The sequence below is a fragment of the Pinus tabuliformis genome, chromosome 2_2 (assembly GCF_031772625.1).
Source record: "Pinus tabuliformis cultivar Carrire ecotype Pingquan chromosome 2_2, CPIR1, whole genome shotgun sequence".
NCBI classification, from domain to species: domain Eukaryota; kingdom Viridiplantae; phylum Streptophyta; class Pinopsida; order Pinales; family Pinaceae; genus Pinus; species Pinus tabuliformis.
Window position 1 is genome coordinate 794,911,358 of NC_142300.1, and position 576,716 is coordinate 795,488,073.

General features: G+C 40.0%; 1 protein-coding gene and 1 pseudogene across 2 annotated transcripts; one reads left to right on the top strand and one right to left on the bottom strand.

Moving 5' to 3' along the window:
• Window positions 1-16,129: 16,129 nt before the first annotated feature.
• Window positions 16,130-476,618, bottom strand: LOC149195094 (uncharacterized). The gene is given in 16 exon segments (XM_089405246.1): window positions 16,130-17,040; window positions 17,153-17,235; window positions 119,943-120,135; window positions 205,961-206,096; window positions 239,202-239,281; window positions 255,349-255,815; window positions 261,749-261,794; window positions 343,427-343,495; window positions 344,071-344,215; window positions 344,475-344,575; window positions 344,677-345,457; window positions 345,460-345,660; window positions 383,937-384,118; window positions 384,236-384,413; window positions 384,538-384,937; window positions 476,266-476,618. Coding segments are annotated over 16 exon segments (3,261 nt in total). The 5' UTR covers window positions 476,357-476,618; the 3' UTR covers window positions 16,130-16,932.
• A 65,962-nt stretch (window positions 476,619-542,580) lies between these two features.
• Window positions 542,581-548,315, top strand: LOC149195095 (uncharacterized; annotated as a pseudogene). The gene is made up of 2 exons (XR_016254585.1): window positions 542,581-544,029; window positions 547,249-548,315. The product of XR_016254585.1 is annotated as an uncharacterized LOC149195095 (transcript).
• The last annotated feature ends 28,401 nt before the right edge of the window (window positions 548,316-576,716 follow it).

A 576,716-nucleotide genomic window follows, 5' to 3' on the forward strand; every position in this document is an offset into this window, starting at 1 on the left:
TCTTGAACTTTGGATATCATACAATTGTGGAGTCACCAAGGAAAAATTAAATACCTTAAAAGATGTTTGTTTTACCCTACAAGTATGGAATCTTCAAATATAAATGAAGAATTAGGGATTTGCTTTTCCAATGGAGTCAACAAATTGGTATATTTGTCCTTGGATTTCAGATGATCTCAATCAAATAAAATGAAGCATAAACTTTGGATCCTGAGGAGGTGGACTCAACTCCTCACCAACAACAACGCCAAAAATGTAATTGCAAAATCTAGCAGGCATAGTGCAAAACCCCACTTAGAAACCTAAGTCTTATGGCAACACAAAATCAGCCACCACTATCACGATAATTGTTTCTCTCCAACTGATTAGTGGTGAAGTTCATTTGCACAAGGGAGGCTTCCATACAAAAAATCACGATAAAAGATTCAATAAAGGAGGGCCCAATGGTGATGTAAGGTCTAATGTTTGGAGAAAAATGTACCGACAAAGCATTGAAAGTGTTATCTCTTAGAGGAAACCCGTCTGCGAGAAAACCTCTAAGGTAACCTCTAACCTCTTTGAAGTTGAACGCTGGCCCTTCAACCCGGAGAGGGATCTCTCCCTAAAACTCAACTACTCTAGGTCACTGTAGTAGTAGGTTTTGCAATTGAGTTATGTGGCCAGATGAAGTTTGGTTGGGATACGTGAACAATACTACCATTGGGCATGGAGTCTAACCCAATCAGGTACATATAAACACAACTTCGATGAGCAAAACACAAAAGCAGGGTAGTGACAATTCCTTTGACACTTTAAGGAATTTGGAAAGAAAATGAAGGAGATCAGTGCAATAGTCAAGTGAACAACATTTATTAATGCTCGATAAACAAAGAAAAAGGAGCATAAAACATGAATCCTGATTTCATACTCTTTTTGTTAGACACGAGGAAATATAAAACGAAGAAAAGGCAGACATGGAATCATAACACGAGAATTTCTATAACTTGCTCATCAAGACTGTTTTCATTAAAATATGCTCAAAAAATACACAAAAGATGATATATCTCAAATAAAATCCACCCCTTTCTTCTTCTGCAATCTTTGCTTATATAAACAATACAATAATTGAAACAAGTTTGTAGCTCAAAAATAATTACAGTAATCCAATAATAGAAGTATAAATCTCTTAGGTACATGCATATGAAACTTTCCAAACCTATCTGCATCTAAAGATCATGCTGTTGCTGGAGTCATGGCTAGAGATAAGGATCAACAAGTCGAATTTGGTGAGGTGGCATCCAAGTCAACAACTGTCCATGAGCTTTTTCCTCACGAAATCCTGAAAAATAGGGTCTAGTGATCCCTTTGAAAATCCAAAACCATGATAGATGTTAGAAAAATGAGAGAGGTTTATTTAAATGGGTCCGTTATGGACAAAAACCCCTTTCGGTTTTGAAAAATTTGTTCTCATTTGTTTGGAACGTGTGCCCAAAATTAATGTGTTATACAAGAAAAAACAAAGTTTTCACTAACCATTTTTACAGGAATGCGTTGCTACTCCCGTTGTCAGTGCATTTTCCTTTTTTTTTTTCAAACACACGATAACGATGATACTTCCATTGTCAGTGAATTTTTAAATTTTCAAAACTTCAATAACATTGACACTCCTGTTGTCAATGTATTCTTCGAATAATTTTCTGAACTCAAAAAGCGTTGATAGTCCCATTATTAGCTTTTCTCATGTTTACACAAATATTTCGCTGACACTGTAATTGTCAGCATTAAAAAATCTCAAACTTAAATAAATGTGATAACAAAAAGGTTGAGATAATATGTCTAAAGTTTTAGTACACTTCTCGAAGACCTTTACAATTTGGAAAAGAGCTATTATAAGTTAGGGGTCATAAGATACACATATTTAGGGCACGCAATTGCATAGAACAACTCTAGAAAATAATATACATCAACAAAAGACCAATAGGATATGAAAAAGAGAAGCTAAGGTTAAGTAAACAATAGTTTTAAATGGCTGAAAATTATTGCTAATTAAAGTTAAGATATGCAATTAATGCTAGATTATTCTTTTTATTATTTATTAAATGCAATCCATTCCAATAGGGAAATAACATATGGACATAAAATTGCTATGAAATGCTAATTTTAACCTAAACCTAACCTTAGTTACCTTGAAATTAAAGAAGAAAGATAAATTCATAATGATACAACACCTACGATACTAGTAACTGGGCAATGAATTCAATTAGGGTGAGGTCAATGATAGAGGGCCTAGGATAAAAAGGGTGGAAGATATAATATCTTCTCTTAGAATTTTGTTTTGTTTTTATTTTTTTGGTGTGGGAACTTTTAAGGTCAAGGGATGCATGAACCAAGTTCCTTTTGTAGTTTCTTGCAAAACAAAATTTACATACCATAAAGAATCAATAATTCAAGTTAAGGTATTGCAATCTTTAATATGACACATATAGAAACTGTACTTTTAGAAATATAGCATGCAAAATGGAAGAAAACGAAATTAAATTTACATAATTCCAACAAGAGTCACTACAATCAATCCCAAAAATCTCTCCATGCAAACATCTGCCTCCCATGACAATTTTCTCCACAAAAGATCACATTGTGTCCAAGAACAAATATGAGCTAGTGCACACTTTTTTAGAGAAGAAGTGAGCAGATGATGATAATGAATAAGGAAAAGTCACTCCCCTCTATTTATATGAGGGTAGCCAAGTCATATTTTCATAATTTTATAGGATAAGCCCTAAAACATTTGCTTCAGACATCCAACTAGGTCAATGGTTACAAGCAAACCTTGAGGTAACTCAACCACATAACAAAAATGCCAAAATAACCCACACATTTTCCACCATGATGAAATCTTCCAAGAATGATCAATATCCATCAAACAAGTGCTGAAATTGTCCATGAGTTCTCTTGACTTCAAGAAATCATCAAAGTGCATGGGTACATCTCCAAACGACACCCCCTATACCATGACACCATCCATAAAATGCTTACGTAACCCCCCTAGGGTACGTAGGGATGAAGTGGCATTATCTAGGGAACACGTTGACATCAAGACATGGTGTGCTAGACCTCCAAAGTCACCTCGATGAATTTATCCTCATTTGGCTATGAAACATGACAAAATCCATCAAATAAGGTCAAAGCTATCCTGGGGGCACCCTGGGTCCATATAGGCACATCATCAAGTAAGCCAACACCAAAGCTTTCTGGATGAATGTTTTAGCATTTAAAGGTACATAAATAGGTGTGCCATGTGGAATTCACTCAAGAACCAACACTCATCTCTAGAGGGGCAACATTGGGGCTACAAGGTCACATTTTCTCTCAGCACAAGGAAAAACGTCCTCTAGGATGTGTTGGAGAGGAGTCAAACCATCACTCAAGGGATATCTACTATATGTGTGATACCACCTAAGAAAAATATCTCAAAAACAAGTTAGATCAACATCACTAGTGACACAAAACCATTAAAGCATCATAGTTGACCATATCTAATGCTAGAGGCACATAAATACTTCACACAAGACTTATCTTCAAATGTCTTACTAGCTCAAGATTTGTAAACAAGTTACCTCATTTATGTTAGGAATGATTAGGTCAACAACACAATTAGGTGTTTCTACGCCCCAAAGGGAGTGACATGTCCTAGGCAAACACACCAATTTATAAGTGTATGTGATAACATGGTCATGGAGTGGGAAAGACTTCAAAGAAGATGCCACAACCATGAGACCAACTAATGGAGATCCAACATTCTAAGTATAATGATCTAAGGAGGGAGCAATCATGGAGGCATGAGATACCCCTTTTCTTGGCATGTTTTTTCAATTCCTCTAGTTCACCTTTTCTTTTAATGATTTATCGTGTAGAGTCCAAGCTTGCTTTGTGCCTTTTCAATACCCCTTAAAGATGTAGCAATTTCTCACTCCTTAGGGTTGGGACATTCAAGAGTTCATTTTATATGAAGCATTAAATGCTTGAGGAAATGGGTGATGGCTAATAAGGGGGGAAAAGCTCATGTTAGGTTTTTTCCCATGTTTTAAATAACTCCTAGTTATCTTTTACATTTTACATTTTCTTTCGATTGTGGATTTTATGTCTTTATTATTCTTTTGACAACATCAACCTCGGAGGCGAATTTTTTGGGTCATGACTCAAGGATGTGGATATACAGTGCCAATGCCAGTGACTAATGACAATCAAGCCAAAGAATGAAGATGAATAATAGGGAATGATGGAATGTGGTAAACATGGATTACAATGGACATTCTATAACAATTATTATCGCTCCTAAATCATAAGGTCTTAGACTCAGGAGGTCCCACTAGACTAGGGTCAAAAGCTAACCACCCATGTGAAGTGTGGGAACTATGATTGATCCAAATTTGATCATTATGTTGTTTGTCATCCATATCGATGTATTCAAAGCGGAAAAAGTGGAGGAATTAGCTCATGGTACCCTTTACTGGTGGGACCTAGCTTGGCAAAACAAGGTTTGAAACCTTCTAAGTGTGTTTTGAGGCCTCAAACAACGTTTTTTGGGGGGTAAAACTTTTCCGCTTCAACGCGACACCTTTCCATGCTATTTTACACACAAATACCTTTCCAATGACAGAAGAAGTGTGTTAATTGAAGTTCGTATTTGAAAGTTATGCAACTCAAAAGTTGACTTTCCTGTTTTCACACCCATAATTTTGGAGCATGCACATCAACTCCCATTATTCATGGAAAAGGGGCTAGCCACATGATTATGATGTAAATGAATCTAGAAGAGTCTATATTGTAACTCTAGTTAATAGTTGAGGTAGTCAAACTTAACCACTAGTAGGATATCGGGCCGCATTATAACCAAACCACTAGGACGAAGAGACATTCCATTATTTCAAATGCATTTGTTCCATAGCTGAGAAAAAATAACCAAGAGGGATAGGAGGTAGAGCACGCAAAGAGGATCTGTCCATTGCAGTAGCCCATAGGCCACATGCCATACTTCTTTGTACTTGCAGCCACTCCAAACAAAGAAAGAGAGCGGAGTGGCTTCGCCTTCCAGCTGGGTTTTCTCCCTAAAGGGTTTCCTAAAGCATACCTTGTGTCTTATGTGCATGTGAACTTTTATTTTGTTGTTATCTATTTTTTGCATAATTTTCATTCACATGCATGCAATATTAATAGTAAATCTATAGATCCAGAATTCTAATAAAACTATAATAGTGTAGAATGTTGAATTTTCTAATTCTATCCGTTAGAAAATTAATCTGTATTCTGTTGGTTTATTTCTTCTACTTGTAAATTCTGAATAAGTTATTTAAAACATTTACATACCGAAATAAAAACAATACAACCACAACATCTACAGATCATCAACTGAAAGAAAACAAACACACAAGTGACATCGTTATTTTTGGACAAATGTCCGCAGAAAAACCCAATGTGGGAAAACCAGTGCATTTATTCTGAGGGTTTATTATTATGTAGTATTTCCTTGAGTACAACTGGGTGCCTAACCGGCTCATCCGACAGAGAAAAATAAACGGCAACAATACCTCTATATTCGAAAACAGGTATTCAGAAAACTCGTCCCACGAAACCCTCTCTGGCACCACTGAAGCTCAACGCTGGCCCTTCTGGCCTCTGCGTCAGCCTCCCTGACCTGCATCAGCCCCAGGACCCTCTACGTCAGCCCTCTGAGGCACTGCACATCCTCTGGGACCCTTTGAGTCACTCCAGCAGCCTCTGCGTGGAGGATGACACAGTCCCTCTAGCCTCTGCATTGTCTCTGATGGGCTCTGTGTGGCTTGAACTGGCTGTTGCTCTCGCTCTCCCTGCTTCTGCGCTGGTCTCCCATTACTGTCTCTGTCTCTCTGTCCAATACTCATTGCCCCTCGCTGCTGATCATCGATTCACTTTTGTTTAGCAACCCTGCTCTAGCAAAATGAATGACTGATCATTCTAGTGTGTTCTCCAACTGACCCTCAAGCCTCTTCTTATACTTTTCTCGTTGCTCCTTCAATGGCCAAGATTAAATCTCTAATCAACGGCTAAGATTAAATTTGGCTTGATCCATGACTTTTGGAACCTTCTAACCCAGTTTTATATTAATACCCATTAATATTTTATTTTTCCTAAGTTTAGACTTTGGAACTCCATTAAAAATATTAATTATTTTAGTATCTCCTTAACCGGGTAGAATGTGCCCAAACCATTTTTGGGTCTTGGAGATCTCATGTGCTTTAGCCTTTCCACCAATTTTCATGGATAGAGCACATTCTCTACCCCAAATCAACACTCCCTCTTAGCGAGCACTGTGCTCTAGTAATACTCCACAATGAGCATCACTCTGATTATACGGCACTGGTACCTGTGCTGATGCTAGGCCTCCCTGCCCAACATCCTTTGCATTGCTGCATCCTGTACTACTGTATCTTGTACTGCTGCCCATGGCCCTGTCACTGCCACTGTTGCATCCATATGGCAGCTCCCTTTGCATCCGTCCTGCTGCTGGTCCTTTCTCCCAACACTGCGTCTGCACTGCAACCCCCTTTCATCATGTTGCATCGTGCTACTGCACTGCAACTCGGTTACTGAGAAGTAAGTAACTGATCCACCCAACTACTGACATCCCTGTCAGGCTAGAAACACTCCCGATGCTGAAGCTCTCTTTGTCGCTATCTCGTGCTCCCTCCACTGCCTTTGCGCTGTTGCAACAACTCCCTGCATCTCGCACCGTTGCACACCTCTCTGTGCCATCTAACACCATTGAAACACTCCCGTGCCTCTCACCCTATTTCAGCTTGCTAGCCTCATGCTACTTGGGGATTCCTGCATTGTAGCACTCTCTGTCGCTTCACCCCCATCCGTCTCTACCGACATTCGCCAGTCTTGCTACTCTCTCTTCAAGGCTCCCGTAGCAAGGTATAATCCAAGAGGTTGGGTACCTCAAAGATCCTGCCCCTCATCGTTTGTAGTTCTCATGACTACAGCTCGATGTATCCCCACTTCTTCTCAAGTGGCACATGAGAACTCATGGCACAATCGTCATCCTCCTCGACTTCTTTCTCTGCCTTCGCTGGCGCTGCCTTCGAGTCAGAAGCCTCTCCCTTACTCTTCTTCCTCGGACACTGGTTCGCATAGTGACCCAGTTCCCCACAATGGAAGCACTTGACCTTGGAGAGGTCCTTCTTCTTTCTCTTCTCCTGCGTTCCCGTAGATGCCAGAGTCACATCCTCTTCCTATTCCTTCTTGATCCTGACCCCTTTGCTGTTACTTCCCATCTTGGTCAGCCGTCTGATCTCTTCTTGAGGAAGAACCACCCATAATTCTTCCCAATCTGGAAGACTCGCCCTACCCAGTATGCTCTAGACAAATGTCTGCCACTCCTCGGAGACTGCGTTAAGTGCGGTCCTCACCATCAACTCTTGATCCGGCGTGGCCCCTATGGAAGTCAGTTGGTCATGGATCTCCTTCAATAGATTGAGGAAGGGATCTATCTACTCCCCCTTCTGCATCTGGTATGACCTTAGCTGATTCTCCAGGAGCATCTTCCTCTGCACGGAAGTATGCTGGTACAATGTGTTCAAAGTGTCCCACATCTCCTTTGCTGTTTCCTTCTCGGAAATATGTTGGACCACATGATCCTTGACCCCATCAAGGATGATGCACTTTGCCTTAACCATTGCCTCCTCATACCTTTCATTAGCAATCGGGTTAACTGGGATAGCCATTACTCTCAAGGTGAAGCCCTTGATACGATGTCTGTCTAGAATGGACAGGAACCTGGCCTTCCATACCGCAAAGTTGGATGCTCCGTCCAGCCTATCCTGATCGCTCAGCCCATTCACAACCATCTCTCTGCTCTTCTCTGTCGACTCCTCGAGTCTCTCTACTTCCCGCTTGGAAGTTCTCGGTTCGACTCCTGCTGAGTCTCTCTACTTCCCGTCTAGAAGTTCTCGGTTTGACTCCTGCTGAGTCTTTCTACTTCCTGTCTGGAAGTTCTCGGTTTGAGTCCTCCAAGTCTCTCTACTTCCCGTCTGGAAGTTCTCTTCTAGACTCCCTCTGAGTCCTGATTTCCCTCCTGTAAATCCTTTTGCCAACCGTCAAGCTGCCCCTCTCCAATTCTCTATGCAACTGCAACACTAATCCAGATTCCTTGGCTAGAAAACCACCTCGAAAACAACTTCCTCTACCTTGGCCTTGCCCTGTTAGGCACTATTCTAACCACAGTACCCCACCAGCTTCACTCCCGCAAACTGCCCACGACTTCCTTCGCCTCAACAACTGAAGGATTGAGCCTCTTGGCTCTACACAATCACGGCATCGACAAAACAACTCCCTCAGCCAACTGCGTCAGCCCTCCTGGCCTCTGTGTGGCTCTGCATGAGCCTCTCTTTGGCCCAGTTTGATGACTCAGTCCCTCTACATCAACCCTTCCTTTGTTGCTTATGCAAGGATCAACTACTGTCACTTGGGACAACTGTTTCTGATGCAAATGCTCTGCTCAGTTGATGCCTTCAGCTCTCCTGTGATTTGCAACCATGCTCTGATACCATGTTGAATTTTCTAATTCTATCTGTTAGAAAATTAATCTATATTTTGCTGATTTATTTCTTCTACTTGTAAATTCTGAACAAGTTATTTAAAACATTTAAATATCGAAATAAACACAATATAGTCACAACATCTATAGATCATTAGTTGAAAGAAAACAAACACACGTGACACCGTTATTTTTGGTCAAATGTCCTCGAAAAAAACTAATGCGGGAAAATCGGTGTAACTATTATGAAAGTTTATAATTATGCAATATTTCCTTGAGTACAATTAGGTGCCTAACAGGTTCACCCGACAGAGAAAAATACACGGCAACAATACCTCTATATTCGGAAATAGGGATTTAGAAAACCTGTCCCACGAAACCCTCTCCAACACAACTGAAGCTCAGCGCTGGCCTTTTTGGCCTCTGCGTCAGCCCTCTGAGGCACTACACAGCCTTAGAACCCTCTGCGTCACTCCAGTGTATGACGCAATCCCTCTGGCCTCTACGCTGTCTCTGCAAGGCTCTGCGTGGCCTGAACTGGCTGTTGCTCTTGCTCTCCCTCCTTCTGCACTGGTCTCTTAGTACTATTTCTGCCTCTCTGTCTAGTATTCACTGCACCTCACTGCTGATCACTGATTCACTTTTGCTTAGCAACCCTACTCTAGCAAAATGAATCACTGATCACTTTGGTGTGTTTTCCCACTGACCCTCAAGCCTCTTCTTATACTTTTCTCGTTGGTCCTTCAACGACCGAGATTAAATCTCTAATCAACGACTAAAATTAGATTTGGCTTGATCCATGACTTTTAGAACTTTCTAACCCAATTTTATATTAATACCCATTAATATTTTATTTTTCCTAAGTTTAGACATAAGAACTCCATTAAAAATATTAATTAATTTAATATCTTCCAAACCGGGTACAATTTGTCCGAAGCATTTCCGGGCCTTGGAGATCTCATGCGCTTTAGCCTCTCCACCAATTTTCATGGCTAGAGCACATTTGATGCTACCCCAAATCAACATAGAATTTTAGATTTTAAATATAATATTATCAAATCCGTTGTGACGAACTGTCGAGTGAAATATCCACGACAATATATAGATGAAGGATACAATCAAGAGCAATAAATCATCTAGTTTGCCTCGTGATTCATATTAACATGCTCATACCATTAAATGAAAGCACATGATTGCTGAAATGGTTAAAGTACTTGTTGATAAGTGATCCACCTTCCCTCAAGAAAAAAGCTAAAGTGAGAGCACTAAGTAGAGCAATACGTGGAGAGCTTTGACATAAATTTATCTAAATATCATCATAGGGTTGTTGGCTAGATGGCTATCAAATGAGGAGAAATATTTCCTCCTATGGGTTACACAGTTTAGGTGGGTAACGATGACTTAGAGGAATCTCGAATGTTGATTGAGACTAATCTCAACTCTTTATCTCATTAAGTAATTATGGTTTGGATAAAGGGTCATCAATGGTTTATTTTGATTATGGTAAAAAACTCCAATAGCAAAAAGATAGACCGGGGTAAAGGGAAAGGCATAAGTGCAAGAGGCATAAAATGTGTGAGACAATGATTATGTAAGGCACAAGCCAAGGAGAAGAAAAAGTGTAGCAGTAAATGCAAATAAGAACCCAACGGTGGAAGATCGATCCAGTTGTACTTTTCAGTAGAGGCCAAGTGGCTTTTGAGGAAACAAAATCACAAGGTAGAGTAAGTAGGTAGGGCATAGTTTGAGGCTAACCTAGGGTGAGTTTTGGAGTTCAAGCACTACATTCAAGGCTTGTGTGAGGATTGTATGGGCTAAGGGAAACACATACACATCAAATCAAGGTTGTATGGGCCACATATGAGGGTGTTGAAGTGGTTTAGGGTTGTGCAAACCACGTGGTAGGAAGGTGCTGTGAGTTCACAATGATACTAGATGAGTAAGTAGTAGTTGTAGTTAGTGGAGGTTGGGATTTGTTTGTACTAGTTTAGGTCAAGCCAAGACAGTGATACAAGGTTGTACAAACCATATGAACACGTCCATTTTTTGCTTAGAACTTGTGCAACAATGTGCAAGTGTGATTTTTTGTAACTTGGTGTCTTTTAGGGTTAAGTTCAACTAAGTTTATTTGTTGTAAATTCCAAATTTTCTCTATTGGCCATTTTCCTGGTACAAGAGCCCTTTGTAAGTTCTAAAGAAATTTGAATGAAGAACCAATTTAAATGGTTAAATTTTACGGTGTTGCATGTGTGTAATTTGTTTTAGTGTTATTTCACCGTGTATACGTGTTAAAATTCCAATGTGCATCTTATTCAATGTGCATATTTATTTATTTAAACTTTCATGCATATAAAAATCACCAAGTGGTAAAGTGTACATTTACTAGAGTTGTGAAAAATTCGAAAGGATTCCCCCACAAGGTTTTCTTTAGAATATATTAGATAATTATAAACAAGTGCATTCTAGTAAGAAATTAACACATTTTAAATAATTTATGAATCATGAAGAATGGTTACACATACATTTATGTAGTGAAAACCAGTTTGTCAATGTTAAACACAAAGGAAATGATACATAACAGATTAAGATAAACGTTGAATGCATTTATTATTCACAATGATATACAATTATATAATGTTTGTGACCTTCAATTTCCATGTACCAAGTGGCTCTTAGACTCCAATAACTGTTCACATTCCACACCCAAAACCTTTAGCAGATTAGGTGTCCAACATTCCCCCCTTAATTCAAAAGGGGATATATGAGTCCATGAAGAAAGCTGTAATACAAAAATGCAATGATGCATGATAGCAATTGGTTGAATGAGTTCTATGAAATGATGGTATAAGGTGGGAGAACCTGAGGTCTCAACTAACAATGGTTTAAGGATATATATATATATATATATATTCGCGTTTCCCCGTTTCCAAAATTTGGGGAGGTCGCGTTTCGTATCGCTTCCCGTTTCGGAAACTCGTACCCATTTCCCCAACACTAGAACACTTAGTGCAGTTCCTAGAACTCTTCCAAAACTAGGCAAGAAGTTGTTAGTCTTGTGCTAGAGGAAGTGTCCCTAATATTTTGAAAAGGGATACCATTGAGGTCTCAACCTTGAACACTTAGTGTAGTTCCCGAAACAGTTCCAAATCTGGCAAGAAGTTGTTAGTCTTTTGCTAGAGGAAGTGTCCCTAATGTTCTAAAAAGGGAGACCATGAACCTAGAAAAGGGAGGTCTCAACCTACGGAAAAAGAGAGAACCTCAACCTTAAAAGGGAAGTTACAACCCGTGGTGGTTTAAGGAAGGCCAACAACCGAAAGCATGCTCATGGGCTTCTCCATCTTTGGCTACAACTCTAAATATGGGTATGGCTATCTCTATCTGTAGGCTCAGGCTCGCTTGATGTATCTTTGAAGCTTGTAGATGATCATCAAATCCCCCCCTATCAAATACAAGGTGAGAAGATGAAGAAAACTCAACTGTTCGAGACAAATTCTGTGGTATGACTATAATATATTCTTCGCTGTTGAATCCCATTGCCAAGAAGCAACCCATGCAAGGTGAATCTTCATTCTTGCATGAGGCTTGTTTCTGAAGCATTTGTTTGAGTGATAAGTGTGCTTATGACAATACTCGCAAGGGTGAAGATCAAAAGAATGATCTTTCACATGACCAACTCTATCACAATGTTGGCATTTGACAATCTACTATGAAAGTGGAGGAGAAGGTTAAAGTGAGTTGCCTTGAAGAAATCCAATACTTTAAAATTTGATGGGTTTTGAATAATTTGGAGTATGAAAGGACACTTCCTTGTCATATCCAAGAGTTGTTTTGTGCTTATTATTAACAATCTCTTCCCAAGGTTTGATAATTCTCTTAGGAAGTGCAGGTTGAGTTTCTGCATCTACATGCAAAACTGCTCCCAAAATTGGCACTTGATGGGAATCAAGTTCAATTTTATTGACTTGATCACTTGCTAACTGTTTATGGGAGTTTGTCTAAACCTCAAATAGAGGATTGTTCTAAACTAAAACAAGTTCAAAATGATGATTACGCTAGTGTAACTCACCTTGCTATAGTTGAGATTCGAGTTGGAGAAATTCGATTTTCTCGTGCATCATGTAGACAAATTCGAATATCAACAAGAGAGGCTTTACTGGTTTTCACTGTGTCTTCAGCAGTGGAGAGCATTAGAGTGCTTAATAACTCTAACAAATGATCGAATTTGGCCATTTTTCAAACTGAAAATGCACTAGGAAACATACAAAAGGACAAATAGCTCCTAATGCTAGATATCCGCAACTACGTAATTAGTATTATGCGAGAAGTCTTTGTACATTCACACTTTCAATCTGCCAGCGCAAGCTATGGCTACCCAAATGCTCTCAACACCAACATCATTTTATGCCAAAACTTCACCCTAATCTCCGTACCTCTGATCTCCTTATTGTTGTCAACATAGATACAACATAAAAATGCAACGGACATACAATGCAAAGAGATAAAATAAAAGTTATGCAACTGCTTTTATGATTGATTCTTAGTTACTTCTTTACAATTTCACTACTTTGGCACCCCTTCGACTGATCATTACAGGCATTGAATATTGTATATAAATATATCAAATTTCATTCTGATGACATCACAAATTGTTGACTAAGGAATGAATGAGAACACATACACACATCTTCATTGAAACAAGTGCTAGCAGTGAATAGCCATGAGAATGTTTCTAACAAGTAACGGAAAATCACTCTTAGTCTCGATCAAATAGCAAGGAAAGAATAATAGTTGTTGTGGCAAGCAACGAATGAGAAAGAACAAGAGCAATTCATATGTAAATTTGAGTAGAAGATACAATGCAATATTCAATGCATCACATTAATGTACAAAGAATAAACCAGGTCTCCATGTTCTCTACCTCGAACAGTTCTATAACCAACTCAACGCACCGTCAATGACCATCAAAACTTCAACGCATGCATATTGCATACCACAAATAATCTCAACAGTTTAACGCACCTCCAAACACATTCAACTCAACAGTTTGATATGCATTCAATATAATGCTTAACAAGTAGCAATCAACACAACATTAATTTAACTCACGCTCCACCATTTAATATCAACCAACGACTTCTTATATAAGCAATGAGAGCAGCAACGATACTCTTAGTAATGGAAAGACCGTTTTTAAACAATGTTGCAACAACGACTCTCAATAATGGAATGATAATGCAATAACGACAACAACGACAACAATAAAGTGACCAACATATAATAATGCATATATGTAAGCTACTACAAAGCGGATGCATTATTCACTGCTCAAAGCATGCACCATTTCAACGCACATACCAAGATTTAATCAACGGATATGACATATACCTCTCTGCAAGTTCTGAAATCAACGATCTCTTCTTTAAACCGCTAGATTCTTCAAATACACGAGTAAGCAACTCAATGATGTAAGCAAGTCACACTGTAAAATAAAAATTTATACGCGAAGTGACCACGACCAACAAAGAGCACGAATCAACACACCACAGAGAGTTTTAACTCTCTACATTATCCCTTTCTGCAATACGTTCATGGCATTTGAATAGTCAAACACTTCACACCGCCAGAACTAAGGTTCATAGCTCGAATTCTTAAATTCACTTATTTGCCTAATAGTTAAGAGTTGGTAATGCTTAGCGCTCTACCATTTCTAATGCTTGGAGTCAATATGCAAAAAAGAAAATTGAGTTTGAGCCAACTGGTCAATGTACATAGTGGTTGCAGTTGGGGACTTGTACTGCTTCAAAGGGTGAGAGAGTCATGGTAAGGGTACCGGTGAGGTTCCTCCAAAATCCCAATTCTACGAAGAGGAGCGAGAAACTAATTCAGTGAATGCTTGCTCACTGCCTACAAGAAAAGGAGGATGAACAACCACTTTGGGACGGTTATAGGAGAGCCGGATGATAAGTCAACAACCACTGAGTGCATTGTATCATATTGTAAGGAGTTTCTTTCACCGGAAACAACGCATATACGAATTGAATGACCCTCCAAATTCTCGTTGGATGGTATTCAACGCGGAGAGAATATGAACTCTTGTTCAACAGTGCCTGTTTGTTTGTAGCGACAACTCTAAGGTGTAGTTATGACAAGCAAGATTGACATGCAAAGAAATACCACAAGGGCAGGAAGTTGCCTGCTCTGATACCATGTTAAATACAAAGGAAATGATACACAACAGATTAAGATAAACGTTGAATGCATTTACTATTCACAATGATAAACATTTATACAATGTTTGTGACGCTTGGTTTTCATATACCAAGTAATCTCTTGGACTCCAATGATTGTTCACATTCCACACCCAAAACCCTTAGCAGATTAGGTGTCCAACAATCAATAACAATAAAATACATAAACAAAAATATAGAATCACTTATTACACAAAAATTTGAACTTCCTTGATACACAAAATTAAAAGTTTTACTAAACAAATGTACAAATCATTAAGAATAATTACATCCATGCTTGCCCATTAAAGATTATTCACTACAACTTAAAATACTGAATGACAATAAAATAGAATGCCCAGGCATCATTTACGTAAATTCTCTCTATGAAGTTTGATTAGTTTGATTACACTTAATATTAGATTTTGTTATGATGATTTTGTGACCATTGTTATTTTTGTTTGATTTTTGAAATCATTTACACGTTTATCCTTGGTTCCATAATGTATTATAATCATTACATAAGAATGCAACTAACATTTAAACTGTCTTCGACTGTGGTATTTTCTATTATTAGCCCTTTTCTCAAAAGCATTTTTCCATTAATTTTTTCAGAAAATATTCTTTGAACTTACTAACTTGATAAGTATTAAGGTATATTCCAAGAAGAAAACATAAATCCCATTTCATTCCTAGTACGAGTCCGTCCAATGCCTTGACAAGAAGACAAACTTTCCGGAAAGACAACATTTGTCTCAATTTTTATAAATATACAAACATTAAACAAAATAACATGAAAGCTTGACAATGATAGTGGATGGTTGGTTCGAGTTCCTCAAAATGAAAAGGGGATTGGTCTTCCGTCCATAACCTTCTTGAGCTTAGAATGGTTAATGTTTTCAACGCATAGAAAACCTGTCATGTTAATTTGAATATTTACCTTTTTCAAACCTAGATTATATAAAATGTACTCATTGAGTTTAATATGAAAGTAGACTTAACTAACATGCACAGTCGGTCCAACCACTGCAGATTGCCAAAACCACGATGAGAAAATGATGCATGAAGTTAAATATGTTTGATCCCTGGGCATCAACAATTCAAAATAAGAACAAGCGTCAAAAAGCCATGGCATTCTTTTTTTTCCCAAGGAAAATTATCATTTATCAATTCACACTAGTGTAAGTGCAGTTAGATCGCAAAGGTACAAGGAAAAGTTCCCAAGATATTGGATTCAAACTACAGCTAGCTGGCTTAGTTTTGGCTACCACCTGTCATCAAAGACGGGGCTCTTAAGTATGTATTTTCAACTAGTACACATAAGCACATTTGAAAATGAAAAAGCTGAAACAATGCCACAAAAAATTTGATTCTGCAAGACATAAGCATTTGCTACAAGCAACATAAGACATCAGCTACACTGATTAAAAAAATTGAAGCTAGCCAACCACACCTTTCCTTAATGCAAAACCAGACATTTGCTGCCAAACAGAACTATGATAATTATGAACAGAAGACACCGGATATTGAATTGAAAATCATCCAACAGTGTACTCTTGGTTGCAAGTTGCAACCAGCAATTTGTTCATGGGTCTGTTCATGCCGAGTTGGTTGATATACAGCAGGAGATAATCTAAGAGAGTTGAATGGTGGCTGTGCCTGAATGTTTCTCACGTTGCAGTTCCAGGAGCATGAAGAGATATGAAGATACAGAATACAGTCTTGCATCATATGCAGCCATTTCAGACATTTGATCAACAGATGAGCTATAAATATGAAACACCGGACATTTTGCTGCGCTTTGACAAGGATGATCAAGACAAGCCTATGCATTACCTGAATTTCATTTTTCTTACATTGAAGGCCCAATGTGGCCATGAAATGAGGGAATTCAACTACACCAAGATGGAAATCTGAAGTCCTTCAAATTATGTGCTTTGTTAGCTTTGCAGGCCAAATGCTTTACAGGTGGTTAGGCCAACATGACTGATTTACATATGTCATTTAGACAATTACAAGGAATACATCATACAACCATGCATATGTTACATCACAAGAATAATGAACATTGATGTGCCACCATGGAATTTTCAGAATATTAGACCTTTCCTCAATGATGAACTTGTTGGATGTAACCAAAACAAAGAGCTAAGCACAATTACGGATATCGCAAATGAGGTCGTGCAACTCAGGAAATATAGTGGTAAGCAACAATTCCAAGAGGCTGTATGCAAGCTGTTTCATACATACTGTGGACTGCAAGCACAAGCACAACAAAACAATCTTGCATCTTATACCTAATATAGAAAATAGTGTATTAAAGCAAATGTTCACATCACAGATAAGAAAGCACAAGAACAAGTCTCACTTGAAGAAAGAAATATATATCATTTGCACAGTGGTTGTACTGCTTTGACCCAATTATCCCAACCAAGGCTGCTGGTGCTCCTTCTGCAAGTCAATATTCAGTTTTCTGTAAGGAAACTAGCACATAGATAGCCATAGACTCTGAATTAACATTTACGACCTTCTATTAGACATTTTTTGACCATCCAGTTAAACATACAACGTACATGCCAGGAAACTTAATTGATATTATGATTGACCCAGATGTCAGAAATTATGAGTACATAGTATATAACTAAGGATTACATATTAACCAAGCAACAGCTCCAACAAAGGGTGCCGAAGTTGCTAAAAATAAAGACAACTGCAAATAAAACATATCAATGTAATATATATCAAATACACAAATTGGCAACTGATCATTTCCAGCATCTTGCAGCTTGGAATCTCTAATTTTATCCATATGTTATTTATGGCAATATGATAATTCTTGAATTTATTTTCATGTTAGTGTTGAACTTTGTATGAACTAAATGTGTATGAGAAAGACTTTTGTGATTTAATTTGTATTGAATGTTAGCTTCAAAGAGAGATTGATTGCTGCAAATGTTAATGCCATGATGAGACTTCGTCTAGTAAGTATGTGTAAACATGTATCAAGTTGCACTTCATATTTTCAACTTTGGGTGACTTGGTCCAAAATGATCACCCACCTACTCTATTTTGATTTTTGCAAATATTAATGCCATGATAAGACTTAAGTCTAGTAAACATGGGAAAAATGTATCAAGTTGTACTTTATCTAATTTTGTGTTTTAGTACACTTCTGCACTTTATATTTTCTCCTTCACTCTCTATTGTTAGTTCTTTACTGCACCTCTAGTGGATCAAAGCGTAGAAATTTTGACTGTCAATACCTCCTGGTTTCAAGTTTGGCTTTCACATCAAGTTTAATGTCTTCCCCATCATGATTAGAAGCTGATGTAAACTTGAATTTAAATCTCAAAAGGAAACGAAAGAGATTTACTCTAACATTTGCTGAGAAATCACACAAACATTCATGAAATTTGGACACAAATTTTGATCAACCCTAGAAAAACCCCGAAGGGAAAACCAGTGAGGAAGGGAGCTTTTATCTTGCTTAAGAAAAATTTGTTACAACATTAAATACCAACAAATAATTAACTTATCTTCCTGATCTCTTTGCTCAGATCTCCTTGGGAAATGTGCTCTAACTGTTCCTCAGCAGCTCCTTGATTTCTGTGCACTGACAGACCTCATGTTTCCTTGTATTTCATTCCCAGGTTCACTCAGAAACCAATATCTCATCCCCCTTGAAATGTGTGCCAGCTGTACGGATTTCTGTGCTAAATTTCTGACACGAAATCTGTGCATGGCTCCTCGAAAATTGCGCTGGTCTGTAGCTTTAACAGACTGCAATAAATGTGGTCTGTTTACCTCGATTTCTGTCCTCAGTTTCCTTGAAAATCATGCTGCCTTTGACAGCAATAAATGCATCCTGAAAACCCTTGGAACTCAGCCCATCTACCTCGAAAAACTCGCCCTGACAGCCTGCAAAAATGCTGACGGGCTCCTCAATTTTCATGCATGTTCCTTGCCTAGAAAATCGTGCCTGTAGCTGCTCCTTTGCTGTTCACCTACTACACTCTCCTGTTGGTATTTTGTAATCTCAGCCTCCTCTTCTCCAATCTCACACATGAAGAGTGACTATCTCAAAGTGCCTTTTCCCGCTTTTTGTTCACATAATGAAGAGAAAGGCCCATTCCTAAGATTAAGGGCTGAGATTAGATCTTAGCCTCCCTTGATCAAGGGTGAAGATCTAATTTCACATTGACCCCCTCAAGTCCCTCTTTTGATTAATTGACCCTCCTAGTCATTTTAATAACATAAAAGTGTACCCAGTGTTGAAAATATCGGTATCGGAAAAATATCGGCGAGGGTCCAGAAAACATATTATTGGCAATATCGGCAAGCATAAAAAATGCATAATATATTCATCTTTTTCAGATTTTTAAACATATAAAACAATAACAACATGAAATAAAACATTGGCACATAAGTATGAAGAAAGCGCTGATATATATGATGTCAAATAGAAATGATACATCAAAGGTGATACCAAATCCTGCTGATCCATGATAATTGTCCAATCAAGGACTCAAATGTGGAGAACCAATACAAAATAACATCACATATATAAAAATATCTCATCATCATGAGTTATATGTAGCAAAACAAATAAAACTAGCAACTACCTATCTGAAATCACTGCCCTCTCCCCCTTTTATGGGAAAACATGATGGGCTGTTTGCCATGCCTGCCCCTAGTAGTAGAAGGCCCTGGCCCTGTCTCTGCACCTAATGTCAAATAATGAGTGCTAGGTATGGAGCTGTGCTCTCCTATATCTATAGCAGATGGTGTTGATGTTGATGCTCCCACATTGTCCTCCTCCCCCTACTCCTCCTCCGAGTGCTGCTCCTCCTTCGAGTCCTCTTCCTCTTGCTGCCCCTGTTCTAATGGATCATCTGGCTCTAACCATGAAGGTGACTCCTCCAAGATGGGCTCCTCAGACTCCACCCTCCACTGAGACAATACATCAATATTGTCTAAGGAAATGGAATCTGGATCCATTGGTGCTTCTATTTGCCTCACTCGAAGTCGGATGTTGTAATGCACATACACTAAATCATTGAGGCGTGCGAACTCCAACTTGTAAGAGTGTCAAAAAAACTAATGAGTCTTGACTCTTGACTCTTGACACTTGAAGGTCATAAATTAAAAATTAAAAATTACAATAAGTGTAATTTCTCAACTGAAGGCTGGAGCTCAAAGTTATACTTGTTGTGCTTTTTTGCGTGTATTTTCTCAAATACACTCCAATTGCGCTCACACCCTAAAGAGCTACATGTTTGACTCAAGATTCTTATGGCCAATTTCTGCAAATTTGGTGCCCTTGCACCATAGCTTCGCCACCAAATATCTACAACAAAATAAAGAAATAAAAAATTCAAAAACTTAAAACATAATTAAACTTTAAAATAAAAGTTACATAATTGAATTTAAAAAAATAGAATTATAAGTAAGGAAATTCTAAATTGAAAATTCTAATTTCTAATGAGTGATGACTTGTCACTTACGTGGCATGAAGAGGGTCCTTTCCGTAATAGCATCATCAAAGCGAAAGAGGCCAACACAATCCCGATAAACTATATCTCGCGATTGATTTTGCTACGAAGCTCAGGATTAGGTACCATCCTATGAATACAGGAACAGAGCCCTTCCATCACCTCGCCATCAAAATCAAAGCTGCATTTGTATGAAAATGCGGGGTTGAGGAAGAGTGTTGCTGCATGAATGGGTCGATGAAGCATCTCTGTCCACCGACTATCAATCACATCCCATAACATCATATGCCTATCAATGCCAGTAGAACCCTTGTTTGCATAATAAGAACAAATGGCCTCCTTGGCCCTATCCATGGCCTCATACAAATAAGCCATTGTAGGCTTCTCCCCATCTACCAATTTGAGAACCTTTACTATAGGTTCACTAACCGAGCATGCTTCTTCTACTCCACGCCAAAACGTCTTAGAGTACACCATTTTTGCAATGGCTTTCCCATCCTGTCTCCTGCTGTATCTACAATTACGCTAGTCATCAGACACAAACATTTGCTTCAACTCAAACTGACATTGAAGCAAAGATTAAAGAGTAATAAAGTTTGTGGCAAGACGTGTGATTGCAGGACGCCTCAACTCCTTGTTTCTAGTGAACTTCCTCATGAGGCTAAGAACCAAAGCATGGTTATAAATAAACTTGGGGATGCTCCTAGCCATATCAAGCACCTCCTTGATGAAGGAGAGTTTCCCCATATCCTCAAGCAGCAAATCGAGACAATGTGTTGCACACGGAGTCCAAAACAATGTACGATGCCTCTCCATAAGCATCTTGCCGACAGACACATAATTAGCTGCATTGTTTGTTATGACTTGCACCACATTTTGCACACCAATCTCCCGAATGAACCCATCTAACAACTCACATATCGTTGCTGCATATTTGATATGTTCTGATGCATCCATTGATTTAATAAACATGGTACCTTTAGGACAATGTATCAAGAAATTTAGAAGGGTCCTACCCTTCCTATCTGTCCAACCATCAGACATCACTGTGCATCCAGTAACTTCCCATGTTTTTTTCAACTCCGCCAATCTAGAGTTGATGTCCTGCCTTTCTGCTTGAAGAATTGGCCCCTGCAACTCCTCATATGTAGCACTTTTGTACCCTGGGCCCACAACAACTATAGCATCACACATTTGCTGCCAAAATGGATTGGTTTTGGTGATGCTGAGAGGTAAGTCGCTCCAGAAAAGACACCTCCCCATGACTCAATCTGCTTCTTGCTTCTTTTTTTAACAAGTGATTTTATGGCAGGTTGTGATCCATGTCATGTTCGTGGAACAAAAAATGATGACCTCGCACTAGCAGTAGCAGGTGATGCTGTGGAGCCCCTCCCACTACCCTCAGCATCAAAATCAGGAGAAGATATCCTGAAAGATCTACCTGCATGTTCAACCTTGTTTCTTTCTATCTCTTCCTTCTTTCTGTCTTTTTCATCAATTGCCTCAAGAGCTTTTTGTATAAGCTCCGGACTAAAAACTGTACAAATCCCAACATCATGTCCAGTGAGTCTAGCCAAATGGTATTTCAATCGTGTAACCCCTCCTGTCATCCTGGTCCCACACAATTTGCATGTAAGATATGCCTGATTTGTCCCACCATCAGGCTCCCCATACTCCCAAAATGGGTCGAAGGCTTTTGGCATATTTGAATTTTGTAGTGAGCTAACTCAAACCTAGGGCACCAAAAAAAATTTGGAATTAATAAGTAATAACCACCTCATTTTACAAAATAATTTTTTTGCTACATTATTTGCAATGTGAATTCAATCAAAAACCATAAATGACAATAAAAGGGTGCATTTGAAAGTTAAAAAAAAATGGAGTTTGCTGTCCAAATATGGAGAAAACCCTTGCATTTGCTCATGGGCATGAAAATCATAGCAAATGGAAAAAAAAATACAAGCAAAATGTTTGTAGGCAAATAGGCAAACAAGAATAATCCTAAAACTATCAAAAAATTCATTAACATAGGAGTTTATTTGAACATACCTATTAATGGAAGAAATGAAATTGTCTCACTGTTCTTCAATCTTAGATCAACAAAATCTTCGTTGTTGGTGGCGATAATGGCTATTCAACACACAAATCCTCCTTGGCGGCAAGCACATAGCTCCCCCCTTCCTTATCCAACAATCAAAAATGAAAATGAATGAAAAAATCAAAATCGGCCTTTTCTAGACGCAACGACAATTTTTTCTGTGCCTGGGCGATATTTTGCGTCGTGGCGCGATATTTTCCCGAGATATCGCCGATATTTCGGAAATATCGTGACATTTTCGGGGAGACAAAATATCGCGATATTTCCTTGGCGATATCTCATCTCCCTGAAAATATTGCAATATTTGCGAATATCGGCGATATCTCGATGATATTGTCAACACTGAGTGTACCATGTACTTCATGACACATAAAGTAGCTTTTTCTCATAAAGTCACTTTAATAATAAAAACGTACAATATACTTTTATAACCTCATAAGTGATATGAATTTAATAAACTCATAAAGTCACTTTTCTTCAAGGGGTTCACTTTACCACTTTTCCTAGGTTAGGGACAAAGCACGAGGAAACACTTCCTTGGTACAATTTTTCAACACAAAGTGTTGATTTGTGGTAGCATTGGATGTGCTCTACCCATGAAAATTGGTGGAGAGGCTAAAGCACATGAAATCTCCAAGACCCAGAAATGGTTTGGGGAAATTCCATCCTGTTAGAGAGATATTAAAATAATTAATATTTTTAATGGAGTTCCTAAGTTTAAACTTAGGAAAATTAAAATATTAATGGGTATTAATATAAAACTGGGTGAGAATGTTCTAAATGACATGGATCAAGCCAAATCTAATCTTCGTCGTTGATTAGGGACTTAATATCGACTGTTGAAGACTCAACATGAAAAGTATAAGAAGAGGCTTTAGGGTCAGATGGAGATACACCAAGATTGATCAATCAGTTCGATTTTTTGGAACGGAGTTTGCTGAGAAAATTCGAACAAGTGATCTGAGTTGTAGCGAGGGGCAATGAGTACATAGCAGAGAGGCAAAGATAATGCTAGAGGGCCAACGCAGTGATTGAGGAGGCTACGCAGAGGCAACAGGAGCGACGTAGAGGCAGCAGGAGCGACGTAGAGGCAGCTAGTGAATGTGCAGAGGCTGAGGGGCCTGTGTAGTTGACGCAGAAGGCCAGCGAGTTGACACAGAGAGGCAGAGGGCTGACGCAGGGGGTTCCAGCGCTACGCAGAGGCTAGCAGGGCTAATGCAAATCCCGTGAGAAGCGTTGGAAGCATTTTCGTGGGGCAGACTTGCTGAATATTTGTTTTTGAGGAGAGGTATTACTACGAGATAGAAATCTCTGTTGGGTGAGCCAGTTTGGCACCATAGTTGTACTCAAGAAAGCTGCTTAATAATAAAACCCTCAGAACTGTTGTATCGATTTTCCCAAGTTGGATTTTTCCGGGGACGATTGTCCAAAAATAATGGTGTCCCTTGTGTGTTTGTCTATTATTTCAATTGATGATATATATATGAGTTGACTGCATTTGTGTTTATTTTCAGTATTTATATGGTTAAATAACTTGTTAAGGAATAAACAAGTGAAATAAACCAGATAATGTAGGAAGAATTTCTAGACTTAGAAATTTCAACATGGTATCAGAGCGTTGCAGATCACAGGGGAACTGAAGGCACTAGCTGAAATAAGAAAATTTGCAGTAGAAACAGCTGTCCCGAGAGACAAAGTTGTTCTTAAGCAAAAGGCAGCAAAAAATGAGTGACACAGAGGGCCCACGTCATCATTTCGAGCTAGAGAGAGGGCCAATGCAGAGGTAGAGAGAGGCAGAAGAGGCTCACGAAGAGCCACGTCATCCTACTCAGCGAGGTAGGCTTGACGCAATTTGCCATAGGAGTGATTCAACCTTGCCGGGATTGCACAAAGCTAAGCGACTCAGTTTCTTCAGCTGCTGGGGCCTAGGGAGTTGTGGGCAGATTGTGGATTGGGAAGCTGGTGGGGTGATGTTGCTGTCGAAGTAGAATACTAACTAATGGGACAGAACCAAGGTAGAGGGAGCCGCTGCCTTGAGGAATTTCTAGCGAAGAAATCCAGATCCGAGTTGCAGTTGCAAAGAGGATCGGATCGACAGTTGGCGGGAAGATTTCCAACAGGGAATCAAGACTTAGAGGGAGTCTAGGAGAGAACTTCCAGGAGGGAAGTCGAGACTCAGAGGGACTCTAGGAGAGAACTTCCAGGAGGGAAGTCGAGACTCAGAGGGAGTCTAGAAGAAGAGCGGAGATGGCAATGAACGGACTGAGGGATCAGGACAGGTTGGACGGGGCCTCTAACTTTGTCATCTGGAAGGCAGGATCCTATCTGTTCTGGATAGACATCGCATCAAGGGCTTCACCTTGAGAACCATGGCTATCCCAGTTGACCTAGCTGATAATGAAAGGTATGAGGATGCAATGGCGAAGGCAAAGTGCATAATCCTTGATTGGGTCAAGGATCATGTAGTACAACATATTGCCGAGATGAACACGGAAAAGGAGACGTGGGATACCTTGACGACATTGTATCAGGGCACTTCCGTGCAGAGGAAGATGCTGTTGGAGAATCAACTGAGGGCGTATCAGATGTAGAAGGGGAGCAGATAGATCTATAACTCAACAAGTTGCAAGAGATTCGGGACCAACTTACTTCCATAGGGGCCACACCAGATCAGGAGTTCATGGTGAGCACTGCCCTAAATGTAGTCTCCGAGGATTGGGAGACATTTGTCCAAAGCATTTTGGGCAGAGCTACTCTTCTAGGATGGGAAGAGATGTGGGCAGCTCTTCGCCCAGAAGAGATCAGACGGTTGACCAAGGCGGGGAATAGTGGCAAAGGAGGTCAAATCAAGAAAGAGGAGGAGGAGGATGCAGCTCTGGCATCTGCGGGACAACATGGGAAGAGGAAGAAAAAGGAAATATCCAAGTAAAGTGCTTCCATTGTGGGGCGCTGGGTCATTATGCAACCCAGTGTCCCAGGAAGAAGAATAAGGGAGAGGCTTCCGACTCCAAGGCAACTTCGGCTAAGGTGGAGAAAGAAGTCGAGATTGATGACGACTATGCCATGAGTGCTCATGCACCTCTAGAGAAGAGGCGGGGAGACATCGAGTTGTAGCCAAGAGGACTACAGAAGATGAGGGGCAGGATCCTTGAGGTACCCAAACTCTTGGATCATATCCGGCTACAGAAGCCCCGAGTGACAGTAGCAAGATGACGGATGTCAGTAGAAGCAAGATGCAGATGGAGCGATAAGGCAGTGCTAGAGTGCAGGGGTCTATCGCAGCACAGTGGGGGTTGCAGCAGTGCGAGAGGCATAAAGATGGTTGCAGCAGTGTAGAAAGGCACAAAGGTGGTTGCAGCAGTGCGAGAGGCACAGAGGTGTTGCAGTAGCGCACAGAGGTGTTGCAGTAGCGCAGAGGGAGCACATAGTAGCAACAGAGGTATCTTTAGCATCAGGGGGCTTCTAGACTGACAAGGTTGTCAGTAGTTGGGTAGATAAGTTACTTACTTCTCGGTAACTTAGTTGCAATGCAACAATTAGCAGTGGTAGTCCTATGGGCAGCACGATGCAACATATTGAGAGAGAGTTGTAGTGCAGATGTAGTGTTGGGAGGAAGGACCAGCAACAACACGAATGCAGAGGGAGCTACAGTGCAGATGTAGCAATCGTAGTGGTAGAGCCATGGGCAGCAGTACAGGAGGTAGCAGTGCAGTGGATGTAGGGCAGCAAGCCCAGCATTAGCACAAGTAACGGTGCTGGAGGATCAATGTGATGTTCAGTGGTGGAACATTACTAGAGCACATTCCTCACTAAGAGGGAGTGTTGATTTGTGGTAGCATCAGATGTGTTCTAGCCATGAAAATTGGTGGAGGCTAAAGCACATGAGATCTCCAAGACCCAAAAATGATTTGGGGAAATTCCACCTGGTTAGAGAGATATTAAAATAATTAATATTTTTAATGGAATTCCTAAGTCTAAACTTAGGAAAATTAAATAATGGGTATTAATATAAAACTGCGTGAGAATCTTGTAAATGACATGGATCAAGCCAAATCTAATCTTAGCCATTGATTAGGGACTTAATTTCGGCCGTTGAAGACTCAACAGGAAAAGTATAAGAGGAGGCTTGAGGGTTAGTTGGAGATACACCAAGATTGATCAGTTAGTTCGATTTTCTGGAGTGGGGTTTGTTGAGAAAATTCGAACAAGTGATCTGTAGAAATTTCTGTTTTCCCACCCCGGTTTTCAGTTTCTCCTTATTTCTCCCATGTAGTTAAATGCCCATTCCCATAACCATACATTTAACAGACTGAAAAAAATAAATATTGCTGAAAACACAAATTCTGGAAATTTTTCAGAATGCTGGAAATTGCAGAATTAAAAATCAGCAATCAACAACAGCCATTAAAACACATTAAAATACTGATATTTTTGGTCAACTTGACCCTGGAAAAACCCTCTACAACTCTTGGGGAAAACCAGTTTGAGAGCTCTTCTTTATTTCTGAAAATTGCCTTTTTACAGTGAGAATTATTCAGCAAAAAATCAGCAAGCAAATTTACAACTTATCTCCTTTCCCGTGCCTCACAGCAATCTGGAAATTACAGCAAACAGGACAGCAATAAATGCTGTACGACCTCCGTTTTGTGTGCAGAAAAATCAGCAAATTGCTCCTCGATTTTTGTGCAAAAATCTGCCTTTCACTATGTGCTGAATCAGCTGTACAAATCTGCTCAACTGCTGCCTTGGAATGTGTGCCAAGCTGCTGTCTCCTTCTCCTCCCTGCTCAGAAATCTCTCTTGCTCTCTTGCTCTCCTTCTCCCAATCTGCTCATGAAAGAATGAATGACCTTTTCCTCCTTTAATATAACTCCAAGTGACTTTTGGGTGATCTCTAAATCCAATGGCTGAAATAGATTTAGATCAATGGTTGAGATTAAATGCTCATTTAAATCTCACTTTCTATTTTTTAATTCACCCTACTTTAATAAAGACCCACTTAGTCATTTATTTCCAAAGTCACTTTTCCTTTCTAATTTTTCATTGACTTTATAAAAGTCACTTTAAAATTAGACTTAATAACTTTATCACTTAAAGTCACTTTTAAATTAGATTTAACTTTATAAAATTATAAAGTCACTTTAGGAGAAAAATTAAATTCTTTTGGACACTTTTCCCTAGGCCAAAGATCAAAGCCTTAGGGAACCACCTGTCCTCCGGTACCAAATTTCAACACTCCCTCTTACCGAGGAAGGTGTTCCTCACCACACCCATCTTGTCTCTGAAGTAGACATGCTTGCCCCGTGGTAAGGCTTTGGTAAGGATATCTGCAACCTGCTCATCAGTGGAAATATACTCAAGCTTCACAGCTCCCTTCTGAACATATCTGATCCTGATATGCTTTGACCTGTCATGAAATACTGGATTCTCCGTGAGTTTAATGCAACTCTGATTATCACAGTAAATCACTGAAGGTCTCAACGGCTGACCAAATAAGCCAAACAACGTCTTGCGAAGCTAGATAGCCTCACAACTAGCTAGACTGGCTGCCATATACTCTGCTTCCGCTGAACTCAGTGCTACTGACTGCTGCTTCCGGCTGAACCATGACACTACTGCTGAACCCAACCCAAAACAACACCCTGAAGTGCTCTTCCTATTAGAAGCACAACCTGCCCAATCAGAATCAGTGTACCCTGCCAATCTCACTCCATCTCCCTGCCTGTAGTCCAGACCATAATCCACTGTCCCCTGCAAGTACCGCAAAATGTGTTTTGCAGCCACCCAGTGAACCTTCTTAGGCTCACACATAAACTGACTCATCGTGTTGACTGCAAAACAGATATCTGGTCTAGTGTTGACCAAATACATCAAGGAACCAATCAGCTGCCTGTACAATGTGGGATCCACCAACTCGGAATCCGAAGCATGAAGCTTCTTCCAGTTGGTGATCATCGGTGTCGACATGGGTCTACAATCCTCCATGTGGAATCTGCTAAGGATGTCCACAATATACTTCCCCTGCCCCAGGAAGAAATGCCCCTCCTCCTGCCACACCTCCAAACCCAAAAAGTAATGCATCAAGCCGATGTCCTTCATCTCAAACTCCGCCGCAAGATCTCTCTTGCAGTGATCTATGAGTCTCTCTGCACCTGTAATGATCAAGTCATCCACATACAGCACCAGAATGAGAGGCTCCTCACCAATCACAATAAAGTAAAGGTTCGGATCTGCCTCACTCTTTGTGAAACCCATCCCCTGCAAGTATGCATCTATCCTGGAGTACCAAGCTCTGGGAGCTTGCTTCAGGCCATAAAGGGCCTTCTTCAATCTGCACACATGGGACTCCTTCCCATGCACCTCAAAGCCCTGTGGCTGCTCAATGTACACCTCCTCCTGTATGAAGCCATTGAGAAATGCGGTCTTCACATCCATCTGGTGGATCTTCCAACCCATCTCTGCTGCTATCGATATAATGGAGCGGATCGAAGTATATCGAGCCACGGGAGCGAAGGTCTCCTCATAATCAACTCCCTCTACCTGGGAGAACCCTCTAGCCACAAACCTCGCTTTGAATTTTTCAATGCTGCCATCTGCAGCATGCTTTACCTTGTAAAGCCATCTGGAAGTAACCACGGATTTGCCCTCAGGCCTCGGCACCACCTCCCAAACATCATTCTTCATGATAGAAGAATACTCCTCCTGCATGGCCTCTCTCCAGACCTGCTGGCTAGCTGCCTCCTCATAGCTAGAAGGCTCAGAGTCAAGGATGCTGGTAACCATCGCCATATAGCTACAAAACCTCTCAGGTGGTCTACTCTCTCTGACCGGCCTCTTCGGCTCAGCAACAGATGTGGCATCTCTCAAGGTGTCCTGAAGCCACTTGGGCTTCCTCTTCCCTGAGCGCACTTCTCCCACTGGAGAATGAAACTCCTCCTCCTCATCATCAGTAGCCTGAACTCCTGACTGTCTGTCTGCTGTCCTCCTGCCTGCACCTGAACCTGTAGAAGCTGAGGTACCGTGTGAACTGTCCATCAGTGGACTCCCTAGTGAACTGCTCTGCATGCTGCCCGGAGCACCACCCCTCTGGCTCGGCGAGCCACTGCTCACTGATGGACCTGACATCCTCATAGATGTACCTCCGGATCCTCCTGATCCCTGCCCACTGGATCCCTGCGACTGACTCAACTGCTGCTGAGGGTCTGGCTGATCCAGATACTCTAACTCCCGTGACCTCCTAAAGGCCCTGTCCTCCTCGAACTTCACATCCCGTCTGACAACAACTCTCCTCTGTGCAGGAATGTAAATCCGAAAGGCCTTTGAGGTCTCACTATAGCCCACAAAGATACCCTTCTTTGCGGTGGGCTCTAGTTTGGTCCTCTTCTCCTTGGGTATATAGGAGTATGTAATGCATCCAAAGATATGAAGATGACCAATATCAGGCTTCTTCCCAGAGAAAGCCTCCTCCGGAGTCATGTGCCCCAAGGCACGATGCGGACTCCTGTTCTGCAAGTAAACAGCTGTGTTGCAGGCCTCTGCCCACAAGAACAATGGCAACCCCTGATCATGTAACATGGCTTTGGCAGCCCCTATGATGGATCTGTTCTTCCTCCTGCAACCCCGTTCTGTTGGGGGTTGTAAGGAACAGTGAACTCCCTCCTAATGCCTGCCTCCGCACAATAGTCAACAAACTCTCCAAGGGTGTACTCTCCTCCATTGTCCGACCTCAAGGACTTGATCTTTCGACCTGTCTGAGTCTCCACAAGAGCTCTGAACTCCTGAAACCGCTTGAAGACCTCACTCTTGGTCTTCAAAAAAATAAATCCAGGTCCTCCTGGAGTGATCATCAATGAATAAAACATAGTACTCATATCCACTCAAGGAAACATGAGACATCCGACCGCTCACATCGGAATGAATCAAATCAAGTATCCCTGTCGCTCTGCTGTCATCGCTGGGAAAAGGGGATTTGGCAAACTTGCCCATCGCACAACCTCTACAAGTATCAAAGTGATCAGTACTGAAATCTGGCACACTTGTAGTGATCTCCCGCAATGTCCTTAAGGCTCCATGATACATATGTCCCATCCTGCGGTGCCAAATCTCACACAGCTCAGAACTGCTAGCTCTACTGTCGGTACTACTGCTCAATGCCAAAAGGGACTGAAATGCAAACTTGTACACCTTTGCATGGCGTACACCTATCACTCTAGCTGAATCAGCTGGAGTGCCCCTGGGATACATCAACACCTGTCCTCCCCTGAACAGTACCTCATATCCTCTGTCCTCCAAAGCTGAGACGGATATGAGGTTCTTCCTCATCCCTGGCACATAAAGAACCTCTGACACCTTCAAGGGAGGTTTGGACTCCCTCTGAAATGTCACTGTCCCCACCCCGACTGCTCTAATAACTCTGTCATCACCGAGTACTACCTCAATATCAGTGCCACTCTCTGAAAGCTCTGAGAAGTACTCACGGACTCCTGTCATATGACGTAAAGCCCCACTGTCCACATACCAGATACCTGAAGATGCTCCGCTAATCGAGGGAAAAGCATGCTCCCTCTGAACCTGTGTAGCAGGTGATCCTGCACTAGAGGACTCACACGTAGTGAACGCAAACTCTCGGTCAAAACGACCAGCAAAGTCCTCAATCTCTGCTGAAGCTGCCACGTCCTGGTTCTTCCCCTTCTTCTTCTTCTTCTCCGGACACACAACTGCATAGTGTCCCATCTTTTGACAATTCCAACACTTCACTTTGGAATAGTCCTTCTGTGAGTTACTCTGTTTACCTTTACCTTTGCCTTTGCCTCCACCACCGCTTGTGGAAGCCTGCTTCTTCCCCTTGCCTTTCTTGCCTCCTGCCACTAGTGCTACGTCCTCATCCTGCTCAACTGGCTTGGCTGTCCCAAGCTGTCATTTCCTGATCTCTGTCTGAATACAATCATCCCAAAACCTCTCCCATGTGAGAAGGGTCTCACGTGCACAAACCCCATCAGCAAAGTTCAACCATGAACGGGGGAGGCCATTCACTGCAATCCGCACCAACTCAGTGGGTGAAATGGCCTCTCCAATCGCTGCCAACTCATCTCTCACATTAGTAATCTTTGTGAGATATCCAGCTGCACTATCATTACCCATCTTAATGTTCTTCAGCTTCTCCTTCAGGACCATCTTCCGGTTCTCATTGGTACTGTGGTAGAGATTGGACAATGCTGTCCACATCTCATGGGCATTGCTCTTTCCTCTCACATGAGGAATGCAATGGTCTTTGATCCCGTCTAGAATCAGCCTCTTACCCTTATTGTTCTTCTTTTTATACTCAGCCAACTGAGTAACATCAGTGGGCACAACAACAGGGTTCTGTGCGGTATGCACCATGATATCCCAGACTTTTGCCTCCTCAAAGATACTCTGCATTCTCTCCTTCCAAACGATGTAATTTATATGCCCATCCAGCCTATCCTCCACCCTCAATCCCAATGACATCCTGCTGTCCTAGAACTGAAAAATAGCACTGCTGTAGTAAAGATAAAACTGCTGTTTATGAAAAAATCAGCTTGCTGGAATTTTCTGAGTGAAAAATCAGCAACTGTAATTTTTCCTTTTTGCTGTCCCAAACTGCCCTTCAGCACTCAAGCTCTGATACCATGTAGAAATATCTGTTTTCCCACCCCGGTTTTCAGTTTCTCCTTATTTCTCCCATGTAGTTAAATGCCCATTCCCATAACCATACATTTAACAGACTGAAAAAAATAAATATTGCTGAAAACACAAATTCTGGAAATTTTTCAGAATGCTGGAAATTGCAGAATTAAAAATCAGCAATCAAAAACAGCCATTAAAACACATTAAAACACTGATATTTTTGGTCAACTTGACCCTGGAAAAACCCCCTACAACTCTTGGGGAAAACCAGTTTGAGAGCTCTTCTTTATTTCTGAAAATTGCCTTTTTACAGTGAGAATTATTCAGCAAAAAATCAGCAAGCAAATTTACAACTTATCTCATTTCTCGTGCCTCACAACAATCTGGAAATTATAGCAAACAGGACAGCAATAAATGCTGTACGGCCTCCGTTTTGTGTGCAGAAAAATCAGCAAACTGCTCCTCGATTTTTGTGCAAAAATCTGCCTTTCACTATGTGCTGAATCAGCTGTACAAATCTGCTCAACTGCTGCCTTGGAATGTGTGCCAAGCTGCTGTCTCCTTCTCCTCCCTGCTCAGAAATCTCTCTTGCTCTCTTGCTCTCCTTCTCCCAATCTGCTCATGAAAGAATGAATGACCTTTTCCTCTTTTAATATAACTCCAAGTGACTTTTGGGTGATCTCTAAATCCAATGGCTGAAATAGATTTAGATCAATGGTTGAGATTAAATGCTCATTTAAATCTCACTTTCTATTTTTTAATTCACCCTACTTTAATAAAGACCCACTTAGTCATTTATTTCCAAAGTCACTTTTCCTTTCTAATTTTTCATTGATTTTATAAAAGTCACTTTAAAATTAGACTTAATAACTTTATCACTTAAAGTCACTTTTAAATTATATTTAACTTTATAAAATTATAAAGTCACTTTAGGAGAAAAATTAAATTCTTTTGGACACTTTTCCCTAGGCCAAAGATCAAAGCCTTAGGGAACCACCTGTCCTCCGGTACCAAATTTCAACATGATCTGAGTTGCAACGAGGGGCTGTGAGTACATAGTAGAGAGACAAAGATAGTCCTAGAGGGCCAATGCTGTGATTGAGGAGGCTACGCAGAAGCAGCTAGTGACTGCGGAGAGGCTGAGGGGCCTGCGTGGGTGACGCAGAAGGCCAGAGAGCTAATGCAGAGAGGTAGAGGGCTGACGCAGGGGGTTCCAGAGCTACACAGAGGCTAGCAGGGCTGACGTAGAGCCTGTGAAAAGCGCTGGAAGGATTTTCGTGGGACAGACTTACTGAATATCTGCTTCCGAGGAGAGGTATTACTGCCAGATAGAAATCTCTGTTGGGTGAGACAGTTTGGCACCCTAGTTGTACTAAAAAAACCTGCTTAATCATAAAACCCCTAGAACTGCCACACTAGTTTTCCCAAGTTGGGTTTTTCCAGGGACGATTGTCCAAAAATAACGGTGTCCCTTGTGTGTTTGTCTATTATTTCAGTTGATGATCTGTATATGAGTTGAGATTGCATTTGTGTTTATTTTCAGTATTTATACGGTTAAATAACTTGTTAAGGAACAAACAAGTAGGTGAAATAAACCAGATAATGCAGGAAGAATTTCTAACGTGTTAGACTTAGAAATTTCAACACAATGCACATGAAGGAGGAAGACTTTAGTGCATGGGCACTCTACTCCACTCATTCAAAGAGTGATCATAACTCTTCTCCACTCAAACTCATCAATGTGCATGGGTTGGAGAAGGATTCTTTGTATGACTAATTTGACCTCAATAGTTGATAAAAGGAGGTGCTTTGGTTTTGGGATGGGATTTTTCATTTTGGCAGCAGCGTAACTCTCTCATCTCCCTTTCTCTCCAATTGTAGTTTCCATTACCTTGCATAGGGAATATCATCAGACCAGCTCTGTATCTGTCTCTATGGTGCAATCAACCTTTTAGCTAATGCAAAATAAAGCTTGACTATGCTTCTTTTTGGCTCTTGAAGTTTGTTGGTACCTTGTGGCTTCTTTGTGCACAAGTATTAGGTAGTGTTGCACTTATTGCTGATATCTTAGAGTTATCACGATAATATCAGTGAATCTAAACTTGGCAATAATATTGGCTCAAACTATCACGATAATTTGCCCTCTTGAAATTATTGTGATAATTTAAATTACCACGATAATTTCTGTAATTTTTGCGAAACGAGCCAAATTATCACACTATTATTTAAAGTTACGGTTTAAGACACTAATTCGAGGTTTTCAACCTCATTTTGCAAATTTTGCTAAGGGAAGTTGATCTATGAGGCTAGTATGACCCTTTTCCATCAAGCAAACAAAGGGAAATCTATAGTTTTCATTTTCATCAATGATCCAAAATCTTTGATTTACCGTCATTAACCAAGATCTTTTCTTCAATGATGTTAGCAAAATTGTATGAAAGAGCATGTAAAAACCATATGTATAAATACTTAAAGAAAAGAAAACATAAAGGAGGCCATAAAGACAATGCACACAACGTTTGAAAACGAAGTTCGTCTAGTGTGGACTACGTCTCTGGGCCCTGCTTCAATAGTGGGGAGGCCGCTTCATTCATCTCATAAATAGAAAGGCAAGTTCATGGCAACATGCATCAATATACCTCCATTCTTGGGACAGATTTGAAGTTTGGCTACTCAAATCACAACAATCACATCACTAGTATATCCGTCTTGTCTTCCTAAAAGTTTTGGCTAAAAACATGACCTACTTCTAACAGGTGAATTGTTGTCTTGAACTTTGTGCCCAATAATTAATGATGAAGGCGGGGTTTCTGCCATGACCCCTGAATTCTGCTGTCTAGATGCAAATCTAACTGTACCATTGCGATCCTTGTGAAATTCTGGTTAAAATGAGTATAAACTTGGCCTTATTCCAACACTTGAAAATTTGGCCCCACAGGGAATCTAAAAGATTCATCCAAATCAAGGTTCCATTGTGTTAGGGTTCTAATTGTTAAAGTTTGACAAGATCAAGGTTCCAAGAGGTTCAAAATTCTGCTTGTCGAAGTTCCATGGTTCTGAGTTCCCGACGCTCAGTGCTGTCAACCCTCTCTCAGCTCTCACGACTCCATCTTCCCTACGCTGTGCTGTTGAATTGAAATTACAGAGCTTATATTCCACCGCACCGATGGATATCCCAATGTCCCATCCAATGGTCGATTGGCTGGTGGGTGACTCTTAGTTTGTGTGAAAATTTCTGAATCTAACAAACCAAAAATCCTACTGCAACAAACTGATTTGCATTACCTACTTGTATTCTTCATTTTAACAAGTTATTTTCAGAAATATTCAGAAAATATTAATGCAAATACACTGCAGCCTACACCAATATACAGATCAAGTACTGAAAAATAAATGAGACAACCACACAAAGGACACACTTATTTTTGGACTAAACGTCCCCGGAAAAACCCAATGTGGGAAAACCAGTGCAACAGATATGAGGGTTTTATTATTAAGCAGATTTCTGAATACAACTAGGGTGCCAAATTCGGCTCACCCAACAGAGAATAAACCCGACAGAAGTACCTCTATCTAGAGACAGATATTTTGGCGAATCCAACAACTAGATGAACAAACCCCACAGGTGATTGCGCTGTCCCCAGTGCTGTGCAGCGATGGCTGCTCCCAGCTTTGTGCTGGAACTGCATCACCTCCTCTAGGAGCTGCGTCACCCTCCCATGAGCCTTCCCGACTCAGAAACCGATTTGCTGAACTGATGCCTGATCTGCCTCACAAAAACCCCAGCATTGCCTCTAAGTGACTGCGCCAGATCCTCTAGATTCTGGGTCACCATTTTGGAGCTACGCTGTCTCTCCCTGGTGCTGTGCTGCCTCTCTGCTATGTATTCTCGGCCTTGGAATAAAGTCCCTCTGTCGAACTACCCCTCTCTGCACTAGAAGCTTACTCCGAAATTCTCAGCAAACCACGCCCCAAAATTTCGAACTAGCTCAAGTGCTGCTCTTCCTGTGTGTATTCTCCAACTGACCCCAAGCCTCCTTTTATACTTTTCCTGTTGAGAAATCAACGGTCGTGATCTAATCTCTAATCAACGGCTAAGATTAAATTAGACTTGATCCTCGTCTCTTAGAAGCTTCTCACCCATATTTTCATTAATACCCATTAATATTTTAATTTTCCTAAGTTTAGACTTAGGAACCCCATTAAAATATTAATTATTTAAAAAAAATACAATCTGGGTGGAATTTTACCAAACGATTTTTGGGTCTTAGAGATCTCATGTGTTCTAGCCCCTCCACAAAATTTCAGAGCTAGAGCACATCCGATGCTACCCAAAAATCAACACTCCCTCTTAGCGAGGAATGTGCTTTAGCAATACTTCCCAGCAGAAGTATCACATTGATCCACGACATTGGTCCTCTGCATTGCTGATGCTCAGCCTGCTGCCCTTCATCCACTGTGCTGCTGCAATCTGTACTGCTGCCCATGACATTGCCATTGTCACTGCTGCATTTGCACTGCAGCTCCCTCTCAATATGCTGCATCATGCTGCCCATAGCACTGCCATTGCTAACTGCTGCACTGCAACTTAGTTGCTGAGAAGTAAGCAACTGAAAAGCCACCCAAATGCTGACATGCTGGTCAGTCTGGATGCCCCTTGACGCTGAAGCTACCTCTGCTGCTAATCTGTGCTGACCCTCTGATGCTACTACATTGCTGTTGTATCTGCTCTGTGCCTTCCGCATTGCTGCAACACTCCGCTGCGCTACTTCAGAGTTTGGCACTCTAGCTCTGCCACTGTTGCTCCATCATTCCTCGCACCAATTGACTCTCATCATTCTGCTACTATCATTAAGGGCTCCTGTAGCCGTATGTGATCTAAGAGCTTGAGCACCTCAAGGATCCTGCCCTCATTGTAGTCCTCCCGACTACAGCTCAATATCGCCCCACCTCTTCTCTAGAGGGGCATGAGCACTCATGGTGCAATCATCATCGTCCTCTTTGTTAGCTTGTGCTGGGGCAGCCTTCGAGTCAGACTTCTCTTCTTTGTCGTTCTTCCGAGGGCACTACATAGAGAAATGACCCATTTCTCCACATTTGAAGCATCTAACTTTGGATATGTCCTTCTTCTTTCGTTTCTGCTGTCCTTGCTGTCCCGCTGATGTGAGAGCCGCATCCTCCTCTTCCTCCTTCTTGATTTTGACCCCTTTGCTGCTGCTTCTCGCCTTGGTCAACCGTCTGATGTCTTTCTGTCAAAGAGCTGCCCACATCTCCTCCTAATTGGGAAGAGAAGCCCTGCCCAAGATGCTTTGGACAAAGGTTTCCTAGTCTTCAGTGACTGCATTCAGGGCAGTTCTAACCATAGATTCAGGATCTGGTGTAGCCCCTAAGGAAGTTAGTTGGTCACAAATCCTTTGCAACCTGAGAAGGAAGGGATCGATTTCTTCTCCCTTCTGCATTTGAAACTGTCTCAGTTGACTCTCAAGCAACATCTTCTGCTGAACAAAAGTTCCCTTGTACAATGTGGTCAAGGCCTCCTACATTTCCCTTGTTGTGTCCTTCTTACCAATATGTGGGATCACATGATCCTTGACCTCGTCCAAGATCATGCACTTTGCTTTTGCCTGAGCCTCCTAGTACTTCTTGAGAGGATCAACATCAATAGGAACAACAACCACCCTCAAGGCATAATCCTTGATGTGATTTTTATCCAAAACTACCAAGATCATGGCCTTCCAGATGACGAAGTTGGATGCTCCATCCAACCTATCTTGATCCCTCAGTACGTTAACGACCATCTTTTCTCAAATGAATGTTGAACTAGTTCTCTTCTCCCTCTTTTGTTGCTGCCCCAACAAAAACTCGGATCTGGATTTCTTTGGTGCTAGAAATTCTGTAAGGAACAAGCTCCCTCTGAATTTCGATTTCCTTCACGGAAATCCTTATGCCAACCACTGTTGAACCACCCATCTGATCTCTCTTTGCTGCTTCTCAACACTGGATCTAGATTTCTTGGCAAGAAATCTTCTGAGGAACTGATTCCCTCTACTTTGCTTCTGCCCCACTAGGTACTATTCTGCACCAACAGAATCAACACCCCACGAGCAACTCTAGATAAAATCTGCACTGCACCCCCAGCCACAACAACTAGAAAACCGAGACTCAGCAGTCTCTGCGCTGCCCTCTGCAGTAACGTCACCCAATCAGGTTGATGTAGGCTTTGCGTGAGCCTCCCTTGGTGACTGCGTCACCCCTCCTCTGCTCTCTTGGCCAGAAACTGCGCTCTCTCGGGACAACTGTCTTCATGCACAAATTTTTCCTTTGTCCATTCGCTGATGGCTTCAGTCATCCTTGATCTGCAATCACTCTGATACCATGTGAAAATTTATGAATCTAACAAACCAAAAATCCTACTGCAGCAAACCGATTTGCATTACCTGTGAAAATTCTATCACTGCAACAACTGATTTATTTTACCTACTTATTTCTCGATAAGTTATTTATGAAAATCCTTCAGTAAACATTAAAATAAATTTTGCTGCAGATATCACATCATAATACAAAAACAAACACATGTACAAGAATTAACACATCGACACATATATTTTGGACAATCAGTCCCCGAAAAAACCCAATGTCGGAAAATCGGTGCAGCAAGGGAGGATTTTATTATTCAACAATTCTTCAGTACAACTGGGTGCCAAACTGGCTTACTCAACAGAGAGAAAATTCTTCAGTACTTCCCCAGTCTCAGCGTCAGCCTAGCTGACCTCTGTGTAGCTCCTAGACCTTCTGCGTCAGCCCCTGCCTCTCTGTGTCACCCACACAGGCCCTCCAGTGACTACACAGTCTGCAGCCTCTGAGTCTGCCTGAGAGGCTTTGCATCTACCTTTCCAACCTCTGCGCTGTTCCCCTGGTGCTGCTCACGACTCCCTATTTTGTACTTGCTGCCTCCTGCTGCTCTCCAGACCACTAGTTCGAATTTCTCAGCTAACCCCGCTCCAGAAATTGAACTGACTGGTCTCCCTCAGTGTGTTCTCCAACTGACCCTCAAGCCTCTTCTTATACTTTTTTTGTTGGTCCTTCAATGACTGAGATTAAATCTCTAATCAATGGCTAAGATTAGATTTGGCTTGATCCATGACTTTTGGAACCTTCTAACCCAGTTTTATATTAATACCCATTAATATTTTATTTTTCCTAAGTTTAGATTTAGGAACTCCATTAAAAATATTAATTATTTTAATATCTCCCAAACCATTTCTGGGTCTTGGAGATCTCATGTGCTTTAGCCTCTCCACCAATTTTCATGGCTAGAGCACATCCGATGCTACCCCAAATCAACACTCCCTCTTAGCGAGGACTATGCTCTAGTAATACTCCACACTGAGCATTACTCTGATCATATAGCATCGGTAACTGTGTTGATGTTAAGCCTCCCTGCCCAACATCCTCTGCATTGTTGCATTCTCTACTGCTGCCCATGGATCTATCATTGCTAGTACTACATCTGTACTGCAGCGCCCTCTGCATACGTGCTGTTGCTATTCCATCTTCCCAACATTTCATCTGCACTGCAAAATCCTTCTCATCATGTTGTATCGTGCTACTATTGACTGCTACTGCTTTGCAACATCATACCCATTTCTGCTACTGAAATGGATTCTTTATCATCCCCATCTTTTCCCTGGAATAATCAAACTTGGTTCTTCCAAAGGCCTTGGTAAGGATGTCTGCCACCTGTTCTCCTGTAGGAGTGTAGCTCAACTGTACAGCTCCTCGTTGGACACAGTCTCTGACAAAGTGACACCGGATATCAATATGCTTTGACCGATTGTGAAACACTGGATTCTCAGAGAGCTTGATGCAACTCTGATTATCACACATGATCCTGGTCGCCTCCATATTTCTTCTAAATAGGTTCACAAGCAGTTTTCTAAGCCATATGGCCTCACAAGAGGCTGTGCTTGCGGCCATATATTTTGCCTCAACTGAGCTTAGAGCCACAAATTTCTGTTTCCCACTGCACCAAGAGGTCATTCCTGATCCAATGTTGGAACAGTACCCAGAGGCACTTTTTCGATCCACTGAATTTCCTACCCAATCTGCATCAGTAAACCCACTCAATCTGATATCCCTACCCCGGTGTACAAGAGTCCATAATCCACTGTTCCTTGTAAATACCTGAGAACATGTTTGGTTGCTGCCCAGTGCGCCCTCTTCGGCTCCACCATGAACTGACTGAGGGTGTCGATAGCGTAGCAAATGTCTGGCCTGGTATTGACCAGATACATCAAGGACCCTAAGAGTTGCCTGTATAAGGTGGGATCAACATCTTTGTCTTCTGATGCATTAATCTTCTTCCAGTTGGTTATCATTGGAGTAACCATGGGTCTACAGTCCATCCTGAATCTCTTTAGGATTTCTGTAGCATATCTCCCTTGTCTAAGGAAGATCTCCCCCTTTTGCTGCCAAACTTCCAACCCCAAGAAATAATGCATTCGTCCCAAATCCTTCATGTCGAACTCCGTGGCTAGATTCTCCTTGCAGTCCCCTATGAGCTTGGATGATCCTGTCAGGAAGAGATCATTCACATATCATACTAAGATTAGAGGCTCATTCGATACAACCAGATAGTAGAGATTTGGATCTGTGTCACTCTTGACAAATCCCATTTTCTGCAAGTAGCCATCGATTCGCCCATACCACGCTCTAGGTGCCTGTTTCAGCCCATAAAAGGCTTTCTTTAATTTGCATACATGAGACTCCTCATGTGTCTCAAAGCCCTCTGGTTGTTTAATGTATACCTCTTCTTCTATCACATCTTTTAGAAATGCCGTTTTGACATCCATTTGATGAATCTCCCACCCCATCTATGCTGCAAGAGATATCACGGTTCTAATAGATGTATACCTGGTTACCAGGGCGAAGGTCTCTTCGTAGTCAATTCCTTCCTTCTGAGCATAGCCCTTAGCCACAAACCTGGGTTTGTATTTCTCAACACTGCCATCTGCAGCGTATTTAATCTTGTAGATCCATCTCGAACCTACCACTAATCTGTCTTGAGGCCTTGGTACTACCTCCCAGACCTCATTCACCATTATTGATTTGTACTCCTATACCATCACATCCAGCCAAACTTGATGTTGAGCTACCTCCTGAAAACTGGCAGGCTACCCATCTTGAGCTACTAATGCCTGATATCTATTTGGTTGTTTTCTCTCCCTCTTATTGTTCCTTGGCGCACCGATGAAGTCCTCTGCATCTCACAGAATCTGACAAAGTTCCCTGCTCATTCTTCCTCTGCTAGCAAGTGCTTCTGTTAGCTCCTCCTCATCCTGTGATTCTTCCTGACCCGAGGAAAAATTCTTTCTTCCGTTGGTTGAAGAGGTTTGACCAACAGTTCCTCTTTTGACTGCTCCTCCTAAGGCATTTCTCGAGATTTTCTGAAAGCCCCGTCTTCCATGAACTTCACATCTCGTCGAACTACTACCTTCCTGCTCCCTGGAAGATAGATTTTGTATGCCTTAGCATTCTCGCTATATCCCACTAGATATCCTTTCTCTGCAGTTTGATCCAACTTCTTCCTCTTTTCCTCGGGTATGTGGCAATATGCTAAGCTCCCAAATATCCTGAAATGACTGACTTCAAGCATCTTCCCTGTGAAGACTTTCTCTGGAGTAATCTTGCCCAATGCCCGATGAGGAGTTCTATTCTCTAGAGTAATCTTCCCTGTGAAGACTATTGTGTTGCATGCTTCTGCCCACAAGAATTTTGGCATATCCTGATCATACATCATGGCCCTAGTTGCTTCTACAATAGTCCTGTTCTTTCTTTCTGCTACTCCATTCTGCTCTGGATTGTACGATGCTGTCCACTCTCTTCTGATGCCCTCCTTAGCGCAAAAATCAATGAAGTCCTTATCGACATATTCTCCACCATTATCTGAGTGCAAAAATTTTATTTTCTTCCTAGTCAGATTCTCCACCACAACCTTGAACTCTTTGAATCGACATAAAATCTCGTCATTGGTTTTCAGAAAATAAATCCAAGTTTTCCTTGAGCGGTCATCAATGAAGGTAAGGAAGTACTCAGCACCACTAAGAGCTTTAGTGGACATGGGCCCGCAGATATCTGAGTGTATCAATCCTAGTACACTCTTGGCCCTACTTTTACTTCTAGGAAATGCTGCCGTGGCATACTTTCCTAGAGCACATCCTCTGCATACATCATCTCGTTCCGTACTAAGATCCGAAACTCTTGTTACAGTGCTCCTGAGAATTCCCAGAGACCCATGGTGCAAATGTCCCATTCTTCTATGCCATAGTTTGTTCAAATCCTTGTCTCCATGACTGCCTATTAGTGCCATTGGTGATTCTAGTTGTAGTTTGTACAACCTGTTACTTTTGATCCCGATTTGCACTTTCCTTTTCCAACTCGGGTGTTTGATGTATCCTTTCTCCTTGATGAAGAAAACGTCATAGCCTTTGCCTTGAAGTTGCGACACGGAAAGTAAGTTCATCCCCAATCCTGGTACATGCAATACATTGGTAGCACGGAACCGCTCTCCTGCTTATGTTTGAAAAACTATGGTACCCCTCCCTACTGGTGTACATTTTGCTTTGTTCCCCATGGTGATCTGAAAGTTCATCTTCTCCTCCCGATAATCTGAGAAACATTCTCGGATTCCCGTTATATGCCAAGAGGCCCCACTGTCTATATACCATATCTCTGATGATGCAGAGCTAGTCACACAGGCCACTTCTTCTTCCAGCCTGGAAGCCAACATAGAGAAATCGAAATCACTTTCTCTTGGGCAATTTTCTGAAAATTTGCGCGAGTCTCTTGACGTAGATGCTTCTGCATCATGGTCTTGACCCATAATTGATTTTCCCTTCTTGTCTTTGATTACTTGCTCTGATACCATGTGAAAATTCTATCATTGCAAGTTGCAACAACTGATTTATTTTAACTACTTATTTCCCGATAAGTTATATATGAAAATCCTTTAGTAAACATTAAAATAAATTCTGCTGCAGATATCACATCATAATACAGAAACAAACACATGCACAAGAATTAACACATCGACACAAATATTTTGGACAATCAGTCCCCGGAAAAACTCAATGTGGGAAAACTGATGCAGTGGGGGAGGATTTTATTGTTCAGCAATTCTTCAGTACAATTGGGTGCCAAACTGGCTTATCCAATAGAGAGAAAATTCTTCAGCACTTCCCCCAGTCTCCGCGTTAGCCTAGCTGACCTCTGCGTCAGCACTGGGCCTCTCTGCGTCACCCACGCAGACCCTCTAGTGACTGCGCAGTTTGTAGCCTCTGCGTTTTCTTCTCCAACCTCTACGCTTTTTCGTACTCGCTGCCTCCTGCTGCTCTCCAGACCACTAGTTCGAATTTCTGAGCTAACCCTGTTCTAGAAAGTGAACTACTAATCTCCCTCAGTGTGTTTTCCAACTGACCCTCAAGCCTCTTCTTATACTTTTCCTGTTGGTTCTTCAACAGCCGAGATTAAATCTCTAATCAACGGCTAAGATTAGCTTTGGCATGATCCATGACTTTTGGAACCTTCTAACCCCGTTTTATATTAATACCCATTAATATTTTACTTTTCCTAAGTTTAGACTTAGGAACTCCATTAAAAATATTAATTATTTTAATATCTCCCAAACCGGTTAGAATTTGCCCAAACCATTTCTGGGTCTTGGAGACCTCATGTGCTTTAACCTCCACCAATTTTCATGGCTAGAGCACATCCGATGCTACCCCAAATCAACATTACCTACTTGTATTCTTCATTTTAACAAGTTATTTTCAGAAAAATTTAGAAAATATTAATGCAAATACACTACAGCCTACACCAGTATACAGATCAAGTACTGAAAAATAATTGAGACAACCACACAAAGGACACACTTATTTTGGACTAAACGTCCCCGGAAAAATCCAATGTGGGAAAACCGATGCAGTAGATATGAGGGTTTTATTATTAAGCAGATTTCTGAATACAACTAGGTTGCCAAATCCAGTTCACCCAACAAAGAATAAACCCAACAGAAGTACCTCTATCTGGACACAGATATTTTGGCGAATCTAGCTACTGGATGAATAAACCCCACAGGTGACTGTGCTATGCAGCGATGGCTGCTCCTAGCTCTGTGCTGGAACTGTGTCACCTCCTCTAGGAGCTACGTCACCCTCCCAGTGAGCCTTCCCAGCTCAGAAATCGATCTGTTGAACTGATGCCCAATATGCCTCATAGAAACCCCAACGCTGCCTCTAAGTGATTGCATAAGCTCCCTAGCCTTTGCGTCACCCTTCTGGAGCTGCGCTGTCTCTCCCTCGTGCTGCGCTGCCTCTCTGCTGTGTATTCTCGGCCTTGGACTGAAGTCCCTTTGCCAAACTGCCCCTCTCTGCACTAGAAGCTTACTCCGAAATTCTCAGCAAACCACGCCCCAAAATTTCGAACTAGCTCAAGTGCTACTCTCCCTGTGTGTATTTTCCAATTAACCCCAAGCCTCTTTTTCTACTTTTCCTGTTGAGAAATCAACGACCATGATCTAATCTCTAATCAACGGCTAAGATTAAATTAGACTTGATCTTCGTCCCTTAGAAGCTTCTCACGATATTTTCATTAATACCCATTAATATTTTAATTTTCCCAAGTTTAGACTTAGGAACCCCATTAAAAATATTAATTATTTTAATAAAATACAATCCGGGTGGAATTTCATCAAACGATTTCTAGGTCTTGGAGATCTCATGTGTTCTAGCCCCTCCATAAAATTTCGGAGCTAGAGCTACCCAAAAATCAACAGTTTGTTTGATAGGTAGATGGCCCGTGTTCAAATCCTGTGGCCAACCCCTTTTGGCGAATCGCTCCAACCAATTTTGTAATGACATATTTTTAAGCTGAACAATAAATTGTTGAACTGTCCATGGTTAAATTTTAACATATTATATTGATTGTTTATTTAAATCCCGCCAGTAACGTGATCGTTTTGTCGCACAACTGTTGCCGTCTAATTTTTGGCGGGTTATCGTTTGTTGTTTTGTGGTGGGTGTGATCGGGGTTGGTACAACTGGTAAGTGGCCACATGGCGCAAGTTCAATTCTGGCTGGCCGTAATGTTGGCGAGTCCGCTGGTTGCAACATAGAACATTGATTTGGCGGTTGCTCGTTGAAGCTTTTAACTGCCAGGCATATGCGCTAACCCATATAACAAATGCCACTGGGAATCGTGGCACATCCAATTGAAGTTGTGTTCCACCTAACTTGTTGGTTGTTGTTGGTTCACGATTTTAAAACAAATAATCACTACTTAGTTGTCACTGGACCATCGAAGTATTAATTCAACCTGCTCGCCAATAGTTGTAATTGAATAGCAATATGCTGTCAGGGGATTGGAACTTTGGAGTCTGTTTAACAAACCGTTTGCGAATCTAAACCACTGATTGTTAATTTGGAACTCTACCTGCGAGGTTCCTCCGTAATTGCTGTGTCGTTCAAACATTTATTGTCACCATATAGAACTGTCTTGGAATATGACTGTTGGTAACAACTGCTATCACCACCATGATCGTGGCATAATCAATTGTTACCGCTGCGTATCAAACTGTGTCGGTTTTATGTTGATGTCAACGTTAAAATTGTTTTGTTGCCATCCATATTACAACCGCCGACGATATTTGTTTTGGTATAACTACCAACTAAAATAGGCCACCCAACAAATTCGTCGGTTTACATATAATGTGTCATTTTTAGGTTTGGCATTTCGAGCGGTTGTGCTGCTGGCAAGTTCGACTCCTATTGACCCAACATTTAACTGCCAACAATTTGTTATCGCCAATCATAACTGCTTGTTGAAAACTGCCAATAGCCAATTGCCAAATTTAGATTGCTAGTTGCCAAAACATTTAACTAAACCACAGATAAATCCTTGCTCAGTTTTGGTCGATCAGGGCCAAATTGGCCACCAAGTGGGTGCCACGTGGCGTCCAGTAGTTAAGCCACATGGACAAAACCATTCAGTCACAAAATGGCAGTCCCCTGCCTACGTCAGTGTCACTTTAGCGCCCTATCGTAATGCCATGTGGCATGCCCTGGCGGTGCCACATGGCACTTTGTAATTGGTATAAATGGTGATCCAAAAATGTTGAAAATAAGTAACACATGGAAAACACTTGAGCTGCCACATCATCCTACTGACATCAGCAGTACAGACTGCCATGTCAGCGGTACAACGCTGCCACATGTCAAGTTGATTTTGACCTTTTGTCCCAAAAACTTTGACTGGTGATAACTTCTGCATACAGGTTCGGATTGAGGCGCCGTTTGCGCTATTGGAAAGCTTGTGACGAGCTCTTCGATCTAACGCCTGTTTCAATGAGATCCAAAGACTTAATTTTTGAGCCTTAAGGGATTCCCCTAGATCAATCAACTAAGCAATTGTAGAGTGGGGATCTACTCTAATGTATTGTATCCATATTCCCAAGTTTGTAAAAAAAGAAATTATGCCTTCATTTTCTTCGTTTTTCAAGATTTACTATAGGGTTTGGAACGTCCATTAGGTATGCCTCTTCTTGCCTGTTTTTAATGAGAAATTTAAGACTTATATAACTATGACATTTCAATTGCAACATTCTTCAAATTTTTAGTGGATTTGGATTTTGAAATTCCCCATTGTTTTATGTTGTAGGTCCAAATTTTAGAAATTTAATTAGGGCTCTACAAAATGGCAAACCCATTGGACCAAATCTATGAGTATGATGAACCATGTGAGGGTGATAATAGAACAAAGTTGAGTTGCAAGTTATGTGGAATGGAAATGTTTGGCGAAATCACCTGCTTGAAATACCACCTTGCCAAAATCCCAAGGCATGAAGTGGATACTGTGAAAATTCCTAGATCTAACAGTGTCAAGAATCCTATTGCAACCAGCTGAATCTACTTCACCTAGATTGTAGATTACATTACAAGCTTATTTCAGATTTCTTCTTGAAACACTGAAGTAAATTACTGAAGCAGCCTACACCAATTAAATATGATTCTGAAACAGAGAAACTGAGCAAGGAAAATAGAAACACATAGGACATAGTTATTTTTGGACAAAATTCCCTAGAAAAACCCAATGTGGGAAAACCGATGCAACAACTCCAAGGGTTTATTATTATTAAGCAATAGCAAAATCTGAATACATCACTGAATACCTCACAGGGTTATTTAGTTATACAGAGAAATACTGGCAGAAGCTTTGTGAATTGTACCTCACACAATCACTGAGAAATCCTGGTTGATCCAGCCCCAAACTGACTGCCCCCCAGCTTTTCTGGCCGCTTCTGTGCAATGTCTGCGTTAGCCAAGTGTTAAGCTCTCTGGGTGCTGCATCACTTCTCTGGCTGGTTGATCTGCTTCCCAAGAAATTCGATTTCTACCTCCCGGTATCACACCACGGCTCCTACTTCTAAATGTCGAATTCCTCTGCAAATTTCGGACTCCTCTCTCTCCCTCTACGCTGCTTTTGTGTGGCCCTTCTGGCCCTGTGTCAAGGCTTCTGGATCACTCACTACCTCTCTTTGCTGATGTATTTCCGGCTGAGAATCTCTCTCCAGTAGCTGCTATCCATGCCCCTCAACTATAAGAGATCTCTTCAATCGATTTTTCGTCCTGAGAACTTCTCACTTTAGAAAATCGATTTTCTCTATCTCTCTATGTGTTTTCCAAATGACCCTCAAACCCTTCTTATATCTTCATGTTGGACAACTAACGGCCTAGATTAAATTTTAATCAAAGGCTCAAATCGTTTTGGCTTGATCCGTGGCTTTTTCTAGAAGTTTCACCCCTGATTAGATTAAAACCCATTAATATTTTAATTTTCCTAAGTTTAAACTTAGGAGCTCCATTAAAAATATTAATTATTTTAATAAAATCACTTCCGGGTGGAATTTCCCAAAACGCTTTCTGGGTTCTTTGTAATATCTGTGCCCAAGCCTCCCTGCAAAATTTGAGGCTTAGAGCACATCTGATGCTACCCCAAATCAACACTCCCTCTTAGCGAGGAATGTGCTCTAGCAATACACTACTACTGCATACTGCTCTAACTTTGAAGCATCGTCCTCTACACTGCTGATGTCTGGCATGTTGTCCACCAACTACTGTGCTGCTATTGCTACTGTACTGCTGCCTTTGACAATGTCACTGCCAATGCTATATCTGTACTGTAGCTCCTTTTCAAATGTTGCATATGCTATGTTGCTAGCACTACCACTACTAACACTGCATCCGTACTACAACTCAGTCGCTGAGAGAAGTAACCGAAAACACCCAAAACTGGATAAGTATCCAGTGGATACACCTCGGTGCTGAAATCCTGACTGCTGCTAGTCCCATGCTGCCTTTTGAAGCCTATTGCGCTGCTGAAGCTCTGCATTGTGCCTCCTTGCACTGCTGCTTCTCTGCTCTGCACTGCTCACGTTCTTGCGCTACTAACTACCGCATCTGTCGAATCAACTCTCCATGGCACCAACTGAAAACTCCACCATCCCATACTACTGACCACGGGCTCCCGTAGCAAGGTGATGATCCAAGAGGTGGGCTCCTCAAGGATCCTGCCCATCTGTAGCTCTATCGAACTACAATTCTATATCAGCCCACCTCCCTCCCGGAGGTATCTTGGCTGTCATGGAAAACTCCTCCTCCTGTTCAATCTTTGCGGCTACAACCTTAGGATCATGCTTCTTATCCTTGTCCTTTTTCTTCAAAGGACACTAGGATGCATACTGGCCCATCTTGCCACATTTGAAGCACTTCACCTTGGAGACGTCCTTCTTTCGTCTATGTTTCTCTTATTGTCCCTTTGATGCAAGGGTTGCATTATCCTCCCCCTCTACTTTGGGCTTCGACCCACTACTACTGCTGCTCTCGTCAAGTTTGACCTTGAGCAGGTCTCTCCTCAGCTCTTCTTGTTTCAAAGTTGCCCACATCTCGTCCCAATGCTGCTCTGCCCAAAATACTCTAGACAAAGATTTGCCACTCATCCGAGACGAAATTTAGAGCCGGTTTCATTAACTCCAAATCCTGAGGTGTATGTCCTGCAGCTGACACCTCATCACAGGTCTCCTTCAATTTCGTGAGGAATGGATCCACACGTTCTCCCTTCTGCATTTGAGCAGATCTCAGCTTCTGCTCTAAGTACATCTTCCGCTGCTCAAAAGATCCCTAATATAATTGTGGCCAAGGCATCCCACATATACTTAGCAGTCCCTTTGCTAGCGACGTGGCACACCACGTGATCATTGACTCCATCTAGGATCATCCTCTTCGCCTTAGCCATATCAGCTCTATACTTCTTCAGCAGATCTGCATTTGCCGGGATAACTACCACATTATCAACATACGCCTTGAGGGCATGCTCATCTAGAAGGAAAGTCATTTTAGCCTTCCAGATGGCATAGTTGGAAGCCCCGTCCAACTTGTCATGATCCCTCAAGCCACTGATTGCTATATCCTCCGAAAAAATGTTGAACAACTCCCTCTTTCTCCCTACTATGAAGCTCCTAGGTTGCCTTACGCACTCCCTGATGGAGCTGGTAAGCTGCTGCTCCTTTACTGCTCAACAAATGAGAAATACTGATTTCCTCGGCAAGAAATCACTGAGGAAGTATTCCCTCACTATCCGATCTGCTTCTTCCTTCTGATGACTTTTTTGCCTAGCACTTAGCTTGTAGAAACTGCGTCCCTCTAGCTCTGCGTGGCTCTATGTAGATCCCTCTACCTTGGCAAGTTATTGATCTGACAGTCTTACCTCTCTGTCGGCTCACTCATAGAGAGACACCCATGAAAATATAGCCCTCCTAGCTAGAACTCCGCAATCCCTCAAGGGATTCATGTTGATTTGGGCTAACATCCGATGTGCTCTAGCCATGAAAATTGGTGGAGAGGCTAAAGCACATGAGATCTCCAAGACCTAGAAATGGTTTGGGCAGATTCTACCCGGTTAAGGAGATATTAAAATAATTTTTTAATGGAGTTCCTAAGTCTAAACTTAGGAAAAATAAAATATTAATGGGTATTAATATAAAACTGGGTTAGAAGGTTCCAAATGACATGGATCAAGCCAAATCTAATCTTAGCCATTGATTAGAGATGTAATCTCGCCCATTGAAGGACCAACAGGAAAAGTATAAGAAGTGGCTTGAGGGTCAGTTGGAGAACACACCAGAGTGATTAGTCATTCAATTTTCTAGAGCGGGGTTTGCTAAGAAAAGTCGAATCAGTGATCAGTTTGCAGCAAGGGGTAGTGAGTACGAGACAGAGAGGCAGAGATAGTGTCGAAAGACTAGCATAGAGGTAGAGAGGTAGACGCAAAAGTCAGAGGGAGCCACGCAGAGGCTAGCAGAGACAACGTAGAGGCCAGGAGGGCCTTTGTCATCCACACAGAGGCTGCTGGAGTGACACAGAGACCCAAAGAGGCTGCACAGAGCCTCAAAGAGCTGATGCAGGGGGTTTTCACGTTGATGCAGTGCTTCAGTGGTTCTGGAGAGGGTTTTGTCGGGAAAATTTTCTGAATGTTTGCTTCCGAATAGAGAGGTATTACTGCCATAGTTTTAGAAACCGGAACCGGTCCACCTAATAAACCGGGTTTCAAACTGGAACCTGTCAAACTGGGACTGGTCAGATCTCAATGAACCGGTTTTTAAAAAAATTCCTTAAATAATCAATTTTTAATGAAAAACACTACTTTTAAAATTTAAAACCATGATTCCAAGCCAATAGAGACAAAATATGCAAAGTTTGTTCATCTATATTTCATGTAAAGGTGAATATATCAAAATGGCATAGAGTGCAATACATATCATCGACAAAATACATAAGCAATGAGGCTCTAAATGGCCTATAAAGTCCAAAAACAATGCTACAAGCTATGAGGCCATTGGCCAACTACAAGACTATAAGTATACACATCAATCATCAAATTCATCACCGCTACTAGACACAGGATCATCAACAGGAGCTACATAAACATCATCTGGATCAGAGTCTGAGGATGCCTTGGCCTCATCTGCAACCCCAGTAGTAACACTGCCACCAATAACAATAGAAGTGGACCTAATGGAAGCACGAGTTGGTTGAGCTACACAACTAGTGCCTTCCATTGGTTGTTTGTTGATGCAGCTACTAATCTTGGTTCTGAAGGCGCTACCAAATCTGCTTCACCCCCCTCCAACGCCATGTCAATATCAAAATCAACATCAAACTCAGGATCTTCAGCCTCCTCCACCCATTTTGATGTTGGATCAATATCTTCCAACACAATGGGATCTAGATCAGGTCTTTTGTTCATCATTTGATTACGCCTTAGTCGAAGGTTGTATTGCACGAAGACAAGATCATTTAACCGTTTTTGTTCCAAATGGTTTTGCTTTCGTACTGCTCACTAGTAGTGTCTTAGTCCATCAAGGCATCTACACTTCGAGATTCCAAGAGGGCTGCCTCCTATCACTGCTGAAAGTCATGCCTGCTACAATGAACACAGGCTCATCAACTGCTCTTTGGGTAGGCCTAATTCCTGAGCTCCAATCTGCCAGGCTAGCAACAACTTTCGTCCATCAAAGTGTTGCACTTCGACACTAAAAATTCACCCAATATTGCACCAAGAAAGTCCTTCTTGTCTGCTGCTCTAGGGCTACTTTGGGTAGCCAACTCGCTGCCCTCCACCTTGTTGAAGAATCTAGGGCTATTAGGTGTAATATGATTCTTCTTGACTTGATAACAATTTGTGAAGCACTTTTACAATTATCTTGGCTTGATCTTCTTCTTATTATTAGTGAGTGTGTTTCATCAAACTACTACCAAAAACATTAAAGACAAGAACACAGATGTTGGCTCTGTGCCAGGGCCAAAACCTGTTAAATTAAGGTATGTTCTATGCTAGAGCAATTTATTTAATTTCTTTTCCATATTAGCAATCGCATCAACATAAAGTAAACTGCAGATAGAACATAAATATAAATCGCAGAAGACAAGCCAAGACAAGAGGACACAAGATGTGGCGCAAGCCAGGGACAAACCCCACAATGTGTGGGGAAACCCTTTAATCAAATCTTCTTTTATCTTCAAAGTTCAGCAGAGAGAGAGAGAGAGAGAGAGAGAGAGAGAGAGAAGTCAACACTTTGACTTATCTAGATTTGAGCATAGATCATCTCCTATAACGATGAGATCAGTTGAAGAAATTCTGCTTCAACTAATCCTCCAAGGTGACTCCTTCACCTATCATCGTTCTGCATCTCATCCATTTGCTGCACCTGACCTTGTAGCACCATCATGCTGCTCATGATCACTGTGCTGTCCACACATCATGTTGTCCATGACTTCATACATCATACTACCCATGTGTTGTGCTGCTGCATGATTCTATCATGCTGCCCATTCATTATGTAGTGCTGCCTTCAAAAATTATTGAGCTGTTCTCAATCATCATGGATCTGCACCTCAACGACATAATGCTGCTCTCATTATACAACATCACATTGCTACCCCAAATCAACAAGTATGCTGAGAATGACAGATCCGGTTTTTTCATTGTAATATATTCCTTATGGAGATTCATAGATCTTCTTTGCTCTCTGTGCATCATCACGCTGCAACACTAAAATACTGTCATCAGCCTTAGCTGCTTGCTATGGCTTGTAGCCTAGCAAAGCAGCTAGGCTATAGATGCAGTCTCAAACTACACAATCAAGTTGTCATCTACAGTAATGTGAAAGCTATGCATGTATATATATATTACCTGAGTGACTGCGTGTTGTTGAGTGACTGCAAGTATATATATATTCATTGAGCTGCGTATCCACCTGGGTTGTGCGTATGTATATTTATTGAGTTGTTGTTGCTGCATATCCACATACATTCATGAAGTTGCTGCTTACATCACTGCGTGGACAGCATATATATAATGCATATATTACAGCGTTCCATTCCAATGAGCAACGATGATCTCGGATAGGATATTCTAGCCTTTTACCATCTTTACACTTCATGAGGAATCATCCCATACATAACAACCTCTCAATTTTGTAATTTCGTGATGCCAAATGGATGACTGTTATAAGTTAGCGAAGACAGAATCCTTTGCTTCAGTATGCGGATGCACGTGATGGGAGAGATAGGGCTCCTCTAGCCCTTAGATGGCTTCGGTCTCTATGGCGCTAAAATGTCCATCCAATCTGCGGCTAGATTGGATCTACAACCCAACAATGTTCCCATGAAACCCTTCTCTCGTTTATCCTTTCACTCTGCTGTCCTTCAAGAACGAGTTATGATTGAATGTGTGTACGCATATTGCTAGGGCATCATCCACGTATAAGCTAGGGCATTCATGCGTGGTATTATATCTCCTTATGTATTGCGTTCTCCTCATGATCAGCATATAATGTTTGCAGCTCTTCCATATGACAACGGAGTAGATTTATCACGAGACTCTCTTGCGTGAAAGGAACAGCGTATTCCCTGATCTGCGTATCAATGTACAACATCAGCGTATTCCCTGATCTGCGTATTAATGGTCTCCATTAACAGTGTATAAGGTCTTTGCGTCCATCCTCATAAGCCTGCGGCTTATTGCGGCTAGGGTATTACAGCAGTTAGGGCATCATATTTAATCCAGCGTATCTTCTTGTGAGTCTCTCCTTCACCAAAAACCCAAGACGTGGTGAGGAGGAGATCACATGAAGTGTGTGTTATGCTAATGACTCCAAATCCTCTCTTATTTATACTAAAAGCGTGGATGATTGAATAGACATGATGTTAGGGCTTCTAGAGCCTACATAAGAGCTAGTCGGCTTGATAATAATTACATAAACAAAATAAATTCATATCTCCATAAATACTTATCGGAATCGGATGATATTTGGATCAATCCTACACCTCTCGACAAGAGGGATCCAAGAAAAATATCAGCTGCCATAAATACGCTGACCCACATGGAGTTTGGCCCTAGTTGCCAATTTAACACTCCCTCTCAGGGAGAACTCCATTCGGTGATCCATAAGTCCGACTGTACTATCTCTACCATCAGTGCCCTGCACTGCTCTGCCCAACTCTGCTATGCTCTGCTCAGCTCTGCTGGCTCTGCTAGCTCTGCTCTGATCTGCTCAGCATAGCTCTGTTGGCTCTGCTCTGCTCTGCTGAACCATGAAGAAGAAGAATTGATCGAGAATGTCTCATAACATTCTCCACTGACCCAAACTCAGTCTCAGAGTGTGTACCATTGGTCCCAGACTAGTCTCAACCGACCCAAAGTCAGTGTCATAGTGGGTACCGCTCCTACCACTGGTCCCAGACAAGTATCGCAGGCTTAGAGAGGGTATCATTGGTCTCGGACCAGTCTCAACTGACCCGAAGTCAGCGTCATAGTATGTACCACTCTCATTGGTCCCAGACCAGTCCTGCACTGACACAAAGTCAGTCTCAGAGTATGTACCACTAGTCCCAGACCAGTCTCAACCGACCCGAAGTCAGCATCATAGTGGGTACGACTCCTACCACTGGTCCTAGACCAGTGTCGCAGGCTTAGAGAGGGTATCACTGGTCCCGGACCAGTCTCAACCGACCTGAAGTCAGCGTCATAGTATGTACCACTCTCACTGGTCCCAGACCAGTCCTGCACTGACACGAAGTCAGTCTCAGAGTATGTACCACTGGTCCCAGACCAGTCTGAACCGACCCGAAGTCAGCGTCATAGTATGGTACAACTCCTACCACTGGTCCCAGACCAGTCTGAACCGACCCGAAGTCAGCGTCATAGTATGGTACAACTCCTACCACTGGTCCCAGACCAGTCTGAACCGACCCGAAGTCAGCGTCATAGTATGGTACAACTCCTACCATTGGTCCCAGACCAGTATCATTGATCCAAGATCAATGGAGGTCATCCTAGCGTAGGGAGTACGATAGATACAACGATGCGTCCATCGGTACTACTATGGTACCTAACTTCATTTCCCTGCTCATTGATCAGATGAGAGGTACTTCCCATGAGTCCCAGATTGCATGGGTAGGATGCCTCGACAGGAGAACTAATCAATCCTGTCCTCACAGGAGAACACATCAATCTTGCTACAATCGCCATGGAGAACACATCAATCCAGGCCTCACAGGAGAACATATCAATCCTGCTACAATCACCATGGAGAACACATCAATCCAGGCCTCACAGGAGAACTAATCATCTTGCTACACAGGTGAGCGAATCATCCTGTTCCACAAGAGAGCGAATCATCTTGTCCACAAGAGAGCAAATCATCTTGTTCCAGTGCGCACCACCAGGGGAGTGTGAGTCACCCTGTGGTCGTATGTTGCTCCAGTAAGAACCGCAAGCCTCCCAGAGCTCCCAATGTATGCAACATGTAGGACCCTTTTACAAAGGTCTCTCGATGACTCCAAGTCGTTCGGGAAAATCACAAATTTGATCTTCCCCCTGGGGCTTTAGCGACTTGTACATCATCTCAGTGTGATGGAGCCTCCTTGCTCATCGACTTTCCATATCCTAGATAAGGCAGTATCTGATGTCTGTCAGCTGGAGTAATTGTTGAATACGGGATTCCTCAATAATCGAATCCCACCTGGTTGTTACTGAGAAAAACAACTCACTTAAGAGCTTCCACAACCATGCAGCTTCATACGAGATCATACTCGTAGCCATGTATTCGGTCTTGGCGATGCTTATAGCGACTGACTTCTGCTTCCTGCATCGAAGCAGAATCCAAAGAGAACCAGCACTGAAAAGTGCTCTAGTGATCCTCCACACTGCCTGCCCATTCAACATTCGAATAATAATGCAATTTCATCTTTCCGGCAGTGTATCTCAATCCATGAGAGATTGTGCCCTGAAGATATCTTAGAAGATTCTTGGCACCAATCCAGTGAGGCTCAACCAAATATGAGCTCACCATGCTAACTGCAAAACATATGTCCAAACAGAGGTTCACCAAGAACATCAATGCGAATGAGTTTATGAAACTCAGAGGCATTCCCAAATCTAGTCCGACATCACTACCATATAACTTACGATCCTCGAGGTAGTCACAGGCTTGCAGTTTATCATTCCACATTCGGAATCCAACTCCCTCTGTCTTCTACAAATGAGAGGGTCTGCACCTGTCAGACATAGGTGCCGGTATGAGAGGTCTATCATCCTCAACCTTTGGGTGATTTGGATAGATTTCACTCCTAGTGAATCTCAGCTTCATCAGACAGCTGTTGATCCTCTCATACTATGCTCGGGGTGTCTTGCTTCAAGCCATAGAGGGCTTTCTTCCACCAGCATACATGAGATTCCTGATCATCAATCTCAAACTCCACGGGTTGTTACAGACCTGTGGACCTGCTACATGAGGGGGAATGGTCCCCTTGTAAGATTTTCCTTCGATACATCTCAGACATGTACCTACATGCTCTTTTTGAATTCAGGCATCTCTGTCACCATCTGACTCATAGACCTCCGGTGCTGTGTCAATGGACATGGTCCCCAGTGGACTTCCTGCAACTTGATACAACCCTGAACTCAAAAACATCTTCGAAAATTCAATTTTCAAACACGTACCTTTCCATTGACGAATGCCACCATAAAACCTTTGACTTCCATTCCCTTTTCAGGATAGGTGGCATCGGCTCCAAGTGTAATCCCACGATTGTTTCCATCTCTATCAAATTAGAGAGTGCACCCTTCTATCCGATGAAGTGCCTTGAAGCACTACAATCAATATGCCAGATTCCCAAAGAATCTGAAGGAGAGGGCCAATACAAGATAACAATATTTGATTCTTCTTACCTAGGTTCCTTGCTTCCTTGAAGAGTCGGTCGTGTCTTTGATGACCTGCATCTCTGTCATTCGGACACTCCTTCGCATAAGGGCCAAACTCATAACCAAGACATCTACCTTTCCATCCACCCTTAGATCCGAACTTCCCAACGAAGTGATCTTTAGGTATGCCATCAGAAGTTCTGCTACACCATTCTGATAATATGCTCTGCTTCGACTTCACCCTAAGTGAATTGTGAAGAACTGATTGATCCTTTTGTCTTGTCCCAACTGTTTTTGGTGATTGTTGTTTCACTCTTGCTTGGGCATTGTCTTCACCTCAGCTCTGATACCATGTTAAATTTAGGCATGTTCTATGCTAGAGCAATTTATTTAATTTCTTTTCCATATTAGCAATCGCATCATCATAAAGTAAACTGCAGATAGAACATAAATATAAATTGCAGAAGACAAGCCAAGACAAGAGGACACAAGATGTGGCACAAGCTAGGGACAAACCCCACAATGTGTGGGGAAACCCTTTGATCAAATCTTCTTTTATCTTCAAAGTTCAACAGAGAGAGAGAGAGAGATAGTACATTTGCAACAGAAGTAAACACTTTGACTTATCTAGATCTGAGCATAGATCATCTCCTATAACGATGAGATTAGTTGAAGATCTCATTGTTTTGCATCTCGTCCATTTGCTGCACTTGACCGTGTAGCACCATCATGCTGTATCATCATGCTGCTCATGATCACTATGCTGTCCACACATCATGTTGTCCATGAACTGATACATCATACTGCCCATGTGTTGTGCTGCTGCATGATTCTATCATGCCGCCCATTCATTATGTAGTGCTACCTTAAAAAATTATTGAGCTGTTCTCAATCATCATGGATCTGCACCTTAATGACTGTAATGCTGCTCTCATTATACAGCATCACATTGCTACCCCAAATCAACAAGTATGCTGAGAATGACAGATCCGGTCTTTTCATTGTAATATACTCCTTGTGGAGATTCATAGATCTTCTTTGCTCTTTGTGCATCATCACGCTGCAACACTATAATACTGTCATCAGCCTTAGCTGCTTGCCATGGCTTGCAGCCTAGCAAAGCAGCTAGGCTATAGATGCAGTCTCAAACTACACAATCAAGTTGTCATCTACAGTAATGTGAAAGATGTGCGTGTATATATATATATTACCTGAGTGACTGCGTGTTGCTGAGTGACTGCAAGTATATATATATATATATATATATATTCACTGAGTTGTGTATCCACCAGGGTTGTGCGTATGTATATTTATTGAGTTGTTGTTGCTGCGTATCCACATACATTCATGAAGTTGCTGCTTACATCACTGCGTGGACAACATATATATAATGCATATATTACAACGTTCCATTCCAGTTAGCAACGATGATCTCGGATAGGATATTCTAGCCTTTTACCATCTTCACACTTCATGAGGAATCATCCCATACATAACAGCCTCTCGATTTTGTAATTTCGTGATGCCAAATGGATGACTGTTACAAGTCAGCGAAGACAGAATCCTTTGCTTTAGTATGCGGATGCACGTGATGGGAGAGATAGGGCTCCTCTAGCCCTTAGATGGCTTCGGTCTCTATGGTACTGAAATATCCATCCAATCTGCGGCTAGATTGGATCTACAACCCAACAATTTTCCCATGAAATCCTTCTCTCGTTTATCCTTTCACTCCATTGTCCTTCAAGAACAGGTTATGATTGAATGTGTGTACGCATATTGATAGGGCATCATCCATGTATAAGCTAGGGCATTCATGCATGGTATTATATCTCCTAATGTATTGCGTTCTCCTCATGATCAGCATATAATGTTTGCAGCTCTTCCATATGACAACCGAGTAGATTTATCATGAGACTGTCTTGCGTGAAAGGAACAACGTATTCCCTGATCTGCGTATCAATGTATAGCATCAGCGTATTCCCTGATCTGCGTATTAATGGTCTCCATTAATAGTGTATAAGGTCTAGCATATAAGGTCCGTCCATCCTCATAAGCCTGCGGCTTATTGCGGCTAAGGTATTACAACAATTAGGGCATCATATTTAATCCAGCGTATCTTCTTGTGAGTCTCTCCTTCACTAAAAACCCAAGATGTGGTGAGGAGGAGATCACATGAAGTGTGTGTTATGTTAATGACTCCAAATCCTCTCTTATTTATACTAAAAGCGTGGATGATTGAATAGACATGACGTTAGGGCTTCTAAAGGCTACATAAGAGCTGGTCGGCTTGATAATAATTACATAAACAAAATAAATTCATATCTCCATAAATACTTATCGGAATCGGATGATCTTTGGATCAATCCTACACCTCTCGATGAGAGGGATCCTATAAAAATATCAACTACCATTAATAAGCTAACACACATGGAGTTTGGCCCTAGTTGCCAATTTAACAAAACTTCTCTCTCTAGAGAGGAAAACCCTTTGGTAAGTTTCTCTTATTAAAGCTTCTTATTGATCAATGGAAAACCCTAGACCCTTGACTAGGATGTCCTCCAAGCACAAGTCAACTCCTTCCTCTTTTCTGCACTTGGTTCCCCGACAAATAGACTTCCTCCCTACGGGACTTTGCTCCGAAGAACTTCGTCCTCCTCTGTTTCTTATCTAGAGATAGATCTTCCTTGAGTGAGTCTTCTAGATGAGATGTTCCTCTTCTATCCTTTGCTCAAGTAGACTGTTGAACAAACGAGATCCTTCTTGAGATATGGGTGTATGACTGTACTGTTGTTCTGCTGCGCTAGTTTTCCCACATGTGGAGGGTACCCTTAGTGAATTAGGGTCCTTTCACCTTCACTAGAGAGAGAGACTTCTTCGCTTGATTTGGGAGGCCTTGTAAGCCTAATATCTAGACCAAACACCAACGAATCTTGCACTGAAATGCTACTGCTGTTATATCCGCAATCTGTCCTCCTTCTCTTCACACGTGTGACTGTTTCTAGCCCTAGAAACAATCCTCTACCTTCGCCGAGTTTCCTCCTTCCTTCACTGCACTTTTGGAGACCCTTTAGACTTGCTTCTCCTTCCTTTTCTCGGCTTATCTCTTCGCTGATTTTAGAGCTTGCGTTATATGCTTTATGAGGGAGTGAACAACCTCTATATATAGAGGACTGTCCCTCCTCTAGGCCGACATTGTGTCTGCAAGCCGATTTGACCATATCTTCATTTTCTTCGTTTTGCTTCTTTTGGAGGACATTGCTGCATGGAGAGGACTTGCACTTGTCTTGGAGGTATTCCTTTGACCTTATACATAGTGTAACATGCCCTCTAAGGGTCTTATATAAATATATTGACCTTTTGACTTCCTAGAAGCACTTAACCATGTGCTTGACCTACTTCAATGAGCAAGAAACTCATTGACAAATAATATAAAAATAATATTTCTTTTCTTGAATAAATACAAATATCAAAAGTACATTTATGAAGACCGAACCTAGTTACACTTTCTTCAACACTCCCTCTTAACTAGGGAGGTATTCATACAACATTACAAGGTGTTTGGCTATGTTTCAATCTTGAAGAATTCACATAAGAGAAATCGGATTTGCAATCCATCCGCTATAGCATCATAATAACCAACATTGTTTCCACAACAAAGCCTTGACTGATAGCTCTATCTCTCAATAGATCAGAGCACAATGTTGGCGAGACGAATGACTTATAAACACCTTAGTCATTGTCTCTCAAGGTACATACCCACCCGGGTGTTCACTGAGTATGACCTTCTAGAACTATTCTTGTCTTGGGTTCCCAGCCCTCAAAGAATATCGGTCCTCTTGCCTACTCTTGTCTTGGATGCCCTACACATTCTCAAAGATTATCGGATGCCAAATGATTACCCAATCCTCCCATTCTTTCTTCCCAAGTGAAGACAATAATGTTGTGTCTATCTTGTGTCTACATTTCCATTCATGGCCTTCATCTAGATTTATGGCTGTTAGTCCCGGTCTAGTGCTTGACACATGAAATGGAAAAATACAATTGTCACTCCTTTGTAATCAGGGGTGATCCAAAACTCCCTCTTGATAAGGGACCTGTCAGAGCTCCCTCTTAATTAGGGACTCTTTCATTCATCAACAACTTCTTCTTCGTGGGTCTTGTTGGCACTCTAGGAAGCTCTCCTAGGTTGTAGCTCGGAGATGCCTGGAAACATATGAATCTTCAATATCATTCTATGAACTATTGGAATGGATTGGGGTTTGGATCAAGTCAGATGACCGTTTCAACTCTATTTCACTCAAAACATGCATGAACACCCTCAGCTAGACAAGGCTTTCAACCACTAATGCTCAATAGATTATAGATTCAATGGATAGATGGAGAACACTGACTGTACCAACAGATGCATACATAAACACATATGAATGGCTAGCTACAAAAAGCAAATGAAGCTTACAAATCTAATTTATCAATGCAGAGATAAGATGACAGTTATCTGGCATTCGACACAGAAGAAAACATGAATAACCCATTCAAGTGCAAGCTTAGAACAAAGGGAAAGATGGGGATTGAACATATAACAACAAAAGAAGCTTGTATTATTGGAATGAAGATGAGATGCTGAGAGGAGCAGAGTCTCCACAGTCTCCAAAAGTTGAACCTCTGATACTTCTAACTTTCAGCCATTTATAGGCTTTTTTACAATGCTCTCGAACCCTCTGAGGCTCGAGAGGTCTTAATCTATCCTCTCTATCTTTTTAACGACTTGATGCCATGACTAGACACACATGAGCTCGGAGGTCTCTTTTTCTAACAACAGAGTAACCACATTCTGGTAATTTTGCCGCGCTGTCAGGTAGCTCGCTTGTGCCAGCGATGCTCCATGACCATTTCTGTTGGTTCGGCTGTGTTGCGCTGTTGTTTTTCCCCTTACGACCATATATTCCATTATTTCAGTTCACCTGTTGACTGTTAAAAAATATGAACAGAGCCAAAACAGAGCTATCGGGTCCGTTCCCAATCGCTGTCGCATGTCGCAAATGGCCTGTCCCTTTGTTTTTTAGAAATACATTAAAACATTGGAAATACATTAAAAAATGGCTCATGACGGACTTCAAATATTATGTATTTTCATTCCCAAACCCCTTCGGGTCCGGGTTTGATCGCATCGGCGTTGTTTCGTTAAATAACGAAAATATGCAAAATACATAGGAAAATGCCTTTCGGCGGATCTCAAATCTTATACAATAATGGTTATATAGCCATCGGGTCCAGCTAATCGCATCGCATATATATATATATATATATATATATATATATATATATATATATATATCCCGCTCCTCTGTGAAGCTCCGATGCGATATCGCGATAACCCCAGGCCGTTTGGTGAGCGCTTTGTTGTGTTGACCGATTGCGATTCTGCCGATCAGATCTGGACCGTTGATCGGCCAGATCTGACGATTGCTGTGCATTCATTGTTCAAGCCTCCACTGCTTTGTTTTTCATTGTTTTCTCTATGTTTTCGTTTCCCGATAGTGCTTTTCCGCCATTCTAAGGGCTCTTCTCATGCGATTGTTTTGATCTTTGACATGATTTTACGAGATTTTGAAGACTTAGAGAGCATATTTGGACCCATTTGGATCAGGACCCGATGCAATTATATATGCGAGAGTAATATTTTTGAAGTCCGGCTTATGGCCAAAGCGGAGCAAGAGGAGACGTGGCCGTTGGAGCTAAAACAGGGGGCATTTCCGCTAAAAATAGCAGCACTGCACCTAAGGGGCTAACACTAGCTTCTTTTGGGGATGAAAGCCTCCCTGTGAGGTTTCAAGAACTGTAGACCATTGCCTTTCCAGTAACAACCAAAACAAACTTATCTCCTAGTGTTCCATTGGGCATGGAGTTTATTTGCATAAAAACAAAAATTGAAAAACCTATTACAATATTAAGGCCTTAAAGCCTCACATGAAGTAAAATTTCAAAAACCGCCCATTGACTGGGCCATCAAAGACACCTTCCCCTCCAAATTGTGCAGAATGAAAGTATTGTTCATTTGATCTTGAGCAATGACAAACGGTCCTGTCCATAAGGCATCAAATTTACCATGGTTGCCCTTCTTTTCCTTCAATGCATCCCATTTGAGAACCCAGTCACCAACCTGAAAACTGTCCACCTTTGCCTTTCTATCAAAGGTTTCTTTGATCTTCTTTTGATGAATTCTTGACTTCTCAACCAGTTGTTCTCTGATCAGCGGTAATTCAACCAAGTTACTCATTCTCCTTGCTATGTCATTCTCTTCATCCTGTTCTTCTTGCAAGAATTTGGCCACAGGGACAATCAGTTGGATAGGAAAAACAACATCAGTGCCATAAACTAGCATAAATGGAGAATTTCCTATGGACTTCTTGTTAATAACTCTGTCAGCCCATAGTGCAAACTTCAACTTGGAATCCCAGTTCTTTTTGTTGTCCTCCAACAATTTTTTGATTATCCTTATTATCCTTACAAGACTCTTGTTAGATGATTCTGCCAGGCCATTGCCTTGAGGGTAATATGAGGTAGAATGCACCAATTGAATGCCCATGGCTTCACACATGTCCACCAATTTTTCTGCCCTGAAACCTGTTGCATTATCAGTGACTAGTTTGGTTGGGCAACCAAATCTAGTGAAAATATTCTCATTCAAGAACTTTATGATACCCTGATGATTAACATTTTTAATGGGTATGGCTTCAATCCATTTGGTGAAATAATCAGTGGCTACCAAGATCCATTTGTGATGGCCCCTGGAATGTGGATTGATCTCACCTATGAAGTCCAAGCCCCACGGCTGGAAGGGACCATTGACGTGTACTGGCTTCAAGGGCAGAGATTTTAGTTGTTGTCTTCTTGCAAACCTCTAGCATTTGTCACAAGATTTCACAAAATAAAACACATCAGAGAAAAGAGTAGGCCAATAATACCTAGCTCAGGATCTTGTGGGTCGTAGTTTTCCAATACTGATGCCCTCCGCAGATGCTAGAATGGAACTGATGCGTGACTTCCACATATTGTCCTTTGTTTAGACATCTCAAGAGGATCCCTGATGGCTCTTTCCAATAGAACAGGTTTTCATTAATGCAAAATTTGGCTGATCTGAGCTTAATGGCCCGGGCTTGACTTGAGCTATGCTTTGGAGGGACTTCTAGCTTCCGCAAAAAATGAACCACACTGGAATACCATTCACAGGTGGCTAGATTTTCAGCCAATGACTGATTCTGCCCTCGCTCTACTGCTGCTTCCTTTGTCCGCTCATCACCTGAATTTGAACCCACGCAATTGATGTCTAACAAATTGCAATTTTCCTCAGCCATAAGCTTAGCCAAGCCCTGGCCTTTGACAAGCTTTGTGGGCTTCACCTCTATGTTGAACTCTATGAATTTTGCAATCCATTTAGCTCTCTTTCCATCAATATCTGACTGAGTTAGAACATCTTTTACTGAGGCTGACGGTACATATGCAGTCACTTTGGAATGTAGAATATAAATTCTGAATGCCTTTAAAGATTTTATGAGAGCATAAGCTTGTTTTTCAATAAGGTCATACCTTAGTTCAGCGTCCCTCAGAGTTTTGCTGAAAAAGGCCACAGGGTGTTCTACGCCTTCATCGTTTTTCTGCAATAGAACCGCTGCAAGTGTATCATAAGAGGCAAAAGAGAAGATATAAAACTCCCTGGTATAATCTGGGCTGATTAGAGTGGGAGCTTCCATGATAGCTTGTTTGATGGCTTCAAAAGAGCTTCTTGCACCATCTGTCCATTTTATTTCTGATCCTTTCTTCAGCATGGAAGTGATGTGCTTCACTAGCTCTGCGAAGTTTGGAATAAATCTCCTGACAAAGTTAATCTTACCCAGGAAAGATTGAATGTCTCTTTTTGACCTTGGGATGGGCAATGTCTGAATTGCTTGAATTCTTGCTGGATCGATCTTCACACCTTCAGCAGAAACAATATGTCCCAGAAGTTTGCTTTCTAGAGAAAACTGACTTCTTTGGGTTCACGGAAATTCCAAACCGTCTGCACTTTAGAAACACCTTCTTCAAATGCTGCAAACGGTCCTTGTGACTGCTGGAAAACACTGTTATGTCATCAAGGTAAATAAGGACAAACTTGTCCTTCTCTCCCACAAAGGCTATGTCCATGGCCCTCTGAAAAGTAGCCCCAACGTTCATCAGTCCAAAAGGCATTTTGGAGTACATGAAAGTGCCCCAAGGAGTAGTGAAGGTGGTCTTTTCCTGATCTTCTAGATGTACAACAATCTGATTGTAACTTGAAAATCCATCTAAGAAAGACATGACTCTAGCCCCTGAAACTTTTTGCAGCAAGTGTTCCATCTTAGGCAGGGGGTTGTTGTCTTTTTTAGAGCATTTGTTCAGATCCCTGAAGTCAACACAAAGCCTGATTTCTCCATTCTTCTTTCTTACTACCACAATGTTAGCTATCCACTTTGAATACCTTAGGGGAACTATGATCTTGGCATCCAGCAGCTTCTTGATTTCTTTTTCAATCAAAGGCAATAAGAGAGGGCTGATAGGTCTTAATTTCTGCTTAAAAGGGATGGTGTTCTTCTCTAGCAGAATCTTATGCTGAATGATGTTGGTGTCATAGGTCTTAAGATCACTGTATTCCCAAGCAAAAATATCAGCAAATTGTTTCATCAGGGTGCAATACTCGGAACTTTGGGCAGAAGACAAGTGAGTGGACAGATTTATGTACTTTGGATGGGCTGGACTCCCTACATTATGTCTATGAACAACAAACTCATTTTCTTTTTTGGCAGGCTTATAAGGTATATCATTATGATCAAACAGCTTCTCTAGGGGCACCAATCCTTTGGGTATATAGTTACTAGGCAGCTGGACAATGCTTTCCCGGCCAATCTCGTCCTTTAGCTTGGACTGGTTGCATTCTTCATTGGTTTCGTTTTCTTGGTCAATGTGCATTTTAGAAAATTCATCAATGACTTGTAAAAACCTATTAATTTCATCATCATCTTCAAAAACTTTCCAGTATTTGACATTGTCTGGCAGAGATGGTCTATATTTCACCTGAACTTCATAAGTCAATTTAGGAGGCAAAGGAGGAATAAACGTGCTCGCAGACACAGCAAGGGAATCAACAAGCTGATTGTTCATTCTAGGGATGTAAAAAATGCTGAAACTATTAAAAGAATCCTTGTGCTTCCATACCTCATCTCTGTATGCTTTCAGCCTTGGATGCTTTGCTTGGAAAATTTTGTTGACCTGCTGAATGATAAGGTCTGCATCTCCAAACACCTTCAGACCTTTGATGCCCATTTCTTTAGCAGCGTTTAAGCCCAATATCAAGGTTTCGTACTCTACTATGTTATTTGTGACCTGAAAAGTTAATTTGAAAGATAAATGAATGCATTCCTGTGTGGGGGACACAAGGACTACACCTGCCCTTGCAGCTTCGTTAGAGCAAGCTCCATCAAAGAACATGTCCCAAATTTGTGGAGCTTCTTCCTCTGTGATCTGGCAAACCGGTTTCTTAAGTTGCGTGGAGGCCAACTGGAATTCTTCAATCTGAAGAATACAGGCTCCAAAATCAGTGTCGACAGCATAGATGGGATGATTAGTGGGATTCCTTTCATCACTGATGATATAAGCCAACTGAGCTTCTCTGTATAATCTCCTACTTTCACCTCCAAAAACTAGGACAGTAGCATAGGACAAATCATTTTGCAATGTTCCACCTAATCTCTTGATCCAACCTCTGGAAAGCAACATGCCAAACTTGGGGGTACATCTGCTACCACAATATCCATCATCATGCTCTTCATGGGCAGCTGAGACAAGGTGATGGCTAGGTCTTTGATTAATCCCAAACATTTCACTTTTCTAGAGTCAAAAGAAAATAGGTCATGATAAGACTTGGTAATGTCAAGACCCAACTCATCCATGACAGCCTTGGGCATTAGATTATGGCTAGCTCTTGTGTCCAGAAGGCAATTGTGAAGGATTTTGTCATGAATAGTCAAAGAGACATAGAATGATGGGGAGCTGTCATCACAATTTTCAAGCATTGGGCTGAGAACAATAGCTAGTTTGTCGTTTTGCAAATTTACATAGTCAGTGGAGGCTTGGACGGCTTTAGGCTCAAGGGCCTCGAGGATAGATCTCTTGAAGGATTCATTTTTCACTAGTTCAATCAGAGGTATAGGTATGCTTAGCTTTTGAATTTCTGATTTAAAACTAAAAGGAGAAGGAGACTTGTCAAGGCCTCTTACCTCGTGAGTTGGAGCTTTGAGGATGATGGGATCAACTGCCGGTCGTTTCTGCTTTTTAGCTTGCTGTACTGCAGGGACAACAACTCTTTGAACAGGAGTTTCCTTGGCATTATTCATCTTCGACCTCAGATCATATCTGTGCCGATCTTCAGTTTGCAGAACAACTTCACCATCCCATTCTTGGTTGATCTGGTCATTGAATAATGACTTTTCATAGGCAACTGAGGTCAAAAAGGAGGCACTGCCTTTGTCTTCCAGACAATGGATCTCATCATCTTCTTCAAACTGCTCTTCTTCCATGACTACATTCTGGAAAGGGGTCTTCACCCTTTGGTCTTCATTGGCATCTTTGCTTCTTTGCAAAATCTGCAACTGCTCATTAGCTCTTCTATATGGATTTGGATTTCTAGGAGCAAAGGTATTAGGAACTCTTCCTTTCCCAGGGTGCTGCTCAACCTTTAATTTGGAGATTTCAAAGGCTAATGACTCTATCATCTTGGTCATTTTATCTATCTTGGGATCTGAAGATGATGAAGATTCGCCCCTCTGTCTCCTTCTATCAACATTCCTCTTAAGCTTCTCTGCAGCCATGATGTTTGATTCTACTTCCAAGGCTGCGTCTTGCATATCAGCCAAGGTAGCACACCGTCTCTCCCTCAACAGTAGATAGAAGTCAGAATCAAAGGCATTGGCATAGGTGAGTTTAGCAAAGGTAGTGGTGGATTTTACTTCAGCTGGTATCTTGCTGTACATGTGGTTAAACCTCTTATTAAAATCAGACAACAACTCACCATTTTCCCTCTTTTAAGTTCCCAAACTCGGTGTGGTAGTAGAGTAGATCCTTCTTATCCCTAATGCTTTAGAAATGCATCATCTAAAGCCTCAATATTTGCTATAAACCTTGGGGTCAGTTCTCTGAACCATTTTCTAGCCTCTCCATCTAGACTTTGGACAAAGACTCTCATCCATACATCATCTTCACTAATGTCCAGGTTATCAACATAGCTATAGAATGATTAAACATGTTCCTCGGCTGAAACACCTTCAATTCCAGTGAACTTAGCCCTATACTTCTGATATTCTCCAGTAGGCATGGCATTCAAAGGAGTGGACAGTACTAGAGGTCCATACCTAGCAGCTATGATTCTTTCCATTTTGGTAGGTGCTTGTAGACCTGCCATAGCTATAGTGGCTTTAAGGGTACTGGAAGTCTGAATGACAGAGGGCTGAGGAGTGACTGATAAGACTAAAGGAGTATGATGGATAGGAGGAGAGGCTTCCTTCGAGCTTAGAACGGAAGGAGAACCTAAATCATAAGGGGCTCTATGAATCTCTGAGATTTTTTCTTCAGTGCTAGTATTAGATGCTATACTCTCAACATGTATTTGTTCTATTACAGTATTTTCTTGAAGAGCTATAGAATATTGTTTAGAGCTACCTGAACCTCATGCTCCTTCCCGTAATGCCGTTGTTTCTTTGATGATTTTTTTAGGGTCAGATACTGGGTCAGCTTGTGGCTTTTGAGGATTTCTCCGAGTATGCCTCACAAACTGAGCCAGAACTATGAAGTGGAGTTGCCAAGAGGTTCGTCCTCCAGTAGAGTCGCCAGATAGATGATTACAACCAAAAAAGCGTCTAGACTTTGTCTATCATCAAAGCTAGATCTGTGTCGTCTCCCAGGGAAGCTGAGCTTCAGTCTCCTTTCCCCGGCAACAACGCCAATTATGTTAGCAGTCCAGGAAGCTCTCCTAGGTTGTAGCTCGGAGATCCCTGGAAACATATAAATCTTCAATATCGTTCTATGAACTATTGGAATGGATTGGGGTTTCGATCAAGTCAGATGACTGTTTCAACTCTATTTCACTCAAAACATGCATGAACACCCTCAGCTAGACAAGGCTTTCAACCACTAATGCTCAATAGATTATAGATTCAATGGATAGATGGAGAATACTGACTGTACCAGCAGATGCACACATAAACACATATGAATGGCTAGCTACAGAAAGCAAATGAAGCTTACAAATCTAATTTATCAATGCAGAGATAAGATGACAGTTATTTGGCATTCGACACAAAAGAAAACATGAATAACCCATTCAAGTGCAAGTTTAGAATAGAGGGAAAGATGGGGATTGAACATATAATAACAAAAGAAGCTTGTATTACTGGAATGAAGACGAGACGCTGAGAGGAGCAGAGTCTCCACAGTCTCTAAAAGTTGAACCTCTGATACTTCTAACTTTTAGCCATTTATAGGCTTTTTTACAATGCTCTCGAACCCTCCGAGGCTCGAGAGGTCTTAATCTATCCTCTCTGTCTTTTTAACGACTTGATGCCATGACTAGACACACATGAGCTTGACAGTCTCTTTTTCTAACAGCAGAGTAACCACATTCTGGTAATTTTGGTGCGCTGTCAGGTAACTCGCTCGTGCTAGCGATGCTCCATGACCATTTCTGTTGGTTCGACTATGTTGCGTTGTTGTTTTTCCCCTTACTGCCATATATTTCGTTATTTTAGTTCACCTGTTGACTGTTAAAAAAAATACTACAGCATTGAAGTATTCCGCCATGACCATATGACTAATAAAAAAGGACTCAAAGTCAAGTGAAAGCAAACAAAAAGCGCATTTTAGCCCGTTTCGAGAGGTGCAACGATGCAGCAGGCAGGTGAGACGATGAAATATAGATATTCCAACAGTGTTTCATTTCATTCCTACGAGACCGGCCCTTTCTTTTACTCTACCTATATTTCTACCTACCTACCTACTTACATCTATTATTCCATCCTTGCTCTTTTTATGACTTACCGGCCGACTCTCCCTTTCCTTTCTTTCACCTTTCTCCTTCTCCCTTTCCTGCTTCGCTCGACTAATTCGACCCACCTTCCTACCTCTCGTTCCTATAAACCCTTATTAGCCTTTAGACCCACCCCAAAATAGAGCTATCGGGACCGTTTCCGATCGCTGTCGCATGTCACAAATGGCCTGTCCCTTTGTTTTTTAGAAATACATTAAAACATTGGAAATAAATCAAAAAATGGCTCATGACGGACTTCAAATATTATGTATTTTCATTCCCAAACCCCTTTGGGTCCGGGTTTGATCGCATCGGCCCTATTTCGTTAAATAACGAAAATATGCAAAATACATAGGAAAATGCCTTTCGGTAGATCTCAAATCTTATACAATAATGGTTATATAGCCATCGGGTCCAGCTAATCGCATTGCATATATATATATGTATATATATATATCTTGCTCCTCTGTGAAGCTCTGATGTGATATCGCGATGCGATTAATCACAATCGCATATCGCGATAACCCCGGGCCGTTTGGCCAAAGCGGAGCAAGAGGAGACGTGATTGTTGGAGCTAAAACAGGGGGCATTTCTGCTAAAAATAGCAGCACTGCACCTCAGGGGCTAAGAGGTCCTTCAGCTGCTTGATCTCCTTCCTTTCTTTGATGTCATGAAGTCTTTGTTTGAACTTCTTCTAGGCAGGGCACCATCTACCGATCACTTTCCATCCTGGTTTGTCATGTCATTGCTTCCTTCGTGGAAAGTGGCTTTCTTGTCATACATTAGGTTTTCTTGTCATCTGGCTACTCCTTTGTAATCTGTCCATGCTTCAAAATACTCTTCTCATGGATGCTTCATCGTACTTTCTTGTTTACATGCTTCGACCTAGTAGCCCATCATGACTTCATCCTAATATTGCTTCAACATTAAATGGTGCTTTTGCTGGATGGCTTCTTCATCATGACATCTTCATAGAGTAGAACCAATTATCTGCATATTTCATATCTCCAAGGCCTCCATAGGTGTCAAGGGTCTTTCCTTCCTTTGTCAAAGTTGTCCTGCCTTCTTTCGGGAGATATCTTCAAAGTATCTTGTCAGATAGTGATTCTCAGTGATCATGGTGTTCTTCACATGCTTGACCTCTTTCTTCATTTGCTTCTCTTTGGATAAATTGGTCAATTACCTCATGCTCCTTGTGAGAGCACTTCTTTGCTTGCTTCTAGTCAACATTTCTTCTTGCTTCTTAGTCAACAATCTTATACTCCTTATGTGAACATATCCTTTTGTTGACTTTTATTGCATTGTAGTACATGCCTTTGGGCATTTCATTGGTGAAAGAGATTCTTTTCTACTTGATCATGTTATAGAACTATTCCCATGACTCAATAATATACAAATGATAACATGACTGAAATTTGACGCATGCATACCTCATCTTGATTCTCCTTTGATCATCTTAACTTCATTTGGTTGCTCTTGGTGTGGCCCTTCTTGCTTCATCTTAGCTTGCCTGCATATCATCCCTTTCTTGAATCCCATGAATGGGATTCCCAATGAGACATCTGCTTTGGTTCATGAACCTTCTTTTGAAGATTCCAACATAGGATCTTAAAGACCCTTGCCTTGCAAATGTTTCTTTTCTTTTGATGATGGAGGTCTTCTAAGATTCTTAATCATGATCAATTTTCTTTCATCGTGGATGAGGTCCTATACTAGGTATGCTCCTTCTACATGAATATCTTGAGCTATATCTACCATGCTCCTATATTCTAGAAGATATTTCTAACCATGCATTTTGTTCTCATTATAAATGCTACTTCTTCATGAGTATCTAGAACTCTATGTACTTCATGCTTCTAGATTCTAGAAGATGTTTCTAGCCATGCAATTTTATTTTATTCCTACATGCTCCTATCCTACTCAAAACCTTGAAAGAAGACTTGAAGTAAAGAGTTTGACTTAGTCATAGTAGAGATCCGGAGGATCTTCCTTCTTTTGCTTTTATTATTCTTCTTTCACCCCTCGAGTCATGTGAGCTTCTTCCCTCTTTATTTTGTTGTTGTTGTCCTTCTTAAGCTTAAGACAATTCCTTTTGTAGTGTCCATATTCTTGACATCCATAGCATTGGATTTTGGACATGTCTTTGTTGTTTGTTCTTCGTGGACCAAATTTGCCAAATTTTCCCTTTCTCTTGGCCATGGTAGCAAATGCTTGCTCCTTTGATCCGACATCTTCCTTTACTTTAAGTCTGGTTTCTTCTGTCTTGCATAGAGACCACATTTCACTGAGTGTGGTTGCTTCCTTCCTGGCATATATGCTTGATATGAAGTTGCCCTAATCCTCAGGTAGAGCATTGAGTACTGCAGTAGTCATTTCTGTTGATTTGGGGTAGCATCGGATGTTCTCTAGCCACGAAATTTGGTGGAGAGGTTGGGGCACATGAGATCTCCAATACCTAGAAAGGGTTTGGGCAGATTCTAAACAGATCAGGAGATATTAAAATAATTAATATTTTTAATGGAGTCCCTAAGTCTAAAATGAGGGAAAATAAAATATTAATGTGTATTAATATGAATCTGTGTTAGAGTGGTCCAAAAGACATGGATCAAACCAGATCTAACCTTAGCCGTTGATTAGGGACTTAATCTCGGCCGTTGAGATGTCAACAAAAAAAGTATAAGAGGAGGCTTGAGGGTCACTTAGAGAACACACCAGAGGATCAATCATTCTATTCTCTAGAGCAGGGTTTGCTAAGAGAGATAGAATCAGTGATCGGGAGAGCAGCTGAGGGGCATTGAGTACAAAGAAACAGAGAAGGCAGAGATTGTGCTGGGAAAGCAGCGCAACAGCCAAGGAGGGTGACGCAGAGCCAGCAAGGGCCCACACAGGGCTATGCAGAGGCAGCCAAGTGCTACGCAGAGCACCAAAGGGGCCAGCGCAGCTGACGCAAGGCCAGCGTGGGACATAGAGGGGCTGACGCAGTCCAGATTGGGCAGACATGGGGGTTGCAGGAGCTGTTTTGTGCTAAGGAACTGCCAGAAGGATTTTCCGGGGTTCCAGCCATGAGATTTCTCTCAAACTGTGAGGTATAGCTACTAAGGAAATTCTTTGTCGGGTAGGCCAGTTTCAACACCCAGATTGTACTCTGATATTGCTTAATAAGAAAACCTTCAGATAGCTGCACTGGTTTTCCAGCATTGGGTTTTTTCGGGGACATTGGTCCAAAAATAATGGTGTCATGTGGTGTGTTTGATCTTGTTTCTTTTAGTTGCTGATCTTAATATGTTAAGCATGCACTGGTGTTTATTTTCAGTATTTACTTTGTAAATAACTTGTTAAAGAAAAATAAGAAGTAGGTAGGAATAAATCAGAAAAAGTGCATGAAGGGTTTCTAAACTAAGTAAACTTAGAAACTTCAACATGGTATCAGAGCGTGATTGCAGATCATAGGAGGACTAAAAGACATCAGCCGAGTGGAGCAATTGCAGCAAAAAACAACTGTCCCAAGGTGACAGAAGCTGTTTCTAGCAGCGTAGAAGCCAAGGAAGTGTGACGCAGACCCAGCCAGAGCCATGCAGAGGAAGCCGAGAAACTGCGCAGAGCCTCAGAGAGGCTATGGTTGTTGATGCAGAGGGCCAGAGGGCTGACGCAGACCCATCTGTGGTGACGCAGAGCCAGCATGGGGTAGAGAGAGGCTGACGCAGTTCACAGATAGGCAGTTGCTGGAGTCTAGAAGGCTGCAGAAATATTGCAGAGTGGAGCTGGTGAGGTACTGTAGTCAAAACAGTACCTGACAGAGCAGGGCTAGAGGAGTTGTTACCGAGGGTTTCTAGCCGAGGAACCTGGATCAGCAGTGCAGTTGCACAAGACGATCAGAGTAGGGGACATCTCAACAAGCAGTAGAAGGATTTCCAGGAGGGAAATCAGGACTCAGAGGGAGTCCAGAAGAGAACTTCCAGACGGGAAGTAGAGACTCAGAGGAGTCAAACCGAGAACTTCCAGGAGGAAGTAGAGGAGCGTCATGGCACTACACGGGATAAGAGACCAGGATAGGCTGGATGGAGCATCGAACTTCGCAGTCTGGAAGGCCAGAATCTTATCAGTGCTTGATAGGAATCGTGTCAAGAACTTCGCCTTGAAGGTAATAGTTGTCCCAGTCGACCCCAATGATAATGACAAGTACGAAGAGTCGATGGCGAGAGCCAAGTGCAGTATCCTTGACGGGGTCAAGGATCATGTGGTACCACATATAGTCGAGAAGGAAACGACAGTTGAGATGTGGGAGGCTCTCAAGAAGCTGTACGAGCATACTTCTGTAAAGAGAAGAATGTTGCTCGAGAAACAAATGAGGTCGTATTAGATGAAGAAGGGTCAATTGATTAACATTTTCCTCGGAGGACTGAATGAGATCCGAGACTAGTTGACTGCTATAGGAGTGACACCGGATCGGGAGCTTATGGTGAGGACAACTCTGAATGTTGTTTCAGAAGATTTGGAAGTATTTGTCCAGAGTATCCTAGGAAGAGGGATTCTCTCACCTTGGGACGAGATGTGGGCAGCTCTTCGCCAGGAAGAGATCAGACAGCATTCGAAGACAGGTAGCAACAAAGGGATCAAGGTCAAGTAGGAGGAGGAGGATGTGGCCCTAACATCTGAGGGAAAGCAGGAAAAACGGAAGAAGAAAGATCTCTCCAAGATCAAGAGCTTCCATTGTGGGGAGCTGGGTCACTAAGCGACCCAGTGTCCAAGGAAGAAGAGTAAGGGAGAGTCTTCCGAGACTAAGGCAGTGCTAGCACGGGCAGAGAAGAAAGTTTTGACAGACGATGACTGTGCCATGAGTGTACATGCACCACTTGAGAAGAAGTGGGAAGACATCGAGCTATAGTTAGGTGGACTACAGGCGATGAGGGGCAGGATCCTCGAGGTACCCAGCCTCTTGGATTAGACCTTGCTACGGAATCCCCAATGAGGAGTAGCAGGACTAGCTGAGTGGGTAGAGACGGATGCGGATGGAGCGACAAAGAGAGCTACAGTGCAGGAGCCCTGAGACAGCACAAGGCTAGCAAGTTGCAGCAATGTGAGAGGCACAGGAGTGTTGCACCAGTGCAGGATGGCACAGAGAGGTGTGCAACGGTGCGAGATGCAGGGAGTTGCTGCAACAGCACAAAGGTCAGAGAGGGAGCACCTATCAGCAGCAGAGGGAGTTTCAGCATTAGGGGGTGTCTCTAGCCCAACAGGGAGGTCAGATTGGGAGATCAGTTACGTACTTCTCAGTAACTGAGTTGTAGTGCAACAGTGGGCAGCACGATGCAACATGATGAGAGGAGGTGCAATGCGGATGCAGTGCTAGGAGAAAGGACCAACAGCGGCATGGATGCAAAGGGAGTTGTCGTACAGATGCAGCAGTGGCAGTGGCAGTGGCAGTACAGGATGCAGCAGTGCAAAGGATGTTGGGCAAGAAGGCCTAGCATCAGCACAGGTACTGATGCCGTATGATTAGAGTAATACTCAGTAAGGAGTATTGCTAGAGCACAGTCCTCGCTAAGAGGGAGTGTTGTTTGGGTAGCATCGGATGTGCTCTAGCCATGAAATTTGGTCGAGAAGTTGGGGCACATGAGATCTCCAATACCCAGAAAGGGTTTGGGCAGGTTCTAGTATGGATGCGATGTCTAGCTGTTAGAGTGGTCCAAAAGACATGGATCAAGCCAGATCTAACCTTAGCTGTTGATTAGGGACTTAATCTCGACTGTTGAGATGTCAACAGGAAAACCATAAGAGGAGGTTTGAGGGTCACTTGGAGAACACACCAGATGATCAGTCATTCTATTCTATAGAGTGGGGTTTGCTAAGAGAGATAGAACCAGTGATCGGGAGAGCAACTGACGGGCATTGAGTACAGAGAAACAGAGAAGGTAGAGATTGTGCCAGGAGAGCAGCACAACAACCAAGGAGGGTGATGCAGAGCCAGCAAGGGCTCACGCAGGGCCACCCCTAGGCAGCCCAGTGCTGCGTAGAGCACTAGAGGGGCCAGTGCAGCTGATGCAGAGGCTCCCAGAGCTGATGCAGGGCCTCTTGGGGTTGATGCAGGCCTAGAAAGGTTGACTCAGGGCCAGCGTGGGACAGAGAGGGGTTAACGCAGTCCAGATTGGGCAGACGCTGGCGTTGCAGGAGCAATTTTTTGTTGAGGAACTACCGGAAGGATTTTTCGGGGTTTCAGCCAGGAGAATTCTCTCAAACTGAGGTATAGTTGGGAAGGAAATTCTCTATTGGGTAAGCTAGTTTTGGCACCCAGATTGTACTATGATATTGCTTAATAAGAAAACCCTCAGATAGCTGCACTAGTTTTCCCACATTGGGTTTTTGCGGGGACATTGGTCCAAAAATAATTGTGTCGTGTGGTGTGTTTGTTCTTGTTTCTTTTAGTTGCTGATCTATAATATGTTGAGCATGCACTGGTGTTTATTTTCAGTATTTACTTTGTAAATAACTTGTTAAAGAAAAATAACAAGTAGGTAGGAATAAATCACAAAAAGTGCATGAAGGGTTTCTAAACTAAGTAAACTTAGAAACTTCAACAATTTCTCTGTCAGACATGACTTCCCCAAGCTCTTGAAGTTGATCCCTCATCTCAGAGATCTTCACAAAGTAAAGAGCTATTCCTTCCTTTGATATCTTCATCTTGTACAATTCATTTCTTAGAGATATCACTTCTCTGGCTGTGGATACCGAGAATAACTCTACTAGCTTATCATAAATTTCTTTTGATGTTTCAAATTTGGAGACGTAAGGAATGAGAGAGTCCTTGATAGATTCTATTAGAATCCTTTGAGCTCTTGTCTCATCCTTATTATACTTGGATAAGGCTTGAGTTTGTTCCTTAGCAGGAATATTAACATTCTCTTTGATGTGTTCTAGAAGTTCATTCTCCTTGAGAAGTAAATCAATCCTCTTCTTCCATGCAAGAAAGTTATTGGCACCTACCAATTTGTTTCTTTCCTTGCAAAAAGACATTGATGTATATTCAGAAGGGGACATATACTCGATAGATTTTTAGATGCAGTGGATTTGCTTTCTCCTTGAAGACTTGATGGCTTGCCTTTCTAGGATCTTGATGTTCTTCAAGTTGCCTTCTCCAAGTGGACTTGATTGATGGCTTGGCTTGTGGTGGTGTAGGTCCCTTCTTGATCTGCTCTTCTTTGTAGGTGCCTTTATGTAAGGCTCTTCTTCTTGCTTTGTAGTCTTCTTTGATAGATGGTAGGCCTTCTTTTCCTTGAGTAGATTTGGTTTGATGCTTCAACCTTGTAGATGCCTTTCCTTGATGAGTGTTCTTGAGTTGCCCTTTTCCTTGATGTGTCATGTTAGCCCTGATACCATGTTGAGGAATCTAGGGCTATTAGGTGTAATGTGATTCTTCTTGACTTAATAACAATTTGTGAAGCACTTTTACAATTATCTTAGCTTGATCTTCTTCTTATTATTAGTGAGTGTGTTTCATCAAACTGCTACCAAAAACATAAAGACAAGAACACAGATGTTGGCTCTCTGCCAGGGCCAAAACCTCTCTCTCTTAGAGAGGAAAACCCTTTGGTAAGTTTCTCTTATTGAAGCTTCTTATTGATCAATGCCAAACCCTAGACCCTTGACTAGGATGTCCTCCAAGCACAAGTCAAGTCCTTCCTCTTTTTTGCACTTGGTTCCCCAGCACATAGACTTCCTCCTTCCGGCACTTTGCTCCGCAATTTACTGTTGGATTATTTTCTCTGTTGGGTGAGCTAGTTTGGCACCTAGTTGTACTCAGATAGACCGCATAATAAAATAACCCTCAGAATTGCTGCACCGGTTTTCTCGCATTGGGTTTTTTCGGGGACGAGTTGTCCAAAAACGATGGTGTCACTTGTGTGTTTGCTATTTCTTTTAGCGATTGATCTGTAGATGGCTGAGATTGTATTGTGTTTTTTTCGATATTTATATGTTTAAATAACTTGTTTGTAATTAACAAGTAGGAGAAATAAACCAGAGAATACAGATAAAATTTCTAACGGGTAATACTTAGATATTTCAACATGGTATCAGAGCGTGGCTGCAGATCACATGAGAGCTGAAGGCACCAACTGAAGCAGAGCATTTGCAACAGAACCAACTATCCCAAGTGACAAAAGCTGTTCCTTGTAGAAAGCGACAAAGAAGTATTGAACCAGAGGGACTGCGTCATCAGTTCGGGACAGAGAGAGGCCAACGCAGAGGCTGAGGAGGGCAAAAAAAAGGCTCACGAAGAGCCACGCAGAGACCAAGAGGGTTGACGCAATTAGCTAGGGGAGCATTTTACCCAGTGCCGCGATTGCGCAGACCCTAGAGGCTCAATCCTTCAGTTGCTGGGGCATAGGAAGTTGTGAGTAGAGTGCGGGGAGTGAAGCTGGTGGGGTGCTGTTGCTGCTGAGTCAGAACAGTACCTAACAAGCAAAACCAAGGTAGAGGGAGTTGCTACCTAGGCAGATTTCTAGCCAAGAAATCCAGATCAGAGTTGCAGGTGCATAGGAGATCAGAGACGTGCGACTTGACGGTTGGCAGGTGGATTTACAGGAGGGAAATCGAGACTTAGAGGGAGTCTAGCAGAGAACTTCTAGATGGTAAGTAGAGACTCGGAGTAGTTGAAAGGAAGCACAGAGAGATGGCCATGAATGCACTGAGGGATCAGGACAGGTTGGACGGGGCGTCCAACTTTGTGGGCTGGAAGGCCAGGATCCTGTCCATTCTAGATAGACATCGCATCAAGGCCTTCGCCTTGAGAACAGTCGCTATCCCAGTTGACCCGACTGACAATGAAAAGTACAAGGAGGCAATGGCCAAGGCGAAATGCATCATCCTTGATGGGGTCAGGGATCATGTGGTCCAACATATTGCCGAGGGACGCCTTGAAAACGTTGTACCATCATACTTCCGTGCAGAGGAAGATGTTCCTAGAGAATCAGCTGCGGTCATACCAGATGCAGAAGGGGGAGCAGATAGATCACTTCCTCGGCAGATTGAAGGAGATCCAGGACCAACTGAATTCCATAGGGCCACGCCAAATCAGGAATTGATGGCGAGGACTGCTCTAAATGCAGTGCCCGAGGAGTGGGATACATTCATCCAGAGCATTCTGCGTAGGGAAACTCTTCCAAATTGGAAAGAATTGTGGGCGGCTCTTCGTCAAGAAGAGATCAAACGGTTGTCCAAGATAGGAAGTAACAACAAAGGAGTCTGGATCAAGAAGGAAGAGGAAGAGGATGCAGCTCTGGCATCTGTGGCGATGCATGAGAAGAGGAAGAAAAAGGACCTCTCCAAGATAAAGTGATTCAACTGTGGGGAACTGAAGCATTATGCGAACTAGTGTCTGAGGAAGAAGAATAAGGGAGAGGCGTCTGACTCTAAGGCAGCGCTAGCGAAGGCGAAAAATGAGGTAGAGGAGGATGACCATTGTGCCATGAGTGCTCATGTACCTCTAGAGAAGAGGTGGGGAGACATCGAGCTGTAGTCAGGAAGACTACAAGCATTGAGGGGCAGGATCATTGAGGTACCCAAACTCTTGGATTATACCTTGCTACGGGAGCCCCGAAGTGAGAGTAGCAGGACTGGTAGATGTCGGTAGAAACGGATGCGGATGAAGCGACAGAGAGTGCTACAGTGCAGTAGTCCCGGGTAGCGCAGAGCTAGCAAGCTGCAACGGTGCAAGAGGCCCAGAGGAGGTTGCAACAGTGCAGGATGGCACAAAGAGGTTTGCAATGGTGCGAGAGGCAGGGAGTTGTTGCAGCAGCACAAAGGCAGTAGAGGGAGCATGAGATAGTGACAAAGAGAGCTTCAACATCGGGAGTGTTTCTAGCCTGATAGGGATGTCAGTAGTTGGGTGGATCAGTTACTTACTTCTCAGTAACTGAGTTGTAATGCAGTAGTAGTTAGCAGTAGCACGATGCAACATGATGAGAGGGGGTTGCAGTGCAGATGCAGTGTTGGGAGAAAGGACCAGCAGCAGCACAGATGCAGAGGGAGTTGCCGTACGGATGCAGCAATGGCAGTGGTAGGGCCATGGGCAGCAATACAGGATGCAGCAGTGCAGAGGATGTTGGGCGGGGAGGCCTAGCATCAACACAAGTACTGGTGCTGTATAATCAGAGTGATGCTCAGTGTGGAGTATTACTAGAGCACAGTCCTCGCTAAGAGGGAGTGTTGATTTGGGGTAGCATCGGATGTGCTCTAGCCATGAAAATTGGTGGAGAGGCTAAAGCACATGAGATCTCCAAGACCCAGAAATGGTTTGGGTAGATTCTACCCGGTTAAGGAGATATTAAAATAATTGATATTTTTAATAGAGTTCCAAAGTCTAAACTTAGGAAAAATAAAATATTAATGGGTATTAATATAAAACTGGGTTAGAAGGTTCCAAATGACATGGATCAAGCCAAATCTAATCTTAGCCGTTGATTAGAAATGTAATCTCGGCCGTTGAAGGACCAACAGGAAAAGTATAAGAAGAGGCTTGAGGGTTAGTTGGAGAACACAACAGAGTGATCATCCATTCGATTTTCTAGAGCGGGGTTTGCTAAGAAAAGTCGAATCAGTGATCAGTTTGTAGCGAGGGGCAGTGAGTACGAGACAGAGAGACAAATATAGTGATGGAAGACTAGCGCAGAGGTAGAGGGGCAGACACAAAAGTCAGAGGGAGCCACGTAGAGGCTAGCAGAGATAGCGTAGAGGCCAGGAGGGCCTGCATCATCCACGCAAAGGTTGTTGGAGTGACGCAAAGAGCCAGAGAGGCTGCGTAGAGCCTCAGAGAGCTGACGCAGGGGGTTTTCAAGTTGGCGCAGAGGCTAGGAGGGCTGACGCAGTGCTTCGTTGTGTTGGAGAGGGTTTCGTGGCGCAAATTTTCTGAATATCTACTTCCGAAGAGAGAGGTATTACTGTCGAATTATTTTCTCTGTCGGGTGAGCTAGTTTGGCACCTAGTTGTACTCAAATAGATTGCATAATAAAATAACCCTGAAAATCGTTGCACCGGTTAACCTGAATTGGGTTTTTCCGGGGACGAGTTGTCTAAAAATAACGGTGTCACTTGTGTGTTTGCTATTTCTTTTAGCTATTGATCTGTAGATGGTTGAGACTGTATTGTGTTTATTTTGATATTTATATGTTTAAATAACTTGTTCGTAATTAACGAATACGAGAAATAAACCAAAGAATACAAATAAAATTTCTAACGAGTAATACTTAGAAATTTCAACAATTCGAACTGCTGCTTTGCTACAGCAAGTTGGCCCTTGCTTCATTGCTAGATCTGCCCTTCCTGTTTCACATCAACTCTGATACCATGTGAAAATACCTAGATCTAACAGTCTCAGTAATCCTACTGCAACCAGCTGAATCTACTTCACCTAGATTATAGATTACATTACAAGCTTATTTCAGGTTTCTTCTTGAAATATTGAAGTAATTTACTGAAGCAGCCTACACCAATTAAATATGATTCTGAAACATAGAAACTGAGAAAGGAAAATAGAAACACATAGGAACCAATTAATTTTGGACAAAAGTCCTCGGAAATCCCAATGTGGGAAAACCGGTGCAACAACTTTGAGGGTTTATTATTATTAAGCAGTAACAAAATTTGAATACATCACTGAATACCTCATAGGGTTATTCAGTTACAGAGAGAAATACTGGCAAGAGCTTTGTGGGTTTTACCTCACACAATCACTGAGAAATCCTGGCTGATCCAACCCCAAATTGACTGCCCCCTGGCTTTTTTGGTTGCCTCTGCACAGTGTCTGTGTCAACCCAATGTCAATCTCTCTGGGTGCTGCGTCACTTCTCTGGCTGGTCGATCTGCTTCCTAGGAAATTCAATTTCTACCTCCCAGTCTCAACTTGGCTCTCGACTTCAGAAAGTCGAATTCCTCTGCAAATTTCAGACTCCTCTCTCTCCCTCGACGCCGCTTCTGCGTGGCCCTTTTGGCCCTACGTCAAGGCTTCTAGATCACTCACTGCCTCTCTTTGCTGATGTATTTCCGGCTGAGAATCTCTCTCTCCAGAAGCTGCTATCCCTGCCCCTCAACTGCAAGAGATCTCTTCAATCGATTTTTCTTCCTGAGAACTTCTCACTTCAGAAAATCGATTTTCTTTCTCTCTGTGTGTTTTCCAAATGACCCTCAAGCCCCTTCTTATATCTTCTTGTTGGACAACCAACGACCTAGATTACATCTTAATCAAAGGCTCAGATCGTTCTGGGTTGATCCGTGGCTTTTTATATAAGTTTCACCTTTGATTAGATTAATACCCATTAATATTTTAATTTTCCTAAGTTGAAACTTAGGAACTCCAGTAAAATAATTACTTAGTTTAATAAAACCACTTTTGGGTGGAATTTCCCAAAATGCTTTCTGGGTTCTTTGGAATACCTGTGCCCAAGCCTCCCTACAAAATTTGAAGCTTAGAACACATCTGATGCTACCCCAAATCAACATATACTTACCCCATAGCTACCCTAGACATTGTCCTTATTGCAAAGACTTCAATGCTTGATACTGCTAGAAAGAGAGAATAGAGGGAGGAATTGAGGAATCGCATGGGAACCACAAGCTTCTCAAGGGTGAGGGAAACCCAATCCTCAATCACACCTTAGTGCATAATGATTATCATATTATCCTTATAGTATATACATTTAGTGCCTCATGATGATCATCTTATGAGATACATTTATTTTTATTTTGATGTGATTTTGCACTATCTTGTTAGAACTTATGCCTTAGGACAGATATCATATTTCAGTATCAATGATTGATGTACCACTTGACATTTATATTGTAGTTTCATTTTCATATTTATGTGACAAATTACAATGTGTTTGTTTGATGTTGATGTTGCTTTAAAAGGATAAAAAAATTGAAAATTTGATTATTTTTGTATTTTTTAAGTTTCCCAAAATTTTTCAATATTTCCCCCCAACTGCGGATAATTTAAATTTCGGATCCTTGGCAATAAAATTGCCAATAACGATAAATGTAACATTGGCATTAGATGCCTTTTTAGACTTATATTTTGATAAAATTTATTACTTATAAGTGCTTTCTCCTCCTTTCATAACCCCACAAATTTCCACCACAAATTCAAAACTATTTTCATAACCCCATTTAGCGATTTAATTGCATGTCAAAGGATATATCATGTGCTGTTATATGAACTTTATGTGCAGATTTCAGGAATAATTGCAGTGCATAAATAATAAGGATATCCCCTTGAGGTTGGCAAGCACCAGCCCAAATGAAGAGGATATCTATTGGTGACGCGTTGGGCAAATTTTCCTAAATGTTGCACTCCACTGCAAAATTTCAAAGTTATTTCATCCTTCTTTTTACAGAGCAAAATTTTGTGCTAACAAATTGGTGCCTTTCTTGGGGATCGTTGTCATTCCTCAATTATTCTAATGGCATTGGTGAGTTTTTGTTTAATTTCTATATTTTACTTTTACTCACTTGGCGACTCCATTTGATGTACAATTGAATCATATTGGATGACAAGAGGAAATACCCATGATTTGATCATACAAAGGCATTTGTTCTGGGCCTTGGTGAACCTGAAAATATATGCTGGAACACAAGGGTGGATCACTGCCTAACAACATCCATTGGTGGCTTCATTGCAGAAAGATTGAAGTAAAAAAACTTCTGATATGCAGAAAATATGTATAAATATTTTATTAAAAGATGAATTACAGATGATGATATTACAATTGCGGGTGCCTGGCTTATATACCACCATGGACACCCTTTGGGAAAGGGCATGATCTTATGATCGTGCCCTTTCGTCTAATTAAAATTAAAATTAAATAATAAACCTAAGTTAACTAATTTTTTACATAACATTGCCTTCCTCTCGAAAGAATGCTTTGTCCTCAAAGCATAAGTAACGACGGATGTTGTTGAAGAATGACTCATTCTCCCAGAAAGCGTCTTCTTCGGGTAAGTCCTTCCACTTGATCAGATATTCTAAGATGATCAAGGTCGCACATTTTAAAAGGTCTTGGATTAATCTCTCAAGTTCCGTTTTTTGGTGATGTGGATATCGGTATGGCTTGATGTTGACAGGGTGTGATCTTGCCTTGACTTCTATTGTATGCTCAATTTCCCTATTAGGCGGCATCTTCATAGGTAGGTCTTGAAATACTTTTTCATGCTTCCAAATCCGATCTGGTATCTCTGGTGACTCTTCTCTGGTCATATTTGCAGATAACATTTCTAATTGGTGACATTGTATTGCATAAGCAGGTGCTCTTCTTCGACTCAGCTTCATCATCTGAGATGATGATACAACTTGATTTTCTGGTGCTTGGAATCCGTGTAGCTTGTACTTCTGACCTCCCCATTTGAATTTTATAAATTGTACTTGATGGTTGGCGGCATAAGTACCTAAAGTTCGTAACCATTGGATACCTAAGACTACATCTACTCCTCCTAACGGTACTGTGAAAAATGGAGACTCGAGATTAAAGTCTTGAATCTGCAAATTGAACTTATGGCATTTCCCTACCTTTTCAATCTTCTTACCATTAGCTACCATCACTTTCATGTTTGGTAAGGGAAATGAAAAGATATTGAGTCTCTTTGCCACGGTTGCATCTAAAAAATTGTGTGCGCTTCCAGAGTCGACGAGAACCACTACGTTGTTCTTCTTTATGTGTCCTTTTAACTTTAAAGTCCGAGGTTGTGATATCCCTGTCATAGCTGATAATGATACTTGTGGAATACTTCCATCATCTAGTTCTGGTGAGAATTCTGGGGCGTCTTCTGTGTCTTCTACGTCATAATCTTCACTGTTTGAATCATTGGTTGCTTCACAATTATATAGGTTCTTTGGTTCTTTTCCTTTAGCACATCTATGTTTGGGGTCCCACTTCTCACCACAACGTTTACATTTACCCTCTTTTATCCTTTGCATTTCCACATTAGATTTTTCATCTTCACGACGATGTGGTGGAACATATCTTGTATTATTTGAGTCCACATACTGGGGGATCCTTCGTCTTACATAAGCTTTTTCCACTGCTGACCAAAATATTGGTTCGGATTTCTTTTCGGCTGTTTTTGTTTTTCGTCTCGCTACTTCTATAGATGTAATGTCATGCATCTCAAGTTCTGCTTGTAAATGGGTTTTGAGTCCCGAGATGTATGACTGAATTAGACGAGATTCTGATAGCCCAGGTACTCGTGTTATTAAGGTCTCCCATTCTTGAGTGTATTCATCCACACTTCCTTTTTGTCGTAATTTGATGAGTTTTGAAAAGAATTCTTCTTCCTTTACACCTTGGAATCTTTTAAAAAAAGCATCTTTAAATTTTCTCCAGCTAATGACGTGTGTTGTTTTTTTCCACCACATATACCAGTTATATGCTTCTCCTTCCATTTTCATGGATGCATGTCTGAGCTTTTCGTCATCGTCAGTGATGTCATATATCTCAAAGTATTCTTCTGCTTTATTTATCCATGCAACGTTGTTTTTTTCGTTTCCATCGAATTTAGGCATCTCAACCTTTGCCCTCTTCTGGTATGTGGCTAATGGTTGAGCAAAAAGAGGGTGTTGATTAGTAAGGGTATCCCAAAGTTGCTTGTTTGTAAAGGCCGTGTTACTTGCTTCCTGGTGGGGTGTCGCTGATTTTTTTGGGAATTCAACTTTGTCATGAGAGTCTGTGGACTTAGTTGAATCTGACGAGATGTGTTCTTGATTCTCTTCACCTTCTTTTAATAGCTCTTCGGGTGTACAATTCGACTTTTTACACAGACTTTTCAGCATTGTTAAGACTTCTCTGAAGTTTACTCCTGTTTGGACATGTTGACTTTCCATCTTTATCTCTATTCGATTTGTCGTATCTTCAAGATTTTTGATTTTGTCCGCTTGCTCCCCAAGCTTGCTCTCGACTTCATTTAATCTTTTACTGACCTCGTCGTGGTTGTTATTTATCTTTTGCTCTGCATCCAACAACCTTTTTTGGAAATCCGCCATTGTCATTGTCGACATTGAGCGGGTTTGCGGGGCGTGTATTTATTTGCCAGCTAAAATATTTTTCCTCCCTCTTTTTTTTTTAGCTAAAATGAATTTTATACATATAAATTCTAATTAATTAAAATAAATTCTAATTAATTAAATTAATTTATATATATATATATATATATATATATATATATATATATATAACTTTTAATTAATTAAAATAGATTTTATTAATTAACTATCTTATATATATAACTTTTAATTAATTAAAATAAATTTAATTAATTAAATTAACTTTTATAAATATATATATATATATATATAATTTTTAATTAATTAAAATTTTTAAATTTAATTGATTAAATTATATGTATTATATATAATATAATTATATATATATGTTAGTTATATATATATATCATATGTCACGTTATATATATATATATATATATATATATATATATATATATATAATATAGCACGTTATATATATGAGTTATATATATTATATATAAAGTAGTGTTATATGTCACTTTATATTTATTATATATATATGTTATATAACGTTAGTTATATTAAAAATATATATTGGACCGTTTGTAAATAACGTTATTAACGTTATTTATGTTTGACCGTCACGACCCCCCTGCCCAGTCACGTCTTTTTTCACACTGTTCTGAAACTTATCGAATATGTTATAATTATGTTATATATATCATTAACTTCTGCACACGTCAATTAACGGAACCCTTTAATTGATGGTCGAAATTTTTGGTAACTCGCAAAATTACGGACGCAGCGGGGACGGGGTGTATGGGACGGCAATGGTAGTGGAAGTCTGTGGTTGCGAACGGACGACAGGCTGTGAGCAGCGGGCGGACAACTGTAGACCGAGAACGAACTGCTCCGATACCAGATGAAGTAAAAAAACTTCTGATACGTAGAAAATATGTATAAATATTTTATTAAAAGATGAAATTACAGATGATGATATTACAATTGCGGGTGCCTGGCTTATATACCGCCATGGACACCTTTGGGAAAGGGCATGATCTTATGATCGTGCCCTTTCGTCTAATTAAAATTAAAATTAAATAATAAACCTAAGTTACTAATTTTTTACATAACAAAGATCATGACTGATTGAATAAATACAATAGGTGTGGGATAATTTTTTTGGAGTTTTCTTACATTAGGAAGAGAGAAGATGAAATTCTTCCTGAATTTCATGTCAGATTCATCAATATATATATGATAAGCTTCCCCTTTCATTTGGACCAAGAGCCATTATGGTGGATTATGCTTTTTCTTTTGATCTAGAGTTTCAAACCCTTCTTTGGAATCAGAAACCAACAAATTTAAGGCAAGCTTTCTTGGCTTCCCAAAAACTATAGGAACTCTTTGAGGCCACCTAAAGATTGCAGGAATTTCTTGCTGCTATAGAAGAGCACGATGATAGAAACCTTGCATCTTATCAAGCTTCCAAAGATAGATAGGATGAAAGTGACTCATGCTTGGGTGATCATGAATTGGTAGTTAAAAAACCTGAGTCATATGTAGAGTTCTATGAAGATGAAGCTAAAAGAGAAATTTCCAGGGGGGTTTGTTGGTTCCTTCAGTTGATGATGATAAAGTTCGAGAGGAAGAGCAACAAATCAACCATGCAGAATTGGATCAACAAGAGACCTTGTCATTGCCTATCCCCACAATGGTTCAAAAACAATTTGATCAAATACCTCTATAGCACAGGGACCAATTTTTGGTTAAGCCAGAAGATGATCTTCCTTAACAATTTTCCCATAATCTCGCATTCAGATGTTGTTCTTCAAGGACATCCCCTTACCAATTATTGCTTGGATATAAGGTTCATTCACGATCCAGTTGAATTTAGGATGATGGAGGTGTTTCAACAAGCAAATTTGAAGAGTCTTGGCTCCTATACTTTTTTGTTGATCATTGTTGAGGTACCATGCTCCAAATTTCATCTCGTTGTCTTTATCAGTTTCTTAAGTGGAAAATACACAAATGCATCTTTCCAACTTATGAGATTTCTGTTAAAATTCGCAACTAGGGCCAAACTCCACATGGGTCGTCTTATTTATGACAACTGATATTTTTCTTGGATTCCTCTCTTCGAGAGGTGTAAGATTGACCTAGAGATCATCCGATTCCGACATGTACAAATGAAGTTATGAATTTATTTTGATCGTGGACAAATTGTCAAGGGCGGCCAGCAAACTCATGTAGGCTTAGAAGCCCAACAATCATGTCTATTCATCCTCAACGTTGCATATAAATAGAAGGTAACTTAGCCTCATTTGGACACACTCATCTTCACACATCCCTCTCTCTCCTCATTGATTGGATACACATTTTTGGGTAGCATCTCTCTCCACACGTGCAAAGGAAAGAAGGGCGAATTTTCTGTTTTGGGCGTTGACCAGCATTGACCGAATTTCAGGGACAGTTTAACCAAGTGTTGACCAACATCGTTGACCTGTTTGACGGCATTTTTGGGTGAGGAATTTCTATTTGGGCAGGCCACATTTCTGGGCACAAAAATCGAGGCAAACCGTTGACTGTTTGACCAGCATTGACTATGGTTAGGGCTAACCGCAGGTGGACTGTTTGACCAGACTTTGAATGGTCTGAATTTGACTGTTTTGAGGGCTGATTCATCTTGCTGTCTGGAGACAGAAGTTGACAGAATTGTTGAGGGTCAAATCTGCCCGGTCGACCAACGTTGACTTTTCTGGTTAGGGCTCTTTTGCTTCTGTTACAAATGATCAGATTTGTAAATTGTACTATCTCTCTCTGCTGAACTATTGAAGATTATAAGAAGAATTGATCAAAGGTTTCCCCACATTGGGGTTTGTCCCTAGCTAGTGCCACATCTTGTGTCCTCTTGTCTTGGTTTGTCTTCCACTGTTTATGTTTATGTTCTATCTGCATTTTACTATCATGTTGATGTGATTGCTAAACTGGATATTGATATTGGGCTAATAAAGAATTTGAAGTAAAATTTGTCTAAAACATAGAACATACCATTGTTGTCTAAAATTAACATGGTATCAGAGCTAAGGTGAAACAAAGCCCAAGCAAGAGTGAAAGAGAAATCACCAAAGACAGTTGGACAAGGACAAAAAACTCAATGGGTTCGTCGTCCTACTTCCTAGCTGAAGACAAGCTCCATGATAAATCTGACTATCATGGATGGAAGATGTCTCTTGATTTGACCTTGGAAGAAAAAGAAGTTATGGATTATGTGCAGGGTAAAATCCTTGAACCTCCTTCAAATGCACCGGCTACTGCGAAGACCAAGTAAAATAGGGCTGAAGTCAAAGCGAAGAAGATTATCAGGGATTTCATTAACAAGCATCTGGTGGCCTATATCTCCGAATTGAAGACCTCCAGGGAGATCTACGACATATTGGTTGACATGTTCAAGGTTAGTAATGCTAATCAAATTTTATTTTTCAAGAATAAGTTGAAGGATATTAAGAAGGGCAAGGACGAGGACATTCAATCCTACTTCTTAAGGAATATTGAGATCAAGAATGATCTACTCTCGATTGGAGAAGTCATTCTTGACAGGGAACTTACTCTCACCACCCTTGGAGGACTCCCACTTGAGTGGTATGTATTTGGAACCACTATACTCAACAATGATTGAATTCTAGGGTTTCAAGAATTGATGTCGAGATGCTTTCAAGAAGAAACAAGAATGGTGGAGCAAGAAATGCTTTCTAATAGAAGCAACCCCATTGCATTCTCCGCTCAAGCAAAGAGGAAGAACAATGCAGGCTCAAAGAAGCGAAGTCAAGGAAGACCGAGATTCAAAAATGGAAGGAAGGGAAGATGCTTTGTTTGCAATAAGTTTGGGCACTATGCAAGGGAGTGTCCTAATAGAAGGGAAACACCTCGAGATGTTGACTATCATAACAACTCCAGGGGAAACTTCAACAACAACAATCAAAGGAATGGCAGGTCCAATGGCAAAGGAAAAAGGAATGTGGGACATCAAGGAAATGATCGACCCTCCAAGAAACCAAGGAACTTTAGGTATGAAGAATCCAATAGTGTTAACAATAAGCAAAAAGAGTACTATCTTATATCGGCCCTCTCCACTGCCTCTCCCCCAAACACTTTGGGAAATTGGCTGATTGATAGTGGTGCCTCAAGGCACTTCACCGAATACGATGAAGCCCTCTCTAATATGATAGAAAAGGAGACAAACTTGGAGATCATCCTTGGAGACGATGCCATCTATCCCGTGAAGGGAGTAGGGAATGTTACCCTTCAATTGAATCAAGGTAACACTATTCATTTGCAAGAAGTACTATAGGTACTCGACCTCAAGAAAACCTGGTGCCAATTTCGGCAATGGAAGATAAAGGATTCAAGGTGACTTTTATCGATGGAAAGGTACGTGTCTGGAAAAGAAATTTTAAAGATGATTTTACTCTTGGGTTCAGGGTTGACAATTTGTATCAAGTTGGAGGAAGTCCACTGGGAGCCATGTCTTGCACGCATCTCTACAATCTGAACTATAGCACTAGAGGTTCGCCCATCTTCTTTATAAGGCTCTACCGAATGTGAGACAGATGGTGACAGGTATGCCCGAGTTCAAAGTAGAACATGAAGGTGTATGTCTGGGGTGTGTCGAAGGCTATGTTGCCAGGAAATGTGGGTGCGGGGACGGGGATGGGGACAGGGACAGGGACGGGGACGGCATTTTTGGAAACAGGGTGCGTGGGTTCGTCGGGTAATATAATAATATTAAATTTTAATAATTAAATTTTATAAATTATAAATTATAAATTTATAATTAATAATATATATGATATTTGAATTTGTATATTTTTTCAACTTTAAATTTTAAACAAGAGAACTTTAATGATAATCATTTAAACATGCATATTATTAATTAATATTTCATATATATATATAATTAATAATATATATGAAATATATTAAAGTTGAAAAAATATAATTAATAATATATATGAAATTTGAATTTGTATATTTTTTCCAAACCCATTCTGATAATGCATAAATGGACCTGCTTACCATTTTCATCTGATGGCAGTCTGGCACATGCCTTCAGAATAATAGTGAAGATCACCTGGTTTGGATTTATGCCAAACCAAAGCATTCTGCCACAAATTGGAAAGCATCCATGCAACAGTTGTGGTTAGCATATCCTGCTCTCATTGAGTTCCACAAAACCGCATCCCATGCAAGCATCCTATCAAATACAGTTTTGCAGGTCAAACTTGTTCCCTAACTGTTAAATTGGCAACTAGGGCAAAACTCCATGTGGGTCAACTTATTTATGGCAGCTGATAATTTTATTGGATCCCTCTCGTCGAGAGGTGTAGGATTGATCCAAAGATCATCCGATTCCGATAAGTATTTATGGAGATATGAATTTATTTTGTTTATGTAATTATTATCAAGCCGATCAGCTCTTATGTAGGCTCTAGAAGGCCAAACGTCGTGTCTATTCATCATCTACACGTTAGTATAAATAGAAGAGGATTTGAAGTCATTTGGTAACTCACTCTCTAGTGATCTCTCTTCATCCTGTTTTGGGTTTTGATGGAGAAGAGATCTAAAAGGAGTGCCCTAATATCTACGTTGCCCTAACGAAGATGAAATGCTGGACATCTAGATGCAGTCACAGAGGATCCTTATACGATGTATAAAGGTGATCGTAATAAGCCCTAGCTGCAGTGATAAAAGGAGGCACAACCACAGTTGAAATGGAGCCATCCTATACGCAGTCCTGTTTTCGCAAAGGATAAAACGCAAAGGTCTAGCCGCAGGTGAAGAGGAGACTCAAACACAAGTCCTAGCTGCCTTGAAGAGATATCTAGCCACAGTCAAGAAGGCCCTAATCCACAGCAAGAGAAGGAGCCTTAAGACAAGGAGAAGGGTCTCTGTTTTAGGGCCGCAGGTTAGGGAAACTTCAGCGAAGAAGAGAAGGACGTTAGGGTCATTCTCATGACTGTTTTGAAGTGCAAATGAACCAACATCAAGGCCACATTACAGGAGTCTACTTCTGGGTTGTTTGTAAGGGCATTTGTGGCAAGGTTTATCTCTGTCTTGAGCAGCGGATTGCACAAAAAACATTGCGGATGGACTGAGCCCTTTTAGTGAGCTGTTGGGTGAGTACAGGGGCTGGTTCTAGCCTTATATTCCAACGTTTGACAACAGCTAGGAAGGGAGACAATACCGCAGTCTATTATGCCTGATCAAGAGGCTGTGTTGAATCTGATGGGTGTGAATAGGGTGCTGTAGCAGACGGAGTTTGTGCCCCCACCAGTGTAGTGATGAGGTTGTTCATGAGGACAGTTTAAGGTGACCTATCTAATAAGCAGTGACAGCTAGAGCAGCAGCATGATGATTAAGAGCAGCAAGTTATGTACAGCGTACAACTCAGCTGTAAAGCAGCATGGTGCAGCTCAGGAACATGGTATGATGTTGCAATATGATGAGGTGCAGCACATGGACAAGATACAACAGCATGATAGGTGAAGGAGTCACCTTGAGAATCAGTTGAAGCAGAATGTCTTCAACTGATCTCATCGCTATACGAAATGATCTATGCTAGATCTAGATAAGTCAAATTGTTGACTTCTGTTGTAATTGTACTCTCTCTCTCTCTGCTGAACTTTGAAGATAAAAGAAGATTTGATCAAAGGGTTTCCCCACACATTGTGGGGTTTGTCCCTGGCTCGCGCCATATCTTGTGTCCTCTTGTCTTGGCTTGTCTTCTGCGTTTTATATTTATGTTCTATCTGCAGTTTATCATAATGCTGATGTGATTGCTAACTGTGAAAATTTAAATAAATTGCTCTAGCATAGAACATACCTAATCTTAACATGGTATCAGAGCTGAGGTGAAGACAATGCCCAAGCAAGAGTGAAATAGCAATCACCGAAGACAGTTGGAACAAGACAGAAGGATCAATGGGTTCCTCATAATTCACCGAGGGTGAATTCAAAGCAAAGAATGTTATCAGAATGGCGCAGCGGAAGATTTTGATGGTCCATTTTAAGATTACTTCATTGGGAAGTTCGGATCTAAGGGTGGAAGGAAAGGCGGATGCCTTGTTGAAATAAGTTCGGCCATTATGCGAAGGAGTGTCCGAATGGTAGAGACACATCTCTTGATGAAGATAACAATCATTCCTGGGACATCTTCAATGATCAAAAGAATGACTGGTTATGCAGGTCATCAAGGAAATGGTCGACTCTTCCACGAAAGCAAGGAACCCCAAAATCTCTTTTATGTACCCGATCGAACCTGATGTCCATCTCGGAAATGGAAGTCAAAGGTTGCAGGGTGGCACTTATCGATGGAAAGGTACATGTCTGAAATGTACCAAAGGAAAATATTACAAGGGTACCATTCCCCTCATGCAGCAGGTTCACAGGTTTGGAACAACTCGAGGAGTTTGAGAATCATGATCAAGGAATCTCATGTATACAGGTGGAAGAAAGCCATCTATGGCTTGAAGAAAAACACCTCAGGCATAATATGAGAGGATTGATAGCTGTCTAATGCAGCTGAGATTCACTAGGAGTGAAACCGATCCAAACCATTACTCGAAGGTTGTGGATGATAAACCTCTCGTACCGGCACCTATGTCTGACAGGTGCAGACCCTCTCATTTATAGGAGACAGAGGGAGTTAGATTCTGAATGTGGGAAGATAAGATGCAAGCTTGTGACTGCCTCGAGGATCTTAACTTTCAGAAGTTATATGGTAATGATGTCGGACCAGATTTGGGAAATGCCTCTGAGTTTCATAAACTCATTCGCGTTGATGTTCTTGGAGAACCTCCGTCCGGACATCTGTGTTGCAGTTAGCATGGTGAGCTCATATTTGGTTGAGCCTCACTTGATTGGTGCCAAGAATCTTCTAAGATATCTTCAGGGCACAATCTCTCATGAATTGAGATACACTGCCGGAAATATGAAACCACATGATTATTCGAATGATGAGTGGGCAAGAAGTATGGAGGATCACTAGAGCACTTCTCAGTGCTGTTTGGAATCTGCCTTGATATCCTGGATGAGCAGGAAGCAGAAGTCGGTGACTCTGAGCACCACCAAAGCAGAATACATTGCTGATAGTATGGCCTTCTGTGAGGCAGTCTGTTTGCTGAAGCTCTTCAGTGAGCTGTTTGTACACATGATGAATACCACTGTGAATCTCTGTGACAACCAGAGATGGGATTCGATTAGTGAGGAATCCCGTATTTGACAATTGCTCCAGCAGATAGACATCAATTACTGCCTTATCTAAGATATGGTAAGTCGATGATCAAGGAGGCTCCATCACACTGAGATGATGTACAGGACAGAGCCTTGAGGAAAGATCAAATTTGTGATTTTCCCGAACGACTTGGAGTCGTCGAGAGACCTTTGTAAAAGGGTCCTGCATGTTGCATACATTGAGCTCTAGGAGCTTTGGGGGGCTTGCAGTTCTATTGGAGCAACATACGACCACAGGGTGACTCACCCTCCCCTGGTGGTGCGCACTGAAACAAGATGATTCGCTCTCTTGTGGGACAAGATGATCCGCTCTCTTGTGGGACAAGATGATTCGCTCTCTTGTGTAGCAGGATGATTAGTTCTCCTGTGAGGCCTGGATTGATGTGTTCTCCATGGCGATTGTAGCAGGATTGATGTGTTCTCATGTGAGGCCTGGATTGATGTTTTCTCCATGGCGATTGTAGCAGGATTGATGTGTTCTCCTGTGAGGCCTGGATTGATGTGTTCTCCATGGCGATTGTAGCAGGATTGATGTGTTCTCCTGTGAGGCCTGGATTGATGTGTTCTCCATGGCAGCCTGGATTGATGTGTTCTCCATGGCGATTGTAGCAGGATTGATGTGTTCTCCTGTGAGGACAGGATTGATTAAGTTCTCCTGTCGAGGCTTCCTACCCATGCAGTCTGGGACTCATGGGAAGTACCTCTCATCTAATCAATGAGCAGGGAAATGAAGTTAGGGACCATAGTAATACCGATGGACGCATCGTTGTATCTATCGTACTCCCTACGCTAGGATGTCCTCCATTGATCTGGGATCAATGATACTGGTCTGGGACCAGTGGTAGAAGTTGTACATGCTATGACGCTGACTTCGGGTCGGCTGAGACTGGTCTGGGACCAGTGGTACATACTTCGAGACTGACTTCGTGTCAGTGCAGTACTGGTCTGGGACCAGTGAGAGTGGTACATACTATGACGCTGACTTCGGGTCGGTTGAGACTGGTTTGGGACCAGTGGTACATTCTCTGAGACTGCGATACTGGTCTGGGACCAGTGGTAGGAGTGATACTTACTATGAAGTTGACTTCGGGTCAGTTGAGACTGGTCTGGGACTAGTGGTATGCACTCTGAGACTGACTTCAGGTCAGTGGAGAATGATATGACTCATTCTCGATCAATTCTTCTTCTTCATAGTTCAGCGGAGATGAGCAGAGCAGAGCAGAGCCAGCAGAGCTGAGCTGGGCAGAACAGAGCTAGCAGAGCCAGCAGCGCTGAGCTGAGCAGAGCAGAGCCAGCAGAGCAAAGCTAGCAGAGCTGAGTTGAACAGAGCTAGCAGAGCCAGCAGCGCTGAGCTGAGCAGAGCAGAGCCAGCAGAGCAAAGCTAGCAGAGCTGAGCTGGGCAGAGCAGAGCCGAGCCAGCAGAGCTGAGCAAAGATGAGCAGAGCAGTGCAGGGCACTGATGGCAGAGATAGTACTGTCAGACATATGGATCAACAGATGGAGTTCCCCCTAGTTGAGAGGGAGTGTTAAATTGGCAACTAGGGCAAAAATCCATGTGGGTCAGCTTATTTATGGCAGCTGATAATTTTATTGGATCCCTCTCGTCGAGAGGTGTAGGATTGATCCAAAGATCATCCGATTCCGATAAGTATTTATGGAGATATGAATTTATTTTGTTTATGTAATTATTATCAAGCCGACCAGCTCTTATGTAGGCTCTAGAAGGCCAAACGTCATGTCTATTCATCATCTACACGTTAGTATAAATAGAAGAGGATTTGAAGTCATTTGGTAACTCACTCTCTAGTGATCTCTCTTCATCCTGTTTTGGGTTTTGATGGAGAAGAGATCTAAAAGGAGTGCCCTAATATCTACGTTGCCCTAACGAAGATGAAATGCTGGACATCTAGATGCAGTCACAGAGGATCCTTATACGATGTATAAAGGTGATCGTAATAAGCCCTAGCTGCAGTGATAAAAGGAGGCACAACCACAGTTGAAATGGAGCCATCCTATACGCAGTCCTGTTTTCGCAAAGGATAAAACGCAAAGGTCTAGCCGCAGGTGAAGAGGAGACTCAAACACAAGTCCTAGCCGCCTTGAAGAGATATCTAGCCACAGTCAAGAAGGCCCTAATCCACAACAAGAGAAGGAGCCTTAAGACAAGGAGAAGGGTCTCTATTTTAGGGCCGCAGGTTAGGGCAACTTCAACGAAGAAGAGAAGGACGTTAGGGTCATTCTCATGACTGTTTTGAAGTGCAAATGAACCAACATCAAGGCCACATTACAGGAGTCTACTTCTGGGTTGTTTGTAAGGGCATTTGTGGCAAGGTTTATCTATGTCTTGAGCAGCGGATTGCACAGAAAACATTGCGGATGGACTGAGCCCTTTTAGTGAGCTGTTGGGTGAGTACAGGGGCTGGTTCTAGCCTTATATTCCAGCGTTTGACAACAGCTAGGAAGGGAGACAATACCGCAGTCTATTATGCCTGATCAAGAGGCTGTGTTGAATCTGATGGGTGTGAATAGGGTGCTGTAGCAGACGGAGTTTGTGCCCCCACCAGTGTAGTGATGAGGTTGTTCATGAGGACAGTTTAAGGTGACCTATCTAATAAGCAGTGACAGCTAGAGCAGCATCATGATGATTAAGAGCAGCAAGTTATGTACAGCGTACAACTCAGTTGTAAAGTAGCATGGTGCAGCTCAGGAACATGGTATGATGTTGCAATATGATGAGGTGCAGCACATGGACAAGATACAACAGCATGATAGGTGAAGGAGTCACCTTGAGAATCAGTTGAAGCAGAATGTCTTCAATTGATCTCATCGCTATACGAAATGATCTATGCTAGATCTAGATAAGTCAAATTGTTGACTTCTGTTGTAATTGTACTCTCTCTCTCTCTCTCTCTCTCTGCTGAACTTTGAAGATAAAAGAAGATTTGATCAAAGGGTTTCCCCACACATTGTGGGGTTTGTCCCTGGCTCGCGCCATATCTTGTGTCCTCTTGTCTTGGCTTGTCTTCTGCGTTTTATATTTATGTTCTATCTGCAGTTTATCATAATGCTGATGTGATTGCTAACTGTGAAAATTTAAATAAATTGCTCTAGCATAGAACATACCTAATCTTAACACTAACTCTATATTGCCATATTAACATTGCAAGCATCATTGTTTGTCTGATCACACTGCTATAATGTCCATCCTTTTCCATGCTTCCAATTTCTCTTCCTATGCTTATCTTTCATTTTATTTTCCAAATCCAACAGAATTTCAGACCTTTCTCAATTGTTATGTTACCTGTTTGACCCTCAAACACAAGTCCCCAGTATTAGCTACCATAAAAAAGAGTGAAGATATTAACTATTGTTTTATACAGACAAGCATAACATCTGTTGCTTGATGCAATTAACTTATTCAATTTAGAGTTGCACCATATTTTCATCCAAAAATGAAACACATGAAATCAGTACAAAGTCAATTATACAGCTTGCTGGCAAGCGTCTTTTGTCAAGCCAACATATGGAATAAAACATCACAGCTATAAACTATAATTCTTGTGTGCATCTCTCTATGTCCATTGATGTCTGTTCTCTCTATGTCCATTAATGTCTGTCTATGTGTATGCATCGATTTGTGTGCATACATCTACATCTTATATGTATTTATGTGAGATTTGAATTTCAACACTTCTCATCATGAGCAAAAATAGAACAAGAGTGTCTCTGAAAATGCCTTTACTGCTATTTATAAGTCATTACCTGAAAGGTCTCTAACTGAAGCCGGATCCCTATTCTGCCCAGACAAGCTCTCTGCAATCATATATCCAAGGAGGTCGACAGTCCACTCACATCTTTTTTTCACTTGAATATCTTGATGTAACTTCAACCTAAAATTTTTGAAAATACACATGCTACTTCAAACTTGTTGTATGGGCTCTTGTCCTTGAGAAATGCCCTAGGGAGATATAGCCTTTGGCATGATACATGAAAACAGTAAACAGTCCTCAAACCTCCACTCCCTTTGTAGAGACACCAACAGAATAATATAGCACTTCCAGCTAACTTATTTTACTTAAGCCTCAATATAAATCCCAAAAAAACAGAGTTGAGGAAATAATGAAGTGGATTAAATCACTCAGGACGGTTTCCTGCATGGTGACCTCATTTATGAACTTGGCAAAATAATGGTAATTACGACATATGCACTTCTTGCGCTTTTGATGAGACTTCAGTTGTCTTTACAACTTGCTGAAAAGCACAAACAAAATATAAGCTTCTTCCTCTTGTAAAACAATGCAGATTCTCACCACTCCTATTGCACATCATGTGATGATCACTACCACCTGCTCCTGTTTCTTATCATGCAGCATAAAGTGCACATCAGGTACATCCCCTGCTTCCTTCATCAACCCTGTCAGTCACTGCAATTCTGCATAGATCTCCTCTGTCTGTGGGTGTGATCTATCTCCTACAACAAATGTATGCACTTTGTTCTTAACCTCAATCCAACTATATATTATTAATTATATTTTTAATATAGTTTTTTTATGAAGAACCCAAAGAACCCAAAGAACCCAACCCGAAGAACCCAAGAACCCAAGCACCCGAAGAACCCAAGAACCCAAGAACCCGTTAAAGGAAAAGAACCCAATTTTGTTTTATGAAGAACCCGGTTCTTCATGGAAGAACCCGGTTCTTCTGGGTTCGTCTGGGAAGAAACCGTACCCAAATCCGGTACTTGGGTGCGGGAACTCGGGACGGGTTCGAGAACCCCACCCCCAGGTGCGGGTACCCGTGCAACACAGGTCGAAGGAAAACTTACAAGGGGACCATTCCCCTCAAGTGATAGCAAGACCACAGATATATTGCAATTGATCCACTCTGACATACCTGGTATGATGCTCATAAACTCCTTGGGAGGATACTTATATTATCTCACCTTTGTGGATGATTATTCTCGCAAAACTTGGATCTACTTCTTGAAGAAGAAGGATGAAATGTTCACTTGGTTTCGACACTTCAAAACCTTGATCGAAAACCAATTTGAGAAGAAAATCAAGATATTGAGGACTGATAATGGGATTGAGTACGAATCCAATGAGTTCCAAGATTATTGCAGAGAAGCTGGCATTAAGAGGGAGACTACAATGCCATACACTCCCGAGTAGAATGGTGTGGCTGAAAGGAAGAATTGCTCTATTATAGAAGTTGTCCGTGCCATGCTTCATGATCAAGGCTTTTCGAAGTTTCTATGGGTTGAAGCTGCAAATACCGTCATGTATGTTCAAAACCGATGCCCTCATCAAACATTGGACTCCAAGACTCCCGAAGAAATGTTCATTGGTAAGAAACCCGATGTCTCTCATTTTAGAATTTTTGGAAGCTCCGTATATTTTCATGTGCCAAAAGAGAAAAGAAGCAAATTGGGTGCATCTAAGAAGAAAGGAATCTTTGTGGGCTATAGTGAAAATTCTATGGGATATAGAATTTATGTGGTTGGTCAAAAGGAAGTTGAGATAAGTCATGATGTCACCTTCAACGAAGATATGGCTCTCAGGAAGATCAACAATCTTCCCATCCCAAGGAAGGACAAAGAAGATGACACCGGAAATCATGGTGAAAAAGAGGACGAAACAATGTTTGATGTTGATGAACCTATGGATCCTATTGATCCTCCTCCTCATGAGCCTTCCTCCTCCAATAGGAGACCCTCATGGCTTAGGGAGATTCTCGAAGATGCCAAGACACACATTGCACCAAGGGGGACTTTCTATGAAAGCAAGAAGCCGAACAAGTATCAAGAATATTTGACCGCCATGAGCACTATCATTCAAAATGAGCCTTCATCATTCGAAGAAGCCATGAAGCAACAAGTATGGAAAGATGCTATGAATGAAGAATACGAGTCAATTATGAAGAATGATATTTGGTATATGGTTCCTAGACCCCAGGACAAATCGGTTGTCACCTCTAAGTGGCTCTACAAAATCAAGCATGGAGCTGATGTAAGTGCAGAAAAGTTCAAGGCTCTCTTTGTTGCTCGAAGCTTCTCTCAAAAGGAAGGTGTAGATTACGATGATATATTTGCACCTGTTGCCCGATACACCACCATCCGCTCGATCATAGCCCTTGCGATTCCTAGCGAGCCAGATTTTCCATAGGAGGGCATAGGGGAGAGCATCCCACACCCTCTTAGCGATGTTGTTTTTCTTGTGCTGCCAGGGGTAGCTCTTCTTCCATTTGTTTAAGGTCTCACGAATAGAATATTGAGAATTCCAGGTGAGCGGGCCAATAGGGGAGATACCATTCCAACAAGAGATTGCAAAGGGGCATGAAATGAATAGGTGCTGAACAGTTTCTTCTGCCCCATGACAATTTGGGCATCGAGAAGGCCCAACAATACCCCTCTTTTGCAAATTGTCTGAGGTAAGGATTTTCCCTTTTAGGATGGTCCATATGAAAATTTTACTTTGGGGATGGCCTTAGACTTCCAAACGGTTTTCCAATACATCCAATGAAGAGCACGATAGTCCCTACTGCACAAATAATGATGGCCAACTTGAATTGAGTAACTAGAACCTGTGGGGTCCCATCAGAAGCCATCAATGCCATTTTTAATGATTGGAGCAATGTTGTGAAGATGGATCTGAAGACTGTCAATGCTCTCTTTGAGGTTTCTAGGGATGGGAGGGAAGCTCCATCCCTTCCATGCCTGTGTATTTATGTCCCATTGAGAAATTTGATCCAAATAATATATTCCTTTGTTGTGAAGGAAGAGGAGAATTTGATCCATACCTGGCTGGCTGCTAATTGGTTGGTTCCCCATAATCTTGTCTGCTCCAATGTTGATTTTGCTGCCACCTTTGGGAACCTTAGAGATATTTTGTGCCATGAAGGGGATAACTTTTTTGCAAAGTTTCCAAACTCTTGTGCTGCTTCTGGCGGGTATTTCACTTTCTAGGAGCTGCTGCCTTGGGCTACTGAGATATTTGGCTTCAAGAACTCTTTTCCACCAAGCTTGCTATTCATCAATTAATCTCCATACTATCTTGCCTCCAAAGGCTAAGTTTGTAAGCTTAGGAGATCTGATTCCAAGTCCTCCTCTTTCCTGGCGTTGGATAACTTGCTTCCAGCTTACCAAGTTAAATTTTTTCTTATCATTTTTCCCTCCTTGCCAGAGGAAATGCCTGAGGATACTTTCCATTTTGTGGTGAAAAGTGGCTGGGGCCTGTATAAGGGTGAACTGATAAAGAGGGAGAGAAGAGAGACCAGATTTGAGGAGAACCAATCGACCTGCTGGATTAAGCCAAGTGGATCCCCATTGCTGAACTTTTCTTTTTAATTTATCAAGAGTTGTATCCCAGACTTCAGCTTTTGTGGGTCCTATACTCACTGGCATTCCCAAATAGCTGAAATGATCCCAATTTAGTTTGCAAGGCACCCCAAAGATGTTGGCTATGTTTTGAAGTGTTTGTGCTGAGGCATGCCAGCCATATATGCAACTTTTGAGATGATTTATCATGCCTCCAGAATATCTCATGTATTTGTCCAAAAGAACTTTGAATCTTCGAGCTATAATTGCAGACGCTCCTCCTATTAACAGGGTGTCATCAGCAAATTGGGAATGGTTGATGTTTTTGACTCCATCTTCATATTTGATGCCAGTGATGAGACCAGCCCGCCGCTTGTGATCAAGGGCACAACTAAAGGATTCAGCCATCAGGATAAATAGGTAGGGGGAAAGAGGACATCCTTGCCTCAGTCCTCTTGAAGATTGAAAGGCAGGTCCAGGCCTGCCATTAATAAGGGGGGCTATCCAAGGTCCAGTGATGCAAGCTCTAATAAGGTCAAGTGATGGAGTAGCAAAACCCATTTTCTGAAGAACAACAAACATAAAAGAATGTCTAACCCTATCAAAGGCATTCGCCAAATCTAACTTCAGGCTGAATCCATTTTCGTTCCTAGAATGGCTAGAGTGTATAGCTTCTTGAACTAGGAGGATGGAGTCTGAAATTTGCCTATTTGCCATGAAACCACCTTGATTTTCAGATATGATCATTGGCAGCAAAGGCTTAAGGCGGGCTGGAAGGATTTTAGTAAAAATTTTATAAGAAAAATTGTAAAGGGATATGGGGTGGAAACGGGAGAAGTTGGAGGGTCGGTTCTCCTTGGGTATTAGGGCTAAATGGGTTGAGTTTGTATAACCTCCCACTTTATTTTTCTGCTGAATCCAATGCACTAATTGGATGAGGTCTTTTTTAACAGTTTCCCAATGCTCTCTATAGAAGCAGATTGGGAAGCCATCTGGTCTTGGTGCTTTGTCTGGCTAAAGGGCCCAGATGGCTCCTTTGATTTCTTCTTCCTCTATCTCTTTGTTCAGGCTTTCAGTTATTTCTGCAGTGATCTTATTTGGCAGATGCTGTAAAAGATCTGCATAGTCTTCTTTTCCTTTTTCAGTTAGGAGTTCTTTATAATGTTCGGAAGCGGCGTGTTTGATGGCAGCTTGACTGTTTTGCTGATTGCCTTTACTGTCTGTGATATATGTTATGCTATTTCTGATTTTTCGAACTGTGGCTTGCTTGTGGAAGAAAGTCGTGTTCCTGTCCCCGCCCTTCAACCATAGTTGTCTCGATTTAATCCACCATTTCTGTTCCTCTTCCCTTCTGATGCTATAAAGTTGGCTGTAGAGGTTTTCTTCCTGATTTTTATCTGCCTATTGGTATTCTCGCTTTTCCATTGTGTGATGGAGTTCTTCAATCTTAGCTTTTGCTTCTTTTTTCTTCGTTTTCGGCTCTTTGTAGTGGATTTTTGCCCAATCCTTAAGAGCATGTTTTACATGTAACTTGGAGAACCTTCAATGTGCTGTCGCTAGGTTTGCTGAATCAGTTCTTTGGCTGCTACAATGTCATTCCATAGAGAACTGTATTTAAAGGGAAGAGGGCCCAGAGGGCAATGGGATTCGAGGGTCAATGTGGTGGGGTAATGGTCTGAGGCTGCAAAGGGTAGAATGGAGGCATGAACAGCAGAGAAGGTGGATAGGAGGGTTACATTCACCAGAATTTGATCAAGTCTTTCCATAATATTGCTTTTCCCCAACCTACGGTTACTCCAGGTGAATTTGCGATTCTTTGGAATTACATCTACAAGATCACCGTACTGCATTATATTCTCCAGTTGATTTCTAAAAGGATCTGGGGAGAAGCTGCCTCCTCGTTTTTCATTAGCATGCAAAATGAGGTTTAAATCTCCTCCTAAAATGATGTTGCTATTATCTTCTTCCGCTATATTTGTGCTGAGAGAGTCCCAACATTGCTCCTTATCTCTATAATGATTAGGAGCATAGACATTGTAGATGACTAGCTGTTGGTTGCTCAAGTTGTTCTTCAAGACAATCTTTATCCAGTGCTGTTCTATTGTTTCTGTTGTATTGCTCTAGTTAGCTTGATGCCAGAGCGTAGCAATTCCTCCAGAGGCTCCTCTAGAATCACAAACACTTCCTTTGTACTGCTTATGTTGTGCAATAATTTTGTTCATTTCTAGCTGTCCCTGCTTTGTTTCTTGAACTAAAACAATATCTGGTTTCTCTTGATTTATTAGGTCTTTTAAGGCATTTGCTTTGGAGGGGTGCCCTAGTCCCCTACTATTCCATGAGAGTACTTTCATCATTTCAAATGAAGGTTGCGAGGAATTGCTCTCCCTCCCTGGTCCTTGTTTACTAAGTCCTTGTCAATTTGTCCTAAGATATAGGACTCTATGGGGTTCTGGATACCCATTGCTATATCTTTCTGGGCATTTTCATCTCTATGCTGTTTTGCTGATTTTCTTCCGGGCTTCTTTTGATTGTCAAGTGTAGCCCCATGCTCCTTAGAGTTGCTTCTGGTGATTCTGGGAGGGGGAGGTTCAGGTGGGAAGGAGGAAGAGATGATCAGAGGGAGGGGGGATTCTGAAGGGTCGGATTGGATCGCGGGAGTGGGAGTATCCTCAGGAGGGGAGAGGATGTGGAAGGGATTGGAGGAAGGAGAGGAGGGTTGAGGGTCAGGCTGGCGATCAGGGTTGAGAGAAGGGAGGGATGAGGAGGATGGAGGATTGGGGGGAGGACGAGAAGAAGGACCAGCTTCAGGATTTGGTTTGGGGTTAGGGGCAACTTTCTTTTTTTACTGTTTCCCATTGCTCTTCTTGCAGAGTGTTTTCAACATCAAGTAGTTTAGGACAACGATTAGCAAAGTGGCTGTATTCGTGACATACCTTGCACTTGAATGGAATCTGCTCGTAATCTAGTTGCTAAATATGAGTCCAATCGTCAACCTTGAGTTTGATGGCTTCTGGCAGTCCTTTGCCCAGATCGACTTCTACACAGATGCGAGCACAAGCCTGCATGTTGTCTTTAGGTTCACTTCGATCAATGTATTTTCCTACAACATTTCCAATAGCACGAACTGATTCATCTCCCCAGCAGTGAAGGGGAAGGTGAGGAAGCTGGACCCAAACAGGAACAGCACTGGGTATGTCCAACTCTGGATCAAAGTCCGGAGTCCATTTGTTGAGATATAATCCTCTGGAATCCATGAAATAAGGCCCATTACGGAAGATTAAGTCCTTATCTTCTTTTGTTTCAAAATGAAAGGTGAAATACCCTTTCCCACAAAATCTAATGGAGATTTTCCCTTGTGTTTTATCAGACCAGTTCCTTTCCACCCATCTCTGTACTGTTTTTGGTGAAGGCCAGAGTCCAGTAAATTGCCCAATGAGACCTCGTTCTGCTAAAGCAAGGGCAGCCATGCGAGGCAAGGTTGGAGGTAAGGTTACTTCCTGCAAACCATCAAGTTTTTTCACGAACTTAGAAACTGTGGGGTGAGGTCTTTGTGGCGGTAATGATCTGACCAAGTTAGAGAAAGCCTGCTGAAGAGCGGCCTCCTCCGGTGGAGCCTCCGGAGGGGCCATGCCAAGGGGCCGAGGGCCGATGCAGAAGTCGCAGACAGAGGAAACCTAACAGGCGCGCGCGCAGTTCCTCATCCTTATCTTTATTGATACCCATTAATATTTTGATTTTCCTAAGTTTAGACTTAGAAGGTCATTAAAAATATTAATTATTTTAATAACTTTTCATTCCGATGGAATTTTCCAAAACGATTTCTGGGTCTTGGAGATCTCATGTGCTTTAGCCTCTCCATCAATTTTCATGGCTAAAGCACATCCGAAGCTACTCCAAATCAACACTCCCTCTTAGCGAGGAATGTGCTCTAGTAATACTCCACAACTGAGCATCACCCTGATCATCCAGCACCGGTACCTATGCTGATGTTTGGCCTTCCTGCCCAACATCCTCTGCATTGTTGCCTATGGCTCTGCCACTGCCACTGCTACATCTATACTGCAGCTCGCTCTGCATCCGTGCTACTGCTGGTCTTTCCTCCCAACATTGCATCTGCATTGCAACTCCCTCTGCATCCGTGCTGATGTTGGTCCTTCCTCCCAACGTTGCATCTACACTGCAACATCATACCCATTTCTGCTACTAAAATGGATTCTTTATCATCCCCATCTTCTCCCTGAAATAAGAAAACTTTGTTCTTCCAAGGGCCTTGGTAAGGATGTCTGCCACCTGTTCTCCTGTAGGAGTGTAGCTCAACTGTACAGCTCCTCGCTGGACACAGTCTCTGACAAAGTGACATTGAATATCAATGTGCTTTGACCGATCATGAAATACTGGATTCTTAGAGAGCTTGATGCAACTCTGATTATCACACATGATCCTAGTTGCTTCCATCCTTCTTCTGGATAGGTTCACAAGCAGTTTTCTAAATCATATGGCTTCGCATGAAGTTGTGCTAGCGGCCATATATTCTGCTTCAGCTGAGCTCAGAGCTATGGATTTCTGTTTCCTGTCGCACCAGGAGGTCATTCCCGATCCAATGTTGAAACAGTACCCAGAGGTAGTTTTCCGATCCACTGAACTTCCAACCCAATCTGCATCAATAAATCCACTAAATCTGATATCCTTACTCCTAGTGTATAAGAGTCCATAATCAACTGTTCCCTGTATATATCTAAGAACATGTTTGGCTGCTGCCTAGTGCACCCTCGTCGGTTCCACCATGAACTGATTGAGGGTGTTGACAGTGTAACAAATGTCTGGCTTGGTATTGATCAGATACATCAGGGACCCTACAAGCTTCTTGTATAAGGTGGGATCAACATCCTTGTCTTCTGATGCATCAATTTTCTTCCAGTTGGTGATCAATGGAGTAGCCATAGGCCTACAGTCCTGTATCCTGAATCTTTTCAGAATTTCTGTAGCATATCTCCCTTGTCCAAGGAATATCTCCCCCTTCTGCTGCCAAACTTCCAACCCTAGGAAATAATGCACCTGTCCCAAATCCTTCATGTTGAATTCTGTGGCTAGATTCTTCTTGCAGTCCTCGATGAGCTTGGATGACCTTATAAGGAAGAGATCATCCACATATAATACTAGGATTAGAGGCTCATTCTCTACAACCAGATAGTAGAGATTTGGATCTGCGTCACTCTTGATGAACCCCATCTTTCGTAAGTAGCCATCAATTTGACCATACCACGCTCTAGGTGCCTGTTTGAGCCCATACAAGGCTTTCTTCAATCTGCATACATGAGACTTCTTCTCATGTGTCTCAAAGCCTTCTCGCTGTTCAATGTATACTTCCTCTTCTATTACCCCGTTCAAGAATGCCATTTTGACATCCATCTGATGAATCTCCCATCCCATCTATGCTGCAAGAGATATCACGGTTCTAATAGATGTATACCTGGCTACTGGGGCGAAGGTCTCTTTGTAGTCAATTCCTTCCTTCTGAGCATGCCCCTTAGCCACAAACCTGGCTTTGTATTCTTCCACATTGCCGTCTGCGGCGTATTAATCTTGTAGATCCATCTTGAACCTACCACTGATCTGTCTTGAGGCCTAGGCACTACTTCCCAAACACCGTTTATCATTATAGAGTTGTATTCCTCTACCATCGCATCCATCCAAACTTGATGTTGAGCGGCCTCCTGAAAACTAGAAGGCTCCCCATCCTGAGCTACTACGGCCTGATATCTATATGGTTGTTTTTTCTCCCTTTTATTGTTTCTCGGTGCACCAAGGAAATCTTCTACATCCCGCAGAATCTATCGAAGTTCCCGGCTTGTTCTTCCTCTGGTAGCAGGTGCATCTGTTATCTCCTCCTCTTCTTGTGATTCTTCCAATTTTGAGGGGAATTCTTGGCTTTCGCTGGTTGAAGTGGTTTGACCAATGGTTCGTCTTTTGGCTACTCATCGGAAGGCATTTCTCGAGATTTTCTGAAGGCCCTATCTTCCATAAACTTCACATCTCGTCGAACTACTACCTTCCCGCTCCCTGGAAGATAGATTCTATATGCCTTAGCGTTCTCGCTATATCCCACTAGATATCCTTTTCCTACGGTTTGATCTAACTTCTTTCTTTTCTCCTAGGGTATACAACAATATGCTAAACTCCCAAATATCCTGAAGTGCTTGACTTCAGGTGTTTTCCTGGTGAAGAATTTCTCTGGAGTAATCTTGTCCAATGCCCTATGAGGAGTTCTATTCTGGACATTGACTGCCATGTTGCATGCTTGTGCCCACAAGAATTTTGGCATAACCTGATCATACATCATGGCCCTAGCTGCTTCCACGATAGTCTTGTTCTTCCTTTCTGCTACTCCATTCTGCTCCAGATAGTAAGGAGCTGTCCACTCTCTTTGGATGCCCTCCCTAGTGCAAAAATCAGTGAAGTCCTTATCGACATATTCTCCACCATTGTCTAAGCGTAAAACTTTTATTTTCTTCCCTGTAAGATTCTCCACTAGAGCCTTGAACTCTTTTAATCGACAGAAAACCTCGTCCTTGGTTTTCAGAAAATAAATCCAAGTTTTCCTGGAGTGGTCATCAATGAAGGTGACGAAGTATTTGACACCACTAATAGCTTTAGTGTACATTGGTCTGCAGATATCTGAGTGTATCAATCCTAGTACACTCTTGGCCCTGTTTTTACTTCTAGGAAATGTTGCTTTGGCATACTTGCCCAGAGCACATCCTTTGCATACATCATCTCATTTTGTACTAAGATTTGGAACTCCTGTTACAGTTTTCTTGAGAATTCTCATAGCCCCATGGTGCAAATGTCCCATTCTTCTCTGCCATAGTTCATCCCTAGTCCTAGCACATGCAACACATTGGTAGCACGGAATCACTCTCCTGTTTCTGTTTGAAAAACTATGGTACCCTTCCCTACTGGAGTACACTTTGCCTTATTCCCCATGGTGATCTGAAAATTCATCCTTTCCTCCTGATAATCTGAGAAACATTCCCGGATTCCTGTCATATGCCAGGAGGCTCCACTGTCTATATACCATACCTCTGATGATGCAGAGCTTGTCACACAAGCAACTTCTTCTTCCAATCTGGAAGCCAACATAGAGAAATCAAAATTACTATCTCTTGTGCAATTTTCTGAAAATCTGCACGAGTCTCCTGACGTAGATGCCTCTGCATCATGATCTCAACCCATAATTGATTTTCCCTTCCTGTCTCTGATTCCTTGCTCTGATACCATGTGAAAATTCTATTACTGCAACAACTGATTTATTTTACCTACTTATTCTTCAATAAGTTATTTATGAAATCCCTTCAGTAAATATTAAAATAAATTCTACTGCAGATATCACACCATTATACAAAAACAAATACATGCACAAGAATCAAACACATCAACACAGTTATTTTGGACAATTGTCCCCGGAAAAACCCAATCAGGGAAAACCAGTGCAACAGAGGGGGATTTTAATAATCATCTTTTCTTGAGTACAACTAGGGTGCCAAACTGGCTCACCCAACAGAGATAAATTCTCCGGTGCCTCCCCTAGGCTCAGTGTCAGTTCAGTTAGCCTCTGCGCAGCTCCCAGACCCTCTGCATCAGCACTTGGCCTCTCTGCATCACCCACGTAGGCCCTCCAGTGACTGCGCAGTCTTGCTGCCTCTGCGTCTTCTTGAGTGGCTCTGCATCTGCCTCTCTGATCTCTACACTGGTCCTCCGGCACTGTCCCTGCCTCTCTGTTACGTACTCGCTACCTCTTGCTGCAATCCAGTCTTCTAGTTCGAATTTCTTAGCAAGCCCTGCTCTAGAAATCGAAGAAATCGAACTGACTGGTCTCCCTCAGTGTATCTCCAACTGACCCTCAAGCCTTCTCTTATACTTTTTCTGTTGATGAATCAACGACCGCGATTAAGTCCCTAATCAACGGCTAAGATTAAAATAGACTTGATTTTTGTCTCTTAGAAGCTTCTCATCCTTATCTTTATTAATACCCATTAATATTTTTATTTTCCTAAGTTAAGACTTAGGAACTCATCACAAATATTAATTATTTTAATAACTCTTCATCTGGATGGAATTTTCCAAAATGATTTATGGGTCTTGGAGATCTCATGTGCTTTAGCCTCTCCACCAATTTTCATGGCTAGAGCATATTCGATGCTACCCCAAATCAACACCAATCCTCTTCTTCATCACTGCTTAGATCAACATCATTGCTGCACCATTGAAGCCATCACCACTGCATCCCCGAGGTCTTTATTATTGCTGCTTCATCATGTCAACGAGGTCTCTTGTCTTCTTTGAGATCTTCATTGTGACCTTGATTCCATGCCTTTATCAATGCACCAAGAGCTTCATTATGATCTTGTCTAATATGCCAAGTATAATACTGTGGGATCATAGTTATGACGATGCTGTTCAATACACCAGGACAATGTGTTGATTTTTGGTAGCATCGGATGTGCTCTAGCCATGAAAATTGGTGGAGAGGCTAAGGCACATGAGATCTCCAAGAACCAGAAATCGTTTGGGGAAATTCCACCCAGATGGAGAGATATTAAAATAATTAATATTTTTAATGAGACCCTAAGTCTAAACTTACGAAAATTAAAATATTAATGTGTATTAATATCAATGTTTTAAAACTCCGACTCCGACTCCGACTAGGTATCGACTCGGCCGGCTCGATTTCAATGACTCGGTCGTTGTAAAAAATACATTAAATATTTATTTTTTATAAAAACACATAATTTTAAAGATTTTCATTCATGTTTCCAAACACACAACATTAGAATATAGATAGAAGACAACATATGATCAAAGTAGGCTCATGAATATATCCATTATATCAAAATGGCACCCAATGCATTGTCCAATACATACACGATGATGATATAGAGATCAAAACAAAAACACATAACCAAGGAGGCTATAAATGGCCTCTACAACAAAAGTCTGTGACCAGTACTACTGGCTACTGCTAGAGTTGCCAACATCATCTGGCTCAGTGTTACTTGGAAGTTGGGAGCAGGAGCGAGAGCGAAAACGGGAACGGGAGCGACAGTTTCAAAAGCTCCTGGTTTGGGAGCGAATCCCAGAGGAGTTTGACAACCAATGTCACTAACATCAAGGTACATAGAGGGATTGGTGCTCTTGATTAAATACGAGTTCCATACCCTAATACATGACAAAATTCAATGGAAACATTGCAATCCTCCAATCCTGAAATCCTGAAAAACTGATAAGTCTACTGGATTTTGAATGAAATCTCAAATTCTACTTTCTCCATATGAAATCCAATGAGGCCGAAACCACTCTCAAACATCCTGAGTCATTTCATGGTAATGTTAAAAATTTAAGTAAAAGGATGAAAATGAAAATTAAGGAGAATGTCACCTTTACTTTAAGAATTTAACATTACCATGAAATTTGAATAGCATATCAATAGTAGAGAGCATTTGAGTGTGTTAAATAGGGTTTGGGAGGGGGAAATGGACCCCAAATAACATTTAACTAATTCATAAAACACATTGGAGTCCAAACCAATCAGCAAACACTTCAAAATCTCATTAAAAAAATGTCAAATCACTGTTTTGATGGGGTTACAGGGCACTGGTTATGACTCGGTCGAGTCAATACGGAAACGGCCGAGTTGGCCGAGTCATGGCTGACTCAGCCTACTGAACCGTTTCCTCCACCGAGTCACATTTATGGGCAATGAAATGGATCAACTCGGCCGTTTCCGTTTCGAATCGGCTGAATTTTAAAACTATGATTAATATAATATGGGTGAGAAAGTTTTAAATAATGAGGATCAAGCCAGATCTAATCTTAGCCATTGATTAGGGATTTAATCTCGGTCGTTGAATCGTCAACAGGAAAAGTATAAGAGGAGGCTTGAGGGTCAGTTGGAGACACACCAAGACACCAAGAGAGATCAGTCAGAGTGCATCAAGGCCTTCGCCTTGAGAACCGTGGTTATCCCAGTTGACCCAGTTGATAACGAAAAGGATGAGGATGTGATGGCCAATGCGAAATGCATAATCCTTGATGGGGTCAAGGATCATGTAGTCCAACATATTGCCGAGAAGGACACGACAAAGGAAATCTGGGATACCTTGAAGATATTCTATCAAGGCACTTCCGTGCAGAGGAAGATGCCATTGGAGAATCAACTGCGGTCGTATTAGATGTAGAAGGGGGAGCAGATAGATCACTTCCTTAGCAGGTTGCAGGAGATCTAGAATCAACTGACTTCCATAGGGGCCACGCCGGATCAAGAGTTAATGGTTAGGACCGCCCTGAACACAGTCTCCGAGGAGAGGGAGACGTTCGTCCAAAGCATTTTGGGCAGAGAGAATCTTCCGGGATGGGAACAATTGTGGGCAGCTCTTTGCGAAGAAGAGATCAGACGGCAGACCAAGACAAGAAGTAATGGCAAAGGAGCCCGGGTCAAGAAAGAGGAGGAAGAGGATGTGGCTCTGGCATTTGCGGGGCAGCAAGGGAAGAGGAAGAAAAAGGACCTCTCCAAGATAAAGTGCTTCAACTGTGGGGAGCTGGGCCATTATGCAAGCTAGTGTCCCAGGAAGAAGAATAGGGGAGAGGCGTCTGACTCCAAGGCAGCGCCAGCAAAGATGGAAAAGGAGGTAGAGGATGATGACGATTGTGCCATGAGCACTCATGTACCTCTAAAGAAGAGGTGGGGTGAATCGAGCTGTAGTCAAGAAGACTATAGGCGATGAGGGGCAGGATCCTTGAGGTACCCAAACTCTTGGATCAAATCCATCTACTGGAGCCCCTAAGTGACAGTAGCAGGATGGCGGATGTCGGTAGAAATGGATGCGGATGAAGCGACAGAGAGTGCTAAACTGCAGGGATCTGTAACAACGCAGTGGGGATTGCAGCATTGCGAGAGGCACAAAGGACATTGCAGCAGCGCAAGAATGATCTGAAATGAGGGTTTAACATCTTGTTATACTTACAAGAACCTCCCACTCCAAAGCTTAAAAAATATATGATCTAGCTTATGTTGACAATTGCGGAATTAAGTACTTGAAACAAGTGTATGTCTTTGTTTGTTTTTAATTGTTTTAGTGCTTTAAGTGTTTCTGCTGATATAAAACACATATAATAGTAATATAATGCAACAAATAAACAACACACACATAACAACAAATTTAATCTAGGAGTTCACCCTAATGGGCTACATCTCCTTGAGCTCTTTTCAACTTGACTTGGCTCTTTGGGATTATGGTAAAGCTTCTTTTGAAAATTCCACACTTAACTCCAAAGGTTACTGAACTGAACCAATGGGCTTAGAATACCATCTATATCCCTGGCTGTCCTCACTCTGCAAACAGATCTAAGCTTCCTTGGACTTGATTCCTTCAATTAGTGCTCTGAGCTGTCTTGAGCTTCTTGATGGCACTAACTCCCTCAGAATTCTTCAACTGTCTCTAGAACTTCTTCTTCTGTCTCCAGCACATATCAAACACCTACAATAGACTGATCATTTGATCATTTGCTGCCTGAAACTCCCCTGTAGCTTCTTGGCCCTTAGAAGTCCCCAAATGCTTCTACAAATCACTGCAATGGATTCAGAAGGTCCTTTAGAGTCAAAATTGACCATTGGATCACTGAGAATGAGTACTCGTAGCTCCTACAACTGCCTCAAAACTTTGGTGGCTTCTGAGCTCCAAATCAATCTTCCTGGATGAAATGCTCCATGAAGATGACTTCTTCAACTTCTCTGGATTATTCCATTAGCTTCAGAAGGCTCTAATTATCCTAGCGAGCCTCTTGTTTCACTCACTGGTCTTCTGAGCTTCTCTGTCTCTTCTCTGGACTCTCTGTTTTTTGCCTTCTCCATTTGAAAACTGCTCCTGGAGTGTATTTATGCTTTATCCTTTAGGGATACTCCACCAATTTTGGCGGCTGCACTTATCTCTAGCTAAATTTAGCATATCGGCTAAACTTTAGCCACTTCGCCAGGCTGACCGTCGGAGGTAGCTGTTAGCATTACCGTAACTGTTGGGTGCACATATGTGCGGTATAATCCCGACGATTAGGGATAATCCTCCATAGAGCTTGCGATCGGGTTAACTCTCAATCGTCGATCTATCTCGTCCATCCAACGGCTGTCGCGTCGTCCGCTGGCCAACTAGCTTGGATGATCTCCACCGTTGATGTGACCTCGCTCGATCCAACGGACATCGCGCAATCTCGCGCAGATTTCTGCATGACCGATATCAAATCGAGGGTGCGCGAGAAAAGCAGTTTTGCCCTGCTACGTGTCACCTGCTGAGGCTAATCGCGTGCTTTTGGTAGAATACTGCTTCCAGCCTTTCGCCCGCGCGAGAAACCGTTTACCGTCTTTCCAAGACCACCCACGTGCTTAATTCATATTTTAAGAAAAAGGCGCTTAATAAAGGTTTTAGCACTTAAAGCCAATATTAACCTTTTAACGCTAATTCACGTAGGACTGGCGGTCATGTGAACTGCAACCGCATGTACATTGTTTGCAACCTTATTCTTAACTGCGATTAAGGTCCTTGATCAATATCTGATCACTCCTCCCCATTGAGATTGATATACTGATCTGTACATTAGATGAGTGTACCAACACCCTCTTCTTTCAGCTTCTATACACTTGCCTTGTATGGCTAGTGCCTCTAAACCACAACTTGAAGGTAGTCAACACTTTCCTTTCTAAATGTTAAGAATGGTTTTCCTTTAGAATTTCTGTTAAGAAGTTTATAGAAGGTAGCTAAACATCGCTTCCTTTATCATTGATCCAAGGTGGCTCAAACAAATGTTCTTCTGACATCTTGTCAAAAAAAACATAATACAAGAAACCAACTCGATGGCATAAACTCTTGCTTCATCAAAAGAAACAAATTTCACATCATGTGAATCATCATCATGTCTTTACATCTTGTATACAAATGATCAACTGAATAACAAGCCGACAAAAACATGCCTTTTCAAACAACTGACTCTTCAAGTCAAGCATGTACAAAAAGAACTTAATTATTCTTTTTCAAAGTAGAAAGAATTCCACCTCTTGTGAAAAACTTCATCATTATATCCTTTTTCAATCTTGGAGACAAAATCAACTTTTTCCAAGTCAATACGACATTACATGCATGTTTTAAACAAAGCAATCAACCATCAAGTCAATTACACATACATGTTCAAATACAAGGAAATCATCAACATCCCTATGTTCATACATACTATTCTCATGTATGTATTCCATTCTTCAACTTTCTCTTAAGCACAATCAATAGTACAAGATCCTCAATCATATGTACATGTACTTACAAAGCTGAAATGAATATAATTTTGCTGCAATAAAGTGAGTCTCATACTCAACTTTTTCCATTCACCTTTTTGGTAAAACCCTGCAACTTGCATTCCATTGGCAAAGAAATGCATCAAATCAAAAGACATGCAACCTTAATTGGATAAAAACTCTAACCATTTCTTACCAATCCATATCAAAGGTGCTTCCTTTGTCTACACATTGACATCAACATGTGAATCATCCTACAGCACATCAATTATGGAAACTTCCTTTCCATTCTTGCCATTTTCTCTTCCCACCTTCTTCAAATTTTGTGGAAGCATTGTTGGATTCAGAGTCCAACACTTTGCAGCAATATGTCCTTGCTTATGGCAGTAAGTGCAACACATGTGCATCTTCTTAACAACATGATTTGCCTTGTCCAATGGACCTTTGGCTTCTTGCCTCCTTTTCTTCAAAAGTTTCCTGTATGTGGCCATTCTCTTCCAACATCTAGAAACACTATGGTTATCCAAACCACAAAAGGAACATGCAATTTTTTTCCAATGCTTATGTGGAAATTTATCATGCTTTACATAATCAAAAGAAATATGATTGAAATCAGATTTATACCTTTCTCTTTCACCTTTGTTACCTTCATGAGGAGGTGAATCGAATGAAGTGGCTCCCTTTGGAACACCATCAATCTCTTCAATGGTTTTAGAGCTTTCACAACTCTCTTGTTTGAGTGCATGCTTATGAACACCTTCTTCTTGAAAAGTATGTTTCAAACTATTGCATTCCCCATGAATACAATCTTTACAAACTTGAGGTAGAGAACCTGAAATGAAACTCCTTCTAGGAACTGTTTCACTTGCCTTCATGGCTGCTTTGGAACTTTCTCCATAAGATTGTCCATAGCCAAGACCCAAATACTTAGGCCTTTCCTCAACCATTATTGGCTCAACAATGCCCTATGCATGTTTGCCTAATCCTTTTCCTTCATAGCCCATTTTTGACATCAACTTGGACCCTATGCCTCTTGTATGTTTTTCAAAAGAACCAACATAAACATTCTTAGAGGAAATTGAAGACAAACTAGGATTGTTTACCTCTTCTTCAAGCTGATACTTGACTAAGGCTTCTTTGGCAACAAGGAGCTATGTCTCCATCTCATGCATCCTTTCCAGGCTCATATTTGCAATATGAAGTTGGCTCTCCATTTCCTGCAATTTGTCAGAAAGCAACTGCTTCTCTTCCTTCATGGAATTCAACTTCTCTCGAAGTTTGGTGCTCTTCCTTTCATCCTCATACATTTCTCTCACCATATCCATCATGATGAACAAGTCTTGCTTCATGTCTTCATCGAAGAATCTTGTGAAGGAGGAAGATTTTGAGAACTCACTTGTAGAAGTTGTCATTATAGAAATGAACAAAAGAACTTCAACAAAATTCACAAAGAGATTATTCAAGCAGCCTTTTGCAAACAAACCTTCTTGTGTTTCAAGGATTGCCTTGAGGTCCTTAGGGTAAGGAGAATGCCTTCAGCCCTTCTTCCTTCTTGTCCTCTCCTGGACTTAGCTATTAGTAGCTTTCCCTTCACCTTTGCAAACTCAAGCAATAGCCATTTTACAAACAATCAAATAGTCAAATACTTTGTACTGTTTAAACACCTATCAAGTCAAATAAGCAATCTATTGCTTTGTCTATCAACTATGCTCTGTCAATCAAGCGGCTAGCTCTGATACCACCTGATCTGAAATGAGGGTTTAACATCTTGTTATACTTATAAGAACCTCCCACTCCAAAGCTTAACAAATATATGATCTAGCTTATGTTGACAATTGCGGAATTAAGTACTTGAAACAGGTGTATGTCTTTGTTTGTTTTTAACTGTTTTAGTGCTTTAAGTGTTTTTGCTGATATAAAACACATATAACAGTAATATAATGCAACAAATAAGCAACACACACATAACAACAAATTTAATCTAGGAGTTCACCCTAATATCATGGGCTACGTCTCCTTGAGCTCTTGTCAACTTGACTTGGCTCTTTGGGATTATGGTAAAGCTTCTTTTACAAGTTCCACACTTAACTCCAAAGGTTACTGAACTAAACCAATGGGCTTAGAATACCATCTATATCCTTGGCTGTCCTCACTCTGCAAACAGATCTAAGCTTCCTTGGACTTGATTCCTTCAATCAGTGCTCTGAGTTGTCTTGAGCTTCTTGATGGCACTAACTCCCTCAGAATTCTTCAACTGTCTCTGGAACTTCTTCTTCTGTCTCCAGCACATATTAGACACCTACAACAGACTGATCATTTGATCATTTGCTGCCTGAAACTTCCCTGTAGCTTCTTGGCCCTTAGAAGTCCCCAAATGCTTCTGCAAATCCCTGTAATGGATTCAGAAGGTTCTTTACAGTTAGAATTGACTATTGGACCACTAAGAATGAGTACTGGTAGCTCCTACAACTGCCTCCAACCTATGGTAGCTTCTGAGCTCCAAATCAATCTTCCTGGATGAAATTTTCCATGAAGATGACTTCTTCAACTTCTCTGGATTATTCCATTGGCTTCAGAAGGCTCTAATTAGCCTAGCGAGCCTCTTGTTTCACTCTCGCTGGTCTTCTGAGCCTCTATGTCTCTTCTTTGGACTCTCTCTGTTTTCTGCCTTCTCTGTTTGAAAACTGCTCCTGGAGTGTATTTATGCTTTATCCTCTAGGGATACTCCACCAATTTTGGTGACTGCACTTATCTCCAGCGAAACTTAGCATATCCGCTAAACTTTAGCCACTCCGCTAGGCTGACAATCAGAGGTAGCCGTTAGCATTACTGTAATTGTTGGGCACACATGTGCTGTATAATCCCGACGGTTAGGGATAATCCTCCATAAAGCTTGCGATCGGGTTAACTCTCAATCGTCGATCTATCCCGTCCATCCAACGGCTGTCGCGTCATTCGCTGGCCAACTAGCCTGGACGATCTCCACCGTTGATGTGACCCTGCTCGATCCAACGGACATCGCGCAATCTCGTGCAGATTTCTGCACGACCGATATCAAATCGAGGGCGCGCGAGAAAAGCAGTTTTGCCCTGCTACGTGTTGCCTGTTGAGGCTAATCACGTGCTTTTGGTAGAATACTGCTTCCAGCCTTTCGCTCGCATGAGAAACCGTTTACCATCTTTCCAAGACCACCCACGTGCTTAATTCATATTTTAAGAAAAAGGCGCTTAATAAAGGTTTTAGCATTTAAAGCCAATATTAACCTTTTAACGCTAATTCACGTAGGACTGGCGGTCATGTGAACTGCAACCGCATGTACATTGTTTGCAACCTTATTCTTAACTGTGGTTAAGGTCCTTGATCAATATCTGATCAAGGAAGGCACAAAGGGGGTTGCAGCGATGTGAGAGGCACAAAGTTGTTGTAGCAACGCAGAGATAGCAGAAGGAGCACAAGATAGCGACAGAGAGAGCTTTAGCATCAGGAGGGTTTCTAGCCTGACAAGGATGTCAGTAGTTGGGTGGATCAGTTACCATCGTCTTAGTAACCGAGTTGCAGTGTAGTAGTAGCAGTGGTAATGCAATGGGCAACACGATGCAGCATGAGGAGAGAGGGCTGTAGTGCAGATTTAGTGTTGGGAGGAAGGACCAGCAGCAGCACGAATGTAGAGGAGCTGATGTACAGATGTAGCAGTGGCAGTGGTAGAGCCATGGGCAGCAGTACAAGATGCAAGAGTGTAGGAGGACATCTATTCCTCTGCGCTGCTCTGCGTCAAGCACTGTGTGGGCCCTCTTGGCCTAACATCAGTCCTCCTTGGTCTGCGCTGCCTCCTCTGGTGTGTCTCTGCCTCTCTCCGTTGAGTATTTGGGGTTCCAGAGAAGATCCTCCACCCCAACTATCCCTGCCCCTCTGTTGCAACTCAAATCACTTGTTTGACTTTCTCAGCAAACCTCACCCCAAAAAAATCGAACTGACTGATCAATATGGTGTATCTCCAACTGACCCTCAAGCCTCCTCTTATACTTTTCCTGTTGATGAATCAATGACCGGGATTAAGTCCCTAATCAACGGCTAAGATTAAAATAGACTTGATCCTCGTCTCTTAGAAGGTTCTCACCCATGTTTTTATTAATACCCATTTATATTTTTATTTTCCTAAGTTTAGACTTAGGTACCCCATTAAAAATATTAATTATTTTAATAACTCACAATCCGGGTGGAATTTCTCCAAACAATTTCTGGGTCTTGGAGATCTTATGTATTCTAGCTCCTTCACAAAATTTCAGAGCTAAAGCACATCTAATGCTACCCAAAATCAACATATGCATCATGGACATTTCTTCCATAGGAAATGGGCAATTTTCTACGAGGAACTTAGCAGATTCAACTAAGGGTAGTTATTTGGATTTTCAGGTCGATTTAGCATGTTACATTACAGCTAGACTTTATCTCTTCATGACAGATGTATACTCCCTAGGGCTATGAGCTACAACTGACCTATTATCTTTTCTGGCATATGTTGCAGGAGAAAATCACTGCAGTATGCCCATCTCTCAAACGTAAGAATTGACATAATGGCAACGTTTTGTCAAAGGAATATAAGATGCATTTTCCTATAAATATATGTTTATCTTGAAAAATAGTTTCCATGTTTTTTAATGTTTTATGCCGATATCCCGTTCCCTTGGTCCCCTGAAACTTGGGGTGTAAGGCCTAGTTGTACGAAAACCTCAATCCTAGTTCCTACATTTCAAACCTTGGGATGGAAGAGGTAATAATGCAGATGAACAATTACCAATGTCTTTCATCTTTTTTTAGTGTCAACATTTCCTACAATACTTGTTTGAATGGCTGTGCTCAAGAATACAATTATGATCGAATGCATTCTACACAGTATCAACTATCATAGCAAAGGAATCAAGGGTGTGAAGCCATTAGCTCTTCACACATGTAATGGAAAACATAAATTTCGCTGTAAGAACAAAAGTTTAAAATGGAAGGATTATTAATGAAAAAATGGTCAAGATTTTCAAATAAATAAGTCTATGCAGTTAAAGCTTTTAACTTACCAAGAATTATGTCATGAACAAGTCTTGCCCTACGAGCTGATTCAAGATGCTGCTGAAATGATGGAGGTGGGGAGATATTGCTGTGTATCATCACCTTATCAGCAATTTTACCACCAAAGTTGCCAGCTCTTGCACTTTCTGATTGTTGTTGAAAGCCATTTTCAGAAGTGAAGATGCCATCGGACAACAAGACCTATCACCACATAATAATGTCATATACAAAAAATGGAAAACATCTATTTCCAGTCCAATTTCCATTCACATTCATCAACAAGCACGCTTCTAACATACAAACAACCAATTTATGAAAAGATCCTTCATAGAGTTCACAAGTACATTAACTTTGAATGTAACTAGTACAAATGATGGCAGATGATTTTGACATCGGATTATAAGTAATCAGTGATATATAACATACAACATTGTAACTGTAAACAAGCATACATTTAAACAAATGGCCCAGGATGCCGTAAGTGCAAGAAGAGAGTTGAGTCGATGATTGGATACATTAATTAATGGAAAGTACAGAATTCAGCAGCAACTCATTTTGAGATTTTTCTTCCTGAAAGGCTAGTTAGGAAGGCACTATTGTGCTGGACAGACCAATGGTAAGGACATGGAGAGTGGAAGAATTGGCCTTGGCTCACCTGTGAGTACAACTTCGATGCTTTAATTGGCTTGCCATCCAGGAAATTCATACCTTTAATCTGGTTGATATAAACTGACTACCCATTTGGTGGGATTAGATGCAGCATTATTATAAACTAATTTGGTTTTTTACGCCTAACAAATTGTTCCCAACTGTTTGTTCAACTTATACTTTTCAAGAAACCCTTAACAGAAGACAGGGCCTTACATATGACAATGCTAAATGGACAGATTAACTTCAGACAGTGTGCTCCCTCAGACCCTCCCAAGGTTACTTGGGAACGGGAGCAAAAGCGGGAGTGGTGAGTGACATTTTCAAAAGCTCCCAGTTTGGGAGCCAATCGGGAGCACATTTTTATATATTTTGATGCATATATGTTAACAAAAGCATGTAGAATAATGAATTAGATATAAAAAGCATAAAAACGTGGATTGAACCATATAACATAACTCATCTAGAAGTTATAATCTTCATCAACCACGTCCACAAGTTAGTAACAAACAACATATCGAGTCTCATGATTCATCAATCTTAAAGTTTCAAGATTTCAAAATTCAATATATAACATTTATCATCATTGATCACTGAAGTCGTACTTGTAACCATTACCATTACCAAGCAACCGAACGATAACAAAGAATATCTAACATGAAATGAAATGTTTCAACTTTCACGAACCATCATATTCATAATTCACTACCAACTGAGTTATAATTGCCAACTTCAAACTTCAAACTTCAACTGTCATATATTGTTTGCAAAAAATATCATAATAAATATGAAAGAGTCAACAGTTATAAAAACTACTAGAAACCAGAAAAGACAAGTAAACCTATTATCTATTGCTAATGCTTGGGGCCTATTGCTGCCATGAGAAATGTCTAATTTCTGAGAAAGCATGTAGAATGATGAATTAGTTATAAAAAGCATAAAAACAAGGATTAAACCATATAACATCAATCATCTAGTAGTTACAATCTTCATCAACCACAGGTCCACAAGTTACAAGTTTTGATTTATATAGCATGTAAGGGTGCACATAACCAAAATAGCATCAAGTGCAATCCATCTTTGAACCGAAAATACATCAACAAACAGGCTCTAGATGGCCTCTATCATCCAAAAAAATCATGCTACAACAAATACCTACATATCATCAAAATCATTGCCTATCTTGGAATCTTTGTCATCAATATCACCCTCTAAGCATTAACATAAGATAGAAAAAACGTAGCATGTCAAGTCAAGATTTTGTTTGAGTGATGGGTACATTTTTAGTAGGGTCATGATAGAGGAGTTCGACAACCAATGTCACTAACATCAAGGTACATAAAGGGATTTCTGCTCTTGACGAGTTCTATACCCTCGTACATGACAACATCCAATGGAAACATTGCAATCCCCCCAATCCTGAAATCGTGAAAAACTGATACGTCTACTGGATTTTGAGTGAGATCTAAAATTCTACTTTCTCCATATGAAATCCAATGAGGTCGGAACCACTCTCAAACATCTTGAGTCATTTCATGGTAATGTTAAAGATTTAAGTAAAAAGATGAAAATGAAAGATAAAGGAGAATGTCACTTTTACTTTAAGAATTTAACATTACCATGAATTGCATAGCAATACTAGGGCCATATGTTTGAATATTGGGCTAGCCTAAGGGAGAATTAGAAGTGGGCCAACCAATTGAGAAAAAAATAATAAAAAAAATAAAAAAGATTACACTGGTTTGCATAGGTACAAACAATCCTGCATTGGCCTATTTCGGTTCGAAGGTTTGATTCGGACCGGTTTTGGGCCAAAAAGGCCAGACTAGCCAGTTCCACTAGTTCCGATTTGGTTCTGATAACACTGGCTGAAATATAGCAATCTTCGTTCTGGAGGTAGAAGAATATTCTCTTAGCGCAAAACATCTATTCATTCCTTCTAGCCATGCTTCAGCACGTTCTCCAGCTTGCCCTCCTAAAAATTCTGGAAGCTTAATCTTTTGCATCTCCCTAGAAATGTCCTCCCAAGGTTGTCTATAATCTAAACCTTTAGACTCCTTTAGTTTTGTTTCCTCAAGGTGAGGTTGCTCTTCATTGGTACTGGCTATCGACGACCCTTTTAATGTTTCCAAGATGGCTTCCAACGAGCGCATTTTTATGGTTAGCTTAGGCATTGAAGCAGTTGGTGTCGATGACGGTATTGGTGGTGGCGATGGTGATGGCGATGGCGACGCTACCTGATGGCGTCATCATTGATATGTCTTTATCATCGCAACGTTTTCTTGGTCACAAAATATGGCTATAAGTATTTGAGGTACAATTTAGATTAACAATTATAACTTCGTAAATTCAAGTTCACATGCGAGTATAGGCTTTTTGCTAATATTACCTGCAGGCAAGTGTTACTGATACTAAGGTCAAGGAGGGTGGTATCACTACCTCCTTATCCTAATGCATGGTACTCTACTCTGATGCATAATAATACTTACTAAAATGCATGGGTCTTCATAGATCATAGTATCACTTCATAATATTTCCCTAGCATTTTCTAGCCCTATTGTGGCCATGGAAGGGGCTATTGACATTTTTAGTTTCATTCTATTGGGTGACTAGATGTTCAGTTACCAAAAGACCATTAAATTCCAAAAACTTTCAAAATTTAAATAATATCTTCATTAATAACATGATATATATATATATATATATAGACCAAGAAGTAATATGAATATTACAAAGAGAATAGATAGACAAGAGTATAAATAGACACATAAGGCATAAACGTGTACGTCATTAAGGCATCTTAAGGCAGATGAAAGTAGGATACAAAAAAAAGTGAGAATACAGGACATGATTTATTATTGCACAATTATATTATAAATTGTGTTATTAAAATATTATTATAGTAATTAAAAAGAACTAATGAATTTGAACAAGAACACTTCTTCATTTCTTCAAACAATTCTTCACATGGTACTTAAAGATATTTATATAATATATATAAACATCTTTAAAACTCATAATTCGGCTAAGAACACTTTGCTTTATGACTATACCTTTGAAACTAATAATTTGGTAAAGAGGCTTTTGCATTATAATTATAATTTCCAAGATATCTTCACCTAAAACCTAAGTTGCAGGAAACACCACTTTTAGTGGAGTACTAGTACCTGGGACGGCCCGAAGTGCCGAAACAGGCTTGAAACGCTGCCGACCGTACCGTACGACACTTAGCGATTTCGAAATGCCAAACGATACGACTGACAACATTTTGGCGGAGTTTCGGCACAACAATTCGAGTTTCAACGACCAAAAAGAAAGCTATTTTTTAAGCCTTTTTCGGCCATCTCAACTTGTGGAAAGAGAGAGTGGGCCCCATCTAACACCAAAACACACTAATAAACTAATTTTTATGTGGCTGTTAGCTAAATTTAATAAAAAATTTACAAATGGAATTCTGTAGAAGAATAGAACTCTCTAGAAACCCTATGAGCATCTTCTTTTCTTTCAAAAGGCACTTCATTCTCTCATTTCTTACACATTGTTTTGCAAGAAGAGCTTCCTATAGCAGCAACAAGGAGTTTATTTGTGTTTTGGAGCGTGGGCAGCAAGAGGAAGAGTGTGGGCAGCAGCTAGTTGGGTGAGTTTTCATTTCCTAATTTTGCATCATTCATGGCTTCTCAAAGTAGTGTTTCAAGTGCCCTTAAATTGGGTGAGTTTTTCATTTTGTATTATTGTAATTTTGCAGCAATCATGGCTTCTCAAAGTTGTGTTTCAAGTGCCCCTAAATCCACTCAAGCAAGCAGGCAACAAGAATATTATCCTCTATGGAAGTATGTTACCAAAGTGAAGCAAATGGGTTCCGGTGGTACATGGGAATGGAAGTGCAATTTGTGCAAAAATGAAAAGACCTTCAAGGGCTCTTACACAAGAGTGAAGGCTCACATTTTGCATGAAGAGATAAAGGGTATTGATGTGTGTGCACATACCAAAAATGCAGAGGTGAGGGCTAGATTCAAGAAAGAGAATGATGATGCTCAAAGGTTGAAGGATCAAAGAAGCAAAATTGGCATGGGCACTACCAATCCTCGCATGTCTGATAGCGTTGAGCCAAGGATTGTTCAAGAAGCAAGAAAGAGGAGGGCACTAGAAGTAGAAGCAGAGTTATCAAAGCCATCAACTCCAATTCAAGACAGCAGATTGGTGAAAATGCTTGATAGTCAAGGGAGAGAAGAAGTTGACTCAAGAGTGGCAAGGGCCATCTTTGCTTGTGGAATCCCCTTTAATGTGGTTCAGTCCCCATATTGGCAGGATTTGGTGAAAGCAATTAACAAAGCTCCTCAAGGTTACAAGGGCCCAAACTATGGAAAAGTCAGAACAGTTTTGTTGAAGAAGGAGAGGCAACTTTTTGATGATGTTCTCAAACCAGTTCGTAGCTCATGGGGTAGTACAAGGGTTTCTATTATCTCAGATGGCTGGACTGATACAAGCCGCAAGTCTTTGATTAATGTCATTGAATCATCACCAAAAGGAGCCATGTTCATCAAAGAAGAAGATTGTTCGAGTGAGCTAAGGGATAGTAAGTTCATTGCTGATATTTTAATTTCTGCTATTGAACAAGTAGTGTTAGAAAATGTGGTGCAAGTTATCATAGATAATGCACTTGTTTGCAAAGCTGCAAGCTTGATTGTTGAGAGTAGACACAATCACATATTTTGGACTCCTTGAATTGTCCACAATTTGAATATGATTTTAGAAGAGAATGAGGCAAAAACACAATGGATTAAGGAGGTCACAGGGCAGGCTAGGGAGATTATAAAATTCATCACCAACCACCACCAATCTCAAGCAATATATCGAGAATACTCCAAATTGGAGTTGTTGAAAGTTGCTGAGACACGGTATGCCTCCAACTTCATCATGTTGTGTTGCCTTGTTGATGTTAAAAATGCATTAATGAGTATGGTGGTGGGTCCTCTTACCACTCAAACCAGCAAGGGACCTAAAGGGGTTCCTAAGAGGGCAACTTTTAGGTTAAGGGAAATGGTGGAGGCTTAGCCCACTATCACCACATCTAAGTCTCCCTACTCTTTACGAACTTTCACCAATGGGAGGAGTCCCGGTAGTGTAGGGATCACTTGTAAAGTATATGTCAATGGATAGGTGATAAGTGACCCTGAAAACCATTCCCCAAGGATGGAGTGAAGAATGGAACTTGCTTGCTCTTTAAGCAAGGGACTTGGTCCACCAAGGGTAAGGGGTGAGGATTGGAGGGTTGAGGGAGAAATGATAGGCTTATAAACAAGGTTCTCAATGCCTATAATCCTTGGGCAACTTGGATTCCCAAATGGTCCTTGACAAATAATCTTTGTTAAGAAGTGGGACCACACGGGGCCAAGTGGACCTAGCCTAGGTTCGGGGAAGGAATGTCGCAACTGTGAAAATTCCTACACTGAAGGAACCCCTACTGCAGCAAATCTGAATCTACTTCACCTACTTGATTTTTAAATTACATTCATCAAGGTACATTATGCCCAATAAGCCCTCATAGGTGTAGGAATTTACAGGGTAAGTTCCTCAGAAAGAACACCAAAAGGACACCGCTCACAACCAGATCTCAAATCAATACACCAGTATTTTTGACGTGGTTAAAACCCTCAAAGAGGGAAACAGTCCACGGCCTGAGCCAACGTGGCCACTTCAGGCAATTTATTAATCAAAGAATGAAAATTTACATAAGCTTTCTCTCATAGACGGATTACCCGAACAATGACCCTCCATGCGCTTTAAACAGAACTCATGGACCAATCGGGTGTCAAGCCACGGATCAAGTGTCGGTAATACCGAGGAGAGAGTGAACCGTCGGATCACTACATATCGTGACCGTCGGATTGTAAGTTACAAAATGTACAACGGTAAAGAAACACACTTTACCTAACTCTATACCTAACTCTACACTAGACCAAGTTGAACTTAACTATATCCTATGTGTCGGAATATCCTAACATCCCCCCTTAAGAACAACTTGGGATAGGATTGAAGGATTTACAAATATGACACAATAGGAGAAGGAAGGAGGCACTAGAGCCTATCCCCCCTTAGGGACAACTTCCTGAACTCCAAGCATATATCGAAGTTTAGTGAACTTCGCCTCTGTGAGAGCCTTTGTGAAGATGTCTGCAACCTGATCATCTGCTGAACAATATTGCACTTCAAGAACATGGTCATGAATGAGCTTTCTGATGAAGTGCATGTGTAGTTCAATGTGTTTGTTGCGCTGATGCTGGACTGGATCTTTGCATAGATGAATGGCACTTTGATTATCACACCAAAGTGTGGTTGGATGCTGCTGCTCAAAGCCAAACTCTGATAGGATCTGACGAAGCCACAAGGCTTCCTTACAAGCTTCCACGGCACCACGATACTCTGCTTCTGCTGACGAAAGAGAAATGGCAGCCTGTTTCTTACAAGCCCATGTAATAGGTCCTGAACCAAGAGTGAAGACATAACCGGCAGTAGACTTCCGATCATCAGGGTCACCAGCCCAATCAGAATCAGTGAAACCAACTAATAGAGGAGCTGCTTTGGCACTGTAATGAATCCCAAACTGTACTGTACCTTGAACATAACGAAGTATTCTTTTAACTGCTTTCCAATGACTTTCACGGGGGTTTTGCATAAAACGAGCAACAAGGCCAACAACAAAGGAAAGGTCAGGACGAGTATGGGTTAAATACAAGAGTTTTCCTACAAGTTGACGGTATAAGGTAGCATCAACTTCAGGAGAAGTACAAGAGACTGAAAGTTTGACTCCAGACTGAAAGGGAGAAGGGGCTGGCTTACAGTCTTCCATGTGAAAATGACGAAGAATATCACAAGCATACTTGGACTGGGAAAGGGAAATACCCTCCTTGGATTACAAGACTTGAAGACCGAGAAAATAATGTAAGTGTCCTAAGTCTGTCATTTCAAATTTCTTTTTAAGGCTAGACTTCACATGGTTTATAAGGTTGGGATCACTACCAGTAAGAATAAGATCATCAACATAAAGAACAAGGATGAAGAAAAGAGTTGCCCACTTTCTTGGTGTAGACAGTATTGTCAGAATAACACCTAGAAAAGCCAGATTCTAAAAGAAAGCTATCCATTTTGGCATACCAAGCCCGAGGAGCTTGCTTGAGACCATAAAGGGATTTCTTAAGTCGACATACAAGGCTGGAGTCTGTTTGGATGAAGCCAATGGGTTGTTCCATATAGATTTCTTCATGCAAGTCCCCATGAAAGAAGGCAGATTTAACATCCATCTGATGGACTTCCCATTTTAAAGAGGCAGCAAGGGAAAGAACAAGGCGGATAGAGTTCATTTTGGCAACAGGGGAGAAGGTTTCAGTGTAGTCAATGCCTTCAACCAGTGAAAAGCCCTTAGCAACAAGACGAGCTTTATGTTTATCTACTTTCCCATCTGGTCCATACTTGGTTCTGTAAACCCATTTACATCTAACAAGTTTGCGTCCCTTTGGTAGAGGAACAAGATCCCATGTATCATTTGCCAACAATGAATGAAATTCTTCATTCATAGCTGCTTCCCAATGTGGATGGCCTGAAGCTTCTGCAAAAGTGTCAGGATCATGATTTACTGGAGCTTGAGCCAGTAAAGAAGAGGCTCTTTCAAACTGAGAACGTGTACGTCGCTGATCTGTAGGATCACCGGCAAGATCACCTGCTGCATCCCGAGTAGCACGGACCCATCGTGGAAGTTGAGGATCCTGAGAAGGTGGGGGAGGATTGTCATCCTCACTTTCATCATCTGAAGAAGAAATGTTTTCAAAGGTAGAAGAGATAGGAAGAGGTGGCACATCCGCCGGACTAGGCTCGCAAGCCGATTTATTTTCATCAAATTTTACATCTCTTCTAATGATAACATTTTTGGACTTAAATGGAATAAGTCTATAACCTTTTACATCTTCAGAATATCCAACAAAAGTACATTTCTCACTCTTAGGTTCTAAAGCTTTATGCTTTTCATCTGGAATATGGGCCCATGCTTCACTTCCAAAAACACGAAAGTGACTTACATCTGGTTTAATGGAACTCCAAGCTTCTTCTGGAGTGATATTCTTTAGAACCTTAGTAGGAGTGCGATTGATTATATAATTTGCACAAAAACTAAGACTGGAGAAAGAAGTCGAGATTGATGACGACTATGCCATGAGTGCTCATGCACCTCTAGAGAAGAGGCGGGGAGACATCGAGTTGTAGCCAAGAGGACTACAGAAGATGAGGGGCAGGATCCTTGAGGTACCCAAACTCTTGGATCATATCCGGCTACAGAAGCCCCGAGTGACAGTAGCAAGATGACGGATGTCAGTAGAAGCAAGATGTAGATGGAGCGATAAGGCAGTGCTAGAGTGCAGGGGTCTGTCGCAGCACAGTGGGGGTTGCAGCAGTGCGAGAGGCATAAAGATGGTTGCAGCAGTGTAGAAAGGCACAAAGGTGGTTGCAGCAGTGCAGAAAGGCACAAAGGTGGTTGCAGCAGTGCGAGAGGCACAGAGGTGTTGCAGTAGCGCAGAGGCAGCAGAGGGAGCACACAGTAGCAACAGAGGTATCTTTAGCATCAGGGGGCTTCTAGACTGACAAGGTTGTCAGTAGTTGGGTAGATAAGTTACTTACTTCTCGGTAACTTAGTTGCAATGCAACAATTAGCAGTGGTAGTCCTATGGGCAGCACGATGCAACATATTGAGAGAGAGTTGTAGTGCAGATGTAGTGTTGGGAGGAAGGACCAGCAACAACACGAATGCAGAGGGAGCTACAGTGCAGATGTAGCAATCGTAGTGGCAGAGCCATGGGCAGCAGTACAGGAGGTAGCAGTGCAGTGGATGTAGGGCAGCAAGCCCAGCATTAGCACAAGTAACGGTGCTGGAGGATCAGTGTGATGTTCAGTGGTGGAACATTACTAGAGCACATTCCTCACTAAGAGGGAGTGTTGATTTGTGGTAGCATCAGATGTGTTCTAGCCATGAAAATTGGTGAAGGCTAAAGCACATGAGATCTCCAAGACCCAAAAATGATTTGGGGAAATTCCACCTGGTTAGAGAGATATTAAAATAATTAGTATTTTTAATGGAATTCCTAAGTCTAAACTTAGGAAAATTAAATAATGGGCATTAATATAAAACTGCGTGAGAATCTTGTAAATGACATGGATCAAGCCAAATCTAATCTTAGCCATTGATTAGGGACTTAATTTCGGCCGTTGAAGACTCAACAGGAAAAGTATAAGAGGAGGCTTGAGGGTTAGTTGGAGATACACCAAGATTGATCAGTTAGTTCGATTTTCTGGAGTGGGGTTTGTTGAGAAAATTCGAACAAGTGATCTGTAGAAATTTCTGTTTTCCCACCCCGGTTTTCAGTTTCTCCTTATTTCTCCCATGTAGTTAAATGCCCATTCCCATAACCATACATTTAACAGACTGAAAAAAATAAATATTGCTGAAAACACAAATTCTGGAAATTTTTCAGAATGCTGGAAATTGCAGAATTAAAAATCAGCAATCAACAACAGCCATTAAAACACATTAAAACACTGATATTTTTGGTCAACTTGACCCTGGAAAAACCCTCTACAACTCTTGGGGAAAACCAGTTTGAGAGCTCTTCTTTATTTCTGAAAATTGCCTTTTTACAGTGAGAATTATTCAGCAAAAAATCAGCAAGCAAATTTACAACTTATCTCCTTTCCCGTGCCTCACAGCAATCTGGAAATTACAGCAAACAGGACAGCAATAAATGCTGTACGACCTCCGTTTTGTGTGCAAAAAAATCAGCAAACTGCTCCTCGATTTTTGTGCAAAAATCTGCCTTTCACTATGTGCTGAATCAGCTGTACAAATCTGCTCAACTGCTGCCTTGGAATGTGTGCCAAGCTGCTGTCTCCTTCTCCTCCCTGCTCAGAAATCTCTCTTGCTCTCTTGCTCTCCTTCTCCCAATCTGCTCATGAAAGAATGAATGACCTTTTCCTCCTTTAATATAACTCCAAGTGACTTTTGGGTGATCTCTAAATCCAATGGCTGAAATAGATTTAGATCAATGGTTGAGATTAAATGCTCATTTAAATCTCACTTTCTATTTTTTAATTCACCCTACTTTAATAAAGACCCACTTAGTCATTTATTTCCAAAGTCACTTTTCCTTTCTAATTTTTCATTGACTTTATAAAAGTCACTTTAAAATTAGACTTAATAACTTTATCACTTAAAGTCACTTTTAAATTAGATTTAACTTTATAAAATTATAAAGTCACTTTAGGAGAAAAATTAAATTCTTTTGGACACTTTTCCCTAGGCCAAAGATCAAAGCCTAAGGGAACCACCTGTCCTCCGGTACCAAATTTCAACACTCCCTCTTACCGAGGAAGGTGTTCCTCACCACACCCATCTTGTCTCTGAAGTAGACATGCTTGCCCCGTGGTAAGGCTTTGGTAAGGATATCTGCAACCTGCTCATCAGTGGAAATATACTCAAGCTTCACAGCTCCCTTCTGAACATAGTCTCTGATGAAATGATATCTGATCCCGATATGCTTTGACCTGTCATGAAATACTGGATTCTCCGTGAGTTTAATGCAACTCTGATTATCACAGTAAATCACTGAAGGTCTCAACGGCTGACCAAATAAGCCAAACAACATCTTGCGAAGCCAGATGGCCTCACAACTAGCTAGACTGGCTGCCATATACTCTGCTTCCGCTGAACTCAGTGCTACTGACTGCTGCTTCCGGCTGAACCATGACACTACTGCTGAACCCAACCCAAAACAACACCCTGAAGTGCTCTTCCTATCAGAAGCACAACCTGCCCAATCAGAATCAGTGTATCCTGCCAATCTCACTCCATCTCCCTGCCTGTAGTCCAGACCATAATCCACTGTCCCCTGCAAGTACCGCAAAATGTGTTTTGCAGCCACCCAGTGAACCTTCCTAGGCTCACACATAAACTGACTCATCGTGTTGACTGCAAAACAGATATCTGGTCTAGTGTTGACCAAATACATCAAGGAACCAATCAGCTGCCTGTACAATGTGGGATCCACCAACTCGGAATCCGAAGCATGAAGCTTCTTCCAGTTGGTGATCATCGGTGTCGACATGGGTCTACAATCCTCCATGTGGAATCTGCTAAGGATGTCCACAATATACTTCCCCTGCCCCAAGAAGAAATGCCCCTCCTCCTGCCACACCTCCAAACCCAAAAAGTAATGCATCAAGCCGATGTCCTTCATCTCAAACTCCGCCGCAAGATCTCTCTTGCAGTGCTCTATGAGTCTCTCTGCACCTGTAATGATCAAGTCATCCACATACAACACCAGAATGAGAGGCTCCTCACCAATCACAATAAAGTAAAGGTTCGGATCTGCCTCACTCTTTGTGAAACCCATCCCCTGCAAGTATGCATCTATCCTGGAGTACCAAGCTCTGGGAGCTTGCTTCAGGCCATAAAGGGCCTTCTTCAATCTGCACACATGGGACTCCTTCCCATGCACCTCAAAGCCCTGTGGCTGCTCAATGTACACCTCCCCCTGTATGAAGCCATTGAGAAATGCGGTCTTCACATCCATCTGGTGGATCTTCCAACCCATCTCTGCTGCTATCGATATAATGGAGCGGATCGAAGTATATCGAGCCACGGGAGCGAAGGTCTCCTCATAATCAACTCCCTCTACCTGGGAGAACCCTCTAGCCACAAACCTCGCTTTGAATTTCTCAATGCTGCCATCTGCAGCATGCTTTACCTTGTAAAGCCATCTGGAAGTAACCACGGATTTGCCCTCAGGCCTCGACACCACCTCCCAAACATCATTCTTCATGATAGAAGAATACTCCTCCTGCATGGCCTCTCTCCAGACCTGCTGGCTAGCTGTCTCCTCATAGCTAGAAGGCTCAGAGTCAAGGATGTTGGTAACCATCGCCATATAACTACAAAACCTCTCAGGTGGTCTACTCTCTCTGACCGGCCTCTTCGGCTCAGCAACAGATGTGGCATCTCTCAAGGTGTCCTGAAGCCACTTGGGCTTCCTCTTCCCTGAGCGCACTTCTTCCACCGGAGAATGAAACTCCTCCTCCTCATCATCATCAGTAGCCTGAACTCCTGACTGTCTGTCTGCTGTCCTCCTGCCTGCACCTGAACCTGTAGAAGCTGAGGTACCGTGTGAACTGTCCATCAGTGGACTCCCTAGTGAACTGCTCTGCATGCTGCCCGGAGCACCACCCCTCTGGCTCGATGAGCCACTGCTCACTGACGGACCTGACATCCTCATAGATGTACCTCCGAATCCTCCTGATCCCTGCCCACTGGATCCCTGCGACTGACTCAACTGCTGCTGAGGGTCTGGTTGATCCAGATACTCTAACTCCCGTGACCTCCTAAAGGCCCTGTCCTCCTCGAACTTCACATCCCGTCTGACAACAACTCTTCTCTGTGCAGGAATGTAAATCCGAAAGGCCTTTGAGGTCTCACTGTAGCCCACAAAGATACCCTTCTCTGCGGTGGGCTCTAGTTTGGTCCTCTTCTCCTTGGGTATATAGGAGTATGTAATGCATCCAAAGATATGAAGATGACCAAGATCAGGCTTCTTCCCAGAGAAAGCCTCCTCCGGAGTCATGTGCCCCAAGGCACGATGCGGACTCCTGTTCTGCAAGTAAACAGCTGTGTTGCAGGCCTCTGCCCACAAGAACAATGGCAACCCCTGATCATGTAACATAGCTTTGGCAGCCTCTATGATGGATCTGTTCTTCCTCTCCGCAACCCCGTTCTGCTGGGGGTTGTAAGGAACAGTGAACTCCCTCCTAATGCCTGCCTCCGCACAATAGTCAACAAACTCTCCAAGGGTGTACTCTCCTCCATTGTCCGACCTCAAGGACTTGATCTTTCGGCCTGTCTGTGTCTCCACAAGAGCTCTGAACTCCTGAAACCGATTGAAGACCTCACTCTTGGTCTTCAAGAAATAAATCCAGGTCCTCCTGGAGTGATCATCAATGAATAAAACATAGTACTCATACCCACTCAAGGAAACATGAGACATCCGACCGCTCACATCGGAATGAATCAAATCAAGTATCCCCGTCGCTCTGCTGTCACTGCTGGGAAAAGGGGATTTGGCAAATTTGCGCATCGCACAACCTTTGCAAGTATCAAAGTGATCAGTACTGAAATCTGGCACACCTGTAGTGATCTCCCGCAATGTCCTCAAGGCTCCATGATACATATGTCCCATCCTGCGGTGCCAAATCTCACACAGCTCAGAACTGCTAGCTCTGCTGTCGGTACTACTGCTCAATGCCAAAAGGGGCTGAAATGCAAACTTGTACACCTTTGCATGGCGTACACCTATCACTCTAGCTGAATCAGCTGGAGTGTCCCTGGGATACATCAACACCTGTCCTCCCCTGAACAGTACGTCATATCCTCTGTCCTCCAAAGCTGAGACGGATATGAGGTTCTTCCTCATCCCTGGCACATAAAGAACCTCTGACACCTTCAAGGGAGGTTTGGACTCCCTCTGAAATGTCACTGTCCCCACCCCGACTGCTCTAACAACTCTGTCATCACCGAGTACTACCTCAATATCAGTGCCACTCTCTGAAAGCTCTGAGAAGTACTCACGGACTCCTGTCATGTGACGTGAAGCCCCACTGTCCACATACCAAATACCTGTAGATGCTCCGCTAATCGAGGGAAGAGCATGCTCTCTCTGAACCTGTGTGGCAGGTGATCCTGCACTAGAGGACTCACATGTAGTGAACGCAAACTCCCGGTCAAAACGACCTGCAAAGTCCTCAATCTCAGCTGAAGCTGCCACGTCCTGGTTCTTTCCCTTCTTCTTCTTCTTCTCCGGACACACAACTGCATAGTGTCCCATCTTTTGACAATTCCAACACTTCACTTTGGAATAGTCCTTCTGTGTGTTCCCCGGTTTACCTTTACCTTTGCCTTTGCCCCCACCACTGCTTGTGGAAGCCTGCTTCTTCCCTTTGCCTTTCTTGCCTCCTGCCACCAGTGCTACATCCTCATCCTGCTCAACTAGCTTGGCTGCCCCAAGCTGTCCTTTCCTGATCTCTGTCTGAATGCAATCATCCCAAAACCTCTCCCATGTGGGAAGGGTCTCACGTGCACAAACCCCATCAGCAAAGTTCAACCATGAACGGGGGAGGCCATTCACTGCAATACGCACCAACTCAGTGGATGGAATGGCCTCTCCAATCGCTGCCAACTCATCTCTCACATTGGTAATCTTTGTGAGATATCCAGCTGCACTATCATTACCCATCTTAATGTTCTTCAGCTTCTCCTTCAGGACCATCTTCCGGTTCTCATTGGTACTCTGGTAGAGATTGGACAATGCTGTCCACATCTCATGGGCATTGCTCTTTCCTCTCACATGAGGAATGCAATGGTCTTTGATTCCGTCTAGAATCAGCCTCTTACCCTTATTGTTCTTCTTTTTATACTCAGCCAACTGAGTAACATCAGTGGGCACAACAACAGGGTTCTGTGCGGTATGCACCATGATATCCCAGACTTCTGCCTCCTCAAAGATACTCTGCATTCTCTCCTTCCAAACGCTGTAATTTATATGCCCATCCAGCCTATCCTCCACCCTCAATCCCAATGACATCCTGCTGTCCTAAAACTGAAAAATAGCACTGCTGTAGTAAAGATAAAACTGCTGTTTATGAAAAAATCAGCTTGCTGGAATTTTCTGAGTGAAAAATCAGCAACTGTAATTTTTCCTTTTGCTGTCCCAAACTGCCCTTCAGCACTCAAGCTCTGATACCATGTAAAAATTTCTGTTTTCCCACCCCGGTTTTCAGTTTCTCCTTATTTCTCCCATGTAGTTAAATGCCCATTCCTATAACCATACATTTAACAGACTGAAAAAAATAAATATTGCTGAAAACACAAATTCTGGAAATTTTTTAGAATGCTGGAAATTGCAGAATTAAAAATCAGCAATTAAAAACAGCCATTAAAACACATTAAAACACTGATATTTTTGGTCAACTTGACCCTGGAAAAACCCCCTACAACTCTTGGGGAAAACCAGTTTGAGAGCTCTTCTTTATTTCTGAAAATTGTCTTTTTACAGTGAGAATTATTCAGCAAAAAATCAGCAAGCAAATTTACAACTTATCTCCTTTCCCGTGCCTCACAGCAATCTGGAAATTACAGCAAACAGGACAGCAATAAATGCTGTACGACCTCCGTTTTGTGTGCAGAAAAATCAGCAAACTGCTCCTCAATTTTTGTGCAAAAATCTGCCTTTCACTATGTGCTGAATCCGCTGTGTAAATCTGCTCAACTGCTGCCTTGGAATGTGTGCCAAGCTGCTGTCTTCTTCTCCTTCCTGCTCAGAAATCTCTCTTGCTCTCTTGCTCTCCTTCTCCCAATTTGCTCATGAAAGAATGAATGACCTTTTCCTCCTTTAATATAACTCCAAGTGACTTTTGGGTGATCTCTAAATCCAATGGCTGAAATAGATTTAGATCAATGGTTGAGATTAAATGCTCATTTAAATCTCACTTTCTATTTTTTAATTCACCGCACTTTAATAAAGACCCACTTAGTCATTTATTTCCAAAGTCACTTTTCCTTTCTAATTTTTCATTGACTTTATAAAAGTCACTTTAAAATTAGACTTAATAACTTTATCACTTAAAGTCACTTTTAAATTAGATTTAACTTTATAAAATTATAAAGTCACTTTAGAAGAAAAATTAAATTCTTTTGGACACTTTTCCCTAGGCCAAAGATCAAAGCCTAAGGGAGTCACCTGTCCTCCGGTACCAAATTTCAACATTTGGATGAAGCCAATGGGTTGTTCCATATAGATTTCTTCATGCAAGTCCCCATGAAAGAAGGCAGATTTAACATCCATCTGATGGACTTCCCATTTTAAAGAGGCAGCAAGGGAAAGAACAAGGCGGATAGAGTTCATTTTGGCAACAGGGGAGAAGGTTTCAGTGTAGTCAATGCCTTCAACCTGTGAAAAGCCCTTAGCAACAAGACGAGCTTTATGTTTATCTACTTTCCCATCTGGTCCATACTTGGTTCTGTAAACCCATTTACATCTAACAAGTTTGCGTCCCTTTGGTAGAGGAACAAGATCCCATGTATCATTTGCCAACAATGAATGAAATTCTTCATTCATAGCTGCTTCCCAATGTGGATGGCCTGAAGCTTCTGCAAAAGTGTCAGGATCATGATTTACTGGAGCTTGAGCCAGTAAAGAAGAGGCTCTTTCAAACTGAGAACGTGTACGTCGCTGATCTGTAGGATCACCGGCAAGATCACCTGCTGCATCCCGAGTAGCACGGACCCATCGTGGAAGTTGAGGATCCTGAGAAGGTGGAGGAGGATTGTCATCCTCACTTTCATCATCTGAAGAAGAAATGTTTTCAAAGGTAGAAGAGATAGGAAGAGGTGGCACATCCGCCGGACTAGGCTCGCAAGCCGATTTATTTTCATCAAATTTTACATCTCTTCTAATGATAACATTTTTGGACTTAAATGGAATAAGTCTATAACCTTTTACATCTTCAGAATATCCAACAAAAGTACATTTTCACTCTTAGGTTCTAAAGCTTTATGCTTTTCATCTGGAATATGGGCCCATGCTTCACTTCCAAAAACACGAAAGTGACTTACATCTGGTTTAATGGAACTCCAAGCTTCTTCTGGAGTGATATTCTTTAGAACCTTAGTAGGAGTGCGATTGATTATATAATTTGCACAATTAATTGCTTCGGCCCAAAAACTAAGACTGAGTCCTTTAGATTGCAGCATACAATTAGCCATTTCCTTTAAGGTGCGATTTTTCCTTTCAGCTACACCATTTTGTTGTGTAGTGTATGGAACAGTATGTTGCATTTGAATTCCATTTTCGGTGCAAAAGTTGATGAATGTGTTTTTAACATATTCTCCACCATTATCAGTTCTTAGCTTAAGAATTTGATGTCCAGATTGTTTTTCAACAAAGGCTTTGAAGGCCAAAAATGTGTTAAATACTTCGCTCTTGAGTTTTAAGAAGTATACCCAAGTGCGTCTGGAGAAATCATCAATGAAAGTTAAGAAATACTTGCAGCCAGAGAATGAAGCAACAGGAAGTGGACCACATAAATCACTGTGCGCAAGCTGTAAAGGGGCTGAGGCGTGCCAAGAGGCACGTTTTTCAAAACTGTCCCGATGATGTTTTCCGAGTACACATCCGTAACAAACACCATCTCTGCAAGATACCATAGGAAGACCTGTCACCATATTTTCTTTACATAGATGCTGAAGGGAGCGATAGTTTAAGTGACCAAATCGCTCATGCCAAAGTTTGCTCACTTCATCATTATGAGCAACAAATACTGAGGGAAGATTTGATGACCCAAAGTTGTGAAACTTATACAACCTTGTGGAATCATCAGCAATACCAGTAGCTAGAATCTGTTTAGGATCTCTTAGATCCTTGATTACAACATCATGAGGTGAAAATTCAACAATTTTACCTTCACCTGAATGAGTTATCTGATATACAGATAGAAGGTTGCAAGATAAGGTTGGAACACATAGTACATCATTAAACTGACCATTGTCTAGATGAACAGTTCCAGTCCCTACAACATTAAGAGATCTATCATCACCAACATATATATTTTTGGTGTTACAATCATTTAAAGAAGAAAACATGGCTTTGTTTTTGGCCATGTGATAAGAGGCTCCAGAATCAATGAGCCACTCATGAGAATGAGAAGAAGAAGATACATTTAATGCATAACCAGACTGAGATGATTGACAACGACATGCAGAAAGTGCCATTCCTGAAGATGAAGTTGAAGTTGAAGTTGAAGAATGCTCCACATGGATGTTATGTTTCTTCATTGCGGCTTCCAAGGCTTCCATCTTCTTAAAGCATTTAGATTCTAAGTGGCCATCTCGATTACAAAAGTTACAATGTCTATCAGTCCTCTTCCATTTGTTTTTATTGGTCCTATCATTTTGCTGAAATGATCTTTCATTTTGAGGCTGAGTTTGCTTAGGACCCTTGTTTGGTTTAGGACCATTATTTTTAAGATATGACTTCTTAGGATTCTTTGCATTTGGTTGCTGCTGGGCGGCTAACGCTTTCTTGGAAGAGTTTCCAAGATTAAGAAGACCAAGGTGTAAGAGTTTTTCTTGTTCTCTTATTAAAGAATCACAAAAAGAGTCAAAGGAAGGGGCCTTGTAGTCTTTTCCTTGACAAATGAAAGCTTCCCTTGTAGAATGGAAGGTGGAAACAAATACAGAGTAGGCTGGTCCCAACTTAGTAAGGATGGAATAAATGAGGTTACTATCTTCTTTCTTAACCTTAACACCTTCCAAGAGATATCTAAGGGTTTTGAATTTGGACAAGAAATCTTCAATGCAAGAAAAATTATTAGGATCCAATGTAAGCAACTCATTTTCAAGTTGATGAGCTCTAATTTCATTTTTAATCCCAAAAACTTTAGTGATTTGTTCCAATGCTTCATGAGGAGTATCAAGTTCTGCAATATGAAATCTAAGATCAGGAGAAATAGACATCCCTATCAAACCACCTGCTTGATCTTGTCTATTTTCCCATTTTGCAGCCTTGTCTTCATCTTTTGGTTTCTTCTCTTGGCCTGTGGCTATTCTATAGAGACCTTTACTTCTAAGTAAATCTTCCATGTAGGCTATCCATTGGAAGTAGTTAGTGCTGTCAAGAATGACTTGGCATGGACTTTCCATTTTAAAAAAAAACGGAAGCTGAAGATGCTGAAAGTAAGTGTTCCAATGGATAGATTTAGAAAAATTAGACTGTTTTAAAAAAAAACGACTCTGAAAAAGGCTTCCGGATGAAGAAGTTATGGCTTTTTGAAAATTTTTTGTTGAAGTTGCCGGCAAAGTGCGCAAATGTGCGGGAATGAAAAAAAATGCCCCCCACAAAATGGAGATTTGAACCCAAGACCTCTACTCTCTTAAAATAGCTTTGAACCAATTGAGCTATACAAAAAATTTGAGAGAGAGAGAGAGAGAGAGAGGGGGGGGGGGCTTGGGTTGCGTGCTTGCCTTGAGAAAGCTCTTTTTTTCCTACAAAACAAAAACACAAAACCCAACACGAATATGCAAAGAAAAACGAACCTTACGGCTCAAAGTTAGCTTTAGCCGGAAACTAAATATTTTTCTCAATGTTTCTGATTTTCCAAGATCACACTAAGGTGCAGGGAAAAGAGCATACGCATGAGAAAAAAAACTTCCTTTCTGTTTTTGATTTGCCCAGATCGCACAGAGTCGCAGGGGAAAGAGCATACGCAGAAATGAAAGGTATAGATCCGGTAATAAAAAAAGCTAAATAAACAGAAACCGAAATAACCAGAGAGAAAATAACAATAAACTGCAGATAAACACCGTATACCTCCAATCTTAAAAATGACGCAGATAGGGCTACCGGAAACCTTTTCGCGTGAAACGAAAGGAGTTCCTCACTGGAACAGATGCTCCGAACACAACAGAGCAATCCTCTCGGCCCGAAAGCAGTCAGAAACAGTAGATCTAGGAAACGACAGCCGCATGCAGTTCTACCGGCTTCATATTTGGATCACCAACGGACGCGGCCCTCAAATAGCTCTGATACCATGTAGGAATTTACAGGGTAAGTTCCTCAGAAAGAACACCAAAAGGACACCGCTCACAACCAGATCTCAAATCAATACACCAGTATTTTTGACGTGGTTAAAACCCTCAAAGAGGGAAACAGTCCACGGCCTGAGCCAACGTGGCCACTTCAGGCAATTTATTAATCAAAGAAGGAAAATTTACATAAGCTTTCTCTTATAGACGGATTACCCGAACAATGACCCTCCATGCGCTTTAAATAGAACTCATGGACCAATCGGGTGTCAAACCACGGATCAAGTGTCGGTAATACCGAGGAGAGAGTGAACCATCGGATCACTACATATCGTGACCGTCGGATTGTAAGTTACAAAATGTACAACGGTAAAGAAACACAGTTTACCTAACTCTATACCTAACTCTACACTAGACCAAGTTGAACTTAACTATATCCTATGTGTTGGAATATCCTAACAATAGGAGCCCCACACTCTTGGCAGGTGTCCTAAGACTTGTATGATGTCATGGCAACATTTATTCCACCAGTTGGACACTTGCAGAGGATCTACAGGCATCTCCGATTCATATGGAGACCAAGGGGTCATTTCTATGCCCTCAGTCCCACTAGGAGCAACACAGGTCTACTACTTGGAGAACAAAGGGCCACCCCCTTGTCCATCATATTTCGAGGAATTTATTCCTCAATATGGCACTTCAGGATATTATTGGGGCTTTGGAGGGCCCCACGACATGTACATATTATTATTTGGTCCTTTGCGAGGCTTACTTTTACCCTTGTGAGCCAGTTTGGTGGGCTTGTCACCAATAGGGGTTTTATTTGCACATTGTTTTATCATTAGGGGCTAATGTAGGCCCATAGGCTAATTTGAATTCCTTGGGAGGCTATATATTGATGTTAGATACATTCATTTGTACCATCATTGGACTTGGGATCCCTCTAATATAGAGAACTTCGCATTTTTCCTTGGAGGATATTTTTTGTAGATGGATGAATTTTCACGTATGGATTTGGGTTATTTATCTTGTCTTGGAGCTTTGTCTTGTAAACAAAATGTTGGTTGGATATACTCTATAATGTTGTAAGTAAATTTTGATGTTATTGTTTTTGTTGCTACATACTGCTAAAACTAGGGCTAGTTGCTGCATGATTGAAATGTGGAATTGACCATGTTTTAGCTAATTTAATGCATGGGCCAATGTTATATGAATGAAATGTCCTAGAGATTATTTGTCTCGATAAGCTTGCATCGTTTGCTTTGTAGTATAAATGCTTGACATTAAAAGGTATTGCCAGGATAGGTAACCAAGGATGTACCAAATGAATTGCCAATGAATTGCCAGGATAGGTAACCATGGGACTAAGATCCAAGGGTAACAACCAAAAGAGATCAAGGGGGCAAGAGCACAAACTAAGTCCACTCTATCTGCCAAATCCCCCCATTAATCCATACCCAGAAGTATCCATGATAAGTAAACCCAATACTCAATTACCAAATGACAAGACATACCTTTAGATTCGGGAGGCCCACCTTCAAACATACGATCAATACAGGTGGATGAGGGACCACATGGCTGGCCCAGGTGCCAAAGAAATGGCACAACGGGCTAGTAGGAGGCATCAAGGAGCTGCTGGCTGCCGGTTGAAGCACATCATGGAGAAAAATTTCTCCTAGGGATATCACCCACAAAGTGGTGGGTAACAGGTCCAACTTGGGCTGAGTGGAGATAGGCAGATCCAGACAAGGGAAGTATGGTGAGGAGGGTGTTGGTTGATGATGATTGGTGGAGCAAGATTGATTTCTTTCTCAAGTTCACATCATCTGCATTTGATCTTCTTCGAGTTGCAAACACAAAGAAACCTTTCTTACGAGAGGTTTATGATGGCATGGATACCATGGTTGAAAAAACTGTGGAAATTATTACATTGGAGGCTCCCACTCTTCTTGTTGTGGATTTTGATTTTACTGAACAAGTGAGGTCCATTATTATTACTAGGTGGAATGGCTTCAACAATCCATTGCACACTTTGGCACATGTTCTGAATCCAAAATTTTATGATGAAGAATTCATTGCTGAAAGCAATGGGAAGAGGAAGGCTCCACATAAGGACAAGGAGGTGGCCAATGGAGTGAAGAAAGCCTTTCAGAGGATATTTCCAGCTTCTTTACAAACTGATGTAAGGCAAGAATTTCCCTGTTTTGTTGTTGGATTAGAGGATTTTGCAGACATATTAGCTTTGGATGAGAGGAGGACCATGGACCCAGTTAAGTGGTGGACTTGTCATGGGGCAAGTGGTGTTCATTTGCAAAGTCTTGCCACTTGTATTCTATCACAAGTGGCAAGCTCTTCATCAACAAAACGGAATTGGAGCACCTACAGTTTCATTCATAGTGTGAAGCGCAACAGGTTGGGATCGCAGAAGGCAAAGGACCTTGTATATGTGCATTCAAACCTACACCTTGTGTCTTGTAAGGGTGAAGAATATACAAGTGGGCCTCATAAAGAATGGGATGTGGATGCAGAATGTCCAGATTTAGAACTCTCTCTTTCTGCTTTTGATATTTGTGTCAGTGGTGATGCAAGTGCCACTGGAAGCACTAGTAGAGTTGCCTCTTCTGCTGAACAAGCATCTGGTTTTATCTTTGCTGATGAGGAGGAGGAGTTGTACTAGTAATGATATGTTAATGTAGCCATGCTTGTCTTTAGTTCATGTTTTATTTCAGTTTTAGCACATATAGCCTCACATATAAAGGCTGATTTTGGAGTCTTGGATGTAAAGCCTTATTTATAAAGCCTAATTTTGGATATTTTCATCATGTAATCATCTGTTGGAGTTAATATAAATTTGGATTTCCTTCTAAAATGTCATTTATATGTCTCATTCTTTCTTTTCTTGCAAAATAATGTGATATAATTATATATATATATATATATATATATATATATATATATATATGACATTTCAGCTGTGTTTCCATTTTTCGGGGGTTGTGTTTCAAGCAGTCCCCGTTTCGAAAAATTCTAGACGTTTCAGTGTTTTGTGCAACTTAGCCTAAAACCTTTATAGAAATAGTAAAGAAAAGTAAATATTAAAAATAATATGCTAGACAATTTATTAAAAGAAATCTATGTTCATTTATAGAAAGCCTCACAAATGGAGGAAACATAAGCACCTTTGGCTTAGTTGGCTAATTAATTTTTTATTTTTATTTTTTTTATAGGTCTAAATCAAACCAAAAGAAGATCCAAAAGGGTGATCCAAAAGTTTGGCCTGAACAATAGCAATAGAGTTGTACCTCCCATTCATAAAGGAAAATGGTTTCGAATGGCCATGGTCTCATTTATACATAGAATGGATTTTCGAACCACTATATTGTTGTGGGAGAAAATGCACATATAATGAAGGTTTTCTTAGTGGGATCACGACTTATAATTAAATCTACTTGTACGAATTGGGCATAAAACAACATGGTGGGTCCTTGGCTGCTTGTAAACGTTAAGCTCTTGAGAGAGAGAAGTGTCGTATTTCGTTGGTTAGTTTCCGATCACAGACCACATGTCACGGTCTCTACTACGCTCTTTTCACATGGCTCGTTTCTACCAACATCTCTCTGACTTCTCCATGCTGCAACTCTCACCTTTCCCAAGCCCTTTACAGCCGCCCCTCACACACTTTTTTTTTGTGGGTTGCATGGTGTTGCCTGCCACCGCAAGCGTAGAGCACACATGGGGTTTGGACCATGGCTGAGGTTGTCGGCTATATGGTTTGGGTGGTTTGCTAGCGATGGAGTTAAACACACACACACACACACAGATATATATATATATCTATTACCAACATGGTCTGCCGCAACGGATATGATACTTTGCTTCACAAAAGGGCACCGATGTGGATCATGAATTGGTAGATGATCACAAAATATATATTGGTGCCTACGGGTTCTCAACTTGAGTGTGGATAGAACTTTTTGACAGCTCAACTCACTCATATCCCTACTCACTCGCATTACATAAATTAGCTTATTATTAATTCCGCATCTTTGGTTACCTATCGTGGCAATTCACTTCAATAAATAATTGCACTGTCAATTGATGGATGTATAAAATAATATATTATTTATATATTTTATAATGGATCAATTCGATAAATGATTCTTCTATTCGAGAAACAAGCTAGCCATCATTAAAACAAACATTGTTTTATACTTAAAGTTGGTTGGCATTCTCGGCTATATGAGTTTTTTTTCTAACAAAGATTATAGAGGGTTTACAGTTTATCAAAAGACGAGTTGGTGGGAATAGAAAATTTCGCAGTGAGTCTGGTAGTTGAATCTCTAGGAAATCCAAGAATTGGGTAATTGCAACTGCAAGAAAGGAAAACCAGCGTAAACACTCTTTGAATCCCAAAGTCCCTTTGCATTGGCAAACCATTAAATATTTTTCCCAAATTTGGAAACAATCCTAATAATTTTACCAAAGATATCCACTAAGCATTCCCAGGTCAATATGAGGTTGCTGGAGCCAGATACCAAACTTATAAAAACATGTAATTCATTAATTTATTAAGTTCTACACGATATTACATATTTCTAAAATCATTTCTAAAACAAATGAATTGATTTAACGTATTAACATTGCTTAATTAACGTTCTAGGGTTTCCTATTTTAAAATGTCTAGCGTTGGACCATCTGTATTGATTCACCACCATTCAATTTTCGCTACTCATTAGGAGCTATGATTTCAGGCCAATTCGTAACCTCCAATGATGAGTTTCGGTCTATATTTATTCTACTCTCAAATTATGAAAAAATCACGATTTTCGCCCAATACATACAAGTTCTATTTGCTCATGGCTTCGAGTATGGTAAAAGTCTGAGGTCACAGCTGTGGGTGTATGGAAATAGAGATATAGGTTTGAGAACATACATACGACAAACATGGAATGATACCCATGTTGGTTATAACCATTCCAATACTTTGTTTCTATGATAAACAAAAATTACAATTGAGTTTCACAGTTATTCTATACCGTGTGGAAAGCCTAAAGGTCCAAAAGACTTCAAATTGGCTCTGATACCAAAATGGAGGACCTAATTCAGCAATTACCAGATGTAAGGTCCTAAATTCAGCGATTACCAGATGTAAGGTCCTAAATTGAACAATTAACAAAATTTAATTGAAAACTTATACCTACTTTTGTTGAGAAATCTAGGGCATCAAGATTAGGATATTTCTCTTGTAATAATAACTGTTTGTGAATGTTTTTTACTTCTTTAGTTTAGGATCTTCTCTTTACTTAGATTATTATAGTGTTCTTCTTCATCAAACAACTACCAAAACATAAACAATAAAGAAGCAAGAGACATAAAATGTAGGCGATTAGCCACAGCCAAAGCCCCTCCAACTTGAGAGGAAAACCCAAACGAATTCTTCTTCTTATAGAGACTTCAATTAACGAATACCAAGACTATGGCCAAGACCCTTGACACAACAACCTCTCCAAGACCAAGTCACAAGCCTTCTTGATTCAACTTCTTCTTCCTTGAGTCAACAAACTTCTTCCTTCTCCCAATAGCTTGGCTATGCTTCAGATTTCAATCCCTTGGATCAAACCTACAACTTTTTGGCCTCTTCAGAAACCCTACTTGCAGCACATGAGAGAGACTTTGTCCCTCAATTTTCTTCGCTTTAGACGGAATCACTTTCTTCTTTAACTGGGCTTGAGTATCAACTTTTTTTTTCTCCAAAATCTGCTCTCTTAATATCATTGTGGTATCTCGGTCCTTCTTGCAGTAGACAACACTAGATCCTCGCACGTGTGGAGTGTATCAAACCAAAACAGATCAGGAAACAAACTCGGTGATGATCCTTCTTTCTTCGCTTGGTGATAGGACTCTTCTTGTGATCTTTGCACTTCTATTTCTCACTTTCTTGCTTGACCAAATTCTGACCTTAAGTGACGTCAAGCTACCCTATATATAGAAGTCTGTCCATAAAAAATGAGTCAACTTCTCCTTGTGACAAGGCCGACATGCCTTTCTAGAATTATCTTTAGGCTGACTTCAAGGTGAGCTTGTGACATGGTCTTGGAGGGTTAACAAATTTTCTTTTACAATAAATTACATGCCCAAATGGGTCTTCAAACTTTGACATTGACTCAATAGACTTTATGACATGATGACCAACCCTAAAGGCTCACAATGGGAACCTTAACTATAAAAATAAAATTCCTTGAGCATGAAACCCATGAATCAAGTATTACAAAATAATTTTATTTTTATTCTTTACATCAATTACATAAAATCACAATTACAAATGTCATTATGAAGACCGAACCTAGTTACATTTTTCAACACTCCCTCTTAACTAGGGAGGTATTCAAATTTCATAATCCATACAAGGTACTTAGACATTCTCAATCTGAAGAATTCTCATAAGAAGAGTCAGATTGGTAACCAATCTATACTACATCATATCATCCAACATTGTCACATAGCAAGGTCTTGACTAACAACTCTATCTCTCCACAAGATGAGAGCTCAATGCTGGCGAGACCAATGATTTATAGACACCTTCATCATTGTCTCTCCCAGAACATACCCATCCGAGTTCTTAGAGTGTGTTCCACCAGGACTATTCTTATCTTGGATTCCTCGTCCTCAAAGAATATCAGTCCTCTACAACTACTCTTATCTTGGATGCCCTAACTCATTTTCAAAGAGTATTGGATGTCAGATGCTTACCCAATCCTCCATTCTGTCTTCCCAAGTGAAGACAAGAATGATGTGTCTATCTCTCCCTCTCAATCTAAGGAGGACATATCCATTCCACTGAAGGAATGTACCCATTCCTATAAACAAGAATATATCCAAGCTCCCTCTTGACTAGGGACTTGCTTTCAACAGCTCTTCAGGTGGAGATCACGGGACAACCAACTGCTTGTAGAACTCCTTCCTTTGATGTCATGAATTTCTTCTTTGTCATAGAGTCTACATCTTTTGGGACTTCTTCGTAGGGCACAAACCATCCATCACTTTCATCCATGAGTCATGTCATCATTTCTTTCATTGGAAAGTGATCCATTAGTCCATATTTGGCCTTCCTTCATGCCATGCTACCTTCTTCATATCATGTTTCCTTAAGGACCTTTCATCCTGCCACATGATTGTCAGTTGTAGAAGACTTCCATAGTTCTTCTCTTAATAGGCGAGCATAAGTCCATCCATATATCATTCAAAAATAAGAAATGAACATAAAATTACCTTTATGATGGTCTTTCATCATGACATTTCCCTATTTGTATCAGCGTCCGACATACATATTGACGCATCTCCAAAAGATATATATTATTAAGGGTCTCTTTCTTTTTCATACTTCATCAGGGTCTTCATATCTTTCATGGAGATATCATAGTCAAATATATTAGTTCTTGGACGTTGATCGCCTCTTCCATAGTTGCATGTTTCACGATCTCTTCCTTTCTTTCTTCACACATTTCTTTTCCAGAAACTTCCAATCAAAGTTCCTCCAATTTTCATTAACCACCTCATATTTCATATGAGGACATGTTATGTTGAATTCATTTAGTCGATGTGTGACCCATGCCTTCCTGCATCCTTTCAAAGAAGGAGATCCTTTCTTTTGATCATGCTCTCGAGATAGAGCATTTACCCATGTTACCTACAACCATATGACATGTCTCTTCATTATCAAATACAAGCATACATACCTCATCTTCTTTTAGGTCATCTAGGCGTCCTTCAGTAGCTTCCTTAATTGAAAGATCTTCAGTTCCTTGATTTGCTTCACTTCTTTTGATATCATAGCATCCTTCCATGAATTCCTACAAGTTGGAATTCTCAATGAAACACTTGCTTCCTTTTGATTTGTGAATCTTTCGATGAAGATTCCAACCGAGGATCTTGAGTATCCTCATCCAGTAGATGTTTCCTCTTAATTGGTGTATGATGAGCTTTGTACTAGATGACTTTTTCTTTTTCCATAAGTACCACTTATGCTTCTAATGAGGTTACCAAGAGCTATATCCTTCCATAGGCAACTGCCATAGACTTCAACTATCTTTCATGCTTCTTTATGATGATGTCACGAGCTCTTGCTTTTAATGCTTCTATGTTGCCATGATGCATCCTATCATTCTTTCATAGTGACTTATGATAGCCATATCTTACAACAGAAAAACTTGAAACAAAAACTAGGTGAGGAAGACTATCTCAGTCATAGTAGAGATATTTTACTTCCTCTCTCTTGGATTTCTTCCTTTCAGCTTCCTCCACTTCTTCAGTGATATGGGTTTCTTCTATTCCCCTTTTGTTATTGTCCTTCTTGAGCTTAGGACAATCTTTCTTGTAATGCCCATATTCTTGACATCCATAGCATTGAATCGTAGCCACGTTCTTCTTTTTCTGAGGACAAAATTTCCCAAACTTCCATTTTCTCTTTGCCATAGCAACATATGCTTGAGTTTGCTCATTTGATCCTATATCAATTTTTGCCTTCAACCTGGTTTCTTCAATCTTGCACAGTGACCATAGATCCTAGAATGGGGTAGCTTCTTTCTTCCCATAAATGCTTGAAGTTACCCCACTCCTCTGGTAGTGCATTTAGTACTACGGTGGTCATCTCCTTGTCATACATGATTTCTCCTAGATCTTGAAGTTGATCCCTTATTTCAGATATCCTCGTAAAGTATGAGGCTATTCCTTCTTCTTTTGATATCTTTAGCTTGTATAGTTCTTGCCTTAATGAGATAACTTTTCTTGCAGTACTTACATAAAACAACTCTACCAGTTTGTCATATATTTCTTTTGAAGTTTCGAGTTTAGATACATATGGGATGAGGGGATCCTTGATGGATTCTATGAGAATCCTTTGAGCCCTTACTTCCCCTTTCATAAACCTTGCAAGTGCTTGAGCATCTTCTTTTGGAGTTTTGGTGATTGAGCCTTTGACATGTTCCATGACCTCATTTTCAATGAGATTCAGATCTATCATCTTCTTCCATGCAAGAAAGTTTGAAGCCCCAACCAATTTGTTGCTTTCCTTGCAAAAAGACATTTTGACAAATTTAGATATAGACATAAATATACTTACTTGTGAAGATGATTCTTCCACTTACTGTCTCCTTGACTTTGATTATGATATAGATAATAGAGAACTTCAACTTGATGAAGATAGTTCTCTTCAAGAGTGATCCTTGGCTCTACAAAGAGGGAGATCACTTTAGATCCTTTGATGGTGATGTCCCTATTGATGACTTCTTGATGATGTCTTGACGCTTCTTGGATGATCTTCTTCAATGGTAAGGACCTTGCTTCAACAAAAGGGAGATTGCCTTAGAACCTTTTTAAGATGATGACAATGTCCTTGATCTTGCTTCTCTTGGATGAATAGTCTTCAAGATACTTTGATTTGTAGGTCTCTTCAACTTGAGTAGGGTCTTTGTAGTCTTTTGAAGATCCCAAGACTTCTTCTTTGATCTAGGATTTTGACACTTCTTTGTAGATCTTGACTTTGCTTTGATGTCCTTCGATATTTGAGTGCTTGTGTGTCACTTGATGAGATGCCCTTTCCTTGATTTGTCACCTTAGCTCTGAAAACATGTTGAGAAATCTAGGGAATTAGGATTAGGAGATTTCTCTTGTAATGATAACTGCTTGTGAATGCTTTTTACTTCTTTAGTTTAGGATATTCTCTTTACTTAGATTATTATAGTGTTCTTCTTGATCAAACAACTACCAAAGCATAAACAATAAAGAGACAAGAGACACAGAATGTAGGTGATCAACCAAGGCCAAAACCTCTCCAGCTTGAGAGGAAAACCCAAACAAATTCTTCTTCTTATAGAGAATTCAATTGACAAATACCAAGGCTATAACCAAGACCCTTGACACAACAAGCTCTCCAAGACCAAGTCACAAGCCTTTTTGATTCAACTTCTTCTTCCTTGAGTCAACGAACTTCTTCCTTCTCCCACTATCTCGGTTATCCTTAAGATTTCGGTCCCTTGGATCAGACCAACAACTTTTTAGCCTCTTCAAAAACCCTAGTTGCAATACAGGAGAGAGACTTTGTCCCTCAATATTTTTTTGCTTTAGATGGAATCACTATCTTCTTTAATTCGGCTTGAGTATCAACTTGTTTTTCTCCAAAATCTGCTCTCTCAATATCACTGTGGTATCTCAGTCCTTCCTGCTGTTGGAATTTCTAAGTCTAACTGTTAGAAATCCTTCCTGTACTTTCTGATTTATTTCTTCCTACTTGTTCTGTTAATTAACAAGTTATTTACCATGTAAATACTGGAAATAAATACACGTACAGTCTCAACACATACAAATCATCAACTGAAGGAAAAAAAGCACACAATTGATACCATTATTTTTGGACTAATGTCCTCAGTAAAACCCAATGCGGGAAAACTAGTGCAGCTATCTAAGGGTTTTATTATTAAGTAGTTCCAGAATACAATCTAGGTGCCAGAAATGGCTAATCGAATAGAGAATTCCCTCAGCAGTAATACCCCTCAGTGGGAAACAGATATCAGCCCCAATCTGCCCCATGAAATCTCCCAGCATCAGCCTCTAGGGTCTGCGTTAGCTTCTCTGACCCAGCGTCAACTTCTCGGGGCTCTGCTTCAGCCTCTAGAGCCTCTGCGTCTCCCATGCTGGCCCTCCTCAGGCTTTGCGCAGCTCTTGGCTACCTCTGCGTGGCCCTTGGCTGCTTCTACGTGGCCTCTAGCTGGCTCTGCGTCAACCCTCTCCCGGCTTCTGCACTGATGCTCTCGGTACTATCTCTGCCTCTCTGCTACTGCACTCACTGCCTCTCAACTGCACCTCTGATCACTCCTTCGATTTCCTCAGCAAGCCCAGCCCCAGAAAATCGAATTCTTGATCAACTCAGTGTGTTCTCCAAGCAACCCTCAAGCCTCCTCTTATACTTTTCTCGTTGACAATTCAACGACCGAGATTAAGTCCCTAGTCAATGGCTAATATTAGATCTGGCTTGATCCATGACTTTTGGACCATTCTAAGTCAGTTTTATATTAATTCACATTAATATTTTATTTTCCCTAAGTTTAGACTTAGGGACTCCATTAGAAGTATTAATTATTTTAATATCTCCCAAACTGGTTAGATTCTGCCCAAACCATTTCTAGGTCTTGGAGATCTCATGTTCTTTAGCCTCTCCACCAATTTTCAAGGCTAGAGCACTCTGAAGCTACCCCAAATCAACACTTCCTCTTAGCGAGGATTGTGCTCTAGTAATACTCCTCACTGAGTATCACCCTGATCATCCGGCATCGGTCCCTGTGCTAATGCTAGGCCTTCTGCCCAACATCCTCTACACTGCTGCATCATGTACTGCTACCCATGGCCTTGCCATTGCCACTATTGCATCCATACGACAACTCCCTCTACATCGGTGCTGCTGCTCATGGCCCTGCCACTGCTACATCTGCACTACATCCCGTCTCATCATGCTGCATCGTGTTTCTCATAGCACTACCACTTCTAACTGCTGCATTGCAACTCAGTTACTGAGAAGTAAGTAACTGATCTCCCAACTCTAACATCTCTGTCAAGTTAGAAACACTCCCAATGCTGAAGCTCCCTTTGTCACTGACAAGTGCTCCCTCTCTGACCTTTGCGCTGTTGCAACAACTCTGTGCATCTCGCACTGCCGCCTCACGCTGTCCTGGGACTCCTGCACTATAGATCCCTCTGTCGCTCCATCCACATTCATCTCTATCGACATCGACCAGTCTTGCTACTCCCCTTCGGGGCTCCCGTAGCAAGGTATAATCTAAGAGGTTGGGTACCTCGAGGCTCCTACCCCTGCATCACCTGTAGTCCATCAGACTACAACTCGATGTCACCTCACTTCCTCTCAAGAGGCGCATGAGCACTCATGGCACAGTCATCATCTGTCTCCACTTCTTTCTCTGCCCTTGCTAGCGCAACCTTGGTCTTAGAAGCCTCTCCCTTGCTCTTCTTCCCTAGACACTGGCTTGCATAGTGACCCAATTCCCCACAGTGGAAACATTTGACCTTGGAGAGGTCATTCTTCTTCCGTTTCTCCTGCTTTCCCTCAGATGCTAGGGCAGCATCCTCCTCTTCCTCCTTGATTCTGACCCCCTTGTCGCTGCTTCCCGCCTTGGTTAGCCTTTTGATGTTAAATTTCGATACGAGTGTTAGCGCTTGAGATTTCACCCTAGGCTAAGGAAGGTAAACCCTCAAGGCAACATCAAACCATTTCACCTCGTAGCTAGCCCTACGGGGTATGAGAAGGCTCTCTCCGGTCAAACTCGGTAGATCTTTCAATAGGATGAGCTGACCCAATTAGGAACACTGATATTAGGCTAGTAAACTGATAAGGGGGGTTGATTTAAAGTTTTTGGTGTTTTTGGTGGCAATTGGAGGGAGTGCAATTCAGGGTGTGGGGATTGAGCTCAGTTTTTGCAGGTGGATCTTTGGGGCAAGGAAGGAGTTTGTGCTGATGCCTTTAGCTGAGATGGATGATCAAGGAAGAAAGAGAGGGAGCTAAAGAGGGCAAACAATGACTTTGAATCCTCTTTAGACAGTGGAAAACATAAATATTAAACAAAATTGAAAGCTGAGCATGGCATGCATGAATTCAAACTTTATCACTTCTTTTGTTTAATTGGCAGCAATAGAATAAGAGATGGAACACATAAACACACTTACAATGACAAGTAGGAACACACCATCAACACAATAATCCACAAGAATCCACAATGATGTCTGCAAAACCCTGGCCTTCCTTTTCCTCAAATTGCAGAGATACAAGTAAAATATACAATAGAGCTTCTCCCTCAAGAGTCCAACCATGAAAATGAGTAAGAGAAGGCATAATATAGATCATCTAACTCCTTTCCCCACCTCTAGAGGTCGAGCTCAGCTTCCTAGGAGCAGTTTGAACTAATTCTAAACTAAGCACTAGATAATAGGCAGTCAAAACAACTTGCCTCTAAAACTTAGGTAACCCACCCATGCATTTAATATTCACTATTTACATCAAGGAAACTTCTAGAAGGGTTAAAGGAGAGTAAATGTATCCATGTGCCATGAAAATTATCCAAAAATCCATCATTTACAAGCATTAAGAGTCAACCATAGTAAAAACTGAGTTTTGCAGGCCGAAATGGTCAAACTGGCAAAATTTCCCTGAGTGGTCGCGCCCCTGCCTTGGAGTGGTCGCATGCATTGGCAGCTGTGTTTGAGGGCCTTCCTGGTGTCCAAATCAGGTGCAAGATAGCTTGTTGGAAAGGTCTATGAGTCTACTTTCCAACCCCACTGGAATTTCTGAATTTGGAGTTGATTCGACCCCTCAAAAGTCATTTCTCCCAAGGCAGCTTTCTGCAACTCAAAAAGTGGGCAGAAAGTCAAAATTTGCATGTATTTTGAGCTTTTGGAGGCCCAAATCTCCATAAAAACTTGACCCCATGCATAGGCAAGTGTATTTTTGCATGACAATTCCAAAAATGTAGAGTTTTCCCCGTTCTGAGCTGTCCCCACGAGTGGTCGCGCGCGGGGTGAGACCACTCCAACGGCCAAAACCTATAAAATTGCACAAAAAATTCACAAATGACAAAATTTTCTCCAAATTTCTTGAAATTTGGGCTGGGAGTCCCCAACCAAGTACCATGCTCAGTCAAAGAGGCTTTGGCCAAAATTTGGAGTGGATCGGGCGTTTTCCTTCGTTTTTGTGCTTTGGCCAACCGTCCTTGGAGCACCTTCGTTCTCGCCGGTATTTTTGACATTTCTCTCAAACCATGACACCTGTGTAAAAAGTGAAAGAGGTTTTTCTTCCTTGGCATGTTGTGGACAAAAACCTCTCTCAGTTTTCCAAAATTCATCTTTCATTGCTCTGAAACAGCTTTTGAGTGAAACTTGTCCCGATGTGTGAAACAAGGGATTTTGTCGAAATGGAGCGAAATGAAGGGGATAGAGGGCTTCTAAATTCTTGGGGAAATTTTTGGGAGTGGGGAGAGATGTTAGGAAGCAGGAGAAAGTGGAATCTCAGAGATTGAGTGAGGGGAAGGGGTCGAAAAGGACAAAACACAGGCCAAACCTAGAAAATTGCCAGGTTGTAGCTAGAAACTAGGGTTTGTGCAAAAATGAGGAATTTGGCGGATCTAAGGGATGGGAAGTGTTTGATAAGGTACTTTAAGGATAGGGGAAGGTGTATGAACATCAGGAAACAAGTTTTGCCGGTAATTTGACCATCCAAGAGAAATTGCCTTCAAAACCCTAGGAGAGGGAAATGACCTTGCCTGGGCGCAACATGAAGCATGAACAAGGTGTAAAATGACTCATTAGACACTGACATGATAATGACAACCCTACGAATGATGATAAACTCAGCTGAATGGTGACATGGACTGACATTTGGGCAAACCCTAGACCTAATGCCTAGTGACCAAATTTTGCTTGAAGACTCACTGAAATGACAATATTTGACCTTGACACTTCAAAATCACTTTGTAAGAGCACATTTGATCACTGTAGGAAGGCTGGAAAGACTGACACTAACATTGGCTCCAATGGGGATGGTAGCTCCTTGGAGGTGCCAAGAACCTTAGACCTCTGGGAGAGCAGACCAGTGCCTTACAATCATTGGGCAATGGAGTCATAAACTCAAGCTGAAATGCAAGACTGAAAACTGACACAAACTAACTTAACCACAAGGCTAAAAATTGACTCATAAAGGACTCATGACTCAACTAAAAACTGACTCGATACTTAAACACACTCGACCAACTGAAAATGATGCTCAAAGTGGAGCTTATTCATCAAAACCTACTCTAACAGTTTTATTCATCACCTGATCAAGTGAAATGAAACAACCAATGCAACTAAGTAAGTATCCCATCTACTGTTCGAATTCTCCACAAGTGCTTGCTTATGAACAACAAAAGAGAACTATTGAAAGGCAACTCCCATGACAACTTAGAAACAGACCCATTGAATGATATGAATTCTCTATCCGCCTCCAATAACACTGCATAAGGATCTTGAAATTCAAGCACACTGGAACTTAGCTCATCCAATGGATTATTTCTCTTTTCCTCATTACATGAATGCAAACTTTGATCTGAGTCTTGTGATGAGACCTCTGCTGAAAATGACAAAGAAACCGGCTGCCGGATCAAATTCATATCAGCACATGTTTCAAGCTCACATGTGGTCAATGGAGAAAGACTTTGACTGCAAACCTCATCCAAAACATCAGCTATTGGATCATGAAAAACTTGATAAGACTGCTGTAATGTATCCATTGAAAATGCATGACATCCTTCTAGCTGTTCATCTTGTTCTTGAGAGATTTTACGAGAATTCTGCCTTATAAACTGAAATGCTTCGAAACAAAAGGGCATAGAATCTTCCTGTATCATCAAATCATGTATTTCGGCTGCCACAGTTTCATCTGTAATCTGCCTTTCAATTTCATTTGGTAGCTGCAAATCTGATGCTACAGGCTGCTCAAGAATTTTGTCATCTGTCTCATCCTCAACATTAAATGATTTACTATACAACCTACCCTTCAAAAACTGAAATGATTCGAAACAAAAAGGTAGGGAACCTTCTTGTATCATTTGATCAAATATGTCAACTTCCATGCTTTCATCTGCAACTTGACAATCAAAGGCATTTGGGGACTGCAAATCTGAATATGAAAAGACTTGAACAAGGTTTTTATTGGCTCTAAGATGGTCTAGATCAAGACTTGTTGACAGCTGATTTCTAATTCCATGGAAGTTGTCTTTAATGAACTGACATGAATCAAAACAAAAAGGTAAAGATCCTTCACTTACTTCAAAATTTGCTGCACTTCCCTCGTCACTGTCATAGCTGATATGTGATGGGTGATCATTGTATTCGAGCTGCTGAAAATGAACTTCTTCCTCCCACAAACTAGCTGTTGGTTTATCTACAAGATTAGCTTCTGTTTGGAGAACATAATCATCGTCATATTGATCAAACCGAGGCAAATCATCGGTATAAAACATATCATCAAGCATGCAGGTCATATCAACAGTTCTTTCTTCTCCAAGGTGATCTACAAAGCAATCATTATCAGATCTACGACAACTAGGATAAGAAACAAAATGTTTTGGATCAGCAACTTGTTCTTCTTCAATCAGCGAGCCTTGATCTTGAACATCATAATCATTCCTTGAGGTGACCTTCTCCATCATCTTTTCCACTGCACTTACCAAAATATCAAGCTTCACCTCTAGAGATGTTGATTTTTCCGGATCTATGTTTTTCATCTCTTCTTCCTTCAACCTTGCCCTTCGGATCAACAGATGCGCCTCTACATTTACTGCACTGTTTTGCATCTCGTGAAGTGTTGCAATATCCCTTTCTCTCAGCTGAAACTCCATCTCCGGATCAAAGGCACCCGGATAGTGCAAGAGAGCAGATCTAGGAGAAGGTCTTATATCAACTGGCATCGAATAATAAACTTGATTAAATCTGGCCGAAAACTGTTGTACTGTCTCACCTGGCAGTGTTTTCAGATGGTTATACTCTTCAACAATCAAGAAAAGGTTTTGACCGATCATCCACCTATCGAGAAAAACTTTGACGAACTGCTGGAAACTGAGATGCTTGCATCAGGCAAGGCTTTGAACCAACTCTTCACTTCAGCTTGCAAAGAAAGAGCAAAAAGCCTAATACTGACATCTTCTTCATCAACTTCAAAAAGATCTAGAAAATTCTCAAAATTCTGGACATGTTGCTCAGCGTTGACATTCTTACATTCACCATCAAACATCGGCAAGTATAGATCATAATTTTTGGGGAAAGCATGAAGAAAAGGAGGTAAGACAAGAGGTTTATACCGATCTGGAATTTTACAAGGTGTAGGGGTATGTACAGCAGGTATAGAATCGATCTTGGTCGCTTGAGGTTCATCAATTTGAATATGGTCATCACAAAATTTGGAAAAAGGATCTTGATCAAGCTCAAAAGCATGCAAATCTTTGGTATTCACAATCTTCAAAGGGAAAGAATCAACTGCAGGCCGAGGATCTCTTCTCAAATACAATATACTTTGCAAAGCCTTCTTGACATTCTTGGGAAAAGAGAAGAAATAATTTATGACAAAGAACAAAATGTCTTGGATGAAATTCCAACTTGAATCCCTGATATTGCCATGTTGTTCTTTCATGTTTTTGCTGGTCGGGATCATCCTCCAGTGGAGTCTTTGGATCTGATCTCGAAACTGATTTAGAGTCGCCAAGTGAATGATTTCAGCCTTTCAAGTGTCTGATCGTTGTCCACTATCAACAATCAGATCTGAACTTGATACAAGTACTGGGGTAAAGTGTCAATGAAGCGCTACGTTCACAAGCTCACGGAGATTGACTGAAGCAGCGTTTATCTACTTACCTGATGTAAAACAAGAGCGTTTTCGAAGGCTACCTGGCGTAACTTCAGGCTCCGTCTAAGACTTATGAAACAAACACATCAACCCACAACAAGTTTGTTCTCCCCAGTATGGTCGCCAGTATGTTAGCGCTTGAGATTTCACCCTAGGCTGAGGAAGGTAAACCTTCAAGGCAACATCAAACCATTTCACCTCGTAGCTAGCCCTACGGGGTATGAGAAGGCTCTCTCCGGTCAAACTCGGTAGATCTTTCAATAGGATGAGCTGACCCAATTAGGAACACTGATATTAGGCTAGTAAACTGATAAGGGGGGTTGATTTAAAGTTTTTGGTGTTTTTGGTGGCAATTGGAGGGAGTGCAATTCAGGGTGTGGGTATTGAGCTCAGTTTTTGCAGGTGGATCTTTGGGGCAAGGAAGGAGTTTGTGCTGATGCCTTTAGCTGAGATGGATGATCAAGGAAGAAAGAGAGGGAGCTAAAGAGGGCAAACAATGACTTTGAATCCTCTTTAGACAGTGGAAAACATAAATATTAAACAAAATTGAAAGCTGAGCATGGCATGCATGAATTCAAACTTTATCACTTCTTTTGTTTAATTGGCAGCAATAGAATAAGAGATGGAACACATAAACACACTTACAATGACAAGTAGGAACACACCATCAACACAATAATCCACAAGAATCCACAATGATGTCTGCAAAACCCTGGCCTTCCTTTTCCTCAAATTGCAGAGATACAAGTAAAATATACAATAGAGCTTCTCCCTCAAGAGTCCAACCATGAAAATGAGTAAGAGAAGACATAATATAGATCATCTAACTCCTTTCCCCACCTCTAGGGGTCGAGCTCAGCTTCCTAGGAGCAGTTTGAACTAATTCTAAACTAAGCACTAGATAATAGGTAGTCAAAACAACTTGCCTCTAAAACTTAGGTAACCCACCCATGCATTTAATATTCACTATTTACATCAAGGAAACTTCTAGAAGGGTTAAAGGAGAGTAAATGTATCCATGTGCCATGAAAATTATCCAAAAATCCATCATTTACAAGCATTAAGAGTCAACCATAGTAAAAACTGAGTTTTGCAGGCCGAAATGGTCAACCTGGCAAAATTTCCCTGAGTGGTCGCGCCCCTGCCTTGGAGTGGTCGCGCGCATTGGCAGCTGTGTTTGAGGGCTTTCCTGGTGTCCAAATCAGGGGCAAGATAGCTTGTTGGAAAGGTCTATGAGTCTACTTTCCAACCCCACTGGAATTTCTGAATTTGGAGTTGATTCGACCCCTCAAAAGTCATTTCTCTCAAGGCAGCTTTCTGCAACTCAAAAAGTGGGCAGAAAGTCAAAATTTGCATGTATTTTGAGCTTTTGGAGGCCCAAATCTCCATAAAAACTTGACCCCATGCATAGGCAAGTGTATTTTTGCATGACAATTCCAAAAATGTAGAGTTTTCCCCGTTCTGAGCTGTCCCCACGAGTCGTCGCGCGCGGGGTGAGACCATTCCAACGGCCAAAACCTGTAAAATTGCACAAAAAATTCACAAATGACAAAATTTTCTCCAAATTTCTTGAAATTTGGGCTGGGAGTCCCCAACCAAGTACCATGCTCAGTCAAAGAGGCTTTGGCCAAAATTTGGAGTGGATCGGGCGTTTTCCTTCATTTTTGTGCTTTGGCCAACCGTCCTTGGAGCACCTTCGTTCTCGCCGGTATTTTTGACATTTCTCTCAAACCATGACACCTGTGTAAAAAGTGAAAGAGGTTTTTCTTCCTTGGCATGTTGTGGACAAAAACCTCTCTCAGTTTTCCAAAATTCATCTTTCATTGCCCTGAAACAGCTTTTGAGTGAAACTTGTCCCGATGTGTGAAACAAGGGATTTTGTCGAAATGGAGCGAAATGAAGGGGATAGAGGGCTTCTAAATTCTTGGGGAAATTTTTGGGAGTGGGGAGGGATGTTAGGAAGCAAGAGAAAGTGGAATCTCAGAGATTGAGTGAGGGGAAGGGGTCGAAAAGGACAAAACACAGGCCAAACCTAGAAAATTGCCAGGTTGTAGCTAGAAACTAGGGTTTGTGCAAAAATGAGGAATTTGGCGGATCTAAGGGATGGGAAGTGTTTGATAAGGTACTTTAAGGATAGGGGAAGGTGTATGAACATCAGGAAACAAGTTTTGCCGGTGATTTGACCATCCAAGAGAAATTGCCTTCAAAACCCTAGGAGAGGGAAATGACCTTGCCTGGGCGCAACATGAAGCATGAACAAGGTGTAAAATGACTCATTGGACACTGACATGATAATGACAACCCTACGAATGATGATAAACTCAGCTGAATGGTGACATGGACTGACATTTGGGCAAACCCTAGACCTAATGCCTAGTGACCAAATTTTGCTTGAAGACTCACTGAAATGACAAAATTTGACCTTGACACTTCAAAATCACTTTGTAAGAGCACATTTGATCACTGTAGGAAGGCTGGAAAGACTGACACTAACAACGAGCATACCAAGCTCTTGGAGATTACTTGAGTCCATCCAAGGCGTTTTTCAACCTGCAAACATAAGACTCCTTTCCATATACTTCAGATCCTTGAGGTTTCTCTATATACACCTCTTCCTTAATTACTCCATTGAGGAAATAAATCTTTACATCCATCTAGTGTAGTTCCCATCCCATAGAAGCAACAAGTGAAATGATGGATCTAATGGAGGTGTACCTAGAAACTGCAGGCAAAAGTCGCATCATAGTCTTCTCCCTCTTTTTGGGAGAATCCCCTAGCCACAAATCGTGCCTTGTATTTGTCAATACTCCCATTTGCAACATGCTTTATCTTGTATGTCCATATGGAAATCACTATTGACTTCTCTTCAGGCCTTAGCACAATTTCCCAAACATCATTCTTCATGATTGGTTGGTACTCTTCATTCATTGCTTCCTTGCACATTTGTTGACTAGTTGCTTCCTTATACGTGGAAGGTTCTTCATCAATGCGTTTTGTCATGAGTCGCATAACTGGAGAACCTTTTAGGTTTCTTCACCTCTCTAGATGTTCCATCAGGAGCTGCATGTCCTTCTGCCTCATCTAATGTGGATCTAAGCCATGTTGTTCTCTTCTTGATCTCTAGCACTATGACTGGTTTTGCTGGATCTTGAGGCCCTTCTAGCCTTCTGATACATTATGTAGAACTTGAATGCTCCTCCCTTGAGGCCTCTTGCTTTACTTTATCCAAGGAATCTGCGAAGACTTCCTTAGACCTCCAATATGACACTTTATCATCGAAGGTGACATCTCAGTTAACCTCAATCCATTGTTGCTCTGGAATATATATTCTGTAGGCTTTTGAAGATTCACTATATCCAAAAAATATACCTTTCTTTCCTAGAGGCTCAAGCTTGTTCCTCTTATCCTTAGGAACATGAATATATAGAGGATAACCAAAGATTCTCATGTGGTCAACCTTTGGCTCCCCTTTTGAGAAAGCTTTTTTAGGAGTCATACCTTCCAAAACTATATGAGGACTTCGATTTTAAATGTACACAGTTGCAGTGACACTTCACCACATAAGAACAACGACAAGTCCAAATCATGCATTATGGCCTTGACAGATTCTTCAATGGATATGTTCTTTTGTTCTGCTACACCATTCTATTGTGGATTATAGGAGACAATTAGCTCCCTCTTAATCCCATTCTACTTGAAAAAAGCAACAAGCTCCTTCGAGGTGTATTCTCCTCCATTGTCAAATCTCAGTATCTTGATCTTTCTACCTGTCAAGTTTTCCACTTTAGCTTTGAATTCTTGGAACTTGTTGAATACCTCATCTGTTGTCTTCAAGAGATATATCCATGTCTTACGAGAGAAGTCATCAATAAATGTCACATAGTACAACAAACCACCAAGCGATTTTATAGGCATCGGACCACATACATTAGAATGAATCAAGTCCAAGGCTTCCTTAAATCTATTGTCACTATTTGGAAATGGTTTCTTGATGTTCTTTCCAAGAGCACGACCTTTACATTTACCATCATTCTTCATTTGTAGTTCAGGAACCCCTAACACTATGTTATGAATAAATAATTCATAAAATAGTTTAAATAAAATATGTATAAATATATATAATAAATAAATAAATAATTATTTACAAAACCCTTCAGTAAACATTAAAATAAATTCTACTGCAATTATCACATAATAGCGTAGAGAAAAATAACAATGATATACAACCACAAGAATCAATCACATCAACACAGTAATTTTTGGACAATTGTCCCCGAAAAAACCCAATGCGTGAAAACCGGTGCAGCAGATGAGGGTTTATTTATTAATCTTCAGCAACAATCGCTTTACACAGAAAGATTCTATAGAATACTGAGATACTCCTGAGAGAAAACACCTGAGACAATTTTTCTCCTCCTCTTGGAGAAGTTTTGACACCCTGGAGACCCTCTACCCTCCTTTGCATCACTTTTGAATTAGCCTGCGTGAGGACTACGTCTCCAACTGTGTTGTCTCACTGATCTTCCCTCTGCATCACCTCTTCCTCAGTCTCTGACTGATGCTGATACCCTCCTCTTCCTTCACCCTACTACTCCCCCTCTGAAATCAAACTTCTTCTCCTTGAGAATTGATTTCCCTCAGGTTACTGAGTGTTTGCCCGATGTTTCTCTAAATGACTCTCAAGTCTTCTCTTATACTTTTCCTGTTGATGAATCAAGGGCCGAGATTAAATCTTTAATCAAGGGCTAAGATTAAAACAAACTTGATCCTTGTCTCTTTGAAGATTCTCACCCATATCTTTATTAATACCCATTAATATTTTTATTTTCCTAAGTTTAGACTTAGGAACCCATTAAAAATATTAATTATTTTAATAACTCATCATTCGGGTGGAATTTTTCCAAACGATTGCTAGGTCTTGGAGATCTCATGAATATTAGCCCCTCCACAAAATTTCGAAGCTAGATCACATCTGATGCTACGCAAAATCAACACTCCCTCTTAGTGAGGAATATGTTTTGGCAATGCCTCCCAATAGAAGCATCACACTGATCTACGTCATCGGTCCTCTGCGTTGCTGATGCTCAACCTGTTGCCCCTCATCTACTACGTCGCTGCACCCTGTACTCCTACCCATGACACTGCAACTGTCACTGCTACATATGTACTGCAGCTCCCTCTGAATATGCTGCATCATGCTGCCCATAGCACTGCCACTACTAACTGCTACACTGCAACTCCCTATACTATCTGCTTTTGCTGTTGAAACAGATTCTTAACCAGCCCATCTTTTCCTTGAAGTAAACAAACTTTGTTCTTCCTAGAGCCTTGGTGAGAATGTGTGCCACCTATTCTACTGTCGGGGTGTACCTCAACTGTACGACCCCTCATTGGACACAATCTCTGATAAAGTGACACCTAATGTCAATGTGCTTCGATCGATCATGAAAAATTGGATTCTCAGAGAGCTTGATGCAACTCTGATTATCATACAATATTGGTCGCTTCCATCCTTCTCTTGAATAGATTCACAATCAATTTTCTAAGCCATATGGCTTCACACGAAGCTGTGCTAGCTGCCATATATTCAACTTCAACTGAGCTCAGAGCTACGGATTTTTGTTTCCTACTACACTAGGAGGTCATTCCTGATCCAATGTTGAAACAGATTCCAGTGGTACTTTTCCTATCTACTGAACTTCCAGCCCAATCTGCGTCAATGAACCCACTCAGCCTGATGTCATTGCTTTGGGTATACATTAGTCCATGCTCGACTGTTCCTCGTATATATTTGAGAACATGCTTGGTTGTTGTCCAGTGCGCCCTCTTTGGTTCCACCATGAACTGACTGAGGGTGTTGACAACGTAACAAATGTTCAGCCTGGTATTGACCAGATATATCGGGGACCCTATGAGCTGCTTGTACAAGGTGGGATCGACTTCTTTATCTTTGGATGCATCAATCTTCTTCCAGTTGGTAATCATTGGAGTAGCCATAGGTCTACAGTCCTACATTCTGAACATTTTCAAATTTCTATAGCGTATCTCCCTTGTCCAAGGAAAATCCCACCCTACTGCTGCCAAACTTCCAACCCCAGGAAATAATGCATTTGTCCCAAATCCTTCATGTCGAACTCTACAGCTAGGTTTTCCTTGCAATCTTTGATGAGCCTAGATGAGTCTGGATGAAATAGATCATCCACATATAACACCAGGATTAGAGGCTCATTCTCTACAACCAGATAGTAGAGGTTAGGATCTGCGTCACTCTTGACGAATCCCATCTTCTGCAAGTAACCATCAATTCAACTGTACCATGCACTAGGTGCTTGTTTAAGCCCATACAAGACTTTCTTCAACTTGCATACTAAGATTTCTTTTCATGTGTTTCAAAACCCTCTGGTTGTTAAATGTATACTTCTTTTTCTATCACCCCATTCAAGAACGTCGTCTTGACATCCATCTGGTGAATCTCCCACCCCATCTGCGTTGCAAGGGATATCATAGATCTAATAGAAGTATACTTGGCTACTAGGGCGAAGGTTTCTTCATAGTCTATCCATTCCTTCTGAGCATACCCCTTAGCCACAAACCTGACTTTGTATTTTTCCACATTGCCATCTGCAGCGTATTTGACTTTGTAGAGCCATCTCGAACCTACAACTGACCTGTCCCGAGGCCTAGGTACCACTTCCTAGACATCATTGACCATTATGGAACTGTATTCCTCCACCATAGAATCTACCCATACTTGATGTTGAACAGCCTCTTGAAAACTAGAGGGGTCTCCAACCTGATCCACCAAGGCTTGGTATTTGTCTGGCCGTCTACACTCCCTTTTCTCGTTCCTGGGCGCACCGACAAAATCCTCTGCATCTCATAGTATCTGTTGAAGTTCCTGACTCGTTCTTCCACTCGTAGTGCGTATGTCTATCTGCTCCTCCTCTTCTTGAGACTCCACTTGTTGTGATACCTCTGGAGTTTTTCCTTTAGGAGAAATACTAGTGCTAGTTTCTGCTTGTCGAAGCGGCTGGAGCAATGGATCATCCTTTGACTGCTCTTCGGAAGGCATTTCTTAGGATTTCCTGAAACCTCTGTCCTCCATGAGCTTTATATCCTGTCGAATTACGATTTTCCTATTCCCCGAAAGATAGAGTCTATATGCCTTAGCATTCTCGTTATATCCCACAACATATCCTCTCTGCAGTCTAATCCAATTTCTTCCTCTTTTCTTCGGGTATATGACAGTATGCCAAACTCCCAAATCTCTTAAAATAACTCACTTCAAGCTTCTTACCAGTGAAGACACTCTCCGGAGTAATCTTACCTAATGCCCTGTGAGGAGTCCTGTTCCGGACATAAACAACCGTGTTGCATGCTTCTGCCCATAGAAACTTGGGCATATCCTGATCATACAACATTGCCCTAGCTTCTTCTACAATAGTCTTGTTCTTCCTTTTTGCTATTCCATTTTGCTCCGGATTATAGGGAGTTGTCCACTCTTTTCTGATGCCTTCCCTTGCGCAAAAATCAGTGAAGTCCTTATTGATGTATTCTCCACCATTGTCTGAGCGCAATATCTTTATCTTCTTTCCTGTCAGATTCTCAACTAGAGCCTTGAACTCTTTGAATCGACCAAAAACCTCATCTTTGGTTTTTAGAAAGTAGATCCAAGTCTTTCTGGAATGGTCATCAATGAAGGTGACGAAGTATTCAACACCACTAAGAGCTTTTGTGGACATGGGTTTGCAGATATCTGAGTGTATCAATCCTAGAACACTCTTAGCCTTATTGTTATTTCTGGAAAATGCCACTTTGGCGTACTTGCCCAGTGCGCACCCTTTGCACACATAATCTTGTTTGGTACTCAACTCTGGAACTCCTGTTACTGTTCTTCCAAGAATTCTTAGAGACCCATGGTGTAAGTGTCCCATCCTTCGATGCCATAGTTCGTTCAAATCTTTTTCCCCACTACTGCCTATCAGTGCCATTGGAGATTCTAGCTATAATTTATATAGGCTATTACTTCTGACTCCAATCTGGGCCTTTCTTTTCCAACTCGGGTGTTTGACATATACTTTCTCCTTAATGAAGAAAACATCATAGCCCTTGTTTCGAAACTGAGATACAGAGAGTAAGTTCATCCCCAATCCTGGCACATGCAGCACATTGGTTGCTCGAAGCCGATCCCCAACTTTTGTTTGAAAGACTACAATACCTCTTCCTACGGGGGTACATTTTGACTTATTTCCCATGGTGATCTGGAAGTTCATCCTTTCTTCCTTATAATTTGAAAAACATTCTCGTATTCCTCTCATATGCTAGGAAGCTCCACTATCTATATACCAAACCTCAAAGGAGGCAGAACTCACTAGGCAAGAGACAACTTCTTCCAATCTGGAAGCTAACATAGAATAATCATGATCCATGTTCTTCGTGCTCTCTTCTTTCTCTGGAGATCTGCGTGAGTCCCTCTGAGTTGATGCCCTGACATCATGCTCTGTTAGGTCCCTATACTACTAGTGTAACCCCTTATTGTTATTAGTACAACCCCCTTATTATATTGTTGTGCCCATGTAGTCCCCATATTGTTATTATTGTGCCCCATAGAAGCCCACTATTGTTATTATTGTGCCCTTACACTATTATTGTTATGTCGACTCTGACTATATTATGACCCCTTAGACTCCTAAATATAGAAAGGAGGTCTTGTAATTTGTATCATCGAAGAATTGTTCATTTGTGTAATGTAAAGGAGGTTGCCCCCTCAAAGAGGCTGAATTCTAAGGCATTGATCTTTCTTTTCTATCTTTTTGTGAGCTGGTTTCATAACATTTGGTATCAGAGCTTTGGATTCTAGGGTTTCGCTGCTCCAAACAGGTCATCATGACATTTTCGCTATAACTTTTTTTCTGCGACGTTTCAGAAGCTAACAAAAAAACCCATTTGAGACGAAATCTTGCTGAACCTCGGGTCCGAATTTCAGATCTTGTCTCGCTATATTTTTGGATATATGATCTGAGGAAGTTAAAGTTTGTACAGACTCCCAAATTACATCTTAAGGTGACCTTGGGAAAATCGTCATAACTCTCTTTGAGCATCAGATTGAAATTGCGTAAGAAGTTACAGAAAGAAGAGGGACTGTAGTTTGTTGTGTATATATTTCAGATCCAAAGGTCAAAACAGTGACACGTGGCACTTCATACAAGTTAGCTCTTCTGCAAAGGTATATAATCAGGTCATCATGGGAGATTGTGCATTACTCTTTCTTGGAGAATCCAATTTCGATCAAATTGGTGGTACTGAAAAGAGGATGCAGAGGGCTACTGCAGGTCATGATTTTAGAACTGGAAGATCTGAAATTACAGAGGTACAGTCGTTTCAAGATCGAGCTCCTAAAATCAAGAAAAAACAATATGAGGAAGTTTGATGGCAAGGATCTGGTAAATTGGATACTACAGTTGGAGCAATATTTTGATCTACATGAAGTGCAACTGTTACAAAAGGTACGTATTGCATCTTCATATTTAGAACCGGATCAATTTTTATGGTATAAAGGGCTTTGTTCTCGTAAACCACTTGTTACGTGGTCAATTTTCACGAAATAAATGATAGCACATTATGAGGATACAGAGAGAAACACCTTCTTTAGCCAATTGATAAATCTCAAACAAAAGTGTTCAATGGCAGAGCACATTGAGGACTTTCAAAAATTGAATATAAGGGAAAATGATATTCCAGAGAAGCATAGGATTGATGTCTCCATAGGGACTCTAAAGCAGTGTTGAAAATATCGGTATCGGCAAAATATCGGCGAGGGTCCAGAAAATATCTTATCGGCAATATCGGCGAAAATATCGGCAAATATCGGCAAGCATAAAAAATAATTTTTTCAAATTTTTAAATATAGCTGATATTTTGCCGATATTTTCAAAATATCGCGATATTTTGCCGATATTTTCCGATATTTGCTGATATTTTGAAAATATCGCGATATTTTCAAAACAGAAAATATCGCGATATTTTCTCGGTGATATATCGTTTTGTCGAAAATATCACGATATTTCCAAATATCGCCGATATTATCAACAGTGCTCTAAAGGCTAACATTCAACATGAGGTTCGTCTTTGGGAACCTGATTCATTGGAAAAGGCATTCAGGTTGGCAAGAAAAGTGGAAAGAAAAATTATGGCAACAAGGAATTCTATCCCTCACAACTATAAATATGGAAGTGTTGTTTCTCCTAGCCTTCCAAAACCTATAAGGTTGACACCACAAAAATTGGAAGAAAAAAGAGCAAAAGGACTTTGTTACAATTGTGATAACAAATATATTAAAGGTCATAGGTGTGCGGAGAAGAAATTATTTTACATTGGTTGTGAAGAGGAGGAAGAAAAGGATCAAGAAACATCAAAAGAAGAGGATATACACCAAGAACCAACCCCAGAGAAAGAAGAAATGAATCTAACCATATCTTGTAAAGCATTGGCAAGAATTACCACTCTTCAAACTCTCAAGATAGAAGGACATATCAAGAAGAAAAAGATTCAAGAAGTGAAAGATCACATCAAGAAAGAAGAAATGAATCCGACCATATCTTGTAATGCGTTGGCCGGAATTACCACTCCTCAAACTATCAAGATAGACGGACATATCAAGAAGAAAAATGTTCAAGAAGTGAAGAATCACATCGAGCATCAAGAAATGAATCTAACCATATCTTGTAATGCATTGAAAGAAATTACCACTCCTCAAACTCTCAAGATAGAAGGACATATCAAGAGGAAAAAGATTCAAGCAATGAAAAATCACATCGAGCATCAACAACAAGCTCTCCAACTTTTAAAGGATAATGCCACTTTGGTGTAGAATCGAATGAAACAACAGGCAGATCAACATCGTAGTGGAAGAAGTTTTGATGTAGGTGATTGGGTATTTTTACGGCTACATCTCAAGCAAGCTATTTATGAGAAGGAAATGTTGGCAATACTACATGCACTTAAGAAATGGCGACCTTACCTAATGGGAAGACACTTCAAGGTAAAAATGGATCATGATCGTCTTAAATACTTTTTAGAACAAAGATTATCTTTAGAAGAACATAAAAAATGGGTCACAAATATGTCGGGTTATGACTTTGAAATCATCTACAAAAAAGGGAAGAAAAATGTTGTTGTAGATGCACTCTCAAGAAAGGATGAGGCTGTGGAAGCATTGTTTTGTGCTATTTCTATTATCTAACCAGATTGGATAAACGAAGCAAGGGATTAATGGCAGAAGGATGAAAAAGTGTGGCCACTCATTCAAAAGTTTCAAAAGATCCCAATTCAAACAATATTGCCAAAACTTGACGAGGAAGGAAAAATCATATTGGAACCTGGAGCAGTCACAAAAACAAGAACTCGACAGCTACGAAATCGATCAATTTCAGAGTATCTCATCAAGTGGAAGAACTTACTCGCTGAAGATTCCACATGGGAAGACAAGAATTTTATACATAAGCATCGAGAACTACTCAAGCGTTGAGGACAAACTTTTTGAAGGAGAGGGGCATGTTAGGTCCCTATACTTCTAGTGTAGCCCCTTATTGTTATTAGCACAACCCCCTTATTATATTGTTGTGCCCATGTAGTCCCCATATTGTTATTATTGTGCCCCATAGAAGTCCACTATTGTTATTATTGTGCCCTTACATTATTATTGCTGTGTTGGCTCTGATTATATTATGACCCCTTAGACTCCTATATATAGAAAGAAGGTCATGTCATTTGTATCATCCAAGAATTGTTCATTTGTATAATGTAAAAGAGGATGCCCCCTCAAAGAAGCTTATTTTTAAGGCATTGATCTATCTTTTCTATCTTTTCGTGAGCTGGTTTCATAACATGCTCCTAACTCATAGCAGATTCTTTAATCCTCTTGCCCAATCTTTGCTCTAATACCATGTGAAAATTTAAAACACGAAATTCTACTGCAATAACTGATTTATTTCTCCTACTTATTTTCCACAATAAGTTATTTACAAAACCCTTTAGTAAACATTAAAATAAATTCTACTGCAGCTATCACATAATAACATAGAGAAAAATAACAGTGATATACAAGCACAAGAATCAATCACATCAACATAGTTATTTTTGGACAATTGTCCCCGGTAAAACAAATGCGGGAAAACCGGTGTAGAAGATGAGGGTTTATTTATTAATCTTCAGCAACAATCTCTTTACGCAAAAATATTCTACAAAATATTGAGACATTCATGAGAGAAAACACCCGAGACAATTTTTCTCCTCCTCCTGGAGAAGTTCTTTAGACACTCTATCCTCCTTTGTGTCGCTTCTGCGTCAGCGTGCGTGACGACTGTGTCTCCAACTACACTGTCTCACTGATCTTCCCTCTGCGCTGTCTCTCAGACCCTTTGACTCACCTTCCTCACTCTCTAACTGATGTTGATACCCTCCTCTTCCTTCACCCTGCTACTCTCCATCCGAAATTGAACTTCTTCTCCTTGAGAATCAATTTCCCTTGTTACTGAGTATTTGCCCGGTGTTTCTCCAAATGACTCTCAAGTTTTCTCTTATACTTTTTCCGTTGATGAATCAACGACCGAGATTAAGTCTTTAATCAACAGCTAAGATTAAAACAGACTTGATCCTCGTCTCTCATAAGCTTCTAAGTTCTCACCCATATCTTTATTAATACTCATTGATATTTTAATTTTCCTAAGTTTAGATTTAGGAACCCATTAAAAATATTAATTATTTTAATAATTCATCATCCGGGTGGAATTCTCCAAACGATTTTTAGGTCTTGAAAATCTCATGAATATTAGCCCCTCCACAAAATTTCGGAGCTAGATCACATCCAGTGCTACCCAAAATCAACACAGATGTCTCATGGGGAGTTCCATTCATGGAACTCAAAGAAGGGATGATATGCAGGCAAGAAAAGATAAAGCAAGAAAGGCTACAACAACAAGAAGAACCATCAAATGAAACCAAGATGATCAAAGCAGAATCAAGATGAGGTATGTATGCATCAAAGTTTAAGTCATGTCATCAAACGTATTATTGAGTCATGGGAATAGTTCTAAAACATGATCAAGCATTAAAGGATCTCTTTCATCAATGACATGCTCGAAAGCATGTACTGCAATACAAAGAACATCAACATGAAGAAGTGCTCCCATAAGGAGTATAAGGTGGTTGACTAATCAATCCAAGAAGAAGCAAATGAAGAAAGAGATCAAGCATGTGAAGAACACCATGGTCACAAAGAATCACTATCTGACAAGATCCATTAAATACATCTCCCGAAAGAAGGCAGACAAATCTGACAAAGAAAGAAAAAGATCAAAGGACCATTGACACCTATGAAGGCCTTGGAGATATTAAGGTGCAGATAACTGATTCAACTCTACAAAGATGTCATGATGAAGAAGCCATCCAAGCACTATTTGTGTTGAAGCAATATCAGGACGAATTCCTGAAGGGCTACTAAATCAAAGTATGGGGACAAGAAAGTACAACTAAGCATCTATGTGATAAATATTCTGAAGCATAGTTAGTTGATAAAGGAGTAGCCAGATGACGAAAGAACCTGACATATATCAAGAAGGCCACTTTCCACGAAGGAAGCAATGACATGACAAGCCAGGAAGGAAAGTGATCGATGACCAGTGCCCTACCAAGAAGAAATTCAAACAAAGACTTCATGACATCAAAAGAAAGAAGTAGATCAATCAGCTGAAGGACCCACGAAGAAGTTGTTGATGAATGGATAAGTCCCTGTTGAATTGTGTAGCTTGGGAGGTACTCAAAGCCCTAGGGTTTAGGGTTTGGAGGACTAAGTGCCACAAGGTCAGCTTGTGGGCTTCGAACCCAAGTGTGGGGTTTTGGCACCCATCGTATTTTGGTGAAAACCATGATGGACTCACGACACGTGATGGATGAGGATGACAGTGCTCGGAAAGACTGTTCTAATGCATAAAAAATCGTCTGAATCTGAGTTGTTGTTAGAGAGATATGAATTTTTGAAGTTGACATAGTTAACTAATTGTCAAGTAGGCCGACTTGATAAGTGTGACTTCAAATGTGACGTTGAGCCTTCATATGTGTATAAATATGAAGCGTATTGAATCATTTTAAGCATCCATTTGGTGTCAATACATCTCAAGGATAGCTCTGAAATTTTCGGTGGAGAAGAAGAGTCAAAGGGATAGCGTGAGGAGGGCTAGAAGGCAGTGTGGGTTTCTCTGTTTGCTGTAGGTGACAGCATGGTGAGAAAGGGCTGTTTGAGGGCTATCTAAGGGTTGTTCTAGGGCTCAGTTTTCAGGACAGAAGTAGAGCCAAACCGCAGTGGGAAGGAGACTTGGATCAGCGTGGAAAGGTCTGCCCTAGACAGCATGGAATTGCTGTAGGTGACAGCGGATTGTTTGTGGGCTAAGACAAGGTTGTTGGGCTGATCTTAAGTGCGGATTAGGGCCAGTTTGAAGGGCTGTCTAGGCCGAGAAGAATAGGAGCATGACAGTGCTGTTTTAAGGGCTGGTTGGTTGAGTTTTGGAGGAGAACAAAGACCTATAGCAGCTGCTGTGATAGGCTGTTTTGGAGGAGAACGGAGACCTACAGCTGCTATGCTAGGCTGGTTGGTTGTTTCCAATGGTAGCATTGAAGTGTCAAGCCCAGATTGGGGCAGCGTGGCAGTGGAGGGCTCTCTCCAAAGAAAACCGCAGTCATTAAAGGGCTTAGGTGCTGACTGTGTGGAGGTTAAGGGCTGCATATTGTGCCCTAACCAGAATTGCAGGAGCAGCAAGCAAGCAGTGGGTAACAACAGTGTTTTGGAGACATGTTGGGTCAAAGATTCTTGACCAGTTTGGATCAGATGTTTGTGCAGCCTGTTGGTGCCATGTAGATGACATTCCTTGGTGGTGAAGTGTCATCTTAGGAGCAGAATTGACAGTGATTGATTGGGCGTCATAGAGCTGATTGGAGGGCAGCATGTTGGCTACCCAAAGTAGCCCTAGAGAAGCAGAAAAGAAGGACGTTGTTGGTGCGAGATTGGGTGAAGTATTGCAGCCTTATGTGCAGAACTTTGATGGGCAAAAGTGACTGCTAGATTGGCAGATTGGAGCTTGGGAATTAGGCCTACCCAGAGAGCAGTTGATGAGCTTGTGTTCATTGTAGCAGACGTGACTTGCAGCAGTGATAGGAGGCAGCCCTCTTGGAGTCTCGATGTGTAGATGCCTTGATGGACTAAGGCACTACTAGTGAGCAGTACGGGTGCGACGGACCGGCAGGACAAGATACGACATAGAAGTGTTGCAGCCAAGTTTTTCATTGTATCTTGTAACCATAGACTGTTGTATTTATCAGATTTGGATTAATATAATGAAGATTGGTGATTGTACATTATTGTACAATTTTGTTTAAAACTGTGTATATTGTGCATATGTGATTTACTGCTTTATATTTCCACTGTGCAAAGTAGTTTATCGTTGAGATTCTTGGTTTGGTAGCGTCAGTGATTTTAAGACTCTAACCTAGACCCAAGGTCGTGGAAATTCAACAGTCCCTAGCTAAGAGGGAGTTCTAACAAGTTCCGAATTACAAAGAAGCTTGATCAAGTTTCTGGTCAGAGGAAACTTGGGCATGTCTTCCTCAATTAAGAGGAAGAGATAGACACAACATTCTTGTCTTCACTTGGGAAGAAAGAATGGAAGGATTGTGTAATTCTCTGGCATCTGATACTCTTTGAGGATGTGTAGGGCATCCAAGATAAGAGTACGCAAGAGGACCAATATTCTTTGAGGGCTGGGAACCCAAGACAAGAATAGCCCTAAAAGGTCATACTCAATGAACACCAGGGTGGGTATGTACCTTGAGAGACAAATATTAAGGTGTCTATAAGTCATTGGTCTCACCAACATTGTGCTCTGATCTTATGAGAGATAGAGTTGTTAGTCAAGGCCTTGCTATAAAAAATGTTGGTTACTATGATGCTATAACAGATGGATTGCCAATCCGGTTTTTCTTATGTGAATTCTTCAATATTGAAAAATAGCCAAACACCTTGTAATGATCTATGAATACCTCCCTAGTTAAGAGGGAGTGTTGAAGAAAGTGTAACTAGGTTCGGTCTTCATAAATGTAATTTTGATATTTGTATTTATACAAGAAAAGAAATATTAGTTGTGTTATATTATCAATGAGTTTCTTGCTCATTGAAATAGGTCTAGCACATGTCAAAGTGCTATAGGTAAGTCAAAGAGTCAAAAGAAAATGTTGAAGACCCTTAAGGGCATGTTACACCATGTATATTTATGTATTAGAGTCAAAGATATCCTTCCAAGAAAAGTCACAAGTCCTCTCCATGCAACAACATCACCAAAGAAGCAAAAACAGAGTGGAAAAGTCAAGTCGGCCTTAAGTCCTCAAGTCGGCCTAAATAAGGGACAATCCTCTATATAGAGAGGTTGTCCACTCCTCCAACGACAAGAAATAACTACCTCTGAAATCAGCAAAGAGGATGGCTGAGAAAAGGGTGAGAGAAGTTGAACATAAGGAGCCTCTAGTGCAACGAAGAAGAAAGAGACTAAACTGAAGTTTAGAGGGTTGATTTAAGGGTGAATTACAGTCACACGTGTGAGAAAAGGAGAGCAGTTTGTGGTCACTACAACAACAATAACGCACTCATATATTTCTCTTTGTTTGGGCTAGAAACTTAGGCCTATAAGGCCTCCTACTCAAGCAAAGAAGGGGCTCTCCCAAGTGAAGGTAAAAGGAGTCAAATATAGAAGGAAACCTCCAACACGTGCGAGAAACTAGGGCTGCAGCGCTGTCATATCAAGTCTGCAACTACACATCAAGAACAAGCTCGGTTGGACAAGAGAAGGAAGGTATCTTCATAGGTAAAGGATCTCACTAAGTATCAAAGATAAGTATCTATTCTAGAGCTCACATCAACAGGGTCTATCACCAGTTGCCAAAGGAAGAAGGAGGATGAAGTGTCGGCGAATGAAGTGCCGGAAGAGGGAGGACGAAGTGTCGGGAAACAAAGTGCCGGAAGAAGGAAGGACTTGACTTGTGATTGGAGGATATTCTTGTCAAGGGTCTAGGGTTTGGTATTGATCAATAAGAAGCTTCAATAAGAGAAATTTACGAAAAGGTTTTCCTCTCTAAGAGAGAGAGGTTTTACCCTGGCAGAGAGCCAATATCTTGTGTTTTGGTAGCAGTTTGATGAAGTAAACACACACAATAATAATAATAGAAGAAGATCAAGCTAACAAGTTAAATTGAAAAAGTTCTTCACAAATTGTTATCAAGTATAGAAGAATCCTACAATATCTAATTGCCCTAGATTCTTCAACATCCTAGTACCAATTTTTTATTTGTTACATAAATTTTAATTAAAAATTCTTGTTCTATGGGAAATTTTTAATGATTAAAAAATCATACTAAAACCTAATGCAATTCCACAAGACTCAAGATAATGCCTAGCATGGTAATATACATTGACTTCAGACTTACAAAACACACTCAAGGCCTAGTTATTAAGACACACTCCAAATTTGGAGGATGTGAGTGAAAAAGTTTAATTAAGTATTTGTCGCTAAAAAGCAAAAACTAATTAATTAAGTGAACAAAACACTTTGGAGTGACTTCCTTAGTAACCAAGTCCCAAGGGGCAAAGTCTTTTACATAAGGTCATCATGCTAGTGACATTTTTTACAACTCCCCCATGGGGTATGAAAATTGCATAAAGAAATAAGCGAGAAGAAGAAGGGGCAAAATTGCCCTGCAGGACTGCTTGGTTTGAAAAATTTGTCGGTGCCTTATCCATTGGGTGGTCTTCTTCCTTACTCTACTAAGTACATCTTGGCAAGTAACAATTATCATTTCTCCATAGTCCAGTATGACCTTCCTTAGGGTCTCTCAATCATTGTCTAAAAGTGGCACAAATAAGAGGCTTTGATGATGGTAACACTCCATGCTATTCATACTTAACACTTGTCATCAATCACCTATGCTCATTATCCCATCTTTTGATTGGTTGTTGTTAGTCACTCGTATATGTTTTGTATTGTCCTTGTCTTATGAGAATAAGGGGTTGAAAATACTCATGGTTGGTGTGGTTGTTGATGTTTGTAGCATCGGAAGGTATTCTAAATAGGTTGTGTCTAACTTGCAAGAGGGATTTCTCTTTAGGTGCTTGTTGAGAAGAGCAAGTCATATGATTTCTTTCCTAAGTTTAAACTTAAGAAAAACACATTAATTATGTAATTGATTAATGTTGGCTATTGGATTAAAGTTTGTGAAAATTCGTCTTACCCTGAATCTTATTGCAGCAACTGATGTTATTTCTTCTATTTGTTAATTTAATTAAACAAATTATTTGTTGTGTGCTACGACAAATATCGAAACAAATACATTACAACCTTAAAAAAAAAAATACTGCGGAAGAAATAAAAACGCTAGAAGAAATAGATGCACACACAAAATATGACACCGTTATTTTTGGACTAAGTCCCTAGAAAAACCTAAATTGGGAAAACCAGTGTAGCAACTAAGGGTTTTAATATTATACAAGAGCAAGTAATATGATTTCTTTCCTAAGTTTAAACTTAAGAAAAACACATCAATTATGTAATTGATTAATGTTGGCTATTGGATTAAAGTTTGTGAAAATTCGGCTTACCCTGAATCCTGTTGCAACGACTGATGTTATTTCTTCTATTTGTTAATTTAATTAAACAAATTATTTGTTGTGTGCTACGACAAATATTGAAACAAATACACAACAACTTTCAAAAAAAAAAATACTGCGGAAGAAATAAAAACACTAGAAGAAATAGATGCACACACACAATATGGCACCATTATTTTTGGACTAAGTCCCTGGAAAAACCTAACTTGGGAAAACCGGTGCAGCAGCTGAGGGTTTTAATATTAAACAATAATGAAAATCTAAGTACAATCTATGGATGCTTAAACTAGCAATCCAAACAGAGAAATAATTGGCAATAATAAATAGTGAGAAAAATTTCTCACTACACAGGCGGTCCCACATTGACCTCAGCTCGAATTGAACTACTCCTTGCTCCCTCTATGCAATCACTGCATCAACCTACGCAGTTACTGTGTCCCAGAAGAGCTCAAAATTGTGTCTCCTCTCACTGTCTCGTTAGTTGTTGTTTGAGAAATTGATACTCTGCCTTCAGACCCTCTGCCCAGCTTCTGGCTCAGAATTTCTCCTTCTCCCAATCAAAACAGAAATCTCCCTAAGAGGGCTTTGCACTGCCTTTCTATGGCAATCACTGCCTCTCGGCAATGTACTCACCAGAACAGGAAAAGCTTCCTCTGGCCTCACTATATCTGCCCCTCACTGCTTCGACCTCACTGAATCACTTCCGACAACACAGTTGCTACTCTGGAAATCGATTTCTCAGGAAAATTGAACTCTGCAAGTGTGTTCTCCAAGCCCCATTGACTTTCTTCTTATAACCCTCTGTTGAGACTTCAATGACCAAGATTAGAACTTAAACTATGGCTAAGATTAACTAGAAGTTGATCCGTGTGAGTTTCTAGAAGATTCACACCATAACTTAATTAATTCTGATTAATTAGTAATATTCCCTAAGTTTAGACTTAGGAAATATTTAAAAAATGACTAATAATCTAATTAAGTCATCCCTAGGTGGAATTTCCAGGAAAGATTTCTGGGTTTTGGAGATCTCATGTATTCTAGCCTCTCTGCAAAATTTCGTGGCTAGAACACATCTGATGCTACAAAAACTAACAGCGCTACGTGTTGTCGCACAGGTTGTCACGACAACGCTCAGACCGGGGGCTGTCACTCTGATCCCCGATCTCTCCGTTTAAGCCTGTCTCCCACGGCTAAGGGGGGTAGACCCTATGAGATGATGAAGACCAATTGCCAAACAGTTGGGTTGGGAGACACGAAGCACTAAAATGATCTTATTAATTTAACGGACCAGTGCCTTAAGAGAGTGATGTTTAAACGATTACTTGCTAGATAATGTAAAATTATAAACCATGAACAGCAATCATTTATCATCAAATAACCATAAAGATCGTGCAATGACCAAATCTCAACAAACGATATCTAGCAATTAAGAAAATTTCGATCAGTACTTTAAACAACCACGCAATTATAAATCATTAACCAGATATCATATGCAGCAAATCTTTAAGATGATCATTCATGCGCAGAATTGTCTAAAATGATAAACATTCATTCCACATACATTTAAATCTCAGCGTGAAAAAGTATGACGTGATGATTTCTCGAGAAAAACTGAAACTGGCAAAATTTCCCACAATGCTTTTTTATGCTAGATCTAAATCTATATTTAAAAGAAAATTTTCTTCTTTTCCTTCTTCTCTTTTTTTTTTTTTTTAATAGGTAAACTTTAAAAATAAATTAAAATCTACATAAAAATAAAACTTAACAAATTCTAAACTAAAAGTTAAACTAAACAAAACTCAAAAAAAAGTTTAAAGTCTACTTTAATTAAAATCTAAAACTAAATCTATTTTATATTTTATATATTTTTTATTAACATAAATCAAATTTGAAACAAAAAATTGTTTTCGCTATTTTGAAAAAGAAACAAAAAACAATGTAAACTTTGAAACGGGAACTGATACTGTTACCCGTTTTGTAGAGGTGGCAAAAAAATGACCCGATTTTCAAAAGTGTTGATGCAGAATATACATGTTTTTTTAAGAACATGCTTTTTGGAACTTTAATTTTTTTCATGTGCATTAAGTGGGTGAGGCTCGGTGAATGGTAGTGATTTTCATCCTGATTTTAAAAAGTGTGTATTCTGCATCACACCCTTTTTTTAAAAGACCTATTTTTTGACTTTAAATTTTCTAGTGTGTGAAATGTAAAAAATTATTTTCTAAATTTGATAGTTTTTGAAGTCGTCATTGTATTCATATTTTCTTGTTCTCTATCTTAATTTTTTTTTTTTTTTAGTGGGGTTTTTATTGTTTTGCATTTTTAAATTAGAAAGTCGATAGTTTGAATTTTAGATAATCTACATATTTAGACATCCTTAATTAATTTTTCAATCCACATGAAATAATTGTTTCTAAAAAAACAACATTTTTTAACAATGGACATAAAATATAACCATTTTTTTCATAAATATAAGCAAAAAACTAAACGTTTTGATAATTTTTTGCTAGAATTAACATGTCAAAATCACAATTTTTATACAAAAATATTAACTAAAAATGGTCAAATAATAGTTTTTTTTATGAATTTCATGTCAAAAAGATAATAATAACTACTTTTTTTTTCAAAAATTAATGATTAACTTAAATCTAACCTCATTTAGTAACCTAAACAATGTGATACACAAAACTTTAATATTCATCAACCATGTGTAAGACCAACATTATTGTTTTGCCAAAACTAACCATAAAAAATAATTTATCTAATGAATTCGCATCGTGTGACTGCACATATATTGTCGTGGCTATTTAGCACAAAGTTTTGTACCCCATGATTATGATGTCACTCAATCCTAACGAGCCTTCCCTGGCTTATCAGATGATCTACTTGCTCGTACAATTAAAATCAATTTTTTTCATGAGCTACTAACTGGATTCCTTGGTCAATACATCACCGTGTATCAGCTCGGGGATGATAAATTATCAAGGTGCTTGTTGTTGGGCTGATAAACCACTATTAGAGTGCTTTCCACGACTAATAAACCACATGTAACTAAAATATTGTATGAAATGACCATGATTTCCAAGAGTGTTGGCATGTAACAATAAGTTTTTATAAAGACTTTGTAGACGTGCTCCCAATTGGTTGATGTCAAGAAACAATTAGGAACTTTGTAAACACTGTTTCTTTTTTTGAATGGTTTTGGCAAATACCATTAGTTTATGGACACCAATATTTCTAAAGGGGGGATTGATTATGGGGAATTAACCCAAAATATATGTGCAAGGACATTTATTCTTAGGGAATTGATTATTTTGTGCCTACAAGTTTATGCATTTTAGCATGTGAGCTTGACTCTACCTTATACTGGAAGGAGAATTTATTTTTATTTTTTATTTCTATGGTAGTAAATTATATGAGCAAGTAAAAATTGTGCTCCATCATGCTAAGGATGGTCACTTTATGTTTTTCTTAACTAGGAAACAAAGAATATTGTTTTCTTTAACTTTACTAGATTTTCATTCTAAAGTTAAATACCCATTATAACAAAAATTAAAAAATAATGGTTCAAAGCTAAAAAATTGGTATCTAGTTGGTTTGAAAAAACAAAGCCCAATGATTCAAAGAATAATAAAAAACCAAGGACAAGTACGACTGCAACAATGGGAGTTTATCTTCATCCAATTTTTTTCATCTTACTCAATTATAAGGGCTATTTAAACAAGTTATGGTTATGAACTTAGTGTGCTGATATAGAAAGATGTAACACAACCAAGATAAACTTGACAAGTGGAAGGTACTAGGAATCCTAGGGTGGTTGATTTCTATCTATAATATTCCCTAAGAATACATTATAGTACAACAACAACAACCTATAATTCTAAAAGGATCCTATAGGAACACTACTTGGACTAAGACGAAAACAAAGCTGTAAAAGGATCCTATAGGAACACTACTTGGAATAAGAAAAAAACAAAGCTGTAAAATATTTTGGATTTTTAGAATAGTACCAAAAATCACCCCAAAATTTACATTGAAAGTGCAAAAATAGGTCCTTAAATATGTGTTCAATGAGTGCTCAAAACCCCCTCGAAAGGTGTGCTAGACTAGTATAGAAATAGGTGTCAAAATCTATGTTGGATGCGTGTAAAAATTGGGTTCAACTACTACATTGATACTGAAAATGATAATGCAAGTTCTATTCCATCTTTGAGGGAAAGATGAAGGATTCTAGCTTAGTGACCCATATAAAAAACAGAACACACAAAAGTATAAAGAAAATCCAAAATCGAAATTATGAGTAAAAGTAGTGAGATGGATGAAAAACACACTCACAACCAGGGAAAAGTATATGGATATTATCCCATTTCTTAACTTTGCAAGAAACGTCGAGCGTGCAACTTGTTCCGACTTGGAAGGATAAGAGATCAAGGGCTCATAAAACATAATGATAGTTTCAACTTGCAATAGGTAGGTAGGAAGTAAACAAACCATTATGACCCTGACGGTATAGCATCTAATGCACTCTCTATCTTCTGCGTATATATAGCTGGAAATATTACATGTTTTCACATCTTGTCACTATACTATTAAATGATTATATAATTTTCATATTTGTTTTTAATTTTTGTCCTGAGGAATTTTAATCCTTTTTGCGCACTGTTGTAGGTATATGCCCAGTTTGTCGTGGTGTTCTTTTCAATTTAAAGAGGATCTTCAACAGACCAATTCAACTGCAAACTCTCGAGAATCATTTAAGTACTCCAGATTGGTCACAAACAATCATGATCAAAGAATTCAAAATACAGAAGCATCGAAATATGCCAAATACAGTTTCAATGGAATTTTATATACGTTTAAAAATGGTTTTTATTCTATTATGAGAGAATCAGACAGAGGGAAACGATTTCTCAAAGGGTTGTAATATATTTAAACGCGTCAGTCTCTTTGTATAAAGAAAGTGGGGAGGATAGAGCTGAAGGAGGAGAAGCTAGCGTGCCACTCTTATCACATTTTTTTTGGAACTCAGAAAAGATTTCGAATAAAATGGCACAAGGAATCCATTAACTAATTTCATAATAACGGTGTTAATCGCTACGTTGTGCAGGTTTTTTATGGGTTTCATGTGCAGTACGCAGAATGTTGCAGGTATGATGGTTGCGTTTCTTTCTTTGACCATGAAATTTATCCATATATCAAACATGTTTGTTAACCGTCAGGAATATGTTTGTTTCTCTGTGCTGCAATATTAGGATTGCCGCTGTTATATGTGATTGACTATGAACCTCCCAGAGCGGGTACCCGCATGTTAGTTTTCACAATGTTCAACATTCATGAATCTGATCTCCTGGCTCCACCAAGCTCCCGGGAAAACTTCAGTACCACAATTTTTGCTCAGAATAATGCACTTGGTTACCCGCTGGGTGCTTTTTTTTTCTACGTCAGGTGAAAACGAGGACAAGAAACAGGAGAATGGGGTTAGTGAATCGTGTTTCGTATCAACTAGTAATCTGAGGAGTATGAACAAATAAGAGGACGAGGTTTTTGTTTCTTTGTGGGTTGCCTTCTCGAGCGTCATGTATGAAAACGAGGACGAATATCCGAACCGTGAGGATAATGAATCGTCCATTTGCACGAGTTCTTGGTGGTATAGGTAGAAAAAAGAGAACGAATTAAGAGGAAAGCACGTGAGAAAGATTATGTAGTGATACCATTTTCTCATCTTAATTCACACTCTTAGATTGCCGTTGTTTATTGTTACGGTAGTTAATTATATCAAGCACGCTAGCTTCCACTCTTATAATTAGCGTGCCACTCTTATCACATTATGGCTTACGATCATGACGGGTCGATTCCCGGAATCGACCCGCCGCCGGTCGGGCGGCGCGGGGGTGCGCAGCGCCACCCCCGCGCCGCCCGACCGGCGGCGGGTCGATTCCGGGAATCGACCCGTCATGATCGTAAGCCATAATGGTTTGTTTGTTTACAATAGTGCAAAAAAAAAGAAAACTCATTAGATTACAATAGTGCAAAAAAAAAGAAAACTCATTATTATTAAATTCAAACACTCATGTATATAGTCTGTCTGATTATTAAATTGGTTCCCAGAAATTGACCTACGCTACTCCTTAATTATTTTTCTCGGAACGTGGATCAGCCAGATCGTTGTCACGTGATGGAGATAAATTCCACCATTACTTGATTCGGCTCCTCCATTTTTTTTTTCATCCTCAATTCCTCTGCTCCGCTTCCTGGCGTATCTACAACAAATTCGTGGCTTGACTTTGTCTTGCACCCGTGGCTTCTAAAAATCAGTGTTGGCAAATGAAAACTTGGTATTACAGTACGCCTTTAGCAGCTCCCTTCTCTCATGCGTCTCATCCCTTTGCCAATTGATGTGTTCGGTCTCAATCTAGCATGGAGAAGACACTTTGGTCCAAAAGAAAACTAGCCCTCCACACGGCCTAACAATTGGAAATGAATTCGACTTCTGAGAAAGGGAACTTTATGTTCAAGGGTTTTGATCAATCTTTTGCAAAATTATATTTTTCTTCAACAAAATTATGGCTTGGGCAAATAGAATAATTGGGCCTTATGTTCCTTCGACAAATAAGTTTCTTTAGACACTCGAATGCCCAGGTTCACCTGCTGGTCAGTTTGTATGGTTTTTTATTTTTATGATTAGGCTGCATAAATAATTTAGAGCTTGCGTTTGACTTCATCCCATGATTTCTTTTCGTATCTACTCTCTAGATCTGAATGAATAGCTTGTTTTGCTTTAAGGTTTTAATCTCAAGAGTATTTAGGAAAATTGATCTCCTGATTTTTCAATAAGGAAATGCTTTGATCTTCTGATTGCCTGGAAGAAATTAAAAAATGTATTAGATATACATATGAGTACTTTGACATTGCTGATTCAGTTTGGTGGGAGTCGTTTTTCAATAATCAAAGTGATCTCATTTCGACAACAATAAATGAAGATATACCTTTGAAAAATCCATTTATTTGGCCACAAAATGTGTCGAATGAACATGAGGAAGTAAACATTGTTGAACAACAACAATCTCAGGGTATTATTAATTCTTCACAGGCAGAGGAAAGAGAGATGTATATAGGTTCCAGAAGATCTCGTGCACAACGTGAAGCCATGGAAGACCTTTATAGGGGTTCAGTACAGGATATTAAGGAGGGTTGCATGATTGCAGTGCTAGCAGATGGAGATCCCAATGGCTATCCATTTTGGGTTGCTAAAGTTTTAAAGGTCTTTACAGAAAATGAGGATGTTACAGTTGTTGAAGTACATTGGTATGCCACAAATACACACCCATTCAATGGTGTGTATAACCCAGAGATGGTAGTTGACAAAAAAAATGGTGGAAAAAGAAAAAGAAAGGGTACAAATATAAATCGCCGCCGCACAGACATATTACAATTGAAGGATGTTGACATACTTGTTTATGACTTCAATTTAACAAAGAGAGGAACTCTTCGCTTCAAGACGACAGAGATTCTGAAAAGGTTGTTACCAGAAGGAACAGTGTTGACATGGGACTCTGCTGAAACCAGTCGTAGATCTAGAAGACTTTTGAAACCTGGAATCTTGGGCATGCATGTGGACTCAGATGGGGCACTAGTTGATGACAGAGAAGAATATGGAACATCTTCGTCAGCATCCAGTCACTCATCTGAAGATGTGAATTCTGATGGTGTGCAAGAAAATATGAGTGATTTTGAATAATTGTTTAAGACAGTTTATATCACTGATGTATGCATCGTATCTTCAAATAAAATGGATGTTTTCCATATTTTGTTAAATGAGAAGTTATGAAGCATTTTTATGTTGTTGGATTATGTCTTAAGTATGATAAATCTTATTGTTTAAATATCTACAATGCAATATCAAATTAGAGATATAATGTCTCTTTTATTCAGTGTACAAATAAAGACTTTTGAATTCATTCAGTGAAATAATTTGTTCATAATGTCATGTTTTTTTAGTTTTGTGGTTGAAAACATGTTAAATTTATACTTAAGAAAGAAAAATGATATTCTACCAGAAACATTAATGTGTTTTTCCTTAAAAGTTAACTTTGTTTGAGACATAAAAAATTGGTTTTATTAGCATTGTTTAAAAAGTATGAAAATTGACCCTAAAAAAAAAAATCATTATTCCAGTATCAACACTTTTTTTCTGAAGCTATATTTTGCAGGAAAATTTCGTAGAAAATTTCGTAGTCACTGCCATTTTTAAAACAACCGCAAAATTGACACCTAAAAAAAAAAACCATCGTTCCAGTATACACACTTTTCGTTTTGAGCACTGTTTTTGTGGTTTTTTTGGGGTTTTTGGGCCAGAGTTCTCGTTTTGAGTTTATAGTTCCCGTTTCAAAGTTTACATTGTTAAAATAAAAACTAAGGGAAAACTAACGAGATCTTAAAAAAATTTAACGCTTGAATCTAAACGCAAATAACTATACTATGCTAAACTAAAACCTAATGGAACCATGACATTAAAACAAAGATCAAACGTTTGATACCAATGTCTGCGTTAAAGAGGAAATCCCGACCCCGTCAGAAAGATTGAAACGTAGAACGGAAGCTCGAGAGCACAGTTCGACGGAGGAGGGCATAAAAAAAAAACATGAATCGGATTTTGGATTTTACCTGTCGGCGGCCAAGAAAGAACTTGAAATCGATTTTAAAATAACCTGAGGACGATGATACGCAGACTGGTTTGATGGCAGATAACTTGCGATTTCGAACGTTTTCTGAAGCTCCCACGCAAGAATGCACACCGATAGCTTGCTGGATACAGTGGTAGATGGGTTAAACGCGTTCCCCTTTCATCCAGTTAATACACAGCCGCACAAAATGATGCCCAGCACGTAACCTTCAGCCTTAGATCAGAAATGCGTGAGGCGTACTGAGCGCAAAGGGTGAATCGTCGTTGATTGACTGTGCTATACCGATACGTAACCCTCATCGCCCATGCCCGTGCTGGAATACGAATGTATGGTCACGTTGAAACCCAGAAAAATGGCTATATGTGGGGATCAAGGAAATGATGAACTACTCCCAAATTTGCACGCAGATATGTCTAGGCTGGTAATTTTATTTGCATGACTATTTGCGGGGCTGAGTCAGGACGACGGGATTTTGTTTGATAGCAGAGGAAAAGCGATAAATGGTCTGGCCACAAATTGGAAGTGCATGAAGCATATACAGGACGGATAAATGCAGGTAGAGAGGGGACTGCGGGTAGCCTAGGAAGCTGCAGATCTGAAAACTGATATCTGGAACCCTTGGATGGCTAAGATGGAAACCCTGCAAGAAATAAATTATCCTCCAAATCTTCTTTATAACCTGCAAGATAGAAAAACAAAAGCCTGCAAATATATGCAAAATTTTTAAGTAAAACCCTTCAAACTAACCTAAAATCTCAAGAAAAAATTGCAGTAAACAAAATCAAAACCCTAGATCCAGCGAAAGAATTACAGTATTTACAGATCTACGGCTCTTTAGTTGCCATATTTATCAATAATCACAGTAATATTATCAGAATTTAATTTAAAAATGCTTCAGAAAACCCTGCATGCATTCATAAAAATATATTTCGAATGATAAGCCCGGGATCAAGAACTGGCTGAACTCTTTCAGAAAACACAACCCGGGAGTTGGCTGGTTCAGCAGAGAACTTCCCCTAACGCCCGGTAATCTGAAAAAAGGATTTCCTGCATAGCTTAAAATCAACCATCAACATAGAAGGAGAAAACAATAGTGAAACCCCGATCAAATGGAGATACCTGCCAATATATTTCAGGATCTAAACTATCATTCAAACCTCAAAGATCAGACAAGATACCTGTGCCTAGATCAATCTTCATTAAGCTATCATTAATGGCTGAAAATAAAATTATGCAGAACAAATAGAACAATCTTACAGCATTTTCAGAAGAGTAACACCAGCAAGATTTTTAACCCCAAAGTCTTCTTTATTGCACAAAAAATGAACTACAAGAGAGCTTCTTCAACACAAGACTCACAGATCCAATCTGATCTCAACTGACCCCTAGCACCCTATTTAAAGGAAAAGATCCCAACGGCTAGTTCGAGTGATCCATGTCGAAATGATCTCGACCGTCGATGAGAATCAAGACATCTCTTAATCTCATCCGTCGATTTATTAAAAAATGATATTTTACATGCATTCACTCAAAATATTATTATTTTATTATTTTAGGGTTTTTGCTTTATTTTATAATTTTTTTTTATTTTTATTTTTTTATTATTATATTTATTTATTTAAAATTTTTAATTTTTTAATTCATTTTTAAATGGATCCTCGAACTTAGCCTTTGGAAAAATCACCTAGGACCTAGGACTTAGGACTTATGAGGGGATTAAAACATTTTCTAACCCTCAAGACACTTTACATCATGACTTTTACAATTTTACATCTTAAGGGAGGAAAACCCCTTTAACATAGACCCTCACAAATCACCCAGTTTCTGCGACACAACTATAATCTAGTAGATTAACGCACTAGGATTCTCCTAAAATTCTAATGACAAAATCCATCCCGGCTTTGGGGTCAGGCTGAAGGAAAACTCTGCCGATCATGGATTAGTGAGACGAAAAACCTTCCGGGACGTAGATTATCATTAGAAAGTTAGGTCCACCTAGGCAATTTACATACACGACTCATATCTGCTAAGATTATTTACAATTCATACATGCAGACTGGGTTTACAATTAAAATGATCAAGCTGTTGATGATTGAAGGATGGCAGGGACACGTTGATCAGGTGCTACCCCTTTTTGCAAATAAAAATGGGGTGTACTGCATGGGGAGTTGACCGGTAGTGGTCAACACTAGGATTTAATCTTAGCCCTTTATCACTTTGGAGATCAGGAATTTGGCTTAATTAAAAATTATCAAGGAAACCTAAGCAAGAGGATGAAGACACAACATTATGATTAAGGACATGCTTTTCTTAGGGAGTGAGAGACTTAGTGACTAAAGATGAGGGAAAAGTGTGCAACAAGGGTTTTCTGGAAGAGGAATTTAGTGGAAGCTGAGAATTTGGAGAGAGGGACTAAGAAATTGAATGAGAAAGTTGAGTTTCCTAAGACTAAATTTCTCTTGGGCCGAGAATCGAATGAGACATTTTCAAGTTCAATTATTGTTGTAATTTCTATGTATTTCTCTATGGGTCAAGGCCCTAAATTTTCAAAAAAAGATAAAGCAAAGAAAGATTTGATTGGGAAGATTTATGTGTTGTTTGTGATTGATTTTTCTAAGTATTTTCCACCGCGTATTTATTATGAAAAGTTAAAAATACCAATGTGTTTATTTCAGTAGTTCAAAAAATTAATTTACTAGTTAAATAAATATTTGGGTATAAAATAATTGTTGTGTGAATTAGATCATATATAATAGTTGGAAATTAACATGGTATCAGAGCAACCTTAAGCTCTATGAAAAAGGAAATCAATAGCACAAGGGTTTACAGTAGCAAAAAAAAATTTCAATTGAAGAATTTTGTGGTTTAGGGTTTGATCTAGGAGAATCAATTCTATCGGGTTCAGGTATGAAGACCTTGAAAAATGTAACTAGGTTCGGTCTTCATAATTTTCTTTGTACTTGCATCAATACAAGATTGCACGAAACGGGGAAACGGGTACGAGTTTCCGAAACGGGAAGCGGTACGAAACGCGACCTCCCCAAATTTTGGAAACGGGGAAAAGCAAATATATATATATATATATATATATATATATATATAGTTATATATTAGGACATTTAAGAAATATGTGCAATCATAAAGCATATATGATACATTCTAATTTATTACATTATGATAAAACTGTCAATTGTCAATGCATAAACTATAAGTATCTAATTTGCATCACATTTAGTCATGAATAATCACATAATGAAAATAGAAATATCCAAAATCAGCGACGAGAAATTTCTAATTTCTTGTCTCGTGCTTGATTGGGAGTCTCCTCCTACATAGTCGAACAACCTTAATGCTCTTGATTAAATACAAGTTTCATACCCTAGTACCCTACATTCTCTTGATTATTGGGAGTCTCTCCTGCATAGAGGGTTTGGTTCTCTTGATTAAATACAAGTTCCATACTCTAGTACATGATAAAATCCAATGGAAACATAGCAATCCCCCCAATCCTGAAATCCTGAAAAACAGATAAGTCTGCTGGATTTTGAGTGAGATCTAAAATTCTACTTTCTCCATATGAAATCCAATGAGGGCGAAACCACTCTCAAACATCCTGAGTCATTTCATGGTAATGTTAAAAATTTAAGTAAAAGGATGAAAATGAAAAATAAAGGAGAATATTATTTTCATCCTTTTACTTTAAGAATTTAACATTACCATGAACTGCATCTCAACACTAGGGCAAAAGTTCACTTTTATAACTTTAGACAGGCATCTGGAAGCAACTAGAAGTCACTAGGCTAACGTAAGAATAGATTAGAAAACAACTAAAATAAAAAATAAATTAAAAAAAACAAGTAAATGCTGAAACGTGGGTCGTACGGCCCTGAAACACGTTTCAGGTCGTGCTGGCCACGTTTCAGTTTCGTGAAACGTGGCAGTACAGCCTGAAACGCGTTTCAGGGCCGTACCAAACACGTTTCAGCGTTTCGTACCCGTTTCCGTACGGAAACGCCCTTCTGCCCCACGTTTCCTGCAACATAGCATCAATATGTATTTCTTGTAAAAAGAAAAAAAAAACAATTTATTATTATTATTATTCTATTCAAAGCATGTTCTTAATGCTTCAAGGGCTTATTGAGTTAAGAAGAAAATTTATCATGTGTCAAAGTCCCATTTGGACTTGTTACCCACCATTTTGTGGGTGATATCCTTTGGAGAATTTTTTTCTCCAAGATGGTCCTCAGTCGGTAGCCAGCAACCACCAACTAGCTTGTTGTGCCACTTCTCTGCCACCTGAGTTAGCCATGTGGTCTCTCCCCCATCTATCATGATTGTATGTTTGAAGGTGGGCCTCCCAAACCTAAAGGTATGCCTTGTTATTTGGTAACTGAGTATTGTAGTGTACTTATCATGGAGACTTTTGGGCATGAATTAATGGGGGAATTTGTGTAGTGTCCCAAATGCAGAAAATTTGGAACAAACACTTCACATAAAACTAATCATGCATTTAACAAAAGATTGCCATGTAAAATTAAGCGAAGAAATCATTGCAATCCCACAACGCCATGAACAAAAAAATACTCAGCTTTATTATATTAGATAAAGCAAGGTTTTACATGCACATACAACCCATACAGCTAAGATGAAAAGCTGGTCTCAAACAGATCTACAACAATGCCACAAATCGGCCTCCAAACAACTGAAAAACAATACACTGCAACCTGTGAACCCTGAATGGATTTACCAAGGGTAGAGATGGGTGCTCGCCCAATCTCTCTAAATCACCGGAGGGTTTTTTTCCTAGGGCTACCAATCGAGTAGAGAACTGGGTTCTCAACTTCTCATACAAGAAACAATACTCAATCCAAGATGTCCTCCAATGGTCTCCTCCTCCTCTTTTATAGATTTGATGGACTCCTCTAGAACCTTCTATTTTATTATTATTTTAATCATGGAGCACCTTTCCCTCTTTTATTTCCCTTTTAATGCGGGAAAATGGTAAATTGGCCACCACGTCTCCTCAGGGCGTTGAAAATCATATCTAACCATCCCATCCTGTACATCTTCTCGTTCTGGTTCCAACGAGCTATTACACTGAGGTGTTCTGAAAACATTCCTCCTGGAATGCCACCTTAAGTGTAATTAATGGCACTTATGGACTTCATCAAGCCCCTTAGGCCTGACGACATGTACTATTGATCATTCGACCTCTTGAGAGGCTTATTCTTTTGTTTATGAGCTAGTTTGGTGGGATTGTCACCAAAAGTTAGTTATTTTGCACATTGTTTTATTCTAGGAGCTAATGTAGGCCTCATTAGATAAATCAAACTCATTATAAGCAATGTTGCGAAAATCAAGATTTTATCTCGAAATCACGATTTTTTGGCCTAGCCAATGTTTGCCGAGTTTAAAAAATATTTTTATGGTATCTTAATTTTGCCAATATTTGCCGATTTTTACCATATTTTCCCAAATTTCCCGATTTTTTTGTTTTCTAGAGCTTTGCTGATTTTATCCCGATATCGATGTTCACAACATTGATTATAAGTGTATAAATATAAGTGATGAGGATTCATTTTAGCATCATCACTTGGATTTGGAACTTGTATCTCTTTAGAGATTTTTTCTATCCTTCTTGGAGGATGAATTTTTGGAGCATGGAATGAATTTTGATGTTTGGATTATTTTCTCATGTCTTGGACCTTCTTGAATGGCAAATTTTGGATGGTTGGATATATTCTTATACATCTAAGTACAATTTAATGCTATTCTTTCTTTCTATTTCTGTCACATATATTGTCGTTGGGATTTCACTATACTAGGGCTTATTTGTTGCATCTCTTTATGCGAATTTGTGGAATTTTGTTCCTGGATAGTGAATGCTTCCTGTATGGGCCATGCATAATGAATGAATGTTCTTAGGGATGTTTCATTATTGAAATTCATCTTGACCAAGCCATCTATCTTGCAAAACGAAGTATAAAGTCTTTGAAACTGCTTTCGCTGCTACCCTAGTGCCAAGCAAAGTTGTCTTTGAGGCCTCCTTGACCTAGAAAATTCAAAGGTCCATAGTCATAATTCTACCTTACTCCAATCTCCCCAAAGGATTAGGCACTGGTCCACCCAAAGGTGATCACCTTAAACCTTTTTATACTACTCCCTCTCCTTTTCTAAGACTAGCCCATTAGGTCCCCTAGGGCATCAATTATCTTGCAAACCACCCATAAAAAAAAAATTGATCTCTTGGCCCCTACTGCACTGGTGTGTCTCCTAGGTTTACTCCAATTTTGAGGAAATTCCGATGGTGTGATTTCGAAATATCTCAAGCCCTAGCCTCAAGATTGAATCTTTCCCTTGGTTTCCTTAGGTCAGAAGCCTAATAGGGACCCTCACATTGTCTTGCATTAAAAATTATTTTTTTGGTCCCTTTCTGCCTCCAGAATAGTTAAAGCATATCATTGGTTGCTAAACCCTATGCCCTTGACCTATCCCCGGGTCCATTTGGTCCTGTGTGGTCCTGTTGACCCTGCCGCCTACACCTACCTACAAGTCAGTGAGAAAAGCCTTTGACCCCACAAGGTGTGGTTGGTGGCAGTGAACTCAGAGAAGGGGTTGTCACACTAACCCCGACTCTCTCCATTTGAGCTATCTCCTAGGTTAGCTAAGGGGGGTGGTCCTTAATGAAAAGTTAAGTTTAAAAAAGATGTGAGTTTCTAGGAGAATTGTTAAAGTTAAATAGATTATTTCTTTAAGATTTATAACCAAATCTAATATGAGTAATAACCATAAACACATAAGATAAGCATGAAATACATAAACAAACAGTGCCTTCAAAGTATTGCTCTTTAAGAAATGAAATTGTTTTTTCTTTTGCTTAGAATGAAGTGAAATGCTTTCAAATGAAAGCCCAAATAACCTTGGACTTGGGTTTCCAAATGGAGAAGGGTTACTTAGCTTATGCTTCAACTCTCTTTCTTCAAACTTAAATTGCCTCCAAGAACACTCTTAAATAAATCTCTTGATGTCTTATGAGATTGTTGGCTTGAACAATTTGTGGGATCTTTGATGTCCTTGGAGGTGACTATTCCAACCGAAGAAGTCTTCACACTCCAATAGAGTTTGCAACCTATCCTTTGAACACAAAAATGCCTGCAAACCAATTGTTAGTGCAAAAGAGACTTGGCATATAGAGACCAAGTTGAACTTGTCATTCAACCGAAAATAACAAGCTACAACAAGAGCTCAAAATATACCAAGCCCAAAGGAGATTTGAGATAGCTGCAAATCTCTCCTCCCTAGACAATAATGTCCTCAGGCAAATGCACAGAAAAAATAACTAGATAGCAATGTAAAATCAAATGAATAATAACATCAAATGACACAGGTATACCTCATCAACCAAAGAATGCACCACAAGAAAAGCTAGTAACTCCAAAGACTTTTATTTATTTATATGAAAGATGAATACAAAATCTAGTAGAGGGTGTGGAATCTGGAAACAAGAAAGATGATGAGAAGATAGAAGTAGAGTTAAAAAGCTCTGTTGACTGACGATATCTGATGGTACAAGCGTCCTTTGGATCGTCCTTGGGCATAGAGTCTTCATATAATCATCAGGTGCTACTCCAGTGGTCAACATTTGGCTCCATATGGGGATGCATGCTAGATATGAAGTGATAGTGTGCAAGAACCTGGAATCTGCATCCACCAACAAAAGACATATATCAGCAGTATCCATTCAAAATATCATCAAATGAAATAAAGTACAGAAACGAAGAAATGAAAATTTATTCTAAGAGCATAAATGACAATTTATTCATGAAATAAAACTACTTAAACAAAAATTACACGAGGTAAGGTTAGAAATATGATACAAAAAGATGCCCAATGGCATCAGATGTCTTCGGTGAAATCCATCTTGAAAACCTACCTACTCACAGGCAAGTCCATAGGTTCTTTCTTTGATGTGCCTTGCCCAATTCTGACTATCCTGGGATTGTTTGTGACTTGCCCCAATATTAACATGTTTGTGGCCATCAGATATACCAAACCTCCTCCTTTTCCTTTTTCGACTATTGAAGTGTTGAGACTTGATCTTGCTCAAAACTGGTGGTTCATTTTTTATATCTTTTTTCTTCTTTTTTTCGCTTTTTTCTTTTCTTCTTGGTTAGTTGCGATGGTGATGATGATGCATTTATTTCCAATCCTACTGCTTTGTCTTGAAAATGCTCTGATGGAAAATTTGAAGTACCCGATCTTTTTGAGCTATGCCTAACCTCTTCGTTTTGAATTTGTTTTGTTAAGGGGGGAAGGAAATTTGTCAACACTGCATCGCTCTTTGTCTTGCATGATCTATAGATAATCTGATATCTTTTCTCTAACTCTCGATCAAGTCTGACAAAGGTATTATCAAGCATGGGGATGGTGGCATATGATAAGTCCATTTGAAGGCTGCCACCTGGATCTGATGCCCATTTTCTTGATAGGAGCATTCCCCATGAATCTGGAACATCTATCACAACAATATCCATAGTCATTATTCTATCTGTGTATGCAGCTAGGAAAACCTGTAAATCTTTAATTATCCCACACACTTCAATTCTTTTAGAATCCATTGAACATATGTTGTGATAGGGCCTAGAAACCCTTAAATTTAGTTGCTCCATGACTTTCTTGGTCATGACATTCGATGAAGCCCCTGAATCAAGCATGCAGTTGTGTAAAAGACGATCATTCACTATCAAAGAAACATAAAATGGTAGATGATCTTCATTCCCCACATAACAGTTCATACTTTTCAATACAATTTCCTCATCTTCTTGTTCGTCACTAGGCTTTTCTTCCCTTTGAGTAACTTCAATGGCACTTAGTAACTTGGCCCTTTGAGATGGTATCTTTAAAAGTTCTGTCACTGGAATAGAAACCTTTGCATTATTCACCCAATTGCCCTAGTCAACACTCAATTCTAAAGTAGGAGGAGAAAAATTTATGTGATTATTCCGGTCTTGGATATCCCTTCTCTGATAAATCATCCCTTTGTGTTTTGCCATAGCAAGAATCTGTCCAGATGTAGGTTTTTCCCCAAAAATCTTAGTGACCTCGTCAAAATCTGCAATCATATTGTGAACCCCAAGATTATTAGGCCTATGGTCAATCTCTTGATTTCTCTCAAAGGTGTATATTTGATCTTCCATTGAGAACATATTGATTTGACCACTTGTCCCTCCTAACATGCCACTTTCCATGATTCTCTTCACAAATAGGCATGTGGCTTCTTCATGGAACTCATTACATGGCCTACAAAAAGGGGGAATCTGATCTACCATGTTGGTGGATTCCAATGGATTTGGAGGCCTATGCTTCTGTTGAGGGCCTTTATTATTTTGCCATCTATCATTTGGCTTAGTTTGGAATCTTTGCACTTGTGATCTCTCCATGGCCACCAACCTATTTTTCATGGTTTGCATTTCTTTGATGTGATTTGCTTCCATGCTCTTGGTGAGTTGAGTTAATTCTTTAATAGGATCATGTGTAGTCTCTTCCTTGGCATTGCCTTGTAATAATTTGATTTTGATGGCCCTCTATTGAAACTAGGAATTTCAGATTTTCCTGACTGCTTTCTAGCTCTTTCTATCATCAAGGCTTCAGATTGAGCTACACTTAAATTTATAGGTTCCTTCCTCCTCAACTCATAGGCAGTGTCAACCCCAAAAGCATCTAGATATGAGGATAAAAGAAATTCATCAGGAGGTTTAACAGTAGCAGGCATGTTTTTTACTGATTCATTGAATCTCTTGTTAAACTCCTCCATGGTCTCATTCTCATTTTTCTTCATGTTGCTAATGGCATTGATCAAATGCCTATTTTCCTTCTTCTCTCCAAACTTATCTAAAAATGCAGTGAGACAGGCTTGTAAAGAATTATATGAGTTAGCAGGTTGTTCAGTGAGCCAATCAAGAGCATCCTCTTCTAAAGATAAAACAAAAATCCTCATCCTCACATCCTCATAATTAGCAGTGTTACACCATTTAAAGATACAAGCGTTAAAGTTTTTCAGATGTGACGTAGCACTAATGGCATTGTTACCTTGAAAGGAAGGCAACTTTTCAATAGCCTCGTCAGGGATATTGTGAGGATAGCCATTTATGTTAGTGAAGTCACAAGGAGAAAAAAGATCATTCATGATGCTAGGCTCTACTTGTTCTTGAAAAAGCAAATGAATATTAGAAATAGGCTCTTGCCCAAGACTAGCAAGAGCTCTACTACGAGAAAGTCTATTCAATCTCTCTCTAAAAACCCTTTCAGGATCAGGAGAGGGGCTAACTAGACCGCTTGAATTTCTCCTAGTAGAGACTTGCAAAATTTGGATTGAGTGGAGTCGCCACTTGAGCAAGAATCTAAATCTAAAGTTCAAAATGCTAAAACCAAAAGGTTAGTCGATTTTTCCCAGGTACAAGAAGACTTGTCCCTGGCAACAGCGCCAAAAATGTTGACCCTGCTGCCTAGACATACCTACAAGTCAGTGAAAAACCCACAAGGTGTGGTTGGTGGCAGGGAACTCAGAGAAGGGGCTGTCACACTAATCCCGACTCTCTCCGCTTGAGCTATCTCCTAGGTTAGCTAGGGCGCGGGGGGGGGGTCCCTAATGAAAAGTTAAGTTTAAAAAAAACGTGAGTTTCTAGAAGAATTGTTAAAGTTAAATAGATTATTTCTTTAAGATTTATAACCAAACCTAATATGAACAATAACCATAAACACATAAGATAAGCATGAAATACATAAACAACCAGTGCCTTCAAAGTATTGCTCTTTAAGAAATGAATTTTTTTTTTCTTTTGCTTAGAATGAAGTGAAATGCTTTCAAATGAAAGCCTAAATAACCTTGGACTTGGGTTTCCAAATGGAGAAGGGTTACTTGGCTTATGCTTCAGCTCTCTTTTTTTAAACTTGAATTGCCTCCAAGAACACTCTTAAATAAATCTCTTGATGTCTTCTGAGATTGTTGGCTTGAACAACTTGTGGGATCTTTGATATCCTTGGAGGTGACTATTCCAACCGAAGAAGTCCTCACACTCCAAGAGAGTTGGCAACCTATCCTTTGAACACAAAAATGCCTGCAAACCAATTGTTAATGCAAAAGAGACTTGGCATATAGAGACCAAGTTGAGCTTGTCATTCAACCGAAAATAACAAGCTACAACAAGAGCTCAAAATATACCAAGCCCAAAGGATATTTGAGATAGCTGCAAATCTCTCCTCCCTAGAAAATAATGCCCTCAGGCAAATGCACAAAAAAAACAAACTAGATAGCAATGTAAAATCAAATGAATAATAACATCAAATGACACATGTATACCTCATCAACCAAAGAACGCACCACAAGAGAAGCTAGTAACTCCAAAGGCTTTTATTTATTTATATGAAAGATGAATACAAAATCCAGCAAAGGCTCCGCAAGCCCAACAATTCGTTCAATGATCCCAAGATGAGAGCCAAAGCTCATTTAAATGGGCAAATGGGAGCCAATCCCAATGTGAGTGCACTGTGCAAGTGACAAGTGGAAGGGTGAAGATCCCAAAGCAAAAACGAATTTGCAAGTGGTTGCAAGAACTGTCCAAGTGTTGGAGATCACTGTTGTAAACTGCTCCCTAACTGGCTGTGTATATCTCCCTTGAGAATCAGCGTTCATCCAACTGATGGTACACATTCTTTATGGCTGCCAAGTGCATATATAACTGAAGTAAATGGGAGACAAGCTCCCACAATTTGTTGTTGTAAACTGCCACCAAACCAAAGTTTTGATTGCTGTGATAAATCCTCATTTAAATGATAGCTGCGTATTGTCTCTTGCTGGCCTGCGTTGACTGCTGTAGGTGCCTTTTAGCTGGCAGCGTGGAGGCTAAGTGGAGTTTAATGCGGTAGACAGTCCTCACAAAAGCTTGAGTTAACCTTACTTAACATTCCATCAAAGTCTATGCTGATTTTCTTTTGCTCCGTGGAGATATCTTTGACTAACGTGGATATTCCCTTGTTGTAGCTGTACGTGGAAGCTTCTTTTATCAAACTAATGCGTAGACTATAGTTATGTGGGGTCCCTCCCACTTCTGTTAACTTTTTCACCTTAGACTTTAATTAACATTTGATTTAAATTAAATCAAAGTCACTTCATACATTTGCCTATATGTACTTCTCATGAGCTCATTGTGGGCCCCTTTGACTTTGACTTGAAAGTTTTGACTTGTGGCTTGCTGTACCTTATGAGGTGGGTCCCACATGCTTGCCACATCACCCTTGACTCTCCACATAGTTTCCATGTCAAAACTTGACTTATTTTGACTTTGGAAAAATTTATAAATTTTTCCAATTATTCATTTTTTTGAATTTTTTCCTCATTTTTGCTACTATCACTAGGAAAATCAGCTTTTGAGGGACTATAAGTTATTTTTTGACCCCCAAAGTGGGTTTTAGGATAATGCTGGGCCTCTGAGGATGAATTTCGAGTATTCATACGCCCCATACATTTCCTAAGGCCACTTATTTACACCATTACATAGAAAATAATTAAAAAATCCTGTTTTGCGGAAATTTTTAATTATTAAAAAATCCTACTTAGACCTAGCCAAATTCCACGAAATTTTTTGTGTGATCTAGTATGGTAATATACATCGACTCTAGACACTAAGATGTGTCAGGGGCTCAATCTTCAAACCGTCACCCCAACTTTGGGGTAAAACGTGAGTGAAAAAACCTAGAAAATTATCCGCCTCTGAAAAAGAAGGGATGATAAAAAAAACACTCCAAGGTGTATTTGTTTGTTGATTGAGTCCCAACATCCTAGGCCTGTTACAGACTCAAAACTCATCATTACTAGTATCACTTATTACAATTCCCCGTAGGGTGTGGAATCTGGGTACAAGAAAGATGATGAGAAGATAGAAGTAGAGTTAAAAAACTCTATTGACTGACGATATCTGATGGTACAAGTGTCCTCTGGATCGTCCTTGGGCATGGAGTCTTCATATAATCATTAGGTGCCACTCCAGTGGTCAACAGGTCCCATACACTATCTAGGGTAATTCTTTAAGGATCACTGGGAATCCAAGCTTTCACAAGAATTTCAAGGCCTAGGAACCTCCATTATAAGATACATACCCTAAACCTAAACCTTGAAGTTCCACTTAAGCCCTTCCTTGAGAGCTTTAAACCTTGCCTCCAAAGCAAACAAGCCACTTATTTGAGCCTCTCTTATGAATAGACTTCTACGATCACCCCTCACCCTATCATTGGTCTATCCATCTAGTGATCCTCATCATAACGGGTCTCCTCCCATCAGTGAAAGTGCATAAAGGGCAGGGAGCCTTAGTCGAAGTGACAGTGGGCTATTGCTCCATTGTTGCCCTTACCCTAGTAGTAGCCCTTCAAGGATCCCCTTTTAGGACCCCTGTTATTTTGAACGGTAATGGGACTATTTTGTAACAAAAGAAAATTATTATTTTCAAGTAAAAAAGAGTCATTTTGTCCCACAAAACCAAGTCAACCTTGCCTTGTCAAGTCGGCCTTGAAGAGGCCCAATTCAACCTCTTGGATGGCTACAAAAGGAAGAGACTTTGTCCTTGTTTGCACACTCACTCACTCAAGTTCGATTTTTGAAAAAGAAAGAAAAAGAAGAAGTGCGAAGGCCAAGAAAGAGAGAGAAGGATCCAAGAAAGAAGAAAAATTGAACTTTTGCTTGTCTTTGTCCACAAGTGCAAAGTTGTTGAGGTTACTCTGCAAATTACAACCAAAATTTTGTTTTTGCAAAGGTGCTGAGGCAACTCTGTTCTACAAAGGTGCTAGGGCAATTCTGCAAAGTTGCAAGTTTGAAATTTCTGCCTTGAAGAGGTTTGACCATCTTTGATTCTTGTTGACTTGGTTTGGTTGGAGGAGATCCGAAGGAGGGTTGACTTGGTCGGTTTTGGAGGTCTTGGTCTTGGGCCTTGGATGTCACACTTCGATCTAATTCTATAAGAAGATAAGTTGTTTGGGTTTTCCCCCTTGTGGGGTTTTTCCCTGGCTTGGAGCCTATATCTGGTGTTCCTTATTTCTTGCGATCTTCATGTACTTTAAGTTTTGGTAATTGCTTGATGAAGAAGACATAATAAAGTAATAAAAGCCAACAAACACTCACAAGTAATTATCAAGTAAGAGAAATCAACCATAATCTACAAGTACAATGATTTCTCAACAGACTTGTTGGAAATTTGACATCAAATTTTAGTCCATGGGAGGAGAGAATAGCACAGATCCTCATGTAGAATAGTCTACGGGAGTTCAAAAAAACTCAAGTTACACCTCCTACAACTGTTACAACATTGGTTGCCCATAATTTGAAGGATGTGAAAGCTAGACAAATCATCGTGGATGTAGTGAAGGTTTGAGTGACCCCTCACATATAAGGAAAGAAGAGTGCCAATGAGTGTTGAAATTTCTAAGTCTGACATGTCAGAAATCCCTACTGTCATTAACAAGTTATTTATAAATATAAATACTGAAAATAAACACAAACGCAGCCTTAACACATATACAAATCAACAGCTGAAATAACTGAGACAAACGCACAAGGGACACTGTTATTTTTGGACAATCGTCCCCAGAAAAACCCAATGCGGGAAAACCAGTGCAACAGATATGAGGGTTTTATTATTATGCAGTTTTTGAATACAACTAAGGTGCCAGAAATGGCTCACCCAATAGAGAATGCCCTAGGCAATAGTACCTCTCCTCAAAGACAGATATTCCAGTTGATCAGTCACCGAATGAAAGATCCCACAGCAACAATGGCTACTCCTTAGCTGGACAAAGAAAGCTGCTCCAAGATTCTCTATTGCTATGTGTCACTCTGCAGGGACTGCGTCACCCTTCCCAGCTCACCAGCACTCAGTCTACCCCACAAAAAATCTCCCAGCGCTGTGTCTTGGGCCTATGTCAGCTCTGCTAGCCTCTGCGCAGTTACTGAAGCCTTTGCACCAGCCCCTTTGGCTCTCTGTGTCGGCCCTCAGACCCTCTACGTCACCCATGTTGGCCTCTTCAGCCTCTGCGTCGCTCCTAGCTGCCTCTGCGTAAGCCTCTCCAAGCTCTGCGCTCTCTCTGGCACTATCTCTGCCTCTCTGCTATGTATTCTCGGCCTTGTGCCGAATTTCCCCTCGCTGCAACAGATCACTAGCTCGATTCTCTCAGCAAAACCCCGCTCCAAAAAATTGAAGTAACTGATCAATATGGTGTATCTACAAATGACCCTCAAGCCTCCTCTTATACTTTTCTTGTTGAGTCTTCAACGACTGAGATTAAGTCCCTAGTCAACGGCTAAGATTAGATTTGGCTTGATCGATGTCATTTAGAACATTCTCACCCAGTTTTATATTAATACCCATTAATATTTAATTTTCGTAAGTTTAAACTTAGGAACCCGATTAAAAATATTAATTATTTTAATATCTCTTCAACTGCGTGGAATTTCCCCAAACGATTTATGGGTCTTGGAGATCTTATGTGCCTTAGCCTCTCCACCAATTTTCATGGCTAGAGACCATCCAATGCTACCACAAATCAACAATCCCTCTTAGTGAGGAATGTGCTCTATTAATGCTTCACCATGGAAACATCACACTGATCCTCCGCAACAGTACCTGTGTTGATGCTGGGCCTACTGCCCTACATCCACTGCACTGTTGCTTCCTGTATTGCCACTGCCACTGCTACATCCGTACTGTAGCTCCCTCTCAACGTGTTGCCCCTAGCACTGCCACTGCTAACTGCTGCACTGCAACTCAATTAACGAGAAGTAAGCAACTGATCTACCCAAACACTGACACCCTGGTCAGTCTGGAAGCCTCATGATGCTGAAGCTGCCTCTGCTGCTATCATGTACTCCCTTTGCTGCCACTGCGCTACTGCATACATCTTTGTGCCTCTCGCACTGTTGTAACCTCCACTGCGTTGCCTTAGATTTATGCACCCAAGCATTGCCTTGCTGCTTCATCCTCCTACTTTCATTAAGGGCTCCCGTAGTTGGATATGATCCAAGAGTTTGGGCACCTCAAGGATCCTGCCCCTAGAATGTAGTCCTCCAGACTCCATGTCTCCCCACCTCTTCTCTAGAGGTGCATGAGCACTCATGGCACAATCGTTATCAGTCTCGATCTCTTTCTCTGCCTTAGCTGGAGCTTCCTTAGAATCGAAAGCCTCTCCCTTATTTTTCTTCCTAGGACACTAGGATGCATAATGTCGCAGCTCCCCACAATGGAAGCACTTCACCTTGGAGATGTCTTTGTTCTTCCTCTTCCCTTGCTGTCCCACAAATGCTAGAGTCGCATCCTCCTCCTCCTCTTTCTTGATTCAAACTCCTTTGCCACTACTCCCCACTTTCGTCATCCACCTGATCTCTTCTTGGCGAAGAGTTGTCCACATCTCCTCCCATCTTGGAAGAGTGGCCCTACCCAAACTACTTTGGACAAATGTCTCCCACTCCTCGGAGACTGCATTTAGGGTAGTCCTAACCATAAATTCTAGATCTGGCGTAGACCCCACGAAAGCGAGCTGGTCACGAATCTCCTGCAACCTAAGAAAGAATGGATCTATCTGCTCTCCCTTCTGCATCTGATACGACCGCAGTTGATTTCCAATAGCATCTTCCACTACATGAAAGTGCCCTGATAGAAGGTCTTCAAAGTATCCCACATCTCCTTTGTTGTGTTCTTTTCAACAGTAAGTGGTATGACATGATCTTTGACCCCATCAAGGATCATGCACTTCACCCTTGCCATTGCATCCTCATACTTCTCATTCTTAATTGGGTCGACCGAGATAGCCATGGTTCTCAAGGCAAAGTCCTTGATGCGATGTCGATCCAGAACTGCCAGGATCCTGGCCTTCCAGATAACAAAGTTGGAAGCCCCATCCAACCTGTCATGATCCTTTAGTCCGGTCATTGCCATTTCAGCTCCTCTTCTGGACTCCCTCTGAGTTTCAACTCCCCTCATTGAAATCTCCTTCTAAGTCCTGATTTCCCTGTTGGAAATCCTTTGGCCAGCTGTCGAACTGCTCCTCTCCAATCCTCCTTGCAACTACAACTCTGATCTGGTTTTCTTGGCTAGAAATCCATCAAGGTGACGACTCCCTCTACCTTGGTTCTGTCTCCTTAGGTACAGTTCTGCACCGATAGAAACAACACCCCACCAGCTTCTCAATCACAATCAGCCCACAGCTCCCCAAGCCCCGACAACTGAAGAAACTAAACCTTTCAGGCTCTGCGCAATCCTGACAACGGCAGAATCTGCTCCTCCTGGCCACAGCGTCGATCCTTCCTGGCTGAGGAAGATGACCAAGCATTGCGTAGGTCTGATCTGCCCCTCTTTTCCTCTACATTGACCGTCCTCCTGGCTCAAAATGATGACGCAGGCCCTTTGCGTCACTTCTTCTCTGCTGCTTCTGCTCTGGAACAATGTTGTCTCTCGGCATAGTTGCTACTACTGCAAATTCTTCATATTACTGCTGGTGCATTCAGTTCTCCTGTGATTTGCAATGCTCCGATACCATGTTGAAATTTCTAAGTTTGACACGTCAGAAATCCCTACTGCATTATCTGGTTTATTTTCTCCTACTTGTTCTTTTCATTAACAAGTTATTTATAAATATAAATACCTAAAATAAACACAAATGCAACCTTAACACATACACATCAACAATTGAAATAACTGAGACAAACACACAAGGGACACTGTTATTTTTGGACAATTGTCCCCGAATAAACCCAATGCGGAAAACTAGTGTAGCAGATAAGAGGGTTTTATTATTATGCAATTTCTGAATACAACTGGGTGCCAGAAATGGCTCACCCAATAGAGAATGCCCTCGACAATAGTACCTCTCTTCGGAGACAGATATTTCGGCTGACCAATCACCAGATGAACGAGCCCACAGCAACAATGGCATCTCCTTAGCTGGACAGCGAAAGCTACTCCAAGCTTCTCTACTGCTCTGCATCACTCTGCAGGGACTGCGTCATCCTTCCCAGCTCACCAGCACTCAATCTGCCCCACGAGAAATCTCCTGGAATTGCCTCTTGGGCCTGTGTCAGCTCTGCTAGCCTCTACGTTAGCCCCCTGACCCTCTGCGTCACCCACGCTGGCCTCTTCAGCCTCTGTGTAGCTCCCAACTACCTCTGCATCAGCCTCTCCAGGATCTATGTTGTTTCTCCGGCACTATCGTTGCCTCTCTGCTATGTACTCTCGACCTCATGCTGAACTGCCCCTCGGTGCAACAGATCACTAGCTCGATTCTCTCAACAAAACCCCACTCCAAAAAATCGAACTGACTGATCAATATGGTGTATCTTCAACTGACCCTCAAGCCTCCTCTTATACTTTTCCTGTTGAGTCTTCAACCGCTGAGATTAAGTTCCTAATCAATGGCTAAAATTAGATTTGGCTTGATCCATGTCATTTAGAACATTCTCACCCAGTTTTATATTAGTACCCATTAATATTTTAATTTTCCTAAGTTTAAACTTGGGAACCCCGTTAAAAATATTAATTATTTTAATATCTCTCCAACCGTGTGGAATTTTGCCAAACGATTTTTGGGTCTTGGATATCTAGTGTGTCTTAGCCTCTCCACCAATTTTCATGGCCAAAGCACATCCGATGCTACCATAAATCAACAATGAGAAAGTGGAATGCTCTAATGAGTTTATACTAGAGTGATAACAAGAACCTAAAAATGGTGTTGCAGGAAAATTTAAGGAACACCAAGAAGGCTAGATCAGATATTGTCGCATCATATCTCACTAGGATTCAACAAGTTCGAGATGAGCTTAGGGTTGCTGAAGTAGCAGTGTCAAATGAGGAGCTTGCAGGGATAGCCTTGAGGCTAAAGTTGTTGCCAATATAAATTAGTCTATTGCTACAATTTCTGATTTTACATACTAGCTTACTTCAGCATAGTGTTACTTGTTGATTGTGTGTGGTTCGGGATGTTCTTTGAGCATTTATTGCTGACTAGAGACTCTAGGAGAACCATAGGACCCTTTGAACCCAAAAGGGTCTTCATAATGTAATATGAATGTATCATTGATGTACTTATTATATTCATTATTAATATTTCATTTCTAGTCAAAGCATGTTCTTCATGCTTATAGGGTCAACTGAGTAAGAAAAGAATTTATTATGAGTCAAAGAAATGTAATTGAGTCAAAGTCCCATTTGGACTTCTTGTAAGAGAAGGACAAATTATTTTATTTGAGTCAAAATTTCAAATTGTCATCCACAAGACCAAGTCGGCTCTCCCTGTACAAGAAAGAGGCAGCTGTTCGACCTCCTAGACAACTATAAATACAAAACTCTTCGACCTCATTCATTCACTCATCACATCAATTTCTGTGCAAAAGAAAAGAAGTAACAAAGCGAAGTCAAAGGAGAGAGAAATTTGTTTCTGTTCACACGTGCGAAGGTCCTAGGGTAGCTCTGTGAAATTACAAGTCTGAAACTTTAGCTCCAAACTGCAGGTCCGAAATTCTGTGATTTAACCAGATTTGACAAGGTTTGACCAGCATTGACTTTCGTTGTCTTTGACTTGGTTGGAGGAGATTTGAAGGAGGACTGACTTGGGTCTTTGTGGTAGTCTTGGTCCTAGGTCTTGGATATCTCACTTTGAACTGATTGTATAAGAGAAGATTTTTGGGTTTTGCCCCTTGTAGGGTTTTGGGTTTTGCCTAATTTCTGGTGTTCTTTGTCTCTTTGCGATCTTTATGTTTTGGTGATTTCTTGATGAAGAGAACATAATATTAATAAGTAGTCAACAAACATTCACAAATAATTATCAAGTTAAGAGAAATCATCATTATCTATAAGCATCTTGGTTTCTCAACAGAAATTACCATCAAATCCACCTTAAAACCCTAATTTCCAAGTTTTTTCCTTGGTAGTAGATCATTGTAGAACCCTTAGGGAGCTCTTAGCTTATCTAGACCAAGTTATCTAATCCCTAAGATCTACTAGAAAAGCCTACCTTCTGTTAGATATCCATTCTACACTAAAATGAAGGGAGTAGTTGCTAGGGTGATGGTGGTGACACTCACATTGTTGCTCGTTGTCTAGGTCACCTGGTGAGGCTTTGCACCAAGGTGCTAGATTTTGATGTAACATGAATAATGCACACTTTCATATTGAGGAGGAGAGATATTTCAAAGTAAAAGGTCCTAAATTAGTCAACAAGTAAAGGATTCCTGAGAATTCCATTTGTTCTGATGTTCCCCTGTTTTAAGAAAGGTGTCCTAAAGATGATTTGGGAGTTCATTTTTCCATATAAAGTTTTGGGGAAATCTAGGAATACTGGGGAGTTATTTGTAATTCTTTGGTAGTACATAAGTCCTTGGAGATTGTGAATCGGGAGACCAAAGGAAGTTTATCCTACCTATAATCTAAGCCTGTCAAGATTTGTTTGGGTTTACTGTTGTACTCCATAATCCTAGTTAGTATACAGGAAGTCAGGATCACCTTTATCAGAGTGGATATACAGCTTCTCTTTGTCTTTTATGGTTGACTCAAGGGGAATCAATGATTAAGGTTTGTACGATTAAGTTGTACAGGTTATTATAACTACTAAATTCTCTCTTGATTGTACACACATAAATGATAATGGTATACTGTATTTTATTTAATGAATTTTCCCTTTAAATTATGTAAACAATCATGTATCCTGGTATTTTATAAAGTGCAACTCCAACTATTCAATTAGCTTAGCTATCCTGAATTTTATTCTTACCTTCCTGGTAACTTTATTATTCTGAAATATTCTCTCTTTCAAACAGCATTTATTATAGGTGGCATAATGAATTGCACAAAATGACTCACATTTTGCACCTGTCTAATACCATAAGCGATAACATCTTCCCTCTTCAACCACTGTATTTGCCTTAATAGCCAGTCATCAATAGCATCCTCCATGAGCAACTGCAGGATTTGCTTTGCAATCCAGAATACTTGCCTTCTGCAGATCAGTGAGAGAAAGATAAACTTAGAAATTTACAAGGAAGCATTTTCACTAAATGCAGACAATGTAAACTCTGAGAACATGAAGGGCATACTATAGCAGTCTACAAGAACACAGGGAAACAGAACTCCACAAGGCCAAGAAACTTTTAAGTTCTAACCGAAGCACCATCAAAACATGACTTCTTTTTATTGCAATTTCAGATAAATAGATAGAAAGATAAATATACAAGAGGTTACAATGTAGATAGTTTACAAGAATAATGACCCACACAATAAAAACCATGTCAGGACTCATAATACAACAGCAGTGCAGGGAGATGCGGGCGGTGGAAGACTTGGCAGCAGAGAGATGTGGGCGAACGAGACAGCAGGCGAACAGGGCACTTTCAGCCGAGTAATTGAACTGCTATGATACCAAATGGAGCACAAGTAATTAACTTCTGTAAATCACAGATATAAGTGTTGAAATTTCTATGTTTGACACATCAGAAATCCCTACTGCATTATCTGTTTATTTTCTCCTACTTGTTATTTTCATTAACAAGTTATTTATAAATATACATATTGAAAATAAACACAAATGCAGCCTTAACACATATACAAATCAGCAACTGAAATAACTGAGACAAACACACGAGGGGCACCGTTATTTTTGGACAAACGTCTCCGGAAAAACTCAATGCGGGAAAACCGGTGTAGCAAATATGAGGGTTTTATTCTTATGCATTTTCTGAATACAACTAGGGTGCTAGAAATGGCTCACCCAAAAGAGAATGCCCTCGGCAATAATACCTCTCCTCGGAGATAGATATTCCAGTTGATCAATCACTAGATGAACAATCCCAAAGCAACTTCGACAGCTCCTTAGCTAGACAGCGAAAGTTGCACCAAGCTTCTCCATTGCTCTTCGTCACTCTGATAGGGATTGCGTCACCCTCTCAGCTCACCAACACTCAGTTTGCCCCAGGAAAATCACCCAGCGCTGCCTCTTGGCCCTGCATCAGCTCTGCTAGCCTCTACACAGCTACTGATGCCTCTGCATCAGCCCTCACTCACGCTGGCCTCCTCAGCCTCTGCGTAAGTCCCAACTGCCTCTGCATCAACCTCTCTAGGCTCTGTGTTCTCTCTCTGGTACTATCTCTGCCTCTCTGCTATGTATTCTCAGCCTCGTGCCGTACTGCCCCTCACTGCAACAAATCACTAGCTCGATTCTCTCAGCAAAACCCTGCTCCAGAAAATCGAATTGACTGATCAATATGGTGTGCCTCCAACTAACGCTCAAGCCTCCTCTTATACTTTTCCTGTTGAGTCTTCAACGACCGAGATTAAGTCCCTAATCAACAGCTAAGATTAGATTTGGCTTGATCCATGCCATTTAGAACATTCTCACCCAATTTTATATTAATACCCATTAATATTTTAATTTTCCTAAGTTTGGACTTAGGAACCCCATTAAAAATATTAATTATTTTAATATCCCTCCAACCGAGTGGAATTTCCCCAAACGATTTATGGGTCTTGGAGATCTTATGTGCCTTAGCCTTTCCACCAATTCTCATGGCTAAAACACATCCGATTCTACCACAAATCAACACTCCCTCTTAGTGAGGAATGTGCTCTAGCAATGTTTTATCGTGGAAACATCACACTGATCCTCCGCACTGGTACCTGTGCTGATGATTGGCCTGCTGCCTCACATCATCTACACCTTGTCCTACTGTAATTTGATCCCGCAACTTCGATCTGTTGAGAAATCTAGGGCACACAGTTATGGTATTTATTTAATTTGATTTCTCTTCAATCCATGACATTTTCTTGTGACATTATTATTATTATTATTTAGTTTTGTTCATCATCAATACAAATGCTAATGACAAGATCACAATGCAAACAAATGAACACCAGATGTAGACTGCTAGCCAGGTCGAAAACCTCTCCTAGAGAGGAAAACCCACAAAATCTCCTCTTATAGAATTTCAATGACAACTCCCAAGACCTTTACCTTGACCTAAGACCAAACCTTGCACGAGATGAGCCAGCCAAACCCCAAACTTGTCTCTACAAAATTTGAACTGAGGAAACCCTAGATCCTCCAAGGAACTCGCACGTGTGGACAGGCAAAGACAAAAATTCACTCCTACTTCCTTGCTATCTTCCTCAGAACTTTGCTTCCTCTTTCGGTTGGATCAAACCTCTTCTATTTTCATTACTTGGATGAGAGATCTATCTTCATGGATTTGTACTTCAAATAAGAGGAGGATCCTCTTTATATAGGTTTCCTTGGGTGCGGATTAGGCCTCTTTAGGCCAACTTGAGGAAGGTTGGTCAACCCATCTCTTGGAGGCTTCTAGACACAACAAATTACAATAAATATTTTACTTTCTTGTTACATGGGCCTTGAAGGGCTAGTAGATCATGACCTTGACTGTTGACTTGACAACAAGACCCCTAAAGCACTCAATGGGTGCTTTGACTTAGGACTGCATCACGATGGACAAGAAATCCATTTCAATAAAATATTTTTTCTTTTTACAAATATTTTCTTTTTCTTTTCTTTTGATAAGTACATCAATAATAACATTAATTCATGACTCAAGTACAATTATGAAGACTGACACTAGTTACATTTCAACACTCTCTTAATTAGGGAGGTATTCATAATTGACCACAATTACAAGGACAGTATTTTCATTGAATCATTCTCATAAGAAGAGTCGGATTGGTAAGACATCTTAAGCATCAACATTAAGATCAATATACAACCAACATTGTGAACATAGCAAGGCATTGACTAACGAGCTCTATCACTTCATAGATCAGAGCATAATGTTGGGAGGTTTCACATAAGACACCACACTACCTCTTAAGGCACACACCCCATTCAGATGTTCAAAAGGTATGTCCTTGTAAGACCATTCCTGTCTTGGATTTACACATCCTCAAGGAATTTCCTCTTCAACTACTCTTACCTATTGGATTCCCTACCTCATCTTCAAAGAGTATCGATCACCAGACTATTTCCTATCTCGGATTCCAAATCCTCAAGGAGTATCTGCATTAGATTCTTACCCAATCCTCCAGACGCCATTCTATCCACATGGCCTTCACTAAGACTTATGACTATTAGTCATGGTCTAGTGCACGACACATGAAGTAGAGAACCATATCTATCACTCCCTCTGAACTAGGGAGAAGTGTCAATCATCAGCTACTATGATAGTAGCTCCCAGGGCTCTATTGTCATCATTACACGTGGGAGCTTTCTTTGAACCTCACTGAGCCCTTTATATACAGTGTCATCATGTTATAAATAGACTTCACCTTCTTCATCATGGAGCCTTTCTTTTTTATGACTTCTTTGTAGGACATAGGCCATCTTCTACATCACTTCCTTTCAACGAACCATAGTGTTGAACTAGCATCCATGTCATCCATTTTCTTCCTTGGAAAGTGATCTTTTAGTCCACATCTGACTATCCTTCATACAACTACCTCTTTCAAATCATGTTTCTTTCAGGATCTTATATCCAATCACATGAGTACTAGTTGTAGATGATTTTCTACAACCCTTTTTCGGTAGCCCTGATTCAACTCAACCAAATGAGTTCAAAAATCAAAATGAATATCAAATTAAAGTTACCTCTTTATGATGGCCCTTTTTCACGAACTAATCATCATTGAGCTCGAACATGGCTCCTTCTTGAACATGATCCGTAACCGGCTATCATATTTGTCCTTGTGGAGTAAATCAGCCCCTCAGACTAAGTACCAAGGCAACAACCCAATGGAGAACCCAATATATCATGTTTTTATCAAGGTCTTCCTTCAATCTTCATCAGAGCCTTTAGCAGAACATATCTAATCCAGTCATCTAGCCCTGCTCCTCATTTCTAGGATGAGGTCTATCATGCTGCAACTAAACCAACAAGCTTCTTAAGAGGCTTGCTCCAAAAACAGTGATATCATCATCATCATTCTTCCCAAAATGAAGAACTCATTTTATGACATCACGAAGGAGGGTCTATAAATGATCCTTATTATTGATTTGCAGCAAAATCTTTATATCGGCTAGCTAATTGCTATATCAGGTTCATGAATTCTTTCGTATGCTATTATTAACTTTTCCAGGCATCCATAGTCGCACAATTATATCATGAATCTATCAAAGTGCCTAAGGATCCAAGGGTCCTTACATTCCCTCCTTCCATCATGGTTCCCAAAACAGAGGATCTGCGCATTACTCTTCCTGTACTTCCTATAGTTGCAGCGTTCATTGACAAGTACACCAAAGCAAAGTATACAATAACAAAAGCATGATGTAAATCTATCAATCTAAGGTTACCATGAGACTTAGAGGTTGCATTCCTAGGGTTTTGAAGTGCCAACCCTAGACCAAGGGTTTCATGTATAACTTATCAACCTTATCCATGCCTACTCGACATGAGCCCTGTTACCGCTCAGACGAGCAAGGGACCTAAAGGGGATCACTATGTTGAAGTTTCTAAGTTTACTTAGTTTAGAAACCCTTCATGCACTTTTTCTGATTTATTCCTACCTACTTGTTATTTTTCTTTAACAAGTTATTTACAAAGTAAATACTGAAAATAAACACCAATGCATGCTCAACATATTACAGATCAACAACTAAAAGAAACAAGAACAAACATACCACATGACACCATTATGTTTGGACCATTGTCCCTGGAAAAAGCCAATGCGGGAAAACCGGTGCAGCTATCTGAGGGTTTTCTTATTAAGCAATATCAGAGTACAATTTGGGTGCCGAAACTGGCCTACCCAACAGAGAATTTCCTTAGCAGCTATACCTCACAGTTTGAGAGAAATCTCCTGGCTAAAACCCCAGAAAATCCTTCCGGTAGCTCCTCAGCACAAAACTGCTTTGCAACCCCAGCGTCTGCCCAATCTAGACTGCGTCAGCTCCTCTCTATCTCACACTGGCCCTACGTCAGCCTTTCTTGGCCTACGTCAACTTCCTGGGCCTCTGCGTCAAACACATTGGCCTCTCTGGTGCTTTGAGTAGCACTTGGCTGCCTCTGCGTGGCCCTACGTGAGCCCTTGTTGGCTCTACGCCACTCTCCTTGGTTGTTGCGCTGCTCTCCCGGCATAATCTCTGCCTTCTCTGTTTCTCTGTACTAAATGTTGTTATGAATATAATTCATAACAAGTTAATAAATAAAATAAATATAAATATTAAATAATTAACTATTAATTAGGTTAAATAGTCATTAAGTTAGGTGAAAAGGCATGTCTAAAAGACATGCCCATTCACGAAAGATCACTTGTTGAGGTATAAAAGCAGGATCTCATTGTAACATTCAAATCATCTTATAGCATCTTATACATTTTATATATATTAATAAAATATTATTTAAATACTTCGTGTATTTTTACTTTCAAGTCTACAAGCTATCAGACTTTCTTGCTTTAGCCATAGTTTTTATGCTTCAATGGTATAGGAGCCATGGCACACGATATAATCATGCAAGCCTTTGAACGTAGTTTGCCGCACAATGTGCCATTACGTTCACATCCTGATTACGTTGAATAGTTTAGTATTCAAGAAGCATTTCAGCGTTTAGAAAAATCATTTGCAGAAATTAAAGCATGTCAAAAGGAAATCTATAAGAGGGAAGTTGATAGCAACAGTGAAGAAATGAAACAAGATCAAGATGAGGACTATCTTGAGAAACAAGGAGATGTACAACATCATAACAATGAAGAAGCAGTCGTCAATGAAAATCTACCATCGGTGACTCTTGAGAAAAGGCAGGTTTGTGAAGATATAGAATCTATAAAAAAAGATGTAAAACAATATAAAATGAATGAACAAAATGAGACTCGAGAGACTAATCAAATGAACAACCTAAAAATTTACAAAGAATGTAAGGAAAGATTTAATAATGATGAGACACCTATGAACAGATTTTTTGAAATCAACCATGTAAGTTATAGGAATTTCAACTTAAGTTGTGGTCTAGTATATGCTGTCGAGCAAGGGCACATGCTATCAACTGTTCCTTCTTTTGCGATCATTAAAAGATTTGCAGGGAAGGAAATTACACAAGTTCAAGATTTTATAACTATTTTGTCAAAGTTATGTCCAGGGGCAACGACTTTTTTAGAATTTGCAACATTTAACGATCCTCATCGAAGTCAATCTGTTGTGACAATTGATAGGCATGACTGGTATACAGAGCCTCAACTCTACACTCGAGATGATGCTGCTGGATTGTGGAAAAAAACCCCTGCAATGTGCCCTCTGATTTCTTCTACAGAAAGACAATCGCTGGTATCAGCATCAGATGAAAAAGATCCATTGAATTTAGTTGATAGCAATGTAAGTAGTAATATTAATTACCAAACATTTGTTTCGAATGCTGAGAAAGTCATCGAGCCAACACTGGTCATGGTTGAGACTAATATACCAAAATCTGCCTGTATTGACGGTGTGATTGGGACTCATTTTTTAGGAACAGGGGTGGTGATCCACCATTCCAAAACCCTAGGAATAGTTGTTGTTGATAAGTATACAGTGCCTGTTTCTTTATCAGATGTTACCTTAGCATTTGCTGCGCACCCAGTAGAGCTACCTGGAGAGGTTGTTTTCGTGCACCCTGTACACAATTATGCATTAGTTGCATATGATCCTGCTGCACTAGGTCCATCCGGATTCGCAGCTGTACGTGCAGTTGTTCTTCGTTCTGAATCTGATCTGCATAGGGGTGATGTTGTATATCTTGTTGGGCTGAATAAGAGCTTACAGGCTAAATCACACAAGTCCATTGTCACAAATCCAGTGGCTGATATTAATGTTGTTCAGTCTACTACTCCTGGTTATAGAGCCATGAGCGTGGAGAGTTGGTCCAACGCATGGAAGCGACTCACAATTCTCTTGGCCCACACCACGTCGTCATTGTGCCACCAAACACCAAGCTGCTTTTTCCATCACATAGCCCTCACGCACAGACCCCTATACAACGACTACGCCACTGTCGTGGGAAGAATCGATACGAAAAACAAAAAAACAAACAGTGGGTGTTGCAACCACTTGATGGGCTCCCCCAATCACCATCCACTGTCCTCGACAATGTTGCACGAAGCGGGAGCGAAGCGGAAGCGTTTTTTGGAAGCGGGGACGCCGAAGCGTCATTTTCCAAAAATCTAGGATGCGAAGCGTCCGCGGAAGCGTCTGCTATATATATATATATATATATTTATATTTTTTTGCATTTATACTCAAAACAAACATCCCAAATACCAAATTAATTGTAGAAGACATGAAAACATGCATATTTTTACATAAATCAAGATAGATATAACATCCATTATACATTAATGATCTAGAATCTAGATTCTTCTCCTCTTGTCTAGCCTTTGCCTCTACCTCGATTGTCTAGGGATATTAGTCAACATTCTCAATTTTGATCAAACTACCTAATTCAAGACTTAAAATATGGTAGAAAAAGCTTAACATGTTTGATCGATGATTTTGACTTGATTGAAAGGTAATTTTTTGCTAAGGGCGTGCCGCATGACAAAGGAGTTCAACAATTAACACCACCAACACCAGGGTACATATAGGGCTTGGTGCTCTTGATTAAATGTTAATCGCATACCTTCATACTTGATATAATCTAATGAAATGCCACAATCCCATTGATCCTGAATACCTGAAAACTGTTAAGTCTGCTGAATTTTGAATAGGATATGAAATTCTATTTTCTCCATATGAAGTCCAATGAGGCTGGAACCACTCTCAAACATTCTGAGTCATTTCATGGTAATGTTAAAAATTTAAGTAAAAGGATGAAAATGAAAAATAAAGGAGAATGTCACTTTTACTTTAAGAATTTAACATTACCATGAGGGAGCATCTGCTATATTTATATTTTTTTTTGCTTTCATTTGTCACCCTAACCCAAGGTGGACCCACCCCCAACAAGCAAACTCACCTAAAATTTAAAAAAAAATTGAAAAAAAAACGATTTTCTAAATGCTTTTCCGGAAGCTTTTCTGGAAGCGTACAGAAGCGTCTGGGAAGCATCTGGGAAGCGTCTGGGAAGCGCCTGGGAAGCGCCTGGGAAGCGTCTGGGAAGCGCCGTACGAAGCACGCTTCGGCGCTTCGGAAGCGCCAGCGCTTCCAAATTTCCAGGAAGCGGCTAAAAAATCCGGAAGCGCGCTTCCGGCCAAGCTTCCTAGGCGCTTCCGTACGGGACGCGCTTCGGGGCTTGGAACCGGGGGGGGCGCTTCGTGCAACACTGGTCCTCGACACGACACCGGACAAGCCCACCATTGCACTCGACGTCAGTAGCAATGGCCACCACTGTGTCCAATTTCTACAATAGTCAGATGTCGCCAATCGATCAATGCACCCTCAGCGGTCATCCGAACCATCCGACGCATTTTCGTTTTCACTGCAGTCAAAACGTTGTAGCCAATTGAAGTCCTCTGTCAACGGTCACGTCATACCTGTTATTTTTTAAAACAACGAAACTATATATATATATATATATATATATAGAATTGAATTATATAATTATATTTTATTATAGTTATAGTATATAGTTTCTAGCTAATCAATAAATTCTATTTAAAAAAAATTATTAGAGTTATATAAAAAAAATAGAAATAGAGTAACAAAAAAAATATTACTTATTAAAAAGTAAAATAAAAATAAAAATTTAGACTTAAAAAAAAAAAATCTAAGGAAATGTTACGATGAGTTATAAGAGACGAGGATGGCCAGATTATATACATCGAAGACGACATACACTAAGTGAAGAAAACCCCAAGCGTTAAAAGCTTTGAGGACAAAGCTTTTGAAGGAAGGGGCTATGTTATGAATATAATTCATAACAAGTTAATAAATAAAATAAATATAAATATTAAATAATTAAATATTAATTAGGTTAAATAGTCATTAAGTTAGGTGAAAATGAATGTCTACAAGACATGCCCATTCACGAAAGGTCACCTGTTGAGGTATAAAAGCAGGGCTTAATTGTAACATTCAAATCATCTTATAGCATCTTATACATTTTATATATATATATATATATATATATAATAAAATATTATTTAAATACTTCGTGTATTTTTACATTCAAGTCTACAAGCTATCAGTCTTCCTTGCTTCAGCCATAGTTTTTATGTTTCAAATGCCCCTCAGCTACTCTCTCGATCACTGATTCTATCTCTCTTAGCAAACCCCTCTCTAGAGAATAGAATGACTAATCACTTTGGTGTACTCCAAGTGACCCTCAAGCCTCCTCTTATACTTTCCCTGTTGACATCTAAACGACCGAGATTAAGTCCCTAATCAAAAGCTAAGATTAGATCTGTCTTGATCCATGTCTTTTGGACCACTCTAACACAGATTCATACTAATACACATTAATATTTTATCTTCCCAAAGTTTAGACTTAGGGACTCCATTAAAAATATTAACTATTTTAATATCTCCTGATCTGTTTAGAATATGCCCAAACCCTTTCTGGGTATTGGAGATCTCATGTGGCCCAACCTCTCCACCAAATTTCGTGGCTAGAGCACATCCGATGCTACCCCAAATCAACATTCCCTCTTAGCGAGGACTGTGCTCTAACAGTACTCCTCACTGAGTATTACTCTGATCATCCAGCATCGGTACCTGTGCTAATGCTAGGCCTTCCTGCCCAACATCCTCTGCACTATTGCCTCCTATACTATTGGCCATGGTTCTGCCACTTCCACTACTGCATCTGTACGACAGTTCCCTCTACATCCGTGCTGTTGCTGGTCCTTTCTCCCAGCACTGCATCCGCACTGCAACTCCCTCTGCATCTGTGTTGTGACTGGTCCTTTCTCCCAACACTGCATCTGCACTACACCTCCTCTCATCATGTTGCATCGTGTTGCCCACGTCTGCACTGCAACTCGGTTACTGAGAAGTAAGTAACTGATCTCTCAACTAACCTCCTTGTTGGGCTAGAAACACTCATTGATGCTGAAGCTCCCTCTGCCGCTGACAAGTGCTTCCTCTCTCTAACCTCTACGCTGCTGCAACACCTCCCTGCATCTCACACCGTTGTATACCTCTCTGTGCCTTCCTGCAATGGTGCAACACTCTTGTGCCTCTCGCACTGTTGCAGCTTGCTACCTTTGCACTGTCTCGGGACTCCTACACTGTAGCTCACTCTATCACTCCATCCGCATCCGTCTCTACCCACTCAGCCAATCCTGCTACTCCTCGTCGGGGCTCTCGTAGCAAGGTCTAATCCAAGAGGTTGGGTACCTCAAGGATCCTAGCCCTCATCGCCTATAGTCTGCCTGACTACAGCTCGATGTCTCCCCACTTTCGCTCAAGTGGTGCATGTGCACTCATGGCACAGTGATCGTCTATCAAAACTTTCTTCTTTGCCCGTGCTGGCGCTGCCTTAGTCTCGGAAGACTCCCTTACTCTTCTTCCTTGGGCACTGGGTTGCATAATGACCCACATCTGCCCACAATGGAAGCACTTGATCTTGGAGAGATCTTTCTTCTTCCGCTTCTCCTGCTTTCCCTCAGATGCTAGGGCCACATCCTCCTCCTGCTTGACCTTGATCCCTTTGCTGTTGCTATCTGTCTTCGACCGCCATCTGATCTCTTCCTGGCGAAGAGCTGCCTACATCTCGTCCCAAGGTGGGAGAGCCCCTCTGCCCAGGATACTCTGGACAAACACTTCCCAATCTTCTGAGACAGCATTCAGGGTTGTCCTCACCATAAGTTCCTGATCCGATGTTGCTCCTATAGCAGTTAACTGATCTCGGATCTCATTCAGTCCTCCGAGGAAGGTTTCAATCGATTGAACCTTCTTCATCTGATACGACCTCATTTGGTTCTTGAGTAGCATTTTTCTCTGCATAGAAGTATGCTGGTACAGGTTCTTGAGAGCCTCCCTGTTAATTTATGTATGTTCTATGCTAGAGCAATTTATTTCAATTTTCACAGTTAGCTCAATATCTTTTCCAGATTAGCAATCACATCAGCATTAAAGTAAACTACAGATAGAACATAAATATAAATCGCAGAAGGCAAGCCAAGACAAGAGGACACAAGATGTGGCGCCAGCTAGAGACAAACCCCAATGTGGGGAAACCCTTGATCAATTCTTCTTTTATGTTCTTCAATAGTACAACAGAGAAAGAGAGAGAGATAGTACATTTACAACAAAAGTCAACATCTATATCTGTATGAGATCAATTGAAGACATGTTGCTTCAACTGATTCTCCCAAGTGACTCCTTCACCTATCATAGTGCTACCTTTCATCCATTTGTTGCACATAACCGTGTGACACCATGTTGTATTGTCACAGTGTTGAACCTTGATGACTGAGCTGCTCTCATCATCATGCTGCCCATTATGCTGCATCTTCCATCATCATGCAGGCCTATTCATCATCATGCTTAACATGCCCATCATGCTGCTGTTATAACTTCTTGTTGCTTAATCATGCTGCAACACTATACTTCTGTTGCTTCATTATACAACCATATGCATACCGGCCTTAGCTGCTTGCTATGGCTTGCAGCCTAGCAAGGCAGCTAGGCTATAGTTCTAGAATCCTTCAATCAGTCCCAAACTACACAATCCTTCTTTTCTCATGCTATCATCTACAACAATCCGAATTCATACATTGTCCTTTCTGACCTCTTTATATTGTGGCTCAACTTTCTTGCAAATAGTCCTATCATGCCCAAATAGTCCTTGAATAGGCCACGCTGTCACCTACAACAATGTGACATTATGACACCTATTTAGATGACTGTAACAGGTCTCTTAGGGCTGCGTATAGGATCTTCTAGTTGCGGAATAAGGGCTGCATATAACAGTAGCTCTAAGACCTTTTCTTGACAGCGTTTGAAGCTTCTTCAGGAGTTATATAGGTCTTCCTTAGACTGCGTATAAATCTTCTTCAGTGTGGCGGATTTGGGCTCCTCAACAGTGGATAGATGAGGTCTCTTTTGACTGCGTTTAGCCTTCCTTTGTGCAGCGTATTCAATTGTGGATATAGGGTTGTATGAAGACCTTCTTTGCTGCGTAATAGGACCTGTGGTAGGGCTTCTTCCAATTGTGGCTATGCCTCTTTGTGACTGTGGATAACAAGTTTGTTTCTTGCTGCATATAGGGTCCGGATTCAGGCCTTCATTTAGTCTTCACCTTTGCTGCGTTTAGGGTTATGGTAAGATCTCCCTTAACTGCGGCTGGGATCCTCTCCCTTCATCTACATCTTAATGTCTCCTCCATGACTGTAATTTAAGGCTTCACTTGTAGGCCAACGTATTACTCTTGGTGTCTCTCTCCTTCACCAAAACCCAAGACGTGGAGAGGAGGAGATCACATCAAGAATGTGTGTCCCAAATGACTTCAAGTCCTCACCAATTTATGCTAAAACGTAGATGATGAATAGGCATGACTATTGGGCTTCTGAGCCTACAAAAGTTGCTCGCCGACTTGATAATTTGTTTTATAACATAAATAAATTCATAACTTTATAAATACTTATTGGAATCGGATGATCTTTAGATCAATCTTACACCTCTTGATGAGATGGATCCAATAAAAATATCAGCTGCCATAAATAAGATGACCCACATGGAGTTTGGCCCTAGTTGCCAATTTTAACACTCCCACATCTCAATTGTCGTTTCCTTCTCGGCTATATGTGGTACCACATGATCCTTGACCCCGTCAAGAATAATGCACTTGGCCCTCGCCATCGCCCTTGGTACTTGTCTTTATCATCGGGGTCGACTGGGATAGCTATAACCTTCAAGGCGAAGTTCTAGACACGATTCCTGTAAAGCACTGATAAGTTTCTAGCCTTCCAGACTACAAAGTTCGATGCTCCATCCAGTCTATCCTGGTCTCTTACCCTATGTAGTGCCATGACACTCCTCTACTTCCCTCCTAGAAGTTCTATGTTCGACTCCTCTGAGTCTCTACTTCCCATCTGGAATTTCTCTTCTGGACTCCCTCTGAGTCCCAATTTCCCTCCTGGAAATCCTTCTGCCGCTTGTCGAGACTCCCCCTACTCTAATCGTCTTGTGCAACTGCACTATTGATCCAGGGTCCTTGGCTAGAAACCCTCGGTAACAACTCCTCTGGCCCTGCTCTGTCAGGTACTATTCTGACTACAGTACCTCACCAGCTCCACTCTACAATATTTCTACAGCCTTCTAGATTGCAGCAACTGCCTCTCTGTGAACTGCGTCAACCCCTCTCTGCCTCACGCTGGCTCTGCGTTACCCCATATGGGTCTGCGTTAGCCCTCTGGCCCTTTGCGTCAGCAACGCTGGCCTCTCTGAGGCTCTGCGCAGCTCCCGACTTCTTCTGTGTGGCTCTGGCTGGCTCTGCGTCACACTTCTTGGCTTCTGTGCTTCTAGAAACAGCTTCTGTCACCTCGGGACCGCTATTTTTTCCTGTTATTGCTTCGCTTGGATGATGTTTCGTAGTCGTCCTATGATTTGCAATCACGTTCTGATACCATGTTGAAGTTTCTAAGTTTACTTAGTTTAGAAACACTTCATGCACCTTTTCTGATTTATTCCTACCTACTTGTTATTTTTCTTTAACAAGTTATTTACAAAGTAAATATTGAAAATAAACACCAGTGCATGCTCAACATATTATAGATCAGCAACTAAAAGAAACAAGAACAAACACACCACATGACACCATTATTTTTGGACCAATGTCCTCGGAAAAACCCAATGCGGGAAAACTAGTGCAGCTGTCTGAAGGTTTTCTTATTAAGCAATATCAGAGTACAATCTGGGTGCCAAAATTGGCCTACCCAATAGAGAATTTCCTTAGCAGCTATACCTCACAATTTGAGAGAAATCTCCTCGCTGAAACCCCGAAAAATCCTTTTAGCAGCTCCTCAGCACAAAATTGATCAGCAACCACAGTGTCTGCCCAATTTGGACCGCATCAGCCCCTCTGTCTCACGTTGGCCCTGCGTCAGCCTTTCTTGGCCTACATCAGCCCCAGGAGGCCCTGCATCAGCTTCCTGGGCCTTTGCGTCAGACACGCTGGCCTCTCTGGTGCTCTGCACAGCACTTGGCTGCCTCTGCATGGCCCTACGTGAGCCCTTGTTGGCTCTACGTCACTCTCCTTGGCTACTCTCCCGACACAATCTCTGCCTTCTTTGTTTCTCTGTACTCAATGACCCTTAGCTGCTCTCCTGATCACTGATTTTATGTCTCTTAGCAAACCCCGCTCTAGAGAATAGGATGACTGATCACTCAGGTGTACTCTCCAAGTGACCCTCAAGCCTCCTCTTATACTTTTTTTGTTGACATCTCAACGACCAAGATTAAGTGCCTAATCAATGACTAAGATTAGATCTGGCTTGATCCATGTCTTTTGGACCATTCTAACACAGATTCATATTAATACACATTAATATTTTATTTTCCCTAAGTCTATTATTAATTATTTTAATATCACATGATCTGTTTAGAATCTGCCCAAACCCTTTCTGGGTTTTGGAGATCTCATGTGCCCCAACCTCTCAACCAAATTCCGTTGCTGGAGCACATCCGATGCTACCCCAAATCAACACACTAAAGGGCAAATGTTAGGACAAGGGCAACAAATGGAGTCTTAGCCCAATGTCACCTCAGCTAAGGCTCCCTTCTATTTACGGACTTTCACTGATGGGAGGAGACTCAGTATATTATGGAGTCACTGATGAAGGTTAAGTCAATGAAATGATGTGGACTGACCCAAACAATCCCTTTCCCGGAAGAGTTAGAAGGATAAGGCTTGCTTGCCTTCTAACCAAAGTTCAATGTCTTCTAGGTAAAGGAAGGGAGGATTCAAGGGTTGGGTTTATGGGATATGGCTTATGAAGGAACTTCCCAATCCCTAGAATCCTTTTTGTAATTGGTATCCTGGATGGTTCTTGAAGAATTATGTTTTCAAAGGAATGGGACCACATGAGACCAAGTGGGCCTGATCTAGTATAGGGGGAACGAGTATAACAACCATTGATGTTCTTACCCTAGACAAGGTGGGGAAAGGATCAAAGAAATAATTCTCACTTGAAGGTGTTGATTTGATCCTATGAGGTACAAGCCTTGGGGATGCTAAGGCAAAGTTTGATCCCGAAGATATGGCTTAGATTTTCTCCCAACTTCACCATCAAAATGGATTCAAAATTGGAGGAGAACTTGAGGAAACACCAGTGCAGGAGACACTAGGAGATCGAACTTTTTGAAGGGCTCAGGAAATTGATGCCCTAGGTGCCCTAATTTTGCTAGACCTGGAAGAAGGTGAAAGAATGTGGTTTTTGGTGACCACCTTTTGGTAGATCAGTGCCTTACTCTTTGGGAGAATGGAGTCTATGATTAATATGAGGGGGATTTATTGATTCTTAGTCAAGGAGGCCTCAAGCCCACTTTGTTAGCCCTCTAGGTCAAGGAGAAGCAATCCTGCAGCTTTTATACTTTAATGTACAAAGGAAATGGCTTATCAAGGTCAAATTCTTTGATAGAATTACCCCTAGGAGATTTCGTTCATATTACATGGCCCATACATTGAGAGATGTTATAATAGAGACAAAATTCCACAATTTTAGACTAAAAATGCATGCAGAAATTAGCCCTAGAACAATGAAAATCCCAGTCCAATGTATATGACAAAGACAACAAGAATAACATTAAAAGCATGTACTTACATGTAAAAATATATATATCCAACCATTCACAATTGACAAGAGCGAAGCTCCAAGAGAAGACAAACCAATATCCACACATTAAAATTCATCCATAAAGCTCCAATTCATCCTCTAGAAAAGGTGGCAAATTCTCAAGAAAGAGAAAAATCCAATCCAAAGTGATGATGACAAAATGAGTTCATCTCACTTGTATTTATATACAACTTAGGAGTTCGAATTAGCCTCCTTGGCCTACATGAGCCCCAAAAGTAAAATAATGTTCTAATAATTCAAATTTTGCTGACAAGCCCACCAAACTAGCTCATAAATGAAAAAGTAAGCCTCTGAAGAGGTCAAATAATAATCTATGCATGTCGTAGGGCCCTCTAAGAGGCCTAATGAGATCCATGGGTTCCACAATGAAGAGTAAAACCCTCAAAAACAGTGGACAAGGGGGTGACCCCTTGTAATAACCTATGGTGCTCCAAATGACATGTGGCGGCACACAAGTGTCCTCATGGGTTTCCAAACAAATCGAAGATGCCTATATATCTCCTATAAGGGCTAGGATTGATGGTGTCAGTGATGCCACACCATCGTGCAAGTCCTGGATCATCTGCCAAGTGTATGCTGTAAATTTGGGGCCAGCTGAGCATGATGGATCAAGTGCATCTTCCTCATCCAATAAGTGAACCACGAGCAATCTTTGAATGGCTGTGGAGATCCATGAGTGTTGTATGCTGTTGTGGAGGCCCATGGATCTCAATGCACACCCTACAAGTGCCAACGTAGCCCTTTGAAGGATTAGAACTCCGTATAAGGAGACCAAAGCCAAAATGGAGACCATCTTCAATCATGCATAAAATCCAATGCGTCCCCTAGCATTCCACTACAACAAGTCATTAGAGAAATTGAGTTAATAAGCTTACCAAAATCACGAACCACAGGTGGGGACTTCATAATGGCCTTCCCTTCCATAATGGCCTTGGGGATGTGCAAATGTCTCCTAAACTCCAAATGGGGTTAACCAATAATCCTATTAAGTGGTTTCTACTTCTAAAGTGGATAATATAGTCAAGGTACATCCTTCAAAAGGTGGTGGCATGTGGCAGATAGGTGAATGAAATAAGGAATGCAAAGGGGCAGCCCTGGGTCACACGCTGGGGTACAAGGGTAGCTAATAAGAGGGAAGGCCACACTTGGCTTTATAATGTATAGGAGGGAGCAATCATGGTACATGAGGTGCCCCGGCCTTGATTTTTCCACCCTTCTTTATATTACTTTTGCCTTTTTATGATTTTCTTTGATTAACTACTCGGGGCACAAGGAGTAAGAGCATGATGTATAAGATATAGCAGTGAATACTCCCTTTAAAGGTAGGGCGGTTCATTTCCCACCAGCGGTTGGGACAATCATGGGTTCCTATATGATGAAGGGGGTTCATAGAACCTGTAGGAACCAGGGTGATGGCCATGAAGATGGGGTAGAGCTCATGTTTTGCCTTTTGCCCACGTGTTAAATGTGTTTGTCCCGGCCATATTTTGCATTTTGTAGTACATTTTCCTGTTGAATGTGGCCAAATATGCTTTTATCTTTCGTTTTAGCTACATCAACCTCCGAGCCTCATTCTAGGCCATCACCCATGGCGTGGGCAAGGGGAAGGGGCAAGTTAACCCTATGTGGACCCAGTGGAGGAATGTGGACCTAGGTGGGAGAAATGATGAATGGGATAATAATGAGTCAAAAGAGAGTAATATAAGCGGATAAGGAAGCGGGACTATGCAACCAAAATCAGGGTTTCCCATCAAATACCATCCTTAAAGCCCAACGGTCAATAAAAGAGATCCCACGAGACTAGGATGCAAGGTTAATATCCAAAAGGGGGCTAGGGAGCAAGGGCATAGACCTAGCCCATTCTTTTCGCTGAATCCCCCCATTAATCCATGCCCAGGAGTGTCCATGATAAGCAAACTACAATACTCAATCACCAAATGACAAGGCATACCTTTAGGTTCGAGAGGCCCACCTTCAAACATACAATCATGGCAGATGGGCGAGGGACCACATGGTTGGCTCAGGTGGTGGAGAAATGGCACAATGAGCTAGTTGGTGGCTGCAAGCGGCTGTTGGTTGTTGCCTAAGAACCATCTTGGAGAAAAAAAATTCTTCTGGGGATACCACTCACAAAATGGTGGGCAACATCTGGCTCCAACTGCGACGTGATTTCTTGAAGTAGTGGGCGGAGCTACTCAAAAGGGAGGTCACGAGAACTCCAACAATCTCTTGGTTACTGTAGACCTCTCAGCTGCACATATAATATATGGAAAAATATGGGGCAACATGCTTTCGCGATGTCTCATGATCGCACATGCTATATGTCAAGCCATAAAATCAACAGACAATAAAATATGCAGATATGCACGTATTTACCATGAGAAATATCATATAATGTTATTTCTAATGCAAAAGTGTTCATGCAATGCATCCTACCCTAACACGCATGTGTCAAAGCTATTATTAAGTGTAATCATAAAGCCAATACAACCAACATATCATCAAGTCAATATAAATATCCCTGCCTATATGATTTCTCATGCCGCAAACCCCAAAGCGAATGCAAACCAAAACACATGGAGGATGTTGTGGGCGGGAGGTGTGAAAATATGATGCCCACACATGGATGATTATGTGAGAAGAGGTAAGAAAAGGATATAATCTAGTTCATGAGATCTTCTCTTGCAACCAAAATATAGAGATATCAACAACGAAGCTCATAAAATTTTGATGGATGGCAACCTCCAGCATATCACTTCCACCGTTGTCCTTATTATTTACGTCATGGTTTATGGCCTTCATTGGGTTATGATTAGTAGGAAAGGGAGGCAGACGAGATGGAGAAACACAAGTAAGTTGCACATGATGATTACACTAGAGAGGGGTGACTATGGAGTGATCAAAACCCTGAGGGTGTGTCCAAGGAGGAAAGGGATAATCAATGAAGGGCTTTTCCTTGACACTATACTCGGGAGGGGGGAAGGGCTCACAGTTACTTGAGAGGGGTGAGGGAATCCCTTGATGAAGACTCAAGATAATGACCAATAGGAAAAAGGGAGGAAGAAGTATTGTATTCAACAAGTTTTGCTTTCCCAAAAGCATAATCTAAAGGCTCAAGTGATTTGAACATAGAATCATACTTAGGAGAAGTGGGAGCCCTATCAATTTCCTTAGTATCAAAGATTGGGCCTCTCCTAAAAGGAGAATTGATCAATTCCAACTGCCCCTCTTTATGCAAAGGAAAATGAAAATTCTCCTTCCCAAGGGTATCAATGGGCATGCCATCATAAATAGTGCTTGAGGGGAAGGGAGGACCAATCTCATCCTCGTCCTCCTTGCCAGTGTCATAAATGAGAGCACAATGAAATTAAGGACCAACAATTTCCCATTTCTCCTTTTCAATGTGGAAATAATCTTCAATGTCATCTTTCAAGGGGTTAATGGAGTCAGCTTCCTCAAAGTTCTCAAAAGGAGAATCATTAGAAGTAATATCCTCAAGAAAGGTAAGGTTAGTCTCAACTTCACCTTCCATAGACTCATTCTTCCCAACATGTGTGTTCTCAAAATCATCCTTCTCATCATGCGGACCCAACAATGACTCGTCTTCCTACTCATTACTTAGATTCTCAATGTCTTGATGATGCTTGATGAAGGCTTCCTCTTGGATGCTTAATGCAGGGTATACTTGAAAGTGACTAAGAAAGCCATCAACGAACTCCTCAATAGATGAGATGCTCTTGGGTTCATGATCATGCAGCCATGAGTTATGACCACCGAGAGATCCCATGAACAATAACATAAGGACATCTTGGTGAACCACTTTCTCCTTTGAAGTATGTGCATTGAATCTTTCTACATGGTCAATTGCGGAGAGTGGATCACCATCAAACACGGGCACCCCATGTACCATCCTTCCCGCAACATGATTAGGATGCCCAGGGATGCTAGCAATGTCCAAAGCGGGAAATTTATCAAAGAAAGACAACCTATTTGAGGTATACATGAAAAATATGTAAGAGTCGGCAGGGTGAAATTAAATATGCCTAGAAAAATGTTGGATTCACCCTACAAGCATCAACCTTAAAGTTCAATGAAGAACTAGGGCTTCATTCTTCCAATGGAGTCGCCAATAATGATATGTCAATATGTCATATGGGCAACAAAACACACGTTTCGCGTCCCCGACAACGGTGCCAAAAAGTTACCGCTCAAACTAGCAGGGGAACTAAAGGGCAAATGCTATGCCAAGGGCAACAAATGGAGTCTTAGCCCACTGTCACCTCAGCTAAGGCTCCCTTCTATTTACGAACTTTCACCGATGGTAGGAGACCCACTATATTATGGAGCCACCAATGAAGGATAAGTCAATGAAATGATGTGGACTGACCCATACAATCCCTTTCCCAGAAGAGTTAGAAGGATAAGGCTTGCTTGCATTCTAAGCAAAGTAAAATGTCTTCTAGGGAAAGGAAAGGAAGATTCTGTGGAAATTCCATAACTGGAATCCCTACTTCAGCAACTGATGATATTACTCCTATTTGTTAAATTCCTTTAAACAAATTACTTGCAGTTTCCTACGACAAATATCATAATACATACATTGCAGCCTTCACTTAATTAAATATTATGCAGAAACAAGAGACTGAGCAAGAAAGAAAATACAACACAATGGACACCGTTATTTTTGGACAAATGTCCCCAGAAAACCCAATGCGAGAAAACTGGTGCAGCAGATCTGAGGGTTTATTATTATTGAGCAGTGGTAAATTCTGAATACATCTCTGAATACCTCTCTGTTATTCAGTTACAGAGAGAAATACTAGCAGAAAGATTTGTGAGATTACCTCACACAATCACTGAGAAAATCCCGGATGATTCGGACTTTGGATGAAGTGCCTTTGGCATGCCCTAAGCTTCCTCTGCACAATCCTCACACAGTACCTGTGTCAACCTCTCTAGGCACTGCGTTACCCAGTTTGCTGATCGATTTGTTACCTAGAGTCTCTGCTCTCAGTCTCCTGGTCTCACACCCCGGCTCCCGATTTCTGAAACTGACTCTCCCCAACAAAATCTCAAATTCTCTCTCACCCTCTACGTGGCCCTTCGTGGCCCTGTGTTAGCCTCTGCGTCTAGGCTATTGGATCACTCTTTTCCTCTCCCTGTTGATGATTCTCCAGCTAAGAAAATCTCTCTCTCTAGATGTTATCCCTGCCCCTTAACTACAAGAAATCTCCTTGATCAGAACTTCCTCCTGAGAACTTCTCACTTTAGAAATCCAATCTCTTGATCTCTTGATGTATTTTCCAAATGACCCTCAAGCTCCCTTAAATAATCTTCTCATTGACATTCAACAGCCCAGATTAAAATCTAATCAATGGCTAAGATCATTTTAGCTTGATCTTTGTCTTTCTTCTAGAAATTACACCCACAATTAGATTAATACCCATTAATATTTTTAATTTCCTAAGTTTAGACTTAGGGTCCCATTAAAAAATATTAATTATTTTAATAAAAATGTCTCTGGGTGGAATTTCCCAAAACACTTTCTGGGTTCTTTGGAATACATGTGCCCAAGCCTCCCTGCAAAATTTGAGGCCTAGAGAACATCTGATGCTACCACAAATCAACAGATTCAAGAGTTAGGTGTGAAAAATCAGTGACCCGATTTCTACTTGAGCAAACTGATAATGTTTTACCTGCTTGTTAAATTGAATGAACAAGTTACTTGTAGTTTTCAACGGCAAATATCAAAATACATACACTGCAGCCTACACAAAATTAAATTACTGCGGAAACTAAACAATGCAATGGAGAGAAATAAACACACACATCAACACAATTGTTTTTGGACAATGTCCCCCGAAAAAACCCATTGTGGGAAAACTAATGCAGCAACTAAGGGTTTAATTATTATGCAGTAGTAATTTGAGTACAAATCGTTGGATGCCCAAACTGGCTAACTGATACAAAGAAAAACTGACAAGGAGATAGTGAGAAAAAATCTCACACTGTCTAGCGATCTGAATATGATCCAGGCTGTGGATGACTAGCTCCACACTGACTCTGTGCAACCTCTGCGTCAACCTCTCTGGGGTCCGCGTCACCTCCTTCCCAGAATCTCCTGTTGTCTGGGATTTCGCTCCTTTGGCCCTCGGGTCTCACACCTGGCTTTTGGCTCTGGTATTCGACTTCCTATTTGAATCTCGGACTCCCTTTGAAGCTTTGTGTTGCCTCTGCATGGCACTTTGCTGCCTCTCTAAACCTCTCTGTCTTCTCTACCTTGCACTGCCTAGATCTGGAAAACTTCCTCCAGTCCGCTATCCATACCCCTCTCTCACTGCTTCGACTTTATTGAATCACTTTCGGCAACTCACAGTTGCTACTTAGGAAATCAATTCTCTAGCAAAATCGAACTGTTCAAGTGTCATTCTCTAACCACATCGAATTCCTCATTATAATCTCTCGTTGGAGGTCCAACGACTAGGATTAGAACATAATCGATAGCTAAGATTAACTTGGAGTTTATTCTCGTCTTCTTCTAGAAGATTCACACCTGATTTAATTAATACCCTTTAATTAACCAAATTTCCTAAGTTTAGACTTAGGGAACCATTTAAAAAAAGTCAATTATTTTACTTAAATCATCTCTAGGTGGAATTTCCAAAAACGATTTCTACGTTTTGGATAATACATGTATTCTAGCCTCTCCACAAAATTTCGTGGCTAGAACACATCTGATGCTACAAAAATCAACACTCCCTCTTAGCGAGGAATGTGTTCTTGTGCTACAACTTACTGTTGCATCACTCTATCTCTACATCATCTCCTGTTGCGCTACTGATGTTTGGCTCTACTGCCCATCAACCATTGCGCAGCTCTGATTGTTGCATCCGTGTTGTTGCTGGCCCTGTTGAACTGCTACCAACACTGCCTCTGCATTGTAACCTTCTCCATCTGTTGCTTCTACAACTGCAACAACTGCAACGGAAAAGCATCCAAAATATTGAACCAACTGTGGTCAGTATCATGCATCCTTCGTCCGAGTTCTGATTGTTGCTAACCTCTGCATTGTCATTGAAGCCTCTAAGCTACTGCTTACTCTACACTATGCCAATTGCACTGCTGCTAACTTTGCTCTGTGTTGCTTAGTCTTTGATCTGCTACTAGCTACTGCATCTGTCACTCTGGCTCCCGTAGCAAGGTATCCATTCATGAGGTGGACTTCCTCGGGAATACTGCCCATCTTGTAGTTCTTTGGGGCTACAACTCCAGATCGCCCCACCTCACCCCTGGCGGCATCTTGGCAATCATGGCAAACTCTTCCTCCAAACTGGAGGACAGACTATTGATTTCTGCGGATGCAGCTTGCTAATCTTGCTTCTCCTCCTTGTCCTTCTTTCTAAGAGGACACTGAGTATTGTAGTGGTCCATCTCACCACACCTGGAGCACTTGATCTTTGAAACATCCTTCTTCCTTCTGCGATGCTCTTGTTGCCCCTTTGATGCAAGGGCCATGTCCTCCTATTCCTTCACTTCTTTCGCCCTCTACTGCTACTTCCACTAATGGTGGCCTTCACCAGATCACACCTCATCTCTCCCTGCTGCAGATCAGCCCACACATGTTACCAATCTGGCAAGTTTTCTCTGCCCAGAATGCTCTGGACGAAAGCTTGCCAACCATTAGAAACGTTATTCAGTGCTAATCGTACAAACTCTGTAACCTAGGGCCCTAACCCTACTAAAGCTAGGTGATCCCGAACTTCCTAAAGCCTCTTAAGGAAGGGGTCTATACACTCCCCTTTTTGCATCCTCATGCATCTAAACTTCTCTTCTAAGTACATATTTCACTGCTTAGAAGATCCTTTGTATAGCGTACCTAAGGCTTCCCACATTTGTTGGGTAGTATCCTTACTGGCTATATGGGATACTACATGATCTCGAACCCCGTCAAGAATGATCCTCTTAGTCTTCGCCATCTCAGCCTTGTACTTTTGACCGAACCTGCATCGGCGGGCACAACTACCACACTATTGACATAAGCTTTGAGATCATGCTCATCTAGAAGGTAGGAGATCCTAGTCTTCCAGATCACATAGTTGGAGGCTCCGTCCAATCGATCTTGATCTCTCAACCCAGCTGATGCCATCTCCCCAAAAATAAAGTCGAATTGCTCCCTCTTCTCCTCTACACCGTTGTTGCCTAGCTATTCGCACTCCCTTCTGGAGTGAGAAATTCCACACACAACTTCTACTGCTTTGCTTGGAAAATTCGAACTTCTTGGCTAGAAGTTCTCTAAGGAAGAAATTCCCTCAGTATGTGCTCTTCTCTCCCACTGACGATATTTTCCCATTAACTTCTGCAAAATAACTATGTCCCAACTGAAGATCTGCTCTGCAAGGAAAAATACATTGCTCCCCTCTACCTCTGGAAAGCTTCGATCTGGAGATCCCAATTTCTCTATCAACTCTCTCAGAGAAATAGACTTCTCCTCAAAATTTCGACCTCTTGGCCCAAGGACTGCGCCGCCTCAGCGGTTTGGAATTGCTGCCTCTGCAATAATTTCGAACTCCCTCTTCTTTTTGGCAACTGAGCTCTTATGCTCATAATCTATGCTCTGATATCATGTGAAAAATCAGTTACCTGATTCCTAATGCAACAACCTGATAATATTTCACCTACTTATTAAATTACTTGAACAAGTTACTTGCAGTTTTCTACGGCAAATATTGAAATACATACACTGCAGTCTACACAAAAATAAAATACTACAGAAACTAAACACTGCATTGGAGAGAAATAAACACACAAATCAACACGGTTGTTTTTGGACAATGTCCCCGGAAAAAACCCAATGTGGGAAAATCGGTGCAGCAGCGAAGGGTTTTATTATTATGCAGTAGTAATTTGAGTTCAAATTGTTGGATTCCCAAACTAGCTATCTTATACAAAGAAAAACTAACAAGGAGATAGTGAGAAAAAATCTCACATTGTATGGCAATCTGAATCTGATCCAGGCTTTGGATGACTAGCCCCACATTGGCTCTACACAGCCTCTTCGTCAACCTCTTTGGGATCTGCATCACCTCCTTCCCAGAATATCCTGTTGTCTGGGACTTCGCTCCTCTGGCCCTTCGTTCTCACAACTTGGCTTCTGGCTCTAGAATTCGACTTCCTAGCTGAATCTCGAACTCCCTTTGAAGCTCTGTGCAACCTTGGTGTGGCACTTCGCTGCCTCTCTAAACCTCTCTCTGTCTTCTCTACCTTGCACTCCCCAGATCTAGAAAAATTCCTCCAGTCTACTATCTCTCACTGCTTCAACTTTACTGAATCACTTCCTACAACTCACAGCTACTACTTAGGAAATCGATTCTCAAGCAAAATCGAACTACTCAACTGTCATTCTCCAACCACATCGAACTCCTTATAATCTCTCGTTGGAGCTCCAACAGCTAGGATTAGAACATAATCGATGGCTAAGATTAACTTGGAGTTGATCCTCCTCTTCTTCTAGAAGATTCACACCTAATTTAATTAATACCCTTTAATTAACTATATTTCCTAAGTTTAGACTTAGGGAACCATTTAAAGAAAAAGTAAATTATCATAATTAAATCACCTCTAGGTGCAATTTCTAGAAACGATTTTTGGGTTTTGGAGAATACATGTATTCTAGACTCTCCACAAAATTTCGTGGCTAGAACACATCTAATGCTACAAAAACCAACATTATGTTTATGGGATATGGCTTATGAAGGAACTTCCCAATCCCTACAATCCTTTTTGTAATTGGTATCCAGGATGGTTCTTGAAGAATTGCTTTTTCAAAAGAATGGGACCACACGGGACCAAGTGGGCGCAATCTAGGATAGCGGGAATGAATATAGCAACCAATGATGTTCTTACCCTAGACAAGGTGGGGAAAGGATCAAAGAAAGAATTCTCACTTGAAGGTGTTGATTTGATCCTATGAGGTACTAGCCTTGGAGATGCTAAGGCAAAGTTTGATCTCAGAGCTGGGGCTTGGCTTTTCTCCCAACTCCACTGTCTAAATGGCTTCAAAATTGGAGGAGACCTTGAGGAAACACCAGCGTAGGAGACCCTAAGAGATCGAACTTTTGGAGGGCTATCTTGTTGGGAAATTGATGCCCTAGGTGCCCTAACTTGGCTAGACTTGGGAGAAGGTGAAAGAATGTGGTTTTTGGTGACCACCTTTTGGCAAATCAATGCCTTAGTCTTTGGATTCTGGAAGAATGGAGTCTATGATGAATATGAGGAGGATTTCTTGATTCCCAGTCAAGGAGGCCTCAAGACTACTTCACTAGCCCTCTAGGTCAATGAGAAGCAATCTTGCAACTTTTATATTTCGATGTGCAAAGGAAATGGCTTATCAAGGTCAAATTCTTTGATATAATTAACCCTGGGAGATTTCGTTCATATTACATGGCCCATACATTGAGAGATGCTATAATAGAGACAAATTTCCACAATGTTAAGCTAAAAATGCATGAAGCAATTAGCCCTAGAACATCGAAAATCCAATCCAATGTATATGACAAAGTAAACAAGAAAAAAATTAAAAGTGATTTGAGCCAAAGTGATGATGAGAAAATGAGTTCATCTCACTTGTATTTATACACAACTTAGGAGTTTGAATTAGCCTCCTTGGCCTACATGAGCCCCAAAAATAAAATAATGTTCTAAATTCTAATAATTCAACTTTTAGTGACAAGCCCACCAAACTAGCTCATAAATGAAAAAGTAAGCCTCTCAAGAGGTCAAATAATAATCTATGCATGTCGTAGGGCCCTCTAAGAGGCCTAATGAGATCCTCGGGTTCCACAAAGAAGAAATGGACCCTCAAAGACAGTGGACAAGGGGGTGGCCCCATGTAATAACCTGTGGTGCTCTAAATGACATGTGGGGGCATACAAGTGTCCTCATGGGTCTCCAAACAAGTCAAAGATGCTTGTAGATCACCTATAAGGGATAGGATGATGGTGTAGGTCATGCCACATCATCGTGCAAGTCCTGGATCATCTGCCAAGTCTATGGTGTAAATCTGGGGCCATCTGGGCATGATGGATCAGGTGCATCTTCCTCGTCCAATAAGTGAACCCCATGCAATCTCTGAATGGCTATAGGGATCCATGGAGTGTTGTCTGTTGTTGTGGAGGCCCATGGATATCAACGCAAACCCTACAAGTGCCAATGTAGCCCTCTGAAGGATTAGGACTCTATATAGGGAGACCAAACCCAAAATGGAGACCATCTGCAATCCTGCGTAAGATCCAATGTGTCCCCTGGCCTTCCAGTACAACATCTCATCATCTCATTAGAGAAATCGAGTAAATAAGCTTACCAAATCATGAACCACAGGTGGGGACTTCATAATGGTCTGCCCTTCCATAATGGGCTTGGGGATGTGCCAATGTCTCCTAAACTCCAAATGGGGTTAACAAATAATCCTATTAAGTGGTTTCTACTTCTAAAGCGGATAATATAGTCAAGGTACATCCTTCAAAAGGTGGTGGCATGTGGCAGATAGATGAATGAAGTAGGGAATGAGAAGGGGCAGCCCTGGGTCACATGGTGGGGTACAAGGGTAGCTAATAAGAGGGAAGCACACACTTGGGTTTAGAATGTATAGGAGGGAGCAATCGTGGTACATGAGGTGCCCCGACCTTGCTTTTTCCACCCTTCTTTATATTCCTTTTGCCTTTTTATGATTTTCTTTGAGTAACTACTTGGGGCTCAAGGGACAAGAACATGGTGTATAAGATATAGCAGTGAATACCCCCTTCGAAGGTAGGGCAGTTCATTTCCCACCAGGGGTTGGGCCAATCATCGATTCCTATATGATGAAGGGGGTTCATAGAACCTGTAAGAACCAGGGTGATAGCCATGAGGATGGGGTAGAGCTCATATATTGGTTTTTGCCCACGTGCTAAATGTGTTTGTCCCGACCATCTTTGCATTTTCTGGTACATTTTCCTATTGAATGTGGCCAAATATGCTTTTATCTTTCTTTTTAGTTGCATCAACCTTCGAGCTTCATTCTAGGCCATGACCCAAGATGTGGGCAAGGGGAAGGGGCAAGCTAACCCTATGTGGACCCAGTGGAGGAATGTGGAACCAGGTGAGAGAAGTTATGAATGGGGTAATAATGAGTGGAAAGACGATAATATAAGCAGATAAGGGAGTGGAACCACGCAACCAAAATTAGGGTTTCCCATGAAATACCATCCCTAAAGCCAAAGGGTTTGTGAAAGAAATCCCACGGGACTAGGATGCAAGGTTAATATCCAAAAGGGGGCTAAGGAACAAGGGCATAGACTTAGCCCATTCTTTCTGCTGAATCCCCCCATTAATCCATGCCTAGAAGTGTCCATGATAAGCAAACTACAATACTCAATTACCATATGACAAGGCATACCTTTAGGTTCGGGAGGCCCACCTTCAAACATACGATCATGGCAGATGGACGATGGACCACATGTACGGTTCAAGTGGCGGAGAAATGGCACAATGAGCTAGTTGGTGGCTGCAAGGGGCTACTAGCTGTCGGCTGAGGACCATCTTGGAGAAAAAAAATCTCCTAGGGATATCACCCACAAAATGGTGGGTAACGAGCCCTAGAATGTGTACAAAACCTAAAGACCAAGGGTTAAGGTTTCTTTGAGGGAACCTAGTTAGGGTTTCCATATGACTAGGGTTTTACTTATGTTGTTGAAGGTTTTCAGATATCAATACCTATATCAATAGTTTTAACAATAAACCCTAGAACCACTAACCCCACAATAGTTCATGAAGGACCCTTAATAAAATATACCATACATACCTCAAGGTTACATACCTTTATCAAAGTGGTCTGCAATTCTGGATGCCATGGTTCCTTCATCATTTTTCCTCAAGGTGAGCACCTTTACTATATTTATTTGCTCATCTTTCCCTGCTTTGGGAACAATATAATATTTCTCATCTACTTGTTTATCAGTGATGCACAGATCTAGAGTACTGTTTTCCTTCACAGAGATGATTGTCATAACATCATCACCCTACTTACTACATCTAGAATATCACCAGACTGCTCTTCTTCTGAATCCTCTTTGAAAAGGACACGTCACTAGAAGTGTAACAATACTTCTTATACCCAAGAATTTTCTTCAAGGTGTTAACTAATAATGACTGATAACAAACACAAAATTGTCTTGTGCTGATTTACTGTCACAATGATCTTCCCACTGCCTGTAGTTGTCTTTCCTTCCCAACATGACCAAATTAATATGCAACTTATTCACTGATGTCTATACCCTAGGATTAGGGTTCCCAAAAATAGAGATCCTTGACACCTTTATAGATCAATACTTTCAACAATAATACCACTGTCAATCAAATGTACCTTTACAATTGTAGGTCGGCCTTACTAACATGCCCAGGTTTAACTTATATATGTGTGTGTGTGTGTGCCACTCTTGTCACTGTAGAATGCACAGATTCTTCACGCTTTCGTGGATCTCATACAAAGTCTTATACATGCCAGCGAATGCTATCATAAACAATGGTGACTGATGTCAGATGAATATACTCTCTAGATAGGCCTAGAGTGCCTATACCCAAATTGATCTAGGTCTCCTCTTGCGAATTTTGAGAGATAGATACACAGGTCTAATGAACATGATATTATGCTTGTAACCAAGCCTATAGGAGGTCTCGGCTCCTTTCCACAAGATGATTGAAGCCTTCACTATGCAAGACGACCTTCAAACCGTGCTCAGGACTTGCACCTTGAATACATAGAGGTAGGGAATGGATTTTTTGATTTGCAATGACACTTTCCTTTAGAATTTTGGCACCTTTGACAATGATTTACAAATATGACTTATGCTCAAAATAGTCCTCCAACGAGTTCGTTCTAGGATCAAAGGTATGCGCAGGTGAGAGATAATTTTGGCTTCTTTTGGAGTCTTCTTTTGTAGCACTTATGCTCAGAATAATATCACAAACTTTTTAGATTTTTGATGGCAGTAGAGACTCCTTTCTAGGTCTATTGATATGAAACAGAATGATGCACGGAAAAGAAGACTCCTTTCTAGGTCTATTGCACGGAAGATTTCTCTCCTTTCTAGAGATATTATAGATGCCAAAAGATAGTCCTTGGATACCTTGCAATGCTCAAAAATAAATTCGCATACATACCAGAGATACAAAGATGCTCCATAAATTTGGATCATTGGATGAGCATTGTAGACCTTGAGATCACTTTTAGACCTTTGCTCCTACATCAAGAAATGCGGCCTCCTTTGATCACATTGTCTAGCCTTTCATTCCATAGGAATAGACCTCTTTATGTACTCGTTCTTCTATAGATGGGTCTGCGGCCTATAATTAGGGCTAATGGGGATGCCCAGAAAGGTTCGATCTTCTTGCCAATGAGAGTGGTCTTGAGTGGGCTTCTTATTTACCTAATCAGTTCCTTGAAACATTATTTAAGTGCCCTTCAAATGATCTTGGTCTTGCACTGTAGACTGTGGTCTTATCTCTACAATTTAGGGATAGAAGAAGTGCCCAAAAGAATTATCTAGGTGCCTCCACAAATTCGGCCTAGGGTAATTGACTTCCTTGACCAAATATAATGCCAAATTGATATTCTTTCTGCCCTTTGGGCTGACAGTTATGGTATTTCTTTAATTTGATTTCTCTTCAATCCACGACATTTTCTTGTGACATGATTATTTTATTTAGTTTCATTCATCATCAAGACAAATGTCAATAAGAAGATCACAATGCAAACACAAAAACACTAGATTGAGGCTGCTAGCCAGGGCCAAAACCTCTCCTAGAGAGGAAAATCCACAAAATATCATCTTATAGAACTTCAATGAATACTCCCAAGACCTTTACCTTAACCCAAGACCAAACCTTCCAAGAGATAAGCCAGCCAAATGCCAAACTTGTCTCTGCAAAATCTGAACTAAGGAAATGCTAGGTCCTCAAAAGAAATCAAACGTGGGCAGGAAGAGACAAAAATTCACTCCTACTTCCTCGCTAGCTTCCTCAAAATTTCGCTTCCTCTTTTCGCTGGATCAAACCTCTTCTATGTTCGTTACTTGGATCATAAATCTATCTTCGTGGATCCATACTTCAAATGAGAGGAGGCTCCTCTTTATATAGGCTTCCTTGGGTGTGGATTAGGCCTCTTTAGGCTGACTTGAGGAAGGTTGGCCAACCCATCTCTTGGAGGCTTCTAGACACAACGAATTACAATAAATATTTTTCTTTCTTGTTACATGGGCCCTCAAGGGCTAGTACATCATGACCTTGACTCTTGACTTGACAACAAGACCCCTAGAGCACTCAATGGGTGCTTTGACCTAGGACCACAACATAATGGGCAAGAAACCTGTTTCAATAAAATATGTTTTCTTTTTACAAATAATTTTTTTTTCTTTTCTTTTGACAAGTACATCAATAATTACATTAAGTCATGACTCAAGTATAATTAAAAAGACCGACACTAGTTACATTTCAACACGGTCTCCTACTGCAACCCAAAAACCCTAGAATTTCGCACGTGTGAAAAACAAGATATTTTGTCCTCCCAGCTTCCTCTAGACCTTCGCTCTCCTCTTTCTACTCTTCGCAACTACAAATCGAATTCTTTCTTGTAGATTGAACTTGTGTGTGTGAGTGACTCCAAATGAAGTCGAACTACTTCCTTTTACAGACTTCTCGATGGGTCAAATTCCCTCCTTTTAGTCAACTTGATGTTCCTCGGGCCGACTTGTACTCTTGGAGATTCTAGGACTTTCTAGATTCAAAAATAATTCTTTTTACAATTACAAAATTCCCAGAAGGGTCTAATAAATATGGTGTTGACTCCTTTAACTCATGACAATAAATCCTAAGACCTGACAAACCCTAGGAGCACGAAGAACATTCTTTTACGTAAAAGACCATCAATAACGAGCATGAAATCCATGCTTTAATAATCATAATTTTTCATTTCTTTTTCTTGCTTGTTACATAGAATACATATTGAAATGAGTACAACAATTATGCAGATTGAAGCTAGTTACTTTCTTCAACATAATTGCCTCCTATTGGAGCCCTGAGCCCAAATTGTGAGTTTCTTATAGAAGGCCTCATTGTGTAACCTTGTACCCTAACCTTAGAATACCCATTATGTGACCTCACACAGCAGGACTCCTCCCATCGGTGAAAATCCATAAAGAGAAGGGGGTTTTGTTTGTGGTGATAGTGGGTCGTCACCCCATTGTCGTCTTTTGGTCTAGTATCAAACATGTAGGGTACCCCCCCTCCAAGGCCGGCTAGATTTTGCAGCAACAGGTATATAATTTCAGGAACAAGATTTATAGTGTCATTGAAATATAGGCTATGAACATGAATCCTACATCAAGTAATTTTTGTAGAACTATGAAATGTAGACTTCTTAAAATCCTAGACAAGCACATATTACAATTTCAAGGTGTTCAACAGTCATTTTGTGAAATTCCATGACTACTGTCATCAATGTAGTCCAGTAGTGGTCACAACAATGAAAAATACTTTGACAGGCGAGAAAAAAGGCATAATTTTTCGATGCATTCTACCACTGGTAAAGATGACAAACCCACATCATTGCATTTTGTGTGAACAGAAAGCGCTTTCTCTCTACCAACGCTATTCACCAGTCCCTTTTACAAGGAGATTTTGGCACTAATAGACTAAGAAGAGGCATCAATTTGGGCCTTTTATATGCAACAACTTAAAGTCCAAAAGATTTATATTGCAAAGGGAAAGGTTTACAGGTTATAGAAGCTTAAACAATACCCCAGTTTGGATGCTTTAAACTTACCAGTAAACAAAACAATGGCAGATAGAAACTTTATATTTGGAAAAACACAAACCTTAACATCCAGTCTGGACTACAGATAAGGAAATGAGGTAATTGCACAGTATTAGAGAGCTTCACACGGCAAAAACTAAATTGGAAGTTCGCTAAATGTTCTTCGTGAAATGATTGAGTCACTATTGAAATACATATTTTTGCACTTATTCATATTAAAGAGCATAATCACCCTGTGAGATCACCCATAGTACCTTGGTCAGGCTGAAACATTGCATACTAATGAGAAATTCAAACTCACTTTTTAGTGTTTTCCATCTGTCAAGAGAGGAGACATTTCTATGCACCTAAATTCCTTTCAGTATTAAAATAGAAATGAAAGATAAGTAAAACTTTGCAAAAGATAGACAAAAGTATAACAGGTATGCTATGGGTATGATCTATTCATCTAAAAATTACTCATCATCATTAACACATTCATCATTTCCTTAGACTCACCTTATCCAGCCCCTCTCATGAAGCTGAAAAATGTTATCAACTAAACTCAGAATAGGAACACTTAATCTTGGCGGAGTCCACTGCAGAGATGGCAAAAAATAGAAATCTAAATGTCAGTGTAGTTCATATCATCCATCAAAAACTAAATAAGTACAAACACAATCAACATATGAATCATGCCCATAATTTGTAGTATGTCACGTTCAACATCATTCCACAAAACAGCAACCTTGACTGCTTTAAAGGGAACATGGCACAAGGTCCAAGCCTAGAGGTAAAAGTGGGTAACAATGGCCAGGTATTGAATATGGCTTCCCCTAAGTTCCATTACTAGTAATGCTACTTGTTACCTCTTCTTCTAGCAGGGGTACCTTTAGTAAAAATTTCTCGTCTTTTGAAGAATGGGGCTGGACATGCACAGGTTTATACATCAACAGAAACTGAGAAAATTGGAGTATATTGTATTTGGATTTCATCAGTCAAAAGTGATACAGCAGAACTTGGAATTATTTCAGAAGTAAAATGAATGTTCTAAGTTCTAACAACAGCCTACGATGTAATTATCAATAGTTTTTGAATACTGCAGTAGGGGTCAAGCACCTATTGTAAAAAAGTTAAAACATCTCAGGAGCAGACCGCAAGACAAGTGTCACCAGGACAAACTTCTAAGCAAGAACCACAACACATCTCAAATTCAGGAGCTCGTAGAATGTGATTGAATGTCTGGCAGATTTGTGCCTGGATCTTTATTCAATTCAACGTAACTTAGAATACTTTCTTTCTGTTATAAATGAGAAAATTAAGTATTAGAATATGCTCCAATACTTCTCGAAACATATTTAAAAGTATCATATTGATTCTCAAGGTAGTTACTGCTACACAAGCTGGGAAGCATAATTAGAAAAGAGAATGTTATGGTGATTATTCCATGGGGAGCTATTGTTGTTCGTTACAAAGATTGTTTATCAACAGCTATAGCAGTGGCTGAGATGGATCCACCATTTTTAAATTCAGTGAGAATGTGCATGCCCATTTGATCAATATGTAGAAAATTTATATGCCCTGCACCCTTGCAATTTTGCATATGTTTGTTTAGGGCCGAGGCCCAACCCACATGTTTTGTCATGCTGATATAAAAATCAGAATGCATTAATTGCAAACATAAAGAGTGCTTCTACTCTTTTTCCCTTTCCTAACAACTGATAATTAAAAGCAAATTAAATGCAAGCATTCACAACACATGAGACAATTATTTTTGGTCAATCTGACCCTGGAAAAACCCCACAGCCTCTTGGGGAAAACCAGTCTTCAAAACAGGATTTTATTGCTTGAGTAATTGTAACTAAGTACATAAAATACAGTCCTTATCTCTCTTTTACTGTAACATTAAATGCATACATTCTGGAAATTTGTGCCCACTAAGAAATCAGATTTACACAGAAATTTGTGCCCAGAAACTTAGCATTTCTTATCTGCCCAGCTCCTTGAAATCTGTGCACAGCAACAACCTTGAAAACTGTGCTCAGGTGCCTCGAACTGTGTGCCCAATAGCTCACTGTACCTCGGATTTTGTGCCAGAGAACTGCTGAAATATCCTTGAAAATTGTGCCTTCTTCTCCTTGAAATTCGTGTTGTTCTATGGTCCAACTCCTTGTGATTCAAGCCCCTCTTTTACTGCTGCAATTTCTCCTCCTCTCCTTGAATTTTTTTCCTCTCTTCTCTTCTCCTCATGCTCTCTCAAGTGTGAAGTGAAGAATGAGCTTCTCTTTTCCTCTTTTGTCTCCTTGGAAAAAATTGAATCCCTAAACCTAGAATCCAATCGCTGAGATTTCATCATGAAATCTCAAAATGTGTGGTTAAGACCATTTCTCCCAAATGACACCCCTTATACATTGGTCCCATCACTTAAAAGTCTCCTAGTACCTTTTTTTAAGTTGTGTACCTTTTGAATTTCTCTCATAAAGTGATTTTTCTCTTCACTTTAATATTTAAAAAGTACACTTAGTACTTTTAAACATAAAGTCACTTTATAAAGTACAAGTGACTTTAATATTAGAAAAAGTACATGGTACAACACTTCTAAGTACCTATTCCCACCATGACATTAATATAAACTCAAATGTCATCAAGACAAGCCATTAATGTACTCCCTAGGCTAAAAGGCATAAAAGCCTAGTAAAACCTCTCCTTGGTACTATTTTCGACACTCCCTCTTACCGAGGAGGGTGTTTCTCACCACTCCCATTCTGTCTTCGAAAAATACATGCTTGCCCCTTGGCAATGATTTGGTGAGAATGTCTGCTACTTGTTCATCAATGGATATATACTCAAGCTTCACTGCCCCTCGCGGAACCTAGTCTCTGATGAAGTGATATTTGATCTCAATATGCTTTGACCATTCATGAAATACTGGATTCTCAAAGAGTTTCATACAACTCTAATTATCACAGTATATCATAGTTGGTCTCAACATCTAACCAAATAAACTAAAAAGCATCTTGCGAAGCCACAATGCCTCGCACCTTGCCTGACTAGTTGCCATATACTCTGCCTTTGCGCTGCTCAATGCCACTGACTTTTGTTTCTTGCTAAACCATGATACAACTATTAAACCCAATGAAAAACAACACTCGGAAGTACTCATCCAGCCACTAACACTGCCAGCCCAATCTTAGTTTGTGCAACCAATCAATCTAACTCCATCAACCTTGACATAGTCCAAACCAAAATCCACTATACCATGTAAGTACCTCAACACATGTTTTGCAACCACCTAATGTACTCTCCTGGGCTCCATCATAAACTGACTCGACGTGTTGACTGCAAAACAAATATCTAGTCTAGTGTTGACCAGTTACAACAATGAACCAATCAGTTGTCGATACAAAGTGGGGTTCACCAACTTAGAATCTAAAACATGCAACTTCTTCTAGTTGGTGACCATAGTTGTAGCCATAGGCTTGCAACCCTCCATACGGAATCTCCTCAATATATCACTTGCATACCTTCCCTGGCGCACAAAGATATGCCCTGTGAAAATTCCTCAACCAGAATTTCTACTGCAACAACTGATGATATTACTCCTATTTGTTAAATTCCTTTAAACAAATTACTTGTAGTTTCCAATGCGGGAAAACCAGTGCAGCAGATCTAAGGGTTTATTATTATTAAGCAGTAGCAAATTCTGAATACATCTTTGAATACCTCTCAGGTTATTCAATTACAAAGAGAAATACTAGCAGAAAGATTTGTGAGATTACCTCACACAATCACTGAGAAAACGTGGCTGATCCAGATACTGAATGAAGTGCCTCTGGCAAGCCCTACGCTGCCTCTATGTGGCCCTGCGTCAGCGTCTGCATCTGGGCTACTAGATCACTCTCTACCTCTCTATGTTGATGATTCTCCGACTGAGAAAATTTCTCTCTCTCCAGATGCTATCCCTGCCCCTCAACTGCAAGAAATCTCCTTAATCAAACTTCCTCCTAAGAACTTCTCACTTCAGAAATTCGATCTCTTGATCGCTCGGTGTGTTTTCCAAATGACCCTCAAGCCCCTTCTTATATCTTTATGTTGGACAACCAACGGCCTAGATTAACTCCTAATCAAAGGCTCAGATCATTTTGGCTTGATCTTCGTTTTCTTCTAGAACTTACACCCACAATTAGATTAGTACCCATTAATATTTTAATTTTCCTATGTTTAGACTTAGAAACTCCATTAAAAATTTTAATTATTTAATAACATTGTCTCTGGGTGGAATTTCCCAAAACGATTTTTGGGTTCTTTGGAATACATGTGCCCAAGCCTCCCTGCAAAATTTGAGGTCTAGAGCACATCTAATGCTACCCCAAATCAACACTCCCTCTTAGCGAGAAATATGCTCTAGCAATATACTGCTCTAACTCTGAAGCATCATCCTTTGCGCTGCTGAGCTCTGACATGCTATCCACTAACTACTGCAATGTTGTTTCAACTGTAATGCTACCTTTGAAATTGCCACATCCAATGCTACATCTGTACTACAGCTCCCTCTCAAATGTTACATCTGCTATGATGCTAGCACTGCCACTGCTAACACTGGATCCGTACTACAACTCAGTTGCTGAGAGAAGCAACTGAAAAACATCCAAAATTACTGAACTAATAGTGTTCAGTATGATACCATGTGAAAGCTGGAACTCATTGTTGCTAGTCTTTGCACTGACCCTCTGAATCTATTGCGCTGCTGCTAACCTCTGCTATGTGCCATCTGCATTGCTGCCAACTCTGCTTTGCGCTGCTCAAACACTGACGCTCCTAGCCACTGCAACTGTCTCCCTGACACTCCTTGGAACCATCCGACACTAGTCCATCCTGCTACTGCAAAACTAGGCTCCTGTAGCAAGGTATTGATCCAAGAGGTAGACTCCTCAAGGATTTTTCCCATCTGTAGGTCTTTTGAACTACAGCTCCAAATCAGCCCACCTCCCTCCTGGAGGTATCTCAACTGTCATGGCGAACTCCTCCTATTCGATCTTTGCGGGCGCAGCCTTCGAATCATGTTTCTCATCCTTGTCCTTCTTATTTAAAGGACACTGGGATGCATAGTGGCCTATCTCGCCACATCTGAAACACTTCACCTTCGAGACGTCCTTCTTACATCTCCGCAGCTCTTGCTATCCCTTCGATGCAAGGGTTGCATTATCCTCCTCCTTGGGCTTCGACCCACTGTTGTTGTTGCTTCCATCAACTTTGACGATGACCAGGTCTCTCCTCAGCTCCTCTTGTTTTAAATTTGCCCACATCTCATCCCAATTCGGAAATGCTGCTTTGCCCAGGATACTCTGGACAAAGACTTGCCACTCATCTAAGACAGAATTGAGGACCATTCTAACTAACTCTAAATCTTGAGGTGTATGCCCCGCAGTCGACAACTCATTACGAGTTTCCTTAAGCTTCGTGAGGAATGGATCCACATGCTCTCCCTTTTGCATCTCAACAGATCTCAGCTTCTGCTCCAAGTACATCTTCCGCTACTCGGAAGATCCCTGATATAACGTGGCCAAGGCATCCCACATCTCTTTAGCAGTCCCTCTGCGAGCAACGTGACACACCACATGATCCTTGACTCCATCCAGGATCATCTTCTTGGCCTTCGCCATCTCTGCCTTGTACTTCTTCAACGGATCTACATCTGTAGGTTCAGCCACCACGTTGTCGTGTATGTCTTGAGGGCATGCTCATCTAAAAGGAATGGCATTCTAGCCTTCTAGATGACATAGTTGGATGCTCCGTCCAACTTGTCCTGATCCCTCAAGCCACTGGTTGCCATATCTGCCAAAAATAGAAAGTCGAATGACCTCCTCTCTCCTTTGTGCTGTTGTTGGGCTAGCCTACGCACTCCCTGCTAGAGCTAGTAAAATTGTTGTTCCTTGCTGCTGCTCAGCTCTAGAGAATTCGAATTCCCTAGCTAGGAATTCTCTGAGGAAGAAATTCCCTCAACCGTGCTTCTCTTCTCTCTTATGACGATCTTCTGCCCAGCAACTTCCTGCAGAAGAAACTACGTCCCACCACCTCTCCTCACGCTCGGGCTTCAGCGCTGCTCCCTCTGCCACGCCAAAGGTTCAAACTCAAAGTCCTTCTTTACATCGACTCACCTGGAGAGAGACAACCTCGAAAATCTGCCCTCCCGGCTTGGACTATGTAAATCCTCTGAGGTTTCGAACTACTGCCTCCTAAAGCTTTTTCGTACTCCCTTTTCTACTCAGCGCTAGATCTACTAGCTCTTCTCTTCTTGCTTCACCTACAACTTTGATACCATGTGAAAATTCCTCAACTGGAATTTCTACTGCAGCAACTAATGATATTACTCCTATTTGTTAAATTCCTTTAAACAAATTACTTGCAGTTTCCTAGGGAAAAATATCGTAATACATACACTGCAACCTTCACTTAATTAAATATTATGTGGAAATAAGATATTGAGCAAGAAAGAAAATACAACACAATAGACACCATTATTTTTGGACAAATGTCCCCGGAAAAACCCAATGCGGGAAAACCGGTGAAGTAGATATGAGGGTTTATTATTATTAAGCAGTAGCAAATTCTGAATACATCTTTCAATACCTTTCAAGTTATTCAGTTACAGAGAGAAATACTAGCAGAAAAATTTGTGAGATTATCTCACACAATCACTGAGAAAATCCCGACTGATATAGATATTGAATGAAGTGCCTTTGGCAGGCCCGTCTCTCTCCAGATGCTATCCCTACCCCTCAACTGCAAGAAATCTCCTCAATCAAACTTCCTCCTGAGAACTTCTCACTTCATAAATTTGATCTCTTGATCTCTCGGTGTGTTTTCCAAATGACCCTCAAGCGCCTTCTTATACCTTTATGTTGGACAGCCAATGGGGTAGATTAACTCCTAATCAAAGGCTCAGATCATTTTGGCTTGATCTTCGTCTTCTTCTAGAAGTTACACCCACAATTAGATTAATAACCATTAATATTTTAATTTTTCTAAGTTTAGACTTAGGAACTCCGTTAAAAATATTAATTATTTTAATAAAATCGTCTCCAGGTGGAATTTCCCAAAACGGTTTATGAGTTCTTTGGAATGCATGTGCCCAAGCCTCCCTGCAAAATTTGAGGCTTCGATGCTACTCCAAATCAACATGCCCATCCTCCTGCCAAACCTCCACCCCAGAAAGTAATGCATCAACCCCATATTAGTCATATCAAACTCTCAAGCAAGATCTCTCTTGCAATGTTGGATGAGTCTGTCCTCCCTGTACTAAACAAGTCATCCACAAACAGAACCAAAATGAGTGGATCGTCACCTACCATGATAAAGAATAGGTTCAGATCTACATCACTCTTCTGAAAACCCATCTGCTGCAAGTAGGCATCTATCCTCTTGTAACATGCCCTTGGTGCATGCTTCAATCCATACAAGGCTTTATTAAGCCTACACACATGAGACTCCCTCCCATGCACCTCAAAGCCCTCAGGCTGCTCAATGTACACCTCCTCCTGTATAACACCATTGAGAAAGGTGGTCTTCACATCCATCTGGTGAATCCTCCATCCCATCTCAGTTGTTATAGATATCACTACTCTAATGGAAGTATAACAAGCAACTGGTGCAAAGTTATCCTCGTAGTCAACTCCCACTACTTGTGAGAACCCCCGTGCCAAAAATCGAGCTTCGAACTTCTCCACACTATCATCCCCAGCACGTTTGATCTTGTAGAGCCCCCAAGAAGTCACCACTGACTTCCCCTCAAGACGTGGCACTAACACCCGGACATCATTCATCATGATAGAGGCATACTCCTCCACCATGGCATCCCTCTAGATCTGCTAACTTGCAGGCTCCTCAAAACCAGTGTTATCAGAACCAAACCAGAACCAGTGGAACCAACCGGTCCGACCGTTTTTGGCCTAAATCCGATCCGAACAGGGCCTCCGAACTAGCCGATTCTGTAATGGAACTGGCCAGGTCGGTAATGAACTGGTCAGATAAAAACTGTTTCCATGCAAAAAAAAATTGCCTTTTTTTATTTTTTTATTTTTTATTTGGTTGGCCAACTTTTTACTCTCCCCTAGGCTAGCCTAATATTCAAGTGTATGGCCCTCAACCTAATAATCGAGCCTATGACCCTAGTGTTGCTATGCAATTCATGGTAATGTTAAATTCTTAAAGTAAAAGTGACATTTTCCATAAATTTTCATTTTCATCCTTTTACTTAAATTTTTAACATCACCATGAAATGCCTCAGAATGTTTGAGAGTGGTTCCAACCTCATTGGATTTCATATGGAGAAAGTAGAATTTTAGATTTCACTCAAAATCCAGTAGACTTAACAGTTTTTCAAGATTTCAGGATTGGCGGGATTGCGACGTTTCCATTGGATATTGTCATGTACGAAGGTATGGAACTAGTATTTAATAAAAGACACCAACCCCTCTAAGTACTTTGATGTTAGTGGCATTCATTGACAAACTCATGTATCATGACTCTACTAAAAATACCCATCACTCAAACAAAATCTTCACATGACATGCTACATTTTTTCTACATTATTTTAATGCCAAAATGGTTATATTGATGGCGAAGACCCCAACATACGCAATGGTTTTGATGATATGTAGGCAATTGTTGTAGCATTATTTTTTTTGGATGTTAGAGGCCATCTAAAGCCTATTTGTTGATGTATTTTTAGTTCATAGATGGATTGCACTCGATGCTATTTTGGTTATGTGCACCCTTACACGCTATGTAAATGAGAACTTTGCATATTTGAAGCGAACAAAGTTCCTTCTGTAAATTAATTACTCCAAAAGACTTGGAATACAAAGATATCCATGAGGATACAAATATTATATTAAATATATGAATAAGAATGAGAATGATAATGATTTACAAAGAGAATGAGAGGCTTGCTTATATACCAAGCAAGTGTCTCTTCATGAAGAGTCATGTCTCATTTAGACATGCCTCTTCAACCAAATTACTACTTAACTAATAATTAATTATGATTATTATCATTTACATTATATTTATATTATTTATATATTTTATTCGTTACATTGCCTCCTTCCTCAAAGAGCTTTGTCCTCAAAGCTTGTCGATGAAAAAAGGCTTGATCTCTTTTCCGGCTTTGAAAGTCTCTCTCTTGGAATAGTGATCTTCGTCGATACAAGCTGATATGATTTTCTTAGTGATAAACAGAATTGTCGCACTGAGAAGGGATCACACCATCCCAGATTAATCTTTTGTATAGTATTCTGATCACTGGAATTTTGTAACGACTTGTCAACATAAGACTGGATTGAGGTTACATCACTATTATATGGAACATCAGTTTGTTGTTTCTAGTCTGAATGGTACCGATACGTAGCATGGTTGATTCGTCTGTTCTCATGATTCAGATGCCAATATGGAACTTTTTTAGTTTGATTTCTCCTCACTGGGCATGTGCCAATTTTTATATTTTCTTTTGGCAAAGATGTTGTTGAGATGGTTATGGAACATTCACTTGGGATGTTCATTGTCTGAACTGCAACATCTACGTGTGTCGTTTTTTCAACTAACTTGTCTTCTTGAGTTGTCATATTCACTGGATCGGTATTTGTTGTTTTGTCATCAACTTGAATTCCTACATTTGATACTTCTTTCTCGATAAATTGTTGTACCTTGTTTTCTAATGACTTCTTATCCTTCTGTTGTGGCCACCAACAACCCCCCTCCTTATTTAGTATTAGCAATAACACTAGATAAGTGGGGACCCTTAGTAAAAAATTCAAAAAATTTAATTAAAACTCATGTATTATACTCCTTAAGAAAATATCGCATCGCGCGAAAAAGATAGGACAATTCCTTGTGAGTAGAATGACAAACTGCGAGAATGCGACGCGAAATCCATCGCATCGCATGCATTAAGAAACGCTCATAAACGAAAATTTTAAGAAATTGCCTACGGCCGATATGCGACATCGCATATCGCAACATCGCAAAAAACAGCACATAACTATTTAACAAATTGTAACAAATTGCGATCTTGTGATAATACGATAATGCAATCGGCGATCTCGCGATCGCGCGAAACAGCAACCTGCAATCCTGCGATTGGCGTGATCGGCTAACCCTGCGATAACACATATTGATAAAATGCGATAACGCGATGATGCGATGCTGTGATGCGAATCGCAAAGATCGTCCATCGCAGATTTTCCCCGACTCAACATTCAAGAAAAATTGAATACGCGCGTTAATAAAAATTAATGAATGTACGCCAAATGTTAATGAAAGACAGTTTTGTGTTTTTCGAAGAGTTAGTTCACGTCAGATGGCATGTTTTTGTACATCCGTAGAGCTCAGAGCTTTCTTGTCAATTTTTATTATCATTACGCTCTCCTTATGTGTGAACTGCAGAAATGAAAGACAAAAACAATATGAAGCAATGTGCAGAGAGCGATTAAGGAAAAAGGATAAAACTCCAAAGCTCGGAAGCAGAGAAATGCCCTCATGAACGAATACCGAGTGCAACAGAGCCGCGAATTCCAGAGCGCTGCTAAGCTATTCATTACAGATCTATCAGTCAGAGCCATGATTCAATGAATGATTGAACAATGCTGATATCAACAGGCGATTTAACACTCAAGGGTAGAAGTTCACAAAAGCAGCATGTTTGCAAAATTTTAAAGCTTATACCCGGTGAAGGAAAGGCGCTAAAGGCGAAAAACGCACCAGAAAGGCCTGGATCAAAGAACGGAGGCAATTTTCGATGCGCGATGAGCGCTTAGCGCTAACCGCACATCACTGCGAAAATTGCTCAAAAAGCAAAGTCCTTAACTGCTTAGTCACTCGTAAGCCCGGAAACGCAAGAAATCAAAGGCAGAGGCAATTTGAGGGTTAACCAAGTGGAATTTGGGTTATTACTGAGCATACACAGTAAATCCACATAGCCAGAAATGATTCTAAAAGCATATCTGCTATTTTGCTGGAAAAAATGGTGCCAGCACTTGCCATTTCTGTTTGTTTAGCTCAACCAAAAGCGGAAGACAGTCAGCCGACTCTACCCGAGCAATTATTGAATGCTCGCAACATTAAGGAGCAAATACAAAAATAGTTAGATATTAGATTTAATTTTTAGAAATAATTTTGATTAGAAAAAGGGCAGTCATTTAAACCGTATCCTGAATATGTGTAATTAAGTTATTTAGTTAGTAGTATTTAAACCCTTCTCATGCATTTAGAGAAGGGTCCAGAAATTTACCAAAAACTTGTCCTCAGAACATGCACTTTTGCACCCTCCGAGGAGGTTTTGGTGAATGAATGGATCAAGATTTGTTGATGTTTGCATTTGATATCTACTACTGATGTTGCACTTTTGTACTCTTAGTAGATGTTAGAGCAAGGAGAAATAAATCATTATTGCTTGAAGCTTATGAGTAGGACCAGTCATAAATGGTACTTTTATCTCTTCGCCATTTCTGCTTATATGTTAAAGTGATATACAGTTTTTAGTTGTTTATATGTTATTGCATGAATGCTTGAGTTACCATTTGGCACTTTTGTACGGTGGAGCTATTTATTTATGTTTAATGTAGGAATAGCTTGTTATGCGATATGTTGTTCACAACTGTTTTGCCTAACTTTTTATGCGAAATAGTTCATCTTAATTGATTTTCTTTCTTATAATCGCTGAATGATCTTTATTACCAGTTGTTATATGAAATCTCTTTAGATCGCATAATAGAAGAATTACATCCCGAGTTAGCATAGATTAGATGTGTTGTTTTTATTAGATTACCATAGCATAGAATTAGATTAAAGTTTGAATTAGGATAGCTTAGATAGTTACCATTAAATCAGCAACATCCAATTCTACACACGCACACCCATAGATTGGGAAACTGGTCCCATTATCCCCAGTCGGACCCGCTATACCAAACGGATAAGGAGTTGCCAACCAAGGTCCGGACCGGGCGGGTATCCCCCTTGTTGTCGACCTGATTTTCGGGGCTTCAACACCTTCTTAAGTTTCTTAATTTGCGACAGTAATTTCTCGCTATGGTTTTTAAATTGAGAAACTTCTTACTTTTTGTCAACATTGATTTTGTCAATTTCTTTTTGCATATTTTGTAATACCTTTTTACCTTCTTGAGAAATTACCTTTGAAATACCCGAGATATCTTCTGGCATTACTAAATTAGGTTTCAGTGTATTACTCCAAAAATTGAACTGACCGGTCTCCCTCAGTGTATTCTCTAAGTGCCCCTCAAGCCTCCTCTTATACTTTTTCTATTGACATCTCAACAGCCGAGACTAAGTCCCTAATCAATAGTTAAGATTAGATCTGGCTTGATCCATGTCTTTTAGACCATTCTAACACAGATGCATATTAATACACATTAATAATTTATTTTCACTACGTTTAGACTTAGGGACTCCATTAAAAATATTAATTATTTTAATACCACCTGATGTGTTTAGAATCTGCCCAAACCCTTTCTGGGTATTGGAGATCTTATGTGCCCCAACCTCTCCACCAAATTTCGTGGCTAGAGCACATCCGATGCTACCCCAAATCAACACCATTCCCCTCAAGTAATAGCAAGACCACAGAGATATTGCAATTGATCCACTCTAACATATCTGATATGATGCCCGTAAACTCTTTGGGAGGATACTTATATTATCTCACCTTTACGGATGATTATTCTCACAAGACCTGGATCTACTTCTTGAAGAAGAAGTATGAAGTGTTCACCTGGTTCTGACACTTCAAAGCCTTGATCGAAAACCAATCCAAGAAGAAGATCAAGATATTGAGGACTGATAATGGGACCGAGTACGAATCCAATGAATTCCAAGATCATTGCAGAGATGCTGGCGTTAAGAGGGAGACTACAACGCCATACACTCCTGAGCAGAATGGTGTGGCTGAAAAGAAGAATCACTTTATTGTAGAAGCAGTGTGTGTCATGCTTCATGATCAAGGCCTTTCGAAGTTCCTATGGGCTGAAGCTGCAAATACTGCCGTGTATGTTCAAAACCAATGCCCTCATCAAGCATTGGACTCCAAGACTCCTAAAGAAATGTTCATTGGTAAGAAACCCAACATCTCTCATTTTAGAATTTTTTTAAGTCTCGTATATTTTCATGTGCCGAAAGAGAAAAGAAGCAAATTGGGTGCATCTGGGAAGAAACAAATCTTTGTGTGCTATAGTGAAAATTCTAAGGGATATAGAATTTATGTGGCTGGTCAAAAGGAAGTCGTGATAAGTCATGATGTCACCTTCGATGAAGATATGGCCCTCAGGAAGGTCAACAACCTTCCTATCCTAAGGAAGGACAAAGAAGTTGACACCGGAAATCAAGGTGCAAAAAAAGACGAAACGATGCCTGATGTTGATGAACCTATGGATCCTATTGATCCTCCTCATGAGCCCTCCTCCTCCAAAAGGAGACCCTCATGGCTTAGGGAGACTCTCGAAGACGTTGAGAGACACATTGCACTAGGGGGACTTTCCGTGAAAGAAAGAAGCCGAACAGGTATCAAGGATATTTGACTGCCATGAGCATTATCATTCAAAATGAGCCTTCATCATTCAAAGAATTCGTGACGCATCAAGTATGGAAGGATGCTATGAATGAGAATACCAGTCAATTATGAAAAATGATGTCTGGGATGTGATCCCTAGACCCCAGGACAAATCGGTTGTCACCTCTAAGTGGCTCTACAAAATCAAGTATGGAGTTGATGGAAGTGCAAACCCTCTCATTCACAAATGTAAGGGGGAGTTGTCTTCTGAATTTGAGATGAAGGACCTAAGACCGATGCACTATTTCCTAAGGTTCGAGGTCTGGCAAAAGCAAGGTGAAATTTTCCTCTCTCAAGAAAAATATGTTGTGAAGATATTGGAAAGATTTAGGATGGCGGACTGCAAGCCTATGACTTACTCCGATGGAACTTAACTTTAAAAAGTTATGTGCTAGTGCTACTAGACTTGAATTGGGAAATGCTTCTAAGTATCGTCAACTCATAGGAGCACTAATGTTCTTGGTGAACTCCTGTCCAGTTTTGCAGTTAACACATTGAGCCAATATATGGTTAAGCCTCATCATATACATTGGATTGGTGCCAAGAATGTTCTGATATATCTTCGGGGCACAATCACTCATGGACTGAGATACACTGCCAAAGATGTGAGGTTGCATGGTTATTTTGACGCTGATTAGGCTAGCAGTGAGGTGGATTGCAAGAGCACTTCTGGATGTTGTTTTTCTTTGGGTTCTGCTTCGATATCCTGGATGAGAAGGAAGCAGAAATCGGTTGACTTGAGCACCGTCGAGGCCAAATATATAGCTGCTAGTATGGCCTCCTGTGAAGTTGTCTGGTTGAGGAAGCTCTTCAGTGAGTTGTTTGGACATGTGCTGGATACCACCGTGATCCTCTGCAACAATCAATGTAGGATCTGATTATCAGATAATCTCGTGTTTCATGATCACTCCAAGCATATAGATATCAGGTACCACTTTATCAGGGATATGGTACAACGAGGAGCAATAAGGATTCATCACATTGGAACTGATGAGCAAGTCATCGATATTCTGACAAAGCCCCTAGAGAAGGTCAAGTTCTTGACCTTTCGAAAACGACTTAGAATCGTGGAGAGACCCTCTTATGAGGGTCCTGTATGAGATGGACATTGAGCTCTAGGAGGGCCGAGGGGCTTGGGTACTTCTTGGAGCAATGAGCAACCATAGGGTGAGTGGCTCAGTCTTCCTCTATGATACCCCTTGGCGACATGTAGGCAGGATGAGTGGTCCATCCTTCTCCTGCTAAGACATCCTACCCATGCAGTTTGGACTCACGGGAAGTACCTCTCATTTAGCCAATGAGTAGGGAAATGCGGATAGGGACCATAGTACTATTGATGGACGCATCGTGTACTACCGTACTCCCTAATCTAGGATGACCGATATTGATCTAGGATCAATTGGAACCGACTTCGGGTCAGTAAGAGTGGTATGACACACTCTCCTTTGATTGGGACTGACTTTGGGTCAGTAGAGAATGGTATGATACATTCTTAATCACTTCTTCTTCATAGTTCAGCAGAGCAGTGCATTGATGGCAGAGATAGTACAGATTGGCAAATGGATTAGCAGATAGAGTTCTCCCTAGTTGAGAGGGAGTGTTAAAATTGGCAACTAGGGCCAAACTCCACATGGGTCATCTTATTTATGACAGCTGATATTTTTCTTGGATTCCTCTCTCCGAGATGTGTAGGATTGATCTAAATATCATCCGATTCTGACATGTACAAATGAAGTTATGAATTTATTTTGATTATGGTCAAATTGTCAAGGTCGGCCAGCAAACTTATGTAGGCTCAAAAGCCAACAGTCACGTCTATTCATCCTCAACGTTGCATATAAATAGAAGGTAACTTCGCCTCATTTGGACACAGTGATCTTCACACTTTTCTCTCTCTCTCTCTCGTCATTGATTGGGTATGGATTTATGGGCCTCCCTCTCTCCACACGTCCGAAATTTCAGGAGAGCGAAATTTCAAGAGGCCGAATTTGTGGACAGTTTGACCAATCGTTGCCCAGCATGTGTTGACCTCCTTTGACTGCATTTTTGTGAGGGCTATCTCTGTTGGGTAGGCCACATTTCTGGGCACAAAAATCAAGGCTAAACGTTGACTGTTGACCAGCGTTGACTGCAGCTAGGGCTGACCACAGGTGGGCTGTTTGACCAGACTTTGACTGGGCTGAATTTCACTGTTTTGAGGGCTGTTTTATCTTGCTGTTTGGAGGCTGCAGTTGACTGAAGTTGACGATTTGCTGAGGGTCAAATCTGCCCCGTTGACCAGCATTGCCTTTTCTAGTTAGGGCTCTTTTGCTGCCATTATAAATTATCAGATTTGTAAATTGTAGTATCTCTCTCCGCTGAACTATTGAAGAGTAAAAGAGGATTTGATCAAGGGTTTCCCCACATTGGGGTCTGTCCCTGGCTGGTGCCACATCTTGTGTCCTTTTCTCTTGGCTTGTCTTCTACTGTTTATGTTTATGTTCTATCTGCATTTTACTATCATGTTGATGTGATTGCTGATGTAAATATTGATACTGGGCTAATAAAGAAATTGAATTAAAATTGCTCTAAAGCATAGAACATACCATTGTTGCCTAAAATTAACAATGTGCCATGTTGTGATGCATGTTCAACTGTAATTGTCACCAGGTATTACAAAATAAATGGATGAGCAACAATACTTGTATTTGATTAATTAAAAATAATACACGAGCCTACCAGGGCCACTATGAAGGAGACTGTATCTGTTTTTTCATTCCAAAGACACGAGTGTTTAACTTCTAACACTATTAACAAAAGTTCATGAAAAGGCATCCTACTGATAGGATCATTATAGCTAAATCAAGAAACATGGCAATCACTATACTAACCAACTGCAGATCAAATTTAAAATTATTTTTGTGCCCATGAATTCATAGCATTCCTGCTTAACAAAAGCCACAATGTGATGATACATGAGAACCTAATCACATAAACAGAGCAGTCAATTATGGATGCCAAACAATGAGCTGAAAAAAAAGATAATACAACAAAATTTGCATAAGTTACCTCTGGAGGAACTCCAGTTCCATCATCCATAATTTCAGACCCTGTCAAAGAGGCAGTGGCGGATGATTCATCCGAGTCAATGGTCTCATATGTTTTGTCAGATTGCTGACCTTTCTCAAAAGATGAACTCGTAGGATTTCCTCCTGAATTTAGATTTGAATGAGGAGCAAAATATTCTTCGTGCAAATCAGTGTCAGACTGCCAACCATCAGTTCGTACTAAGAAATGAGTGTCCCCATCACCACCCTCTCGAATGCCTTCCTCTTCATCTGAAAGATAGTAGGATCTATTCATTTTGTGTGTATCCTTCATAAGAGCTGTATCAGATGTCCAAGGCAAATTCCTGTAATCTCCTTTTCGTTCCAAACGTAATTCTGCAGATGAAGTTCCAGCAATGCTATGTCGAAGACCACTCGAAACTCCTTTCAATTGGCGAATTATGTCAACCATGGCATCATCCACATTGACTGAGAAAGGAAATCAGTAAAACAAGGTCAGAGTAATTCAGAAATAAATGCCTTTGACATAGCCAAGTCTAAATCAAGGTTTTCATTTCTGGCAGTGTCCCACTCTCCATATATGTTGTTCACTAGCCATGGAAAACAAAGAAAAATAGATCCGAAAGCAAACCAAGGCATTAAGCAGATTAATTCAATAGACACTATAATTTCATCAGTCCTAAAATAAATCAGTACAGAAGCTGTTCATAATCCTATATAATAATTATATTGCACCAGTAAATAAGTAGGACAAGGTAAGAACATGGTGAATGTCACAAGTTAGTCCCAAAGCAAAATTGTCTAAAACCACAAACAGAGGTCCCTGATAGAAAGATGTGGTCTATGGAACCACATGTAAGAAGGAAAACATATGTTGTTTAGTGGAATTGCCGAAAGATTGGAGGAAAAGAGAACTGAGACATGACTACAGATTTTCAATAGTCATTCTTCTTCTTCAGCATTGCAATATACTGTTTAGTAGTCCTAGACTCCTACATAGGAAGATAGGAAGATGTTGTCTATGGAACCACATGTCAGAAGTAAAACATATATTGTTCAGTGCCATCTAGGGACTCAGCTTTAGTGATTGCAGGTAAAAATTCACTGATGGGCTATGGTCAGCCAGCTTCTAGACACTAGTTCAGCCTATTGTGCATCCCCCAACTAAGGATTCCAATGCCCCTTCTCAGCCCTTAGTTCAGGATAATGCCCTGCCCCCTCCAGGTCCAAATGACTTCAACTTCTTCCTTGCTAATTCTTCCATGCTAACAACAAGGAATACTTTGAATGCCACATGAACTTGGAAACCCATGGGATTATTTTCTTATTTTTGCATTTCATGCATGATGAAGATTGCTTAAACTGTTGGTTCTTGCTGAAGTGGGAGGCCAAGGCAATCTTCTTGAACTCATGTTGGGATTGGATCTGATATATGTTTGCCTATTATTCAATTCTGATGCTACATCTTCCTGGCTGTTATAGTTTGGTACCTGGTACATTGTTGGTTCCTTTGCTTATGTTCAATTGTGGAGGGCAGATTTTAACCCAGAAGACCATGGCTAGGCTAATTATCCCCTAATTATTCCAAGCTTTGTAGACAGATACATAAAGATTTGTAGATTTGTTTTCCTATCGATCTGGTAAAGTTCTCATCCCTGATCACTAACAAAACTCTTTTCGAACAAACCTGTGGGAACGCGAGGAGGTGGACTTGCAATGGAGGTTTTCCCCCTTCATCTCCATGTGTACTATTGATGGAGTCAAATGGTGAAAAGTTTCAATGTCTCAATTTGTCGAATGCTTGCTTTCCCTGCCAAGCATATGATCACTTGATTTGTGACTGCTCCATTCCAAAGCAGGAGGAGACCATGGATGTTGTTGGGGATGTGACCCCCAATTTTCAAGGTCTAGTGACAAGGGGCACCTTTGTGGCTTGTGGCTTATGTGTGATGTAGCACTAGACATGATATTACACATCTTATATATTAGTTCTCTTTTCATATTTATGTGTCAATGCATTTATTTTATGTTGTGGATGCTTTAGATATTAAAAATATTGAAAAAAATGAATATTTTATATTTGCCAATTTCTTGCCGATTTTTTCCAATTTCGGACCCTCACTGATTTAATCTCAATCGTGATGTTCGCAACATTCGTTTAATCATTAATATTGACATGCAATTTTCATTTTTTATCATGTTTAATAAACATATTCCATTTTATTACATATTTTGAATTTTTTTAGTTTATTGAACTTGATGCTGAATTTTTACCACCTTAATTTTCAGTGTCAATTTTTTGTCGAACTTCAAGGTCACTGAACTCGAACACGAAATTGAACTAGGTGACTTATCTTAAGTGCATGTCATAATATGACTTAATTATGTAATGAAGAAGATAAGTTAGAAAATGGGTGTTGTGTAAATTACATAAGATACACCTCTTTCCTTGTGTTGTTATTAGTTAATTTACTCCATTAAATAGTCAATCATTAGTTCTTCTATTTCTTATTCTGTCTTGTATTATCTGCCAGCACATTTGTGTATCTCTGACATCTACTACCCAATAATTTCTCAATCCTGAACGCTAGCAAAACATGCTCAGTTTCATGGATAAATAACAAGATACAATTAGACATAGGTTTTAGCAAACAATATAAATATTGCAAGTTTCAATAAACTAAATAATCTTATGCAACGAATTAATTGGGTACCATTGCAGCCACCAACTAGCTTGTTGTACCATTTCTCCACCACCTGAGCCAACCATCTAATCCCTCACCCATCTATCATGATCATAAGTTTGAAAGTGGGCCTCCCAAACCTAAAGGTATGCCTTGTCATTTGGTAATTGAGTATTGTAGTTCACTTATCATGGAGACTTTTGGGCATGAATTAATGGGGGGATTTGGCAAAAATATTGAGCTATGTTTGTGCTCTTGTCCCCTAGACCTCTTTTGGATGTTACCCTTGGACCCTAGTCCCGTGGGGTCTCTTGCATTGACCTTTGGGCTCTCGGGATGGTACTTCATGGGAAACCCTGATTTTGATTGCGTGGTCACACTCCTTCATCCACATACATCACTCCCCCTCCACTGATTATAAAGCCACTCATCATTTCTCCCACCTGGGTCCACATAGAGTCAGCCTCCTCTTCCCCTTGGCCCACGCCTTGCGTTGGGCCTGGAACAAGGCCCCGAAGATTGTTGCAGCTAAAAAGAAAAGTAAAAGCATAATTGGCCACATTCAACAGGAAAATGTACCACAAAATGCAAAAGATGGTTGGGACAAACACATTTAGCATGTGGGAAAAAGTCAATGCATTAGCTCTACCCCATTCTTATAGCCATCACCCTTGTTCCTATAGGCCCTAGATGAGCCTCCTCTATCATTCAGGAACCCATAATTGTCCCAACCCCTAGTGGGCAATGAACCGCCCCATCTCAAAGGGGGTATCCACTACTATACTTTACACATCATGCTCTTACTCCTTGAGCCCGAGCAGTTAACCAAGGAAAATCATAAAAGGCAAAAGGCATATGAAGAAGGGTGGAAAAATCAAGGTCGTGGTAACCCATGTACCACAATTGCTCCCTCCTATACATTATATACTCAAGTGCGGGCTTCCCCTTTATTAGCTACCCTTGTACCTTGGCATGTGACCGAGGATTGCCCCCCTCCATCCCCTACTTTGTTCTATCACTTTATCACATGCCACCAATGTTTGAAGGATGTAACTGGACATATCATCCCCTTTAAAAGCAGAAACCACCTAATAGGATACTTGGTTAACCTCCCTTGGAGCTTGCAGACATTAGTACATGTCAAATCCCACTATGGAAGGGCATGCCATTATGAATTGCCCACCTCTTTTCCATGGTTTGTAAGCTATTTAACTCGATTTCTTTAAATGACTTGTTATACTGGAAGGCAAGGGGACGCATTGGATCTTATGCAGGATTGCAGATGGTCTCTATTTTGGATTTGGTCTCCCTATACGATGTCCTAACTCTCCAGAGGGCTACATTGGCACATCTAGGGTGTGTCAAGAGCCATGGGCTTCCTCAGAAGTAGACAACATTCCATGGATCCCTAGAGATGTTCAGATATTGTTGGAGTTTCATCTATTGGACGAGGAAGATGCACCTGGTTCACCATGCCCAGCCAACCCCACAGTTGTATCATGCACTTTGCAGATGACCCAGGAGTTGTATGTTGATGTGGCATCACTTACATCATCATCTGAGCCCTTACAGATGATCTACAGACATCTTCGATCTACTTGGAGACCCATGAGGTTACTTGTGTAACCCCACACCCATTGGGAGCACCACAGGTTTATTATTTGAAAAACAAGGGGCCAACCCTTTGTTCTCTACTTTTGGGAGTCCTATTCATCATTATGGCACTTATGGACTTCATCAAGCTTCTTAGAAGGCCTAGCGACATGTATTATTGATCATTCAACCTCTTAAGATGCTTATTCTTTTGTTTATGAGCTAATTTGGTGGGCTTGTCACCAAAAGTTAATTATTTTGCACATTATTTTATTTTTGGGGCTAGTGTAGGCCTAATTAGCTAAATCGAACTCATTAGAGGTGTATAGATAGAAGTGATGAGGATTCATTTTAACATCATCGCTTGGATTGGACTTGTATCTCTCTTGAGAATTTCACTATCCTTCTTGGAGGATGAATTTTGGAGCATGGAATGAATTTTCATGTTTGGATTATTTTCTCTTGTCTTAAAGCTTCTTAATTGGCAAATTCTTCATGGTTGAATATGCTCTTAATACATGTAAGTACAATTTAATGCTATTTTCTTTTCTATTCTTGTCACGTACATTGTTGATGGGATTTCGCTATACTAGGGCTAATTTACTGCATCCATTTATGCGAAGTTGTGGAAATTCGGTTTCTAGATAGTGATGTTTCATGTATGGGCCATATATTATGAATGCATGTTCTTAGAGATGCTTCTTCATTGAAATTTATCTCGATAAGCCATCAATCTTGCAAAACAACGTATAAAGTTCTTGAAGTTGCTTTTTTTGTTGCCCTAATGCTATGTGAAGTTGTCTTTGAGGCCTCCTTGACATAGAAAATTCAATGTCCATAGTCATAATTACTCTTGACTCCAAATCTCCCCAAAGGATTAGGCACTGGTCCACCATAAGGTGGTAACCTTAAACCTATTTTCCTTCTCCCCTCTCCTCTTCTCTTGGTCTAGTCCCTCTAGGTCACCTAAGGCACCAATTATCTCACAATCTAGCCATCCAAATACTTCGATTTTTGGTCCACAACTGCGCTAGTGTGTACTCAAGAAAACCTTCAAATTTCATGAGATTCCGATGTGGGATTTTGAAATATCGCAAGCCCTAGCTCGAAGACCAATTCTTGCCCTTGGTTTCCCTTAGGCTAGAAACCTCATTGGAATCCTTGCATTGCCTTTCATTGAAAATTCATTCCTTGATCCATTTCCCCTCCCTAATCAGGTCAAGCATATCATTGGTTGCTAAATCCTATCCCCTTAACCTAACCTTGAGTCCACTTGGTCCCACATGGTCTCATGCACTCTCAAGGTTAATTCTTTGATCACCTAGAACCAAGTTTCCACAAGAATTCTAGGGCTTAGGGATCTCCTTTATAAGACACATACTCAAAATCTAACCCTTGAAATTCTCCCCAAGCCCTTACTTGAAAGCCTTCCATCTTGTCTTCCAAGACAAGCAAGCCACATATTTGAGCCTCTCTTGTGAATAGGCCTCCAAGATCACCCCTCGCTCTGTCATTGGCCCATCCTTTTTGTGATCCTTATCATAATGGGTATCCTCCCATCGGTGAAAGTCCATAAAGAGTAGGGAGCCTTAGCCGAGGTGACAATGGGCTATCGCTCTATTTTTGCCCTTAGCCTGGTAGTATCCCTTCAAGGATCCCCTTTTAAGACCCCTACTAGTTTGAGTGGTAACAAGTCTGAAAGGGAAAAAGAAAAATTTTACATCGTATTATAACCCTTTCTCAAGAAGTTTTACAAATAAAAACAACCAACTTGATAACAATAGTTTTGTCTTGGAAAACTACCACATGCAAATCACCTACCTAAAATTCTGGAGGTTACCTTCAAGGAAAAGAAGAATAATCAAGAAAAAAAGTTTCATGAGAAATCAGAATATAAACTCAAATATAAAGAAACAGAGCTCTATACTCTTAAGCATAAATATCACAAACTTTCATAGCTAAGATTTATACATAGCCATGGAAGAAAAAAAAATCTCTGATATATGCCACGTCAAGACTCAAAACTAATCAAGACAAAACTATTGCTGCTCCAGAGATTCAAAAATTTCATCATAACATTACAAAAGTAACTCCATATGGAAGGATACAAGTATAGAGACTTACAAGCTAAGGTTTCCATCACCGAAGGATTTTTCCCAAAGGAATAGTTCTGTCATAAGATTACACAAGAAAGAAAGCATGGTAAGCTAAATATGGCAAACAAAGTGCAAATGTTTATCTAGTCAAATCATCAATCAATGAAAGATATGTGTGTATCATCTAGAAAACCCAACAATTTTACAGGTGGTAGAATGAGGCCACACAACAGCACTTTCAAACCAACAGGAATTTTTTTAAATTCTTGCATAAACAGATGATATGCTGGAGTTCATGCATGCATTTTAAGGAGGAAGGATAATTAGTATCTCTCAATATGCTGATTTTCCAGATATTTCGAGGATTGGAGCTAAAATTTAGCTTAAGAATGGAAATGTGTAGACCACAGGCTGAGACAAGCCTATTATAAATCACATATACCACTTACTACTGACAAAGTTTAACTGATTCGGCACATGGTTTCTAATATTGAGTCCTATGTGGAACACAATTGTTGCAAACCAATATTAACAACAAATTTACGAAGGACTTCCGGTTCCTGAAGAAATCCCTGCCGGCTACATGTTTCATTATATAACTTCTGCTACACAAGAGGTTACTGGTTTATGGTTACTGAAGGAAAAGGGATTTAAGTGATACCTCTTAGTGGAATTTGCACAATTCAAGCAAACAAACAAGCAAGCATCTCTTCGTCCACTACGGCTATATGAAATAAACAGTCCATATTTATAACTGAGATTGACAGAATATTTCTGCTATTGCATATTAAAAGACTGAATCATGATTGCTGAATTGAAAGCTGATTGATATGAATTGATATGTACAATGAGCCTCGTGATGGTATACTTATACACATTGACTGGTCACAAGATGAAGAGGCTTGTGACCTTTGACTTTTCATTCACATAATTACAATTAGTATCATTATTATTACACTGCCACCCCCTTAAAGAAAGCTTTGTCCTCAAAGCATAATAAATAGAATTCTTTGTAATTGAGAATGTTTTCTTAGTGGCATCATCTTTATCACATTATAGGTTTGACTTCAGTTCCCTATTTGAACACAAACAAGGATCTTTTTGTTAATTTTAGGTATGTTCTATGCTTAGAGCAATTTATTTCAATTTTCACAATTAGCTCAATATCTTTTCCAGGGTAGCAATCACATCAGAGAACATAAACATAAATCACAGAAGACGAGCCAAGACAAAAGGACACAAGATGTGGCACTAGTCAGGGACAAACCCCAATGTGGGGAAACCCTTGATCAATTCTTCTTATATGTTCTTCAATAGTTCAACAGAGAGAGAGAGAGAGAGAGAGTATATTTACAACAGAAGTCAACACTTTGAATTATCTAAATAAGAGCATAGATCATCTCTAAGATTTTGCTGCATACCATCATTATGTTGCACGTCACCGTGTTGCACCATGCTGCACCCATCATCACAATGCTGGACCTCATAACCATGTTGTACACATCATACTGCTGCACCTTATGCTGCACTGCTGTCCCATGTGTCATAACCATGTTGTCATACAACGTGTCTCATGTGCTTGCAGCACCATGCTTGTCATGTTGTCCATGCTTGCCACTGTCCCATGTTCCTTTGCTGCCATGTCACAACTGTCCCATGCATCTATACAGCACTATGTACTTCGCTGTCCCATGCATCTATACAACGCTATGTACCTCGCTGTCCCATGCATCTATACAACGCTATGTACCTCGCTGTCCCATGCATCTATACATCACTATGTACCTTGCTCCCATGCATTTATACAGCACTATATACCTTGCTGTCCCATGCATTTATACAACACTATGTACCTTACTGTCCCATGCATATATACAGCACTACGTACCTTGTTGTCCGATGCATTTATACAACACTATGTACCTTGTTGTCCGATGCATTTATACAGCACTATGTACCTTGCTTTCCTATGCTTTTCTGCACTAGTTAGCAGCTGTCCCACTTGTGCCACTGCTGCTCCTATGATTGCTTGCTATCCCATTTGTGTTTGCAGCACCATGTGACCTTGCTGTCCCATCTTCCTTTGTTGCACCATGTGACCTTGTTGTCCCATCTTCCTTTGCAACACCATGTGACATTGCTGTCCCATCTTCTTTTGTTGCAACGTGTGACCTTGCGGTCCCATCTTCCTTTGCTGCCAACCCACCATACAAACGTTGTTGTTTGTCACTTCATTACTGCTATAACTTCTGGGACTGGTTAGGGCACACAATAGTCCCTAACCATCCTCAAATTTGGCCCAGAATTTCCCTTATGAAATGTGGCCTACCCTAGTGTGAACATACCTCATTTAGATGACTGCGTCTAGGGTATTCTAGGACTGCAACTAGGGCTTCCTTAGGACTGCAGCTAGGGCTTCCTTACGACAACATTAGGGCTTCTTTAGGACAACGTTAGGGCTTCTTTCCAACTGCGTCTAGGGTTGCCTTCCACTAGGGCTGCCTTCTATCTACGTCTAGAGCAGCCTCTTTTCCTCCAACGTCTAGCGCTTCCACTCCTAGATTTCTCTTCCACTAAAACCCAAGACAAGTGGAGAGAAATCAAGATAAAAGTGTGTGTGAGAAATGACTCTCAAGTCATCTCCTTTTATACTAAAACGTTGAGCACATATGGGGTTTACTTGGTTGCTGGCCGACTTTGATGAATTGGCTTATAACACAAATAAATTCATAACTCCATGAATACTTATCGGAATCGGATGATCTTTAAATCAATCCTACACCTCTCGATGAGAGGGATCCAAGAAAAATATCAGCTGCCATAAGTAAGATGACCCACATGGAGTTTGGCCCTAGTTGCCAATTTTAACACTCCCTCTCAACTAGGGAGAACTCCATCCGTTGATCCATATGTCCGATTGTACTATCTATGCCATCAGTGCCTTACATTGCTCTGCTCTGCTGAACTCCGCTTTACTCTGCTATGCTGAGCTCTACTCTGCTCTGCTCTGCTCTGTTGAACCATGAAAAAGAAGAATTGATCGAGAATGTCTCATACCATTCTCTACTGACCCGAATTCAGTTCCATATGAAGAGAGTGTGTCATATCACTCTTACTGACCCAAAGTCAGTTTTATTGATCCCAGATCAATATCACAAGAGAGTGTCTCAAACCACTCATATTGATCCTGTTGTCGCGCAAACTGGCACGACAACGCTCAGACCGGGGGCTGTCACTCTGATCCCCGGTCTCTCCGTTTAAGCCTGTCTCCCGCGGCTAAGGGGGGTGGACCCTGTGAAATGATGAGGCCAACTGTCGACCAGTTGGTTGGGAGACACGAGACACGATAGCAACTAAAATAGATTTGAAGTTAAAAGACCAGTGCCTTAAGAGATTTTTATTTAAATGATTACTTGTTAAATGATACAGAAAAATGAACCATGAAAAGTAATCATCTACCATCAGCTAAATCACAATGCTCAAAACGATATCCAGCAACTGAAAGTTTTTAAAAAAGATGAATGCTTTAAACCACCACGAAAATTCTAAACCATTGACCAGATATCAATTCGTATCTCGACTCAAAATATTCAGAAAGATATAGCATGATAATAACTGAATCTCGCAAAAATAATTTTCCACGAAATTTTTTTTTTTTTTTTTTTTTTTTTTTTTTTTTTTTTTTTTTTTTTAAATCTTTTTTTTTTTTTTTTTTTTTTTTTTTTTTTTTTACTAAACTAAACTAAAATTAAAAAATCTAACAAAAACATTTAAACAAAATCTAAAATGAAACTTGGCTAAAAATAAAAAAAAATAAAACTAACACTTTAAAATTTAATTCTAACTAAAATCTAAAACATTAAAATCTAAAAATACTAATCTAACAAAGCCTAGGAATTAAAAAATTAATCTAAAACTTAAGCCAAAAGATAAATCTTTTTATTTTTTTATATTTTTTTTTGCTTTTTATATTTAGAAAAATCCTAAAAAAAAAAGGAAAAAGATTTATCAAAAATTAAAATCTAAAAAATATAATCTAACAAAAGTTAAATCTAAATACTAATTAAAATATACAACAAAACTATACAAAATTTAAATCTAAAGCTAAGGAAACCTGAAATGAACCACGCTAACCTACGCTATGCATAAAATTGCAAACCGATTAAACTGAAACGACATAAACGTAGGCCGTAAAAAGGAAGGGTTTTCGAGGTGCTAGTCGGGACGCCGCAAACCTTGAATACTTTCACGCCTGAATCCAAAAATGAATACACAGGCCAGGGAAAAAGAATTTGATCAACGACTCAACTTACCATAACCACGTACCTGCGGAAACCAGAAAGAAGATGCGTAAAAGAAAACGATTTCTCAGGTGCATGCAGACTCGTCATTGAAGTAATCCGGCTCTGAGCTTTTCTGAGTTTGAAATCCTTGATTTAAATCAGGTTTTGCTACCTGCTACCGTGCGTACTTGAGGATTTTGGCACACTGCGTAAATCAATAGCTGAGATGGTGGTGCGTATGTGGTAACAATAGAATCAAAAACCCAGCTATGACGTCTTTCTGATGCCCACGTTGAAGAACGCAAGTGGGGGTGATCATAAATTTTGGAATGCAGGCTCGATGGAACATCTGATGACCAGATCCCGTCAAAGGCTGCGGAACCCTTTCCACGCCTTTAAAAAAAAGGCCACACTTGGACGTAAAAAGGAAACGGCAGCAGGAGGAAATCGATCCTCTGAGCCGTCAAAATATATACAGCTGCCGGCGTATATAAAAATTTCGATGCCCACGCAAATCACCTTTTATCTTCGGTTATGCAGAAAATTTGTCGGCGGCAGAATTGGTTTCCTTGATATAAATTACTTGTTGACGGCTTACTGCAGAGTTTCAATGCCAATGAAGCTGATGGTGGAAAACTCGTGTTTGTGCGTGTATAAACCAGCAAACCAAAGAATGCCTTTCGTTGAAATCTGTTGCTTATGCACAGTGTGTCGGCGTGTTGACCTTGATGGCGGTCCTGCAGTTGACAAAAAACATACAAAACCCTAATAAAAACTGTACAAAAATTTGAAACCCTAGATCCAAAAAATTTGAAACCCTAGAACAGCTAATTAATGTACAGATTTGGCCCCTGAAATGCCAGATTTAACAATAATTGCAGTAATGCTTTCAGAATATCAGAAATTTTGAACTTCACTGTGAACAGAAAGAAAAATCTCTCAATGTAAAACGTAAAATAAATTTAAAAGATTAACCCAGGGCACAATCAGCTGGGCTCTGCACAGAAAGTGCTTGCGGGAGTTGGCTGGTTCAGCCGAGAACTTCCCCGAACGCCCACAAAATTTCCTTCAAAAAATGTTTTCCTGCACATCTCAAGCAACCATCAGCAAAGAGAGAGAGAAAGCTGCTAGATCTCAGGAAATAATGGAGATACCTGCCATTATTTCAGAAACCCTAGCAGCCCTCAAACCCTAGCAGGTGAACAAGATACCTGTGCTCACACTACTCTAAAAAAAAGCTATGATTAATGGCTGAAAACTGAAATATGCAAAAAATTAAAGATCTCACAGCAATCCCAGAGAGTAACACCAGCACGATTTGGACCCCAAAGTCTTTTTATTAACCAGAAAATCAGATTACAAGAGAGCTTTTCAGTACAGACTCACAGATCAGATATCTTGAAATGACCCCCTAAGACCCTATATAAAGGAAATGATCCTAACGGCTAGTTCGAGTGATCCATGTAGAAATGATCTCGACCGTTGATGAGGATCAAGACATCTCTTGATCTCATCCGTCGATTTATTAACTTAAAATATTATTATTTTATTAGTTAGGGTTTTTGCTTCATTTTTTAATTTTTTATTATTTTATTATTTTTATTCATTTTTTAATTTTTAATTCATTTAAAATGGATCACTGAAATAAGCTTTCGGAAACATCACCTAGGACCTAGGACTTAGGACTCATGAGGGGATTTAAAACATTTCTCGACCCTCAGGACACATTACATCACGACTTTTACAAAATTACATCTTAAGGGACAAACCCATTTAATACAGACCCTCACAAAACACCCAGTTCTGCGACACAACTATAATCTAGCAGATTTAACACACTAGGATTTTCCTAAAAGTTCTAATGACAAAATCCATCCCGGCTTTGGGGTCAGGTTTGAAGGAAAACTCTGCCGATCCGTGGATCGGTGAGACAAAAAACCTCCCGGGACGCAGATCATCATTAGAAAGTTAGGTCCACCTAGGCAACTTTACATACATGACTCTGATCTGCTTAGATTATTTACAACTTATACATGCAAACTGGGTTTACAACAAAAATGATCAAACTGCTGATGATGGCAGGATGGCACGGACATGCTGATCAGGTGCTGCTTCTTTCTGTCAAGAAAAACGGGATGCACTGCATGGGTAGTTGACCAGTAGAGGTCAACATCTGGCTCTACTTGGGGACACGTTGCTGCTTGCAGGAATGTGAGAATCCAGAATCTGCATCCATACAACACAAAAATAAGTAGCGTCCATCCCAAAAAATCAGCATATACATTAAGCACAGGAAAGATAAAAGCTCTTCATTTATTAACTATCTAAAACAGAAACGAAAATGCGGAAAAAACAAGGAGTAGGGTTAGAAATACGATACAAAAGGATGCCCTACGGCATCAGATGTGTTCAATGTAGTGCATACTGAGCATTTGCCTGCTTTCAGGCAAATCTGTGGGCTGCTTGTCGGATGTGCCATGTCCAATTTTGCATATGGTAGGACTTTTTCCTATCCGAAAATCAAGCTGCTCACGGCCGTCTGATGTATTAAATCTTCGTCTCATCTTCTTTCTCTTACGTTTTTTCTTTCTGGCAGGTGGAATTACTGATGACCTGGAACTTTCTGTTTCAAAACTATCAGATGAAGTATGCATGCTATGTCTTTCTTTAGCCCGCATCTGATCTTTATCACTCTTAAGTCGGTCCGGATCACCTTCGATTAACCATCTTTCAATCGAATCAATAACCTCCTCATAATAAGATGGAGCTTGTTGCAACAAATGAGAAGGCTCCTGATCTGTTGATGTTCCCTGGTTTCTCTCATTTTCCAATTGCTGAAACCTTTGAACCTGTATTCTAATGTCATCTATCTGACTAGAGTGTTCAACCTTTATAGCACTGATTCGTCTGGCATGGTGCTCTTGCATGTCTTTTATTACTTTAACCTTCTCTTCCTTTATGTCCATCAAGCCATGCTGCATAAAATTTATTTCTTCTCTGTGATTCGCTTGCATGTCAGCCGACTGATTATTATGATTGAATGTCATGATAGTCATTTCCTCATCCATAGTGAATAACTTATTTTGCATAGAGTCAATTTCCCTATCATGATCAGTTTTCATGGTCACCATATTTTCCTCTAAGACTGACATCTTGCTATGCATGATTCTAATTTCTGTTTCATAATTAGTTTTTATGGCCTCAATTTCCTTAGCATGCTGATTTTGCGTGACCTCAATCTCCCTATTACGTTTTTCCAGGTGGGTGCATAAAGTTTTCACGTCATTGACATAATTAGTTTGATTGATTTCCATATTTCTCACCAGCATCATTAGGTCTCGTATAATTTGCTTTTGCTCTTCTTTTTCATTGTCATTTGTCCCTGATTTTTCACTATCATGAACTTGATCTGCAATATTTCCAGTGGATGACACATTCTGACATGATGAATCGTCTTGGGATCTTTCACCATCAGCTGGACCTCTTATTAAACTACTTTTATTCTGTTGCACAATTTTAGAGGCAGAAGGCAAGCTGCTTGGATAACCATATCTATCTTCAAAAGCATTTATAATGTCTTTTAAAGAAGTAAAAGAATCGTTAGGAAAACTGTTAAACCAATTCAAAGCATCATCTTCTAAAGAAAGGACAAATAGACGCATTTTGATATCACCATGACTAAACTGAGGGGGTCTGCAATATATGATCATGAAGCGAATAAACAAGTCTAGATGCCTTTTAGCAGCGATTGGATCACCATCTGAAAAAATAGGTAATTCAGGAATGGCCTCCTCCGGAAGATCATGGAGACGGTGAGCAAAACGACATGGTTTAAATGAATAATCCATTATGAACAATAAGGGATCAGATGGATGATAGAACTAGCTCTGCTCAAGAAAATCAAAGGATGCAAGAAGTGGAGTTGCCACTTGAACAATAAAACTGATTCTAAGATCCAAAAAGTAATCAACAAACAGATATACGGGAGGGCTTCTCGTCTGGGAAAAAATGAAAAAGTGGAGTCGCCACCCAAACAAGAAACAAAACCGAAGAGATGCTGCTGATATATGATGAAAAGATGCCAGAATATTGAATCTGCCAGCTCAAATGAGAGGTGAGAAGATGAGAAGCTGAATGTCGATGAAACCCCAAGAACAGAAAAACTCTGTCCCCGGCAACGGCGCCAAAAATGTTGTCGCGCAAACTGGCACGACAACGCTCAGACCGGGGGCTGTCACTCTGATCCCCGGTCTCTCCGTTTAAGCCTGTCTCCCGCGGCTAAGGGGGGTGGACCCTGTGAGATGATGAGGCCAACTGTCGACCAGTTGGTTGGGAGACACGAGACACGATAGCAACTAAAATAGATTTGAAGTTAAAAGACCAGTGCCTTAAGAGATTTTTATTTAAATGATTACTTGTTAAATGATACAGAAAAATGAACCATGAAAAGTAATCATCTACCATCAGCTAAATCACAATGCTCAAAACGATATCCAGCAACTGAAAGTTTTTAAAAAAGATGAATGCTTTAAACCACCACGAAAATTCTAAACCATTGACCAGATATCAATTCGTATCTCGACTCAAAATATTCAGAAAGATATAGCATGATAATAACTGAATCTCGCAAAAATAATTTTCCACGAAATATTTTTTTTTTTTTTTTTTTTTTTTTTTTTTTTTTTTTTTTTAAATTTAAATCTTTTTTCAAATCTTTTTTTTTTTTTTTTTTTTTTTTTTTTTTTTACTAAACTAAACTAAAATTAAAAAATCTAACAAAAACATTTAAACAAAATCTAAAATGAAACTTGGCTAAAAATAAAAAAAATAAAACTAACACTTTAAAATTTAATTCTAACTAAAATCTAAAACATTAAAATCTAAAAATACTAATCTAACAAAGCCTAGGAATTAAAAAATTAATCTAAAACTTAAGCCAAAAGATAAATCTTTTTATTTTTTTATATTTTTTTTTGCTTTTTATATTTAGAAAAATCCTAAAAAAAAGGAAAAAGATTTATTAAAAATTAAAATCTAAAAAATATAATCTAACAAAAGTTAAATCTAAATACTAATTAAAATATACAACAAAACTATACAAAATTTAAATCTAAAGCTAAGGAAACCTGAAATGAACCACGCTAACCTACGCTATGCATAAAATTGCAAACCGATTAAACTGAAACGACATAAACGTAGGCCGTAAAAAGGAAGGGTTTTCGAGGTGCTAGTCGAGACGCCGCAAACCTTGAATACTTTCACGCCTGAATCCAAAAATGAATAGACAGGCCAGGGAAAAAGAATTTGATCAACGACTCAACTTACCATAACCACGTACCTGCGGAAACCAGAAAGAAGATGCGTAAAAGAAAACGATTTCTCAGGTGCATGCAGACTCGTCATTGAAGTAATCCGGCTCTGAGCTTTTCTGAGTTTGAAATCCTTGATTTAAATCAGGTTTTGCTACCTGCTACCGTGCGTACTTGAGGATTTTGGCACACTGCGTAAATCAATAGCTGAGATGGTGGTGCGTATGTGGTAACAATAGAATCAAAAACCCAGCTATGACGTCTTTCTGATGCCCACGTTGAAGAACGCAAGTGGGGGTGATCATAAATTTTGGAATGCAGGCTCGATGGAACATCTGATGACCAGATCCCGTCAAAGGCTGCGGAACCCTTTCCACGCCTTTAAAAAAAAGGCCACACTTGGACGTAAAAAGGAAACGGCAGCAGGAGGAAATCGATCCTCTGAGCCGTCAAAATATATACAGCTGCCGGCGTATATAAAAATTTCGATGCCCACGCAAATCACCTTTTATCTTCGATTATGCAGAAAATTTGTCGGCGGCAGAATTGGTTTCCTTGATATAAATTACTTGTTGACGGCTTACTGCAGAGTTTCAATGCCAATGAAGCTGATGGCGGAAAACTCGTGTTTGTGCGTGTATAAACCAGCAAACCAAAGAATGCCTTTCGTTGAAATCTGTTGCTTATGCACAGTGTGCCGGCGTGTTGACCTTGATGGCGGTCCTGCAGTTGACAAAAAACATACAAAACCCTAATAAAAACTGTACAAAAATTTGAAACCCTAGATCCAAAAAATTTGAAACCCTAGAACAGCTAATTAATGTACAGATTTGGCCCCTGAAATGCCAGATTTAACAATAATTGCAGTAATGCTTTCAGAATATCAGAAATTTTGAACTTCACTGTGAACAGAAAGAAAAATCTCTCAATGTAAAACGTAAAATAAATTTAAAAGATTAACCCAGGGCACAATCAGCTGGGCTCTGCACAGAAAGTGCTTGCGGGAGTTGGCTGGTTCAGCCGAGAACTTCCCCGAACGCCCACAAAATTTCCTTCAAAAAATGTTTTCCTGCACATCTCAAGCAACCATCAGCAAAGAGAGAGAGAAAGCTGCTAGATCTCAGGAAATAATGGAGATACCTGCCATTATTTCAGAAACCCTAGCAGCCCTCAAACCCTAGCAGGTGAACAAGATACCTGTGCTCACACTACTCTAAAAAAAAAGCTATGATTAATGGCTGAAAACTGAAATATGCAAAAAATTAAAGATCTCACAGCAATCCCAGAGAGTAACACCAGCACGATTTGGACCCCAAAGTCTTTTTATTAACCAGAAAATCAGATTACAAGAGAGCTTTTCAGTACAGACTCACAGATCAGATATCTTGAAATGACCCCCTAAGACCCTATATAAAGGAAATGATCCTAACGGCTAGTTCGAGTGATCCATGTAGAAATGATCTCGACCGTTGATGAGGATCAAGACATCTCTTGATCTCATCCGTCGATTTATTAACTTAAAATATTATTATTTTATTAGTTAGGGTTTTTGCTTCATTTTTTAATTTTTTATTATTTTATTATTTTTATTCATTTTTTAATTTTTAATTCATTTAAAATGGATCACTGAACTAAGCTTTCGGAAACATCACCTAGGACCTAGGACTTAGGACTCATGAGGGGATTTAAAACATTTCTCGACCCTCAGGACACATTACATCACGACTTTTACAAAATTACATCTTAAGGGACAAACCCATTTAATACAGACCCTCACAAAACACCCAGTTCTGCGACACAACTATAATCTAGCAGATTTAACACACTAGGATTTTCCTAAAAGTTCTAATGACAAAATCCATCCCGGCTTTGGGGTCAGGTTTGAAGGAAAACTCTGTCGATCCGTGGATCGGTGAGACAAAAAACCTCCCGGGACGCAGATCATCATTAGAAAGTTAGGTCCACCTAGGCAACTTTACATACATGACTCTGATCTGCTTAGATTATTTACAACTTATACATGCAGACTGGGTTTACAACAAAAATGATCAAACTGCTGATGATGGCAGGATGGCACGGACATGCTGATCAAGTGCTGCTTCTTTCTGTCAAGAAAAACGGGATGCACTGCATGGGTAGTTGACCAGTAGAGGTCAACAGATCCTAGATCAGTTTCATTGATCCCAGATCAATGGAGGTCATCCCAGCATAGGGAGTACGGTAGATACAACAATGCGTCCATCAATAGTACTACTATGGTCCCTAACCCCATTTCCCTACTCATTGATCAGATGAGAGGTACTACCCATGAGTCCCAGAGTGCATGGGTAGGATGCCTCGACAGGAGAACTAATCATCCTGTCCGACAGGAGAATTAATCATCCTAGCTCACAGGAGAACGAATCATCATGTCCCAAAGTCGCCTCGGGGTATCACAGGGGAAGGCTGAGCTATACACCCTGTACACAGCGCACCATTCGGGGAGGGTGAGTCGCCCTATGGTCGTGTGTTGCTCCACTAAGTACCCCAAGCCCCCAAAAGCTCCCAGAACTCAATGCATGCAACATGCAAGACCCTTATATGAAGGTCTCTCAACGACTCCAAGTCATTCGGTAAAGTCACAGATTTGACCTTTCCCTGGGGCTTTGACAAAATGTCTGCACCCTGTACATCAGTCTCAATGCGATGGAGCCTCCTCGCTCATCGACTTACCATATCCCAGATAAGGTAGTATCTCATGTCTATCTGCTGGAGCAATCATTGAATACAGGATTCGTCAACAACCGAATCCCCCCCTAGTTGTCACAGAGAATCACAGTGGTATTCATCATGTGTACAAACAGCTCATTGAAGAGATTCCAGAACCAGACAGCTTCACACGAGATCATACTCGTAGCTATGTATTCGATCTCGACGGTGCTTATAGCAACCGACTTCTGCTTCTTGCTCATCCATGATATCGAAGCAGAACCAAAGAGAACCAGCATTGAGAAGTGCTCTAGTGATCCTCCCCACTGCCTACCCAGTCAGCATTCGAATAATCATGCAGATTCATATTTCCAGCAGTGTATCTCAATCTATGAGAGATTGTGTCCCAAAGATATCTCAGAAGATTCTTGGCACCAATCCAGTGAGGCTCAACCAAATATGAGCTCACCATGCTAACTGCAAAACATATATCCGGACGGAAGTTCACCAAGAACATCAATGCAAATGAGTTTATGAAACTCAGAGGCATTTCCCAAATCTAGTCCGTCATCACCACCATATAACTTCTGAAAGTTAAGATCCTCGAGGTAGTCACTGGCTTGTAGTTTACCATTCCACATCCGGAATCCAACTCCCTCTTACTTCTGCAAGTGAGAGGGTCTGCACCTGTCAGAAATAGGTCATCCTCAGAAGGTGCCAGTATGAGAGGTCTATCATCCACAACCTTTAAACAATGGTTTGGATCGGCTTCACTCTTAGTGAATCTCAGCTTCATCTGACAGCTATCAATCCTCTCATATCAAACCCACGGTGCTTAGCTTCAAGCCATAGAGCGCTTTCTTCCACCTGTATACATGAGATTCCCGATCATGAATCTCAAACTCCTCGAGTTGTTCCAAACCTGTGGACCTACTACATGAGGGGAATGGTCCCCTTGTAAGATTTTCCTTCAGTACATCCTAGACATGTACATTCATGCTCTTCTTGAATTCAGGCATCCCTATCACCATTTGACTCACATCATGTAAGGCCCCATAAGTAGACCTCCGATGTCATAGATGAGATATGTCAATTGACATGATCCCCAATGGACCATCATGCAACTTGATACAAATTGCCAACCCTGAACCCATGAGAAAAAGCATCTTTGAAAATTCTATTTTCAAACACGTACCTTTCCATCAATGAATGCCACCATGAAACCTTTGACTTTTGTTGACCACTACGTGTCAACGACCCATAGCAGTACACCTTTTTCTCGCAAAAGGGATAGTGCCTGATCGATGTGTTCGTGTCGTCCAGCCATCATCATCAGCGTGATCATCATCTTATAATGTAAACCCAATCTGCATGTGTATAATGTAAATAATCTCAGCAGATCTGTGTCATGTATGTAATTACCTAAGTAAATCTACTTTTCTGGTGACGATCTACATTCCAGGAGGTTTTTTGTCTCACCGATCCATTCTCGGATAGTCGACAGAGTTTTTCTTCAGCCTTACCCCAAAGCCAGAATGGATTTAGTCACTGGAATCTTAGGGGAGTCCTAGTGTTTTAGATCGAGTCGATGTAAAAGTGATTTGGGAATAATCCTAACTATTTGGTTAGGTTATTTTATTACAAATTGCTTGATCTGCTAGATTATATTTTGTGTCGCAGAACTGGGTAGTCTGTGAGGGTCTTTTGCAAATGGTCTTCCCCCTTGAGATGTAAAAATGTAAAAATCATGATGTGAAGTGTCTTGAGGGTTAGAAAAATAATTTATCCCCTCATAGGTTAATTAATTAAATTTTCTGGCCAAAATTAATTAAAATCGTAAGCCAGAAATTTAATTAATTCTAGGTCCTAGGTAAATTTAAATTCTCCGAAGACAAAATTCGTTGGTCCTTAAAAAATAAATTTTAAGAGGTCCAAGGACTAAGGTAAATTGATTATTTTGCTAAATTTTAAGCCTTTGGTCCCTGGGGTTGAGCCAAAGTCAAAATTTTGAGGAAATTAATTCAAAAATTCAATTTTTGAATTAATTAAAATGCATTTAATTGAAAAATTCGAATTTCCTCAATAATTTAAAATTTTGATGGATGAGATTAAAAGAAATTTTGATACTCATCAACAGTCAAGATTGCTTTGACGAGGACCACTCGAACTAACTGTTGGAGGATTTATCTTTAAATAGGAGGTCATTTGTCAGTCAAATCAGCCGATCTCTGGATCGTGTACTAAGATCTCAAGCTCTTGTATAGTTTTTTGAATTAATGCAAAAGTCTATGGGGTTTCAATGTGTTGTAGTGTTCTTCTTCATGAATTTATAGTTGTTTTAATTTCTGCTTAATATTATGTGAAAACTATCAATCAATAGCTCTCTTAGGATAATCTGAATATAGGGATCTTGTTCAGTTTTTTGGATCTAGGGTAACATTTTTAATTTTGATTGAAGTAGCAGCTATCTCTATTTCTTCAGAATTTTATTATTGTTCTATTTCTCTACTTGATTTGATGGTTGATCTAGTGTTTGCAGAAGATCTCTCAGGTTTTAATTGAGTGTTTGGGAATAGTCCTTAGTTGGACCAACGAACTCTCAACACATATTTTCTGAAGAGCCTACTTCATATAAGCCTTAGGATTTATCTAACGATAATCGTTTTTTTGCAGGGTGTTTTTGGGCTAGCGCCTCTCTAAAATTTCAAAATCTTTTAAATATTTTGTGGAAATTTTGATAGATTTGACTATTAAGAGCCTTAGATAATCAAATTTGGTTTTGAGTTGGACTCATACTCCTCAACTCTGATAGATCTGTAAATTATTTGTATAGATCTGTTATTTACTTGTGTCGATCTGAAATTTTGTAACATAATTTTGAATTTTAACACTTGGGTTTTTGGGATTTTCTCTATTTTATACATATTGGGTATTGGGTTTTTCTCTTTTCACTTGTGCAGGAATAGATCTGAGAAATCAGCCAAGAAAATCTTCAGATCTGAGCTAGATCTAGACCCTGGAGGGCAAGATCTGGGCTCAAAGATTGTGTGCAGGAATAGATCTGAGAAATCAGCCAAGAAAATCTTCAGATCTGAAATAGATCTAGACCCTGGAGGGAAAGATCTGGGCTCAAAGATTGTTTGCAGGAATAGATCTGGGAAATCAACCAAGTATATGTTCATATCTGAGACTTTTTCAAATAGATCTGGGGGTTTTGAGACAGATCTAGGCCCTGGAGGGCAATATCTTATCCCAAATATTTTTGCAAGGCCATCCATTAAAGATTTTGCAATAAATATGAAGATCTGAAGTAAAATAATTTTTTCAGAGCAAAGGTTTCAAGTTTTGGGGCTCCTAAGCCCAGATCTGCCTTCTCCTAGCCCAAGTGCTAGCTCTCATTGGCACTAGATTCCCCTTGCTCCATTTCTGATCTGAATATTTAATTTTCTGAAGCTAATCATTGTGGGTTTTTGTAGAAAATTTGGTAAAAATTTGTGCATCAAGATAACTTTTGGAGGTGGATGGCTTCTGTGCTTGAGATGCTTCTTCAATATATCCAAGACCTGTCTTGATTAGCGGAAAACGTTGCACTTTGATAATCTCATCTAAAGTTTCAGATCCTTTAGCAAATCTAAGATTAAGAGCTTTTGTTTTCTCAATATTTTTTCTAAGTCCCACAATTTCACATTCTAACTTTTCATTGTGTTTTTCCCTTTCAACAAATTGGAATGTCAGAGTGGCTATAATCATACTCTTTTCTTCTAAACAGATTTTAAGCTTAGAAATTTCTTCATAGAGATCATTTTCATCTATAGCGTCCAAGAAATCATCATCTTCAAAAGCCATCAAAAGTCTATAATCATTACATTGTTCATCTTCATCACTAATTGAAAATCCATCACTGTCTTCATGTGTATAATAGCTCTTCTTACTTACATTATGTTTTTTGTTCCATCTAACTGGTTCCTTACCTTTATCAAGCTTATCTTTATGAGGACACTTGGCTGCATAGTGACCGACTCTTCCACAAGCAAAGCATTTGAAAGGTAGCTTACCTCTGAATCTTCCAGAACCCTGTTGAAGGTTCTTGACAAAGTTTGATTCTTCCTCTCCTTCTGACATATGTCTTGACTCATTGTAATCTCCTTTTCCTGAAGCTTTGAATGCGGCTTCTCTCTTGTTTGATGGTCCCCCTTTTCTCATTTCGAAAACAGTTAGGATTCCGTGCAGCTATGACATGGTAATACTCTATAGATCATGGTTTTCTTCTATGGCAGAGACTTTTGATTCAAACTTAGAAGACAAAGATCTTAGAACCTTTTCAACCAAAGTAACTTCTTTTATCTCTTCACCCAAGTTTTTCATACGATTAACAATCTCATCTATACGTAAGAAATAATTAGCCACACTTTCATCATTGTACATTCTGAGATTTTCATATTGAATTCTGAGAGTTTGTAGTTTTGCACGTTTTACCTGATCGTCTCCTTCATAGCTCAGAACGATCTTGTCCCATATTTCTTTTGCGGTTTTGAGTTGCATAACCTTGACAAATTCTGACTGAGATAAACTCCCTAATAGAGTATTAACAGCCTTTGCATTTATTTCATATTGCTTCTTACCAACCGTATCTGTAGGAGTTGTTGATGGAAATGTGTATCCTGCTTCCACGATATCCCAAACTTTTGTACCAAGAGATTGAAGATAGGTTGTGATTCTTACCTTCCAATAGACGAAGTTGCTCCCATCAAAGATTGGTGGCCTGATCGATGCCTCTTTTTCGTAGTTGCTCATGATGATAGATCTTCCTTCAAGCGATCAAGCTTCTTCTGAAGGACCTGCTCTGATACCAATTGTTGGAAATAATACTGAGAGGGGGGGGTGAATCAGTATTATCAAGTCAATTATTTTTCATTTCATAATCAGATTTGCACATGCTACTTCAGTTAGTGAAAACGGCATATATACGCAACTTCAGTTAAGGAAACTCGCGTATAACTTGTAGACTTATAATTTAATTTATTCTTCAGATGTTGATCATTAATCTGTGTGTCAGAACCATATAAACAGTAACCAAGAACAATAAAATAGAACAGACAGTCACACACAAGAACACAAGGTGGAAACCCAATGTGGGTGAAAACCACCTGCTACAATTCATCTCTATCTTCTTTCAATTAGAAACTCCTTTTTACAATGTTTCTATACTGGTGCAGTGTTATACCAGTACGCAGGCACCTGCAGAAGGCTACAACCTTCTCTCGTTCTCCAGCTTCTCCTGAAAGAGAGCTACAACCCCCTTTGCTCTTGTACTAACCAAGGTACTAGTACGTAGGTGCTGACCTACAGAAGGCTACAACCTTCTCTTTTCTTCCAGGGACCACGTTTCATAAATTTTTAGACTGGATCCATCAATTACAATAATCAAACATCACATACATCTGCATCAACAAATCTCCTTTGCTTCAATCAAAACTGAACCAACCAATTACTTTTCTGAATGCTATAACTAGAATACATTAACAGTAACCAAAAACCAATCCTGAACCCAGAACACTGCAACAATAAACAGAAGTAGCTAAAACATATTTCATGAGACGTACGCTACTTCAATATATAGAACTTGCGTGCATACGCTTTTGTATTAAGACCAACAAGCGTACACGCTACTTTGACTTACTGAACCGGCGTGTATACACGTCTCTGCTATGCCGAACCTGCGTATAGATCTATAAAAGATAATTTACCCTTTTCTCTTATTCAGACATGAGTTATATCCAGATTATTAGATTTATAGATCAAGACTCAAGTCATGCGCCAACTATAACAGATCAAAATCACACAAAGATACTACTATTCAAGCCTTAAGATCTTGACCCAACAATAGAACTTATCCTTCTTCTTGCACTCAGGTTCCTCCTTGGTTCAGATCCAGCTATGCACCGTAACCCAATTCCAGATCTTGCTCTTCATGAGATATTCAATGCTTGAGTGAATGCCTTTGCCAAATGATCTCCTTCCCTTTTTATAGTCTTAGGCCTTACTCAAACCATGGTCCAAAACCATAGAGAATCAATACCATGGACCCAATACCTGGGTCCAACACATCCGACGAGATACCATGGTCCAAAACCATAGGTCCAAATACCAAGGACTAAATACCATGGACCAAAAAAAAAAATTCCCACATGTACGCGCTTTTCTTTGCATGAAACTACGTGCATAGGTATACGCACCTTATGATCGTCAAACCTGCGTGTATACGCGACTTGGCTAAGAAGAAACTGCGTATGTCTCTTTTTCTTTCATTCTGAGAGCCTGAACTGTGATCTTCCATCTCAGTGAGTTGCCATCAAAGACAACACCTGTGCCATAGTGCCAAACCTGTGTCATAATGCCAACAAATAAGTGAAAGGGAACTTGTGTCTTGGTGATGCAAATTGGTCAAGGGTCATGGTTTTGGTATTCGTCAATTGAAGTCTCTATAAGGAGAAGAATTTGTCCGGGGTTTCTTCTCAAGTGGGAGAGATTTTGGCCCTGGCTGATAGCCTACATTCTTTATGCATTGGTAGTTGTTTGATGAAAAAGAACACTAATAATCTAAGTAAAAGAAGGTCCTAATCTAAGAAAGTAAAAAGCATTCATAAGGAGTTCACAAGCAATTATCTAACGAGGAGAAATCACTTAATCTCGATGCCCTATTAGCAACATCTCCATGTCAATAGAATCATGTTTGTAGTTCCAAGTATTGTATTTGAAGAAACATTTTATTGCATATCCCTAACCATTTGACCTTTTGTCCATCAGCAATTGCAAGAGTGAGGTCCTTGGTGGGGTCCACAAAAACATTTAGTTGCTTAGAGAAGTTGATGTCTATGCAATTATGAGCACTGCTAGAATCTACGAGTATTGTTAAATTTATATATTTTGTGTTTCTTTTAACCTTTAGCATTTTAGGTTGTAATTTTCTGATTGTGGTTGCATGTGGTGTTACCCTTGTTTTGGCACAGGCATACTCCTAGTGAATTTCTTCACAACCCTAGTGATTTTCATCAATAAGAGACTTAGATAGTTGGGGTACTTATTTGGTTTCATGGACATTGATGAAATTTTGATGAAAGGGTGATTGATCACGGGATGATACATAATGCCTTTTGGAGCAACCTAGCATTTGATGATGATATTAGCTTCACTTAGGTTTGGGAACATCTTCACAATTCCCAAGGCATTGGTCAAAACTATTTTGAGCTATTCTTCATGTACAAGAATTTCTCATGCCATGCCATGTTCTAGATTTTGGATTTCTCGCATGCTTTGCATAATTTGAGGCATTGGTCACCCAATTTGAGGGGATGCCCATTCAAGATTACATTTGAGGTTCCATTTGACATGTGTGGGCTTGTATGGGCCTCCCTTGTGTTGAGAAATCTAGGGCATCAATAGATAGCTGATTTCTTTACTTATGATAATTGCTTGTGATAGTCTTTTTACTTCTTGATTATGATCTTCTCTTCTTGAGTTATTATTAGGTTCTTTTCATCAAGACAATTACCAATTCATGAACAATAAATAGACAAGAGACACAGTATATAGCCTATCAGCCAAGGCCAAAACCTCTCGCTCTTTAAGAGGAAAACGCAAACAAATTCTTCTTATAGAACCTTCAATTGACGAATACCAAGATCATGACAAAGACCCTTGAAATTAGAGCCCTTCCAAGACTAAGTCACAAGTCTCCTCTTCACCCTTAGATCAACGTTGCTCTTCCTCTTTCTCTTCTTGTTTCCGTCAGAATTTTGGCCTCTTCTTGTAGGTTTGTAAAACCTTTTTCTTCACAATAGAAACCCTAGATCTATTTTGGATTCTCAAATAGTCTCCTCCTTGAGAGAGACTTTTCTCTCTTTAACTCGGCTTCCTTTAGCGAAGACTTCACCCAACCAAGATCACCTTTTTGTGATTACAATCTTTCGACTTCCTATTGACAATTTCGGATCCACAACCTCCACACGTGTGAGGGCAAACCAGCTCTAAAACAGTGCACAACGATGACTCTTTCCTTCGCTATCCTTCCTTCTTCCCTCGTTGACTTTAAGGCTCCTTCCAAGATGATTTCCGCACTTGATATTAGAGACTTGCTTCACTGAATTGATATCCTCCAAATGAGGCTGAGCACTGCTATATATAGTCATGTTTTCCACGACAGTTAGGCCGACATGATCCCTTGGAGTAGGCCGACTTCATCTTTTATATTTATCCTTTCATTGTAGGCCGACTTGAGAGAGGACTAGTGACAAGGTCTTGGAGAGTGAATTACAAAAACAAATGTGACTCTTTACAATGTGTAACATTCCTTCATTACATGACAATGACTCCTTAGACTTTTATGACTAGATGACCAAATCCCTAAGGGCTCACAATGGAAGCCTTAACTAAAAATAAAATCTGTTGCTCATGAAACCCATGATGCAAGCATTACATTAATTTTATTTTCTTCTTTACATCTTTTACATAAAATCACAATTATGTGTCATTATGAAGACCGAAACTAGTTACACTTAATAAACACTCCCTCTTAACTAGGGAGGTATTCATAATGGTACTTGGTCATTCTCAATCTGAACAATTTCTCATAAGAAGAATCGGATTGGTAATCATCTGTAAAACATCATATCAACTAGCGTTGTCACATAGCAAAGCCTTGACTTACAGCGCTATCTCTCCACAAGATCTGAGCTCAATGCTGGCAAGACCAATGATTTATAGACACTCTCATCATTGTCTCTCTGAAACATACCCCACCCGAGTTCTCAGGGTGTGTTCCATCAAGACTATTCTTATGTTGGATTCCCAATCCTCAAAGACTATCGGTTCTCTACAACTACTCTTATCTTGGATGCCCTATCTCATCCTCAAAGAGCATCAGATGCCAAACGATTACCCAATCCTTCATTTTGTCTTCCCAAGTGAAGACCAGAATGATGTGTTTATCTCTCCCTCTCAATTAGGGAGGACATATCTATTCCAATAAAGGAATGTACTCATTCCTACAGAAGGAATGTACCTAAGCTCCTTCTTAGCTTAGGAATTTCCAAGTTTCTTTCAAGTAAGAAACTTGCTTCCAGGCTCCCTCTTAATTAGGGACCTATAGCAGCTCCTCAGGTGGAGATGTAAAGACAACAAGCTGCTTGAAGAGCTCCTTCCTTCGATGTCATGAATTTCTTCTTTGTCACGGAGTCTTCCTCTTTTGGGACTTCTACATAGGGCATAGACCATCCATCACTTTCATCCATGAGTCAATCATGTCATCATTCTTTTCATCAAAAAGTGACCCATCAATCTACATTTGGCCTTGCTTCATGTCATGCTGCCTTCTTCATGCTATCTTCTTCAAAGGATCTTACATCCTTCTACATGGTCCTCTTGGAAGACATCCACGGTTCTTCCCTTGGTTGTCCTGCATAAGCCCATCCAAATATTGTTCAAAAATAAGAAATGAACACTTAAATCAAAATTACCATTGTGTTGGTCTTTCATCATGACATCTTCCTATAGGCATCAATATCCTGCATACATGTTGACACATCTCCTAAAGATATGTATTGTCAAGGGTCTCCATCTTTTCCAAACTTCCATTAGAGTCTTTATATCTTTCTGGGAGATATCATAGTCAAATCTTCTTGGTCTTTCGAATGTTGATTGTCTTTACCATTGTTTCATATAACACGATCTTTTCCTTCCTTTCTTCACACATTTCATTCTCAGGAGCTTCCAATCAGAGTTCCTCACATGTAGTCAACCACCTCATACTTCATATGAGGACATATTATGTTGATTTCATCTAGTGAATATGTGATCCATGCATTCCTCACCTTTCCTTTGGGTCATCCAAACTTCCTGCAGCAGCTTCCTTTGAATGAAAGAACTTCATTCCCTTGATCTGCTTCACTGTTATGTCATCATCCCATGAATTCCACAAGTTTGGAATTCCTGATGAAACACTTGCTTCCTCTCATGTTCGGTGAACCTTACAATGAAGATTGCATCAGAGAATCTTGAGGATCTTGCATATCCTATCCTGCAGATGTTACCTTTTGACTGATGTATGGTGAGCCTTGTTCTAGATTACTTCTTCCTTTTTCCATAAGTATCACTTGAGCTTTCAATGAGGTTTCCAAGAACTATATCCTACATAGTTGACTGCCATAGATTTTGTTCCAAACATCCTTCATGTTACCTATGTCACAAGCTCTTATTTCTAATGCTTCTACCATGATGCCATTTTCTAATATGATGCATCCTATCTTATTTACAATGATTCCTATCTATATAGCTATAATTTACAGACCTAAAAAGTACTTTCAGTGAAGGAGATTATCTCAGTCATAGTAGAGATCTCTCACTTCCTCCTTCTTAGGCTTCTTCATCTCAGGTTCTTCCACTTCATCAGTAATATGGGATTCTTCCTTATTTCTCTTGTTACTGCCCCTTTTAATTTTAGGACAATCTCTTCTATAGTGCCCATATTCTTGACATCCATAACACTAAACCTTAGCCATGTTCTTTTTCTTTTGAGGACCAAATTTACCAAGCTTTCCTTTTCTTTTTGTCATAGCAGCATATGCTTGATTTTGCTCATTTGATCCTACATCAGTTTTTTCCTTCAGCCTGGTTTCTTCGATCTTGCACAATGACCATAGATCCTAGAAAGGAGTGGCTTTTTTCTTCCAATAAATACTTGAAGTGAAGTTGCCCCATTCCTCTAGTAATTCATTTAATACTACAATGCTCATTTCTCTGTCAGAGATTATTTCACCCAGATCTTGAAGTTGATCTCCTATTTCTGAAATCCTCATGAAATATGCGGCTATTCCTTCTTCCTTTGAAATCTTCAATTTGTAGATTTCTTGCCTTAGAGAGATAACTTCTCCTGCAGTAATTACGAAAAACAACTCTACCAATTTGTCATATATATCTTTTGAAGTGTTTAATTTTGATACATATGGGATGAGGGAGGTTTTGATGGATTCTATTAGAATCCGTTGGGCCCTCACTTCCCCTTTAATGTATTTAGCAAGTGCTTGAGTATCTTCTTTCGGAGGTTGGGTTATTGACCCCTTGATGTGCTCCATGACTTCATTCTCAATAAGGTTTAGATTTGTTCTTTTCTTCCATGCAAGAAAATTTGAAGCTCCAACTAATTTGTTGCTCTCCTTGCAAAACGACATTTCAATAGATTCAGATGAAGTCATATACTTACTTGAGTAGGCGTTTCTTTCTCCACTTGCTTCCTCCTTTAACTTGACTACTTCTTAATAGATTCTTTCTACAAGAGTAATCCTTGATCTCTTTGAGAGAGAGATCACTTTGATGGAGTTCTTCAAAGGTTAAAGTTTTGTTTTAATGAGAGAGAACTTGCTTCACAAACCCTTTTGAAGATGATGACAATGTTCTTCAATCTAGCCTTCTTTAGATAATGGTTGAATGATGATCTCGGAAATGATTCTAGGGTTTTGGTCTTTCTTTTTGCTTCCTCCTTGATTATGATTCCAAGACTTTTTGCTTAAGTAGAATTCTTTGATCTAGGGTTTTAGTATGATGTAGATCTTGAACTTTCGCTTTGGTATTCTTCGATTCGCTTTGTTCCCTTTCTTGTAACCCAATCCTTGTGTGTCTCCTTGATTAGATGCCCCTCCTCAACTTTGTCACCTTAGCTCTGATTCCATGTTGAGAAATCGAGGGCGTCAATAGATAGGTGATTTCTCTACTTATGATAAACGCTTGTGATAGTCTTTTTACTTCTTGATTATGATCTTCTCTTCTTGAGTTATTATTATGTTCTTTTCATCAAGACAATTACCAATTCATGAATAATAAAGATGTTGAAAATTGTAACTAGGTTCGGTCTTCATAATGACATGTAATTGTGACTTTTGTAAATGATGTAATGAAGAAAAATAAAATTATTATTGTAAGCCTTGCTTCATGGGTTTCATGAGCAAGTGATTTTATTTTTAGATGGCTCCCATTGAAAGCCTTAGGATTGGTCATTAAAAGTCAAAGAGTCTATGTTATGTATGAAGAGCCCATCTTGGGCATGTAACAAATGTATTTGAGTTAATAGGATTGTCTAGCAGCTCTCCAACGACAAGCACCAACTCTCTTCCTCATGTCGGTTTCAAAGATGAAGTAAAGATCATGTCGGCTTACCTTATGAAGACACAACAGTTCACATGGTTCATGTTGGCTTAATATAATGGAAAAACCACTATATATAGCAACCTCGGCCTATTCCTCAAGACAGAGATTTTTGCATACCTCTCTGAGTTTTTCGGATGGGCAGAACAGAGAAGTATTCGGACATCTCTCTGTAGTTCGGATGAGGTGACAAACTAAAGTTCGGACATCTTCATGACTTCGGGTGGACAGCTAGAAGTAAACAATTTGAATACTATTGTAGTCAAGGGAATATGGATCCCTTTGGAATTCGGATGTCATATCACGATACACAGTTCAGACAAAAGAGAAGAGATAGTGAAGGTTTCTCTAGGATACAATTCGGATCTCCATAGTGAAAGAAGCTTGGATATGTCTCTCTGTAATCTCGGGTAAACAGTGACAATATGAAGTTCGAATCTCTGGATAGGTCTCATTGCTACAGCAGAAAGATAGAGTTTGAATGAGGGTATCTATACCACAGCTAGATGATGTATAGAAGCCACGGTTTGGTGATGTGAAGGAGTTGCCATTAAGAAAAGTATTACAGTGTCTTGCTAATGCTGCAGTAAGGACAGTTTGGTGACAAGATAGTGATATGGTATAGTACCATCTCAAGTGTGTCAATTGTTTGTTGCTATCATATTATGCTCAGAAAGGAGATGATCTCAATGCGTAAGAGGAACCGAAAGGAGGAAGGAGAAGACAGTCAAGAGAGCTAGTGTCTTGATCTTGGAAGCAACTAAACAGGTCAAGGGTCTTGGTCTTGGTATTCGTCAATTGGAATCTCTATAAGAAGAATTTGTGTGGGTTTTCCGCTCAAAAGGTGAGAGGTTTTGGCCCTGGCTCATAGCCTACATGTTGTGTCTCTCATCTGTTTATGTTCATGCATTGGTTAATGTTTGATGAAGAAGAACATTAATAATCTAACATGAAGAAGATCCTAATCTAAATAAGGAAAAAGCATTCACAAATAGTCACTAATAGAAGATAAATCATATAATGCTAATGCCCTAGATTTCTCAACAAAAGAGACAAGAGACACAGTGTATAGGGGTATCAGCCAGGGCCAAAACCTCTCACTCTTCGAGAGGAAAACCCAAACAAATTCTTCTTATAGAACCTTCAATTGACGAATACCAAGGCCATGATAAAGACCCTTGACACTAAAGCCCTTCCAAGACCAAGTCACAAGTCTCCTCTTCACCCTTAGATCAACGCTGCTCTTCCTCTTCCCCTTCTTGCTTCCTTCAAAATTTCAGCCTCTTCTTGTAGGTCTGCAATACCTTTTTCTTCACAATAGAAACCCTAGATCTGTTTTGGCTTCTCAAATAGTCTCCTCCTGGAGAGAGACTTTTCCCTCTCTAACTCGGCTTCCTTTAGCGAAGACTTCACCCAAACAAGATCACCCTTTTGTGACTGCATTCTTTCGACCTCCTCTTGACAACTTCGGATCTGCAACCTTCGCACGTGTGAGGGTAAACTAGCCCTAAAACAATCCACAACAATGACTCTTTGCTTTGCTATCCTTCCTTCTTCCCTCGCTGACTTTGAGGCTCCTTCCAAGATGATTTGTGCCCTTGATATTAGAAACTTGCTTCACTGAATTGATATCCTCCAAATGAGGTCGAGCACTGCTATATATAGTAGTTTGTCCATGAAAGTTAGGCCGACATGATCCCTTGGAGTAGGCTGACTTCATCTTCTAGATTTATCCTTTCATTGTAGGCCGACTTGAGAGAGGGCTAGTGACAAGGTCTTGGAGGGTGAATTACAAAAACAAATGTGACTCTTTACAATGTGTAACATGCCTTCATTACATGACAATGACTCTTTAGACTTTTATGACTAGATGACCAAATCCCTAAGGGCTCACAATGGGAGCCTTAACTAAAAATAAAATCTCTTGCTCATGAAACCCATGATGCAAGCATTACAATAATTTTTTTTTTCTTCTTTACATATTTTATATAAAATCACAATTACATGCCATTATGAAGACCAAACTTAGTTACACTTTTTCAACACCTTGAATTGGGAAAGATGTTGGCATGATTTGAGGGGTCCCACCTTGAAGACATCACATATGACTTCTTGGGTTTGTTTTTGAGGGGTCATCCACTCTTGAGGATTATGTGTCCACATTAGAGAAACCCTACAGGGATTAACTTACATGCCTTGAGGAAGACTTTTGACCTGAGCAAGTCTCACACACAATCTTTGATGGTGGTTTGTAGGCGCTGCCCCTTAGGAAGAAAACTTACTCATGAACCATGGGAACATTTCATCTTGGAGGCCACATGTCAACATTTGGAGGAGAACTAGATTGTTGTACTTCCATGCATTGAGGATCACATGTTTGAGGCTTGTGGACACATTCACACTTTACTCAACTTTCCTCCCTCTATAGTGGAGACATTATTCTCTTGGGGGTTATTTCACCTTCATCATTATACATGTGGATTGACCACTTTATTTTTAATTCGCATTTTGACTAGTCACTTGGAGAAAATTGTGTTTTACTCCTCAATAGCATAGATTTGAGGATCAGATGTAATATTCCAAATTGAAATTTACAACAATAAACACAGACATAAACAAGGAAGCAACAACAATAAACAAATTCCAGGAATACACATCAAAATACACAAGAAAATACGCCAAACAACTGAGTCATTTTATTAATGTGGAGAACTTAGTACATCAGATGTTAAGAAAGATAGGACCTGGGCTTGCTATTGCAATCTATGCAAAACCCAGGTGAGAGTACAATGCTCAAGTGCCGAAGAGGTTCTCCACCAAACACTGGGCCCTACCCAAAAAATGTTATTGTTGGATGCTGAATGGAACTAGAATATATACCCTGGAGAGTACCTAGAATGAGTTGAAACTCTATGGGTGACCTCCACACTAGATACCCATCAAAACCCAAAAATATTTTGTGAACCCAAGTGGTGGAAATGGTTCTAGAGTGAACTGCGCCCTCCTCTAACAATTTCTGCTGTTGGAGAATTCTACCCTCGGGAGTGATCATAAAATTTTGCAAAATTAATCCTAGCCTCCTCTCACCAAACCCACAAAAACTCGAAAAGGGTTTGGGCTAGATCCACAAGTCACTGGTGACCCCAAAATTGTGTGTTGCTTCCACCAGTGTGCTAGAGAAGCTACAAGAGTCAAACTGCTACCAAAGTGCCCAAATCCCCCTCAATGAAGTCCTCCCTAACTCCAGCGAATTTCTCATCCCAATCACCAAGTGATTCCTAGCTCCAAATGCTCCCCAAACTCTGAGTCTCAACATTTTCACAGAAGTTGGAAGTAAGCCACTGCGTAGGCCCAAATAGGAGCAATTTGGCTCTCCAAAATGCTACACCCTCAGCCCTACAAATCACCCAATGAAAATCCAATCTACTCATGGCAAATTCGCTGCAAAAACTCCAAGAAAACAACCCCTCTACACTAGCTCCCTCAACCCCACGAATTTTTCTTCTGCGTCCCTGGAAAAACCACGCCCTTGTTGATCGAAAGGCTGCAAATTGGCTCCCCAACTGCCTAAAGCAACACCCAAATGCTCTCCGAGGGTGACACTCGAAATTCAATGAACGTAGAGTTGGAATTTTTGCCTGGAAATCCCTTGTGCTAAACAACACTAGTTGACTTGGCTAAACAACTCAAGAAAACTTGTGTTCAGAAGTAAAATTGTCAAAAGATCCCAAATGGAGGCCTCCTTGCCTTATTTATAGAAGTTGATCCTCTCTCCCTTGGTGGACCCCATTTTCCACTAATTTGCACCCCTTTCTTTCTCTCTCTTCCTCCACAAGTGTGAATTATCTCTAGAGGTCAAATTGCCTCCTTTTTGTGGTCCCCACATTCCACTAAGGTTGTAATTTCTCCTATTCTCCTAAGTCCTCATGTCTCCCATAGCAAAATTGCCTCCAATGCCCAAATTGCAAAATTGTGCTATGCTTAGCACCACCCCAAGGATCCCATCTAACCTCCTCAGATGAAAAATCAAAATTGGGGATATTACAGTCCTCCCCACCAAAAATTGCTTGTCCTCAAGCAATGCCTGAATAAGCGCCCCCACTATGAGTAATTAACAAATAGAAGAAACATAATCAGTTGCCGCAGTAGAAATTTGGACATCCAAATTTTCACATGGTATCAGAGGTGCAGGTTAAACAAGAGAACAGTGTCGGAAGAGCCCAGCGCTGAAGGAATAAGGGAAGTTGAAGTGTTGCATAGGCAGCAAATTGAGTTCCCAGAGGGATTGTGCAGTTCAGGCCAGGAGGGCAAGATTTTCGTGGTAAATCTCTCTCTGAGAAAGTCGACAAAGGTAGGATTTCCAGATCGAGATTTGTCAGCGACGGAGGAAGCAGCGCAGCAAAAGCTTCAGCGAAGAGAGGTTTCTAGTGGGACGCAGTTTTTGCAGGCAGTTGTTGGGCAGAAAGACGTTAAAAGGAAGAAGAGAGACACTTAAGGGAATTTCTTCCTCAGAGAATTCCTATCTAGGGATTTTGAATTCTCATTTGTTGAGCAGCAACAAGAGAGAGGAGGTCATTCTACTTTTTTGTTGGCAAAGATGACAGCCTAGGCATCTCCAGGAGGGAGGTAGGGAGATTTAGAGTTGTAGTTCGAAAGAACTACAGATGGACAGGATCCTTGAGGAGCCCACCTCTCGGCTCAATTCCCTGCTATGGCAGACCAGATCAGTAGAAGCAAGATGGACGAGTGTCAGTTGGTGCAAAGGAGTGCCGGAGTGACAGTTGCAGTGGCTAGTAGCGCCAGGGACTAAGCAGCGCAGAGCAAAGTTGATAGCAGTGCAGTTGGCACAGAGCAAAGGTCAGCAGCAGCGTAGAGGCTTCAGAGGGTCAGCGTAGAGATTAGCAGCAATCATACTCCAGTAATGAGATGCTTCATACTGAACACTTGTTCAGTAATTTGGGATGTTTTTCCATTGTTGATGCAATAGTAGTAGCAGTTGGAGAAGGTCGCAGTGCAGATGTAGTTGGAAGTGGCAGTGCCAGCAGCAGAGATATAGAATTGAGAGGGAGTTGCAGTACGGATGTAGTGTTGACAGTGGCAGGGCCAGCAGTAGTACAGACGCAGCATTTGCACAGCAGTTGGTGGACAAGATGTCAGACATCAACAGTGCAGAAGGAGATGTTATAGAACAGAGTGATGCCTCTGTAGGGTGCACTGCTAGAGCACATTCCTCGCTAAGAGGGAGTGATGATATATAGCAACATCAGTTGTGCTCTAAGTCTCAAAATTTGCACAGAAGCTAAGACGCATGCATTCTCCAATACCCAGAAAACGTTTTGGGAAATTCCACCCAGAGACTGTTTTATTACAATAATTAATTATTTTTAATGGCGCCCTGAGTCTAAACTTAGGAAATTAAAATAATTAATGGGTATTAATCTAAATTGTGGGTATAACTTCTAGAAGAAGACGAGGATCAATCCAAAATGATCTAAGCCATTGATTAAAAGTTAATCTGGGTCGTTGGTTGTCCAACAGAAAGATATAAGAAGGGGCTTGAGGAGCTTGGAGAGCACATAGAGGAGAGATCAGAAGTTCGATTTTCTGAAGTAGAGCAACTGCTGGAGAGATTTTCGATAGTGATCTTTTGCAGAGAGGGGAAGGGATAGTATCTGAAGGGTGATCATTTCCGATCAGAGAATACTCAGTAGAGAAGGCAGAGAGAAATCCAGCAATCGCAGAGCAGAGCTAGAGAGGTTGACACAGGGCCACGCAGGACCACATAGAGGCAGCGCAGAAGCTGGAAGTCGGGGTGTGAGTCCAGTGTTGATTTGGGACAGCATCGAATGTGCTCTAGCCATGAAAATTGGTGGGGAGGCTAAAGCACATGAGATCTCCAAGACCTAGAAATGGTTTGAGTAGATTCTAAGCGATTTGGGAGATATTAAAATAATTAATGGAGTTCCTAAGTCTAAACTTAAGAAAAATAAAATATTAATGGGTGTTAATATAAAACTGGGTTAGAAGGTTCAAAAAGTCATAGATCAAGCCAAATCTAATCTTAGCCGTTGATTACAGATTTAATCTCGGTCGTTGAATGACCAATAGGAAAAGTATAAGAAAAGGCTTGAGGGTCAGTTGGAGAACACACTAAGGGAGACGAGTCAATTCGATTTCTGAAGCAAGATTAGCTGAGAAATTCGAACTAGTAGTCTAGAGAGCAGCAAGAGGCAACGGGTACGGAACAGAGAGTCGGAAACAGCACCAGAAGACCAGCGCAGAGGTTGGAGAGGCAGACGCAGAGCCTCTCAAGCAGACACAGCGGCAGCAAACTGCGCAGTCACTGGAGGGCCTGCGTGGGTGACGCAGATAGGTCCTGTGCTAATGCAGAGATGCAGGAGCTGGTGCAGAGGGTCTGGGAGTTGCGCAGAGGCCAGCAAGCCTAACGCTGAGACTAGGAGAAGTGATGGAGAACTTTTCTCGGTTGGGTAAGCTAGTTTGGCACCCAGTTGTACTAAAGAATTGTTGAATAATAAAATCCTTCTCTGCTGCATCGGTTTTCCCACATTGGGTTTTTCCGAGGACAATTGTCCAAAATCACTGTGTTGATGTGTTGATTCTTGTGCATGGGTTTGTTTCTATATTATGGTGTGATATCTGCAGCAGAATTTATTTTACTGTTTACTGAAGGGTTTTCGTAAATAACTTATTGAGAAATAAGTAGGTAGAATAAATCAGTTGTTGTAGTGATAGAACTTTCACATGGTATCAGAGGAAGTAATCAGAGACAGGAAGGGAAAAACAATTATGAGTCGAGACCATGATGCAGAGGCATCTACGTCAGGAGACTCGCACAAATTTTCATAAAATTGCACAAGAGATGGTAATTTCGATATCTCTATGTTGGCTTCCAAGCTGAAAGAAGAAGTGGCTTGTGTGACTAGCTCTACATCATCAAAGGTATGGTATATAGACAATGGAGCCTCTTGGCATACGACGAAATCCGGGAATGTCTCTCAGATTATCAGGAGGAGAGGATGAACTTTCAAATCACCATGGGGAACTAGGCAAAGTGTACTCCAGTAGGAAGGGGTACCATAGTTTTTCAAACAGAAACAAGAGAGCGGTTTCGTGCTACCAATGTGCTGCATGTACCAAGATTGGGGATGAACTTACTTTTCGTGTCGCAACTTCAAGGCAAAGGTCATGACGTTTTCTTCATCAAGCAGAATGTATACATCAAACATCCAAGTTGGAAAAAGAAAGTGCAGATCAGGATCAAAAGTAACAGGTTGTACACACTACAACTAGAATCACCAATGGCACTAATAGGCAATCATGGGGACAAGGATTTGAATGAACTATGGCACAGAAGCATAGGATATTTGCACCATGGGGCTCTGAGAATTCTCAGGAACACTGTAACAAGAGTTTCGGATCTTAGTACGGAACAAGATGATGTATGCAGAGGATGTGCTCTGGGAAAGTATGTTAAATCATCATTTCCTAGAAGAAAAAATAGGGCCAAGAGTGTACTAGGATTGATACACTCAGATATCTGTGGACCTATGTCCACTAAAGCTCTTAGTGGTGTCAAGTACTTCATCACCTTCAATGATGACCACTCAAGGAAAACTTGGATTTATTTTCTCAAAACCAAGGATGAGGTTTTATGTCGATTCAAAGAGTTCAAAGCTCTGGTGGAGAATCTAACTGGGAAGAAAATAAAAGTTTTGCGCTCAGATAATGGTGGAGAGTATGTCGATAAGGACTTCACTGATTTTTGCACTAAGGAGGGCATCAAAAGAGAGTGGACAGCTCCTTACAATCCGAAGTAGAATGGAGTAGCAGAAAGGAAGAACAGGACTATCGTAGAAGCAGCTAGGGCCATGATGTATGATCAAGATATGCCAAAATTCTTGTGGGCAAAAGCATGCAACACAGCAGTCTATGTTCAAAATAGAACTCCTCATTGGGCATTGGGCAAGATTACTCCAGAGAAAGTCTTCACAAGGAAGACCCCTGAAGTCAGTGATTTTAGGATATATGGGAGCTTAGCATATTGCCGCATACCCGAGGAAAAGAGGAAGAAGCTGAATCAAACTGCAGACAAAGAATATCAAGTGGGATATAGCGAGAACGCTATGGCATACAGAATCTATCTTCCAGGGAGCAGGAAGGTAGCAGTCCGACGAGATGTGAAGTTCATGCAGGATTGGGCTTTCAAAAAATCTCGAGAAATGCCTTCCGAGGAACAGTCAAAAGAGGAGTCGTTGGTCAAACCTCTTCAACCAACAGAAGTAAAGAATTCTTCCTCGGATAGGGAAGAATCACAGGAGGAGCAGCTAACAAAAGCACCTGCTCGCAGAGGAAGAACGAGCAGGGAACTTCGTCAGATTCTACGAGATGCAAAGGATTTCATCGGTGCACCAAGGACCAATAAGAGGGAGCGAAAACAGCCAGATAGATATCAGGCATTAGTAGCTCTAGATGGAGAACCTGCCAGTTTTCAGGAGGCTGCTCAACATCAAGTTTGGCTGGATCCGATGGTAGAGGAATACAACTCCATAATGGTGAACAGTGTCTAGGAGGTAGTGCCAAGGCCTCAAGACAGATCTGTGGTAGGTTCGAGATGGATCTACAAGATTAAATACGATGCAGACAACAGTGTGGAAAATACAAAGCTAGGTTTGTCGCTAAGGGGTATGCTCAGAAGGAAGGAATTGACTACGAAGAGATCTTCACACTGGTAGACAGGTATACATCTATTAGAACCGTGATATCTCTTGTAGCACAAATGGGATGGGAGATTCATCAGATGGATGTCAAAACAGCATTTCTGAACGAGGTGATAGAAGAAGAGGTATTGTTAATTTTAGGTATGCTCTATGCTTAGAGCAATTTATTTCAATTTTCATAGTTAGCTCAATACCTTTTCCAGATTAGCAATCACATCAGCATAATAGTAAATTACAGATAGAACATAAACATAAATCGCAGAAGACAAGCCAAGACAAGAGGACACAAGATGTGGCAATAGCCAGGGACAAACCCCAATGTGGGGAAACCCTTGATCAATTCTTCTTATATGTTCTTCAATAGTTCAGCAGAGAGAGAGAGAGAGAGAGATAGTAAATATACAACAGAAGTCAACACTTTGACTTATCTAAATAAGAGCATAGATCAGCTCTAAGAAGATGATACAAGAGGTAGCTGAACTCAGTTGAAGGCATGCTGCTTCAACTGATTCTCCAAGGTGATCCATCGCGTTGCTAGACCTAACATTGTGCTGCTCCTCATCATCATGCTGCACCTCACTATGTTGCACCATGTTGCCCCTGCTATCCCATGTGCCATTGTTGCACCATGTTGCCACTGCTGTACCATGTTGCCATTGCTGCACCATGTAGTTGTTGCACCAAGTACCATTGGTGTCCTAAGTACCATTGTTGCACCATGTACTTGTTGTCCCATGTATCCACCATGAACCATTGCAACACTATGTACTTGGTATCCTATGTATCCACCATGAAACATTGCAGCACCATGTACTTGTTCTCCCATGTATCCACCATGAAACATTGCAGCACCATGTACTTGATGTCCCATGTATCCACCATGAACCATTGCAGCACTATGTATTTGTTGTCCTATGTATCCACAATGAAACATTGCAGCACCATATACTTGTTGTCCTATGTATCCACCATGAAACATTGCAGCACCATGTACTTGCTATCCTATGTATCCACCATGAAACATTGCAGCACCATGTACCCGTTGTAAGTCAACAATTCTGGGAATGCATTTGTTATTGTTATGACTATGACTGGTTAGGGTATATATGACTGCTTAGCCTATAACAGTCACCAAGACAGCCCTCCTTAGGTGCGGCCTACCCTTGGAGAAGTGGTGATTTCCCTCATTGTTGTTCTGGCATAGACAACCCTCAAAACACCTCCAGGCTGCCCTATTTTGGAGTGGCTAGGCCTGCGGCCTACCACAGACCTCCGCTGCCGCCTACAGCCCACCCAAACCACCATACGTTGCCCTCCAAACAACTTGTAGGGCTTGCGACTTACCCACAACAGCCTACACTGCACTTCACCAAGAGTTGGGCACCTAAGAATACCTCCACGTTGTCCTGAAACAATCTGCCCTTGTCTCGACCCTCAAAGGAGCTACCTCGACCTCCCTTACAGCCCCTCGGCCCTCCAGAAGACCCATAAAACGAATCTTCCTTTGCTGCAGCCAAGACCTTATATTGGCTGCGGTTAGGGCATCCTTTAGGACTATGGCTAGGGCATCCTTCAGGACTACGGCTAGGGCATCATTTAGGTCTAGGCTAGGGCATCCTTGTTTAGTCTTCTTTCCTCCTGCGTCTAGGGCTTCATCCTCCTAGATTTCTCTTCCACTAAAACCCAAAGTGAGTGGAGACAAATCAAGAGTGATGTGTGTGTCAAATGACTCTCAAGTCATCTCTTTTTATACTAAAACGTTGAGCACATGTGGGGCTATTTGGTTGCTGACCGACCTTAACGAATTGTCCCATAACACAAATAAATTCATATCTCCATGAATACTTATCGGAATCGGATGACCTATAGATCAATCCTACACCTCTCGATGAGAGGGATCCAAGAAAAATATCAGCGGCCATAAATAAGATGACCCACATGGAGTTTGGCCCTAGTTGCCAATTTTAACACTCCCTCTCAACTAGGGAGAACTCCATCCGCTGATCCATCTACCAGACTGTACTATCTTTGCCATCAGTGCCCTGCACTGCTCTACTCTAATGAACCATGAAGAAGAATTGATCAAGAATGTCTCATACCATTCACTACTGACTCGAAGTCAATCCCATATGAAGAGAGTGTGTCATACCACACTTACTGATCCTAGATCAGTTCCAAAAGAGAGTGAGTTATATCACTCTTACTAACCCGAAGTCAGTTTCATTGATCCTAGATCAACATCACAAGAGAGTGTCTCAAACCACTCATACTGATCCCAGATCACTTCCAAAAGAGAGTGAGCTATATGACTCTTATTGACCCGAAGTCAGTTCCAATTGATCCCAGATCAATGGAGGTCATCCTAGCATAGGGAGTATGGTAGATACAAGGATGCGTCCATCGATAGTACTACTATGGTCCCTAACCCCATTTCACTACTCATTGGCCAAATGAGAGGTACTTCCCATGAGTCCCAGACTGCATGGGTAGGATGCCTTGACAGGAGAACCACATCCTATCCATAACTCGCCACGGGGTATCACAGGAGAAGGTTCAACCACTCACCCTGAACATAGCGCACCATTAGGGGAGGGCGAGTCGCCCTATGGTCGCTTGTTGCTCCAAGAAGTACCCCAAGCCCCCCAGAGCTCCCAGAGCTCAACGCATGCATCATGCAAGACCCTCGTAAGAGGGTCTCTCAATGACTCCAAGTTGTTCTAGAAAGTCATAAATTTGACCTTTCCTTGGGGCTTTGACAGAATGTCTGCGACCTACACATCAGTCCCAATGTGATCGAGCCTTCTTGCTCATCGATGTACCATATCCCAGATAAATTGGTACCTGTTGTCTATATGCTTGGAGCAATCATAACACACAGGATTCCTCAACAATCAAATCCCCCTCTGGTTGTAACAGAAGATCACGATGGTATCCATTATGTGTCAAACAGCTCACTAAAGGACTTCGCAACCAGACAGCTTCACACGAGGTCATACTCGTAGCTATGTATTCAGTCTCAGCGGTGCTTATAGCAACCGACTTTTGCTTTCTGCTCATCCAGGATATCAAAGCAGAACCCAAAGAGAATCAGCACTCAAAAGTGCTCTTGCAATCCTCCACAATCCCTGCCTAATTAGCATCAGATTAATCATGGAGCTTCACATTTCCAACAGAGTATCTCAATCCATGAGAGATTGTGCCTTGAAGATATCTCAAATGATTCTTGGCACCAATCAGTGAGGCTCAACCAAATATGAGCCCAACATGGTAATTGCAAAACATATATCCGGACTAAAGTTCACCAAGAACATCAATGCGAATGAATTTATGAAACTCAGAGACATTTCCCAAATCTGGTTCGACATCACTACAACATAACTTCTGAAAGTTAAGCTCCATCGAAGTAGTCACGGGCTTACAGTTCACCATTCCAAATCCGGAATCCAACTCCCTCTTACTTTTGCAAATGAGAGGGTCTGCACCTGTCAGAAAGAGGTCGTCCTCAAAAGGTGCTAGTATGAGAGGTCTATCATCCACAACCTTCAAGCAATGGTTTGGATCAGCTTCACTCGAAGTGAATCTCAGGGTCATCAGGCAATTATCGATCCTCTCATATTAAGCCCAGGGTGTTTTGCTTCAAGCCATAAAGGGCTTTCTTTCACCAGCATACATGAGATTCCTGATCATGAATCTCAAACCCCTCAAGTTGTTCCAAACCTATGGACCTGCTACATGAGGGGAATGGTCCCCTTGTAAGATTTTCCTTCGATACATCTCGAACATGTACCTTCATGCTCTTCTTGAATTCAGGCATCCCTGTCACCATTTGACTCACAACAGGTAGGGCCTCATAATAAGCAGACCTTCGATGCTATAGACGAGATGTACCAACTGACATGGTCCCCAATGGACTTCCTACAACTTGATACAAATTGCCAACCCTGAATCCATGAGTAAAAGCTTTTTTGAAAATTCTATTTTCAAACACGTACCTTTCCTTCGATGAATGCCACCATGAAACATTGGACTTCCATTGACGAAATGGACATCAGGTTCTTCTTGCGATCAAGTACATAAAGAGATTGTTGTAAATGAATCGAGTTACCCTCATTCAATTAAGGGGTAACATTCCCTACACCCTTACCGGGATAGGTGGCATTGACTCCAAGTATAATCCCACGATTGTTTCCATCTCTACCAAATTAGAGAGAGCACTCTTCTATCCGATGAAGTGCCTTGAATCACTACAATCAATAAGCCGGATTCCCAAAGAGTCTGGAGGAGAGGGCCAATATATGATAATGCTTCTTTATCTTATCAGAAACAACATTTGATTGTTCATACCTAGAGTTCCTTGCTTTCTCTGAAGAGTCGGTTATTTCCTTGATGACCTGTATTACCTGTCTTTCCTTCAATCATTGAAGATGTCCCTGGAATGATCGTTATCATCATCAAGTGATGTGTCCCTAACATTCGAACACTCCTTTGCATAATGGCCAAACTTACAAACAAGGCATTTGCCTTTCCTTCCACCCTTAGATCCGGACTTCCTATTGAAGTGATCTTTAGGTAGGCCATCTGAAGCTTACGCTACACCATTCTGATAATATTCTTTGCTACGACTTCACCCTTGGTGAATTTGAAGAGGGACAAGGAATCCACTGATCCTATTGTCCTTTCCCAATTGTCTTCGATGATTGCTCTTTCACAATTGCTTGGGATTTGTCTTCACCTCAGCTTTGATACCATGTTAATTTTAGGTGAGTTCCATGCTTAGAGCAATTTATTTCAATTTTCACAGTTAGATCAATATCTTTTCCAGATTAGCAATCACATCAGCATAATAGTAAATTGCAAATAGAACATAAACATAAATCACAGAAGACAAGCCAAGACAAGAGGACACAAGATGTGACGCTAGCCAGGAACAAACCCCAATGTGGGGAAACCCTTGATCAATTCTTCTTATATGTTCTTTAATAGTTCAGCAAAGAGAGAGAGAGATAGTACATATACAACAGAAGTCAACACTTTGACTTATCTAAATAAGAGCATAGATCATCTCTAAGAAGATGATACATGAGGTAGCTGAACTCAGTTGAAGACATGCTGCTTCAACTGATTCTCTAAGGAGTTGCTTCCACTGATTCTCCAAGGTGATCCATCGCCTTGCTGCACCTAACATTGTGCTGCTCCTCATCATCATGTTGCACCTCACAATGTTGCACCTGTTGTCCCATGTTCCATTGTTGCACCATGCTGCCACTGTTGTACCATGTTGCCATTGCTGCACTAAGTACCATTGGTGTCCTAAGTACCATTGTTGCACTATGATTGTTGCACCATGTACTTGTTGTCCCATGTATCCACCATGAACCATTGCAGCACTATGTACTTGCTATCCTATGTATCCACCATGAAACATTGCAGCACCATGGACTCGTTCTCCCATGTATCCACCATGAAACATTGCAGCACCATGTACTTGTTGTCCCATGTATCTACCATGAACCATTGCAACACTATGTACTTGATGTCCTATGTATCCACCATGAAACATTGCAGCACCATGTACTTGTTGTCCTATGTATCCACGATGAAATATTGCAGCACCATGTACTTGTTGTCCTATGTATCCACCATGAAGCATTGCAACACCATGTACCCGCTATAAGTCAACAGTTCTGGGAATGCATTTGTTGTTGTTATGACAGTGACTGGTTAGGGTATATAGGACTGCTTAGCCTCTAATCAGTCACCAAGACAGCCCTCCTTAGGTGCGGCCTACCCTTGGAGAAGTGGTGGCTTCCCTCATTGTTGTTCTAGGCATAGACAACCCTCAAAACACCTCCAAACTAACCTATTTTGAAGTGGCTAGGCCTGCGGCCTACCACAGACCTCCGTTGCCACCTGTAGTCCACTCAAACCACCATATTTTGCCCTCCAAACAGCTTGTAGGGCTTGTGACTTACCCACAGCAACCTACATTGCCCTTCACCAAGAGTTGGGCACCTAAGAATACTTCCACATTCTCCTAAAAGAGTCTGCCCTTGTCTTGGCCCTCAAAGGAGCTACCTCGGCTTCCCTTATCACCTCAGTCCTCCAAAATACTCATGAAACAAACCTTCCTTTGTTGCGGCCAAGACCTTCTGTTGACTGCGGTTAGGGCATCCTTTAGGATTGCGGCTAGGGCATCCTTTAGGGCCACGGCTAGGGCATCCTTGTTTAGTCTTCTTTCCTCCTATGTTTAGGGCTTCATCCTCCTAGATTTCTCTTCCACTAAAACCCAAAGCGAGTGGAGAGAAATCAACAATGAAGTGTGTGACAAATGACTCTCAAGTCATCTCTTTTTATACTAAAACGTTGAGCACATGTGGGCATTATTTGGTTGCTGGCCGACCTTGACAAATTGTCCGATAACACAAATAAATTCATATCTCCATGAATACTTATTTGAATCGAATGATCTTTAGAGCAATCCTACACCTCTCGATGAGAGGGATCCAAGATAAAATATCAACTACCATAAATAAGATGACCCACATGGAGTTTGGCCCTAGTTGCCGATTTTAAGAGCCAGAAGGCTTTGAGACACATGAGAAGAAGTCTCATGTATGCAGATTGAAGAAAGCCTTGTATGGGCTGAAACAGACACCTAGAGCATGGTATGGTCGAATTGATGGCTACTTGCAGAAGATGGGATTTGTCAAGAGTGACACAAATCCAAATCTCTAATATCTGGTTGTAGAGAATGAGCCTCTAATCCTAGTATTATATGTGGATGATCTCTTCCTGACAGGATCATCCAGGCTCATTGGGGACTGCAAGAAGAATCTAGCCACAGAATTTGACATGAAGGATTTGGGATGAATGCATTATTTCCTGGGGTTGGAAGTTTGGCAGCAAAAGGGGGAGATCTTCCTTGGGCAAGGCAGATATGCTACAGAAATTTTGAAGAGATTCAAAATGGAGGACTGTAGACCCATGGCTACCCTAATGATTACCAACTAAAAGAAAATTGATGCATCAGAAGACAAGGATGTCGATCCCACCTTAAGCAGGCATCTCATAACGTCCCTAATGTATCTGGTCAATCCCAGGCCATACATTTGTTACGTTGTCAACACCCTCAGTCAATTCATGGTGGAACTGGAACCAAAGAGGGCGCACTGGGCAGTAGCCAAACATGTTCTTAGATATTTACAGGGAATAGTCAATTATGGACTCTTGTACGCCAGGAGTAAGGATATCAGATTGAGTGGATTTACTGATGCAAATTGGGCTGGAAGTTCAGTGGATCGAAAAAGTACCTCTGGGCACTGTTTCAACATTGAATCAGGAATGACCTCCTAGTGCAGTAGGAAATAGAAATCTGTGGCTCTGAGCTCAGCTGAGGCAGAATATATGGCTGCAAGCACAGCTTCGTGCGAGGCCATATGGCTTAGAAAACTGCTTGTGAACCTATTCAGAAGAAAGATGGAGGCAACCAGGATCATGTGTGATAATCAGAGTTGCATCAAGCTCTCTGAGAATCCAGTGTTTCATGATTAGTCAAAACATATTGATATTCGGTGTCACTTTGTCAGAGACTGTGTCCAACGAGGAGTTGTACAGTTGAGTTACACTCCTATAGGAGAGTAGGTGGCGGACATCCTTACCAAGGCCCTTGGAAGAACGAAGTTTGATTATTTCAGGGAGAACATGGGAATGATAAAAATCCATTTCAGTAGCCGAAATGGGTATAATGTTGCAATGCAATAGCAATCAGCAATAGCAAGATGCAGCATGATGAGAAGAGGATGCAGTGCAGATGCAATGTTGGGAAGAAGGACTAGCAACAGCACGGATGCAGAGGGAGTTGCAGTGCAGATGCAGTGTTGGGTGAAAGAACCAGCAGTACCACAGATGCAGTGGGAGTTGCGTACGGATGCAGCAGTAGCAGTGGCAGAGCCATGGGCAGCAATACAGGATGTAGCAGTGCAGAGGATGTTGGGCGGGGAGGCCTAGCAGCAGCATAGGTCTATGTTGCAGGAAACGTAGGGCAAGGGGGCGTTTCCGTACGGAAACGGGTACAAAACGCTGAAACGCGTATGGTATGGTACGACCCACGTTTCAGCATTTTACTTTCCCTTTTTTTTTCTTTTTTTCTTTTTTTTTTTTTCTTTTTCTTTTTTTAAATTTAATTTGTTTTCTAATTTATTTTTAGGTTATCCTAGTGACTTTTAGTTGCTTCTAGATGCCTGTCTAAAGTTATAAAAGTAAACTTTTGCCCTAGTGTTGATATGCAGTTCATGGTAATGTTAAATTTTTAAAGTAAAAGTGATATTCTCCTTTATTTTTCATTTTCATCCTTTTACTTAAATTTTTAACATTACCGTGAAATGACTCAGGATGTTTGAGAGTGGTTTCGCTCTCATTGGATTTCATATGGAGAAAGTAGAATTTTAGATCTCATTCAAAATCCAGCAGACTTATCTGTTTTTCAGGATTTCGGGATTGAGGGGATTGCAATGTTTCCATTGGATTTTATCATGTACTAGGGTATGGAACTTGTATTTAATCAAGAGAACCAAGCCCTCTATGCAAGGGAGACTCCCAATAATGAAAAGCATGTAGGGTACTAGGGTATGAAACTCGTATTAATCAAGAGCACTAAGGTCGTTCGACTATGTAGGAGGAGACTCCCAATCAAGCATGAGACAAGAAATTAGAAATTTCTCGTCGCTGATTTTGGATATTTCTATTTTCATTATGTGATCATTCATGAGTAAATGTAATGTAAATTTACAGACTTATATTTTATGCATTGACAATTGACAATTTTATCATAATGTAATAAATTAGAATGTATCATATATGCTTTATGATTGCACATATTTCTTAAATGTCCTAATTATATATATATATATAGATATATATTCGCGTTTCCCCGTTTCCAAAATTTGGGGAGGTCGCATTTCGTATCAATTCCCGTTTCGGAAACTCGTACCCATTTCCCTGTTTCGTGCAACCTAGGCACAGGGACTAGTGCCAAATAATCAGTGTGATGCTCATTGAGGAGTATTACTAGAGCACAGTCCTCGCTAAGAGGGAGTGTTGATTTGGGATAACATCGGATGTGCTCTAGCCATGAAATTAGTGGAGAGACTAAAGCACATGAAATCTCCAAGACCCAAAAATGGTTTGGGCAAATTCTAACCGGTATTGGAGATATTAAAATAATTAATTGAGTTCCTAAGTCTAAACTTAGGAAAAATAAAATATTAATGGGTATTATTATAAAACTGGGTTAGAAGGTTCCAAAAGTCATGGATCAAGCCAAACCTAATCTTAGCCGTTGATTAGAGATTTAATCTCGATCGTTGAAGGACCAACAAGAAAAGTATAAGAAGAGGCTTGAGGGTCATTTGGAGAACACACTAAGGGAGACCAGTCAATTCGATTTTTGGAGTGGGGTTAGCTAAGAAATTCGAACTAGTGGTCTGGAGAGCAGCGAGAGGCAGCGGATACGAAACAGAGAGTGGGGAACAACACCAGAAGACCAGCGCTGAGGTTGGAGAGGCAGACGCAGAGCCTCTCAGGCAGAGGCCGAGGCAGCAGACTGTGCAGTCACTTGAGGGCCTGCGTGGGTGACGCAGAGAGGCCCAGTGCTGACGCAAAGATGCAGGAGTTGACACAAAGGGTTTGGGAGCTGCGCAGAGGCCAGCAAGCCAGACACTAACATTGGGAGAAGTGCTGGAGAATTTTTCTTTGTTGGGGAAGCCAGTTTGGAACCCAGTTGTACTGAAGAATTGTTGAATACTAAAATCCTCCTCTGTTGCATCGGTTTTCCCACATTGGGATTTTCCAGGGACAATTGTCCAAAATATCTGTGTTGATGTGTTTATTCTTGTGCATGTGTTTATTTCTGTATTATGGTGTTATATCTACAGCAGAATTTATTTTAATGTTTACTGAAAGGTTTTCGTAAATAACTTATTGAGAAATAAGTAGGTAAAATAAATCAGCGGTTGCAGTGATAGAATTTTCACATCCGGGAGGTGAAAATCGAATTTCTTGAGCAACAGATTGATTCGCTGAAGGGGTGGCATTGTCCCTAGAGAGTGTGACGTTGGGTTGGCGCAATGACTACGCAGAGGCAACCAGGGGCAGCGCATTCAGTGGTTAGTTCAGCCAGAATTTCCAGTGATAGTGTGAGGTAACCTCACTTATCTCTCTGTCAGTGATATTCTCTGTCACTGGATTGTCGGGAAGGCATCCAAAGATTGTATTCAAAAATTAATACTGCATAATAATAAAACCCTCAAAGTTGTTGCACCGGTTTTCCCGCATTGGGTTTTTCCGGGGACATTTGTCCAAAAATCACTGTGTAGATGTGTTGTATTTCTTTCTTGTTCAGTTTCTTATTTCCGCATTTTATTTAAATGGGTGAAGGATACAGTGTATTAGTTTCGATGTTTACTGTAGGAAACAATAAATAATTTTGTTCAGTAATTAACAAATAGAAGAAACATAATCAGTTTCTGCAGTAGAAATTTGTGCATCCAAATTTTCATATTATTGTCTGATTGTTGTCTTATGGCCATGTTTGAACTTGAAACGGCATCGTCAAAATTGAATAGATGTATATCAAATTGATAAAATTTCAGCTGCAAACTTTAGAAGAAATTTGCCTTGTACAATCACTAACAGATCCTCCTCTCCTTTTGGCCTAATGCATGGAAGTCTCAAGAAACAGATTGGAAATAAATGGGATTGTTGGTGGAATTTTCCTTTAAAGATCAGCTATTAAAAATATGAATGGATAGTGAGAAAGAAAGCAACGGTAAGTGATTAAAGGATCAAAACACGGGGTAGAGAATAGTCTTTTAACTCTTGCAATGAAAATATCAAAGACTTAGCAAGACAAGATATGAAATCAGCATAAATATCTTTATTTCGTATCAATCGAAGAGTTGGTTGCACTACAAAGACCGAGCTACAAAACAAATCTGCTAATATATTCTTGTTGGCAGAGAAACCTACTAGGAAAATGAGACAGATAATGTTGTGGTGTGCTACTGCTCTGCTAGGAAAATCGGACCCTATGGATGAAGCCTTTCCTCCCCTTTATCACTGCCTTAGTGATACATTCTAGGCAAGCTCAAGTTATCCTAATGCAAGTTTTGGAAGAAAGTTGGGAGTGGATTGCAAAGAGTGGGGAAGAGAGAGGTAGTTTGGATAAATGAGTGGAGCTCGAACTCAAAGGAGAAATGAGGTTGAACCAGTTTAAAATTATCATGAGTGAGGTGGCGAGAAGTGGAGTCATCAAATGAGTTATGACAGAGAGAAACTCCAATGAGGGAAAGAGGATTTAACACAGAAAAGGAAGGTGAGTTAAATGCATATGTTTCAGTCAACTTGGCATGAGACTCAGTTAACTAAGAGAATCTTCCTCAAGATTATCACCCATCGCCACCTTGCCTTCCAACCAATGCATGCACTCTAGTTATCCCATATTAACTTCACGCATGTGTCCCAATCACATTAACACATGTACACACCTTAAGATGCCAAATTTCATTTTCTAAAAAGGACATATTCCACCATAGGAAGGCTGCCATGTGTCACATTTTGAGACTGCTATTTGTCACTCATGTCTAGCAGCCACTAAAAATAGGAACTTTTAGATACCCCTTGATATTATAATTATACTCATTGGGCTCGATTTCTTGAGGAGAATCCAAAGGTGTGCTCAAAACTAACATCCAAGCACCTGTACCTCAAAATGCTAAAAAATAGTCTCTCTTTCATGACCAATGTATGTGCGACCTATCTCCACAATATGATAAGATCAAGCAGATGATCTTGTGCCTGAAACTTTGCAATGCAACCGAACACTGACTGATATGAAAATGACCAAAATTCATCACTAGTCACCTGCAAGAGGATGCAAGCTAGTCTTTAGCCCTCTAGATTTTCTAGGAAACAGATCTAGGGGTTAACAATGACGACCCAAGGGGATGGTGCCTCACTACAGACACTAATAACCTCAGCATCTCTGACCATGAACTGCCACAGGAATTTGTAATAAATTAGTGCCTGAACATTTGCCAAATAGAGTCAACGTATTGTATGGTGCATCAGTAGATCAACTAAACAAACGTCTTACCCATGCATGCTTCAAGGAAAACTCCTACAAACATCCCATCCATTTTGTACACTCCTTATGGAAAATGTATTGAATTCCACACATAGGGGAAAGTCATCTAGTCAAACACCAATGATGGAGACATCTTCTAGGTTTAAGTACCCCCCACCTATAAGGCTAATGGGCCCTAAGGTACGAACACATCCCGCCACCTATGAATGAATGATCTGACGTCGAGTAGTGGCAAGAATCATCCAATCATGGCCCAATGGTGATCAACCTTGTTGGATGTGAAATGTCTGCTAATGAAGCTAACAGCGATTGAAGTGCTTAAGCTCTTGGACCATCCCCCAAATAATTTGTTAAAGGTGATCATGAAAAATTTGTTAAGAGAGGCAATAATGTAGTTCTCTCTTAACATTGTTGGACATTGTGTTTAATGCTCCCCATGTGTTTCGTGACATGGACTAACTACCTCTCGTGAATCCTAACTCTAGCAATTGTAGTGGAGACTAACCATTCTGGGTTTTCGTCTAACGGCAATCGTGATTCCAACAAGTGGTATCAAAGTTATAGGTCTCGAGTTCGAAACTCACCCGACTTGCGCTCGGGGGGAGATTGTTGGACATTGGGTTTAGCACTCCCTTTGTGTTTTGCAACAATGGACTAATGCCTTTCGTGGATCCTAACTCTAGCAATTATAGCAGAGACTAATGCCTGCGGGTTTTGGTCTAACGGCAATCATGATTCAAACAAACATGAAACCAGATATAAGAAGTACCAAAAAAAGTTGGTATCATGTCTCTAAAGGTTGGATGGGAGGAGACTAGCTCACAAAGTATAACTCAACAAAGCTCAACGAAAAGACGACCCATAATATGACTCTTTAGAACTCCTAAAACCTCTTGGAACTACCCATCCTAGCAGGCTCAATCAATCATGGAAATAACTATCACCAAACATTCTATCCAAACTTGACCAAAAATATCAATGCATCATGACCAAAGTACAAAAAGGCTAGACCTTTAGAAGCTTGTATTTCACACAATTAGACTCGGACTACAATAAATGCAAAAACTCTATGGTAAAAGACATATGGTAGTAAGATATACTTCTAAAACATAAGTGAAACTTTTGCAAAATAATAACTCCTATTGATTTTAAAATGCAAAAGTGGAAAAAAGAGACCACCTAAACTAACGAAGAATGCCCAAAACCCCCCATCACTAAAATTTCCTTCTCCTTTTTTCTTTTCTTTTTTTCTTCTTTTTTTGTTTGTTTTTCTTCTTTTTTCTTCTTTTTTCTTTAATTTTATTCAAAAAAAACTTCAATTGTTGCCCATTTACGAGCAATCCTTCCACATTTCCATCCAAAACAGCCCACTGAAAAGGCTTTGGTCCTACTACAGTTTCAATGCAATACGAACCTAACCAAAGACTATCAAACTTGTCATGGTTTCCTAGTCCTTCATTTCTTGTGTCCCATCACAACACTAGATCACTTGTTAGTTTTCGTAGCATCGAAGGTGTTCTAATTTTGAAACTTTCTAGAGAGGCTAAACATAGGACTTTTCCATAACCCAGAAATTGTTTCTGGAAATTCCACCTAGAAGTGTCTCAATTAGACTATTAGCCTATTTTTAATTATTTCCTAAGTCTAAACTTAGGAAAATGGGCTAATTAATCAGAATTAATTGAGATAAGGTGTGAATCATCTAGAAACTCACACAGATCGACAAGGAATTAATCTGGGCCCTTGATAAAGTATTAACCTTGGTCGTCGGAGGTACAACAGAGGATTATAAGAAGTCAATAGGTAGATGGAGAACACACGTGTGGAGTTCGATTTCCTTGGAGAGTTCGATTTTTCCAGAGAGGTAGCAGTTGTCGGAAGAGTTCGTGCTTCAAAAGCAAGTAGAGACAGTGAGGGGCAGGGATAGTGAGCTGAAGGAAGTTTTCTAGATCTAGTGAAGTGCATTACAGAGGGGCAAAAAGAGCCATAGTGAGACTGACGCGGGGGCTACGCAAAAGCCTCTAGAGGCAATTCGATTTCGTTGGAGAGAAGTTGGATTTCAGTTCCAGAGGTCGGGAAAGCGTTCCGAAAGGCCAGAGAGACAGTTTTTCAACCAGTGGAAGACAGGACGGCTACAGGAGCAGTTGATTCAAGCAGGCTTGAAAGGAATTGTGCAAGGGTGACACAGACCTGTGCAGACGTTGTTTGGACAATTCACTTGGAGCTGCAATCAAAGCCCTGACTGTCAGTGGGGGTGAGGAAAATTCCTCACAGTACTTTTTCCAATGGTTTCTCTGTAGGATTCCCAGTTTTCAGGATCCAAATTGTACTCAGAATTTATCATTGCTGCATAATAATAAAAACCCTCATCTGTTGCACCGGTTTTCCTACATTGGGTTTTTCCAGGGATATTTGTCCAAAAATAGTTGTGTTAAGTTTTTATGTGTGTTAGCATATTTGTCATTTTACAGCGCTATTATTTTTCCATAGTTTATTTGTAAAGGTTGCAGTGTAATTTATTCAGTATTTGTCGCAGAAAATAAATTGTTAAATTAACTAACTATTAGAAGAATAATTTTCAGTTGCTGCAATAGATTTCAGCGGCAAAATTTTCAAATGGTATTAGAGTGTGATTGATCAGACGAGGAAACTCAAAAGTGGAAATAGAAGAATCCATTGTTCAGAGGGAGCAACGGGTCGATTTTTCTGGGGGTTGCGCAAAACCTAAGCTAGCAATTCGAAATTGTTGGGCAAATACATTTTTCAATGTAGGTTGGCAGAAAAATTTGACTTGCCAGATCCAGTGATTCAAGCAGGTAGAGGGAGCAGCGGCTCAATTATTTTCATTGAGCAGATTCCTTATTTGGGCGCAAAAGGTTTTGCAGCAGTTTGCAGTAGCAAAATCAGAGTTAGGTGGAAGAGAAATAGCACACGTAGAGGAAAAATTTCTCTCAGGGGATCTTAAGTTTTAGAGATCTAATTTTTCAAGTTGCAGATTGGTAGTTGTTGTGAACAAAGTTTCTCACTCTAGAAGGGAGTGTGTGCCATATCCAGCAACCGAGCAGAGGGAAAGAGGGACATTATCAACTAGATTTAGATATGGCCACAGCAGGGCTTAAAGATCAGGATAGGTTGGAGGGAGCCTCCAACTATGTCATCGGGAAGGCTATGATGTCCTTCCTTCTAAAAGAATGTGACCTAAAAGCCAATGTGGAGAATGTGGTAGCAGTACCCCAGAATGTCGATCGGCTGAAGGAGTACAAAAAGGAAATGGCGAAGGTGAAGCAGATGATTTTGGATGGAGTCTGAGATCATCTAGTTCACATGTGGCAGTCAAAGGTACATCCAAGGAGATGTGGGATGCTCTCTCCGAACTATTTCAGAGTTCTTCTGAGCAGCAGAAGATGTTTCCTGCAAGAGAAGTTGAGGAGCATCAGGATGCAAAAGGGTGAAGCCATAAATCCCTTCCTTGCCAAGATTTAGGAGGTCCGTGATCAGCTTGCAGCCGCTGGGGAGGAACCTCAACCGACAAAGCTTGTATAGTTGGCATTGAACAGTGTCTCAGAGGAGTGGCAAGTCTTTGTCCAAAGTATCTTGGGTCGAGACACATTGTCTAGATGGGACAGGATGTGGTCAAACCTGCAGCAGGAGGAGTTGAGGGGAGATCTATTAAAGAGCACCATCAACAGAAGCAACACCAAGGGCATGAAGGGTGAGAAGGAAGAAAAGAATGTGGCCCTAGAATCAAAGGGTCAAGGAGAAAAGAAGAAGAAGGACCTATCTAAGGTCAAGCGCTTCAGGTGTGGCTAGTTCAACCACTACTGTACGCAATGTCCTCTAAGGAAGAGGCACAAGCAGGAGAAGCAGGACCAAGCAACAGTGTTCGCTAAGATTAATAAGTTGTCCTCCAGGCTGGAGGAAGATTTTGCAATGTTTGCAGTTATACCTCCAGGAGAGAGGTTGGGCGATCTAGAGCTATAGTCCCAGAGCAATACAAACATGGGCAAGGTCCATTGAGGTGTCCTCATGGAACATTACCTTGCTACGGGGGCCGACAATATTCAGTAGCAAGATGGATCAGTGTCAGTTGATGCAGTCAAATTCTAGGGTGACAGTTGCAGACTAGTAACAATCATGTGTTGAGGAGCGCAGTGTTGTGTTGGCAGCAGTGCAGAGTGGCGCAGTGCAGAGTCAGCAGCAGCGCAGATTCTTCAGTGGATAGTGCAGTGGCTAGTAGTAATCATGACTTAGGACACAGATGCATCATACTGAACACAGTTGATTCAGTATTTAAGATGCTTCTCAGTTGCAGTTGCAGAAACAACAGTTGAGTGTTGGAATTTCTAAGTTTAACCCATTAGAAATTCTTCCTGTACCATCTGATTTATTTCTTCCTACTTGTTTAAATACTTAACAAGTTATTTACTATGTAAATACTGAAAATAAATATAAGTACAGTATCAACATCTACAGATCATTAACTGAAAGTAAACAAGCACACAAGTGACACCATTATTTTTGGACCAATGTCCTCAGAAAAACCCAATGCAGGAAAACCAGTGCATCAATTCAGAGGGTTTTATTATTATGCAGTTTTCTAGAATACAACCAAGACTTTTCTTACTCGTTACAGAGCGATTTTGAATAAAATATCTGTCCTCTCAAGGCACTTGCTGCACAGCATATACTGCGTTACGACCTCCTCATAATCCTTTCTTCGCAGCTTTACGAATGCTCTCTCACGGCCTTACTGATACTCTTAAGAAGGGCAAATATCAACTCAAAAACTCAGATAGAATGAAAAGAGCTCAATGCTTTATTTGCATAACATTCAAAAATTACACAATAGTTTGCAAAGCCAAACTTTACTCACACTCACACTCTTTCATACATTCATACCACTGTGTCCTAAAATGACACTCGGGTTCTCCTTATATAGGAGTTTATACAAGCTTTGATAAGACCTGATAAGACCTAAGATTCTACCTATCTAAAAAATGAAATTATTGAGGGTCCTGTTAGATATCTATAATCCAGACAACGTCTACTCAATATTCCATAGTGCAATAATGCAAAAAAGAAAAACTATTACCATGGTCCCTTCAGACTATGATCACTATCATAACAGTCATCAGATGATACATTTCTGTCAAGGTAAGATTCTTCAAGTGTTCTAAGATAATCAATCTCGAAATCATGTTCTGTGGGGTCATGAGCATCTTGGTATATATCCAAAAATAAAGTGTCATTTTCTTCTGTTTCTTGCTTTTATTTACCTTTCTGAGATGCCAATGTCGTCGATGACACTTTAGCTTTTGAGGATTGTCCTACTTCCAACTTTATATTGTCCTTAAAGACATGATGATACTGATATGGCATTTTGTAAGGATCATCTCTTTTTCTCCACTTGTTGATATATGTTGTCGGATTTACTTCAATATCCAGAAAAGAATCTTTATGAGCTGTAGAAAATGATGGCACGGGCTGAACAGCTAATTCGATTCCATCCAATAATTCCCACTTGAATATTTGGAACATGTTTGTAGTTGTTTCAATAGTATGCTGGACCCATACCTTACAATTATCACTAATGATGTCTTTATTCTGCCATCCCAATTCAAAATTAAATGTTGTACAGGTTCGAGTTGATAGTAGTAAACTTATTAAGCATACTACATCAGTGGTCCAATTACCTGTAACAATGCTCACTGTTATCAAAGCCTTTTGATTTACTGAAAACTTTATGACTTTCTTTTCTCCCTGTAATTCATCAAGTTTCTTTAAGATATGGATCTTTTCTGTCAGCTTAGCTTTACTGAATTCTTTTAACCATGTCATCACCTTTTTTATTTCATCAGTATTTTCTGCTAAAACTAAAACTTCTGTGAAGTTATATTCAGAAACTTGAGCAAAAGGATTTGGAGAGATTGCATTTCTCATTTCTAAGCTTTGATAATCCCATGGAGATGAGAATATCCTCAAATATTGGATGGTTCGTTCAATGCACTGAGATGTTCTGATCACCTTCTTTTTCTTGCACAAACCATTTTTCATTTCCCAATCTGCAAATGGTTCAAAAATTTCATACTGAGGAAATGTGTCAGTATTAGCATAATGTTCAGTATTCCTCTGTAGAAATGAAGCTTCTAATTCTTCAAAAAGATCAAGAATTCTCGGGGACCATAAAAATCTTTCAACTTCTTTTTTGATATTGATTTCTTCAAGATCCGTCTTCTTGGCAGTGGTGAAGATTTCTAAAGCAAAATCTATGCTCAAAGAAGTAGAAGTTAAGATAAAGATATTTGGTCCATCTGTTCAGATAATTTCTCTATCTTTGTTTACTGAAGATGAAATCAAAAAATTAAGACAGCATGCTAAGGACAAAAATATTCTTACCTTCACTTCGGGGTATTAGAATAGGTCTAGCTCCATTGTTCCGACATGGCCTGAACACACCCTGTATTGCAGAAGTGTTTGATACACGTCATCAGAATTATGACCATGCCAGAATTGGTACTATAATAGGAAATTTGTCAACCGGTTGTTAGTATGGAACAGTTTATCCAGACTATGTTATTAGTCTGACAGATGTTCATTTAAAAGACTGTTGGAAATTAATGGTTGGTGTACAAGGACTTCAAATGGTAGATAACAGTGAATTTATCTGTTTTAATACAGAGATCTTTTCAGTTAACCAATACTGTACATCCAAAATTGAAACAACCAGTGTTACGTGATTGTGTGTCCATAGGAATAGGTAATGCTCAAGTTGAAGGAGTTTCTTATGATTCTATAGGATTGCCTAGTGACTGGTATTTTCAATACAAATCTCTTGCTGATGGTAAAAAATCAAAGAGTAAATCTCGTCGTGTCTCTGTAAGCAATGGTCAAGTCAGGATTATGCCAGAAAGACCTTCTATTCCTAGACCAATTGTCCATCCTCGACGATATGTTTTACCTAGACCATCTTTTGAAGAATCCTCTTCGCAGACTGTTGAAAGAAGTGTTGAAACTATACCAAGTCAACCTGTATTATCTCCTAATGATCTGTATATACCAGAAGCTAAACCTTTTTTAGCTGTAAATAAAATGTTCCGGATTTCCACTTCTTAGTTCTCGCCAGTGGAAGAATGGCCCCCCAAAACAAAATTCTGCACTACATCTTCAATGTCCAAGCAACCCTCTACCCGTGCCGACTGTGCTCTGCTTATCAAGCATAATTCTTCTAATAACAATGACTTAGACCAAGTTTATCAAATAGGCAATTATCTTACTACTTGGTGCTCTCATGCCGAAGAAGTCATTGATGATTTAGGAAAACAAAATGAACTTATATTGGCTAATCTTAAGCTTCTATATGATGAGCAACAAGAAGAAAAATTAGAAAAAGAAGCTAGATTGCAGAAGAAAGAAAGAAGGAGAAAGGCAAAGGCATCTCAAAGTTCCAAATTTACCATTGATATGTCAACTCCTAATTTTTGGGATCAAGAAGATACTAAAGCAAGTACTTCTGAAAACCCCAGAAGAAGCAATGAAGTATTTTTTAAACCATCTGAAAAAGAATAGTCTCTAGACAAGTCTAGAAAATCCAAATCAGAAACCATTACTTTAGAAAATGTTGCTTCTAAGTTTCCATATTTTATCAGTGTTCCACGGGGACTCGCCCCCCCCCCCTAGGGGTCTAGTTTCCTCGCTCCCCCACGCTCCGGGGACTTGGGGACTAGAAGGGGACGTTTCCCCACGCTCCCAAAAATGAGGAAACTCAGGGGGACGTGCCAGGGAGGTGTTTCCCTTCCCCGAGGGGGCGTTTCCCTTCCCCGAGGGGGCGTTTCCTTGCTGTACAAGATGTTTGTACTGGCACTGAGATTTTAGCGAGATATCCCAGGACTGATGTGTATAACACAGTCCCTTCATCTGAGATTTTCATCTTCTAATCACTGTTATATTATGCTGTCCAACATGCTTAAATTTCTACAGAAGAACCACCGAGATCAGATGTCAAGACTGTTATAGACAGCCTTGGATTTACCACGCTGTCATCTACAACTACGTGCCATTAATGTGGGACCTTGTACCTGAGTTTATAACTTTGACTGTGGCTGCCAAACCTGTTATTTTTCAGTGTGAACAGTTCTTCTTTTGGCTGTAAGTTACATGTCTCTTAGACTGCGTAGAAGTTTCCCTGATCTGCGTGTAATTTCCCTTCATGACTGTGTTTTAAATTTCTTTCCTTACTGTGGCTATATGACAACAGATCTATGTGGCTGCCATCTATGCCTGCGGCTGTATCATGTCAATGGATCTATTGCGTGGCTCATCCTTATCAACAGCGTGGATATCCTCATGACTGTGTATGACTGCGTGGTGTATTATATGAATGCCCAGCATATATATTCAATGTATATATTTCCAGCGTATATGCCATGTATGGACTCCATATTGCATTAACGTGGTTCCATATTCATATGACATGAACAGCATTTGACATGTGAATAGCGTCTAATATATGAACATCGTTTGTATACATATCACACCATGAACAGCCTCATGAACATTGTTTAATATATGAACAGCGTTTGATATATGAACAACGTCTAATACATATCTCACCATGAACAGCCATGAACAGTTTAATGCATATCTCACCATGAACAGGCCTACACTATGCTTTGCAGCTTTTCAATTCAAACCAAATTGGCAAATTGTCATAGTGGACTCAATTAATAAATTATATTTTATATTTCTAAATTTTTAAGACCCTGACGCTCCCCCACGTTTCCTAAAAAATGGTCGGGAGCTTTTGCATAGGCCGCTCCCGCGCCCCCTCGCTCCCTCGCCCCCTCGTCCCGGAACCTTGGTGGAACACTGTATTTTATTCTGCCTTCCATCCAAAAAGCCAATTTCATTAAATAAGTTCACAAATATCCACGGATTGAAGAAGATCTGTTTGCAACAAATTCAAGTGGATATATTTTAGACTTAGATAAGTCTACAAACCCTGGAGAGTCAATCAGAATTTGGATAGGTGCATTATATCAAATGCAGGTTACTACAAGATTAGATAATGTATCTATATTCGTCCTAGCTGAAAAAAGAATGGCTGGCATAGTTTATGATTGGTGGACAGGACCACCAGAATCAGAAAGACAAGCAGTAGTTGCAGCTGGATTATCCACTCTTGAATTACTGTTAAAAACCCAGTTTGTGCCAGAACCAGTTGATGAGAAAAAGCAAATAATTACAGATTTGACTAGGATGGAACTCAAAGATTTGAGATTCTTAGAATCATTTGGTCAAGACTTTATGACCAAAATTTATAAAGAAAATCTTTCAAATGACTCTACCCAGAAAATTGCATTTTTGTCCAAACTTCCAGGCAACTTAGGTGATCTGATTCTAAAAGATCTTGAAGTTCAAAGCAAGACTATAGATCAGATATATTGGATAGATCTACTATTCAGGTGTCAAGAAAAGGTTAAATATCTGTGCTGGCAAAAGAAAGCACATGACATAACTGTTGAACACAGATTGTCATTGATGTCAATATGGCAATATTCAAGAGGAGGAGACAGAGCATATCGGAGCCAAGAGGAGCAAATGGACCGAGAGGAGCAGATGGAGCAAGAGGAGCCAAGAGGAGCAATATATATAGAGCCATCGGTATATGCCAAAGAGAAGGTGCACACAAAGCCATCGGGAGGATTATAGTGTATATGGTATTAAAGCATAATTATATATATATAGCAGGCGGAATACACCATTGCTGAAACAGTTGTTGAACACTGTTGAAACCCCTGGAGAAAAATTGCTGAAACACCAATTTCTCCGTTGCTGAAACACCGACACTTGTCAAAAATTTGTCGATACACCAGTTTCAGCGTTGCTGAAACGACACTTGTCAAAAATTTGCCGATACACCAGTTTCAGCGTTGCTGAAACACCAGTTTCGGCGTTGCTGAAACACCAGTTTCGGCGTCGCTGAAACACCTCCGCGATGACAGTATATTTCCGCGGTGCTAAAACACCTCCGCGACGACATTATATTTTCGTGACACCATCAATCGAAAGTAATCATGAGGAAGATAAAGCGAATGGAGGAGGGAAGCCGGAAGGTCAAGCGAGTGTTGAGGAAGCCGAAGCTCAAGCGAGCGAGGAGGAAGCCAAAGAGCCATTGAGTAAGTGGAAATGAACGGACAAAGGCATGAGAATGTATAAAACAGTAAAAACAGAGAATTGTTGTTGCTGCTACTCTTGTTGTTGTTGTTGTTGTTGCTGTAGCTGTTGTTGCTGTTGTTGTAGCTGTTGTTGCTATTGCTGCTGTTGCTACTATTGTTGTAGCTGTTGTTGCTATTGCTGCTGTTGCTACTATTGTTGTAGCTGCTGCTGCTGCTGCTATTGTTGCTGTTGCTGCTATTGTTGTTGCTGTTGTTGCTGCTGCTGCTGCTGCTGTTGTTGCTGCTGTTGCTGCTGTTGTTGTTGCTGCTGCTGTTGCTGTTGCCGCTGCTGCTGTTGCTGAAATACGCTGTGAAGGCTACTACAGCTGCTGAAAGTTGCTGAAATACGCTGGAGGAAATAGAGGCCGTGTGAGGGTCCAACAGAATAGAAAGAGGGTGCAGCAGAACAGAAAGAGGGATGAATGACCAACAGAACAGTAGGCAGTGGAAGGGGAGAAACAGCCAGCAGATAAATAGTCATGCTGAAGCATTCACTGTGACAATGAGAACATAAGCTTAAACAGAAAGTTGTTCTTTATACAGAGTTCAGTGCAGCTAACAGTAGATTGACTAAAGTTGTGTGAAGACATTATCAGAGAGCACAAAGACTATTGGAGATTTTGTGTGGACAGTATGCAGAGTTGTAAAGACTCATCCATAAGAAGATTGGTTGTCATTGATGTTGTAGCATGGAGACTACAGTGAAGCTGTAAAAAGACAGAACTCAGTAGAGAAGAGTTCTGAGCGCAAAATATTATTACCAAAAGTGTCTTGACAAGATTGGATTGAAGTCCTTGAGGCTGGTGCCTCAGAAGTGAGATTAGATCAGAGTTCTTGGGCTGGTGTCTTAGAAGTAAGTAGGATTAGAGTCCTTGGGGTTGATGCCTCAGAAGAAGGAAGGATTGAAGTCCTTGGGAGTTTGTGCTCCTAAGTCCAAGATTGGTGTCTTGGCGAAATAGAGTTGGTGCTCTGGAGGTTGGAGCCTCACCAAAGTCCAAGTTGGAGCTTGGCAACTGATTGCAACCATCTATATATTGTATCTATTTTACTGCACAGTTTACATTAATAAAAGAATTTATTCATGCTGTTCATCTTGTGTTCTATATATGTTTTAACTGGTAAAACAACAGTGGGAAAAGAAATACTGATTCACCCCCCCTCTCAGTATTTCCAACAATAACTACCAGTGCTGATATTTGTCGTGTTGTTCTTCCATGGACACCATTCAAAAAGAAACGAAAATACAAGAAATATGGTAGATTTAAACCAAAAAAGGTTGCTAATCCAAGAAGACCATTTAAGAAGTTTCGATTTTTGAAAAAGAGAAAACAGCCCAGAAAAAACAATAATTGTTGTTTTATCTGCAAGCAAGAAGGTCACTTTGCAAGAAAATGTCCAAATAGTTCTTCTAGCAAGTTGAAAGCTTGTTTTGAAATTGAAGATTTTGTTGAAGATTGGTCTATAGTTGATTCTCAAGAAGAAGTTTCAGATGTATATATTCTTACTGATGCTTCTCTCTCTGAAAAAGATGAATGTCCAGAGTTTTCTCAGAAAATGAATATCTGTACAAATTGTTTAGAAAATGAATTTTCCACAGAAGATGAGTTACATTATAGTGATGAGTTTGAAGAATCTAAATCTGAAAGTGATGAAACAAATGAAACTGTTTCACTTTGTTGGTCTCCAAAAAGGGATACAAGTAAAAAACCAGTTTCAGTAATGCCAAAGCTTAATTCTTTTTGTCCATTTGAAAAGAATGTTGGTTCTTCATCATCTCTGCCGTTCCCCGAATATGATACAATTGCTGAACAAAATTTTCTGAAGAAAATGGTTAAAACAAACAATTTGTTGTATATACCAGTGTCAGTGCAAGTAAAAAATTGTTGGGTAAATGTCAACGCATTTGTAGATACAGGCGGCTCCAACAATCTTGCCCGACCATCATTGTTTAAAGGATTGTGAAAACCTCTACAAAATATTTTGGTCTCAGAAACAGTTGGTGGTACTGTAAATCTTACACATTATGTTGATAATATTTCTTTGAAAATTGGAGGGAGTATTGTAAAAATCTCTGCTATTCAACACTATGATCCCTCTACTAGTTTGTTTCTTGGAATGCCATTTATAAATTTTGTGCTACCTGTTACAATAAGTGAAGATAAGTTGATAATTAATTTGAAGAAAAAAGCAATTTCTGTGCCTCAATTACAGTTTGCAGATTCAAAAGCAAAAAGAGAAAATAGCCAAAGAAAAGCTGGTGCTCGAAAACAGCAAAATGATTCCAGAAATTGGCAAGAAGTTCTGCAAAACTATGAAGAAAAGGAGAACATGAAGTCAAAGTAGAAAGCAGTAATTGATCCTCAATGGTCCCAAGAACAAAGCTCTATATATGAATGTCTGCTTAAAAGTTGCTTAGAAGATCCTCAGAAATTTTGGGAAATAGAAAGCCCGAAGCAAGAAATTGTTACAATGCATGATAATGGGGTTAAGGGTAAGCTCATTCCCTGTACACCCAGTGATGAACAAGAAATTAAAAAACAGATTGTTGAGTTATTAAGTCTTAAGCTAATTGAACCCAGCATATCACATTATTCTTGTTCTGCATTTCTTGTTCGGAATCATTCAGAAATCATGAGAGGAAAGGCAAGGATGGTAATCAACTATAAACCGTTGAACGCCATTACTCAAAGTTTTCATTATCCTTTGCCACGACAGGAGACTATTATGCAGAAGATTCAGCATAGTAAAATTTTCAGTAAGTTTGATATGAAATCAGGTTATTATCAGATCCAGATAGAAGAAGCTGACAGACATAAAACTGCTTTCACATGTCCAGCAAGATTTTATCAGTGGAAAGTGGTTCCTTTTGGTCTGAAAAATGCCCCTACCTTCTTCTAGCGCGGAATGGATTTCATATTCAGTAAGTATGATTTCATTGTCACTTACATTGATGATAATTTTAATACATAGTCCTGATCTCGCCTCTCATCTACAGCATTTAGAAATCTTTTTGAAAGAAGTTCAGAACCATGGAATTGTTTTGTCTGAAAAAAAGATGGTTCTGTTTCAAGAAAATATTGATTTTTTGGGAATTCATGTGGTTAATGGTCAAATTCAAATGCAACCACATGTGCTAACAAAATTAGCAGATTTCCCAGATGAATTGAAAGATACAAAGTCAATTCAGAGATTTCTAAGAATACTAAATTATGTTCATAAGTATATTCCTAGATTATCAGAAAATACTGCTCCAATCCGAAGACATCTGCATTCTGGTTGGTCAGAACAGGCAACCAATGCAGTGAAGCAACTCAAAGCTGAATGTCAGAATCTTCCAAAGTTACAGCCCCCAGGTAATGGTTTGTTAATATTACAAACTGATGCTTCAGATGAATTTTGGGCTGCTGTGTTATTTGAAAAAAGGGGAGATAAAAAGCTTGAAGAATTATGTGCCTATGCATCTGGTGAATTCCTTCCTCATCAGAAAAATTATTTTACTGCTGAAAAAGAGACTCTTGCAATCTTCAATGGAATTCAAAGATTTGAACTCTATCTAGCTCCTGTCAAATTTTTAATCCGTACAGATTCCATGAATTTCAAATATTTTCTATCAGCAAAGATCTCAAGACAGATAGCAAGAGGCAGATTGCTATCCTGGCAACTTTGGTTCCAGCAGTATGAATTTGATGTAGAATGGGTGCCAGGTAATTCAAACTATCTTGCAGATGCCCTTACCAGAGAAATGAATAAAGCACATATAGTGAGCAGTTGCAGTCCTTTTGACATTCCTGGAAAAAAGGATGATTTTTCTACTTTTGTACATAGATTTAAAATTCTGGAACAACATTGTGATTTTATTACTGAAGAGATCAAAAAGATTGTTGGACTGAGGTTAAGAAGAAACCAGTGGATTCAGAAATGCCAAGCTTGGCAATCTAAAAATATTGGTACTCTTCTTGGGTTAGATGCAGAATTGGTAAAGGTATATCCATTGCCAAATATGAAGGTAAAGATCTATTTCAGAACCCTTGATGACCTTTGGTCTATTCAGTATACAGAGCCCATGTTATGGATTTTAAAAATTTTAAATTTTTATCAGTTGATTGGAAGCATAGATTTTGCTTTAGAAATCTTCACCAGTGCCAAAATGATGGATCTTGAAGAAATCAATATCAAAAAAGAAATTGAAAGATTTTTATGGTCCCTGAGAATTCCTAATCTTTTTGAAGAAATAGAAGCTTCATTTCTACAGAGGAATACTGAACATTATGCTAACACTAACAGATTTTCTTAGTATGAAATTTTTGAACCATTTGCAGATTGGGAAATTAAAAATGGTTTGTGCAAGAAAAAGAAGGTAATCAGAACATCCCAGTGCACTGAACGGACCATCCAGTATTTGAGAATATTCTCATCCATCTCCATGGGATTAACAAAGCTTAGAAATGATAAATGCAATCTCTCCAAATCCTTTTGCTCAAGTTTCTGAATATAACTTAACAGAAGTTTCCATTCTAGCTGAAAATACTGATGAAATAAAAGAGGTGATGTCTTGGTTAAAAGAATTCAGTAAAGCTAAGCTAACAGAAAAGATCCATATCCTAAAGAAGCTTGATGAATTACAGGGAGAAAAGAAAGTCATAAAGTTTTCAGTAAATCAAAAGGCTTTGATAACAGTCAGCATTGTTACAGGTAATTGGACCACTGATATAGTATACTTAATAAGTTTACTATTATCAACTCGAACCTGTACAACATTTGATTTTGAATTGGGATGGCAAAATAAAGACATCATTAGTGATAATTGTAAGGTATGGGTCCAGCATACTATTGAAACAGCTACAAACATGTTCCAAATATTCATGTGGGTATTATTAGATGGAATCAAATTAGTTGTTCAGCCCTGCCATCATTTTCTACAGCTCATAAAGATTCTTTTCTGTATATTGAAGTAAATCCTACAGCATATATCAACAAGTGGAGAAAAAGAGATGATCTCTACAAAATGCCATATCAGTATCATCATGTCTTTAAGGACAATATAAAGTTGGAAGTAGGACAATCCTCAAAAGCTAAAGTGTCATCGACAGCATTGGCATCTCAGAAAGGTAAAGAAAAGCAAGAAACAGAAGAAAAGGACACTTTATTTTTGGATGTATACCAAGATGCTCAAGACCCCACAGAACATGATTTCGAGATTGATTATCTCAGAACACTTGAAGAATCTTACCTTGACAGAAATGTCTCATCTGATGACTGTTATGATAGTGATCATAGTCCGAAAGGACCATGGTAATAGTTTTTCTTTTTTGCATTATTGTACTATGGAATATTGAGTAGACACTGTCTGGATCATAGATATCTGACAGGACCCTCAATAATTTCATCTTTTAGATAGGTTAGAATCTTAGGTCTTATCAGGTCTTATCAGAGCTTGTATAAACTCCTGTATAAGGAGAACCCAAGTGTCATTTGAGGACACGGTGGTATGAATGTATGAAAGAGTGTGAGTGTGAGTAAAGTTTGGCTTTGCAAACTATTATGTAATTCTAAATGTTATGCAAATAAAGCACTGAGCTCTTTTTATTTCTATCTGAGTTTTTTTTGAGTTGATATTCGCTCTTCTTAAGAGTATCAGTAGGCTGTGAGAGAGCATTCGTAGAGCTGCGAAAAGAGGACTGTGAGGAGGTCGTAATGCAGTAGATGTTGTGCAACAAGTGCCTTGAGAGGACGGATATTTTATTCAAAATCGCTCTATAACAAGTAAGAAAAGTTCTTTTGCTCTTTTTGCTACCAGAAATGGCTCACCCAACAGAGAATGCCCTTGGCAATGCCGCAGTAGTACCTCTCACTCGGAGACAAATATTCTGGTTGATAAATCATCGGATGAACGATCCCACAGCAACAATTGCAGTTTCTGCTGCTCTACATCACTTTGATAGGGACTGCGTCACCTTGTCTAGCTCACCAGCTACCAGTCTGTCCCACGAAATCCTCCAGCGCTGCCCCTAAGCCTTGCATCAGCTTCTGGAGCCTCTGCATCAGCCCCTAGACCCTCTGTGTCTCACACGATGGCCTCTCTGGCTCCGTGCAGCTCCTGGCTACCTCTGTGTAGCCTCCAGTTGCCTCTGCGTCAACCTCACTGGGCTCTACGCTGCCTCTTTGGTACCAACTCTGCCTCTCTGCTATGTATTCACTGCCCCTCAGTTACAACTCAGATCACTCACTCAATTTCCTTAGCAAACCCTACCCAGAAAATTGAATTCTTGATCTCTCTTGGTGTGTTCTCCAACTGACCCTCAAGCCTCTTCTTATACTTTTCTCGTTGGTCCATCAACGGCCGAGATTAAATCTTTAATCAACTGCTAAGATTAGATTTGGCATGATCCATGACTTTTGGAACACTCTAACCCAGTTTTATATTAATACCCATTAATGTTTTATTTTTCCTAAGTTTTGACTTAGAAACTCCATTAAAAATAATAATTATTTTAATATCTCCCAAACCGTTTAGAATCTGCCCAAACTATTTCTAGATCTTGGAGATCTCATGTGCTTTAGCCTCTCCACCAATTTTCATGGCTAGAGCACATCCAATGCTACCCCAAATCAACATTGAGAGGAAGATGCAGTGCAGATGCAGGGTTGGCAGCAGTATGGCTGTGTCAGCAGCAACACAGATGCAGCATTAGAGTTGCACAGTGGTTGGTGGGGAGTAGCCACACATCAGCAACGTGATAGAGGGTGGTACAAAAACAGAGTGTTATGGCAGAGTGTCAATCACTAGAGAGAACACCTTCCTCACTAAGAGGGAGTATTAGTTTCTGTAGCATCAGAGGTGTTCTAGTCTCGAAACTTTGTGGAGAGGCTAAAACACAAGAGTTCTCCATAACCTAGAAATTGTTCCTAGAAATTCCACCTAGAAGTGTCTCAATTAGATTATTAGTCTATTTTTAATTATTTCCTACGTCTAAACTTAGGAAAAGTGGTTAATTAATCATTATTAATTGAGATAAGGTGTGAATCATCTAGAAAATCACATGGATCGATAGGGAATTAATCTGGGCCCTTGATTAAGTTTTAATCTTGGTCATTGGACATCCAACCGAGCATTATAGGAAGAAATTGATGGGTAGATGGAGAACACACTTGTGGAGTTCAATTTCCTTGGAGAGTTCGATTTTTCTAGAGAGCCAACAGTTGTTGGAAGAGTTCGAGCTTCAAAAGGACGCAGATACGGTGAGGGGCAGGGATAGTGAGCCAGAGGAAGTTTTCCAGATCTAGTGAAGTGCATTGCTGAGAAGCAAAAAGAGCCACAGTGATGCTGATGCAGGGGTTGCGCATAATCCTCTAGAGGCAATTCGATTTTGCTGGAGAGAAGTTGGATTTCAGTTCCAGAGGCCAGGAAAGCGTTCCAAAAGGTTGAAGAGATAGTTTCTTAGCCAGTGACAGACAAAACAGCTACAAGAGCAGTTGATTCAGGCATAACGTGAAAGGAACTACGCAAGGGTGAAGCATGCCTACGCAAAGGTTGTTTGGACGACTCACTTGGAGTTGCAGTTAGATCTTGGATTGTTAGTGGGGGTGAGGAAAATTCCTCACAATATTTTTGCCAATTTTCGGCATCCAAATTGTACTCAAAATTTCTCACTGTTGCATGATAATAAAAACCCTCAATTGCTACATCGGTTTTCCCGCATTGGGTTTTTCTGAGGACATTTGTCCAAAAATAACTGTGTTAATTTTTTATGTGTTTGCTAGCATATCTCTTAGTTTCCAGCGCTATTATTTTTCCCCAGTTTTATTTATGAAGGTTGCAGTGTGATTTATTCAGTATTTGTCGTAGCAAATAAATTGTTAAATTAATTAAAAATTAGAAGAATAATTTCCAGTTGCTGCAATAAGATTTCAGTGGTGAAATTTTCACATCACCAACTTTGAATGCTTTCCCTTTAGATTTTTGATCAAATGTCTTTTTAATTTGTCCCTAATACTCTCATAAATGGGTATGTTACCCACCACTAGTGGGTAACCCCTATAGGAGAATTTTTCTCCTAGATTTGTCTTCAGCCGGCAGCCACCTAATAGCTAGATGTGCTACCATTCTCTACCACATGAGTCAGTCGTTATGTGCCCTCGCTCATCTATCACGATCGTATGTTTGAAGGTGGGCCATCCAACCCCTAAGGGGTGATTTTTCATTATGTAATTGGGTGTTTATGCTTTCTTTTTTTGGGCACATTTGGGCATGGACTAGTGGGGGGACTCAGCGAAAAGAAAGGGCTTTGACTATACTCTTGTTCCCTTACCTCAACTAGGTGGTTAATCCTGTATCCTAGTCTCGTGGGATCACCTTTATTGACTACTATCTTTAGAACTGGCACTAAATGGGAAACCATGGTTTTTGTTGCATGGTCCCTGTTACCCACCATTTTGTGGGCAATATCCCGAAAAGAATTTTTTTCTCCAAGATGGTCCTCAATCGGCAGCTAACAATCCATTGCATCCACCAGCTAGCTCATTGTGTCATTTTCTCCGCCACCTGAGCCAGCCATGTGGTCCCTCGCCCATCTGCCATGATTGTATGTTTGAAGGTGGGCCTCCCGAATCTAAAGGTATGCCTTGTCATTTGGAAATTAAGTATTTTAGTCTTGCTTATCATGGACACTTATGGGCATGGATTAATGGGGTGAATCGGCGGAAAGAATGGATTAGGTTTGCGCCCTTGTCCCCTATACCCCTTTTAGGTATTCACCTTGGATTCTAGTCTCGTGGGATCTCTTTACTGATCATTTGGCTCTAGGGATGGTATTTCAGGGGAAACCTCGATTCTGGTTGCTTGGTCCCGCTCCCTTATGCGCTTATATTACCCTCTTTCCATTCATTTTTACCCCATTCATCATTTCTCCCACCTGGGTCCACATTCAACAGGAAAATGTACCACAAAATGCAAAAGATGGTTGGGAGTCGGGACAAATACATTTAGCACGTGGGCAAAAGCCAATACATGAGCTCTACCCCATCATCATGGCCATCACCATGGTTCCTACAAGTTCTATGAAACTCCTTCATCATATAGGAACCCATGATTGTCCCAACCCCTAGTAGGCAAATGAATTGCCCCACCTTAAAGGGGTTATTCACTGTTATATCTTATACATCATGCTCTTACCCCTTCAACCCCAAGCAGTTAATCAAAGAAAATCATGAAAAGGCAAAAGGCATATAAAGAAGGGTGGAAAAATCAAGGTCGGGGCACCTCATGTACCACGATTTCTCCCTCCTACACATTATAAACCCAAGTGTGGGCTTCCGTCTTATTATCTACCCTTGCACCCCAACATGTGATCTAGGGTTGCCCCTTCTCATTCCCCACTCCATTCACCTATTTGTCACATGCCACCACCTCTTGAAGGATGTACCTTGACTATACTATCCCCTTTAGAAGTAGAAACTGTTAGAAAAGCAGAAAGGAAGAAAGATTTTCTTATTCTTGATAATTACTTGTGATGTTTCTTATTATTATGATTTTGTATACATTTTTTTTTTAGTTCATCAAGTAATTACCAAAGCAACAGTACATAAAACAATAGACATCAGATGTAGGCACTATGCCAGGGCAAAACCCCCCTCGAGGGGAAAACCCAGTCAAGAAATTCTTCCTTTCAATAGTATTCTTTGAGACTCTTCACCCTAGACCAAGACAAGACCTTTCCTCCACACCAAGTCAGCCTCCCAGAATTTTGACCCCTTTCCAGCAACTTCAACTAGGCAACAGCATCCGACAATAGACAAACTTGGAAGACTTCGATCTCCCAATCAAGAGCATGAAACAGAGAGAGAGAAACACCAAAATTTCAATTTTCCTTTCTCCTTAGACTTCCCCAAACTCGCATTCACTTCGGCTTCCCGGCAACAGACTTCACACCTTTTCCCAGCTACAAGAGAATCTTGCACTTCTTCCCAGCTACAATAGAATTCTGCACTTCTTCCCAGCTACAATAGAAATCGAACTTGTGTGAGAGAATGATGCTCCAAATGAATTCGATGAGCTCGCATTTATAGGCTCCATGTGATGTCGAATAGGGTCCTTAGGCAGACATGGTGTGGAGGTTACATAAATCATATTTGACTCAATACTTAACCTTTTTACATTATTCAAAAGCCCAAGAAGGGTCTTTTTAAAAGTACAATGACTCTATTGACTCAGAATAAATCCTAGAAGTCCTTAATAGGGACTTTGACCTAAAACAAGGTGACCCAAGCATGAAACCCATACTTTAATAAATGACAATAATAATAATAACAATTCTTTTCTTTATTCTTTTGACAAGTACATTACATGATGATTAAAGTACATTAATGAAGACCGAACATAATTACATTTTCCAACAGAAACCACCCAATAGGATTATTGCTTAACCCCATTTGGAGTTTAGGAGACATTAGCACATCTCGAAGCCAATTATGGAAGGGCAGGCCATTATGAAGTCCCACCTGTGGTCCATGATTAGGTAAGCTCATTTACTCGATTTCTCTAATGACTTGTTGAACTGGAAGGCTAGGGGACGCATTGGATCTTATGCAGGATTGCAGATGGTTTCCATCTTGGGTTTGGTCTCCCAATACGAGGTCCTGATCCTCCAGAGGGTTACATTGGCACATGTAGGGTAAGCGTTGAGAGCCATGGGCCTCTACAGCAGCAGATTGCACTCCATTGATCCTCGCAGCCATTCAGAGATTGCTCGTGTTTCACTTATTGGACGAGGAGGATGCCCCTGATCCATCATGCCCAGCTGGCCCCAAATCTCTATCATACACTTGGCAAATGATCTAGGACTTGCACTGTGATGTGGCATCACCCACACCATCATCTTAGCTCTTGCAAGCGATCTATAGGAATCTTCGATTTGTTTGGAGACCCATGAGGACACTTTTGGGCCCCCAGATGTCATTTGGAGCACCACATGTTATTACAAGGGGCCACCCCTGTCCACTGCTTTTTAGGGTCCTTCACTTCATTATGGCACCCATGGACCTCATTAGGCCTCTTAGAGAGCCCTATGACATGCATAGATTATTATTTGAAGAGGCTTCCTTTGTCATTTATGAGCTAGTTTGGTGGGCTTGTCACCAAAAGTTGAATTATTAGAACATTATTTTATTTTTGGGGCTTATGTAGGCCAAGGAGGCTAATTCGAACTCCTAAGCTGTGTATAAATACAAGAGAGATAAGTTCATTTCTCATCATCACTTTGGTTTGGATCACTTATCTCTCTTGAGATTTTCACACTTTTTCTAAGGATGAATTGGAGATTTATGGATGACTTTTGATGTAGGGATATTGGTCTATCTTCTCTTGGAGCTTCTTTATTGTCAATTGTGAATGGCTGGATATATTCTATTACATGTAAGTACGTGCTTTTCATGTTATTCTTGTTTACTTTTGTCATATATGTTGGACTAGTATTTTCGTTGTTCTAGGGCATAATTGTTGCATGCATTTACTCCTTAATATTGTAGAATTTGTCTCTATAATAGCATTTCCTTCAATGTATGGGCCACGTAATAGGAGCGAAATCTCCTAGTGATAAAATTTGACCTTGACAAGCCATTTCTCTTGCACATCGAGGTATAAAAGCTACAAGGTTTCTTCTTCTTGACCTAGAAGGCAAACGAAGTGATCATGAGGCCTCCTTGATTGGAAACCAAGAAATCCTACTCTTACTCAACATAGACTCCATTCTCCCAAAGATTAAGGCATTGATCTATCAAGGGTGGTCACTAAAATCCACATTTTCTCACATCCTTTCGCGACTAGTCACATTGGGGCACCTAGGGCATCAATTTCCCGACAAGCAAGCCATCAAAAGAATTTGATCGCTTAGGGTCTCTTATGTTGGCCTTTCCTCTAGTCCTCCTCCAATTTTGAAGCCATTCCGACTGTGGAATTGGGATAAAAGTCAAGGCCTAGCTTCAGGATCAAAACTTCCCCTGCCATCCCCAAGGCTAGTGCCTCATATGGTCAAGACAACATCTTCAAGTGAAATTCTTCTCTTGATCCTTTCCCCCACCTTGTCTAGGGTAAGAATATCATTGGTTGCTTCATACCTTCCTCATATCCTAGACCGGGTCCACTTGGCCCCGTGTGGTCCCGCTCCTTCAAAAGACCATTCTTCAAGAACCATCCGAGATACCAATTTTAACAAGGATTTTAGGGATTGGGGAACTCCTTTACAAGCTTATTCCCATAAACCTAACCCTCAAAATCCTATTCCTTTCCCTAGAAATACATAGTACCTTGCTTAGAAAGCAAGCAAGCTCCATCCTTCAAACTTTTATGGGAAAGGGTTTGGGTCACTCATATCCATTGACTTATCATTCATTAGTGACTCCATATATATCGAGTCTCCTCCCATCTGTGAAACTCTGAAAATAGAAGGGAGCCTTAACTGAGGTGACAGTGGGCTAAGTCTCCATTTGTTGCCCTTGGCCTAGCATTTTCCCTTTGGGGATACGCTTTAGGTCCCCTGCTAGTTTGAAGGGTAACAGTCCCGCTTCCTGATAACATATATCTCACTACCCTCCGCTCATTACAAACCCTTTCCACATCTTCCCCATCTGGGTCCACATTTGTCCATTGGGTCCACAAGGTGTTAACCTCCCCTTCTCCTTGTCCACACCTTGGGTCGGGCTTGGAACGATGCCCCCAAGGTTGATGCAGCTAAAAAGAAGGGTAAAAGCATAATATGGCCACATACAACAGGAAATGTACCACAAAATGCAAAAGATGGCCGAGAATATAAAATTTAGCGTATGGGTAAAAGCCAAACATGAGCTCTACCCCACATAATTATGGCCATCTCCCTAGTTCCTAGGGCCCCTATGAGTTCCCCTCTCATCATTCAGGAACCCACCCAATCCCTGGTGATCAATGAACTGCCCCACCTTAAGGGGGTAATCACTGCCATATCATACACATCATGCTCTCATCCCCTTGAGCCCCGAGCAGTAAAATGAAGAAAAATCAATAAAAGGCAAAAGGCACATGTAGAAGGGTCGAAAAACAAAGGTCGGGGTAACTCATGTACCATGATTTCTCCCTCCCACATTCATACACTCAAGGTCGAGGCCTGCCTCATCATAGCTACCCTTGTACCATGGCAAGTGGCGTGGAACCTTTCCTTTTTCCCCCACTTCATTCCATCACTATTTCACCTAACACCTGCCATTTGATGGATGTACCATGGACCTGTCATTCCCTTAGAGATTGAAACCACCTAATAGGGTCCTTCATTAACCTCTCTTGTCAAGGAAGGTAACACCAGTACATGTTCAAAGCCCATTTGGAAGGGCATGCCACTATGAAGTGTCCATTTTTGCCCCTGATTAACAAGCTTATTTACTCAATTGCACTAATGATTATTGTACTGGAAGGTGAGGAGCCGCATTGGATCTTATACAGGATTGCATGTGGATCCTCATCTTGGACTTGGCCTCCTTATACAGGATCCAAGCCCTCCAGAGGGTCATAATAGCACTTATAGGGCGAGCATTGAGAGCCATGGGCCTCCCGCCATGCAAAGCATTGATTTCCATACAATGGGCTTCTTCAGCACCACCACGTTACTTGTTCGTGCCCCATTTATATAGATGTTGAAGTTTCTAAATTTACTTAGTTTAGAAACCCTTCATGCACTTTTTCTGATTTATTCCTACCTACTTGTTATTTTTCTAACAAGATATTTACAAAGTAAACATGAAAATAAACACCAATGCATGCTCAACATATTACAGATCAGCAACTAAAAGAAACAAGAACAAACACACACCACATGACACCATTATTTTTGGACCAATGTCCTCGAAAAAACCCAATGTGGGAAAACCGGTGCAGCTATCTGAGGGTTTTCTTATTAAACAATATCAAAGTACAATCTAGGTGCCGAAACTGGCCTACCCAACAGAGAATTTCCTTAGCATCTATACCTCACAATTTGAGAGAAATCTCCTGGCTGAAACCCCGGAAAACCCTTCTGGCAATTCCTCAGCACAAACTGCTCTGCAACCCTAGCGTCTAACCAATCTAGAATGCGTCAGCCACTCCTAGCCCAGCGCAGGCCCTGCGTCAGCCCCAGGGGGCCCTGCGTCAGCTCTGGGAGCCTCTGCGTCAGCTACGCTAGCCCCTCTGATGCTCTGCACAGCACTTGGTTGCCTCTGCATGACCCTGCATGAGCCCTTGCTGGCTCTAAGTCACTCTCCTTGGCTACTGCGCTGCTCTCCCGGCACAATCCCTGCCTTCTCCGTTTCTTTGTACTCAATGCCCCTCAGTTGCTCTCCCGATCACTGATTCTATCTCTCTTAGCAAACCTCGCTCTAGAGAATAGAATGACTGATCATCTAGTGTATTCTCCAAGTGACCCTCAAGCCTCCTCTTATACTTTTCCTATTGACATATTAACTAACGAGATTAAGTCCCTAATCAACGGCTAAGATTAGATCTGGCTCGATCCATGTCTTTTGGACCATTGTAAAACAGATTCATATTAATACACATTAATATTTTATTTTCCCTAAGTTTAGACTTAGGGACTCCATTAAAAATATTAATTATTTTAATATCTCCTTATCTGTTTAGAATCTTCCCAAACCCTTTTTAGGTATTGGAGATCTCATGTGCCCCAACCTCTCCCCCAAATTTCGTGGCTAGAGCACATTCGATGCTACCCCAAATCAACACTCCCTCTTAGCGAGCACTGTGCTCTAGCAATACTCCTCACTGAGTATTACTCTGATCATCTAGCATCGGTACCTGTGTTGATGCTAGGCCTTCCTGCCCAACATCCTCTACACTGTTGTATCCTGTACTGTTGCCCATGGTTCTGCCACTGCCACTGCTGCATCTGTACGATAGCTCCCTCTGCATCCGTGCTATTGTTGGTCCTTTCTCCCAGCACTACATCCGCACAGCACCTCCTCTCATCATGTTGCATGGTGTTGCCCATTGTTGCACTTCAACTCAGTTACTGAGAAGTAAGTAACTGATCTCCCAACTGACCTGCCTGTTGGGCTAGAAACACCCTCTGATGCTGAAGCTCCCTCTACCGCTTACAAGTGCTCCTTCTCTGACCTCTGTGTTGCTACAACAACTCCCTGCATCTCACACCATTTCACACCTCTCTGTGCCTTCCTGCATTGGTGCAACACTCTTGTGCCTCTCGCACTGTTGCGGCCTGCTAGCTCTGCGTTGTCTCGGGACTCCTGCACTGTAGCTCTCTCTGTCACTCCATCCGCATCCGTCTTTACCCACCCAACCAGTCCTGCTACTCCTCGTTGGGGCTCCCGTAGCAAGGTCTAATCCAAGAGGCTGGGTACCTCAAGGATCCTGCCCCTCATCGCCTTGTAATCCTCCTGACTACAGCATGATGTCTCCACACTTCTGCTCAAGTGGTATGTGTGCACTCATGGCACAATCATCGTTTGTCAAAACTTCCTTCTCTGCCTGTGCTGGCGCTGCCTTAGTCTCCGAAGACTCTCCCTTACTCTTCTTCCTTGGGCACTGGGTCGCATAATGACCCATCTCCCAACAGTGGAAGCACTTGATCTTGGAGAGATCTTTTTTCTTCTGCTTCTCCTGCTTTCCCTTGGATGTTAGGGCCACATCCTCCTCCTCCTGCTTGACCTTGATCCCTTTCCTACTGCAACCTGTCTTTGACTGTTTTCTGATCTCTTCCTGGCGAAGAGCTGCCCACATATCGTCCTAAGGTAGGGGAGTCCCTCTACCTAGGATGCTCTGGACAAACACTTCCCACTCTTTTGAGACAGCATCAAGGGTTGTCCTCACCGTAAGCTCCTGATCCGATGTCGCTCCTATAGCAGCCAACTGATCTCAGATCTCATTCAGTCCTCCGAGGAAAGAGTCAATCATTTGACCCTTCTTCATCTGATACGGCCTTATCTGGTTCTCGAGCAGCATTCTTCTCTGCACAGAAGTATGCTGGTACAGGTTCTTGAGAGCCTCCCACATCTCAACTGTTGTTTCCTTCTCGGCTATATGTGGTACCACATGATCCTTGACTCCATCAAGGATACTGCACTTGGCCCTCGCCATCGCCTCTTCGTACTTGTCATTATAATTTGGGTCGACTGGGATAGCTATTGTCTTCAAGGTAAAGTTCTTGACACAATTCCTGTCAAGCACTGATAAGATTCTGGCCTTCCAGACTGCGAAGTTCAATGCTCCATCTAATTTATCCTGGTCTCTTACCCCGTGTAGTGCCATGATACTCCTCTACTTCCCTCCTGGAAGTTCTCTGTTCGACTCCTCTGAGTCTCTACTTCCCGTCTGGAAGTTCTCTTCTGGACTCCCTCTAAGTCCTGATTTCCCTCCTGGAAATCCTCCAGCCGCTTGTCGAGATGCCCCTTACTCTGATCATCTTGTGCAACTGCACCGCTGATCCAGGTTCCTCGGTTAGAAACCCTTGGTAACAACTCCTCTCGCCCTGCTCTGTCAGGTATTGTTCTAACTACAATACCTCACCAGCTCCACTCTGCAATATTTCTGCAACCTTCTAGACTCCAGCCACTGCCTCTTTGTGCACTGCGTCAGCCCCTCTCTGCCTCATGCTAGCTCTGCGTCACCCCAAATGGGTCTGCGTCAGCCCTGGGATGCCCTACGTCAGCCCTTTGGCCCTCTGCGTCAGCAACGTTGGCCTCTCTGAGGCTCTGCGCAGCTCCTGGCTTCTTCTACGTGGCTCTGGATGGCTCTTCGTCACACTTCTTGGCTTCTGTGTTGCTAGAAACAGCTTCTGTCATCTCGAGACAGCTATTTTCTGCTGCTATTGCTCCGCTCGGCTGATGTCTTTTAGTCCTCCTGTGATCTGCAATCACTCTCTGATACCATGTTGAAGTTTCTAAATTTACTTAGTTTAGAAACCCTTCATGCACTTTTTCTAATTTATTCCTACCTACTTGTTATTTTTCTTTAACAAGTTATTTACAAAGTAAACGCTGAAAATAAACACCAGTTCATGCTCAACATATTACAAATCAGCAACTAAAAGAAACAAGAACAAACACACCACATGACACCATTATTTTTGGACCAATGTCCTCAGAAAAACCCAATGTGGAAAAACCAGTGCAGCTATCTGAGGGTTTTCTTATTAAGCAAAATCAGAGTACAATCTGGGTGCCAAAACTAGCCTACCCAACAAAGAATTTTCTTAGCAACTATACCTCACAGTTTGAGAGAAATCTCCTGGCTGAAACCCCGGAAAACCCTTCTGGCAGCTCCTTAGCACAAACTGCTCTGCAACCCCTGCGTCAGCCACTCCTAGCCTAGCGCAGGCCCTGCGTCAGCCCTGGGAGCCTTTGCGTCAGCTGCGCTAGCCCCTCTAGTGCTCTGTGCAGCACTTGGCTGCTTCTGCATGGCCCTGCGTGAGCCCTTGTTGGCTCAGCGTCACTCTCCATAGTTGTTGCGCTGCTCTCCCGGCACAATCTCTGCCTTCTCTATTTCTCTGTTCTCAATGCCCCTCAACTGTTCTCCCAATCACTGATTCTATCTCTCGTAGCAAACCCCACTCTAGAGAATAGAATGACTGATCATCTAATGTATTCTCCAAGTGACCCTCAAGCCTCCTCTTATACTTTCCCTGTTGACATATCAACGACCAAGATTAAGTCCCTAATCAATGGCTAAGATTAGATCTAGCTTGATCAATGTCTTTTGGACCATTCTAACACAGATTCATATTAATACACATTAATATTTTATTTTCCCTAAGTTTAGACTTAGGGACTCCATTAAAAATATTAATTATTTTAATATCTCTTTATCTGTTTAGAATCTTCCCAAACCCTTTCTGGGTATTGGAAATCTCATGTGCCCCAACCTCTCCACCAAATTTCGTGCCTAGAGCACATTCAATGCTACCTCAAATCAACAATAGAGATGATGATGCACTTGGACCACGTTACACAGTCGGCTACACATTGCACCTAACACTTCGCAGTTGATCTAGGGCCCAAAGGAACTTTTGCCTTTCCCGAGAAGACATGGGAGAGCAGGTGTCATCTTCTAGCCCTTATTGATGGAGCATCGACTTGATCTTAAGCCATTTGGAGCCCATAGAGCCCAAATTGGGGTTTGGAGATGTTTTGCAGCGTTTGGAGGGCATCCCCTTCGTATTCATCACTTTTGAGGCCCTCACCTTCATCCTCAACACATAAGGCCTCAACGCTAGCATTAGAGAGCACTTCGCATGGGCTAAAGGAGAAATTAAACAATAATTAATGTTAAAGCTATCTTGGTTGGCTTGTAACCAAGGGTCTTCACATCATTTGTTATGTTTTAAGGGCTTTGTAATTAGAAATTTGAATTGCTAGAGCTTGTATAAATACATGAGACTTAGTCTCATTACAAACCATCATCACTTGGAATTTTAGCTGTCATTAGAGATTTTCGTCCTTCAATTTTGTGGAGTGATTTGGACAAATTAAATGCATTTTGATGCTTGGAAAAATCTCAATTAATCTGCATATTGTATCACTTGGGACAGAAACAACAGACTTATGTTCCAAAGAACACTGATGTCTGCAAAATCGAGTCTTACAATAACAATTTATTCCAGTTATCAAATAATTTCGATGTTCCACAGAAGATTGATTTAGGATGGTTATATCCCTTCTCAGTTCGACAATTTTGTTTTTATCACTCAAAAGATCTTATCATCTTATATCAACGAAGATGAAAAATCAAAGAATTTTGAAAGATGCGAATAGATTACAAGACATAGAAACAAATGAAATGCCTAGTTAGTAATAAGCTTTGAGGATAAATCTTTTTTGCAAGAAACAATGTTATGAATATAATATATATAAAAATAATGTAAATATAAATAATAATAATAATCACAATAATGATTAATCAATGATTAGTATAGAAGAAGCATGTCTCTAAGGACATGACCATTCATGAAGGGGCACCTACCTGTGTATATAAGTGGGCCCTCGATTGTAACAATCTCATCATCGTATTCTCTCTCTCTCTCTCTCTCTCTCTCTCTCTCTATATATATATATATATATATATATATATATATATCCTCAATGGACATCTTCATATTCCAGGTGTTCTGGAGTATTTAACTTGTGTATACGAACTTTGTTCATAACAATTTCGCATTTTCACATTAGGGCTAATACTCTTTCCTTTCTTTTAGCTACATCAACCTCTTAGGGCAATGTTTCCAAGCCCCTACTCAAGAATGAGAAAAACAAGGAACTAATGCCAATGACAGATAGCAGTCAACCCCTACAACAAGATGTAGATACAAAGGAGAGATGGAAAGTGTTAGTATGGATTACGATGGACATGCAACATCAAATAGAGCGTCCTATTTTCCCCCCTCCACAATGAAATAAAGGCCTCATAGAAGGTTATAGTGGGCTAGGTGAAAAAGATAACCACCAAGGTGAAGCATAGGAACAAAAGTAAAACAAAAAGCGGTCTATCATCCAATTCAATTTGTAATCCATACTAGAATTTTCTTTAAACATTAAATAAAAGCACTAGAATACAGAAATGGTTGATGCGCCTTATAAAACATGACCCACCTTCATCAAAATATCAAGTTAGACGAAATAAAGCACTAACTGGAGCATGGATGACAAGCTTTTGAGGTTGGTTATCTGTGGATCATCATAAGCCTGCTAGCTGGCAAGCTAAAACAATAGGTAAAAACTCTCTTATGAGTTACCATCATGGATGGGTAAAAGTGGCCACACTTGGCTTAAAAATGTATGAGCGAGGTATATAAGTCAGCCCCTCTAGACTCTCCATTCATATTTCACCTAAAAACCAGTCTATGTATTTGAATTTTGTATCACTTAGAACAAAAACAACAAACTTATGTTCTAAAGAATATTGATGTCTGCAAAATCGAGTCTTACGATAACAATTTATTCAAGTTATCAAATAATTGTGATGTTCCATAGAAGATTGGTTTAGGATGGTTATATCCCTTCCCAGTTCGACAATTTTGTTTATCACTCAGAGGATCTTATCACCTTGTATCAACGAAGATGAAAAATCGAAGAATTTCAAAAGATGCGAATAGATTACAAGACATAGAAACAGATGACACGCCTCGTCAGTGAGAAGCTTTGAGGACAAATCTTTTCTGCAAAGGAAAGCAATGTTATGAATATAATATATATAAAAATAATGTAAATATAAATAATAATAACAATCATAAAAATGATTAATTAGTGATTAGTATAGAAGAAACATGTCTCTAAGGACATGACCATTTTTGAAGGGTCACCTACCTATGTATATAAGCGGGCTCTCATTTGTAACAATCTCATCATCATATTCTCATTCACACATAATATATATATATCCTCTATGGACATCTTCATATTCCAAGTATTCTGGAGTATTTAACTTGTGTATATGAACTTTGTTCGTAACACTTTTTCATTTTCATATTAGGGCTCATGCTCTTTCCTTTCTTTTTGTTGCATCAACCACTTAGGGCAATGTTTCCAAGCCCCTACTCAAGAATGAGAAAAACAAGGAACTAATACCAATTACAGATAGCAGTCAACCCCTAAGATGGGATGTAGATACAAGGGAGAGATGGAAAGTGTTAAGTATGGATTACAATGGAAATGGATCACTTAGAGCCTCCTATTTTCCCCCCTCCTAGACAATGAAATAAAGGCCTCATAGAAGGTTACAGTGGACTAGGGGCAAAAGATAACCAAGGTGAAGCATAGGAACAAAAGTACAACAAAAGGCAATCTCTCATCCAATTCAACTTGTCCATACTAGAATTTTCTTTAAACATTAAATGAAAGCACTAGAATACAAAAATGGTTGATGTTGTGAAAATTCCAAGTATGAAATCCTATTACAAAAACTGGAATTAATTCTTCTAATTGTTAATTAATTAACATTTTATTTTTTAAGGCAAATATCAAATAAATCACACTACAACCTTCACAAATAAAACTATGGAAAACAATAGCGCTGGAAACTGAGAAATATGCTAGCGCACACATAAAAATTGACACACTTGTTTTTGAACTAAAATCCCTGGAAACACCCAACTTGGGAAAACCGATGCAGCCACTGAGGGTTTTTATTATTATGCAACAGTGAAATTTTGAGTACAATCTATGGATGCTCATCTGGCAATCCAGACAGCAAAATAATCTAGCCGAAATATCTGAGGTAAATACCTCAACACCACGCCTGATCCTACTCTGACAACTGACAAATTTGGCCAGTCGTATAGCCACTACACAGTGCTTACACAAACCCCAACTCGCTAAGCCCGGAACTACAAGAAAAATGATGTCCTGTCTCGGAAAAATTTGCTTGGCCTCCCGGAGAATTTCCGGACCAACAACTATTGAATTTCTCTCCTTCTGCAAAATTGATCTCCCTCTAAAGCCTTCTACGCAACTTCACTGGGAAATACGGCCCTTTTGTTGCTGACTCTCTAGATTTGGAAAAGATTTCCTCTGAACTCGCAATCCCTACCCCTCTCTATCTCTGCTTCCCTTTTGAAGCTTGAACTCTTCTGACAATTGACTGCTGCTCTCTGGAAAATCAAACTCTCTAAGGAAATCGATCTTTGTGTGTATGTGTTCTCCATCTACCCATAGACTTCTTATAATATTTTGTTGGGACTCCAACAGCCAAGATTAAAACTTAATCAAGGGCTAAGATCATATCGGAGTCTATCCATGTGAGTTCTAGGTGATTCACACCTTATCGCAATTAATTCTGATTAATTAACCCATTTTCCTAACTTTGGACTTAGCAAATATTTAAAAATAGGCTAATAATCTAATTGAGACACTTCTAGGTGGAATTTCCAGAAAAGATTTATGTGTTATGGAGAACTCTTGTGGTTTAGCCTCTTCACAAAGTTTCGAGACTAGAACACCTATGTTATAAAAACTAATAGATGTACCCTATAAAACATGACCCATCTTCATCAAATAATCAACTTAGATGAAATAAAGAACTCACTGGAGTGTGGATGAGAGGCTTTTGAGGCTCGTTATATGTGGATCATCATAGGCCTGCTCGCTGGCAAGCTAAAACAATAGGTAAAAACTCTCTTATAAGTTACCAACATGGGTGTGTAAAATTGGCCACACTTGGCTTAAAAATGTCCCCCTCTAGACTCTATATTCACATTCCACCTAAAAGAGAGGTTGGCTCTTACTAATTTTACAACAAAATGGGTTGGTTCATGCATTCAGCTATTGCACTTCGAATCATATGTATACCATTGGTTTCTTCAATAAATACCTAAATTATGGTAGTGTACAACTAAGGTATGAAATAAAGATATTGCAGGTTGTTATGTATCAACTTTATTAAGTAATGTGCTCTAGTGTAGGATATTGCCTACATTTTCCATCACTTCTAGCACCACAAGTCCTTCTGAATGTCCACTCACTATTTATCCTTGTGACAATTGCTGATGTTTATAGCTGGGGCAAGTACTTCTTCATAACCCTAAGTATCTAGGCATGCAGAAGTCACCTAATACACCTTTAACCTTAGCAATTACTTTAGTGATTTAAGTAATTTATTTTATAAGAAAAAAGTGAATTAATCTAATGAAATGCAAACGTTTTTGCATTAGTGAATTAGATGAATCTCAACAGCCATTTTCAAGTGATGTGAGATCTAATCTCAATCGTCAATCACTATGCAAATTAGGTTTGTGGATTTGGTCATATCTCAAGCTTATAAAAGAAAGGCTAGGCTAAGGGTGAAGGCACACAATACATCTTGAGCACAAGACATAGTGAGAGTGAGATCTCAGTTATTGGGTGAAGGATTTCCATTCAAGTGTTCCGAATCTGAGGAAGGCACAAGGAGCAATGAGGGAGATCTAGATTAGCCAGGAGATAGATCAAATCATCAAAGGAAGGATCTAGGGAGGGATCCATTGGATTAAATCCAAGGTATTGTTGTATATGTAATTTCCCTAGATGAACATTTTCACAGTGAGGGAGCCTTAGTAGGTTCTAAATTTATAAAATGAGGAACTGTTTCATTGGGCAGAAAATTTGTGTGCTTCTGTGATTGAGATTAGTTGTCATTTTTGTTAAATGTGGTAGCTTGGACATACACTTCTAAAATTGGAATTGTGTCTAGCATGCAGAAGTGTCTGAAAGACACTCTCTACATATTGATTTTATCTTTATGAAGTTAAAGTAACTTTTATTTTATTTTATTTTATTTTATAATGACTAAAAAGTGAATTAAGTTGTGTCAACGAGAGATTAAGTCGTGATCATTGATCTCAAGTGGTCAAGATTAGATCTCAAACATTAATCACTTTGGAGACAAGGTTTTAGTCTAAGTTGCACTGAAACGGATACAGGAACGGATACGAATACGGGGTTTGAAACGGATACGACAAATTTTCAAAATATCAGGATACGATACGGCAAGGAAACGACGTCATATATATATATATATATATACCATTCATCTTTTAGAATCTAGAATCTATATCTAAAAATTTAAAATACATATTCATCGTCATGAATTCAACATAAACAAATCATCATCATCAATTCGACATAAACAATGGCATCATCATTAGTGATTATCATAACATTCAACATATTATCATCATCATTAGTAATGTAATCAGAAATGCTACAGCCTCTGTGCTTTTGGGTCCAACTCCTTCAAAGAACATGTCATGTATGTCAGATGATATCTATCTTCCTTGCATGACAATTAAAAGGCCCATGCGATCATTTGGATATTCTGTCAAGACCTATTTCAACATTTCAATCTTCTCAATGTCAGCTTGGTCTCTTGACTATATGCAAGCACAAGATTAGCTAGAGAAGATTTGTTATATCGGAGGGATTTATGAAATCAAGAGCAAAATCAATGACAATTAACAAAACCTAAACCAAAATGAAAATAAATCATTCAAATAAATCTCTTTACAAAGACATTCATCAAACCCTTTTATTTGCATTTTTAAACATCTATCTTTTTCTTAGTAAGAATCCTTGATAAATATATGGAGTGTCGTTGTTTTTAAAGATTTTGAAGAGACTTTATGAGACTCTGTTTATAGTGAGTTTATTTGCAAATCTGATTTCTTCATTTTTATTATTATTTATGGCTATATAAATTTTCACGCTTTTTAACATTTAAAGGGTGGATTCCGATCACAATTTTTGTGGATCCGTTTCCGAAATCCAAAAAAATTTAAATCCCTTGGAAACGTATCCAATTCCAAATCTAAAGTTTCTGATTTTTTGAAATGGCACAATAACGTTTTTACAGCGTTTCGGGCAAGAATCGTATCAGTTTCTGTATCGGAAACGTGGATCCGCGTTTCTGGCAAATTCTTCAGGAGTTTCTGGTAACTTAGGTTTTAGTCATTGTAAAGTTATAAAAGGAGATATAAGGAGAGTATAAGACACAACACTTGTACAGGTAATCATTTTTGAGTTGAAGAGGAAGGAAATTGACTTGCAAGGAAAAGAAATGGCTGACGAGAGGAGAGATCGATCCTTGCTGGGCTGCATGCATCCCAAGGTAGAAAACTCAAGGGGGACATACTGCTACACACATCCCAAGGTTCTGGGCACAATTGCAGAGGCTGTACAGGTGCGCACAGTGCAGTGTGGAGGCTCAGATCTGCTGCATGCAGATTAAGACAGATTCTGGCATGATTTTTGAGGTGGCACGAATTCCAAGGAGGTTGTACAGTGCTAGGAAAAGGCTGAACTGAATTCTGGGAATGATTTCCAAGAAATTTCTGAATTGTAAATGTTCATTAATTGAAGTAATAATTTCCAGAATTTTTCTGGGGGTTGAAATAATAAATTATTTTCTGGTTTTTCCCTTCGGGGTTTTCTGAAGTAAAAATTACTGTGTCAAATTTATGTGATTGGTTTCCTATTTCTGCTGTGCATTCCATTGTTAGCAAGATCAGTGTATTTATGTTCATAAAAATCAGACCTGGAAATTTCTCATTTTCCATACATGGATGTGAGTATAAAATATTTTTATTGGAATTACTAATTAGAAATCAGATCTGAGCTTTAAGAAACTAACAATATTGCTTCCGCTGTTTCAGTTTCTTTATGATCCCAGTTGTGCTTTTATTCAGTTGTTTTGTAATCTGATAGGTAGTAAATTGTCCGTTTGTTGGGTTCAAGAAAATTTTAACAACGTAATCACTGCCACAAGGTTTTGCAATACCAGGTATACCCAAACCATGGTAACAGAAAAATTATCCCAAATTCACTGTACTGTTTATGGCATTTGGATCTGGCAAGTACTGCACCATAGGGAAATTAACTGGTACATTGCATGACCTCTCTCCTCTGGGGTTCAAACCCATTCCATAGCCATAGCAATCCTAGTTAGAGAAGGCCCCCTTAAGTTGGAGAAGAGCCAACCAAAAGCTAAAAAAGAGATATCGAGGTGACAGTAGGAGAGATATTGAGGTGACAGTGGGTAGGCTTCCTGAATTGCACATGACTATCTCCTTGATGCTTGGGGCCCCCTTAAGTTGGAGAAGAGCCAACCAAACGCTAAAAAAAAAGGAGAGATATTGAGATGACAGTGGGTAGGAGACATATTGAGTTGACAATGGGTAGCCATCCTGAGTTGCACATGACTATCTCCTTGATGCTTGGGACTTTACAACATAGAAGGTGTTGTAACAGGGCTCTTTGTGAGCTAATTGTCGATTTGGCCTGGCAAGGTGCCAGCATCTTATTCTCACCTATAGGCTGGAGTATGGTAGCTTGGAAACATGGATAATAATTATTACTAGAAAAAAATATACATTTACAAAATTAAAATATTATTATTGCAAAAAGTCTTTTGATATTATTATCTTAATGAATAAGATAAAAACTGCAACAAGTCCAACACCTGAATATATAATGGAAAACAGAAAAGCATTGCCCAGTATCTTGCAAAAGCTTAAAAAGGAAATCAAGTCTGGTCTTACTTGTAAAGGTTTGGATCACAATTTAATGGTAATGAAAGGCATTTAACCTTTTTATGAAGAAACAATGACATTGGAATGAAATCACTGTTATCATAGTTAAATACCTTTGATGTGACACTAAGAAAATCCCATACTTCATGCCGCTCTGCAATGTTAGGGATTGACAACAAATCCTGCAAATAAAACTGCATAATTAGACTAAGATTATAGAAGAAAGGTACTCTTTTTTGTCAAAACTAATGCTACAAAGCATTGTCGACGTTAAAAAGACAAACTGCGAGTGATAGTGCTCAAATGGAACAAGACTGTGGACACGACAAAGAATCCATAAATATGCAGAATCAAAGTACAAAAACTTATGCAAAGGACTGAGATTTTATTCACACAAAAATAGCTGTATGTAAATGAAGAAGCAATGTCCATTATAGAAAAAGTAACTGTCCTAAAACTAGTCTCCTTGTGGAACTGAAATGTATTCTTGTGACACCTTATGAGTGTCAAAAGGCAAGTAGCAGGCAGTTACATATATGACGTAGCACTCAATAACTAACCTTAGCACAAAGTGCTAGAAAGAAATGCCTGACTAACACAAGAGAATGGCTAACTTAAGCTACAGACATAAAAATGCATGATGAGAATGGCTAACTTAAGCTACAGACATAAAAATGCTCACCAATGACTCACCAAGTTACACATGCCCATGCACTTAAATGTCAAAATGGAACTTCAACATGTACTAGATGTGTACCTTCAAATACTTCTCTAGCAAAATGCAGCGCTCCCGAATGAAAAAATCATCGAGATTAGACGAAATAATCCTCTTCGGTGGTAAATTAAGTCTATAATTCGGTATATCTCGAAGATGCCGATGTAATTGCTCAAAATTGCGGAACCTGATTAGTAGAGATCAGTCAGCTAGATTTTCCTAAATTCAAATTCAAATAATAAACCCATTACTACAAAAAATTCCTAGAAACGACATTCTGAGATACATGTCAAGTTTTGCTTTAAGGTGAAAACAATAACAACCTTAGCAATTAAGACTCAAAGATTAGAAATTATCATCGCTAATATTACCGTCAATGTAAGAGTGAAGACCCTAAGAATTACGAGAAAAGCCAGTTTTTACAGCATATATACAATCCACCATACCTTCTGTCAACAACCCAACTTTTCTTTTCTGAATTTGTTACGGCAATTGAATAAACAGCAATAGACTTTAATCCTACTCTTTCAAAATGGACTCCAAGAACCTGCATACTTGTGTTATCAATAAACGAGTAACCAAAAATGACAACTAACGAAAGGAAAGTGTACGCTAAGCAGTAAAATATTCTCTTAGTCTTAAACCTACCCAACATTCCAGCTTGCGAACAGATGCATTAACAGTATGAGGCCGTTCCACTGCTGATTGATTTCCAATGTGTAAATGATCTCGTATTTCACCTACTCTTGAACCCTGTGAAATTTTGACAACAGAATTCACCCTATCTTCCAGAAAAGATGATCTATCAAACTTTTCAGAACCCTCATATGCAGTACCACTACTTTTTGATCGTCTGTGTTGAACTTTTAACAGTTGATTTTCTCGGCTTCTGCTATTTTCTTGCTTTTCATAACCTCTCTCTGATGCTAGCTTGACATTTATATGTGAAACTCTTTTACTCTGATCTGTATCTCTACATTCTGTTAGACCACTGCTCCGCGAGTCAGAAGCTGGAACATGCTTCAGTTTCTCAGTCCTTTTTGCATCTCCAGGAGTATTAAGCATGTCTGTTTCAGTTGACTTGCATGTGTTTCCCCACTGAATAGATTCCTTTGTCATCAGAGGATCATTACACTTCAATGTACCTCTTGTATCTTGCCATAGAACTGATGATTTTTCCAAAGGACCTGGCTTACATTGACCTGTGCTAGTATCCTTCAACTTGTTACTCTGCCCCTTTATCCAAAGATTGTCAGGGTTTTCAGGCGCCAGAAACTGAGTTTTCCCTTTTCTTTTAGCTTCCACTAATTGTGCCCAATCACATGATAGAGACTGTGGATAAGATATAGGCTTTACCTGATAGTCTGGATTTTTATCATTACAAAGAGAACTTAGACCTCCGCCTCGATGATCATCAGTTTCTGTTTCATTTATATCCTTTCTAGGAATCTACTTCTGAGGTTGTTTGGTTCTGTGGCAGAATGTGGCATATCCTTCAGGCAGCTTTGATTAGGTTGTTCTCTTACAAGTTTTTCTTTAGATAATTTACCTGATTCATCTTTGTCTGTTTTCTTATTTAGCACTTCTGCTTTTGCAGAAAGTGAAAAAAATTCGATGAGCTCATTAATGAACCTGCAGTAAACCCATGGAAGATAACCATCCTTAGTACACAAAATAAGTCTCCAAAATGGTATTCAAATTCTTTTCCTATGTACTCCACCTACAACTCCAACACAATCATAAGAACAATAGGAAAATTTGAAATGGAAAAACAAAACATTAAGGCAAAAATTGTAGTCAATATCAAGAGAAGAATAAATGAGGCACATCGAAGTGTTAATTTAGTAGACAACCCTGTTTACCAGGATGTCTAAAGCTTAAAAATATATCATATTAATAGATGGAATAGAATTTATTTCAGGAAAAAGGTGACACAGAGGTATGTTTTTCTTTTGTTGAGAAAATACTACTTATTTACACAGAAAAAGCAGAAATGTACAATATGAATGACCTTTTATCTTAATGCACTCAAAGCTGTAATAAGGACAGATTAAGCTCTAACAGAAAAAAAATTTGCATCGTTCGTGGAAAAAAACCTATTGACCTTGGTTTAGACAGTTATCCTGTCAAAGGCCAATTTCTGAAAGGCACAAATAAAACCTACAACTTCTTCAAAAATATACATGAAGCACCCTCCAAAGACTGAACAAAACAAAGGAGTGAATACAGTTCCAAGACCAGAGAAATGACTTAGAACAGTAGACCTTCCACAAGAAAAGCCACACCCCAATGGACGTTTCCTTGGATGAGGCAGTGATACTCAGCTGCACCATCTTCCAGCATTGTCCAGAAAAGTGGCACAACCAAAAGATGTGTTTCACTGTCTCAGCCTTACCACACGGAGAGCAATGCCATTTGTAAATCCAACTCTGGCATAATTGGATTTATTTGATGAGTAACCATTGGCACAAGACCAACCAAAAATGAACTCTGTGTGTAGGATCTGTTGTAAGGCCCCACATTGCTAAACCTGGTGATCTAACACAATTCAGTCTCTGAAGAGACATCCTTTTTGATCCAAGTAGAACCTAGCTGGATCTTCCTATGCAAAAGAGCAAAAAAAAATTATGTTGTCATATTTGAAGATTGATTTATCATAAGCCTGTAGCTAATCTCTGTAGACAAGACAACAAAGATCACCATTCATTTTTGGTATCTTCTCCACTTCAACAAGTTACTAAAGCTCTCTGATTATAACAGTCAGAAGTCAAAAGGCCCTTGGACTGAGCAAGGTGTTAAAATTTGGGCACCAGAGGACAAGTGGTTCCCTTAGGCTTTGATCTTTGGCCTAGGGAAAAGTGTCCAAATTTATTTGTACTTTTCTCCTACAGTGACTTTATAAGTGGTAAAGTCAATTTAATTTAAAAGTGACTTTATAAGTGGTAAAGTTACATTATAATTTAAAAGTGACTTTATAAGTGGTAAAATTACATTCTAATTTAAAGGTGACTGTATTAAAGTCAATGAAGAATTATAAAGTGAAAAAGTGACTATGAAAATAAAAGGCTAAGTGGGTCTTTATTTAAGTGGGTGAGTTAAAAATAGAAAGTGAGAATTAAATGCACATTTATTCTCCTCCCTAGATCTAAATGAATCTCAGCCATTAGATCTTAGGGTAACCCAAAAGGTCATTTAGAGAGTAAAAGGAGAAGAGGAGAAAATGATCAATTCATTCCTTCATGAACATTTGAGAGAAAGAGACGAGAGACCAAGGAGAAAATTTCTGAGCAGTGAGGAAGTGAAAGAGAGCAACAAAAAGACATTTCAGCAAATCTGGGCAGCAGCATTTATTGGCATGCATCACAAGGCAAAACCGTACAGCAGGAGAAAGGCACAGATGTCGAGGAAGAGAGACAGCATAGAAATCGAGGAATAGGGACAGCAGCAAGGGCATGAATTTCGAGGCAGATTTGGGCACAAATTTTGAGCCAACCATACTGTTGAAATCTGTACGGTTTGTACAGTCCGTACAGCATGTTTTGGGCACGCTTTTTGAGGCATGCCATACAACATTTAATGTTGTTTTATTGCTGGAAAAAAATTTGTTTTGGCTGTTCGCTGATTGGCATGATTTTCGAGGTGGAGTTAAAGCACAGAAATCGAGATAAGTTGTAATTTGTGGTTGTTGGAATTTTTACTATATATTTCAGTTTCTCTATAAAAGCATTTTCAGAAATAAAGAAGAGCTCTCAAACTGATTTTCCCCAAGAGTTGTAAGGGGTTTTTCCACGGTCACATTGACCAAAAATAACTATGTTATTTTCTGTGTGTCGCTGTCATAATTTTGTTGTGTTTTATTTCTGCAATTTCAACAGTTGTGAAATCTCTAAATTTGTGTTTTCAGAAAATTATTGTTATTTCCAGATTTTAGAATTTTTATCGTGTTTGGATTTAAAACTAAATGCATGGAGTGATAAGGAAAACTAATAACCGAAGTGAGGGTTGAAATTTCTTCATGGTATCAGAGCTTGGTTGGCTGAAAAATGCAGTGTGAGATAGCAAAGTGAAAATTACAAGAAGCTGATTTTTACACAGAAAAACAGAAACCTTTACCACAGATTTGAAAATTTCAATTTGGTAAGGCAGTGAAACATGTCTTTGGGTTTGAGAGTTGAAAACAGGTTGGATAGGCAGAACAACTACAGTGATTGGTAAAGCATGATGAGATGTAGCATAGTGATGATGGGTGCAGCATGGTGCAGCACAGTGAGGTGCAGCATGATGATGAGGAGCAACACAATGATAGGTGCAGCATGGTGATGGAGTCTCCTGGGAGAATCAGTTGAAACAGCATGTCTTCAACTGACTTCAGCGACCTCATGTATCATCTACTTAGAGATGATCTATGCTCTTACCTAGATAAGTCAAATTGTTGACTTCTGTTGTATATGTACTATCTCTCTCTCTCTCTGTTGAACTATTGAAGAACATATAAGAAGAATTGAACAAGGGCTTCCCCACATTGGGGTTTGTCCCTGGCTAGCGCCACATCTTGTGTCCTCTCGTCTTGGCTTGTCTTCTACGATCTATGTTTATGTTCTACCTGCAATTTACTTTAATGTTGATGTGATTGCTAATCTGTAAAAGATATTGAGCTAACTGTGAAAATTGAAATAAATTGCTCTAAGCATAGAACATACCTAAAATTAACATGGTATCAGAGCTGAGGTGAAGACAAAGCACAAGAAAGAGTGAAAGAGCAATCACCGAAGACAGTTGGGAAAGGACAAAAGGCTCAATGGGTTCCTCATCCCTCTTCAAATTCACCAAGGGTGAAGTCGAAGCAGAGAACATTATCAGAATGGCGCATGAGAAGCTTCTGATGGCCTACCTAATGATCACTTCAATGGCAAGTACAGATCTAAAGGTGGAAGGAAAGGCAAATGCCTTGTTTGTAATAAGTTCAGCCATTATGTGAAGGAGTGTCTGAATGGTAGGGACACATCACTTGATGATGATATCAATCATTCTAGGGACATCTTCAATGATCAGAGGAATTACAGGGAATGCAGGTCATTAAGGAAATAGCCGACTCTTCAAAGAAAGCAAGGAACCCCAGGTATGAAGAATCAAATGTTGTTACTGATAAGATAAAGAAGCGTTATCTTATATTGGCCCTCTCCTTCAGACTCTTTGGGAATCTGGCTTATTGATTGTAGTGCTTCAAGGCACTTCATCGAATAGAAGGGTGCTCTCCCTAAGTTGGTAGAGATGGAAACAATCGTGGGATTATACTTGGAGTCGATACCACCTATCCCAGAAAGGGTGTAGGGAGTGTTACCCCTCAATTGAATGAGGGTAACTCAATTCATTTACAAGAATCTCTTTTATGTACCTGATCGCAAGAAGAACCTGGTGTCCATTTCAGCAATGGAAGTCAAAGGTTTTAGGGTGGCATTCATCAATGCAAAGGTACGTGTTTGAAAAATAGAATTTTCAAAGATGCTTTTACTCATGGGTTCAGGGTTAGCAATTTGTATCAAGTTGCAGGAAGTCCATTGGGGACCATGTCAGTTGACACATCTCATATATAGCACCGGAGGTCTACTTCGGGGCCCTACCCGATGTGAGTCAGATGATGACAGGGATGCCTGAATTTAAGAAGAGCATGAAGGTACATGTCCGAGATGTACCGAAGGAAAATCTTACAAGGGGACCATTCCCCTCATGTAACAAGTCCACAGGTTTGGAACAACCCGAGGGGTTTGAGAGTCATGATTGGGAATCTCATGTATGCAGGTGGAAGAAAGCCCTCTATGGCATGAAGCAAAACACCTCGGGCTTAATATGAGAGGATTGATAGCTGTCTAATGAAGTTGAGATTCACTAGGAGTGAAGCCGATCCAAACCATTGCTTGAAGGTTGTGGATCATAGACCTCTCATACTGGCATCTTCTGAGGATGACCTTTTTCTAACAAGTGCAGACCCTCTCAGTTACAAAAGTAAGAGGGAGTTGGATTCTGGAATTAGAATGATGAACTACAAGCCCGTAACTACCTCGATGGATCTTAACTTTCAGAAGTTATGTGGTAGGGATGCCGGACCTATTTTGGGAAATGCCGAGTTTCACAAACTCATACTAGCACTGATGTTCTTGATGAACTCCCGTCCCGATATATGTTAGCATGTTGGGCTCATATTTGATTGAGCCTCACTGGATTGATGCCAAGAATCACTTGAGATATCTTCAGGGCACAACCTCTCATGAATTGAGATACACTGCCGGAAATGTGAAGCTGTGTGATTATTCTGATGATGATTAGGCAGGCAGTGTGAAGGATCACAAGAGCACTTCTAGGTGCTGACTCTCTTTAGGTTCTGCTTGATATCCTGGATGAGCAAGAAGCAGAAAACGGTTGCTTTGAGCACCACAGAGACCGAATACGTAGCTACGAGTATGATCTCGTGTGAAGCTTCCTGGTTGTGGAAGCTCTTCAGTGAGTTGTTTGTACACATGATGGATACCACGTGATCTTCTGTGTCAACTAGGGGGGATTTGATTGTTAAGGAATCTCGTATTCTATGATTGCTCCAGCATATAGACATCAGATACTACCTTATATGGGATATGTTACATCGATGAGCAAGAAGGCTCCATCGCATTGAGACTGATGTACAAGTCGCAGACATTCTGTCGAAGCCCCAAGGAAACGTCAAATTTGTGACTTTCCCGAACAACTTGGAGTCGTTAAGAGACCCTCTTAAGAGGGTCCTGCATGATGCATGCATTGAGCTTTGGGAGCTCCAGGGGGCTTGGGTTACTTCTTGGAGCAACAAGCTACCATAGGGCGACTCACCCTCCCCTAATGGTGCGCTGTGTACAGGGTGAATGATTCAACCTTCCCCTGTGATAACCGGTGGCGACTTATGGACAGGATGAGTGGTTCTCCTGTCGAGGCATCCTACCCATGCAGTCTGGGACTCGAGGGAAGTACCTCTCATCTAGCCAATGAGTAGGGAAATGGGGTTAGGGACCATAGTAGTACTATCGATGGACACATCGTTGTATCTACCATACTCCCTATGCTAAGATGACCTCTATTGATCTGGGATCAATGAAACTGATTTGGGACCAGTGTGAGTGGTTTGAAACACTCTCTTGTGATATTGATCTAGGATCAATGAAACTGACTTCGGGTCAGTAAGAGTGATATAGCTCACTCTCTTTTGGAACTGATCTGGGATCAGTAAGAGTGGTATGACACACTCTCTTCATATGGAACTGACTTTGGGTCAGCAGAGAATGGTATGAGACATTCTCGATCAATTCCTCTTCTTCATGGTTCAACAGAGGAAAACAGAGTAGTGCAGGGCACTGATGGCAAAGATAGTACAGTCTGGCAGATGGATCAACGGATGGAGTTCTCCCTAGTTGAGAGGGAGTGTTAAAATTGGCAACTAGGGCCAAACTCCATGTGGGTCATCTTATTTATAGCCGCTGATATTTTTCTTGGACTCCTCTCATCGAGAAGTGTAGGATTGATCTAAAGATCATCCGATTCCGATAAGTATTCATGGAGTTATGAATTTATTTGTGTTATAAGACAATTCGTCAAGTTCGGCCAGCAACCAAATAACCCACACATGTGCTCGACGTTTTAGTATAAAAGGAGGTGACTCGATAGTCATTTCTACACACTTCACTCTTGATTTCTCTCCACTTGCTTTGGGTTTTAGTGGAAGAGAAATCACAGAGAGGATGCCCTAAACACAGAAGGTAAGGAGCCCTAGTATGAGACCTAGACGCAGTCAAGAAGGAGGGCTACACGCTGCCCTATATGCTGGCCTCTACAAGCCCTAGACGCAGTCAAGAAGGAAGCCTACACGCTGCCCTATATGTTGGTCTCTACAAGCCCTAGCTGCAGTCAAGGAGGGTTACTATGATGCCCTAACCGCAGGTCCATGATGCCCTAGCCACGGGCCACTTCAAGTGACCGAATTGATGGGTGGAGGGCCAAGGATCTAGGGCCGACAAGGCAAGCTGCTAGGCGGAGTAGAGGGAAGCTAAACACTGGAATCTAAGTGGTTGTTTGGGCACGTTGAGGAGGTTGAAAGCTACAGCAAGCTAGGCCGCAAGCCATAGCAAGCTATTGGAGTTATTTCATGGCTGCATTGAGAGGATAACATGGCATAGGAGGAGCCTCTTCAAGGCTGGCCGCAGCACTAGAGGGCTAGTCTTGCTGTGTGTTGGGTTAAGGGCAGTGGCATTTACCCTAACCAGAGGTGCAGTCATAGCAATGCTAACATTGGGACAGCATCAACAATAGGGACAGCAGCGATGATGGGACAGCAGCAATGGCATGGCGCAGCCATAGCGAATTGGGACAGCAGTACTGTAAGCAAGGTACAGCAAGCACATGGTGGCAAGCATGGTGCACAAAGCATATGGTGGCTAGCATGGTGCTGCAAACATAATGGGATAGCATGGTAAGCATGGTGCTACAAACACAATGGGACAGCATGGTAAGCATGGTGCAGCAAGCACATTGGGACAGCTATATGGTAAGCAAGGTGTAGCAAGCACATGGTGGCAAGCATGGTGCAGCAAGCACATGGAACAATAGTGACAAGCATGGTGCAATAATGGCACGTGGGACAACAATGGTACATGATGCAGTATAGTGATGGGTATAGTCGTGATTGGTAAAGCAGGATGAGATGCAGCATAATGATGATGGGTGCAGCATGGTGCAGCACAGTGAGGTGTAGCATGATGATGAGGAGCAGCGTAATTATAGGTGCAGCATGGTGATGGAGTCTCCTGGGAGAATCAGTTAAAGCAGCATGTCTTCAACTAAGTTCAGCTACCTCATGTATTATCTACTTAGAGATGATCTATGCTCTTACTTAGATAAGTCAAAGTGTTGACTTCTGTTGTATATGTACTATCTCTCTCTCTGCTGAACTATTGAAGAACATATAAGAAGAATTGATCAAGGGTTTCCCCACATTGAGGTTTGTCCTTGGCTAGAGCCACATCTTGTGTCCTCCTGTCTTGGCCTGTCTTTTGCGATCTATGTTTATGTTATATCTGCAATTTACTTTAATGTTGATGTGATTGCTAATCTGTAAAAGACATTGAGCTAACTATGAAAATTGAAATAAATTGCTCTAAGCATAGAACATACCTAAAATTAACAAGTTTCAAGAGTTCAAAGCTCTTGTGGAGACCCAGACAGGTAGGAAGATGAAGGTCCTCAGGTCGGACAATGGAGGGGAGTATACCTTTGGTGAGTTTCTTGATTTTTGTACTGAGGTAGTCATTAGAAGGCAGTTCACGGTTCCTTCCAACGCCCAGCAGAATGGAGTTGCAGAGAGGAAAAATAGATCCATTGCAGGGGCTGCCAAAGCCATGCTTCATGATCAGGGGTTACCTTTATTTTTGTGGGAAGAGGCCTGCAACACTGTTGTGTACTTGCAGAACAGGAGTCCACATCGTGCCTTGGGGAATGTGACTTCGGAGGAGGTTTTTCCGGGAAGAAGCCTGATGTTGGGCATTTTCATATCTTTGGGTGCCTTACATATTCCTATGTCCCCAAGGAGAACAGGACCAAGCTAGAGCCCACTGCAGACAAGGGCATCTTTGTGGGTTATAGCGAGACCTCGAAAGCTTATCGGATTTATATTCTTGCGCAAAGGAAAGTGGTTGTCAAGTGGAATGTGAAGTTTGAGGAGGAGAGAGCTTTCAGGAGGTCACGGGAGTTAGAGTATCCAGAGTCACCAGACCCTCAGAAGCAGCTGAGTCAGTCACAGGGATCTAGTAGTTAGGGATCAGGAGGTACATCGATTACAGTGTCAAGTCCATCAGTGAGCAGTGGCTCTCAGAGTCAGGTGGGTGGTTCTTCGGGCAGCATGCAGGGCAGTCCATAGAGCAGTTCACAGGGTAGTCCACTAATGGACAGTTCGCACAGTACTTCAGCATCTACAGGCACAGATTCAGGCATGAGGTCAGTTGGCAGGCCTTCAGGAGTTCAGGCTTCTAATGATGATGAGGATTCTTTCACTCCAGTGGGAGAAGTATTCTCAGGGAAGAGGAAGCACAAGTGGCTTCATGATACCTTGTGTGAGGCCACATCAGTTGCTGGGCCAAAGAGACAGGTTAGAGTAAACCATCTGAGCGATTATGTAGTTACATGGCATTGGTAACAAGCATTGTTGACTCCAAGCCTTCTAGTTATGAGGAGGCAGCCAGCCAATAGGTCTGGAGAGAGGCCGTGATGGAGGAGTATTCATCTATTATGAAGAATGATGTTTGGGAGGTAGTGTCGAGCCCTGAAGGTAAATCAGTTGTTACTTCCAGATGGCTCTATAAGATAAAGCATGCTGCAGATGGAGCATCGAGAAGTTCAAAGCTCGATTTGTGGTGAGAGGGTTCTCACAGGTAGAGGGAGTTGATTATGAGGAGACCTTCGCTCCCGTAGCTCGGTATACATCTATTCGCTCCATTATATTGATTGCAGCAGAGATGGGTTGGAAGATCCACCAGATGGATGTGAAGACCGCATTTCTCAACGGCTTCATTTAGGAGGAGGTTTATATTGAGCAGCCGCAGGGCTTTGAGGTGCATGGGAAGGAGTCCCATGTATGCAGATTGAAAAAGGCACTCTATGGCGTGAAGCAAGCTCCTAGAGCTTGGTACTCTGGGATTGATACATACTTGCAACAGTTGGGTTTCACAAAGAGCGACATTGATCCGAACCTATACTTCATTGTGGTGGGTGAGGAGCCTCTCATTCTGGTGTTGTATGTTGATGACTTGACCATCACTGGTGCAGAGAGACTCATTGAGGGCTGCAAGAGAGATCTTGCTTCAGAGTTTGAGATGAAGGATATCGTCTTGATGCATTATTTCTGGGATTGGAGGTGTGGCAGGAGGAGGGGCATTTCTTCCTGGGACAAGGGAAGTACATTGTGGATATTCTTAGCAGATTTCACATGGAGGACTACAAACCCATGTCTACACCTATGATCACTAACCGGAAGAAGCTTCACACTTCTGATTCCGAGTTGGTGGATCCTACTCTATACAAACCGCTGATTGGTTGTTTGATGTATTTGGTCAACACTCGACCAGATATATGTTTTGCGGTTAACACTATGAGTTAGTTCACGTGTGAGCTCAGGAGAGTGCACTGGGTGGCTGCAAAACACATTCTTCGTTACTTGCAGGGGATTGTGGATTTTGGTCTGGATTATAGACATGGTGATGGAGTGAGACTGGCAGGGTACACGAATTTAGATTGGGCAGGTTGTACTTCAAATAGGAAGAGTACTTCCGGGTGCTTTTTTAGGTTGGGTTCGGCAGTTGTGTCGTGGATCAGGCAGAAACAACAATCAGTTGCATTGAGCTCAGCTGAGGCAGAGTATATGGCTGCTAGTTTGGCTAGTTGTGAAGCCATAGGGCTTCGCAAGATGTTGTTTGGTCTATTTGGTCAGGCATTGAGACCTTCAGTAATTTACAGTGATAATAAGAGTTGCATAAAACTCACGGAGAATCCAATTTTTCATGACAGGTCAAAGCATATTGAGATCAAGTATCACTTCATTAGAGACTACATCCAAAAGGGAGCTGTCAAGCTTGAGTACATTTCCACAAATGAGCAGGTAGCGGACATTTTCACCAAAGCCTTACCACAGGGCAAGCATGTCTACTTCAGAGACAAAATGGGAGTGGTGTTGAACACTTTCCTTGGTAAGAGGGAGTGTTAAAATTTGGGTACCAGAGGACAAGTGGTTCCCTAATGTTGATTTGGGGTAGTATCGGATGTGCTCTCGCCACGAAATTTGGTGAAGAGGTTGGGGCATATGAGATTTCCAATACCCAGAAAGGATTTGCGCAAATTCTAAATAGATTAGGAGATATTAAAATAATTAATATTTTTAATGGAGTCCCTAAGTCTAAACTTAGAAAAAATAAAATATTAATGTGTATTAATATGAATCTGTGTTAGAATGGTCCAAAAGACATGGATCAAGCCAGATCTAATCTTAGCCGTTGATTAGGAACTTAATCTCGATCGTTGAGATATCAATAGAAAAAGTATAAGAGGAGGCTTGAGGGGCACTTGGAGAACACACTGAGAGAGACCAGTCAGTTCAATTTCTAGAGCGGGGTTTGCTGAGAAATTGAACCAGTGGTCTAGAGAGCAGTCAGGAGGCAGCAAGTACGGAACAGAGAGACAAGAGTTCAATGTAGAAGAGGCAGACGCAGAGCCAGAGGAAGCCACGCAGAGACTGCAGGAGTGATGCAGAAGCCCAGAGAGGCTACACAGAGCCTCAGTAAGCTGACATAGAGGGTTTCAGGTTGTAGCAGAGATCAGTAGGGCCTACGCTAGATTTAGGAAAGTGCTGGAAGTTTGTCTATCTGTGGGTAAGCCAGTTTGGCACCATGTTGTACAAGAAAATTGCTGAAAAATAAAATCCTCCCTTGCTGCATCGGTTTTCCCACATTGGGTTTTTTCCGGGGACATTAGTCCAAAATAACTGTGTCAATGTGTGCATATTTTTGTTTCTGTATTACGATGTGATATCTGCAGCAGTATTTATTTTAATGTTTGTTGACGTAATTTCATGAATAACTTATGATGAAATAAGTAGGAAAAGTAAATCAGTTGTTGCAGTGATAGAATTTTCACATGGTATCAGAGCAAGTAATCAGAGGCAGAAAGGGAAAATCAGTTATGGGTCGAGACCACGATGCAGAGGCATCCACCTGGACTCACCCAGATTTTCAAAAGATTGCACAAGAGAGAGAGATTTTGATTTCTCTATGTTGGCTTCCAGGTTGGAAGAAGAAGTGGCATGCATGACTAGTGCTGCATCATCAAAAGTATGGTATATAAACAATGGAGCCTCGTGGCATATGACGGGAATCGGGGTGTGTTTCTCAGAATATCAAGAGAATATGAACTTTCAGATCACCATGGGGAACAAGGCAAAGTGTACTCCAATAGGAAAGGGTACCATAGCTTTTCAGACAAAATCGGGAGAGCGGTTTCGTGCCACAAATGTGCTGCATGTGCCAGGATTGGGGATGAACTTACTTTCCGTGTCACAACTACAAGGCAAGGGCTATGACGTCTACTTCATCAAGGAAAAGGTGTACATCAAACACCCGAGCTGGAAAAAGAAAGTGCAGATCGGGATCAAAAGTAATCAGTTGTACAAATTACAACTAGAATCTCCAATGGCACTAATAGGCAGTCATGGGGACAAAGACTTGAACGAACTATGGCACAGAAGGATGGGTCACTTGCACCATGGAGCTTTGAGAATTCTCAGGAGCACTGTAACAGGAGTTTTGGATCTGAGTACGAAACGAGATTATGTATGCAGGGGATGCGCCCTAGGAAAGTATGCCAAGGCGGCATTTCCTAGGAGCAACCATAGGGCCAAGAGTGTACTAGGATTGATATACTCAGATATCTGTAGACCTATGTCCGTCAAAGCTCTCAGCGGTGCCGAGTATTTCCTTACTTTCATTGATGACCACTCGAGGAAAACTTGGATCTATTTTTTGAAAACCAAGGATGAGGTTTTCTGTCGATTCAAGGAGTTCAAGGCTCTAGTGGAAAATCTGATAGGTAAGAAAATAAAAGTCTTGAGCTCATATAATGGTGGAGAATATGTCGATAAGGACTTCACTGATTTTTGCGCTAAGGAGGGCATCAAAAGAGAGTGGACAGGTCCCTACAATCCGGCGCAGAATGGGGTGGCAGAAAGGAAAAACAGGACTATTATAGAAGCAGCTAGGACCATGCTGTATGATTAGGATATGCCAAAATTCCTGGGGGCAGAAGCATGCAACACAGTTGTCTACGTTCAGAATAGGACTCCTCATCGGGCATTGGGCAAGATTACTCTAGAGAAAGTCTTCACTGGGAAGACACCTGAAGTCAGTCATTTCAAGCTATTTGGGAGTTTGGCATATTGCCGCATACCCGAAGAAAAAAGGAAGAAGTTAGATCAGACTGCAGAAAAAGGGTATCTAGCAGGATATAGCGAGAACGCTAAGGTATACAGGATCTATCTTCCAAGGAGTAGGAAGGTAGTAGTACGACGAGATGTAAAGTTCATGGAGGACAGAGCTTTCAGAAGATCTCGCGAAATGCCTTCCAAGGAGCAGTCGAAAGAAGATCCGTTGGTCATGCCTCTTCAACCAACGGAAGTGAAGAATCCTTCCTCAGATCAAGAAGATTCTCAGGATGAAGAAGAGGAGCAAACAGAAGCACCTGTTGGCAGAGGAAGAACCAGCGGGGAACTTCGTCAGATTCTGCGGATGTAGAGAACTTCATCGCAGAGCCAAGGAACAGTAAAAGGGAGCGAAAACAGCCAGATAGGTATCAGGCATTAGTAACTCAAGATGGAGAACCTGCCAGCATCAAGGAGGCAACGCAGCATCAAGTCTAGTTAGATGCAATGGTGGAGGAGTATAACTCCATAATGGTAAACGATGTCTAGGAGGTGGTGTCAAAGCCTCAAGTCAGATCTGCAATAGGTACAAGATGGATCTACAAGATCAAATATGCTGCGGACAGCAGTATTGAAAAATACAAGGCCAGGTTTGTGGCTAAGAGGTATGCTCAAAAGGAAGGGATTGACTATGAGGAAACCTTCGCCTCGGTAGCCACGTATACATCTATTAGGACCGTGATATCTCTTGCAGCCCAGATGGGATGGGAGATCCATCAAATGGATGTCAAGACGGCATTTCTGAATGGGGTAATAGAAGAAGAAGTATACATTGAACAACCAGAGGGCTTTGAAACTCATGAGAAGAAGTCTCATGTATGCAGACTGAAGAAAGCCTTGTATGGGCTGAAGCAGGCACCAAGAGCGTGGTATGGTCGAATAGATGGCTACTTGCAAAAGACAGGGTTTGTCAAGAGTGATGCAGATCCGAATCTCTACTATCTGGTCGTAGAGAGCAAGCCACTTATCTTAGTATTATATGTGGATGATCTCTTCCTGACAGGATCATTCAGACTCATTGAAGACTGCAAGAAGAATCTAGCCACAGAGTTCGATATGAAGGATCTGGGACAAATGCACTATTTTCTAGGGTTGGAAGATTGGCAGTAGAAAGGAGAAATCTTCCTTGGGCAAGGAAGGTGTGCTACAGAAATTCTTAAAAGGTTCGGGATGGGAGACTATAGACCTATGGCTACACCAATGATCACCAACTGGAAGAAGATTGATGCATCAGAAGACAAGGATGTCAATCCCACCCTATACTGACAGCTCATAGGGTCCCTGATGTATCTAATCAATACCAGGCCAGATATTTGCTACGCTGTCAACACCCTCAGTCAGTTCATGGTGGAACCAAAGAGGTCTCACTGGGCAGCAGCCAAGAACGTTCTCAGGTATTTACAGGGAACAGTTGATTATGGGCTCTTGTACAACAAGGGGAAGGATAACAGGTTGAGTGGATTTACTGATGCAGATTGGGCAGGGAGTTCAGTGGATCTGTAATATCCCTTATTAGGAATATTCCTCAAACACAAACAAACTCCAACCAGAGATGGAATGGGAGGGCATTTACCAGATATGTCGCCTCTGAAAAGAGGATGAGATCTGGAGGCTACCTGGCCCTTCCAGACTTTGTCTAAGAGTATAGGAGAAAACACACAAGTGGTATAGTAGTCAGGAAGCTCAAAGAGATAAAAATAATAATGGTGCAACATATAACAATATAACCATAAGCAGATACTCAAGAAATGCAGAGAGAAATGCTAAGCCATATAACAATATAACCATAAGCAGATACTCAAGAAATGTAGAGAGAAATGCTAAGCCATTTTATTATACTGAGTAATAGAATGAGTACAGGAGGTGATCAGAAAGATGGCACCTCGACTTGCACAAGGCAAGTGAAGAAATACACTTAGAATAGCAAAGGAATGGCCTCTCTCTGAACTGCGTCCACGTTGTTGGAGAACTGTCGTGCTGCTGCTGTTAGAAATCACATGAGGATTTGGCACTGTTCCCCTCCTTAGAAAATGTTGAAACTCTGGAATCAAATTCTACTCAAAAAACCCAGAAAAACCCAAAAAGCTTTTCTGAAATGGCCAACCCCCGAAAAATCGCCCCCTTGAGGACCCACGCAATCCCTCAAGGCTCTGCGCTACCACTGGAATAAACCCACCACAACTCTACCTAAAACTCAACCAAAATCCTCCAATATGCAAGAGCTGATCCCCTGCTCAACCTCCCAGCACAAATCCACCTGCAAAACCTCAATCCAGAACTCCTGCCAGAAAGAACTGCATCATCCCTCTCAAGACTGCACAGTCATCCAAGATGCTCAATCCTCCTGCCAAAATGTTGATGAAACTACTGCAAAAATACTGATGGAAATACCTCACCCAAGCAGGCACTCGAAGTCCCCCGGGGCTAAGGGTGAGATCTCCGAACGGAGACACTCAATGCACTAAACAATGCTGCAGACTAGCTAAACAGTCAGCATGCTCCAAGTCGAAGTGACTAGCTCAAATGCACATAATCGAATGCCAAAATGAGGAGGCTCCTCTCTCCTTTATAACATTGGCCTCTCTCAATCCCAAGGCTCACCTCCTCCAACGTAGCTTTCCTCTTGCCACGTGTTTCTCACCATCTGCACAGTCACTCCAAGTGTCTATGTGGGCCCCTCCTCTACGTGGTTCTTTGGCCCCCCTTAGCTCACCTTTTAAGTTACAACGTTGTGCTACCAGGGAATGTCTTTATTCATGAAGTGAGTTTGTCCCCATCTCCTCACCTTTTTATTTATAAATACCCATAGAAGGCAAAATTGAGCAAAATCGAATATTCCAATTAGCCATAGCTAATTAGGAATATTACAGGATCAGAAAAGTACCTATGGCTACTGCTTCAACATTGGATCAGGAATAACCTCATGGTGCAGTAGGAAAACAGAAGTCCGTGGCTCTGAGCTCGTCCGAGGCAAAATATATGTCAGCAAGCACAGCTTCGTGTGAGGCCATATGGCTTAGAAAACTGTTGGTAAACCTATTTAGAAGAAATATGGAGGCCACCAGGATCATGTGTGATAATCAGAGTTGCATCAAACTCTCTGAGAAACCAGTATTTCATGATAGGACAAAGCATATTGATATCCGGTGTCACGTTGTCAGAGATTGTGTCCAACGTGGAGCTGTACAGTTGAACTACACCCTACAGGGGAACAAGTGGCAGATATCCTCACCAAGGCCCTTGGAAAGTCAAAATTTGACTACTTCAGAGAAAAGATGGGAACGGTAAAGAACCCCTTTCAAAAGTATTGTGTTAGCAGCACGAATGAAGAGGGAGTTGCAATGCAGATGTAGTGTTGGGAGAAAGGACCAACAGCAGCACATATGCAGAGGGAGTTGCAGTGCAGATGCAGTGTTGGGAGAAAGGACCAACAGCAGCACAGATGCGGAGGAAGGTGCAGTGCGGATGCAGTGCTGGGAGAAACGACCAGCAGCAGCACGGATGCAAAGGGAGCTGTCGTACAGATGCAGCAGTGGCAGTGGCAGAACCATGGGCAGCAGTATAGGATGCAGCAGTGGCAATGGCAGAACCATGGGCAGCAGTATAGGATGCAGCAGTGCAGAGGATGTTGGGCAGGGAGGCCTAGCATCAGCACAAATACCGATGCCGAATGATCAGAGTAATACTCACTGAGGAGTATTGCTAAAGCACAGACCTTGCTAAGAGGCAGTGTTGATTTGGGGTAGCATCGGATGTGCTCTAGCCACAAAATTTGGTGGAGAGGTTGGGGCACATGAGATCTCCAATACCTATAAAGGGTTCGGGCAGATTCTAAACAGATCAGGAGATATTAAAATAATTAATATTTTTAATGGAGTCCCTAAGTCTAAGCTTAGGGAAAATAAAATATTAATGTGTATTAATATGAATCTGTGTTAGAATGGTCCAAAAGACATGGATAAAGCCAGATCTAATCTTAGCCGTTGATTAGGAACTTAATCTCAGCCGTTGAGATGTCAACAGAAAAAGTATAAGTGGAGGCTTGAGGGGCACTTGGAGAACACACTGAGAGAGACCATTCAATTCAATTTCTGGAGCGGGGTTTGTTGAGAAATTGAACCAATGGTCTGGAGAGCAGTCAGGAGGCAGCAAGTACGGAACAGAGAGACGGGAGATCAGTGCAAAAGAGGCAAACACAGAGCCAGAGGAAGCCACGCAGAGGCTGCACGAGTGACGCAGAAGCCCAAAGAGGTCGCACAGAGCCTCAGTAGGCTGACGCAGAGGGTTTCAGGCTGACGCAGAGGGTTGCAGGCTGTAGCAGAGGTCAGTAGGACCTACGCTGGGTTTAGGAAAGTGCTGAAAGTTTGTCTATCTGTGGGTAAGCCAGTTTGGCACCCTGTTGTACAAGAAAATTGCTGAATAATAAAATCCTCCCTTGCTGCACTGGTTTTCCCACATTGGGTTTTTCCAGGGGCATTAGTCCAAAATGATCGTGTCAATGTGTGCATATTTTTGTTTCTGTATTACGATGTGATTTTTTTTTCCCGTAGAAAAAAATCGTAATTTCCATTAATTTTGAAAATTACATTTTGTAGATGCCGAAGCATTGCAAAGACAGGGCTGTGAAGCCTGGCAAAAAAATGGTTGACACAAGTGTCAAGTACAAAGATAAATATAAACTGCTGTGTAAAAAACCGTGCTTAGAGCACTGAGGTGCCTGGTGGGGGGAAGATCAAGTTTTCCTCCCCTTTTTCTTCTCTACCTTGCGCCACTTGCCTTGAGCTGGTTGCATGGCAACGAGTTGATAAAAATTTTCCTCTCCAGGTCGTGGGTTTTCCTTGTCTGAGTCCGAGGTGTCCGATTTATGCTGCCTTTTGGTTCCACTTAGCTCCGTTGTGTCAGGGTCCTTTCCCGGTTGCGATTCCATTGGCACTTGAGTGGATTGTTCCTGCTGTTCTGTTTGTCTGTTCTCATTTGGGGTGGGCAGTTCCTCCTCTCCTTCTTCCTCTTCTGGGTCTGGTGTGGGAAATGTCCACCCTTTTTTTTTCCCGGATTTCCTCCTTCTTTGACTGTCTTTTTTGAATTCTGGGCAAGCATTTTGTAGGTGCCCTGTCTGCCGACATATTCTGCAACGGAAAGCTGTGTTTTCATAGTCTATTGTTTGTATCCAGCAGCGATCTTTGTGCTTCAGTACTATGCGATCCGGTAGTCCTTTGCTGAGATCAACTTCCACACAGATTCGTGCGAAAGTGTAGATTCCTTCTTCCAATCGCTGGGTATCCAATTTAATGTATCTGCCCAAGGAGTTTCCGATGCATGCTAGTGTCTTTTGGTCCCAGAAATGTGCAGGGAGGTTATGTAATCGTACCCACACTGGCACCCTAGAGATTATATAAGTGTTTGCATCAAAATCTGGGGTCCAAGGTGTAATGAAAAGTCCTGAAGATCCCCAAAACCATGGTCCCATCTGTATAACTGCTTCCCTAACTTCTTCTGAAGGAAATTTAACTATAAAGAAACCTTTGGAGCAGAGCCTGATTTCACTATTTAGAGACCATTTTGTGAAAATCCAATGAAAGAGGTCCATAGGTTTTGGCCAGAAACCATTGAAACGACAGATGAGGGCTTGTTTTTCGTAAATGTTACGTACCTCCTCTGCTTCTGCTGTATCTATTATTAGTTCTGGTGTCTCTGTATTACGATGTGATATCTGCAGTAGTATTTATTTTAATGTTTCTTGAAGTAATTTCATGAATAACTTATGATGAAATAAGTAGAAAAAGTAAATCAATCGTTGCAGTGATAGAATTTTCACACCTGAGGCTTTGATCTTTGGCCTAGGGAAAGTGTCCAAATTTATTTGTACTTTTCTCCTAAAGTGACTTTATAAGTGGTAATGTCAATTTAATTTAAAAGTGACTTTATAAGTGGTAAAGTTACATTATAATTTAAAAGTGACTTTATAAGTGGTAAAGTTACATTCTAATTTAAAGATGACATTATTAAAGTCAATGAAGAATTATAAAGTGAAAAAGTGACCATGGAATTTAAAAGGTTAAGTGGGTCTTTATTTAAGTGGGTGAGTTAAAAAATAGAAAGTGAGAATTAAACACACATTTATTCTCATCCCTAAATCTAAATGAATCTCAGCCATTAGATCTTAAGGTAACCCAAAAGGTCATTTAGAGAGTAAGAGGAGAAGAGAAGAGAAAAAGATCAATTCATTATTTCATGAGCATTTAATAGAAAGAAAAGAGAGAGCAAGGAGAAAATTTCTGAGCAGTGAAGAAGTGAAGGAGAGCAGCCAAAAGACATTTCAGCAAATCTGGACAGCCACATTTATTGGCACGCATCCCAAGGCAAAACCGTACAGCAGGAGAAAGGCACAAATATCGAGGAAGAGGGACAACATAGAAATTGAGGAAGAGGGACAACAGCAAGGGCATGAATATCGAGGCAGTCATATTGTTGAAATCTATACAGTCTGTACAGTCCGTACAGCAAGTTTTGGGCATGGTTTTCGAGGCAAGTCGTACAGCATTTAATGATGTTTTATTGCTGGAAAAATTTTTGATTTGGTTGTTTGTTGATTGGCACGATTTTTGAGGTGGAGTTCAAGCACAAGAATCGAGATAAGTTATAATTTGTGGTTGCTGGAATTTTTACTGTGTAATTCAGTTTCTCTGTAAAAGAATTTTCAAAAATAAAGAAGAGCTCTCAAACTGGTTTTCCCCAAGAGTTGTAGGGGGTTTTTCCAGGGTCACATTGACCAAAAATCACTGTGTTATTTTCTGTGTGTGGTTGTCATAATTTTGCTGTGTTTTATTTCTACAATTTCAGCAGTTTTGAAATCTCTAAATTTGTGTTTTCAGAAAATTATTGTCATTTCCAGATTTTAGAATTTTTATCATGCTTAGATTTAAAACTAAACACATGGAGTGATAAGGAAAACTGATAACCGGAGTGGGGGTTTAAATTTCTTCACAAGGAACCTCCAATCTGCCCATGCCCTTCTATCTGGATCCCAAATATCACACCATATAAAATTCCTTTCTTGCTCAACCTTCTTGCCTGGAAGTGAGGGATATCTGATATGCATTTCACTTGAATTTTCGGGTCCCAATATGGCTTGATAGAAGATCCCAACCCCACCTCTTACCAGAATAGCTCCAAGAAAGCAAACAAGACAACTCCTTCCAAGCTTCCCAAATTCACTTTAGAATAAAAGAGCCCTATAACCTTAAGTGATGTGGGGAACCAATGATATCACATAATTCTTGCAAAGGGACATGTTGGCCTGTTGTGATAAGGCTAGTCGGGTAGGCACCCCCACTACGAAGGATGTCTCAGCCCTTGCTAAGTCATAAATTACCTGTTAGGTGCTAGCTTGCAGGCTGCTAGCACTAACCTAGGGGTTATGGTGGCACCCACTGGCTTTGTGCCTGGGCCTCACCCAAGTAGTCCCAACAAGTTACCAATTCCCCTGTATATTATAAAAAAATTTAAAAAAAATTACATAAAGAAAATGATAGTTGCAAATATTAGTGACATATCATGTGTTTTTCCAAGTCCATGACACTATCAGCCAAAAGAAATCACAATATTTTGAGGGGTATGAAAATATTGTGGTATAATGGAAATATCTTCTAGGTCGTGGGACTTTTTGAATTTTTTGGACATTTTTGCTTATTTTCACGGGGAAAATCAAGAGATTGAGGACAAAGTAGTTACTCACCATTACCTTAGCCTTTAAAATGTGTAGAGGAAGGAAGTTCCTATAGATTTTTGAAATGAAAAAAATGAAAAGGTAATTTTAATATTTTTGTTACGTTTGTAGATATTTCCCCTTAAATTTAAGTTACCAGAAATATCCCTCCAAACGCCCAGAAACACGGTGCAGTGCTTCAGAAACAAAAACTTGTACAATTCGTCATTGAAATGTCATTGATATGTTTCCTAGCCATTTCGCTTTTTTGTAAACAGCAGATCCCAAATCTGAAATGTTCCAAGAATTTTTAAACTTTTTTTGATGAGTTTCCAAAAATCTGGATATGTATCACAAAAAATCATGATACGTATCCGGATTTTCGTGATATGTATCTGGATTTCCGAAAGCAAATCCATGCATAACACTTCAAAACCAAGAACAGATCATTCATTTTAGTCATTTTTGCATGGGGAAAAGTCACAGAGTTGAGGGGCCCCCTCTTAACCTATATCACTCAATGAAACCTATTTTCTTGCCATTTCGTTGTTGGAGGAGGCCGCCATAATTCATTTCCCTGCTTGGAGTTGGAGGAGACTGTGCCAAGACTCAGCTTGGAGGACAGCTTGGAAAAAAAAATCTACTACAATATTAATTAAGCGATTGTAGATATAACATAAACCAAATGCACAATAGAAGACAGCCAAGAACAGAAATGAGACACAAAGAATTTATGTCCAATGACCAGGGCAAAACCCACAAGGGGAAAATCCAACCAAATTCTTCTACTATTAGATATCAATTGCTCAGCAGAGATACAAAGTACAATGAGATCAAGAGAATGAGTAAGTTCACCCAAATCTGAACAAGTTGTAGCATGAAGATCACTAGTAGCAGCAGCTGATGCAAACACTGAATCAACCTTCAAGTTTTGCTCTTACTCTCCAAGTCTCTCTCTCTCAACAGTTTTTTCATATCTCTCCAACCCTTTCTCTCAAGTTCGAATCCTTCTTTCCCAATGCACGAGTAGTAAGTAGATGACACGATATGAGATACATATATAGGAGCAACAAATTATGGTCATAAAGAAGGAGTAATACGCATGCCTTGAGGAATAGTAACAAATGCAATTTAGGGAGTGTAACTCCTGCCATTACGAAGAGGCAACGCATGCCTTGTAACTTATGTCATTAAGAGGAAGGCAATGCATGCCCAGATGGGGGAATCTCACATGGCTTAGTAAATTATGCCATAAAGGAGAGACATACACATGCCTTAGTAACTTATGCCATGAAGGAGATGTTGAAAAAAGTGTAACTAGGTTCGATCTTCATTATGACTTGTAATTATGATTTTATGTAAATAAGAAACAAAAGTATTTATTGTATTCCTTGGATCATGGGTTTCATGAGCAAGAAGTATTTTTCATAGGTCAAAGACATCTTCTCAATGTCTTTAGGATTTGTTGTCTTGTCATAAATATAATAGAGAAGTCATGAAGTTATGTTACACATGTCAAAATTGCACTCCAAGAAATTGTCACTATCCCTCTTGTAGTCGACTAAAACAAAGGCAGCATTCTCCTTAAGGAAATGGCGACTTACCTCCAGGATCTCATGTCGGCCTAACTAGCAAGCATAAGTCACTATATATATATAGAGTGACCTCACCTCATAAACGACAAGCAATCTCGGAAATCTCTAATATAACTCAATACGGATCTCAGAGCGAAGAAGACAAAGGTATTACAGTGAGGAAGGAGGGTTGCTTCTAGTGTGAAGATATCTCAAATACTCTCGGGCCAAGTTTGTCTCATTATTTTCATTCTAGCGAAGAACCGAATACTGTCTTAGAACAGTGTCATTACAGTAGGGGTGTTAACTTTAGGTATGTTCTATGCTTAAGCAATTTATTTCAATTTTCACAATTGGCTCAATATCTTTTCCAGATTAGCAATCACATCAGTATTAAAGTGAATTGCAGATAGAACATAAACATGAATTGCAAAAGACAAGCCAAGACAAGAGGACACAAGATGTGGCGCTAGCCAGGGACAAACCCCAATGTGGGGAAACCCTTGATCAATTCTTCTTATATGTTCTTCAATAGTTTAGTAGAGAGAGAGAGAGATAGTACACTTACAATAGAAGTCAACACTTTGACTTATCTAGATAAGAGCATAAATAATCTCTAAGAAGATGATACATGAGATCAGTTGAAGACATGCTACTTCAACTGATTCTCCAAGGTGACTCTTTCACCTATCATTTTGCTGCATATCGTAATCATGTTGCACCTCACCATGTTGCACCATGCTGCACCCATCATCACAATGTTGGACCTCATGACCATGTTGTACACATCATACTGCTGCACCTTATGCTGCATTGTTGTCCCATGTGTCATAACCATGTTGTCATACAACATGTCTCATGTGCTTGAAGCACCATGCTTGTCATGTTGTCCATGCTTACCACTGTCCCATGTACCTTTGTTGCCATGTCACCATTGTCCCATGTATCTATACAGCACTATGTACCTTGTTGTCCCATGCATTTATACAACACTATGTACCTTGTTGTCCCATGCATCTATACAGCACTATGTACCTTGCTGTCCCATGCATATACAGCACTATGTACCTTGTTGTCCCATGCATCTATACAGCTCTATGTATCTTGCTGTCCCATGCATCTATACAGCACTATGTACCTTGCTGTCCCATGCATCTATACAGCACTATGTACCTTGCTGTCCCATGCATATACAGCACTATGTACCTTGTTGTGCCATACATGTATACAGCACTATGTACCTTGTTGTCCTATGCTTTGTTGCACTAGTTAGCAGTTGTCCCACTTGTGCCACTGCTGCTCCTATGATTGCTTGCTATCCAATTTGTGTTTGCAGCACCATGTGACCTTGCTAGCCCATCTTCCTTTGCTACACCATGTGACCTTGTTGTCCCATCTTCCTTTGCAGCGCCATGTGACCTTGCTGTCCCATCATCCTTTGCAGCACCATGTGACCTTGTTGTCCCATCTTCCTTTGCTGCCAACACACCATACAAACGATGTTGTTTGTCACTTCATTACTGCTGTAATTTCTGGGATTGGTTAGGGCACACAACAGTCCCTAACCATCCTCAAATCTGGCCCAGGATTTGCCTTATGAAATGCGGCCTACCCTAGTGTGAACAGACCTCATTTAGACGAATGCGTCTAGGGTATTCTAGGACTGCAGCTAGGGCTTCCTTAGGACTGCGGATAGGGCTACCTTAGGACAGCATCTAAGGCTTATTTAGGCCAGCGTTAGGGCTTCTTTAGGACAACGTTAGGGCTTCTTTCCATCTGCATCTAGGGCTACCTTCTATCTGCGTCGAGAGCTACCTTCTATCTGCGTCTAGGGAAACCTCTTTTCCTCCAACGTCTAGGGCTTCCACTCCTAGATTTCTCTTCCACTAAAACCCAAGACAAGTGGAGAGAAATCAAGATAGAAGTGTGTGTGAGAAATGACTCTCAAATCATCTCCTTTTATACTAAAACTTTGAGCACATGCAGGGTTTATTTGGTCGTTGGCCGACCTTGATGAATTGGCTTATAACACACAAAAATTCATAACTCCATGAAGACTTATCGGAATCGGATGATCTTTAGATCAATCCTACACCTCTCGATGAGAGGGATCCAAGAAAAATATCAGCTGCCATAAGTAAGATGACCCACATGGAGTTTGGCCCTAGTTGCCAATTTTAACACTCCCTCTCAACTAGGGAGAACTCCATCCGCTGATCCATATGTCTGATTGTATTATCTCTGCCATCAGTGCCTTGCACTGCTCTGCTTTGTTGAGCTCTGCTCTGCTCTGTTGAACCATGAAGAAGAAGAATTGATCAAGAATGTCTCATACCATTCTCTACTGACCCGAAGTCAGTTCCATATGAAGAGAGTGTGTCATATCACTCTTACTGACCCAAAGTCAGTTTTATTGATCCCAAATCAATATCACAAGAGAGTGTCTCAAACCACTCATAATGATCCCAGATCAGTTGCATTGATCCTAGATCAATGAAGGTCATCCTAGCATAGGGAGTACGGTAGATACAACAATGCGTCCATCGATAGTACTACTATGGTCCCTAACCCCATTTCCCTGCTCATTGATCAGATGAGAGGTATTTCCCATAAGTCTCAGACTGCATGGGTAGGATGCCTCAACAGGAGAACTAATCATCCTGTGCCACAGTAGAACTAATCATCCTAGCTCACAGGAGAACGAATCATCCTAGCTCAAAGGAGAACGAATCATCCTGTCCCAAAGTCGCCTCGAGGTATCACAAGGGAAGGTTGAGCTATTCACCCTGTACACAGCGCACCATTAAGGGTGGGTGAGTCGCCCTATGGTTGTGTGTTGCTCCACTAAGTACCCCAAGCCCCCAAGAGCTCCCAAAGCTCAATGCATGCAACATGCAGGACCCTTATACGAAGGTCTCTCAACGACTCCAAGTCGTTCGCAAAAGTCACAGATTTGACCTTTCCCCGGGGCTTTGACAAAATGTCTGCGACCTGTACATCAGTCTCAATGCGATGGAGCCTCCTCGCCCATCGACTTACCATATCCTAGATAAGGTAGTATCTAATGTCTATCTGCTGGAGCAATCATCGAATACAGGATTTCTCAACAATCGAATCCCCCCTAGTTGTCACAAAGAATCACAGTGGTATTCATCATGTGTGCAAACCCAAGACAAGTGGAGAGAAATCAAGATAAAAGTGTGTGTGAGAAATGACTCTCAAATCATCTCCTTTTATACTAAAACGTTAAGCACATGTGGGGTTTTTTTGGTTGTTGGCCGACCTTGATGAATTGGCTTATAACACAAATAAATTTATAACTCAATGAATACTTATCGGAATCGGATGATCTTTAGATCAATCCTACACCTCTCGATGAGAGGGATCCAAGAAAAATATCAGCTGCCATAAGTAAAATGACCCACATGGAGTTTGGCCCTAGTTGCCAATTTAACAGGGGGACTACATCAAGCGTTGAACTGTGATAAAAAAGGACCGAAGGCAGAAAGGCTCTCTTGGATCAAAGAAAGAGATCAATGGTAGCCGAGCACTGGGTCTAGAACTGCAAAGAAAAGGAGACCAAGACTCTCTAAGAGACCGTGACATAGCAATACGAAGGAGGAAGACTGAAGTGATACAGTGCGAAGAAGGAACACTATAATGTGAAGGCCGAAGAGTGCATAAGATAGTAACAAGTGTTGTGTCAAGGGTCTTGGTATTCGTCAATTAAATATCTATAAGAAGAGATTGAAGGGTTCTCCTCTCAAGAGGAGAGGTTTTGCCCTGGCTTGGAGCCTACATCTTGTGTACTTGCATTTTATTGACCTTATTGTTTTGATAACCATTTGATGATTGAGGAACACACTAACATAAAGAAGTTAACTCAAGTAAGCAAAAGACATCACAAGCAGTTATCATAGAGGGAAGAACCATTAATGTTAAATTGCCCTCGATTCTTCAACAGGAGAGGGTGTAACATATGCATTAAAGTGTGTGTAAGAAGAACATTTTATGACATGCTATAATGAGTGAGTAAGAAGAATATGCCATGTTTTTAATGAGTGTGTAAGAGAGAGTAACGTATCCATTAAGCAAGAGAGGAACATATGCATTAATTGAGGGGAGTTACATATGACATAATTGAGTGTCATGATTGAGAGACATGAATTTTCTTTTAATAATAATATAATAGTAAAATAAAGGATAATAGTTATAATAATAACAATGATGATGATTAATTCGAGATTGAACTATTAGGATTGATTAATTATAAGTTAAGTGATTTTCCATCAACTATACTTAATTACCAATTGATGCAAAGGTGATTTACTATTTTTGGAAAGTCATGCTTGAGATGATAGACATGACTTTATATTATTAGAAAGACACTCCAGAATTGTCAAAAATGAAATTTTATTTAAGGAAATTCATCCCTAAGCAGTCAATTTTCAACATTCCTACCAAACTGATCCAAGATCTTTACTTCGGTGATGTTTAACAGAATTGCTTAAAAAGAGCATGTAATACAATAAATGCAACAATCATGAAGAAGCAACATAAAAGGAGACAATAAGACAATGCACCAATATTTGATAATGGAGTTCACTCAAAATGTGTGGGCTATGTCTCTAGTCCCAGCTTCAAAGCATTGAGGCCTCTATATTATCTCAGCAAAATGAAAGGCAAGTACATGGCAAAATACATGCTTATACCTCACTTTTGGGAGTGACCTGAAAATGGGCTACTCAAATCCCAAATATGACTCCACCAGTGGATTCCTTGTGAAATTTTGAGTAAAATGAGTATAAACTCGACTGATATCTGACACCATCAACTTTGGACCCCTTGAGAATTTCCAAGATTCCATAGCACTGTAGCAGAAAGAATATCCTCGTAATATTCCATGGGAATATTCTTTGGAATATTTTGCAGAATATTCCCCTCAAAATCTATGCCCATCTGGGCACAATTCCCCCTTGGCCTCCTAGTTCCTCTGCGCAAGGTTCCTCGACTGTGGTTCCATGCCCCGTTGTTGGCCCTCTTCCTCGTCGAATGGAATGGTGTGAGTTTAAATAAAATAGTCATCAGCAGATTAACCAACAAGACCATTGGCGAGCCTGGTTGGCGGCGATATGTTAAGGCGTGGCGGTTGGCGGGGGTCACAAGTTCAAAATCCACGGACCCAACGTGTTTTTTGTTGTAAGTTGTAACCATATTGGGTTAGCGGCGGGGTTGGTGGAACCACTAAATTTGGTGACCCGCTAGCTATTTTAACCATGACTAAAAATGGCCACCAAATTTATTCGGGCGCTGCTAAATTTAACCACAAATTTGGTCGAACCGCCAACTTTGGCTATGGTCCAAATTTGTCCAATGCCAAGTTTGACTGGAACTTTAACCGCCTATAACTTTTGCATACGAACTCAGACTAGGGTGTTGTTTGCGCCGTTAGAATTGTCTCGATGAGATCTTCATCTTGACATTGGTTTTGTTGAGATTTGAGGACTTCAAATTTTAGGCCTTTTGGGATCCTCCTAGATCACAAACCTCCAATCCCAAAAAATAATGCATCAACCTGATATCTCTAATTCCAAACTCTGAAGCAAAATCTCGCTTGCAACTAGCTATGAGCCTCTCTAACCCTGTAATAAAGAGATCATCCACATATAGTACGAGAATAAGAGGATCTCCACCAACCACTATGTAGTATAGGTTGGGATCCGCCTCACTCTTCTCAAAACCCATCTGCTACAAGTAGGTATCAATCCTCGAGTACCAAGCTCTGGGAGCTTGCTTCAGTCCATAAAGGCCCTTTTTCAACCTGCACACATGAGACTCACTCCCATGCACCTCAAAGCCTTGTCGCAACTCAATGCACACTTCATCCTGTATAATTCAATTTATAAAAGTTGTCTTTACATCCACCTGATGTATTCGCCAACCCATCTATGTTGCAATGGAGATCACTGCCTTGATCAAAGTGTATCTTGCAACTAGTGCAAAGTTATCCTCATAGTCAACTCCCTCTTACGTATGAGAACCCATGTGCCACAAATCATGCTTTGTACTTCTCAATGTTGTCATCTGCAGCGTACTTTATTTTGTAGAGCCACCTGGAAGTCACCATTGACTTCCCCTCAAGTCTTCATACAACCTCCCACACATCATTCTTAATGATGGAATTGTACTCGTCCACCATGGCGTCCCTCCAAACCTGCTAGTATGTTGGCTCCTAAAAAGGAGAAGGCTCGAACTTAGTGATGCTACTCACTAAAGCCATATAGTTGCAAAACCTCTCTAGTGCCCTAATCTCCCTGACAACCCTCTTGGGACTCTCCACGAACCCTTGTGCTTCCTTCAAGGTCTACTGAAGCCATCTTGGCTTCCACCTTCTTGAAATAGCCTCCTATGTAGTGGAACCCTCCTGCTCATCCCTCTCATCTGAAGATCGTGTACCTGAGACTATACACCAATGGTCTGTGAACCTATCACCTGGGAACCTGTAGCTCCTAAAACCTATGAACTTGTACTCTATGACCTTGTAACCTATGGTATATCCACCTGAGACTTAGGAGCCTGTTGCTCCCCCTTTTCTGACTCATATGACTTCCTAAAGGCTCAATCCTCCTCAAATATCACATCCCACTTAACCATTGTTTTCCTCAAAGCAGGAATGTATATGCAATAAGCCTTTGAAGTCTCGCTATACCCAACAAGAATTCCCTTTTCTATTGTGGGCTCTAACTTTGTCCTCTTCTTTGAAGGGACATGTGAGTAAGTCAAGCACCCAAAAATCTTCAAGTGCCCAACTTCAAGCTTCTTCCCTATCAAAGCCTCCTTAAGATTTTTACTCCCCAACACCTTATGAGGACTCTTGTTTTGGATATAAACAACTATGTTGCATGCCTTAAACCAAAGAAAAAATTATTGATGTTGATCATGTAACATGGTTCTTGTTGCCCCAACAATGGCTCTATTCTTCCTTTCAACAACCCCATTCAGCTACGGGTTGTACGAAACTGTCAACTCTCTTTTAATGCCCTCCTGTGCATAGGAATTCTTGAAGTCATTGGAGTTATACTCACCCCCATTTTCTAACCTCAACACCTGAATTTTCCTCTCTATCTGGTTTTCCACGAGAGCTTTGAACTCTTGGAACCAGCTGAAGACCTGATTCTTGGTCTTCATGAAGTAAATACAGGTCTTCCGGGAGAAGTCATCAATAAAGGTAACATAATACTCATACCCACTCAAAGAGATTGATCACATCAGACCATAAACATTAGAGTGTACCAAGTCAAGAATCCCTACTGCTTTGTTGTCACTGCTTGGACAATCAATATTAGTGTATTTTCCAAGTGCACGCCCTTTGCAGACATCTTGATACTAAACTTTGGCACTCCTATAACAATCTCTCTTAGTATTCCCAGAGCTCCATGCTGCAAATGAGCCATCCTCAGATGCCATAACTCACAAAAATCTTTGCTACTACTATTATATATCAAGGCATGAGTTGGTTTAAACATGAGCTTGTATAGTTTCCCTTGTTTGATCTAAATCACTTTTGTTGTTGTGACACTAGATCCCCTAGGATGGACGAGTACCTATCCATCTTGCAATACCACTTCATACCCCCTGTCCTCTATGGTAGAAATTGATATAAAGTTCTTCATCAACCCAGGAACATACAATACATCCCTCGCTACCATAGGCACCGGGAACTTCCTCTAAAAGGATATTGTCCCATGCACTGCCTTGACCTTGGTGTCGTCTCCAAGCACTACCTTGAGATCCACACCACCCTTTGCAAGATCTGTAAACTGTTCATGCAAACCTATCATATTGTTGGAGGCCCCACTATCTAAATACCAAACACTAGTGGATGTTGCACTCATGGAAGTCAGTAAAGAAAATTCTCTCTCAAACTCAGTCGAAAACTCATCCACTTTAACTGAAGCTGCAACCTGTTTCTTCTTCTTCTTCTTAGGACACTGACATGCATAGTGCCCAAATTATGACATGCAAAGCACTTGACTTTGCTCATTTCCTTTTTTTTTACCCTTTGACTTGGCCCCAACTTTAGGACCTTTTCTTGTCCTTTGTTGAAAGAGAAATATTTTCCTCATCATCCCCTCACTACTGACATGTATGGCCTAAACCAAGTCTAAGCTCCTCTTGCATGAAATCGTCCCAAAGTCTCTCCCAATTGGGCATGTTCTCCTTGGCAACAATCCCACACACAAAGCTATCCCATGGTTTAGAAAAACCATTTAAGGCTATCATAACCAACTCTGATTTCCTCCACCTTCTCACCAACAACACCCAACTCATCACGCACCTGTGACACTCTGGTAAGGTATGATGTAACTGTATCAGATTTAGTCATCTTGGTGTTCCTTTACTTCTCTTTTAACACCATCTTTCTATTTTGGTTTGAGCTCTACGATAACTTGCATAAAGAATCCCACATCTCAAATGCATTCTTCTAATCTATAACATGAGGAATCACATGGTCTTTAATGGCATTGAGGAAAATCCTTTTGGATTTAACATTATTTTTATTCTATTCAGCCAAAAATGTTGCATCCATAGGAATTGTGACAGACTTCTCAACTATGTCCCACAATTCATATTCCTCCATAATCAATACTAACCAAGGTTTCCATGGGCTGAAATTTCTTACCCCCTCCAATCTATCCTCAAACCTCAAACTTGTAGCCATATGACCTACTCAAGTGATAATAAGGTCCAACCCTTTTCTTGGTGAACAATCTGCAACTCTCTTGCAAACCCTGGTGTCTTTCTTATTTGGTTTCCCCTTCTAGTATCATAAGCTTTGATACCATGTAAATTTTAATTTGACCTAATCATGGTTTTCAATTTCAATAAGTGTCTCTGTTTCTTGTTGCTAGGATTTATTGTCCATACACAAATGCATTCAAAAACTGAACTTATTAAAAAATACGCATTGAATCATTTACTGCAAATGTTGAGTGGAAACTAGGGAAAACAAACACATTAAATGACACAAATTTTCAGGCAATGCCCCTGGAAAAACCCGGAAGGGAAAACTAGTAGAGAGAAATTTTTATTATAAGCCCACAGAAAAATAAAATGAGTTTACAGCGAATTTCCTTTTCAGAAGCAACTGGTTGTACTAATCTCAAATTCTGAACCACTTCACCGCCTCGAAAACTATGCCAAGACTCAATATCTGTGTACAAGAGACTGCCTTGAAATGCGTTAAAACCCTTGATTTCTGTGCAGAAAATACTTCCTAGAAGTTTGTGCCAAAACCCTTGATTTCTATGCAGAAATATTTCCTCAAAATCTGTGCCAAAAATCATCTTTTTCTATGCAGAAATACTACCTCGAAATATGTGCCAAACTTCCTCAATTTCTGTGCAAAAATATTGCCTCAAAATATGTGCCATACTTCCTTGATTTCTGTGCAACAATACTACCTCGAAATCTGTGCCAAACTTCTTTGATTTCTCTGCCTCAAAATATGCGCAATGACTGCAATAAATATTCTGTGTTCTCCTTGGTTTGTGTGCTCCTTGCTGCTCCTCTCCTCTTTCACCAGCACTTATTCTCTCTCTCTCTCTCGTTCAAAAAACGAATTCAAATAATTTGGTGTCTTTCCCTAAGAACTCCTTTTATGTCTCATCATAACAAAGTTTACCTAGCCCTGAGATAAAATGGCTTACATTAAATACTTGGCCAACGAGAGCCATGGTTGTGACATAATCTCTCATTATCACAACTTACATCATTTAAAAAAAGAAATCATTAATAATGCACAAAAGTCAATTCAACTTTATAAAATAAAGGTAATGTCCTAGGAACCACTTTTGGACATTCTCCCACATGCTAGACACCAAGCCAATGTGGAAGACACTTGTCCGAGCTAAAAACTTCAACAAAATTATATGTTGGAGAATGATAGATTGGACTGTCCACAAATGCCCAATCGACTAAAATCAAACTAGGACCCCAAACTTCAGCTGGATTATGGTGTCAACAAGATGCATCTTAGTTGAATGTATTGAAATTGCAGATGGAACCACATGCATTCAAGCATGCAAAGAGACACATATTCCTTGCTTTTTCAAGGTTGGGAAGCAAGTCTCATGCTGAATCTGAGGCCCGTGAATTGGACACAAAAGTAGGTGTATGATCTAGTGATCTTTCCCTTGTCTCCATTAAAACAAGAAATGGAAATCCGATCGTGTTCTTAGAGGTATTGAAAAGCAAACCTCGCATCACAATAACCTAAGGTAGCCACTATAACCCGTAACATGTATCCTTTAAAACCATTGATATAACCATATGATCATTTTTTCTCCACCATGCAGTTGTCAATAAACAAAGGGGAAGCATACTTACACAAAGTGCAAAACCAAAAGTGCATTGTAAAATGAGTCCATGAAGTTCAACAATAGTGCAAAGTATGAAGTTTTGTAAAGTCCTCAATGGTTCAACTTTATAGGCCAAAAAGAGGTAGCAGCTTCTTTCATAAAAAATCTACAATGTGAGCTTTTCTTGCATAGTGAAGGAAGAGAGTGTTATGTTTGGAGTGCTGAAACCCTAAAAAAAAGACATTGACATTGAATAAAGGTTTAAACCCAAGAAAACCCTAGACAAAGAGATGATCCAAAAATCCTAGTTATGTAGTCACAAAGAAGCCTTTGGTAATGCCACTAGCCCAAAAAATTTATATCAACAATTGAATCAAGTGACATACAGAGACGTTCTAGTACCATGTGGAGATCATTATAAAGAGCATGAGAATCAAACAAAACTAACACAAATCCATATTCTACAATAAAGGAAAAAACAACTCAGCACTAGGCTTTTCCACACATACCAGATCCGAAAATCACTTTATTACAATAGATTTTATGGCAGAAAATATACTCTCTTATCTTCAAGTTGTATGTTCAATCTGTTCAATAATTTCAACCTTATGTTATGACAAGTCCTCATGGACAAGTGCTGAAAATTACCAAATCAAGAAGACAAATGTTAGACATCACCATGGCAAAGACCAAATATGAAGGATAAGCATTGAATGCATATATTATTCACATGATATACATTTTATAATACAATGGAGTGACCGTTGGATTCCATATTCCAAGGTCTCTTGGACTCCCTTTGACTGTTCAACTTCCACACCAACCCTTAGAGGATTAGGTGTCCAACATTCCCCCCCTTAATCCGAAGGGGTATGTATGAGTCCAAGAAGAGAGTTGTAATACAAAATGTGCAAAAATGCATGGCAGCACTAGGCTGAATGTGCTCTCTGAAATGTTGGCATAAGGGGGTGGTTTAAGGATGACCACCAACACTGGAACGCTTAGTGCAGTTCCCAGAACTCTTCCAAATCTGGCAAGAAGCTGAAATCTTCTGCTAGAGGAAGTGTCCCTAATGATTTGGAGAGGGAGACCTTCAACCTGGAAAAGGGAGGTCTACAACCTGCGGTGGTTTAAGGATGACCACCAACTCTGGAATGCTTAATGCAATTCCTGGAACTCTTCCAAAACTGGCAAGAAGCTGAAGTCTTATGCTAGAGGAAGTGTCCCCAATTCTTTGAAGAGGGAGAAGCTCAACCTAAAAAGGGAGGTCTCAACCCCGCATAGATGGTTTAAGGCTGACCACCAACCAAAGGCATGCTCAGGCTACAACTTTGAATCTGGTATGGCAGGTTGTGGCTCAGGCTCGCTTGAACTTCTGTGTCTCTAGCTACAACTCTGAATTGGGCGGCAGGTTCAGGTTGTGGCTCAAGCTCGCTTGATGTGGCTTTGAAGCTTGTAGATGACCATCCCTTCCCCCCCGTCAGATACAAGGTGAGAAGATGGAGAAAACTCAACTACAAGACCGTTCAATATTTTAGAACAAGCTCTGACATATGACTGAAATATCTTCTTGGTTGTTGAAGTCCATTGCCAAGAAGCGATCCATCCAAGATGAATCTTTGTTCTTGTAGGAAGCTTGTTTCTGAAGCATCTGTGTGAAGAATGAGTGGTTCTATGACAATGCTCACATGGATGAAGATCAAAACAGTGATCTTTCATACGGCCAACTCTGTCACAATGTTGCCATTTAACATTTTGTTGTGGCTGCTATGGAAGAGGAGCAGGATCTAAAACAGCTGAAGATGAATTGTCATTAAGAAACCCAGCACTATGAAACTGGATGGGCTTTAAATATTCTGAAATATGAAAGGACAATTCCTTGTCATATCCAAGACCTGTTCTATGCTTGTTGTTGACAAGCTCTTCCCAAGGTATGATGACTGGCTTGGGAAGTGCAGGCTGAATTTCTGCTTCTGCATACAAATCTGCTCTTGCACTAGGCACTGAATGTGAATCAACCTCAACTTTATATTCTTTGTGTTGATGGCAGTCTGTCTCAATGTTCTAAACAGAAACAGGTTCAAAATGATGACTCCATTGTTGTAATTCTTCTCGCAAAAAGTCAATCTTTTCCTGTGCATTTTGCAAACATATTTGAATGTCAACAAGAGTGGTTTTGCTGATTTGATAGTGTCACCAGTAGTATATTGTATCAAAGTTTCCACGGACCCTAATACGTCATAAACTTTGGCCATTTTCCAAACAACTCAAGCTAAAGAAATGAAGGGTGTCGGCTTCAACCGATAATCCACCCATTTACAATGTAAACAAATTGCGAACATTCTTCAATTTGGATTGATCTTCAAAATCAATGTGCCATTGATTTAGTCAAAAACATCAAACTAAAATGTTGAATATAGCAACTCCAAACCAAGAAAAATGTCAACTATACCTCTTACTAGAAAATATAACACATCCATGGTGAGGGGTTAAGAATTCTTTGAAGCTTCCTGAAAGTGATACAAACACACTCTTCCTAACTTAATTTAATAGCTTTTCCATCACTTTTGACTATAAAAAGAATGATCAAATATCATTTCCTTCATCTATTTAGTAGAGCTAGTTTACCAAACAAACGCAACACAGAGGCAATTGATCTCGTTGGTGCTATCGAAATCGATGTTCATGTCTGTTGTAGAATATTCTTCATTGGAGTTCATCTGCCATTGTTACCTTTACTGTTTTTTTTTACCAGCCTTTACTTGCGCCTGCCAAAGTATTGTTTGGGGAATGCAACCAAAGGAGTAATAACTGTGCGCAACTGTATAATATACAGTGGTATGACCGGTGGGCCAGCAGTGGTATGGAGGATCAATGTGAGCATTTTATTACCATAAAGGTATAAACCAATGGTATATATTATAGCATATGGAGTGGTTTGGTGGTTGTTAGGAGTATTAACTGTGCGTATGGGTATGATGTCGCAACGGGCGTAATCCTGTGTATACACAGTCACGATGCCGCAATAGTCATGATGGGAGGAATGGGCACCAAGGGACCGGAGTGTGAACTGGGAGTCGAGGGTGTTGGAGTTGGAGGAGGTAATACCACGAAGGAGCGAGCAGTGGTATATTGTAACGCGAGCGAGCAGTGGTATATTGTAACGAAACTGAGCCGTTGTATATTGTAACGGAACTTAGCAATGGTATCTGGAACCGAGCACAGCAAGGAGCCACGAACAGTTGCACTGGAGCCACGGTTTGGAAGCCCATCATATAATTGGAGACATGATATAGTCAAGCCCGACACACAATGCCAAACCACAATTTGGACAGGCGATTTGGAGAGCCACGAATGGAGGTTCCACACCGCCACACTTCTGCTTCAACGAAGCTGACAATGTACAGGTCGAGGCTGACTGTGCCAATGGGAGTGGTATGTGTCTAGTGCACAGTGCCAATGGGAGCGGTATGACTGTCGATGGTTCGTTGGTTATGACACAAATGCCATTCTTGCACAACACCTCCAGGCAGCAACTTGATGTCCGAGTTGGAGCTATGGTTGATGTGTCAACACAAACACTCAATACAATGCGCAAAGAATAAAATTCTCAGTCAAATTTGAATGGACTGACCTTCAAACACACAACAACGATGTACTAGAGTCTCTACTTATAATCCATGGCTGGTGCAGACTGCTCCTTTAGCGCAAGCGTGAATTTAAATCTAGATTCGTCGATTCTGGTAATCGAAACAATGATTGGCCAATGACTACAGAAGGAAGGCATTCTGTAGTGAAGAACAGAGTAACAACTACAACGTTTTCTAGGAAATTAAATGCCTTATATTGATTAAACTCCTCACAAATAAGCCAAGAAATCAAGCTCCTACTAAAGCCACGCCATTGTGCTAAACACGGTTAAATGCGCACAACATTGAAGTCATTAATGGTGATAATAATACACAGAAGGAGGACCATGATCTAATGAGGAAAAGAAGGCGCAAGTGGTTGTGATTAAGAGAAATATTGGATTCGTTGTTTTGATTTCAGAGAGACACCAAACTAGTGGAGTGTTAGAGTAGTCACTCAGTGAGGAAACGTATTTTTGACAAACAGACTGGCATAAAAAGGATGGCATATTTGGCCAATTCTAATAAATGTTCCAACACTGGACGTTATAGTGAGGAATGAAAGGAATGGCAGGGAACGAGAGTTGCGATAGTGGCACAGGCAAAGAAAAAATTCACGGGCATAGTGAAAAATTTAGGTCCTACGCTCTGAACAATGCAGATTTGGAAGAGTCTGGACAATGCCCAGGTCTAGCGATAGACACACAGAGAAAGGCCAAAAGAAAACAGAGGTCATATTGGAGCAAGGCAGGAATACACTTGTACCTCTGATACCATGAATATGAAGGATAAGCATTGAATGCATATATTATTCACATGATATACATTTTATAATACATTGGAGTGATCGTTGGATTCCATATTCCAAGGTCTCTTGGACTCCCTTTGACTATTCAACTTCCACACCAACCCTTACAGGATTAGGTGTCCAACAACAAAGAAAGTTGAAAATCAAATTTGCTTTACACAATTTTGGACAGCTAGAAATAATTTCATATACATGTATATATATATAAGAAATAAAGTACATGTACATACCACAACTTCATCACAAAGTTGGTATAATCTCTAGCTCTCCAAATCCTAGTTAGGGAAAACCAGAAAGCCCTAGACATCACCAAAGATCTACAACAAGATAGCATCAACACCGACAAGTCTTCCTTGGTTTCAACATTTGTCCCCTGCAAATATCCAAGACTTTTCCTTCTCTTCTCCTCCTTAATCAATTATAACAAATGGTAATAGGATTTCCAAATCCCTAGTCTTCCTCTTTCACAAGAGCTACAAGAATAATGATTTATTACCTTCTAGGGTTTATCATAGCACCAACTTCTTTGCCTCATTCACGATGAAACCTTAACCCTAGAAACCCTTGAACTTCTCCAAGAACCCTAGTGCTCCAAGACAAAGAATGATAATAAAAGAGTGCAAAGAGAGAGATGGGGCGATGCTAGTGTGCTACACCTCATATTTCTCACAAATGTCTCCAACTTAAGAAATGAAATAGGACATTTCACAAACCAATAACAAAGGAGACCTCAACATTATGATATGATGAATGAATAAATAAACAGAATCACTCCTTTCTCATGAGAGGTAAGGGAGGCCAACAATATAAAGTGGGCCTAAACCTCTACAAGCAACCTCACTCTACACATGTAGGCTCACAAGTGGAGCGCTCCCTCTCCAACTGACACATGTCAAGCTCCCAAGGTGAAGAAGTCCAAAAGCAAGGCTGCAAGGCATGAGCACTCCACGAGACAAGTCCAACACTCCTACTCGACAAGCATCCAACATTCCAACACTCCTACTAAGCCATTTGCTCCTCCAAGACCACCTCACCTACATGGGCTCAATGCAAGCAACCAAGTGTGCCCATGCCATCTAGGACTCAATGCCATCCTCCAAAATTACCAAGGCTCCTCCTCCAAAGCAAGGCGCCTTCCAAGCAAGCAACCATCACTCCATGTGGCCATCATGAAGAAACTCACTAAGCTCCATAAGTCTCCAATGTTCCAAGGAAAAATGTCATACAAACTTTCATACAAGATCTAGCAATCAAAAAGAAAGTCAACTGCATTGTGCTTATCCATCATGGAAAAAACAAGGGTTATACATACAACATGCACCCCACATCACATGAAGCACCCACAAGCATGACATAAACACGTTCGAAATAACCCCAAAAGCTAACATACAAGCTTGGTATTAACCAAACCTGGAAATATAATAATGATCACAGTAAGATTGGTTGTGGCTGAAAGTGAAGCTTATACCATTTTCAACATCTAGTGCCTCCACATGTGCAGTATTATTATGTACTTTCACAGTTACATTAGCCACCTCTGGTTATTAGTGAGCATTAGTGTAATCTTCCCTTCTTTCTTTGGATTTATTTTGAATTGGAGTTTGGGATCACCCCCTCAGCTTTTCCAACTTTGCAAAAATGCATCTTACATCAGAATATATTTAATGAATGATGCATAAAATAATGTATTTTAAAGGTGTGATACTCTCTCAAGGTTAAATAGAACATTATAAAAAGCAACAAATTAGGTTCTATTTAATTTGCAAATCATCGGTTCTGAATATATCTGTTTTTCCTACCCAAAAACATATGAAATGTAGAAAGGGATACTCAAAGCTAACATTGGACTGGCAAAGTTCATGATTGGCTGCATAACTGCACAGGCTAGAAGCTCTCGAGCAAGACATCGAACAAGAGGGCATTCAGCATCCTGCTGCCTTAAGACAATTGCCACTACTCCTCCCATTAATCGTTGGAGAACCTGGAAAAGTTCCAATGGTAGAAACATAATATCAATGAAATTGCAATCTAAACTTTATATAGACGTTAAACACCTTTAAAGCATGAAGTCTAAATCATCAAGTCCTTGTGTCTTTACCTTGCACTCAACCTCTGAAGATATAAGGGCAGGGTGCAGTTCCTTAGAAGCAGCCAAGTAGTGCTTCAGCCTTTCATCCCTTTCTTCAGAAGAGAGGGTCGCCATAACATCAACCCCTATACAATCTTGGTTTCTTCTATAAAGTTCTATGTGACTCCCTATCAGATCCACCATATCCCTAGATATAAAAGGTCATATAAATCAAAGGAAATCTACTGATGAAGTACAAAAAGGTTACACTGAGCTTTAACTATTAAAGAAGAATAGGCATGCAGAATGCTCCAAGCATATTATCAGTTCACCTGGTGAGTAAGTCAATGAGATTAATATGTTTCAGCCGCTGAGACACTTCCCCAAGTACATCATTGATTAATAAACAAATCTGATCAGGAAATTCTTGATCTGGAGTAATTGACGAATACCACAAATCGGTAATAAACTCTTGTACAATATTCCTCGTAAACTCCTCCACTGCTGTTGCAATGACTGGAGAATCAATCTTCCTCTTCCATTTCTTTGAGATCGGTGGAGGCAAAAGAAGCCGATCAATATGAGATTCCTGTCTATGGTGAAAATGCAAAAGATGAGACTCCTGACGAACAGGAACCCTCCTCCGAATCTCTACTTCCAAGGAAAAATATCTGAGCACTGAAATTATAAGAATCGATAGCGGAATGTTGAACAAAACTGAATTGCTTGTCACTGCCACCAACAGATTAGTAATCAGTTCATGAAACCATCCTTGAAAAATTTAAATGTATTGTGAATAATTTACTATCAACAAATGTACATCACAAGAAGCCTTAATTACAGTGGAAATAATAAGTCAACGACATTCATCCTTAGTAAAAATGTTCTCAGCCTTTCTGTTTCTAATCCCATAAACTTACTCAAATCCAACAGATATTAGTAATTAGTTCATGAAGCCATCCTTGAAAAATTTAAATGTATTGTGAATAATTTACTATCAACAAATGTACATCACAAGAAGCCTTAATTACAGCAGAAATAATAAGTCAACGACATTCATCCTTAGTAAAAATGTTCTCAGCTTGTCTGTTTCTAATCCCATAAATTTTCTCCAATCCACAAGCCAATTGTCACCTGTATTCAATATGATTTTAGCTGTTGCTGCAAACAAAATTAGACTTTCTAATGGACCGTTAAGGCTAGTATGATGACAAATAGCTACCAATCACAAACATTTAGTAGAGTGTATAATCTCTTCTTACCTTTTTCTTTTTCCTTTTTTTAGCTTCCTACTATTGAATATTTCTCCACCCTCAATTAGGCCCACTATAAAACTTAAATATGCCCAGCGAAAAATGCTCTAGAACTCAACGATAACATAGGAAACATGATATAATAACATGGAAACTCTGTGGTAAAGGCTCTCTTCCCTGGTCAACATGGTGAAAGAAAATGTGAACATCACAGTACAATTCATATTAAGATCCCGAAGACCAACAAAATAGACGGTGCAGCATACTAACAAAAGACAGTCAGCCATTACCAGGAATAAAGTCTTTGTATGCCACAGTTATGACTGAGGCATGTAATAGCCTAACAAAATGAAGGAAAGAAACTCTTACTAGGATTACAAGTCTTTTTATGCCACAGTTATGAGTAAGGCATGTAGTAGCTTAACAAAATGAAGGAAAGAAGCTCTAATACTGAGGTATTACTTTCTTGGCTGGCATGTTGCCCTTGATCTAGGGTACTTAGTGAGGCTTTGCACTAAGGTGCTAGAATTTTTGGTAATTGGGATCATCTCCTATTTTTAACATATTCTATTTTTAGTAAGTCTACTTTTAGCAGAGATGACACCTACGATGACATGTGGCAGTGACTAAGCACTGATTGGGTGGTGACATGGCTGATTGCACTCCATTAATTTGTACTAATACATACGCTGTCCTAGAGTGAGTATGCCCTTCCTCATAAATTTAGCAGCTGCCACCTTATCTACTCACCTACTAACTTTTCTATTGACTTTTAGTTCCATTTTGTTAAATTATCCTAAAACCAACTATCTAAGCAAACAGATCAGATCTAGTTACTTGCTAGAACTATTAACTCTTACACACAGTGGAAACGAGAAAAGCAATCAAACACATTGTACAATTATTTATGCTCTTCTAGATTAGTTCATTCAAAATATCTTCAGAACTTACAAGAACTCCCTTACAGGGAAAATGGCTCTAAGAAATTAACAAACGAACAACAAACCTAGAAAATTCTAGTTTGCACAGAAATCAAGGTAAATCTACACCGCACATGCAGCCTGCTCTGTAATCCATATGGCTTGCTCTGCTGCATTGTACAGTTGCTCCTCCTCGATGCTGATTGGTTGCCTTCTCCTTGCTGACCTACTGCTGAAACTCCTCACCAGTGGCTGAAAATCAGATCTCTGATTTTCTCCTTCACTCACATGACTTATGAAATGAATGTTCTTTGTGCGTCTCCATCCTTTGCCCTCTCTGCCTTTTATAACTTTGACATGAGCCAAAAAAACCTAATCTTCAATAGGTAAGATCTAATCATGAGATCAATGGCTCTCTTTTAATTATGTTGATTTGTGTAGCTTGGAAGGTACTCCAACACCCTAGGTGCTGGATTTGTGAGAAGTTGTCCCACAAAAGGGCTTTGTGGGCAGTGTACCCAAGTTGTGGGTTTTGCACCCAAAGTTGTGGACACGAAACCAAGTGAAGCAATATTCTTTTAATCATTGTTGCATGTGGAGCACCCTTAAAGGATCAAGGGGGACCTAAGGCAACCATGACATGCCTTGATTAAGCGAAATAAATTAATTTCCTAACTTAGTTGGGGTTTCATGATGAAAAGTCAAGTAGTGTTAATTTTAGGTATGTTCTATGCTTAAAGCAATTTATTTCAATTTTCACAGTTTGCTCAATATCTTTTCCAAATTAGCAATCACATCAGCATTAAAGTAAACTGCGGATAGAACATAAACATAAATCGCAAAAGACAAGCCAAGACAAGAGGACACAAGATGTGGCACTAGCCAGCGACAAACCCCAATGTGGGGAAACCCTTGATCAATTCTTCTTATATGTTCTTCAATAGTTCGGAAGAGAGAGAGAGAGAGAGAGAGATAGTACGTTTACAACAAAAGTCAACACTTTGACTTATCTAGATAAGAGCATAGATCATCTCTAAGAAGATGATACATGAGATCAATTGAACACATGTTGCGTCAACTGATTCTCCAAGGTGACTCCTTCACCTATCGTTGTGCTGCATTTCGTCATCATGTTGCACCTCACCGCGATGCACTATGCTGCACCCATGATCACTATGTTGCATCTCATCAGGCTTCATTAACCATGATTGTACCCATCACTATATTGCATTATGTGCCATTGTTGCACCATGTTGCCATACTGACCTATGTGTTGGCTGCATCTTGCTTGCTTGTTGTCCCTTGCTTGCTTGTTGTCCCTAGCATGCTTGTTGTTGCATGCTAGCTGTAACATTCCATGCTTGGTGTATTTGCTGCTAAGTACCATACAATTGTCCCAATGTTAGTTAGTTGTCCCTTGCATGCTGCTCTCCTTCGGAGACAGATGCTCTGGCTGCTCCAGCAGTTCCCGACAGTTCCAGCTGTTCCCGGCAGTTCCAGCGGTTCCCGGCAGTTCCGATAGTTCTCGACAGTTTTGACAGTTCCGATAGTTCCGACAATTCCAACTATACTCGACAGTTCTGGCAGTTCTCGCAATTCTGGTTGTTCCCTGCAGTTTCGGCTTTTGCCCTCTGCGTCAGCTTTCCCACCTGTTCCGCAGTTCCCAGCAGTTCCGACAATTCCCGACAGTTCCAGCTGTTCTGGCAATTCCAACTTTTCCCGGCAGTTCCGGCTTCTGCCCTCTGCGTCAGCTTTCCCAGATATTCCGGTAGTTCCCAACAGTTCCAACAGTTCCGATAGTGCCAGCTTTTCCCGGCAGTTCCGGCAATTCCCGCCAATTCCGACAGTTCCGACTATTCCCACCAGTTCAAGCAGTTTCGGCTATTCTTGGCAGTTCCGGCAATTCCAACTATTCTCGGCAGTTCCGGCTATTCCTAACAATTCCGGCAGTTCCGGCTATTCCCAACAATTCCGGCAGTTTTAACAATTCCCGACAATTCCGGCTATTCCCTGCAGTTCCAGCAGTTCCGGCTATTCCCGACAATTCCAACTATTCCCGACAATTCAGACAGCTATCAATCCTCTCATACTATGCCTAGGGTGTTAAGCCATAGAGGGCTTTCTTCCACCTGTATACATGAGATTCCCGATCATGAATCTCAAACTCCTTGAGTTGTTCCAAACCTGTGGACCTGCTGCACGAGGAGAATGGTCCCCTTATAATATTTTCCTTCAGTACATCTCAGACATGTACCTTCATGCTCTTCTTGAATTCAAGCATCCCTATCACCATCTGACTCACATCGGGTAAGGCCCCATATGTAGACCTCCGGTGTTATAGATGTGATATGTCAATTGACATTATCCCCAATGGACCATCCTGCAACTTGATACAAATTATCAACCCTAAACCCACGAGAAAAAGCATCTTTGAAAATTCTATTTTTTAATATGTACCTTTCCATCGATGAATGCCACCCTGAAACCTTTGACTTCCATTTCCGAGATGGACACCAAGTTCTTCTTGCAATTAGGTACATAAAAGAGATTCTTGTAAATGAATAGAGTTACCCTCATTAAATTGAGGGGTAGCATTCCCTACACCCTTTCCGGAATAGGTGGCATCAATTCCAAGTATAATCCCACAGTTTTTTCCGTCTCTACCAAATTTGAGAGAGCACCCTTCTATCCGATGAGGTGCCTTGAAGCACTACGATCAACAAGCCAAATTCCAAAAGAATCTGAAAGAGAGGGCCAATACAAGATAATGCTTCTTTATCTTATCAAAAACAACATTTGATTCTTCATACCTGGGGTTCCTTGCTTTCTTTGAAGAATCGGCCATTTCCTTGATGACCTGCATTACCTGTCATTCCTTTGATCATTGAAGATGTCCCTGGAATGATTGTTATCTTCATCAAGAGATGTGTCTCTGCCATTCGGACACTCCTTCGCATAATGGCCGAACTTATTGCAACCAAGGCATTCGCCTTTCCTTCCACCCTTAGATCCGGACTTTCCAATGAAGTGATCTTTAGGTAGGCCATCAGAAACTTCCGTTGCGCCATTCTGATAATATTCTCTGCTTCGACTTCACCCTCGGTGAATTTGAAGAGGGATGAGGAATCCACTAATCCTTTTGTCCTTTCCCAACTGTCTTCGGTGATTGCTCTTTCACTCTTGCTTGGGCATTGTCTTCACCTCAGCTCTGATACCATGTTAATTTTAGGTATGTTCTATGCTTAGAGCAATTTATTTCAATTTTCACAGTTAGCTCAATATCTTTTCCAGATTAGCAATCACATCAACATTAAAGTAAACTGCAGATAGAACATAAACATAAATCGCAGAAGACAAGCCAAGACAAGAGGACACAAGATGTGGCGCTAGCCAGGGACAAACCCCAATGTGGGGAACCCTTGATCAATTCTTTTTGTATGTTCTTCAATAGTTCAGCAAAGAGAGAGAGAGAGATAGTACGTTTACAACAATAGTCAACAATTTGACTTATCTAGATAAGAGCATAGATCATCTCTAAGAAGATGATATATGAGATCAGTTGAAGACATGTTGCTTCAACTAATTCTCCAAGGTGACTCCTTCACCTATCGTTGTGCTTTCGTCATCATGCTGCACCTCACCGCGTTGCACCATGCTACACCCATCATCACTACATTGCATCTCATCACGCTTCATTAATCATGACAGTACCCATCATTGTATTGCATTATGTGCCATTGCTGCACCATGTTGCCATACTGACCTATGCGTTGGTTGCATCTTGCTTGCTTTTGTCCCTTGCTTGCTTGTTGTCCCTAGCACGCTTGTTGTTGCATGCTAGCTGTCCCTTGCATGCTAGCTGTAACATTCCATGCTTGGTGTATTTGCTGCTAAGTACCATACAACTGTCCCAATGTTAGTTAGTTGTCCCTTGCATGCTGCTCTCCGGCAGTTCCAGCAATTCTGGCTGCTCCGGCAGTTCCAACAATTCTGGCTATTCCCGACAGTTCTCGGGAGTTCCGACAGTTCCAGCGGTTCCGACAATTCCAACTGTACCCGACAATTCCAGCAGTTCCAGTTGTTCCCTACAGTTCCAGCTTTTGCCCTCTGCATCAGCTTTCCCGCCTGTTCCGACAATTCCTGGCAATTCCGGCAATTCCAGCTGTTCCCGGCAGTTCTGGCTATTCTGGCAATTCTGGCAGTTCCAACAATTCCCAGCAGTTCTCGACAGTTCCAGCTTCTTCCCTCTGCGTCAACTTTCCCGGCTGTTCCGGCAATTCCCGACAGTTCCGGCTATTCTCGGCAGTTCCAGCAGTTCCCGACAATCCCGGCAGTTCCGGCAATTCTTGACAGTTCCGGCTATTCTTGGCAGTTCCAGCTATTCCCGGTAGTTCCGACAGTTCCCGATAGTTCCGACAATTCCCGGCAGTTCTGGCTATTCTCGACAGTTCGGGCAGTTCCGGTTATTCCTGGCAGTTTCAGCTATTCCCGGCAGTTCCGACTATTCCCGACAGTTCCGGCTTCTGCCCTCTGGATTAGGGCAACATTATCCCTTAGGATCTCTCCTCCTACTAAAACCCAAAGACAAGTAGAGAGGAAAAGATCCCAAGTGTCTTGAAATGACTTAAAGGCCACCTCTATTTATACTAAAACGTTGAGCACAAGTGGGGTTTATTTGGTTGTTCGCCGACCTTGATGAATTGTCCCATAACACAAATAAATTCATATCTCCATGAATACTTATCGGAATCGGATGATCTTTAGATCAATCCTACACCTCTCGATGAAAGGGATCCAAGAAAAATATCAGCTTCCATTAATAAGATGACCCACATGGAGTTTGGCCCCAGTTGCCAATTTTAACAAGTAGGCTAGGCTTGAAGAGACACCCCTTGAGGCCTAGTCATTGCCCTCATAGGAAACTATAAAAGCCAAGAGGTGAGGCTCATTTGATCACTATCCAAGAGCATTCGATCATGGGCCAAGAAGCAAATTTGAGATGGTTGCAGACCTAAGGAGCCACACCAAAATGTGGAGAAGGGCGAGGTTTTTTCTGCGTTCCCAAGTTCTAGTTTGGCCAAGTAAGAGGAGTTGTTGTTCATGTGATTGGATGAGGTTCTGGGCAGATGGATGAAGGACAAATCTCTGTGAATTAGGCCGCATTTGTTCTGGTCTTAAGGAGAGGGTCGAGACCCATGTGAGGCAAGTATTGGAGGACTGTAGGGCCTAGTTTGTAGCAAGAAAGAGGGTCGCACACCCTTAAGGATCAACAAGCAAGTTCAAGGCCTAAGACATGAGGTTTGCACAGGAGTTTGGAGGTTTGTACAGGCCATATTAGGGTAGACCTGTGGTTCGTACAAGTGCCCTAACAAAAGGCTGAAAACCTTAGAGATCTGTGCTCAAAATCGTGACTTTCAGGACTACAAGAAGTGGCATCTTGAAAGGTAAGGGATTTGCTTCTTTATGTTGATCGTTGCTAGGTGATAGAGGGTTGTCAATAAGGGTTATTGACAACAATTTATTCTACCCTAAGTTTTGTCTTGTTTGAGCGCCAAAAGATGGTTAGTGGGCAAATGTAGTATGCCCTAGTTAGGGCTCTGTTCAGGGTTACATTGTCTCAAGTTTTTTGCCCCAAAAAGTCTACGTTACTTGCTCAGGATCGACGCAAGGAGGAAAGAGGTAGTGGGACATTAAATGAGGTCTATTAGGGCTTGGTATGTTGACTGGTTAAGGGTTGCAGGGCCTCAAGACCAGCTAGTTATCTCTGTGGTATTTGGGCCAAGAATACCCTCGGGTTGTTAGACTAGGAGTGCGAGAGTTAGGGCAAAAAGGAAGGTTGTAACAAGTGAACAGTGAGGGACTAATCTAACAAAAGTTGTGTGCTAGAAGTGACAGTTAAGATGTTTGTTCATAGGGTTTGAATAGCAGACTAGTAGCCCTAAGTTGCAATGGTTTGTGTAAGGATCCATAAGGAAGGAATGGGCGGGACCAAATATATATCTATGTGCACCACACACAACTTTCGATTGTCTCTTTCTTCTTCTTCTTTTTTTGTTGGTATGTGAAGGCTTCTTCTTTTGCAATTTGTTGCTGTGTGTACTAGCAATTTCTTCTCCTTTCCAATTTAACCCAACAAGGCTGAAGTGGCAACAATGGTACAACAAAGATCATCTTTCTTTAATTTTCTAGCTGCATTGAAAGATTTTTAGAATTTGGCTTCATTTATTTAATATTAAGATGGTGTCCTGCTTCAGTTCTTTTTTAGGTATCCAAACAAGAAAACAACCTCTTTTCATTATTTTTATAATCCACGAAGAAAGCATATTTGCCAACTTCTTTTCCTTCATGAACAGCGCCCCTTGAAACTAGGTTGAATTCAATTTGTCATTGAAGTTAAACATTGCTCTCTTTTCTTCCACTTCCACACTATAATTATTTGTTTTCGATTTTCTGCATTTCCTTTTGTCTCAGTTTCCATCTTCTGTCTCGGCCTCTTTAGGGTACATGACAACTTGCAGTCTTTGGCCTTGTGGCCAACATTATCACATACATAACATCTTATGTTGCCAAGAAATACAGGAAATGATGTGCTCCTTCTTGACTTCATGCTTTTCTTTGTGTACCACTTGCATTCAAATGTTTTATGTCCAAATGCATTACACAAGTAACAGTGACGATAAAAATGATTTGTGTACCTGATGAATGAATGTCTTCTCTATTTGCCTGCTTGAGGGAGCCTTCTGGTTTGCTCCGTCTGCTGCCAATAGGCTTTTATTCGCTTTCTCTTATATTCTACAACTACATGTCCAAGTCCATGGCAAGAAAAACATGTGATGTTTTTCTTAGAAGGGAAGAATCTCCTTTGAGATCTTCCGAACTTGTTCAACTCATTTTCAGGAGAGAATGATCGTCTTGCAATGAACCCTTTCTTCATCTCATTCATTGGCTTTTCATATTGCGGATTGTTTTTGTTTTCTTCTTTATTAGTCATGGTGCTTCTCCCTTCTCCTACGGGTCTTTTTAGAAAAGCTTCATTATCATCTTTAATGTCTGCCTTTTCTGAGTTCTTCATGGAGGCAACCTCCTCTTCTAGCTGCTTACACAACCTGTTCTTTTCATCTAATTGTCTTCTAGCTGAAATAATCTCAAACTCTAATCTTTCACATTGTACCTCTTTCACCTTTAGCTGGTTATTCATCATCCCTTCTATCCTCCTTGATTCTTCAAGTTGTGTCTTCAAACTGACAATTTCCTCCTTGTACTTATGCTCTCTCTCATCACATATTTGCACCAATTTCTTTATATCTTTGTTTTCCTTCTTCAATCTTTCTATTTCAGTCAAGGCTATGTCAAGCTTCGCTTTTTCCTTTCCTTTTTTTCTTCATGGGAATAAGGTCCATTCCCACTAGCAGAGACCTCATTTGACAGAATGCTTTCATTTTGACAAGAATTTTTCTTTTTCCTCTTTATCTTCTCCTTCTTGACAGTGCAGCTACTAGTATCTCCTTCATGCATGAGATGCAATTTATCCTAGATTTCTTTTGCAGAATTTAAGTCTATTACTATATCAAGATCCTTATTATGAAGATTATTAAACATAACACATTTTGCCTTAGCATTCCATTGTTGTTCTTGCATAGAGGGAGAGTCTTTACAGTAACCATCACATACTAGTTTCCACACACCAGGTCCATAAGCTATCAATTCAGATTTTACCTTATCTCTCCATTCATTAAAGTTTGATGTACTAAGCATAGGTACAATTTGACAGCCCATGACTCAACCAGAACTACCTTCAAGTTGTTAGGCTTACACCAAAGGAACCTGCTCTAATGCCAATTGATGAAAACTTGACTAAACTGAGTGGGGGTGGTGAATCAGCTTAGTATATTCATGGACATTAAAATTATTTTCATTAATCTCATTAATTGAAACATTGCATGAGCAACTTAACAAATAATGATTAATCTCATTAATTGAAACATTGCATGAGCAACTTAACAAATAATGATCAGCATATTGAATATGTGAATAGCAAGTAATAAGCAAACCAAAACATTACATCAGCGCATAATAACAACACATATTGACACCAAATATATCTGGAAACCCATAAAGGGAGAAAACCACGATTTTATAATTGTTGTGATGCAAAGGCAAGCTCCTACTCCTTATTATATCTGATTTTCTATAGGCTCCAACCTACAGGACGCTGCTACCTCAAATTTCTGCACGCTGCAACATGCAAGGAAGCTCCAACTCCCATATGTTTTCTGTAGGCTACAACCCACAGGAGGCTCCTACCTCAACAGGCTCCAACCTGATGTTTATCAAGCACTACTTGAAAGGAGACTACAATCCCCTGATGCAAATAAGAAACAAAAATGTGTTGGTTTACCTGGTCATAAATTCTTCATATCTCCATCTTTGTTTTTGCCTCTTCTTCCCTTCAAATCTGCTTCACATAAGCTTCATATGTGCCAGGTAACTAATGCATAACACCTCAATCAGCTCTCACACATTCTCCAACTCTCTAACCTCCCAATACCTTCCAAAACCACATTTTTTATAAAGATAGTTGTCTCTTCGTATCCCACATAAGAATATGAAGTGAACAGGTTTGACTCTTTGCCTTCCACTCATTCGTTCCCAAACTCTTCATATCTTGAATATTAGAACACAAAAAATAAATAATCCATCCAATATTAATTTCAACCACATGTAATGATTAAATGCATCAACCTAATGTCAACATCATGTAAAATTATAGGAATAACACATGAGCATTCATTCCTCATGATCAATAGCAACATTTATCATTAATGCATCACAACAATCTTCATGTCATTGTCTCAACAGCCTTGTTGTCATGGAGTCTTGCCTTTGCCTTGCATCACAACAATTCAGCTTAATCACAACAATAAGCAATCTCTTGCATTACATCAGCTCATCATGACTTATCAAAGGCATCAACACGAGCATCAAGCCATCAACACACCATATGCAATCATAACTCAAACCATGTTTGCACTAATTGTTGTTGCTCCTCTGCTTTGCTACTCCTTGTTGCTCCTTTGCTTTGTTGTTTCTCCTTGCCTTGCTGCTCCTTGTTGCTCCTTGCCTTGCTGCTCCTTGTTGCTCCTAGCATTGTTGTTGCTTCTTGCCTTGTTGCTCCTTGCATTGTTGTTGCTCCTCGTTGCTCCTTGCATTGTTGATGCTCCTTGTCTTGTTGCTCCTTGTTGCTCCTTGCATTCCTTCAATGCTCCTTTGCCATCAATGACAATAATGCCATCAAAAGTTCGATGGGACTAATCTCCTTGCGAACAAGGGCTTGAGGGGATAGTGTAATAACTCTATATAATCTTCCTTCACGCATCCCAATAACCATTGGTTTTTGAAAACTAGAATCCTTTACCCAAACCAAAACTTTACCATCTACAATAGCAACCCTATCTCCTTTATCTTGTAAACAAGAAATAGAAATTAAATTCTTTTTCAAACCTAGGACATAGAGAATGTTGTTGAAATGTAGCTTTCCTCCACTTTCTAGCTCCAAAGATGTAGATTCAAGGCCTTTGACTGCATAGCTATTGTTGTCTCCAAGCTCCACTGAATGAGATGATGATCCTTTTGATAGAGTATGAAGTTGTCCACTTTCTCCTGTCATGTGTCTTGAGGCTCCACTATCAATAATCCAAGCATTGTCATCATCAAGTGTACCTGTAAGTGCAGCCAAGAATCCTTCATTCTTGACTCTCCTAGATAGATTGTAGATGATCCTTATATGAAAGCTTCTTGCAATATTCAAGAGGTTGAATCCCATCTTCAAATAGCTTGCCATTAAGAAAGTGATTTTTTGCTTCCAAGATTGCTTTCCTTCATTCAGATGATAGCCAACAAAGTGATCTTCAAGTAGTCCTTCCTTCAAGTTAGCTCTGATACCATGTTGGGAAATCAATGCTTGTAGATGTTTGATTCCTCTTTTCTTGATAATTACTTGTGATGTGTGTCGGCCTACTTTACTTATTTGTTATGTTATCTTTCATCAAGCAATTACCAAATCAAAAGTGCATGTAGATCACAAAAACAAGGGACACAAGATGTAGGCACTCAGCCAAGGCAAAACCCCTACAAAGGGGAAAACCCAGTCAAACTCTTCCTCTAGTAGTACAAATCAAGATGATATAATCCAAGACCCTTTTCTCCTAGACAAAGACCTCCTCCGGTCACCAAGCAACCCCTTCCTTCAAGTAGACAAACTTTGTCAAATCCTCCAAGTGTTAGCTCCTCAAATACTGCTTCAATCAAGAATTTTGGTCCCCCAGCAACAAAATTTCGAACCTGCAATAACTGCAGAAATTTCAGCCCCTACAGCTATCCCAGAAACCCCAAAAACTGGCACGCTTGATAGAGAGATGCTCCAAACTTCGATTTTTCTTTCTCCTTGGATTAGGTCTTCTTCTCCTGCAATTCATTCTACTTTTAGTCCTCTTTCTCTTGCAGATCGAACTTATGTATGTGCTCCTTCAAATGAGTCAAACTGTCTTTATTTATACTGCTTCCACAGGGTCGAATTGCCTTTCTCTTGCAGATCGAACTTATGCATGTGCTCCTTCAAATGAGTCAAACTGTCTTTATTTATAATGCTTCCACAGGGTCGAATTGCCTCCAACTAGGCTGACTTCTCCAGGACAAGACCAACTTGGTGAGGAGGGGTAAAATGACCGTTTTGACTCAAAAATAAATTTCTTTACATGATACAAAAGCCCAATAAGGGTCTAATAAATGTGACAGTGACTCTTTTGAGTCAAGACAAAACCTAGAAGCCTTCAATGGAGGCTATGACCTAGAAAATAAATAAAAGAGCATGAAACCCATGCTTAAAAATATTTTTCTTTTACAATAAAATTTATTTTTCCTTTTCTTTTAACAGAAACAATTATGAAGATCGACACTAGTTACATTCTTCAACAAGCAAGTAGGTCAATTGTACTTTGTTCAAGGAAAGATCGAACATCATAGTTGTTGATACCAAGCCCTAGTTGTGTCCTTGTATCAAGGTTGTATGTAAGGGTCGTGATCCTTGGTGTGGGAGCTCTGAGATTGATCTATTAAAGTTTGTAATATAGCAAGTTGTGGGTTAAAAATTGTCATGTGCACGAGATTGATTCACTGTTATATGTTTTATGTTGTGCAAAGTAGTAGTGTTGTAGCATTTCATTGTGTTTGTGATCGTGATCTTAAACTCAAACCTAATTCTTAACTGCCATGGAAAAATCAACAAATTAAATCATTAAGTGACCCACTTTAGTGACTTTATTAATTAAAAGTCACTTTATTAATTAATTAATAAAACAAACTTCTGGAAAAAGTATAGGATACATTTAATGACGATTTCCATAAATAGACACCCTCATGGAAATACATGTTTGAACTACAAACAGTAACACTTCCTCCTAGCAAGAAAGGTGTTCTCCACCACTCCAAGCTTTTCTCAAAACCAGACGAACTTGTCCTTCACCAAGGGCTTGGTGAAAATATATGCTAACTATTCCTCTGTAGGAATATATTGGAGCTTGATTGCTCCCTTCAACACCCTGTCTCTGATGAAATGGTATTTGATCTCAATGTGCTTTGACCTATCGTGAAACGTTTGATTCTCTGAGAGTTTGATACAACTCTGGTTATCACAGTGGATCATTGTCGGCTCAAGCTTCTGACCAAAAAATCCTATGAGTAGCTTGTGAGGCCAAATGGCTTCAAACTAGCTAGACCGGCCACCATGTACTCTACCTTAGCGAAACTCAGTGCTACTAAGGTATGCTTCCTGTTGAACCAAGAAATAATTGTTGACCTTAAACTGAAGCAGCACCTAGAGGTGCTCTTTTGATCTATATCACTACTTGCCCAATTTGAATCTGAGTACCCCTACAAAATCACACCATCTCCTCCGAGGTACTGCAATCCATATCTTACTGTGCCCTACAAATATTTGAGCAAGTGTTGTGTTGCAACCTAGTGAAACCTCCCTCAATTCCACAATGAATTGGCTCAAGGTGTTAACAGCAAAGTTGATTTATGGTCAAGCGTTGGCCAAATACATCAACGAGCCAATCAACTGTATGTACTATCTAGTATCTGCCAATTGTGAACCTGAAGAATCAATCTTCTTCAGGTTGGTCGCCATTGGAGTGGCCAACGGTTTGTTGTCTTGCATCCTGAATCTCTTTAGGATCTCTAGATTATACTTCCCCTGACCAAGGAAGATCTCGCCTGATTGTTGCTAAACCTAGGGTCCCAGGAAGTAATGCATCTGCCGATATCCTTCATCTCATATTCTGGCACTAGATCTAACTTGCAACTTGCAATCAGTCTCTCTGCACCTGTCAGAATGAGATCATCCACATACAACACCAAAATGAGGGACTCAGATCCAACCAACAAGAAGTATAGGTTAGGATTTGCCTTAGTCTTGGTGAAGCCTATGCCTTGCAAATAGCTACCAATTGTGGCATACTGGGCCCAAGCCACCTATTTGAATCCATACAGGGCTTTCTTAAACATGCATATATGCATCTCTCTATCATGGACATCAAACCACTGCAACTACTTGATGTAGACTTCTTCCTCAATGATGTCATTAAGGAAGGCAATATTCACATCCATCTAGCGGATGCTCCATCCCATCTCGTAGCTATTGAAAGAACTGCTCAAATAGAGGAGTACCTGGCTATGGGAGCAAAAGTCTCCTCATTGTCTACTCAAATTTGGCCTTATATTTCTCCACACTATCATTTGTTGTATGCTTTGTGAAATTTTTATCTATTGCAGTAACTGGAAATTATTCTTCTAACTGTAAATTTAATTAGGCAATTTATTTGCTACAGCAAACAACGAATAAAATCACAACTGCAATTTTCACCATAAAAATACTACCGAAAATAAAATACTGAAAGTTGAGAAATTCTAATGAACACACAAGAAATTTGACACAGTTACTTTTGGACAATTGTCCCCGAAAAAACCCAATGAGGGAAAACCGGTGTAGCAAATGAGGGTTTTATTATTATTCTTCAACAACAATTCTTAGTTCAATAATTTAGGTGCTCAACTGGCAATCTAATCTGAGGAAAATACTGGCAAAATTATTGTGAGAATTTTCTCTCACCCTACGGCTAATTTTTGCCATTGAAACTACATCCCTAGTCTTTGCGTTGAGCCTCCTACTTCACCCTCTGTGCAGTGCTTACACAGACCCTGTGGGGATTTCAGCCTTCCTTCCTTTGCCTCTTCCTGGAATTGGAAAACTTCCTCTCGAAATGTTGCTACCCTCCTCTTCCACCTGCTACTTACCCTTTGGCTCTATCTTCTCTACTGAATTACTGACACTAAGAAAATCGAACTGCCTAGGCAACTGAGTATCTGCATTGGTGTATTCTCCATCACCACATCGATCTCCTCTTATAATCCACTATTGGAGCACCAACGGCCAAGATTAAAACTTAATCAATGGCTAGGATCATCTCTAGATCGATCCGTGTGAGTTTCTAGATGATTCTCATCTTATCTCAATTAACACTGATTAATTAACCATATTCCCTAAGTTTAAACTTAGGAAATATTTAAAAAATGGTTGATAATCTAATTGAGACACTTCTAGAAAAAATTTCCAAAAACGATTTATTGGTTTTGGAGATCTCATGTACTCTAGCTTCTCCACCAAAATTCGTGGTTGGAACACATCCGATGCTACAAAAACTAACAATCCCTCTTAGCGACAAATGTGTTCTAGTGTTGCACTCCCTACCACAACATTGATCGCCTTCATCCTTTACCTGAGCAAGTTCACTAGCAACTTCCGAAGCCATATAGCTTCACACGTAGTTGTGCATGCTGCCATATACTCTGCTTCTGCAGAGCTCAATGCTACTGACTTCTGCTTCTTGCTACACCAAGAAACCATCCCTGATCCAACAATGAACCAGTACCTAAAGGTACTTTTCCTGTCCACTGAACTGCCTGCCCAATTTGCATCTGTGAATCCACATAATCTGACATCATCTCCTAGGGTATATCTCCATACTCGACTGTGCCACGCACATATCTCAGAATGTGCCTCGTTGGTACCCAATGTACCCTCTTCAGCGTTACCATGAACTGACTAAGGGTATTGACTGTGAAGCAACTATCTGGCCTAGTATTGACTAGATACATGAGAGATCCAATAAGTTGTCTATACAAACTGGGGTCGACATCCTTGTCATCAGATGCATCTATCTTCTTCCAGTTTGTGATCATGGGCGTAGACATGGGTCTGCAATCCTACACTCTAAACCTCTTTAGAATATTTGTAGTATCTTCCTTGCCCAAGGAAGATCTCCCCATCCTTCTGCCACACTTCCAATCCTAGGAAATAGTGCATCAACCCCAAATCCTTCATGTCGAACTTTGCTACCAGATTCCTCTTGCAGTTCTCTATGAGCCCTGATGATCCTGTATAAAAGGGATCATCCACATACAAAACTAGGATGAGTGGCTCACCCTCTACCATCAAATAAAGGTTGGAATATGCGTCACTTTTGACGAATCCCATCTACAGCAAGTAGCTGTCAATCCTACCATACCATGCCCTTGGAGCCTACTTGAGTCCATATAGAGCTTTCTTCAGTCTGAACACATGAGTGCGCCTCTCATGAGTCTCAAAGCCCTCTAGTTGTTCTATGTACACTTCTTCCTTTATCACCCCATTCAAGAAGGTTTTCTTGACGTCCATCTAGTGAATCAGCCATCCCATCTGGCAACTGGGGCACGGGTCTCCTCATAATCTATCCCTTCTTTCTATGAATACCCCTTTGCTACGAACCTAGCCTTGTATTTTTCCACACTGTTGTCTGCAGCATATTTGATCATGTAGATCGGTCAAGAACCTACAATTGATTTGTCTTCCGGCCTTGGCACTACCTCCCAAACATCATTCGTCATGATAGAGTTATACTCTTCTACCATGGCATCTACCCATACTTGATGTTATGCGGCCTCCTGAAAGCTAGAAGGTTTTGCAACCTGAGCCACCAATGCTTGGTACTTGTCAGGTTGTCTTTTGTTCGTCCTAGGAGTTCCAATAAACTCCTCTGCATCTCTCAATGTCTAATGAAACTCCTTGCTTGCTCAACCACTAGTCGTGGGAGGTTTAGCCAGCTCCTCCTCATCCTGCCTCTGTTGCTCCATCTGTTGAGAACTCCTCGGATTTCTTGCACCTAAGGATTTACTAGTACTGGTCATAGTACTCGATCCTTGTGACTGTCCTCCTACCTGGCTGCCCCTAATGTTGGACCAAAGGAGCTTCTGTTGACTGATTTTGATCACCTGCAGGCATCTCACGAGATCTCTTGAAAGCTCAATCCTCCATAAACTTCACGTCTTGTCTCACTACAATCTTCCTATTGCTAGGAATGTAGATCATGTATGCCTTTCAGGTTTCGTCATACCTAATGAAGAAACCCTTCTCTGCAATCTAATCTAGTTTGGTACGTTTCTCATCTGGCATGTGGCAATAAGCAACGCTGCCAAAAATTCTGAAGTGACTAACTTTTGGCTTCTTCCCTGTGAAGACTCCTTCTGGCGTTTTCTTCCCCAATGCTCTATGAGGAGTCTTGTTTTGAATATATACTGTCATGTTACATGCCTCTGCCCATAGAAATCTGGGTAAATCCTGGTCATATAACATAGCCTTTGCAACTCCAACAATGGTTCTGTTTTTCTACTCCGCTACACCATTTTGTTGTAGATTATATGGAGTTGTCCATTCTCTCTTGATGTCTTCCTTCACACAGAAATTTGTGAAGTCTTTATCAATATATTATCCACCATTATCTAAGCGAAGCACCTTGATCTTCTTCCCTGTCACATTCTCCACGAGAGCTTTAAACTCTCTGAAATGATCAAAGACCTCATCTTTGGTCTTCAAGAAGTAGATCCAGGTTTTCCTGGAATGGTCATCAATAAAGGTGACGAAATGTTTGGCACCACTGAGATCTCTAGAGGACATCGGGCTGTAGATATCTGAATGTACGAGTCCTAACACACCATCAGCTCTGTTGTCACTTCTTGGAAATGTTGCCTTAGCATACTTCCCAAGTACACATCCTCTGCACACATCATCATGTTCTGTGCCAAGTTCTGGAACCCCTGTATTATTTCTCTGAGCATCCTGAGTGCTCCATGGTGTAGATGTCCCATTCTCCTATGCCATAACTCATTCAATTCCTTCCCACTGCTATTGTCACTGCCTATAAGTGCCATCGGAGAGTCAATCTGTAACCAGTACAATCTGTTACTTCAAACTCCAATCTGTCTTACCTTTTTCCAGCTTGGATGTTTGACATACACTTTCTTCCCTACGAAGTGAATATCATACCCCTTATCCTGTAACTGGGATACTGAAATCAAGTTCATACCCAATCCTAGCACATGCAATACATTTGTAGCGTTGGTGCTTGCTCCTGAATCCCTCTGAAAATCTATGGTACCTCTCCCCACTGGAGTACATTTTGTCTTGTTTCCCATAGTAATCTGGAAGTCCATCTGCTCCTCCTTGTAGCTAGAGAAATATTCTCTAACCCCTATCATGTGAGTTGATGCTCCACAATCTATACACCAGACACCCTATGAAGTTCATCCTAATAAGCAAGCAAATTCATCCTCCAACCTAGAAGACAAAACTGAATCCTCCTGAATGTCACTTTTGTCCATGGTTATGCTAAAGAATTTATAATGTGTTATTCCTCTTTCACTCGACACTGGTTCTGCACTAGCAATTTGCTCCAAAACCTTATGTGTCTAGCTAGAGATCTGCCCAACGAAATAACTAAGTTGCTCCCTCAACCTCTGGAACCACTCGAACTGGAAGAATTGGAATTTTCCTGCCCCCTTCCCAGTAAAAAAAATCGAACTTCCTCAAGTAACACAGCCTCCTGGCAAAAATACTACGCTACACTTGGGAATTTCGGCCTGTAGCCCTTGTTGAGCAGCAAAATTCCTTTGCTTCATTTTTGAGCTCTCCAACTGATCAACTTAGCTCTAATACCATGTGAAATTTTTATCTATTGCAATAACTGGAAATTATTCTTCTAACTGTAAATTTGATTATGCAGTTTATTTGTTACGGCAAACAACGAATAAAATCACAACTGCAATTTTCACCATAAAATATTACGGAAAATAATAATACTGAAAGCTAAGAAATTCTAGCACTCACACAAGAATTTTGACACTGTTATTTTTGGACAATTGTCCCCAGAAAAACCCAATGCAGGAAAACGGGTACAGTAGATGTGGGTTTTATTATTATTCTTCAACAGCGATTTGGATTACAATAATTTAGATGCTCAACTAGCAATCTAATCTGAGGAAAATACTGGCAAAATTATTGTGAGAATTTTCTCTCACCCCACGGCTAATTTCTTCCTTTGAAATTACCTACCTAGCCTCTGCACTGAGCTCCTGAGTCACCCTCTACGTAGTGCTTACGCATACCCTGTGGGGATTTCGGCCTGCCTTTCTTTGCCTCTTCCTCGAACTGGAAAACTTCCTCCCAGAATGATGTTACCCTCCTCTTCCACTTGCTACTCACCCTCTGGCTCTATCTTCTCTGTTGAATTACTGATACTGAGAAAATCAAACTGCCTAGGCAACTAAGTATCTGCATTGTTGGACACCTAATCCACTAAGGGTTAAGGTGTGGGCGCTGAATAGTCAAAGGGAGTCCAAGAGACGTTGGAATATGAATTCAACAGTCACACCATTGTATTATAAATGTACATCTTGTGAATAATAAAGCATCTCACGTTTATCCTATTTGGTTGTCTTCTCCATGTGTCTAACATGGTATCATAGCCATGATGTGTGGCCTTCTCCATGGGTTTCTCAACCACTACTTGTGTAGTTTTCATCACTATGCGTTTATGCATTAGGTTTTCTACCCTGCCATTCCCTGCCAACTCTGTCATAACTCCTATTTCACTACACAAAACTACCATTTTTTCGTGACAATGCTGACATATCAATTCTTTTGCCCTGAATGCTTGTCAGATCGAAGTGTTATTTTTGGCATTTTGCCCCTAACGTTTCACTACATTCTCTCAGCACTTCAGATGACAATCAATTCTTATGCGCTATAATACTTACCTTTTTTCCATCTCTACGGACATCTGGCTCTATTAGAGTCTCTATTGAGCGTTGTAATGGTGGCTAAGATTCCTGTAGTGCCTCAATGAAAGTTAGGAATCCGCTTACCGTCCTGAATGCCTCTGTACAAAGTCTTCCATTCAAAATTGGGAATTGTCGAATGAAACTACGCTCATACGTTGGAGTGTTGGCACAAAGGTGTATTCTTTGCGTTTGACGCCTCTACAAGCTTTACTTGAGGGTCTACTGTCAACTTTTTCAGTGATTCAACCCTCTGCTCAACCGATTGTACTACAGCAGTGGCCATTTACCCCTCCCTCGCTTACTTGGTGAATGAGTGGCCTTCTCTCTGTCTCTGTCTTGCAGCTTCAGCCTTCAATCAGAAATTGGAACTCTTCTTCCTTTATAGCATGGGAATAGAAAGACAACCAAGTGTGTTGCAAAGGCAAGCTAAACGATGGAACCCTTCTTCGCGAATGGAATAAAATATTCAAAAAAAAAAAAAAAAAACTAAGGGAAGACGTAATGATTTCCTCTGTGATTGCATTGGGACGATAGATGTATTCAGTGAGTAAAATAGAGGACCATGAACAAGGTTTAGGAACCAACCAACAAAAACATCGAAACTGGGTATAATGCATTTTCGCACTAGTGGAAGTCCTTGTCTGAGAAGGTCGTGCTTGTCTAAGAAGTGCATCAGTCTCTTGGAATGTCGACATATTGAAGGAACATTGGAGTGCTGCTGGAAAATTATTGTCTGGAGATATCTCGGCATTCATGCCACTGTGCGTTTTTTGAAATAGTCTTTCTATTGAAGACCACTGAGGAGCCAGGAGTTCAGACGAGGGCAGAGAAACTGAATCAGGGTAGCCTTGATGTGCGAAGCAAGGGGCGAGTCCTTTTGATCCGCTTGAAATTTCACCTCAGGCTGAGAAAGGTAAACCTCAAGGCAACATCAAACCATTTAGCCTCGTAGCTAGCCCTACGGGGCAGGAGAAGGCTCTCTCCGGTCTATCTCGGTAAAATCTTCAATAAATGAGATGACCAATAAGGTAACACTGATATTAGGCTAGTAAACTGATCAAAGGGTTTGATTTGGGGTTTTTTGGGTTTTTGGTGGCAAATTGAGGAGAGGGCAATTTTGGGTGCGGGGATTGGACACAGTTTCTGCAGGGGGTTCTTTGGGGCGAGGTAGGAGACAGTATTGATGCCTTTGATTGAGGTAGATGGTCAGGAATGAAAGGTGAGGAGCTAAAGAGAGCAAACAATAACTTTGAATTCTCTTTAGACAGTAGAAAACATTGAAATTAAACAAACTTAAAAGCAGAGCATGGCAGGCATGAATTCTTACTTTAACACTTCATTTGTTTAATGTGCAGAAGTAAAAGAAAGGAAATGAGTCACATAACACACTTACAAGTACATTGAGAAACACACCATCAACACATAAGTCCACAAGAATCCCAAAGAGGACTGCAAAACCTGGTCTTCCTTAGCCAAAAATTGCAGAGATACAGTGAATAATACAATGATAGCTTCTCCCTCAAGAGTCCAACCTTCCAACCCCTGAAAATGATTGAGAAAATACATAATATAGGCAAGCCAACCTCTTCCCTTGCCTCTAGGGGTCAAGCTCATCATCCTAGGAGCTGTTTCAACCACTTCTAAACTAAGCACTACAAACTAGGCAGTCAAAACAACTTGCCTCTATAAGCTAGGAAACCAATTCATTCATTTAATTTTCACATTTTTCATGAATGAATCTTCTAGAAGAGGTACATAAGAGTAAAAGTGTCATAAAAGTACAATAATTACATCAAAGAGCCTAATAATCCACCCCAAAAAGTCAAACAGGGTCAAACTGCGTTTTTCTGAGCTGTACATTGAAAATTGGAGAAGTTTGCCTGACGGGTCGCGCGCCTCTACCTGACGGGTCGCGCGCCTTTGGGACCATATTTGGGGCACTTCCCGGTGTCCAAATTGAGCAAGAGTAGGCTTGTTGGAAAGGTCTGTGAGTCTACTTTCCAACCCAACTGGAATTTTTGAATTTGGTGGTCATTTGCCCCTCCAAAATTGCAATCTCCCAAGACTGCTTTATGCAACTCAAAAATGTGGCAGAAAGTCAATTTTTGCTTGTTTTTTGACTTTCTGGAGGCCCAAAACTTCATAAAATCTTAAGTCCATTGATGAGCATATGTAACTTCTCATGACAAATCTGGAAATGCTGAGTTTTTGCAAAATGGAGTTGCCAAGATGAAGGGTCGCGCGGGCGGTGAGACCCGTTAATGGAGAAAACTTGTAAATGGCACAAAAAATTCACAAATGACAAAATTTTCTCCAAATTTCTTGAAATTTGGGCTGGGAGTCCCCGATCAAGTACCATGCTCAGTCAAAGAGGCTTTGGCCAAAATTTGGAGTGGATCGGGCGTTTTCCTTCGTTTTTGTGCTTTGGCCAACCGTCCTTGGAGCACCTTCGTTCTCGCCGGTATTTTTGACATTTCTTTAAAACCATTACACCTGTGCAAAAAGTGAAGGAGGTTTTTCTTCCTTGGCATGTTTTGGACAAAAACCTCTCTCAGTTTTCCAAAATTCATCTTTTATTGCTCTGGAACATCATTTGAGTTCGACTTGTCCCGATGTGTGAAACAAGGAATTTTGTCGAAATGGAGCGAAATGAAGGGGATAGGGGGCTTCTAAATTCTTGTGGAAATTTTTGGGAGTGGGGAGGGATGTTAGGAAGCAGGGGAAAGTGGAATCTCAGAGATTGAGTGAGGGGAAGGGGTCCAAAAGCGCAAAACACAGGCCAAACCTAGAAAATTGCCAGGTTGTAGCTAGAAACTAGGTTTTGTGCAAAAATGAGGAATTTGGCGGATCTAAGGGATGGGAAGTGTTTGATAAGGTACTTTAAGGATAGGGGAAGGTGTATGAACATCAGGAAACAAGTTTTGCCAGTGATTTGACCACCCAAGAGAAATTAGCTTTCAAAACCCTAGGAGAGGGAAATGACCCTGCCTAGGCGCAACTGAAGCATGGACAAGGTGTAAAATGACTCATTAGACACTGAGATGATAATGACAACCCTTATGAGGCCTCCTCTGTACCTCAAACTCTGAAGTTGATGCCTGGTCATCATTTTGCTCGTAATTGGTTTCAGTTTCTGACATTGTTTAAGGAGCAAAGTGGCTGAAATGTACTGTTGTTTCTGCTTTGTAAAATGCTGATTTGTATGCTGTTTCAAGGGGGACAAGGAGCATGAAGGGAATGTTAGGGGAAGGACACTTTTAAAGGGAAAATGGGAATAAATATATAAAACAGGGATCCAAGGGAAAAAACATTGCAAACATCATTGCATATGCATCATTATATACATTGTTTGCATGGGTAATGAGAGGTAGGGTTAGGGCTTAATTTTTCATTTTTTAGGGAGAAGGGAAGGGTTTGGATTTTCTTTACAATTTAGCAAGGGAAATTTACATGGAATATCAAAGAAAAAGAAATGGGAATGGGGAAAAATGATTACAAGGGAATACTCTTAAAACAGCATAAAACCCTAGGCATTTTTACAAGTTCAAACTACAGCAACAAGGAGCTTTTCTCTTGCACATGGAGATCTTTAAAAATGAATTCATGATGTCTTTAATCATAACAAGCAGCAATTTATAAGTTTGGAGGGCCTACCTCAGGCAATTTAGCGATTTGTTGGCTCCTTGGATGAATTTGCAGGCAGTTTTACAAAGAGGGCGCTGACGGGTCGCGCGCCTGTCCAGCTCACAAATTTCGCCCAATCTCTCTTGCAATCACTTGCTCTATGATTTAGATGCACAATGAGGCTCGATGGAGGGAGATTGGGACTTTTATAACCTTATTTGAATTAATTTCATGCCCAAACCCACTTTACAATGTTTTTCCTTGACACTTTATAAACTTGACTTTTTGGTTTCCTTTTGTCCTGAAATTGACTGATTTGATGCTTTTGCTCGGTACTTTTTGCAGGGATAACATCTGAGGGATCTTGGCAAGGGAGCCAGGGTTACATGCTGTCCTTTGAAGCCTTTTGAAATTTTACCATTTTTTACAAAATTTTGAAAAATGACCTTGGCTTTAAAAACAGGGTTTTTAAATCCAAGGTGAACATTAACTGTACAAGATTGAAATTTGCAAAGAAACATCTTTAAAATCATCCCTTTGGCTTGCTGAGCACTTATTGACCTTCAGAGACATGACCTTGTAAACCATTTTGACCAAAACCCTAGACCTAGGAATTTGACCTCAAGAAAAGACAAGACAAGCTTGAAAGTGACTAAGGACTGAAATGACCTGATCCAGCAATGCCAAGAGGGGGACAAAGACACCAGCTCCTCCATCAGGGTTATGGCATGCCTAATGGGATGCAAAAATTGACACTGATGAGACACCTACTTATGCAAATGCAAAGAGCTTTGATCGCTGATGGAGGGCAACAAGACCGACTCTAACAATTTCCTCTGTGATTGCATTGGGACGATTGATGTATTCAGTGAGTAAAATAGAGGACCATGAACAAGGTTTAGGAACCAACCAACAAAAACATCGAAACTGGGTATAATGCATTTTCGCACTAGTGGAAGTCCTTGTCTGAGAAGGTCGTGCTTGTCTAAGAAGTGCATCAGTCTCTTGGAATGTCGACATATTGAAGGAACATTGGAGTGCTGCTGGAAAATTATTGTCTGGAGATATCTCGGCATTCATGCCACTGTGCGTTTTTTGAAATAGTCTTTCTATTGAAGACCACTGAGGAGCCGGGAGTTCATACGAGGGCAGAGAAACTGAATCAGGGTAGCCTTGATGTGCGAAGCAAGGGGCGAGTCCTTTTGATCCAGCCTTGTGTAAGTGCCTGCCTCTAGAGTCGCTGGAAGCTATCCGGTTAAAGACTGGATCCCTTTGACACGAAACTTTGGGGAAGCTTGCCTATCAAGCCATTAACCGCTAAAGTGGAGATTCTAGCAGAAGCACTAGAAATCAAGTTCTAAGCTACTACAATAAGCTGGCGAAGAGTATTTCTCTCTATATTCTACCACGGTTTCTAGACAGGAAATCATTTGCACAGAGCAATTATTGTTGTGGAGTTTTCGGAAATTCGTTTTCTGAAGAGAGAAATAGAGTGTTCTACATGGACTGACTTGAGACGGGATTTCATGCTCTAGTGCAAAGAGTTGAGTGGAGTTTCAGATTGTGGCATAATAGCGTTCGAAAGAAGAGGGCGGTCATATTGCTTTAAACTTGAACTACAAATTCCTTGCGAATTGGGTCTGGATCTTCTAATGAAATAGACGAGGAGGACAATTGATGAAATCGCCTGATTAGTCAATGGCAAAATCTGTACACAAATTGTTGATGTCTTGTCCCATCTCAGAGTAGCGGTCAGTCTTACTACGACAGTGAAAAGGTATATTATCTTATTAAACCTCTGAGAATCGAGCTAACAATTCCGGAAAAAAAAACACCCAGCAAGCCTTCAGTTGTTTACTCTGCCCAAGGAGGGACAGTGTGCAATATGAGGTGATTGGGTTACCCATCTTTGCAGGTTTGTGCGAGACTCGAGGGTAGTATCTATCTAAAGAGAACATTGAGCTGTAGATGAGGCCAAATAGCTTGTAACAATTAGAATGGGGACATTGCTATTTATCATATAAATCTACTCTTATCAATTGTTGAAATTTGGTACCGGAGGACAGGTGGTTCCCTAAGGCTTTGATCTTTGGCCTAGGGAAAAGTGTCCAAAAGAATTTAATTTTTCTCCTAAAGTGACTTTATAATTTTTATAAAGTCGAATCTAATTTAAAAGTGGCTTTAAGTGATAAAGTTATTAAAGTCTAATTTTAAAGTGCCTTTAATAAAGTCAATGTAAAATTAGAAAGGAAAAGTGACTTTGGAAATAAATGACTAAGTGGGTCTTTATTAAAGTGGGGTGAATTAAAAAATAGAAAGTGAGATTTAAATGAGCATTTAATCTCAGCCCTAGATCTCAATCTATTTCAGCCATTGGATTTAGGGATTCCCCAAAAGTCACTTAGGGTTAGATTAAAGGAGGGAAAGGAGGAAAAGGTCATTCATTCTTTCATGAGCAGATTGAGAGAAGGAGAGCAAGAGAGAAAGGGAGATTTCTGGACAGTGAGGAGGAGGCAGCAGCTTGGCACACATTCCAAGGCAGCGTTTCAGCAAGTCCATACAGCTGAGTTAGCACACAGTGAAAGGCAGGTTTTGGGCATGATTTTCTAGAAAGGTCGTACAGCAGTTTTGGTTCAAATTCCAAGGAGGTCGTACAGCAAGTTAGCACAGAAATCGAGGAGCAGAAAATCTAAAGTTTGCTGGCACATTTTTCAAGGGAGGCCGTACAACAAGTGGTTGTACCTTGGCACGCATTTCTAGGCAGAAATTCGTACAGCCGTACTATTGTTTTCTGCACAAAAATCGAGGAAAACTGTACACCAACATTTATGGCAGCATGCACGCTTTTCTAGGCAGTTCGTACAGCAGCATTTAAAGCTAAAATTTGGGCACAAAAATCGAGGAGGTCGTGCAGCATTTATTGTTGTTCTATTTTGTTGTTTGCAAGTTTTTCCAGTTGGCTGAGGCACGGAAAACGAGATAAGTTGTAAAAGTTTGCTTGTTGATTTTTTGCTGAATATTTCTCTTACTGTAAAAGCATTTTCCAGAAATAAGAAGGAGCTTTCGAACTGGTTTTCCCCAAGAGTTGTAGGGGGTTTTTCCAGGGTCACCTTAACCAAAAATCACTATGTTTAAATGTGTTAAATCGTTGTTTGTATGTGCTGATATTTATTTCTGCATTTTCCAGCATTCTGTTATATTTCCAGAATTTGTGTTTTCAGCAAAATTTATTTTCCTGTTGTTGAATGTATGGATCTGGGAACGGGCATTTAACTATTTTGGAGAAATAAGGTGAAACTGAAAACCGGGGTGGGAAATGAGAAATTTTTTACATGGTATCAGAGCTTGAGTGCTGAAGTGCAGCTTGGGACAGCAAGGAGGAAAACTACAGCCTACTGATTTTTCACTCAGAAAATTCCAACAAGCTGATTTTTCACAAACAGCAGTTTTATCTTTACTACAGCAGTGCTATTTTTCAGTTTTAGGACAACAGGATGTCATTGGGATTGAGGGTGGAGGATAGGTTGGATGGGCATACCAATTACAGCGTTTGGAAGGAGAGAATGCAGAGTATCTTTGAGGAGGCAGAAGTCTGGGACATTATGGTGCATACCACACAGAACCCTGTTGTTGTGCCTACTGATACTACTCAGTTGGCTGCTTATAATAAAAATAACAACAAGGGTAAGAGACTGATTCTAGACGGAGTCAAAGACCATTGCATTCCTCATGTGAGAGGAACGAGAAATGCCCATGAAATGTGGACAGCATTGTCCAATCTCTACTAGAGTACCAATGAGAACCGGAAAATGATCCTGAAGGAGACGCTGAAGACCATTACGATAGGTAATGATAGTGCAGCTGGATATCTCACAAAGATTACTAATGTGAGAGATGAGTTGGCAGCAGTTGGAGAGGTCATTCCACCCACTGAGTTGGTGCGGATTGCAGTGAATGGCCTCCCTCGTTCATGGATGAACTTTGTTGATGGGGTTTGTGCATGTGAGACCCTTCCCACATGGGAGAGGTTTTGGGATGATTGCATTCAGACAGAGATCAGGAAATGTCAGCTTGGGCAGCCAAGCCAGTTGAGCAGGATGAGGATGTAGCACTGTTGGCAGGAGGCAAGAAAGGCAAAGGGAAGAAGCAGGCTTCCACAAGCAATGGTGGGGGCAAAGGCAAAGGTAAAGGTAAACAGGGTAACACACAGAAGGACTATTCCAAGGTGAAGTGTTGGAATTGTCAAAAGATGGGACACTATGCAGTTGTGTGTCCGGAGAAGAAGAAGAAAAGGGGAAGAACCAGAGCTTGGCAGCTTCAGCAGAGGTTGAGGACTTTGCAAATCGTTTTGACCGGGAGTTTGGGTTCACTGCGTGTGAGTCCTCTAGTGCAGGATCACCTGCCACACAGGTTCAGAGGGAGCATGCTTTTCCCTCAATTAACGGAGCATCTTCAGGCATCTGGTATGTGGACAGTGGGGCTTCACGTCACATGACAAGAGTCCGTGAGTACTTCTCAAAGCTTTCAGAGAGTGGCACTGATATAGAGGTAGTACTCGGTGATGACAGAGTTGTTAGAGCAGTCGTTGTGGGGACACTGACATTTCAGAGGGAGTCCAAACCTCCCTTGAAGGTGTCAGATGTTCTTTATGTGCCAGGGATGAGGAAGAACCTCATATCCGTCTCAGCTTTGGAGGACAGAGGATATGAGGTACTGTTCAGGGGAGGACAGGTGTTGATGTATCCCAGGGGCACTCCAGCTGATTCGGCTAGAGTGATAGGTGTATGCCATGCAAAGGTGTACAAGTTTGCATTCCAGCCCCTTTTGGCATTGAGCAATAGTACCGACAGCAGAGCTAGCAGTTCTAAGCTGTGTGAGATTTGGCACTGCAGGATGGGGCATATGTATCATGGAGCCTTGAGGAACTTGCGGGAGATCACTACAGGTGTGTCAGATTTCAGTACTGATCACTTTGATACTTGCAGAGGATGTGTGATGGGCAAGTTTGCCAAATCCCCTTTTCCCAGCAGTGACAGCAGAGCGACTGGGATACTTGATTTGATTCATTCTGATGTGAGCGGTCGGATGTCTCATGTTTCCTTGAGTGGATATGACTACTATGTTTTATTCATTGATGATCACTCCAGGAGGACCTGGATTTATTTCTTGAAGACCAAGAGTGAAGTCTTCAAGCGGTTTCAGGAGTTTAGAGCTCTTGTGGAGACACAGACAGGTCGGATGATCAAGTCCCTGAGGTCGGACAATGGGGGAGAGTACACCCTTGGAGAGTTTGTTGACTATTGTGCGGAGGCAGGCATTAGGAGGGAGTTCACTGTTCCTTACAACCCCCAGCAGAACGGGGTTGCGGAGAGGAAGAACAGATCCATCGGAGGGGTTGCCAAAGCCATGTTATATGATCAAGGGTTGCCATTGTTCTTGTGGGCAGAGGCCTGCAACATAGCTGTTTATTTGCAGAACAGGAGTCTGCATCGTGCCTTGGGGCACATGACACCGGAGGAGGCTTTTTCTGGGAAGAAGCCTGATATTGGTCACCTTCGTATCTTTGGGTGCATTACATACTCCTACATACCCAAGGAGAAGAGGACAAAACTAGAGCCCACCGCAGAGAAGGGTATCTTTGTGGGCTACAGTGAGACCTCAAAGGCCTTTCAGATTTACATTCCTGCACAGAGGAAAGTTGTTGTCAGGCGGGATGTGAAGTTCGAGGAGGACATGGCCTTTAGGAGGTCACGGGAGTTATCTGGATCAACCAGACCCTCAGCTGCAGTTGAGTCAGTCGCAGGGATCCAATGGGCAGGGATCAGGAGGATCCGGAGGTACATCTATGAGGATGTCAAGTACGTCAGTGAGCAGTGTCTCGCCGAGCCAGAGGGGTGGTGCTCCGGGCAGCATGCAGAGCAGTCCACAGAGCAGTTCACTAGGGAGTCCACTGATGAACAGTTCACACGGTACCTCAGCTTCTACAGGTTCAGGTGCAGGCAGGAGGACAGCAGACAGACAGTCAGGAGTTCAGGCTCCTGATGATGATGAGGAGCAGGAGTTTCATTCTCCAATGGGAGAAGTACGCTCAGGGAAGAGGAAGCCCAAGTGGCTTCAGGACACCTTGAGAGATGCCACATCTGTTGCTGAGCCTAAGAGGCCTGTCAGAGAGAGTAGACCACCTGAGAGGTTTTGTAGCTATATGGCAATGGCTACCAGCGTCCTTGACTTTGAGCCTTCTAGCTATGAGGAGGCAGCTGGCCAGCAGGTCTGGAGAGAGGCCATGCAGGAGGAGTATTCTTTTGTCATGAAGAATGATGTTTGGGAGGTGGTGTCGAGGCTTGAGGGCAAATCCGTGGTTACTTCCAGATGGCTTTACAAGGTAAAGCATGCTGCAGATGGCAGCATTGAGAAATTCAAAGTGAGGTTTGTGGCTAGAGGGTTCTCCTAGGTAGAGGGAGTTGATTATGAGGAGACCTTCGCTCCCATGGCTCGATATACTTCGATCCGCTCCATTATATCGATAGCAGCAGAGATGGGTTGGAAGATCCACCAGATGGATGTGAAGACTGCATTTCTCAATGGCATCATACAGGAGGAGGTGTACATTGAGCAGCCACAGGGCTTTGAGGTGCATGGGAAGGAGTCCCATGTGTGCAGACTGAAGAAGGCCCTTTATGGCCTAAAGCAAGCTCCCAGAGCTTGGTACTCCAGGATAGATACATACTTGCAGGGGATGGGTTTCACAAAGAGTGAGGCAGATCCGAACCTTTACTATATTGTGATAGGTGAGGAGCCTCTCATTCTAGTGCTACATGTGGATGACTTGGTCATTACAGGTGCAGAGAGACTCGTAGAGCACTGCAAGAGAGATCTTGCGACGGAGTTTGAGATGAAGGACATCAGCTTGATGCATTACTTTTTGGGTTTGGAGGTGTGGCAGGAGGAGGGGCATTTCTTCCTGGGGCAGGGGAAGTATATTGTGGACATCCTTGGCAGATTCCACATGGAGGATAGTAAACCCATGTCGACACCGATGATCACCAACTGGAAGAAGCTTCATGCTTCGGATTCCGAGTTGGTGGATCCCACATTGTACAGGCAGCGGATTGGTTCCTTGATGTATTTGGTCAACACTAGACCAGATATTTGTTTTGCAGTCAACACGATGAGTCAATTTATGTGTGAGCCTAGGAAGGTTCACTGGGTGGCTGCAAAACACATTTTGCGGTACTTGCAAGGGACAGTGGATTATGGTCTAAACTACAGGTAGGGGGATGGAGTGAGATTGGCAGGTTATACTGATTCTGATTGGGCAGGTTGTGCTTCTGATAGAAAGAGCACTTCAGGGTGCTGTTTTGGGTTGGGTTCGGCAATAGTGTCATGTTTCAGCCGGAAGCAGCAGTCAGTAGCATTGAGTTTAGCAGAAGCAGAGTATATGGCAGTTAGTCTATCTAGTTGTGAGGCCATCTGGCTTCGCAAGATGTTGTTTGGCTTATTTGGTCAGCCGTTGAGACCTTCAGTGATTTACTGTGATAATCAGAGTTGCATTAAACTCACGGAAAATCCAGTATTTCATGACAGGTCAAAGCATATCGGGATCAAATATCATTTCATCAGAGACTATGTTCAGAAGGGAGCTGTGAAGCTTGAGTATATTCCCACTGATGAGCAGGTTGCAGATATTCTTACCAAAGCGTTACCACGTTGCAAGCATGTCTACTTTAGAGACAAGATGGGTGTGGTGAGGAACACCTTCCTCGGTAAGAGGGAGTGTTGAAATTTGGTACCGGAGGACAGGTGGTTCCCTAAGGCTTTGATCTTTGGCCTAGGGAAAAGTGTCCAAAAGAATTTAATTTTTCTCCTAAAGTGACTTTATAATTTTTATAAAGTCAAATCTAATTTAAAAGTGATAAAGTTACTAAAGTCTAATTTTAAAGTGACTTTAATAAAGTCAATGTAAAATTAGAAAGGAAAAGTGACTTTGGAAATAAATGACTAAATGGGTCTTTATTAAAGTGGGTGAATTAAAAAATATGAAGTGAGATTTAAATGAGCATTTAATCTCAGCCCTAGATCTCAATCTATTTCAGCCATTGGATTTAGGGATTCCCCAAAAGTCACTTAGAGTTAGATTAAAGGAGGGAAAAGAGGAAAAGGTTATTCATTCTTTCATGAGCAGATTGAGAGAAGGAGAGCAAGAGAGCAACGGAGATTTCTGGACAGTGAAGAGAAGGAGGCAGCAGCTTGGCACACATTCCGAGGCAGCGTTTCAGAAAGTCTGTACAGCTGAGTTAGCACATAGTGAAAGGCAGGTTTAGGGCACAATTTTCTAGAAAGGTCGTACAGCAGTTTTGGTTCAGATTCCAAGGAGGCCGTACATCAAGTTAGCACAGAAATCGAGGAGCAGAAAATCTGAAGTTTTCTAGCACATTTTTCAAGGGAGGTCGTACAGCAAGTGGCTATACCTTGGCACGCTTTTCTAGGCTGAAATCCGTACAGCCGTACTATTGTTTTCTGCACAGAAATCGAGGAAAACTGTACAACAGCATTTATGGCAGCATGCACGCTTTTCTAGGTAGTCCGTACAACAGCATTTAAGGCTGAAATTTGGGCACAAAAATCAAGGAGGCCGTACAGCATTTATTGCTGTTCTGTTTTGCTGTTTGCAAGTTTTTCCAGTTGGCTGTGAGGCACGGAAAACGAGATAAGTTGTAAAAGTTTGCTTGCTGATTTTTTGCTGAATATTTCTCTTACTGTAAAAGCATTTTCCAGAAATAAGGAGCTTTCGAACTGGTTTTCCCCAAGAGTTGTAGGGGGTTTTTCCAGGGTCACCTTGACCAAAAATCATTATGTTTAAATGTGTTAAATGGCTATTTGTATGTGCTGATATTTATTTTTGCATTTTCCAGCATTCTGTTATATTTCCAGAATTTGTGTTTTCAGCAAAATTTATTTTCCTGTTGGTGAATGTATGGATATGGGAAAGGGCATTTAACTATTTTGGAGAAATAAGATGAAACTAAAAACCGGGGTGGGAAATGAGAAATTTTTTACATCAATGTGATCAGGAATTGCCCGAGCACATCAAGTGTCGCAATTCATCAAGATTCTCAACTTATGTGAATGGCCAAGATTTGAGAGGCAATCATCCTAGTCACTGTTGTTGTTGTTGCTTCTTGATCAAATCCAACTACAGATTGAAGTATACGAAATTGAAAAAAAATTACAAAGGGTTTTGTATGTCTTTCTGCTGAATTCATTATAGCAGCACGAATAGATTTTCTATTTAGTTGGACAAAATTGTGGTATAAAATATTGCATTTTTTTAAACCAAACTTTTGAGAGCGTCAATAGTGCCATTGCTATTTTAGAGACATCACCCACTAATATTCAAAGCTTTTCCTATCACACCTCTTTCTTGTATTTAGTTTTGAGATTAGTAGTGGGTATTGTACATCAGAATTGCTTTGACTCGTCGGCCTCTTGGAGCATATGAACTTGCAAAGACAGTTGAAGAGCTAGGGGTTGGTTTGAACATCTTTCATTTACTTGACCTGGAAAAAGATGGCTAGACTTAATGACTATTAGAGTTTTTGAAAACTCTGATACAATCTACTATTGATAACACAGTGCAAATCAATATGGAAACTCTCTTGGATATTGGAACCTATTTGCAAAATGCACATGAAAAGATAGAGTTTCTACAACTTGAAGAGAGTTATAGTAGTTTAAGCATCATGACACCCATCAGCAGCCAGCGAGTGGTCAAATCAATAACATTGAGGTTGAATCCCATCATGTGCCCATTTCAGGAGTAGATTTGCATGCAAATGCAGAAATTCAGCCTGCACTTCCCAAGCCCATCATCATACCTTGGGAAGAGGTTGTCAACAATAAGCACAGAACTAGTCTTGGAGATGACAAGGATGAGTCCTTTCATATTCCAGATTACTCAAAGCCCATCCAGTTTCAAAGTGTGGATTTCTTCATGACAGTTCACCTTTAGTTGTTCCAAATTCTGGTCCTCTTCCACAGTAGACACAACAGATTGTTAAATGCCAACATTGTGACTGAGTTGGCCATATGAAAAATCATTGTTTTGATCTTCATCCATGTGACCAAAACCACTCATTCTTCAAACAGATGCTTCAAAAACAAGCCTCCTACAAGAACAAAGATTCGTCTTGGATGGATCGCTTCTTGGCAATGGGCTTCAATGACCAAGAAGATATTTCAGTCATATGTCGGAACCTATTCTAGAGTATTGAACAGTCTTGCAATTGAGGTTTCTCGATCTTCTCACCTTGTATCTGACAAGGGGAAGTGATGGTCATATACAAGCTTCAAAGCCACATCAAGTGAGCCTGAGCCACAACCTGCCATACCAGATTTAGAGTTGTAGCCAGAGATAGAGATGCCCCTGAGCATGCCTTTGGTTGGTGGTCAGCCTTAAACCATCTATGTGGGGTTGAGACCTCCCTTTTCAGGTTGAGCTTCTCCCTCTTCAAAGAATTGGGGACACTTCCTCTAGCAGAAGACTTCAGCTTCTTGCCAGTTTTGGAAGAGTTCCAAGAATTGCATTAAGCATTTCAGAGTTGGTGGTCATCCTTAGACCACCGCAGAAGAGTTCCAGGAACTGCATTAATCATTTCAGAGTTGGTGGTCATCCTTAAACCACCGCAGGTTGTAGATCTCCCTTTTCTAGGTTGAAGGTCTCCCTCTCCAAAGCATTAGGGACACTTCCTCTAGCAGAAGATTTCAACTTCTTGCCAGATTTGGAAGAGTTTCGGGAACTGCACTAAGAGTTCCAGTGTTGGTGGTCATCCTTAAACCACCACCTTATACCAACATTTCAGAGAGCACATTCATCCTAGTGCAGCCATGCATTTTTGCACATTTTGTATTACAGCGCTCTTCTTGGACTCATACATACCCCTTCGGATTAAGAGGGTGAATGTTGGACACCTAATCCGCTAAGGGTTAAAGTGTGGGAGTTGAATAGTCAAAGGGAGTCCAAGAGACGTTGGAATATGAATCCAATAGTCACACTAATGTATTATAAATGTACATCTTGTGAATAATAAAGCATCTCACGTTTACCCTATTTAGTTGTCTTCTCCATGTGTGTCTAACATGCACTCGTGTATTCTCCATCGCCACATCAATCTCCTCTTGTAATCCACTGTTGGAGCACCAACGGCCAAGATTAAAAATTAATCAATGCCTAGGATCATCTCTGGATCGATACCTGTGAGTTTTTAGATGATTCTCACCTTATCTCAATTAATACTGATTAATTAACCATATTTCCTAAGTTTAGACTAAGGAAATATTTTAAAAACGGTTAATAATCTAATTGAGACACTTCTAGGTGAAATTTCCAGAAACAATTTCTGGGTTTTGGATATCTCATTTATTCTAGCCTCTCCACCAAATTTTGTGGCTAGAACACATCTGATGCTACAAAAACTAACATGCTTTACCTTGTAAATCCATTTGGAAGTCACAATTGACTTCCCCTTTGGTCTCGACACTATCTCTTAGACATCATTCTTCAAAATGGAGTTATGCTCCTCCACCAATGCATCTCTCCACATTTGTTGGCTAGTTGCTTCCTCAAAGTCGGAAGGCTCTAAGTATATGATGTTGGTCATCAAAGCCATGTACGTCGAAAACTTCTGCAGAGGTCTACTCTCCCTGAAAATGGTCCCAGGAGGCTCAACATGCTTTGGAGCATCCCGTAAGGTCTATTCCGCCCACCTGGGCCTCCTGACTGATGTCGAAAAAGCTTACTGCTCCTCCTACACTTAATGTTGCCTATCTCTGCTACTGGAAGTCTCTACTCTCGGCTCCTTTGGTTCCTTCTCCTAAGGCCTCTCTACAACTATTGGTAGGTCCTGAAATTTCCTAGATGCCAAGTTCTCCTCGACTTGACATCTAAGCTCACCACTATCTTTTGTTTATCTATCAAGAAGATTCGATAAGCTTTAGTATCCTCATTGTATCCCACCAAGATGCCCCACACTTGAGGGTTGCAACTTTGTCATCTTTTAAACAAGCATGTGGATGTAGACTAGACAACCAAATATCCTGAGATGTCCTAATTTAAGCTTCTTTCCTATGAATGCTTCCTTTGGTGTCTTATCCTCCACAATCCGGTGTGGGCTCCTGTTCTACAAATACACAGCTGTGTTGCATGCCTCAGCCCACAAAAACATCGATAAACTCTAATCATGGATCATGGCCATCATCGCATTCATGATAGATTGGTTCTTCCTCTCTACAACCCCATTCTATTGCGGGTTGTAGGCCACTGTCTTCTCCCTCTTGAAACCTACCTCTTTGCAAAAATTAGTGAACTCATTTGAGGTGTATTCACCCCCATTGTCTATTCTCAACACCTTGATCTCAATGTTCCACCAAGGCTCTGGGACAGGGGTATGTGGGTGCAGGGAGACACACAGGGGGGTGGCATGTGGGAGTAAAATTTAGGGGGACATTGAGGTATATATATATATATATATATATATATATATATATATATCAAATTCATTTTCAATAATGAAAGCATAAATGAGGATCATTTCCTTGGTATTGGTTGGGAGTGGGGCGTAAGGACCCTAGTTGTGGCAACACCTCTCTTCAGGGACTTTGGGGGTTAACGATCTTGGTTTTTTTTTGTATTCTTCTGCTTCTGCCTTGGGGCTTTCATGCTCGTTTATCTATCGTGTACTATTTCAACACCACAGTTGAATTTAGTGGGCAGCTAGTCGAGGTATTCGAAAATTGTGGGTCTAGGTTTCTCGCATCATTATTCTATTCCTGTGGTGTATTTTTTAATTGTATGGAAGTTGAGGAGCTCATAAATTACAAGCCCAAAAACACCCCTTGCTCTGAAATATTTTTGTCTTTTCTGGGAACATCCTCTAGCCTTGCAGGATTCTCGTTGTTTACAAGTAGTCGCTCTCCTCATCTCTTTGTTCCAGATATGACTCATGAAAATTACCCCGATGTTGTGGAAGATATGGTGCCATATGCCCAACAAATCCACGCTCCGGGGAGGAAACCCGACATCTCTCGAAGGGGTTGGAGTCTAGGATCGCTTGGTTGGTCCGGTATGGGGTTCGGGCACATCAAGGTCGGTCTCATTATCGAATTTCCTGTTAAATAACCTTTCATTTATTGGTCTGGGATATTAGGGGACAATCATCTTTGGTTTTGGCATGGGAGTTTCAAGGGTTTCATGCTGGAAGTGTCTAACCACATCTTTGTGTTGTCAAACTTTAGCCATTTTCAGTTTCCAAACACTATCGGCACTAGTCCCAATCAACATTAGTGTTCCTAGTTTCTGGTCTCTCAAGTTGGGTCGTCACACTCTAAGGGTTTCCCTTCGATACACAACTCGTCGTTTCGTTTCAGCAAGAACCCCAATTACATCAGGACTAGCCCCAAGAAACCCCATTGTATTCGTAAGAAATCCTACCCTAAGGTGGCTCTAGTGTTGGGGAGTGACGTTCGTATGGAGAAGACTTCGGCCATGACGGAAACATCACTCGTTAGGAGGGTTCAAGGTCGTTTTTCAATACAAACCCTAAGGGAGTGGACTACTCGTGACATTGCTCCCTTGGTTTGGGCACAACCAAAGGTGGAGCTTTTCGCGAAGGGGTGGGTCTACTTAAAATTCACAAACTCAGGGAATGCAAAGGTCGTCAAACAGAGGGTTTGTCATATTGACTCATCTCCTATTATTTTCAAATTTTGGGTGCCTCTTTCCAATGCTCACAGGGAGCAGTGAGATCTAGTTCCTCTTTGGGTCAACTTGCCACATCTGCCATTAGACTATTAGGTGGACGAGATATTTCAAGATACTGGGAACACTTTTGGTACTTATTTGGCTCATGATTCTTCGTATCTCACATCAAGGATTTCGATTATGGCTCGAATAATGGTTAAGGTGGACCTCGAGTATGCTTTTCCTGAAGAAAATGACCTTGGCAGTGAGGAAGGGTTTATCCAAGATATTGTTTACAAAGGTGTTCCTTTTCACTATCGCAGATGTCATCAGTATGGTCACCTTGTAAAGCATTCCCAATGGTTCAATCGGCGTCGGTAGACGAGGAGAATTTATTTTGGGAAGATGCAGGCTTCCAGACAGGTTGTCATCTTCTAGTGGGGAGATGGGTGCACCTCCTAAGCGTTCGAAGGAGATAGTTCCATGGTTGCAGCTCCTCATCTAGATCCTATGCATGTGGATGGTGGTACTATGGACCCCTTGGAGCATCCTGTTCCAAGGAACACAACCAAGCAATAGATGGTCTCTCCAAAGAGGCTCTAGAATTGGTTCGAGATTACTGGAGGATCTCTAAGTACTGTGAAGGCGTAGTTTCTTCCTACTCTTACAGACGGTTCTCAGATCCTCTCCACAAGCAGATTATACCACTTAGCTCGTGAGGATAGACCGCAAGATTTTGTTTATAATTTTTTTGTTTTTGTTTATCAGCTAGTTACTATTAATTATGGACCTTTTTCATGATCACTTTTCTTATGATCTTGATATTATATGCACTCATTGTCAGTGAGTTATTCGGACTTATGTATATCGGGGGTCATTGTTTATTATTGACCCCTGCCTAATATATTTCTACATTTCTATGCATTTTGTACTTGAACAATTTGCATACACACTCTAATGTGTTTACAAAATGTAATTTTTATTACTATTAATAAAAATTACAATATTTTTTCTCTGGAAGAAGTAAAATAATGAAAGCATAAATACATTGATCCATACATAATTGAATTAAATAATGAAATACATTGATCCATAATCATCACTATTACTGATACATACATCATTCATCTATACACCACAAAATTCAATAATGAAATACATTGATCCATATCCATCATTCATTATTCATCAATCTAGAATTTACATTGGTTTAAAAATTAAATTCGTCATTCATCATTCTAGATTCTAAATTGATTTAAAATTTCAATTCATCCATATCCATCATTCATTATTCATCATTCTAGAATTTACATTGGTTTAAAAATTAAATTCGTCATTCATCATTCTAGATTCTAAATTGATTTAAAATTTCAATTCATCATTCATCATTCTAGCATCTAATTAGTACTAAGCAAAATAGACTATATTAGATAAATTGATATAGCTCAAACTCAAAAATTGTGAGTGACAACTCAAAGAATTAGTCTAAGGATATCCATATCTAGAGTCAAGGCTCGAAATTTAAAACTAGAAATTAAAAATGGGCAATGAGCATTGAAGTAGTGTCGTAGGGGAGGAGAGGCAATAGTTAATTGTTAAGTCAGAGAGCACCATATGGTAAGTCGAGTAGAGGTAAGCTTGGTAAGTCGAACGAGTGAGTTAAGGATTGCAAATTAGTTTAGGTTTTTATATTTGTTATGTATTTTTCTTTTTAGTTTTAATTTTTTCTTTAATTTTTGTTTTTTTTAATATTTTTTTTCTAATTTCAAGGGTTATTAAACAAAATTGAGGGGGACAAGTTCCCCCTCAAAAAGGGTGCTTTTGGGCTTGGTACTCTTGATCAAATGCTAGTTCCAAACCCTTATACATGACAGAATTCAATGGAAACATTTCAATGCCCCCAATCCTAAAATCCTAAAAACTATTAAGTTTGATGGATTTTGAGTGGGATCTAAACTTCTACTTTCTCCATATCAAATCACTCTCAAACATCCTAAATCAATTAATGGTAATGTAAAAATTTGAGTAAAAGGATGAAAACGAAATATAAAGGAGAATGTTAATTTTAATTTAAGAATTTAACATTACCATTAATTGCATAGCATTAGTAGGGCCCTACAGTTGATTATTAAGCTTCCCCACTCATAAATTATTGTTTTCAAGCACAATTAAGGGGGGGGTACCTTGCCCTTTGAAAGGGGGCACCCCTTTTGGGGAAATGCATCCCCCCCACACTAAGAAACGTTTGCCCTTGCGTCTCCCAGTGTCTCCCCAAAGGGGGACGTGGGGAAGCATTTCCTCAGGCGTCCCCCCGTCCCAGGTGCGTGGGAAGCATGGGGTGTGTGCAACCCACCCTAGGGTATGCGTCCCCATGGAACACTGTTTGATCTTCGTTTCTATCATATTCACCTGAGCTTTGAAAGCCCTAAAATCACTGAGGACCTCATCCTTGGTCTTCATGAAGTAGATTCGAGTCTTCCCGAACAAGTCATAAATGATGGTCACATAGTAAGATGTGCCCTTTACTAAAGATACTAGGATAAGTTGTGCTAAATCATAATGGATTAGATACAAAATGTTTTTGGAATGAGCCTTGCTGCTAGTCTAAACTGAAATTTCGAAGCCTAGTGACCATCCATCTCAATAATGGTAGAGCTCTATGAGGGAGATGCCCCATCCTCCTGTCCAAAGCTCGCACATGCTCTCATTAATGTGCACTAGTGCCTAAGCAGGTTGACCCTGAAGTCTATATAGTTTCCCCTCCTAGACTCCAATCCTCACTGCAGTGTCTAGTCTGGCTCCCACTAGGTAGATGAACACTTCCCCTCTAGAAGTTAACCTCATAACCTTTGTCCTCCATCATTGAGATGTTCTTTTTTAGGCTAGGAACATAAAGTTCCTCCTGCGCGTCTTGTTGGAAATTCTGAGAGGGGGGTTAATCAGTATTTCTTTTCAGTTGTTATTATTACCAGTCTAGATTCTTTACAATTTTTAATCAAAGAAATGATTTTATTAAATATAGAAAAAGATTGAGTACAATACTCGATGAGTTTTGACAAGCACCAACTTGGACTTTGATGAGGCTCCAACCTCTAAGGGTCCGACCCTATCTTACCAAGGCACCAACCTTGAATTTAGGAGCACCAACTCCAAGGACACCAATACTTCCAATTTTGAGGCACCAACCCCAAGGGCTCCGACCCTATAGATTTACTCTATCAAGAAATGTTTGATTGTATTACACTGCTTCCAAGAACTTCTTTACCAAATCCTGTCCTTGTAGTCTTTACAACAGGTCGTTGTCTGCACTATGGCTTCACTTCGGGTCTGAACCTTCCAAGATGAATCAGGTCAAAAGATTGTCCTCCCGCTCTGTCTTCTACTTCCTTCTTTGCTCGACTTTCGGCTTTTGTTGCACCTTCGTCTTCTGTTAGACCTTCGACTTCCGTTGTCTTTTCAAGTTCACGAGTTGCAAACTTTTAAATTCTTCTTTGTGCCCGATGCCCGATCGATGATTAAGGTGAAGGTATTATAACTTGTATTTATACGAGTTTCCCCAATACCCAAAAGACACGTTCATTTGGAAGAGTAGCCGACTTATTGTATATTAAACCTTATCAAACAATCTTTCATCCAATTATATCATAGACTTGATTAATCACGGGAATCACATAAAAGAGGCTATACCCACAGGGAGGTCCCACATGCCATGTCACTAACTCAATCGCAATTGCAACTTTTCGAAGGTCTCTTACTACGCAATATATCAGAAAGGCCCTTTTTAATATTCGCAAGGCCCACATGGAGGTCCCACATGCCATGTTATTAATCGCAATCACAACTCTTAACATCACTAATGTAACATGGCCGATATTCATACTGCCGATGAAACGGACGCGATATAATATTAAACCATCGTCAATAGATTTGTCGGGTCCACAGCTAATATCGCAATCGATGGTCGGGTTCACAAGTCTTATTGTAATCGGCAGTCGAGTTCACAAATCTTATCGCAATCGGCAGTCCGGCAGTGACAACCCTTATGATTTGCGTAACTTCCCCGATACCTGGACCCGATACTACATAAAGGTATATTCTAATAGAGTTATCGGGTCCGCGTATTATATCGCAATCGATGTTTTAACATTCCTTTGAAACTTGCGATTACTGCGGATGCGATATTTCATTAAGTCATGCTATAATGGTGCAGCGGGTCCACAATGTTATCACAATCAGAGGATTTGGATATACATCCCTTTATGACTTGCGATATGATCATTCCAATAAGCGGATGCAATATTACATTAGGATTGTTTTCATAAACAGATTAGGTCTGCAACTCAAATCGCAATCGAGGGTTTCAACATGACAAGGCTTTAAAGAGACTTGCGATGTGGCGGACGCGATATCATATTAAGGCTTATGTAGTGGAATTATCGGGTCCATATTACATATCGCAATCGACGAGTTTTGAGCAGTGGCATATAATAGAAAACACCGATATTATATACTGTCGATATGATTTCTCCGATAACTTTGTTTATGCTCCTTTGCTGCAATACTCTGTTGTTTTCTTCCTTTCGGTCCTTATTGTTGGGTTCTCGCTTCTGTGGCTTCTTTTTACTCTTCCGTTCTTCCGATAGCTCTTCTTTCAATGTCTTTCCAATGGCTTCCCTGATGGCTTTCCTCCTTGGCTTCTTTCTTCTTGCTCCTATTGCTTCATGGATCTGCTTCTCCTTGGCTTCACATCATCATTTGATATCCCAGAATATTGCCATATTGACATCAATGACAATCTAGATCAACAATCTCTCCCTTTGTCATTGGTGGCAATATTCTTCTTCTCTCCCCCTTTGTCATTGGTGGCAATATTCTTCTTCTCTCCCCCTTTGACATCAATGGCAAAGGAGTGCACAAGGACTCCCCCTGTCAAATTGCTCCCCCTGTCATGTGGCATCTTAAGAATCGGTTTAGTGTGATGCTAAAGCAATAACCCCCATCTTTTGACGGAGATGTTCAAATGCTTCTCGAGGAAGAGGTTTGGTGAAAATATCTGCAATTTGTTCCTTGGTATTGATATATTCCAACTTGATGTTTTGTTCAGCCACCTGTTCATGGAGAAAATGATAATTTATTGGTATATGTTTGGTTTTTTAGTGCATCACTGGATTTTTACTGAGACTGATAGCACTTGTGTTATCACAATGGATGGTGATTGGTTGTTTAGTTTCTATGTTGACATCCTTCAAAGCTTCCTTCATCCATAGTATTTGTGTACAACAGTCACTTGCGGCTATATATTCGGCTTCAGCTGTAGAGAGAGATATAAATGATTTTTTTTGTTGAGCCAAGCTACCAAGCAATCTCCCATAAAAAATGCATTTCCAGTGGTGCTTTTACGATCATCCATGCTTCCAGCCCAATCAGCGTCGGTATAGGCTATCACTGTAGTATTTGTGCTTTTGGGATACTAAAGACCAAAGTCAGGGGTTTCTTTCAAGTATCTGAGAATTCTTTTCATAGCCAACAAGTGGGATTGCTTAGGCGCTGATTGTAATCTTCCCACCATTCCCACTGCTTGCATAATGTCAGGGCTTGTAGCAATTAACTATAAGAGAGTTCCAATTATTAACATGTAAAGAGTTGCATCTACTGAGGGGGAATCATCATCTTTGCTTAGTTTGTAGTTTGTGGTCATCGGTGTGCTCATAGATGGACATTCTTCCATTCCATATCTTTTACGCATATCTTTGAGATACTTTGTTTGAGAGATAAACATGCCTGTTGTGGTTTGCGACACTTATAGTCCAAGGAAGTAGGATAGCTCACCAACCATTGACATTTCGAATTCTTTTGACATATTTTGAGAAAACTCATGGCTCATTTCATCATTATTGCTAGCAAAAATCAGATCATCAACATATACAAGGGTGATTAGTAATTTATTCTCATCCGTCTTCATGTAGAGATTACTTCCTGCCACCCCCTTTCTGAAGTTTTGTTGTTGTAGATAGTGATTCAATCGTGCGTACCACGCTCTAGGAGCTTGTTTCAAACCGTATAATGCCTTTTTCAACTTACATACAGAGTCTTTTCCTTCTGCTAGATCAAAACCTTTTGGTTGCTCCATGTAGACTTCTTCCTTCAGTTCCCCATTCAGAAATACTGATTTTACGTCCATTTGATATACTTTGAATCCTTTTCAGCGTGCAAATGCCAAGAACATCCTTATAGCTTTCATACGAGCTACCGATGCAAAGGTTTCTTCAAAATAGATTCCTTCAATTTGTGAATAACCTTCACAGAAAAGTCTTGCCTTATTTCTGATGATTTGTCCATCTTCATTCATTTTGTTTTTGAACACCCGCTTAGTTCCAATTATATTTTTATCCTTTGGACGAGGTACTAGCTCCCATGTCTCATTTTTCTTGATTTCAGACATTTCTTCTTCCATGGCTTCCACCCAATGAGGATCCTTACTTGCTTGAGTAAAACTTTCTGGTTCTATCATAGATAGGAGAGCAACACCATTTCTCTTTGGTGTACTTGTCGTCTTTCTTCAGGTTTGTATTCCTTCATCTACATTGCCAATAATCTGTTCTTCCAGGTGATGTTTTTGGAGGAATTTTACTTTTGAAGGAGTTTGAGATGGTTCTTTTTCTTTTTGTTTTTCTTGATCTTTTTCTTCCTTTTCAGGTTCTTCTTCGCTTTCTTCAATAAAGGGATCAATTTCATGATCTTCAATTTTCTTTTCTAGAAGTCATTCATCAAACTTCACATCAATACTTTCCACTATTTCCGGTAGTCGATTATTGTAGCACTTGTAAGCTTTGCTTCCGGTAGAATACCCGAGCAATTACCTTCGTCAACCCGAGAATCAAATTTTCCTGATGAGTCATCATTGATCTTTATGAAGCATTTGCTTCCAAAAATCCTGAAGTATTTTACTGAAGCAGGTCTTCCTTTCCATAATTCATAAGGAGTCTTCTCATTATTTGGTCTTAGTTGAGTTCGATTCAAGGTATAAACTATTGTCCCGACTGCTTCCTTCCAAAATTTTGGCTACAAGTCAGCTGCTAGTAACATAGTTCTGGCCATTTCTTGAACAGTTTGGTTTCTCCTTTCAACTACCCCATTTTGCTTAGGTGTTCTAGTAGCGGAGAGCTCTCTTTCGATTCCATGTTCTAGCAGCAGAGAGCTCTCTTTCAATCATCAAATTCTTTTGATGTGAATTCTCCTCCTCTATCCATTCTAAGACATTTAATTTTGGAATCCTTTTCATTTTCTACAAGAGCTTTAAGATTCTTAAAACATTCAAATGCTTCATATTTATATTTTATGAAATATACCCACATCATTCTAGTATAGTCATCAACAAATAAAGCAAAATACCTTTCTCCTTGGAGTGTTGGAGTTCTGGTTGGCCCACATAAATCTGCATGAATGATCTCTAGAGGTTTTGATGTGGAGAACTCCTTAGTCTTGTGGTTGGTTCTAGTTTGCTTGCCATGTTGACATGGGCCACATACAGCTTGATCTGGTTTGGACATCTTTGGAATGTCCCTTACTGCATTGATTTTGCTAATATTGATCAAGTTATCAAAACTTGTATGCCCCATTCGTTTATGCCACAACCAGCTTTCACCTGTTTGACTTAGATAACATTTATCTTCTTGAATTTTGTTCAGAATGTAGATGTTATCTGATGTTCTAACTCCTTTTGCCACAAGTTCTCCTGAGGAAGAGTTCCTTATTTCACAATTTTTAGTGTTGAAGACAACATTATGTCCTTGATCACAGATTTGGCTAACACTCAAGAGATTGTGTTTGAGCCCATCTACCAGCAAAGCATTTTGAGCCTTTCCTTTTCCATTAATAAGGGTAACAGCTCCTTTACCATTAATAAGGGTAACATTTCCTTTTCCAACAATTTTGGCAGACCCACTCCCAAAGGATACATTTCCTTCCTTTTTGTTTAATGAGATAAACTTCCTTTTGTCACCTGTCATATGTCTAGAGCACCCACTATCCACAAACCAAAGATTTTCCTCACTGTGAGCACATAAAGCTAGACCACATTTATCCATATTGGGATTTTCATCTTTGACTTCTCTACTTTTGAGGGGACAATTTTGTTCGCTATGTCCATTATCATTACATAATGAGCAAATTGGATCAAATTTAGCCAAAGGATCAAACGAGTTGAAAGTCTCAATTTGTCCTTGCCCTTTGAGACTACATGGTGTGTTTGTCTGATTCTTCAATCTTGGTGCTTCATTCTTACGACCCATGCAATGTTTAGCTTGATGACCAAAATTTTTACAATAATAACACTGTCCAAGAAAGATAGTTTGGTACCTGTTATAATAGCCATGATTTGAATAAACCTTCTTCCTTGGAGTTGCTCTTTCTTCATTCTTTGGATTTGAGTTGGGCCTTTGATGAGATGATTTTTCTTCTTTTGGATTGCTGCAAAGTACGTCGGCATAGCTTCTTGTATTATCCTTGGCACTTGATGAAAAACCGATCTCGGACTTGTCACTTTGAGATTTCTGAGTGTTGAGAATGTGATCAAGTGTTTGAGAACTTTGCCAAATTCTTTTGATTTGTTCCATTTCCTTTTTGAGAGATACTATTTTAGCTTCATGTCTTTCACATATAATGTCCTCCCTTCTTTTAGCTTCCTCATTGTTCGTTTAAAGAGAGATAACCTTCTTTCGTAACTCCTCATTTTCTTCAATGGTACTTATCAGTAATTCATTTGTATCTTCTGTTGGACACAGATTGTCATTGATGTCAATATGGCAATATTCAAGAGGAGGAGACAGAGCATATCGGAGCCAAGAGGAGCAGACCATATCGGAGGAGCCACATATATCAGAGAAGGAGGAGCCATATCGGAGGAGTGCCAGAGCAAGAGGAGCCATCGGAGGAGCTATCGGAGCATATCGGAGCAAGAGGAGCCATCGGAGGAGCAAATGAAGCAAACAGAGCCATATATGCCTCAGATAACATTATCGGGAGCTGTTCGGGCAATCAAAACCCATATATGCCTTCATTAATACTATCGGGAGTTGTTCGGGCAATGGAAACCCACATATGCATGTATTAATGCTATCGAGAGTGTTTGAGCGCCCAAAATCTACATATATGCATTTATAATAATCAAAGGCCTTTTTCCTTTTTGGCGGAAACAACACAAGTTAAATGTGTTTCAGCACATATGGACCCGATGGCATATATATATATATATATATATATATATTTCGCCAAATCGGCGATCGGGGAATGGAGAATGGAGGATGCGATATGCAATGGACGCGATATGCGATTTAGCGTTGACCGTCCGATCTGAAGGAATAATGGACGGCGGAGATCTAATCGGCAATCGGCATATATATGCGCATCGGAGGAGTGGAGCCTTTCGGAACCGCCGAAGTGAAAGCTCCGAATTAACGGAGCCGAAATATTATGAAGCCAGTATAAAGTAGATCGGGTCCGGAAAGGGCCTTCAGCAGTGCAAAGTTCCGACTTCCGGAGCCGAGTCCCTTATCAAGTGGAGTGTAAAATCATATCGGGTCCGCAGAACTCTTGTATCGCATCGGAGCAGCGGAGGTAGCGATCGCCGAAATCATCCGGAGCCGAAATCATATTAGAGAGCAGCCTAAAGGGAGATCGGGTCCGCTAAACCTTCGCATTACAAATCCGCCGAAGCGAACCTGCCGATATCCTGGACCCGAATTCAATATAGAGACGGGAGTATAAGAAGGCATCGGGTCCGCGTTCCGTCGAAGGATCGGGACTATTGTTTACAGCGAGTGCCGATATACATCGGACCCGAAACCAACATAGAAGGGAGTCAAAAAGGGCATCGGGTCCGCACCTCGTCGGAGGTCAGGACTTAAGAGTTATTATGACCGCCGAAATCCGGACCCGCCGATAATTGTAAAGGCGGGTGCATAATAATTGAAGTCCGGCATTTGAATTAGAGCGGGGGTTTATAATGTTTTTCGTGTATTATATGATACATGGCCGCGGGGTTAAGGTATATATTAAAGCCTGTGTGATGGTTGATTAATGGCTCGGGTGGTGGCTTCCGATGATTGATTATTGATAGAAAGCGCCGAATAAAAGGTGGCTTCCGATAGTCGATTAAAGCGCTCGGTGATGGTTGATTAAAGCGCTCGGTGATGGTTGATTAAAGGCTCGGTTGGTGGCTTCCAATGGTTGATAAAACGCTCGGGTGGTGGCTTCCGATGGGTGATTAAAACGCTCGGGTGGTGGCTTCCGATGGTTAATTAAAACACTCAGGTGGTGGCATCCGATGGGTGATTAAACGCCTCCGATAAAGCCTGTAAGGTATTAACCACAGGTCAAGGGCCGAGTTTTATTTAAGAAAGGGGAGTTTGGGTTTTTCTACTCAGATTTTGGAACACTTGTATAGACAGAAGAAGCAAAGGAATGGAAGTCGAAGTATCAAAGCGATCAAGTGAGGAGGAAGCCAAAGAGCCAGCATGTAAGAGGAAACGAATGGACAGGGGCATGGAGCATATAAAAGCAGCAAAAACAGAGAACTGTAGTTGTTTTTTGGACGGTATAACCTGAGCATGAGATAGTGGAAGCAGCAGAAGAAAAGGGGGGAGCAGAAGCAGTGGAAGCTGAAAAGAGCGCAGCAGCACACCAGTGTATACCAAAGAGGTTGGAGCCTCAGAATTGAAAAGGATTGAAGTCCTTGGGAGTTGGTGCTCCTAAGTCCAAGATTGGTGTCTTGGCAAAATAGAGTTGGTGCTCAGGAGGTTGGAGCCTCACCAAAATCCAAGTTGGAGCTTGGCAACCAATTGTGACAATCTATTTATTGTATTTATTTTACTGCACAGTTATATTAATAAAAGCATTTATTCCTGCTGTTCATTTTGTGTTCTGAACATATATATTTTAACTAGTAAAACAATAGTGAGAAAAGGAAATACTGATTCACCCCCCTCTCAGTATTTCCAACAATTGGTATCAGAGCACGCTTCTTCATTCTAGCCTAACAGCTTGAAGAAGGATCAGCAACCATGATGAGAAATCATGAAGCATCAGGAAAACCTCCTTTGTTTGATGGCACTAACTTTGGGTTTTGGAAGAAAAGAATGACTTACTATTTAATGTCCCTTGGACCTGAAGTCTAGCATTTTTGTCAAACTGAATACCGAGCAACTTCCACTCTTCCAATAGACCAAGACGAGAGGAAAGCCTACATTGCAAATGCAAAAGCCATGAACTCTATCACTAGTGGAATCACTGATTCCGAGTTTACAAAAATCATGCACTGTAACTCTGCCAGAGAAATGTGGGAGAAGCTAGTTAGCTTGTACGATGGAGACTCAAAAGTCAAAAAGGCAAAGCTTCAAACTCACAAAAGACAATTTGAAAGTTTGAAGATGGAAGAGGAAGAAGATATTGCAGCATACCTCCTCCGAGTAGCTGAAGTGGTAAATTCCCTGAAAGGATTGGATGAAAATATTGAAGAAAGTACTATTGTACAAAAGGTATTAAGGTCCCTTCCAGACAGATTTGACTCAAAAATAAGTGCTATAGAAGAATCAAAGGATCTTGACACCCTCAAAATGGATGAACTCCATGGAATTCTCACTGCCTATGAAATGAGGAAAGGTGGACCTAGCTCCAAAGATGCAGCATTCAAGGCCTCAAAGTCAAAGAAAGGGAAAGAAAGGAATGATTGTAGTGATGAGTCAGATGTGGAATCCGAATTGGCTCAATATGTACGAAAGCTGAAGAGAGGATCTAAGCTTAAAGGCAAGTATCCTCTTATCTGTTTTAAATGTGGTAAAATAGGTCATTATGCAGCAAAATGTCCTCATAAACAAGACAGTGATGATGAAAGAAATTCTAAAAGAATGACATACAAAAAGAAAGGTTTCAATAAGAAAAACCTTCTCTCCAAGCAAGGTGAGTCTGATGAGGATGAGTTTATGGTCATCAAAAAGAAATCAGATGAGGAAAGCAATCATGATGAAAGCCAAGAAGCATTATTCATGGCACTCATAGATGATCATGACTCGGGGCCAGAAGGAAATGTGGATGAACTGTTAATAAGTGCCATTGAAGAGAACGAGAAACTACGGAACAAAATTATCTCTCTCAAAGTGGAAAACGAGGAAATAAGAAGGAGAAAAGATCTCTTGGAAACAAAGCTTAAGGAAAAAGAAGAGACTTGTGAAGAACGTGAGGCCGAAGTAGTATCTCTGAGAAAGGAGTTGGAGCAAATTAAAAAGGGTTGTAAAAGCTCTCAAATACTTGATACTATTCTGAAAAATCAAAAACCTCAACATGATAAGTCTGGAATAGGTTTCAAGGGAGAATCCTCAAGCACTAAGAATAGTGCGAAAAGCTATGCCGATGCACTTTCCTACAACCCAAAAGATGAAAAAGTATCTTATCAAAAGTGCATCCCAAATTCCAAGAATAAAGAAAGAGTTATTCCAAAGAAGAATGTGGAGTCGAATCATGGACACTACAGCAAATACAAATCGGTACTCCACCAAGGGCCCATCAAAAATCCAAAGGACGAGGGAGGAGTAATTCTCAGAAAGGAAGGCGAATTAAACCGTGGTTGCTTCAAAACCATATTTCTTGGACACTATTTTCACTGTAAAAACTTCGGTCACCAAGCTAGACACTGCATGGCTCGCAGAAGTGAAAAGACAACGCAAAAGGACCGAGTAATCAACTCATATGCTCCCAAAAGACAGGGACAAATCAAAACCTTCAATTCATTCGATCCCTTGACTAAATTTGATCTGACTTGCTCTTTTTGCTACAATAATGGACACTATGAACAAAATTGCCCACTCAAAGGAAGAAAGACGAGTAGCAAAATCTCTGCAATGGACAAATGTGGCCTGGCTCTATTTGCGCAAAATAATGGAAACCAGTGGTTTGTGGATAGTGGATGCTCCAGACACATGACAGGAGACAGAAGGAAATTTATCTCACTGAGCAAAAAGGAAGGGAATGTGTCCTTTGGAAGCGGAACTGGCAAAATTGCAGGAAGAGGAACAGTTACTCTGATCAATGGAAAAGGAAAAGCTGAAGATGCTCTGCTGGTTGACGGACTCAAACACAACCTTCTGAGTGTCAGCCAAATTTGTGATCAAAGACATAAGGTTGTGTTCAGCACCAAAGACTGTGAAATAAGGAACTCTGTCTCTGGGAAACTTGTGGCAAAAGGAGTAAGAACACCAGACAATATTTACGTTCTGAACAAGATTCAGGAAAACAAATGCTACTTGAGTCAGGCAGATGAGAGTTGGTTGTGGCACAAGAGACTTGGACATACCAGCTTCGAAAATCTGGTCAATATCAGCAAAATCAAAGCTGTACAAGACATCCCAAGGTTGTCCAAACCAAAGCAAGCAGTGTGTGGTCCATGTCAACATGGAAAACAGACCAGAACCAGCCACAAGACAAAGGAACACTGTACATCAAAGCCCTTGGAGATCATCCATGCTGATGTGTGTGGGCCAACTAGAAATCAAGCACTCCAAGGAGAAAGGTACTTTGTGTTATTTGTTGATGATTATACTAGAATGATGTGGATATATTTCATAAAGTATAAATCTGAAACTTTTGAGTGTTTTAAGAATCTAAAAGCCCTTATAGAAAACGAAAATGATTCAAAAATTAAGTGTCTCAGAACAGACAGAGGAGGAGAATTCACATCAAACGAGTTCAGTGAGTTCTGCAATATTCATGGAATTAAAAGGGAATTCTCGGCTGCCAGAACACCTCAGCAAAATGGGGTAGTTGAAAGATGAAACCGAACTGTCCAAGAAATGGCAAGAACCATGCTGTTAACAGCAGACCTACAACCTAAATTCTGGAGGGAAGCAGTAGGGACAGTTGTCTTTACATTGAATCGGACTCAATTAAGACCAAATTGTGACAAAACTCCTTATGAGCTATGGAAAGGAAGACCTGCTTCGGTGAAGTACTTCAAAATATTTGGAAGCAAGTGCTTCATAAAAATAAATGATGGTTCACCTGGAAAATTTGATTCTCGGGTTGATGAGGGGATATTTCTTGGATACTCTCCACGGAACAAGGCTTACAAGTGCTACAATTATCGACTGAAGAAAATAGTGGAAAGCATCGATGTAAAGGTTGATGAAGATCTTCCAGAAAAGGAAACTAAAGAACAAGAAGATGACTTCCTCATCGAAGAAGAAGAATCTAAAGAAGAAGAGATAGATGATGAAGAAGAAGAAGAGGAAAGAGAACCATCCCATACCCCATCAAAGATGAAGTATGTAGAAAGATACCATCCAAAAGAACAAATCATTGGCGATAAAGATGAAGGTGTGCAGATCAGAACAAGGATAACCACCTCACCCAAGAGAAAAGCCATTGCCCTCCTATCTATGATAGAACCAGAAACATTCACAGAAGCAAGTAAGGATCCTCATTGGGTAAAAGCAATGGAAGAAGAAATTCCCAAATTGAGAAGAACAAGACATGGGAGCTGGTACCTCGTCCAAAGGACAAAAACATAATAGGAACCAAATGGGTGTTCAAAAATAGAATGAATGAGGAAGGACAGGTTATCAGAAACAAGGCAAGACTTGTCTAAAAAGGCTATTCACAAATTGAAGGAGTTGACTTTGAAGAGACATTTGCACCAGTGGCCCGTATGGAAGCTATCAGGATGTTCTTAGCATTTGCTTGCTCGAAAGGATTCAAAATCTATCAAATGGACGTGAAATCAGCATTTCTAAATGGGGAACTCAACGAGGAAGTCTACATGGAGCAGCCAGAAGGCTTTGATCTGACAGTAGGAAAGGACCTAGTCTGTAAGTTGAAAAAGGCTTTGTATGGGTTGAAACAAGCTCCTAGAGCTTGGTATGCAAGACTGGATAACTATCTTCAACAACAAGGCTTCAAAAGGGGAGTGGCTGGAAGCAATCTATACATAAAGACAAATCAAGGTAAGTTACTAGTTGCTCTTGTTTATGTCGATGATCTGATTTTTGCTAGTAATAATGATGAAATGAGCCATGAATTTTCTCAAAGCATGGCAAAAGAATTTGAGATGTCAATGATAGGTGAACTGTCCCACTTCCTTGGACTTCAAGTATCTCAAACCAGAGCAGGATTGTGTATATCTCAAGCCAAATATCTAAAAGACATGCTCAAAAAATATGGAATGGAGGACTGTGCACCCATGAGCACTGCCATGACCACAAACTGCAAACTGAGCAAAGATGATGACTCCCCTCTAGTAGATGCAACTCATTACAGGTCAATGATTGGAGCCCTTCTTTACTTAACAGCCACACGACCAGACATAATGCAAGCAGTAGTAATGGTGGGAAGATTTCAATCGGCTCCCAAACAATCTCATTTATTAGCTGTAAAAAGAATTCTCAGATATTTGAAGGGAACTTCTGATTTTGGTCTCTGGTACCCAAAGAGTTCAACATTGATTGTAACTGCATACACCGATGCCGATTGGGCTGGAAATATAGATGATCGGAAAAGTACTAGTGGAAATGCATTCTTCCTAGGAGACTGTTTGGTATCCTGGCTCAGCAAAAAACAGTCATCCATATCATTATCCACAACCGAAGTCGAGTATATTGTTGCAGCAGACTGTTGCTCCCAGATACTTTGGATGAAGGAAGCGCTAAAAGATCTCGACATATGTACAAATCAACCGATTATCGTCTATTGTGACAACACTAGTGCTATCAGTCTCAGCAAAAATCCAGTGATGCACTCAAGAACCAAACACATACCAATCAAGTATCATTTCCTCCGTGAGAAAGTAGCTGAACAAAACATCGCTCTGGAATATATCAGTACTAAGGAGCAGATAGCTGATATTTTCACAAAACCTCTTCCTCGGGAAGCATTCGAACATCTGCAACAAAAGATGGGGGTTATTTCTTTATCATCACTCAAGTTCATTCATAAAGATGCAGCAGGACAGGGGGAGCAGTTCGACAGGGGGAGTTCGTATGCATTCCTTTGCCATTGATGTCAAAGGGGGAGAAAGCAGAAGAATATTGCCATCAATAACAAAGGGGGAGATTGTTGGACACAGATTGTCATTGATGTCAATATGGCAATATTCAAGAGGAGGAGACAGAGCATATCGGAGCCAAGAGGAGCAGACCATATCGGAGGAGCCACATATATCAGAGCAAGAGGAGCCATATCGGAGGAGTGCCAGAGCAAGAGGAGCCATCGGAGGAGCTATCGGAGCAAGAGGAGCCATCGAAGGAGCAAATGAAGCAAACAGAGCCATATATGCCTCAAATAACATTATCGAGAGTTGTTCGGGCGATCAAAACCCATATATGCCTTCATTAATACTATCGGGAGTTGTTCGGGCAATGGAAACCCACATATGCATGTATTAATGCTATCGGGAGTGTTTGAGCGCCCAAAATCTACATATATGCATTTATAATAATCAAAGGCCTTTTTCCTTTTTGGCGGAGGAGCAAATGAAGCAAACAGAGCCATATATGCCTCAGATAACATTATCGGGAGTTGTTCGGACGATCAAAACCCATATATGCCTTCATTAATACTATCGGGAGTTGTTCGGGCAATGGAAACCCACATATGCATGTATTAATGCTATCGGGAGTGTTTGAGCGCCCAAAATCTACATATATGCATTTATAATAATCAAAGGCCTTTTTCCTTTTTGGCGGAAACAACACAAGTTAAATGTGTTTCGGCACATATGGACCCGATGGCATATATATATATATATATATATATATATATATATATATCGCCAAATCGGGGAATGGAGAATGGAGGATGCGATATGCGATGGACGCGATATGCGATTTAGCGTTGACCGTCCGATCTGAAGGAATAATGGACGGCGGAGATCTAATCGGCAATCGGCATATATCTGCGCATCGGAGGAGTGGAGCCTTTCGGAACCGCCGAAGTGAAAGCTCCGAATTAACGGAGCCGAAATATTATGAAGCCAGTATAAAGTAGATCGGGTCCAGAAAGGGCCTTCAGCAGTGCAAAGTTCCGACTTCCGGAGCCGAGTCCCTTATCAAGTGGAGTGTAAAATCATATCGGGTCCGCAGAACTCTTGTATCGCATCGGAGCAGTGGAGGTAGCGATCGTCGAAATCATCCGCAGCCGAAATCATATTAGAGAGCAGCCTAAAGGGAGATCGGGTCCGCTAAACCTTCGCGTTACAAATCCGTCGAAGCGAACCTGTCGATATCCCAAACCCGAATTCAATATAGAGACGGGAGTATAAGAAGGTGTCGGGTCCGCGTTCCGTCGGAGGATCGGGACTATTGTTTACAGCGAGTGCCGATATACATCGGACCCGAAACCAACATAGAAGGGAGTCTAAAAGGGCATCGGGTCCGCACCTCGTCGGAGGTCAGGACTTAAGAGTTATTGCGACCGCCGAAATCCGGACCCGCCGATAATTGTAAAGGCGGGTGCATAATAATTGAAGTCCGGCATTTGAATTAGAGCGGGGATTTATAATGTTTTCCGTGTATTATATGATACATGGCCGCGGATTTAAGGTATATATTAAATCCTGTGTGATGGTTGATTAATGGCTCGGGTGGTGGCTTCCGATGGTTGATTATTGATAGAAAGCGCCGAATAAAAGGTGGCTTCCGATAGTCGATTAAAGCGCTCGGTGATGGTTGATTAAAGCGCTCGGCGATGGTTGATTAAAGGCTCGGTGAGTGGCTTCCGATGGTTGATAAAACGCTCGGGTGGTGGCTTCCGATGGTTGATTAAAATGCCCGGGTGGTGGCTTCCGATGGGTGATTAAACGCCTCCGATAAAGCCTGTAAGGTATTAACCACAGGTCAAGGGCCGAGTTTTATTTAAGAAAGGGGAGTTTGGGTTTTTCTACTCAGATTTTGGAACACTTGTATAGACAGAAGAAGCAAAGGAATGGAAGCCGAAGTGTCAAAGCGATCAAGTGAGGAGGAAGCCAAAGAGCCAACATGTAAGAGGAAACGAATGGACAGGGGCATGGAGCATATAAAAGCAGCAAAAACAGAGAACTGTAGTTGTTGTTTTTTGGACGGTATAACCTGAGCATGAGATAGTGGAAGCAGCAGAAGAAAAAGGGGCAGCAGAAGCAGTGGAAGCTGAAAAGAGCACAGAAGCACACCAGTGTATACCAAAGAGGTTGGAGCCTCAGAATTGAAAAGGATTGAAGTCCTTGGGAGTTGGTGCTCCTAAGTCCAAGATTGGTGTCTTGGCAAAATAGAGTTGGTGCTCAGGAGGTTGGAGCCTCACCAAAGTCCAAGTTGGAGCTTGGCAACCAATTGTGACAATCTATTTATTGTATTTATTTTACTGCACAGTTATATTAATAAAAGCATTTATTCTTGCTGTTCATTTTGTGTTCTGAACATATATGTTTTAACTAGTAAAACAATAGTGAGAAAAAGAAATACTGATTCACCCCCCTCTCAGTATTTCCAACATCTTCTTCGCTTTCCTGTCTTGGTTCATCATCTTTAGTGAATGCCATAAATAGTACTTCCTTGCTTCCAACATAGTCATTCTCTTCATCTGATTCATCATTACTTTTTTTGTGATGGAAGATATCTTTGGATGATTTCTTCTTGATGACCACATATTCATCCTCATCAGAATCATCTTGTTTAGAGAGGAAATTCTTCTTAGTAAATCCTTTCTTTTTGTATATCCTTCCTTCCTCATTATCATTGTCATGTTTATGAGGACATTTTGCAGCATAATGACCTATTCTTCCACGGTTGAAACAAAGAAGAGGATGCTTACCTTTTAGCTTGGATCCTTTCTTTAGTCTTCATACAAATTGTGCCAATTCAGATTCAACATCGGAGTCATCACTACTAGTATTCCATCCTTTTCCCTTTTTTGATTTTGAGGCCTTGAATGTTGCATCTTTGGAACTTGGGATCCCTTTTCTCGTCTCATAGGCAATGAGGATTCCAAGAAGTTCATCCATTTTGAGAGTGTCTAGTTCCTCCATTTCTTCTATAGCACTTATTTTGGAGTCAAATTTGTCTGGGAGAGATCTTAAGACCTTTTGAACAACAGTGCTTTCTTCAATCTTTTCTCCCAATCCTTTAAGAGAGTTGACTACTTCAGCTACTCGGAGGAAGTATGATGCAATATCTTCTTCATCATCCATTTTCAAACTTTTGAACTGCCGCCTCCCATACTGGAGTCCCCATCATATAAGCTAACCAGTTTATCCCATACTTCTTTGGCCGAGTCATAATTCAAGACTTTTGTAAACTCAGAATCAGTGTTCCACTGGTAATGGAATTTAGAGCTTTGGCATTGGCAATGTATGATTTCCTTTCATCTTGATCAGTAGGAAGAGTGGAAGGGGCATTATACCTATTCAGAACAACATTCCAAACTTCAGGTCCAAGGGTCATTAAGTAGTAAGACGTTCTTTTTTCCAAAAACCAAAAGTAGTACCATCGAACAAGGGAAGCCTTCCTGCTGTCATTTCTTGATTCTTCATTGTAACTAAGAATCCTTCTTCCAGCTGTTAGGCTAATTCTAAAGAAGCTGGCTCTGATACCAATTGTTGGAAATACTGAGAGGGGGGTGAATCAGTGTTTCTTTTCAATTGTTATTATTACCAATTTAGATTCTTTACAATTTTAATCAAAGAAATGATTTTATTAAATATAGAAAAAGATTGAATACAATATCTGATGAGTTTTGCCAAGCACCAACTTGGACTTTGATGAGGCTCCAACCTCTAGGGCTCCGACCCTATCTTACCAAGGCACCAACCTTGAATTTAGGAGCACCAACTCCAAGGACACCAATCCTTCCAATTCTGAGGCACCAACCCCAAGGGCTCCGACCCTATAGATTTACTCTGTCAAGAAATGTTTGATTGTATTATACTGCTTCCAAGAACTTCTTTACCAAATCTTGTCCTTGTAGTCTTTGCAACAGGTCATTGTTTGCGCTATGGCTTCACTTCGGGTCTGAACCTTCCAAGATGAATCAGGTCAAAAGATTATCCTCTCGCTTTGTCTTCTACTTCCTTCTTTACTCGGCTTTCGGCTTCTGCTGCACCTTCGTCTTATGTTAGACCTTCGGCTTCCTCTATCTTTTCAAGTTCACGAGTTGTGAACTTTTTAATTCTTCTTTGTGCCCAATGCCCGATCGATGCTTAAGGTGAAGGTATTATAACTTGTATTTATACGAGTTTCCCCAATATCCAAAAGACACGTTCATTTGGAAGAGTAGCCGACTTATTGTATATTAAACTATATCAAACAGTCTTTCATCCAATTATATCGTAGACTTGATTAATCATGGAAATCACATAAAAGAGGCTATACCTGTTAGGATATTCCGACACATAGGATATAGTTAAGTTCAACTTGGTCTAGTGTAGAGTTAGGTATAGAGTTAGGTAAAGTGTGTTTCTTTACCGTTGTACATTTTGTAACTTACAATCCGACGGTCACGATATGTAGTGATCCGACGGTTCACTCTCTCCTCGGTATTACCGACACTTGATCCGTGGCTTGACACCCGATTGGTCCATGAGTTCTATTTAAAGCGCATGGAGGGTCATTGTTCGGGTAATCCGTGCATGAGAGAAGCTTATGTAAATTTTCATTCTTTGATTAATAAATTCCCTGTAGTAGCCACGTTGGCGCAGGCCGTGGACTGTTTCCCTCTTTGAGGGTTTTAACCACGTCAAAAATACTGGTGTATTGATCTGTGATCTGGTTGTGAGCGGTGTCCTTTTGGTGTTCTTTCTGAGGAACTTACCCTGTAGATTCCTACATGGTATCAGAGCTATTTGAGGGCCGCGTCCGTTGGTGATCCAAATCTGAAGTCGGTAGAACTGCGTCCGACTGCCGTTTCCTAGATTTGTTGTTTCTGACTGCTTTCGGGCCGAGAGGACTACTCTGTTGTGTTCGGAGCATCTGTTCCAGTGAGGAACCCCTTTCGTTTCACGCGAAAAGGTTTCCGGTAGCCCTAGCTGCGTCATTTTTTAAGATCTGGAGGTATACAGTCTTTATTTGCAGTTCACTGTTATTTTCTCTCTGATTATTTCGGTTTCGGTTTATTTAGCTTTTTTTTAACCGGATCTATACCTTTCATTTCTGCGTATGCTCTTTGCCCTGCGACTCTGTGCGATCTGGGCAAATCAGAAACAGAAAGGAAGGATTTTTCTCATGCGTATGCTCTTTTCCCTGCACCTTAGTGTGATCTCGGAAAATCAGAAACATTGAGAAAAATATTTAGTTTTTCGGCTAAAGCTAACTTTGAGCCGCAAGGTTCATTTTTGAAAATATCTAGTTTTTTGGCTAAAGCTAACTTCGAGCCATAAGGTTCGTTTTCTTTGCATGTCCGTGTTGGGTTTTGTGTTTTGTGTTTTGTAGGGAAAAAGAGCTTTCTCAAGGCAAGCACGCAAACCAAGGCCCCCCCCCTCTCTCTCTCTCTCTCTCAAATTTTTTGTATAGATCAATTGGTTCAAAGCTATTTTAAGAGAGTAGAGGTCTTGGGTTCAAGTCTCCATTTTGTGGGGGCGGATTTTTTCATTTCCGCACATTCGCGCACTTTGCCGGCAACTTCAACAATTTTTTTTTTCAAAAAGCCATAACTTCTTCATCCGGAAGCCTTTTTTTTTAGAGCCGTTTTTTTTACTACCGCCTAATTTTTCGAGATCTATCCATTGGAACACTTACTTTCAGCATCTTCAGCTTCAGTTTTTTTTAAAAAATGGAAAGTCCATGCCAAGTCATTCTTGACAGCACTAACTACTTCCAATGGATAGCCTACATGGAAGATTTACTTAGAAGTAAAGGTCTCTACAGAATAGCCACAGACCAAGAGAAGAAACCAAAAGATGAAGACAAGGCTGCAAAATGGGAAAATAGACAAGATCAAGCACGTGGTTTGATAGGGATGTCTATTTCTCCTGATCTTAGATTCCATATTGCAAAACTTGAGACTCCTCATGAAGCATTGGAACAACTCACTAAAGTTTTTGGGATTAAAAATGAAATTAGAGCCCATCAACTTGAAAATGAGTTGCTTACATTGGATCCTAATAATTTTTCTTGCATTGAAGATTTCTTGTCCAAATTCAAGACCCTTAGATATCTCTTGGAAGGTGTTAAGGTTAAGAAAGAAGATAGTAACCTTATTTATTCCATCCTTACTAAGTTGGGACCAGCCTATCTGTATTTGTTTCCACCTTCCATTCTACAAGGGAAGCTTTCATTTGTCAAGGAAAAGACTACAAGGCCCCTTCCTTTGACTCTTTTTGTGATTCTTTAATAAGAGAACAAGAAAAACTCTTACACCTTGGTCTTCTTAATCTTGGAAACTCTTCCAAGAAAGCGTTAGCCGCCCAGCAGCAACCAAATTCAAAGAATCCTAAGAAGTCATATCCTAAAAAGAATGGTCCTAAACCAAACAAGGGTCCTAAGCAAACTCAGCCTCAAAATGAAAGATCATTTCAGCAAAATGATAAGACCAATAAAAACAAATGGAAGAAGACTGGTAGACATTGTAACTTTTGTAATCGAGATGGCCACTTAGAATCTAAATGCTTTAAGAAGATGGAAGCCTTGGAAGCCGCAATGAAGAAACATAACATCCATGTGGAGCATTCTTCAACTTCAACTTCAACTTCATCTTCAGGAATGGCACTTTCTGCATGTCGTTGTCAATCATCTCAGTCTGGTTATGCATTAAATGTATCTTCTTCTTCTCATTCTCATGAGTGGCTCATTGATTCTGGAGCCTCTTATCACATGGCCAAAAACCAAGCCATGTTTTCTTCTTTAAATGATTGTAACACCAAAAATATATATGTTGGTGATGATAGATCTCTTAATGTTGTAGGGACTAGAACTGTTCATCTAGACAATGGCCAGTTTAATGATGTATTATGTGTTCCAAACTTATCCTGCAACCTTCTATCTGTATATCAGATAACTCATTCAGGTGAAGGTAAAATTGTTGAATTTTCACCTCATGATGTTGTAATCAAGGATCTAAAAGATCCTAAACAGATTCTAGCTACTGGTCTTGCTGATGATTCCACAAGGTTGTATAAGTTTCACAACTTTGGGTCATCAAATCTTCCCTCAGTATTTGTTGCTCATAATGATGAAGTGAGCAAAATTTGGCATGAGCGATTTGGTCACTTAAACTATCGCTCCCTTCAGCATCTATGTAAAGAAAATATGGTGACAGGTCTTCCTATGGTATCTTGCAGAGATGGTGTTTGTTCTGGATGTGTACTCGGAAAACATCATCGGGACAGTTTTGAAAAACGTGCCTCTTGGCACGCCTCAGCCCCTTTACAGCTTGTGCACAGTGATTTATGTGGTCCACTTCCTGTTGCTTCATTCTCTGGCTGCAAGTATTTCTTAACTTTCATTGATGATTTCTCCAGACGCACTTGGGTATACTTCTTAAAACTCAAGAGCGAAGTATTTAACACATTTTTGGCCTTCAAAGCCTTTGTTGAAAAACAATCTGGACATCAAATTCTTAAGCTAAGAACTGATAATGGTGGAGAATATGTTAAAAACACATTCATCAACTTTTGCACCGAAAATGGAATTCAAATGCAACATACTGTTCCATACACTCCACAACAAAATGGTGTAGCTGAAAGGAAAAATCGCACCTTAAAGGAAATGGCTAATTGTATGCTGCAATCTAAAGGACTCAGTCTTAGTTTTTGGGCCGAAGCAATTAATTGTGCAAATTATATAATCAATCGCACTCCTACTAAGGTTCTAAAGAATATCACTCCAGAAGAAGCTTGGAGTTCCATTAAACCAGATGTAAGTCACTTTCGTGTTTTTGGAAGTGAAGCATGGGCCCATATTCCAGATGAAAAGCATAAAGCTTTAGAACCTAAGAGTGAGAAATGTACTTTTGTTGGATATTCTGAAGATGTAAAAGGTTATAGACTTATTCCATTAAAGTCCAAAAATGTTATCATTAGAAGAGATGTAAAATTTGATGAAAATAAATCGGCCTGCGAGCCTAGTCCGGCGGATGTGCCACCTCTTCCTATCTCTTCTACTTTTGAAAACATTTCTTCTTCAGATGATGAAAGTGAGGATGACAATCCTCCCCCACCTTCTCAGGATCCTCAACTTCCAAGATGGGTTCGTGCTACTCGGGATGCAGCAGGTGATCTTGCCGGTGATCCTACAGATCAGCGACGTACACGTTCTCAGTTTGAAAGAGCCTCTTCTTTACTGGCTCAAGCTCCAGTAAATCATGATCCTGACACTTTTGCAGAAGCTTCAGGCCATCCACATTGGGAAGCAGCTATGAATGAAGAATATCATTCATTGTTGACAAATGATACATGGGATCTTGTTCCTCTACCAAAGGGACGCAAACTTGTTAGATGTAAATGGGTTTACAGAACCAAGTATGGACCAGATGGGAAAGTTGATAAACATAAAGCTCGTCTTGTTGCTAAGGGCTTTTCACAGGTTGAAGGCATTGACTACACTGAAACCTTCTCCCCTGTTGCCAAAATGAACTCTATCCGCCTTGTTCTTTCCCTTGCTGCCTCTTTAAAATGGGAAGTCCATCAGATGGATGTTAAATCTGCCTTCTTGCATGGGGACTTGCATGAAGAAATCTATATGGAACAACCCATTGGCTTCATCCAAACAGACTCCAGCCTTGTATGTCGACTTAAGAAATCTCTTTATGGTCTCAAGCAAGCTCCTCGGGCTTGGTATGCCAAAATGGATAGCTTTCTTTTAGAATCTGGCTTTTCTAGGTGTTATTCTGACAATACTGTCTACACCAAGAAAGTGGGCAACTCTCTTATCATCCTTGTTCTTTATGTTGATGATCTTAGTCTTACTGGTAGTGATCCCAACCTTATAAACCATGTGAAGTCCAGCCTTAAAAAGAAATTTGAAATGACAGACTTAGGACACTTACAGTATTTTCTCGGTCTTCAAGTCTTGCAATCCAAGGAGGGTATTTCCCTTTCCCAGTCCAAGTATGCTTGTGATATTCTTCGTCATTTTCACATGGAAGACTGTAAGCCAGCCCCTTCTCCCTTTCAGTCTGGAGTCAAACTTTCAGTCTCTTGTACTTCTCCTGAAGTTGATGCTACCTTATATCGTCAACTTGTAGGAAAACTCTTGTATTTAACCCATACTCGTCCTGACCTTTCCTTTGCTGTTGGCCTTGTTGCTCGTTTTATGCAAAACCCCCGTGAAAGTCATTGGAAAGCAGCCAAAAGAATACTTCGTTATGTTCGCGGTACAGTACAGTTTGGGATTCATTACAGTGCTAAAGCAGCTCCTCTATTAGTTGGTTTCACTGATTCTGATTGGGCTGGTGACCCTGATGATCGGAAGTCTACTGCCGGTTATGTCTTCACTCTTGGTTCAGGACCTATTACATGGGCTTGTAAGAAACAGGCTGCCATTTCTCTTTCGTCAGCAGAAGCAGAGTATCGTGGTGCCGTGGAAGCCAGTAAGGAAGCCTTGTGGCTTCGTCAGATCCTATCAGAGTTTGGCTTTGAGCAGCAGCATCCAACCACACTTTGGTGTGATAATCAAAGTGCCATTCAGCTATGCAAAGATCCAGTCCAGCATCAGCGCAGCAAACACATTGAACTACACATGCACTTCATCAGAAAGCTCATTCATGACCATGTTCTTGAAGTACAATATTGTTCAACAGATGATCAGGTTGCAGACATCTTCACAAAGGCTCTCACAGAGGCGAAGTTCACTAAACTTCGATATATGCTTGGAGTTCAGGAAGTTGTCACTAAGGGGGGATAGGCTCTAGTGCCTCCTTCCTTCTCCTATTGTGTCATATTTGTAAATCCTTCAATCCTATCCCAAGTTGTTCTTAAGGGGGGATGTTAGGATATTCCGACAAATAGGATATAGTTAAGTTCAACTTGGTCTAGTGTAGAGTTAGGTATAGAGTTAGGTAAAGTGTGTTTCTTTACCGTTGTACATTTTGTAACTTACAATCCGACGGTCACGATATGTAGTGATCCGACGGTTCACTCTCTCCTCGGTATTACCGACACTTGATCCGTGGCTTGACACCTGATTGGTCCATGAGTTCTATTTAAAGCGCATGGAGGGTCATTGTTCGGGTAATCCGTGCATGAGAGAAGCTTATGTAAATTTTCATTCTTTGATTAATAAATTGCCTGTAGTAGCCACGTTGGCGCAGGCCGTGGACTGTTTCCCTCTTTGAGGGTTTTAACCACGTCAAAAATACTGGTGTATTGATCTGTGATCTGGTTGTGAGCGGTGTCCTTTTGGTGTTCTTTCTGAGGAACTTACCCTGTAAATTCCTACAATACCCACATGCCATGTCACTACCTCAACCACAATCGCAACTTTTCAAAGGTCTCTTACTACGCAATATATCGGAGAGGCCCTTTTTAATATTCACAAGGCCCACATGGAGGTCCCACATGCCACATTATTAATCGCAATTGCAATTATCCGAAATCCCACAATCACAACTCTTAACATCACCGATGTAACATGGTTGATACTCATACTGCCGATGAAACGAACGCGATATAATATTAAACCATCGTCAATAGATTCATCGAGTCCACAGCTAATATCGCAATCGGTGGTCGGGTTCACAAGTCTTATCACAATCGGCAGTTCGGCAGTGACAACCCTTATGATTTGCATAACTTCCCCGATACCAGGACCCGATACTACATAAGGAATATTCTAATAGAGCTATCGGGTCCGCAGCGCAAATCGCAATCGAGGGTTTCAACATGACAAGGCTTTAAAGAGACTTGCGATATGGCAGACGCGATATCATATTACGACATATGTAATGGAACTATCGAGTCTGTATTACATATCGCAATCGGCGGGTTTTGAGCAGTGGCATATAATAGAAAACGCCGATATTATATATTACCGATACGATTTCTCCGATAACTCTGTTTATGCTTCTTCGCCGCAATATTCCTCCATTGTTTTCTTCCTTTCGGTCCTTACTATTGAGTTCTCGCTTCTATGGCTTCTTTTTACTCTTCCATTCTTCCGATAGCTCTTCTTCCAATGTCTTTCCAATGGCTTCCTTGATGGCTTTCCTCCTTGGCTTCTTGCTTCTTGCTCCTGTTGCTTCACGGATCTGCTTCTCCTTGGCTTCACATCATCATTTGATATCCCAGAATATTGCCATATTGACATCAAGGACAATCTAGATCAACAAAAGGACCCTCCTGACTCAAGATGGAACTAAACTATCCCCTATACCCTCACTACATACTTGGCATCATCACCAAGCTCAACATGGATCCTTGAGTAGTCCTCTGCAAGACTACTGAATAGCTCTCTAGCTTTTGTCATGTGGCGAGAGGTGCCATTGTCTAAGTACAAGGTGCTTCTAACAATAGTGTTTGTAGAAAAGCAAGACATGAGGGAAAAGTCAACCTTGAACTTAGCAGCAAGCTCACTCAATTATGTCTTTGTTGTCATTACAACTGTTTGTGACTCCCCCTTGCCCTTCTTCCTTTGTGGACACTAAGAACCAAAATGGCCATTCTTATGGTAGATATAGCATTTGATATTTACTCATATCTCTCTTCTACATGAACTGCTATCCCTCTCCCTAACTGTCACCCTTCTTGATGGAAACTTTCCCTTTGGTCTTCTTCGTCTTGCTAACTAGGGCCAAGTTTCACCTGATGCTCCTTCTCCCTGCTTGTTGGTCCTGGACTCTTTATGAGTCTCCTCTTGAATGTAATCATCCCAAAATCTCTCCCACTTGGGAAGATGCTCGAAGGAACAGATGCTCATGATGAATGATTCCCAAGCCTTGGTGAACCCATTCAGATTAACAATCACTAGCTCTACATCCAATACAGCTTCTCAAATAGCTGCAAGTTGGTCACAGATCTGTGTGACCCTCATAAGGCAGTTGGTCACATTGTCGGAGGGGTTCATTCTGCACTCTCTGAGATTAGTTTTAAGAATCATTTTCCGACTCATGTTATCACTTTGAAAAAGCAATAAAGGCATCAAACATCTCCTTAGATCCAGTCTTTTCTGCAAGATCTGGAACCAGATGATCCTTAATAGCTTCAAGGATCACCACTTGTGTGTCCTTATCCCATGTTGTTTGCACTGCAAGGTCTACTACTGCTAGTGTCTGTGTGCTCCTTAAGATCTTCACTAGAGTTGGAGTAGGGTTGGACACGACTTCCCACAAGTCTTGTTCCTTCAAGATCACCGAGATTCTTGCCTTCCATGGCAAGAAATTTAAAATCCCATCAAGTCGATCCTCAACTTTCACAATGGTTACTAACATCATTGTCCTAAGCTTTGTCTCTCAAGCTGAAGGAAGTAACATAGAAAACAATAGATATGTTATTCTCTCATAGCAATTGCTCCAATATCATGTTAAATTATCCTAAAACTAGTTATCTAAGCAAAAAAATCAGATTTGGTTACTTGCTAGAATCACTAACTCCTACATGCAACAGACAACAAGAAAAGCAATCACACATTGCACAATTATTTCTGATCTTCTAGATTAGTTGATCATTCAAAATAACTTCAGAACTTAGCCCTTACAAGGAAAATGGTTATAAGAAATTAACAAACAAATAGCAAACCTATTAGTTGATCATTCAAAATATCTTCAAAACTTACAAGAGCACCCTTACAAGGAAAATATCTCTAAGAAATTAACAAACAAATAGCAAGCCTAAAAAATTCAAGTATGCACAGAAATCAAGGCAAATTTGCATGACACATGTGACCTACTCTACAATCCATACGTTTGTACGGAATTCGTACAGCCTACTATGTTGTGTTGTATGCCTGCTCTTCCTCATTGCTAGCTTCTTTGTTTTCTCCTTGTTGAACTAATGTTGAAACTCCTAGCCAACGGCTGAAAATCATATCTGTGATTTTCTCCTTCACTCACGTGACTTGTGAAATAAATGCTCTCTAAGTGTCTTTGTTCTTTGCCATCTCTGTCGTTTATAATTTTGACATGAGCCAAAAACCTAATCTTGACGGTTAAAATCTATTCGAGAGATTAATGGCTCTCTTTTAATTAAATAATTAAGTGACCCACTTTAGTCACTTTATTAATTAAAATTCGTTTTAATAAAAACACATCCACTTTATTAATCAATTAATAAAGTGAACTTCTGGAAAATACATTTAATAATGATTCCCATAAGTAGACACCCTCATGGAAATACCTATCTGAACTACAAATACTAACACATTTTCAAAGTCTAGGATGCTTATCAATTCTAGTAGCAGTGGCAATAGTTGAGAGGGAGTTGCAGTGCAGATGCAGAGTTAGCAGCAGTATAGCAGTGTCAGCAATAGCACAAATGTAGCAAAAGAGTTGCGCAGTAGTTGGTGGGCAATGACAAACAGTCACAGTGGCCATACATCAGCAACGTATAGAGGGTGAAGCAGACACAGGGTGTTTGAAGCAGCTCGACACTAGAACACCTTCCTCACTAAGAGGGATTGTTAGTTTTTGTAGCATCGGATGGTGTTCTAGTCTCGGCAATTGTCAAAGAGGCTAAGAAACACTAAGACTCCATAACCCAAAAAAGGTTTCTGGAAAATCCACCTAGAGACGCCTTAATTAAGTTGATTAATTAGTAATTAATTTTTTCCTAAGTCTAACCTAGGGAAAATGATTAATTAATAGTAATTAACTGAGGAAGGTAAGATTTCTCTAGAAATTCACACAAATTGACTAGGAAATAATCCTAGGCATCGATTAAGTTTTAACCTTGGCCGTTGGAGACCCAACAGGAGATTATAAGAAGAAGTCGATGGGTAGATGGAGGATCATACTTGAGATCGATTTCCTTGGGCAATTCGATTTTCTAGAGAGCAACAATAGTTGTCAGAACAGTTCAAGCTAGAAAAGGGAAGCTGAGACAGAGAGGGCCAGAGACAGTGAGTTTGGAGGAAGTTTTACAGATCCAAAGAGTCAATAGCCAAAAGGGGCGTATTTCCCAGAGAATTTGCGTAGAGCTCATGTAAATAGCTTCAAAGGGAGATCGATTTTGTTGAAGGGAAGGGAAATTTAGTTGCAGTTGGTCCCGAAATTCTCCAGGAGGCCAAGCGAATTCCTTCCAAATGCAGAGTCATCCAAGACGTCATTTTTCTAGCAATTCCAGGGCTTAGCGAATTGGGGTTTGCACAAGCTCTACGCAAAGACTCACGCAAAGGTTGTACGACTTGTTAGTTTTGCCAGTTGTCTGAGCAGGATCAGGGATGGTGTTTAGGTATTTGCCTCACATATATTTTGGCCAATTTATTTTGCTGATTGGATTGTCAATTAGGCATCCATAGACGTACTCGGAATTTTTCACTGCTGCTTAATAATAAAAACCCTCAACTGTTGCACCAGTTTTCCCATGTTGGGTTTTTCCGAGGACTTTAGTCCAAAATAATAGTGTTATATTTTTGTGTGTACCAGTATTTTCTCCATTTCCAGTTTATCTTCCGCAACATTTTTATTTGTGAAGATTGCATTGTGTTTAATTCGTTGTTGCCATAGCAATAAACTGCTAAATTAATTAACAGTTAGAAGAATTAATTTCAGTCACTGCAATAGAATTTCAGTAGTGAATTTTTCACAGCGAATTCAAAATTAATCTATGTGTGAAGACCTTAGGTTGGTGCCTCTATAAGTCTCGTTGAGTTGGTGCTTAGCCAAGGACACTGGTGTCTCTAGTCAGTTGGTGCCTACTCAATATCTTGTTGAGTTGGTATTTAGCTAGGGAGATTGGTGTCTCCAATAGGTTGGTGCCAACAAGCTTTGTAGCACTAGGTTGGTGTCTATAAAAATTTATAAATATAATTTTTGTGGTTTTCTCCCGTAAAGGTTTCCACGTTAAACTCTGTGTACCATAATTTTAGTTTACATCCATTCAACATTTTTGAAGTTAATGAATGATTGATGAATGCTCATTTAAAAATAAAAAATAAAAACAAAAAAAGATCTTATACTAATTCACCCCCCCCCCTCTCAGTATAAGCATAAGTTCAACAATTGGTATCAGAGCAAGCTGTTTCGAAAACAATCTAACAGCTAGAAGGTAGATTTCGGGAGCATACATGACTAGTCAAGACTATTTCTCCACAAAAAGAGCCCTATTGTTTGAAGGAACAAACTCTGGATTATGGAGTATAAGTTTGTAGGCTTATCTAAGGCTCTTGAGTCTGATATTTGGCAATCAATCATGACTGGTTATACATCCCCAAAAACTCCTCCAACAAATATGGTCAGTAAGAAGGTTAGTGAACATAATGCAAAAGCCATGAATGTTATCTTGTGTGGTTTATCGGAATCAAAATTTGTCAAGGTGATGCATTGTGAATTGGAAAAAGAAATTTGGGACAAACTTCAAAACATCTAAGAAGGCGATGACAAAGTGAAGAAGGCAAAGCTCCATACCCATAGAAGATAGATTGAGAGTTTGAAAATGAAAGGCGGAGAAAATGTTGCAACCCATTTCCTTTGTGTGGATGAAATTGTCAACATCAATAAAGGACTTAGTGAGAAGGTTGACGAGCCAATGATTGTGCAAAAGGTGCTACAGTCACTCCCCTTAAAGAAATGAAAGATCTAGAGAGACTGACGATGGATGACTTGCATGGGATCCTTACCGCATATGAAATGAGGACAGAAAAAGAAAAGCTAGCATAGAAGGAAGTAGCTTTCAAAGAATTAAAGAAGACAAAAGGACACAAATCCTGTGATTGTTCTAGCCATGAATCAAATACAAAAGAAGCATAGTTTGTGAGAAAGCTAAAAAGAGGATCTAAAAATATAAAGGTAAGCTACCCTTCAAATGTTTTAACTGTGGTAGAGTAGGACATTTTGTTTCTAAATGCTCGTATGCAAAAACGGCAAACAGTGATGATGAAGAACATAACAATAAAAGCAAGCCTTATTATATTAAGAAAAGAGTTTTTACTCTAGAGAGGACAGTAGGTCGTCTGATGAAATTGATGGACATGTTTTTGATATTGATAGAGAAGAATTCCTCTTCATAGCCATGGATACAAATAAAGAAAATGAAAACAATAAGAAAGAAAACTTACATTCTGAATTTTGAAGCAAAACTCGTTAGTACCTTCGAAGAAATAGGCAGACTCAATAGAAAGAATAAAAAGCAAGTGCAATGCAGAAATATGAAAAGAAGGATTGTGATCTTGATGAAACAAGAAAAACAATTATCGTGAAGACTCAACTAGAAGAGGCAAAAGGGATGGAAGAAACGTTGAGAATCCAACTGGTAAAAAAAAAAAGGAAAAAAATTGTGAGAAGCTACAAGCTTAAATCATTTCCTTAAGAAAAGAACTAGAGAAAACAATTGATAAGTTGAACAAAAAGCTTGAAGTTTTGGAAAGAGTGTTGAAATAATAGATGATGTTCTCAATTGCCAAAGGTCAACATTCATCAAGACAAGCCTTGGATGAAGAACAAAATACCTCCAAGGGAGATGCAAGCATTAAGATCACAAGGCCATTAGAAAAGGAAAATGAATTAAATCCTAAAAGGTATGCTAATATTCTAAAAGACTCCATCAACAATGAAAGCGATAGCAAAAAAGGAAATGAAAAACAGTAGAAACCTAATTCTTCTAACAATAACAACAAGAATGAGTTCAGAAAAGTCATTCCACCAAGGCCTTGCACAAACCAGTACCAAAATCTCTTCCTTGGCTATTGTTTTTCTTGCAATAATTTTGGTCAGAAAGCAATAGATTGTAGAAGTGATCATGTGAGAGATAGGAATAGAGGATCTTATGAGACCTCAAAGGAAGATTATGTGAGCAACAAAGCCAAAAGTTCTCATGCGTTTGTTCATAGAAACAAAAGTAGATTACAAGGGAGCAATGAACATCATTACACATATTATAAGGTTGCAACACTTGCTTGTAGAGCTTGGTGTATAAATTCAACCTCCTATAGTTATATGGTGTGATAACTAGAGTAAACTCAAGTTCCATAGAGACCCAATTTAGATATAGCAAACCAAGCAAATTGAGGTTCACATGCATCACATCAAAGAGCAGAGCCATACAAGAATCATGGATATGTAGTATTGTTCTTCTTTTGAGCAGACCGCAAACATCTTCACCAAGAATTTCACTTGGTATATGCTCATAGCTTTGTGAGCGCTCTTAGGAGTGAACAGCACAACCACTTAGTAGTTGAACATTTGACACATTACCACTCTTATTTTGAGGGGGGGTTTCTTCCCAATGGGTTTTCCCTTGTTGAAATTTGGTACCGGAGGACAGGTGGTTCCCTTAGGCTTTGATCTTTGGCCTAGGGAAAAGTGTCCAAAAGAATTTAATTTTTCTCCTAAAGTGACTTTATAATTTTATAAAGTTAAATCTAATTTAAAAGTGACTTTAAGTGATAAAGTTACTAAATCTAATTTTAAAGTGACTTTCATAAATTCAATGAAAAATTAGAAAGGAAAAGTGACTTTGGAAATAAATGACTAAGTGGGTCTTTATTAAAGTGGGGTGAATTAAAAAATAAAAAGTGAGATTTAAATGAGCATTTAATCTCAGCCTTAAATCTCAATCTATTTCAGCCATTGGATTTAGGGATCACCCAAAAGTCACTTGGGGTTAGATTAAAGGAGGAAAAGGTCATTCATTCTTTCATGAGCAGATTGGGAGAAGGAGAGCAAGAGAGCAAGGGAGATTTCTGAGCAAGGAGTAGAAGGAGACAGCAGCTTGGCACACATTCCAAGGCAGCAGTTGAGCAGATTTGTACAGCGGGTTCAGCACACAGTGAAAGGCAGATTTTGGCACGATTTTCGAGGAGTGGTTTGCACAAAAATCGAGTAGTTTGCTGATTTTTCTGCACGCAAAACGAGGGCCGTACAGCGCATTTATTGCAGTTCGTACAGCGCATTTAATGCTGGTCGTACAGTAGCATTTAATGCTGAAAGTGGGCACGAAAATCGAGGAGGCCGTACAGCATTTATTGCTGTCCTGTTTGCTGTAATTTCTAGTTTGCTGTGAGGCATGGGAAAAGAGATAAGTTGTAAATTTGTTTGCTGATTTTTTGCTGAATATTTCTCACTGTAAAAAGGCAATTTTCAAAAATAAAGAAGAGCTCTCAAACTGGTTTTCCCCAAGAGTTGTAGGGGGTTTTTCCAGGGTCAAATTGACCAAAAATCTCAGTGTTTAAATGTGTTTTAATGGCTGTTTATTACTGTTGATTTTTATTTCTGCAATTTCTATCATTCTGTAAAATTTCCAGAATTTGTGTTTTCAACAATATTTATTTTTTCAGCTTCTTAAATGTATGGTTATGGGAAAGGGCATTTAACTACATGGGAGAAATAAGGTGAAACTGAAAACCGGGGTGGGAAAACAGAAATTTCTACATCCCTCTTGTTAATTTTGGGAACATGTTCATCGCATAGGACATTTACTTCAAAAAAATCCATATAGCCCATTTTTCAACCCATTATATTTCCATTAGCAATCACGTAAATCCTTTTCACAATTACTGAAGAAAGAACATAAATAAAAAAATGTTGAAGATAGGCCAAGGCAAGAGAACACAAGAATATGGCTCAAGCCAGGGAAAAACCCCAAGATGGGGAAAACCCTTGATCAATTCTTCTTATTATTAATGTCAAATGTTCAGCAAAGAGAGTACAATAATACAAGGTCAAGATTGACTTGCCAATCACTATCATAGCTCATAGATGCAATTCTGAAGCTGACAAGATATACCTTCTTAGTTAGTAACATACAGCAGAAGAAGCTTGAACTAGTTAGAGCAACTTCCAGTCTATCAAGGAGCAGCTATAATCTGATCAATCGGGACAGCCATCCAACTAGCATTCAAGGCTACAAGAATACATTAGATCATAGGTTGTGATGTACCTTAAGAAACCAATTTCCTGGCTGTGGAGAAATTGTGCTTAAGACATTAATGTTTGTAATTATTGTCATTTATTTGTCACTTTATTTTTTGTTTCATTCTGAAATGAAGGACCTGAAAAACTTGGTCTTTAACCCTTAATACATATGTGACCGGAAAATCTCAGAATGCCATTTGTTGCTAGATATAAATGATGAATGAAGAAAGCTTGAAGGAGAAGTTTAAGATAATATGTTGCTTAACATAGAACCTACTATTCGTCACTTAGAAGAATTATGAAAATGAGAACTGAATCATAGACAATATGTTGCTTGAGACAGAAACTATTATCTGCAACCCTTGGAGAAGTTAAAGATAATATGTTGCCTTACACAGAAACTATTATCTATAACTTAGAAAGGAAGACGAAAACTTCAAGTATAAGAGCGCTCTTTTAAGGGATTTTAACTTTATCTACATAAGCAAATAAAAACCTGTAGCATCATTACTGTACTTGAAAGAAGAAAACATAAGATGACAAATGACAAAGAAGTTACAAAATTATACCCAACAATTCATGAAAACTCATGATTCTTTCATTAATCAACAGCTATACCAGGAATACAGTGGCTTAGTCTCCAGGTTCTCCAAAATTCCAACCCCTTCTCTGTAAGTTTTCCTCCTTTTATACATTTTTGAAACAGTTGTTGATCTTTGAAACTGTCAAACTACTAAAATTGTTTCTCTAACTATCTGAAGTAAGAATTATTACAAAATATTACACATAGGGTAAAGACATCTCAAAGAACATAAAATAACGGAAAATAATTGAACATAGAAGATGACAATGACTGCTGGCTTTTTGGCTCTGTTAATCGGCTCTTGAGTTCTTTTGTAGATGCTTTAATAATGATTAATCTGCTTTAACCATAATAAACAGTGTTTGACTTGTGTAAACCTGGGCTTACGCATGTATCGGGCGCATTTCAATGGGCCAAAACACCAAGAAACTTGACCAATTTCCCTTTTCTTCAGAGTCGGCTTTAACGCTGATTTTTCCTTTATACAACGAAATTAACGCAAACCTTTGGTTTACCACGGAACTCAAAAAGAATTAAATTTGTTGCATGAACCCATCGGTTACGCCTTTTCAACGCTCCGTTGACTTCCCATACGAACTCGATTAGACATAAATCTGTATTTAATAATTCATCGGGTCTGAAACCCATCGCAATCACAATCGACGCTTTCAATTGGTGTATTAACCCAAACCTTAACAATCTGTGATATGGCAGACCCGCCGAAAGTATAAAACATGGCATATATAATATCGGGTCCGAATCGCCGTCGCAAATCGCAATCGGCGCTTTCAATTGGTGCTTGAACTCAAACCTTGCGATATTGCAGACCCGCCGGACTTATAAAGCACATCATATATAAACTATTGGGTCTAGCCATCGCATATCGCAATCGGCGTAAATCATATACATATATAAACGTTATGCGATGATCGCGGACCCGCCGGGGCTTATAAAACATAATATATATATATATATATATATGCTTCTGGTCCATCCTGTTCAGCGCTTTATTAACTGCTTATCGCAATCGACAATCGGTGATTCCTGTGGTAACTTCATACAAATGTCCGCTGCATTTCACGATTGCAATCTAATTGCATTGCTATCACATATATATATATATATATATATATATATATATATATATATATATATATATATATATATATATATTGATTATGGCTTCATATAACTATTTATATTGCGATTTAAATTAATCGCATGGGCCAATTCTTTTATACTTGTTTCTTTTGTGTTTGATTCCAATATGTAATTTATTACATTTCGCTCTTGCCTTATCTTTTTTTGAGATATTTTCAAGAGATTCTTGAATAAAACATGAATATTAAAGGTAACAAAAAATGCATGTTACAACATCTAGCTCCACCTGGAGATAGTGCTTTTGCCACAGAAGCACTAAGAACCGCAGATTAGTGCCTTATGCATTGGGCATAGAGTCATATATTGCTTCGCCAAGCTTAACTGTGTGAAAATTTGTACAGTGAACCCACGCCGATATCTGCAGTGATAGGATGCTTGTGCTTTGATAGCAAAATATTGAGAATCGTAGATTAGTAGCCTTAGTTGGGCATGGAGTCCAAAACTGTGAAAACCCTGAAATTTGACAAACTGAAATTTAACATTCCTGAAGTCTGAAACCTCTGCAAACCAGTTGGAAAGTCACCCTTATTCATCAACTAAGATTAAACTGAAGAACTACAACTGGAAACCAAATGCTCAACACCTGAGCTTATTTATGTACAAGTTCCTACATATGTACATCATTGATCTCCATCAGGTGAAATCAATCTTCCAATGATACCAGGTTAGCATTTGAGTTCCTGATCTAGAACCATTTTGCCGGTGAATCTTGAAAATAAAATTCATCCTGAACAAAAAATAAATTATGCATAAGGGCAGCTCACAACAAAAGTTAGGAATATATCCACAAAGTAGGATGTGTAGACTGCTAATAAGTTCCTCCATGTAATCTGCCACAGGATCTTCAAGAGTATAAGAAAAAATATGGTCCTGATCAGCTCCAAAAAAAAATTCTCTATGTATGAAGGTTCCTGCTCGATTAAACCTTCTGTTGGGATAATATGTTCAACAGAACAATCAACAACATCTTTAAGAAAATGATCTATGTCACTTTCATGTCTCCACTTTTCATCTCTAAGCTTTGATTGAAAATAATTTGTAATTCTAACCTCAGGAAAAAGATTTTTTTCACATTACTATACGACATATGATCAACTTCAAACAGATTGTTTACCTCTGATCCATGGGCATCATTATGTTCTTCAATGCAATGATATACAATCTCCTTATCAGCTTTCTTTTTACATAAGATAGCCTCTTTTGCAATGATAGATGGCTCAATATATTGCTGTCCAACATATCCCACTTGTTGGTTTCTTCCTGTATGTTCAACACCTAACTGATGAACTTGAAGAGCTTCGTCCTGTTCCCCATTTAAACCATTTTCATTATAGATAGGAGGATCATCAAATTTAACAAAATAAGAACTCTGGGGATTTATTTGCAACTTAATTATTTCTTCCTCTTCTCGACTGCTGAGCAGAAATTCTTGATGCATGTTTGAATTTTCCTCCATCTGAATACTCTCTTGATTTCCTTTATTCACTTGTTTTGCAGGCTGAGATTCTTGTGGAGTCGCCTTTGGTGAGGAAGTTGAAACTTGCTGCTCACTTTTATTTTCTTGACTTCTTGATCTTTTCCTCAATCTCAAGTCATATTTCTTATGTAGTTCAGTCTGCATAAAATCAGAGAATTGCTTCCAATATTCATCAATTTTATTTTCATCATGAATGGCATCTGTTTCATCATATTCATACTCTTCTCCTTCGATACCAAGTTCATCTTCATCTACTGCATATAACGTAGGTCTCTGAGAATTCTTATTTTCTAACTCTAACTTATTCAACCTATCTGACAAAGTTTTAATTACATTACACATATCCTCCAATGTTTGACCTTGAGAGGATTCCATCTTTTCCTTTCCCTTGTCTTGGATAGGCTGTCTCTGGTGCTTTTCCTGCAACCACCAGATTTGTTTCTATCTCTAATGTGTTTGTTTGGATCTGATTAATCTGGCTATAACCTCTCTGAATGCTTGATATATTATCAACAAAATCATTAGTTTCATCAACAAGATTATCTTGAGCCTTTAAAGTTTCTTTAGCATCATAATATTCACAACAATCTTCAAAAAGAAACTTGTGAGGATAATAAGTTCTACAAGAAGAATTGAACACTGAATGGAAATCTTTCAAAGATGAAATGCTTGAACGAGACAGAGACTTGAACCAAACCCTAGCTTCTAGGTCCAAAGAAAACAAAAACAACTTCATCTTCACATCTTCATGAATGATGCCCTGCTACTCCATGCATTCATGAAACTCTTAGAGGCGCTGAGCTGGATCTTCATATTCCTTTCTACTGAATTTTGGAAGGTACTCATTCCAGGCATAAAATCCAAGCATATCATGAGGATAGTCGGTGATCCCAGTAAAATCAAATGGATCAAATTTATGGACTAAGGAAGCAGGGAGAGCCATTAAAACCAGAAAAGAAAACTTCAAAGTGCAATAGAGTCGCCAATCAATGTTGTAAGTGAAAATCACAGGTGTGAATGTACAACCAACTGTTGAAACTTGTCATTCTCAAGAATCAGCTTCAAACTTAATAAACCCAAGGAAAAGTGCTCTTATTCAATTGCTTTTATTCAAAACAGCCAAATATTTCCTCCTCACTGAACAACCAGAGGAAAATATTGAAAAACCCAAGGAAAAGTGTTCTTGTCTTCTTTCCCCGACAACGACGCCAATTAATGTTGTACCTTAAGAAACCAATTTCCTCATTGTGGAGAAATTGTGCTTAAGACATTAATGTTTATAATTACTGTCACTTATTTGTCACTTTATTTTTGTTGTATTCTCAAATGAAGGACCTGGAAAACTTGGTCTTTAACCCTTAATACATATGTGACCAGAAAATCTCAGAATGTCATTTGTTGCTAGATATAAATGATGAATGAAGAAAGCTTGAAGGAGAAATTTAAGATAATATGCTGCTTAACACAGAGCCTACTATACGTCACTTAGAAGAATTATGAAAATGAGAACTGAATCATAGACAATATGCTGCTTGACGCAGAAACTATTATCTGCGACCCTTGGAGAAGTTAAAGATAATATGTTGCCTTACACAGAAACTATTATCTATAACTTAGAAAGGAAGATTAACACTTCAAGTATAGGAGCGCTCTTTTAAGGGATTTTAACTTTATCTACATAAGAAAATAAAGAACTGCAGCTTCATTACTATACTTGAAAGAAGAAAACATAAGATGACACATGACAGAGAAGTTACAAAATTATACCCAACAATTCATGAAAACTTTTGATTCTTTCATTAATCAATAGCTATACCAGGAATACAGTAGCTTAGTCTCCAGGTTCTCCAAAATTCCAATCCCTTCTCTATAAGTTTTCCTCCTTTTATACATTTGTGAAACAGTTGTTGATATTTGAAACTATCAAACTACTAAAACTATTTCTCTAACTATCTGAAGTAAGAATTATTACAAAATATTATATAGATGGTAAAGACATCTCAAAGAACATAAAATAACGAAAAATAATTGAACATAGAAGATGACAATGACTGTTGACTTTTTGGCTTTGTTAATCGGCTCTTAAGTTCTTCTATAGATGCTTTAATAATGATTAATCCGCTTTAACCATAATAAACAGTGTTTGACTTGTGTAAACCTGGGCTTACGCATGTATCGGGCGCATTTCAATGGGCCAAAACACCAAGAAACTCGACCAATTGCCCTTTTCTTTAGATTCGGCTTTAACACTGATTTTTCCTTTATATAACGAAATTAACGCAAACCTTTGGTTTACCGCGGAACTCAAAAAGAATTAAATATGTTGCATAAACCCATCGGTTCCTCCTTTTCAGCACTCCGTTGACTTCCCATACGGACTTGATTAGACATAAATCTGTATTCAATCATTCATCGGGTCCGAAACCCATCGCAATCGCAATCGGTGTTTTCAATTGGTGTATTAACCCAAACCTTAACAATTTGCGATATGGCAGACCCACTAGAAATATAAAACATGGCATATATAATATCGAGTCCGGATCGCTGTCGCAGATTGCAATCGGTGCTTTCAATTGGTGCTTGAACTCAAACCTTGCGATATTGTAGACCCCCCGGACTTATAAAGCACATCATATATAAACTATCGGGTCCGGCCATCAAATATCACAATCGGCGTAAACCATATACATATATAAACGTTATGCGATGATCGTGGATCCGCCGAGGCTTATAAAACATAATATATATATGCTTCGGGTCTGGCCTGTTCAGCGCTTTATTAACTGCTTATCGCAATCGGCAATCGGTGATTCCAGTGGTAACTTCATACAAATGTCCGTTGCGCTTTGCGATTGCGATCTAATCGCATTGCTATCACACACACACACACACACACACACATATATATATATACTATTTATATCGCGATTTAACTTAATCGCATGGGCCAATTCTTTTATACTTGTTTCTTTTGTGTTTTGATTCCGATATATAATTTATTACATTTCCCTCTTGCCTTATCTTTTTTAAAGATATTTTCAAGTAATTCTTGAATGAAACATGAATATTAAAGGTAACAAAAAATGCATGTTACAACAGGTTGTAGAACACTGCAGTTGTTGGTCGCTCCTGGTAAGGGCATGTAGCACACTGCATCTACCCTTACATATTCACCCAAACAACCTTTCACAGTTGCGGCTCTCCTCCAAGACAGTCAATCCTCCATCTACTACACGTCAAGGCTTAATCCGGCCCCAAACACATGTTGATGCCAACCTGCCTTCACTGAAATAGGTCAGCGACCTACCTAGGGAGAAATTTACCCTCACGGTTCACTGTTCAACAACATGATGCATGCAACCTACCTAAGGAGGACTTCAGAAGGTGCGGCCCACCTAAGAGATGGTTTTCACATCATAAGAAATGCATCTAACTACTCTAGCTATGCCCTTATGCCTGCGACCAACCTCAAGAATAACTCAGACCTGCAATGGAGGATAAACATAGCCAGAATAATTCATAAATAAGCCTAGACTTGCTTCTAGGGGGCTCGACCTTCTGCCTAGGGAACTCGGCCCTTCAAACAACCCTGCATAGACATCAACCGATCCCTTTGACCTTTGTTGGAGACACCTTTTTTTGATGCAAAATGTGTCATTGATGTAAATAGGAGGTTGGAGGATGCCCTTATATACAATTAGACATGATGATTTGTCCTTATGAAGGTGAAGCCGACCTTGACACTTGGAGGCAAATTCAAATTTCAAATTTTCAATTTTTCCCGCCTTGATAAGGTCATGACTTATAGAATTTCTTTTGAATAAATAAATATTTTTCCTTATCCAAATTTGGTGATCTTTAGGTCGATTTTGGTCCTCTCGAAAAGAGGAATTCAATGCAATAATTATTTCCAATAGATGAGTTGTCCAATAGTGGAATTTTGGCCCTAGTTGCCAATTTTAACACTCCCTCTCAACTAGGGAGAATTCCACCTACCAATCCATCATGTCATCCGGTCATCATGAACTATCATGTCGTCACATACCATCTCAGTATCTCATCTCATCTCTGCTCTACTGAACACTGACATGAATAATGAAGAAGAATCTATCGAGAATGAGTCACAAGACCTTACCACTCTCCACTGACAAAATTCAGTCCAGAGGTAGAACCTCAATCAAACTTGATCCTAGATCAAGTTGTCGAACACCATGCATCCTAGACATAGGGAGTACGGCAATACACAATGTGTCCATCAATAGTGCTATGGTCCCTATCCACTTTTCCCAACTCATTGGCCAGATGAGAGGTGTCTCCCATGTGTCCCAGACTACATGGGTAGGATGATACTGGAGCAAATGCAGGGAAAGAATAAATCACATCCTGCTCACAGCCACAAGTAGGGAAAAGATGAACCACATCCTACAGTCACATATCACAATCATCGTAGGGAAAGGATAAACCACATCCTACTGTGACATATCACAATCAATCGTAGGAAGGATCCTACTCTTGGGGAAAGGATGAACCACGTCCCACTGACATGTCCACACATGACAACCAACAGATGCTTAAATGCATCTCTCACTTGGTTGTCCGCAGGAGAAGGTGAACCACTCATCCTATGCATATGCACTCAATCGTAGGGGAATGTGAACCACTCACCCTACATACATGTGTCATTGATCATATGGTAAGGTGAACCACTCACCCTACACACATGTCAACCGTCACGGGGTATCCATGAAGTACCTCAAGCCCCCAGGAGCACTCAAAGCTCAATGTTCAACTAGGAACCTCCTAGTAGGGTCTATCCATGACTCCTAGCCTCTCTCTAGAGATAAACTTAACCTTACCAAGAGGCTATGTAAGGATGACAGTAATTTGCTCATCCGACCAATAATTATGGAGCTTGGTATCTTTCTAATGTACCATATCAAAATAAAGCGGTACCCAATACTTGGAGCTATCGTGGAACATGAATTCTCTAAAAAATGAATCCCACCCAAGAATATCACGATATACAATGGTGATTATTAGCAAGAGCCCAAATGACTTACCAACTAGTTACATAATAAGCCATACTTGCTGTTATATTCATTTAGCCTCAAAAAATGCTTACAAAGCAATCGAATCAAGAGATATAGCACTAGATGTGTTATTTCCATCCATCACACTACCAACTGAACCAGCATCAAAATATACATGGAATCTTAGATTCGAGCAGTGTACCCCAAATTATAGATAATGGAATCACACAAATATCTCAATAAGCAGCTATCCAATATATGAGGCTTATCCAAAGATCAACTCAGAGTCTTAATAGTGAGGCATATGACTGATAGGGTGTTCATCAAGAACACCAGGGATTCTCACAAGATATACATATGCAGATCAACAGCTTCACCATCGTTAAGTGGATGGAATAGTGCATCAAGACTAGGTCTTCCATCTTGACTTTAAAGTCAACTCCCTCTTACATTGATAAACGAGAGGGTCATCAATCAGACATCATCAATAGTTGCATCTTTACAATCCAATCAATATGGCTTGTCCATAACTCCCTCTGAAGTCTTGCTTCAGTTGGTCATTTTAGCCTTCATCAACCTGTTCCTAATCTTTAATTACCAAATGCATGCACTAGCAGTTTCTTCTCACATGCTCTGCTTGTTCTATTGACAGTAGTAGATTAGTAGTTTAATGCATGCTGTAAGGGATGATGTCATATACGTTTCTACTTGAAACTATTTTTGAGGAAGTAGGTTAACTGTCAATAAACCAGACTTTTGCGATCACACTTTCTTGATTATAACCATGTTATTCTGCAATAGGTTATGTTACTTGTCAACATCTCTTGATGACCAGAAACTCCTTGTGTGCTGGTAATTTTCTAGCTACATAATACACCTTGAATCAGGTCGGCTTCAAAAGAGATCATACATATATGAATATGAATAAAACTACTCTGTTAGATGCTTCGACAAGTACAACAAGGCCACATCTCAAGAGACATGAATTTTCACCTTGAAGATTGTTTATGAATTGATCACATTCAGGTCTATAATGATTCACAAAGGTTCCATAATTGTATTGATTCTAGGGCTATGGATTTATGCTCCGAATTAACCTAATCATTACACAGAGAACTAAGATGATGTAACCACTTCATAACAGGCTCTTACATTGCCAACCAAATTGACATCCGCTTGTGATGAGATGCCCTAGAGAGTTAAGAGTCAGAAGTACCTTACCTAATCACAGGTCTTTTGATGTTGAAACTGATGTTTTGGATAAGGGCCAAGATTTTGTAAAATGAAGAGTTTATACCTGGTATTCTACAGACAAGGCTCCATTGAATCTTTGTTCTCTTTTAATATAACGAACCCTTGCTTTTCATGAGATGATAAAATCACGAGATGACGGAAGACCGATGCTATAGGATGTCAATTACGAATATTCCCTTAATCTCTGAGAACAATCTTAGATCAGATTCGAGACATTTTATAAACAATAGTGCACTAAGACAGATTTCCCAATCTGGCCAGTGACATCAAATCTAACAAATTGCTTACAAGAATTTGTTCTCTGAAGTGGCTACTAAATTCATTAATTTGAGCCATATGATATTAACTTTAAAGTGTCATCAAACCCTTACGCATAGCATATTGGAGCTGAACATCAACGATTGAGACTGTCCCACTGTTATGAAACCAGCTCACAAAAAGATAGAAAAGATAAATCAACGACTTATAAATCAGCCTCTTTGAGGGGGCAACCTCCTTTACATTACACAAATGAACAATTCTTGGATGATACAAATGACAAGACCTCCTATCTATATATAGGAGTCTAAGCGGTCCCAATACAATCAAAGCCTACATAACAATAAATTGTAGGGGCACAACAATAACAATAGTGGGCTTCTATGGGGTACAATAATAACAACATGGGGATTATATGGGCACAATAATGCAATAAGAGGGTTGCGTTAATAACAATAAGGGTTTACACTAGTAGTATAGGGGCCTAACATGCCCCTCTCCTTCAAAAAGTGTTGTCCTCAATGCTTGAGTAGTTTCGGATGCTTCTGTATAAAATTCTTATCCTCCAATGTGGAATCTTCACCGGGTAAGTTCTTCCACTTGATGAGATACTCAGAAATTGATCGATTTCGTAGCTGTCGTTTTCTTGTTTCTGTGACTGCTTTGGGTTCCAATATGATTTTTCCTTCTTCGTCAAGTTTTGGCAATATTGTTTGAACTGGGATCTTCTGCAACTTTTGAATGAGTGCCCACACTTCTTTGTCATTGTTCCATTCATCCTTTGCTTCGTTTATCCAATCTAGTTGGATAATAGAAATGGCACAAAACAATGCTTCCACATCCTCATCCTTTCTTGAGAGTGCATCTGCAACAACATTTTGCTTCCCTTTTTTATAGATAATTTCAAAGTCATAACCCAACATCTTTGTGACCCATTTTTGTTGTTCTTCTAAAGATAATCTTTGTTCTAAAAAGTATTTAAGACTATCATGATCTGTTTTTACCTTGAAGTGTCTTCCCATTAGGTAAGGTCTGATGTTTGGAGGAACACTTCCTGGAATCAAATGAATAGCATGATCATGATCACGAATAGGTTGGAGGCCTTTGGGAGTCTCAAATACTTTGGAATGATTGTCCAAGAATTTTTGGAGATCTGGAGAAATAGATGATTTCGATGTGGGAACCTCTAGCGAACATAATTGTGCAATTACACCTCGTTGTTCTTTCTTTAGAAGCTTTGTCATTCCATTAGAGCTAATTATCTTTCCCGGTTTCCATGCGATACCCCTTAATTCAACTTCCTTTCCTTCGAAAAAAAATTCATGAAAAGTTCTTAAAAATTAAAAGCTATTGTACCCAAGGATTGTAGCCACTGGACTCCTAGTACAACATCAGCACCACCCATTGGAATGGAAAGCATTGGATTATTCAATACATATTCTCCAATGGATAGCTTGATATTATGGCACTTTCCAGAGCAATTTATGGTTCCTCCACTTGCAACCGTCACTTGACACTCTGGTGTTGGATATAGGAAGCAATTCAATTCTTTGGCTATCTTACAATGAATAAAATTATGGGTACTACCCGAATCAATCAACACTATTACCTTTTTCTTCTCGATATGTCCTTCTATCTTGATAGTTTGAGGAGTGGTAATTTCGGCCAATGCATTACAAGATATAGTCGAATTCATTTCTTCTTTCTCTAGGTTTTTTCCTCGTGTATATCCTCTTCTTTTGATGTTCTTTGTTCATTTTCTTCCTGCTCTTCACAATCTATGTAAAATAATTTCTTCTCAGCACACTTATGACCTTTAGTGTATTTGCTATCACAACTGTAACAAAACCTTTTTGCTCTTTTTTCTTCCAATTATTGTGTTGTCAACCTTGTAAGTTGTAGAAGGCAAGGAGCAACAACACTTTCATCTTTATAGTTGTGAGTGGTAGGCTTCCTTGTTGCCATAATTTTGCTTTCCATTTTTCTTGCTAACCTGAATGCCTTCTCCAATGAATCAGGTTCCCAAAGGCGAACCTCATGATGGATGTTATCCTTTAAAGTCCCTATGAACACATCAATTCTATGCTCCTCTGGAATATCTTTTACCCTTATATTCAATTTTTGGAAGTCCTCAATGTGCTCCATCATTGAACCCTTTTGTTTGAGATTGATCAATTGGCTAAAAAAGGTGTTGCTTTTTGTATCCTCATAATGTGCCATCATTTCTTTCGTAAAAATGCCCAAGTGACAATTCGTTTACGAAAGCAAAGCCATCAATACCATACAAACTGATTTGGTTCCAAATATAAAGTTGCAATGCGTACCTTTTGTGTGTTTTGCACATTATGGAGATCGAAATATTGTTCCATCTGCACTATCCATGTTATGGGATTCTTGCCATCAAACTTCCTCATATCGATCTTTGGAACGTGGTGGGTCTTTGTTCCAACATTAGAGTCTATGAAATCATGATTAACATTTCTTTTGTTTTCATCATGAGTTTCCTCTACTACCTTTTTGCCATTAGGAAGCCTTTCTTGTAGCAACTTTGTCAAACTTTCCTTCAAACCTTCCATGTCTTTCTTCAAATCTTCAATGTTGTCATTCTTCGAATCATGATTAACATTTCTTTTGTTCTCATTATGAATTTCCTCTACTACCTTTTCACCATTAGGAAGCCTTTCTTGTAACAACTTTGTCAAACCTTCCTTCCAACTTTCCATGTCTTTCTTCCAATCTTCAATGTTGTCTTTCATACCATTTATCTTAGCTTCTATGCCTTTCTTTAAACCATCCTTCTTAGTTTCTGTTACTTTTTGTGAGAGTGAAATTTGTTGCACTTGGTCTCGTAATTTTGATATATCATGTTGCATTTCTTCCTCTTCTTCATGGGTCATGCTAGAGATTTCAGGTTGCTTACTAGGTGTTTCCATTTTCTTTCTTCAGGGCATCAATTAACGATAATAATGCCTCACTATGCCCTTTGAATTCCTTCAAACTAATTTTTCAAACCAAACTTATGCAAAAATTTAAAAAAACTACACACCTTTTTCACTTTGTAGGAGCTCGATATTGAATCTGTTGTATCTCTGTAATTTTGGATCTCCAATGTCTGAAATTGTGTCCTGCGGTAGCCCTCTGAGTCCTCTTTCTAGCCTCGCAAGTCTGATCAAGATTGGATTCTCCAAGAAAGAGTTATGCCAAATCTCCCACGATGACTTGATTATAGATTGGTTCACTAGAGCGAACTTGTATGAAGTGCCACATGTCACTGTTTCGACCTTAGGACCTGAAACCGATACACAAAAAAGCTATGGGTCATCCTCTTTCTGTAACTTCGTACGAAATTTCAATCTAATGCTCAGAAAGAAGGTTATGACGATTTTCCCATGGTCACCTATTTGGGATGTAATTCAGGAACCTGCAAAAACCCTAACTTTCTCGGATCATATCTCCGAAAATGTAGCGAGATAAGATCTAAAATTCGAACCCGAACTTCATCACGATTTAGACTCAAAGGGGTTTTAATTTAAGAGTCTGAACCTTCGTAGAAAACGAATTACAGTGAACATGCCACCATGACCTATTTGTGATGGAATTTTGGAGCTTGCAAAAACCCTAACTTCCTCATATCATATCTCTGAAAATATAGCGAGACAAGATCTAAAATTTGGACCCGAGGTTCAGAACGATTTCGGCTCAAATGGGTTTTTGCTTTAGCGTCTGAAACTTCGTAGAGAAAAGGTTATAGCGAAAATGCCACGATGACCTGTTTGGAGCATCGAAACCCTAGAATCCAAACCTCTAATACCAAATGTTATGAAACCAACTCACAAAAAGATAGAAAAGATAGATCAACGACTTATAAATCAGCCTCTTTGAGGGGGCAACCTCCTTTACATTACACAAATGAACAATTCTTGGATGATACAAATGACAAGACCTCCTATCTATATATAGGAGTCTAAGCGGTCCCAATACAATCAGAGCCTACATAACAATAATATTGTAGGGGCACAACAATAACAATAACAATAGTGAGCTTCTATGGGGCACAATTATACAATAAGGGGGTTGCACTAATAACAATAAGGGTTTACACTAGTAGTATAGGGACCTAACACCCACCTTGCCAGAGACTGCTAATATTGTCATGCAAATACTATCATAATGTTGAGACTAACTATAATGCCATAGTGCCAAGACAAACCATTCTACTAAGCTTCAAATATATATGTTATGCCAAATCAATATGGTGAGTCATGCCAACTCTGTCTCATTTATGTATATATATAGGCATTGTTGTGCAGAGATGCGAGTCTGAACTCATTTGCAAGATACATACAGCAGAACCAATAATATAATCTGAGATATCAGATGATGCCTCAATGTAGAGTGATGGCGTGCCATACATAATGATATTCTATCGGAACATATATAATGACATGCCGATACACTGAAGACAAATGTGCACATATGTTGTATTGTACAACATAATAGCAAAAACTATATATCATTGATATGCCAATAATATGATGTCAAGGTCATTCTCTACACTAATGAGATGATGTTATGTATATGAAGGTATTGAAGTATAAGGAGATGCAATAATCTCATCTTTGCTTTCTTGTTTAACAAAACTTTTCAATAAAAGTGCAACATTATATGATAGAATATGCATCATTGACCTCTCCAAAACTAGTGCTTTCATTTCTTATATTGACATCTCCTTGAATTGATGGGGCAAAAGTAGATTAGCTACAACCTTGGCACTTTCCTGCCAAAAGAAATCCTCTATAGCTGGTGTTGATCGAAGAGCTGAAAGGACTTTTTCATAAGAGTGGAACCAAAAGACAAAGAGCGAGAGACTGAGGCAGAATGTTGAAGTCGAGCGAGGCTTGTAGACTGACTAGGAGAGGATAGAGAGTAGTGTGAGTCATCCAAGCTTGAAACAGGGAGACCTAATTGTTCATCTAAACCCTCAGATCACAGTAGCCATCTGAATCACAAACAAAAAGCTCAACCAATGTGGAACTAATCCTTTAAGCATTGGATTGGAATTGAGTCTCTAATTAGAGCTATCAAAATTAAAGGGTTTTCTCCCTCTTTCTGATTTGAAGATTTTGTGCAGCATTCCAGAATTCATAGAGTATAGTCAACAAAGATCTTCCATTGATTGCTTTCTTTTTCCTCTCTTACTTAGGCTTGTCCTCTCCTAGCTCTGATACCATGTTAATTTTCGGAACATGTTCTTCGCATAGGACAATTACTTCAAAAAAAATCATATAGCCCATTTTTCAATCCATTATATTTCCATTAGCGATCACATAAATCCTTTTGACAGTAACTAAAGAAAAAACATAAATAAAAAAAATGTTGAAGATGGGCCAAGACAAGAGAACACAAGAATATGGCTCAAGCCAAGGAAAAACCTCAAGATGGGGAAAACCCTTGATCAATTCTTCTTATTATTAATGTCAAATGTTTAGCAAAGAGAGAGTACAATAATAAAAGGTCAAGATTGACTTACCAATCATTATCATGGCTCATCAATGCAATTCCGAAGCTGAAAAGATATACCTTCTTAGGTTGGTGACATACTACAAAAGAAGCTTGAACTAGTTAGGGCAACTTCCAGTCTATCAAGGAGCGGCTATAATCTAATCAATCAAGATAGCCATCCAACTAGCATTCAAGGCTACAAGTATACATTAGATCATAGGTTGTAGAATACTACGGTTGTTGGTTGCTCTTGGTTAGGGCATGTGGCACACTACATTTGCCCTTACATAGTCACCCAAGTGACCTTTCACAGCTGCAGATTTCCTCCAAGACAGTCAGTCCTCCATCCGCTACACGACAAGGCTTAATCCAGCCCCCAAACACATCTTGATGCCAATCTGCCTTCACTAAAACAAGTCAACAGTCTACCTGGGCATAAATTTACCCTCACGGTTCACTGTTCAACAACATAATGCTTACGGCCTACATGAGGAGGACTTCAGAAGGTGCGACCCACCTAATAGTTGGATTTCACATCATAAGAAATGCATCTAACTACTCCATCTATGCCCTTATGCCTACGGTCAACCTCAGGAATAACGCGGACCTACAATGGAGGATAAACATACCCAGAATAATTCATAAATAAGCCCAAACTTGCTTCTAGGAGGCTCGGCCTTCTACCTAGGGGGCTTGGCCTTCTGCCTAAGGGACTCGGCCCTTCAAACAACCCTAAATAGACGTCAACCAATCCCTTTCACATTTGTTGGAGACACCTTCCTTCTTCGGCCATTTCAAAGAGAAGCAAAATGTGTGCTCCCTATAAATAGGAGGTTGGAGGATGCCCTTATATACAATTAGACATGATGATTTGTACTTATGAAGGTGAAGTTGGACTTGACACTTGGAGGCAAATTCAAATTTCAAATTTTTCCCGCCTTGACAAGGTCATGACTTATAGAATTTCTTTTGAATAAAGAAATATTTTTCCTTATCCAAATTTGGTGATCTTTATGTCGATTTTGGTCCTCTCGAAAAGAAGAATTCAATGCAATGATTATTTCCAACATATGAGCTCTCCAATAGTGGAATTTTGGCGCTAGTTGCCAATTTTAACACCTCTTTACCTCACTTTATTTTTATTTGGTTGTACATGAGTACCTAATACGGCTGAAAATTGTCGAGACTCATTCACTAGGATACTCCAAGGTTGTGCATCAAGGGGGGTGTTGGGGTACATTGCACTAAAGAGTTCATTAGGAACTCATCAAGACCTACACTCGAGACATCATTTGACCCCCTTCCATACATTATTAGGGCCACATATGACCACTTTTCATTCACTACTAGACATTCTCCATCATTTGTGATTGTTACCAACCCAAGTGGGTAACCCCTAAGAGAATAATTTCTCCCATTTTGATCAAACTTGCCAACCAGCAGTTCTATGATGATCTATAGATAGCTAGCCTCAAAGACCCTCCATCCATGTTCCATTCAGTGCTTTATGATATATAGCTTACTCGTCAAATGAAGGTGGGTCACCCATTGAAAGGTATATTAACCATTTTTGTAATCAATTGTTTTCATTTAATGTGTAAGGGCATTCTAGTATGGATCACAGGTTGAATTGGATGATAGACCACTTTTGGTTGTATTCTTGCTCCCATACTTCATCTTGTTGGTTATCCCCTGGTCCTAATCCATTATGACCTTCCTTGAAGCCTTTCTTTCTAGTGTCTAGGAGGGGCACAAATAGGAGGCGTTAATTGATGTTGAGTGTCCATGGTAATCCATACTATACAATTTCCATCTGTTCCCTGTATCCACATTCCATATACTGGTTAATTGCTATCTCTCACCAATATTGGTTCCCTATTTTCCTCATTGTTGCATAGAGGCCCAAAAACTTGGCCCTAAGAAGTTGATGCAGCAAAAAAAAAAGAAAAGAAGGAGCATGAACCATAATGATAAAATGCAAAAAAGTTGGCTGGGATATAATAAAGTATGTGGACAAAAGCCCAACCTGAGCTCTACCCCCCTCATTAGCCCTCACCCAACACCTAGTTAATGCATGAGCAACCCTGTTAATCGGATCAGTAACAGGACTCATATTATATGCTGATTTCTTGTGCTAATTTGCACATTTTTAGATGATTATCAGCGCATAACAAGCTAGGGGCACAACTTGATATTGGCAAACACCAATCTGAACAGAGAGGCAATCAACTAGTAACCCTTGGGCTGATTCCCTATTAGTTATCACTTCATTTTTGTATTAGGCCTTAGTGTCAGTGTTTTCCTAAGGTGCATATTTGTGTGCTAACTCAACTTGAATTTTCTCCTCTTTCTCTTCTACATAAACTATTAAGATTATGGAGAATTTTGAATGCATCTTCAAAGATACATAGCAACATGGCAACCAATATGACTTACCCACCTCTCTAATGGCAACCACTGCATATTCTATCTTCTCCTTAATGTTGCTAGCTTGATCTCTATTGATCTCTATTGCTTCTTCTCCGGTCCTCCTCACGGACCACCAACATTCGTTCAATTTCTTGTGCTCGTGACCATGCGCTCTAATTAAGACTTCGCATGCCCATTTGAGCTCATGATGCTGCTGTCATGTGCGTCTTCTTAGCAAGTCTCATTGCACCATGAACAAGGACTCTTCCTTTTATCCATTCAACCTTTGGAACCGTGTTCCTAGACCACGTTCTCTGCAACTTCTAAAGTTACCTTCAGCATCTCCATAGTCCCTTTTCGACCTTGCCTCGGCTCCTTTCTGTGCCTCCCATGAAAGCTAGTAATCGGTGGCCAAGAGGACTGCCTCTCTTTTGCTTCTGTTACGGTCCTCTGTTGCTTATTTTCTGCAGTGATATTTTAAAGACCATTCCTCCTTCGCTCAGCTCTGATGGCCATTCACATTTCCCCCAATCCGTTTCTTCTTCTTTGAGAGAGATGCAAAACGTTTAGCCTCCAAGAATGCCAAGAGAAGCCCATTCATTCTCCAACAGTAACCCAACATTATTTCCATCTTTTGAGGGACAAAGCGGATAAAGCAGACCCTGAAATTTGGTGGTAGCCTAGATAGTGTTGTCAACGACCTGCTGCCAGAATTTCATTGCTAACAAACACTGTACGATCAAGTTAGACAAAATTACATTTACAGCCACTTCTCATTTTTAAGCTATACACATATGAATCTGAGGCCACTTGTGTCATCTCACCACAGTCCAAATTTCATGTTCATCAGGCTTCATATGCTCCGTTATTTAAAAATATGAAACCAGTATTTTAATTATCCACTTCTGCAGCAATCTCTCCACCTTTTGCAGCAACCTGTGTTTTGGAATTTTATGCCATAGACTCAAGCTTTGGTGAGGATGATAGCTAGATGGTTCCAACCTAGTGGAGCCCCCCCCCCCAACTTGTAGTTAAAGCCAGACGCAAGCCCTAAGTGATTTTGGTAGACGTTAGAACAGTTACCTCCCTGTTGTGTCGTCTTACCTGCGAGTACGTTTGACCTTTTGATACCTTGGTCAGTGTATAGCGTTGAAACAGAAAATCATAGTTATGGGTGAAGCCGGTGCCACAGCATTGTAACGGTGCTATATTTGTGAACCATGGTTGTGCCACTGCACCTCAATTCCTTAAGAGGACCTGAAGCAGCCCAGTCGCAGGTGGGTCCACCGAGATCACAGCTGCGTGCAACTCAACAGAAACATATGAAATGGGTGTGATTTAGTGCATACCTAGGGCCATTGGAATAATTACTAATTGCAGCATAAATTCAGTACAATCATATCCTGCACAGGCAATAAACACACCCTGGCGGTATGTATGAACAAGGGAAAATGGATCAATTCTAATCGAATCAACCTTTGCACACAAAATGTAGACCCTGAAATCCTAGCAGCTCATAATCAAAAGCCCAAAAAGGAAAAACTGAACCGAAGGCTAATTGCAGGTCGTGCTAGTCTTAGTGGCCCTAATTGCCGGGATAAAACAGATGGTTTTTACAATTTTCATTTTCTTACATGAGTGTCCATGGAAAAGCATTGAGAACAGACGAAAATAGAGTAAAGAGAGATCGAATTGCATACGTGATAGAAATTTGGCAAATACAATGATGAATATGGCATACAATACTGCGCGGTTCTTGGCTTCCTCGACAAGATCCCGCAGTTTGTCCATGCTTTTCTTCTCCGCGAGAAGCGTCCGGAATCTTGCATAGATAGAAAATTGCAGTGAAAACACAGATAGCCGATCAGAATTTTCAAATAAATGGGGGCTTCAGCTCTTTGTCGGCCATAATCTTAAAAAAATTGACCACAACCATAATTTTCCGTTTCACGTTTTCCCAGTCTACCAAACATACTCGTAGCCAAGGGGACTCGATCAATTTGAATTAAAATTCCCTCACTCGAAATTCTTTCAAGGGAGACAAATTACCACTGTAAAACATCAACCTAACCTTTTGAGCATTAAAAGATTATAAAAATGTCTTAATGGGATTTCATCGGCATAATTATTGAATAAGGTTGTTAGCGTAATCATGGAACGTTACATATTATAAAATCGATATTAAGGGTTTTTTAACGTTCCTCATATTTATCCACGTCGCTGATGTTATAATTTGTATTTTTTTTAAAGAGTTAATTGGGTTATTTTGGGTAGTTGGGTAGAATAGTTGTTTTTTCTACCTAGATTTAAAGTTTTCTTAGTAATCTAATGAGTTATAACCATATCTCTTTTTGAAATAATTGAGTGGTTGATACAATGGGATGTTATCCCCTTAACCTAGTTTCAAATCCCCTCAAGGAATAGGCTCCCTTCTTCTTGTGTAGTATAAGTCATAAATTCCCGATATTATTTTATACACATCCAAAATACATCTAAACATCAAATTTCTATGCTACATTAAAAACATGTTTTTAGTAATGTCCATAAAAGCACTCAAACAACACATATAACCCATTATGGGGGAGATGAGTAGGAATTAAGCATAATGTAAGAAACATTGTATGTCAACATTTTTTAATGTCAGTCTCTATATGTCAAATTTATATTAATATGTTGAATTTATCAGATGTAAAGGATATTAATATTAATTCACCATATTAATACAATACATCTAAGCATCAATACAAATATCAAAAAGAGGGAGTTGTATAATATTATTAATATAACATTATTTTTGTATTTGCACCAAAAGGCGCTCTATAATCCAGTATGCGGGAGATGTGTAGGTGTTAGATGTAATGTAAGAAAGATTATATGTCAACATTTTTAATGTCAGCCTCAATATGTTGAATTTATATTAATGTGTTGAATTTATAAGACGTAAAGGATATTAATATTAATTCATAGTATTAGCATTAATAAGATAGAATGTCAGCTTCAACAAATTAAATTTATTTATATATTAAATCAAGAAAATTAATAGACAAACCCCAATATGGTGAAAATTTGGAAAAACTCACATCTTCTTCAAAATATTGCTTACATTAGTAAATTGATAGATTAGGTTGGTTGGTTGTTGGAATTTGTTGAGATATTTTCTCAACAATATTCTCCTTGTTTGGAATCTCTTGGATCTCATGAGCACTATTTATGTGGCTTGTAATTTGGCTTTGATGATAATACACGAATTGTTTTTGAGTGAATTTGTGCACCATGTCTGCTCCATTTTTCTTGTTGGTATCATAGTCTATTCTCGCTCAACTCCCTCATGGGAGGGCAAGGAAGATGTGAGAATTGTGATGTTTGAGCCTTTGTAAATAATTAGATTAGCATAGTGTGATCCAGCATGTGAGTTCAAATTAGTTTATTTGTAAGATTTTTGTGTGTTTGTATGGTTTTCATGGATCATGGATCTGTGTATAGCCGAAGAGCAATGTAGCATTGAAAATAATAATTATTTCAGTGTTGCAGTCCATCGTTAGGCGAGATCAATAGTTCACCAGTTGTAATCTCACGAGATCAATAGTTCACGAGTTGTAATCTCCATATAGTCCGCAGATCTTCTATCATTAAGTTAGGCTATGTAGGTAAAGCACGCCAACTTTGACGATAAAGTTGCACACAACTTGTATCATGTGTTTAGCTCCAGTTTGACAATTGTGTCGTATGTAATGTCCCCTAATAGTAATAAAATAATAATGATAAATAATATAATATAATATAAGATAATATTAAAATATAAGTAAATAAATAATAAGAGAATATAATAAACAATAAATAAAAGATAATAATGGTAAATAAATAATAAATAATAAATAAAAGATAATAATAGTAAATAAATAATAAAGAGAATATTATAATAATAAATAAATAAAATAGTAAATAATAAACTGGAGTTATGAATAAATATATATAAAAGTAAAAATAAACAAATTTAACAAAAAATAAAAAAGAATAAAATAAGAAAAAGTTAAATTAAGAGAAATATTAAATTAAGTGAAACTTAAAATAAATAAATAAAAGTTGTATGTTGACACATGGAATGTGTGCATGCGAACCCCTTTCTATTGTTTGGTCTATTTAATGGATGATGAGGAAGATGAGATTCATCATTCCTTCATCTATTCTCTTGGGAGAAAAGAGTTGTGAGACAAAGAATTCCCTGGCAGTAGTACGTTAATTGAGGGCTTGGGGTGGCCAGCTGTAGATAGATTATATGCAACTGAGCCTATTGTTGGGTGGACGGTCGTCCCCAAAATTTTGTTGCAGTTAGCGGGATTCAAATAGCATTCAAGTCTGAAATTACAAGTAAAGAATATCATTCTACATGTAAGTTGTTTGGCCCCAAGGCTCGCACCTGGCTTAGACCTCATCCGCCCCAAGGTAGGCATCCGATCATAGTACTCAATGACTCTAAGCATCTCGCAAGATTGGCCCACTCCCTCCACATTCACTAAGGTGCATAGCCCCAGGCATCGAAGCCCTTACACCCCACCAAACTTCGACATCCCAATCCAATATCAAGCACTTGGCATCCTCAAGATGGTCCCATAGCCCCTCAAGAGCTATACAAGACAAAGGAACCAATAGCATATGTATTGTTGATTGAGTTTGTCTCTAACCCATATGGTGTTACATATTCTCCCTCACAAGTATGGGCTCCCATGAGATCATCAAATAAACTAGCCCTCTCGGCCCATTTGTGGAGTTCATGTCATTCACCAGACCTCAACATGCAACTGATGCATTAGTTATAATCATAGTATCAAAGAAAATAATCCATATGCACACTCTTGTATGTTATCCTAGTAACATAACATCATTGTTATCACAATGTTCTAAATAGTAAAGAACTACATGCTCTTGCATGTCCTAAAATCTGCATGCAATTACCACATGCTTCACATCATAAAATACCTTCATAAGTTATAACATCAACATATTTGCATCAAAGATATATCATGACATCACATAATAAATGAACCACATGTCAATATACATCATATCATAACATCATGATCTCTATGCATATCATTTCCATCATGAGCATTCAACATCATTAACAAGTAAATAAGTAAGAACCACATACACATCATTAACCTCTCATCAGAACTATATCCATTTACAACATACCATCACATCATGAAACATTATTAATATGAAAATCATCTCAATACTTATCAAATATAGAACAACAATACACTTTAAGCATTCTTATCATGAATTAATTTCATTTACTTATATAAACAATGAATACTAACTATGAATGTTAGTGTCATGTCGTAATCATTTCTTGTTCTTTCTATTAGGAAGTTTACCATTTACGACGTAGGTATACTCATCTAAGTACATCGTTAAATTTCAAATGAGCCTCATCATCTTGAACCTTAATCTCTCGTAAGATATTCTTCCTTCTCCAAGGAAATTTTAGTGAAATTCATTGTTAATATATTACCTTTGTACAATCATTTAAAACATCAATATCGAGTTAAAATTCCATGATCACTATATATATATTTTCTTATCCATTCTAGTACCATTCTACTTAATAACACGCATACACTAGGTCATCTTTGTTTAAGTTTGTTATCTTGCTTAATCAACTTACATGCGGGTTTGTCGATCCCTAGTAATTTGTCCATCATTGTGTAATTATCATTATACATCCTCAAAAGACCTACCTATCTCATCAAGTTCTCATCTCAATACCACTTGACCTCACTTATTTTATCAATTTGTGCATATTCTTCTTGAAGTATCATTATAGAATTTCCAAAAACATATGTTCTTATGCTTCATGCTCAATGTTTTCTAATTAATCCACCTAGTTTACTTCCTTTTCCATAAGTTAAACAATCATTATCCTTGAAACATTCTCCTAATTTATTGCTTGTCATTTCTCACCAATTACAAGTATTCACAAATTCCAATCTCAACACTTTTAAATTTTGTAGGTCATCACTGTGACCCTTACTAATCATGTTGTTCAATCCAGTCATCAATATCCTTAAGAGAACTTTCCACTTGGGATAGACCCCATAATTTATCCCTAGACGTTATTACATTTTCACAATTCCCTTCACACTTTAATGTTATGCACCTTAAGAATTGTATGAACTTTAATTAGTTACTCCAATCTTAAAATTTCATATTATTGTTGTCCGCATTAGCACCATGCTCAATTATCACTAATGTTGGACTTATCATGTAAACAATACCTTAATGCTAAGGCATTTTCCCAGTTTCTACTCGCAAAATCTTCCCAATTTTTGTTTCTAGCTTCTTTATTCCCGTGCTACAGACATTCATGGATTATATATTCATAGGTTACCATAATTCCTACATCTTTAATGAACTTCATAATTATCATGATCATTAAACTTCATTAATTGTTATCAATGCCTATTGCAAAATCTTTCATCGTATTCTAAGACAATTTATTACTTCTTACTGTTTTCTTATGCATGTTTGTGAAACTTCCACTCATTCTGTTAAGTATATATCAAGCATTATTCTCTATTTATCTCATTATTCCAATTTGGTCATGGTCACCATGAGTACCACTCATTATCGTTAATAATAAATTTGTAAGTTCCTCCCTTGTCATTCCTTCTTATATAACTTCATTAAACATATACCATTTAGATTAAGGAGCAATCTTAGAACCCCTCCCTTTTTTTTTCCTTTTAATAATGTTTAATACCTTTATCTCCTTATACTTATTTTTCCCCAATGCTAGTTGTTAGCACTATTATTTCAATGTTGTATCATTTTCTTTCCCCTTTTTAAAAGGAGATATCCTAAAAAAAAAGTCACAACATCTTGAATTCTATTCTATAGGCACTTTAAATATATTCCACATCCACTTTAAATAGTTTCCACATGAAACTCCCAATTCTTTATATTGTATATCGTACTAATATTTTCTCTTTGATAAGAAAACATGATAAATGATAAACATTACCCCGTTTCATTTATATCACTAAATTCTCACTTCCAATTTACATCATTCCTGGTAGGTTGTCATAGTAATCATCACCCCATAGTTTCATCATAAATAAGTTTGTTGTGGATTGGTCCTCATCTCATTTGGATATAAAAAAACTTGAAACACTTCAACCTTCCAATATTTCGTTAAGTTTCCACAATGCATCACTCTAAAAGGTGTGCCTCTTAAGAAGTGGAAACATAAAGATCTTAGTGACAACGCAATTTCTATAGTTATTTTTTTTAATACAACCTCTTTAAGTTACACATGACTTAAATTAATTTCAAAACAATCAATGTGTGCATAATCCACCTTAATCCACTTAAATATGATTTTCCATACCTAGTTTGCACATGTAACTTGGCAAATTTAGTCTATTACTAGTCCCGAATGCTACTTCATATTGGATGACCTCTTCATAATGTTCATAGTTATGATTTAATTACCATTCTTTCCTTCTTCAAGAGGCTGCATCCTTAGAGAAAAGTCAATCAACAAACTACCAATATTCACCATCAATCCAAAATTTCAATCACTCCATCTTACTTAACCAACTAATATGCATCATTATTACTAGGTTTTTGTTTATTCACTTCTCCTCCAATGTAAGTAATCAAACATGATCTCAATCCTTGCATCTTTTCTACTTCTATTTCATCTACTCCTCTCTTTTTTTATTATTAAAAAAAATTATCATTTTTTTTGTAATCTTGGTAGGACTACGTCTTCATCATGTCCATCCAACTTCTTACCTCGATCGAAGGATATCACAAGATTTGAACCTGAGACTTCTGGTTTAGTGAGACTTCATTTCTACGACCATTGCCAATTGAGGTACCCAAAGCAGACAAATCTTTATCAATTATTATTTTACACTCAAATTTCTTATTAAATCAAATACCACACTTATAAATATTGTAAATAATAATTTTATAAACCTCCATACAATAAAATATTACAATGTATTTCTAATAAATAATAAAATAGAATAATAACTTATCAATCCTAAGATAATATCTTAATATTAACTAAAGAAATTCAACCTTCATTACCCATTTCAACATAGTAGTTTAATAATAATTTAACAAATTCAAGCTCTTTCATCGAGTTTATTAAATGGATTGAAGCCACATCTTATAATAAAAAAATCTCAATCTTTAAAACTTCTATTCATTTTTGTACTATATATTAATATATGTTCTACATAACACTCATTATTAATCTTTAAACTAATTCTTTCTTTGTTTACTATTATTATCTTTTCTTTATTGTTTATTATTTATTTACTTGTATTTTAATATTATATTATATTATTTATTATTATTATTATTATTAGGTACATTACATACTCCCTCTCTTTAAGGAACTTCGTCTCGAAGTTAAGTTGAATAATTTAACATTTTATTTTATTTAGCTATTTATTACTTCATGTTTCTCCTACACCCTCTGCTGAACTAGTATAACTAGCAGGCATGATAACCATGAATACACATGGAAGTGGACAAAGGGTCAAAGAGAAGTCCAGGCATGTGCACCATGACAATGTATACTATTGGAGTTGGGTGGTGCTTTCACAACCCCAATGTTCGATCCAGATTCCGAAAAAGCCATTAATGGATTGGCAGACGTAGGATCAAGGTTTGGTACGATTGTCAAAGAAGCACAAATCAATCATCTTTTTAAATATTTAAATTGGACAAGAATAGTATTAATGACTTTGCATAGGTCAAGCGGGGAAAGGTAAGTTGTATAGCAAGAAAATTATGTTGCTCACATGATTTGGATTTGCTTCAAAAGCTATTAAAACCATGACTTTGAATTATTATGCTTTATCTTTATTCCAACCTTGTGTTAGAAAATTAAATATTACAGACCAATGGAACACATAAAAATATTGCAGAAATATAAACACAAAAAACGCATAAAACAAGAGAGACACAAATATACGTGATTCACCCAATTTGGGCTACGTCCACAGAGAAACAATCAGTCCTTCCTTTTATATTATATAGCAAAATGAAGAGATACAACCTACAGCAGATCCGTTGTAATTCCCTCTTCTCTCTCACACAATCTCCTCTCTATTTTTCGTTCAGAATACACATCTACATAACCACAATACAATTCTCTCATATATAGTGAGGGGTTGCATGCTAGGGCAAAAAACCCTAAATTAAACATAACTTCTACCGTCATATTTCCGCCTAATGAACAACCCAGATTGACTACGAAATCACAACATTTTACAAGGCAATTATACATCTATTTTTAGCTTCGGGGGCGTTGCCCCGCGGGGGGGCTTTAAAGAATCGTCGTCGTCCCCTAGTGGCACGCAAAAACGGACAGTATTTTCTCCACATTACGAACTGGGGTCCAATGCGGTGATACCTTTGAATAAAGAATATAATCAAGCTCCACACCCAACACCTTGTGATCGATTCAAATGGAGGGAAGAGAGAGAGAGCCTTGGAGGCAAGCTAGGGCTACGGTATAAACTAATGAGGCTTATGCTTGGTTTTGAAAGTGGGAAAAATGACAAATATTCCTTGAGATTTCCCGGGCGTTGTGGAAACTTTGGATGCCTGTTGGTTATACTATTTTAGTAGAGGGTGTAGGGCAAACGTGAAGTAATAAATAACTAAATAAAATAGAATGTTAAATTATTCAACTTAACACTAGGACAAAGTTCCTTAAAGAGGGGGAGTATGTAATGTCCCCTAATAATAACAAAAATAATAATAACTAATATAATATAATATTAAAATATAAGTAAAAAAAATAATAAACAATAAAGCAAAGATAATAATCATAAATTAATAGTAAAAAAATAAAATAAAAAAAATAATAATAAATAAATAATGAAGATAATATAATAATATAAATAAATAAAATAGAAATAATAAATTGGAGTTCTAAATATAAGTAAACTATAAAAATAGTAAAAATAAGTAAAGTTAACAAAAAGTAAAAAGCGGGAAATAAGAAAGAGTTAAATTAAGAGAAATATTAAATTAGGTAAAACTTAAAATAAATAAATAAAATTTGCATGTTGACACATGAAATGTGTACATGCGGACCCCTTTCCATTGTTTGGTCTATTTAATGGACGATGAGGAAGATGAGATTCATCATTCCATCCATTCTCTTGGGAGAAAAGTGTTGTGAGACAAAGAATTCCTTGGCAGTAGTACGTTGATTGAGGGCTTAGGGGTGATCAATTTTAGATCAATTATGTGCAACTAAGCCTATGGTTGGGTGGAGAGTCGTCCCCAAAATTTTGTTACAGTTAGCGGGATTCAAATAACGTTCAACTCCAAATTATAAGTAAGGAATATCATTGCTACAGGTAAGTTATCTTTGCTCATATTTCTAAAAAAATCTATGTTAATTAGTTGAATAGAGGTGTGTTGATTATAAATCGCATAATTGATCTAATTAGTTGTATATTTAAATTGTGGGTTTTTTACATCGTAGCGTTGGTTGTCAGCATTGTAGCACCAATGCGAACGTCTAACTCTTCTTATGGAAATAAATGCAGATACCATTACTTTCCCAGATCTTACAGACAACTTTCTCAGAGGCAAAGCTTATTGAAAATTGCTCAACGAATGATGAGTGACTTATGTACTAGTCTGAGTCAATTGGTGGTTAACAACTAGGCTACGTTATCTGGCAATAATGATTAGGATATTCGAGTGTCCACACAGAAGTTGCCTAATCGTGTTCTGTTGATCAGTGTTGCAACTTCATGTTGCACAATAGTAATATTTTGGTATATTAAATAAATTAATACTTTTATAAAGGCCTTTCATCTTCCATGTCGATCTTTGGGAAAGATTATGTACATCACACCTAAAGACTTCAAATTTGGTTTGAAATAAAAATAAAACCTAACAATAAATATCACATTTTTAGTGGACTTGTTTCATGTTCATGACACTGCAAAGATGTGATTTTGGAGAACGAAATTGTTGGTGGGAGGATAAATATATCACAAATTCAGGAGATTTGCACGCTTGGGAGAAAATACGCTTGGTCCAGTGCTGGCTAGTTTCAATTTACTATGCATAATTTTATTTTTTTGTCGCCATGTGCAAAAGATTGGTTTAATTGTTTTTTGGTGTGTAAAATTTGTGAACTTGTAAGCTAGTTTATAGAAAAGGTGCAAAACCAATTAATGAACAGAGAAGCATAGTGCAAATTACGGGTTCTCTACGTTCTTCAGTGCTGAGATAACGTATCACTAATTTTGTTGTGTGAGTTTGTTATACGCTGATGGACCTTGTTATGCTTTGGGCTTTAAGAGTGTCAGTTACAGGTTATGTTATGAGATCCATGTGTGTATAAAGTTAATTTCATAATTGACTGTTGGATATAGTCCAGTGTCAAGATTGTCCTTTGGGAGATCGAGAAGCATCAATTATACAAAGTTCATCAAAGATGGTTAGAGGTGATTATGTCTTAAATGAGTCAAATGGGAAGCTCGAAGATTGTGGCGGTGAAAAGAGCGTTGTCCGGGAGACTTCAGAGTGAACATAGTTACTGATCAAACATGAATTATTACCTCAAAATGGGTACTCTAGCCCAAAAACATGAAAAAACAAAAACAAAAACAAAAAATGAAAATTGTTTATGCCAAAACAATGTTTTTTTTAGGGTAAATTTTCAACATTTTTTTTAAATGGAAGTAAAAACCATTTTTGTTTTGAAAAATGGATGAAAAAAACACCCTTACAAAAAAGTGTTTATTATGGAATAACAAAAAAAAAATTGGGTTACAATTTTGACATATTTTAGCAATGGAGTTAAAGATAAAATATCCGGACTTTGAAAAGCAGTAAAATTTCGACAATTCTTGGACATGATGTTAAAGATAAAATATCATGTCTTGAATCCTGATAATTCCAACTATTTCCATCAATGTTGTTAAAGATAAAATATCTTGACTCTAGAAAACCTTGAAATTGTAATTGTTTTCAACCATATCACTAAAGATAAAATATCATAATTCATAAACACCTTAAGATTTTGACAAATTTTCAACCTTGTAATTAAAAAACTTCAGTTTTAACACATTTCAACCATGAAATTATGGACAAATTATATCACCAAAACAATTTTTAAAAATGAACAAGTAAATGAAAAATTCATTATTCCAAGAGTAATTTTGATTTTAAAGGCTAAAACTATAGCTCTTTTCAAATTTTAGCCTAAGACAACTTATCCTATTGCAATGAAAACCTAAAATCAACCATCAAAATGAAGTGTTCTTTTTAATGAAGCGTTAAAATTTCAACAATTTTAAAACTATTTTATACCAAATGATAACAATAAATAATATCATGGCAATATCACTGTATAATTTAAAAAATCGACATTAATTTCTATTATTTATTTACTTTTAATCAACATATCAACTTTCGTAGATTGAATATCACATACACTAAAGCATATAATCCAAAAAAACATAGAAATGACCCATAACTTCATCTAAGATCATATGGAAGTCAAAAATATTTATTTCAAGTTACCATGCAAAACATCTCTAAAGACATGAATTTCTTTTAATTAAAACATTAAATCCAACAAACATAGAAATGACTCATAACTTCATGTAAGATCATATAGAAGCCAAAATATTTATTTCAAGTTACCATGCAAACATCATTTACATAAAATGCCTTATATATTTATTCACAATCATCCATAGGATTTCACACACCATCAAAATCTACATCTTCAGATGAATGACTAGATGAAGATGAAGATGACCCATATTCTTCTCTTTCATCAACTAGAGCCCCATCTGAGTCAACATGCATGCCCACCATTCCAGGTTTCAAAAGTCTTCTAGATCTATGACAAGGTTTAGCAGACTCCCATCTCAACATTATTCCTTCTGGTAGCAACTTCTTCAAAATATCTATGGTCTTGAAGCGAAGAGTTCCTCTCTGTGTTAAATTGAAGTCATTAACAAATATGTCAACATCCTCCAATTTTAATAGTCTATGCGGCGACGATTTATATTTTTACCCTTTCTTTTTCTCTTTCTGCGAATTTGTTTATCAACTACCATCTGTAGCTTGTACACACCATTGAATGGGTGGGTATTTGTGGCATACCAATGTACCTCAACCATTGTAATGTCTTCATTTTCTTTAATGACTTTTATAACCTTCGCAACCCAAAATGGATAGCCAAGTGGATCTCCATCTGCTAATATTGCTATCATGCAACCCTCCTTAACATCCTGCACATAACCCCTGTAAAGGTCTTCCATGGCTCTGTAATGTCCTTAGGAAATACATCCCTGAACTGCTGCAAAACCAGGTACTTTTTCAACACATTTGCATTCTCAACCTCCTTACCCTTATCAGTAGAAATGTGTACTGTAAATATCTTACACCCTTTTCTACGGCTACGCTTTGCTTGCATAGTTGTCACCATCCTAACTGATGTGGCTTTCTTCCTACCTTGCAAGACTCTTAGTTCTCCATTGTCATCAACACACTCAATAGGCTTGTCATAGCAGTCAACCTTCTATGTAGATGCAACCAACCCATGCCCAACAACATACTATATGATCCCTACAGTAACACATTCAAATGTGTTGTTGTAGGCATACCATTTAAATACAATGTGCAAGATCTTACCCAATGATGAACTTGCTTCTTTGTACCTTTAGCTAACTACACTAACCAAGACTCTGCATGCAAATCCTTATTCAAACCACACTTATCCACCAAGTTAGGACTAACATGGTTATAATTAGATCCAGGCTTAATAAAAATAAAAATAACTTGATCACAAATCTTACCATTCATCTCAATGATAGATGCCTGGTGTTATGCCTGCCTGTTGTCCAATGCTGCATAGTTACATGGAATACTTTGACCAACATTCCCAAAAGTCTGTGGCTCATGTGCACTATATATCTAAGGCCTACCACCCTGATTTCGTGGACAAACTCTCTTAAGGTGTTCCTTGCCACATGTCCAACACTCCAACCAACCAGTACCAACACCTCAATGTTGTTGTTGTGGCTCATGTCTCTGTCTAGCTGCATTAAATCTCTTTTGTAGTGCCACATTCTCTTTCTCATCTGCATGTTCAGGCCTTGTCCTCTTAGGCTGCCATTTACCTTTACCTTTGTCCTTTCCTATCCATCCATGCTGAGATACATTCTTACGCTTTGATTGCTCATAGTAATGCTCAATTTTCCCAATAACTTCCTCAAGTGATCGAGGCTCATCATACTCAATCCGATCTCCAAATGCTAATGGCAAACCACTAACAAATCGTTGAAATTTAGCCTTCTCATCAGTAAGATACGGTGCATACCCCAATAGCTCTAGAAACTTGGTCGTGTACTCTTCATTCATCATTGATCCCATCTTTAGCTCATACAATTCTTTTGCCTTACTGTCATAGTACCTTTCTAACAAGTACTTCTTCCTGAAAAGCCTCTTGAATTCCCAATAGCTTAAGTCATCTGTCTCGATGTCTCTAACCCACTTAACATCTTCCCACTAGATGTCTGCTTTACCTTTCAAACTGAAGATAGTTATTCTATCCTTCATGTTATCTGTGTAATCATGAAACTCAAAGAATTTGTTCATTCCAAGTATCCATGCCTCTGCGGCTTCCGACTTCTTCACATTTCCATCAAAATTAGGTGGTTTTGCTTTCTTGAATTCATCTAGTAAGTATCCCCTTTCATTCCTCCTATAAGGATGATAGCGATGATGATCATGATGTTTATCAGAACTATAACTAGAATAATACATGTGTTAACCACCCCTCCTATCCGAAGTGTCCAATGACCTGCCATCTCTCACTGTATCAAATATATATGACCTATGTCTACTAGGAGATCTACTACCATATGCCCTATTAGTTCGATCCTCATGTCCATGGTTGATCCGAAGCGGTCCTTATTGCTGCAAGTCCGACAATCTCTGAAGAAGTATAGCATTCACCTCTACCTGCTTCTCTTGTTCTTGTATGATCCGATATTTATCTGCCTTACAACTCCTTATCTCTTCCTTCAAACTTCTCAATGTGACTTCCAAATCTGAAGAGTTCCAAACACCATACTACTCTTTGGATTCATAGGGAGTGTCCTTGTAGTCAACCATCTTGCTAGCCATTTTATATTTCTCTTCCTGTAATGCATAATATGTCAAATAAACCAAATCACAATAAACCAGCGTACCTCAGTATAGCTCAGGGAGGATACCTTGTTTGCAAGATCACCAAATCAGTGTGATACATGTATAACATAATCATAACAGCATATCGAAATACGCAAGTAAACGCATCAACACATAAACATAATTCTAACTAGGATCCAGTCATCAATGCAAGGCCATATCAACAATGCATGTTATGTCCTCATGACACCAAACATTACTCCACTATACACATTGCTACATGCAACCGATAATGTGCATAAGCAATGCCTAGCCAAGTACAAATAGGCATTGCATGTAGTCGAAGATATCGATCAGTTCTTGCAATCAACCTACAAGACTGATACATGTAATCAAAATATTCAAAATGTAACATAACATACAAGGATGTAAGTAGGTGGCATAAAATCAACATGTAAGCGACAAATAACCATATACAATCAGTCACATAGTCATGTCAAATATTCTTCACGAAATCAACATCAATTTCTCCATGATAACCATATTATAACCTTAATCCAACATCAAGCAATATAACAATTATATAAGTGTAAGATACACACATGCAATTGACATGCATGCATGACCAACACATTCAACCTATCCAGTCTGAGAGTTGAACCATGCTCTGATACCACTCTGTAACACCCTCCTCCCACATCCACCCAAGCAACCATGCCAACCGGGGTAAACATGAGACAAGAGGCTACTATGATCAGATTTGACCTCCTAGGTGACCTTAAGAAAGTGGAATCGATGGAACATCACACAAATTCATCCAACATCATCAACAGAACCCTCATGAGACAAGTCAACTACTCAAGCAGCCTGTCCCTAAGTCCCATTTTTGTTCTAGATCTCTTAGGCCATAGTCGCTCTCATGCTATGGGTAAGGGAGAAACCAGAGACCTAAATTCACTCTCAGAGGCCTACTTGCCAGCGAATGTGGACTAAAGTTTCCAATTTTGTGTCGAAGACCCTAGGATTTAAGCCACTTTTTCAGGCCCAGGCCACTGCCCATAATGGAATGATAACACATAATCAATAAAAGTACAGGGAAACAATGATGCAAAAGCAATAATTTGATCAAGACCTTAACCAGACCCCTACTAGCCATGACAGGCATTTCATCAAACATATCATCAACATGTAACCTACAGGTGTAGACAACAGAATTAAGTGTAGGGATTTCATACTTATTTGAGAATCGCTACGAACCATTATTCCCTCATGCCATCTACTACCTTATCACTTATTAGGTCATATATACCATATCCATTTAATTACAAGTAAAAACATGTTGAGAGTCAAACATAGCTATTGTCACAAAATGTACGTATAACCAACATAATAGGAATATAAATATCACAAACATATCAGCCATCAAAATCCATATATGCATCAGTACATTTGCACATAGAAAATCAAGGGAATGAATTTCTCATTAATCAATGCAATGAACCAACCAGAGATGGGAATACCACGTTCCACCCGACCATAGAATGGCTAAGCCAAATCTCTCTTCATCCATTCACCCCCATGCCATATTCCAAGCATGAATGTGGGACTCAAATCAAAAGAAATCAACCAAGGCATATCGAGGCTAAACCACCTCACCTTCATCAATAGAAACCAAGCTTTACCGCAATCCATCCCGAATAATTAGGCCAACATAATGAACACATCATAACAAGCTTTACCATGATCTCCACCAGATCACTAGACCAAACAAGCATGGATGCCACCGGATTTCTCCACCTACACCGTGAGGAATTTTCCTGTCTCCTAGTATCTTAGGATTTACCGCAATCCAAACCCAGATCACTAGTGCTGGAAATAATACTGAGAGGGGGGGTGAATCAGTATTATCAGATCAATAATTTAATTTTCAAAACTAATTTGTATACGCTACTTCAGTTCAGTGAACTAGCGTGTATACGCGACTGTACTTAATACAACCAGCGTATATGCAAAGATCTTTTGATTTACCCGAATTATCATGTATTGAACTTTAATCAGTATATCAGGAATTCATTAGACAGTGCAGTAAAAACAAATTAAAGCATCACACATAAGCAACACACATGAACACCAAGATATAAGGTGGAAACCCAATGTGGGTGAAAACCACCTACTGCAATCGTCTCTGTCTTCTTTTAATAAGAAAATTATGTTTACAGTTTTGTACTGGTGCAGTCTTATACCAGTACGAAGGCTTCTACCTGCAGAAGGCTACAACCTTCTCTTGTTCTCCAGCTTCTGTTGGAAGGGAGCTACAACCCCCTAGCTCTTGTACTAGCCAATGTGTTTACTAGTACGTAGGCGTCGACCTACATAAAGCTACGACCTTCTCCTTTTTCTTCCAGGGACCACGTTTCATAAATTTTCAGACTGGATCCATCAACAACATCATATCAAATATATCTACATCAACCAATCACCTTTTCAACTAACCACAACCGAATCAATCAATCACTTTGACAACCCATCAATCTGATCATTCAAAATACTGTCACTAGAACACAATAACCAGAACCCAAGCCAGAACCCAGGACACTGCAACATCGAACAGAAGCAACTAAAATATATTTTATAAGGTATACACTACTTCCATGTGTCAAACCTGCGTGCATATGCGCTTTCCTCAAAGCGAACCAACGTAAAAAATCTGCAAATCAAATTTATGATGTATACGCTGTTTTGATATGCAGAACCAGCGTGTATATGCTTCTTTTCTAAAATGAACCTCCGTACAGATCTATAAATGGTGATTTAAACATTACAACTATTTTAGACTTCAGCATACCTAGATCATCATATTTATAGACTACAACATTCGCCAGTTATTCAGATACATGATCAAATCACATAAAGATAATTCACTTCAAGCCTTGAGATCCTGATACATCATTAGATCTTATCTTTTATCAAACGCTAAGGTTCCTCCTTGGTTCAGATCCAACAATGCACCATAACCCAATAACCTGCATAATAGATCTCACACTTCATCAGATATTCAATACTTGTGTATCTTGGCCTAATGATCTTCTCCTCCTTTTATAGTTTTAGGCCTTTCTCAATACCATGGACCAAAACCACTTAGGACCAATACCTTGGACCAAATACCTAGGGTTAATACCTCGGACCAGATACCTTGGACCAATACCATGGATCAAAATACCATGGACCAAATACTTTGGACCAAAAATTTAGTTTTCCAAGGTATACGCACTTTTCCTTCTGTGAAAGTGCGTGTGTACGTATATGCGACTTGTATACAGTGAACCTGCGTGTATACGCAGCTTGGTCAATGGTGAACCTACGTGTATACGCAGCTTGGTCAATGGTGAACCTGTGTATACCTCTCTTTCTTCATTATGTGAAGACTGATCTGTCATTCTTTGTTGTTTACCTGCTATGTTGTGATCTTTCATCTGAGTGAGTTGCCTTCTGAACTGATTCCTTGAAGTTTCCCTGCATTTCATCACATCTGTAAACTCTATTGTCATGCATTCTATCACATTTGATATCTCTTATGTAGATTCATCTAGTTACCATATACAAATGAGTTGTTCTGCCATAAGTGGGTTGCCATAAAGTACAACACATACATCATAATTCCAACAATTAGGCCCTAAACCGATACCCACTCTCCAGGCTTCGCCGCATATCCCAAACCCGGGATTACTAGGTCCAACGAAGAGCAAACCACCTCTAGGATTTAATGTATATCCTGCCACTCACCAGCAAGGATTCCTAGGCCATCTAAGGCAACAAAAAATCTAGCTTTACCGTAAGCCAAATTCCAGTTCAGAGGTTACTAGGCCATGTGTTCTATCATTTCGGAGATCCACCTCACTTAGCTTCGAATCCATCCGACAATCCAACCCAACCAAAAATGAGAACCCCATCACACCATGGCTATCCGTAAATGGCAAGGCTAGGAAAAAAAATTGTTACACCTGGAAAAACCCATGTCATGATAGAAAAGAACCACATGCAATACCATGCATGCCAAATCTAGCAAGGAAAATACAGATGCAAGTCGATACCTGCAATGAAGCCTATTGTAGCTGCTTGATCCTACCTTTCCCTGCTTGATCCTTGCTTCATCTTGCCTTCTTTGCCTTTCTTGCTCCAATGCCAAAGTGCTCCAAGAAAACTTTAAGTGTCCAAGAGTATGAGAGAAAGAAAATAATGAGAGTGCTCCAAAACTAAACTGACAAAAGGTTACCAACTGATTCTCGAAAGCCTTTTTATGAATGAGGCCTCTATTTTCTTCATTTTCCATTATTTTCCTTCAATTTCCTCCTCACATGCAACTTGTGACCTTTCATCTCCCTTTTCTCCTAATTTCCATTATTTTCATAAATAAATGTGCCAAAAATGTCGTTTTGCCTCTTGAAAGCCTTAGTCATTGCCTTGCCAATTTCCTTAGCCATTAACAACCAAATGAACACCCCTTAGGATGTCTGACCCAATATTAAGCTTGGAATAAGTGTGCCATTCATCAGTGGTTATTGTTTTTAACTTTTATTACATGAATTTTTCACCAGGGTTGTTACAACATGTGTCAAATAGTCATGAATGATAGTAACTGGTGGTTATATGCATTGTTGTTGTTGTTTTGTGTTAGTTAACTTAAATATTATGTTATATGTCATTGATGAATATGTTATATGTTAACTTGTATTTATCTCGGTGATTATGTTATATGTTGTTGATGAGCATGTTATATGTCAACTTATTGTTGTTATATGTTAGTTAACTTGATGATTAGGGTTATAGCATTAATATTTTGATGCTATATGTATCATGCTAAATTGGATTGGACTATGCAAATGGTTAGGGTTCTGACATTCAGGTATGAGTTAATATGTTGTGATATTATGGCATACTAATCTAGACTGAATGTGCAGATGTGACTATTATGCATGAATGATAATTATTTATGAGCTTATGATGTGGACATGTTAGCTAGTGATTATTATGGATATCATGACCCTATTTATGGTTGAGTTGATATGTTGTGAAGTTATATCATGCTAATCTAGATTGATTGTGCAGACAAGATTGCCTCCCCTGAGATGCATTAAAGTATGAGTTTTCTTATGTCGTATATTTGGTGTTTGAGTGTTTGGCGTCTATTATGTCTTCTAGTCGATTTATCTAACATGATATGTTTATAGTTTGTTTGAATGCTTGAATAATTGCATGATATGAGTATGCGTCTGTAAGATTGCATGAAGAAATGATATTGTTTTAAGATGATTGTATTAACACATATGTATTGAGACGACTGATATGTACTTGAGTGTAATCAGGGGATAGTCGTAGAATTATGTATTATGACTGATGAATGTGAGTTGATTGTTGAGTATGGCATGGCTGCTAGTCTTGATGACGGTTGATTTCAAATTGACATATATGATTGTCTTGATATTTGGAACATGTGGTTGACATGTGTGAGCAGTTGCAGGAAACATGCTTGGTATTAGCATGACACGGTAACGATTGGTTTGCTTATATATACTTAACAACTAGGTGAAGTGATAACATATAGTAAGACTCAATTGTAGCAAGGTAAATGGTAGAAGAAAAGGAATTGGGCAAGAATTCCTTTGACTATGTTTGGAAACCATAATTCCAAATGAATGAGTGTTTTGCTTACATGAAGCCTTCTTAACCTTGATTTTGCCTGACATTATGTGGATATGTGCTAGATTCATGAATATTTATTTGACAAATATAATAGTTAGTCTCTAGTTACACATTGATTTGTCAAGGGAATTGGAGTCCCTTAAGAGGTGGTGTGGATGTGTTATGTTGCAAGGCAGTGTGCTTGAAATAAAAACATAAGGTAATCGGTGTATTTTTATATTTATTTATATGTTGACAATTATGTGTTTATGGCAATATGATGCAGGGGACTGCATGGTAAGAGAGGTTTCCATGAAACCTTAAAAGAGGTCTCGGGTTGAGGTTTCGCTTGGAGGCACTGGGAACCATGGGGATTGAGTCATAATGTCTATTGTTAGTCTTATGCTTTTGGTCTTTTGTGATTTTCTTGCGTTTGATTTGTAGTTTTGTTATGTCTAGTGCATAATCATGCCACTTTGTTTATGGTGTCGTATTATTATTGGTTTTTATTGTTTTCTTCTTATTTGTTTCTTGTGCTTGCGTTTTAAGTTTTGAGTATTGGGAATTGGTTGGGAAAGAGAAAAGTTAGTGGAGCTTGGAGAGAGCTGAATGAAATCCAGCGGGCAATGTAAGACTCAGATGAAGTCGGTGCATGTATAAGGGCAGTTGAAGTCAAGAGTATGACAACCAGTTAGATTGTTTGGGTCCATTGTGGTAAATGGACGGTGGCATTACATACATGAGAAAGGTAACTAGAAAGGGTAAAGTAAAGGGGCTTTAATGTGTCAGATGCCTTGGCTATGTTGGGAATCATTGTTCTCAATGTTGTGCATGGTGTGAATAGATAAAGGGAGTTCTCTTAACCTTGACCTTATGTTATCTGGTAATTATGATATGATCATGATTACGCTGATGTTGGCATGAATTTGACAACAGGGCAAAGACCCTAAGTTCAGGCGCAAGGGGCCAAAAAGGCTCCACTGTAGTCTAGAGAAACATCAACATTTTCACCTTACCCAGAGAGAGTAAGGAGTCTCACCTGAGGTGTGTCATGACCAAAGTTAGAAGAGGAAGAATGAGGTACCAAGGGAATCACAATAAACAAACGATAGTGTCTCAGAACAATCAATCGTCCACATTAATCCAATCATACTTCTCTACTTAGATACCCTTAAAGAATCATACAACTTATAAGCATCCATTCAAAAATTTTAAAGAACCAACACAGAACTCAATAACACATTATTGATCAAATTGTCTCTTTCATTAAGCTTAACATAAGGAAATACATACAAAATTACAAGAGGCTCAAGGCCTTATCATCCAGAACATAAATACCACAACCCACGGGAATGGACATAGACAGGATAGGGAACAATTTACACCTTCCGCAACTCAGGAAGGTCGTACCAATCCCTGACTTGCTCAATTGATCAACAACCAACCATTTATCGGCCTCCCTTCTGCCTTTTATCTTTTTTTCCTACTCTCATACTGTCATTTCAGCCTATCTTCCACTCGGTTGGCTCTATCCTTGGCTGCCACTGTTATCCCTTTGCTCGGCTACTCCTGCTCTTCTCTGCCACCTTCCCGCAATTGTTGGCTCCCTTCTAGTCCCTCCCCCCCTTTAATTGTCAGCTCTGCAACCCAATGGTTGTCCCCATCACCTGTCCCAAGCTCTGCTTTCTGCGAAATCTCAAAATTAAGGCCCCAACCATAGTTCATTGACTCATACTCAAGTCAATTGAACATGGGTGTTGCCTGCGTGCTTGTTGTTGACTCTGATGATGATTTTGTCGACGCCTCTACTGATGCTTCTTTTTGTTGTGTTGGCCTTGTCCATTGTTGTGCAGATGTTGCTTCTTATTGGCCTTATTTTCCAAACGAAGGCCATAACTTTGGTCTCGTAGCAACAGTTTCCTAGCGGAATCGAGTGTACTCAACGATGGATGTTGGCCAAGGGCTAATAATCTTGTCAGCTTGCTTGAGGAACTTGACAGTTGTGTCGGTGTTGGGAAGGTGGGGTCAGTTGGTCATTAGGGAGCTCCATTGTTCCTCCATTTCATTGCAGAGTTCGCGAAGAGCATTGACATGGGAATCGACTAGTGGCCTGAGATCTCAGATCTTCTTCTTAGTCTTTACCGACTCATCCTCAATTTGCTAAATTCGAGCTTCCAGAGAGGTGACCTCCACGTCGATCCTCTTCTGCTAATATTTGTCCCTATAGTTCTAGATGTCATTGAGGATCTATTGAATTTGTAGTTGAAGTGGGTATATCGGTTGATTTTTCATGGCCAATTTGCCTGAGTAATCATTTATGTGATCCATCAAAATGTACCCCTCAGTTAGGGCATCAACAATAGAGGCTTTCAGCGTAGCCGTGGTAGTGATCTTTTGTTTGATCTTAGCAATGTAGCTAGTGGATGGATCCGATAGAGCCATTTGAGCCGCAACGAGGCTTTGTTTCAGTTCCTTATTGGCCAAGATCAGCCCTGTGCAGGTTGTTTTAAGATGGTCACAGCATTCGTCCAGGGTGCACGCAAAAAAGTCCTTGGGGGATTTGATAACAACATCAGCAATGGCAGGCCAAAGCGATTGAAACCATGATGTTACCTGGTCAACTCGTGTATGCATCTATTGATTTCTCTTATGGAGCCGATCTCTCTCGGTTGTGCGAGCGATGATTTATTACTTCTGCTGCTCATGTAATGAAACAATTCATTATGGATTTTCTCTGCCTATTGTGTTACTTGCTGAATGAATTCAAACAACTATGCAGAGGACCAATTCTGAAGATTTTTTGGCTGCATGGTGGAGGGGTGCGGGAATCTTCTCTACAACAGTTGACCACTAGCAACAAACTTATCGGAGTGGCCTTGGGACGAGATTGCTTGAGGGTCCTACAAACTGAGATGTTCGAGGAATAATAAGTGGGTCGGGAACAACAGGAAAATTTAAAGACAATGGGGCGCCAAACAATTCAATTGTTGTAATCAGTGGGTACGAGGCGGTAGGCACTTCGCCCGTAGTGGGCCCGACCATAACAGTAGTGATATCAATGATGTGGTGTTGCTTTATCCCTCGAGGAGTGTCATGGCCGACTGAATAGCTGAGTCAACCTCCATATCTTCAGTTCCTATTCGAGCGTCGGAGGGGATGGGGTCTGACAGTGTTGTGGAGGTTGAGGTTGTATGTGGGGACAGATCCCTCAAGAAAGGTGAGATAGTAGACGTAGAAGGTGGAATTTTTTCGACAATCGGGCAGGTCGTGGCTGTCTAGGGTCCTTCATCAGTGAGGTCAACTACAGTCATGGTGGGCATGGCTTTTTGCTTCTTTTCAGCGGGTGGGCTTGGTACTTTTTTGTTGCCTAGGTTTGGGAATTGTTGGCTTGGATTGCGGATGAGGCCCTACAATTGAGATAGCCACAGTTAGGGATGTAGTGATTATTGGATTATGATGTGAAAAGCCTTGCAACTCAAAAAACCAGAGGCCTCACCTGATGAACCAGTTAAGCTCGCAATGGTCTGCTTGATGGCACTCATCTTTTTCTTCATCTGGGTGACCATTGGCTGCAATTCCTTCTCCGTCGACCATTTTCGAGTGTCCAAGGTTGTATCTCATGTCGGTGGTTGCACTACCATTCCCCCGAAAAAATATGTGTATCTTCCTTCTTTTATCTCACAGGAAACTTCGGGCCATGACCCGACCCCCTCGTGGAATGCTTCAACTGTTAACACGAACTTTTGTGCCCGCATTTGGAACGTGACTAGGTAGACAGAGTGTGGTGTGAGGAAAGTGTTGCCATGCGTTATCCTGAACAAATCACCTCTGAGTATTCATCGAGCAATGCCCTGGGAACCCTTTCAACAACCCTTATGACCCCTAGCATTTTACCATACCACTCGCTGAAGGCCGCTTCGTTGATTTCTTTGCTACTTGGGTCCCCTGACGTTCGCCATGGTGTTTATCGAAGAGCATAATGCTGGTCTTCGAAGATTTGCACCAAGTCCCTTCCTAGCAGAGGGCACTACTTCCACATTGCTAGGGTCATGATCATGCAGCTAAAAATAAAATTAGTGTTCCTTTTGTACACATCCTTGCATGCCTCGAACAATTTGTTCAATAGGAACATGGACCAGGTTAGCATTTCCCCTTCTGCACAGTGCTCCGCAACTGAAATGGTGTTCAGAGGACATTCATTTCTTGAAAAGTGTCGCATCACCTTCCCGACGATGATATAGTAGGAAAATCTAATGTAGTCTATATTGATAATGTCGACCTTTGCTCCGTTCCCTCCTCGCTTAGTGTCGTATTTGTTGTAGTAGTCGTTGTCGCCCTCCTTGTTCACTCACTTTGAAGTGGTTTGAAAAGCTGTTGAGATTGCTTTTCCTGTGGCTGATAATCCCATAAGCCATTGAATGTTATCTACATGAATTGGGTATTCTCTATCCAACCAAAGCGACCCCCTTGTGCATCCTACTGATCAATTGTTTTGTGCATTGCATCGCGGGGAAAGTCGTGCCAAACACGGGCAAGCTTCTCAATTTTATCAACGTTGATCGTTGAATTCCCTTGAAATGCACCTTGGCTTTGGTCACCTTTGTGCCATCTTCCTTTGTAATTATCTCTGCGTATAATTCCCGCTTCAGTGTCGGGAATTGGAAGCAATGCAATAGGTAGCTATCTACCAGGGTGGCCTTGTCATATTTTCCATATAGTGGCTCTGTGACTATAATTTGTATCCACCCCATCTTTGGGAACTAAAATTATCAGCTTCATCATTTTATATCACTGTTGATATACTGTAATCATTGGAGGCTGACGACAAATGCTTGGGCGACAACACTGAGGATCATATTGTGACTCAGATGATTCTACCACCTGCACTTGAAACTCTAAGAACTTTGACATCTTCGTGCAGATTAAGTAGACCAGCTTCGACACGATGTTTTTGACTAGACTTGCTAACTAATTACTGCAAAAACTTTCCCTATGCACACTCGAACATATTAGCCCACCATCAGTTGATCTGTCCCTAATTTGGCTTATGCATTTTGTGAAAAGACAAGGTGGAGCGGTGGGTAACAATGTTAGCGTAATGTCAGATGTTTAAGAGTTAATTTTTGCTATAACGAGAAAAATCCTATGGAAAATTTACACTGACAGTGGTATTATTTCCCAATTATTTTGGAAAATACATTTGGTATGTGTGACTGACCTCCCCCCAGACCATAATTAGTTGCGGTGTGGTGACATGGAAGCCGCAACTGATATTGACACTCAAAATTTGTTTTATTGGAAATAAACTAACTAACGAATTGACTGACTAACTCCTACTGACTCTCCTAATTCTACCTACATCCTCTTTGCAGAGACCTCATCAATGTTGAATATGAATGTTTGGTTGGTGGAAGGGTTTTAGGCATGCGTCATTCACCCATCCTGGTAGCAGTATCCCATCCAGTTGTGCAAGCTTCACTGCTCCAGACTCCCTGATCTCTGCAACTATGAATGGCCCTAGCTAGTGCATATGTAGTTTCCTCAGAAACTTTTGAAACTTGTTGTCATATAACAAAACCTTACCTCAGTCATGAAGCATTTTATTTTGATGTGTCTATTGTGCCATGCTTTCTGTCTTCGTTGTTCGACTGACTGGTGAAAATCTGCTAAGAACTTGGCCTCATCCAATTCCAATAGTTCTTCCAGTCGCTTCTGTAGAGCCTTGTCTTTTGTCATCCTTGTAGCCTAAGCGATGAAGATGCTAGGGATCACGAAATCTACACGCAAAATGGCTTCTCTACCATATACTAGCTATAATGGAGTCTACTTGTGTAATCTCTTAATTGTTTTGCGATACACCCAGAGTGTAGCTGGAACTCTTTCATCCCAATAATCCTGATTTGCCGAGCATACCTTGGTTAAGCCCTTCTCAAGTATCTTGTTAAATTCCTCTACCGTTCCATTATCCTGTGGATGATATGGGTTGCTCTTTTGGTGTTGAATCAGGAAGTTTTGCAATAGAGAGGCGACCGTTTCGTTAATGAAATGAGTTCCTTGGTCACTTGTCAGGCTTCTTGGGCACCCAAACCTTGAGATGATATTTTCAAATATGAATCTTGCAGATGTGTTCGTTGTACATTCTTTCACTAGTGTCGCCTCAACCCATATTATGAGATGCTCAGTCGTCGTGATGATGTACCTTGCCTAGGTGTGACGCGTCAGCGGATTAATTGGACCAATGAAATCAATTACCCACTTTTCAAAGATCTTTAAAGCGCATATTGGTTATAGAGAGATTTCATCATGACACGACAATTTTCCAACTCTCTAGCACACATCACATCCTTAGTGTTTTTATATACTATTGGCCACCATAAGCCCACCTGCAAAACTTTCCTTACGGTCTCCTTCCCCCCTACATGATCGCTTAAAACTCAGGAGTGACATTCCCATAGAACTTCTCGTCGCTCGTGCTAGAGTACACATCGTCACAACACCTGATCTAGTCCTAACTTATACAAGTATCCTACGATAAGTTGATAGTCAATTGCCTGCACGACCAGGTATCACCTTTGTGTCACTATGTAATCTTTTGGGCATTTCCCTATGGCCAAGAATCCCTTGATCTCTTCCAAGTAATCAAGTATTGCTTCCACTCTGAATAAATTGGCATCCAGTAATTAATCATCTAGGGAGCCCCCACTTTCCCCCAATTCGAATCTAGACAGGTGATCAAGTCCGACATTCCATCGTCCGGATTTGATGATTACCTCGAATGTGAACTCCTTGAATAGTAGCAACCAATTGCATATCCTCCCTTCTAATACCGGCTTATTGACTAGGTATTTCAATGCAGAGTTATATGTGAAGAATTTGAATAGGCCCCCCATCAAATAGTGCCTAAAATTATGTAAGGAATACACCATGGTTAATGCTTCTCTTTTAGTTGTGGTGTAGTTTTTCTCTGCGGTGGACAATTTTCTGTTGGCAAAAGTAGATAGGATGGTCCAAGTTCCCTTCTCTCGGTTGCACCAACATTGCACCGAGAGCAATGCCAGATGCGTCAATATGTACGTGGAACTACTTATTCAAATCAGGGTATAATAAAATTGGAGCACTTACCAACTTCTCCTTCAGTATGTTTAATGCAACTTGATAGTCTTTTGGCCATGTGAATGCTTCTGCTTTCCTTAGCAGATTTTCCAATGGGGCGGTGATGGAAGCATAGTTACGGATGAATCTGCGATAGTAGCCTGTGTGGCCCAATTTCGATCATAATTGCTTCTTATTGGATAGCAGGTCCATGTTTATAATTTCCACAACCTTGGTTGGGTCCACACAGACTCCCTCCTTGCATATAATGTGGCCTAGCAGTGTGTCGAATGGAACTGTGAATATACACTTCTTCAGGTTCAAGGAGATATGTAATTGTCGGCAATGATCAAACATTACTCTGAGTAAGTTGGCATGCTTCTTCAACAGGTTGTATATTGTCCAATCATCCATGTCTACCTCTAGGAATCTATGAATGTAATCTCTGAATACGGCTATAACAATCTGGGAGAATATAGCAGGCACATTCTTGAGGCCAAATGGCATCACATGGTAAGCATATGACCCCCACTCTATTGTGAAAGTGGTCTTCCTCTTGTCCTCTTCAGCTATTCTGACCTGATGGTACCCTGAAAATCTGTCTGTGAAGGAGTATGCTTCATTCCTCGCAACATTGTCTAGGACCTCATCGCTGAAGGGTGTGGGGAATGGGTCATGTACGCAAGCGTTGTTAAGGTTACGATAGTCTACGCAAACCCTTATCTCCATGGCATATTTCTTATTCTATATCACTATTGGGCTAACCCATTCTGCCTCGTCCATAGGGAAAATAAGTCTTGCTTCCAACATTTTGTCTATTTCCTTCTTGACCTTCTCCTTTACTCTTGGGTTTAGCCTATATGGTCTGTGTTTCACTGGTTTGGCATCAGGTTTTAAGATGATCTTCATTTCCCCAATGTCCCCCTTAATTCCTTTTAACTCTACAACCGACGTTGGGAATAAGTCCTCCTACTCCCGTAAAAGATCAAAATTTGCCCTTGTTGTGTGCTCATCCCAGTAGCCCCTTATTGATGCCATATTGGGCTTATCCTCTATGCCAATATTGTTCTTATTCAGATTTACTGGGAGAAAGTGCAGAGAATCCGTTATAGGGCCTTCCTAGATATCCCTCTCCCCTTCAGTCTCATGAAATGTAAGTTGCCTTAACCTTTCCAGGTCGTCCTCCTCCGGATCTGTGTTCACCTTCCCTCAAGCCATGGCTTCTAGGTATCTTGACCCATAAAAGTATTGCAGGAACCTATCATTGACACATCCTTCCCATAATTTTCCTGAGGTGAAGAGGATCCTTTTAATGGCATACAGAGCCTCGGTCAGTCGCCTATCACAATCCTTAAATGAGAAGTTGCTATGAAAGTGTTCTGCGAGGGCGTCCCAGTCTCTCGTTGGTCTTCGTATCTCTTCCTGTATGCACCACGCTTGAGGGACTATGCCTAAGGTGTGTATGAACATGTGTACCCATAATTCCTTTGGAAACATTTCTTTGTTCCATCTGTCTATGCAGTTTTCCAGGTGTTGTCGGGGATCTGAGATGCCCCTGTATTTCGCGATCTCTCGCGATTTATTCCCTGCATGCTTGAATCTTTCCCTCATGGCCCTCTTGATTCTTTCCCTAGTTGTGGAGGTTGTTGTGGTGCACTCCCCACCAGTGTGCTAGGGTGGCTTGCAGCGCAATGTATAACAACGGTATTTTATGGCTTTCCCTTACAATTTTATCAACTTTACTGAGAAATATGTCTACTGAATCTATGCCATGGAAAGTGGGAAAATCCCTTACCTCTATTCTGATCCAGTTGATGCACATATCATAACACAATGTCTAGTATCAAATTCATACCTTCCCTACTGCCATGCATACCATGTCGCCTTAGAGCCAACTTCTGAACTTTGTATGCTCCTCCAGCTAACTAATCCTTCTGTTGTAGGGTTGATGTAATCTTCCCTCTTTCTTGTTGTCATCCGGTAGAGCTTTTCTAGCATTCCTGGGTCATTTTTGTCGTCTACTAGTTTTTTGAATATAGGTCCCCAGTACGGGTCTAGTGGATGGATGACTTAGATTCCCTCCACTTCAAAGGTCATCAACTCCTTCTTTAGGTCAATAACGACGTAGTTTTCATAGGCCCATTCAATACCTAGCAATGTTGGGTAAGGATCTATGTCTCCCATGATATCGATCACTTCAAAATCCGCGTGTGTCTTCACCCCCACCACATCAACTTCTATGTCCTCTAGTCTCCCAATTGGCATTATGCAATATTGATTGGCCATCCACAATTGGATTGGTGAGAACTTCAATTGTAGTTTTCCCAGTACCTCCCACATCTTCCTTGGTAGGATATTGACATCATAACCAAAATCTAACATAGTATCTTTAATTTTAAACCCCGTGACCTTCGCATCAATCTTGAACTCCTTGCTCGTTCTCTTCTTATTTCTCCGACTTGCCTTATGTGTCTCTCAGGAAAGTTAGTTGAGACATCCCTTCTCCAATCTCCTCCTCCGCTAGGACTGCTTTCAGACTTTTACGCAGCTCCCCTAGCATATGATCATTGTTGGCAATCTGCTAGAACAACCTAAACCATTCCTCAATCGATCGGGCAAATGGTGGATTTTGTAAGGTCAGGAATATTATCATTTTGGGAGTCTGTCAAAATTTTGAATAGTTTTTTTGCCTCCTGGTAGTATTGCTTCTGTTGTCCAGGGTTGTATGACCGCTTTGGTGAAGCCACCCTAATGACCATTGGCTGGTCCGAGCCACCCTGGTCAGCCCCCGTTTTCTTACCACCACGGGTGACTATGTTTATGTTGGATAGTGGAGCTATCTCGGTAATCCTTGGTTCTGCATTGATCAGGTTCGTCCCCCGTTGCTTGGTCTGTTCTTCCCACCTTGCGATCAGCTCAGGGCAATCCTCAGTTGCGTGGGCGTTGACCTTGCATTGGGAGAACCATGGTCTTCTTGGTAGGGGCAGTCCCGAGTGACATGTCCCTCCTGATCATAGTTATAGCAGTGCACAAGCCCCCTACCCCCTGTTCTACCTCCTCCTCCTCCCTGCCCCCCATGAGTAGTTTCATTGACCTTGAACGTCAACCGGTCTAGCTGATCAGCTAGTGCATCCAACTCTCGGTACTGGTTTGTATGATGGGTCGTAGATGTGAAAAACTCACAATAGTTATTATTTGGGACATTTGAATATTTCTTCAGTATCGGGCATAAGCGCGGTGAGTGTCCATATCCCCTACACACTTCATAGTATTCTGGTGGGTTGCAACCCATGAATGCACCTTGCGATCCCACTATTGCGAAAACTATCGTAGGTGGGGTCACCGAAGGCCCCATTGGCCCAAATGTGGTACCCGCACCCCTCAGCCTCTAGCACTCTATTGCAACTCAGGAAGGCCCTACCGGTCCTTGAATTTCTCAACTAATCAACAACTAACCATTTCTCGCCCTCCCTTCTGTCCCATGCTCAGACTGCCAGTTCCTTCTATCTTCCGCTCGACTGGCCCTATCCTTGGTTGCCATTGCTCTCCCTTTGCTCAAATACTCCTCTTCTCCACCACCTTCCCACAGTTGTTGGTTCCCTTCTAGTCCCTGTTCCCCCCTTGGCTGTTATCTATGTACATTGTTGCCTGACAGGGTTGTTAGGGATCATTCTTGTCGAGGAATGATTGCTTATGCAGGCGAATGGCATGACGAGGTTCCTAGTCTTATGGGAATCAAGTGGGAAGAGTAGCCTAACAAATCTCTGAGGTCAGTCGCATGTGAATATGAATTAATATTATGTGATTATACCATGTCTATGTTTATGTTATGGACAGGCTATGCTAAGAGATACATCAACAAAATGAAAACAACGTGATGCGCAACATGCTAAGATAATCAAGGATGGCAGAAAGACACGAGAAGCAAGGTTGCTTGGTAAAGACAATGTGGTTTTGGATGTGTAGTGCTACTGTGGTCCATATGTTATATATGGTGTACATGTTGCATCTGTGATGTTATGCGCATGTAGTGTTATGTATATATAGTGTGTCTACATGTTGTTTATGCCATGGTATGTACATGATGGTACAAATATTGTTTTTGGAATGTTGCATATGCAGTGCTGGGTATAGATGGTGCTATGTACATGTTGGATATGTGATGTTGTGTACACAGGGTGCTATGTACATGTTTTATATGCAGTGCTATGTACATATGGTGTTGTGTGCATGTTGTACATATGGTGTTATGTACATATGGTGTTGTGTGCATGATTGTACAAGTGGTGTTGTGGGCGTGTGGTACCATGTACATATTGTACATATGGTTTTGTGTGCAGGTGGTGTTGTGTACATGTGGTGTCGTGTACATGTCGTGCATGTGATGTTCTGTACGTCTCGCATTGTGTACATGTTGTACAAGCGGTACGGTGTACATGTGGCATTGTGTACAAGTTTTGTAGGTGGTGCCATGTACATGTGATGTTGTGTACACATTGTGCAGGTGGTGCTGTGTATAGTTGGTACTGTGTACATGTTGTACATGTGGTATTATGTGCATGTCGTACATGTTGTGTTGTGTACATGTGGTACTATGTATGTGCATTGTGTAGTTTTGGTATTGTGACATGTGTACTCTGTGTAGTACATGTATTGTGTTGTGTTGTACACTAGGTGTATATTTATGTGTGGCATGTCAGGTGTAGGTGCATGTATTTCATGGTATTGTATGTCGTGTATGGTTGTATGTGTGTAATGCGCCCTATGTGTATGTGCACATGGTTGAGGAGAAGGCACAGGGTGTTTGACGGGTGTGGAAACCGATCTAGAGTGCTTTCAGAATAAGGACAAAGGTAGAAGCTAAGGATTGATTAAAGGATAGGTATCAATATTTATTTCTTTATTATACATGTGATTTATGATTTTGGTCTATCATGATTACATGTGATCTATGATTTTGGTCTGCCATGGTTATATGTGATTCATGATTTTGGATTTATGATGGTTGTGTTTTGAGCTAACCTGATGTGATATGATTATACATGATGATTTGGTCAAATATGTTAGTTTGACTTGTTGTGATAGGAAGCGAATAAAATTGCAAATATACCTTATTGACGGGGCACCAATGAGGTATGATTTCAAGTTATTTCAATTTATGTTAAATCTAATGGAAGTTATGTGTTTGGTACATGAAGCACGGAAATGCCCAGTTGGGTGGTTGAAATTAACTACAAGAATTAGCAGTAACATTAAAAGGAATTGGAATAGGCAGTACTATGCTGGTAAAGTATTCAAGAGTAGGGCCATTGTGTGACACTAGTACCCAATAGTGTCCATTGATTGCCAAGGGAAGGGATATGCCTTAGTTTTTATATTTTCCTTTGCGAGTAAGCCTTGCCAAGGAATGGACTGCCTGGGATGGGGGTGCTAGTCGAACTTGGAAGGTGAGTGATTGCACGGAAGGGGTGACTCGAGTGCTCGAGGGACTGTGTAGCAGAGAAGGGAAGGTCGAGGATGGATTTCTTTTGGTCATTAGCATTACCATATGGATTCAAATGCACATTGGGAGTGTGAGCTGGAACAATGAACTGATAACTGTTCACTGAGAGGACAAGTGGCACAGGATTGTAGTGCTAGATATTGGATGCAATTTGACTTTGGCAGTGGATTATGGACTTCCTAAGAACGAGGTGAATCATGGCACTAATTGAACGTGGAGGTGTGAGCTTCTGGATTCCCTTGTTGCAGATGTAAGCATCGTATCCTTTTATTTGTTGGTTGAGCAAATGATCATACGTGCGTATTATTGTAAATATTGTATCGAGTTGGATTTATAAAGCTCCATAGACAATATGATTATTTGTTGGGTGAAGAAAATGTGTATGTGTGTATATGTGGTTATTATTTTAAATATCTTAATGAGTTGTGTTATAAATCTCCAGTAAACGGTATGATTGTCATGTTTCAGTAGTGGTTATTGTAAATACTGTAACGAGTAGTGTTATAAATCTCCATGGGCAGTATGTTTTGTTTTCGGTAGTCTTGTTGGTTATACGTGTCATTGAACACCAAGGACAGTGTTCCCCCAAGGGAGAGGGTTCTGTAACAACCCTAGTTAAAAACCCATGTAAAAATATATAATATCACAATTATGGGACATGTATTCCAAGATGAATGGTGGGAAAAACATCCTAGTGGGTGTTCATTTGGTTTATTATGGCTAAGGAAATTGGCAAAGGCAATGGAAAAGGGTTTGGAAAGGCATGTGGTATTTGGCATTTATTTATGAAAATAATGAAATTAGGAGAAAAGGAAGGTGAAAGCTCACAAGTTGCATGTGAGGAGGAGAATGAAGAAAATAGAGGCCTCATTCATAAAAAGGCTTCTGAGGGTCAGTGGGTAAGGTTTTGATAGGTTCTGCTGAAGCTCTCTTCTATTCTCTCTCTCTCATACTCTTGGATACTTAGAGTTTCTTGGAGTACTCTTGGAGGAGTGTGGCATACTTGGAGTTTTGGATCAAGAAGGCAAAGGAAGAGTAGGGAAGCACAAGAGGACATTGAGATCAGTAGCTACAACGATATTTTCTTGCAGGTACCGAGTTGCATGTATGTTTTCCTCACTAGTTTTGGCATGCATGGCATATGCATGTGGTTTATTGGTTGTTATCTGTCAATGGCATGGAGGATGGTCGGGATTGATAGTGGATTGCCTAGCCTTACCATTTCCTAGATAGCCATGGAGATTGTGGGTTTATTTTCATTGTTTTGTTTTGGTTGGTTCTCATGTTTCCTTAGCTTGGGTTGAGTTATTAGTCCTGAGGCCTTGGTTAGACAAACGCTCTAGAGCCCTGTAACAACTTGGGTTGAGTTACTAGTCCCATAACCTTGGTTGGATAAACGCTCTGGAGCCCTCGGTGGCCTAAGTTACTAGTCCTAGAGATTTGGTTGGACAAATGCTCTGGATCCTAGTAAAAGTTGTGGGTTGAGTTACTAGTCCTGGAGCCTTGGTTGGACAAACGCTCTGGAGCTCGGTAAAAGTTGTGGGTTTATTTACTAGTCCTAGAGCCTTGGTTGGACAAACTCTCTGAAGCCCTAGAAGGTTGGGATAGAGATCGATTTGATGACGGTTTTTTGATGTCCAATCATGAGGTGGAACCATTGTTTGATGGGTTGAGGTGGATGGTCTCTGGAAGCCTTGGATGGTTTTGATTGATGTGTTCTATGAGATCCCACATTCATGCTTGGAATATGGCACAAGGGTGAATGAATGAAGAGATATTTGGCTCAGCCATTCTACGATCGGGTGGAACATGGTAGTCCCATACCGGATTGGACTTTGCATCATTAATATGAGGTTATTTCTCCTTGTTATCTCATGAGTATTATGCTGGTTTATATGTGGATTATATGGTTGTTGTTTCCTTGGTAATTATGTTGTTATTATGTTGGCTATGAACATGTATTATGATAGTGGCTATGTATGGATCCCATCATGTTTTTAATTGTATATGGATGAACAATGTATCTATGGCCTAATGTATGATAATGTAGCTAATGTGATAAGGAAATAATGCTCCATCTCGAATATTAGATAAGTATGAGACCCCTATGCTTAGGTTTGTTATTTGCATCTATAGATTACATATTCGTGATATGTTGGACGAAATGCCTATCATGGCTAGTAGGGGTCCAATCAAGGTCTCATTCAAGTGATTGCTTTTATATTGTCATTTCCTTGTTAATTTACCATTCTGAAGACATGATTCAATTCTGGGTAGTGACCTAGGCTCTGGGCCTGAAAATGTGGCTTAATCCCTGGGGATGTTGGCACATAATTGACAAAAAGAGTCCATGGACACTGGCTTGCAGGCCTGTGAGAGCATCGAGAGGTCCCTAGACACTGACATGCCCATAGCATGAAGTGTCCAAAGGTCAAGATGTCCAAAATCTTAGTGGGACCCTGGGGCTGGTTGACAGAAAGGTTGGATTGGTTCCTGAGGGTTTTAATGCTAGTGTTGGATATTTTTATGGTGTGTTTCCATCAATTCCACTTCCTTAACGTGACTTAGGAGGTCAAATCATATCATAGTGGTCTCTCATCGCATGTTTACCTCGGTTGGTCGGTTGCTTGGGTAGATGTGGGAGGAGGGTTTTATAAAATTATTCAACGGTAATAGTAAATCAATTGAAACCCTTACTCCCAGTTTTAATATTGTCGGACCAAACCAATTTTGTAGGGGGACAACATATCACAAATGGCATCTTTGTATTACAAGAAATTATACACTCCTTAAGGGACGAAATGTCCAGGTATGATAATTAAACTAGATTCTTCTAAGACCTATGATCAGATTAGTTGGGACTATTTGTTACAGGTCTTATGTGCTTTTGGATTATCTAGGTAGTGTATATCCTAGGTGGCATCTCTTATATCATATGTTTTTTTCTCCATCCCCATTAACGGGTCACCTTCATTCACCTTCACCTCCTCTAGAGGTTTGAGGCAAGGAGACCATCTCTCGCCCTTTCTTTTTATTCTAGCTATGGAAGGGTTAGGGAGAATGTATAAGAAATTATGTGCTTTTGGTCATATATATGGTCTTTGTTTGTTTAGCAAAGATCTTCCTATCATGTGTAACAACCCCAGTGAAAAAGTTCATGTAATAAAATTTAATAAAGGCAAAATAAGACCACGGTTAAGGGACACCTATTCCAAGCTAAATGTTGGGAAAATATATCCTAGTGGGCGTCACTGGATGTGTGTTTTGGCTAAGGAAAATTGGAAAAGGCTAAGGCAAAGACATTAAAAGGAAAAAAGGCATTTTTGGCACATTTATTAATGAAAATAAAGGAAAATAGGATAAACATAAGCTGAAAGGTCACAGGTTTCATGTGAAGAGGAAATTGAAGGAAAATAATGGAAAATGAAGAAACTAAAGGTCTCATTAATAAAAGGCTTCAGAGGATCAGTAGGAAAATTTTTTCTAACCTTTTGCTAGTTCAAGTTTGGAGCTCTCTCATTATTCTCTCTCTCTCTCTCTCTCAGTCTTGGTCACTTAGAGTTTTCTTGGAGCACTCTAGCTTTGGATCAAGGAAGGAAAAGAAAGCAAATGGAAAGGAATGAAAGCAAGGATCAAGGAAGAAGAGTAGGATCAAGAAGCTTTGGCAGGAATATTTGCAGGTAACCTTTTGCATGTGTGATTTCCTACCTGTATTGGACATGCATGGCTTTGCATGTTGGTGTATGGTTCTCTTGATTTCGGTGGCAAGGTTTTGTCGAGTTATGATAATGATTTTCAGCCTAACCTTTCCTTTTTCTATATGCCATGGTGTTGGGATGTTTATTTTAGTTTTAAGCTTTGGTTTTCCAGATGGATTTCCGAATCTGGGGTGGAGGTGGTCTCAAGGTTCATTCCCAAAAGCCTAGTAATCCCTTGACAGGTTTTGGCGGGATACACGGTAAAGCTTGAGGGAGAAGTCTTGGTTTAGGGCTTAGTGATCTGGGTTTGGATTGCGGTAAAGCTTGAGAGACTGCTCTTGGTTTAGGACCTAGTGATCCGAGATTGGATTGCGTTAAAGCCTGAGAGACAAGGAGACGGAAAATTCCTCAAGGATAGTGATGGATTCTTGATGGCATTCCAAGTTCGGTTTGGTTGTGATCAAAGCACCGATTTTGGTGTGATCATGATTTGGCAAGGGAGGATATGGTTGAACCTCTGGATTCCCTTGGTTATTCTTGGATTGGTTGTTTCTATGAGATCCCACATTCATGCTTGGAATATGGCACGAGGGTGACTGGCTGAAAGAGAGATTTGGTTCAGCCATGTCTATGGTCGGGTGGTACGTGGAAGTCCCGAACCTGGTTGGATTTGCCTATGATTAATAAAAGCTAAGTTCTCTTACTTTTGTACTTGTTTATATGTGGATTTAATGGTTGTCATATCTTTGATATTTATATGGTTTAATGTTGGTTATAAGCATGGTTATGTGACTGGTTCATGTCATGGTTATTTCATGTATTTAATTGTAATTGTTAAATGGATGGATGCAATACCTAATTGATGATATAATAGTCCAATGGAGAAGGAGGTGATCCTTCTGGTTATGTTTCATAAGTTCTTTCAGTCGTTTATGCTCTGTCTTGTATTCTAGACTTGTAGGTTTATGCTCTGTCTTGTATCCTAGACCTGTAGGTTGCATTGATGCCAAGTGTTTGACAGAATGTTAGTTCCAATTAGAGATGCTCAAGCCTAGTCCGGAGGTTGATTTTTTATTTATCAGCATTTTTATCATGTCTTTGATGGATTCTGAAGGTTGTAACATGTTATGGGCAGAGGCTCAGATTCGGGGCTAGAAAAGTGCCTCAAATATCGGGGTTGCTGAGAAAAGTCCATAGTTTCTAGCACAGAGGCCTATGAGAGTGTCTTTGAGTTGCTGGTCGCTGTCTTGCCTATAGCATGAGAGTGACTTTGGGTTAAGAGGCTTAAAACATCAGTGGGACCCAGGGATAGGATGTCTGAGTGGCTGACATGTCTCCTAGGGGTGTAATTACTTATGTGGATGGGTTTGTTTGATGAGTTTTCTTGATTCCATTTCCTTAAGGTCACCAAGGAGATTGAATCCCTTATAATAACCTCTCTAATTACATGTTTGCCCGGCTGGTTGGCTGTTTGGGTGGACCTGGGAGGAGGAGTGTTACAGGTTGGTATCAACGCGTGGTTGCACTTTCCTTGGGTGAAAGTGTTGGTCATGCATGCATGTCAGTTGCATGTGTGTCTCTTACACTTCCATTCCATGTGCTTGTTGCATTACATCATGTTGATCATATGTCGCTTGACTACATCCTTGTATGTCATGTGCATCCTTGAATGTTTTGATTACATGTATCAGTCTTGTAGGTTGAATACAAGGATTGATCGCTTATGCTCGACTACATGCGTTCATACGTATGTGTAGTTGGTTAGGCATTGCTTATGCATGTTGATAGTTGCATGTGGCAATGTGTGCAATGGAGTAATGGTTGTTTTCATGCATGAGGTCACAACATGCCTTGTTGATATGGCCTTGCATTGATGACTGGACCCTAGCTAGAAAGGTGTTTATGCGTTTATACACTTATTTGATGTGTTATCACAAAATCTGACCTTAATAGGCTGTTGATCACGTAGACTCTGAGTAACTCTTTCAAACCAATCTTTTGGTTGAGGCTTAGCCTCCTCAACATGAGAGGGCTCTCTCAATAGGTTTAAGGTTTTTGATTAACGATTAGATGGCTAACTCTAGGAACAAAATGGACAAATGTATAACTGGTTGAATCAAGGATTAGCAAACATCTATTGGGTTATGGAGTCAAGATGATCGTCAACAAAACAACATGATCAACAAAACATTGAAGTCAAGGCACTTAGAATTTAGGTTTATAAATAAAACAGTAACACAATGAAACAACACAGTTTACAAGCATGTGAAGGAAGTTAGAGCATTTTCCAATGAATTCTAAGTATCACAAGCTCATACCACTGAAAATAAGTAATTGAACAAGGCCATAAGAACATCAATCACATAAACTCCTTATGAATCTTGAGTAGTCAAACTTATCTCTGTATTAAGTATGAAAACCACAATTTCTTACAGTAACACAACTTTCTTTTGCTAATGAAATTACCAACCCTGAGGAATTCGGTTCTCAAGCTTTATATAGAGTTTTACAACCTTGGATATTGTTAGCCTCCTGCTGCAGCAGGTTAATCATCTTTCATGATCGACATTTTTACATGCCAAATATGTCGTACTATGCATGCTGCAATGCTCCATATTTGCTACAGATGACCAAAGAAGTATCCATGAAGGTGTGCCAGTTTTAATGCTACTGCTTTGTTCCAGTTTTGATAAGTAATCCATTTTGATCAGTTTTCAGTTAAGGGTAGGCCAAACAGCTTAATCTTGGCCTCCCTAGGTTTCAATTTCTTGTTGTAGAATATAGAGAATAAATATCTGTCCAAACAGCTTAATCTTGGCAGATTTGTAGATAGGTAGAGAAACAAGGGTGCTCAACAGTTTAATCTGAGCCCCTGGATGAAATAAGTGTAGAAGTAGATAGGAGCACAGCAAGAAGAAAGAGTGAAAAGCTGGGTATGCTAGTTCAAGTGCACCCAAACCAAAAAAGAAGAGAAAATGCTAGGTGAGTAGGTCGGGTAGGTAGCTTTGTGGTTGCAGAATCATGGCTTGTGATCCATTTCAGATTTTCAAGTGTCATATCTATTCATATCACAAGTTTGAGGCAGATTTTCATTTGAAGGACTTCAAGTGAGGCATGTCTAACTTCCCCTTCCTCCTCTGTCCCCAAGTCACTCACTAACTTCCCCTAAAGAGGTCAAGATCTGCTTGATACCTCTTAGATTCATCATTCTCCATATCATTTGCCTTGGTGGAGATCTGCTTCACTCAAGGAATGTTCACACTTCTTCTATCAGTCATTTTCCCCCATTGATAGCCTAAGACATCATTCTTAGCGCTTTTTCTCATCATTATCATATTAACTATTAACTTAACTACTAAAACTATGTATATAACTCCCCTATATATTTATCCCTCCCCCTGGTTGAAAAATAACCATATATATCCTCGGGAATTGCTAAGTTTATCTGAAACTCAGCAAGAACCCTCATTGACCCCTCTAACCATCTTCCAAATGCAAAAGGACTCATTCCTTTGCATAGTTTACCTTTATATGTATAAAAATCATCCCATTGGCCTTGGTTTTCCTTTATAAGGCATGAAACCCTCTTTGGCCACTAAATCCTCTCAAAACACATCAAATTCCTCCTAAATGCCTTTAGACTCCTTCCAAGGCATGAAAGTTGTCAAAAACCATGCAAAAATCATTAAAAACCTTCTACAAATGAAAAAATCCTCCCTTTTTTGGCTATTGGACCCCTTCTGATGCCTTAGAATCCATCCGAAACACCAAAGGCTACCCCTTCGAATTCATTTTTCCTTTGCATTTTAACAAAATGCATTCTCCGATGAGAAAAGAATCTATTTGGTCCCCCTCCGATGCGATATCGCTATCAGGAGGGGGCAGTGGCATATTATAAGTGAAAATGGCTAAGTCTCAAGGCATGGGTTATAATGGGCCGCTGATCGCCGATACATCGACCAAATCTCAGCCGTCCATCGCCCCCGCCGATCCAATGGCCCGGATCATTTCGGCGATCGCCCATTTCGGCGATCACATATATGTCAACCCTCTGCCCTGTCGATTGCCGAAGTCCCGATATAATCGCAGCCATCCATTTTTGGGCCCCAGATCAACGGCCCATATGTAATCGCATCGCTCCCATATGGCTCTGACCAGCGGAGCCGAAAAGTAATAAAGCGCGACATAAATATATTTCTGGTCCGATGGGTTTCGGCATTTCTATGTGGCAGCCCCATGACCCCGCCGATAGCGAAATGCCGACGTAATCTCTGCCGTCCATCGCCTTCACCAAATCAACGGCCCATGTTTGATCGGCGATCACCCCTTATGTTTGGCTCCGATATGGCGGAGCCGAAATATTATAAAGGCGGGTCTTATAAAAGCTATCGGGTCCGTAAGGTCCCCGGGCACAGCGAAAAGGGAGGTCTCCGATATTCCGGAGCCGATAATTTATAAAGGGCAGTTTTGAAAGGGATTTCGGGTCCGTTGGACCCGTTTCAAATGTAAATCCGCCGATATGATGGGTTCCGATGGTTCGGACCCGATCTCCATAAAAAATGGGCACAAAGGCATTTCGGGTCCGCAAACCAAATTTTTGTAAATCCGCCGATATGACATCGCCGATGGGCCGGACGCGATTCCAAATAAAAGGAAGGGCCTATAGCATATCAGGTCCGCGCAGTTTCGGCGATTGTTTATGTGCCACCCCCCGGTCCGCCTGACGCCGATATTGCGATAAGATCTGGGTCATTGGATGGGCCCGCGCCGGATCCAACGACCACAATTTAATTCAATGAACAGTGTCGCTATTGGGCCATTTTTTCAATGAAAATTCATGTTTTTATGGCATTCCGCCTGTTTGTAATAAAAGGGCCATTTAAATGTTTTCTGTGCGGCGCCCATGCCCGCCCAGGTATAAAGGAAATGATGGTTTCCTTAACCATTTTGAGATCGCTCCAAGCCCTGTTTTTGCTCCAGGGGGCCAGTATCGGCCTCGGCACAGTCGGCAACACTTTTTCCTCCTGTTTGCACCATTTTTCAAAGTTTAAAGCTAGTTTTGATCGGCCAGAGCGCCGATAGCATTCCAAAGGCCACGGAAGCTTTTGCGGCAGTTATTTCACCTTGAATAGGCAGAAAGGGGGCGATGGGACAGTTTAAAGAGTATCAGCGGTGAGAAAAGGCCCAGATTCAGTGCCAAAGTGTATCAGGATGCGGCAAAGTGTATCAGTGAAGGTGTTCAATGGAAACTTTGAACCCGAAGCAGGAAATCATTAAAGAGCCTCCCAGCAAAGTCAATAAAGCAGCTCTGAGCCATAAAGGCTCACCAACTCACAGTTTTGGCCACTTAAGGCAGCAGAACCACTTGCAGGCGCAGATGAATGAATTTAAAGCACACTTATGGCTAAAAGAGCCAACACAGAGCCATAAGGACAGATGTTGATCCATTTTTGAGGCAGCTGCCCCAGCGCAACACTTAGATAAATGTTTTAAGCATTTACTTCAAGATAAAATAGATTAAAGCACTCATTTTCCTCAGATCTGCCTAAGATCTGCTGTAATAGATATTTTGAGATGCCAGTTGCCCCAGCGCAGCTGTTAGATAGATATTTCTGCCATTTACTTCTGTACAAATTAGGTTAAAGGCATTTATTTGAGGAGATCTATCCCAGATCTGTTGTTTGTAGATATTTTTTCTATTTAAACCACCCTCTGTTATGAAAAAAGGGTTGGTTGGTCGATAACTTCCTCTAGACTTGCATTGTATTTTCTGAGAGTCTCTATAATCAAAGATCGCTGGAATGTTTGGGAGATGAACTGACTGTTGTGTTTTAATGTCTGAAGAGTGACTATGGAATCCTAACGCTTCTACATAGCCCAATAAGTGTTTCTTATCTCTGTTTACAGTTTATATGTTTTATGCCATCATTGTTTCACTATCTAAATAGCAGAAAGAAAGAATAGTTCAGAGCTCACTTAGTTGTATTCTGTTCTCAATTTCTGTGATTTATCTATGTTTTCCTCTGAATTAGTCCTGAATATGAATACTGATTTGCTCATATTTACACTAGTTCCTTCATATATGAATGTTGTTTAGGAATCCTTGATTGCTCCTATATAAATTTTCATTCACCTTCCCTTTGTTAGCATAATGAGAGCTACTTAGTTGCCTTTCATTCACTGACCTTCGTTCCATCTTTATTCTAGCTAGATATTGTTTTATGTGTAGCTACCCTGCTCTGTATTCCTCTTGTGACCAAGAAAACGCAACAGCAAGCCTAATCCACGACTCCATGCCCAATGGTTTGAACTTCTCACACTATGCATCCCAACTCTGTTTGAAAGAATCCTCCATCCCACCAAAATCAAAACAAAACCCAAGAAAATCATAACTAGCCTAAAAATTAACCCAAAACAAAGCTAAATTATAAAGAGAGAGCCCTCTCTGATTGCAGGTAGGCTAGGACCTGCAGTCCAAAGATTGGTTTGTGGTTACCTCGGCCGTATCCTTTAAGGAGCTTTAAGGACAACCTGAGTGATAACAGATACTGTGATCCATCTTTAGAGGAATTCGAATTCCTAACTTAGACACCTATCTAATCATAAAGCAAACTACTTAATTGCAACTTGACAACTAGCTGTCTTTAAGAGTCCTAATACAAATAGGAGTGAAACTCCTAAGACATGTTTTTAACAACCTTATATATGACTTCAATACATTCTTTAATCTGTTGTCCACCCATGTCTTCGAGCTGGATGATGTCCTCAGTGCTGTTAGAAAACCTGTTGAGTCATGCCCTAACTGTTATGATTACTAGGAGACGGAGTTCCTCCTTTTAAGGCCCTTAATCCCTTCTGCCTATCTTCAAGTAGTTTTGCTGGTATATATGTGGCATGCACTAATAACCCATTAACATTTCATCTTCCACCTGTGCAAAGAAAAGGAAACTTGAAAATATGGAGGAAAGGCAAAACATGAATGTGCTACGAAAATACTGTGTTTTTGTAGCATAGCTTTTATGTCATTTATGAAACACTTCCTGGGACTTTTCTTTCTACACCACTGCCATCTGAGACTTCATACATGATCCCATTTCCACCAACAACTTAAAAATTTGGAACTAATCAAACCTTACCTTCAGAAAGCATCCATAAGTGCTAAATGATCATCTTTAGCAGTTTCATAGCGCGCTACGAAACTGCTGTGTATGGTCTTTTTCAACACGGCCTTCAAAAATCTGTAGTTTGGGAGTTTTTTCAAAATTCCATGAAGACTGATATGATCAACCAAAAATCAAAATCACTTACCCTTATAGATGTTCTTCTTCACAACTGTTCTTCCTTTTATATGCCAAAATTCTTTTTATGTGCCAAAACTGTTTTGATATATCTCCTTCACTGACCCTTTTCAACACCCTGTTTCATTATTGCTATAGACCCTTTTCCATCTTTGGTTAGTTGTATTTCTAGATCTTAAATTTGCTTCTTTAATCCTCTGTTTGTAGCTCTCAGTTGAGCATTAATCTTCCTTACAAATCTGGCTTCTTTGATTGCAGGAACAGTCCAGGTAAAGTATTGTGTTTCACTGCTTACTATTTCTGGTTTGGACACCTTTTCAGCTTCCCAGAGAGCCTTCATCCTTTTGAAATTTGTCCTTTTAACTACATGCTCTCTTGCTCTCACTCTTAGTCTAGCAATTTCATTGTTGGTAGCCTTTAACCTTTCTTCCATAACCTCATAGCTGGCTTTTTCTGTTTGAGTGGCAGGAACTGTGCTTTTGTCACCTTCAGGTCTTGGAGATGGAATGTCAATCAACTCTTCTTGAACAACAGATGTTTCTTCTGTTCTCCCCAGCTCAATATTGGACTCTTGCATCTTCTTGGATTGCCTAGTTAAGGGTTTTCTGGGTTTGAAAACAAATGTTGAGACATCCTCCTCAAATTCCAATTTCTTGGAAGGTTTCATTTTCTTTGACTTTCCTTGATCAGATTTTATCACATCTGCCTGCACCAAAGGGGATTCTGCAATATCAATGGCTCTAAAATATCATTTAAATCACCCTTCAAGCTGGAACCTTCTCCCGAGATCACTGTTTTACCTTTCTCCTTTGCAATTTGACTTCTAGTCAATCTCTTTTGAACTGGTTTGCTGGTTGACTGTTCTTGTGTCATTCCCTTAACCTCAGGCATCTTTTCTTTGGTAGATTTAGGAGTTTCAAGAATGACTACTAGGGCTTTTCTTGCTTGCTCTTTCACCTGCTTCCTAGGCTTCAACTTAACATACCTTTTTTCCCTGGACATTACAGACTTGCTGGTTTCTGCTGATGGAGTTCCTTTAACCCTAGGGCTAGTGTCTACACCTTGTTTTTCTACTCCAAAGTCACATACAAACAAAAACGAAGACCAATCTTTGTTGATCCTCTTGAGTTCATGTAGAACTATCAGTTTAATTAAACCATGATGAAACAGGGAAGTTTCACATCCTTGAGATTTCAACTGTACTTTATCTGCCATCTTAGCTACACTTCGAAATAAGAAGTAAGGCAAATCTAGAGAAATCATACCAGTAAAATGTAACAGGAGTTTGAAATGATATGAATAAACCTTTTGATATCTGCCTTCACAGGTGAAATAGCGTTGGATGTTGAAAAGCAAGTTGATATAGTTGTCCTTGATGTAGTCTTTGGGAACTGCCTTGGTTAAGTCGGTTTCTGAAAACTCTGGCTTTAGGAACACCTTACATGGTTCCATGTCAAATCTGAAGTTTTTGAACCATGTCTCTTGCCCCCTAGGAATTTCTGTCACCAACGCTATGACCTCTGGAGAAATTTGCAAGTTAAGCATTCTGACCTTTGTGCTTAAGCCAGTGAAATGGAGTGCAAACTCCTTTGTCACCTGAGTATGCCCTCCCTGCAATTTCTTACAAAACTTCCAGCATCCTACTTTCTTGAAGGCTTCTACAACTGCTTTGTCTTTGATTAAGACCTCAGTGCTTTCAGGCTCTGTTCTCAAGCAATGACCAGACCTGTGACGTTTCTTCTCCTTTGTCATCTTTCCTTCTGAATTCCTGTGACAAAACCAGCTTCTTTTGAAATTCTGTTGATCAGCCTCGCTTGCCAATGGTGGTCAGCCTCGCCTGAATTGTGGATGAGGAAAACCTTAGTGGAAAATTACCAAAGCTTACTGTTCGAAAAATTTATGTTTGAGGGTTTGCAGGCAAACTGAAATGATGAGACTAGCCAACCCTTTCGAATTTGAAATTATCTTTCATAAATGAACCCTAAATTCGAAATGATGAGTTTGGATGGTAGCATGCTTAAGGACTGACTCCTAGCTAACACCTAATAATGAAAATTATAACAGAATATTAATGGATTGATGTTTGACAAGACTGTTCTCCGAATCCACACTTTCGTAGCACGTAGGGAAAAGCGCTGCGAAAAGAGCAGCGTTTTCACAGCGCAAAACAGAGATTTTACACTATCTGCGCTACGAAAAAGTGGTTTCGGGGCTAATTCCAAAAATTTTCAAAATGGCTTAAGCTATGAGTTTCTAAAAAGAAAGTAGGATTCATGAAACATGGAAAAGGATGTTTAGACTTTATTTGGACATGAGAAATTAAACCTTTGAGACTCGTAACCTACCACCTAACCATTAAAACATAGGGTGACTTGACACTAATTTAAGACCATGACTAAGAAAAATGTAAACCCTTGTTTTGGTGATAACATGATATATGCCTATATGTTGTTATGATTATGTTATACATGTATCACGTTGATTTGATGATCTTGTAGACAAGGTATCCTCCCCGAATTATGCTAAGGTACGTTGGTTTATTGTGATTTGGTTTAGCTGACATAGTATGCCTTACAGGAAAGAGATCGAATGGCTAGCAAGGTGGTAGACTACATAGAATATCCCTATGCATTAGAGGGTCAGTGTAGTGTGGGGCACTCTTCCCACTTAGCAGACACATTGAGAATCCTGAAGGAAGAAATAAGGATTTGCAAAGCATACAATGACAAAATCATGTAGGCACAAGAGAAACAAGCAGAGGTGAATGCGATACTACTTCAGAGTTTGTCAGATTTGCAGCGACAGGGACCACTTCGGATTAACCATGGACATGAGGATAGAACTAATGGGGCATATGGAAGTAGGTCTCCTAGTAGACACAAGTCGGATAGATCTGACACGATCAGATATGGAAGGTTGTTGGACACTCCAATAGGAGAGGTGATTGACACAGGTACTATTCCAGTTCTGGTTTTGATAGACATCATGATCATCATCGTCATCATCCTTAGAGGAGGAGTGATAAGGGATACTTGTCAGATGGGTTTAAGAAGGAAAAGACACCTACATTTGATGGAGAGATGAAGAAATCACAGGATAGCATGGTTGCTTGGTATGAAGAAATTCTTCCGATTGCATGATTATTTAGAAAACATGAAAGAAAAGATACCCACTTTCAGTATAGAAGGTAAAGCAAATATTTGGTGGGAAGATGTGAAGAATGTCAAAGGTATACATGAGGAGGATTTGACTTGGCATGCATTTGAAAATATCTTCAAGAAGAATTACTTGTCAGAGAGTGATCCAAGTGGCTCCAGACACAAGTAGAAGTCCCAGAGGACTCATGAAGGGTAAAAATCAAAGTGTTTGGATTGTGCTCGAACTAGGTTCATGTTGAATATCCCATCGTTGTGATCGCAGTGGTGTGAACAGTTCATCAAACCGAGCTTGTATGCGAAAGTTAGAGGCAGTCAAAGTTCAGGGTTGACCGGCAGACTTGGCAAGCTTAAGGAAGGCACAATTTCGTAGAAATACGACCACCGGATTCCAGACAACTTCTAGTCAAAATTGTGGCCTCATTAAACATCTCCTATAGTCAAATTTCGGAAATTCAAAAGTGGCTAATTATTTTATATACTTGAAAAAAAAATAAAAAAATAAAAAAATTAATTTGGGTCAACAGGCATGACCCCGGCCGACCCTCCAACCACCCACCAAAATATATGTGCGTACAATGTTTTAACATGGGGTGGACGGGCCACCTCCGGTGGACCCGGCCCACACCCCAACCACCCTCTATATAACAAACATGTCGTATATAATGGGTCGGCAGGAATTGAACCCGCCTGGCCACGTGGCCAGCCCGCTCCATGGGCGGCCCAACCCATTTAATACAACACACAACCTGTTACCAAAATTAATGCGCCCCACCAATGGTCAAACAAAACAACGCGCCCAAAAAAATTTACACGCAGATTTTGTGGGGAGGCGGGATTTGATCCCTCGATCTCCCTTAATAAATTGACCAATTTTACCAATACGCCAAACTATTTCTTGGTAAACTCCACCGATGAAATTTTATATAAACCCATTTACATAGTGCGTCCGGGTAGGGGGGTCACGGCACAAATTTTGAGACAGAGGAGGCAGAACCTTGACATGCATTTCGAGGCAAAATATTCTTTGATGCCCGAAGATTCTCCAGGGAGGTAAAAATTCTTTTTATCAGAATGTAACCAAGTTTACAGTCAATTTTCTTTGATTTTCGTAGGGAATGCCATGGCGAGGTTGGATTCACCTTTTGAGAAGTATATTTGCAGATTCCCATCTGAGGAGAATCTTTGAGGGAATCTTCCAGATTCTTTGGATGTTGAAATTCGCCAGAGTCAAAATGCAGCCAACTTCATCCTCATTTTGCTCAGAATTCTGCAAGGAACCTAATGGTGTAGTCATAATTTTGATCTAAGCAACAGATCTTCAAATGACCCGGAGGAGGGAATCTTTGAGGAATCTAGAGGGAATCTAAAAGATTCTTGTAGCCCCAGATTTTCACTTTCTTAGAATTCATAAATTTCACAGTTGATTTTACACTATTCGACGCCACAAATATGATGGTGCATTCAGATTTTCCATTTGATCATTTCATTTTTTTGGCCACTTTTCAAAGTGGAGTTCAGGTGTCAACATTCAACGTGAGAGCAGTTATTTCCATGAGATTCGACGCCGCGAGATGGATGGTATGGCTAGCTTCAGCAATTTGACATCTTTTTCTTTGGATGGCCCCACGATGTGAGGTATATGCAGTATGTTCATGTACTTATTTTTTCTATGAGATGAATTGTGCTGCATAGATCCCTGTTTGTTGTTTGATGTGGGATCTTGTTTTCTTATTTGTTTCATGATTCCTGCTAGATGTGATGCAGAATCATTTGTGGGATGTACTTGTTGTCATGATTCCTCATGTTTTATTTGAGATCCCTTTGTCATCATGTTGGTGAGATGCTCATTATTGTCATATGTGTAATTATGTCATACTGATAGGAGTCCTTTTTGACTGAAAGTTCCTGTAGCGGAACATCTCGTGGAGCCACTCCTACGTGAGGACATTTCCTTGTATGATAGCGACGTCACCACTTATGTACATCATCACTCTTTCCAACACTCAATGCAACGACCTACACCATCTTGACACCGGGGCGCAGAGACGTAGTCCCTCTTGGACTAACTCTGTTATCAACGTCTTGAGTTTTATGTTGCTGATGATTGTCATGTTCCTTCTTCTTTATAGCATGCATTTATGTTCCTTTATGATATTTTAATTGCAATTCTAATCACATCACGAAAGCAAAAGATCTTGGTTAAATCCGGGAGTTGAGTCAACTTGAATCAAGTTTGGTATTAGAGCGGTCATTGCGTGGATGTGAACTGCAAGCATGAACAATGGAACGTGCAGCGACAAAGGATGAAAAAGCGATGTATGAGACCATGCTCAAAATTTCCAAAAGGGTGGAAATAATGTATGAAGCTCTACAAAAAGAGACAGAGGAAAAGGAGAGATTGCAGCTTCATTTGCGATCCACGGAAGAGGCCCTGGAAGAACTGAAGCACAACAAACATAATATTCAAACAAAGAAAATTGAATTGAAGATGATTCTACATGAAGAGAAAGAAGAAAAACAAAGTTTGCTACAACAACTACAAGCTAAGGAAGAGGCCTTGGAAAAGTTGCAGCGTGAACCATGTGAGGCAAAACGTAATTCTCTAAATTCATGTATCTATCCTAATGATGATTTCATTGTTTTTGAGAATCATACCAGAGGAATTGGCTCCAAACTGTTGAAAAAATTGGGGTATGAAGGAAAAGGCTTGGGCATTAATGGCCAAAGCATTGTCAACCCCATCAAAGTAGAGGAATTACCCTGTCAAGCAGGACTTGGGTATATCAGAAAGGAAGTTGGGGAATACGTCGAGACAGCTAGCGAACCTACAACAACAGATGATGAGAAGCCCTCACCAGTTCTTTCCAACTCGATAGTGGAGGTAAAAGATGTTGATTTCCTTTCGATTTCGTCTTCACATAGTATGATTTCTGTTGGAGATGTGAAGATGCCAATCACAGGGACAAACATGAGGCTCCTTACCAAGATGAGGTACAAGGAGGAAGAAGAACTTGGTGTTAATAACCAAGGCATTAATCAGCCATTGGAGGTTGTGCAGAGACCTCGATTTGCAGGCTTGGGATACACCAAAGGAGAATGCTCGAAGGTGTCAGATTCTTCTGAGACATCGTTGAAACCGTTGAGGAAAGAGAATGATGGGAACGCATCCCCATCACCCCATGGCGGTTTCCATTGCGGGGAAAGAGTTGATGCAAGCTCTCATCGCCATAATGACAACAGAGACAACAAGGAAAGGTATAACCAGTCTCGATATTCGAATGTTCATTTCAATTATAATCATGTTGTTAATGATGGACATAAATCATGGAATTGAAAGACATGTACCTTTTGTGGTTTACATAACCATAGATTTTCTTAGTGTTGGAAAAGAATAGCAACACCCAAAAGGAGGAGGCATGAGAGACCCTCTCAATAGCAGGTAAAGACACATGTTAAGAAGATCTGGAGGAAGAAGATGTATTGCAGTCATTGCAACATAAGTGGCCATCAAAGAGCCACTTATTGGAGGCTCCATCCAGAGCAACACCTTAAAGACAAAGTGTCGATGCATGAACCAGATGAAACGGTTGTTCGACAAGTAAAACCACCACAGGGGGATGACCCATTCACAGTGATAAGTGAAAAATGGTTTCTAGATATGTTAGCTTGTCATGGTCGTGCTTTTGTAAATCATTTGTTGCATTTTAAAATGTAAAAAGTGATGACGTGTTTGCCATCACTTGTTAAGCAACAATGATGTCTGGTCTTATTTTGTGTTGCATTTTACACTCTGAAAGTGATGTTTTGTTTCCATCACTTGTCAAAGCAAAAAAAATAGTGTTTGGCCTTATTTTTTTAAATCATGTGTTGCAGTGATGTGTTTTCCATCACTTGTTGAAGCAATAATGATATGTTGCCCTTGTTTTCATAGCTCGGGTATTGTTTCCATTTTGATGTAAACTTGACCACCGAGTATGTGTTATAAACTTGTGGCAAGTATGGGATGCTTGGGTCATTAATTGGTCATGAAAGTCAAGCATGTAATTTTCAAAAACAATGTACTATAGGTTGTAGAGGTTGCAGGTGTCAGCTCATCGCTTAAGGCTCCGAAGAACAAAGGTGAAGGAGATGGAAGCGAGACCTTTTCAGGACGCTTGTGATGCAGACAAGGTATAGAGAAGTTGCAGATTATTTTTCATGCTTTTGGAGGACCAAAAGCTCCTCAGTGGGGAGGATTGATCCAGGTGGCTCCAGACACAGGCAGAAGTCCCAGAGGACTCAGGAAGGGTAAAAAATCAAAGTGTTTGGATTGTGCTTGAATTAGGTTCATGTTGAAGATCTTGTCATTCTGATCGCGGTGGTGCGAACGGTCGTCAAACCGAGCTTGTATATGAAAGTTAGAGGCAGTCAAAGTTTAGGGTTGACCGAGTGACTTGGCAAGCTTAAGGAAGGCACAATTTCGCAAAATTCCAGCCACTGGATTCCGGTCAACTTCTAGGCAAAATTGTGGCCTCATTATTCATCTCCTATGGTCAAATTTCAGAAATTCAAAAGTGGCTAATTTTTTTTATATAATTGAAAAAAGTAAAAAAATAAAATAAAATATTAATTTGGGTCGACAGGCCATGACCCCCGCCGACCCTCCAACCACCCACCAAAATATATGTGCGTATAATGTTTTAACATGGGGTGGGTGGGCCACCTTCGGTGGACCTGGTCCACACCCCAACCACCCTCTATATAACAAACATGTCGTATATAATGCGCTAGCGGGAACCGAACCCGTTTGGCCACGTGGCCAGCCCGCTCCACGGGTGGCTCAACCTATTTAATACAAAACACAACCATGTTACCAAAATTTATGTGCCCCACCAATGGTCAAACAAAACAGCGTGCCCAAAAAAAGTTACACACAGATTTTGTGGGGAGGCGAGATTGGATCCCCCAACCTCCCCTTTACAAATTGACCAGTTTTACCAATACACCAAACTATTTCTTGGTAAACTCAGCCGATGAAATTTTATATAAACCCATTTACATAGTGCGTCCGGGTAGGGGGAGCATGGCACGGATTTTGAGACAAAGGAGGCAGAACCTTGACACGCATTTCGAGGCAAAATATTCTTTACTGCTCGAAGATTCTCCAGGGAGGTAAAAATTCTTTTTATCATAATGTAACCAAGTTTACAGTCAATTTTCTCAGATTTTTGCATGGAATTCCATGGCAAGGTTGGATTCGCCTTTTAAGCAGCAGATTTATAGGCTCCCGGTGGAGGAGAATCTTCAAGAATCTTTGAGGGAATCTTCTAGATTCCTTGGACGCTGAAATTCGCCAGAGTCAGAATGCAGCCAACTTCATACCCATTTTTCTTAGAATTTTGCAAGGAAGCTAATGGCGTAGTCAGAATTTTGATCTGAGCAACATATCTTCAAATGACCTGGAGGATGGAATCTTTGAGGAATCTAAAGGGAATCTAAAAGATTCCAGTAGCCCCAGATTTTCACTTTCTAAGGATTCAGAAATTTGACAGTTGATTTTACACTATTCTATGCCACAAATATGATGGTGCATTCAGATTTTCCATTTTATCATTTCATTTTTTCGGCCACTTTTCAAAGTGGAGTTCAGGTGTCAGCATTCAACGTGCGAGCAGTTATTTCCATGAGATTCGACACCACGAGATGGATGGTACGACCAACTTTAGCAATTTGACATCCTTTTCTTCAGATGGCCTTAGGATGTGAGGTATATGCAGTATGTTCATGTACTTCTATTTGTTATGAGATGCATTGTGCTACATATATCCCTGCTCATTGTTTGATGTGGGATCTTGTTTTCTTGTTTCACGATTCCTGCTATATGTGACACAAAATCATTTGTGGGATGTACTTGTTGTCATGATTCCTCATGTTTTATTTGAGATCCCTTTGTCGTCATGTTGATGGAATACTCATGTTGTCGCCGTGTATGTCTGAATTGAGATCCCTTTGATGCCATGTTGGCGGGATGCTCATTATTGTCATATGTGTAATTATGTCATACTGACAGGAGTCCTTTTTGACTGAGAGTTCTTGTAGTAGAACATTTCGTGGAGCCACTCCTGCATGAGGGCATTTCCTTGTATGATAGCGACGTCACCAGCTATGTACATCATCACTCTTTCGAGCACTTAATGCAATGACCACCATCTTGACACCGGGGCCTAGAGATGTAGTCCCTCCTGCACGAACTCCATTATCAACGTCTTAAGTTTTATGTTGCTGATGATTATCATGTTCCTTCTTCTTTATAACATGCATTTATGTTCCTTTATGCTATTTTAATTGCAATTCTAATCATATCACGAAAGCAAAAGATCTTGGTTAAATCTGGAAGTTGAGTCAACTCGGATCAGAGAGGTACTATGATGACTGAGCTAAGGGGTTTTATGAGTTGCAGATGGGTTCTATGACAGATGATGAGTATACTAGAATATTTTTGGAGTTGTTGAGATATGTGCCTTACCTCAGGAAAGAGAAGGCCAAGGTTCAGAGATTCATCATTGGATTGTCAGTTGCATAAAGAGACCGGATTGAGTTCGATGAGCCTAGATCCTTGGAGGAGGCCATCCAAAAGTTGAAGAATTGTTATGAGCAGTCGAAGCGCAAAGTTGAGCCTAAGCATCAATTGAAAAGAAATGAGAAAGCTAAAGGAAAATGGTCACCAAAGAGAGGAAGGCCTGAAGATGCAAGTGAGAAAGAAAATGTAGTTCCTTACAAGAGATTCAATACAACTGAGAAAGGACGTGGAGAGCAACAAGCCAGAGGTGGTGGTAGGGAACCATTACAGTTTTGGATATGTGGTAAGGACCATCGTAAGAGGGATTGTCCGCAATATCAGAGTGGTGGTAGACCCCATATCTATAGTGTCCAGGAGGTGCATAAAGTTGGTGATGTTGGTCATAACATTCCTCAGATCTATGCAGTTGTGGATGCGGGCAAATCGTCAGGCATCGATCATTGAGATAGACGGTAAGGTCTGTGATCAATTTGTTTCTATTTTGATTGATCCTAGATCTAACTATAGTTATATTAATCCTGACCTAGTGGATAAGTGTGGTTTGAGAAAAGAAGTGCATGCATAATCTTGGTTGGTACATTTGGCTACAGGTACAAAGAAGCGAGTTCACCATTGGGTAAGAGCTTGTGCATTTGAGTTAAATGGTATACCTACAACAACACATTTGAATATATTGCCATTGGGTTCGTATAGTATGATTTTGGGTATGGATTGGCTATATCTTCACAGAACCAAAGTGGATTGCTTTGACAAGGCCATTAAGTGTGTGCATGATAGTGGGGAAAACAAGACTTTGCAAGGGAAGAAGAAGCCTGCATCAATGAGGATGGTTACCACTATGCAGGTTAAGCGTAGTTGCAGAAAAGAGTGTGTGATGTTTTCAGTACACATTTCTATTGACAAGGGTAAGGAGGTTGAGGATGCAGATGTGTTAAACAGATACTCAGTTTTGTAGAAGTTCCAGGATGTATTTCTTGAGGACATTACAAAGTTTCCACCTCATAGGAAGGTAAAATTTTCTATTGAGTTGGTGCCAGGGGCAACCCCAACATCAAAATCACCTTACAGGATGAGCACACCTGAGTGGGTTGAGTTAAAGTTGCAGTTGAAGGAAATGTCATACAAGGGGTACATTAGGCTAAGTGTATCGCCTTGGGGTGCACCAATGTTGTTCTTGAAGAAGAAAGATGGTACTCTTAGATTGTGCATTAATTAAAGGCAGTTGAACAAAGTAACGATCAAGAACATGCACCCTTTGTCGAGGATTGCTTATTTGTTTGATCAGTTAAAGGGAGAAGCAGTGTTCTCTAAGATCAACTTGAGATTTGGATACCATCAGGTACGCATCAAGGAACAGGATATCTTGAAGACTGAGTTCAAGACCAGGTATGGGCATTATGAGTTTGTTATAGTTCCACTCGGTTTGACTAATGCTCCAACTACATTTATGTGTTTGATGAATAGTGTGTTGCGTCCTCATCTGGACAAGTTTGTTATTGTATTCATTGATGACATACTGATATATTCTAAGAATGAGGAAGAACATGTTGAACATTTAGCAACAGTGTTGAGATTGCTAAGAGAGCATCAGTTGTATGCTAAACTCAGCAAGTGCAGCTTATTTCAGACGGAGGTACATTATTTGGGGCATGTTTTCTCCAAGGATGGCATAGCAGTGGATCCAAAAAAGATAAGGGCTATTATGGAGTGGGCAGCTCCTAAGAATGTGGATGAGGTGAGATCATTTATGGGATTGGCAGGCTACTACATGAGGTTCATTAGGAACTTCTCACACATTTCATATCCTATCACCTTATTGTAGTGGAAAGGTAAGAAGTTTGAATGGACAGAAAAATGTGAGGCTAGTTTTGAGCAACTTAAGCAGTTGTTGACACATGGACAAGTGCTAAATATTGCGAATCCAGACAAGGAGTTTGTAGTGTGTATATATGTTTGCAAGATAGGACTTGGTGGAGTTCTCATGGATGAAGGGAAGGTAGTGTGATATGATTCATGAAAATTGAATGAGCACGAGCATAACTATCCAACGCATGATCTTGAGCTAGCAGTGATTATACATGCATTAAATATGTGGAGGCACTATCTTCTTGGCATGAGGTTTACATTGATGAGCGATCACAGTGGGTTGAGATATTTGTTTGATCAGTAGAATCTGAATGCCAGGAAATCTATATGGTTGGCTACCCTTGGTGAGTTCGACTTCTAGATCAGATACATCAAAGGGAAGGAGAACCGGGTTGTGGATGCTCTTAGCAAGAAGGTACATGTAACTCATATAGCAGCCATGAGCTCTTATGGGACAGATTTACAGGGTAGGATCTTGCAGGCAGGAGAGCGAGATGACAAATACATGGAGATTATGCACATGTTACAATAGAGCACAGGTACAGGTACATGTATAGGTATAGGTGCAGGTACAGGTACAGTTGATCAGGATGCAGACCATCATCTCACTGTAGATGGTTTGGTGAGATTTAGAGACAGAATTTATGTACTGAATTGTAGTGAGCTCAAGAAGCTTACCTTGAGGAAGTTTCATGCCAAGCCATACTCGAGTCATCTAGGATATCAAAAGACATTGACGACAGTGAAGAAGTTCTACTATTGGCCGAATATGAAGAAGGAAGTGGCAGAGTTCATGGCTAGATGCTCAGATTTTCAGCGGGTTAAGGTAGAATGTAAGCATCCAGGTGGTTTACTACAACTTATAATGATTTCGAAATGGAAATGGGAGGCCATTTCCATGGATTACATCACAGGTCTTCCGAGGACACTAAAGCCGCGTGACTCTATTATGGTCGTGGTTGATCGATTGAGCAAGGTAGCCCACTTCATTTTAGTAAGACTACATAATCATCAGTGAGGTAGCACAGGTGTTCATCAGAGAGATAGTGAGACTGCATGGTGTTCTAAAAAAGATTCTGTCGGACATGGATGCAAAGTTCACTTCCAAGTTTTGGAAGGAGACATTTGTAGGCTTGGGCACATAGTTGGCCTTCAGTACAACTTATCATCCGCAGACAAATGGACAGGCAAAGATGGTCAACATGATCATAGAGGATATGTTTAGGATGTACGTGATGTACCAGCAGAAGAAATGGGAGGAGTATCTTCCATTGGTTGAGTTCGCATATAAAAATGGTTATCAGGATTCATTAAGGATGAGTCCTTTCGAGGCATTGTATGGACAGAGTTGTAACACTTCCATAAGCTGGAGTGATCCAGTGAACAGGGTACTTATTGGACCAGACATGTTGGCATACATGGAGCAGGAAATGTAGGTTATAAAGAAGAATCTAAAGGAAACACATGATAGACAGAAGATTTATGCGGATCAACATAGGGTGTTCAAGGAGTTTCAGGTTGGGGAGCATGTGTATTTGTGAATCAAGCCCAAGAAAATATGTTTGAGGATTGGTTCATGTGCCAAGTTGGCACCACGATATTGTGGGCCTTTCGAGATCCTTGAGAGGATTGGATAAGTGGCATATCAACTTGCACTGCCTCCAATAGTGAAAGTCCATGATGTTTTCCATATTTGATTACTTAAGAAGTATATAAAGGATGTTGATCATGTTATTGATTGGCCTATATTGCAGGTGGAGAAAGAAGGAGAGTTCCAGCCGGAGCCTCAATGCATATTGCAGCGAAAACATCTCATGCTCAAGAACAAAGCCATAGAGCAATTTAAAGTGCAATGGAAGCACTTTGGACCTGAAGAAGTTACATGGGAGATGGCAGATCAGATATGGGCCCTGTATCCTTCATTGTTTGCCGATTGAGGCAAAGCAGTTTTGGTTTGATGTTGGTATATGTTTGGCATATGTTTTTCTGATGTTTTGGTATATGTATGTATATGTATATGGATGTAAATACCACCATGAGCTAAGTTATAAAGCTCCAATAAGCGGTATGGGTGTCATATTATTATGGTTTTTATATTGTCATGATGATTTTCTTTTGAGTAGGTCTTCCATTGTAAATATTGCAACGAGCTAAGTTATAAAGCTCCATGGGCAGTATGTTTACTTTTCAGTGGTTTTGCTGAGATCATGGAGTGGTTTAACACCGAGAACGATGTTCCCCAAGCGGGAGGGTTCTGTAACAGCCTCTATGAAAAAATTCATGTAATAAAAGTTAATAAAGGAAAAATAAGACCATGGTTAAGGGACACTTATTCCAAGCTGAATGTTGGGCAAAGATTTCCTAGTGGCTAGCACTCGATGTGTGTTTTGGCTAAGGAAAATTGGCAAAGGGTAAGGAAAAGGAATTTTTGGCACATTTATTAGTGAAAATAAAGGAAAATAGGAGAAAAGTAAGGTTAAAGGTCACTTGTTGCATGTGAGCAAGAAATTGAAGGAAAATAATGGAAAATGAAGAAAATAAAGGCCTCATTAATAAAAAGGATTCTGAGGATCAATGGGAAAGCTTTTTGCTAACCTTTTGGCAGTTCAAGTTTGGAGCTCTCTCATTATTCCCTCTCTCTCGCTCTCCCACTCTTGGTCACTTAAGATTTTTCTTGGAGCACTCTAGCTTTGGATCAAGGAAGGAAAAACATGCAAAGGGAAATGAAGGAAAGCAAGGATCAAGGGAGAAGAGCGGGATCAAGTAGCTTTAGCAGGAATACTTGCACGTAACCTTTTGCATGTGTGATCTCCTAGCTGGATTCGACATGCATGGATTTGCATGTTGGTGTATGGTTCTCTTGATGTCAGTGGCATGGTTTTTCTGGGTTATGACAGTGGTTTTCAACCTAGCCTTGCCTTTTTTCCGGATGCCATGGTGTTGGGATGTTTATTTTAGGTTTGAGCTTTGGTTTGCAGGATGGATTTCAAAATCTGGGGCGGAGGTGGTCTCAAGGTTCATTCCCAAATACCTAAGAATCCCTTGACTGATTTTAGCGGGATACACATTAAAGCATGAGAGACAAGGAGATGGAAAATTCCTCAAGGGTAGTAATGGATTCTGGATGGCATTCCAAGTTCGGTTCGGTTGTGATCGGAGCACCGGTTTTGATATGATCATGGTTTGGTGAGGGCGGAGGTGGTTTAATCTCTGGATTCCCTTAGTTGTTCTTGGATTGATTGTTCTACACGATCCCACATTCATGCTTAGAATATGGCACGGGGGTGACTAGTTGAAAGAGAGATTTGGTTCATCCATGTTTATGGTCGGGTGGTACATGGAAGTCCCAAACTTGGTTGGATTTCCCCCTGGTTAATAAAAGCTAAGTTCTCTTACTTTTGTACTTGATTATATGCGGATTTAATGGATGCCATATCTTTGATATTTATATGGTTAAATGTTGGTTATAAGCATGGTTATGTGAATGGTTCATGTCATGGTTATTTCATGTATTTACTTGTATTTGTTAAATGGATGGATGAAAGACCTAAATGATGCTATAATAGTCCAATGGAGAAGGAGGTGATCCTTCTCATTATGTTTCATAGTTTCTTTCAGTCATTTATGCTTTGTCTTGTATCCTAGACCTGTAGGTTGCATTAATGCCAAGTGTTTGACAGAATGTCAGTCCCGGTTGGGGATGATCAGGCCTAGTCTTGAGGTTTATTTTTTATTTGTCAAAATTTTATCATGTCTTTGAAGGATTCTTAAGGTTGTAGCAAGTTTCGGGCAGAGGCCGGGATTATGGGCTAGAAAAGTGGCTCAAATCTTGGGGTCACTGGCACAGGTCTGCTGAGAAAAGTCCACAGTCATTGGCATAGAGGCCTATGAGAGAGACTTTGAGTTTTTGGTCATTGTCTTGCCTATAACATGAGAGCAACTTTGGGTTAAGAGGCTTAAAACATTAGTGGGACCCAGGGACAGGATGTCTGAGTGGCTGACATGTCTCCTGGGGGTGTAATTGTTGATGTGGATGGGTTTGTTTGATGAGTTCCGTCGATTCCATTTCCTTAAGGTCACCAAGGAGATTGAATTCCTTATAGTAACCTCTCTCATCACATGTTTGCCCAGCTGGTTGGCTACTTGGGTGGACCTGGGAGGAGGAGGTGTTACATCATGCATCAACAATTTGTTGATGATGTTGTACTCTATGGGCCACCCACATTAAAGGAAGTGAAAGGACTACATAATATTTTATAGACTTTCATGGATGCTTTCAGAACAATGGTAAATAACAATTACACCAACATCTTCTTCTTTAATTTTCAAGAGGCTATATAGATACACTTCACTCGAATATTGGGATTTCAACAGGCTCAATTGTCATCTAAATATTTGGGAGTGCCTTGGTTTTATATTACAATCATGTTTCAACTTGGGAAGATCTTATGGAAAGGATCCAAAGAAGAGTTAGCAATTGGGATTTTCAAGAACTCAATTTTCCGAGTCGCTTAGTGGTTACCAAAGTTGTATTGCAGGGAATTCCAAACTACCAGATGGCAGTAATGCCCATCCCTAAAATCATTTGTCATCGCCTTTGCTCTTTATGGAGTGACTTTTTATGGAACAGATCAATGAAAACACAAAAATGGTCTCTTGTAGGATGGGACAAACTGACTAGATCAAAATCAATGGGGGGATTGGGATTACGTGATCCAGAGTTGATCAATTATGCCTATAGTATGAAATTATGGTGGCTTTGGGTCAAGGGTGGTGTTGAAAATGCAACAAGATGATGGAGCTTAGTGAAAAGAAGTCGCCTTCACTAAGTGGGCCCACAGGCTATTTTTGGCGCAAAGTCTATTTTTAGACTATTTCTATTTTTAGACATATGGATCATGGTCTATGAGTTGCAGGATGCTATTTATGGATGATTGGTCATGTTGGTAAAAATAGATGGACTTCTATTTTTAGACATATGGGCGGAGTCTATTTTTAGACTGCCAGTCTAAAAATAGAATAGTCGAATATTATTAGCTCTTAATAATATTTGGACTATAAACATTATCTTATTCTCTTGCAGCACTTCAGTTCGAGCTACGGATGTGGCACATGCAACTTCCAGAAGGAAATACGCTTCTCTTATGGGTTAGTTGAGCTATTGCATGATGGACTTCAGTTAGAACTCAAGTGATTGAGTTTGGTGGAGTTGATTGAGGAGTTGATGGAGTTGTGTTCAATTTGACTTAGTTGAACTAGTTGTATTTAGTCTAACTGTCAAATACACTAGTGACGAGTGATGTGAATTAATTGTTAATTAATTCACTAATTATTAACTCATAAAGCAACTAAAGAATACATCACTTAACTTAGTGCATGGACAGTTCAGTGGAGACAAGTGTTAGAGGTGGGTGAAAGGGTGAGTCTACTATCAGTTGTGACTATAGCTGTGCATGAGATTTGAACAATCATTGATTGAGATTGCCAATGAGGATTGCGCAGTACAGAAGAAGGGAAAACGAGCTTGGATCATTCCTATTCTCAACTGGGATTGCGCAGTAGAGGCAGGCAAACAGTGGAGGAGATTTGAACCCGTGACTTGATTCAGATCTAAGCTAGTTTGTGTGTAGCAGGTGGAGATAGTACTGAGTACTTGTGAGGAGTATTGTACTATGTATTGTTACATGTTCTCTATCATTATAATATACAGATAGTTTGGGGTTTTCAGCTGTATGCTTTCCCCAATACATGCTGTGTTGATATGTGCGATTGATGTTTCAATGTGCGCATGCGATTGTTTTTGATTCCGCAAATTGATGATCAACGTAGAGGAGGTTATGTATTATGCATGCATTCCGCAAATAGTGTATAAGCAGGATAATCTCCATGAATAAGTGTTATATTATTCAAAATTTCTACAGGTAGTCTCGAACTCTAGAAGCACATTTGGCTAAAAAAAATGTTCCTTTTCACTCACAGGAAGAGCGGTTGCGTTTTAAAGGCACCATTACAGGATTTGGGACCTGGACTTAGGCACAAAAAGGTAAAGGTCTTGTTAGATGATATGCCTTCTGGGATGTAAAAGGGGGAATGATAATGTCGTTTTGGGAGGATGTTTGGCAGCAACATCCTTTCTTGGAGGAACAACAAAATCTACACTCAACTAAAATCTTATCAAAAATTTTGGGTGCTAAAAAGATAACAGACTTTTGGAAACCACTGGTTGCTAGTGATCCTGGGGGCTCCAAAAATGCCCAGAATTCAAAAGTGGCTTTGAAAAAGCTCAAAAATAAAAGTTGTTGGATTGAAGTCGAACCAAGGTCAGATCGAAGATCTCGACACAAGCTTTTCAACAGCATGAATGACACCTCAATTCGAGTTCGTATGTGAAAGTTATGGCCATTCATTTTTTTGGTCAAACTAGGCCTAATGGCAACCACTAACGAGGCAACAATTTGGCACTTACCAGTGCACAGATTCCGACTGTCGGAAATGGAAAATTTGTTGCCTCTTTAAAATTGTTGGTGACCCCTAATTTTTGCTTGGTGGTTTTTGTCCTATATAGTTAAAGCCATTGAATAAGGAAATGGCCAACGACTCTGCCACATATGGCATACCACTGAGGTCGGCAGGGTTTGAACCCGCCCAACCAACTGGCCATCTTGCCACCCACGTGGCCCCAAAATAACCAACAACCCGCCAAATTTTAAAAAAATGTGCGCTTACCAAAATAATGCCAACTACCAAGGCGCATGGATCCCATGGGATTTGACTCAGGGTCACACACCTATTAATAACTCAAATTTCCAATGGCCCAAAGGGCCTTCCATTATAATATCCACCAAAAGTTATTTTATTAAATGCTCATTGTTCATTCGACCCGGGGAAGAAAATGAGGAGTCGTGGAACGACGTCGCAGTCTAAGGGGTCAGAAAGGGGTCAAGTTTATAGTCGTTTAACACGATTTCACACCACGAATTCAACGGTGATGTCCGTTTCTGCAGTTGAGCTTTACATTTTCATACCATTCCAGAAAATGGAGGTATAAGGGTCATTTATGTAATTGATTGTAATTTTTTTTATGCTGCCATTTAATGAAAGAGGCCTCCCCACATTGAGCAGGGGCCAAAGACGTAACCCACATTGGGTGAACTCCGTCATCAAATTGTCTTGTGGCTTTGATCTCATGGTTGCTTTTGATTTCCGCTTATTTTCATGTGTTTATGTACATGCTCTTTTAAATGCAATTATGTATGCATCTATGAAGTAAAAAGATATGGATCAGCTAGACAACAATGGCGACAATGGAAGGATAAAAGTGATAGGCCTATTATTGATGCCACATATCCATGAGAGGAGTTCCAAAGGATTATGGAAGATAAGCAGAATAGGTTTTCTTAGAAGAATGAGATTTTGTGATGGGGACAACAATCATCTAGTTCGTTTTCTCTTAAAGAAGCCCACTCCTTACTAGCAGGTTTTTCATCAAAGGATAAGGCAGTTGTGTGGAATTAGATATGGAATGGTTCTTGGTGGCCAAAGTTGTCAACTTTCCTTTGGTTAATAGCATGGGGGTGTACTCTCACTTGGGATCGCCTTCATAAAAAGGGTTATGAGGGGTCATCATTATGTCAATTTTTCTTTAAAGCAGAGAAGTCAGTTGAGCATATTTTCCTTACATGTCCCTTCACATGAGGCATTTGGGAATTGCTTCCTTAGATGTTCACATGTGCTTGACCCTCCTCTCCAGATTTAAAGACTTTGTTGGATCAACGGCTTCATAGGAAGTTCAAAAACCCTATTGTTTCAAGAGCTTAGCAATTGGCATTAGATTTTACCCTTTGGAACTCATGGAAAGAACGAAATATCATAGTTTTTAATATGAAAAATAGGTCAGTGTCAACATTTAGCAAGGTGATCGTTCTCAACGTCAGGTAAACTATTCTTGTGTCCTCCTAGACTATTGATAATTGGCAAGTGGAGGAGTCGAAAGGACATATTTTGAAGGTAATAAACTTGAATTATTTAATGTCAACTCCCTATCTACATGTTTTGTTGCATCCTAGTCAGCCATGCGTTCTTGGTGGCCGAAGTAATCAACTTTCATTTGGTTAATAGCTTGGGGGCGTACTCTCACCTGGGATCGCCTTCGTAAAAAGAGTTATGAGGGGTCGTCATTATGTCCATTTTTCTTTAAAGCGGAGGATTCAGTTGAGCATGTTTTCCTTACATGTCCCTTCACAGGAGGAATTTGGGAATTTCTTCATATCTTCACATGTACTCGACCCTTCTCTCCAAATTTGAAGACTCTTTTGGATCAATGGTTTGATAGGGAGTTCAAAAACCCTATTGTTTCAAGACCCTGGCAATTGGTGTTAGGTTTTACCCTTTGGAACTTATGGAAAGAACAAAATATCAAGGTGTTTAATATGAAAAAGATGTCAATGTCAACATTGAACAAGATGATCTTTCTCAACATCCGAGAAACTATTCTTGCGTCCTTCTGGACTATTGATAATTGGCAAGTGGAGGAGTCAAAAGGACATATTTTGATGGTGCTCAATTTGAATTGTTTTATGTCAACTCCCTATCTATCTGTTATGTTGCGTCCTAGTCATCCCTCCATCAACTCATATACTTCACCGCCAAGATCCTTCTTGAAATTGAGTTTTGATGGTGCATCCAAAGGAAATTCTGGTGCGACAAGATATGGAGGGATTTTAAGAGATGAAAAATCTCAACCTCTGCATATATACACAAGTTCATGCAGTGTGACCACAAACAACCTTGTGAAATTCCTTGCTATTGAAAAAGGTTTACAAATCGTAGTGAGAGAAGGTTATTGTTTGATTGAGGTTCATGGCGATTCTTAGGTAGTTATTTTGTATATACATAGATTGTTAAATGGACACCCCGCACACAAAACAGTGCATAGTTGGCATTTATAGGAGGTGGTTTCCAATATTCAAGACCTACTACTAAGGTTTGATTATATTATCCCTCAACATACACATCAAGAAGGAAATAGGGTAGCAGATGCACTGGCCAATTGGGCCAACCAGGAACGTCATCTGGCCTTACATGAAGCTTGGTCGGTTGCGCCACTTAAGGAAGATGTCCAAACCATCAAACAATGGGTGGAGTAGGATAGTTTTGAAGTGGAAATCAACGTCCTTGATGGGGGTGTTATTAAGACCCATTGTAATAGCATGAACCATGATTAACATGACAAACAAATGAATGGGGCGTGGGTTGGCGGATTTTGGAATGAGAGCCACACCCTCCACCTGTCACCTCTTGGTACTCGCATAACACGTTTGTCATTCAAAACATTGAGATCACCTACTCTGGTCTTGTAATTTTAAATACTCGTAGGTGGTAGCACTTGCAATAGAGTACAACATTCTCTTTGCTATCTGGGGTCATCACCTAACAATTCATATGGTTAGTCTTTCGTTGTGTTGATTGGACATGGAAGGAGGAGATCCTAACATATAGTGCACAATGCTCATTCATTAGCATATGATTTATGGAAGGTTTGTGGTCTTTAAATAGTGTGCCAACTCGTACACTTGCCCTTCCCTGGACCTCGCACAGTCTGGTAATTACCCTAAGTTGTTGGGTCCTCTTACGTCAATGGGCCTTTATAAATGCATGGGTGTTTTCACAGGGTGGAAACATAGCTATGTCAATTGCATTAGTGAAGAGGGTTTTTGCTGCAGCTCTTAGTTTCAATTTCCAATACCCTCAAGCTTTGGGGGAGGTTCGTTTGTTTACCGTTATCATCCTTATTATAGTTTTTATCCATTGTTTATATTCAAGTACTGTCTCGGTTGCTTTAAGAGTTTAGGTAAGGGTCAATTTTTTTTTCCTCTTTCTTCATAACATAGGGACCGGTCCGTCCTTTGAACTAGTGGCAGTTTTACCCATCTCATCGCTTCAAGGTTCTGATTATGCAGGCATTTCCTTCAATTGTCCAGTTTTGGTTTGTGGGGTTTGGTGCCTATGTACCTTTTCCATTTGGTTTTGATAGTGTTATTTGTTTGTCCAATATCATAGCTTGCTTAAGTTCTTGGGTCGCCCATTTTGTTTGTCACCCACAACTCCGGATATATTCAGTGTTAGGGTTGGTAGAATTGCTAAAATTTAGGAAAATTCTGTTGCTTATGATTCCTCATACAAACTCACTTTCCCTTTTCTATGCCTTTGTTGATGATGCCATCCTTGTTGAGACGGCTACCCCCTACTTGAGAGTCTATCTCCTTATGTCTTTACCTTGGTTTTATGTTCATTTGGGGTATTAATCCTTTCACATAGGTATGATGGCTCCTCGGCAAAGAATGCCCAATCGCCAAAATGGTGCAACTAACTCATCTTCCTTTCATTGTCGGTTATTTGGATGGGAATCAATGACCAACTATTTTGACTCAATCTCTCCTGAAGTAAGAAAGGAGATCCTCCTCCTACATTCAAAGGAGTTCAGTGACAAGACATTTCTTTGATTTTGAGGTCGAAGACAATCGCCTCAAATGGATTCCTAACCCAGGAAAGTTCAGGGAGCGTCAGCTTCACTTCCTTCTCTCACTCATAGTGCACCAACAGATGGAAACACTGCTTCGCATGGTTCTTTGAGGCAAGCAGGTAGACATCTATAAAATCTTTGTAGGACAGGAGGACATCAAGCGAATTCTTCGGAACATTCACTTCAACTTGGATGATATTGTGACTAGACTAGCAAAGTGGAAAACTATGTCACCTCTGACTTGGACACTGAGTGTGAGGAGATTAATGAAGCTCTGCTAGTTATTAATGCTCTTCCACTCAATGTCTCTTCTCTTGTGGTTGCCTCTCCACAAGAAATCTCCCCTCCCCTCTCTCTAGTTATTATCTCAAATTAATGGAATTCGGTGGAATTCGATGGTTTTATGCACACGTCTCTACAATTGGTTGTCGACATGGCACCATAGAATGCAGTTGGATTTTGCTTCGGGCTCTTCATGATCAACATAGTATTGTATTTCCTTGTATCTTTGTTTTTCTTTTAGTTGGTTAGCTAAAAATGCACTTCTATGCTTGTTGTTGTATCGTTGTTTTTTTTGTCAATCTCACTAGTTTTTTGTCAAAGGTTCTGACACATTTAGTTGGGTCTCTTTGTTTTATGGCAACTACAACTTTCATTTCTTATTTTGAATTGATAGTATTGGTGTTAATTTAGATACACCGAGTTGAAACATTCCACTACAAAGGTAGTCTTTTTGGAACGTGGAACATGAACTGCGATTCAATAAACTTATTTTATTAATGAAAATCAATTACAAAAGCTTAAAAAAAAAAGAAAGAAATCGATACATACATAGTTGAACTCAAATAAGACTTTATTTTTCATAGAAAAACACAACAAATTGGCAACTTTGTTTCCTATAATCTTCACGTCCTAGGATTTTGGAACAAATGTTTCAATTTATATAGATCCATCATGAAAAACAATGTAGGTTGCAACTCAAGATAGATATAAATGTGATTTTTTTGAAATGCCAGTTCATAGTTTCCAAAAAAAAAATCTGAAAAGTGTAAATACTATTAGGCTTAGTCTCAAAAATACTTTTTTTCTTTCTTTCTTTTCTTTTCGCATCACTGTTATCAAAGAAAATCATGCCACCTAGAATAACTGGCTGGTGGTTTGTAAGGGAGTAGGCTCTCGCTCCTGTTAGATGCCTCTAGATGCCTCTAGTTCTTGGGCCGTTAACCTGTTTCCTTACGTGCAAAGAATCCTTACGTGCAAAGAAGACGAGCTCTTAGCCAAGCAAAAACAGTTTTAGGGCATACTCCAAGCCCGAAAAATACAAGTTGTTGATTGAGACAATTTGTGAATTTTATGAAAATAATATACATATTTGAATATAAAAAAATTGCATAATATAATGGGCAAACACAATATCTTACTCTGATTCTTGAGCGAGTCCTAGATTTATGATTATATCTCCAAGGTTCTGTTTCACATTCCTTTCATTACCAGTCTGATATGCACATCAAATTAGCGAACTGTAGATGATTGGAGTAGATGATACTCCTTGCATTGGGTAGTGCTGGCATATTCGTAGGAACTCGGAACAACATTATATGGGTATTTGAGCCAGTGGGACCTTTATTCAACGGAGTATACCATTCCCTTTCCACAAGATATATAGTGTGAGTCATCTGATATACCAAAGGCAAGTCCTTTCCTTTTGGCCTTCTCACTCTGCTTCATCTCATCTATCTCTGCAATAACTCTGTGACTAGTGGAATGGAGGTTACGACTCATCACATTGTCAATTTAGAATAACGAGGGTTATTAACCATCTTCAAGCTCGAAACCCTCCTACTTGAAAATGCCCTGGTTTCAGAAACACACCAAAATATGGATAACTTTTCAGAGATTTTAACAAAGAAATCATGAATTGGGTTATTGCGTAGTGTGGATTTTGTCAGTCATATATATATGGTGAATTGTACCCCAAACATAAACGGCGAATTGGGTTGCCCCAAAAATTATTATAAAACATGTGTATACATAAATTTACATAAAGAGATGAGGCATGGGCAGAAGTAGGATTTGTATGCCCCAACCATAGGTCAGGGGATGCTGAAGAAGAAAACTCACTGGGAGTCATGAAAATTTGAAAAATTTAGGAATGTGATAGTTAGAATTCGTGTTCTGCAACATACCCTCGTTAAATTACGAGAGTTCATGTTCTGCAACAGACCCTCGTGAAATTACGAGAGTTCATGTTCTGCAAAAGGCCCCCGTGAAATTACGGGAGTTCGTGTTCGCAACATACCCTCGTGAATTGTGGCATATTTCTCCTAGCGACTTCTCTCTATGTTGTAAGCAAGGCGTAAGGATTCTCACTCAAGTTAAATGCAATGCACCCGAGGGAAACCCTAGCGACCGCCATTCGTCGCTGCAAATGTCTCTCACGCAAACAACAATGGCCGCAAATTCAAAATTCCCCTTGCCCTGCAAAAGCCCTCGTAAAGGCATCCGTAATCCGAGCCTATCACAATAGAAACTCATTGATAGGCTGGAGATATGATAAAGTCCGTTTCATTCGGGGTTTTTCGAGTTCCTCCGACCAAACCGATAATGGCAATGGATATGATAATCCGCACGGCTCGATCACGGGTTCGAATCACGGTGAGGCGGATAGTGACACCCCCAGCGAGGCTAGGATTCGCGGATTGACTACTGGAGAGAAGGATATGAGGGCTTCAGAGCTAGCCAAGGCTTTGCCGGAACTTTCTCTGGAACGGAATGACGAATTTGATGAAGAGGAAAAACGGGAGGACAGGGAAGAGGAGCATGAGTCGCTGGCTGCCGGAATTATTGGAGCTCCGAATGCTGCGGAATCAAGTTTGACGAATGATACGGTCAGTATTCAATTTTTAATTCATGATTTATGATTGAACAATCTGAAACGGAGGACGCTATCCTTGCTTTTGATTTGATTTTGCATTTTATCATTCATCTTGCAAAGATATATTTTCTATTACTGTTAGAAGCGAGTTATAATGACAGGAACAGCAGCAAAATAGGTATGAGGCCTTTCGAAGTCTGAAATTTATCTAGGGCTTAACTAACGAACTAAGCAGGCTTAGAGCTTTTAAGTAGTTTTGAACTATTGCACTTGGCTAATCAATTCAAAACCTCATTAAAATTATCTACTAGTTCCGTGAGTTCTCTTCAATAGGGTTGTTAGTCTGAGCACAGCTATTTCTAAAAGGAACTCACAAGGAAACGACGAGGGTCAAGGCTCAGAATGAATTTGTGCAGACAGGATCCCATGCTTAATTTTCTTTGCAACTTTGTACCCTTCTTGCTCTTAAGCCTTGTCCAGAACGAGGATTAATTGATCAAAGAAAAATTTGATGCTATTTTACCAAATTGTATCAATTATGATCTTGCAGATTTATGAACCATAAAAATAAATAAACTAGAAACCTTCATATCTGAATCGTTCAATCACAAAAGCGAGATCTTAAATCTAGAAATTTTTAATCAATTTTTGATTGAATTCTAATTAAATTTGATCTTGATTTTGATTCTTAGAAAAAGAGGGAAATTGTTAATCAATTTTTGATTGAATTCCAATTAAATTTGATCTTGATTTTGATTCTTAGAAAAAGAGGTCTTATAGGCCAGGCAAGTCTCTCTGTTCTTTTTAAGGTGACACCAAATTGGTGTATGAGATCTCCTTATTTGTAGGATAAGGGATTCACATTGGCACAGGCGATTTGACAGCTAAAATCTAATATCTAATGAGGCATACACACTCTACCCACTTCTGGATTTGAACCTGTGACCTATTAAGAGGAAACACTTGCTCTGAACTATTAAGTCCATTCAAACTGTACTATATAAAATATTAAGATTAATAATAAAAAATGGAATATTAAACCCCAAAAAAGACTTTTTTCATCTTTCTTCAATTTATAGAACGATAAGAAATGGAATATTAAAGCCACAAAAAGATTTTTTTCATCTTTCTTCAATTTATAGAATGATAAGATTAAGCTTTCACTTCCGTTATAAAAAGGGGTTACGTTTGGTTCCAGTTATAAAAGACATCATATTGTTAAATAAGGCTTGATCAATTCACTAGGACAACAAATTACAAATTCAAAACGGTATTGAATAGATTAAGAAAATTTAGTGCCCTGGCTATAAGTGGATTTTTGCCATGGGAGCTTCAATAATGAATGCCTAAATGAAAGAGTTGAAACAAAATATCCCAAATATGCTCTTTGCAGAAATCCTATTTATTAATTGCCTGGGAGAGGTGACACATTCTACGATTTGGTATGAGCATGATGTGTAATGTCCGTTCTTAATGCTGATGCGACTCATGGCATAAATTGACCTATATTATATTTTGAGAAAATAAGTAAAACAGTAAGAGCCCAACCGTGCTTATATATATTGTAAAAAGTAACAATTGAGAAAGCTTATGAAGCATCAATTAACATACAAACACAACCCTGTATAGATCCATCTTAACTCAGAATTTTCAAAGCATTGAGAGATTTACATCTCAATTTCTTTTGATCATTCTTGGCACTTAATAGATCCAGAGTCAAGATGGATTTACACTGATTTACTTTTCAGTATTTTTCTTCATTAATAAGATACAACATTAATACATTTATCCAGGCATTGTAAGAACTAAATTGTTCTGCGAGTTATTTGTCCATAATGGCACCCTTGTGGACACCTGGATTCTCTTTGGATGTCCATATGGATGCAAAATATCCAACTTATGTAGACTATTCCCCAGCATATATCATCTTAACTCAGAATTTTTAAGCACCGAGGGATTCACATCTCAATATCTTTTGATCCTTCCTATGCTTAATAGATTTAAAGGTAAGATGGATCAGTATTTTTCTTCATTAGTAAGATATAACATTAACACATGTCCATGCATTGTAAGAACTAAATTGCTTTGCCAGTTATTTGTCCACAATGGAAACCACGTGGACACCTGGCTTCCTTTTGGATGCCCATGTGGATGCAAGCTATACATCCAACTCGCTCACGTAGACTGTATTTACAACTAATTACCATATATTTATTTTTTCTTAACAACCACTTTTTGAACAAACTTAGTTCTACCTTCCACTCAGATGCTGTCACTCAGGGATAAACGTTTTACTGAGACACTGCTATCAGAAAGTATCTGTTGCTTCTCAGCCGTTCCCCACGGCAGATGGTGTGTTTCAGCAGAGTGGGATAGCAAGTCAGAGGAGAGGCACAGCAGTTAAAGGAAGAAACATGGTGCACAGCAGTCCTCTAGCTATGCACACACTGTTCTCAGGACTTTTTAGTATTAGCTGCTGTTCTAAAATTAGCAGTTCCGGGATTAGGAATTATCGCTGTCCAAATTAGTTTTTTTTCCAGAATAGGTACTTTTAATTCAGTTTGACTTACTTAGAGTTATGAATTCCAAATTTAGGAGAGGAGGTGCTGATTTCAAGTTTGTGTTGGGGCACCTTGCATGCCCCTTGATAATGAAGTGAAACTGATTCGGGAGTTAAAACACATTCCCTCACACATATACGAGGGTTCCAAACCCGCCAGGGTTTGAACCTGGGCTGTTTACATGGTGGTGCTCCATTCCAACCACAAAGTAACAACTCACAGCCCAAGGTTTTGATCCTTGTTGATTTAAGATTACATTGGAAATCAGGTTGCAATTCTTAATATAAAAATATGTCAACCACCTGTAGACAAATCTGGCATATGTTTATAAATGATGTCTTTGGAAGTACAAATTTCTTTCAATGAAAAAGTTTCAATCTAAATGTTTTTCCCAGATTGGGATATAATGATATTTGTTGGATAGAAGCTTTTGTAACCTGAACACTAATGACATTTAAACCAAGGGATGATATGATCTGCATTTAGTTAGAAGTTTTTTTGCTCCTCGTTGAATAATGCTTATGACTGTTAAATAAGGAAAAATTGGCTTGACATGATAATGTATCAAAACTAAATTATTTTCTCCCCATTCTTTTAAAAATGAAAATATGTGATTGATTTGATTGAAAAGTTGCATGCACAGTGGCATTGATATCAATTTTGTTACGCAGAGGCTCCTTGAGTTCAGTCCATCTGAGACAGAACTGTACAGAGCATTGGATGAGATGTTCAATGGAGGAAGAATGCAGATGATTCATCTTTATCAATGCTTGTCGATACCCTCGTTAAAGAAGGGGATGCGAGCGAAGATGTTTTCAAACGACTTCTTTTCAAGTTTAAAATTGTCTCAAACACAAAGATCTTTGTTTCCCTAATTGAAAAGCTCATCAAAGCTAAGAAATTAACCACTGCTTACTATTTATTTAGAGTATTGAGGAATGAAGGTGTTGTTCTGAACTTGGCAGTTTACAATTCTCTTTTGACTGCTGCAGGCGAAGCTGGCAACTTTAGTTTTGCATGTCCTATCTTCAAGGATTTGTTAGCTAATAGATCTCTAGATTCCATGTCTTATTTTGCTTTATCCAGGGCATTTGCAAAGGTTGGAGACACAGGAGTAACCCACAACTTTTTCAGGGAGTTATTGGAGAGCTTCGTTTGCAATACTACGGTGTTAAACAGACTTATATATGCCTTTGTTGAAACAGGGCAAACAAAATCAGCTCTTGGACTCTTTGAATTTATGAAGCATGGGAAGTGCAAACCAGACCTGGTCACCTATAACACTATTATTTATATTCTTGGCAAGGGAGGTCAGGCAGATGCAACATTTCAAGAATTTTTGACCATGAAGGACTTGGGACATGTACCTGATATTATAACCTACAATACATTAATAAACAATTTTAGCAAGTTTGGTAGATTATATTTGTGTTTGATTCTTTTTCAAGAGATGGTTGGAAGAGGAATTCAGCCAAATTTGCGCACTTACACTGCTCTAATTGATAGTTTTGGTCGAATGGGGCAGGTTGAAGAAGCAATAAGGTTGTTCCATGAAATGAAAGAAAAGGGTTGTAAGGCATCAATTTATGTTTATAGGTCTCTCATAAGTAATCTCAAAAAGGCCGGTAATATGAGCTTAGAAAACGAACTGTCAGAAGAATTAAAAGTATGTGGTTCTAATTTGATACATCCCAATGATTTTAAGAAAAAGCGCAGATGATAACTGAATTTCTAGATCTCTTACATATTGAAATTATGCATGTGTGTTATTCTTTTGATGAGCAGTCTTGGTTCTTAGGGTTGTCTGTTGATTGATTGTTTTGTCTTCAGTTGTTATTATGAAGTTTTACGAGACCCCTATGGTAAACCTCTATGTTGTAATGAAAGAAAACAAAGTTACATCTAGTTTACCTAAAGAAACTCATCTGCTTACAAATTTTATCAAAATGAAGGGAATGCAAGATCTTGGGAAGGATAGAATATGAAACATAAACTCTGAAATACAGGCGCGCTTAAAATGTACGTAAGAGCTAACTTGTTTCAGACACGTATCAAACAGTGTTGATGCGACGGACTGAGGTTGAAAAAGTAGCACTCTCTAATGCATAGACTATGCAGGGATCATCAGACTGTTCCAAAAGAATAACAATGCATTTTGTGCATATCAATATAAATGTTATAAAGCATCCTTTTAGGACTTTTCATGACTAACACATTATTCAACATGCATTATATGAACGAGAACCTTGTCATTCCTAAAGAATACGTCTTATGTACTAAGGCTAGGCTATAACAGATCATCCCATTGTAAATATTTGACCTTCAAACAAAAAAAAGTTACACTCACTGTAAATTTCAGATCAGGGAATTGATGCCTGCAAAAATAACATACTTTCACTTTTTGCTTTGCTGTCAGAAAACCGGTACACCACTTTAAGGTCGCTACAGTCATATTATGTCTTTCTCCAAAATTGTTCTTGTGCTTGATGAAATAATTGTAATCCTCAAATTTTGACCAACATGAGGTTGTAACTGTGGAACAGGGAAAAATTTAAGACATTATTACTCTGATATACACAAGTAGAGGCCATTCTGTGATGCATGCATTTACCGAAATAAAGCTTTCCTTGTGCAACAGTAAAATCAGTATAGCGTAATCTCGTAGGAACCCAAATGATGAGTTGAAGCAGCTCATTTTTTAATGGTTCCTGTTTAAATTGCTTAATATTGCTAAGGTGTAATGTCACAATAATCTGTTTCACGGTACTACATGCTCATGTTTATTGATAGTCTCATTTGTTATTGTGTTCTTTGTAGATGTTTTGAAGTATATGTAATGTGTAATAGATAAGCTCTTGGATTATATCAAGCTGTCTTAGATGCACTCTGAATTAATTGCCTCTCTCATCCTTCATTGTTTCTAGTTTGTTTTGGTGGACATTGTTATTTGAAATTTTGACTTTTATGATTTTGAATTTGAGGTTTTTGTACTTCAAATTTTGTAGTCCACAGGCTAGGCACTTTTGTATGGTCCTATATAATGCTTCCATAGGTTATGTAGTGTCCCCTTCTCCTAGCAGGGCAACACCACTCAACCGGCACAGTTTAATCGTAAATTAAAAATTAATTTTGGAAGAGCATGACTCAAATTTATCATAATTTTGCCTTGCTTAGCAGTTATAATTAAAATGAGTGCAATACTACATGCCATGTATGCATTTCTATTCACAAATAAATTGTCAGACATAAATTTATAGCGGAAATAAATATACAATATTACAACTAACCAAAACCCAAAAAACTAGGGTTTTAACATAAAAAAATAGTAATTAATCATGATAGATAAATATACAATCGTACACAAGAATTTAGGAACTTATCTGATAATGAAATGCAAGCAAGCTTTGGGCTCCCCACGTTCTTTTCAGCCATAGACGTCGTGGTTCATAAGCTCAACCACCGGTGACCCCTGAGCTGGGACAATGACTCCACGGGCAACAATCAAAAACCAAAATAAACATTGACCGAGGCACCAACCCCAGCAGCCTCAGTCTCCAGCCACAAACTCACGTTCCCTTGACTGGCACCAAAGTGGCGTAGCTCGAGTCTCTCGGTGGTGCCCACCTTCCAGGGTGACTTACAATCGGCCAAACAGCCTCAACCCATAGCTCCAGGAGCCTTGTTGTTATCTGGGCGTCTAGGTCCCAATGACCTTTTGATTTTTGTAACTATGGTCAATCTTCATAATGTATATTTGAGTCATTAATGTATAAGTAAAACATATTTTAAATGCTAAGAGTCAAAAGAACAAAAAATGTGTCAAGTCCCATTTGGACTTTCAAAAGAAAGAATTTGAAATTTTGAAATTAAAGTTTTTGGCTCCAAAAGATTATGTTGACCTCCTCCTAGTCAAGTTAGCCTTCTCAAATGGTAAGGTAGACTGTAATTAAAGACGCACCCATATGACCCTATAAAAGACTATTTATATGTGTCATTTCATCCTCCTCCAAGGGTAAGCAAGGCTCGCATCTTCCAAGGTATTTTTGGATGGTCTGAGGCAACAAATATATGATATTTGAGGCAATGAATATCTCATCTCTAAGGCAATGAATATCTTATCTCTGAGGCAACAAACCTTGGGGCAACAAGGTTTGAGGAAAGAAGGCCGAATTTTAAAAGTGACTCTCTGTATGGGCAGAACTTTTGTGAAGAGATTGAATCACTAAGGGTCTGTTACTTCTATGGAGGGCAGAAGGCAAAGTTTGAAGCAAATCTAATCATTGACTTGACTAAGAGAATGAACCAGGTTTGACTTATTTGTTGACTTAGATGTATCTTTGTTGAATTCAAGAATTCTTTATTGAAGAGGTTGTTAGGTTTTTCACCATGAAGGTTTTCCTAGGTTAAATTTCTTGTGTTCTTTGTGTGGCTCTCTTTATTATCCTATTGTCTTAAATGTTATATGGTTGATGTCTTCCATGTAAGTATTGAGTGATGGAATAACGAATAAGAGTGTGAAAGATCAAAATCATAAAAAATAATTATTAGTATAGAAAACCCTTGTAAAATCAACATGGTATCAGGGCGAGGATTCAAGAGCAGCCTTGATCTGGATTTTCAATGAAAGGTCATCAATGAAATCGAAGTTCTGTCAAAGTCAAGCCTTGAATAGGTCAAAATAGATCTTAGTAGCGTTTTTTTCCTTAGATCTATTAATTTTTTCTTGGGGCTATATTGTTCTTTGCTTTGATAATTGCATTTCTTCATTAACACATTAAGTTCACCCCATAACATCATAACATTATTCATATTTACATCATTATTCAACAACATATGCAACTATATAGAAAGAATAATATCATCATCATCAATGCAACGAAACATAAAGGAACAATAGAAGAAAAGCATTCACACATAGAGACACCAGGATTGGTCGGAGACCAAGGCAAAACCCATTATGGGGAAAACCCTTTCAAATTCTTCTTCTTATTAGATTGTCATCGAATGATTCAGCAAAAGGGAGTACAATGATCCATATATTCATCCATACAACTATCCAACAAAAACAACTACACAATATCCATGGAATAATCCCAACAATGCTTACACTCAAAATTCTGATTCTGATGCTTGTAATGAATTGTCCTTGTCTGTGGTCAACTGTCGAACACTGCGATCACTAAGCGAAATCTTTGGACAACAAAAATTTCATCATTTAGGTCTTGATCGCACGGAGGAGTCGTGTGTGACTAGGAAGGTTCTAGTCATTCTCTGGACCCTATAAGCCAAGGACTGCAGTTTGCAACTAAGATTCGGAAACCTTAGATGTCGATCGCATGGAGGCGGCGTTGGGCGTGCGATTGAAGAGCTTCAGTCACACAGATGAGCTGGTTAGCGTGCGACTATGGTCGAGTTCTTCCTGTGTCATGCGTGCGACTAAGGCCCAAAACCCTAAAACAGAGATGCGGGCTTTGAACCTTGCAATTTCATCTTCGAGCAAACCCATTCCTTCGCAGATGTGCCTTAGACTTAGGTGAGCCAAAAACCAATAAAGAGAATAAAAGAATGTCTCATGATGATGTCCAAATGAGGTTGAGGTCACTTGCATTTATAGCCTTCCAAGGGTGTTTAATTTGCTTTAGGGCCAACCTTATCAAATATGCACATGTGGGCTTTTCTTCATAAGTGCACTTTCTCTTATCCGATTTGAGTGACCTGTAGAACGATTTTGGTCCTCTCAAAAAGAGGAATTCAATGCAATCATTATCTTCATCAAATGAGCTTTCCAATGTGGAATTTGACCGCAGTTGCATATTTTAACACTCCCTCTCAACTAAGGAGAATACCACCTGCATCATGTCATGTGTATCTTGTCATCAAATCATATCCAATCTAAAGTATCTTATCATCTCGTATCATCATTGTTCATCTTGATTCATCTCTTGCTTATTCCTGCTTATGTCTTGATTGTCCTTGCTCATATGTTGAATATTCTCGAATCTAAAAGAAGAAGAATTTGTCATCGGCTAGGAGCCTACACTACCACCCTCTATTCATCGGGGATCCATTGCTACCACCTGGAATCTTTGCCAGCGGGGAGCCCAATGCTACCACTCGAGAACATTGGCGGGGAGTTAGATCTATGACCCGCATTAACATTGGAGAGCTTAGCTCAATCCAGAACAACATCTGAGAACATATCATCAGGGAGCACATCTCAACTTGGAACCATATCGGGGAGCATATTTCAACCCAAAATTTCATGGGTGAGCTAAACATCTACGACCCCATATCAATAAATAGGTGATATAGGGGCGCTACTACTTAACCCATCCTATTGCCTACCGATCTTCCCAACGATGACCATCAAGAGTCATGTAGTAGAACACTTGCATCATAATCTGAGCTTGGGCGAGATACTTGACTTACCAAAGGTAAGGATCACGCGCCCCCAAGTCTCCTCAAGCCGTTGGCCAGACAGGGGGGACAATCCCAACAAGCCCGTCGTGTGGGTATGATGCCAATTGGGGTATACTCTGTAAAGACCAAGATAGGGAAGCTACTACTCCAACCCTATGGGTAATAGATAGGGGCGATACCTTATTGTCTAGAGATCCCTCAACCCCAGGAGCTCTCCATCTCAATTCCACAACCTAGGAGCTTGAGCAAGGGGGAAGAGTTGGCTCAATGTCCTCGATCAGCGAGGTTCTTTGTAGATCAACAACATATCATCGTGCTCATATCAAGTAATCATCATCTCTCAATAGTAGTTGTTTCTTGTTCATACAGGACATCAAATCAAATATCATATTAGAATAAAAATATATATATCACAAAAATGATACATAGTCATCCTCCCTCTTAAGGAGGTGCCAACCACAAGCCTAAGCTTGTCTCGTATAGTAGCATTGTTTCAATATATGAAGGTTTCTTAGTCCGAGCTATATATGGGATTCTTTGGAAATCATGTCCACTCATTATTATTGCAATGTTTCCTTATCATATTAAGAACTTACCCAAACTACCTTCTAAGGAGCCTTTTTATCTTGCCTCACAATTGGTCATGTTAGCCACATCGTACTCAACCTTGGTCATATTTAAAGCTATGAACTTCTCATCCAAAACATCATCGCAGATCTCATACTAAGGTAGCATTTGAATGTGCTCGATAGTAATGATCCCAATCATCATCAGTGTATCCATGCAGTCACATATCACAGGAGGAATATCTCAGATCAGAAATTGTTCATCCCATGAAAATATCTCGAAGAGTGCTCGGCGACAACTCAATGCGTATGAAGCAGCTCAATCATAAATTCACTTGGGTTCTATGCTCAACATATGGAGACGGTTGTTCAAACGAAACATCAATGCTTCAATTAACTGTCGGTTGCCAAGTTACATTCAACATTACATTTTCGTAACTTCTTGAATTCAATCAGAGTGTCCAAGGATTTGCATTTCCACTTTCCAACAATTCTTTTCACAATTTCAAAAATCGATTCATGTCATGATTCATTATTTTGAGCTTCAGAAGCCAACTCCCTCTTACTTTGATCATCAAAAGCTCATTATCTATAAAGAGTAAACGATCAGTGTATAAAATCAAAATCGAAGTTGTACCTTGGATCACTTTTGAAGTAGAGGTTTGGATCGACACATCATCCTGGCTTCACCAGATAACTGTCAATGCGGACATATCAGGATCAAGGAGCTTGCTTCATACAATGTTTTCTGCAATCATAACACTTGACCAAAGCAATATGTTTAGCCTTACACAAATCAATATTATGCAATCAAATCAACCACGTCAACTTATCAAAGTTTAGATTCTTTATCAGAACTAATGTCAAAATCATCAATATCACAATATCAATTCTTTAGACCAGGTGACAGGTAGAGCTTTCATTTTTTATCATGCCAACAAGATGTCATCAAGTCATCTCATGATCATAATATAAGTCACTAGATGCAAATGCATACACCAAGAATAAGTCATGCAGGTTCCATCCATTTATTGTGAGATTGCTTCATACTGAATCACAATTGTTTATACTTCAACCAATGTGTCACAACTAATGATGTCAACACAGAATACCAATATAAATCACTGAAAGTCACTATGCCCATATAACATTGTCATCAAGGCAAATCATCAGTCGTCAAATTAGTCATTAGGTCAAATCCTACATTTTCTATCACAATGAGATCTATAGCCCAAAACATATCAAGTCAAAGTTCTAAATCATTATCAAGTATCATGTCAAAACTCCAAACACTGCTCATCTATATCAATCAGCCAAATCATGTCAAACTCTTGCAACTATTATCAAACACTGTCATACACTAGTTTTAATGGATAAATCACAATATTCATATCTCGGTCACCTGCAAACACAAGTTTAGTCAACATATTCACATTATAGTAAAACATTCAAACTTCCTTGCTCATAGAAATTTATGTTGTCTGCGCCATGTCTGTAGGACTGACATCTTTCAGGTAAACATCTAATTTCATGCACAAAACTTCATTTTTGTGTCCTGCAGACGTAACCGCACCCATAGGCCTTCTTTTGTGTGGTTGGGAGACTACATTCGCATCCTTGACATTACTTACGTGCGACTGGGAGCCTACAGTTGCATTTGTAAGCTTGCTTTCCTGTGACTGAGGCTTAGAGTAAGGGAAAACTCTCTCTTCTCATATCAAAACTTTGTTGCAGATCAACAATATCAAATATTTGTGTATTCATGTCCATAAATCATACTTCAACAGTAAAGAATATACATATAATGCAAATTATAATGGGAGTAAGAATCTTATGGAGAGATTCTCCCTCTGAATGGGAATCCACTTCAGTGATCTTCATTCATGCCATCAACCTGTCTATAATGTTATCATGCATCAATAGATCTGTTAGATCATAAAGTTAGACTATATCATATTTTTATCATGATCATATCATGTTAGCATAAACTAATTCACCATTACAGCATGACATCAATATTTTCATTAAGGGTTAGTGTCAAATAGCTAATAGGAGTATACTTCAAGAGTCATGATCACAACATTACTTCTTTGTCACATAACTCAATCCATCAAGTCAGGGCATTCAATTTTACCATATGCCATAATTACTAAACACATCAAAACATAACCATGGTCAACAAAAGATCCTAAATATTAATCTCATTGTTATACTTCTATCATCATGGCTACCATGCTTTTCACAAACAATATCAATAGTGTCAAGTTACCATCTACTAGAATCAAGGTGTTAGCCAAACATCAATTTAATACCACTATATCAAAGATCAATATTAAGTAGTTTCATAGAATTCATTATGTCTAAAAGGTAAGATACTTATTTACTACCAAGTGCACCATTTCATTACAAGAAACATGAATCCAAATCACTTTCGTAAATCACTTTCGTATGCATGAACCATTTGTGAAGGAAACATTTTCATCATATCTTAGGGCTTACCTTGTCATCAATGTTGCAGCTGAAACATAACACCATACATACCTTGTAGTGTTTAGATACTTGTGCCCCTTCTTAGCTAGTAGCACTTTGTTACTTTTTTATTAAGTGCCTCTTTACTTTTTTCAATGCTAGTTCTTCTCTTCTTGCACTAGCCATAACCCTCAAGATGGATCCACTTATCACAACTCCAGGAGGTTAGAAGCATCCAAATACTCAAATATACATTCAGGAAGCATAAGTAACAATCAAAACAATAATTAGATTCACAAGTCAAAAGTAAATATATAAAGGAGCATCATAAGTCAGAAAATACTTATCTTTAATGAGAGGTAATCATCTCCCTCTTGAACCAACCTTTAAGAGCCATCACTGTGTATTGTCCATATGACAATATTTCCTTCACTATTTCAACCAACGTTATCAACAACCAAGACTACTAGGGACTATCTCATCTAGGGCTTCATCAATTCTGACACAAGTGCTTGAGCATCTTCACATTGACCCTGCTAGGGTTTCTAGATTTCATATCTTAAATATTTTCCATAAACCAGGGTTTCTCTCAAACCCTTCTAATATCTGTCAAACCCTAATACACAAATTGCCTAGGGTTTCCTTCAAACCCTAGAATTATTTTAGGTCTCCTCCATCCTCTCTTGCTTCCATCAATGGTGTCATCATAGGGGTGATCTCCATGACTTTTCTTCAGCTCAGCTTTGATTCCATGTTAATTTTTTCTTAGGGATATATTGTTCTTTGCTTTGATAATTGCATTTCTTCATTAACACATTAAGTTCACCCCATAACATCATAACATTATTCATATTTACATCATTATTCAACAACACATGCAACTATATAGAAAGAACAACATCATCATCATCAATGCAGCAGAACATAAAGGAATAATATAAGAAAAACATTCATACATAGAGACACTAGGATTGGATGCAGACCAGGGAAAAACCCACTGTGGGAAAAACCCTTTAAAATTCTTCTTCTTATTAGATTTTCATCGAATGATTCAGCGAAAGAGTGTACAATGATCCATATCTTCGTCCATACAACTATCCAACAAAAACAACTACACAATATCCATGAAATGAACGCAACAGTGCTTATACTCAAAATTTTGATCCTGGAGCCTGTAATGAATTGCTCATGTTTGCAGTCAATTGCTAAACACTGCATCACTGAGCGAAATCTCCGTACAAGTGAAATTTCATCATTTAGGTCTCGATCGCACGGAGGAGTCACGCGTGCCACTGGGAAGGTTCTAGTCACTCCCTGGAGCCTATAAGCCAACAACTGCAGTCTGCAAGTGAGACTCAGAAACCCTATATGTCGGTTGCATGGAGGAGGCGTTGAGCACGTGACTAAAAAGCTTCATTCACACGGATGAGTCTATTAGTGTGCGACTGTGGTCGAGTTCTTCTTGTGTCATGCATGTGATTGAGGCCTAAAACCCTAAAACAAAGATGTGAGCTTCAGGCCCTACAATTTCGTCTTCGAGCAAACCCATTCCTCTGCAGACATGACTCAGACCTGTGCGAGCCAAAAACCAATAAAGGGAATAGAGGAATGTCTCATGATTATGTTCAAATGAGGTTGAGGTCACCTGTATTTATAACCTTCCAAGGGTGTCCAATTTGTTTTAGGGTTGACCTTATTAAATATGCACATGTGGGATTTTCTTCATAAATACACTTTCCCTTATCCGATTTGAGTGATATTTAGGTTGATTTTTGTCCTCTCAAAAAGAGGAATTCAATGAAATCATTATCTCCATAAAATGAGCTTTCTAAATTGGAATTTTAGCACAATTGCATATTTTAACAAGATCTCATAAAATAAAGCTCAAAAACCTTAGTGATCTTAGAGAATTACAGTGGTCCAAGAACCTCTTAATGGACTGCTTCAAAAGGTTGAAGTTATATATTATTAATGGAATAATCCTAAGTCCCAATATCTCAAGAAGAAAAGCTGAAAAGTTGTAACATCCTTAGCCATCAAGATCATATTCATGGATAATTTCATATTGTTTTGGAGACCTTGACAATATTAGACCACGAACGAAATTTACTTTAGTCCAAAGTATTTCAAGGTATTAAAATTCGTGCAAGACTATGGTAGAGTCTACATTTTTGTTCAATGAAGGAAAGTCATGAAGCGCATGCTTATCTTTTTCTAGCATAATCTAAGTCTTTGTGTCTAAGATCGAGAAAGTATTAGGCATGCCCTCAAGTCCATCACTTAAGATGTATATGTTTCAAGAAAACATTGATGGTCTTGACAAAAGCAAGCTTGTCTAAAGTATATGATTGGATCTAGAGAAAATTCCCTGGAACAAGACCTATCAAATCTCATATTAGAGTCTATCGAAGGCTGAAAAGTATTAAATGGCTCACTACAGGAATGTGGTTAGACCAATCCTCAAAAGGAGTCCAAAATGTATTCCCTGTGATTAAAGTTGATTGATGTTTGTTTTTTCACATTGAAAAAGGCATTAATTTTTTTTTTTTTTTTTTTTTTTTTTTTTATCTTAGAAAACAATTTCTCTCAAATCGCATTGACATTTCTCACCTAGTTTGAGAGTTTAAGTGTGAAGGTTAATGTCTCCTAGAACCTCTGAAATGTGAGATACATTCATACATCTATTAATGACTTATATGAGTTGTTTGTTGATGCTATAAAGATTGCAAAGCATCAACATTTGTTTTCATGGACTCTGTTGAGGAAAGAACATTCCTTTGTAGAAATCCTGTAAACAGTAGAAAAGACATAGCTCCTCTTTAAAATTAAAGCCTGAAGTAAAGGGATTTGTACCTCTATTGGAAGGCTAAATTAAGTATCTCTCTCAAGGAAGCAGTTAAACTCATTTATTGTGGATGGTATTAAAGGAGACCATCAAAACCATAACCCTCAAGCTTGATGCTTGCAGTATGAGTTTGCGATACCAAATATTTAGTGACACGTCTTATAATGAAATCACAAATCGAAATTGTCACCAGTACTGAAAATGAAATGTGAGTAAACAATGTTGTGCTTCCTTAAAGATACTGCATTTGTAGGGTATTGAATTTACGGTATCTTGATATGTTATGGGCTATGACCTATGTTTTGAAGGTGTAAGGTTTGGTATATCTTGAAAACAAAACAAAAACACTCATTGTATTTGTTGAAAGGGTTGAATGAATTTTGTGCTATATTGAAGACAAGTTATGGCCCCAGACATGAAGTCTATTTTCTAGACAGTCAATGTTCCGAATAAGAAATTATACCTTGATGGAACAAGTTAGGCAATCAAGAAGCTAAGCTCTTTCCACGGTTAAAGGTTGACGTGCAGAACTTGTTAAACCAAAGATTACTTTGACTAAAGGACCATATCATGTTAATAAAGACATCTCATGACATCCTTATCCGCCGAAGAATTGGGATTATATGTAGATGCAAAAGAATGTTGAACTTGCAAGGAGAATCTAGGGTATGAAAGATTGAACATTCCAAGGTTTTAGATAACTAGGGTTAGTAAACAATAGTAAGCAAAAAGGGTTTGGGTTTATGGAATTTTAATAATCTAGGGTTTGAAGTTAAAAACACTAGCTAGACATTTGTAAACCCTAGTAAGAAAAAAGGCTTGAAGAAGAAAACCCTAGGGTTTATGGACAAACCCTAGGATTGGACATTTCCTGCTAAAAATAGAAACCCTAGCTCTTGTTAAGCTTATAAAGTTGCAGATAAATGTAAGAGGACTTAATATTAAAAGGGAGATGATAACTTCTCAGAAGATAAGTATCTTATATCTCTCTTATTTGATTATTACTATTGTTGTTGTTTTACTAGTAGTTAGTCTCTTGTCTTTTTGTATTCCTAACTTGTTTGTAATTGTTCTTCCTTTGCTTCTTAATGAAGATTATAGGTACATAATGAAGGTTGCCTAGATTTTGGTAGTAGATGGAAGAACATGGACAAGAGGACTATCTTAGAAATAGGGATTTTTGATGAGCGATATTGTACTAGATGTGATATGGACTCATAGGGAGCAGACAGATCGACAAGATTGAAATATGCCTTAATCTATGCGAAAAAGAGATCAACGATGGCTTGAGATAAGTAAAAAGCAAGGAATTACCTCAGTAATAGGGAGAAGACTATGAAAGGATATATTCTGAGGTGCACTTCTAATAAAAGTTTATTATCTTTATCATTTCTATTATTACATAAGATGGATGTAGAAATCGTCTTGTTTGATGTAAGAAGTGTACAAAAGAGCTACCTCAAGCTTGTGAGGTATATTAAGAAGTTTTATGCTTGTAAAGGAAGGCTTTATACAAACTCCTCTTGGATTAATGGATCAAGATTGACCCTATATGATTTGTCCTCTCTAACAAAAGCATAAGAGCTCATGTGTCAAAAGAAGTTGCATTGACTGGAAGTTTTGCTCTACTGGGAGAAATCAAGGCTTCTCTAGGAACCCTTGTTCCTCGCTTTAAATGGAGTTGACCTCAAAATTCAAGCTGAAGGATATTGACTTGATAGTTGATACCATCAGTGGAAGAGGGATAAAATTAGGATTACTATGGCAAAATATAGTTAAGAAAGAATAGCCTATTAGAGTAACCAATGTAACCAAGATGATGGATCAAGATCAATTTATGGTTGAGCCAAGAACTGTAGCTCAACATATGTTGAAGTGCGAGCATGGTGTGGTTGGTCATGGCATAGTCAAATATGATATCAAACGGAGAAGTAAATTTTCAGGGCAAGAAGAGATGAAAGTAGAGAGAGTTTGTATATCGCTTCTAATAGGGCTTCTATCTCGTGGATGAGCAGGGAGCAGACATATGTTGCACTCAAAGGTTGAGTATGTTGTAGCATGAAAGGCGAGTTATGAAGTAGTATTACTGTAGCTTGCAGGACTGGTTGATCAGGTGAAGGTGATAGCAAGATGACAGGTCAGGGCAGCTTGGTTCTACCACCAATACATAGTACAAGAAGAGAGCGGTAAGGGTCGAGTACATCTCCACTGATGAGCAAACAATTGATATTTTGACAAAGTCGTTGCCTTTCGTGTACTCTAGAGATAAGTTGGGGTGTGTGGAGATTACCCGTCTTGTTGAGAGGGCGTGTTGATTTAATGAAAACATCGATGGACATTCTCCCAATAAGGAGAATGGTCCGAGAGGTTGAAAGTGCTCACTAGATAGGGTTGAGACAACGCCTCTCAGTGAGGAGACCCGATTAATCACCATGAAGGGTTGAGTAAGGTCTAGACCCAATCACACACTAGGGAAGGGTGGAGTGAGGTCCTTCAACAACTAGACACAATCACACAACATGGAAGGGTGGATTGAGGTCCTTCAACATCTAGACCTTATCACAAACCAAGGAAGGGTTGAGTGAGGTATTTCAGCATCTAGAACCGATCACTAACCAAGGAAGGGTTGAGTGAGGTATTTTAACATCTATATTTGGTCAATAAACAAGGAAGGATTGAGTGAGGTCTTGACCCATAGTGATCCCTGGGAAGGGTGATTGAGCGCTTTCTAGTTGTGTTAGTATCTCAACATTTTGGCCTAGTGATAAGCCTTGGGATTTGAGGACTGATCACTCTAAAGGAGTGAGTCTTGGATTTGAATATCGATCACTCTAGAAGAGTGAGTCCTGATATGTTGATGATAAGCCATGAGTTAGGTACCACCCCAGATATGTCCACTTGCAGATGTTGATGGTTAGATGTTGATGCTAGTGATGATGATGCTAATGTTAGAGATGCTTAGTAATTGATGTTGATAATGTGTCAGATATTCCAACTAGTGGATGTTGATGAGATGATGTTGATTATGTCAGAATCCGCTGGAAAGGTTGATGATGATTTTTTATAACCTTTTCATAGAGAAATTATCTCAGAATGAGAACATCTAGATATTCATTATGAATACCTCTCTAGTTAAGAGGGAGGGTTGATTTTTATAACTATGATCAGTCTTCATAATGTATATTTGAGTCATTAATGTATTTGTAAAACTTATTTTAAATACTAAGAGTCAAAAGAAAAATATTTGGTGTCAAGTCCCATTTGTACTTCAAAAGAAAGAAATTTGAAATTTTGAAATTAAAGTTTTTGGCTCCTAAAGATTATGTTGGCCTCCTACTAGTCAAGTCGGCCTCCTCAAATGGTCAAGTTGGCTCCAAGTAAATACACGCCCATTCGGCCCAAGAAAAGATTATTTATATGTGTTATTTCATCCTCCTCCAAGGGCAAGCAGGGCTCAAATCGTCAAAGGTATTTTCATATGGTTTGAGGTAGTAAATATCTCATCTCTGAGGCAATGAATATACCATCTCTGAGGCAATAAATATCTTATCTCTAAGGCAGTGAATATCTCATCCCTAAGGAAACAGGGTTGAATTTCAGAAGTGAATATTTTTTTGGGTTGAACTTTTGTGAATGTATTGAAATTTCTATGGAGTGAAGAAGGAAGAGTTTGATGCAGATCTAATCATTAACTACACTAGGAGGATGTACTAGGTTTGGCCTAGTTGTTGACTTATATGTATCTTTGTTGAATTAAAGAATTCTCTATTAAAAAGGTTGTTGGGTTTTCCCCATTAGGGTTTTCCGAGGGTAAATTTCTTGTGTTTTTTATGTGGCTATCTCTTTATGATCCTATCGTCTTAAATGTTATATGGTTGATGTCTTATGTGTAATTATTGAGTGATGGAATAATGAATAAGAATGTGAAAATATCAAAATCATAAAAAATAGTTATCAATATAGAAGACCCTTGTAAAATACACATGGTATCAGAGCAAGGATTCAAGAGAAACCTTGATTTGGATTTTCAAGGAAAGGTCATCAACGAAATGGAAGTTTGGTAAACTTCCTCAGGCCTTGAATAGGCTGAAATAAATCTTAGTAAGTTTATGTCCTCGGATCTTATAGACCGAAGCTCAAAAACCATCAGTAATCTTAGAGAATTACAGAGGTCTGAGAACCTCTTAATGGACTGCCTCAGAAGGTTGAAGTTATATATTAATAATGGAATAATCCTAAGTCCCAGTATCTCAAGAAGAAAGGCCGAAAAGTTATAGCATCCTCAACCATCAAGATTATATTCAAGGGTAATTTCTTATTGTTTTGGAGACCTTGACAGTATCAAACCACAAACGAAATTTACTTGAGTCCAAAGTATTTCAAGGTATTAAAGTTCATGCAAGAATATGATAAAGTCTATGTTTTTGTTCAATGAAAGAAAGTCATGAAACATGGGCTTATCTTGTTCTAGCATAATCTAAATCTCTGTATCTAAGACCAATAAAGTCTTAGACATGCCCTCAAGCCCATCACTTAAGATGTAGATATTTCAAGAAAATGTCGATGGTCTTGACAAAAGAAAGCTTGTCTAAAGTATATGATTAGATCTAGAGCAAATTCCTTGGAACAAGACCTATCAAATATTAGACTAGACTCTGTGGAAGGAAGATTTTGGTAAAAGTCTTAAATGGATCACTACAGGTATGTGGTTAGACCGATCCTCAGAAGGAGTCGGAAATTTATTTCTTGTGATTAAATTTTTCTGGCGTTTGTTTTTCACATTGAAAAAGACACTAAACCTTTTTATCTCAAAGAAGAGCTTCTATCAAATAGCATTGACATTTCTCTTCGAGTTTGAGAGCTTAAGTGTGAAGGTTAATGTCTCCTAGAACCTCTAAAATGTGAGATGCATGCATACATCCTTTTATGACTAATATGAGTTGTCTGCTGAGGCTACAAAGATTAAAAAGCATCAGTGTTTGTTGCCATGGACTCTGTTGAGGAAAGAAGATGCCTTTGTAGAAATCATGTGAACAGTAGAAAAGAGGTCAAGCTCCTCTTTGAAATTAAATCCTGGAGTAAATGGATTTGTACCTTTATTGGAAGGTTGAATAGAGTATCTCTCTGGGGAAGTAGTTAAGCTCGTTTATTGTGGATGGTATTAAAGTAGACCATCAAAACCATAACTCTGAATATTAACACTCAAGTATGAGTCCGGGATACCATATCTATTATGGTATGTCTCATGATGAAATCACATATCAAAATTATCACTAGTAGTGAAAAATGAAATGTGAGTAAACAATATTGTGCTTCCAAGATACTGCATTAATAGGGTGCATGGTATTGAAGTTATGATATCTTGATATGTTATGAGCTCTGACTTGTGTGTTGAAGGTGTAAGGTCTAGCATTTCTTCAAAACAAAACAAAAACACCCATTGCATTTGTTGAAAGGATTGACTGGATTTTGTACTATATTGAAGGCAAGTTATGGCGACCAAACTTGAAGTCTATTTTCTACACAGTCAATGTTTCAAATAAAAAGTCATACCTTGATGGAACAATTTAGGCAGTCAAGAAGCCAACTTCTCTCCAAGGTTAGAGGTTGAAGGGCAGAATTTGTTGAACCAAATATTTCTTGGACTAAGGGACTAGATCATGTTAATCAAGACATCTCATGACATCATTATTTGCTAAAGAATTGGGATTCTTTGTAGATGTTGAAGAATGTTGAACATGCAAGGAGAATCTAGGGTATTAAAGGTTGAACATTCCAAGGTTTTAGATAAATAGGGTTAGTAAACCCTAGCAAACATAAATGGTTTGGGTTTATGGAATTTTAATAGTCTAGGGTTTGAAGTTAAAAAATCTAGATACACATTTGCAAACCCTAGAAAGCAACAAGGCATGAAGAAGAAAATCCTAGGGTTTATGGAAAAACCATAGGATTGGACGCTTTTGCTAAAATTTTAAACCCTAGATTTTTCTAAGTTGATAAAGTTGTAGATAAATGCAAGGGGACTTAAGATCAAGAGGGAGTTTATAACTTTTCAAAAGATAAGTGTCTTATATATCTCCTATTTTCATTACTATTGTTGTTGTTTTATAGTAGTTAGTCTCTTGTCTTTTTGAATTTCTAACTTGGTTGTAATTGTTTTACCATGGCATCCTTATGAGGATTGCAGGTACATAATGAAGGTTGCTTATATTTTGGTAGTAGATGGAAGAAAAAATACAAGAGGACTCTCCTAGAAATAAGCATTCGTGATAAGAGATAGTGTACTATATGTGATCTAGACTGAGAGTGAATAGACAAATTGACAAGATTAAAATATGCCTTGATTTGTGTTGAAAAGAGATCAATGGTCATTGAAGTACGCAATAGATGACAACTTGAGAGAAGTACAAAGCAAGAAATTACCTCAGTAAGAGGGAGAAGACTATGAAATGATATATTTTCAGGTACACTTCTAATAAAAGTTTATTATCTTTATGATTTCTATTATTGCATGAGATGGATGTAGAGATCGTCTTTTTGAATGAAAGAAGAAGTGTACAAAAGAGCTACCTCAAGCTTGTGAGGTATATGAAGGAGTTTTATGCTCGTAAAGGAAGGATTTGTACAAACTCCTCTTGGATTAATGGATCAAGGTTAATCTTGTATGATTTTTTCTTTGACGAAAGCATAAGAGCTCAAGTGTCAAAAGAAGTTGCATTGACTGGAAGATTTTCTCTACTGGGAGAAGTCAAGGCTTATCCAGGAACCCTTATTTCCGCCTTCAGAGGGAGTTGACCTTAGAATTCAAGATGAAGGATCATAATTTGATATCTAATAGCATCAGTCGTAGAGGGAGAAAATTAGGATTATTATGGCAAGATTTATTTAAGCCCTGTTATGGTAACTGATGTAACCAAGATGATGGATCAAAATCAGTTTATGGTTGAGCCATGAAATGTAGCTCAACATGTGCTGAAGTGCCAACATGGTACTACCGGTCATGACATATTCAAATATGATACCATATAGATAAGTACAGTTGTAGGACAAGCAGTGTTGAAAATAAAGAGAGTTTGTATATCGCTTCATATTAGGATTTGAATCTCGTGGATGAGCAGAAAGCAAACATTTATTGCACTTAAAGGACAAGTATGTTGCAGCATGAAAGATGAGTTATGAAGCAATATGGTTGTAGCTTGTAGGATTGGTTGATCAGGTGTGGGTGACAGCAGGATGACAGGTCAGGGCACCTTGATATCTAGTGTCAATATAGGATATAGGAAGAGAGGAGTAAGGCTTGAGTACATCTGCACTGGTGATCAAACAACTAATATCCTGATGAAGTCATTTCCCAAAGATAATTTCATGTACTTCATAGACAAGATGGGGCTTGTGGATATTACCCCTCATTGAGAGGGAGCATTGATTTGATAACAATATGGATGGAAATTCTCTCGATATGGAGAATAGTCCAAGAGGTCTAGAGTGCTCATTGTTATCACTCCAAAATTTCCCTAGGGTTGTTATATTGTGTTTAAAGAAATAATAGAGGTAACCACAAACCTACTTTTGAGATCAGGATCTAGCCTTCCTAACGCTTAGAGAGGGCTCTCTCTTAATGATTTAACTTTGTTGAGTTAATTGATTTTAGGTTAGTTATGTAAGCTTGATTTAGTTTTGATTTGATTTGTTGGTGGAATTACTGACTTAGATGGATAGAAGACTGTCTATTTTCCATTGGGCTATGGAGTCAATGTGTCAAGAAAACATGACTGAATCAAGTTCTAAAGGAAGTGTCCACAGGGCAAGGTAGCTGAGCAAATTCAGATCTTTTAGGCTGAAGGGTGAAGTGGTTTTCAATCGGGATCAAGGAGCAGTTAAGGATTCCTCAAATCGAATAATGAGGGAAATGAAAGATTTCAATTGAAACTAGGGAGAAATGAAGAATTCCCTATTCTAGATATCTAAAGAAAACATCAAAATGAATAACTGTTCAAGACAGAGTGTACTTAAACAAATTCTGTAATAATATTCCAGTTATTACATCCAAATTTGGAAAACATGTAAGTATGTGAAATACTTAAGAAATTTAACAAATGAAAGATACTTCACTAAAGTGGCCCAACACATGAATCCTGTAATGCAAAGCCTTTATTACTCAGTCCAGTCTGCTGACTTGAAAATGTTACAATAAACCCTTAGGTTTCAGATCAATGAAACCATAGAAAGGTTCAACAATCCACACCCCAATACTTCGAATTGTGAAGTGTTTATACAAGAACTATTACAAAATATCCTAAAACTGATTTAGGAATTATTCAAGGAAAATGAAATATCTTCATGCAAGAAGATAGAGACAACTATCTAGCTAATGCAATCTATCCTTGTTTATTTGGCTTTGCTGTTTGCTTTCACTGGTATTTTGCTGCTTTATCTCTTTTGTTGTTTTGCTTTATGCTAGTTGTCTCTTTACTCTGCCTTTGAATTTTAAACTCTGTCTTTCATATGATACTATTTAACTTAACTGATCTGTTACTCTTTACTGTTTTACCTTGACTGCTCTGTTTTCACTGTTTTACCTTTCATTTTCACAGTAAATCATTCAACTTTTCCCAAGACTCTGCATCTGGTAATTTAATCTTTACCATTCTTCTGAAGATTTCATCAGCCTCTGTGTATTTTGCAAAGGTAGGTTTGTTGATAAAGAGATATTTTAACTCATGTTGGAGGTAAAAGAGATTCTCAAAAGTTTGATAGAGCACTTTTCCTGTTGGAATTCCTTTCATGGCTGAATTGTTTGCTTGTTCCCTTGCCACTTCTCTGATTTTTTTATCATAGTCTTCATGCCTCATCAACCTGTCATTAATGACCAATGGATTAGGCAGACCTTTCTACCTCAAAACATCAAATTTTACCATGAACATGGCTATTGCTAGCTCCATTGTTTGACATTTCTCCTCAGGTTGTAACATCAAGTTCCTCTTAGAAATAACCTTTTTCACTTCTAGAATTGTTTCAGTCTTGTCACTTTTGCCAATCTCTTCCAATTCCTGTTTGTTCTCGGAATTAAGAAACTTAATGATTTCAATGGCCTCCTCTGGCTTCTTACCAAGTTATTCCTTAACTTTTTGAATAGCTGCAGTTGCTTCCTTGATAAAATCCTTCTGCTCAAAGATGATTTGGGTGGATGGCTAAATATCATTAACAGAGTTAATGATATTGGCCCATAGCTACTGCTTTGCTTGGGCAAGTGGTTCAATGTCAATTCTTTCTCTAACTTCTGTATTCTCTAAGTCAATTTGTTTGACTTCCGTGTTTCATTTTTATGCATGATTTGTGCCAACTTCTTTTCATCTTCTAGACTTTTAATTTGATATTTAAGTCTATTTATTTCATTTGTTTGGATGGACATATCTTGAATAGCTTTGATTAATTTACTTGCTTCATCACTAGGATGAGCTGCTGTTGTAGATGATTCTGTAACTGATGTAGTTGCTGATGTAGTGGGAAGTGCTGTAGCTACTGGAACTGTTGTGGCCGCTGAAGTTGCTAAAGTAGAAGGAACCGTTGTAGTAACTGTAGGAAGAGTAGTGACAGTAATTTCTTCCATGCTACCCTTTTTCTCTTGCACTAACCTATCTATCTCATTTTCCATTTCTGTTAATTGTGCAGTTAACTGAAGAATGAAGTTCATCATCTCATCTTTTTGGTTTTGATTCTCTAGAACTTCTTTGGTCTGTGGATGTTCAGTAGGAGGCAATTTTAGCTGTTTCTTCAATGTAGGGATGTCTACATTCTTTTTCTTAATGAGTTCTTCTGCACCTTTGACATTCTTTGGATCATATCCCACTTCAATAACCAAATCTTCAAGGGATTTAATTCTGTTATCTTTAGCTTGTGAGGATGCCTTATCTAGTTTTAACTGTGCTCTGACGTTCTCTAGAGAATTTTGTAGTTTTTGTACACTCATAGTTTTGTCGGTCATAGTTGAGTATAACATTTCTCCAGCTTGCTTATGAAATTATATTTGGTCTATAGGATGAACATCTTTGGAAAGAATCTCATAATATTTCTTTTTGTAATCTGCTGATGACTTAGGATGCTGTATTGTGGGCTGTAAAAATATCATCTGCATTTTTCCTGTCTTATAATCAAATGCAGAAAATAATCTATTATGGTCTCCATGAGTTTGCTTCAAGTACTGTGAATATATTTCAGCTTTTATTTCTTCATTTTTGGCCTTAATATATTTGTATCTTTCTTTGATGTCTATTTCTCTATCCATTGGTTCACTTGAAGAAGAGACTTCAACACTATGCTGCTTCTGGATGATCTGAGCACTAGAAGTTGAAGGCTGATGAGTTTCCTTTGAAACTGATGGAAGTGCATTTTCTTTAATTACAGTGTCTGTATCAATGATCTCAATTGTATCAATTACTTCTTCTTGCTCATTTACTAGATTCAACTTTGTTCTTTTTCTATACATAATTTCAAATTTGTTATCTATTGTATCTTTGTTTGAGCAAGAACCTTCTTCTCTAGTCCTTTTTGCATTTCTGTCCTGTAGGGTTGGAGTATGTAGAATGGAACTAGTATCCATCTGCTCCTCCATATCCAGTAAGGTGTTTTCCAACCACTCAGATTGGTTGGCATATCTTTCAATCTATGGCTTGGACTCATGCATAAAAGGGCTCAATTTAAACTTGAGTCTTAGTTTGTTTATGACACCCAAAGGATCATATTGCCATTTGAAACTATCACTGAACTTCATTTCTTGTAAACATCTTTCTGCTTCCTCTCCAGCCTCCCTATTATTGCAGATAAAAGGACCAAGTTGGTTCTTGATTTTAAACTGTGTTTTCTTATTGGCTGATAGAAAATTAACACCATATGAATTTATGATCTGCTTGATATATTCTAGTGCAAATATTCTCATGGGGAGATATTTGCGCAGCTTATATGGAGTGAGTTGACATCCATACACCCTAATTTCAGTGGAGTTATGGTATAAATATCAGTCTCCTGTTCTACTGTGTTTGGACAACTGTAAAACTTTCTTTATTTCATCATTGACCCTGGGTTGATTGCTACTGCTTAGCATGTTAACAACTGGGTGAACAAATGAATCAATGAAATCCTTGTAGCTGAAATCAGTGGAATATTTTTGGATTAAGGGTGTCCAAAAGATAACAGATCTAGGATTTCCCTTACTGTCCAGTTTTTGGATGTTAATTGTAAACCTTTCTGATTGGAAGTATAGAAACATATGGAGCAATACTTAAGAGTATTTGAATACTCTTTCATCTGGCAATATGATCAATTCAATATGGATTCTGTCTGCTAAGAATTGGGCAAAATTGAAAACTATAGCTGGAGGCTTGCCCGGGCAAAAAATAGCAAGGAAACCAAGTATAGGTCCATCTACATGTTCATCAGCAGTATATCCTAGAATACATGACAACATGGTTATAATCTGTCTGGCTCTCTTAGAGAAAATGGTGGCAGAATATGGAGGGTTGTCTGTAGGAACTTGAACTTTTTCTAGAAGGAAAGTCTGAAGAATTTGGGATCTCTTGGGGAGGTTCAACTTTAAATACAAATCAATTAGATTTTCAATAGAAAATCAGGCTTCATTAGACTTTGGCTAGATTTGCAACATTTCATTTATTGATCCTGTAGTGATTGTGAATAAAATTTGTTGGTTAGGAGAGACTATGGCTCTTTGACTTGGGGAATAACAGAGTTGGCATAGGTGGATGATTTTAGGGAACTAGTATACTTGTGGGAACAAGTATTTGGGTAAATTTGACTCCCATAGCTGAATATCATCATTCTGGTTGAGGAATTTATCTTTGCTCCAGCAGTGGAGTTTTAACAGATTGTTAGGGGAGGCTGTTTCTTTGATCCGGAAATCTATATCGGCCAATGGGAGGTGGTAATTATCTAGGTGTGGCATTTGCAGGGGTTTTGCATTCGGAATGCTTTGGGAAGCCATAGATTTGTTTATTTTATTCAATTTATCACTCTCTAGCTTAAGAAGTAGGCTTAGGACCTCTAGAATAGTGTGAAAAGATGAATACAGTCTGCAAAAAGGGTTTTGGATGCAACAATGGCTTTCTTTAGGTCGGCAAGGCTTTTAAGTTGGTTCAATTGATTAACCTATTAGAAATGATGTGCAAAGCTTAAGTACAGGCCTTCGGGACTTCAGGAATACTTAGAAAATGAAGGTTTGGTATGTAGAAGGGTTCTCTGGGGGCAATGAAGGCTTCTGAGGCTTCAATGGTCTTTATACTACTTCAAATTAGAGTTGGCAATGTTTTCTGGTAGTAAAAGTTCGACTTCTGGTCGTAAATGGCTTAAAATAGTTCAGTAGGTATTATGGATCTTTAGAATAGGTCGGAAGACGTTCTTTTCTTCAATCCTTAACAGAATAATAGTGAAAAGATTGGAAAGGGCGGCTTCTTTGGTTTTTAACCAACATTGGTTAATCTTTGGGCACGAGGTTAAATTTCAAATAGCAGGGCAGTTTCATATGACGTGAGGAGGTGGTAAGGTGGTTTATTGCATCGCTTTAGAGTGGTGTGGTGGTATTATTTTGGAGGATGCGATATATCGTGGGGCTGCCACGTAGCAAAAAGGCGGGCGGGGAAAACAACTTATCTCGCTTGCTTTTGGGATGTTAAAAGTCGGATGTCAGAGCGTGCAATATGGAATGCGGGCCATTGGATCTGGAGGTGGGTGATCAGAGGGTTATCGGGTGGCGGAGTTCTAAGGGATGAGTTGGGATGTGGGGTCGGGTGAATTAATAAGGTGGAGATTAATATATTATTTTAATTAAAACTAAGTTATAATTAAATTAAATATATGGAGGGGTAGAGGTTAATTAAGCAAGGTTAATATGCTAGCAGGAGTTAAAATGAAGTGGGACCCAATATATATGAAGTGCTACAATATTTGGATAAATAGGTTTTTCCTATTTTATATGAAAAAAACGGAGTTAGTAAAGGGAAGGAATTATTAGTGATGGAAATGGGTTTTAAACTAGGGAAAGGAGTTTTAGGAAGGGGGGAATGTGTGGAATAAGGGGAAATGGTTAGCCTGAAGGGAAAGGGATATTTTTACAAGGGAAAATACCTTTTCAGAATGGCATTAGGGTTTTAAGCAAGGGGAAAGGGATTTTGGGGATATTAGTGATATGAAATGACCAATTTGATGTTCTCCATGCCTTGTGAGAACTGCTTCTGCCTATCCATAATTTATCCTAATGTTTTTCTTCATTTACTGGGTGCATTTGAGCTTGCTGAGCCTTCATTTCTTTTTCTTTTGTAAACAAACTATCTGATTCTAACCTTATGACTTTCTAATGGATCAGATTAAGCTGTTGAGATCATTATTATTCTCTACCTAAGTACTGATCTGCCATGATTAAACAGTTTGGCTAGATATTTATTCTCTATCTATCAACATGAAATTTAAAGCATGCATGAATCAAGATTAAACTATTTGACCATCATGGATTGTGGCATTTTTGACAAGTTGCACACACTCTTATTTTGCAAAGTAAGGTAAAATTTAGCGGCATTTGAATTTGCATCACTCTCAGAATCTATTTTTATCTCTTTTTGGTGGGGTTTATACTTTATACTCTTTTTGATGTTTTTCTTTTATTAGTCCTTTGATATTTTCTTTTAGGACTTCATCCTCTTTACATTTTTATTTTTAATATGGGAAAACATTTTGCAGAAAGCAAAAGTATGCACAATATTACAAGACTAATCAATTAGTCAATTCAAAATTATGAATCCTATTATTATAGGACCCTAACAGTGGCTTCACATGGGGATGGAATTTCCTAGTGAAATGTCAAGAGCTTTAAGATTAGTAGCCTTTGAAACTTTCACTGTGCTTGCCTTGTAACTGCTTTTCTATGATCTTCTTTTTTCATACATATGATGCTATACCTTTCAAAGCTTAGGGCCTTCTCTTCGGGATTTAACCTCAAAAATGTAATCATCCAATCCAATCTAAAATTTGCAATGTTATGTACAATGAGAAAATTAAACAAATGAACTAAGGTTAATCTGGGGCAAATTAATGCTTCAACATTCTACCATTGACTGGTCCACCTGGTAGATCTATTCCATCTAACTGCTTCAAGAAAAATGCATTGTTACCTTTGTAACCATAAATGATGTAAGGGCCTTTCCATAGGAAATCAAATTTCCCATGTTTACCTTTTTCTTCTCTTTTAGAATCCCATTTGAGTACTTTGTCACCTATGTAAAAATCATCAGCTTTGGTTTTCTTGTCAAAAATCCTTTTGATTTTATCTTGGATCACTTGGGATTTGTCATAGACTTCTTCCCTAGTTTGCTGCAAATGTATTGTCTGATTTATCATCCTTTGGATATCATTGGATTCTACCTGCAGTTCTTGGATCATTTTCATCACTAGTACTCTTAAAGAGGATGGAAAAACAATATCCATTCCATATACTAGTTGATAAGGAAATGTACCTTTGGACTTTTTTGTAGTTAGTCTGTCTGCCCATAAAGCATTAACCAACTTTTTGTTCCAGGTCTTCTTATTGTCTTCTAACAATTTCTTGATGATATTAACGAGGCTTTTGTTTGAGGATTCTGCAAGTCCATTACCTTGAGGGTAATAGGCCGTGGAATGGCCAAGGGTAATGTGGTATCGGTTACAAAAGTCTACCATTTTCTTGGATTTGAAGGCAACAACATTATCAATGATGAGCTTTTGTGGGCATCCAAATCTAGAAAGGATGTTGTTCTCAAGGAATGAAATGATGACATAATCTGTGGCTTGTCTAGAAGGGATGGCTTCTATCCATTTAGGAAAGTAATCAGTGGATGTCAATATCCATTTATGTTGGGCTGAGGAGGGTGGGTGAATTTCACCAATGAAGTCTAGACCCCATTGTTGAAATGACATTTCTGTGGAGATGGGTTTGAGGGGTAAAGGTAATAGTTTTTTCTTGCCTTCAAATATTTGGCATTTGTGACAAGAGGTCACATATTTCCTTACATCTGCAAAAAGGGTGGTCTAGTAAAAACCAGCCCTTAAAATCTTATCAGCAATTGTTTTCCAGTATAGGTGTCCCCCACAATCCCCCACATGAAATTCCTACATGACTTTGTCAGTTTCATCTTTTAATAAACAATTTAACAAAATGCCACCATTATCTTTCCAAAATAAAACATTGTCTAAGATACAATATTTCATCTTTAGGAATCTACTTTTAGTTCTAGATAAACTAGGAGGAGCTTGTAAGTTGAGTAAAACAAAAATAATGTCTGCATACCAGGGTGAATCTATGAAAGATTCACTGATTTGTGGAGTCTCCATCTCTTCCTAATCATCTATAGTAGCAATGAAGTTTATGTCTAAGGCTCGACAGTTCGATTCAGCCATGAGTTTGGCTAAATCTTGGCCTTTAATCAATTTTGTAGGCTTGATCTCAATGTCATATTCTAGTATGGTGGAAATCCATTTGCCTCTTTTTCCATTAGGCCCATTCTGAGTTATAATGTCCTTTACAACTGAGTTTGGAACATATGCTATTATGTGAGAGTACAAAATATATATTCTGAAATCCTTTATGGATTTCAATAAAATAAGAGCTTGTTTTTCCATTATATTATACTTTAGTGTAGCATCTCTCAAAGCCTTACTAAAGAAGGCGATGGGTTGTTCATAACCCTCATCATTCTTTTGCAACAAGACTGCTGCAATAGTGTGTTCTGAAGCAAATGAAAAAATTATGAAGTCTTTGTTGGAATTAGGACTTATGAGGACATGTGTTTTAGTAAGGGTTTCTTTGATAGCTTTAAAAGACTGCTTAGCCTCTACTGTCCACTTAAGTGTTGAATCCTTTTTCAACATTTTATTCAAATATCTAATTAATTCTGCTAAGTTGTGTTAGCACCTGGATTGGACCTCAGGCTGAAGGAAGGCAATGCCAGGGTAACCACAAACCACGCTTAGCCAAGTAGCTAGCCCTACTAGGCCAGGAGAGGGCTCTCTTTGTAAGGATGTCAGCCAAGATAACTAGATCAATAAAATGATATTAGGATAGGTATAGTAGCACAAGGTTTGCTTTGATTTTGAAGGGTTTTGCTGGATTAGGAGGAGCCGAACAGTTAGGGCAAGGAAATTAGGTCAAAATTGCAAGGTGTTCGATGGGGCAAGGTAGGCACAAGGCTCAACATTCTAGGGTTTGATGGATGAGGTGATTCAAGACAGGTGAGAAGCTAGAAAGAGCAAGTAAGCAACATGGATTCCTCTTAACTGAAGAAAACATAGACTGTGAATATTTTCCCAAAACAGAGTATAAATATTATGGGTTCTGCCTATCAAATTGAAAACATCCACTTAAAAGCAATGAAATGATTGATGAAGTACAATTTTTTTTTAACATATGATCACAATAGAGAAAACTGAATTGGACATCATACCAAATGGATCCCAAAGAAATAGCTGCAATTTTTCATTAATCCCCTGCTGTAACTGATACAAAATGATATTTTATCAAAGCATAAGAATTCCACTGAGTCCAACCCTTTACAATGAGAAAGAAAAGGAAGATATAGACATTAATTCAACCTCCTCCTATCCTCACAGGTCGAATCCCTAAGATGAGGAACTAATCCATAAAAAATTGAACCAGAAACTGGAATCTACGCAACCTAACAACTTGACTCTACAAGGGAGGAAACTGATTCATTTGTCCTCAAGATAACTTTTGATCTAATGAATATACCTTACAGTAACTAATATCCATCCTATTTACAAGCCTAGCCACCATTTACATCAGAAAAACATCATCCATGAGAGAAAATCCAAAAATACAGTCATGGCACAGTAAAGTGAAAATTCAGCACAAAATTATCTTATGCGCAACACTCAAGCTCTATGCGCAACACTTTTTGTAGGACCATTTTGGAGGTCTTCTCGGTGTCCAAATTGAGCTCATGATAGCTCATTGGAAAGCATGTCCTGTCTACTTTCCAAATATGCCTTTATTTTCCCATTTGGAGTTGATTTGAACCCTCCAAAACTGATTCTCCCAATACTGCTTCTGTGCGCAACGCCTTGGGCATAAAGGTCATTTTTTGGGTGTTTTTTGACCTTTTGGTTGACCAGTTTTGCTCCAAAAGCTTAGAAAATGCATAGAGTGCATGTACTCATCATTGTGAATCAAAAAATTCTGACCATTTCCTATTCTTATGCCCCTAGGAAAAGCGCAGCGCTACACATAAAGCCAATTTTTCTGAGTAAAAAATTGCAAAATTCTTCAAGAAGGAAAAAATTATCAAAACTTACTCAAAATTTGTGGATAACACCACCTTCAAGTGTCTGGGTTAGCCAAGGAAGCTTCAGCAAGAAACCTAAGCCTATCACCCTCCTTTTTGCCTTTGAGTGCTTGTTTTAGCATTGTCTTCATTTGCTTGGCTGTTATGTTACAAATCTTGTTCCGGGTCTTGTAATGGTGATCCATGTGCCTAATGATTTGATTGTCCATGTTGGCCCTTTGTAGCAGCTTCTCCAAATGAAAATTGTCCCTGTCAATCCATGTTTCTCTATCCTCCTCAATATCCTTTTCAAGCCTTTGTTTTGTAGTCAAGGTGGTTGAGGTTTCTTCCTCTTGCATTACTGACTTGCCTTTGTCACCTTGCCTCTTTGCTTTGAAAAGTTCCAGCTCCATGAGGAATTTTTTGTCACTTAGCTGCTTGTTCTGTTGCTCAAGGTATGAAATGACATACTTAGCTCTCGCCAAGTTGTCCATCAGTGCTTGGATCTGTGCATCTTTTCCCCT